Source organism: Chaetodon trifascialis, chromosome 22 (assembly GCF_039877785.1).
Source record: "Chaetodon trifascialis isolate fChaTrf1 chromosome 22, fChaTrf1.hap1, whole genome shotgun sequence".
In the NCBI taxonomy this organism is placed as follows: Eukaryota; Metazoa; Chordata; class Actinopteri; order Chaetodontiformes; family Chaetodontidae; genus Chaetodon; species Chaetodon trifascialis.
The window spans coordinates 15,626,570-16,203,285 of record NC_092077.1 but is presented as its reverse complement, the minus strand read 5'-3'; the positions used below and the strand labels follow the sequence as shown (position 1 = coordinate 16,203,285).

At 43.8% G+C, this 576,716-nt stretch overlaps 18 protein-coding genes across 26 annotated transcripts; 12 read left to right on the top strand and 6 right to left on the bottom strand.

Moving 5' to 3' along the window:
• Nucleotides 1-14,222: 14,222 nt before the first annotated feature.
• LOC139350952 (protein FAM180A) lies at nt 14,223-21,345 on the top strand. Its single transcript, XM_070992626.1, has 3 exons — nt 14,223-14,387; nt 20,506-20,603; nt 21,016-21,345. The coding sequence occupies exons 1-3, from the start codon at nt 14,297-14,299 to the stop codon at nt 21,343-21,345; spliced, it is 519 nt and encodes a 172-aa protein (XP_070848727.1). The 5' UTR covers nt 14,223-14,296.
• A 22,839-nt stretch (nt 21,346-44,184) lies between these two features.
• On the top strand, nt 44,185-80,833 carry sema3c (sema domain, immunoglobulin domain (Ig), short basic domain, secreted, (semaphorin) 3C). Its single transcript, XM_070992190.1, has 18 exons — nt 44,185-44,450; nt 48,256-48,429; nt 60,742-60,902; nt 61,490-61,552; nt 64,598-64,717; nt 67,517-67,607; nt 68,955-69,074; nt 69,189-69,331; nt 69,406-69,520; nt 70,056-70,125; nt 70,878-71,022; nt 71,477-71,699; nt 73,931-74,019; nt 74,814-74,855; nt 75,099-75,256; nt 76,160-76,227; nt 77,544-77,674; nt 78,613-80,833. Exons 2-18 carry the CDS (start codon nt 48,294-48,296, stop codon nt 79,036-79,038), a joined length of 2,301 nt encoding a protein of 766 aa, XP_070848291.1. The 5' UTR covers nt 44,185-44,450; nt 48,256-48,293; the 3' UTR covers nt 79,039-80,833.
• Nucleotides 80,834-81,061: 228 nt separating this feature from the next.
• cd36 (CD36 molecule (CD36 blood group)) lies at nt 81,062-87,271 on the bottom strand. Its single transcript, XM_070992027.1, has 12 exons — nt 86,999-87,271; nt 86,523-86,680; nt 86,251-86,395; nt 84,420-84,557; nt 83,689-83,780; nt 83,533-83,582; nt 83,353-83,422; nt 82,952-83,136; nt 82,726-82,844; nt 82,561-82,634; nt 81,745-81,799; nt 81,062-81,644 (listed from the first exon to the last, which is right to left on the bottom strand). The coding sequence occupies exons 1-12, from the start codon at nt 87,119-87,121 to the stop codon at nt 81,468-81,470; spliced, it is 1,386 nt and encodes a 461-aa protein (XP_070848128.1). The 5' UTR covers nt 87,122-87,271; the 3' UTR covers nt 81,062-81,467.
• Nucleotides 87,272-92,645: 5,374 nt separating this feature from the next.
• On the top strand, nt 92,646-108,319 carry gnai1 (guanine nucleotide binding protein (G protein), alpha inhibiting activity polypeptide 1). Its single transcript, XM_070991706.1, has 9 exons — nt 92,646-93,107; nt 99,147-99,189; nt 100,283-100,424; nt 100,713-100,870; nt 102,537-102,665; nt 104,434-104,563; nt 104,741-104,894; nt 106,086-106,313; nt 107,080-108,319. The coding sequence occupies exons 1-8, from the start codon at nt 92,990-92,992 to the stop codon at nt 106,274-106,276; spliced, it is 1,065 nt and encodes a 354-aa protein (XP_070847807.1). The 5' UTR covers nt 92,646-92,989; the 3' UTR covers nt 106,277-106,313; nt 107,080-108,319.
• A 44,380-nt stretch (nt 108,320-152,699) lies between these two features.
• magi2a (membrane associated guanylate kinase, WW and PDZ domain containing 2a) lies at nt 152,700-356,050 on the top strand. The gene is made up of 22 exons (XM_070991682.1): nt 152,700-153,121; nt 213,378-213,494; nt 279,013-279,132; nt 283,976-284,191; nt 287,476-287,686; nt 292,734-292,813; nt 309,995-310,052; nt 311,191-311,312; nt 313,027-313,209; nt 318,544-319,233; nt 330,133-330,164; nt 333,530-333,737; nt 336,644-336,685; nt 336,770-336,867; nt 337,174-337,366; nt 340,532-340,795; nt 341,292-341,477; nt 342,760-342,976; nt 343,819-344,044; nt 345,332-345,484; nt 349,588-349,726; nt 352,500-356,050. The coding sequence occupies exons 1-22, from the start codon at nt 152,821-152,823 to the stop codon at nt 353,216-353,218; spliced, it is 4,575 nt and encodes a 1,524-aa protein (XP_070847783.1). The 5' UTR covers nt 152,700-152,820; the 3' UTR covers nt 353,219-356,050.
• Nucleotides 356,051-360,093: 4,043 nt separating this feature from the next.
• LOC139350512 (fatty acyl-CoA reductase 1) lies at nt 360,094-408,804 on the top strand. The gene is made up of 12 exons (XM_070991967.1): nt 360,094-360,335; nt 378,340-378,627; nt 393,119-393,294; nt 397,587-397,766; nt 398,799-398,976; nt 401,037-401,081; nt 401,163-401,281; nt 402,069-402,136; nt 404,586-404,757; nt 404,850-404,979; nt 405,668-405,795; nt 406,491-408,804. Exons 1-12 carry the CDS (start codon nt 360,327-360,329, stop codon nt 406,651-406,653), a joined length of 1,656 nt encoding a protein of 551 aa, XP_070848068.1. The 5' UTR covers nt 360,094-360,326; the 3' UTR covers nt 406,654-408,804.
• Nucleotides 408,805-410,186: 1,382 nt separating this feature from the next.
• Nucleotides 410,187-415,195, bottom strand: LOC139350757 (endoplasmic reticulum-Golgi intermediate compartment protein 2-like). 2 transcript variants are annotated; one of them, XM_070992340.1, is made up of 14 exons: nt 415,041-415,195; nt 414,392-414,525; nt 414,191-414,299; nt 414,062-414,108; nt 413,901-413,968; nt 413,748-413,788; nt 413,278-413,379; nt 413,073-413,168; nt 412,893-412,948; nt 412,178-412,276; nt 411,823-411,920; nt 411,575-411,737; nt 410,726-410,805; nt 410,187-410,627 (listed from the first exon to the last, which is right to left on the bottom strand). In XM_070992340.1, the coding sequence occupies exons 2-14, from the start codon at nt 414,495-414,497 to the stop codon at nt 410,550-410,552; spliced, it is 1,143 nt and encodes a 380-aa protein (XP_070848441.1). In that variant the 5' UTR covers nt 414,498-414,525; nt 415,041-415,195; the 3' UTR covers nt 410,187-410,549. The 2 variants fall into 2 exon arrangements, with proteins under 2 accessions (XP_070848441.1, XP_070848442.1); XM_070992341.1 differs by having other exon boundaries at nt 414,392-414,586; nt 415,041-415,194.
• Nucleotides 415,196-417,763: 2,568 nt separating this feature from the next.
• On the top strand, nt 417,764-438,212 carry kdm7aa (lysine (K)-specific demethylase 7Aa). The gene is made up of 18 exons (XM_070992338.1): nt 417,764-417,868; nt 426,717-426,802; nt 427,287-427,404; nt 428,009-428,169; nt 430,727-430,868; nt 431,360-431,546; nt 431,855-432,017; nt 434,207-434,294; nt 434,424-434,530; nt 434,711-434,802; nt 435,013-435,099; nt 435,718-435,969; nt 436,083-436,207; nt 436,556-436,710; nt 436,803-436,897; nt 437,129-437,301; nt 437,407-437,789; nt 437,989-438,212. The coding sequence occupies exons 1-18, from the start codon at nt 417,771-417,773 to the stop codon at nt 438,075-438,077; spliced, it is 2,601 nt and encodes an 866-aa protein (XP_070848439.1). The 5' UTR covers nt 417,764-417,770; the 3' UTR covers nt 438,078-438,212.
• A 2,489-nt stretch (nt 438,213-440,701) lies between these two features.
• ndufb2 (NADH:ubiquinone oxidoreductase subunit B2) lies at nt 440,702-443,630 on the bottom strand. Its single transcript, XM_070992339.1, has 4 exons — nt 443,420-443,630; nt 443,084-443,228; nt 442,166-442,241; nt 440,702-440,808 (listed from the first exon to the last, which is right to left on the bottom strand). Exons 1-3 carry the CDS (start codon nt 443,503-443,505, stop codon nt 442,167-442,169), a joined length of 306 nt encoding a protein of 101 aa, XP_070848440.1. The 5' UTR covers nt 443,506-443,630; the 3' UTR covers nt 440,702-440,808; nt 442,166.
• Nucleotides 443,631-446,572: 2,942 nt separating this feature from the next.
• On the top strand, nt 446,573-474,189 carry kmt2e (lysine (K)-specific methyltransferase 2E). 2 transcript variants are annotated; one of them, XM_070992334.1, is made up of 25 exons: nt 446,573-446,911; nt 455,632-455,816; nt 460,362-460,473; nt 460,950-461,179; nt 461,331-461,470; nt 461,998-462,179; nt 462,288-462,326; nt 462,435-462,635; nt 462,835-462,965; nt 463,173-463,290; nt 463,422-463,531; nt 463,653-463,905; nt 464,945-465,043; nt 467,101-467,172; nt 467,806-467,991; nt 468,211-468,537; nt 468,631-468,930; nt 469,242-469,392; nt 469,579-469,805; nt 469,899-469,955; nt 470,102-470,647; nt 471,008-471,273; nt 471,436-471,515; nt 471,794-471,873; nt 471,964-474,189. In XM_070992334.1, the coding sequence occupies exons 2-25, from the start codon at nt 455,746-455,748 to the stop codon at nt 472,984-472,986; spliced, it is 5,001 nt and encodes a 1,666-aa protein (XP_070848435.1). In that variant the 5' UTR covers nt 446,573-446,911; nt 455,632-455,745; the 3' UTR covers nt 472,987-474,189. The 2 variants fall into 2 exon arrangements, with proteins under 2 accessions (XP_070848435.1, XP_070848436.1); XM_070992335.1 differs by lacking the exon at nt 467,101-467,172 and having other exon boundaries at nt 471,964-474,182.
• A 1,928-nt stretch (nt 474,190-476,117) lies between these two features.
• On the bottom strand, nt 476,118-520,848 carry lhfpl3 (LHFPL tetraspan subfamily member 3). Its single transcript, XM_070992112.1, has 4 exons — nt 519,887-520,848; nt 486,209-486,439; nt 484,244-484,301; nt 476,118-477,809 (listed from the first exon to the last, which is right to left on the bottom strand). The coding sequence occupies exons 1-3, from the start codon at nt 520,320-520,322 to the stop codon at nt 484,279-484,281; spliced, it is 690 nt and encodes a 229-aa protein (XP_070848213.1). The 5' UTR covers nt 520,323-520,848; the 3' UTR covers nt 476,118-477,809; nt 484,244-484,278.
• On the top strand, nt 520,131-529,170 carry orc5 (origin recognition complex, subunit 5). Of its 2 annotated transcripts, none has more exons than XM_070992110.1 (14): nt 520,131-521,968; nt 522,455-522,547; nt 523,295-523,480; nt 523,860-523,934; nt 524,947-525,058; nt 525,408-525,538; nt 525,642-525,690; nt 526,411-526,501; nt 526,595-526,650; nt 526,948-527,060; nt 527,251-527,298; nt 527,384-527,494; nt 528,660-528,772; nt 528,871-529,170. In XM_070992110.1, the coding sequence occupies exons 1-14, from the start codon at nt 521,855-521,857 to the stop codon at nt 528,914-528,916; spliced, it is 1,338 nt and encodes a 445-aa protein (XP_070848211.1). In that variant the 5' UTR covers nt 520,131-521,854; the 3' UTR covers nt 528,917-529,170. The 2 variants fall into 2 exon arrangements, with proteins under 2 accessions (XP_070848211.1, XP_070848212.1); XM_070992111.1 differs by having other exon boundaries at nt 521,514-521,968; nt 528,684-528,772; nt 528,871-529,030.
• A 1,085-nt stretch (nt 529,171-530,255) lies between these two features.
• Nucleotides 530,256-533,937, bottom strand: guca1aa (guanylate cyclase activator 1Aa). Its single transcript, XM_070992525.1, has 4 exons — nt 533,606-533,937; nt 532,074-532,223; nt 531,894-531,987; nt 530,256-531,043 (listed from the first exon to the last, which is right to left on the bottom strand). Exons 1-4 carry the CDS (start codon nt 533,801-533,803, stop codon nt 530,916-530,918), a joined length of 570 nt encoding a protein of 189 aa, XP_070848626.1. The 5' UTR covers nt 533,804-533,937; the 3' UTR covers nt 530,256-530,915.
• Nucleotides 533,938-536,856: 2,919 nt separating this feature from the next.
• golgb1 (golgin B1) lies at nt 536,857-555,098 on the top strand. 2 transcript variants are annotated; one of them, XM_070992109.1, is made up of 20 exons: nt 536,857-536,957; nt 538,290-538,368; nt 538,597-538,788; nt 538,909-539,022; nt 539,194-539,358; nt 539,443-539,565; nt 539,982-540,095; nt 540,329-541,010; nt 541,109-541,185; nt 543,723-543,783; nt 544,555-549,640; nt 549,743-550,154; nt 550,290-550,523; nt 550,608-551,444; nt 551,619-551,812; nt 551,932-552,091; nt 552,408-552,508; nt 552,586-552,657; nt 552,957-553,047; nt 553,158-555,098. In XM_070992109.1, the coding sequence occupies exons 2-20, from the start codon at nt 538,300-538,302 to the stop codon at nt 553,293-553,295; spliced, it is 8,922 nt and encodes a 2,973-aa protein (XP_070848210.1). In that variant the 5' UTR covers nt 536,857-536,957; nt 538,290-538,299; the 3' UTR covers nt 553,296-555,098. The 2 variants fall into 2 exon arrangements, with proteins under 2 accessions (XP_070848210.1, XP_070848209.1); XM_070992108.1 differs by having other exon boundaries at nt 539,191-539,358.
• Nucleotides 555,099-555,767: 669 nt separating this feature from the next.
• hcls1 (hematopoietic cell-specific Lyn substrate 1) lies at nt 555,768-561,218 on the top strand. Of its 5 annotated transcripts, none has more exons than XM_070992152.1 (16): nt 555,768-555,878; nt 556,552-556,635; nt 556,721-556,794; nt 557,357-557,480; nt 557,571-557,681; nt 557,973-558,027; nt 558,136-558,246; nt 558,333-558,443; nt 558,515-558,625; nt 558,707-558,762; nt 559,099-559,168; nt 559,317-559,465; nt 559,556-559,702; nt 560,387-560,546; nt 560,622-560,690; nt 560,782-561,218. In XM_070992152.1, exons 2-16 carry the CDS (start codon nt 556,552-556,554, stop codon nt 560,916-560,918), a joined length of 1,569 nt encoding a protein of 522 aa, XP_070848253.1. In that variant the 5' UTR covers nt 555,768-555,878; the 3' UTR covers nt 560,919-561,218. The 5 variants fall into 5 exon arrangements, with proteins under 5 accessions (XP_070848253.1, XP_070848254.1, XP_070848252.1 ...); XM_070992153.1 differs by having other exon boundaries at nt 560,399-560,546; nt 560,782-561,067; XM_070992151.1 differs by having other exon boundaries at nt 558,515-558,762.
• On the bottom strand, nt 561,203-564,173 carry llph (LLP homolog, long-term synaptic facilitation factor). The gene is made up of 3 exons (XM_070992155.1): nt 563,428-564,173; nt 562,361-562,589; nt 561,203-562,140 (listed from the first exon to the last, which is right to left on the bottom strand). Exons 2-3 carry the CDS (start codon nt 562,575-562,577, stop codon nt 561,974-561,976), a joined length of 384 nt encoding a protein of 127 aa, XP_070848256.1. The 5' UTR covers nt 562,578-562,589; nt 563,428-564,173; the 3' UTR covers nt 561,203-561,973.
• On the top strand, nt 563,600-566,063 carry pex26 (peroxisomal biogenesis factor 26). Its single transcript, XM_070992154.1, has 5 exons — nt 563,600-563,981; nt 564,074-564,214; nt 564,529-564,854; nt 564,946-565,086; nt 565,185-566,063. The coding sequence occupies exons 1-5, from the start codon at nt 563,764-563,766 to the stop codon at nt 565,295-565,297; spliced, it is 939 nt and encodes a 312-aa protein (XP_070848255.1). The 5' UTR covers nt 563,600-563,763; the 3' UTR covers nt 565,298-566,063.
• A 915-nt stretch (nt 566,064-566,978) lies between these two features.
• Nucleotides 566,979-572,161, top strand: usp18 (ubiquitin specific peptidase 18). The gene is made up of 9 exons (XM_070992216.1): nt 566,979-567,073; nt 567,253-567,395; nt 567,483-567,562; nt 567,644-567,778; nt 568,278-568,373; nt 568,449-568,610; nt 568,681-568,812; nt 568,969-569,012; nt 570,411-572,161. The coding sequence occupies exons 1-9, from the start codon at nt 566,979-566,981 to the stop codon at nt 570,481-570,483; spliced, it is 960 nt and encodes a 319-aa protein (XP_070848317.1). The 3' UTR covers nt 570,484-572,161.
• Nucleotides 572,162-576,716: the final 4,555 nt, after the last annotated feature.

The following is a 576,716-nucleotide window of genomic DNA, read 5'->3' as shown; positions in this document are numbered from 1 at the left end:
GTTCACTGCTGGTAAACTTCATTTAATCATCTGTTTGAGGGCAGCCTCCTACAGGAAATTGTGGAAATGTTTAGTCTCACATGTTAATGAGGAGCATCTCAATGCATCATTAATTCTCCAGTTAATTCCCTCTGAGGCTTCACCATCTGGCTCCAGTCTTCAGTCTGGCCTTCAGGCCCTGTGAAGGACCGGGGTCTGTGGGCCAACTGCTTTGATCGAGTCCAGCACCAGAACGGAGAAAACCTTTCCAAAAATCCTCCACAAACAGCTCCTCGCCGCCTTCTCTCCCGCTCTTCTCTCAACACATGCTAATAAAGAGAGATTCGTGGTATTTCAGGGGCACCAGATCATCACTTTGTCCCACTGAGATGTCAAAATTCTACCTGATGTTCGCCATCATCCGTGTGCTCTTGTCAGCGTTGTTGGCTCTCAAGCAACACCTTTGCTGAGATCCTGTCTCATCCCTGCCGTGTGCCGTCCACTCAAGCCCTCACTGTCAGCAGTCACTGGCTATTAATTGCACAGGGCCTCGGCTTTGGTAATTATGTTGTCAAGCGCAAAAGAGTAGCGAGTGCAAATAATGTGAATGGTACAGCGGCTGGGCTGGTCTCTCTCTGCGGGGCTGATTCGTCGTGATCGCGGGGACACATCGCTGTGAGAGGAGAAAAAAGCAAGCCAGGAAGCAATTGAGCATACAAAGAACATTGTCACCTCATTTGCAATCAGGAAACTGCGGAAAATAAAGAAACTATATTTTGCTCCTTGCCAGAAACAACCACACAAAGAGAGCGTGTCTCCTGTTTTAAGATCATGTTGTCAAGGAAAACTGATAGGATGGGTCTTAATTACGGTGTAGCTACTTGGAGTTTAATTATACAAAGAGTTTTGTGTATCTGTAGCTCTTCGTCAGTCTTTGAGAAAGTTTTACAAAACTTTAACGCTAATTCGTCCTCATGGGTGGAAGTCTTCTGAATACTGAGCTGTGTCTGGGTTTCTGCCCTTGTGCTCAAATATTTATGTGTTGGACAAAGTGTGGCATCTTCAGGGAGGAGTTTGCCTACCTGCGGGTGGGAAGCTTGAATCAATGGCTGCCAATTTCTTGAACTACGGGAGCCCCGGAGGAGACGCCGCTGAGGTCAGCCGAGCAGTGTTGCATCGCAAAACAAAAAAACTGACTCAAATCCTGTGATGTCATCAGGAGGTCTCCCCACAGGCGGTCCCATGCAGTATCCTACAATTCAACAGTTTTCATCATCCCTGGTACAGCTTCAGCGGGTAGAAACCACTCACCCACCGACAAATGAGTCCAAAGCGTGAAATCCAAACCTTTAACCTCTCAGGTTTCTACTGAGCAGACCATGATTCTCTACAGCCAGTGGAAAATAAACAGAACCCATAGCTCACAACAGACACATCAACTAATATGATCAACTTCATTGACCTGAACAGATTTTTAACAAATACCTAAATAAATTTACCGACTCTACTTCCAACCTAATATCTTTCATCATCTATTGCAAACTCTATTGGTACTCAGAGGCCGTGTGTGCTGCACTCAGCGCTGATAACGCCTTTGGATTTAATAAATATTCTTTGTGTGATTTATTTTATATTTTGTAGCAAAGTTTTATCAGTACAAAGCAAACCTCAGCTGGGTAATGTAGGATTATGGGCCCAGTGTTGCCCATTAGTGCCCTGGAGTCTGTTGGATGCAGTGAGAGATGATGGGGAGGGGAGGCAGCGTGGAGGACTTTGTTTGCTGTGTGAGGAGTGATCAATGGGGGCCCCGGCTTGCCAGCAAACTGCCAGGGTCAGTGTTACCCTGAACGCCGAGGAGCATCAGCAGAGAGAGAAAAAAATCCATACAACCGCGCTGGTGGCCTCATTCTCTCTATTCACTGACATAAACGCTTGTGTGAATTCCTAGAGAATTCTATGCAAGGTCGCAAATCCCTCGGCCCGAGTACACATGTAGATGAGGAGGGGGCATGCGCAGCTGTGGTGGGATACCTGGTCGCAGGGGTCAGAACAGCCACTGCCAGAGGGGCCCAGAACACGACCCCGGGGTGGACCGGGAGGCATGACAGTAGAGGACAAATCACTGTAAACAAACAAACACACGCACTCGAGCAGCACGGCCAAAACAGCACAATGACCCCACATAACCCCCGTCGAAAGGGGAGGTAGGACCCTGCCCTGCATGCGCATCTGCATGCTCTTCCTCACGGCTGGGTCACTGCCAGAGCTGTTACACCTGCGAGGCGTCGTCCGTGGTCGTAACTGAAAAACTGACCTTGACGCTGCAAGCGAGAAACGCATCCTCACGCCAAGAGGAAGGATTAAAGTGAGGGAAGCTGACAGAAAATGAAAGCAAGACAAAGAAAGTAAAAAGGGGTGGGAGGGGCTCGGGGAGTTAGAGCGAGGAGGAAACGAGAGACATAATGGAATAAGTTATGAGTAGGCAAGATGGACAGATAGAGAGCAGGGGGAGATAAATAACAGAAATGACTGCTGGGGCGGAGAGACACATCTAGGGCAGTGCTTCTTCACAGTCTGGGCTACTATGCAAAGTTAGGGCACAGAAAGATTAAAATGAATCCAAAGATTATCCTGAAAAAAAAAAACATTTTGGGGGGATTTTGACTGAATAAATTCCATTTTTGTGTGTAAAGTCTCTTCATTTATTGTGTTGCTCCCCAAGCCCCGGAACTGTAAGGAAGGCTAAACGAAACGCTGAAGGCGAAAGTCAGACGAAAGCTTATGTGACACAATTGCCCTTAAAATCAATTTGGATCATCACAGGAAAAAAACTCAAGGAGGCAGTGTTCTGAAGAGATAGGAAGGGAAGATGAGGAGCCAACAGACTCTGGTTTTTAGCTCACAAGGACATTCTGATCAGCAGTTTATCCTTCCTTCCTATCGCTTTGCTGATCTGGCAGAGAAACCCTGAAAAAAGCCAAAATATGAACTTAGGAATATCACTGCCTTTGTAATTATACCCAAAGTAGAAGAGTGGCAGACACATGGCAGTACATCTGTTGAACCTGCTGCAGCTTCATATCGTCTGCTTGCATCCTGTGCCAGCAGGCACGCATCGAGAACAAAGAATTAGTTCAACATTTTGGGAAAGTAGGCTTTTTCGCAGTCGTGCTGAGAGTTGGATGGGAAGATTGATAACACTGACATATCTGTACATTAAATATGAAGCTGCAGCCAGGAGATGGTGGGGTAAGCCTCGCCCGGCTCCGTCCAAAGATTTATCAGCACCTCATTGCCTGGCAAACTTCATGTCGACAACAAGACTCCAGAAGTCACCACTCCAAGCCAAGAAATAGTCACTCAGAAAGCCAGAACTCATCTTTTATGTGCAGATTAAAGAAATGAGATACTACATTGTAATTAGTGAGCTTTAGAAATGGCGGTAAGGCAACTTTTCTAAAGTGTTTCTGAGTCCATGCAGTAATCTCTTTTATCCAATCATGTGTTCACAAAGTGGTGAATCGATGACTGAGCCTTTCCAGGATGCCCCTTTCATACCCAATCATGATGCTATCACCTGTCACCAATGAGCCTGTTTACCTGTGGGATGATCCAAACAGGTGTTTTTGGAGCATTCCATTATTTTCACAGCCTTTTGTTGCTCCTGTCCCAACTTGTTTGAGACATGTTGCTGCATCAGATTCAGAATAAGCAGATATTTCCAAAAGTCAATGAAGCTGATGAGGTCAAATGTTATCTATATTATGGTATATATTGTCTGACTGCACTCATCTGGCCAGTTGTTGTGTGAAGGGGTCGTGCTGCAAAAATTGTCCCTTCAGTTCAGATGTTCAGCTTTCTCAAATAAAAGATTTAGTTTAAGCATACTGATGCCTTTAGATGCAAAGATCCACTTTTCCTTGAACGTGTTCTTGTGTCCAACAAAAAAAAAAAGTAAAATTTGTGTCAGCAAATATATTGTGCCCAGAACAGCCAGCGTAGCGTTCTGAAGGCTCAGAATCATTGATAAAATCTGTGTGACTGAAGATGTAACTGTTAGTTTATGACATTTGGACTTGATACTCCTCCACTGGGTGGTCCCGGTTTTCCCTTAACAAGCCAGCGAAAAGATAACAGCATTCACCACAAAGGGAATCAAGACTCAACTTTTTGGACATAACGAACTGAGCTAGCCGAGGAGTGAGGCAGATCCCGGACTATCAGCCGTCACTGACTGGTCTTGAGGATGTGAGGGAACAAGCGAAGCAACCAGAGCGTGTCTGCTCCGGAGGAAAAACCTTGATGGAGGAAGCTCTGAGAGCTGACTGTACAGCAGTGCAGCTAATGAGACGAATGAATGAGCCGCAGAGCAGAGGAAAGGATCGCACTCACAGTAAATAACCTGAAAAGACAAAACGCAGACAGGAAGAGGAATAAGTTAGGGACGCAAAACTACGACAAACTAATTACCAGCTGTTTGCATCTGTGTTCAGACTAAGTGTCCCTGCGCATGTCTTGAGCAGCCGTACTTAAAGTTTCTTTGCTCATTGTCATGAATCTGAGGGCGTATGTTGCATGTTTGTGCTTTGATGAGGGCTTAAGCTTTGAAATGCAAAAATGTAGATTTTAATTGTATAATCCAGACTTTGTGAGCTGGGGATATTGCAGGAGAAGCGGCGACAGATCTGATCTAACAAGGCACTTTGCTCCGCGGTAGACAGCTTTGAGAGGATTGGGAGGAAAGAGAAGTGCGAGATTTTAACAAGGGGGAGATTTGGATTTGGTTGGCTTTGTGACTGCTTGACAGTCACAAAGACGCACACACAATGAAGAGAGAAAGGCAGGTTCAAGCTGAGCTCCCTCCCTCCCTCCCTCCAGATGTTGTTTTGAAATCGCATACAGAAAGTCAAAGCTTGAACATTGTCAGCGGCTGAAAAGACGAAGCCTGAACCCCGTCACAAGCTCAGAGATGAAATGTGTTTGAAAGATGGTTTCTCTCGTTCGCAGCTGTTCGCCGCATCGTGCACACACACCCTTCTCGTTGTTGTTTACAGTCTATTACGAAGTTAGCATAGATTTGCTGCCAATTGCGTCATGTTTTTAGTGAAACGCACCTTTTATCAATAGTGCTGTCAAGATCACAGGGTGAAACTGGATATCGAGCAATTTTTGAGCTTTATAATTCATTCTGCACTGACAGCTGTTCTCAGCTGTGTGTCTTCTGTATGGAGGGTTTGCAAAAGAAGTCATGTTTGGTACATGGAGGACAAAATACTATGCAATGGTTCAACCACGACTGACAACTAAAAGGGCAGAAGGAGACACAGGTACCTCTCAGCGAAGAATATAAGAAATCACCAGTCACTGGTAAGAAGATTAGCACCAAAATCTGTGCAGGTTTAAACAGGAACAGGTTCCTGTTTCAGTGTGAAGTGAACAAGAAGTTTGTCTAGAGCTGTGTCACTGATTATCAGCTGAACACACTGTGAACTGACAAATCACAGTTTAAACCTTTTCAGTCCAACCACTGAGTCGACCGCAGAGGGCCCAAACAAAAAGGGGTCCAAAGAAAAACACTGATTGCAATTTAGAGCCCCGCTGTGGTTCAGTAATGAGCTAGAGTCAAATTGAAGGGTATCTGGGAGAAAAGAGTGGTTACAAGAGTGTTGTCCCCTGTCATCAACACTGTGGGACACTTGGCAGATCAATGAAAGGGAAGTTTTAATCACTGCATTATTCTTCTTTTGAAGCCCAAACTGTTTCAAATCAGTATAACAGGTGATTCCAACCTTTTGAGCAGTACTGTAGTTTATTGTAGTCGGAGATATCGTAGATGCAGAAATACTTTTCACTCGTAATTACAGTCTGTCACAACATGAACGCAACAATAAACCGTGAGCAAACACTTGAATGGAGGACAGTTTGAAGACAGATTTTCTTTTTGTCTGAGCCGCTGCTGTAAAGACACAACAAGGCGGTGCTCCTTCACCTCTTTTAGGTGGCACGGTGGGACAAGTGGCCACACAGCCAGAAGGTCCCAGTTCGAATCCTGCTGTGGGAGCTGGTGGCGTGTCCTCCACCCTGCCTTCGATGCCTGCTGCTCGAGGAAAAAAGGGCCTTTTTGTGTGGAGTTTGCATGTTCTCCCCGTGCTCACTAAAAACATGCAAGAAGATCACCACCTGACCAATGGTGACGACAAAGGAACGGGTCCCCGGGCGCCGGTCGGCTGGCAGCCCACCGCTCCTGGTCTGCTGCGGAGGAAGGACTGATGGGTTAAATGTGGAGAAAGAATTTCACATATGCATGGCGTGTGCAGTTTCCCTCCCTAACTCTGCATGTTGTGTTCATTGTGACAATAAAGGGTGTTTCTTCTCTTCTTCTTTATGCAACCACCTTTTGAGGAGGAAAACCCTCCAACTACTTTTAGACATATTTCCTGACTTTTTTTTCCTTTACAATCTTTCTACTGGCTGTTTTTTTATGTCAGCATCTCAGGATTTCACTCTCCCACACATCAAAAATCGTTCCATGTATCTGTTGTCCAACTATGTTGCATCAGTATGTTTCTATCAAGTGCATAGGAACTATTTATGGATATGTTTGGATAATTTTCTTCCTTTTCATAGCTGTGCCTATTTAGTGTCGTCCAAGCCGCCCTTCTACCTGTTTGTACTGCATTATCAGCAGGAGGCTCCAGTCTGATCCTGCTATTAGCCATCTGGGGTCTGGGCTGCAGAAGCTTTGATGTGGTGCACAGCTCTCTATTTCAGGGCCAACAGCAAACACTTCAACCCACTTCCCAAACTCACCTCCCACCTCAGCCTACTGCCACACACACCAATAATACACACACACACACAAACACCTCGCAGCCTCCCAGTCCTGCAGCTGACCTCATTTCCTGGGTTCAGCCCGAGTCTTGTGCTCTCCATCTTTCATTCATCGGTGTGATGTCTCTCACAGGGCAGCGGCGTTGTTCTGTGGACCAGGTGCAGGGAAGTGTTTGTCCGCCGAGGTTGATGGAGCCGCCCGAGAGGCACAGGTGTCACAGAGAGAATGATGCAAAGTCTCAAGTCATGCACTTTAAAGGGAACTGAAACAAACAGCAGGTTTTATTTTTCATGCCATGTCTGTAGAGCTACGGAGGCCTGGGAAGGACATGGAGGAGAATATAATACTTGTTTACTTTCTATAAAGTTTGCCATAAACAAAAGAAATTCTTTGCCCTTTTCTTACGCCAGCAGGACAACAATGAGACCTAAACCAAAAGTAATGCAAACTAAATAAAAACATAAACTCTGCACAAATGATATGTCACGATACTGCTGACCTGCACTTTGACCTCATCATGTCATCTGTAGCTATGTTGATGGTTCAGCAGGTAATTAGTAGGTTTCATAAAAATAACTTCAGGCTCCTCTGGATCATCCCAGTGCTCCTAATGGCATTTGCAAGAATTTGTGCCGACGCTTTGGGCCAAACCACAGTCTGTGTTTGACGACCTGGCAGAGAGACTCAACAATCAGCTCTTTCTCCAGAATCAGCTGCTGCACCTTTAAGGTGTGTTTAGAGTGAATTTAGACCTGGTTTGCACCCTGTGTAATTCATGCGATATGGACTGCTACATCATTTTTGAAGTCGAGAGTCCTGCTGTCTCAGAACTCACCAGCAGCCTCAGTTCTTTCACTTCTCCCTCCAGTTTTTCTTCTTTTTCCTCACCTGTGTACATTCGTGGATGAGAGTCATACAGCTTCAGGATGAGTGTGAAATGTTTGTCAAAGCTGAAACATTTTCACCTCTTTGTCTCACTTCACGTCTTTCTGTGTCTACTTGCTCGTTTGCATTTTTGGAGTTACACTGCCCACAAATTTTGCGTCTTGTTCAGTGTCAGCACACCGGTACAAAAAGTGCACACACCCCTGCTCTGTTTGACGCTGTGGACTAACTTGCCTGAATATGTATTAAAAATTCATTTACAGTTAAAAACTCAGCTTCTTGTTTGAAAGGCCTGAGGCTCACACTGTAGACGCTGCTGGTGGAACTGAGTTTACTTACTTTAGAAATCCACTCCGAGCAGTTTCTCAGCCCGCCAGGTGACCTGGGTGCATATTGACCAATACTGCTGTATATTCTGTTTGAAGATATGGAGGAATGATCTGTGTAAGGGGTCAAAACTGAGCCGAGGCAGTTTCTCATCAAAACTTTCAAACTCTCTGACTGACAAGATAACAAGTTTTGCTCATTCTGAAGTAATTTTAGTGAGTCACACTGGATGTCATGAAACTGAAAGAAGATAAAGGAAACATTTGTGTTGAGTGAACGGTGTCTAAAATAAGGTTCCCAGTATACTTCTGAATATTATACCCAAGTAGAAAGGACAGATGCTACCAAAGAAATTGCTTGATTTCAGACAGAACTATCAGCTCTTTACACTCTATTTCCATCCTTCCATCAATTTTCCCGACCCATTCACTAGAGACCAACGTATTCGTCTGAATCTAATGCAATTTTAAGATGACACTGATTCAAATCATCCCAACATACCAGTTTTTCAGGGGTTTTAAGAGTAAAAACGAACTCCTAAGAACGGCCTTGCCAGAAGCAGTGGTTGCAATTCTTGGTTCTCAGTCCAGCCCATGGTGCTGATTGGCTAATCGTTATTCCCCCTGGCGCTTATTGGATCATCTACTTTTTTTTTCTGTTTCATGTCATGTTGCCAGATGAATCAGTTCGCTCGGTGGATTGGAAGGATTCAAGGGTCTGGACCCAGGCAACCAAAGAAATATACCCCACCAGTATTATTATGTGTTGATATCTACATCAGGCGCACCGTCACCAATGTCCCACAAAGCAGGAAAAACCACCCAAGGAGGGTTGAATCAAACCATCCGTCTTCTTCTACAGCCAACTTCTTGGAATTTACTGGATTACAATTACACAAACAGTTCCATAAGTGCCAAAGCTTGTTCTTTGCCTTCTTTCACGACTCTGTGCCCAATCTGCTTCGGTGCCTCTGGCTCGCGTCGTGACAACTCCCTCTCTGGGGTGTGTTAATACAGAGGCGCTGATGATCCCACCAAACGCACACATCCTCATTACTCATGACCAGCTGATGACGGTAACTGGAAATCATGAGTCCAATTCATGCATCGGTCATGATCATAGTGATAGATGTTGCTGCTCTGCCCGTGTGCTTGCCTCTCACCAAGACGCCATAAGCACCTTTCATTAACATGCAGAAGCCCGCCGACGCACTCTCAAGCATGAGTGCTGCAGTGATTACGCAGGAAATGAAGTATACATATCCATCATTATTCTGGTTATTAGGCAGCAGTTACTGGCAGCTGGGTGACACGGGGAATGGAGCGTCTTCCCTTCAGATTCAGACCAAGAAGTTGGCAGGTGTTTACCCTGCCGAAGTGCCCCTGAGCAAGACACCACATCCTTGCTCGGTCTGTCTGATCTTGAGATCAAAGAAACATCACATTAACACTGTGTAATTTTCACTGCAGTTGCTGCGTTAGCTCCAGGCGGTCTGAACATTTTTGCTATACCTTCAGTGGAGAACAGAATCTCCTGAAAGGCCTGCGAGCTCTACGTATGAACATTAATTGCCATTTTCAAGAGGCATGACAGGATTTTTGATCTAGGGAAAAGTCATGCAATTAGTGGTGCTTTGTTTGCTACTTAGCCTCATCTTATATTTAAGAGTTTAGCCACTTAATTTAAGCGATATTTAACTGACCTGTCCACCAAGGTTGCAAATTAAGAGAAATTTGAGTCTAATTTAACGATTTAATGAGTCATGAGCTTCCATTTAGGGGTATTTACACAGATAATGGTGCAATTAAGGCATCTTAAGTTTCAGATGAGCAATCTTTGTCTGCTGACGCTTTAAAAAAGCAGAAAATATACATATTTATCACAGTATTTTACAAAGTCATCACGCTACACCTCTCATCATTGTCTGTGGTCATAATTCTATGGCGCCAATGTAATTTACTTTGCAGTGCACACTTAACACATTGTAATAGTGGCTGCCATCTGGACTGTGAATCAGGTCATTACAAATTAATTGGTCAAAAAGTACAAGCAGGAGAACAAACGAGTAAATTAGGAACGTGAACTTCACCAAGACATTGTTAATTTCACAACAGCTCTAAAGCTTTATTTACTCTGATGACTAATTACGATATTGTATGGTAATAAATAGTGGACGCCTCAGTAACGAGACAGGTGGTGTGTTTGGAGTAAAATGCCGCTGTAGCTGTCTCTGCTCCAGCGTGTAGTGGCAGGCGAGGAGTTACTTTTTTGGGCACACACCAGGGCCAAGCACGGTAATGCAAGCTGTCCAAAACATGCCAACTCCATTGAAAGACTCGCTATGAGCCTTGACTGCGCTTCTGTTCAGATGGGCCTTGATGAAACTGTTTGCAGAGGTGTGATGGACAGTTGAGGTAATTATTCTGCTTGAGGTATGATGATTAGGCATTGTGGTTGAACACTCATACACTCAGTATTTTGTTGAGTTGTTTTGATGCTCGATGTGCCTCCTGCCAGCTAGGCAGAGACGTGCGAGACAGCCCATTCCAACGCAGACCTCTCTTGTTGTGACGGCTGCCGTGCTGCCATTAACTATGGTCAATCAATAGATCTTGGTTTTCAGCTTTCAGAGTTCCTTCCCAACTGTTCTCAAAGTTTCACCTCTTGGTCCAGCCTTCTGGAAAACAAAGAAGCCATAGTCACCCTCAAGATGCACCATCCTCTTTGCCCCATCCCTGCATTTTCTGCACCTACTCATTGATTCAAGTGAAGATGATCCTCCAAAATAATAATAATAATTTTCACACTCTTTCCGCGTTTCTGTTTTACTTTTCAACCTTTATCATCAAGCAAGAACAAAGTCTCATTTACAGTGAAAGCCTGACGAAGGCAAAAAGCTTTTCAGCAGAGCTTTGGTTGAGGATTAAAAATAATTAAAATTTCTTACTCTTAGCCCCTGAAAGGCTTCGGCTTGGTTTTACACACTGTGAACACAGCAGAGGTGAACTGCAATATAATAACAATATACATACTACTCAGTTAATAGCTGGAGGCTGTCCTCCAGGAAGCTGGGCTGTTTTACATCCACAACATGCAGTCTCCTGCTGTGGCCTCCAGGCTTGAGTTCCTGCAATCTGTCAGAAGCAATATTCAATATATTTTAACATGGCTTTAACTTTGAGCTATTACTCAAAACACTCTGCATGAGTCACAGTCCCTCAGCCTGAAAGAAGCAGAAAACCTCAGCATTTCACATCTCAGCATTTTCTGCATTTGCACAATCAGGTCAGGTGTTTACCTATTATCCACAGTTTTGTAAAACTGCAGCTGCAGACTTTTTGTGTGATAGCAATTTGACTATTAAGCAAGCCCCATGCAAGTTCAGATGTACAGTGGCCTCACATCAATTTGCATATTTGAGGCATTCCAGTGATTTACAGCACAGAAGCAATTAAACTAAAGGATGTCTCGAGGGTCCCCACCTGGTTTGAACCCAAACAGCCCTTTGATCTCTGGTAAGTGGCTGCATTCATATTGTCAGACCTTATCTGAATAGATTTCAATTATTTCTGAATTCATGCAGCATCACCAAAAGAGTTGGGGAGCAGCAGCAATCAGTGCAGGATCTTGGATAAGTTGGGTAGTTGCGGCTCTCTCAGGATGTGTGTCGTAACACTGCCCCCTCATGGTCGTAACCAAAAAGGCCTTTACAGTGCATCTGTGGACTGTGTGTGTCTAATCTCACACATTCAGGGGTCAGTACCATTTCTCTTGTCTTACAGTTGCTCCACCTGCAGGCAAACACAAAAGTCCCGAGCAGCATAAAAGACTTTATCCCTCAGAATGCCATCTGCCGTCCCCTTATGTCTTCGTCATGTGAATCACATGCAGAGGAGAGTTACAGCTTGTCCACTGAGGCACTGTTCTTCCAGCTTCCTCATCCATGTAAATGAGTTTTATGTTCTGCAGGCTTAGAGGGGTATCATACCTTCATTGCCCATCTGCTGCGAGCAAATACTCAATCAAACATATGGCAGCAGTAGAGCAAAAATAAAGTCACCCAGCACCATGTAGATTAATCAAACCTTTGAATGCTGCAAGATTAACAAGATTATGTTTATGTCTCCTAATCAAGCAGGCAGAGCTGTTTTTTTAACTGCATCGTGTTGTAAAATTCCTCCGCCTCTGCTCCAGCATCATATTTTTGGAGTATTAAAACAGAGCACATGAACGCTGGGTTGTTGACAACTTTTTTTCCACACACAGACATTAAACCACTCTCAAAGTATCCGGATAAACGTTAGAGTTATGGCTCCCTCACGTCCTCTCAGTATTTCTTTCGGCCCTGAAATGAAATGGGAGCAGCATCCTCATCTCGTGCTGCCATTTATGATTGTGTTTTGTCACTTGCAAATGCTGGTGGGAACAACAACAGGGAATATTTAGCTGAAAAAACAAAGTGGCTCACCATTGAAAAAGCAGAGATACCAGACTTCATTGCTTATTCTAACAGCACAGCCTTGATAAGGAATAGAGGGCTCTTATCTGCGTTATATTGTTAGAGTAAACATTTAAGTTTGATATCTGCAGCCTCTATTTGAATAATGAATTGTTGCTCTCTAATCTACTGATTGGGCATAACTGCCTTATGTTTTAACTGCTTTTACTCAAGACCATTACTGGAATATTGTGTGTATTTTATTTTAGCAGATTGCAGCATTGGAGGCTGAGCCAAGAACCATCTGAAACGCAGAGCACCTACACAGTCTATTATATGCTTTGGCACCAGAATGGGGACTTTGTGTTTATTGCACATATTCTGTAACAACAAAGAGCAGAAGAGGCTGTAGAGGCGAGAGGATAAAGCAGTGGAAAGAGTCTTGACAGCCTTGAATCAAGATGCTGTGAGTGGCCCTCACATCGCTGTTGATCTTGACTGTCGACCCATGGCTGTTTGTATTCGTCTGGGTTTCATTGTTGCCTGGTCGCTGCACACTACCTGCAATCCTACAGGCCTTTTTTAGCCAGGACTTTGTTCTTTGCAATGCAGAAATGCAGCTAATTAACTGAGTATTTAAGCCCAAATACATAAAAAGACAGATTTGTGTAGGAGAAAGATGATTTCCATTTACAACAGAATACATTAAAGGAAAAAATATTAAGGCTTGGATGTAAATTTTAGAAACTGATCTGGGATTGTTTTATGATAATATTGTACTCATCATTGTGCGATCTGGGAATACTGCAACATTGCTAAAATGCAGTTCAATGGGATAAGATGCACGAGTGGTCACATGATCACACAGCTTTTACCCAGTCTACAGCCATGCTAGCAGCTCTGTGAGGTTGTACATAGATACATCTGTGCTCTGAGCTAACTGCTAACGCTAGCATGCTAACATGCTCACATGACAATGCAAATGGTGTTTGTTTTGCAGGTATAATGTTTATTGTCGGAGCTGCCCGTTGTAAACATCCAGCAAGGTTTGCAAAGCCATTGACTCAACTTATTATCATACTTAACAAGTTGTGTCGTCACACTTTCCTTATGCAATGAGACATTTCGGATGCAGCCACTTCTAACTTTTACCCTCTCATAAAAAGGCATTAATTGGACAAACTGTTATTTACAATCTGTCATATTGCTCGTTTCTTGTTTTGTCTGACTGCAATGTACCAATGTTTCTCTGTTCCCAGATCTGAGCAGTTAACTGAAACAAACTTGTACCATGTTATTAGAACTGATAGGTATAACGGCCAAACCCATGAAATTAAGAGCTGATATGGATGGTTGATCAAGCTGGAGCATGTTTCAAAGGAGCGCATCCATCTCTCATCTAGCACAGGTTTCTGGCTCATGAGATGCCATTATGCTCAGTCAGTGAATCAGCAAGTCAGTCAGTCACCTAGTTATCCAGTCATTTGGAGAGTCACTCTGTAACTGAACCAGTCCAGTCAAGCTGTGAGAGGAAAGTCCAGCCAAGAGGGCAGGCGCTACCCAAAATCCTGATGATTTCCAGATGAGAGCCCAGACGGCCTGGCCTGAGTGGAGAACACACACACACAGAAAAAGAAAGAAAAAGAGAGCGAGGGAGAGGGAGAGGATGGAGGGACGGAGGGAGGAGGCAACAGAAAAATGATACAGTGAATGAAGGAATGGTCCTGCATATGAAAGCAGTGCATGTGAAATGCCAAAACTCAACAGTCCAGGGCGTCGTCCACACCGTCGTGATGTTCATTGGTGTGTGTTGAGTCGTGTGAGTAGATCTGTGCATGAGGATAACCAACATGAGGCGTTGGTGGGCTCTGCTCGTCGTCATTTACCTGTCCATCCACCTGGCAGCCACTCAGCACCACAGGAAAGGTAGGACTAGGTAGCACTTGGAGGGGCTGTGCAGACTCACCTGCTGCATGCATACATTGTGTCTCTGTCTTGTAAAAGTCTGATTCAAATGATCCTTTGTGCACAAACTGTAATCGTTTGCATCCTTATTTTCAGAGAGAAAAGCCTGTTAGAAAATGGAAATATACATTCATGGTGGTTCAGTCTCGGTGTGCTTCTGTGCAAGAATGTGTTTATCTTCTATCAGGATCTTTGCAACATGCAGGACATCCACGGATCATTTTCCAGAGAAAAGTGACTGGCCTGTTGTTACTGGATCCACTCACTGAGGAAATTCCTTTCTCAAGACTCACATAGCTTAGAATCTTTGGATAAGTCACATGATGCTCAAACCGGCTACAGGAGAGAAAAACACTGGGGCTGATGATGGTTCGATCGTTTGGTTGTTGAAGAATTCATGCAAACCATACATGTGTCAGAGTTTTACTACGAACCTGGTTTCTGAGAGGTTCGTCCTCACTGTCAGATGTCACATTCTGGTGGGGAAAGTTGGATTTATTCATCTGTTCTAAGCAGTTTACATTTTTAGGGGTTGTGACAGAACAAGCTGTAAACACAACATTAACATGTTATCACCTTGTTACGCAGAAGTCTAATGTTCAACTTCCTCTTAACTCTTCCTCTTCCACCTCCTGAGGGAAATATCTGCCTCTTTCACTGCTCCACTATGTTCACAAGCTACTGCAGATGCTAACTTTGTCTGACATTTGCTGCTGGGCAGGTAATGTATAGTGGATTTATGTGAATTTACCAATGCAGCCGGAAACAAGGTTGATAAGAGCTGTGAGACTGAATCAAAACAGTAAAACCAAAACGATGAGCTGAAAGACGATAAAACGCTCCATAGAGATCATAGAAATGAGAGGAGCCATTCATTTTTAGTGTGTTTAGTACTACAAATCACCCCTTACACACTAGATCAAGTCATTTTCTCTATAAAGAATACTTAAGAAATATTGACTGGTGCAGCCACTGAAAACAGATAAAAAACAACGACTTTTCAATCCCCAAATCCAATGTGGTCTTCTCTGGTGATACTACATGACTTTTTAACAGCTCAGCCTCTCATAGATTTGTCTCACAGTGGGAGCATTGTTGAGGGCGCCTATGTTTACATTGTAAATAGTATATTTTGCATCCAAGTTGCTGGAAAAGTGCAGTTTGTTTGGATTCCATCATCATTTGGAGGTGAATTGAAAGGCTGAGAAGAGGAAGGGCCACTGCGGTTAAGTTTTTATTCTCCCATTTGTCCTTTTCACCCCCTCTTACCATAAGCCAGAGGCATCCAGACGTCCATTTTGTTTTTGTTTTTGTTTTTGTTTGTTTTTCCCCCTTTCTCTCTCGCTCTCTCCTTCTCTCATCAAGACGTCCCTCCAGCCAGGAATACTTTTTAGCCCTGCTAATTAATGAATCTTTGTTGTTCCCTCATCTCCTTGCAAGCAGTTAGCGGGAGATTACAAGTTCCCTGTCTGTGCATAATGACATTGGGGGAAGCCTGCCCAACCAAACACTGATTGTTTGGAGCACTGGGTGGGGGTGGGGGGGGGGGGGGGGGGGGGGGGGGCATGCATGAGGGATGAACAGGCTTAGAGCCTGGGATGTTGTAAGCAGGGAAATCTATATTACATATTTAACCTGAGAGGGAACGAGACAAATCAGCTGGAAAATATTAACATCCTTATTGTTTGTGTAATTTTAATATTAAATACTAAGAAATGGCTTTTATGCTACAATTGCGAAAACAGTGAGGGGACATGTTTTAATTTAAGTTCATACTAGGACACCAACACATGTACTTCTTAATAGAGTCACATAGTGATTGAATGTTCCTCATATATTTCAAGGTCTAATCCTTAAGCAAAAAATGTTGGTTGTTTCTAGCTTGGTTTACCTTGTTTTACCGCACTATTGCTGCACTTTTGGGCTTGTAAATCAACATGATACTGGATATAGTGTAATATTGTCAATGCACATCAACAACCAGTTCTTACTTGTTCTATATCTTTGACTTCTGTTGAGGCACTCTAGGTCTCAGAAATTGGTGCAGGAAAATTAATCTGCACGACTTTGCAGATTTTGAGTTATTGGTAAATTACTGTAGCTGCTAGGCTAACCGCTAGCACAAGCCAGCTAGCCAGCCAGGCTAGCAAGTCACAAAAGCTCTGCAAGGTTCTTTCAGTTTTCTCTGTACTTTGCCGTTTAATCCACCTGGCATTTTGTTTTCTGGATTGCACCATTTCATTCAATAAGACTTATTCCAAGCTGGCTAGCTTGGTTGCCAACGAGACAATATGTTCGCAAAGTTTATCCAAGTCTGTACCATCAGCTCCTGTCTCATTATAGTTTTTAAACCATCCTTCTGTGAAGCAGTTTATATTCCAAGAAAGAAAGGTTAAAGAAAAGTTAATGGTACAACACAGTTAATAAAGAAGAGCTTCCTTCATTTTGGATGTTCTGGGCGCTCTATTCTCTTAAACATCAGAACAACCAAGATGGTTTACAATGCATCAACAGTGCATATTAAATCAGCCTTCACCAAAGTTGAACATGATGTGAAAAATGCCTAAGTGTGCAGATCCACTGATAGCAGTGATTCTCTCTGATTCTGCTCTAACTCCAGAGCCCTCCATCCCCTTCCCTTCTCTCCCTTGGCCCTCAGCTGTTCCCACTCCTTGTCATCACCTGATCTCGACACCCAGCTGCGCACCTGTTCCAAATCCTTTCTTCAGCTCCTCAGCGTCCTAATCCTTTCTTTCAGTTCCCTTGTGGATATCCTCTGTTTTTAACCTTCTTCCGCCTGCCTGTCTTACTCTTGTGTTATACTTTGACTGCTTTTTTGTAGTTTTTGTCCCTTTTTCCAGTCTGTTACTGAACTCTTTTTGACCATTTAGAGTGAAAACCACCTGTTTTACTGCCACAATTTTTTTTGGTTTATGGCTTTATAAATGGGACACATGGCCTGTTTTTGTGTCTACAGCAGTGCTGCTCCAACCATGCGAGCATTAATCAGACAACATTTTCATTCCAAACTGCAGTTTCTGCTGCTGGAAGCATAGAACATACACTTTTCTGCATGCCAAGAACTATAGCATTACAGGAAACAATGGCAGAGAGTAGTAGACAACTTTTATGTAAAACATAAATGATTAATTTTAAATGTAAATCAGCAGCCTCCTAGCTGTCATTCCCCTGTAGTTCCTCCATCCTTTAGTAATATAAACCTTGTTATAATGGGCATATTGTCCCCTGGGTGTGGTTTTGTTCACACTGACAATGTGGGGCATTGTCAGTGTAAGCTGGAGTGTCTCTTCAGTATCTAATATGACTGCACAGGCATTCCTCCTGCTGCTGATTGACCATTTGGGAGTCACTCACTCAACAAGGAGTATTTTTCTTCACCTGCATGTTGTGATGCACTTATGGCTGCACGTCAGTGTTGGATCTAGGGAAATCATTTCAGCTCTATTGTTGCTTTTTTGTGGTTAATCTCTCAAATTTGACATGTACAGGTAGATGCCATTTAGAGGAAATATTTTAACACTTATAAATAGTTTGCAATCTTAGAGCAGAGTTAGATGAGAAGAATGATACCACTCCCATGTCTGTATGGTAAATATGAAGTTAGAGCCAGGAGACTGTTAGCATAGCTTAGCAAAACACGTTGCTCTTTTGGATGTCAGTAAAAGATCCTTGATAATATTTTTACAGGATGAGGGTGTGTTCTCAGACCACTCTCATGTCTGTACAGTAAACATGAGGCTTAACCCTGCAGCTAGTTAGCTTAGCCAAAAGACTTGAAAAAGGAGAAACAGAATAACAACATGTTCTTCTTCATTTTTACACTTTTGATTTATTTAAAAACTAAACAAACAACATAGAACATATTAATTAGTGAGCTTTGGAGGAGTTGCTTGATGGATTTTGTTGCTTTGAACAGAGCCAGGCTAGCTTGGCTAAGCTAAGCTAAGCTAACAGGCAACTGGCTCTAACTATATATTTAGCATATAGACATGAGTGGTGTCAATCTACTCATCCAAGTCTTGGCAAAAAAGGAATAAATATATTCTTCACTTAAATGGACAGTGAGGGGAAAACAGGATTTACTGACTTGTTTGGCGACTGGATAAAAAATGTTAAAAGGCGGTGGGCTTGCACTGGAGGACTTTGGACTCTTAGACTCAGTATTTCTAAAATCCCAGCTATTGTCCTGTTGGTTGGGGCAGATTTAAGAGGTGAAAGGTTTGAGATAATACGTTGAGGATCACTCAGTTGTGCCAAATTGGTGGGTTTTATTTATAGAGCTACAGATTCTCTTTATATTCAGAATGGTGGCCAGATTATGAAAACAAAGCTGGAGCTGCAACTGGCAGTCATCCAAGCAGGAAGCAGGTACATGGGGAGATCAGCCAGTGCATGTGGTTTTGGCTGGCTTAACAAATGCTTTAAAGCTAAACGTATGAGGCTGTGGGCAGCGGGGGTGATCATTACTGCAGAATTGGCAAGGCAGCAGACCGTAGATGCCACTGTAGGGTAGAAGGACACTGGGTCTGAATTCAGATGGAGCCCACTGTTTATACTGTATACCTCATTAAGATCTGTCTGTGTGTGATCTGTGTGTTGGCATACACGCTAAGTCAAGAGCCGGATGGCAACAGTGTGTGAAACAGTGGAAAAAGAGAGTGAGGTGTCTGGGGACGCTGAGGAAGGTTTAACAAGGCTATGAATCCCCTTTCAGCTCTCATCAACTATCTTTTCAGCCTTCTAGTGTCATCAAATTGGTCTTGGAGCCTCACCCAATAGATATCATCAGTGGTCATAATATAAACAGCATGAGAGAGGAAAATATGGACAGGATTACTGTGCATCCTTCTGTGACGAAGATGATGGTGTAATAAGTTGTAAGTAAAAGTAATGACACTGCAAAAATGAGTATTAGGTAAAATGTCAGGAATTAAGGGTGCAAAGGAGTGTGAGGAAATAACACTTCTGGTTATGTCAAAGACATCTATGTATTGTGTTGTAGAAATATCTACTGATGTTAGCATCCCAACCAGCTAGCTTCAGCCCGTCCTGTCTTGTAACACCACTTTGTACCTCAAGAGGCCATAATCTAAAAGTATAGCTCTGTTGCCCACAGTGTAAACACCAACAATCCCACAGAGCTCCGAGATCTCAGATTAAGCTGAAGTCAGCTATTAGTGCCGCTAGCTGCACGGTTAACTGAGCTATTTTACAGCTGCTAGTAGCTACAGCTAAAGACTATAATGAGCAGCAGCTAGCGGTTACTCTGGCGATATGCTGCCCCCTATTGACCTTAATCACATCTCCAAATAAATGGTTATATTATTGTGTGTCTGCTGGGTGTGTAAATAGGCAACTGCACATATTCTTATCCATTACCCAGTTCACTGTTTGTCCAGCAAAGTAAGTAAACACTAGAGCTGTTCGATAAATATGGGCTAAATTAAAGCATAGGATACTTTCTTCTGCAATGCTGAGAGACAAAAGTAAATAACAAAAAAATGACACTGTACTGAAGTGCCAGTACCTCAAAATTGTACTTAAACTAAGTACTTGAGTTGATGTACTTGGTAACTTTCTACCTCTGGATAAGAGGAATTGCCTCTGGTTATCGCCTCCAGTAAAATATGGATTTCATGGTATTTTATCATAGAGATTGGGCATCAGCAACTGTGAGCGAGGTGTTTCATTCCAGCCCTGTCTGGACACCTCAGATTACGGGTCCCTGGTCTGCTACACATGTGGACACTTTGAAATCTGACCAAATGAAGTCAGCAACACCTGCCCCTCTGTGAGTGTGGATATCTCACCTCTGGATGCACCAGCCACTGCCACTTGTAAATATAGGAGCATCTGTAGCTCAGGTCGAAGACCAATTACCGTCTGCATAGCTGGAACCAGATTCTAACACATCTGCATAATATTTGAGCAGTAATATATCTGTGTTTGCTCAACCTCTGGCCCACCCACATGCAGGGCACATTGGATAATGTGGTGCCTAATTTCTTTAAAACAAGGGAGATCCTCTAATCCAATTTCCTGTTCTTATGTGTTTTAGCTCTGTATCCATCTGCACATAGGATAAAGCGTGGGACATATTCGCTGCTCAACCCCACGTTCCAGCGTTCGGTGGAGGACGTCAACCTGCTTTTTGAGGTCAGTTTAGATCCTGTGGCTTTTGAAGTCTTGAAATAATTCACGGCTCAGCGGTTCATTACTGGAAACCAATTTAAATATGTTGAGAATTTAAATATGTGGGAAAGATGTGTCCGAGTTGCACATTTATGGTCCACTGTTCACTGCTGGAAGCTCCTGCTTGAAAAATGAAGATACTGTGTACTGCTGCTGTGCTGCTGCTCATGAACAGAAATGTGAAGTATGTGTTTACCCAGAATTTTCTGGCCATTGATGAATGGAACATTTATTGAAATCGTATGTCTTCAGTTCACTTCACAAAGGGGTAAATAAATAGTGTCTTTTGGTGAAGTAAAACCTATATAGCAAGTTAGTTAGTAGTGTAAGTAGATGGTTCTTTTAGTATTTGTCTTGATGGACCCACGTGTCCCAGATCCTGCTAGCTGGAATGCAGATCCAAGGAGCGGAGCACACCATGCTGATCCCGGATGAGGAGCTGGCCTCCCTGAGGAGCGTGGAGAAGCTAGAGGTAATCTGTGACGACGTCCTGCCCAAGAGGCTCTCCGACATTCGCCGTCTGACAGCAGAGCTCGGCCAGCGTCGGCAACCTCTGAGCCGCCAGGACTTTGAGAGGACGGTGCTGACTCTGGTGTACGCGGCTCAGACGCTGGCTCGAGTCAGCAACCAGCACCAGAGAGAGGCGTGGATGGACGCTGTGATACAGCTGTTCAGAGCCATTCAGAAGGACCTCAGACCTTTGTGAGGTGGTGTGCATGTCCTGGTTTTACACGTATCCTACATACAGTCTATACAGTATGCACTAAAGTATATACTGAGTGTTATAGTGTACTGTTTTTGCAGTTAGTTTACAAGAAATCATTGTTTGAGTAAATAATCCAAATAACCCGAGGTATAGTAAACCTTTCTGACAACACGTTCCCACTCCCAACTCTTTTTATTCTGTTTACAAAGGTCAAAAATGAACTTTCAAACTGCAAACTTTCAACTCTCGAATTTACTTTGGTAATGCACCTTAATACTTGTGATGGTAATAAACAAACATGCAGAAGCTGTAGTTTATGCCATTGTGGATTCAATCATGTGTATAATATCTTTTTGTCCCGTCTTTAAAAATTTAATCAGAGAGAAACCAATTCAAGGTAATATGACAATATGTTTCTTTCATGTAAATTGCATCTAAGTTATGAATCGTTTTTATACTAGAGATGAAGGCAGGAAAGAGTCAGTATAACCTGCAACAAAGGTCCCTCTCTGGGATCGAACTGGGGACATTGTGTCTTAAACAGGAGACCGAATCCCTGATTTGATTGCTTTATGAATTGCATTACTCCTCCCAGCTCATAAGCGTGCAGTTCTTCCTCCTCTCTTCTCATTGTGACCGTAATGCATTATGTTTGATCCTACTTATTTGTTCATTATATGAAAATTAAATAAAACCAGCAAAGCGTCTGTGCTCCACGTATTTGCGTGAGCTGCAGGAAGGCCTCATTAATCAAGTGTGTCCCAGTGAGCTCTAATAAACTTCCACATGCTTCCAGTCTGAACTGGAACACTGTGGCAGTTGCCGGAAATACATTATGAAAGTGAGCACTTGAGTACTTGCAAATGTGTGTATTGTAATGGACCCACAGTTTGCATACCGACTTTTCTGATTATTCTGACCTACTTCAAATCAAACTATAAGCAGTGCATTAGTTTGACAACTCCATGCAGAGTCACCGCCGCCCTCCTGGGCTGACTGTGGACATATTTGATGTCATCAAATGACTTTAGACGGCGTTAGATGCTTTGCTCTGTCTAGAAAAGATTGCTCAGCTCATTTGATGTGTCACTAAAAGCCCTTTGAATGAAAACCACAGATTTGTACTTAAGAGTCTGTGTACATCAATACCACTGATTGCTCATTTGAGCAAACTGTAAAATGTTTGATAGATGTTTGCTTCAAGGCTACACATTTCCCCACTCATTTTGGGAAATAGGTACTTGCCGTAATAGACTTTCGTGCAGTTCACTCATCTTGGAGTGGATAGAAAGTATATATCTGGTTTGTTTTCCCTCCTTGAGTCAATTGGTTTTACATTTGCTTACATTCTAGTATTTTGCTTCAATTCAAGCTTTTATCCAGCCTTGGAAACGCCGGTTGCCCAGTGTTTGTCATTTCCTGCCACCAGAGCCGCGTGTTCTCGTGTTCATTTAATTTCTGAAAATGTATATGATGATGACGGGAATTTTTCTGCACGATTTCCAGTTTCTTTCTCAGCATGTCAGCATTCATCCGATGCCCAAGCGAGTGGCGCTGACTCGGGCGGATTGATTGATGAGGAGGTGAAGACTGTAGTGATGGAATTTCCTTCCAAGACAGAGGATCAGCCTTCGTTCCCTGCGCCGCTCTAACGATGATGATGATGAGTTTTGGGATGTTTCTGGCCACTACTTGACAGAGTGTAAAGAAGCAGGGATATTGAAGAAAACAGCACAGCTCAGGATTTCAGTCAAGTATCAAGTTTCATTAAGACCTCTGTGCTCCATGTGCAACCCTGATTCGCAAAAGTTGGGATGCTTTGTAAAACGTGAATAAAACAGAATGCAGTCATTTGCTAATGAGCTGTATTTACTGACAGTAAGTATTCCTGGGCCCATGTAGTAATATCCTTGATACAATCATGTGTTCACAACATGGTGAACCTTGCTCCATCCTCACTTGTGAACGACTGAGCCTTTCCAGGATGCCCCTTTCATATCCAATCATGATACAGGGTTGTATTATATGACAGATCATAGTTTTGGGCGGTGATGACATTCATTTCTAGTATGAAGAACAAGAAATATCCTCAAATCTTCAATTTGAGGATATTTGTGCAATATTTGCAAAGCCAGTCATTTGATTTTGTTCTGTAGCTTCACTGAATCAAGAAAATATTGGAGAGACATTTTCGTCATATTGAATTGCAGACCCACTTGGTCAATCCACAGCTTAATAGTCTCAAAGTTTTTAAAATGACTCGCTGCGCTGCTTCTCTTTATCTCCATCTCCTCCTCTGTGATTATGAAATTGATTTGATAAGAGAAATGAGGCTTTTACCTGAGCTACTGACTTTATCAGTATACCTGGTGGAAAATGAGCCTGTAATATTTCATTCATTTAGTGTATTATCCCTAAATGTCATGTATAACCCTCAGCAGAATAATACATGTTGAGAGAGCAGCCCCAAGTGGCTGCAGACGGAACTGCAGCCGTGGAGTTCTCCCTCTGAAACCGCATGTTCTCACAGCTTCATCATATTATATGATAAAGCTTTCTGCTTCTGTACATTTTTGATATTAGAGAGACACTATTAGATTAACAGAATCCTTATACGATCACCCATTTATAAGTTATTTCAGGACATGATATCATGCAGTGACCTAAAAGATTGAAAGATTAAAGTAACAGCAATACTTGCAATACTTACTTGGCGTGCTGCAGCCTACAAAGTTGATCATGAAGAATTATATTTAGTAAATGTAATTTAAATGTTCGTTAGAATTATCATAATTTTACTGAAAAGCATGGCCGTTAAATTATCATATAATGAGCAATAAAACAGAACATTACTATAGCTGCCTACCATTATAACTAACAGCTTCCTGTTTCTAATGGTAATGAACCTGAAGATGACTGCACACAGCTGGTTTCTACCAAAGGTATTTTTATGAAACAAAACAATTTAGGTTTGTACCAAATGCCTGTGTCTAAACCTGTTCTTTATCACTCTAAATATGATCAATTATCAGCCACACTTTGTCACTAGGTGGCAGCATTTCCAAATATAATTTCCTGTTGAATCCTCACTCATGTTATCAGTTTTGTGTTTTATTATTGACTTCTGCAGATGTTGTGAGGAATAAAGTAATAGCATGGCATGCAGTAGTAGTCATACTCTTCTCTTACTTTCTGTTCTGTCCTGAGTTCACGTTGCGCATGTTGAACTCATCACAATATGTTTTGTTAATGCTGACACGTCATGTGGGCTGCTGACAAAAATCAACCACGTGGCGTTTCCAAATTGATTTCTCATTTTCTGTTTCTGCAGTGTTTGCATTTGAGGTGGCTTAATTGGAAATGAATCTTGTCAAAACTGCAATGTGTCTCTCCTGGTAGAAATACTTTGTGATCACCTCCAGCTGAACACCCAGTTGTTTCAGCTCGAGCTTATCAGCTGCATATGTTTTCCCCACAGCTGTCAGGCATATTTTCATGCTTCAAATCTCACTCCGCTGCCAGAGGGGGACCGATGAGATATCACAATGTGTCACATACATACACACCGAGCGTTTCTGCACCAAATTAAACAGCTCAATACTACCTCAAGAGATTCGATGCATTTTTCCCGTCTGTTAGTCAGATGAGTTACGGTATAACTTGGCTTCGTCTCCCCGGATGTTATGAGAAAATGATTCAGGATCTCGAGCATCAAACATTGAAAACACTCCTCTGGCGAAAATAAGGCCAGATTCTATACTTTGAAGATCCTTTAACACATCGCGCAAACATTTCCTTTAATTAGGCAAATCGCTGTCATTCCAAGTAGGAATGAAACACTGAATGAAAGCTGTGACTCAAAAACTCCAGATGTAAGAGGGCGATTTATGAGCCGCAGCCACAAACAGGCTGAAGTCATCACCATGTGCCTGTCAGCTCGCATCGTACCAGCATCTTGAGTGGGTGATTTTGCAGTCTTCCTGCATTGCTAATACCACTTTCACTGACACCACCCTGCATGGTCTGAAAAATGATCTTTAGGGTAATGATTGTACAACTGCTAAGGATTTAGCATTATAGCAGCTCATTAGCTGAAACCACAACTCCAGAACCAGGTCATGGTCATTCTTGGAGCTCTGTTATTCTATGTGGTTAATGTGCTGCGTCTAATAGTAGCTGAGCAGGACCAGCGGGGGAGACTGCAGATGGGGTAGATGGATGGACGAGAGTGGGATACCTTTCTGTGTCTGAGAGCCAATTAGACAGAGAGAGCAGGCAGCCCGCTCAATGCAGCCTGCTGCTCTCTCTGGCTTCCAGGAATCTTTTCAGCAAAAAACATCACTGACCACCAGGGTAGATCGCAAGCCGTGAATGAAACAGAAGAAACAGTGCTGTGTGGATCATGCCTGTCCTCACAGGCCTCCGTTCGGAGTCAGGATTCAAAGTTTCTCCTCATTAATGTCCTTCAAATCAAACAAGAGCTGCCAACAGTTATCACAACCGTCCCACTTCTGGGAGACTTTCCCACCAAGTTGATTTGTTGGGTATAACACAGTTTTTGATAAGGCATCAGGAGAAGGAAAGTTGGCAGGCCATGGGATAGAGGATAATGCTCTCTAACCCTCCCAAACTCTTATCGGACATTGTTATGAAGAGGTGCAGGATTCACATGGGAGCCGTGGTATGCTGTTTTTCATCACACTGCGGGTCCCCGATTTGATTTGGCTGAGTCCAGTCACAGGTGGAGCGATCTCAAAGGGAAGCCTCAGTCTGCCCGTGAAAGAGAGTGAGTGATGATGCCGCTGTGTGTGAATGATGTTCTTGGTGATTTTATGATGCCGTCTTATCTCACAGACCCTCTTAAGCCCTTTTTCGTTTGGGGGATGGAACTTAATCCTCCAGTCAGCCGCCAAAGGGGCCAAAACAGATGAGATCTACGTGAGAACTGTTTCAAAGCTGCACCAAAACAGTACATCTTTTTTCTTATTAAAGGAATACTTCTCTTGCTGAGAGTGAAAAGATTGATAGCAGTGTCACATCTGCCTGTTAGACGCAAAGCTACAGCCAGCAGCCAGTTAGCTTAGCTTAGCACGAACACTGGAAACAAGGGGAAATAGCGAGCTTGTGTTATAAAATATGCCTACCAATGCCTCTAAGATCATGAATTAACATGTTATATCTCATTTGGATAAAAACAACAAGCTGTGGTTGACAAGATGGCATTTTTACTACCTTTAAGCTAAGCTAACTGTCACAGGCTATCAGAAAGAATGTGAATAAACATACTTCTGAGAATGTGGCACTATCTACTACAATTTTTTTTAACATCTTTCAGCTCATTGTTTTGATTTCACACACCTCACTGTTACTGTTTTGGTTCAGTTTCACCACCATCATCAACCTAATTTCCAGCTGTTTTAACAGAAAAAGCTCTGATAAACCCGCAGACTAAAAAGGCTGCAGCAGTATTCATTTGATAGCAGCATGAATGTAGAGAGTCCTCTCTTTCCTTCTTGCAGTAGACAGCATTGTACCCACTTGGCAGAGGGCCATGACAGCAGTAAATCCACATTTTAACTTGTCACCATTGCTGAAGATGGTAACCTTGACAAAATGGCATATTCCATCTCATGTTCTCCGTGCAGCTCTTTGACTTGTCATTTAGTGGAGACATGTAGGACTAACAGAGGCAATTTAAACAGAATCAACTACGGCAAAGACGGGGGATTATTCAGTTTTGATGTGCTAAAGATGTGTTAAAAGTGTGCATTGTCTTGAGCTGCCCTCAGAATGAGGGTCCGCGGGTTCAGTCAAATGTCTTTCATGCTCTGATCCACCACTTGTTGACGAAATGTTATGACAGAGGGGGAAGACCCCAAATCGCTGTGGTTCAAAGCTTTGTGACCACCCCATAATTGAAAGCCTGAACATCCTCAACACTGCATCACGCGACCACGGAGCCACTTTTTTGCCTCATGTAATGAATCCTTGCATGTTAGCTCGGTACAGCCGCATTAGCAAACATTCTTTCGATATAAATTGTCATATTAAGTTTCATAGCGCTCTCATATTGTGGGCTGAAGAAAAGCCACAGCCAGAGTTCCTCCTAATATAGCTCTGCAAGTTCGCAATCTTGCAGAAGTTCTTGAACTAACTGTGGGCCAAAGATAGACCCTGGCAGGACTCCGTGGAACTAAACCTTGCCTGGATGAGTAATGAGTAAACAGCGAAACCAGGAGAGGAGGGCGCGTTGGTAGTCACTCATGATGTAAACACAGCGAGGCATTAGATTTCCTCTCAATGAATGTTTGTTGACACTCGGCCTTGTTTCGGCTGTTATCAATAGTAAGTGATACAGCAACAGCAGGTGGCTGGGATTCAAACGCTCGACTGTAAATTAATTCAACTGGATGCGGCCCGGCTCTCTGGTGCATTTGTCTGTTTAGAGAAGAATTAATCATTAAGTGTCTCAAAGGCTCAGCGGTCTGCCGGCTTTGCGGCCATCTTGCTTTAGCATAAACTCACTCAGGAAACTAAGCGTCAGAAAGGGGAATTGCAATGTTTGTTTCTCAAAGAGCAAACCGTGAAATGTGGTGTGTGTGAGTGTGTGTGTGTGAGCTCCTGCCCCTGCCAAATGAGGCTGTCTGCCCGGCCCACTATGTGTTTGGTGTCAAACTGACTGTGAAGAAGTGTAGAGGGCCCCTGGGAGTCGTATACCAACCGTTAACTCACACTTTGCTTATGCGCTCATTTCTCCATCTGATCTGTATATCATCTGCACACACTCTCGAGGTAGAATAAACCGTGCTGGCAAATGTCCTTGTCCTCACCCTGACCTGACAGTCTTAAGATGTGTCAATGCTTCCATCCTCCGCTTTGCCAGCCTTTGTTTTCCTTCAGAAAGGAAACATGTTTACGAGGAACAAATGGTTGAAAACAAAGACAACAAAGATTCATTGGCCCCCCGTCGCACTTTACGGCAGTCCAATTTGAAGAACCAGATGTGTTTGTATTCACAAAGTGGCTCTGCAGATGCTTTCAGTTTAGAAGTTGGACAGCAAAGCTTCAGTCATCACACAGCAGACAGACACTCGCTGTGACATGTGGGACTGAATGTGCTCTTTTTTACAAATGCAACTCATTAAACCTCTTTCCAAACTCATATCTGCCGAGCCTTTAACTTCAGGGTCACAGTGAGAGAACAGGTGTGGTCTTTTCATCCAGAAGAATCTATAATGGAAGTCTAACGAGCAGAGTTATGCATCGCTTGTGGGCACTCCTTTCAAAATACCAGCATATACAGTATGATCACATTCCTTTAGTGTTGTCGTCTGGCTTCCCACCAAATCCGTCCAACTTTACCCAGGAAATCCTTGTCTGGCTGCGGTGCCAGGGTGGCCCGAAGTCACATAGCAGGTTTTAAACATTCTTCTGAGTCCAGAACACATGAAATACTCCTGTGTCTCACTGACCGCAAATACTCTGCATGTCATCAAACTATAACAACAAAACCAGAAGGGCTTATGTCAGCTGAATGAATAACTGACATTATTTGATGACTTGCTTTCAGCATTGACCTCATAAAGAATGCACATAATTTACATTCTTTTTCAGTGAGGCCTTATACTGTGCACGGCTGGCTTAGTATGCCCAGGGCAATGTCGTGTATGCACAATGTGCAATCAATATAGATTTCTCAGCAAAGCTGCTACTGTATGCACATAAATTGTGCCTTAAAAAATGTGATGTCCATAAATAACACCACAATCCATTGAATAAGTCAATATTATAGAATTTCACAGCACAACGTCTTAAAAACCCAGACTAGTTATATGATGATTCATCAGTACTGCTAATGAAGCTGAATTACTACAGGATCAAAGTATAGCAGAAGACAGAGAACAGCTTCGTCTTTGTAACTTGTTGGCTTCAATGACCTCTTCAGCTGTAGGACGACAAAGCGCTCACTGACCAAATACACAATTTCAGGGTCTTACAGCCCATCTCTCTACTGTATACATGTATTACGTATCTCTGGTCTTATAGTAACGACATGGAGCCAAGCAAAGACAACAATACTGCTGCCACACTCATGACACAAATAGCATATTTAAGCTTTAATGCTCCGCCATGCCGCTGCTTCATTGCTCATTGGTTAACTGTTGTAGCACCTTTTTGCCGTTGACATACAGCATTTTATCAACAAACTCACCCATCACCTTTGGCCTGCACTCCCTACTCCTCCTGCTGTCCTCAAATACACATTTCAACCATCAAGCGAGAGTTTTCTGCTCTGTGTTGCAGCTTCAGCCTGCTGCAACTAAAATGCATATTGTGAGTCCATGTATTGGCTCTGCTGGTATTTTGTGAGCTTGGCAAATGTCAGTAAGTAAAGAAGTTGCTGTTGATTTCTTTGCTGTACCACAGATAATATCTGTGGTACTCTTACATAAGAGTAACTGTGAGTGAAATTGTGACCAGGTCCCTTTAAACAAGCTTAGCTGCAACATCAAAGTCTAACCTCTAATGACGTTATTGGCCTTATTTAATCATGTGCTGTCCCTCCTGGATATGGAGGTATAACAAAGTGACCACTTTCCTGCAGAAGGGATGGACCCACTTGTGGCAGATGGACGTCCAACCCAATCTGGAACTGAGACAAAGATGTCCGCCCCACTGTCCCCTGAGGAAATGAGTCCACAGGTTAATTCTGGTCTAATCAATGAGAGCCGTGCGTGGAATTACCTGTGAGTATTCCTGATCTTTCACTCAGCTAATTAGCACTATTCATCTACGGGGGCGGAGACGGTCCCATGGTACTCACAGGGTCAAAGTAATTAAACATTTTGGCTCTGTACGGCCCCTCGCTGCTGCCCTCCTCCTCATTTACTTAAAGTCTGAGCAGCTCCATGGGGGTTGGGTTGAGCGTTGCTTTTGGTTTGCAGACGTGCGCTGGGTTTGATTATTGATCTGAACCTGCTGGGGGTCATCCCACAGAGGCAATCAAGAAAATGGGAAGTGGCAGGTCACAGGCCTCTTTGTAATTGAACTGTTGTGTGGCAGACAAAACGGCAAACAACTCAAAGTAATACAGAGAGGGGGAGGGCCTGGTCAGGATGAGGACCCCTGAGTAATTTCCATACTTTCGTGATTTATCTTCCATTGGCAGCAACGATTGGTGCTGAAATTAAAAACTGAGGGTTGATAGATGGTGGGCGTGTTTGTTTGTTCTAAATTTTTGAACATCCTCCAAGTTCCGAAGGATACCTTAATCGTGTCTCTTGTTCACATATGTTTATAATCCTGAGGATGGCCTGATTGTTTGCCATAATGAGCCTCTTCCTTATGACGAAGCAGGGCTAACCTTGGACGCAGCAGCAGCCCCCCTGTGAGAATGAAGTCATCGCTATGCCCCCCGTCTATAGTATAATCTCTCCAAGCAATTCCAGATTCAAGCATTGAGGGTATTACACTCAGCAGTGCAAGTGATTTAAATCAGAACTGTTAGAAAAGTGGAAAATCTGATTTCCAATGGTTTTGCTGTTAAAATGCTGCTTTACCTTCACGCTGCAGCATCGCTCGGTCAGAGGAAACAGTGAATCCATGGCTGCACTGAAAAAGTCGAGATGATCCTGCAGATCTTACTGTGGATCTGTAATTGTTTTGAAAGGTTGTACGTGACTTGTAAAAGCAGCAGAAAATACCTTTAGGAAAACTGCTTAATCTTCATCTAAACCAATGGAGAGAAAATAGACTTTGCTGCTTTCAGCTTTACACTCAGGTGGTTATTTAAAAGCACTCCAGCAAGCAAAGCAGTAACAATAATTAAAGGCAGCAGTTTTTCAAATGTCTCACGACTAATCCTGAGCATATTGATTCAACTGTCTGAGCCTCAATCAGTGAGTCACTCAGGGTTTGATTGGTTTGGTCTTTAGGGGCCCCCAGATTGAAATGTAAGCAATAATAAATAATGAAGCTATAAGCCGTGTTCATAAAGCATGTCAGCCACCTGCATGACTTCTTTCAGTGCAAACAGCACATCCCGTAGTTTGTTTTAAAGAAGAAATAGAGAGAAAAAATTGTAGCTGTAAACTACAAGTTTCTGACAAATTCCAATTGTATAAAGTTTTTATTGTGAAGGTGTCAAACAATAGCCTATTTACACTTTTTTATCAAGGAACAGATATGGATGTGTAATGGTCTCCAGCCATGCAAGACGTATGAATGCAAGACAGTGTTAACATGTCGTTGTTTAGCAGGTATCATTGCTGTTTGCCAGCTCCATTTGGCACGTTAGCATGCCCACACTGGCTAATTGGGCCTAAACACAACATACACCTGAGGCTGATGGATGTCATGAGATTTGCATGCACCAAAGCTCAAATACAGACCTCATGGTGGTGCTACAGGAAAGTCAGCAAAATCCATAGAGTTCATTATCTGGGAACCATGACTGTCTGTGCATAATGTGGTGGGATATTCTGCTGAATGAGAGAAAACTTTGGTAACTTCAGATGAAAAGGGCAGCCTGGGCAGAATTGGTATGTGTACAAAATTTCATGGCAATCCATCAAATGGTTGTTGAGATATTTCAGCCTGGACCAAAGTGGTGTATCTGCCAAAAGACGTCCACATTAAAACTGCATTAACAGATTTTTGTGGTGCAGTTTTTGTGGTGGAACTACACAGTTTGCACGCCGATAAAGTTCTAATGTAAGAACCATAAAAAATATATTGAATTCTCAAAGCGCATACTGCTCTGAAGATGTAAGGCAAGTGTTATGCTCCAGCACTTCACGCTAATGCAGTGTCTGCACAGTGTATATGTAAGCTCGCTGTTAAAAACATCATCCATCAAGATGAGTAACAACAGGGCCAATTGAGCCTCTTCACAATGAATTAAGGCTAATCGAAATTTAGTCGGGCGATGACAAAATGCTTTCAGACGTTGATTTATCTTGTGATTGGTCATGCTCGTCAGTTGACCCCTGACCTCAGGAAGCATATAAAACATCAGGAAGTTTACACAAGCCCCAATTTATAAGTGATGGGTGACACAAGGCCAATATACTCTCCCTGTTGCTGCTATCCGGGCACTCTAATCTGACAAATGGGCCTTTGTTTCACATATATTTATATATTTTGGGGATGTAAGACATTTTTGGCGATTCTATTCATTTACTGAGAACAGTCAAACGGTCATAAGATGAAGCCATGAGAAAAAAAAGTATGTTATTAATCTTGTGAATCCATTAAAAACTGGAAACATACTAATACGTAGTAGCTAGAAGCACTTTCAAATCTTTAAATTGTTGGCATCCGTAAATGGAGTTTGCTGGTTGAGACTAATGTAGAGGAAAGGCGAAACTCTAATGTCATAATGAAGTGGAAAACAAACCACAATTTTTGGAACAGGACAGTATCTCTGGCAACACATTGTTTTTAGAGTGGCGCCTCATTGTGATTCCAGAGTGAAAACAGCTGCATGAAATCAGCTTTTATCCAGTAATGCCACAGATAACACGTTGTTAAATTCAACATCTGTTGAATGCACATTCATCCTTAAAGCTGTAGCACAACGTATCAGTAGTTTCTGGATTAGTTTGGCCATTTACTGTGAAGAGGGCAAATGTTGAGATTTCTTCAAGATTTTGATGAGTGTTCACCAGGAGTTACAAGGCCAGGAAATACTGAAGCCATGACCTACAAGGTTAGACCTAATCTGAACCTCTTCATGTACTGTGTGCTCCCTTCCACAGGTGAATGGCTTTGGTGGGTGTCTGGGGGCTGGTTGGTGGAGGGGAATGACGGGTGAAGGTGAATGCAAGAAACCGTGCAGCTCCTTTGGGACTGAATAATTTGAGGTGGGTACCTGGGAACTGAAGGTTCACGGTTCATGGCTAGTGGTTGCTGGGATTGCAGCTCCGTGGGGAAGTCTGAAGCGTGTCAAAGGGATTGCAGTCACCCTCCAGTCCCAACACATGGGAACTGACATCATGCATCTGTGTCTAATGCCAGGTCGGGTAAGGGATACGACTTGACCCTTGGCTTTTGGTGAAATTCAGCCATTCGTCATGCGTCGGTGGATCAGTGGCTCGAACTCCTGGCACATCTGTTTATAATGCAGGTAGTGTGTGGGGGGGCTGCGGCTTCCGTGAATCCGAACAATCTGCTGATGTACACAAATTGATGGCCGTTGAACTGTGTGCTTCCAGAGAGACGCTGGCTCTCAGCTTAATGAGGTTGTATATCCGTTGAGTTTAAGCCACTCTGAGACAGACAATGATCACCTTTGAACTTTGAATAAACCAAACGAATCTTGATAAGATGCGTTGAGAGATAGTTGAAAATGCCAATACATCAAGGAGTTTATTTTTTCCCATTGATGCGTAAAGTATCCATCCATCTTTACACTTTAAACAGTGCCATGATTGTTGCAAAGTGTCCCATTTAGCTGTCCGCGGGTGTTTAAAATGATTGTGAAAAGGGGCCTTCAGGGAGCTTCAGGTGTTTACATTGTCCAAGACAGATGATGCTCCTTCCCTTTAGCTTAAACACTCTGTGTACACTGTGGTACTTTTTGTTTGGCTATGTTTAAAGCCATACTTCAATATACTCTCATAGTCCTGGTCACACAACAGAGTTCCTCAGGCACTCCTAAGATGAACACGGAGAGGAGCCTTTATTCAGTTGAACATATTGGTTAAAACAATGACCTCACTAACTGCCTCTCCAACTAAATGAAGGTTTTTAATATTTAATGGACTGGGTGACATGTTTTACTGTTATATTAAAGATAAAACAGTAGCTATGATAATATTTTATGGGGTGACGTATAGTTGGTGTGGGTTTCTGCAGCTCTCTTGCATAAGTAACAGTGCCTCAAGTGATGTCACTCAAGTCAGTGTCTGCACATTTGGAAATTAAAAAATGTGTACTGACCAGATCTCGGTAGCCCACTCCTCATCTCTGCTTGCATTTTATATCTACAGAGGGGGTGGGTGCACTTATACAGAGAATGCCATACCATGTTTCTACAGTAGCCCAGAATGGACAAAACAAATACTGACTCAAGAGAGAAACTGTTCAGTTGGTTGCAATCCGTAACTTCACTGCTAGATGCCACTAAATCCTACACACTGGCCCTTTAAAGGAGGACAAAGCTAAATCAGTGCAGTTTTATTTAAGGGTCTTTGAACTTACTCCATGTGAAGCTGACAGAGCACTTGGTCTCTTCACTCTTCTTATAGAGCGTTCAGTCACCATGTTTTGACTTGTGGAAGGAGTTGCGGCGACAGCAGAAAATCTGCATCTTCTCCATTTGCCGCCTCGGTCAGAAAGGTCAAGCTGTGATTGACACCAGGACGATGACAGACAGGTGACCCCTGACCTTAAATGAAGGCTCAATCGGACAATCATGACACTGACATGATCTCCTTAAAGCGAGGAACGCCCACAGAATACATGTTGCCATCAACCGCATTGAACACAACAGCGACTATTGAGTGACCTTGTTGCTCTGAGACAAATGAAAAGAAAACCCCTGTGGGGAACCCCCCCTCCCCACCTGATTGAAATTCCTCTGGGGGAGCTGTGTGAAGATCTTAAGTCATAGCAGTGATGCACAGTGACAGTCAAATTACAGGAATTCAGATGAAGAAGATAAAACAAACCTCAGTCCCCCCTCGAGCAGACTTTTTATCTCTGTCTGCATCCTCAACTATTTGCTGAACTCATGTAAATTATGATAAATGGCGCTGGGGTGGAATGTGCTCGCTGCAACAGGCCTTTTCTTCTCCTTGTGAGGATTGTCTCCAATTGATACGTTGCATCTCATCAGCATCAGTCACTGAGGGTGTTTACTGTCAAAGTAATCACTGCAGATCTTATCAGAGTTTGTATTCACTGACCAAATCAGCCACACTCCTGATCAGAGGGTTTAACTGGAGGTTAAACCAACATGTTCCTGACACGAGAGAAAGGAAAATCAACTGATAAGAAAAATACATCCTATCAGCTGATCAAAGCTATTTTTTGGAGGGCAAAACAGTTATTAGCTTGTGGTTAGATTTACACATTTTTAAATTTCATGTTCACTTGCTGCTTGATATCAAGACAGAAGGTGGGCGTGTTTTGAATGCCAACAGTTGTTGGATGCATGTCTGTGGGTATTTTCACTGTGAAAAAAAGGGGGGAAAACATGGACACAGTGACAATTCAGGGCAATGAGGGATGAAATTCAATAAAATGCAGCAGAAGGCACAGTAACGAGATGGGAACTGGCATGGCAAGTTAATGGGCTGTAGCTGACAGCCCAAAATGGATTTTCCTCCGTGATGATGATGTTGAATGTAGCTGGATCTTGTGTGTAGCATAATGTACTATCTTACACTAAGTCTTTCTTTGTCCATCAGCGGCATGCTCATCATTAAAATAACTTATTTAACTGATAGCATCTGCTGAGTCGCTATGTGTTGGCTCCATGAATGGCAGTCTTTCACTGTGAGACGTATGGGCAGATTAAATGAGTTCATAGACTTGGAGATAACCCCACTCCGCACAAAAATGCATACAAAAAAAGATTTCTTCCAGAAACACATGTATAATCAATCTTTTGTTATGGGCCTGGGTCACAAACATGAGCACACCCTGCCTCTTACCACCTCAATCATTCAGAGTTTATTTAAGAGATGTAATGTTGGAAGCAAACCACCGTGACCTCATGGGATGGCATGTGAATAGCGCTCCACTTTTAAGGACATTTTGCACATCATGTCACACATTTTAAGCTTTTCACACATCATTTAACACCATTGACATTTTATGTGTTCTGGACACGCAGGAAAGGACAAAATCAAGTGACTGTCGTTCCATCTGTAGGGTTAGGTTTCATGCAGTAACTCAGTGCAATAAAACTACTTGTTCAGTTTAGGAAAAGATCATTGTTTGGGTTGAAATAACTTTGTTAATTTATGTTACGTAATTTAAATATGTTGCATAAGTTAACTCAGGGTTAACTTTTGGTTTCACATGGGACAAGAGCACCAGTCTGCTGGGTAAAAGTTCCTTCACCTTCCTCCTATTTTATACTACGTCACCTGGCATTTTTTTCTCTGACAGTTACACCTAAAATGTCGTGCAAAAATCCAAAAAATGACTGACAATCTGCCACATTCAACAGCAGTTGTTCCTTACTGAGGCAGCTCTGATGCGAACATTTCCAGAGCTGGATGATTTTCCCTGGCTTGAAGAAGAAATTCTGAAAGGCCTCATTTTCTGTCATCACAACATGAAGAAAGCCAGCCGTCTTCTCCTGCATCAAGGAGGTCATCTCTTAAATCCTGACAATCTGGATGAACACATTAACATCATCGTCATAGATGGACCGGGTGTTCCCCATTGGGGTGTGTGACCTGAAGACCTCTTTTCTGCACAGATGTTTAGAGATTTTACTTCCAGCAAACTTTCGAGGCTTTCCAAATACAGTGCACCACAGCTTCCTCTTTTCAAGCCACATCACATCATCCTTTTATGAAGTAACTTACTGTAGCCTGTATTCTATCTTCTTCAACTTGCCCTTTTCCATTAACATGTGCTGGCTTGGCCTGACTTGAACTTAAACTCGGTGTCAGCTCAGCCCGGCAGGGATTTTCATCCATCACAACAGAGCTACCCACTTGAAGTGTGTCCTTATCTGATGCCGTGCTTGTCTTGAGTCGATGAAGGTTAAAAGCAGCACCCTCTTTGCGTTGTTTACTATTGTACCATGCAATGGTTGTTGGTTGCCAGCTATGTATCATCATGGATTTTCAGGGATGATTTTGATTGGCATCTCCTGCTTGGTGCTTGAACTGATGAAAAGCCCATCTGACCTCAACACAACCTGCTTAGAGGTGGTCTAAGCATTCTTTGATGCAACTCTGGACATGATCTCAGGCATGATTCAACAAAACTCAGCACATCTGAACTGGTAATGGAAACGCAAGTCAACACAGAACAGTGTGGAAAAGCCCTCAGGAAGCCAGAAGACTGGTTCCACTCCACATGAGGTCTTCCCCATTCTTTCCTTCCATAATCCCTTCTGACCTCACCTTAATTTCACCAACCTAGACCTATCCTCTTAGCAATGTCCTGTTACCAGACTGCCTTCTAATGATTTAAGGATTTCTACTGAAGCACGCCATTCCTCTCCGAAGACTTGCCACTTATTGCATCCTCCAGAACATATGCCAGCCCATGATCTCCAAGCATACTTATGTTGTCCAAGACTACCTGGCTAGAACAAGCTTTTCTCAGAGTCAACTGCACTGTCATTGTCTCAGTTTGCCTACTTGTCCTCTGTTTGATACTCCTTGGCATAAATTTCCACTTCACTCATATAATTTTATCTCCCAGCTTCCATTGGGGCAACACCTTTGCCTTCTTCTCTGCACTCAGTCCCCTCCAAGCTCTTGTCTCAGCCCTGAGACTGGCTCAGTAGCTCATCAGATCCTCAACCACCTGAATGTTATCCAACACTATCATCCTTCCAAACACCCAATTTCTGGCTGGGTATACCATTCAGCATGGCACCCTGAACAGCACAGTCGAGCTCAGTGGCCAACAGCTCTCCCAAACCAATCATTCTAACAACCTCTCCACCCTCCAGCAAGTCCATTATTCCAGGATCTGCTTCCAGGACCCTCCTTCCAGCAGCTGTCACTCGCCTGAATCCAAAAACTCGATCCAAACTCAGAGTCTCTGGGGCCAGTTGTCTCATCATATCTAATCCCAAAGCGATCAGCCTCATCCAGAGAAAGAGCCAAATATTCACAAATACAGCATTAATCTTGTCATTGCTATGTTTCTAAAAAGCCCCTGCTACCCAGGCCCATTATTATGTTAGTCATTTGAATTTTGTCCAGCCATTTGAAAAGTCAGAACAGATCTCCTGTGTTTCATGTTTTAATTCATGTTGTCCCATGAAACCAGGGGTTCATCTTAGCAGGTTCCTATTGTATGTTAAATTGAACAATATCTCTTCACACAAGTCTCATAACTTCCATGTATCTCCCACATTAATTTGCATATTCTGCTCCAATTTATCTGACAGTGTGGAAAATAAAAGACCAAGTTCAAAGCCAGTCCCGCTTTAAAGGACATCAGTGCCCTGGGGTGAGCTGTCCACTTCATTTAAACCAAAAGAACACCAAAAACAATGCCACGCTGACAAAAAGACCAAAAGCGCCACCCTGAATTGGAATATTTCAGCTTTATAAAGGTATGAAATAGCTGAAATCCATCCTTAACACAAATATATGTGGAATACTTGTGTGTCATGGTCATTCAGTGTGATGAAAATATCTCTGTATAACTTGGAAGCTACTTAGGGGGAAACCTGAATCTAAATTGTAGAGGTTGGGTGTAATCCTTTGGAAGCAATCTCGTCAGTCCCCTGTGACAGATCAGTATAATTTACAGCATTACAATGTCTATCAGGAAATCAGAAGCATACATCAAGAAATGATCATCGCTGAACACTGTTCTACCCTCACAGCTTTTGATATCTGGAAAAGAGCTCAGAAACCAGTAAACAACATATAAATCCAACACAAGGCTTATAAAGCTGCCTGAAAACCACAGCTACTGTAACGGTGGTTTGTTTTAATAAACTTAAGTTCATTAAGTTTATTATACAGACTAATAAAGTTGTGGATGGCTTTCTCTATTAAATCTATTAAGAGTTGAACTCCGTCCTACCGCGTATCACATGCCGCACCGCAGCTTCACAAGAAGCAGGAAGTGAAATAAATCATAACCAGATTCCATTAGCTCCCCTGTGGAAGTTAATGCCTGGAGTGAAGAACTTTTAATTTGATTTATTATGTCCCCCACCCACTGAGATGGAAGTGTGGAGGACAGGAAATGATGTGCAGTGATGGGAGAGGAGACACACATGAGAAATCACCAGTATAATGTGTCAGGTAAAGCAGGGACAGATGGGCTCCGTCGTGGACAAAAATAGAACAAAATCATGCAGCATGTGCTCTTCCTTTGTGCTAAACACAGTGGCATCCTGGTCTTTTTTTATATTGGATTATAGTCAAATCAAATCAAGACCTCATCACCTTCTCCAGTCTATGAAAAACAGTTGCACATTTAAGACACTACAGGTGAACAGGGTAAAAATTTGAAGCAGCAGAAGTTTTCTGAAATCTTATGTTTAAATTATGCACATTATCTCATTAAATACGTTCTAAATTTCCATACACTTCCAGAAATCTGAACATCGGGTGGAGCCAGGTTCAAAGACTTTTTACAGGGAATTTTGGATATCTCTTTTTAGCACTATGAATGATACATGAACAAACCTCTTGGTAAAAACCTTGAGAATATAGATCGGGATAAAACTCGGAAGTTTGGTGTATGTCAGTAAAACTGAAGCAGAGATTTCTGGCTCGGAGTATAAGAGGAAACTCCTTTTGAGAAAATGGACTTTTAAGATACAAACTGTAAGAAAACGCACGTCTATCAATAGATATGACTCTGAACTACCTCATTGCATATTTTGGACATGTGTCCAAATAAAGTACAGTACAGCGTAGTATTGATACTTTTACTTAAAGAAAAGATGGTCTTGGGCTGCATGGTGGCACAGCAGGTAGTGCGTGTGCCTCACAGCAAGAAGGTTACTGGTTCGATCCCCAGGTGGGGCCTTTCTGTGTGAAGTTTGCATGTTCTTCCCGTGCATGTGTGGGTTCTCTCTGGGCACTCCGGCTTCCTCCCACAGACCAAAAACATGCTCATTAGGTTAATTGGTGACTCTAAATTGCCCCTAGGTGTGAGTGTGAGCGTGAATGGTTGTCTGTGTATATGTTGCGACCGGTTCAGGGTGTACCCCGTCTCTCGCTGTTGACAGCTGGGATAGGCTCCAGCCCCCCCGCAACCCCGAAAAGGGATAGGCGGTATAGAAAATGAATGGATGGATGGAAAAGATGGTCTTCTACAATGGAAGCAGCCTTTTTGTTTGTTTGTTTGTTTGTTTCTTATTTGCTCTGTTTTGGACGGGGCATATTGTGAACATGCGCTCCAGCAGGTGCTGGCAATCGTTCCAGGCAATCAGGACTGCACCAAGTGTGACTGCTGTAGGAGAAAACAGCTCTAAGAGTGAGCTTATCCTGAGTGTAACGTTGTCGAGATATTATACATTTTAACGTCTGGGTGGAAAACTGATTCCTGCTAACTGACTCGTCTCAGCCTCGCTGAAATGTCGGTGGTTTTGACGATCAAGGATTCAGACCTGAGGAATTTCTATGTGGGGACTTTTTCTTTTGTTTTAGCAGTTATGGCTTTGAGCTATGTGTATACAGCAAGACTGAGCTCTGAACCACTGTTGCTGTTGTTGGTGGCGCTCCAAGCCACTTAGAAATGCTTGCTTACATCCTCATGAACCGTAACAGAGCGACAACATGTGTTTCTTTGGAACAGAAATTAGTCAGTGGACAAATGAATCACTGAACTAACTTGACTCACTGTTTCCCTTGTGTGGCTCCTTTCCTTCTGCCCTCCTCTCTGGACTTCCTGGTTCATCTGCAGCACGAGATCTGCGCTGCTTATGGAAATCACCCTCAGACAGAGAAAGTCACTCTCCAGCTCACCTTTCAGCCCCAGTCAGCCCTCATTACTGGGCAGAGACGACTCAGCGATGCGGACTGCATCAGCACTGTACAGTACAGTAATGTATGGATTCCAGCTGATGACTTCAGACACTGAGAGAGAGGTGCAGGAAGATTTCCCTCGAGCTGTTTTGACACGGAGCGTGACTCTGGCAGAATTCCTCACCTCTTTTTGCCGGGGTGGTTAAACCTCTCCATCAATCTCTCAGAGTGAGCTGTTGAAAGTGACGGACGCCGCCAATATCTGTTTAGCATTCATCAGATCTGCCCTTCGGTGCCTAGCAGCTAATTAGCGATCCCATTATTCACGTCTCAGCTCTGTTTTGTTTTTCCTCCCTTTCGTGGCTTTACAGAAGTGTCGGCCGCGAGTGCGCGCCAGCTCCACAGATGGAATGAACATATGTAAATTCAGATCAGCCGCCCTGATGGGGAAAAAATCTGGTTTTTATTCATAGAAAAAACATGTGCAGCATCAGTTTGAGGTTCAATCACGCATCAAGCTGGAAAATGATACACTGCTTGTGTCCTTGATATTTCAAAATCAAGAAATCAACAAGCTAATTGGGATGCTTTGCTGTGTTACGCTGACTGCTCGCTTTGTTTAAGTTTAATAGGTTGTGGATTAAATGGAAACGACCGCTCAGACATATTTTAGAGCTCTTGTGTAGAGAACATCTTGCGTCCAGCAGTTTGGAAATGAAAAATATTTATTTACAGTTTGTGGATGTGCCTTCTGGTGGAAAACAATATCAGACACAAATTATTATCAAAAGCATTTCTATGTCATAAAACATGTCTGGAGGAGATCTCTAAGTAACCTATCAAGAAAAACTGCAGCATTGACTGGTTCCAAATCCTTCAAACGACAATCTGGTCGTAGTCAAGTGAAATTCAGATCTTTGCCAGTTGTTCAGATTTACAGAAAGATAAATGGATTTCCTGTGTTCAGTCCATCATGTTTTCACAGGAAAGGGCAAAACCGTAACAGAACAGTGAGCACAGGAGCGCTGACAGTGTATTAGTGTGCTACAGTCGAGCCTATGACTGGGCATTATCTTGCCCAGTGCGCACATGTGCATCGCAGGAGGGCCTCCCCCGACCTTGGCCTGCGCTTCGTGACAAATGAATAACATCTGCAGTGCTAATAAGGGACAGGTTTGAAACGATGAGCGAGAGAGGAGCACTGTCTGCATGCACAGCCCCGACGGCTCCAGAAGACCTGCGAACTGTGTGACAGAGACACTGCACATTGGATGTTGCGTGACATCATGTTGCCACACATGTCTTTTTTGAGGATTTGCCATCACTCACTATAAAACATGGTCTCCTGTCAGACGTTACACCTGCGTGGCGCTGACGCCCTCTTCGGCTCTTCGCACTCATTAAGTTAATTTACAGCTGCAGCCCTGTCGTGGGGATAGTAAAGGATACGCCTCATCTCTATTTTGCACTCACCCACTTCGTTCCATTCTTCTTCTCCTTCTCCGCCAATGAAGAGTATGCAACCGGGCCCAATGAAAAACCTGCATCGCTCTAGTGGGCCATCCTGACACTTTAATTGGAGAGGCGTAAATCAGGCTCCATTGTCAGGGAGAAGGGTAATTATTTCCTCCTGTCTCAGCCACCAGCGTGCCCCGCTTCCCTCCCCCATTTTACTTTGTCTGTCACAGGCTTTCATCAGACCTGGCTCACAGGCACTCCCTTTCCTTTCTTTTCTGAGCTGTGATTTTAGCACTAAGCTCTAATTCTACCTCGAAGCCAAAGAGCTAAAGTGTAAAATCCTTCACATCCTGGTTCATACCTGCAGTGAAGCGACATGTGACGCTCAGCTCGAGGGCAACACAAATGCACCCATTCATAGTGAAAATGGAGCTTAATATCCCTCTCTGGCATTCAGTATGGAAATAGTTAAATTAAATGGTTCTTGGTTGTGGCTAACACATGGTAACACGTACTGCAGCATTCATATATCTGGCCAAGTCTTTCTAGACTCCTGACTCCTCTGGTTTGGGCTTGTGTCTAAGCTACAAATATGTCCTGCAATAAGCATTTGTGTTTGTGCAGGTTTGGCATGGTTCAGACCCTGTACATAGCATTTTAGCTCCCAGTGCTGAGCAAGCTCTCTCCAATAAGCCCATCTGAAGCGACTGTGTGTTAACTGTTTCTGAGCATCTTCTCCACAAGTCGGGCTTGCGTGCTCCTGAGCGTGCTTCTCTCATATCCACATCATTTTTATGGCTGACCACATCGGATGGACAGTGTCCTATGTTATTACATTACCTCACAATCCACCCCAGTGATGAAATCCATCACTTCTGTGGCAAGACTTCTCAAAGGAGGTCAGTTGAATGTACTGAATGGTCTGGATAGTTTAAGAGAGCATGCATCAGCAAAGAAAGGGGAATAACTCAGCTGTTTTTAGCCATGCTGGCTGCATGGCAATGTTGGTTTGTTCCACCACTTTGGTCCTGACTGAAATATCTCAACAACTATTGGATGGATTGCTGTGGAATTTGGTGCAGACATTGATGATCCCCAGAGGACGAAGCCCTCTGACCTTGGCGATCCTCTGACGTACGCTCTACAGTACATAGTGCCACCATGAGGTTGGCATTGCTGACAACAGATATTCATGTTTCCCAGAGAACCAGCGTTTCATTTAACACCACCACATTTTAATTTCTCCTGAAAACTGACGATATTCCCATCAGCCTCATCTGTATTTTAAAGTTAGTGCTAATTAGCACGTTAGCATGCTAGCACACTAAATTAAAAGGGTAGTTCACCTGTTTAGAATTGCCCTCAAAACCCTGACAGGCTCTCAATATTAGCTTGCTGTGAGGCTTCTTTTGACCGTTTGCCGTACGAAACTCTGAGTTATAATCCCTTGAAATGGTTCCAGCATGTGCTATAAATGATGATGCTTCATGTGCTGATGAAAATAGAAATAATGAAAAATGTATATTCATTGCATCGCGAGGGTATTTGCTGTTTTTGGAATGGCCATTTGATCATCCACAGATTCAAAGCAGCCTCAATGTGTTTGACCTTTCCGGCTTCACTCGGTGTGAGGTGGTGTCCTCCACCTCTCTGATGTTTTGTATGTTAAAGTTTGCTGTCTAGTTAACGGAGGGAGGGAGGGAGATCATGCAGGGGAGGGGTGGGAGGAGGAGGAGGAGGAGGGGGACTTCAGTGGAGAGTGTGTAATAGGACACCAGCCCTCTCTGTCTTTTTCGCTCTCCTCCCTCTCTCCTCTCCTCTCTCCTGTGCTCTCTCTCTCAGTCAAGCCTGCTCTTTGAGCACTTAGATGGAATAGCAGCATTTTTCTTCCTTGGTGTCACAGGAGGAAACTGGAAACAAGGTGTTTAAAGGAGGATAAATAAGATCCAGATCTGCTTTGCTACCTGGCTTTGCTCAAGTGGGACCAGCACTGGAGGAAGCTCCTGAGAGGTGAGTCCTGGACCAGGGGACTGATGTGGATCCTGTCCCCGTAGGTGGAGGGTCTACCTGCTGTACTGCACCGAGCTGTGGTGGAGCGGATCACACAGTGGAGGCAGAGAGGAGGTGGAAGGCAGGAGGCTAACAGGTGCAGAGTCCCACCAGTGAGCATTGCTGCCAGACGCTGGAAGTAAATTTAATCTGACTGTTGAGGAGTCGGCCAAATTTAACAAATTTCTCTTGACTACATGAGACTAAAGCCACTTGCTTTATTTCCCTCACATGCTTCTGTATCTGTTCTAAATAGAGCCTGAATTTCCAGAATATGAGTCATGACTTTGCTGCAGTTCTGAAGGTGCTAAAAACAGTTTTTTTCAATGGTTATTTGGTTAAGTTGGATTTCTGTAGAACTTTGTTGCGGTGGAAAAGGTTTCTGGTCTGGTTTAAGCTTTCACCAACCTTTCTCAATTCCTCCTAAAAGCACTCATTTGACTCAGTGAAGAGGATTTTCCAGAATCACATGGTTTGAATGTCACAATCACAAGATTCTCGTTATTTAATCAGTGGATCCAAAGTTTTAATACTTGTGTACAGGCATTTTTCTGTTGGCTGTGCCTACAAGTCATGCATGAGGGAATGTGTGGTTGTAACAGAGCCACTGACAACTGAATGGCAGGGTGTGGTATGAACACACACTGTCCTGTTAGAGCCGGGGCGCCGGGTAGCAACAAGCAAGTTGTTCACCATTTTAATTTCAATTTGGGAAAATCAGTCTCAGATCCTAAATGATCAAATCTGAGCCACGTGAATCCAGATGAGATGACTGTGTGCCTCAGTTTCTCCTAGTTAAATTGTGTTCATGTGTTGAAAGCATTAACAGGAGCAGATGGCAGCCAAATAATCACAGACCCAGTTTGCAAGATGGAAAAAAAGACTATTTGTTGGTGCAGCTCTGCAGTTTTCTACTTTCATCAATATTAGTTTTTGAGCAGTGCCTCTGAAATGGCGAGATGGAAAATTCATTAGGCTGTCAGCCAAGGAATGCACAATAAACACAATTATCATTACACCCCACTGGAAATATAACTCTCCACTCGCTCGGGCTGACCTCCTTTGTGGAGACATTTAATTGCCGTCGCAGAGATTCCTGGCAGGCTCAGCGCTGGAATTTCTGAACTTTGAAGAGCTCAACAAATTAATTGAAGTATTTATTATTTTTGTTCATGGCAACAAACACGAATGCACCTTTTTATTGGGAGACCCATTAATCCAGGGGAGCGTTACTGTGGTCCAAAGTGTGAGGGAGGCTGGCAGTGAGCTCCTTCATGTGTCAGCGTGGTGATCGCCGTGTGTTTGTGAGGCACAGGAAGTGTTTAAGCCTGACTTGCTGGGATGTCATAGGAATAACTCCCTTGGCGATGAGCTTAGCAGCCGTGAGACCAACGTTTCCAGAGCAGAGCCTCTCCACGAGAGATCGCCCATCTCTTGCAGGGAGGGGTAGGTGTGGACAGTTTAAAGGGTCGATCCATTCAAAATAACAAGAAATCCTCACTTAGTGGAAACTCAATCCTGACGCCACACGCCACTCTCTCTGCAAAACTCTCTCCCTTTCTCCAATTTCTGCACATGGCAATTACAGTATTTGGTTTAGCTTCAGGAAAGATTGTGGTTATGGCAATAAACTATGAGTAAGTGTTAACTTTAGACAACAAACAGTTGGCTAAAGTTAGGCAAACTGTGGTTAAGGCCAGTAAAAAGGCAATTGTTAATTGGTCTTTGACACGATGCGAACTCCAGTCTGCTGCATGATAATCAGATGTGCTAAAACCTTCATGTTCTGGCTCTCGACACAAATGACAGACTGCGTACCTCGAAGGCACTGAACAATGGCACTAGATGGAAATCATGACATGCACAATTATACAACATGAACATCAATATCAATAAAATGTGTCTTTCCAGAAACTGAGGTCTCTGTTACTGTGGATAATCCAACAGGCATCAGAAGTTTGCATGGAAACTACCTTGCACCAAAGAAATTCTCCCAAATCTAAAAGCTGGAGACGAAAAACTTAAATCACGAAAAGGAGGACTTGAGACTTGACTGCTGTGAGACCTGAAACCAAACACAATGAAGTCTCAATTTGTGACCTGGTTAAGTCCTGAAGCAATAAAAAAAACAAGAGACAGACACAGAGACAGGAGGGGAGACAGGAGGGGAGACAGGAGGGACACATGTTGCCAAATATCAAATTGATCTATGTGTTTAGAGAATTTTGTCTCAGCTTTTAAGGCAGCTTTGAAAGGAAAATGTCAAATGTTGTGTTTTTTATCATGGACTACATTCAGAGACGATAAAGTCTTGCAGTTCTGACATTGTTCTGGGGTGGAGGCAGAAATCTCAGAAGCAGATCTGTCAAACCTGAGCAAGTGAAACCAAAACTAACAAAAACAAATGCATACTGTATACTGTTGTTGAGAGTTAAGACAGCAGGACAAGAGCTGAACCTCAGGACGGGGTCGTCCACCTGGAGGCTAAAGCTGTGGGAGACGCCTGAGCTGGAGCAGGCTCTGGGGGAGGGTGTGTATGTGGATGATGCAGCAGGAGAGGGGCTGCAGCACAGTGGCCGGGGGCTGTCTGGATGAGCCCTCATGCTGTTTTATTTCTCTCAAGTGCAGCCAAAGAGATTTCTTTCCTCTGCAGTTTTCCATCTGTTATCCTTATGCACCTGAGCTGCAGAATTCCACCTCAGCTATATATCAGTCACGCTTCACTCCACCACACATAGCCCAACCTATTTGTACACTACACCCCAACCTGAAAATTTCATAGCAATCATGCAGCTTTCCTGTCTCTCGGCCATCAATTTTTCATTGCACATCTATAAGCCATGAGAGCAGAGATACTCCACCTTGTAAGAACATCATCATCAGTTTGCATGTGAAAGGGACATTGTCCTTTATCTAGTGCAGTGCGTTCTGTGCACACAGGTAGTATAACAGCCAGTTTGGGTGGTTAAAGCAGCCTTTCTTCAGCTGTGGAGTTTTGCATTGCAGGAGTTAGAGCCCTGCAGGCAATACAGTACCTGCCACTATCAATAATTGAGCTGCTCTTGTCCTGTTATGGAAAAGGAACAAGAGGAGACTGAGGGGAGCGTTCCTCCTGCAGCTCTTTTGTGCAGATTTAACTCATTCATATTTAAGAGAGGTACATTGCAAGGATATAGTAAGTGATGGGATTTAACTGACATGTTGTGCTCTCATCTGTTTCTCCAGTCAGTGTAGCTTGTGCTGTAATTAATCTTAGAAGTCATTTCTGGACCTGTCAGACTCAGGATTTAACTGCAACTATCGATCATGTGACTTCTGTTTGGTATTTCTGTCCCCTTGCAAAATTGTTTATCTCATAGTGATGGATGATATTGTATTCAAATGAAATAAACATGATAAGAGACAGTGTTTTATGAATATTAAAGTGCTAACTCAAAACTACTGCATGCATGAAGCATTGATTTGATGGTCTGCAGATCAAAAGACACTGAGATGAAAGCAATGATTTGCAAAACATTTATAGAATATTAAAAATAATTTTAATGCAGTTTTTCCCAAGTGGAGAATTAAGCCAAAAAGTCCGTCAGTTTGTCACAGCAGCATTGTTGCTAAATGCACCGAAGAAGCAGCTAGTTAGCTTTAGCAGTGTTAGCGAAAATGGCCAAATAGACATCAACACTAATGTGATAAACCTCTGCATTACAGAAAAAAAATGTGAAAAATGAACTCAAAATCTTTCATTTTCTCTTTCAAATACCTCCAACAGCTAGTGGTGACTGGTCGGGCTTCCTGAGCGGTGCAGTCATGGGCAGGCCGGAGGGGCAGGCCAGGCCACCTCTGGTGTCCGCTCTGGTGCTCTCCCTCCTGGCTCTCTCTTTCCTCTCCACTGGGGTCTCCAGCCTCCCACAGCCCCTGCCAAGAGTCTTCCTTTCGTTTGAGGGTAAGACGAATTAACAAGCATGCACCCCTGAAATGAATGTAAACCACCAGCTTGGCCTTTGTCTGCTTGTTGTGTTTCTCTGCAGATGTAATGAGGTTGCACTGATGCCATGTGTTTTGTGTGCTAATGCTGAACAAATGCTTGATAATCATGGAAAGCCTCGGGGCTCCATCATTATGGAGCTGTACACAGCTCACCTAGGCATCGCGCATCTGATGCAATCGTGTTGTTCTTTGGCTCAGATTCATCTTCGGGCTTGTGCACATAGTTAGATAAATTTCAATCTCATGCACGCCGGCTCTTGTTCATCCACTGTCCTGCTGTGTGTCAGCAAAAAGTCAGACCTCTGCAGGAGGTGGCACTGCTCGTCAGAGCTACCCTGAATCTGTTCCTCGTTAAACTTTAACCACACCCCTCATGCTGCAGGCCTGTGAGCATTGTTGCTGCCTCTGGTTTTGATTCTCTTGTTTTATTTAATGTCTTACAAAGATTATTTTATGAATTTTTGATGCTTCCCTGAAATGAGAGTGTGGTGCAGGGGTAGGTGGGTTTAGTTCGTGTGTGTGAGCCGGCCAATTACTCAACCCGATCTGGTAACCTTTTCGCAGCGGCTGGATAGTGTGCAGGGGCTGAAGGAGACGTTTGATCACCTTTCACTACCTCTCGCTGTGAAATGGGCAGCACAGAGCAGCTGAGGCTGTCCGTCAGCGAAGTTTCTGCACTCAGTCAATAAAGCTTTACAGTATGAGGCTGAAGCAGGTGTAGGTTTCTTTCTCCCTCTCTCTTCTGTGACTACATTTGCCGCACTTGTGACTCCTCTTTTCCCAGTTTTGTCTCAATCTTTCCTTGTATGTTTCATTCCCTCTCTGTATTTCTTTGCCTTTCAAGCTTTCAGGTTCTTCTGATTATTGTTTTTCGTTCCAAATATCAGAACCAGCCTGCCGTCTGTTTCTGCTCTGCGTGCCGTGCGAGTTGTTAAACATGACAGCTTGATAAAAAGCCAAAACTAATGACTGAATATGAGGGAAAAACCTACACCATCACTATCATATCTTTGGTTTTGACTCACTCCTCGCCCCTCTGGTGTTTCCAAATAGCCGTTTAAAAGGTCAAAGGTGGCCGTGCTGAAAATGAGCCAATCCATAATCCTGGAATGCTCGATTCCCTGTCAGAGCATGGATTAGATTTGATTTGTGTTGATCACTGAAGTTGTGTTTCACCACAGAGAGGACCATAAAAGGAGAGTCTGACTTTGGTTTCTGCAGTGCTCTAATTCCTTAACTGGCTCTGGACTTTATTCTTAATGTGTTTATCTGCATGATGAGGTAAATGTGTGTTTTTACTGTGCTGTAATTACACCATGATACATTTAGGTGAATTTGCGAGGAAAGAGCTGCACGGAGGATGTTTGTTTGAAGCCGAACAACCAACCTCAGGTGTGAATTTACATTCCAGCTTTGAATTAGCACCTGAGCTTAAAACACGAGGAAGCTATTAGTAGATGCACCTTTGTTTTTGAGTTAGAATTCATTTTAAACTGAGGAGGATGGGGGTCATAACTCCCTCCTGGCTGCAGGAGAGAGTTTCGGCATTGGTGAGCACCAGATGTAGGAAGACTGTGAGGGCCCACGGTGGAGGCTCAATCCTCCCATAAACGCTGGAAGTCCTCAACGAGGGAAGAATTCAGGGAGTTTGGGCTCCATCCAAAGCAGCCAGAAAGATGAATGAAGAGTCATAGAAGAAGACTGAAAGGCGGGTGTCCTGGAGGAGAAGAAGGCGCAGGTGGTTTGGCACCTGCTGTGTGGCCAAAAGGTTAGTCTTGTAATCTTCTTCAGCTCCCAGATATGAAGACCTGTTAATGATTACAAGCTGGAACAGAGTAAATCAAGAAAATAAACCAGTCGGTGAGACCTTGGGTTGTGCATAGATCTGGACGCTGGAATATCCTCCCCCCCGTTCCTCCCCGTGTCACTGCTGAAATCCAATCCAGGGGTAAGGCAGGTTCATGGGACTCCCGGCGTAGCCTCACATCCTGCAGAGAAGTTGCTGTCTCTGACATTCCTCTCTCCCTCACTCTGCTTACTCTTGTGTTCCTCAGGCGAACGCAGCCAGACCACAATTAAAACCGCATAATAAACAGTGAAAAATGCAGCTAACCCAAATAATAAACTCTCAAGCGGAGCGTTTCTCTTGCGTGCCTCGGATAATAAACGAAGCCCCCCCTCCTTCCATACAGCCAAGCTATTTAGGGAACCCCAGTGTGATAAAAGATAATTACTCCTGTACTTTGGCTTTAAATATCTTAGTCCTCTCAGTGTTTAATTTGGCCTGTTTCATGGCATGTTTGATGTATCAGAATGAGGCTGAAACATGACATCAAACCGATCTGAAAGAGACGGTTGGACGGCAGCTTTCTGATCAATATCTGCTGCAGAGGTTTTGTTTTATGGATCTTTAAAAATATTTTACTACCCACATCTGTGGAAGGAAATCTCGACTGATATCATTGGTATAATATTTGGTCTCATTGCTCCAAAATTAAAAGTTTTCTTTTAAAACTTCCAGGAAGCCTGACTTGTTTTCAAGGTCTTTACGAAGGCCTTATCAGAGGTGTCAGTCTTTCAGAAAGTTTGAATCAGTTCGAGCTGCAGTATCAGATGACTTATTTGGATTAGACGCAACGCATCTGCCTATGCTGCCTCTGCTGAGTGACACGCTAGCGTTACTATGAGTCAGTTTTATTCTATAAAGTCAAAACAGTAATTCTGTAAGGTCAAACAGCTTCAACTTTTTCCACAGTTTTTCCGTCTATGGTGCCAAATGCTCTGAACGCTTCCCCACGTTTCTCCTCAGAAGTTTTGCTGTTGTGATCGTCTGTTCAGATGTTTTCTCAACAACGACGGCATAATTTGAAGCACGCAATGAGTCAGGCTGATAAAATTTTAAGGTATTGAGCAGCCTTTTCTTCTGGAAGTACAATAAACCGGCGTATCAAAGCTGAAGTAGGGGTTTGATATTGAAACTTCTACTTTTTTTAAACCATCTGAAATGTGTCTGCAGCACCAAGGATCACAAACAGCCAATTACTGAAAGATGTTATTAAATTTTGGGTGAAATTTGTGCGCTAACTTAAAGTAAAATGATGCCACATCTAGATTTTTGTTCAATTCAGGAGAAGAGTTACATTAATACTGAGAAACACAGGAAGTTAAATGTGTTGCTTATGGGTTCTGCTACTGTATCAGAAGTTGGCTTTACTGTGGCCAAAATGCTATTCCAGGAATGGTGGGATCAAAAATTCAGCCTCATTTATCCCTTCAGTTGGCAGTTGGGTCAGTGGTCTGTGTTTATGATCAGGATCATTTAACCTCATCAGCGGTCTCACCCTGTTCTGGCAAACCTCCAGCATTCAATACAGTATTAACTCAGAAACACATACAGTAAGTATGTCAAACCAGGGAAGATGTTTATTTGAAAGTGAGCGGGCCTGCGCGTGCTTGCTTGTGGATATTGTTTATTTTGCACACGCACGCTTGGCTGAGAGTCTGGCTGAGACATAGCAGAGATTTATTAAGACGATGTCTGTAGTTTAATGAACGCTCCTTCACGTCGGTATGAGTCACATGGGCTTTGTTCACAGCCTGAACAGAACCAGGCTCGGAGACCAGGAACCAGGCATCGGAGAGCGGATACACCCCATCCCCGCTCGCTTTTATCATGCCTCATTACTACCTCCACTCACCCCCCATTATTCATACAGCAATGATACTGCTCATGCACTGTAGGTGGATGTCAGTCTGCTAAGGATGTTTACACGGCGGTGAGGGTTTGCAGAAGCGTCTGTTGTCTGTGGTGAGTGCCTGAACATTCCTGGGACTAGATTTCACTGGCATGACGTTCTGCTGAATCATTGTCAAACGATGTGGTTTTCCAGCTTTGCGAGTTATGAAACAAAATCTACAAGCTGCTTCGCTAAGTGGGTCTATCAAATACCTGAAGCCCAAGACAACCAGGACTATTTTAAGCTTGCCTGGGCAGCCGATATTAGATTAAGCTCTTGTCTCAGATTTAAATCCAACCTGAGTGGAAGGAAGTATAATTTGATACACATAGATCCTCTTGTTTCATAAACATTTTAAGGCAACGTCTCAGAATGAACATGGTGGTCATGTGGTGGGCAAAGGCATCTGCAGCCTTTTGGGGTCAAAATGTCACAAGATCAGCGCTGACAAGCAGCCAGAGGCAGACCAGGAAGTCTGCGTCTGTGCCTAAAGGTTAATTCCTTTCTTTTCGGGAAAGCTTCCTGTCTCTGCTTTACATTAAAGATGCACGTTTGCGTCTCCACTCTCCTGTGGCAGATATAATGCAGCCTGTGAAGTAAAATCAGTGATGCTCTGTGATTATGGGAAATTCCTGGCAGGATAAAGCCTCGGTCTGTCAGAGCTGTCAGCAGCAGCATATAGAGACATGCTGCAAATAGCTATAGGTTAGCGGTGCATGTGTGTGTGTCTTCTCTGAGCCTGAATACTGGCCTACATGGCATGAAGAGAACTAATTCTTTGTGCGTGTGTGTGTGTGTGTGTATGCATTTCCCCCCAGACTCATGTCCTACGATGTCCATCTAATTGCCTGAGTTGCAGCGTGGACATTTTCTGCAGGAGGGTTAGTGAGTGTGGTGAACTCCAGCTTGCACCGCCTTGGGGCTGACAGTGTATGAGATGTTTGACAGCTCCTCTGTCAGCCTGCCTTTCTCTGCCCGTCTCTGTGTTTAGCCATTGCCGCGTCTGACCTTGCTAGCCCTGCTGAATGTTTTATTATTCTTCCTCCGCAACATGTTGAAAGGTAATCAATGGCCGTCAATACAAACAAAGACAGTATCTCTTCAAGGAGAACCAAGGTCAACTGGTAAATCCTTTGCATTATCGCAAATCAATGGCCTATTCTTAAGAAACTGTTTATGCAAGTTTGTTTGGACTCCGTCCTTTGTTGTGTATTTTCAAGCTCAAGTTATTGAATGGCTCAGTAACTACTCTCATATGGAAGCGTTTCCATCCACTTAGCAATGCTTAACATTGCAGGGGTAACAAAGCCATTTAGCATGTCTGGATTAAGGAGACAAGATTCCTTTTCCATTATTGGAAATATTTTATGACTGGATTTTCTTTAAGCGCCTCAATCAAAAGTGTGTGCAAACAACCTTTTCCTGGAATCACAGAGCCACACTTTCCACACGTGCATTTGTCATTGTTGCCCTGACAGCAAATCTGTGCCTTCACTCAACACCACAGATAGAACCGCTCGACCTGAGCGACATCATGTCACTGAGGAAATGCAGCTTCTTTAATCTGGCACAGTTTCAGCCTTGAAGATGGCACAACCACCTGGTTCGGCGTTTTCCTTCTTCCTCTGGACGTCCTCCATGACTAGTAAATACGTCAACTCAGAGAATCCTCTGAGCCATATCTCCTGCAAGCCTCCCATCGCTCTGAGGGTCTCCACGAGAGCCTCCCTGACAGTAAAATTGCAGAGATTTACTGTGTGCTGGAGCTGAGCAGTAACTAGAGGCTCCTGGTGCAGGCATGTGAGAGGTCATGGTTAAGAGGATGCGTGGCTGGTGGTACGGGTTGGTTCTGTGCGAAGGAGCAGCCGTCGGTGACATGTGAAGGGGAGGCCAGGTGCTAATTGGAGCATTGGGAACGCAAAGTAGCTGGCTGGCGAGGCTGCATGATGGACAGGTTGTCATCTCAAGTTTCGACCCCTACAGGGAATATTAGCCAACACCTTCAGCCGTGCAATGAAACCGGCCATTGACATTGGTGCTGGATAACATCACTCTGCACAAACATACGCACACAGCCAAGGGAGAAAATACACTGCGGCCTCACAAGTCATATTTAGATGTGGCGTCTGGTCTGGGAAGCCAGTGTAAGAGAAGGCATACATAAGAATTCAGGCATTCTGTCCAGCCATATGATTCCAATTAGAAAACGTCTGGATAAAGATAATTACCAGCAGACTACAATCGGAAAATTAATAAGAGGTAAAAGATATAAAGTCTTCCCTTTCTGAGCCAACACTGGTTTCTGTCCTTGACAAGTAGCTGCTGGTTGCATTTTGAGTGCTGAACACAGTCTGCCTGGGAATGTTGAGTATGTCTGTTGGACAGACAATTGGACGACTCTGTCAGCCGACGCAAGGCGTCCTGGGTGGTCTCCGTGCACCAGAATGACACCTTAACTTCCCCTCTGACAGATGTATACACCACCAGTCATTACTGTACACCAACAGGCTAGTCCCCAAAGAGAGCGGATGGCCGTCCCGCTCTGGGCAACAGTCATTTTTTATCTCTAGAGGGTCCTGTCAGTTGCCAGGATAAAGTCTTTTACTGGCGCAGTATGTGTGATTGGGCCAGCGCTGTTAGGTAAGTGCAACCATCCAGAACTGAACCTGAAGAGCTCTTAGCATCGTCCAGACAAAGAGCGATGGTATTTGGCATCAGATTTGAAGTCAGGCCTCTGTGATGAAACACAGTCCATCTTGTGAGGAGAGATGAATTACAAGGGGGCGGTATAAGCCCCTGCTTCAATATTTATCAAGACGGGTGATTGGGGTCCTCCCACCGGCTGCCCCTGACAACCACAGAGCAGGTTCTCCTTGAACTGAATGGAAAGCAAGCTTCATTAGCATGGAGTTAATTTATTCATGCTGGCCTTTCAGGTAAAAGCCAACTGATGAGGCCTGATTTGCATGGGAGACACCAAGGTTGGTTTGTATTTGGCCCACTGTCCAACCCTGAAGTGTTAATTAGGTGCAGGGACCTTTTGGCTTGTGTTCAGACAGTGGTGTTAATCAAAAACCCAACACTCCAGACACCCAGTCAATTTGGTTAAAGCTGTTCATCCCCGCTCCACAAGGGCTAAGCTAATGTTCTGACAAAATAATCCCACATTGTTGCCCCATGCTGATTTTTTCACCTTTTCATGTGGACAGAAAAGTCTCTGCCAGATGAAGGAGTCACCTTATGAAAATCCATCTGCAAACAGCAGGGGGGGGGTCTGATAAACCACAGCTGTGTTTTTCAGTCTTAACCACCTTTCTCCCACTAAATTTGCCTTCACAATAAACCATGATGCCACACTGTTTCCCTTCATGTTCTCTCACCTCTTGCTGTCCCCCATCAAATTAGAAGAAGCCCCAAATGCTTTTGAAGTGACACTAGCTCAGTCTGTTGGCACTGGCTCCTCAGTCTCTCTCAACGATCCCACATACTTTCCAGCCACTGTGAATCTCTAATTTTTACGATGCCACATTATAACAGACCGCTCCTTGTATGGACATCCCAAACCAGAACCATGGAGGCGTTGTTTACTGCTGGAGGCATTGCTGTAGAACTCGGTTATTTGATGAGGCAAACAATTTTAGAGGCCAAGTCTGTCAGAAAGTCTTCTGGGTTGAAAACCTGAGTGAAGCTTCCTTGTGGTTGTTGCCTTTCCTCTCCCGACTATATAATCACAACAGAAAAAGCAGAGCGGCAGCCAAGTGAGCGCTGCACTTTAATTGCTGCCATACAAACAGGGGCACAATGACAGGTCCCTTCGTGGATCCATTCCTTTCTATTTCTGCTTGGCCTTTCGCCGCAATCACATAAAAGAGGATGCTGTCTTTTTTTACTCTGGGAGACTCGGTAGCGCTTTCTCCTCCCTCTGGAGCCTGTGCCCATGAACAATCAATACTCTTACGGTTTACAGAAGGCTGAATTACCCGCCACAACAATCACAGCTTGTAGTTCCTTCAGACATCCCTTCTTCAAAGCGGTAGTGACAGCACAAACAAAGTTCTGTCTGCTGTCTCTATTTAATGTAATTCTACTAAAAGCAGGGTTTGAAGATAATGGCGGGACACTAGTCCAGCTCTGCAGATCTGACTTTGATCTAGGGCAAGAACGATTAATTAGTGTAATTGTATTTAATTTTAAAGCCAACATTAAATATTGAAATTTGAACATCTACAATTCTCTGACAACTGGGCAAACTCCATCTACAGAGGAAAGTCATGGAATATGACTGAAAGCTCCAGAATAGCTATTAATGGAGCTTGTGGTGAAACTGTTGTCAACCAGGTATTTAAGTTACAATGATATAAAACAGAGAAAGCTGCAAAAATGTGCACATTTTTGAAGTTGAAAATAGAATGTTTAGCTAATTTTCTTGACTTAAAGGTCAGCTTAGTCCATAAAACAGTTCTGTAATGTCTTCTGTATCACAGCAGGGAGCTCTCTGAAGTCTGAGAAAATCTGTACAATGCAGCCTTTTTGGAGCTTGACCCATAGTAGAAACTAAAAGTCACTCCATCTCCACCTGTGCAGCTTCAATTTTAACAAATCTTTTTTAATGTCTCTCACAAGTTTCCCAACTTTATTGCAGTGGAACACTAAACTGCAGGAGCACCCCTTTAAATAATTAATCGAGGATTGAAAAATTGTCTGCAGAAAACTTTTATCTGCTAGCTTGTTTTCATCCCTTTGCTTTAGAGCCCATCCTCCAACCTGTGAGGAATGTTTTCAGCTTATACGATCTCTTCTGCAGCAAAGAAAGCAACCTGCTGTTTAATATTGAATGACCGCTGGTCCAACAAAGGGCTTTTGTGCTGCTTCCGCTTGACCACTTCAAACAAAAAAACCTATCAAAGAGGGAGAAAGTCTCAGCCCTCCAGTCGCCACCTTGCCCTTTCCACTAACCCCGCTGTCCATCGCATGGATCGGGATGGATTGTCTCACCACTGGTCTGCCATCCAACAGATGGGGTACTATGGGTCAAAGCCCAAAGTCAAAGGCAGGACCCTGGGGATGGCTGTGAGGTCCACAGGGAAGTTTAAGGCCTACCTGCCCACATACATAATAGAAAACCCACCAACTGTCAAGCTCAAACCCTGCTTCCTCTTTCTCTTTTTTCTTTTTCTCCCTCTCTCCACCCGCAATGAGGACAGTGACAAGAAAGACAAAACAACACAGAAGACGACATTTCATCACTTAAATTACCTTTGCACAAAATACCACCCCAAAACACTGCCTCTTACTTTTTGCAAAGAAGGACAGATCTATTGTTCTGTTATCTCTTGTTCTATGCTTCAGCATCCACAAAATGCATCCCAGAAACACAACACTGTCCATAACAAGCTGCTTGACAGTGCCTGAGTAGTAATGTCCACAAATGCTTTTGACACTCTTCCCTCTGTGGAAGTAGTGTGATTTCAACAACGAGGAATGCGTATAAACTCACCACTAAAGAGCCACATGTGGTCCAGAGGGTTTCTTCATCACAAACATGAAAACAGAAAACAGTCGTGCCCCGACTTTTGTTTTCTGCTCCTGGCGTCTAATTTTGAAAATTTGTGCAAACTGTAAAGTTGCGGTTGTGGACGCCACTGAGGGAATGACTTTGGACACTAGTTGCAGCCTCAGTCTACAAAGACCTCATACCAAGGTTATGAGCTGCCATTGATTCTGTAAACACTTGGTCCCAGTGCATATATTGAATGACTTCAGAGCAGCCTCCCTCCCTGATAGAGCAGGTGCACCATCTGGCATTGTGAACTTTTGATGTTGGTCTACTACGCTGCAGCAGTGCAGGCGTGACTCATATGTTTGTGTGAGATTGAAAGCAGAGCACTGAGAAGACACTGGATCCAATGGTATGTGGGCTCCAGAGGGTTTCGGTTTGTCTCTCGGCAAACAAGCTGGATCCACGCGACACACCCACGCTGCACCTCTTCACAGCACCAGGCTTAACTGGCCATCCGCCCTCGTGAGGCAAAATGAAACTCTCCTATTTCCCCCCACTGAGAAAACAATACAGAGTTCACCATAATATTAAACAGTTATTTCACCCCACACCACACCCCTCTGAACAATTTGTTCCCCTTGTGGAATGTTCTGGAGGGATGCTGTCAGAAGGAGAGCTCAAGAAACAGGAGCGTACCATAATGTCAAACAGCAGTGGGGGAATGGCATCGACTAGTGCTAATGAATTAGCAACTGCAGTTTTTTGCAACATTTTTGTGATGTAATGTTGAATTATTACAGATTACAGATAAAAGCTCCATAAAAAGCTTGTTATTGGACTTTTCTTTGTCAAAATAAAGTATAGCTTTTATGCATTTCTGAAGTTTTCAAACTGTGCTAACGTTGGCCAAGCTATTGCTGTTCTAATGTTAGCTCTTTATAGCTTTAGCTAACTTAAACAGCAGACACGTAAAGCCACAGAGTCACATTATTAATTAGCTATCAAAAGGTCAAACCTCCTAAGCTAGCTTTTGTACACAAAATCCCATAGTAACCAAGGCTTGGCTTAGCTAACAACAGAATGTAGCTGCTTTAGCATTTTTTAGCTAGCAGAAGGAAGCTTCACAGCAGATGCCTCTTCTTTCACCTCTTGCCCTTTTCACAGGGCCTCACCCCAATTTTATATAAGTTAAAAAGCTGTGGTTCTTTGGCTTCTACCCTCTAATTTTTAACTCAAGCACTGCGATTATTTTTGCCCATATAGGCTATAATGTACGATTGTAAAAGTAAAACTCCTGCCCAGACCGTCCATTGTAAACAGCTGTATGTTTAACGACAGCTCAGCCCTAATCTGCTGGAAGAATGTTTAAATTAAGATTCACCCCCGAGTGTAAAAATGAGGTACAGTGCTGTGGACTGAAAGGATTTGCTGAATCACCTCCAAGAACTTATTTTGGGAAGATATATAAAATTGATTTTTTTTTTTTTTTTTTTTTTTTTTTTTTTTTTTTTTTTGGCAGAATTTTGAGCCCCGCATGTTTTTAATTAGCTCTGAGTGAGTCTTTCGCCCTTGGTGGCTCGTACTCTGGCAGGGCAAAGCGTGTAACATCTTAAGCCTTTGTCGGCAATAGGAAAATATTGCCTCTTCTCTGTGATGCTTTCTGCGATGCTATCTCCTCAGCTTTGAAGCGGGAGGCTGATGCGATCTCTCCTTTACAGGTTTCTCCTTATTAAACTCACATCTGCTCGACATGGCACGTTCACTTTTAATTTCGTTTCTGGCACGTCAGGTAAAAGCAGTCATTTTTGGGTGCGTGTTCTTCATTAGCCTTCGGATGATGCTTTCGCCTCGGATGATACAATGTTCAAAAATAACCTGCTCTCACTTCAAAACGTGAGCCATATAAGGCGATTTCACCTAAACACAATAGATGTGGAGAGTGAAGAATCGTGGGAAACTCCGCTTCGACTGAAGTGGTTAACTTGTCTTTCTTCAAAGTTAAACACCCCAGCATTTATGTGGTGAACGTGCCAAACAACAGCCTGTGATCAGAGTGAGTGGTACCATAGGAAAGCCACTTTCCCTCAAGATAAAAGGCTCCAGCCTCAAAAGCGTATGTTACACAATAATGAAAATGTGACTTTAGCCCAAGGCATTGAAGCAAAGCATAGGCAACCTGTTTGTTGATTAGACGAGGGAATACAAAAGAGAGCAGAGAGGGTCAGCGGAGGGGAGGAAATAGAGGGTGTAGATCTACATTGCCCCGCATACCCCCTGCTCTCAGTGCAGATTGAAAAAGTGATAAATATGCATGAGTTTGGCTTTGACAGTGAAGGCCTTTGATGGTATGTTTGAGGGTTCTCTATCTCTGGAGCAAATAGGCTGAAAATAACTGTCTGAGAATGTTTACTTCGTGTGTGCGAACAATGTGCGCTTTTAATGAGTCAAAGAGGAAGAGGAGGGCGTCTTCATCTAGTATACACTGTATCTCCCCTCAACGTGCGCACTGTAGTCACAGCGTCTCTTGAACCAACTGTGTGATACCAAAGCAATACTTTTTTTCAGGCATTGTAAATGGCTGAAACTAAGCAGCTGACAAGGACATGAAATGCAATGCAAACTTTTGCTTATTGGCAGTTTTGGGCACTACAGACTCATTACAGTCATTACCAAAAATCTTGAGGTTTAATATCAACCCTCAGTCTGCAAAGATCTGCACTATCTATCTTCAGTTACCCTCAATATAAACCACTATGTGAGAACGAACCCATGTTTAAAGAGCAACATGCAAATCCTAAAAATTACAGTGTTATTGAGTTTTCTTTTGAGATCCCTTTTAAAACACCCGGGCTCATGCACGGAGACCTAATTTGGAGATCTCTGGGTTTGATGAGAGAGATTAATGTGGCTGTCTCTCTCTTGAGTTTAATTTAGTAGAAGCAGGAGAGACCCTCTCTCATCTCAGTGTGGAAACAAGCTTATTTGCATGTTTTCCTTAGCTTTTTTTTTCTCTTCCCTGTGTGTTTCTCAGACCTGCAGGCCTCCCAGTCCTTTGAACACTACAGTATATCAGACAAGGCCATGGACTACAGGATCCTGCAGATGGACGAGGACCAGGACAGGATGTATGTGGGCTGCAAAGACCACGTCCTCTCCATGGACATCAACAACATCACCCATGGCACGCTTAAGGTCAGCAGTTTTCTCTCGCTACCACAGAGGAGAGAATAAATTTGCGTAAGGCGCTTTATGAACTGCTGCAGTGGTTTTATTCCAACCTGTGCAATGATATGCAAAGCGCCATACATTTACCACGACCAGGACAATTTGGGGGTCGTTCAAAAGAGGCATGAAAATGCTGGAGGTCTCTGATAACTGATTCGGCATGCGGTGAGGGAGATATCTTCAGTGTAATTGACAGGTATGAAGTGCATAAACAGATGGGAGAGCGTTCGGGCTTCCCCTGGGAGTGCTGCATCACATTCGTTTTTTCCAAGTAAATTGCTTGATGTATTCATCAAGCCAGACCTCTCAGCACCTCTCTTGGGTTTGAAAACACACACGTTTTCCACAGACGGTAGCTGCCTGTGATCACTGTCACAAACTTTTACATTTGTTTTGTTCATTTTCTACCAGTTCTCCCCATGATTTCTGTCTGTGTAAACAGGATATGATCAAACCTCAACATGGGCATGTGCGTGTTATGTCTCTCACTCTGTCATTGGCTTCCTGAGCTCACTTCCCCACTTGGTCGAATGCTGTGCTGTTTTTCCCACTAGGTGTTTTGGCCAGCTTCCACAAGCAAGATAGAGGAATGCCAAATGGCAGGAAAGGACCCTACGGTAAGACCCCTCATCCTGGATTTCTTTGGGCCCTGTAGAGTTCAACCAAAAGATGATAACAAATACTGCAAATGACAGATAATTGAGATACAGATATGAACGCATGCCAGCTCATGAAGCTCCTAATAACTGGTGGCGGCTGTTCGAGCTTCAAAGTTTAATGGATTACTTATTTTTCATCTTTAAGACCACTTAAACAAGAAATGAAAGAAATGACATCATGTTCTTCCTCTTATCAGACTGAGAAGTTTAATTCATGGCAATTAAATGCATCATTGTTCATCTGAATACTTTCAGGGTTTTTTGCTCTTCCAGCCTTACTTGGTCTGGTATGACCAGTAGCTTATGGTGGCTAACGCTAGCTAGCCTCAGGGCCATATAAATATCCATAATTGTCATTTGAGTAGCTACTTGTGCAATTCGGCCACGTGGCATAAAATCTGTCCAAGTCCAAAAATAACAACACAGATGAAAGTAAACACAGTTTGGACAGTTTTGTGTACAATCAGATAAAACTCAGTCCAGGATAAATGTTTCCCACTGACAAGTACTGTAATCGCAAATAGCCTCCTATTCATCTTACAACACGTGGTAGACAAAAACCAGCTAACTTCTACCCATCAACCTGCCCAGCGAAAAGACTGCTGTTGTCCCGACTGTCCTAAACCCCCTATGTCTACCACGACTTGAACTATAATATGTAGACTAAAGGTTTTGTCAGCTGTTCCCATATCTGTTCCTCCAAGTGGGTCTCCAGCAGAACTGTGCATGCCGCCTCCTGGGATTTCCTTCTCCCATCTGTGAGTTGTGTCAGGTCCAACCACATGTGCAGCAGGGAGCAGATGTCTACGGGGTCACCGACTGGCCTGGAGTCCTCCAGGCATCTGCGCAGTTTGTCAGGACGCGAGCGAGGCGTGGGAGGATCGAGGGCCGCGGAGCGCCGTAGAAAAATAAACCAGAATCAAAGCTCGCAAATGGGACGCGGCTCATTGACGCAGAGATTTCATAACCCGGCCTGATTCCGAGCAGCACTTGTTAGCTGCAACAAGATTTAATGAAGACATACAGTAGGACTCAGAGGGCTGATTCCTCCTCCGCCTCTGTTTTCCCTCTAATTGGGTTGTTCTAGAAGGAGTGCATGCACAGTTGCCTATAGACACCACACTGCAGAGTACAGGGGAATACAGAGAGAAAGTTTTTAAAGACCTTCCGAGCAACTTTTTATATAAATTGAAACCCTAATTCTCAAAGTGAAAGTACAAGTTACCATAAAAAGCATCGCACGCCGACCAGCGCCGCCTGTCTGTCCTACATTCTGCAGCATCTCTCCATCCCCTGACAGCAGCTGGAGTAACAGAGCCAGGGTTTCGTACAACATGCTGCTGCAGAAAAAGAGAAGCTGTTTCCAGTCACTGAGTGATTTGTGCTGCTCTGAGTCACAGACAGGCTCCCACAAATATTTGGGCGAGCCATCTCAGTGTGGAGCCACTCAATGGCCCCCTTCTTCCTCCTGCCATCCCCCTTTTTTTACATGCAGCTTCTCCTACAAATTTCAGTTTCTCTTTCTTACTATTTTTTCCACTTTGTCACTTTTTCCGACGCCTTTTTTTTTTTTTTTTTACCACAATATATTTCATTTTCTCTCTTCCATAATGTTGCTCTCCTTTCTCATGGGTGTCTTCATAAGCCCCCGTCCCTCTGTTATGGTTATCCTCCCCTTCTGTATATATTAAGTTCCTCTTCTCTGATAGAATCTGTGGTGAAGAGGGGCTCGCGCCAGAGGGTGGCATTGAAGGAGAACTATAGACCAAGGAGGTTGATTAAGCCTGCTTGAAGCTATCTTAAAAGCCCCCACTTTAAACCCAACATGATCACCACTTGAACTTGAGGTCACGAGGCCGGGCGCTGTTTATCTGTATCTGTGTCTTTATCACAGTTGCAAAAGGCGCATGTGTGTGTTGAGAGGAAGCGACATGCACCGTATATGAGGCTCTGTGGAAGTTGACAGATATGGCTGCAGACCTGGTGAGTGTGTGAGGGTTGAAGGAGGGTTCAATGAGATAGATGGGCAATAAAAGTGAGAGTGACAGAGATAAGGAGGGACGAGATAAATAACAGAAATGGGTGTGTGACGGTGAAAATTCCGTTGTTCTACGTCGACAGCTCTCGGTGGAGTTGAGCACCGACCGTGAGCTGCAGCAGCTGCCATTCCTGCAGCCGCGGCCAAGTTCCTGACGGCTCCCTGGATACGTCCGCCTCTCCTCCCCACTTCTTTCCTCTCCCTCTTCCTTTCTCCGCTCGTTTTCTGCAAGCTCAGGCTTAATTAGCCACAAAGTCCAGCACTCCCGCTGCTGCCGTTCGGGTTTGGGAAGTGAAAGCAGAGATGGAGGGAGATCAGTAATCTGCCTTACCTAGATATATCACATGTACCACTGACGCTCTTTTTTCCACAGGCCTTAATACCAGACCAGTGAGCTCTGGGGTTGTTTGATCGTGTAGCATGTCATTGTATAACCATCACAGCAAGTGAGATAAGTTTGAATTACTCCCTCATATGGAATAGGACACTTCAGGAGAGATACACAAGTTCTGTTCTGGCTGTACACCAGGAAATAGACCTTGTCCTCTGTTAGTTTATTGTGTCAGAGCAGAGAGTGAAAGAAAACATGAAAACAGAAATCATTTTTTTACAGCGTTGCATTGGATTGGAGGAGTGTTGTTATTCATTTTCTAATTTAATATTAAAAAAAAAGTTAAATAGCATTATGCAACAATGTTAAAGTTAGCTAACACTAGCCATCATATGCTACTGGTTATACCAGACCCAGACAGTGTATTAAATTGATCAGAGGTACATTTTATTGCCTGTGATTTCAATTTTCCATTTGGAATCAGAACAATGTGTCATTTCTTCTCTCAAAAAATGACATATCTTGCTTTAAAAGGCTACTTATAACAATAAACTGTAGGTTTAACAGTCTGCTGGAATCAATCTGAGTGACGTCTGAACTTTTTACGTGTCTCTTTGTTACCTGTATTTTCCAGCACGGCTGTGGGAACTTCATCCGGGTGGTGCAGCCTTATAACAGAACTCATCTGTTCATGTGTGGCAGCGGAGCCTACAGTCCCGTCTGTGTGTACATCAACAGGGGCCGCAGACCAGAGGTGGGAGCCCGCTGACAGATTCACTTCACTAAATACACAAACTCACGATGGTGTAAACCACGTTTTGGGGACGCTGTCCTGGTGGTAAACACAGCCAATACTATAACTGCTGAGACGTTAGAGGCCAAAACTGTCCACATGTTCAGGAGATTATTCATTAAATCCATTAAATCACTTCAGGATACGCTGCATGCTGCACTCACAACGCTAACATCTCAAAAGAAGAACGTTTAGTGCTTCTAATCATAAATTTTAAGTGTTTATACTTAATGTGTGGACATAGTATTATTAAATCTAAAATAATGTGAAGGGGGTTTGGTGATGGAACATTCTGTAAAGCTAGAAATAATGAGTAAAAGAAGAACATGCAATGGTCCCTCTGTGGTTACTTCAAAAATAAACCAAAGGACATTAACCTAATTGAGTTGATGTCATCCTATTGCTCACTTGGGGCAGTAATTCACCACTGTCTTCCTCTTCATTACTCCCGAGAAACACTGTTAATGTTGACTGTTAATGTCGCCCTGAGTACAATGAGTGCTCCAAACAGAGGAGGGAGGGGTAGCTTGGTGGCTCAATCACTGTTAGCATGCATGACCAGGATAAACTGTAGGCTGATAAGATGATGAGAAGCAGGTGAGCAGACTGGGAGAGGTAGTGAGCTGATGGCAGACAGGTGTGTATGATGAGCAGAGCTGGGAGCACTGGGAGCACAGGGAAGAGCGAACACAGGGAAACTATAGGAAATATTCTGGATAGTGGGTAAACCGCCACCCAGAGCAAGTAAACAAACATTTATTCTCTGTGAGAGATTACGTGATCATAAAAATGCCTCAAGGGATGTGGATGAGAATTTATTCATTTATTTATTTGAATTTAATCAGATTTTATCGAATTACCTTGAAGTTCCAAACAAAATCTAACATGTTTTGATTGATAGCCGCAATGTAATTTCTCAACACCACTCTCTACTGGAAGGAAAACACCATTAATGTCATTTAGAGTCAATAAGTGCTGGAAAGGTATGAAGTGGATGACAACCAGAGCATTTTAAACCTCCATGATCTTTCACTGAAGTTAAATCCATGTGCAGCCATTTTTTTCTGGCAATCGCATATCCTTTGAGTGGTCTAGGATGAATTAGCAAGCGTCACTGTGTGGTTAAAAAAGATATGAGAGACTCCTCAAAACATTATGTGGGCAAAGTTCTTATGCACTCCGTTTGATGGCACATGAGAGGAGATGCTGATGATAAGAGGGAGAAAATGGAGCTGTAGTGTAGTGGATGGAGGGCGCTCTCATGTCCGGCCACACAGCTCCATAAGTGAGAGCAGGGAAGCCCTCCAGGAGAAAAGTGCTCACTGAGAGAACAGCATCGAGCCACAGACGGGCAACTGCTGCCAAACACTAATAAGCAGAGCGAGAGAGAGCTCCCAACCAGGCTCTTTCCGCACTGTGGTGCCTTTTGTCATTTGGAGGGTTTTGTTTGAAAGGCAGACTGCTCTGTTTGCAACTTCTGAGCTCAAACATGTCAGTGTCTGAAGAAAAGGGATCTGTTAAGTATAACAAGCTGCAGCGGTGGGAGGTTGACAGCGAGCTCAGAGTGGACCTTTGCCCTGAGAGCGTGCCCCAGACTATTACGGTGCTTTGAAGGCCGATAGGATGGCTGCAACAGACATTATTATTATTTATTTGCATGGGTGTGTTTTGTGTCTCATTTTTCTTAAGTGCTCCTCAGATGCATAGTGAATTACACACTGCAATAAATGTCCTTCTTATGGAGTTAATTAGTCTTTTATGTCGTCTGGAAATCTTTAAAGGGTGTGATAACTCATTTTCAGATAAGGATGACCCCCAGAAACACTGAGCAACACAAACAGATGTTGTTCTAAGATCGTTATTTTAAAGATCCCCTCATTTTTAGGGCATTTAAATTGTTGAGTAGTTTGTAAAAGTTGAGTAGTTTGTAAACTATGAATCCGCATTTTTACAGCCTGATGCAAGACATTTTAAGTGTGTGAGCTGGAGGTTTCAAGGTTCCACATCACACTTGCATAAGTTGTATATATCACCTGCCACTGGCTTCCAAACTGCAGGCATGTGTGATGTCACAGTGTACACATCTTTGACTGAGACTTAAGAAATCAGCCTTTCTGCACACACATTTCTTCACAGTGAAGCGACAATAAACAGAGCACATTTTTGAGTGGACGGAGGCTTTCAGGATCCGTTGCAGCATCAGGAATTCCTTGTTAAAACGGATGCTTTTTGCACAGTAGAGGTTAACGACAAAACCTACCATATGGATTCAGTCCACCTCCACAACTTCTTGGCAAACACATTTTCCTGGAAAAATAATCTTCAGATGGCGTCGCTCTCATCCCATTCAATTAAACTGCATCACCACCGTGAGTTAGATCTAAATAGAACGGGACAGGAAGCTCGACAATTTACCCAGGTTACTGTAAAAGGCGCTTGGACCGTCCAGACCGCCGGCGGGGGGAGTTGGATCTTGGCAGCCTTTCCACCTGGAGATGGAGAGATGGCTATCCAACACATTAGCAGGGAAATTCCTCCTTTCCTCCTGAATGGAATGTTCTTTTTACTGTCCCACATGGGCAGTTAAGGTAGACCAGGCCAGGATCGTTTCTGTGCCTCCTTAAAAGCAAAAATGGAGGGAAGCGCAAGCAGGGCTACCTTGTGGGACATTTGGTACGCTCATACATGCAGTTTTATTGTAGAGAGGAATCATATAAACCTGTCTACAAATCCTCCGACTTCCTCTTCTCTCTTTGACAGGAACAAGTATTTCACATTGACTCGAGGACCGAATCTGGAAAAGGAAGGTGCTCCTTCAACCCCCAAGTCAATACAGTCTCCATCATGCTCAGTAGGTGCCTCCTACCTCTACCTTCATGATTTCCCTGTTTTCAAATAAAAAAAAAATGTCAATTGCTGTGAGTTAACAATACAACACTATATCTGTGAACTCTACCATCTAAGTTAAACTGGGGTTTAACAGACTTTGGATGATGTAAAAAAAAAAATAAAAAATGCTAGCGTGATAGGCTAACTAGCTCCATTTTCTAAGTTGAAGCTATACAGCCTTGCTTTCTATATTCCACTTACTGGGTGAAATGTATTTCATCAGACATCTTGAATTGCTAGCATAGACAACTGATCAAAGAAAACCTTTTTATCAGCATTTATACATACAGGGCTGTTACATGCCACAGTCAGTAGGCCTAACACACCACATGTCCAACTAATGGAGCCTTCATATGTCAGTCAGCTATTTTAAAAGATATACTGCAGGAGCCACAGTATCAGTATGATTATTTAAATTTCTCTGCACAAAAAGCGAGCTCCATTCAAGGCTATTGCAGTACTCCTTCAGGTCAGGCCATACCCTCCCCTCTGTCTCCTTTGATCTGTGATTGGCTGAGTGGTGTTGGGTTGCTGTTGACACGACTAAGGGCGACACATTGCACCCTGAGCTCTGCTCTGCTTTCTGACACCTGAGCATGGCCATGTCAGCAGCAGCTTTGCCAGCCAGGGAGCGCCTTCAGAGATGCCGGGGGGGGGGGGGGGGGGATTACATGAAGGAGTGGAAAGGAAGGTGCTCTGCCAAATAGAGTCGAGGTCAAAGGCAAAACTGTGGAAGCAGAGATGTGGCACTCTGGGCCTCAGAGGGCAATCACAGGCAGCGTCTGGGCTCGATAAAATCTGCACTTCGTATTCCCCATCGACATGTTTTGGACACTCTGAGTGCTGTCGACACTCGCTATTTAGCAAGCCAGCTTGGACGCAGGCCACATACCCCCTATCCTCCACTAACTTGCCCCATATCCTTCGAAACACATGGTCTGGAACTGATGGAGGATTAAGTGAGAGTAAAGGAATGATAAAAAGCATGAAGCAGCTATGCAGAGCCTCTTCTTGGGAGCGGGACACACACATACTGTATTATTTATCAGCCTTAAAATGAAATGTTGGTGTATTTTATCCACGTTACCTTCACTGTCTGAGGCTCTCTCAGCATTTTCTTTCTTTCTAGAGCAGTTGTTTCTAGAGCAATCTTTTTTTCTAAGCTCAACAGAGCATGTGACCGTATTGCTGATTTAGTGTGTGTGTGTGTGTGTGTGTGTGTGTGTGTGTGTGTGTGTGTGTGTGTGTGTGTGTGTGTGTGTGTGTGTGTGTGTGTGTGTGTGTGTGTGTGTGTGTGTGTGTCCTCCAGACCAGGAGCTGTTCTCAGGCATGTACATTGACTTCATGGGGACAGATGCTGCCATCTTCAGGAGCCTGACCAAGAGAAATGCAGTGAGGACAGACCAGCACAACTCGAAGTGGCTTAGCGGTGAGCTCACAAAGATTTTGAATGTATATGTATTGATTAATTTCTACAAATATTTTTTTTTCTGTTATTTATTGCTGTAAATTAAGTTTCCATGCATTCCTTTATTTCCCTCAGAGCCAATCTTCATTGACGCCCACCTGATACCAGACGGAACTGACCCCAATGACGCCAAATTGTATTTCTTCTTCCGCGAGAGGCTAACAGACAACAGCGGAAACACTAAAAATATCCACACCATGGTGGCCAGAGTGTGTCCAGTGAGTGTCTCTGTGTGTGTTTGACTAAATGTGTTTTGTGGTTTGGTGTTGCTAAGTGCAGCTTTTGTCTGCAGAATGACATCGGAGGGCAGCGGAGCCTGGTGAACAAATGGACGACCTTCCTTAAAGCCAGGATGGTGTGCTCAGTTCTGGAGGAAGATGGCACCGAAACTCACTTTGACGAACTGGGTAAGGAAAATGAGGGAAAAACCGATTTTATATTTCCTTTATTTGTTGAGTGACTTTCGAGCTCCATCTTATTGTCATGCTCCATGAAACAAATTTAAAACAAACTTTGGATTTTAGAAAATTGGCCAGAAACTGTCCTAATTCATGAACGCTCGCTATTTTTGTTCCAAGGTTTCCAGCGATGACTTTCTCCATAAACAATCCACGAACTTCCCTTGTTTTGTCTGGATTCAGGCTGTAGCCTTTTATCGATTTTCATAACAACAGTTCTGTTGTTCTTGGTTACCTTGCATTCATTCATGAGCATATTATTCCAGCCCTTTCTTAGCTTTGAACTCCACAAACATCAGCACAAAGACCTGCTTTTCCATTTAGTCCATCAGACCAGTCCATCTGTCAGCATGTGCCGTTATTAATTCATCACTTTTTGGCAATCTCACCTGCAAGACGAGGAGATATGGCATATTGGGAATTTGTTAAAGGTGTTACACGTGTGCATTTTTCTCTTTGTGCACATGTGTGTTTTCCCTTTCAGAAAGTATGTTTTTGCTGGAGACCGATCAGCCCAAGGGCCTGTTGGTGTTTGGAGTCTTTACGTCCACAAGGTAAGACCGGCGGCGATGGAGCCAACTGTAACATTCCTGCAGGCCTCTGTGGTCACGTTAATCATTGGGACAGGGGGATGGTCAAAGGGCATCTTACATAGAGACGTCAGGTGTCATGTCACCTAACAGCTGTATTGGTGTTTGTGCCCTATGACGGCAAGCAGCAGTGCATTATTTATAATACGCATCATTCTGAGTTTGATGCAGCAACACGTTTCAAACTTCTGCTATCCAGCCCACAGTGACAGTCGGCAGGGTTGCATGGCAAATTTGGAGGTTTAAAGAAATCGACACCTGATCCATCTGTTCTGATGTCTAATTGAGTTTGTCTGGTTAACCTACAGTGACAGTGCTGCAGACCCTCAATGCACTTGTTACCTCAGGATCAGAGAAAGGCTACAGTAGTGTATCCTGGCTCAAAGAACACACCCAAACCAAACACTGAGGCCCTTGAGGTCTCCTAACTCAATGTTATTCCTATCTTCGCACTGTGTTTCTTCCTCTGTCTCCGCTTTGCACAATACGCGTCTGTTCCCCTTTTCAACAAAGCGTCTTTTATGTGCTAAGCAGTGTGGTTTAAAATGACAAAGCCAAACCACATCAGATCAATGAGGGGGAAATAGGTGAGCTGACATCCAGACTGCATCACACACCCATCAAAACAGATCTGGAGAATATTTTAACTGGGTGGGTTTCCAGTTGTAGAGTTCCCACTGTTGTGGTTTATTAAAATATGCATCTCATTTCCTCAGCTCCGTCTTTAAAGGCTCAGCAGTGTGTGTGTACAACATGGCCGACATCCTCACCGTCTTCAACGGGCCCTTCGCTCACAGAGAGGGGCCCAACTTTCAGTGGGTGGCCTTCCAGGGGCGCATCCCTTATCCACGGCCCGGAACTGTGAGTTCATTTCTAGGCCATTCTCTCATTCATTCAGTGGTTATTTCGGTGCATGATTCTAAAACAAAATTACATATGAAATATTCATCTTAACCTGGGAAGAAAAATCTTGTAGTACCAGCCTCCTTCTTGAAAAATAGATAAATAACATCAAAGATTTAACAACCTTTCACTAAAGAAGGAATAACAACACAGCTAAAGAGGATTTATGCACAAAGGCCCGAATATGGACCCTTGTGGGACTCCATATTTAACCTCCATACATTTAGATCAATTATCAGCAACGTACTACCATGTATTCACTGTCCCACCATATTCTCTCAATGATGAGACTCTCAGTACAAATCCACAGCTTCGTTTTTGCAGAGTATTGAACGATGCGACATTCATCTGAAGGAAAAATTAAGATTTTGAGACACTCTTTTTAACACAATGCACTCATTTGTTTCTCCAGTGTCCCGGTGGAGCTTTCACACCTGACATCCAGACAACAAAGGAGTTCCCAGATGAGGTGGTGACCTTCGTACGGAACCATCCGGTCATGTTCAACCCCATCTATCCAGTGGGGAGGAGACCTCTGGTGGTTCGGACCAACGCTGATTACAAATACACATCAGTGGCAGTGGACCAGGTTATCGCTGCCGACGGCAACTACCAGGTGCTCTTCCTGGGTACAGGTATGAATGTAGGCAGATCAGTTCTTATGGCCAGTTACATTTGTGTTGTATGTGAAGGTTGTGTTGAAACATTAACTAAACTAGAAGTAGTTTGGTTACATGTCTAGTCTTTATTGAAGGGATTTAAACCTCATTTGATGAAGAGAATCAGCAGTCTTTCATTTCATTTGTTAAAAAACAGGTAAGACTGCATTGAAAAATGGCAATTATTTCAACAAATCAGTGGATATTTTTCCACTTTCTCTTCTTTATAAATCACCAGAAAGCTCATGTGCACAGATGAGGAGATGCAGATGGATCTAAAATGTTTCCAAGCAATGTAGAAAAACTGTAAGATTTGTCAGTCAGAGTTTAAATCTTAAAGTCATCATTATTATAAAAAGACATAAAAAGAAATGCTAAAAATGAACAGCAGGAACAGAGATCACTTCAAGTCAGATAAGAAGAAGAAGAGATAATAATTTAATGCTGGATTAAATTTAGAGGAATGTTTTCTTCAGTGTAAGTTACTTTAACCTTACTGAGGCTGCATTTTATCCTGAGCATTAGAGCCCAATACTGGATTATTGAGACTGATACTGTATAAAGTGTAAAGCATCTGATAAAATCAATTCTAAGGATGTTTTAAAGTAGAAGAACTGTGACCAAAATATGTACAAAGCAGGAAAAAAGAACATATCTTTGCAGTTTTCCTACTACACTTTCTTGTTACTCATCAGCTGATATATATGGAAATCTGTTATGAGCTCCTATTGGCTGGTCTGATTCATCAGTCTGTCTCTGGTGAGCATGTTTTGGTGCAGCTCCAGCCAATTATGGAACCAGGCAGGTCAGTTAGAGGTCAATTGCAGTGAAAGGATGGAAAACAGCAATAACACAATCCCCTTATCATGTGAGTCGTCAGCAAGGTAAATGATAAGCTGAGTGGAGTCCAATTGCCACAGCTGGTTATCACATAGATAGCGGGGAGGTTAATACACTGTGGGTGTGTTGGAAGGTTTGAAAACAGAGGCGGTGTGACACGTCATTTAGATTATAATCATCATCATTTTGGCACAAACACACCACAGATAACGCTGCAAGGCAAGGTCCTCTTTAAGAGAAGAGCTGTGTTTTCTGCTCAGCTTGTTCATCTGTTTGTCAACAGGATTACAGAAAAACTCCTGTCCTGATTTTCATGAAACTTGGTGGAAGGGGCGTAACACGGGTCAAAGACAAACCCGTTAAATTTCGGAGCGGATCCAAATCATGTGGCAGCCACACAACACTGCGTGATAAGGATTTGGCCTCGATGGAAGAAATGTCATACATGTTAAAACGCGGTACTAAAGTTCAGTAGTGACAAAACATAAGCAGTAGAACTCACAGTCCACATTCACTGAGACCAGTAATCATCACGGAGCACTCATGCACCCATATTTTGACATAAATCTAATACTTTTCAAAATATGTCCGGACATATATAGTGGTTGCATTTGCAGATTTGCATATCATAGAAGAGTTTTTACCTGCCTGACACATGAAAGTGCATTATCTCACCTCAAGGACAGGCAGATTTTATGACTGTTGTTGTGCTTTGTTGTGCATATTGAGTGCTTGAGCAGATATTGAGTGCTTGAGCAGATCAATATGCATGTGTGCATTCACAATTATGAATGCATTCATGTCCACATGTTTGCATTCAGCAGGCCGCCGTGGGACTCTCTCTCACAGCTGCTTGTGTTTATCAGGCAGCCTCTCCACTCCGTCTCCTGCCCGGTTTCTTGAAGAAAAGCCAGCGCTGTCTGTCCGTATCTGAGCCCGAAAATGCAGCTTTGTCCGAGGGACGAGGGAGACGCTCTTATCAGGCATTTCCAGGAGCCGTTACTGTTACTCCCTCTCTCCTGCCTTGCTGCGCCAACTCCCTGAACAAAACAGCCGTATTGATGATGAGAGCGTTGCATTTTGCCCTTTCCGTGGCCCTTGTCCTCCCCTGTGCGGGCTTAAGAGCTTCCATTCCCACTCCTGCCACAGTTGGTTTTGCTGTGGAAGCTGGCCATGGCTATCATGCCTAATTCAAAAGCAAACATGGGCAAAGGAAAACAGACTCAGAGTTTATTTTTTTCCACCAGCGGTTGTATTCTCGTTTGACTGACGGCACACATGTCTGGGCACAGCCATATCTGTTTCACACGGTTGTTAAATGTGTGTGTGCGGTTACAGCTCATGATGTGTCTGCTCTCTGCCCCCAGACAAAGGTACAGTGCAGAAGGTGATTGTGCTGCCAAGCAATCATTCCCTGCATGAAGATCTGATCCTGGAGGAGCTGGAAGTGTTTAAGGTCAGCTGTCTGTTTTCTCTTTTATTCCACTTTCATCCTTTTTCTCTCCCAAAATCAAAGGCAGGGAGGAGGAGGAGGAGGAGGAGGAGGAGGGCAAGCTTGGCCACAACACAAAGGCCGGAGGGGGGCAGACAGACAAAAGAAGGGTGGCATTCAGGAGATGGATGTTCTGCAGTGTAATGCAGCGTGGAGTGATGGGAAACATGCTCACATACTGCAACAGTTGCCCCAAGTGAACGTTTGCACACGCTGTTTTATCTTAGCTTAAACCGCTATAAGTGTGATCAACCTGTGATCAGACATAAAGACCAGGGCTGCTTTGTTCTTATTCACTGGGGAGATTTATTTGCAAAAGACAGAATATATTTGTTTTAGAAAGTTAAAGACATCTGGAAGGAAGCTGATCTAGTTGGCAACCGTCTCTGCCATGACCATGTTTTGTATTAAAGAAAAGTTTAAAAAGCTGTACGTCCATTTTTAAAGCAACACTTTGAATACAAATACATTCGCTTTCTTTCCAAGACTTGGAAGAGATACTGGTCTATTGTGTGTAAATATGAAGCTACCAGGAGCAGCTTGTTAGCCTAGCGTACATCACCCTCCATATATGAGGTGCTTGAAGGTGGTGTCCCTGTGTTTCCACTCTTTGTGCTAAGCTAAGCTAACCAACTCTCAAGAAAGCAAATAATTCTATTTCCACAAAAGTGTTTGTAACCATTTAAATGTTTGATAAAAATAACTGTCAAAAACGTCTAAAAGCTCTGAACTTGGTCCTCGTATGTGCTGTTTTTCAGAATCAAGCTCCTGTTACAAACTTGAGAATATCCTCCAAAAAAGTAAGTGCCCTTCCAACTTTGCTTTCCTCACATATTAACTGCAGTTTTATTGTTTAAATATGTTCTTCATTGTCTGTGGCTACTAGGTAGTGCATGAACAGAAATCTCCTGTGCATAATAAGCCTTCCAAAGGCAAGGAAATAATAAGCCATAATTTTTTCGCCGCTCTGACTCATTTTCCTGTCAGCCGGCCACTTATTAAGACAAACAGGGCGGCTGACATTTGAACTGTTTACTTTGCAGCAACAGCTGTACGTCAGCTCGGAGTTCGGCGTCTCGCAGGTCTCCCTGCACCGTTGTCACGCTTACGGCTCAGCTTGCGCCGACTGCTGCCTCGCCAGAGACCCCTACTGCGCCTGGGACGGACTCAGCTGTTCCCGCTTCTATCCCACCGGCAAAAGGTGCACAAAGGTTTACAGTTTTAGGGCTCATAACTGCGGTTTTTGGGCCAGTATTCAGTATCTGTAAATTTCATGCAAAGAAGTATTTAGTGTCCAGAAGGATTCTTCGGTTGGCAGCGTAGAGAAAAACAACCCCAGAACAAATTTTTCAGCATTAATAAGCGCTGACAGGTGTTGATTAAGGAGCCCATTCATGGAGGCAGCTATTCATAACTCTCCCAACTGTTAAATAAACATTAGCATAGTGCAGATTATTGTATAGAAAACAGTATTTCTGTTCACTTGCACTCAATTTATCCAAATTTCCTAAGAATCTAATGAGGTTTCGGGCCTCCTATAGACAACCACAGCAGGATTCATCAGCTATACAACAAATCTGAAATCAATCAGTGTACCACGGCCCTCATATTGAATGTAGAGCAATATATTGTCAAGAGCAGAGAAGAGCTGCTCACAACGTTTGACGACAAACTGATCAAAAGCGGAACCCTTCAGCTCAGACTTCAATGGAAGCCATGTCACTGGCTCTGCGTCTGTTGTTTCCCTCCCTCCGTCTAGACATAACACAGACACAGAGGTATGGGCGACACCTCGCCTCTGAACCGATACCTCTCTGGGCTCTTTAAGAACCAGCTGCCTGTCTCTTGAAGTTCCGGTCAGACGCAGGTCAAGTTGAATTTGGTCGCAGAACAAAAGCGCAGCGCCTGTTTTTCCTGCAGAAAATGTGTCTGAAACGTGTCAGCTGTTTATGTGCTCTTTTCCTCAAGCTGTTAATAACGGTCAGATTTTCCTCATATTGTTTTGGCACCGCCTGCCCCCTCCACAGTTTCAGTATGAGATGATCATTTTTCCTCTATTTACTCAGCTATTGTGTATTTAAATGTATTTTTTCCTTGTTTTTAGGAGAAGCAGACGGCAGGACATTATGCATGGAAACCCGCTCACCCAATGCAGAGGATTCAATCTGAAAGGTAATTAAAGCTGAACTAGTCAATGTTTTTATGGTGTGAAATGATCAAATGACTGTGGAGTGTGAAAGGTGTTGCTCATAGGACATTTTCACCCAACTTTGCATTGTCCCCCTGCAGCTTAGCGTCTTAGCTAATTGGCAGTTAACAGTCATCAGCCTCACAACAGTAGGCAGCTGTTTTTAGGAAAAAAGCTCAGATGAAAACCCGCTGACGGCCTCCTGCCCAGCACCACTGAGCAGACGACATTAGCAAGTAGCTGTGAAGACAAGCAGCTAGCAGCTACAAAGCCAGACATTTCTCTAACGAGATAGCGGAAACCAAAACAGTCAAAACAAGAGCAAATACTCAACTTGAAACACAACTCCAAATGAATGCTGAAAACTCAAAAAAATCAATAAAAACTGGGAAAATTTTGCTTAAAATATTCATAATTATCTGCCAACAGAACAGGAAAATTTCGCTTAAAAAGATTTTTAAAACAGGTGAAAATATCTAATCTCAAAGAAACCAGTTATCTCAAAAGTACTGCAGCCAGACTGAAAACAGGAGAAAGTCAGATTTTCGGTGTCAGTCAAGCAGCTTTATAATTCATCCTACTTAGATTTCGCATTTCACAGTGAAGTAATGCAGCTTTGAATATTTACCAAACACGTGTATTTGTAAAGCAACTTGTCCGACATCCTTCCGCAACAGATTCACGATTACAGAGACGAATTTACTGTCTTTGCTAAACGATTAGAACGAACAAATGATTGCAGCTGTTTACACCGAAGCTGCAGCTGCGACTGTTGCCTCTCCAGGGGAGTCTGTGCTCGTTTGCGAGTCCAGGTACGCTTCAACATCCTTCACGAAAATTCACACAGTCGACTGGCAGGGTGCAGTTTAATGAGAGGATAGGACTTGCTCCCCTGAGTGCTCCATTTCCATGAATAGTTTACGTCTCTAAATTAAGACAAGCTTGGGGAACCAACCATATGGCCATTACCACTAATTAGTCAGCACCCTGTCATACAGCAAGCAGGGTGATGAACCATTTAGCTGCAACAAAAACGACACGCTAAATGAGACGAGACCGAGCTGGACCGACGCATTCGAGGTTGTTTTGTTTGTCTGTAGAAGCTGATGAAGTCTGGGTGGAGTTTGGTTGTGCTGCAGGTGTCGGAGTAAGCTGTGTCAACATTTCAGTCTCACTGTTGGGACTTGAGGCAGATTTGAGTCCATCTGTGGGGTTTATGTCTGTCAGCAAGTGACGTCTGAGGTGACTCCAGTGTGTGTGTGTGTGTGTATGTGTGTGTGTGTGTGTGCGCGCGCGACAGCCTACAGAAACGCAGTGGAGATGACGCAGTACAGCGTGAAAAACAACACCACCTTCCTGGAGTGTCTTCCCAAGTCTCCCCAGGCCTCCATTCGCTGGCTTATTCAGAGGGACAACGACAGGAGGAAAGAGGTCAGTCTGACATTTAGAGAGTTCAGAGTTCAAGATCCCAGCCCACCCTCGCAAGACAAAACAGGATCTGAAAATCCTTTAGAGATTAGATGAGTTTTCTGATTTATGGGAAGCTGCTCAGATGTTTTACCCGCACAGTTAAATATTACATCAAACATGTCGTGCGATCATGAGCTCACCTGTTTGATAAGGACTTTCCTTCTCAAACGCCTGTGGAACGACAAAGTGAACACTTACGGGCGGCGGAGCATCCTAACGAGCAGCGATAACGATCAAACATGATATAGACCTCTGGCTAATGGCTTGATGCTAAGCGGGGAAGGATTTTACAAATATTTGACAACCCTTTAACCCTTCGAAAGGCTGTGAAAGATTAAATAAAGCTGGGCGCCGGGAGAGCGCCTGCTTGATAAAGAAAAGTCTTTTATGGATTTGGCTCTGGCCTCTCTGGAGTAGACTCAGAGTAATGGCCGTTTTATAGCCATTTCCCCATGAGAATAGAAGTTGGCCTTAAAATAAATCACTTTACTTTTATGGTGTGTAATCATTGGAGTCTTTTCCAAACTCTGGCCTGGCTGGTCTTAAAGTAGTCAGCAGAAAAGGATTAAACAGTGTTGCGTTAAGGATGTTAGCATGACTTTAGTCTCATTACTGTAAATTGATGGCGATGAAGGGACTTGAACTCCTTTCAGCACCTCCGCTTTGACTGCCTTTCTGACTTCTTTAAGTTATTTTTTTCTGATTTTGGCTTCAGGTTTGAGGAGCTGTCATGTCGTCCATCTTCATCCAGAACACACATTATGTGACCCCTTTAATCTGCATTTAGCATTTATTCTTCTTTCTCCTTTGATTTCTCACCTGTCTGTGCTCTAGTTACTGCATACATAGACTGATATATATTTATTTTTAAATGGGGTTGCGACACAACCCAACCACAGGTAAAGCTGAGCGACCGCGTCCTCTCCACGGAGCACGGCCTCCTCATCCGCTCCGTTCAGCTCTCCGACCAGGGCCTCTACTACTGCCTGACCACGGAGAACAGCTTCAAACGCACCGTCGCCAAGATCCGCCTGCGGGTGCTGAGCGAGGCCATGGTGAGCATGCTGACAGACAAACAGCAGTCGCCGTGGGCCTGGGCCAGCTCGTTGCACCCTAAGGTCCTGTTGGCAGCCTTCAGTCCTGCAGAGAGCCTGGCTGTGCAGCAGTACTGCAAAGAGAGGAAGGAGCTTCAGAACCTGCAGCAGAGGCAGCAGCAGCAGCCGCCCCAGCCGCCTGGACCTCTCAGGGGGGACCTGGCCAAACTGAAGCCCCTGCTGGACCGGAGGAAGAGCCGCAACCGCCGCAATCACCTCCCGGAGGTCTGACACGGGGATCAGGCTGCTGCAGAGACCGACAAGCACACCTTCCTCTGTTTCTATACCCAGATCCTCATTTTTCCAACCCTCATCTCAAACTGCAGAGCTGCACTGTGGACGCACAGTAAAACGAGGAGGTGGGTGCGGGGAGTTGTTTTCCAGCAATATCTCTCTTTCTTGCATGAGGCACTGTGACCAGATGGCTGTGACATACACTAATACACACTCACAGGCACCCACAAGCCGTTCATCACAAACTGAAGGGGCCCTGCTGTGAGTGCCGCTCGTAAACTGTGGTCTCAGGTGATATTGCTTTTGATAATACACCGTGAGATGCAGCTGTGATCTTATCATATTCTAGATATTAGAGGGGAAATTGGACCGGTCGGATACGAGCTCTGAATGGGGTTGTCCACAAAAGAGGAGGTCATTTGAGATCATGGTAGTAAATAGAGGTGATTGAAAAGGGACAAAAAGGGAGACAGATGCATGTTTGACAGTAGCCGTGTTTCCATTCAGGTGTCGAGCGGAAAGATGCGTTTCCAGAGCGAATCATCTGGGTTATGCAAAGCTTAGTTTCGTCAAAACTTGGACGTATGGACGACATTATACATGGCTGTAATAAACGTAGAAGAGTGGAAGAAGAAAAAGGTGTTTCCATCTCCTGCTATGCACATTAACTATTTTTTTTAAAAGGCAAAAACCACTTCAAGCAAATGTAAGTTTCTTTTCCGAATTTTGCCCTTTCCGTCTGCTTTTCCCAAAGCAATACTTTAAAATGCACATAAAAACACCTTGATGGAAACACGGCTAGTGAGTGACCTCGCTAAGTATAACACAAGCGTTTTATTAGATTCTGCTCACATGTCTATATTTACTTTAAACTAACAAGATTGTCTCTGTTCAGTGAAATGACATGTCGGGTAATAAAAAGCCTCATGTGTTGATAGACGATAGCTCCCGTAGAAAGTCTTACATTACAATGCTGCAAGTTAAAAATTTAAAAAAGTTTAAAGGCCAAGCAGTAAAATACTGAGTACAATATGTCTGTGTGAGCTGCAAACATCTTACATGATCTCTCCTGTATTTATTCCTATTACTCAGACGTACATCATGTAAGAGAGTGTGCATATCGTATCATACGTCTCTCGTTTCCAGCACAGAAGCATGTTTATAGAAATCCATGAGTAACGTAGAAGTGTCTTAATCCGTGCCTGGATTAGAGCTGAGTAATCAAATTGGCAGAGAGGCTCATTTTAGCAAAACCAGGAAATATGGAGTTTACGTTATACGGTACAGTCGATGCTGAAACGTGACAGTATCCTTCTCTGGATCCACATTTTCCACGCTGTCTATGACAGAGTGGACATGCTTTTAATTCAGTTATCAGTGAGATATTTGACATTTGTGAATAGACTTTCTTTTTTTTTCAGAAGCGTAGTTAATGTAGATAGATTATTTGTTGCTTGTGTACAGAGTATTTTGTGTTCATTTCATCCTTTTAATTTAATGTGGTGCCCAGTTTTGTGAAAATGTGTTTTCATTGTGTATATAATTTCATCGTATTTCACCAACTATGACTGTATCTGCAAATTGCAGAGATATACTACGGTATTACTTTCATTTTGAGAAAAGACTTTCGAGCTGTACTTCCAATCATACAGATCTCTGCTCCACGTTTAATAAAACTGTGCGACCAGCATCACGTCAGTTTCAACTCAGTGTAATTTCCGTGTTATGAAACGTGTATTTCTATTTATTAATGTCGTGATAGCCTGAATAAATCTGTTCAGATGAATCCCAGTCTTGCAGAAAGATCATGCATTTTATTGCCAGACGTTTTAATTAGTATGATTTTTCAAAATGTGAACTTTCTCCTCCTGTTAATGAGCAATACATCATCCCTCTGTCTATTTAATCGACTCCACAGTGGGGCACATCATGCAACTGTATGACGTCTCTGCTGTATTTTGGACCAAGGGGGGTGTAGACCAGTTCTGAACAACCCATTACTAGGAATAAGACACCCAGTGACTAACTCCTTTTAAATTTTTATTCATCTTGAAGGCATTATTTCAGCATAGGATATGAACATTTGCGTAAGATTAGATTCATGTACATTTCCTTCACAGAATGTCAAGCAAACTCGTCTCTCCTCTGTGCAGATTGATACCCTGACAGCCAAGAGGAGCCTCCATCTGATCTCCCTCTGATCCCTGATTGATTTAATGTTACAGTGTTTGCGATTAAAACAATACTTGGCAAGGAATTCAGCTCTTGAGCTTCACAGTCACAGTATTCCCCCTCCCCCGGTAACAAAGAAGGTGTGAGATAATAACACTGAGATTACAAAGTGCAAGTCTACGTATATCAAAAGGTATGATTTCCCACAGCAGCTGAAATGCACTGCGCACAGCAGACACCTCTGCATGATTCATTCATGCGATCTTGCTCTGGCTGTCTCTCCTCCTCACCACGCAGTAGCCAATGAGACACAGGGCGAAGACGGACACGCCTACGCCCAGCAGCACCTTCTGGACTATATCCAATATCTCGATACGGGAGAAGAGCTCCTTCTTTAACATTTCTGCTGTTTCGTCATCCATTGAGGCCATCTGGTTACATCGATGAAGGCAGAGAATGAGAGAGTGTCATTATCATGCATCCCAAGCAAACAGACTGTTTACACTTTGCTACTGCAGGGCTCCATCTTACCTCATTCACCCAAAGAATAGGGAATATGGTATAATCCCTGACTTTGTTTAACGCCCTGCGGGGAAAGAGCTCATTAGTTGGCATTCAGTGCACGGTGTTGTCTCAAGCATCGCTTTTTTATGCCTTCATTTGACAGTAGAGGTACAGACAGGAAATGCAGGTGCAACAAAGGTGAACAGCGACAATTTCACTGCTGATTTGCTTTCATTTTAACACTGAATTCAGTTTGAAGCCGAGAGTTACATAAGAAGATTAATATCACTCATATCTGGGCGGTAAATTTGAAGCCACAGCCAACAGCTGGTTAGCTTAGCTTAGCATAAAGACTGGAAACAGCTGGCTTTTTTCAAAGGTGAACAAAATTTGCCTCTTTATATATAGCATGAGTATAATAGTAGTAGTAGTATAATCTGTACAAATAAAACAGAAATACAAAGCAAGTTAGCTTAGCGGTTAGTTTAGCAGTCCAATAAAACTGAAAAGATGTTTTGAAAAAACTTTTTTTATTTTTTTTTTTACCGCTTTTTCTAACATGTTAACATAACATGTTAACCAACAAGATGTAACATGTTAATCAACAAGATATAACATGTTAATCAGTGAGTTTTAGAGGCTTTAGATGGCAGATTATGTTGCTTCTGAACAGAGCCAGGTTAGCTGTTCCCCCCTGCTCTCAGTCTTTATGCTAAGCTGAGATAACCAGCTTTACATTTACCATGCAAACACAAGAGTGGTCTCAGTTTTCTTGTCTAACTCTCATCAAGAAAGTATATTTACCAGAATTTTTTCATTTCAAAAAGGTGTAGTACGACTTACGGGATCTTTTTTGATGATTTATACATCATATTCACTTGAAGTCTCTTGGCAAACCTCAAGGTGAACCCGGTCGTCTGACAGAAAAAATACCACAAAAACTCAGCATCAGAGTTGCTGCCCCTAACAAGTCAAACATCACAAAAGTAAAACTTCACTAGCTCTTACAGGTTCCACATCCAGGAAGGTGGAATGCTTCGCCTCGATGGGATTAAGACCCTGCACGTCCTCTCGCAGAGACGCACTGCCATGAAGGAAGTGTGGCAGAGAGATGTAGACAGGTCTGCCTGTTTAGATGGCAAAGAAGCAAAGGCATTTCAAATTAAGATGAAACAGCTGAAGAAAGTTCTGAGGTGCACTGACGTCCTCTTGATTCTGGATTACAATGGCAAACCTTCACAGGGGCTGATGTCCATTACTCCACCCAGGGTGTAGTTCCTGTAGACCTTCTCATCTTTGCAGAAACAGTAATTTTCTGGGTTCTCCACAGGGGCAGCCAGGATTTTTGGCATCAGGCTGAAGCGGTATACTTCAATCCCTAACAGATCCAGACTCTCTGTATAATCAGCTGACACAGACCTGAAGACAAAACAACACAAAGTTTAGTTCAAAAGTCTTCCAGCAACTGCCCTTCATGTACCCACCAATCTCTGGCATTATATGCAGAAAATAATGCCAGTGCACGACCACAGTTTTGGTATTGGATGGCTCTGACCTCTAGTGGTTACTGAGAGGAGAGTCCATGGACACTGGCCCACTTACTGTTCGAAACACCCCTCTCACAGAATAACATACCTGCAGATGTCTGATGAGAAGAAATAGAGAGGCTTCGTCTTGTCCACAAAGGGAGTGAATGATGAGGCATCTGAGAAATAGGGGCGAAGAGATCAGCTCAGAAAGGAGGCTCGTGTGCATTTAGAGATGCAGATGTGAATCATAAGAAGGGGGTTCAGAAAAAGAAGTCATGAGCCACACCTGTCCCGTTGATCATGTCACAGTATGTGTTGTTCCAGAAACTTAAACTCCTGTTGGTCAGAATGACATTTATTAGATTGATGCATGATTTGACTTAGCATCCTAAAATATCACAATGAAAGACAAACACTTCGCTTTATTCATAATCAGACTCACCTCTCACCCTTGTACTTGTAAATCATTCCCACTTTAGAGATGTCATCCTTTCCAGTGAAGATTGTGTAGTTGCCATCATAGGTACCATTGTACTAGGAGAAATACATTTTATTTGAAAAGCTGATGAAATTATCATCGCAGTGCCTTCAGTCTCTTCCCTGCTGCCATTGCTTTCATCTATTCACCTGCTCAGCCACTTACACCTGTCCACTCACCTGCTCCTCATTCCCAGTCAGCCCAGTATTTAAGATGCTCTCACACACTCATTGCCAGATTGTTCTTTGAGTCCATGTGAGACTCTCCAGCTTTCGACATTGGCCTGATCTCTTAGTGCCAAACCTGCCTGCCTGTGGCGGTCTGTTCTCCTGTTCCCTGGTAAATCCCTCAGCCTTCTGTGTCTGGCGAAGAGTTTTGTCGCTTCTTTGTCATTTGTTTGATCATTTGATGTTTGCTTCGCCAATCGTGTCAAGAGACTTTGAATCCACATTAACTGAGTGATATTCATTTGCTCATTGGACACCCTGCAAAGTCTAATATACCGAGAGACTTTACATTGAAGCTAGACTGTGGACAGTATTGTGGTTCGTCCATTCTGTAATTAAAGTCAACATCAGAAATCTCCGGTGCTGCGTTTGGGTCTGAAACACACCCATTACAATTATGGAAATTAATGAGTAGATCCTGTGTGTCTATTATGTCTAAACGCAAGGCCATAATATCTGTTTACTCACAGGTGAAAATAGGCCAATTTCCACATCACTGCCGGATCTGTAACCCCAAAGCAATTTCTTGACCGTACGGCGCTGGAACAGGGGGGCTTTGTTTAAACCCGGAAGCCATGCCATGCCTTCAAGCGTTGACAAGCCTCCCTGGGGAGAAAAAAAAAACAGGATTATAAAGTAATTATAAATTATAAACAGGAACAGTATTGTTCCTCACGATAAACATGCAGAACTGCTGTGCACACAACTGCTGTGCCATAAGGATAAAAGATAAGGAAAATAAACTTTTTTTTATGACTGTTATACTACATAACTGCTCAGAAGTACACTCTCATTGGAGATGCTAACACTCGTCATTTGAGCCTTATATAAGGTTTGAAAACAATATACATTGTACCCATAAACAAACTGACAATATTTAATTATATACTCACACAAGTGTTTCCAGACAGCATTGTTAATATCCGCCTCAAGTCATATACCACCAGTCACCAAAGAGCTGGTTATCAAGCTGTAATATGAGTTCGTACTACAGGCTTACGCCTGGTGGAGATCATGCGTTTGGTTGTGTGTGTTTGTCCACAGCTAATCTCACACTGGACCAATCAGCCTTATTTGCAAACCTACTTTATTGACTGTTCTTGGACGTGTTATACTATAATTCAAAGGAGCCGCCAAACTGTGTGTACAGTGTGTGCTTTCCTTTCCTCCTAATCTATTTGTCCACCGATACTGATGCACACTGCATGACTGACAGTGACAGGACTGACAGTGAAGAAGGCAATTTTCATATTTTAACCCACGTTACAAAGCTTCAGCTTTCAGCAAACATAGTGTAAAAGAAGCGTGTATGTGCATGTGTGTGCTCTCTCTGATGATCTAGATGATGATCCTAGTCTATACTCTGCTACACACTGTATTTACTCAGTGCCTTTTTATTGGGCATCACCCTCGCATTACACACATATTGTCGAATAAATAGACTTAAGCATAAAAAAACACTTCAGGTCGAGGTTACACCTGAGAGGCACTGCGCCGGTGCATTTCCATCATGAAATCATTTTAAACTCTTGTCTGTTAATTCCCACAAAAATTAGCCCCTTGCATTAGCTGCGGTAGCTGACTTCTGGGACATTTCCCTGCTAACCAAGCGAGCTGCCTGTAGATGAAAAACATGCTAAGCCTCATGAAAGTTAACACAAATTACCCTGTGCATTACCTTTTGTGCTTGGCTGCATACTGCCTGACAGGAAACTTTCCGGCTAACTAAGCTAGCCACCAGGAACTCAGATATAGTCTCAATACTGTTATAGTTCCAATCACTATAAACCTTAACTTGACCCAACCAAACTTCATTTTTATTCTGAGTCCTTCTTCTCAAACAGCTATTCATGGTGTGGTGCACTGATTCCCAACCTGGGCCTCCATGGGCCAACATAAATCTGATGGGGTCCAAGATGATTAACGGGCTAGGATGCCAGAAAATCAACAGTAAAAATCGATGATTCTGCTCAGCAAAGTGTCTGTTGTACCAATCATTCTCTAATCCTTGATTCACTCGTGAAATCCTGCATAGTTTTTAACTCTATGAAAAAAAAAGATTCAAAGGAACAACCTGGGATCTGTGGTTAAAGTCACAGCTCACAAACAGCCTGTCACAGGGTCACAAGCCAAAAAAAAGGTTGGGAACCACCACTAAAATGAGGGGTTGCAGACCAAAGCACAGGGCAGCACAGCTTGAATTGGCAGAGCTTTTCTTGGCTTTGAAGCAGAGGTACAGTCACTATTAACAGTAGAGTCAAGTCAGAAAGCACCGCACAGCGGGGTGATGCTCACTTACAACTAGAAACAGGTTGAGGGTGGTGACAATGTCGTCCTCTGATCCCACTGACCTAGATGGCTCAAAGATGGCACCCAGAGGCAACCGGTATGAGACAGTGTGATTTGGGTGGGGTTCAATGTTGTCTTTGGGAAGATACCGAACCCTGAAGAAGGAGAGACTCTTAGTTAGGTGTTTAATTTTATTTGAAAAGAGGTCATCAGATAATTGTGATGAATGCTCTGAAGCCTGTCATCAAAATCATACAAAAGAGGTAAATGAATCAGCCTTACCTGTACGTGTAAGGTCCTTTTTCCTTTACCACAGGTACTGACCCATTTACAATTTCCTCTGGGTTTTGTACATCAAAGAAATAGAACTCCCTGTACATCGGGGCCCCCACGGACACCCAGTTGTCATAAGCTGTCGTCCCATTCTCAATGACGGCTTCCTAAACCCAGCAGAAACACAGACAGTCTATTTATAACATGCCTCAAGACTGCCAGCAGGCCAGCTACCCCGCTGATACATGAAATGGATGCTCTGGCAGAAAAAATGTCTGAACCGGTTCAAAGAAATCACAGATGCTGATCATCTGATGGATGAAAACAAGGCAAGACTGCCTTCCTGCACAGCCTGTTGTTGAAGCAGCTCTCCCACGTTCACGGCTCTCGTTTCTCCTGGTTCACCTTGATCTCTCTATACGCTCACATTTGCACCCTCTGTCCCTCCGTGTCCTCCAGCCCAAAGGTGAAACTGAGCACCGTACCTTATTCACTGTCTCTTCAACGATGCTGTTCCCCACCGGGATAAGGATGCCTCCCAGGATGGCTACCAACGCCCCAAACACAGCTCCGGCTATCAGCCCGCACCTTCTGTTACAGCAGCCCATGGTGGTGCGCGTTTCCCTCTGTCCAACCGAATGTCTGCCTGTCTGAACGCCTGCCTGGCAGCCTGTTCTCCTTCTGTCTCTGTGTTTGTGGTGTGTGTGTGTGCTTGTGTGTGCAGCTTGTGTGTGTTTGTGTCCTGGCAGCAGCAGCAGCAGCACAGGCAGGCTGTACCATGACAGGAGCTGAGGCCAGGTAAAGGTACCGATTCCTCTGGGAGGTGCCGGGGGACCTCCTATAAATGGAGTTATATAAAAGAAAGGTTTAAGGTTCAACTGAGAGATGTCTCCCCGAGTATCAGTCAGCACTATTTGTCCAAGAGATAACAGGTACAATAGACGGAGGAGAAAGGTTGAAAGAGGAGGAGAGAAGTAGTTCATGAAAGTTCATCTCTGATCCCTCAGTCAAGCCATTTTGTTATATTCTAATAATAGTTAGATGAAGCCAGCTGCACTCTGCATAGACTCGACTCCGGATTTATCTGGATGTGAGATATCAGCTCTAGATATGATCTAATGATCTGGATGATAACAAATTCATAGACATTTCATTCTTTCATTCTTTCGTTCTTTCATAGACATTTCATTCTTTCATTCTTTCGTTCTTTCATAGACATTTCATTCTTTCATTCTTTCGTTCTTTCATAGACATTTCCCTTCCTGTTCTGTTTCTTATCTTCTCTATCTTGTTCATCTCCCTCACCAATTGGTGCTCATCCCTGCTACAAGCTTACCAGAGACAGAAAAGGAGGAACATCTAAATTATTAAGAATATTCTCATTGTGCAGAGTGTTTCAAAAAAAGAAGAAGAAGAAGCTTATCTGTACTTGTGCTCATGTAGTTTCATGAGGGATATTAAAATTAATTGCTCTTTATCTCTCTTAGACCTACTTCGACATGCTTATCTTGATTCATGGCTGCGATAAACAGTAAATGATTTCCATGTTACACTAGTTCATGGATTCAAGCATACAGGACAACAACTGCACATTGTGACAGATGGAAACAGCCTGTCTTTGATGAAATTATAAAGCAACAAACCGGACTCTGAAAGAATGTCAGTGCATGTGTTAAGAGGTTTCGCAATACTTGTCATTTTCCCGTTCTGCTGCCTGCTGTCTGTCCCTTCCTCCACACAAAAATCACATACATACATACATGCTTGCATGCTACGCCACAATCATTTCAGTGAGGTTTAGCTAGCATACCTGCATTCAGTCCCAGTGGGTCAAGCTCCAAAATGCTGGATTCTACTATATACTACATACTGTAATGCAAATGAATAGTGACTTCCTCACACCCTCCCTGGTAAATGCAAGTATCTTACAAAATCCACACCCCAAGTCTGTAACACAGGTTTTCTGCTTAATAATAATAGTTAACTTTATTTGTTTACCACCTTTCACACAGGAATTGCTGCTCAAAGTGCAAAAAGACAGAATGGACATAAAAAAAGAAAGATTTAATAAGTGAATGTAAAATAAGATGGAGAATAAAACCCACTTGATAATGATAATAGAAATAAAGGCAATGCATAAAAGCACTGAATAAAATAATAAACAGTAAAAACAGATGAAATTGCTGCAGTGTAAAATAGACTCGAAGCAGAAAAAAACACTTCAGCATTTCCATCGTTGCTGTTTTGAAATTGTTCCAGCAAGCAACATGAACGTCCAAAAGATTTTTTAGATTAACTTCAGTTTAACATGAAATCATTTCAAATTCTTGTCTGTAAATTCCCACAAAAATTAGCCCCTTGCATTAGCTGCGGTAGCTGACTTCTGGGACATTTCCCTGCTAACCAAGCGAACTGCCTGTAGATGAAAAACATGCTAAGCCTCATGAAAGTTAACACAAATTACCCTGTGCATTACCTTTTGTGCTTGGCTGCATACTGCCTGACAGGAAACTTTCCAGCTAACTAAGCTAGCCACCAGGAACTCAGATATAGTCTCAATACTGTTATAGTTCCAATCACTACAAACCTTAACTTGACCCAACCAAACTTCATTTTTATTCTGAATCCTTCTCAAACAGCTATTCATGGTGTGGTGCACTGATTCCCAACCTGGGGCTCCGTGGGCCAACATAAATCCGACAGGGTCCAAGATGATTAACGGGCTAGGATGCCAGAAAATCAACAGTAAAAAATCGATTATTCTGCTCAGCAAAGTGTCTGTTGTACCAATCATTCTCTAATCCTTGATTCACTCATGAGATCCTGCATAGTTTTTAACTCTATGAAAAAAAAAAAGATTCAAAGGAACAACCTGGGATCTGTGGTAATCCCTGGCAAATGGATTTTGACTTAGACTTAAACTTAGACGTTTTTTTTATTGATCCCAATTTGGGAGATTATTTTGTTGCAGTAGCAATTAAACATACAGCAAACACAGGATCTTTACGCAATTATTTAGAATAAGTAACAAAAAATAAAAACAGGAATTAAAAAATAAAAATATAACTAAGTAAAACTAGATACAGTTATATAATATGTATAATAATATATAATACATATTATATAATATCATATAATAGAAATACAATAGAACTAAGTATAGAAACAGTATTTACAGCAAAAAACAGCAAAAAAAAAAAAATTTGTGCAAGTGTAATAATAGTTAACTTCATTTTTTTACCACCTTTCATACAGGAATTGCTGCTTACATAAAAAAGACACAAAAAAAGATTTAATAAGTGAATGTAAAATAAGATGGAGAATAAAACCCTCTTGATAATGATAAGGATGAAAATAGAAATAAAGGCAATGCATAAAAGCACAGAATAAAATAATAAAATGTAGGTAAAAACAGATGACGTAGAATGCATGAAATTGCAGCAGTGTGAGGCAACGCACATCATCATCATCATCATCATCATCATCATCATCATACCTCTGATGGGGACAAAACAACAAAAGACATTATACAACTGCTTGACTTCCAGGGTGTGTCCAAACTCATCCCTGCGTGTAAAACCCTGCAGTGCCCCCCTAAGGTGCTGTGCTGCAGGCCTGAACGTACAGTATCTCCTGCCCATGTGCAGCACACTGCTGTACGGCGCTGTGAAGTGACATCTTATCACCACTGGAGGGCAGCACCACCATTCCCTCTCCGCTCACTGCCTTCCTGTGTGGTTCAACCCACTGAGTCTCTGCCAAGACCTGTCACTGTCTATTCAAGCAAACGTTCTCCTCACAGCAGTCTGAATCTCACCTGGATTTAATGTTGATCTTGGATCGGCTCAGATTCAGTTTGTTGTTGTTTGCTTTCCAAAATATTGTGTGTGCTTCTTTTTTATAGGCACCCATCGAAGACACCACCTAACCAAGTCTTTTGGCCTATTGTTGAGATACCATATTTGGAGTTTGGCAACACAAAAAAGACATGAAGTATTCTGAAACTAGAGGAATATCAGTACTGCATGTCTCTGCCATCCCTCTACAGGCAATCCACTGGTCAGCTGGTGAGACATTAGTACCACAGTTTCCTGTTTGTTGTCACCTTCTCCCATCAAGTGAAAAAGACAGACCTGTGCCAGCTTCTTTTAAAACAGGATTAATCATTTTCCAATGATTAATCTGCCATTTAAAATGTTTAATTATGATTTTTAGTCTGGGTTTTAAGACGTTTAAAAAGCTGTGTTTGCAAAATTAAACTCTTTCTTTTATCCCTGCTCTAACGAGGGAAATTTGTGTTTAACGAACCTGTTCTTTCGAATTCATCTGGAATGAACTAAAGACTGTGTGCCATCTTTTTTTTCACGGTTTATTTATTTATTTATATGATCGAATAAATAAATGAAACAGTAACTGCAGCGCATAGAAATCCAGAAACTGAAGTTTCCTCTTGCATAATGTATATTGCACACCTATGGTGTCTCGTAAAAATAAATGTACAGTCTACAGAGGAGAGCAGAATCAGTACGTATTATATAGCATAGGTATTTCATAAGTGAATATAAGCACAGGTATACATGGGCATAAATCTTTTATGACACTCTCCATTTCACAGACCATGAATGTACTCCGTGTCCAAGGAATTTTCTGTGTTGCATGAAATGACATAACGTTTTTTGCCTACGGGATACACCCTGTGGCTCTTGTCATCTCAAACCTGGAGTGGGCCAGGATGACAGAGGGAAACCTCCAGCCAGCGTAGGACTAGAACGGAAAGGTCAGCACCACAGATTTGCATGTATGTACTCCCAGAAAGCCACATTTGAAATGAAAATGACATGGAAAGGCAGGGATGTTTACACCGTGGGGATTTGTGTGGAAAATTTGGAAGGGAACGTCACCAACCTTTAGACTGACTGCTGACTTTGACGACTCTCACTTGACTTTGTCCATCAGACTAAATTATTTAAACCACAAACAATGGCCATGTACACAGGGGAAAGTAGACTGCCATGGCTAGAGGTTTAGTCCCCAAGGCAACAATACATGCTAGAAATGTCGACTACACAGTTATAGTATAGCCTAAACTGTTAATGAAGGTAATATGATCAAAGAAGTGCTAATATGTGTCTATGAATATATAAAGAATATATTGTATATATTTTAATATAGGTCTTTAAGAAATTTAATTGAACTGTGGTCATTGATACTCAAAAGGAACATAATTAGCCTGTTATTGTATATCAAAATAAAAGTCATATTATATAGTCTTTAATGTGTAAATTGTAAGAACTTTAATTTGGGTGGCATGAGTCAAGCTAAGGGTGTGCAGGTTTAAAATGCGTTCCGTGTCAAGAAGTTTCCGGTTCAGGCGTCTACCTTCAAAATAAAGGCGTCAGACTAATACGTTCAAGCTCAGGTTCATGTTTGATATCAGAAACCTGTTGAAAAATACACGTATATGTGACATTTTTTCCCGCAAGAACTGCACATAATAGACTGATAATCATTAATTGAAAACGCAGTTCTTGATTATAAGTACATATAATTTAGCAGCATGTATTACATACAGTATCCATGCAGGCCTGTAATTCAGCAGTAATGAAACAATTTTGTTTGATCACGAAATACCAGGCTGTCCAAGTCAGCAATACTTCACAGGTACAGTTTAAACAAATGTAGACAGCACAATATCGCTGTATCTTTGATTGTTAATGGGGCTGAAAATAAGACCAAGAGGAGGACAAATACACTTTACACTGTACATTTTATTTCAACTAGTTCTGGCAGTATTTGACCTGTTGTAATTTTGTTTGTTTTTTTAAAGCTGCTTACATATTAGTGTGCTGCTATTCTAAAGCTCTGCGTGGGGTATTTTATATATATATTCTGGGCATTGACAAAGATTTCCTGTGTGGTGTACACTGCAATGTACAGTGTAGTCAACATTTTCTCTGTTTGAGAGAAGAAATGCTTTCAGAGTATATACTATAGAACATTGAACCAGAAAACAGTTAATACCACAAAAAATATTGAGAATGTTTGTGGGTTGTTCCCCCCCCCACCTTTATTATGAAGAATCAGACCGGAAGTGTGATTGTTGCTGGCGGAACACGCCTCGCATCTCCCTCCAGTCGTGGCTGTACTTACAATACTGGCAGTCGCCGCCGCAACGAATGGAGGCGAACGGGTGGAGGAGACATCACCAAGGAATTGTTTCGCTATTAAAATAGCTTTCCCTCGAGTGGAAGGAGGATTTTAAACCGAAAATATTACAACGGGCAGAAGAAGCGCCACACTGTTTTTTAAAAGTCGAATCGTTTCCCCTTTTTTCCCCCCCGAACAGATCAATAGCCTGTCATCAAAAAAAGGGCGTGTGTGCGGGGTGAAGGCAGTTTTAACCGTTTAATGTGGGTATATATGGTGTTATAGATAATTTTTTTTACACCACCTGGGTCTGAAGGACACCGTCGAGGATGGGATGCACACTGAGCACAGAGGACAAGGCGGCGGTGGAGCGCAGTAAAATGATCGACAGGAATCTGCGGGACGACGGGGAGAAGGCGGCCAGGGAGGTCAAGCTGCTGCTGCTCGGTAAGAGAGGAGAAGAAGATGGGGAGGTGGGGGGACGCGGTCGGTGGACCAACTTCGCTGTGTGTTCGCCGACAGAAGGGTTGGCCACAAGGGGGGCCGTGAAAACCACATTAGTGGGTTAATTTTTGGGGTGAACAGTCAGTTTTAGCTGGTGGCTGTTGTGAAGTGTTACGGAGTTTCAATTCCGCATCGCTAGCATACACCGCTCCTTGCTAGCTGGAGTGAACTGTCAACTCTGGTCAGTGAATGCAACATAACGTAACGGAAAACAGAAAATACCAAACATCACGAGTCAAAACAGCAAAAAACAGAACGTCAATTTAGGTTCAATTTGGGTTTAAGTCGGTTTATGCAAATTTTGTGCTCAGAATTACAACCACGGCAAGTTTTTTTTGTTTCTTTTTTTCGCTGTTCGATCCATTCAGCCGCCTCTGTGGATCATTTGTATTGACTAAACCCTTTAACAATGGCACATTTCCTCTCGCCTGGTTCAGTGCAGTGCAGGGAAAATAGGCCTGTGGCTCATGAGGGGCCCAGGCCTGACTGAATGTCACTGAAAACTTTGTGGAGTCCACTCATTTTGACATGTGTGAAGTTGATGAGTTCAGGAAACTACAATAATGAAGGCACTGAGTTTTTGTCAGACGCCTCTTGAACACGAGATTATAATAGCATCCATTCAAACTCAACGGCCATTGATGAACTGGAATAACTAAGCAGTTGTATAACATGCTGATGTAAAGATTGTTGCCTCATGAGCCCTTCATGGCTCTCAGCAATGGTGCATTTTGACTGACCTTTTGTCTGCATTTTCTCTTGATGTTTGAGTGGTGCAGAAGAATCCACCATAGGCTATTAGTTTGGTACGTTGATATGTCCCTTTAAAATCACCCACGCGAATGTATTATGAACGACACAGCACACCCACTGAAGTCTTTTATACTTCATTATCTTCTTTTCTTGCATTCATTATACATGTTTTGTCATGCCACGGCTCCTGTATGCACAATCATGTGAACTGCTTCCATTAAGAAGTCGGCCATGTGTAAATTAATGGCATTACTCACATGTGGGGAAACGCTGTTATCCTTGTCAATAGAGACCGCAGGTGAAAAACTTTTCCATCGGTCCCCTAGCTGTGGGAAATGTTTACATACACACACATGGTATGTGGGTTACCAGGACACGAAGTCTGAAGCCAACAGCAATATGAGGCAAACACCTGACAGAAGGCACACAATGAGAGCTGTTAGTGGCTTCTGTGGACAGATTTGGGCGCCAGAGAAAGATTAAAAAAAACAACATTTCCTCATGTTCTTTGCATAATGTGGCACTGCTTTTTTTCCATCATTCTTACCCGAGTCACACAACAAAAGGACAATCTTTACATTTCTTGGGGTATATATGTAGATATAACATTTAGTGTGATGTTTGAGCTGTTTTTGTTTGAGCAGGAATGTACATATTTTCTTGTTAAAGGTAGATCGCATTCCTCAGGTGCTTGGGCGCCAGATGGGGCTTGCTGATTGAAAGCAAGTTCGGTCAAGTTTCTGCTGTGCTTCTGCAGGGTGGAATGTGAGTTTTCATCAGCCGTTGCTCTTGACACAGATCTGGTGACATCAGCTTAACCGCTCTGCTTTTGCTAGCTGTTTTTGTCGTGACAGTCGAGCGCCGGGTCGTGTGGCCCCACGTGTGGCGGCTTTGGCACAGTCTCCTGCCATTTGTGTTTGATCCACTCAGCATGATAGGCTCCTCAGGTTGCTGGCTGATGTGACACACGGACCGGCTGGAGAAAGGAAAAGAGGGGCTGTAAAATGAGAGCACCGCTAATGACTGAAGCATTAAAAATGAAAAAGCTCCGCTGCAGAGAAGCTGGGGGCCCAGGTTAGGAGTTTGAGTTGTTTACCTTGCGGATAAACAGTCACTGAAAATATACTGTTTCGGAGTTGTTGATTCACAAGAAATTCTGGGGTATGCTTCTCTCTAAACAGACCCTGTCAACAAAGATAAAAAGTCAACAAAACATGTGGCTTGATAGTGGAAGGGTGGCTGTGCTGTAGAGACGTATTGTTTGCTATGAGAAGAAAATCTTTTGTGTATCACATGGAGGTGACCCCTACCAAGTGTGTAGATATTTGTGTATACAGCAAACCCCCAGTGATTTGGTGAGCAGCTTCATGTGGTGACCACCTGGTTCTCCAGCACTGTCTTGAAATGTTAATCGCAGGCTTGTGTGCACTCCCCGTCATCGCAACGCTGATGTAAAAACCTCAATTTGCCTGAAGAATGATTTGAATCTTTGTGAGTGTGCTGGCAGGCCCAGGTAGAGAGACCAAATTGGAACCTTTTCCCTGAAAACTGAGCATATTTCTCATTTAGCTTTCAGCCTTTATTTGGCTCTCATTTTATTTCCATCATCTCCAGGACCCAATTATCGTACTATTCATATCTACAGGCTAAAATAGATTACAATCTCCTCAGCCTAATTACTCTTTCTATAGCTGTCGTGCAACTGTGGGAAGATTTTATTAATAATCCTTAGCCTTTGTTAACTTTTCTCATTGTTCTCTCTTGAATGTTTTTTCCAAAATCATGTAACCAGCATTGCAAAACAGGCATCGTAGCGTGACGGTTGTCACTCATCTTAGAGACGGGGCCCCTCACAATAAACACAGCCAATCTAAGTAGTTAAATTGTTCGCATTCCTTCATTGGTGTAAGCATCATTGGACATCTCCGTGAATAGTTCTGTGTGTGCCAGTGTGTGCGGGAAGCAATCTTTTAGCTATCGACTGGCTTGCTGGCAGATCGATCCCTGTGGTCGTTTCCCCTGGTGGGTAGCACTGCTCGGAGGCTCCTGGAATCCTTCATGAGTGAGTCATACTTAAATCCCCCCAGAGGGAGATAGAGGGGGAAAAGAGGAACTGGGTAGTGAGTGAGAAGAACAATAAATCACGAAAGGAAAATGACCGTAGGAGACAGAGAGAATGCGAAAGAGGAAGATGGATGCATATGATGGAATAAGAGGGGAAACCGGAGAGAGGGCTGGGGGGTGGTGTCGGGCTCATGCTGCTAATGTGGCATCGCTAATATGGTTACCACATTGTGCCAAACTTCATAAGCCCCACTCAAGTGCTTGGACTTATCACCTAAAAGTGGATGTGCTGGCATGAAGAGACATTTTTATTAACTTTGGTTGGCCAGCAAGAACACATCGCAGACTCCCCGGTAGAATGAGCAGCGACATATGGTTAATCTATAAACGGTGAAGGCTCAGGCATGGGTAGCCATTTTAATCACATTTGTCTCCGCACTGCTATTGTTATAAAACATTCCTCGTCCTCGCTGCCTTCATGGGAGATCAGCTCCAAGAGGAGAGATGTGTTTGTGGTTGGTAGATAGAAACAGCTCTGTTCTCTGTGGTAGAAGAAGAAGAAAAAACCCTCCATTTTCATTGGAAGGGTTAGCCTGGATTTTCCTAAAATAGTTTGAACCGCTAGAAACAGAAACCAGCTGCTCCAGTGGTTTTGAGTCCAGAGCTGTTTTGGGGTGGGCGTATCAAAGCCGTGGGTGTGTAACATGACTCTGCATGAGGCCCGGTAGGTCAGGCCTATGGTGCCATGTAACCCTTAAAGGTGTGTGTGAGTGTGAGAGAGAGTCAAAATCAGGACGCCTCTGTGCTTTGTGTTCGTCAGGCCTAGAGGCTTTGACAAGATCCACACCCTAATGATATCACCGGTGTTGGGAGGCCAGAGCCAAGTCGCTTACATAAACACGTAGCTCATGTCTCATCCATTATAATGGAGCCTTAGATGCTGAATTTATGGTGTCTGTCCAATTTTTCCCCATTGGAGGGTTAAGAATTAGGAGGCAGACGTATTACCATCGCAGTTGTGCTGCTGGTTTCAGTTTCTGTAAACGACTGTTGTCATTCAGGGTTTAGTACTGTGAATAATGGTGACAAAAGATTTCCCTGACACATCTTTTTCTTAGCTACGGTTGAATCCCACAATGATTCACGCACTTACAGTAGATTCCTACAATGATTCATCAAGCATTGCAGTTGATTTTGTGTCCAAGTATTTCTCAACCAGTGTGATGAACCTCATTACCAAAAGCAGCAAATCATCACGTTTGAGCCGCTAAAATCAGGGAACGTTTGGTGTTTTTTGCACGATAAAGGCTATTTAGTTGAAAGTTTCCTTTCTAAGAAGCCAGCTTTGAACTTCAGTGTCAGCTCGCAGCCCGCCTGAAGCGGTTTTTCACGCATCCCACTTTGAGAGGCACAGCGTCCATGTGTGAAGTGTCTTTGGCATGGTGAAGATGGCTCTTGGGCAGGCCAAGGGGTGCGACTTTGCCAGCTCACCGGCCGGCCGTGCCCGGTCGAGCGGCGTGTGTGCCGTCTGTGTGCCGCTCCCACGGGGATTCTCACAGCCAGTGTTTGGCCTCAGAGCGCAGGGAGCTGCCACTGCACCGTCACCCCCTCCCTCCAGGGCGCTGTGGCACCCGAGTGGTGACACGTAATTAAAATAATGTGTCCTCAGGTGAATCTCATCCAATTATACTGAAGGTGAAGTGCCAGGGCTGTACTGTCAGCATGCAGTTAAGTTTGAAGGAATTCAAACAGATGGTGTGAGCACGCCGCAGTGGGATGCTTATATATTTATGCATTCATTTTGTGTTCAACTTTTTGCTAATAAAGTTCAGGGAGAGCTGTTGCTAACATCAAGAATCAGGCTCAACTACAAGTGGCATGTGTCAAAAATGTCCCTTTGTGTTTGCAACATCAAGGAAAGTTGAACTAGATAAGGCAGATGATTTGTTACGCAAGAGTAAACCATCTTGTCCCTGCTGACAGCATCATGAGGTAACACATAATGGTAGATTTCATGGTATGATTCCACTTCCTCTAATTCTCTTGTTTCTAGAGCTGAGGCAGAAGCTGGGGGTGTTTACTCTGGGAATAGCCACTCTCAAGTGGTTTGAAAAAATGTTCCCCGGTGGCAGAGGAGCTACGTCAGTGACAACTGGCCAATTGCCCGCTCTAATGAAGCCTCTGCTGCTGTGACATGAGAACATAGACTGCAAATTAGTAGATCTGAGGTAGTTTGTGGTAACGTTCATGAGAGGACAAGAGTCTGATGAATGTGGTTTATGAGGACATGGCGGATGGGTTTGGTTTGTGTAAGAAAAAGATCAATAAAAGGGCTCTTCCAAGTGACTGGCTGTGGGGACATCAAGTACAGTAGAGGAAAAAGAGCAGCAGATGCATAATACATAATGGTCTCGGTGGAAGCCAACATGTCACACACACACAGACTCCTAACCACAAAGCCTCCTCAGGTGACTGTGGCCTCACACTAGAGATGTCCTGATATAACAAGAGCAGTTGCCATGGCGCTGTGACGTTTGACAGATCCACGACGCAAGAGCAGACAGTCTGATTCCCTTTATGCCCGTCCTGTCTTCCCCCCCCCCCGCTCTTTTCATCACAGTGCTGTCTCAACTATGTCTCAACTACAATGGCATCAATCTAATTAGTCACCAGCGCCGAGTGCCCCCCGCTCCGCCCCCCTCCTGAAGTGACACCACGTTCTTTGGCACTTCACAGCACTGACAGGAATAATCCGTTTTATCGTGCGTTGTCTGCCACGTTAAGGCCGACAGCCTCGATCATCTGAAGATTTTATTGTAAAATTCCAAACGCACAGTTTGTACAGTGTCAGGTTCTGTAACGCTAAACCAGAGCAAGCGTAGCGAGCAAAGTAATCAGTATATTAGGCCGGGAAATTAAACACTGAAGTCATACACACACCTCAGGTTACACACACACTCACTGTTGTTTCTCAGTTCTCCTTTGGTTGAAGTGGTGATGCTCAGGTTTCATTTTCATGTTTCCTCAGTATGCCGTTTTCCTCATTAGATCATTTCACAGAAAACACTTTTTATTTAATGTGCAGTTAAAGGAGGCGAGCGCAGAGGAATCACTCGGCTCGTTACAGGCAACATTTTTAATCTCTTTTCCTTCTGTCTCTTCCAGGTGCTGGTGAATCGGGGAAAAGTACGATTGTGAAGCAGATGAAGTGAGTTTGTTTTGCTGCTGTTGTATCTCATCGTTCTGCACGCTGAACATTTAAAAGAAACTTTTCCTCCTCTTCCAGTTCATCACCAATGATTTCTCTCATCAGACATACATAATGGCACAGAGACAGTATTAATTTTCCACAACACCAACAGCGTCAAACACCAATCATCCTTTTATAGCGTCTCTCTGGATAATGTTCCACTCTGTGATTCGAGGTACAAACAGGTATCAGGCGTAATGCATCATGAAGACAACCCAGCAGAATATATTGATATAGACTCTGAATGCTGCTTCAGCATCATCTGCATGCTGCGTGTCATATGAATTGTATTTTTCTTAAACATCCACACGGACACACTCCTCAAACAGCCGATGTCAGATGCACAGCACAAGCAGCTGCACAGCTAGTGCAGAGACAACCCGGAGAAACCTTATTGTACTCACAGTGAAGGATCATAAATCCACTGCAGTGTGTCGAGAGATATCACAGCACAGCGTCTGTCTAGTGGAAGGAAAATATTGACTTTACAGTGTTTCCTCCTGTAGCATCATGTAGCTGAACGATTACATTTACGTGTCGTTAGCTGGTGAAAGTTGCTTATTTATGCTCTCTGAGTCTTGACATGTTCTGTATTGCTCTTTTTGTCACAATATTGTCATGGTGTGGGGGGTAAAAGGCACATTATTCGATAATGAAGAATAATTGTTAGTTGCAGCCCCACCAAAAGTAGCCTGATGTAGTTTACTCCTCTGTGACAAAAACTAATAAAACACTTCATTGAGTCACGCCAGTGCACTGGGTGAAGTCACAAAGTATTGGGCAATGAACTGACACACATACACACACTCACTGTTGGGTTTGTCTTTGAGTGGATTTGTTGACAATGACAGGAATATAGAATAATGCCTCACCTCACAACAAACGATTAATCAAGTTTCTGTTCGAGTTTAGTAAACAAAGACATCATTCAGTGGTCATGAAAAGATGAGCTTTCTGTCTATGATGGGAGTATTTGTCGCTGTATCAGGCAGGTTTCTGCAATGCTGGAAAATGGCTCGCCTGCTGACTGTATCATCCTCTCTTTCTGCAGAATCATCCACGAGGCAGGCTACTCGGAAGAGGAGTGTAAGCAGTACAAGGCTGTGGTCTACAGCAACACCATCCAGTCTATCATCGCCATCATCAGAGCCATGGGGCGCCTCAAGATCGACTTCGGTGACGCCGCAAGAGCTGTGAGTGACGGGGAGAGAGGAGTGTGATTTGGTGGGTTTAGAGTGGGAGCCTGAATTGAGTTTGTGGTGTTTGAACACAAGCAGGTACTAATGTTGAATAGTCTGTCAGCAGACTCTTTGTTCAGGACAAGAAAATAGGAAAGCATATTCAATTTTGGGAATTTGATCCCTGATATGTTCTTAACCCTATGACTGGCATTCAGCTCAGCAGATTAATGTTAAGGTCTATAATGGTGGTCTAATGACTGTTGATTGATGACGTTTACATGTCTGCGACTCCTCTCCCAGGATGATGCACGGCAGCTGTTTGTGCTGGCGGGCTCAGCAGAGGAAGGCTTCATGACGGGAGAGCTGGCCGGTGTCATTAAGCGGCTGTGGAAGGACGGAGGCGTCCAAGCCTGCTTCAGCCGCTCCCGTGAATATCAGCTCAACGACTCAGCAGCATAGTGAGTCACAAACACACGTGGAAACAGCCGAGTCAACGGTCGCAGGGCTGGCCAAAAAATTTGAGTCACCCACTGAAAAGACTCAATGATCCTCCACACACCAATTTATGTCAACAACTTTTAATGACACAGTGTTCCATATTAGAAGACCAGACGCACAAATTGCTGCCAGTCCACTGCAAACACGCAGAATCAACTTGCCAAGCACAAGTTGTCCCAGCCTTCAGCTACGCTCAGAGAGCACAAAGCTACAGTACCATGTATCTGTCTGGACTTTTACACTGTCAATATTTGCCCTCGTCTACCGAGCCTGAAGAGCAACGGCTGGAAAGACTATTTAATCTTTGACCTTACGCCTCAGCAAAGGGAACATTTGCCACATGCTTCAAAAAACAAATGCAAAGAAGAGCTAAACGGTTTGATTCTTCTCCTTGACCAGCCCGAAGCTTTTACATATTGTGTAAGAGCCCGCGGAGTTGAAACGAATGATATCATCACAAGGCAGCTCCTGTGTTTTGTTGGGAGAAAGGACGTTTGTCTTGTTTCACTGCTGCAGAACAGAAATCAGTGGTTAGGTCGCAGGCCAAAGGAGCTGCAGTTGTTCGCCATTTTCTAATTGGTTCCTCTAATCCTGCTGTCCAGGGGCCCTTTGTGAATAGGAAACATTGCTAAAGGTTGTGCGTTTTTTACTCCACTTAATACCTTGCAAGACAAACAAAATGCTTGTTTGCGTGAAGGGGAGATTACTTGTGTTTGTCTGCTAGCAACTAGAGGTCACTAATCTCTTTCCCTTGTAATTTATCAACAATAACCTTGAGGTATTAGCTTGGGTTACAATACATTCTGAGTGTTTATGTGTGACATCCTGTCACATGAAGCACATACAGTGGCACCAAATAATAAAGCTGCAAGAAGCAACACTAAGGCCAGGCCCTGATATCATACATGATGATGTTTTGGTCTGTACAAGTTGTGTTTATGGGTTTTCCCAAGAGGAACGAAAAAGAAAAAAACAACATGATAAGGAATGAAAACTGCAGCGTATAGCAGGTATTTAGCACCCTGGACAGGTGGCGAGTCCAGCACAGAGCTAATAGACTGACAAATGTACACACTTGCATGTAGGGAGTTTCCAGTTCAGCTGCATATTCTTAGACCCAGAGAGGAACCCAGAGGGAACCCACCAGAGAACAACACAGAGACAACAATGCGCACACATCACTGAAAATACCACGGTTAAAAACCCAGCAGCTGCTAACGGTTCGCTCTAACCACTCAGCCGTCAAGTCTAAATTTACCATACGCAAAATATGTATCTGATCTTTTTGCTGTCAAATCTTACAATGTTGTCCTAATGGTTCAAAGCGGGGAGTCATCTGCTATGACTCCAGTATGATCTACAGTAAGCTGAACTCAATCCCTTGTGAACTTTTGTCCTGCAAAGTGGTCAAATTTCAAACAATGGCTTGTTTTCCGTCTGAAATGTGGTTTATCGCTGAGAATGCACTGAGAGTTGTTTGTTCAGTGGTGGTTATGCTTGACCTTGATACTTCTGACACATTTTCTCCCGCTTGTTTCTCCTCCTGCTCTCTTTCTCACTCCCCTTTCTTCTCCTCCCCCGTTTCTCTCTGCTGTTTTCCTTTCCCTCCTTGTGTCCTCCCCTCAGCTACTTGAACGATTTGGACAGGATATCCCAGGCCACCTACATCCCGACTCAGCAGGATGTCCTGAGGACCCGAGTCAAGACCACAGGCATTGTGGAGACGCACTTCACATTCAAGGACCTGCACTTCAAGTGAGATTTTCTCCACTGCAACAACTGGCTTACACTCCAAGTGTTTTACATGATGCCTTAATTAGCTTCCCTTCCTGTCACTGACTCATTCACTGCCACAGAAATTCCCTTTGTACACATACAGCTGTAAGTTGTGACACAGTATGTGAAGGTGTTGTGAGCATCAGCGATGACTCACTTATGGCCCAGAGAGAGGAAGTGGGGGCAGCAGGCCTGATGATGTTACGATACCAGAAGTTTGGTAGCTGATGCCACGGTCATTGAAATGTGCACTGTTGGCCACAAAACAGAAGAGAGAAACATCATGTGATATGGTGCAGACGCACACCAGCAGCCTCGCCAGCGGTTCTGTGTTTACTTTGTTCTTTTCTGTGCTCTTAAACAGTCATGATGACACGCCATTACTGTCACTGTTGTGTATTACAGCACAATTCGGTAATTCTGTAATGTGGCCATCACACTGTAATGTAGGAATTACACAAAAGTGGATAACCAGCTCTGTCAAAGGCAAAAAATTCTTCTATCTGCTTCCAGCAGTTTAATGACTAGACGTCCCGGCTCGTCCGGGATTGTCCTGGTTTCAAGCTGGGTGTCCTGGGTCCCTACAAGTATCTGTAAAACACTGAAATCTGGTTTTCACCACAGTTAAAATAATGATTATTACACTTTTCAGCACTTACACACAGATTTACCTTTTTCTCTCCCCCTCTTTGATATCTAATCCAACATAGAGACAATGCACCACATGTCTGACTTCAACACTGATTTGACTGTATGTGTGCCAATCAATCAGTGTGTCGTTATCAAGGCTGTTGCTAGCTTACAAGTCACAGGCCAGTGTCACTGGTTATGATGCCTGTGGATCTTTCTGACAGAAGCTGTCAGTATGCTAGCAGTTAGCTGTCACGTCAAAGAGAAAGTTCCAGGGGGCTTGCCAGTGCCCGGCAACAAAAATGGTGCATTCATGGCATCCATGGTGATGAAAGGTGCGCTCGGTGGGTGTGCTGTAATCCTGATAAAAACGCCCATGGTGTGCGTATAAAGATTGAAAATATGGTCATCCTGAGGCAAACAGAATGAAAGGGACTGACCTGTCGAGCCAGCATGGCAGGCTTTCACGTGTTTTGGCAACGTCTTGGATTCGAGTGCCACGTGTATATTGATTATTTCTTTTGACAAGCCTTAAAAGCCATAGTAGTTCCATACGCAGCTTTTGCAGTTTAAAAGACCAAGAGGAGCTATTACAGGAGCTAAACAATGCTTTTGTTGGGTTTTTTTGCGACTGTTTCATCTAGTGTCACTCAGGAATCTGAGTGTGCTCTTCATAGTCGGATCTGTTTGTCTAGAAATTGGCCCTGAAGGACTTTGTGCCGCTTTGCTGCATATTCCCTCAGAATGGCCCTACATTAAACACTTTAAATTGCCTCAACATTTATATCTTTTGACTGAGCAAATGGACAGCAAATAGAGCAAGAGCTAAACATCCGCTTTCCTCGGCTATTACACAGTCTTTGTGTGCTCAGTAAAATAGAGACATTTGCTCGACACTTCTCTGCACTGCTAACATTTTAGCAAAATAATTTTTCAGTAACTATAGATGAAGAATTTCAGTTTCCTTTCCCCGTTATTATTAACTGCCATAACTAAACCCTGCAGCAGAGCAGCAACAGCAACTCTTCCAGACATTTATTTTTGTCACTGGGTTCATAAACACTGTCAGTATTATGTGTGCATGAACAGAACATGTTTATTTCTTTCCTTCCTCCAGAATGTTTGATGTCGGCGGACAGAGGTCTGAGAGGAAGAAGTGGATCCATTGCTTTGAGGGTGTGACCGCCATCATCTTCTGCGTGGCCCTCAGCGACTATGACCTGGTGCTGGCTGAGGACGAGGAGATGGTGAGTACTTCAGCCGCTGACTCATGGAGGCACATAACAGCCGGCACTCTGCGTTCATACATGGTGGGAACATTGCCCCTGTTTCCGGGAATCGTGATGGGTCAGAGAAGTAGAGTTTAAAGACCCCTCCATGGAGCAAAGCACGCTGATCAGCATCACCCCTCTTTTCCTCCTCAGAACCGAATGCATGAGAGTATGAAGCTGTTCGACAGCATCTGCAACAACAAGTGGTTCACAGACACCTCCATCATCCTCTTCCTCAACAAGAAGGACCTGTTTGAGGAGAAGATTAAGAAAAGTCCTCTTACCATCTGCTACCCGGAATACGCCGGTAAGACTGGCAGCATGTTACAGAAAATGTTCTGAAGGTGGCCCATTCATTTAAAAACGTTTGTTTTTTCAAATAAGCCATGAAAACCTGCTAATAATAAATGTTTTTAAAAGGGCTTATGCAGTTAAATGTGCGTGTTCTGCTATTAGAAACTGATGATTACATACTGTCTGGAGCTTTTTTTCTTTTCAAGAGAATGATCTTCCAGTTGACTTACTGATTTCACTTTCAGAGCTGTAATGATTTCCCTTAAAACCCTTGCACTCAAATAGCTCCTGCCTGTCCGTAAATTTGCCGCGCCTCTGCACAAACTCTGTGATTGTACTCAGATATTTTGTTGCTTGTGCAGATTTTATTCACTCTTCTGTGCTGTTTGAGTGCAAGCAGCAGAGCAAATCAAGGTGCAAGCAGAAGCTATCTGAGAGCAAGGGCAGGGTTTTAAGGGAGGCATATACAAAATATGAAAGCGAGATCAGTGAGTCATGCTCTGAAATTGGATGGCCACCCTCTTGAATAAAGATTGGAAAACCCCCATAATGACACTTTTTATTTTTAAATTAATGTATTTCAAATACCTTTATTGCTAAAGATAAGGATACTCCCAGCAGGCTGTTAGCCTAGCTTAGCATAAAGACTGGAAATAGGGGGAAACTGCTAGCCTTGTTCAGTCTAAAGTTAACAAATCCTACCAGCACCTCTGAAGTTCACTAATTATCACATTGTATGTAATGTGTGTGATCTGTACAAAACCAAAGTCTACAAACCACATCTTGTGCTTTCATGGAGGGTAATGTGAACTGTGTCTTGGCTGGGTGCAGTCTTATTCATGAGACTGGCAAACAACCAGTAGAGACTTCAGGAAGTTGCTGCTCCCAGCCAAGAAACAGTTCGACACATGACCCTCCATGAAACCACAACTTGTCCATTTCACACTTTGGTTTTTGTATGATGAAAGAAACAAGATGCTTGTTAATCAGTGAGCTTTTGTCCTGTTATTCCTAAGTATTCGGCTTTGATGTGTAACTACATGCTGACAAGAAATGCTCACACAGTTAACCTTTTACAAGAACAAGCAGACAGCCCAGTTAGCAGGATGAAGCCCAGACATGTCATTCACTCCTCAAACAATACAAACAAACAATCTCAATGCATTTTCCCATGTTGTGGCTTCCTGTTCCTCGTCTTTTCCAGGTTCCAACACTTACGAGGAAGCAGCTGCCTACATACAATGTCAGTTCGAGGACCTGAACAAGAGGAAGGACACCAAGGAGATTTACACCCACTTCACCTGCGCCACCGACACCAAGAATGTGCAGTTTGTGTTTGACGCCGTCACCGACGTCATCATCAAGAACAACCTGAAAGACTGTGGTCTCTTCTGAGGAGAGTGACAAAGAAGATGACAACATTTTTTTCTTGGTAAGAAGCTCGTTATCATCATCGTCAACCCTCCTGAATCTTTCTATCAACCAGGGCTCAGCCGAGGTCCACACCCTTTTCTCTGGCTCACATGTGTGTGTGTGAGCCACAAAAAAGGGATGTAGGGAATAGCATCAGGATGCAGTGGGAGCTGCTGAGGACCCTGTGGGAGCCTGGTTTAAGTGTGTGCCGGCATTCTGGCTTTTCTCTTTCAAATGTGCTGAACAAATTGCCTTCAAGTGGTTTGCTCCCAGAGCTGAAGCATTCAGAGTTATGAAGGAGTCACAGCTGGAGTTGACCACAAAGATGCAGCCTAACCCATTATGATCTAATGCATAATGTAATCCCTGAAATGCTGACATCAGTGCTCTCTTTTATCAAACGGCTTAAATACATTTTCCGCTCCGTTAGATTTAGAAATTATCCGAGACCTTTACTTTGACGTTTTAACCTGTTTGAAAATGTGACTCGAGAAGTGTTAAGATAGCTTCCTAAAGCACGTTGTGTCACTCGGTTGTCCTGGTTGTGGTGCTGTTACACTCTCACTCATGGGCATTCATTATTTTCTGCTCTGAAGCGACTGAGTCACATGCTACCTAGCGATAAAGTTCACTATTATTGGTCTGATCTGGTATTTGGTTTAATATGAACTTTTTTTTCTTTTTTTTTTAACTTCAGCTCAACCCTAGCAGCTATGTCAGACTTTCCAAAGCCTCTTTATACTCATCCCTCTTTTCTCATGTGTCTGTCTCTCTCCTGTCCTCAGGCAGTGGAGCCAGTTTATTGTGCATCTTTGGTGGGGAAGATGAGAAGAGTCGGGAGGATCAGTCAAGGACCAGTGCTGTACTATATGCCACTTTCAACAGCTTTATTTATGTTTTTGTCTTGGAACATTTTGAACTAGCGTCACAGCATTTGTGTAGGATGTTTGTATCATTGTAAAAGCGTTGCAGCAAACTTCTCCGCACATTTTTTAAAATGTTTTCTTTCTATTTTGTTTGGTTTTTAATTTTTGATGAGATCACGTTTTTGCTGTTCCTTCTGCCGCTGTCTCTGGAAAAGGAAACTTTGCCGTTGGTGGAACTGCTTCTTTTCTTCCTTCCCTACAACTAAAAGGGAAGAAAAGGGGTACAACTCTGAGTCCAGTTCGTTGGTACTTGTGCCTTCGCATGCCTTTTACTGCGGTCGTAGTCCCAATGCTTGTTCTGTTGCCTGCTGAATTGTTCTAAACATAAAGAGGTAAACTGTTTTCATATGTCAGTGTCCCTGCTATCTTCTGTGTGCACACCACTGAGCTATCGGGAGGAGGACAATTTCCCTCTGGTCTAAAGGTACATGGGTCTCCATGGTGACCAACATGTAGCCTCCACAGTCCCCTACCCCCACCCCCCTACTCGCCATGACAATGGAAGGCCTACCGGCCAATCACACAGTACAATACTGAGATGTATATTGTTACATTTACCCCAAAGATTTGGGGCTCTGGTTTTTAAACGGTGTACAAAATATCCATTCTTCCCAACCATTCACTAAAATGGTTAGCAGAGGCGCTGAGCTTATTATATGCTCAAGTGTTCAAAGATCAGAATAGGCACATTTTAATGTATATTTTAATGTATTTGGAGGAGCTTTTTGGAGTTTTTGGTGTTAAGGAGAGGAAAAACTGAACCACAGAAAAGATGGTTGCAAAGGTGAGGATGAGGTCTGGAATGTTTTAAGGTTCAGACACCGTTCTTGGATCCTGTCTGGTGATTTGAGAGTAGAGGCACTGCTTGAGGATCCATGAAGCCTTTCATTCAGGTGATGGAAACTAAGATGGTCAAGGGAGCCTGGTCTGTGATCTTAGATCAGTACTGCTTTGCCAAGATGAGTGATTAATACGGTCCTGGATCTGTTCATATAGAGAAACTGCCACAACTGTCAATGTATGTGTATGTTCTCCACGGATGGAGAATCTTTGTAGACTCATCTCCCTTATTTTGCTAATAAAAACCATTTACAAACCATATGGAGTTGCTGTATATCATTGTACACATCAATCTAGAGCTAATGAAGCATCTTGTTAATGAAACCACAACAAAAGCTCAATTATTGCACTATTAATTAGCTGCTAAAGAAAAACTAGGACAAATCTGTTCAATTCTGCTCCCCTTAAAATGTCGTGCTGTTATCATGATCTGAGAGGGCGTCCTCTTCAATGTGCTCAAAAATGAATTTTTTCTTCTATCACTGATGTCAAATGCAAAATGCCGTTCATTAGAAGATGCTTCTACCAGTAACAGGTCATGCTTTGATGCCTCTGTGCTACAGTCCGACCATGTGCCACGTCACGTTAATGAAGCGCAAACTTGCCACAGAGCAGGTACTGTGCTGTTATGCATCTTGTATGCATTTCTCATGAAGCGAGGCACCTTGTTATCTCCAAACAGGGAGTCCCACAGAGGCAATTAGAGACAATGCTGTCAGGGCTGCACACAACCCCCATCACATTTATATTCCTCTGTGGCCTTTAAGGCTGTGTTACCTGCAGTAGAACTCAACAGAAAGCTTTGTCTAAATAAAAATTGATCATGCCTGAACGTTCGGCCACACAGAAAAGGTTGACTTGCGTGAACTGATAGACAAATCACCTTCATCTTATTTTCCTATTTGTTAATGACTGTGATGTAAAGTTCTGTTGGCTGTCTCCACACTGATGCGTATCTTTGATGTGTCACCCTAACATAATTTGCATTGTAAATACTATCAGGATAGCTTCCCTTTCTAATAACGTCTCCTCAGAGGAGAAACTGGATAGTGCGATTTCTATTAACCTTGTATGTAAAAGCAAAGGGACAGAGCTGAAAAGAGACATGTGTGTGACCACCTAGAAAATCCAAGTCCAATATTTGCTCTCCTTTTTCATCAGTTCTGGTCTCCACCAACTAATGAGGGAAATATCTGGCTCCTTCACTGCTCAATGCTCCACTATGTCCACCAGGTAGTTGCTAACTTTGTCCTCCATGCTGTGTAGGTATGTTAGCCAGGTCAACAGCAAATGAGTTAAAAGATGTTAAAAATTAGGAACTACAGAGACAGATAAAAGTTTTTCACTTTAAGCAACATTTTTTGTGTCAGTTATTTGAGTCCTCAATATAAAAAATATAAATAAGAAATATAAAAATATTAATTAGCCAAGTTGAGAGCGTGTGATAGCTGACTGTAATTAGTCTAACGTTTAAATAAAGGCATTCAAACATATTAATAAAGTTTGTCACGTCACAACGGGATAACAAAAAGTTCAAATTCAGCCGTTAGTCTCACAGCTGCGCCATAGCCCGCGCTTTTTTCTCTTTTGGATCAAAAATGTGTTACAGGTTATACACTGCGAAAATGACGCATTAAAAAAGCGAGTAACACAATAAAGTTGAAGGAAAAGTTCCATTGTTTTATATCTACTCAACAAAAACGGCCGTTAGAAATCAATTAAAAAAAAAAAAAACTTTATTAGCAAAGGAAATAGACGGAAGTGGATGTTAATTTAGCCCCCAATCAATCTGCTAGCAACCTGTTTGAAGTTTAGCCTCAGTGACATTATTTCCAAAGATTAATGTCGTCCGACAGGCCCAGGTCACCATACAAGACAAACTGCAGAGTAATACCACTCAGACAGAACTTTCCTCATGTTTTTCTTCAAACTAAACGGACTAAATGGGGCTAAAGTATCACTTCGTTGCTCAAGTGCAGCCATCACAGGTAAGCTAACCTATGTAATTACAGTGTTTGCCCGGTTCGGTTTACTGTGCATTTGGCTGCTGTGTGTGTGACCCTGTAAGGAGGTTGTGTTTGAGCTCATTCGACGCTGTAACGTTAACAGTGACGTGGTTTGTTTCCTGCATTTTAGTCTCATGTTACTTAATTAAGAACAGATGATTTAACAAGCAACGTTGTGCTAATTGTCAGTGGTGGAAATTTGAGGTATTTGTACTTGTCTTATCATGACACTTTCTACTTCTACTCCATTACATTTTAGATAAAGATAGTGTACTTTTTAATTGACCACAATTATTTGACAGCATCATTATTTTTCAAAGTAATATTTTTACATGCAAAACATTCAAAGAGCTCATGAAATATGATGCTCTGTTATCAGTTAAACTATTTTTCACTACTTTTAAAATTTTTACAATCAATCAGTTGATTAATTGAAAAAATAGTAACTCCACCTCAATCGACTACAACAGTAAAATTCTGCTTTTATATAAATGTGTGAGTAATAATATTCTATTGATACTATTTTCTTGATACATATTCATATTTTTAGCATTTTCAATGCGGGACTTTTACTTACTATTTTTGCAGTGTGATTAATACTTAAACCGAAGTAAAAGATCTGAATACTTCCCCCATCACTGGTAATAGTTGGGTATGTTTGCAAACATATTGCATCAATGGTGCTGAAGGTGTATGGCAGCCAAACCTTTTCTCGCCGCCCACCACCAGTGTGATTTATGGCTCCTGGATTAAAGCAGCCTTAAAGCAAAATTTTGATATGTAACTTTGGCTGAGTAGCAGTCACTGTTGCTACAATTGACAATTGTGGGATAAGGCTAAGGGCAAGACTGCTGTTCAGCATGTAGCTTAAATACCAATCTATTAGACAAATATTACAGATGGAGGAGAAACATAAAGAGAACTGACTCAGCTGTTTTTACCTGCTAACACTAGCCACCATAAGCTACAGATCACACCAGACTCAGTGAGGCTGTAGCAGCAAAACCCTGCAGTGTGCTGAATTGAGCAACTGGGTGTGTTATTGCTCATGAATTCAGCTTTTATCTGTAAGAGGAAGAATGTGTCATTTCTTCTCTCAAGAGTTGCGTAGTCAAAGGAAGTTTCGGGACTCTTAGTTTAACAAAAAGAAAGGAAATGGAGCTTCAAACACGCCCTTTGCTTCTCTTGACACGAGGGATGCCCTTTTCCGTTGTGCACTGTCAGCGATCCGGGCGCCACAAATGCTTTGCATGTGTGGCTTTTTTGCACACACATGAACGCTGCTGATTTGCGTGTGTGCTGGCACACTCCCCTGCAACGGCATTAACCCCCAGCATCCCCGCGCTTGAGCTCCTATTACAACTTGACAGAAAGATGGAGGGAGTCTGAGTGAGATAAATGAGAAAGAAGTGTGTTAGGCTGGGCTTGGATGATGCTGGGGTATGACGGGTTCGCCTCCCGTTTGTGAGCTGAAGTGTGTACACATAGGTGGGGCTGCATATGTTGTATTTCTAGCACCTTTAAAGATGAGAGAGAACAAGACAGAGTAAACAAGGGGGCGGCCATGATGTAACGGTGTAAAAGCAATACGGGTGACACTGTTGAGGTTTCTGTCGGCAGTAAACAGAGGGTGGGGAATGTTTGAAGTGTGTTTGTGTGAGGGAGAGGAGGAGGAGGGCGTAAATAGGCGGAACAGTGGAGGCATTATTTTAGTGTTGTTCCACTGCTGTGTTTACTGTCTCCTCTCCCTTCAGTCACTTTCTCTGGGGGCAGCAGTTGGCAACAGAGATAAGACAGGCTTATCAGCTCTGCGGCCATGTTGGACAGGGCCCATTGAAACACAGAAGTAGACACACTTTCAGTCTGTGCTTCACATTCTTACACACTGGATCTCTCACAGCGCAGCAGACGTCATGTGTCGGCAGTCTGCCTCCGGGGCCAGCATGTGTGTAGATTAGTTATGGTTGAGTCTTTTATCGCATAACTCTTCTATCTTCCGAGCAGTTTCTATTTTCTGCCGCTTTGGCTACGATCTCTTAAGTGGCCCTCTCACACTGCAAGTGAGAGGCCTGTCACAGACATTTAAAGGGTCTGATGTGTTGCGTATATTCATATTTTCTCACACACCCCAGTCTGAGTTAAGGTATTTGTGTCATCCCAAATATTGGGCCCATCCCAGGTGGGATTACAAGACACTGCTGTATGTCAAACATCAACCTACAAAAATTTACAAAATGTGGATTGGGAAAACAAAATCTGAAAACAAGACTATTTGTGCTCATCTAAAGTTGACACTTTATTTTTACGGCAACAAAGCTGTAAAATCTACTGTGTGACATATAGCAGAAGAGATAGAAAAGGTCCCCTTTTATAACCCAGAAAAAGATTAAAATCAGCCTCACACACATGCTAAACACCACTAGGGTTACGTGAGTATCGCTAAAACAATTAGCCAAATCGATTGATCAGTAGATAACTCAAAAATTAATCAAATTGCTTTTATATCAATAATAACTTACTCATTTTATACACTACGTGATCAGTCAATGAATGGAAAAAGTCAATGGCACTTGAGTTTATAATTACACCTGCTGTTTGGAACTTTTGCCTCCCCCTCCTGGTAATGAGATTAATTACATTGTCGACTTGCTTATGACGCCGCTGTACTTCAGTTGCTATAGTTGCTCCCCCCTTCAGCTCTGGCAAACCAATCGCTGCTTGCTGATGTAAAACGCACTCAATACAGAGAGAAGAACCCGGCCGTGACACATTCAATCAGCACTGTGTGAACTCAAGCAAGACCTTGAATGTAGCAGACTTCATTTATGTGTAGACATCCCACATGGTTTAAAGTGATGGGTTTTTGGGTTTTTTTGTGATTTAGGTGAATCGACCCTTTAAGACACATTTAAGCGATCTGTGTAATTAACCTGAGAGAAAGAATCAGAATCCCGTCTGTGCATGCACGCTAAGTCATATCATCACACAGTGGCCATTTTGGAAAAAAGCAATTTCAATCAGCATCGTTAAACCAATTAGGTTTATGCATTCATGTGTCTGTGTGTGTGAATGCGTGTGACAGATGGGTTGTGTGTGGTTTGGCGTGTGGGCGGGCGGGAGGCCGTGCGAGCTTGGTGTGTTTACGTGTCTGCCTGGCGCAGTTTGTGTGTGTGTGCGTGCGTTTTTGCGTGCGCATCGCGTGCAGGATGGTGCGTGTTCGTGTTCCGGCTGGACGCCTGCTGTCTGTGCTTCAGCCCGTCACCTGATAGTTTGCTGGCCATGTTCATTCAGTACGCACATTCCAGCTTACACACACACACACTTCCCCAGTGATGTCATTGATTCTGATCTCCATGGCAACAGTGAGCGAGGAAGCAAGAGGGGAGAGGGGAGGAAAACGGGCAGATATTCCTTCAAAGTGAGGGGATGAAGTTGTTATAAATAGCTCCTGATGTTTCTAGGTGTCCGATGACGGCGGCGGGTCGGTCTCGGCCAGCGAGGGATGTTTCACCAGGGAACATCGTGTCTTTGTCAAGAGGCTATTTTTCAGACCACTCGGAGTGACGCCAGTCGTCCATGGCCTGTCGGAGAAAGTTTTGGTCAGAAATAGGCATGTTATTTCAGGGCTTTATCAGTGCGTCAGGTGAGGCAGAGAGCAGAAAGCGCTGTGAGTTGAACTGGCTAAAAATGGCTCACAGCTGGCACGAATACCCTTACTTGCTCTGTTCATTTAACAACCTTCTCATTCTTGTCTGGTCTCAATCATTCCCTTTTCTGTGTCCATGTGATTGGTTTGAATTCCCTCCAGCTCTCTTCTGCCTCATCCCTGGTTTCTCTGATCCCTCCGCAGCCTGTGTTGAATTTGGTGTGGAGTCTTTCTCAGACGATAGTCTTCCCGCTGGAGTCGGCTGAATGTGTCTCTTATTGTCTGGACCAGTGGTTTTCAGCCTGGGGGACTGGGTGTCTCTAAGGGGCTGTGAGATGATTAACAAAGATAGGAAAGAGGAAAAACACACTTCTGCTACATGCACTAATATTCTTCTTTCTCCGAGTTCTATCAAGGTTTGGCTTGCTCAGATGCTGGATCAGTATTTCAGGGTTTTTAATCCCAGTTCAGACTTGTAGCGCGATGTCAGTGGACCAATCAGCTGTCATGTAATATTGTAAAATTCTCCACATCATTATTTGCTCGACAGATTTGTTTTCATCTCCTGTTTGTTGTTTAAACTCTGTGTGGACAAAAAGAAACACCTGAAGTTAGTGTAAAACTTAAATTCTCTCGCTTCCATTCAGCTTTTCAGATTCGATCGTTCACATGAAAACACTTGGATGGAAACATGGCTTTGTGTTTCCCTGTTGCATAATAGCTCCTGCAGATAAAATCGCACATTCTTTTACATTAGCCATTTTGAACCACTTTTGTTCTGTTAGGTAAAAAAGTGCTAACATCATAATCTAAATTCATACCTTGACAGTGTTATAACAGTACTTTTATACGCAGCCTGACAGGTCCTTTGCTTGGCAAGCAATATGAAGAATTATTGTCCAAACTCAGTATGAATTTTTTTTTTATCTACTGCGCATGCCTTTTAGCCTTTTCTAACTTTGCCCATGTGTGTGTTTTCCATCTTTTAAAGAGACCTCAGTCAGTTATAAAATCCTGTAGTCTGAACCGGGCATTAGGTGCCATTTCAACTTTTTCAACTGATTATGACATTGATGTGATGAGGGGGGGTCAGATAGACGTTTCATCTTAAAAGGTTATCGAAGAATAAGGTTGGCAACCTCCGGTCTGCCTGCATGTCTTTGTACTGTTCGTTCCTGTCTTTAAGTGTATTTATTTCAAATCCTTACTTAATAATAACAAATAAAGGGCACATTGAGCGTCGAGCCAAGTTTCAAAGCAGGTCTACCCCGCGCCTGCCCCCTCCCTCCTTCCTTCACAGTCTGAACAATGGCCCAGTGAGAGCAGCCCTGCAGGCTTGGATGAGGATGTTTGGGATTAAACGGCACATTTCCACCCTCTTAACATTCCTGCACGCCCACTACTGAAGAACAGCAAAGGTCCAGTGCCAGTCACGAGCTTTTTAGCTAAAACTGTGGACGACACTCGCCAGCTTGTTACGCTGATGTTAACTTTGCCCGCGCAAATTCCAACATCACGCTACCAGTCCAGAAATAACTCCATGAATGCATGAAGTTGATTTGAATTCGACAGAACTTATCAGGAGTTTCAATCATCATCTCACGCTGAACACAGTGCGTTTGTGTTTCTCGAGCGCCAAAGACAAACACTGTCACATTCACAGTCATGCTCTGTAATGAAGGATGAAGAGAGCTCTGGATGGCAATAAGAGTGGATGCTGTGCCAGATTTGGATGGCATCAGTTTGAAACATTGAAACATCAGTTGATTGTTTTAGTTGCTCGACAAAAAGCCTCTACTCAAAATCCACTTACTTGCTTGCTCTGGAGATTTTGACCTCATCACACGGTCTTATTATTCTTATTCTTGGCACTTTTAGGACGCCTCGTTCATGTTGGCTTAAAGGATGAGAATAATGGAAAGTTTTAACATCTACTCCTCCAACTAAGCAAGCTTAATAGGCTGATGAAGGCTGTAATATGGTCAGTAGCTCCAGAGCAAGTGGACTGAGTGGTTTGTTAATGGACCAAAGGGACTGTAGAAAAGTTATGAGGGGCAGGTCAGGAAAGGTATTATAAGATTTCTTTTGGCTGAAGGTAGGGCGGTCATTTTTTTAGATGGTGAGGGCCCTTTATGTTTTTTCTATCCTGTAATTCTATTTCAGCCTTGGCCAAGATGGCAGCATTGCAGTGTTTCAAGCAACGTACATGCATCATTAAAAACCCTGAGCCCACGTCACTCAGCAGCAGTAACAACCTTTTATGTATAAATCCAAATTTTTATTGGAAAATTGGAATATTCAAGGCTTTGTTATGTTCGCTGTAAATTTGGTGAGTTCCAGTTTGACTTCTGACGTGTTCTTTTATGGCTTTGTTATTGTTTCACTGACATAATAAGGTTTAATTGGGGTCCACGATTAATACAACACAATATCTTCTAACTGGGGAGAGCCAATATGGTCACACCAAGGCAGCAGAGATCATACAATATGAACAAGACATTTTCAAATGTAGTAGTCTTCTATTTTATCCACACATAACCTCGGCCCTCTTTCTTCCCTTACATTTTTAAAGTTTTTGACTCTGCTCGTCTCTTTTTTCTCCTCTTTTGTACTTCAATTAAGTCATGAATTGAGTTAATTGAGCTTCAATGAGCTAGAAGAATAGACTGATGGATTCGTATTTTTTAGCAGCACAGGGTCAAACAGTGATGTTCCAGACAGCTTTGATGGATGCAGCTATGCCTGTGTGAGTCTGCCGTCGGCCGAGTAGACCCCCACCCCCACTAACTCAGCCTGTCCGTGGGCAGCGGCCTTCTGCTGCTCTCACTGTGAATGAATCACTCCTTATTCAGGACATCACTGGCACGAAACGATTGTTTTCTTCCACTTTTTAAGGAACGCGCTTCCATTTGCGAGCACGTCGTTCCGGTGTGGGAGCGTCTTCTCTGAACGCTACCTGACCTGACCACCTGCTCTGAGGCTCTGAGCGTTTGCACATTCATCCACTCTGAGGCACAAATGCTTCTGCCTATAGCAAATATGCTAATGGGGCTGCTTTCAGCCGGATACATGTTGTTTTCTGTATTCATCAGCTGACGATGTGAAACATAAAGAGATATAGCTGTTAATGGATGAGGGAGCGGGGGCTGGCCGGGTTCAGGCCAGCACTCATCCATATTTAATCATGTAAATGGTCATTTAGAGCACTTCCGGTGGAATCCGATGCCTAATTACAAAGGGAAAAAAATCTCTCTGAGGCAAAGCACATAATCAATAGGAGCCGTAATTATCAGCCTCTCTCTGTCTGCGTCTTTTGAAATAATTTCTGTTCCCGCATGTTTTATGCCAGAAAACTGGCTTTAATTATTTATCACTCTGTGATTGCTCACCCGCACGTCCTCACACACACACACACACACACACACACACACACACACACACGCCCGCTTCATCGTTGTATCCGGAAATTGCTGTCAGGGTGGTTGAGCTGAAGCTGTCTGTGATCTAACAGGCGGAGGGGGAGGAGGAGGAGCTGACTGTCAACAGTAAACAGTGTCAGAGTGGATGCATCACGGCCGGCGTCCACTTAATGGCTTTATGTGGTGTCACTGCACATTAGCAGGCTGCTGCACTGCAACATTATCCAATTTAACCAGTCCTTCTTAACCCGGCTTGACTAATCACACTTTTCCTCAAAGGGCAAACGCGTGCCAGGATCAGGAGGGGATTCTTCTTATTTCCAGTGAAAAATACCTCGCTTTTAAACTCAGGTCAAAGAAGTGTTTTCAGTACAAGTCATAATTTATTTTATTCTGCCTTGTGATGCTTTTGGAAATCTCTGCAAGAAGTGAGGGAAAGTCTTGTTTTAACAAGGTTTTTCCTTAAAATGAACTTTTTTTAAAGTGTATGAAAAGAAAATCACTTGTTTTTCTTCTTCTGGCCAATCAAGACACTTTGATATTGGACTCCCTCCTTTACCTCATGCAGCACAGTCAGTGCTGGCTTCCATACTCTTAGCTCCCTCTGGAGTTGATTCTGCAGCACTACATCCGTGTCAAGTACTGTATGAGCTCACACTGTGCTTCCCAATTAGTGCGAATTTCCCGAGCTGTAATATCATAACTGTGGCAATATCACAGAGACGTTTGGATCCTATTGGATTAGGCTCTTGTCACTTCCTACATTTCCAGTAGCTGGAAGATGCAGCTGATGTCAAAACACCTTAACGTTGACACAGCTGTGATTAATGTTTCCCACATGAGTCAGCCCCCACCCACAAATCGCTGATAATCTCATCTGTGACGAAGCACTGTGGTAGAGATGGTGTGTGACTACGGGGGGTGTGTCTGTGTGTTTGTGTGTGCTGACCGTGTGCCATGCAGCAAACAAAATGCATTTACTTCACAGCACCAGAGGAGAGAAATGAAATATAGATATTTAACCGGCTGAACAACAATGTATTTACAGATGTAGATAACATTTATCAGAAATATTCATTTTATGTTCCTGAAACACACTATATATACTACTACTACTACTACTACTACTACTACTACTACTACCACAACTAATAATAATGCATTAAAGTACCACTTTTCCAAGCAAAGCTGCAAAATGTTGTAAAACAAACTTATAATACTGAATAAACTGTAAAACTAAAGCTCTTTGATGGAGCTCTGGAAGACTCTTGCAGTGAGGACTGCTGGGGAACTAATCCTCCACTTAATAAACACATTAAATGTTAGAAAAACCAACAGCACCGAAAGCTTAGCTGGTTATAAAAAGAATGGGGTCGGTCAGTATCGGCAGGGGTCTCAGGTTTACAAAGGCTGCCTTGTGCACCTTTATGAACGCTGTACGATTGGATGACACCAGTCAGCTGGTGGCCAGTCAGCAGATAAATGAGCCACTCATGGTGAAGCATGAATGAAGCAGCTGATGCCAATCACATAAACAACTTCAGTGCTCTGCCACAACGCAAATCTCATATGTTTTCAAGTACGCTGACTTTGAATTGTGTTTGTATCTGAGTCTGGACAGACATGGATGTAAACTGCTGTTTGACTGGTTGGTGGTGGCAAACAACCGCAAGGTAATAATTGTAGTAGAAATTGCTTTATTTGCTTGGGAGAGGTGATCGATGTTCCCTTAATCAGTCCATCTTCATAGTCACCATTCATTCTTCTCTCAGGCTACGTTTACACTTAGGGAAAACGCACGTTTTCATGCGGTTTGGCCTCTCGTTTACACGCAAACTGAGTTCTTTTTCGCAGAAAACGATCACTTTTAAAAACTCCGGCCAAAGTGGAGATTTCTGAAAATGCCGGTTATGTGTTGGCATGTAAACAGGGTTAAATGGCATTTTAGGTTCTGAAATGTCACAACATGCGACTGAAAATACTTAACGTCATGTGAGCGACCTATGTTTACACTCACGCCCATAGGTTTGGCATAGGTATGATGGCGCTCGATGGCATATTTAGCCGGGTTCATGTAAACGACAACATTTTTGAAAACAATGTTGTGTGCACGATGTTATTTTTGAAAACGGAGGGGCCAAAATATCCACTTCACAAAATACCCTGCTACATGTAAACGTAGCCTCAAAGTCTGACACGATTATAACATTTGCTCTCCTGACTCCCTCACATTTTACACATTAAAAGCCGGGTCACTGTAGCTTGCAGCAGCTCACTTGCATGTTTTTCTACAGAAAAGCATACAGATCAGATTTTAGAATTCAAACTGTACACACTGAAGAGACACTCAGTAATCAAACACTAAGCACGGTCAAAACCGAGGAGAGAAAAACCAGTTAATGATGAATCAACCAATAAAAAGCAGCGTGTCATGGGTCTGAGTGCAGAGAAAGCCATTTGATGAATGTCTAATCAAATTGCAAATGATGCCAGTATAAACAGCCTGAGTTTATGGTGTGTGTCCTGTTATTCGAGTGCTGGAGCTGTAAAAACTCATTAAGCCTGCTTGGTACCTTCACCTTGCCTTGAATAATTTCCTTTTGTTGTTTTGTTGTATTTGAAGAGGAACCAAGTTATTCATGGAACATTTTAGTTCTCCTAAGTATACTTCAGCAAAGGTCTGCACAAGCACAAATTAATCCTCAAACAGCCGCCTTGCAAGACAAAGAAGAAGAAAGAAGCGATGATGGCTTCCGAATAGCAGCTAAAAGCTTTCCCTGTGGGCTCAACAACCGCCAATTAACCAGCAGTGGTGTTGCTTTGTCTCATTTAGGAGGGAGAAAACACTCACCGAGCACGGTGACTCAATTCAACATGCACAAAAATCGGGATTGAAAGTGTCTGGATAAAAGCTTTGCGGCTTTCCTTGTAAATCTGTGAGGCTGGCTGCGTCTATCACTTGGTGTATTTGTTGTGCAAACAGTCATAATTTTACAGTAAATCAGCAAAATTACAGGCAGCAAATTGTTGCGTATACTTTCTAGAGAGAGAGGATCAAAAGACATGAACGACATGAAAGTGTTAGGTTTCGGAGCGCAGTGGTGCCGTTGTTGCGTTGCATCTTAAACAGCCTTTAGCTTCGTGTTCAGCCTAGTGCTCGGTGCTAATCAGCAAATGTTAGCATGCTAAGATGCAAAACTAACATGGTGAGAATGGAAAACATCGTACATGCTCAACATCAGCATGTTGACTTTGTCACTGTGAGTGTGTTAGCTTGCTGATGTTAGCATTTGGTTCATAGCACCACTGTGTCCAAATACAGCCTCACAGAGCTGTTAGCATAGATCCCATAACAAGGCTAGACTTAAACTACAGACTACCCTAAGAGTCTGCAGCACTTATAAACGCTTGCTCAGCATCTTTATATGTGTGTATACACAATCATGTTTCTTCTATCTGTATGTCACTTGTTTATTATTTATTCCAATTGTTGCATCTTTGCCCCTTCTGTGTATTTACACATTTTCAGTTTTTTGAAACAGTCCTCTGCCTCTCTGCTTCTCCTCTGCTGTTCATTCAAGCTTGTCACTTCTCTGGGACACGGAGCACCTCTCCGACTTTGTTCTATAAATAAGGATCATTGTTGTAATGACGGTGACGACACAGGCAATTTTAGAGTCCGCAGAGGTTGGCCTAGTCGTGCGCTGTTGTGAACTGCAGATGGCTATTTAAAGAGCTCCTGCACTGGCTTAACCCAGCTCCCCATGTGATGACGATAAAGACCCCGTGTTGCTGTGGAAACAGCACATCAACCAAGGACACGCGTGGTTGGCATCCATCAGATGATGCGTCTCCGTGTGTGTCTGTATTTGTGTATGTGTGCGGTCTCGAGCCCACCCCACCTGCTTCACTACAACATCATGTCATCATATGGAGAAAAAAAAAAGCCCGGTCGAATCATGTTTTTTCGGGAGGCAGAGAAAATGAACAGATGTCCCCCTTGAAGTACAACATTGTTTTTGATGTGAGCCATTCTGTTCCTGTTTGCCAGACCCCCCCCTCATGGTTTGGATAAAATTTAATGGAGGATTCCCTGTGTCTAAAATAAGCAGTTTTGCTCCAGCCAAGCAGTGCAAGGCGAGGAAAAGTAGTGTTATCACATGAAACTAAATCAGTAAGTCAGTATTCAGAAATCAATGTCATCCGTGGCTCTCATGGCAGCGTGTAGCAGTGTGTCTCTCGGTGTGTCTCTCAGTATGTCTCTGTGTGTCTCCCTCCTACAAGAAGGGAAATGGATTTGTGTGAGAGACAGTGAAGCGACTGATTGAATAAGTGTAAAATAGAGTTTGTCCCCTGACTTCCTCCTGTCCATCTCCCTGTCCCTGTCTGTGTGTGTGTCGCCGTGCGGATGTCAGATAAGCTGCAGCATTGATTTGTGCCACGGGGTGTGTTTGTATCACTCCGCCCCTCCCTCCCTGCTGATGCGATCGTGCCTCGAAACAACACCCCGTTGTTTGCCCACAGAGGGGATCATGTCTGCCGTTGCATATCTATCCAAACTGCCTCCCATTCCGAACGATCAGCCTCCGCTTTTGTCAGACGGAGAAACTCATCGGGAGTCCCGTCACGGGCCTGTCCACAGGCGATGGCTGGGGAGGGTGGAGGTGGTGGTGGTGGTATTAGTTTTTTCAGTATGCCGGGTACATCTGAGAAAATAGGAATTACGTTGTGCGCGTTCCATTTTCTGACACACTCCAGTAATTAGGAAAGCATAAGTGGATTAAGCTGTAGACGGCCCAGGGTTGTGATATGGGTGTGAAATTTATCTTCAATCAGCTGACTGATAGGTCGATCACTGCTGCCGCTGTGAGAGGACAGAGATCAATAGGAGAAACTAACTAAGGCATGAATCGCCGGCAGAGGTGAGGAGAAGCTTCTGAATCAATATGACAGTCACTCAGCTGCAGCTCCAGAAACACTGTGTGTGTGTGTGTGTGCGTGTATGAGTGTGTGTGTATAGATAGATAGATATGCTCTCTCCACCTATAGAAACACTTCTATACTTTGAACTAGCGAAGTCCAAAATGTCCACCTAGTGCTGCTGTGTATTTGTATCAAATGTCCGCTTAAATCAAGCGTGTGTGGTTTGTGTGGACATGTATTACTCACTTTGTTGACACAGTCACATGCAAGCCCCCATAGTGTAAATCATTACATTTTAGAGAGATGACTTGGGTTAAGGTTAGGCTAAGGTGAGGTTTAGGTGAGTAGAGGTTATTGTTAGAGTAAATCTCCAGGAAATGAATGCAGGTCTATGCAGTATCCCCAAAAATGATGGAAACACGACGTGTGTGTGTGTGTCTGTGTGTTTGTGCTTTTAAACTTTATTGATACAGCAGATCAACATGATGCCGTGAGGAGTGAGTGGATGAGCTTGTGCTGGTGTAGCTGTTGTTTTCATCTGCTGAACTCCTGCTTATATGCTTCTGTGTGTGTGTGTGCGTGTGTCCATGCAACAGATTAAAAAATAAATAAATAAACGCATATCAAGTTTCTGTCTGACACCTAATTGTTCCACCAGCAGATGGCAGCATGGCTGCTTCACTCTGTTGGAGCTGCCGGAGACATTTTTCTGCTTATCAGTAAACCCTCCACTTAGTCACCTTAAACTTCCTCTTCCTTCCTTCCTCAGACAGAGCAAAAAATCTGATTTTTTTCATTGTTTTCTTTTTGAGTTATTGGTGAAACTGTCCTGCATGATGTTTCGTGTCATCAGATTGAGTGTTGTTGCAGTCCAGTGTCTTGAAAGCTCATACAGGTTGTGCATCATGTGATGTACAATGATCCATCCATCAGTCGAACGCAAACATGTTGATGTGTTCATCATGAACATCATGAGACATGACGTTCTGTCTTCAAACGAGCCCAGCATCAGAAAGTATTCTTATTAATACTGTGTTATTGATTTAAGCCGTATCATTCAGCTCAATTTCCTCCGCTGCTTTTCCTCCAGCCCTCAGAGGTCACGTCTTGGGGAAGAAGAGGTTAAAATCTTTGTCTGACCAACAGTGTGTTGATTTGGCTGCCAGCCTGCTTGTCGGCAGTGTTTTTCATGCTTCAGCGGAGCGTGAGGAGAACACGCATTCTCCTCATTGGAGGAGCTCGCTCACAAGCTCACCCTCTCGCACATACACACACACACACACACACACACACACACACACGCACACAGAAGTCATTGCAGTGTCAAACTCACACCAATGCACAGTGAGACCAGTTTGTAGCTCCTTGCACTCAACACATACTTCGGTGTTCAGGCAGCGCTTCATTTTCTAATCTGCCTCAGGCTGTAATGACTTCATGATAAGCAGGAGCAACTTGTGTAAACAATATGGATTGCCCAGTGGAAGCAATTTAGACACTGCAGTGCCTCTCTACCCCATCTGTGCCAACTAATGTGCTGGTTTGAATCCCAAGACTGAAGGATTAGGAATGAATAATCATCCTCTCTTATAGGTGCAGATTTATAACCTCTAAACAGCTCCACGGGGCCCGCTGAACAGAGGCACAGATCGCACGTGAGGTGAAAGAGGCAGGTCCACTCCGATGTTCTGAAAACAACAGGACGTGAGTAATGTTGTGTAGTTTCACTGATTTTTGCCTGCTCAACAATGTGGTCAGCAGCTGCAGCAGCAGCACAGGCTGTGACACACAGCTCATGGAGACCCTTGAGGTACATAAAAACCCTCAGTGAGCAAATGCCACAAAGTTCGTTCTCCTTCTTGAGTCACAACACAGTCAAATCTGACTACACAGACACGATGACATATTTTTATATCCAGTGGAACTGAAACTTTCCGGGAATATCGTTATCTTTGTCAATAAACATCCATAAATCCACTTAGATGTCAAAAAAGACACTTCTTATGACTCCAGAATTTGCCTGAGAATCATCAGTGTCGAAGTAATTCAGTGAGTCTGGAGAGCCAGACATGTAGATAATGAGTGTGGTGCAAACAGAGGCTGCTAAAAGCTAATTCATCATGCACTTAGTAGAGTGACTTTGTCAAAATATAAACAAATCGAGGTTAAAGAATGGAGAGCAAGTTGTAGCCCACAGCTAACTGAATCTACGGCAACATTACACTTCCTGTTTACATCCCCCAAAGCGCCTAAATAATAGAAACTGTTGCTCGAGGACTTGAAGCAAGTAGACAGGGGCCGTAGAGCTCCAAAATGTAAATGAACGTGAATAAATTAAAAGTGATGTACCTACAGCCTCTTTCCAGTGCAAGTGAAAAATGCCTCTGCTAAAAGCTGACGCCTCTCCCCTCACCTCCTGCGCCCCGCCAAGAAAAGAAAGCCTCCTGTAATCTTCCAGCAAGAATGAGCTCGGCGTGAACCGCAGTCACCAGCGGCGAGACTGACGGGTGATCACAAGGAAGATCAGTAATGAGTTTCACGCAGGGATAAAGAGTTTTCTAAAGCAGAAGGTGAACAGGTTGGGAGACGGAAGGAAATGAATATAGTAGCATCACTGTGCCAACTTTCACCTCTCTGTGCGCCTGGGATGAGGATCATTTATCCATCCCTAATGGCTCAGACTGCTCCGAAGTCAGATCGAGCCGTGGCTCTGATACTGACTCCCTATGTGACTCGCGGTAATCTCTGTGGATTATAGCGTCATGACTCACTAAGAGGAGCTGCCAGCTTCTGCTGGAGAGGCAAGAAAAGGGGCAAAGACTTAGAATATAGCTTCAGATGGTGACACTCATACACACAAGCTCTTGAGTGCATCATGATATTGTAGTTATCTTCACACCTGTTGCATTTTATGTTTATCTTCATGGCGATTAACTGTTATATACATATTTTTGGTGCATTGTTTTCTTTTTTGGCCACTTGGGACTGACACATTGAGCAATGTGTTAGCAAACAAATGTCTTTTCCAACAGACACACAGTAACATTAGCATATATTTGGAGTTGTGTTTCTCGCCACCAGACGGATTTAGGTCCAATATTCACTCTACTTTTAGCTCTGTTTAGGTCTGTATCAGCTTCGTCGTAACCACTACGCTAGCGGGTCACTCCATAAACTTTTTAGGGGAACCTCCAACTCTCTAACTGCTAAATTCTCCACTATGCTAAACCAGCTAGCCACTAACTTTGTCTGTATTCTGTTTGGTGTTGAGGAGATGTTGTGTAGAAACAAGATTGATGGGATTGAAAAAGCAAAACACTGAGCTAAAAGATGCTAAAATGCTCCGTGGAAATGAGGTCACCTGCAGAGTTGGGTGATAATTTTCTGTAGGTTTATCACAATGAGCGAGCACGTTTCACAGCCATTGATACTATAAACATATTGATTAGTGCTGTTTTAAGTCTACAAGTTCTAAAATGTTATCTTCTGATCGTCTGACTTTGGCACCCCCTGGTGGTAGAATCCAAAAAGACATTGTGATCTGACCTGGGATCATTGAAATGCGTGTTCTGAAGGTCACATGTAGTGCTGCTCTGATTTTTTACTAGGATTGTCTCACTTTTCCACAAACAAAAAAATGATGCAGTCAGATTAATATAAAAGAGTGTTTTATACTTAACTCACATTCCAGCCCTGTCTGCTAGAAATGATGTAGCAAACACGTTTCAGAGGAGACACAGGGCTACTTGGATTATGTTTTTCATCAGCGTAATGAGCGAATGTTCACTGGCATCATATTTCATTTGTGTAGTACATAATTGTAGCACTACACAAAACACACACACCAAGTATTGCCTATGAATATAATCCGGCCAGCATTTACATACACAGTGTAATTGGGAAAACCAATTAGCGGAATCTAAACAGCATTTCTTGGAGAAAGGGTTTGTGTAACACACTGTGCTGTTGTGTTGTTCGTGTTTTATAATCCCCTCTCACTGTTGCCATGAACGGTGGAGTGTAATTTAATACTTTTATCTGATGCATCACAGGAGCAAGTGGCAATATTTTGAAACAAGGTGTAATAAGGAAAATGACACCAACAGTATTCTTTCAATTACTGAAATCCTCAGTATTCAAACAACACCACCTGCAATAGAAACAGCTTTCAGTCTACCTGCAGATTGTCTGAACAAGAAAAACAAGACGTTCATGAATGTGTAAAGTCAACCAGTGTGTGTCATGTTGTGCCCTGAGTCTGGAGGTTAACCCAGATAAACACACACTAACAGATGACTGCTGCTTGCTGAAACTGACCCAGTTGGTTGTCAGCTGGCTTTTACCAGAAGTCTTTGTTTTATCAATGTAAATCATCATCTTTTTCAATTCCTCAGTGTTTCTTTTTGCACATAAGTCACGCTTCAACGTCCCCTCTTCTACCTGATAAATGCTAGATTGGAGTAAAAGCAGAATAAAATGCCCCAAACATGACAAATCAGTCATCTGCATTGATTGCAATGGCAGGAATATTTATTTAGGTTAATGAAAGAAGAAGAAAATTGCGCTCGAAGCGTCTGACGGCAGGAGTAAAAGGAGTCATCTGTATGTGTAAAATGATGCAGATTTAGCAAGGAGATGAGCAATAGGTGGGAAGGGGAGGTGTGGGGGTGCGACATCAAACACTTTCACAAGACTGTGGAAAACAAGATTGGCTCAGAGCAATAATTCTCCCTTCACAGCCATTTACGACAAACTGGATGATGATGAGAAAACGTTTAATTCGATGTGATCGTAGAGGAGGTCTGTCCTTCAACTTCAGGAGAGACCTGAAACTTCAGAAGTGACGTCAGGGTGCACAGGAATGGAGTACATTTACTTGAGTACAGTGCTTAAGCACATTTTTTGAGTATTTGTACTTCACTTGAGTATTAAAAAATATTGTGCTTTTGACTCCACTACATGTCTGGGAAGGTTCCCTCACTCGTAACCCTTAAATTAGGGTCGTTAAAAGTATTGATACTTCAGTACTGCATGTCAGAGGTCAGAGGCTCAGAACGATTGGCAGTGACAAAATAACCTTTAATCGGTCAATTAATGTCACGTCTCTTGTGATTGGACCACCACTAAACCAAGGCAGGCACGACTCAGACAGTTAGTCCATATTTATTTCTGTCTCAGACGTATTCTTACAGCTGCTAGTTGCAGAAATTGTGTGATACAGAAAAGGAGGCACAGTCTGTATCTGTGATTTCTTCAGCCCGGTGTTAACGTGTTGACTCAGCAACAACAACGCACGATGTTCTCTCCAACAGTTAATGTCGCCACAACAACGATGTCAGCCACAAGGAAATAAGCCACATGGAAGCCACATTTATGCGGGGACAGGATCGCTGGGAATGATCTCCAGCTGCACTGGTTATTCAAGCTCTCCCTCCTGAGCCACAGCCGCCCGGTATTGAGGCTGTGACTGCTTTAATGGGACTGTTTTTTGTGAAGGTTTTTGGACTGTAACTCTGAAAAGAGACACCAAGCTGTTTGGGTTTCTCAAGATTAAGACTATATTTCCTAAAAACTCCACTGGTGCCTGTTGCAAAAGCCACACCGCTGAGACTGAGGAGTCGGAACAGACAAGGCATATCAGCTCATTTCCCCTGAAACCTAACCCGCTGGTGTGGCAGTTGAAATGCAGTGTCGCGGCCCGAAGAGGCTGCCAGTAATGGTCTCGTTTTGTTATATTAATTAGGACGTGGAAGCTGAAGCTGCAGAGTTGGAAACTCACTTGGAGACACCAGACGCTGTTAAGAACTTTTTTTATTTTTTATTTTTTGACAAAAGCCACTTTCTTTCAAAGTCTCATATGAGCTTTTAGCTTTGATCTTTATATTCAAGACCATTAACGAGTAAAACTCAGAAGGATTTCGTTTTGTTTTATTTGTCGTAATTGCAGCTTTTCCTTGTAATGGTGCGCTTAGACGTGCAGGATTTCTTTTCATTCTAAGGAAACTGAACATTTAGTGACGAGACAATAGGCTTTTTCCACAGCAGCACACTTTGTCACAGCAGGTAAAGCACATGTGTGATTAACGATTAATGATGGCCCAGCTATGTTCACACAGCACGCCTACTTTTAACTACATCTGTCAGCACTTCTCCTCAAGAGTCTCGCTGCAAGACAGTCAGTTCAGGCGAGTCCTGTCATTTGTGCTGTTATGAAAAAGCAGATGTGAGTCACATCTGAGCAAAAACATCAGGTTTGGGCCCCTGGTGCCTGCAGTCTGAACGAAGGTGCACCAGCAAATGTACAGAGGCACTGGAACCTAAATGGAACTGAGCCATCATTAATGTTATTAAGAAATGTGCTCATCATATTACCTCTAACAACCAACTGTATTAATAAGAATCCTTTTATGTTGTTGTTTACTGTCCATAAACACACATCTGATGCCATTTTAAATCTGATTTGTTTTTGCGGTAACTCTCAGGTGAGATAGCTCAAGTTTTGTAATTTTTCTAATTTTCCACAAATGAATTTCTGTATATAGAAGCTGGCAAATTGTTCCATGAAGAAAAAAGTAATTATCCTAAAGTGTATCAAATTCAAGAAGAAATTATATTTGTATTGGAAACCTGGGAAATATTCTCACCATATCAACAAATTCAATCTTTATGGAAAGATATGAGCTCAGGTCTCAGCAATCAGCACGACTCAACAAGATGGAGATTTATTTTTTAACTATTCCTGTTCTTTGCATTTCTTGTAAAAAAAATAAAAAATCTATTGCATAACTTTGCACCATAACAGAATAACATTTCACGACACGATGCACTGGTATAATGACATATGTGATTGGATTATTTGCAGAGCACTGAGCTCATATGCATGAATGTTTTGAACTCATTACTATTAGTGCGATTAGTGTGATGTCAAAATTATAAGCTGCATCAATTAACACGTTTGACATTGTGACCTTACGAAGGCTAGCTTGTAGCAAACACTTCACCTGGTGAATTTAAGTCCAAATTTGCGCTCTTTTAGCTCTGTTTTTGGTCTCTACCAACTCCTGAGGAAAACATCTGACTCTGGCTGCTAAATGCCTCACAAGCTAGTTGCTAACTGTGCTAGTGTAAACTTTCTGGTGCTGGGCAGGTTGTGTTTAGAGGGTTCATCAGTTTAAAGTTGAAAACACCTGGACGAGGAGCCAAAGCAGTAAAGTTTTGGACCCTAAAACCAAAACAAGGAGCTGAAAGCTTCTACAACACCTGGTAGAGCTGAGTGTACCAAGAGTTTGGTGATGTTGGTCCTTTAAAATGTAATACTAGTCATGTAACCCTTTGTTCATATTCAAATGTTGATAAGTGCGTCTGTAAATACTAACAAGTTATTGATGTTAAAATGCTACATGTAGCACGTTTATGTCACTTTGTGTCTCATTTTTATCTCATGCTGAAACCCCTTTGTCCCATTTTTTTGCACAGCACTTCAGAAACTATGAATGATTTATTGTTGGTGGTGTTATTAGGAGCTATGGCTGTCGTAGCGGATGGTCAGTGTTGCAGGAGGAAGTTGACTATCTTTTCAACGGCACAACGCAGCCGAGTGTCCACAGGGTATCAGCACGGCTCTATCCTGAAGGCCATTGGTGTTTGACTGTTATGAATGTTCACACCCGACAGTAAATGCATCAATAACTAATTAATTAGCAAGCTCCTGTGTTATCAACCCACACAGAGGCCGGAAGTGCTGACAGTCAAGGGGAGAGAAATCTGTCATCCTCTCCTCTGTGGTTCAGGGAGATGCATAATCATCTGCACGACACTCACAGAGGATAGTCCTGTTTGTGTGTGTGTGTGTGTGTGTGTGTGTGTGTGTGTGTGTGTGTGTGTGTGTGTGTGTGTGTGTGTGCAGTGTTTTTGCAGTTCTTTTGAGTTAGCCATATCTCATCTCCTCTTCACCTTGTCTTCACCTCAAGTTCCCTCTGAAAAAAAAAGAGAAAAAGGCAGAGCTGAGCTTTCACCCTCTCTCTCGCTGTGTCTTACAAACAAAACGTCGTCCAGCCGTCTGCAGAGCCCCAGCACAACCTGTCCACCCTCTGAAACAGATTGAGACAGGAAGTCGCTGGATGTATTTCTTTTTGTTCAATTATCTCCATGAGATACTGGAAAAAGTAGAAAGAATGACCGCAGGAGCAGATGAAAGAGTCAGTGGGAGCAGTGTGTCTCCTCCCTGTCCATTGCAACAAACACACACACACATAGAGATGTGCACTTATGCACTCATTCATATGCGCTTTCACATTATTTCATGGCTCATCTTTTATGCATGGCCCTGTTGGTGCGTTTGCCCTCCTTCTCTGCTTTAGAGAGCCGGGTGGCACTCAGGGACGATGCCGCTCGTCGTGTTGGCACCCTGAAGAGGACTGAAGTGGAAGCCAGCGGTTAAGGCAGACGATTTGTGCCCTGGCTGTGAGCTCGGCGTCTCGTGACAGAGCCTTTTACAATCAGTGCTGTGTTTGACCTTTTGCTGGCTGGTGACGGAGCTTTATGGGATCCTCGCAATTTCCTAATAGCTACCAGCCAACATGGGAAATGAAAGGATGGAGGTAGTAACATGCAAATACAACGTCGATTCCAGATTCTGTATATAACAGAAATAAAAAGAACTGTTTACCGACAACAGTCTTACAAAGCGCTCCTGAGTCCATGTAGTAACATCCTTTATCTAATCATGTTCACAAAGTGGCGAACCTCACTCCATCCTCGCCCGTGAACGACTGAGCATTTCCAGGATGCCCCTTTCATACCCAGTCAGGATACTATCACAAAAAAAAACACAATGCAGTATCCCTTAAATTATAAAATGAATGTAGGTTGCATTAGACTATGTGATATAATAACATTTTCTGGGTCAGCGTATCAGATATTTTCCTAATTGTTCCAAACAAAGGTATGAAATGCATGTTTCCATTCATGGCAATATAATTACTACAAAGTAAGATATGGTTAATAATATATCAGGTTTAGTAAATCACTCATTTGAAACTCGTAGCTACTAGAACTTTCCAAACAGCTGGTGCAATCTGGTTCTGGGAATCCTTCGACAGCACCAAACGTGTGTGGTCAGACAAAACCGTTTATTGTTTACCTTTGTTTTCTCTTCCTGTTAAGTTTGGTTAACTCAGGGGTTTGTTAGAAACATGTGATCATTTTCTGACCACTCGTGTCTCTTTTTCCAAGCCGTCTTTGTAGCAGTGTCACATTATCAGACTTCGGCATCAAACTTGGCAAGTACTTTCTTATTATAATTGGCAGGAACTACAGCAGTACAAAAATAAAAGATCCACCATTTCCTGTACTGAAAATGGTATTTCACATCCTGAAGTGGGGAGCTGATGTTTCAAAGCGCCCGCGAGTTAAATATTTTGTTAGAATGACATCTAATCTCTCCATTTGAGCTTTAAAGACCCCAAAAAGTGTTACCTCTGTTTACTTCAGGGCGAAGCAGCAGCCTTGAATTTCCACATTTCCTCAGGTGTCTCAGCACTTCAAACAATCCAGAAAAGCTCCTGCTGTTCGAGTCCCATCTTATCAGTGATGAGCACGTAGCCACATGGAGGGAAGAGCACAGAATAGAAACGTAAAGAGGTGACAGGGAAGAAGCTCTGTAGGAGGGGGAGACGGGGAAAGTGCCGGGGGATCAAGCGAGACATGAAGGGACATGGGAACGCTACAGATGCTGTAGGAGGCAATGTAGCTCCGTTCAAGTGAGAAGCAGGTGAAAGGACAAACAAAGCCCTTCAACATTTCCTTGGTAATGAATTGCTGCTTATACACACTCACGCTGCTTCTTTTTGTGCTTCTCCTTCCCTCTGCAGCCAGAATGACACCCACTCAGCACGCCGTTAGCCGGGGAACGCCTTGTTCCTGATGCTCGACTAGAGAGCGGCAAAGTGCATTTCGCTGCTTCCAGAACACACATTAGTGTCAGGCGAGACAAATAATGTGCGTGATGAAAAGGGAAACAATTGCGCCTGCAGTCAGGGATGAGTTTAGCTGAGCAGGATGGCCCTCGTGGCGTCCGGACCCTGCCCTCTGGAGGGACACGTGACGCACTGCAGTCCACTGATGGACTCTGTCAACACGCTTTTTAGTTTCCCTGAAATGTTTTCCATTGGTTCCTTTGAATCTAAGTTTGTGTTGACTATTAAAAACATTTCAATCCCAGGGCTCCACATGATTTATCAAAGAAATGTTTTCCATCAAATACAGAAAGAAAAACCTAAATGCACCCGTATCTGTCCTGAAAGAACTGAATAGAGTCAGTCAAGGCTAAAACCCTTGATACAACTGTACAATTTAAGATTTTACGAGGAAATATATTTTATTTTTTACGGAGAAAAGGGTTAAAAGAGAGAGAGAAAGAGAAACACGACTGGCACTTTGTGCAGTGTATCCTGAAATGAAGCAACATGGCGGACTCTGTGGAAGAGGGCCCGCTCCCTGTGTGGATATAAAGAGCTCATTCTGAGATAACAAGCACAGATATTCTTATTTTCAGGTGAGTATACACTAATGATTATTATATTCCATTTCTGCTAATAGGTCCTCCTTAACCCCATACACCAGTCCTTTAATGTGTTTTTAATAGGTTGGGGACAAGAATGGAGCTCAATGGCTCAGAGAAATATCAGTTTGGGCTGCACAGACAATACTTGTTACTATGATCAGTGCAGTTGTTGGTTGTGGTGTTTTCCTGGCTTATGTTTACAATAGAAAATTCAGAATATTCCCAGCTTTATCCTTTAAAGTCTGAGCCCAGAGGGAATGAAGTCAACACTGAGTACATAAAAGAGGAAATGCTGTGTACTTCCTCGACTAGAGTTAATTACTGCATGCACGTGATGGCATTTTTATGAATATTTCACATTAATTCTTGATAACATTTGCACATTGGCATCACATTTGCACAAATAAAGCCATTTGGATTTTGATATTAAAGGAAGTGAGGCTGTGCTGAGATTTGGCTGTTAATAACACTCTTTATCAGGGAGGCTCAAAAGTTCCAAGACTGATAAAGTATGCGTCACTCTGTGCCGCAGTAATTCCTGTTTGCAATAATGACACATTACCAAGGAGCGTTTTTAGACTCAAGTGCAACTTCACAGTACATCATAATCATCTTTTTGATCTTTGCCTAATATACCCACTTAACCCCCTACCTACAGTCAGAGTGAGAAATGCAAAGAGGCGTTCCTGCTCTGCGAACTCGTCTCTCTCAGCCTCAGTACTTAATTCCAGCTTCTTATTACCGTGCTAAGCAGGGACATCAGAGCCCATCTAGAAAGGAGGCTTTGAGAGCTTGTTTTGGCTGCGGTCCTAGTTATGAATTTCTCATTGGTATTCCTGCTCTACAGTCTGATGTACAAGTAATAGCCATGCCCACAGAGAGTCTGCCTCTGTCCCAAAACACTCCCAGCAAACAGCCTCTATTAGCAACATCCACAATTTCTTCATTTATTTTTTTATTCCGTTTTAAATCACCAGATTGAGGATGCGAGTTGTCCCCCAGGGCGCAATTTTTGGACCCCACCACTTTCCTGTCTGTGCCCTGCCTTTTCTCCCCTGACTGCTGATTTGTGCTTGTCGAGCTCTTAATGTTGTCACAGTCTGTTTTTAATCATGAGCTGTGTTTGTCCAGACCCAATTCAATTATTCATCGTGTTTGCTCAACAAGGCGCTCTGCTGCACTGACAGCGCTGATGCGAATTAAACTCCGGCAAACTAAGATACAAGAAGCGGTGGCCGCCGTCTGTCTGAGTCTGGTGTGCTTTGGAGAGCGTTGTTTTGCGTGTTGTAATATCTCCCAGAGTTTCCATCTGTCAGCGACAGGACCAGCGCTCCAAAAAAATTAGATCAATATAGCAGATTTTAGAAGCGAGAGTTGGCCCTCAGGGAGAAAGGGAGGCAGAGACAGACCAAAACAAAGATAATGAGAAGAGGTAAGAGGTTGAGGGGAGCAGCGGGAACAAAGTAAAAATACACACTGAAAATATATACAGTCCATGAGTCAATACACTGTATACACCCTGAGAGATGAGAGGAAAACGTGGTCTCTCTGCCTCTCTTCTATCTCCCGTCTCCTTCACACGAGATGTCATTCGTCCATTTTCCCGCCGCCTGACAGCTTCTTCTCTGCCAAGTAGGCCGCTTCACAAAATAAGGCCGCAACGAGAGAAGTTTTGTCGCGGCTTCCCACACTTCCTCCTCCCTAATTGACAAAATGACAGCAAGAGTGGCGAGAGGACGCGTTCGTGCACGTCTGTGCGTCCGCGCGCGTGCACGTCCGTCTCAAGTCAGCGATGCGTTACGACTCCCTGTGGGTTTTGCAGTCTCCATCTTTCTTATTCTGTATCCAAATTGTCATAATTCTAGCTGTTACTTGATAAAAGATGCAAAGACATTTTCATGATGATAAAGTTTGCCAGTTAATAAGAAGGCCCACCAGGATTGGGGGGGAGGGGGGGGCTGCTAATGCACATAATCCATCCAAAATCCCTCTCATCTGTTTCCTGCATTGAACGCCATTGGGGAGAACACACACCCTCTACTGACACTGCACTAATTTACTTTTCTGTTCTCTGTGCAGCCACACAATTAACTCTGTGGGCCCGTTTATATCTAATAATACAACTGCAGACAGATTTCCTCTTTCTTTGGCCTTTTGTTTGTACACACTTTATTAAAGCGAACCCAGCTTCATCTCAGACCGCGACCTTCTCCACGGTGGTCTTATTTCTCAGTTCAGCACAACAAAGCATCACCATACACTTTTTTTTCCCAATCAAGTGGACCCCTGCTGTTTTAGTTGTAATTGAAAAGCATAAATGAAGCTTCACATTGTGTGCGTGTGCAGAATGAGTGGACGGATGCATTCAAGGAGCTCATGTCTTTCTAACTGCTTTCATTAGAGGAATAATAAGTGTGCTTAAGCTGCTTTAATACCCATTCCACTGGCTCGTGTTTTGTTTTTTAAAGAATTGTTTGGCCATAGGAGCGTCCTGGTGGCGTAGTGCTTAAGATGCATGACATATTTACTGTATACTGGGTGAACCTGGTACAGGACCTTTGTTCTCTCTCTCTCTCATTTCCTGTCCTCCGCCTTCTGTCCATCTTTGATTAAAGGCAAAAACTGGCATGAAAAAACTGGCAAAAGACCTCTTTTTTCATTATCGTATTAACATAAACTAAGAGAACTGACAGAATAAAGATTGATAATACAAATTCTGCTTTAACATTACATTATATTTTGTCCAATATATTGTATTTATGAGCACTATATAAACATTTTAAAAGGTTTATAACAAACTATGAAGTAGTTGTAAGCATTTATAGGAAAACTTTTAAGTGTTCTGCATTATGACGTCTCTTATGAAAACATATTTTATATTATTATTCTTGTCGTTTATTATGTGTTCAGACACCAGACTGCATTTATCAGTGCATTAATGAACTCTTGTATCTGCTACGTTGCAGTGTGACATACAGCTTAAAGTTAATGGTTATATAAGTGTCCAGACTTTGCAAAGAAAATATAAATAACAGCAAAGACAGATAAACATTAGTATGAAATTTAAAGCCAAATAAAAATATGAGAGATTAGGAAAGGCTCACTATTTCATGAAGTACTTCATCCTCCCAATGAGGGGTAAGGAGTGTTTTTCATGTGTGATCGATGTGATCAAGTCGTTGCCTTGCTTTAACGTGGTGGCCTTTGGACTCCATCCAGCATTGCAGAATTTAGTCTTGTGAAGTGAAAGGAAGAAAAACGTTAAAGGGAAACCTCCCAACGTTTCCAGCAGCTGGGAATCTTGGCACTCCGGAGGGAGTCTGATATACTCCACTGATCATTTTCAAAGGAAAAAACTCATGTGACGCGCTCACGGTTGTTTTCTAATTTGTTAAGACTCATGCTGATGAGACGAGGCCTTAAAAGTTGAAAGGTGCCTCTGTCAAAATCACTGCAATAAATAAAGTAAAAGCAAAGGCTGACAGTGAGGTGACAGGAAAGCCTTTGGCTGTTCTTCTGTCAGACATCCCCCCGTTTATATTTTCTGGAGCTTAACAAAGTCACACATTAAACTGAATTAATTCTCGCTTGTTATGCTCCGTCATCTGACTTCAGAGGGAAGTGTGTGCGTGCTCTGTGGTGTGATGAGGAGTGTGTTTATCACATTGGATACACTGCTGTGGGTGTCATGCATGGCTCTCACTGGGCACTGGCTGTGTGTGTGTGTGTGTGTGTGTGTGTGTGTGTGTGTGTGTGTGTGTGTGTGTGTGTGTGTGTGTGTGTGTGTGTGTGTGTGTGTGTGTGTGTGTGTGTGTTTCAGTGCTTGGATTTCGCTGCCTGCCATGTTGACAGGCGTCAGTTTCAGCTCCACTGTCAGACTGTGAGGCTTTTCATGGCTTTTTTAGGCATCCGGGAGGGGAGGGGGCGATGTTAGTGTCTCCATAAGTGTGTGACGTCTGACAGAATTAGCAATGGAGCTCTGAGGGACCGTCGCTGCTGATGCGGAAAGCAATCTGTCAGCGTGGTGTATTAGGAGGGGACATTTCCCTCATAACTGAGACGGCTGTACGATTGGTATTCTTTTATGGAGACTGACTCATTGCAAATAAGGGGGAGGATGGAGAGACACTGAGCAAGAGAGAGAGAGGGTTTGTTATATCTGTATGAAACAGATATAAGCACAAATAAAAGGAAGCGTCTTACATATTTCACCAGAACAATGTCTGGATCGATAGAATGAATTCCTGCTCCTGTTTGCCTTTTCCTCTGGAATGAATTCTGACGTAGCAGACAGCCCAACATCTGTGTTTGTTTCCTTTCCAGCTGTATTTCACCCTCAGCTGAGGTAAAACCTCCAGTGCCCTGCGTCGCTCTGATAAGGGCCAACGCTGTTCGCTGAATCGCCGCCATTTAGCCCGTCATTCTGCTCTTTATTCCACAGAACAATTCAGTTCTGTGTCAGTAAATTGGTTGGACCTCGCTTTGAGATAAGACACAAAGACCCCCTAAGGTGTCATATCTGAGCTCCTGGAATTAGGCTGCTTGCTTATGAGCCGGATCAGAGCGTAATCAGCGCTGTGGCACCCAGCGGAGCCCAGGATATGAGCTTCTGGCTGTCAGGCCAGCTCAGGTGAATTGAGTCTGAACGCAAAATGAAGGGAAACAATTCTTGTTCCTTTGCTGCTTTAACACATAAAGACAGATTCACCCTTATAGGATTAACCAATATTCACTTACTGACCTGTGAATCTCTGTTGTGTAGATGTGTTACAGGGTCACTTAAAGCTATAATCTAAATATTTTTAGAAAAGGTGGACAGAAAGGTGATTCTTTCTCCCTCTAAGTATGCAGTTGTTGGCTAACCTCAGAGTTCCTCTGCCTCCTAGTGGACCAAAAATGGATTAATGCCCCTTTTAAAAAATTGTTTGTCGGCTGAAAACTTCAAAAGAATAGTTTGACATTTTGGGAAACTTAATTTTCTTGCCCAGATGATTGATACCAGTCTCACGTCTGTAAGGTAAATATGTAGCTGGAGCCAGCAGATGGTTAGCTTAGCCACATACCACTGCTTAAAACCCCAGCTTGTTTTTACACTTTGGTTTTTAGCGGCTAAGCTAACCAGCTGCCGGCTCCAGCTCTGTTTTTACTGTACTGATGTGAAAATGGTGTTGATCTTCTGATCTAATGCTCGCCAACAAAGTGGATAAGCATATTTCCCTCAATGTCAAACTGTTCCTCTAAGTTTTTCAGTTGCGCTGGCAAGAAGAAAAACCGTATCCAGAGATGTGTGCAAATCTGTGTTCATGCTTCATTTTAACTACTCCCATAATCAGATTTAGAGATAAGAGCATCTGTGCAAAATGAGCAGAAAGAGTCTGATCCTCTGCTGATCCAGAAGTGGGAGCATCAGTGTCAAAGCTGCTCATGAATCCACTCTAACAAGACGAGTCAGGTACAACAGGAGCAGTCGTTGTTCCTAACAACTTTAAGCAGAATTACTTTGTCCCATAACTGTTCTCCTCCTCTCAATTGATGGAGGTGCAGCGGGAAAAACAGACACAAACTGACAGGCTTGCGCTGTACATCACCCTTACCTGTCGCCCCGAATGACGCCATCTCCTCCGCGAGCTCATTGGTAAACATAAAGTGTGTGTCGGTAGCCAGATGGAGAGCTCGGGAGGCTATCTGCTCTCTCTCTCATTCACATATCAGCTTGGCTGGATAGCAGAGGACCCAGACAGGCAGCACAGGAGCCCATTTTACGAGGGCGATGGCTCTGAAGTAATGAGGGTCCTTGCAGGAGTCTTATTGGCTGTGTCCTCACTTCACCCATCCTCCTACCAGCCTCCTCGCCCGGTGCATCACCCCCACAGCCTCACCTCAGAAAATCATCCAAAACCTGTCTTGTTTACCTCGAGCAGTTCCCCGGTGCACACATTTTTGTTTTTTTTTAAGTTTTCCCTCTTTCCTGCCTTGCAGGAAAAGTTTCACTTGTTATATGTCCTCCACTCTGAGCAGAATTTTAATTTGGTTGACACTCAAGGCTCGGACGAGGCAAGGCAATAACTCATCCTGGCTGAATGCTGATGGCAGAGTTTAGCCTTGAATGAAAACACTGGGGTTCGACGCTATTGAACGTTCAAATCATCTGCTAAGCTTTAACAACCTTCCGTCCCGGGTCATATGCAAATTTAATGATACTTTTAATGGACTTTGTAAAAGTCTGACATCTGTCTCACTCCATTTCCTGTCTGTGCCACTTTCTAAACTCATTTAACATACTGTAGTTATACACACAGACAGTGATGTAGTAGCGGTGGCTGAACTCTGACCTTTGGGAGGTCATCGCCACGATGAAAACAACTGCCATTATGAACAAAAATTAATTACATATTAAGGAAATTTAAATGTAATTTAAGTCTTATTTACAAAGTAATTCCTCATAAATACCTCGCCATTACATACCTGCATCCTCAACATCCGGAAAACCTGAGACATAGATGCACAGGTAAGCCATCAGCTGCTTTATTCATGGGCTCCACTGTCAGAAACTCTAATAAGTAATGAGCACATATGGATGTTGTGTATGTGATGGTGACCCCAATCAAAGGGGGCACTCTAGCAAGCTTGTAGTGGACTTAAATTTCAGCTTCATGTGTAAAAATGGTGGAGTGGACCTTTAAATGAGTTGCTCGTTGGCACCTGATGATTGAGTCCAAGACAAGGGCAGCACTTCCTCTGTCCCCCCTCATCTTTCAAAATCCTATTTTTGTCAGTTTTAATGACTTACTAAAATCACAGTGTCCTCTCACAGCTGCCATAATCCAGATGAGATGATCCGAGTCGATAAAAATGTTCATGCACTCTTCCAGGTCGCCTTCAGTTATTACCCAGCATTCACAGCAATAAGCTTTATGAGCAGCAAGTCTTGTGGGCCCTTTTTTGCCCTGTGTTTTGCCTCTAAGGCAACATTCCAGCTGCTCTAGCCTCCTGATTGGTGGAGGATGTCGGAGTCGAATGCACCTGAGAGTTGCAGACATTACATAGAGGTGAAAAAGGTAAAGCCACCTTCTGTGGCTGTTTGGGGTAAATAATAGTAATTTTAATAACAGTAATAATAATGATAATTTTGATTTAGAGTGAACGTTCTCTTAAAAACATGCCTGAATTGCATCAAACAATCAAAAGTAAGGCAGTAAAGGACATTTGAGAAAAGCTGAAAATACAACATTATCTACCATTTTCTAGAACTATAACCCAGAAATGATAACCAATAAATGCACGTAGACAATAAATAACATTGCATAGTTTCAGCTGAGCTTGAAACGCCTCGTCTGAGATGTCAGAACTTTCTGATAGTACCTTGAACGCACCATATACTTTATTACCATGCAGCGTTTTCTTAAGGTTCTTAAATCATCCTCATATGAGCAGTTCTGAGGACTGTTCTACATCACTGGGAGTCGTCGTTAAGTACTTTAAACACAGTTTGCTCTGTTTTATCTGTCTGCCATAGCCCAGAGAAACTCTTCAGCTTTAGGGCTTTATTCCTAAATACATTGGAGCCTGCAGGAGTTAAGTCAGGACTCCCCTGAACACCCTTCCTCCACCTGCAGCCATATCTACCCACAATCCTCCAGTGTCTGTTTAAACCAACATCCTTATCATTTAACAAATTCGTCACTGAGCAAACACCATGATGTGTTTTTCTTTTCGTTTGCACATCTCTGCGAGCGGTCTGCCTGCGCTTTAGCAGGGAAGAAACCCTTTGATCTTGCCATTCCTCGTGATAAATATTCATCAAGATGGTAATCTTGTCAACTCCTGTGTTTATGGTTGATGGATCTCTTAGTTATTTTAATTGCCTTTCATGAATATTTCCCCCTGACACTCTGATTCATAAGGCGTAATAGTGGTTAGCAGCAGGAGGAGGATATGATAGGTGCATGATGTATACTTCCACTGGCAGCCTCCAGGCAGCTGCTCTATTCTGAGTGACTGACGGTTTCGGCTGAAGGTAAGAGGACTGCTAAATCTTTGCTGCTGCTGCAGACCCAGTGATTACTCTTCCCTGCAACGGGGAGCATAAAGCATGCTGCTAGCACTGACAAGGCTGCAGCTGTATGGGCCTGGCCCCTCTGGCACGGCATGGACAGCTGCTACAACCCCTACGCCATCCTCCAAAACCAGCAGTCTGCCACCCTTGAACAAAGATTACGCCTGTCACTCAGACAAATGGTCAAGGTGAGGATTAGGGCTGGATTGTCGTGGATGAGCAGGTTTTGGGACACACTGCATTCCTGAGGTACTCTGGAGGTGACCACACTGCCGTGCACGATTAGAGAAGGACAGGACTGTGCAGCCTGTACTCAAGCACCCAAAAGTCTGTTTGTTAAATATGTGTATGTATTTTAAAACCGAGCTGTGAATTGATCAGTTCTATTAGCATTTCAGTCCTATGTTAAAGACTGTTTCGCCAATCAGAGTTGTTGCTGTTGCTTTGTTGAACCTCATTAAATTTCAGGTGGATTACACGTCTTTAAGTGAAGAAAGCTCTCTCCAAACTAAAGCACAAAACAGAAATTTATCTATGGAAATAAAATAAATGACGCAATGTTCAGTGAACCAAACAATGAGAAGTCCAATTTAAATATTTTTTCACATTAAAATACAATTATTAATTCCCACTGCTGGCTCATGGGAAGATGGAATAATTAAAGACTTTTCACATAAAGACACAGTTTATTCCTATTTGCACCTTTGATTCATTAATACAAATGACAGATGATTGACTGTGAGTAAACTCATGGTCTTTGAAAGCTGTTTTTTTAAGTTTTTAAATTAGGATTTTTATTTTAATTCATCATTTTATTTGATGACTGCAAACCCAAGCTGTAAAAATCTGCGCAGCTCTATGCTTCATCAAGCTCGTGCAAAGGCACGGTGAGCAAAAGTACGGTTGCCCTGAGAGCTCAATGCACTGCAGTTTAAGAAAACATCATCAATTTGGCAACCCCTGAGCAGCATTTAGAGAAAATCCGAGTAGCACAAATGACAACATGCTAAAAAGTGAGAATTGAGCTCCCTCACAGCTTGTGTAGTAATCTGTGATGTCACGCAGGTGTATTAAACACATCACATGATCACCTTGCAGCTCCAGCCGTGCAGAACACATTCATTCCCTTTTTGTTCTCTGCTTCAATTTATGTATTCAGTCTTTTCATTTCTTTTTTGTGACACTGTCAGGCCTCCGTAGAGCAGGTGTGGACCCTTGCATATGAGCAGTCACAGGCAGGAGAGGTTCTCAACAAACCTCTGAGTATTTCAGCGTGGAGAAGTGGCCACTTTGATGCCACACAAAGCCCACCCCTCTGAACTGAAGAGGCCTGTGAGCCGCCGGCCCTGAGGGAGGGAAAACCAGTCTGCACTCTACAGCAGGGGTCACTGTTGAACTGAAGCTTTCCTTTAAGTCAGCATCCATCCGCCTCACCCTCTCTCTCCCTCCTCTCCTCTCTCTCCCTTCACTGTCAGGGAAAATTTAGCATGACAGAGCTGGAACAATAACTTGATTTAATATCTAGGTCAGGCAAAATCTTCTAATCTTAGCAAAGAGAATATTTATTGACTCGGGGTGAGCGACTTGCAGTGTAGGCTGCTGTTAACGGATAGATTGGCGATGAATAATTAAGTTGTGGGCTGCATCTGCATGACAGAGGAGGTGCGTAGAGTGGAGTGCAGTGAGCTCGGTGCCACCTTGTCAAAAAGGCTTGAGGGAAAATGGGAGCAGAGTGATGAATAAAAATAAGGTATTTGATTAATGTGGCAGGTTTGGAGAGGATGTGGTTTGGAGTTTTGTAGGTCATGCTAGTTAGTCTAAAGGGGATTTGAGGGCCTTGGTTGATATCAGAGGTGGAAATTCTCATTTTTGTAGGGAGCATAACCTTCAGGTGAAGCAGCATGGTGGCCAGAGCGTACAGCGATGCCTCGTGCTTTGACGTCTTGTGTTGGAAATGTGGTAGAAATTAATTATCCAGTACTGCATTCTGCAGAGAATATACAAGAGCGTGAAAACGCTGCAGCAAAGTCGATCTGAGCAAAAGGTTATGAAGCACTTCGACATGTCACAGCAGTACAGGTGTAAATAATGACATTAAGGTCCTGGTGTTGTGCATGAAGGCTCACCTTCACACCGTCATGGCTTGAATAGAACAGGGCATCTTTAATGTCGTTAGTAACACCTGTGTTCCACCATGTCATGTCAAAGTGTCGGCTGTGAAAAGGCCCATTTAGGCCTGTGCTGTCTGCCTTTGTTTCAACAAAATAAAAATGTACCATCGGTTCACTGGTTTCAGAGGCAAAGCCAGCTGCTACCTTCAGCATCACACCGACACGAGTGCAGCGTGACACAGCTTCTCAGCACAAGGTCCACTTATTGGAACTTTCCCTGAGCTTTGAGACACACGTTGCTGCCTTCATCAGCCGCTGGGGTTGGCTCAATTGTCTTCTTCTTTTTTTTAATTGGTGAACATCAAATCAGCTGCTCCAGTGATTTGTGAGAAGAAACTCCTTAAAGCCTTTTGTTCCTCAATAAGTGAACTAAAGTCCTCCTTCTTGAAGGTTTTTGTGCTGTATTGAGTCTTAAAGTGTCTGAAGGCAGGCCGCTCCACCAGATGAGCCTAAAAGCTTCATTATTTCAGCACAGGAAATGCCTCGGCTGGCCAGTGTTGGAGAGTAATGAGCTACATGTAATTAAACTAGTAGTTTAACTACATTTTGGTCGTTCAGGATGTAGATGTGAAGAGCTCAGTCAGAGTTAATGAAAAACACAAGGTTCTTCTTTTCAGGTGATTATACAGTAATGAAAACATACTTCAGTGAATATTATACTAAATTTCTGTCAGTGTATTCACCAAAATCGTGCACTCTGGTCCTTTAACGACTGACACTGCAAACAATTTTGGGCCATAAACAGATTAGACCAGCCCTGCCTCCGTTTCTTTCACCCTGACGCTGTGAAGAAGAGTGTCTGAGATGATATGAGATGTCAGTTAGTATTGATTAATCCCATTTATTAAGTGTTCAGAGTCACCTGGCTACCTGAGCAATCCTGCATCCTGTAGTTTGTGGAAGTCTGACTGATGGACATTGTGTGGAAAGCCAAAGCTGGCTGTCTTTGCTTCCTCTCATGAATATCAGGATATTTTACTTAACCTATGGATTTATATATTTAGTTTGCTTAATGTATAACCTGTGAAAAGTGGGCTCTTTTTATAATAAACTCAGCTGAGTATCATTTTTTGCTTCTTTGTATTTTGTTTTACAAAGTCGTAGTAGTAGTTTTTCTGAATAGCTTTAGTTAACCAGCTGGATTTCACCTGAGCTTTTCTGCTCAGCTTCCTCTAGCTTGAACTAACTGTCAGCCTGTGAAGCCTCGACATGATAATAAGTGATTATGGATAATAGCTGAACAAACACCAGAAACAAACAGCGTCACAGCACGAGATCAGGAAGCCATTCACAGGATGTTTAAGACAGCGTTGGCTCAGAGACGTATTATGACCACCTGTTGTCAAAAACTCATCCTTGAATCACATGATGAATAACTGTCTCCATGACAACAGAGCAAGCGCCATCGTCTGATTAAGGCCGTAAGAAGTGTTTGACAGCTAGTTTCAGCTCTCTACCTGAGACATAATATCCGCCTTTGAAGCACAAATCATTTCTACTGACTTTTGTTTTTGCATCTTCACTTAAAATATATAAAATAAGGAACACAGTGTTGCTGTGATCCGGCCTTTCCCTCATAAATCACACTGTTTATCTATTTTCTGTGACACTGATGTAACAGTTACTCCTCACTAAACGGGAAGAGAGGATCTTAAGGAGCCGCTGATCAATGAGGGTCTTTAGACGGGGCTTTGTGAACAGAATACCGAAAAGGCCTCTGGGAAAAGCTCGGCCCGGGGTCGCCCAATCATTCAGCGGCAGACCGAGGCTCAGACAGTCCCCGAGCTGGAGGGGAAGAGATCTGTCTTTAACCACGGAGACTAGGGAGGGCAAGGGGGCACTAGCTTGTATAGTCACAGGGTCTGAATATTAATTAGAAGGACACTGAAGGCTCAGCTCACCTCTTCAACCCGCCTCTGTTGGTGTTTTTGAAACACTGAGATCAACTTTGCTCTCTTAATCCTCTTGCCTTCACAGAGCCGGTGTCGCCGGTGCCGCTAGCTGCAGGCGATACCTGACCTCTCAGCCCGCTGCTCGAACTTTGGATGCCCCCTCTGTCTCAGCAGTTGTAAGGGTATTTTAAGTCCTAAACCATGGTGCTCTGATGTTTGCGTGGTGGATTAAAGAACATCGCTGATGGCCTGACTTAAATTTGGGATTATGCAAGACTGCAATGAAACACCCACAGTGAAATGTGTCTGTTAAAGAAGAGACGTGCGTATGTTGAAGTATTCAAGGTTAAAAATAGGCTTTGAAATCTTAGAGAATGCTGCTTTATTTCCCAAAAATTCAGCTTCACCTCATTATAATTTAGCGGGTTGTAATTATTTGTAATATAGTTTTCGATCATTTTATCACAGTGGTGGAAGAAGCACTGAAATCTTTTACTCATAGTAAGCAAAAATAGCAGTACCACAGTGTAACAATACTATGATGCAAGTAAAAATCCTGCATTCAAAGTGTTACGTCAGTAGAAGCAGAAAAGTGGTAACATCATAATATACTTGAAGTATCAACAGTTTGAACTTTGTTGCTGAGGAATCAGGTTCAGCCTTCTGTTTGGCAGACAGGTCTAAGCACTGCATTACCCATGAGCCTTAGCTTCCATTGCTATGCAGGAGAAGCGAATCAGAAAGGCAGTGAAGTGCTGTGTCATTGAATTTGTTAAAAAGTTGCTAAACAATCAAACAAAACGAGTGCACATGAGAGAATTTCAAGCTCAGTGCTTCTTGTCGAAATGCACCTTGGGAATCGTAGTTTGTTTCTCTCTTGGAGCTTTTGTGTACACAGGCTTCTACCTTTGCCTTTTTGTTAAAGAACCCGTAATGCTGTTGTTCATTTTTTGAACTGATGAGAGACTTTTGTGCTCATTGAAGCCGTGGAAGTGCTCCATCTGGGAGTCTATGGGAAAAATGAGTTAGCCTCTCTTACTTTGCAACTCTGCTGGTTTGACTGTGTGATGCTGCTCATTAATCATGCATTTCTATAATGGCAGACATGACTTTTAACCCTAAAAAAATCCTTTTACATGCCCACTATTTGAGCTCAGGGTAGTCAGGATACATCTGCAGAGAGACAATGAAAGTGCTGTTATTTCCTGCCACAGAAGATAAAACAGGTCAAATGAATAACCAGACAGCATCCTGTCCAAGGTGACTGGGAGAATTGCACACAGCTGTGGGTTGTTTATCTCCACAAACGATAAGCATGGCACAGACTTATGAATTATTGCTCTAATCTTTGCCATTTATCACAATTCCACTCAGAACTTTCTCAATGCCTGTAGGGCTTTCGATCAAATCAAACATGACGAGGCGTTTCATAAAACAAGTGTGAAAAAAGCGCTGCTCAGAATCCAGAATGCAGATTAGACTGAGAAGTCCTGCATCCAGCGGTGAGGCTCAGTCGTTCGCAAGCGAGGATGGAGCGAGGTTCACAGCTTTGTGAACACATGATTGTGTGAAGGGTATTTCCACATGGGCTCAGGAAAGTGGCGGTAACAGTTCGTCAGCAAATGATTGCGTTTTGTCTTTATTTAAGTCCCAACTGTTTTGGAATCAGGGTGGTATTCTAATACTCATATGCAATACACACATACCTGTGCATGATGGAGCTATGAAACCACTAAAAGATGATGCACTGCTTGACACATTACTGTGACAGTCAATCAAAAAAATAACAGCACCTACAGTCAATCTGCTCACATCATCCTGGATACATTCAGTTAGTGTGTGTTAGCTTCATGTGCTGTCCATTCCTTTAGCTGAGACGTCTTTTCACATTTAAAAGAAAGGAGGTTTCTTAAACCGTGAGCTAAAAGACTGCAATTGCAGTGCTACAGCTTTTCTTTGAGGGTCTGATGCAATAACGTTGGATGGTAATATTACCAGATTTTGGTGAAACCAAATTGTTACATGCAAGGCATTACGGACCTAAAATGTGGAAAATTTCTATAGAAGTCTGGCAGATCAGCGTCTCCTGTATGTATGTAGCAGGTCTACAGAGCAGTGGTCTTACAGTGAGCTTATATTAATGCCGTGAGGGTGTTACTGTGTGTGCCAGTGTTTGGCAATGCCAGTCATATGTCTGACAGCGTAAATGTGCCCACATGTGATAAGACACCTTATGTATAAATGTATAAATGCAGAGATTGGAGAAGAGCAGAATGACTAACGCCCTGATAAGCCCGACCAGAGGCTGCACACGTTATACTTCAAAGATATGATAATTGTGCTGCAGGAAAAATTTACAGTTTGAGGTTTTTGTGATATGAATGTGTGATTTAGATGTTTCATGAACGCACATGCGGTCTGAAATTGAGCATTCATTGTTCCATTGATTGATTCATTGATACGCTAACACCATTGAAGTTGCATATAAGATAAAGATAGAAAGCGAAAATAAATATCACATTATATTGCCATTATCTGCTCAAACACCGTTGCTGTGCATATGCAGGGGAGGCTGTTGGTATGCTTTTATTGAGAGAGAGAAAAAACCAAACACTTGGAGCCATGACGCCTGAGAAACAGCATATTCCCGCATTTGAATGTGTTTTATTCTCACATCCATCCGCCAACCCAAAACACAGACAAATAAATCCCTTATTATTTAACAAATTTGCCAGTTTTATGAGAAGATAAAGGTGCTTACAATTCAATTTGAGAAAATATTGGACCTAATCTCAAACACGGTGAAAGCTGCTATCTTCCAGTTTGATGACCTGCCTCTGCTGGTTTGTCAGATACGCTTTGGACGGGATATGAGAGGTGGCTTGTGAAAGTCTATCAAGCTGTCACGCTGTTGATTGCATGGCAGTAGTGTCATCGCTCCCCCTCTGATGGATGATAGACCCTGTGAAGCCCGACCGGTGGAGACAGATGACTGACCGTGATAGTGGGAATGTCACTTCCCCCCAGTGAGCGGAAAGTATTGCCTGGTTGTGCAGGAGGGAGTGGGGGGACTCTTTGCCGGCTTCGAGGCAGTTAAAAGCCCTCACCGTGGGAAAAGGTACTTATCTGTCTGAGCTGATAGGGCGGGAGGGAGGCTGATTGAATGTTAGCTGAGAGACCAGGACGTGGAAGTGGTTTCCTGAGAGCCAGACCGAGGTCTCCTCTAGAATCCTGCTTAAAAACCCAGAGAGGACATAAATTAAAAATCAGACATTAGAGAGACAATCACGACAGTGGTCATAGCTGAAGGTAGACGTCATTATAATCGCGCAGAGGGCAATCAAATCAAAGCAGGTCGACAGAAGCCTGAATTCCACCCTGAAGTTCTTTGATTTCCTGGAAGTGTTACGAGGTGCGTGCAGCTTCCTGCAGTGCAGCTTCAGGGGAGGACGGCTCTTATTGGTTTCCACCAACGTATTTCTATGTGCACTTTGAAGAATCACATCACAAACGGCAAAATTCAAAGAAAAACTACCTCAGTCTTGTAAAGGACAAATATTAATGGGAGACGGAAACACCTTTCTTAAATAAGTTCTGAGGTAGCGAACTTTTAACTGTCGGCTGTTTCTGCTCCAGAGGAAGAAGTTTCCGGAGATTCAAACATCTCTTCACCTTACTCATATTCATACATGAAACAAACAGGAATGTCATATTTCTGTTGTGTACTGCGAAAGGTGCTCTCTAGAGTCAATGTTTGGTTTGTCTCCTCTGGGCTACCTTAGAAACATGGCGGACTCTGTGAAAGAGGAGCTGTTCCCTCTGTGGATATAAAGAACTCATTTGAAAATGCAGTGATTGCTATTTTCCCAAAAAACTGCATCTTTATGGACCCTGAACAAACCATGAAAACAGAATGAATGTATGGGTGGATGGCTTCTTTGCCATGTACTCTCTTTTGCCTCCACACTTTCTCACATTGTACAGCGTCCCCAACCTTTCTCCTCCAGTCCCAACAAAGCCAGAGATGCTGTTGGCAGTATATCAGGTTCAGTTGCACATCTCTTGGCACCCCTTCATCCTCGGGAGTCGAGCAAAGGGAGATACAGAGTGACGGTCTGGACCTTTCGTGGGCTGCAAGGTCGAGCAGATGGCAGCGAAATAAACAGGTCAGATGCCTCCGATGGAATGGCCTGGATAAGACAAACTGACCACACTGCCGGCGTGGAAAGAGCAGCTTCTGTTCGATCATTCAACCCTGTATCAAGTGCGACATTGTAAAACAAGCAGCCAAATGGGCAACAATGGCTCGGCTGGAGCTGGAATGGCAGTGTTCGCTCAAACAAAGTGGATAATAACTTCCTCTTTCATTGGCAGCGGAGGCCATCACCAGGCAATTTCGCTTTATTCCTGACCAGCTTTAATTATCCTGCAATGAGGCCTGTCATAACCATTACATCATGTAGCAGAGCAGCGTAGCAATCCCAGGGGCAGCATCGCTGGCTGAGCCAATGAACTCCCATCTGGTCGTGTAGATGTGACTGATGGCTGAACGCAGCGATTTCCTGCAAAATGAATCTGCAGGCAGGAATCGAAGCCGCCGTGTGTGCTCTGTGTCACGTTTCCAAGAAGAATTATGAACAGGGATCGTGAAAATGTTGTTCTCCAAACACAGACATTATGTTCAATAGTGGTATTCTCATCAGCCCACGCTTATGGGCTCATTGTGCCGGGCCCGAGCCCACCCAGCATATCTCGCACAGTTTAATCCCACACTGTTTTTCCAGCCCTTTCATTCCCTGCACTGCTGATGCTCTCTCCTCCTCCCTGCCACTTATTCTGCCACGCGCAGAGCATTCCTCTCCTTGTTCAAACACTGCCTCCAGAGTTCCTGCCCTTGTTAAAATACTCCCCTTCTCTTTCGCTTTCTCTCTCACTCTCTCCCTTTTTTAATTTGCACTCCGAGTCTGCATGCAGTGCTCCCACCTCTGGAATGCAGAGGCACTAATTCCAAATCCCGGGGTGGAGAAAATGATGCATTGTCTGTCGCTGTTGTTGTCATCACGACTCAAGGACAGCAAAGTTGTTTTGAGGAGAAAATTGATTGCAAGTCAGTGCTGACGTTGAGTTGATCGTCTTATAGCTCTGTCTTTGTGATGTCTGCTTTTTCCTCCTTTTTCTTGAGGTGCAAATAGACTTAGTTACATCTGTTTAGAAGCAGGGCCATAGCTGCAATTGAGGACATTGAAGGCATCCTCTGTGTATTTGTTCTGGGAATTCGGGGGTTTACATTCTGCATTTAAATGCGCACACATGATGGTTTCTTGACAGGCTGATTCCAGATTCCAAGATTTCTGCACTGAATATACTTAAAGAAGCAGCTCAGTATTTTCAGAAGTAAGTTTATTCACCTTGTTGCTGACAGTTAGATGAACTTCCATCGGCAGATAGTTAGCTTAGCTTAGCATGAATCACAGAAATGGGGAAGGAGCAACCCTGGCTCTCGAAATAGTTTAATCATTAAATCACAAATTTTGTTTTTACACTTTGGGTTGTGTCCGCTAGCTGTCCAGTTTTTATGCTAAGCTAAGATAACGATCTCCTGGCTCCAGCCTCATGTTTAGCATAAAGAGAAGAGAGTGGTACCATTCTTCTCTTGTAACTCTCAGCTAGCAGGAAATGAAAACTGTCTCCCAAAATGTCAAACTGTGCCTTTAAATCTGACTTCTTTTGGGTCAACAGCAGCTCAATCAATGAAACTAAGAGTATTGATACCTTTATGATACATTACCTTGAGGTAATGTTTTGATAAAGTATTCCCAACTCATTGTAGCTTACTAGCTTTATCTTTAGCTTTTAAAGCATTTTTGTTTTGGCATTCAACCATGTTGTCTTTTAGCTGTTAATATGCGTTTGACTCTCCTCAAGTAGTTTTGGTGTAACGGTGTGATGGTTTTGGTAATGAAGGTCCAGTCCTGTTGCTGGTCTTCAATTGTCATATACTGTATGTCGCTTTTGGAGTCATCAGCAGTCGACCTATTCAGTCATTTGGGCATGAGGACGTGTTGCAGGATCCAGTATCTCCACCATGTTTTTAAATCTGGCTTTTAAACAACATTTAGTCCTCTATGATATGAGAAATCCTAATAATTAGCAGACGACACTCTGTAATCCTTCCACTGTTTACACAAGTTTGTGAATTTTCTAGAAACATCTTCGAACAAGGCGGAATCAATGACACCAGAAGACGACTGTGTGTGAGAAGCAAGTGCACTTATCTCAAGTCATTACTGGAATTTCTCATTTGTTATGAGAAAAACACGATTTTAAGGCTCAAAATGGATTAACTTTCTACGACAGATAACACTGCAATGTAGCGTAGCTATTATCGTTGTATATCTGTACAATTATGGCAATAAAGCAGCAAACTATCATTACTGAAAATGAGCTCTGTAACAGCGCAAGAGGAGGGAAGCAGATTGGAAGTTTTAAAGACGTCAACCCCGTGAAGGAAAACACCAACAACACACATTTGTTTGAAGATGGATTATCGTCAGTCAATTCTCTATTTGCTTTGCGTCCCTTTCCTCCAGTTTGAGATAAACACAAGGGGATTTTCCTTTCACAGCCATTTCTTCTGGCGAATGACAAAACTATTAGAGCGAGTGTGTGCGTATCACAAATGCCGTCAGAGGGAACATAATATGCTTGTGAAATTGTAATATCTTTAATGAGAAGCTCAGCCAAGAAATACTCGCTGCCCTTGAAAGTGTTTCATAAAAGACGAACTCTTCATTCACAAAAGACCTTGAGGGCGTTCAAGGAAATAAAACCTCTTGCTGTCGAGTTCACCTGAGGATAAATGGTTACAAAAGTCATGAAAATGTGCTTTAAAGGCTTCTCTGGCAGCAAAGTGTTTGAATCTGGTGACCTCTGCGGGTCCTTGTCCAGCCAGAAATAGTCTGTAACTGATGAACTGATGTAGTCCCACATTCAAGGGGAGAGGAATGACAACGCAGCTGGGAAAAAAAAGCTGTTTGAGTTGATCAAACTTTCTGAAGTTAAGTCAAGTGTTGTTAGTTCTCACTTCTTTCACATTTTAAGTGTCTGTAAGCAAATGTGAAAAAGAAGAGACATAGTTGTGGTATGAAGAAAAACCCTCATTATTGCTGCTCCGCTGCCATGCCAGTGGAAATACCGCTGCTCTGCCTCTCTTTTCCTTTTTTTCCATGGAAAACTGGATTTGGGAAAAGCCTTGCCTCTCTCCTCCTCCTCGTCCTCGTCCTCTAGCCTTCACATCCGGGTCAGTTGGGTTGGTTGGAGCTGGATGCTGCCTTCAGGCGCCCCTCGTAAACTTTTAAACTTAGATGTTCAGGAGTTGTAAATACATTTGGCACCTTTAGCAGTGTTATGGTGGAAATTAAGTTACACAGGAGAATGTTTGGTGCCGTGACAGTTATAAAATGACTGATAATTTAAATTTGTAATGATTCAGTGGTTCATTTATGTATTTTCTACAAAACTACAACAAAAGCACAACACTATAATAACAAACTTGTAAAAGTCTTCTTTTTTTTCCCAAATGGGTCGCAGGTACTGAAAGTTAATTTTTGTTCATATTATATGGAAAGACGGTTATACAAAGAGATTAAGTTGTAGTCGTTTATTACCATATTATTACCATAAGATTTATATATTTTTTAATTTAATTTACTGCTCATCCCCGATCCATCCTAACTGCCTCGTAATTTGTTAAAAAACAATAAAATATAATAATTGACATTTTTATATTGTCACGATAATAAATCTAAATCAATTTTACTTCCTCACCGGGTCGTTATTGTACGCGAAACGTGTTTTTCCCGACCTTTGAGGCAGCACGTGAATGCACCACAAGTTGAGCAGCTCTCAGTTAATGCGAAGGCAGACTGATGATCCAGCTGCTGCGCGTGAGAGAGTGTGCGCTGACATGGATACAACTGGCGTTTACTGCTGAAAGTGGACGCATCACCGCCGTACGGGCACTTCAGCGAGCGGTAAAACTTCTTCCACGGCCGCACTCATGAGGTTTCCTCTTGTTTGAGCCATGTCCAAGAGCCTGAAGAAGAGGAAGAACCACTGGACTAACAAAGTCCACGAGAGTGTCCTTTGCAGGAATGAGGAGGGGGAGCTGGGGCTGGAGTTGAAGGGCGGCGCGGAGAATGGACAGTTCCCGGTTGTCGGCGAGCTTCTCCCGGGCAAAGCGGTCTGCCACAGCGGCAAACTCTACCAGGATGAACTCCTGTTGGAAGTCAATGATACCCCGGTGGCTGGACTCACCACCAGGGACGTCCATGCTGTGGTCAAACACAGCAAAGACCCCGTCCGGCTCAAGTGTGTCAAACAAGGTGAGTTTTCCCAGCTTTCACACCAACTTTCCCGCATTTCGTACATCTTTTTTTTCCCGGAACCGTTAGCTTTTTGACACGGTTTGGTGTTTTGACAGCAGTGCTATTGTCTCCTCCACTGATACTCCCCGTTGCTCGGTGTTACACACAAACTGTGTCGGGAAAATGAACTTTTATGTGTTTTTGGTGCCGTTGCAAGTCTCATGTACCCACATTTTAACATTATTTCCACAGTGGTTGTTGTAAAAAGGTGTTTTCGACGTGTTTTGGTTGTGGGTCCTGTTGCTATGTGTCGCTTTTTAAGGGGGTGTGTTACATTTTGGGCAGTCAGAAAATACACACTCAAGCACTGCACATGCTGCAAGTACACACTCATTTAAAACTGTGCTTTCAGCCTTGTACATAACTAATAATACAAATATTTAACACGTATTGATGGTGTACTCACTGTAATATTTCTAAATGTCACGCAGCCACCGCAGGTCAAGATTACAGGATATCCAATAACATAAGTATAATACCACTCATAAACATTGGATTAGATTAGATATTGAATAAGATTATATTTGATTGCATTTTGCTGAAACCAAGTCTGTTTCACACGCAGCAATAAAACAAACAAACAAAACATTCAGCACAATATTACAAGCAAACATCTCCGGTATGGTCAATAATAATAATATTAATTATCAGAGACACATATTTTACAGTCACATACTTTATAATTTACGTACACAGAGCTGAAACAGTTATTTGATGCATTGATTAGTCCATGGACACAAGGTTAATGTCATTTTTTTAAAGCAATAATACCAAAAAATCTCTAGTTTCAGGTTCTAAATGCGAACGTGTCCTGGTTTTCTTAGTCTGAAAGCAAAGTAAACTGATGTTTTTGGCTTTGAGAGTGTTTTTTTAGTCAAAGCATGAAGATTTAATATGTCAGTTTGGACAGTTTTTTCCTTCTTTTACTGTTTTCTGACGTTTCAGTGACCAAACGATTAATTGAGAATATAACTGACAATGAAAAAAGTTGTGCGTTGTGAATCTGGATGTGTTAATCTCAGTGATTGTGTATGTGGAAGTGTAATCTTTGGGCTGCTTGTAGTCATGAGAAACTTGTTTGACTTTTTAACCTTTGAATCACGTGTAATCTTTAAACTTTTTTTTGCAAAGCAGAAATTTAAGTATGCAATATTTATTATCCAATTTGTGCTACATTGAGTGGACTAAATTGGATTTAGAAAGGATACTATATAAATATTAGAGCCAATCCCCAAGTCCCTATTTTAACATTACAGTGGTGTCACAAGAAATTAAAAATACAATAAAGCATGATAAGGTCACAGTTAGTGAATGCCACAGACGCAGCAGGAATAGCAGTTTTTTATTTTATTTTATTCGAGCTGGATGTGCAGCAGGTTGCTTAAGTGAGTGTTGCGGTTGCGCTGGAGGCTCATGGAGCCAGGACTGCGCTGTCCAAAGACTCCATAGTTGTTGGAGATGTTTTTGAATTGCAAAACATGCAGCAGCCAGAACACACATGTTGACTCTCGCATTTACACACAACTCATGTAAATGCGCCCGAACTCGCACTGGCTCCCAACTCCATCGAGCGCTTGTCAACTTTCCCCTCTGGATGTGGAGCTCTTGTGTCACGGACACACTCCTCCGGCCGCCTGTGTCTTTGATCTTTGCTGTTAATGACGCTGGGTGTCTTGCATTGTTAACTGAGAGGAGGATCTGTGGGCTCTTATTTTGGGGTGAAAAATCAGCAAAACCCAGTAAGAGGCTTTGGATCAAAGTCTTACTGTGTGTGTGTGTGTGTGTGTGTGTGTGTGTGTGTGTGTGTGTGTGTGTGTGTGTGTGTGTGTGTGACGGTGTGTATGCGTTGAGCAGCACACCAGGGATTTATTCAAAAGGCAGCCAAGCCTATATCAAACTAATGTTGTACTTTTTCCATGAAATATTTATATCCTCCAGTGATCGCTGAAGTGATTGATATTCTCCCGCTGCCCTGCTCGTGTCTGCCCCGTCGGTTGTTTACAGTGTGGAGCTGTTTTTAACATGGTTGATATGTACAATAAGTAAATATTATGGAGGAGAAACACTTCACAGTGTCGTGCAGCAGTGTGCCAAACAACAGCTGTTTTATATTTCAACAGCACTTAAACTCTTATAATTATCACAGCTCATCAGGCCTGATAGATGATACACGTCCACTCGCTGAGCTGCTGGAAACTTGTCTTATGAGTAATTAAAGTCTTGCTTCATGGTGGGTCGTTTCTTTATAATGAACTTTTACTAATATTGGAGCCAGGGCTTTTGAAGACTTTATTAGAAATGCTCTGTACGACACATGGCATGCACACAGATTCTGCAGTTTTATAAAGCATAAATAAAACGGCAAATTTTCTAATACTTTTTGACATAAACTCAACTGAAAACAGTACAAAGTCAATATATTTCATGTTCGAGCTCAGAAGCTTCATTGATTTTTGTAAATATTTGCTTCTTCTGATGCAGCAACACATTTCCAACAAGCTGGGACACGACAAAAGTCTGAGAAAGATGTGGAATGCTCCAAAAACACCAGTTTGGATCATTCCACAGGTAAACAGGTTCACTGGTAACAGGTGATTGGTATCATGATTGGGTATGAAAGGGGCATCCTGGGAAGGCTCAGTCGATCACGAGAGAGGATGGCGTGAGGTTCACCACTTTGTGAACACATGATTGGATAAAGGAGATTACTGCATGTGCTCAGAAACACTTTGTAAAAAGCGTTGTCAGTAAACACAGTTTGTTTGCAAATGAGTGCATTCTGTTCTTATTTACATCTTACACAGCGTCCCACCTTTCCTGGAATTGGGGTTGTAGAAACGCCTGGTGCCGTTATGACGGAAAGCTGTAACAGCTCTGTCATTGCTGCAAAAACATGTTTAACTCAGAATATTTGCAGAGCTGAAATGTTGATTAATAGATCAATTAGTTGTCATTTTTCAAGCACAAGTGCTCGCATTCTCTGGTTTCAGTCTCAAAAAGTGAGGATTTGCTGCTTTTTTCTCTCACATGTCTTTATAAACTGAATGTCTGCGGGATTGTCGTTCTTATTGTGGAATCTGTAAATTATGATGGGTTTTATTTACTGTTTACCCAGTTTATAAGGACAATAATAAGAATCAGTAATTGATAATGCATACACATATAAGGAATTTGACTGCACAAAGATAGGTCACAATAAACAGAAGTATTATACACATACATGTAGGAGAAAAACACAGGTGTACTTCTAAATATATACAATATAAAGAGCAACAGTGGCCAACAGCATGCACTGTCTTTATACAGGTGTTTCTGTCAAATGTCCAAAGAAATAAGTATTAAACAGATAGAAATTACGTTTAATTAATTGATTAATTGAGAATATAACCTGCAGATTAATCATTAATGAAGCTAATGAAGTGAATCAATTCAGCCCTGACAGATCATGACACTGACCTTTGTCGTAGGAGCTCAGCAGCTCGTCACGAAACGACTTTCTGACCTCGATTATGTGTCCAGACATTTGACATCTGCCTCGAACTGCAGGTTTACGCTGTGTAAGTCTGACCCAGAGACAGCAGTGAGTGCACAATGTTCTACGTAAGATCAGCACTTCCTGTGATACTTCAGAATAAAATCCTTTCCAGTAAAGGATCCACAGAAAGTGTTTGAATTAACAGCTCTTTCTGTTTATTTTACCAGAGCTTCTCCTCCACCGTGTTTGCACTTAACGTTGTTTTCCCACTTGCTCTTTGAGATGGTCGACAAATCACTTCGACAGCCGTCCTTTGATTTAGATAAATATTGGTTATTGTTAGAACTGCTGGAGCGTATGACTGTAAGCTGAAAAATGTAATTTCCTCATCCAGTGTTGGGCACTCTTGAAAGATTGTTGCATTTAGAAGCACAAATATGATTAAAAGGATAAAATAGCACCCAGCGGCAATGATAAGGTGGTATTAGTTTTAAATTCTGAGCTCAACAGCAAACGTGGAGGTGAGTTCAGGTGAAGCTTTCGGCTGTAAAACAAGGCATCGCTCACACTGAACAGCTGCTTGTTGTGAACTGATCCAGGTTACTCATCTGTGCACCGATGCTTCATTTGAGGATGTCATGCTCGTTTGAAGGCATGTCAGGAATTTGAGCCGTCCATTTGTGTACTTATCCATCATTAACGAAAGCCATTTTAAATAGACAACCTGCCAGCAGTTCAACCTAACACAGTCTCAGATGTGGGGTTGGCATGGAGCAGCGACAGTACGTCTTAATAAAACAGTCAAAATGTGCTTTGTTTTCGGAACACTGTCCAGTTTTCACGCATGGTTGATCTCCAAAGGTTGTTCATGGCCTTTTTGAATAATACATCAAGTTCTCCTTTGCAGTGGTCCGCCGCTTCACTAAAGTCACAACTGTATAAGTGCTGTCCCCTTTCTCTTGGGAGTTCTTGTCTGAATCGACAACTTTCATTACAATCTTCTCCATAATTAGAGACGATCGTGAGTCATGTGTCTGCATTTAAGCACTTAATTTTTCCGCGCACTTGAACATGGCTCTAATTTTTCGCGACATCTAAAATCCTAGGGCTGTATCCCCCTTTACACTCAACAATCCTAGCTCTCTTATTTGTCTCTGAGGTGAGGATTAAATGAGATTGCCACCAGCAATCAGGCCTGCCCTGTAGTATTTAGGATGTAATTAGGATCTCCACAAAACACTAATGGGTACATAAGAGAAAAGAGGGCTCAATCACACTCCCAGTGAATTGTCATTAGAGAGAGACGTTATGGATGATGTAGGGCTGAGACCACTTCCTGTGGCTGACGCTGGCCCCTGTGGATTTGGTGACAGTGAAAGTCAATGCTGGTTTTAACCCTGTTCCAGTTCTGATGTGCTTTAAACTTCAAACTTGTGTACATGATTTTATCTACTGGATCAGCATCGGTGCCTGACTGACTCTTCTAAGTCGACTAGCCAGATGGGACCCACCACATCAAATCCTTTGTCAAAGTCATTATAAAACTGCTATAAAACAACACTTGTTTTGAGGTATTGGAAGCAGCATTTGGAGAGAATAAGTATACTAAGATACGTGCTTGTGCACATAGTTAGAAATGAAGCGGTTGCAAAGTGAAGCCTGTGAGCGTTGGGTTACTATGTGAGGATGTGAAGTCATGTCAGCTGAACAAATGACAACAACGATGGCAGAAAGCTGCTGCCATTTCTGAGCTGCATTAAGATCAACCGGTTGGTCACTATTGAGGGGACGGGGACCTCTGCACTGTAGTAACCCCGTCAAGTCCCTCCATTATGTTTCTGCTGGACAAAACCGAAGCTCAAGAATGATATTCTGGTGTCAGCCAGGGATGATTCAACCCTTATCTGCCGCTTAGTGGATATTTTTTCAACCCACACAAAGCATGCAGCCGAGTTTGTGACAATACCACTTGCATTGCAGCTGCCAAATGGTAAAAAGCAAGTGTATCAGGAGCGTTAGGAATCCCAGCCTCTCTTACCTCGGAGAGTCTGCATGAGGAGCAAAAATTCAAACTGCCGCTGTCTCTGGAAGTCATAAACGTTGCTGCCGAAGCATCAAGATAAATTAGCTGTACGCCATACTCGCTGCTCCTTACCCTCCACCTCTCTCACACACACGAAAATGCCCCAGTTCAGCTTCCCATTTCAGCTTCAGTGGAGGATTAATGCAGCCAGCTGTGGAGGCTGTCATTGCAGCGAGGAGCTCTTTCTGTAGCTCTGCCTTGCCGCGGCTGTGAACTGTACGCTGATTGAGCCTCGCTGAGTGGTGTTGGGTGCAGGTAAGAGCAGACATTTCCAGGTCAGCCAAAGGCAATCATTGTGCTCGCCGGGTGCCCACTTAGTGTTAGCTGGTGTTGGGGAAAGTCATTACAGCAGCCTGAGCGCAGGGAGCTTTAGCAAGGCAGAAAATGGCAGCAGTCTTCATGGCAGGACCTTTCTAGTTTTAAAAGGTTGTCTTTGGCTAACAGCGTGGCTCTAGGGCTGGCAGTGTCGGCTTTGGTCCAGAGTTAAAATATCTTAGAACTGGACAGGTAGCCTAGAAATTGTTCGAGGCATTAATTTTTCAAGAGCACAGATCCTAATGGCTTCGGTGACACCACGACTTTTCATCTATCGTGCCGGGTTAGCATGCCAATGTGCTAACATTTTAAATGTTACATGCAGAAAAGTTGAATTTTAACCTCCAGTAATTGTTAAAAGTTGGAAGCAACAGTCAGCTCCCTTCCAGGTCTATTTGGTAGGTGTTCTGGAGCTTTCAGTCTTGTCACATAGGCCTCATTAGCAGTGGAGTTTGACAGTTGTCATGGAAATGTACATGTTCATCTTTGTCTGAGCTGCAGGAGGACTTTTGGTCTAAAAGAATTTTTAGATTTATATATATATTTACCAAAATCAATGACTTTGTCCTGTTTTCAGTTGAGTATATGTCAATAAGGATTAGCAAGTTGTCACATTCTGTTTTATGTTTAACACAGCATCCCAACTTTTCTTGAGTCGGGGTCGTCTATGACATGCCGCAATAGGTCCTCTGGAAAAAGGAACAAAGCAGTTAAAAGCTTTAGTAGCGACCTAAATGACACACTGTACATTTACTTAATAAGCCTGAGCAGATGCATAAAGGACACAAGGCTCCAAAACAGATACTGTATGTACACTCTGTCTCATTCATCTATAATTCATCATAATGAAAAGGTAAAGGGCTCCTTTGTACCCTCAGTTTCTTTGTGTTACACACACTATTCATTTACAGACTTTAGATAATGGAGAAGGTCATAAAGATTTCTTGCATCCTCTTTCAGATACCTGGTATAGTACACGTCTTAACAGAGACACTAGGATGCTTTTCATACATGCTGTACTAACAATTACTTGGCTCTTGTTCTCTGGCAAAAGTTTTTACTGTCAAGTTTTGCTGAGTGATGAGGATATTTCTGCAAGAAATACCGCAATCAGAGCTCCCTTACAGGATTTAGACAGGCTTCATTGTTGACATTTCAACCAGAACTGGTGTATTCAAGTGTTTGCCTGAGGATTTGGTGGAAAACATGACCAATAAAGCTTAAATCTAATAAAAGAGCTCCTCTCCGTTTTGCTCATAGTACTCTGATCTTTGTATCCAGCACCTGTCTCACGTCTTTGGCTTTGCAGTAACATCTGTGTGCAGTGACTATGCCAGCACAGTCATTTGATTTTGGAAAATAACTTGTTTATTATTTAAGTCTTGATGAAAAGAGATCTCCCTGTTTTTGATCAAAACATTTAATTATGCATAAGAATCCTGACATTAAAAGTCCATGTTTCTGTCTTACGGTGCTTTTTCATAAGTGTCCACTTGCAGCCATACAAGCAGCACTGTGCCCTTTCATAATGATGTCTCATGTCCTCTTTTAACGTCCTGTACGAATACTGCTCATGCAATTGATGACTCACTGTCTTGTGAAGTGCATGCTGTATGGCTGGAAGCTGCATTTTAGAGCAAATATGTTGGATAAAGTCGTTTATATCAGCTGAAACCTTCAAAGGTTAAGGTCAGCCTTATTGTGCCCGAAGATAAAATTGCCTTGCGCACAGGAACCCTGAGCATAAACATCCATACAGCTAAGAAACAATTCATAAAGCAGCACCGAACCAGCCATCCAGTACAGCTCAAGGGAAAACCAGTATGTTATGACACTATCAAGTCAATGGCGCATGCCCAAGTAATGGAATGACTGATGTGAGTGATGATGAGTTTGGACTGGTCACTGGTCTTTTGGGGGGTTTGAAAGATGGGCAATCCCTGAGAAGTTTTGTTGAGTCAGACACACACTGTTGCGTGGGAGTGCAGTAATGATTCTCTGTACAGTCAGACCCATCTGTCTTCTTGTCAGGGTCCCATTGAGAGTGTTAAGTTGCACCAGCAAGTGTAACAGAGAAAGTGTGATACGCATACAGACTCACACTCGTCCATAAAGAGCTGCTGTGTGTGTTCGCATCAGTGCGTCCCCGGGGCCTTTGCACCACTTACCACATGCTGTCCAATCATGCCTGACAGAGGTTTGGTGGAGAGATCCTGTTGTCGTTGCCTGTGTTACGCTGTCTGACTCCCAGGCTCACCTCTGGGGACAGGTAATGATAAGACACACACCCATAACCACCTTTCCCTCCTTGTCAACAACAGCCATCTGTTGTGGCAACTATTCCAAGGACTGAGAAATGGAAAGGCTGCAAACTTTTACGTGTGCATGTGTGCTTCGGTATTTGTGTGTATTCGTGCCTCTGCGGCATTCAATTAACATTAAATTGTGACCTATCTTTGTGCAGCCAAGTGATGTTTTTCTCTTTAAACGGAGAAAGAAGGTGAAAGAAATCTTTATGACCTTCTCCATTATCTAAATTCTGTAAATGAATAGTGTGTGTAGCATAAAGAAACTGAGAGTAGAAAGGAGCCCTTTACCTTTTCATTACGATGAATTATAGATGAATGAGACAGAGTGTACAGACAGTATCTGTTTTGGAACCTCGTTCTCTGTCCCACACTTTACATTTAAATTCTCTGTGTCCTTTATGCATCTGCTCAGGCTTATTAAGTGAATGTACAGTGTGTCATTTAGGTTGCCACTGAAGCTTTTCGTTGCTTTGTTCCTCAGTGGCTTTGTTTCTTTTTCCAGCTTTTCTGAGAGGACCTATCACAGCATGTCATAGGCGACCCTGACTCCAAAAAAGTTGTCAAACATAAAGCAGAATGTGATAACTTGCTAATCCTTTCTGACATATATTCAATTGAAAACAGTACGACAATATATTTAGTGTTTTACCTCATCAGCTTCATTGATTTCTGCAAATATTTGTTTATTCTGAATTTGATGCAGCAACACATTTCAAACAAGTTGGGACAGGAGCAACCAAAGTCTGGAAAAGATGTGGAATGCTCCAAAAACACCTGTTTGGAACATTCCACAGGTAAACGGGGTCAGTGGTCATAAACAAATTATGATGTTGACCTATAATCGCTCCATATGAAAAGCAGAGGATCATTCATTCTGCACCAAGTTTCATGGCAGTCCATCCAATAGAGTTTCAGATGTTTGGTTCTGCACCAAACCGGTGGAACGACTGACCAACCAACAGTCACATCCTTAGAGACATGGGACTTGTACTTAATAGACTTGTACTTAATAATGACAGTAAAATCAGTCATCAAGCCAGTCATGTTGATTTTCCGTCGCTCGATTAATCATTGACTAATTGTTTCAGCACGAGGCAGAGCCAGCGATTATGAACAGGTGTAATATTTTATTCTGTGAAAATCTCAAGATGGCGCAACATATTTCACTCCAGATAACTTTGAACTAATCAAACACGCCTACACTCAGTCTGAACAACACCAATATCCACACGTTGGCCACAGTTAGGGAACGAGCTGGAGGATGTGTGTTTACCTGTGAGAATGTGGTGGGAGAGGGAGCTCGTATAGCTCGATGATTGATGGATGATTTTGGCGATTAAAGCTGCTTTGTATTGGTGTGAGACTGTGAATTTGAATGGCTAAAAGACAAAGTCAATCTAAGACTCATCTGTTAACTGAAGAGCTGGAATCCACTCGATGGTGACATGCTGTCGGTGTGCATGTATTGTGTTTTAAACACTATACAGTGAATGATTTACTCAGAGTGTATTGTACATTGAGTGACACTAGGAATGTTAGTTTGTCTTAATGTTTTTTTGTCAAGTCTCAATGACACCTCGTTTGTCCTGGAGATAAGGTGGTCCTCCTCGACTCTGCAACAAATCAATGTTGTCATCTGTAGTCAACTTTAATTTTTTTCTGGCATGTAGAGCAGTCTTGTTTCCAGCCTCCTTCGGGCCCCTCCTTTATCAAAAACCAATCAGATTCACAAAGAGAAATACTGCAGACACCAGCAGCCCTGTGGGCAGATGCTGAAGCCAGAGTAAACACTGGGGTTGTGAAGCTGCGATGAATCACAACGTGGCGCAGGATTGCTGTTGTGCAACTAGGTGCACCCCCTGGATACCGCAAGATTTTGTAGAGGGAGATGTTGTAAGATTTCATAAGGGAAAAGTTAATATTCCTGCTCTCTCAAACTGCCAGTGGTATGAATATAAATGAGATCTAAATGGGATATTTTGGAGCGAAGGCATACGGGAGGGTGAAATTGGCTGACCTGCTCATGGAGAGAAGGGAATATTAAGCGAACTCCTCAGCCCACACTAGTTGTTGCTGATTCACCAAAAAAGGAGCAATCAATACGGAGCGATTAAAGCTTTTCTGAGAGCCGCAGTGGTTGGTCTGTCCTTCTCTGCCGGTCTCTTGGCGAGGATCAAACAGTCTTGTCTTTTTATTCCACATCGATGATTGTGTGTGTGTGTGTGTGTGTGTGTGTGTGTGTGTGTGTGTGTGTGTGTGTGTGTGTGTGAGAGAGAGGAAGCATTTGCATTCGTGTTCACCTCAGTATGTGTGTTTGTGAGTGGATTAGGGTTGGACCAAGATGGATTTTTTCAAGGCTAATTGGTTCTACAAACGCTGGACAATGAACAACAAAAGATTGACTGAACATGCTGCCTCCCTTGTTGGAGGAGCACTTGTTGCTACATCTGTCAGACTTTCCAGTCAAGCACTGCGCATATGCAGATAACAACGATAATGGTGTCAAACTTGCCATTAAAAGCAGTGTTAATTTCTTGCTGCTTGCAGATTTTACTAGCTGTTGCTAGCTAGTAGCAGTTATTATCATGAACGACATGAGCTGGATGAAAACTCTGTCTTAGTTGATTCGTATGAAAATGAGAAACCTGTAAAAGGGTCCATAATGCAGGACATCGTGCTAATTCAGTGCTGTGCTATAAGACTTAAAGGTGAGCACTTTATGATCAATGTAGACATGGAAATAAAAGAGTGGTAGGATACACTATGGTGACAATATTTTCAGACCCCAAACCAGGACCCTTAAGTATCATGCATACGCAACATCAGGGGACAGGATAGGGGACCGAGGGCACCATTCAACACCATGGACGCCATGGATGTAAACTGTAGGTAGCAAGCTAGATAGCCAGTCATGCTAACGTAAACACTTGCCAGGAGGTGGTTAGCCTAGCTCACAATAAAGACTAGAAACAGGGAGAAACCGCTAGCCTAGCTTTCTCCAAATTTCAAAACTACTAGTCTAGGTTCTAAACAATGCCATATGTGATTTTAGGGGTCGTTGGCAACAAAGTGGATTAGCGTACTTTGCAACCATTCCTGTAAATTGACCATTGAACCCAATGATGATACTGCAGCTACCTTACAGACAAAACAGAATTTGATCAAAATCCTGTCGGGGTTGAGTGCTTCTTGTTGAAAATGCAGCGTTATCGATCGATTACAAGCAAGAACTGCAGAGACAGAGCCGAGCTGACAGAGCAGCAGTTTGTGACAAGATAAAGAGTCTGCAATAAGACTGTAAACAAGACATTGATTTACCGCCGGCCAGTATAGATCCTAGAAGGAACAATGAAACACATTATGAGCATGTCTATTCAGTAAAACCTGTCTCTTTTTTTTAATAGTTTACAAACTGGTCACGTGTCTCACTCTGCTGTCTCACACTGAGGATTCATGTCCTTGAGGCCAATGGCTAGTTTTGAGGTTTTTGGGATTCCTGTCAAGTCTTATACTAGCCTTTAGCTTCCCTTTAGCAAGCACCCTCCACCCTGTTATTCTTGCCTGCAGCGAGGTCACCTCCAGCTGCTTCAAGCCAGCTCACATCATCACTCCTGGGAGGTTTCTTACATATGCAGCACTGTCTCCCCATCTCGCTTTTCTTTCCCCTCGTCTTTGTCTCCCTCCTTCCCATTCACGCACTCATTTCATCCCGTTCTCCGCCGGGAACCAAGAGAGGCACGTTTAAATAGGTTTGGGAGATGAAGAGACGGACAGCGCGGCTCGGCCTGTCTGTCCCTGTGCTGGCAAACATTATTCATGCCTTCCTAACTGTCAGCCAGAGAGCGAGGGACCCTCTGAAAGACAGCCTGGCCATGAGAGAGAGACAAAGAGACACACCTGATGCTCGATAGATGCAGAGGAAGCACAGAAAGGTGGGGGGAGGATCGCTGACAGACGGCCTTTCACACAGTTCTGCTTTTAATTCGACTGACAACCACAGTTTCTGCTGTTTTCTGCTGTTTTCTGCGTTTTTTCTCGGTCCACCAGATGAAAGACACGTCTTTGGGCTTGCGCTCATGCTTCATGTGCTGCGACATCCTGCAACAGATTTGCTTTTTTAACCTGTTCAGCCATTGTTGTTTTTAGATACCATTAGATGTCTCTTCACTGAATTCAGTCATTATTTCACTGAAATGAAAAGCTTCGTTGGAAATGACAAAGGACATGATGTGATTATTGGCTTGACAGATCCGGTAGTTTCATGTGCTGAAAAATAATAAAATTTCCGTTGTTCCAAAAAATTCAGTTTTCCCTCCGCCACAAAAAGTTGACATGAGATTAAGTTGTCACCCTGGTCTTATTGTCTATTCTAAGACACATTTAGAAGCCAAAAGAGAGACTTCAAGAGGCTTAAAGAGGGAGCAAATTCATTTATTTGATGTCATGCACAGTTTAAAAGTTGAAGAAATACAGAGTCTGGGCGATTGGACACTGATGGTGAAGGGGTGGAGAGCAATGGCTGAAGATCAGGATGGATGTGATGTGGAGCAGGAGCTCTGATGAGCTCAGCAGAAGGGCCCATGAGCATAGGGTGTGAACTGGGTGGAGGAGGCTTGTATCGATTTGACTTTAAATAAAGATGGATGACGCATCTCCACTTACCGTGCAAAAATTAAGCCAAATTATTGTCAACGCTGGCGCCGCCATCTTGCTCTGGTGATGTCATTTGGAGCCAGTAGTGATGGGGGATGCCACCGCAGTTTGGAGATCCCACCTGTAAACCCGGCGGGCTCATTCGCAAATGCACGTCTGTCCCTTCTTGTCCATCAGAGACGCATTAATCACATCAAGACCTTAAATACTGTCTCATTCTTGGCTTTTTAATAGCAGGTCAAAATATTTTATATATGAATTTAGATGATCTGTGGCACAATACTTTTACTGTGCAGCTGATTTTCAAGCTGTGATCGAGCTTGACTTTCTTCCTTTAGTCCACCTGATATGAAACCTCCACCTGGACATTGATCTGCTGCAGCTAGCTGTCAGTTACGTACAGTTAATTGGTTTTCCGTGGGAGCGCTTTGAAGCTTGGCACGCACTCAGTCAGATTGTCTTCTGTTTTTTGGCAAGCAAGTGGACTGTTTATCTTTCAAATGTGTCACACTTTTACAGCAGTCAGGCCCTTTGTTCTAAATCTTAGTCTTTACCCATTTGCTCCACACTCTCGATGTTTGTGTCGGGTCTGAAGTGACACATTTACAACTGCAAAGGGTGTTGCAGGTCACTGCTGCAGCAAGGATGGCGATGTGAAGGATCAGCGAGATGTGATGCTCAAGGAAAAAGGAAAACAGCCACTGACTCACCTTTGATTGAAATGACTGCATCCGTGCCCCAAGAGGCTGCAGGATGGAAAAAGGTTAATTATATGATCGGTTCCCTTAATCATCCCTCCATGTTTCAACTGATGTGACACAGTGCGGTACCTGTTATTGAGTGACAGCTTTCAAGAGTATCGACGGACCACCTAGATGGTTGGATTGTGCTGCGTTCGAGCGCAGGTGTGGATGTTCGGGAATATCACAACTTGTGAAGTTAACAATTTTTACAGTTTTCTTTAAAATTAGTGTCCAGTTGGAGGTTAAAATCAATCTTTGTTCGAGATTTGTCTCGTCTGTCCTGATGCCAGAGCGAAATGAAGAAGACTCTTTGAGCTGTCGGCCACACTGTGTCCGCGCTCTCTTCTAAATAACCCATGGCTCTTGGCTGTTATTTTCTCCCCTGTGCTTGGTTTCTTTAAACATTGATTTTATGCTTCAGGAGTTTCGCGCATGCTGAAAATATGTTGTCCAAAATATGCCCTGTTTGACTTTATCCTCGCAGCGCGGTTGAGTCAGACATTCTGCGCTCGGTGTTTGTAGTAGAAAGCAGATCTTTGACTCGACCTCATCCCGCTCTGGGCTGCTGCTAGATCAGCCTTCGGTGCGGATTTTTATTGAATTTTCAAAACTCTGTATCTGTTATGCAAGGGAAGAGTGCATATGCAGCCGGTGATGAAGAGAGTGGAGAATGTAGAACACACCTTCCCCCAGACGTTCTCATCGCCCCGGGGCTGCAGAGCCGCGCTGTGCTGCGTTTGAACCACAGGGAGGTATGAAAGGGACGAGGCAGCCGTCTGGCATCACACCGTCCTCGTCTCTTCCACGAGTCTCTGCAGAATTGCTGTTATTCACCACAAGGTATGCAGTAATTAGACTGAGGTCAAGGGAGTGTGTGCCCTCTCTTCATCATGTCCCTGTGCAGCTTCATTTAAGAAGTGGCGCTGCAAGTGTTGCTCCACTTCCTTCCAACAATTAGCAAAAACGCCCCAGTTCTTCCCTCCCCTCCTTCCTGCTGTTTGCACTCTGCCTTCATTAATGCCCCTTCCCTTTACTCCCTTGCCCTGTTCTCTCACTCTGCTCTTTTTATTTTCTTTCACAGAATTGAATGAAATGAGGAGAATTAGAAGAGAATTGAAGGCGCAGTCATCCTCCTTCTGTTCTCCCCCGCTCTCAGAATTAAAGCCTACTTCTCGGGAATAAATGTGGGATTTGTGCCTTTTAGTCTTTTCGGTGGGACAATGTTGAAAGGTCAATGTTTACAACTCTGCCGTTGCTCATCCAGAATTAATCCCACCTAACACACACATTCATGCACACAGTTGAGAATGACCACAGAAGTGGCTCCAGTTCCTGCACTGAATAAGAGGCTTTTCCCATTATCTCCACTGTATTTAATGAGCCTTTTGCTCACTTTCTCACTGCACTCTGTTTCTTTTAGACTTGCTGGGGTCAAGCTGCTTTTTTTCCTGCCTCAAAGTCTTAATTTTCATGGGATCGTTCTGCCATCAGAGTAGTGAACTAAGCTCAGTTTAACTAGTAGTTTAACTACATTTTGAGTGATTTGCGTCTCCAGGCCGGGTATGGCAGCAGACAGGAGTCACAGTCAGTCCTTGGATTGGTGCATCTTGGCTACTGTACACTTACACTACCAGAAGACAGAAAAAGATGATTATGGCTGCAAACACTTCTTTTCCATCCTACGTCTGTGTACTGCTTAAGTCTCCTCCAACATGCCGTGCTTTCTTAAAAGTTTTGCCTTTTTTTCAAATTGTAAAGGAGTTTGTTCCTGGTCTTTTGACAGTCTGTCAGTTAGTCCTACAAATGTAACTGTAACTGACCGTAAATATCAAACATACAAGACAGTAACAGAGCACAGGGTGGTACGCTGGAGCAGAGTTGTCTGACTTGTTTAATTTTTGATGGACTTCTCTAAGCTCGCACCGGTCTGCACCTCACTGAGTTTGTTTTCTCAAAAAGTGAAGTCTGACTGCTGTGATGGAATTTAATGCGGCTCTCTTCTAACGCTGGCTTCTCTAAGCTCGTTAAACTGTCCGGTCGCCTCTGGCTTCAGTCCAGTGGCCCAGACCAATGCCTTTATTAGCCGCTCCTTCGGTCCACAGACTGACTACTATATGAGCTCCCCTGGTTCCTGTGGCAGACCGTATGGATTTAGGCTGACCAGGCCGTGCTTCTAGCCATTATGATGAGTGATGGATCTCTATTATTCTAACTTGAAAGCACCCATTGTTATTCTGATTAGGCGTGGCAAATGCTGCATTGCTAAGCTTCCTTTTTATCCCTCCGCTCACTTTTCTGCTCTCCGTTGCTTTCCTACCTCCTCTCACATCGCTTCCCTCCTCTCTTCCTGTGCCAGTGTGCATTGTGGGTGTTGTCATCCGGTCCCTGCAACACCCAGACCTCATGCAGAGAGGAGTTGCATGGTGTTTTTCTATATCTGTGGCTGAATGCTGCAGGAACAGCCTTGGCGCCCAGTTGGTCCCAAATGGGAGTGCCTTGCCAGCCACAGCTTTACCACCCCTGAAAAGATGCTCGGCTAAATAAGAGCAAAGCCACCCGAGCTGCGTGGACACAAAGCGGAGTAGTTTTGCTTCTCTTCTGCATGGCAAAGAATGGGTTCACTGGCACCTAGTGCTTGTGGGCTGAATGGGGTTGGCTCAATAGACTGAAAATCAACTGTGGTTTAGTGCATGGGTACTTGTGCCGTCAAATGATAGTTGTATATGTCCAAATCACGCTTTTAACCCCTGATGCCAGGCCTTTAAATACTGAGTATCTGTCAATAATGATATTTTTGACAGCAAATAACTGTGTAAATAAAATACAGCATATATTACAGTCTTCCTTATAGTACTCTATGGTAATATTACAAATGTAGAGAGTGTCAGTGTCAGTCTTTTGAAACCGGAGGGTTTGAACAGCCTCTCTACAGCTCCAGAGTGAAAAAAGTAGTGAAGTTCAAATGCAGTCTTGAGCCAACAGCTGCACTTCAGGGTCGTGGAAACGTCACGGCATTACACACAGAATGATTTTTCATAAGGCAGAACTGCTCTGTAATCAGTATTTTGCATCATTCACAGTCGGCTTGTTGGATCACTCTGTGCAGTTCCAGTGTTTTTGAAAGCTGCCAAACCCAAAACAAAAATAACAAAGGAAATGGATCAAGCTGTTGATCGGCCACAACCCTGATCCTTGTAATCGGTTCAGTAGATCTTTAATTCTGGGCCTGATTTAGCAGAAGTTTTTAACAGTAGGCTCCAATTCCGGTTGAAAGCCATAAACTTCATTGGTTCCCAGAGTTGAATTGGACCCTTGTTTACTGTGCAGTGGTCCTGAACCTGTTTTTGAGAGGACGCTATCCGACAGCAGCTCTGTAAACGGAGCCACTCAGAGGTGCATTACTGAGCTAACATCCACACACCACAATGCCAGCTGATGATGGTGATTGCACTGAGAATAAGCCTCTGCCGTTGCTTGGAGCTCAGCATCACTTTACTATTAAACAAGTCTCTATTCAGCTTGGACACAATATCGTAGTGGAAGCCTTTGGTGTGGTTCCAGGTCCTTCACTGCCATTAACTTGCGACCCTGGATGAATCAGCATCGTTAAGGACTTTCAAAGACACGACATTCAGACTGCTACATGTTAACAGACAGTAAATCTGCTGTGTCTAGGTCATATATATGAGGAACTGCCGGCAGTGTTGCTGGCCTACCAAGACTTCTGCTTCCCCTGGATTGTCAGAACCAATTTGGCCTTCTCTGTTACGCCTACCTGTAGCTACCTGACTGGTACACACTGAATATGCCTTCTTCATTTAAGTTGTACAATGACCGTCTGTGCAGAAAGGCATTGAGACATTTCTAAATGCTCCGAAACAGAACGCTCTCCTCTCCACTGAATGCCTTTCATGCGCGCTGGAGGATGAATACGAGTCCTGGCCTCTTGTCGTCGCACATTACAGTCTTGCACTGTGCACCTTTACAGTTGCACTCTGGTGTAGCGAGGGAGGTATGATGTGTTCACCGTATGTGTGCAGGTTTGCATGCACAATGAGCAAGGCATGGAAGAATTTTTGTGTCTGCATTTGGGATTTTCTATTCAAGGAAATAAAGGGAAGAAAACGCAGCCCCTAATGTAATTTACACACTGTGTTTGTGGGTGTGTGTGTTGCCGACACTGTATGCTTTTCCTGAGCAAGTACAGTCACGGTCATTCTAACATTTTTACAACATGTTATTAGTATGCCAGGGGTGCTGTGTGCAGAGTGTGTGTGTTTTATGCTGCTTACTTTCTCATTCTCCTGCTCTAACATCAAAATCCTCTCATCTTACAACGATGGTGCCCTTATCAACATGCCAACAGTGTAAGGTAATCCTTGTGCAAATAAACCAAGCACTCTTGCCTCTTTTTTGTATTCATTCTAGCAAATAGGCTTCCTTCCAGTGATGTGCATGAAGTAGCGGGGAGAGTACAGACTTGGCACATGGAGTCTACAGCCCTGGCCCGCGGTACTAATGAGGTCAAACAGATATACACAGTTCCCTAAACAGCTCTGTCCAAGACATTCCAGCGCAGCCACTTTGCAGCCTGCAGGCATTTCTGCTCGTCGTGGAAAGCCAGTTTTACTGTGGTTCGGCACATTATCTCAGCAGCTCCGGCCTAAGGCATGTCGAGATTCATGTCCTAACACTGTTAGGAAAGATGGGGATTTAGTGCCGTCTCCTAAGTTATCTGGGAGTCCCACTGCTACAGCCACGGGGGGAGAAATGGCTACTTAATGCATATAAAACTCTTTATTCACAAACCGTACTGAAGTGTTTGTAGCCAGCTGATGCTGACTGCCAGATTCTACAGCTCGCAGTGCTTCATGGTGTTTGGATATGAGATTGAAAATGTCCAGACAAGCTTGCTGTTTATCTTTTAGTTGTTAAATGATAATCTTTTATTGTGTTAAATTAACAGTCCACACGCTAACAATTTTTGAGAATTTAGCATTATGCTAACACTTGGATGCTTTAATCTAGTAAAAACATTATTTATTCAGATTAGTGGAATTTCTTTGATTTCTGTCTTGCCACTTAATTAGATGATTTTCAAGGGAGTTTAGATGTTAGACGGCTGGATTCCAAAAGGAAACAGTGTCTGTTTACTGCTGAAGTGCAGACAAACCCATCCGTTTAGTCTTTAAACCAGCCTGTCTTAAGCAAGGTTGCATATCCCAACTTTCATTGGGCGAAATGTGCAGTGTACGCCCTGCACAGGTTGTCAGTCTGTCTCTGGGCAGACACATACAGACCAACAAGCAACCATTTGTTACCCCTGCATGTCACTGCACCAGCAAGGAAACCCACGCCGACAGAGAGAGGACATGAATTACCCATCCTGACATTATATATAGAGTATGCAATTTAGCCCAAATTAAACCTTGCACCAAAATGAATAACAGGACATGTATTCAGACTGTGTTCAGACGAGGTATTTTGATGGCTGTTGACTGTAAACAATGAAATTGAAGCTTAGAGGTCCACTTACTTACTTTCGGACATTTAAGTTGTGTCTTTGCTCAACCTAACAGCAGAACCTCTGTCACGTGCAGTAAGAGGTTGTATATCGGGGAGGGTGGCGTCAGACATGGATGGCCCTCTTGATATTCCTCCGGCTGTCCACTGACTCTTGTTCAGGGCTTTGACCCCATCCCAGTGGAGTGCGTGATCAGTTTTGGTCAGCTGATGTCTGCATCTGGTGATTCAGTCTTTTGCCGTTGTACTGTTACTGCCCCACGCTAAGTCACGTGATTACACCTGAGCTTGCTCCATTTGCCGAAAGCTTGTAAGGAAAGATTAGGAAATCTTAGATTATTTGCTACATATACTGCTCCCATTACCTTGTGGGGCAGCTGGATTGTCGAGAATCCATCTTGTCGGGCTTCAAGTTAAGCACTCATGGCCAAAACACAGTGGTTCAGACCAGTTAGCCTCCCGAGGAGCTACTGGCAGCTACGGGTGCGACAGCAGGAATATTCATTTGAAATGAACAATGGCGGCTCCTAAAGACATTAGCATTGATGCACAAACTTTCCACAACACCTCTGATGATCAGCAGTTTGTGGCGATGTGAATGTGGTGGAATTCAAATCTATAACCAGCGTTTTTTGTCACGGTGCCAAAGGTTTCTCATGTCTAAATGACACCTTAGCACGAGCTTTAAAGCAAGCTTGCAGACTGAGTCCAGAGGAGTGTCTTGTCCCCTCCTCCCTCCTCTCTGAAGTCAAAGGGAGTCACAGCCACTGGAATGTAAAGAATGCAGCTGTAGCAAAAACAATGGAAAGTAAGTGCTTATGACAGATGTGCAACCTCATCTAAGCGTTCGAGCAAACCGTTGAGGCGGTGCATTGTTTCCCCTTTTCCAAAGAGTGGGACTGAGGAGAATTTACATGGCAGCAGCAGTGCCACAAGTGCCCGCAGGAAAGATGTCTGGAGGTTAAATGACAATTGCTGTGTAACGTCTTTGAACAAAACCTCTGTTCTGAGAAATAAGCAAAATTCCTCTTACTGCTTTGAAGGCAGTTTTCACATTTTTAGGTTTTTTGCTGTCTTAAGTCTTCCAGTAATGAATTTCTAAAATCAGGTCTCTGAGCCAGGAGTTAATGATGAGTCATTTTTAAACAGACTGTTGAGATTTAATGAGGCGTAACAGATTGCTCACTGAAGTTTCTTTTTTTTTTTTTTTTAAACTTTGCCGTGTCTTTCATACTAAAACCCAGAACATTACAGTGTCACCTCCCGCCTGTTGGGCCTGATGCTCAAATGGCATGCAGTCACCTTGTGAGTGACCTCCACTTGTATTCAGACACACCGTACAGATACAAAGAGACAGACTGTCCTGGTCTGCTTGTACAATCTGTAACGTTTGCACACATTCATACTGACTGCACAAGATACATAATCTGCTCTGATTGGGCAAGGGCCAGGTGTTTTTTGTTGTATGGTAATTAAGAAGCAACACAAATCAGTGAGCGCTGTAAGACATCAGCTTCCTGTTGTCACGCTGCTTGTTGCCGTTTTGTTCCTCAGATGCTGCTTTTCTTATTTTTAGTGAAAATGCTCACAAAGTCACAAACTTCCCAGAGAGCAGCTGAGGCAAGCAGGGCCTTTTTCAGTGCTTTGATGCTGTCGTTCCCAGCCAATGACCGTATGTGAAGATGGATGACATGACAGTTCCTCAAAAGTGAAGTCAAATCATCTCCATCGCTCCCTGGTGGCTGGTTGCAGTATTGGTCAGAAATCCCGGTCCCACCGTGTTAGCAGATCGGAAATGGGCAAAACTAAGTACACATCAAATACATTTTTTCCAAAGATGGCTTCTTTTTTGGTAGTTTGTATCACACTGATGGATGTTCAAGTGTTTATTTTCTAATAAATTTGGTTTCAGTTATTTGATGCTATAAAAAGGGGGCATAACAGACTGTGCCTCCAAATTTCACCCAACATCCGAGATACTATGTCTTCATTTTTTGTACAGTGGGAGGAAGTGGGAACATGCCATTATGAAGCATTATTTGATGCAGCAGAGATGCTTTTTTCTGTTCTTTTAATCAGCTAGCAACCCCTCTGATTTGGCTCCTGATGCTTTGTGGGCAATGCACTCCTAGAACAGCTTTAAAAAAGGATCAGAATGGACGCAGCCGTTGGGTGTGTTTTACTAGTAGCTGGTAATATAGCCTGGAGAAGCTGAGATAAGCTCCAGAGATAAGGAGCAGGTTACAGAGGTCTGCTGAGCTCACATCTTTCTAACTCCACAACCCAAAATCCAAACTTTCAGTCTTCAGACTCAACCAACACTTTTATCAGATTTCTTGCAGCTCCCTCTGGAGCCTCCAAAAGCTTTATACAACTTTTTTCACTTATTCATTGGTACTCCCCAAGTCCTGTAAACAGACTTCCCCTGAACAGATTTCCATCACATTATACTGAAATAAAACTGAATGCAGCCACACTCTGCTGGTGCAGATAAGAAACAGGAGCAGCAGTATTATTATCATATTTTAAATGACAATTATGAAAACATAGTTTTTCTACAATGATAAAATTTGTTAATCAAAAGTTAATACAAAGGTAATGAAAAACTGTTCAGTGTCATCTGCTGCTGCGTGTTGGGTTACAGCATATTCCGCATGCAACAGGGAAGGTTTCACTGGTGGACGGTTTGTCAATTGAATGGCCCATCGTCCATGTTTTTATACTGACTTCATGTAGTTTGTCAGGAATCGGCCGGGCTATGATGGAGCCACGTTAAAAAAGGCTCATCATAATTGTCTGTACATGGGATATCAGTCAAGGAGCCAAACCTACTGGGTGTTAAATTAGATAACTTACTCTCTTGGTCAGACCACATTGATTAGATTGATGATGGGAAAAGAGCTTCAGTGTTTGAAGGAAAATTCTGCATATGTTTCATCTTCTGTTGGTCTGTCACTTGCTCTGTGACGCCTGGAGTACTGCCCAGTCATGTGGTCAGTGCTGCTGAGAAACATCAAAAAAGCCTTCAAACTGTACAGAACACAGCTGCCAGATTAACTCTGTATTCTTTCTGTGCTTGTCTGTCCTGGCTGACTGTGAATCAAGTTATTCATGCAAACCGATACCTGGACTAACACACTGCACTTCTCTGTGAAGAACTAGTACACACTGGTTTTCATCATGACTACAGGACACGACAAGTGAATTCTGGTCAGGTTCTTTGTCCTCGTACAAACTGCATGATGGGAACTGGAACAAGCTTTCTAACAACATCACACAGGTCAAAAATAGTTTCTTTCAAGAGGTCTCGGGAACATAAATTGAGTGATGTCTCACAGTTGTTACTGGTGTTAAAGCTGATTTCATAACTTTTTGTTTTTTTTTCTGTGCCTGTTATAGGTTACAGCTGCTGGCTGTTTTATCGGTGGAGTTATTTCAGATTTTTATTCTTTGTCTTATTGATACATTGTGCTTTTAATTTTGAAATTTTTTTTGTTGCATCATTGAGGACCCCAGGAAGGCAAGCGACCACTTTGTGGAAGCTGATCCAATAAAGAATGAAGTCCAAATGTGCCATTGTCTCAGTTTTCCCTGAGTCCCTGCACGTTGTTTGTGAGTGTTTGCAAACTACCGGGAAGACATCCATCTCACCGGGCGACAAAAGTTTCTCTGAGTTGAGTCTCACTCTGGATGCTGATGGGTGATCAGGTGGCCTCACGGGATCCAGCTTGCCGCCTGCCTGTGACTGATTATCACTTCTCTGGCCCAAATGGCCTCGCCAGGGCAACAAAGTGGCAAACAGCCCTGGGACCCTTGAATGATCCATTCTGTCCCCGTTGCCCCCCTCCCCCAAGAGGGGCAGATTAATCACCAATCCGACAAGACACGACCACAGGCTATAAAGTCATTAATAAGTGCTCAGCAGCCGGGATAAACTGTGAGCAACAAAATAAGCACCTCGATTGTCGTCACCCGTCTTTTGTTGACTTATTTGTATATTTCTTTCAAAATTCTTGCATTGTTTACTTTGTTCCCGGAGTCTCAGAGCCATGAAACATTCAGGAACGGGTCCATTGATTCGGGCTGAGCAGTTGGCATCGTGGGAGCAACTGTGTCAGAATAAAAATGTGCTCAGTCAACTTATCTCTCTACTCATTCTCCGCACTGTGACCTCCCTATCTGCCGCTCTCACTCTGGAGAGAAACAATGAGACGGTTTCTGGGATTTAGCTACGAGGAAATCTGTGAGAGCAGGAGGATTTGTTTTGCTGTTTTGCCCGGGAAGCAGCACATAAGCCATTCATTCCCTGTCTTGCATTTTCTTATTGGCTTAAAGCAATTAAAATCTCTTTGCAGCAAGAACACCCCCCCCCCCCCCCCCCCCCCAATTGAAGTTTAAGAGAATAGGGACAAAGGACTGGGTCTTACTGCCTGGTAGTAAATAAGGAGACTCACCTATGGATGGAGTAAGGAAAACATTTTAAAGGCGCTGCACTGAATGCAGAACAATGCTGCCGAGGGGAAGTGAAAATACACTTCATATCCCTTAGCTGCTTAATATTCAGCTTTCTATCAGTACACAGCTGTGAAAGGATACATGAGCTGCTAGTTTAGTTCAAATGCACCTTAATGGATCTTCTAAATATCTGAAAATACGTGAAGGATGCAGCACTCGCAAAATGTTGTCCTTGCTTCTGTTTTGTTGTTGATGATGGAATAAGGTAGCCTTGGCATATGATTTCCATCACAGCATATCATTATTTTTGAGCTCATCCAACAGTCCAGGATACAAAGTATGATATACTCCACTGCGGGATGAAGGCAGTCTGTCACAGTGTGTTTGTACTAATAGGTGTTCTGGTGCAGAGATTGAAGAACATGCACCTTGAAGGTTTGGGTCTGCAGTAATGCCATCAATAATACCAGGTAGAAGTAAAATATAAATAACTGAACAATACATACAGCTCCTGCTTCACTCCACTGTGTCCTTACTCGACTCATAGCATGCTCACCAGTAACTTATTTGAAGGGTTTTGAGGGTTGGAGTTAACTTGAATGTATCAGTTTTGGACAAATTTGTGCAGAGGTGTGATGGTCCACTGGTGAACTCGGGATTGATTCTTTTCAGGAATTCGGCCAGCCATCATCTCTGCAGGGAGACAAAAGTCCTTCCTCCTGGCCATGATCGTGTTTGATTCAGTGTGTTCAGAGAGGGAGGGGCTGTTCACAGACTGGTCCGCTGTCAGTGTGTTTGGTGGAGAGTGAGAGTGAGGCAAGGGGGGGCTGCGCGAATCAATGCGCTGCAGCTCTGCAATTAAATAAGATTTTACCGATTTCAAAAGGTATTAAATATTGTGCCAGCTTGGACAGTTTAGTGATGTTTTATACCCAGTGATGACAAACTAACGACAGAGATAAGAGTTTTAATATTGGCACACTGTAAGTTGAGCTGTCTCTTGACAGACCAGTCGAGTTTTTCATCCCAAAGATTCAAATTCTCATATTTTTTGTGCCTGCAGTATCGCTGACAAAACTCGTTCAGTTGTTCCAGCTAAATAAAAACAATTTGAATATTTATTTTTGTGCATTATGTCTATAAAACTGCAGACCAGTAGTAGGCATACAGTCTATTTATTTTAAAGATCTGCACGTTACAATATAAACAAATGAAATAATGTTGAATTATTCGCTCTTTTTAACTTGACCTGCGTTTCATTGACAGTCAATGAAAGTGATGTTGTGTGCAGAGTTTCAGTAAGACATATTGGTGCTGGTCTGTGTGTCCTGGGAGACTTCAGTGTCCCGGGCAAATGGGAGATATTCCAGTCAAATATCTGCGTTTATGGAGCCTTTTTTCCCTTGCTTTTTTGTCCAAGTGACAAAAGGAGACAACAATTTTTGAAATTGGTCCCAAATTGACCAAGAGCGCTGCAGCCGAACTCAATGCAATCCCTCTGGACGTTTGTACAGCGTCAGTGTACGTCCACTAAGTGTTTCTTTTTTGCCGCTGACGGTCTCAGATTGTTTCTTGTGTCTGACAGCATAATGGAGGGATCCCCACAGAGACCGACCGTTCTGCAGGATCCTTTTTGGTCATGTGGTTCCTGTGTGTCATGCAGTGGATGCAGAACAGCTGCAATCGAATACTGATATTCACAACTGAATGTCTGTTTTGTATTAACTGCATCATGTATTTAGATTCAGAATATTCTTTGACAGCCCCCGTCCACAGCTTCCTGCCAGTGTCCACCCCAGTGTCCAGAATTTAATTTGGTCAAAGACAGAATGTACCTGCCATCAGGCTCGTAGCTTTGCCTGCAAGACTTCTTCTAAACTGGCAGCTGAGGCCGGGAAGTAAAAGAATTTCACGGATTGTCACACATCACAGAAAAAAAGGGCCTGTTGTAATCCTGGTTCAGTGATAAAACGGTGATTCAGTGCAGAGTGCCTTCAAATGCTGCTCACCTGACATCTCTGTGAGGAGAGGTAATTATCACTCTGCCAGGAAGTAGAGGCACGGCGCTGTACGGTCCTCGCTGTGCAGGATTGTTACGGCCGACCACTAAAGCATTCTGTGTGAGTCTTGTTGGTGCTTCAAGTTCAACATTCATGAATTTTTACCCTTGACGAGGCTTCAGGGTGTTGATAACCCCTTTCTTTCATTTGGACTTGAAGGTTGGGGGAGGAATCTCAAGTTATGCTGATTTCTGCAGGATTTCCTGCCCTTCTATCTGCTTCCATTACAGTTAATATGACAGGTGTGCACACAGAGCAAATCTTTGGGGTCTCAATTAGGGAGGATGAGATGCTTTTCTCTGGTGCAGCCACCTTTTGTGATTAAGGCTGATGAGGCAGCTCTTTTGTAGCTTAAAAAGGTTTTTTTAGGCAGGGCAGCATGGCTCTTGATTGAAGTGTCCGTCTGTCATTCAGTCCTTCCAGACGGAAAATATTCAGCAACTATCCAGCAAATGTTTCATGGTCCTCAGAGGATGAATCCTACTGGCTTTAGTGATCTGACTTTCCCATCAGCCTCGGCTGTACTTTTTGTTTACCACTAATCACCAAATGTTAGCATTTTGACATGCTAAACTAAGATGGGAACATGTTAGCAACAATATACCTGCTAAACATGTTAATAAAGCACCGCTGTGTCTCAGCACAGCCTCACAGAGCCGCCAGCATGGCTGTGGACTCTTTACATGGATTTATCCAAGGAATGTCAAATGAGCTTGCTGCCTTTTTTCATCAAACCCCGGTTTCACACTCGCACCTGGGCGCCGGCCAGCACGGCCATGCACTCTTGCCGCTGGCCTCTTTCCACTGTTGTGTCCTTTGGAAGAGAAATTTGGGTTGGGATTCAATCAAGTGGTGGTGCTGCTCTCAGCAGATCTGATTTGGAGAAAGTAGTGCATTCCAAATTTCATCTGACACACAGCGGCAGGCAGACAGGCCGGCCTTGGCTCTGAAGAAAGTGAAAATGGAGGTGGACGTTTCTCAGAAGCTCGGGAGGAGAATATAGTTTTCTGAATAATGTCAAATGGCTGCAGGCTGTTATCTTTCCATGAATACTGCATTCTTGTAACCTTTGCTGTGGCTACTGTTGTGCCGGGTTGGAGGAAGGTCGTCCTCTGAGCAGCTGTTTTTGTGTGGAAACACTTGGTTTCTTCATGCACGCACAGAGCTGAAACTGTGCGAAGTGTCCAGCACACACCGATTACTTCCTCCTCCAGAAAGATAACCGTTCTTCAATGCTGTCTCCATTCTGACAAATGTGAATAATGCACGAAAGGACTCAAGAGTTCGGGAATTTTGATCCTCGTCTCTGAACTGAAGTTATTTTTATCTTTTTTTGCTGTTTCTTCTGTCAGCAGAGCGAAAGATTTAAAGGCTTTTATTTCCCCCTCTTATCAAGTACATGCAAGAAGTAATAACTTCTTTCAAAGGTCAGCACAGAGCAGTGATGGATGTATGTCCTCATGACCCATTTGTGTGTTTTCTCACATGACATCCGTCACTGTGGCTTCTATGAGACTGTATATACAGCAGGGGAAAGATTATATTGCATTACATGGGTAATTTGTGGTTTTTATATTCAGAGAATTGAGATTGTAATGTGTGGAAACTCTTGGGGTCTATAGCATCTGTAGAAGCAGCTGGCACTATTACCAAACTGCTTCTGGTTCAGGCCCGTGTCATAGCACAGCGAATCGCTTCAACTAGCCGGTTGACATGCTTTTTTAGCGCTGAATAAACAGATGGGTGATAGAAACACACACACATATATATTATATAAGCCATGCAAGCTCACACTGACCCCCTCTCTGGGCAACCACATGCCCAACCTTGGAAGCACAGCCTGAGATCATAAGGTAAAACACCATCAGAGCTTCACATATGCAGCAGAGGGATTACCCATCATAACTCTGTTGCCTCTTTCTTGGCATTTTAGGTTTCGCCCTTTGCTGAATAGAATACATACAGTATGCTGGAAGTGACTTTTCTAAGAGCCGTTCACTCGTTCCTCCATCTGCTCTAAAGGCATTAGTTGCTTCTGCTTCATGAAAAGCCACCTTTTTTTCTTAAATGAGCTGTGAAGACATCTCTCTCTGTGCTGTAAACCAATCAGAAGTCTGCACACGCCACCTTCTTAATCCAAATGAAATGTATTTTCTTAAAAATCCTGCTTTGAGCTTTTTGTCTTGAACAGGGAAACGTGCAAGAAATGGTGTAAAAAAATCTGCCTTTGCAAACAATTTGTATTCAAATTTGGCACCAAGCAGCACAGAATTAATTTAACATCCACCCCCCCTCTCCAAAGCTCCCTCATCTGATGTATTCCAATGCGCTGACACACACACACAAACACACATATCTGTTAAATAACTATGCCCTCAGTGGTAATGTTTTGTTGCTAACCAAACACTTCAGTATTTGCTTTGCTCTGCAACCATAACAGCTCCCTCGAGACCCCCCGAGACATCAGAATCTAAATGTATAACGTCTCTCACACTGCTGCTGTCTCTTGCATACAGCATGGTCAGCCATCTCCATCTATTTCCATAATCTCCAGGCTTTGTGTGTTTGCACACATATCACCAACATCATCTGTTGGAGCCATGGGGGTTAGAAGTGAGAGCAGGCACTCATCGCATCTTGACTCCATAAGTAGTTTCCTGCAGAGTCGGGATGAGATGCCACTCAACTATCTCCAACTGTTACTCATGTGCGTACAGCATGTGTGTTTATTGCTGTGTGTTTGTGTGCGTCTGATGGATGCCGCCATGCTCCAGATGTTGCCATTTGCATAGCTATTAATGGACTGTTGTAGCTCCGTGTTTGGGCAGCAACAAGAGCCTTTTAGCCCACAATGGTTTATGAAGTGACACAGGCATTTTATATTCACTTTATATTCACAGATAATTCCCAAATCCTCAAATAACCACCAAACTAGATTCTGTGTGAATCTGGTGTGAAAGTTTCCTGTTATAAATGCTGCTGTGTTGCGGTTGAAGGCAATAACAAAGCATCTGTTGAGGCAGAGAGCGATTTTATGTGCAAGGATATGAGCCTATATATTATTGTTGAAAATGCCAAATTTAGACAGATGTTACCCTGGACCCTGGAACTGAAATACGCAGCAAGCAGTTGGCAGCATTTGAATACAAGATACATCCTTGGCAACTGTCCAAAAGCTGCCCTTTGAATCTGGGCATTGTTTACTGTCTTTGGGGTCGCAAAGGCCATTATATGAAGTAAAAAGTACATTTTGTGTTGGCATCTATGTGCTGAAATCGCTTGAATAGTCTTCAGATTGTTTCTATCAGATGAACAGTCCATAACCCTGAGGTTATATTAACATTTGACACACTGCATCCAGTTCAGTTTTCGGCTTTTTGCTTCACAGCGACTTAATGGAGTAAGCTTGAGAGCGGGAAACGAGCATCACACACTCAGCAATCTATCATCAAAATTGCAGCAGATTAATTTCTCAACTGTCTTCTTGACTGATCAGTCGTTTCAGCTCCAGTTGTCTCATGTCCATCTCTAAGGTTTCTCAATCGACCTTTTTCTAAACCCTCCTTCGAACAGCAACTGTCCAATCATGGCTCAGTCACTGCACTAAGCACGCACCAACAGGCCTATCGAGCTTTGCATTTCTCTAATGTTGATGTGGTTTGAACAAGGCTATAAAAAGAGCTATACTCTGTATTTCAAGATACAAAAAGGCAAGAGCAAAAGAGTGAGGAATGGATCAAACCTTGTCTTTGTCTGCTTAGCATGTCTGGCTAACAAGCTTACTATTAATAACCAAGCATTACATCCAGAGGCAATGGGCGTGTTATTGGCTTTCCACATTGTTTTATGGGGCTGCAGGTTAGGTTAGAAAAAAAGCCTGTTCAGGACAGATGCACCCACTGTGGATCTGTGAAGCTGTGAGCCAAGATGCAGCTACATCAGAGTTTAGAGGAACGATAGCAGCGCAGCTCTGCTCTTTGTTTGTTTTGGGGAAGTTCTCGCTCCAGCAGCTCCAGCCAAACATGTGTTCGATACCATTACATTTGCCAAAGTCAGAGCGTATTCCTCACATCCTCAAATCCTTCTGTCTTATCAAAGTGAAGCACACAGTCTGAAAATATAGAATAAAACCACTTTAATGCTTGTCCAAGTACATTTTTTTCCGTTTTCTATTTAATGCCACGGTATAGAGCGCACTAGCCCTAAACTGAAAAACAATGCTGCTCCCTTGTTGACATTACCTGGATCAACAGCTGGTGAAGATGTTGATGTTACACCTGGGAGATGTAGCTTTAGCCTCAGTCTTTTCATGCCCACGGCCATCAAGTACAAATCCATTTTAAAATGCATCTCATCAGGTGGAGAGAGATTTCTCAGCCTCATGAAGTTCAAGCATTAGCATTATCTTATGTTAGCCATTAGCCAGCTACACTGACTGCTGGTGAGTCGTCATTTTAGCCATGGTGGTTAGCTAGCAATTAAAGCGAATTGCGGTAAATCTGCCAACTGGAAGCTCGATACGCTTGATGGAAGGCTTAACATGCGTATCAACAGTACCTAAGGAGGGCGGGGCTTAGAGAATGTGAAGATAAAACATTTTAATCAGAGCAATACAAATGTAGTTACTGATTCTGACTCAAACTGAATCAAATCATTTATTTAAATAAGATTCATCAGAGGAGCAGACACACACCCCGAGTGTGTGTTTGTTTTTGTGTGTCCATGCAATGTCTCCTTCATGAATGCTTGCACTGCTCTCATCGCCATGGTTACTACCTGCGGTGGTGGAGGTGGGGGGGGCTCATCATCTCTGCGAGCAATTAATCACCCAGTAGGATGAATCCTGGTCTTCTAATTACAGACAAATTAGATGGAAGTCATGCCTGAGAGGGATACGAAGGCTGCGACTGGCTAATGTGATTTCGTGCAATCTCTGTTTCAGCCTGTGCTGCCTCTGTGCAAACTGCGCAAGCCTCCTGCAAATATTATTATACACCCCTTAATGTACCAAATTGGAGAAAATGACAGTAGGCAGAAATCTCTGCTTTTGATCGAGAAATTATCAGTCTCGTGGCAGAGAAGTTGAGAAGTGGCTTTGGACAGTCTGAGATGTTGTCTGTGAAATATCGGCCCACCACAACCTCCCAGAAAGGTCAGAGCTGCTGCCACTCCTCTGGATGAGGGACTTGTTGTGGGTGTTTGACCATAACTGAAGCGTGTTGTTGATGTTATCCTCATGAAAGCATGAGATATGGTAAACATTACCTGAGAAAGGAGAGCAAAAAAAAGTATACACATACATCTTATGGATGCATTTTCCTCTCTTTCCCTCTCTCCCTTTTTTGGAAATACATTTATTCAGTCTAACCTTTCTGTTAGAAATAGGAGTAATTCATATTTTTTTGTGACATTTCAGAAGTTGGCCCCGAAATGTTCTTGACAGTTCAGTGGAAGCAGCCGAAATAAGTGAAAAAAGTTCAGTCTCAGCCTGCAGGTGCTTTGCTGCTTCTCTGCCGCGCTCACACACACTCCCGTGCTTTTACTGTGAAGCCTGTTAATTTCTGAGCACTATCTCATATATGAACTTCCTGCCGTCCCTTTCTGCCAAAATGGAAGCTCTGCTGGGTGTGAAGGAGGTGGGCCTGCCTGTTGTCGCTGTTTAATAAGCATGTTAGTGTGTTAGGGACACAGTGAAAGCAAAGGCAGCTGCAAATATAACAGATCCAGCGTCACAACTTCTCCTGCTGGAGAAGGAGAAAGGGGTGCGTTCGAGATGTTGTGTGAATTGGTGCAATTTGCTGTGCATTTGTTTGTGTGTTTGCGTGTGTGTGTGTGTGTGCATTCAACATGGCAGACACTCAGCTATGTTCATGGCACTATGAAAGCCCTGCAGAAACAGGGCAAGACGCCCACTCTCTCACTAAGAATAGTTTGCAGCTTCTGTAACGTGCCATGCATTCAGTGTACAGTTGTTTCTCAGCGCAGACATGAAATGAAACTTGTTGGTTTATGGTTTTTGCATCTGGGTCCGTTATTGAGGAGGATGTTCATTTTATCGGCTGTTCTGCGTTTTGTTCTGCTGTGTGGTTCTGGCTAAATGTGACTAAACCTCAAGCACAGGCTCTTGCGTGAGTTGTTTTGGAAAGCCGTTGACAAAGGTCATGTTTTGTCAATTTGTTTCCCCTCTAGTGATTAAGTTCTCTTTTGTTTTTCTACCAGTGGAACAAAAAGTTGTTGTTTCCAGAAGATGCTGATTAGTAGTAAACAAGCTCCTCTTGTGCTGAATCGTAGGTTAATAAAATTTGAAGAGAATATAAAATGTGCTTCATTAATGGAAAGCAGTTGTGTAGCAAATCATATTTTAAAGTGAAATTTTCTGCCAGATTTTTATGCAAATCCAACATTAAAAGCAAACAAAGCTGAATTTCTTGTTTTCCTTGTTTGTGCACAGCAGCTGCACCCCCCCCCACCCCCCCACCCCCACACACACCTCAGAAAGACCAAAAGGTGAATGTAATCAGTGGCTGCTCACTGTCATAAACAGAGTAATAAAAGTCGGCGCAGCCTCTCAGATTTTCTACTTTTCATCATCGATACTTGAAATGAAAATTCATTAAATCGCTTTCATTGGGTTAAAGTAGCCACAGACGTGCATCTCTGCCGGCTTATTATCAAAGAAAAGACGGAATAAATTTGAAAAGCTGTGTCAGCTTTTGATGCTCCTGTCTGTCACACACACAGTTGGTCGCACACGTTTGATTCATTTAAAGTGAAGCAACACAATGTAATGTAGTATTCCTCAGCTCTCCCTCTGGTGTATCGAGCGGGGCGTCTTTTATCCAAATAGATAATTATTCTCGCGCTGCATTGCTGACGTTTGTGTCCTCAGCAAATCCAAATGAAAAATAGATGTCATTACGCCGCTAATGCTGAAATTGGAAAGTGAGAATATGCGAAATTGTGTTGCTCTGAAGACTGAGGCGGGCACATCCGTGTGTCCCAACAGCCAGGTGGATATACAGTATTATTCCATGTTTTTTTACGTGATTGCCTCCAAGCTCACTTTGTGCTTAACGAGGGTTCGGGACGCCACGTGTCATTTGTCTTGAACACACACGCTGCCTTCAGTAGCAGTGACAAACAGCGCGGCCATAACTCCTCCCAGACAATCAGGGAGGATCTGCTGTGCTGCAGTCCTCTCAGGTGGAGGATTATGGGCCTCTGGGGCTCTGCGCCATCGACAGCTGGCCTGTGCGCGAGTGAAGCCTCCAGGCGCTTCACCGCTGACGGTGACCTGAGGAGGGAAGACGACAAAGCCCAGGTATCTCTGCCTGCGGGCTTATGTAGCAAAGCACTCACATTATTTGTTGCCGCATGCGAGTCGAAACATTTTTATAGTTTTTGTGAATACATGTACTGATGACCTTATAAATACTGTATTATTTTTACCTTGAAAAACGAATGCAGTCTGAGGCTGTCGACAGCAGACTCAGGCTGTCGTTGTGGTGTTGAATTATGTTGTGTTACTCTGTTTGTAATATTTTGCTCTTTGACAATAACTGCAAATTAACGAGGATACATGAGTGTATGTACTTTATATGTTTGGCTTATTATTTTCATGTTTTATCTGAGGTTTAGTCTTGAAAGTAATTAAAAAGAGTGAGATCAGGTTTTAGAATTAACATTTGTAGCACAAACGATGTTTCCGCAGTTACTTTCAGGGATAATCAGCAGCTCGTTTGCATTTTCTTTTCATTTGTCTCTTGGCTGATTGTTACTGGTCGTGTTTTCTGAGCTTTGCTTATTTCAAGAGGATCTGTTTTTACTGTGAAATGCAGCAAATATTGTTTTCCTGCAGCGGGAAACACAGAAACCTACTTTTTTCTGGTTTTGTTTTTTGTGAGTGAAAATAGTGGAAAAACTCAGTATTTACTCCCTCTGTGTGTGTGTGTGTGTGTGTGTGTGTGTGTGTGTGTGTGTGTGTGTGTGTGTGTGTACAGTGGGAATTAATGCATGTCTCGTGGTTGTCAGATTGTGTGCTTCTCTTCTAAACGTCCGTCCTGTTAATGATGGTGTGTATTCCCTGGTGTCAGTCTGCAGGCTAATGTGAGTGTTTTCCAGCTGTATAAATCCACATATGTGATGATCTTATGTGTGTGTGTGTGTGTGTGTGTGTGTGTGTGTGTGTGTGTGTGTGTGTGTGTGTGTGCGTGTGAGAGAGAGAGAGAAACGGGACATGCAGGCAGTCCACGGTGGTGTGATTTCCCCTGCATTTGGGGAGTTGAGAGAATATCTGGTTGAAGAGGTGAATGCTGAGCAAGCGTCTTGTAGCTCTCCCCCTGCAGCCACGGGGACATAAATAATCTGAGTGTTGCGAGGCCGTGAATATAAGCTGCTCATCTGTGAGCTAATTGCGCCGTTACCGCAGAAGTGGAGCGCCGGGCACGGGCACCGGGCACCGAGCACTTATGAGCAATTAGGATACAGATGTTGCACAAGCGGCAGAAAACACTCGCTTCAGGTAATTGAACCCGACAAGTCTGACACCAAAGGAAATGAAGTCTGGGATCTCGGTGTGGGATTGAGATTTAGCGCCTGAAAGGTAACTCTGTGTTTTATAGGTGTCTGTCGTTTTCCGGCAGATTTACAACGCAGCCTATTGATTTTGAAGGAAGGACACCTGAGATATGTTGCCTCGAGCTACAAGTGGGGAGTTGCCGCTTTTTCCAAGGTATATATGAATATATACCTGAAAGAAATGGTGGAAAGCGATGATGAAGTAGTGAATGTGAGGCCAATCAAAAGATGGAGTCTTATTTTTATCAGACGTGATTATTCCACTATTAGAAATTCATTTTTCTTCACACAGACATGAGCAGGAAACTTTTTTTTTCCCTCGGATGAGACAGAGACATCAAAGTCTTTTCAGGGATTGAGAAGAGAGCTCTGCATTATCACGTTGGCTCTGTTTTACTCTGAAAAGACCCCACTTTCAGAGCCCCTGAATAATTAAGGATATCGCAGAGTGGCTCTCTGATAAAAGGTATAAGTCTTCCCTGCACCAGTAAAAAATACAGCAGCGCTGCCTCAACTTTTCTCAACACTTTCCTCAACTTTGAGAGCTTTGCGGGTCATCCTAATGGACACGTTCAGCCTTTTGTTGAAGCTTGCTGTCGTTCCAGTGCAAGTAGCGTCCTCAGATTGTTCTGCAGTGCGAGTTGAAACTGCTGTGTTTATGGACGATGAACCATTGTTCCCCGTGCTGCACTTGACTGTCTTCAGCGTTGGCCTTATTATAAAGGACTCGAGGTAATCTGAAATCAAGTCACAGCTCTGATAATTTGCTTGCTCATGGATTCAGCTGAAAACAAGCTTTCAGTTTCTCCAGTCACATTTTTTTTCCCCGTTTCTCTGAACAGCCTCATGCTCTGAGACCTGTGACTTTGTAAATCTAGACTTTCATGTTTGCCTTTGAAGAAAAAGCTGTTTATCCCTTTCTGTGAAAACCCATAATTCAGGACTTGAAAAAGTGTATTTCAGATCACGAGGGTCTGGGTGGACGCGGCTTGAAAAGCCGCTGGTGGTTTTTATATTCCTAGTCAAGTAGTTGCCTTTGATTCACGGTGTGCAAGGTGTATTTAAAGTTGTGAAGATGCTCTCTCTGCTGAATGTTTTATGTCTGAAGCACTTTCAAATTGTTAAATCCAATACCTGCTCAAAGCTGCACTTTTTATTGCTTTTTGCCACATTACTTTTTAACTTCACTCTAAAAAGAATTTATGAATCACTGGCCGTGCTCCAAAAATGCCATGTGGGATATTTTATGGTTTTGCAATATCTTTCAGATTGTTTTTGTCATTAATGAAACAGTAGCATTGACATAATTCCAGTTTGCTGGTGTGTTTAGGTACTATTGACTTTGCACTTTGGCCATGAATCACACTCCTCTTATTCAGCGTTTTTACGATAAGTGACCCTCAGTACCTTCCAGTTACTCTGATTGTGTTTTATCTACTTGCTGGATCTCCACCATCTGTCCCCATAGATGGCAGTGTCGAGCTGCAGTCAGCTGTAGCAGCCCCCCCCCCCCCCCCCCTTCAACAGCAAGACACAGACATGATGTAGACTTTGAGCACACGCACATATTCTGTCTGTCATGCTTACACAGACTGTTTTTCACACAGCACACACCTGCATGCAAAAATAGCACTCACCTAAAAACAGGAAAGAAATGGGACGTGAAGCATGAGGCAGAGGAGCTGTTTTGCTTCGGCTCTGGCCAAATCAGAGCCGAGGGGTGCTTCAGGTTTTAAACAGACGCTCACATCAATGTTTAATCCTGTGCGCGAACAAATTGTGTTGAGATCTGATTGGTCACTATAAAAGGAAGCGGTGGTGACAGGCGTCATCAGTCCCTGTGCAGGAAAGAAAGTGGGTCTGACTTTGGAACATAGTTTGGTGTTTCACAGCACATAAATGACTCCTCTGGCCTCTACTGTATGCTTTTACGAGAAGGGGGTTACATAAAAGATCGTGACACCCCTCTAATGATCCAGCAAACATCTGCACCCCGCTGACGTGTCCTTGAACGTGACGCCGGAGCCCAAATAGTGACTCTTTGCCGCTGTTCTTTTTCTTTAATTTGAGCCGTGAAGCTCGGCAGGCAAAACAGAAAAGACAAATCTCTTCTCCAAAGGATCAATAGTGAGTTACAGAAGAAAAGTATTCCACAGTCTTTTGAATTATTTGAAACAACGGGGTGGGATGGTAAAATTGGGTCTGGGTAAAAAGGTAGAATCACATAAAATGTGAATGTGCAGTGAAGGAGGGCATTTCAAATGTGCATTTACGAAAAGCCTTTATTATATGCTGACCTTTTTCTGAGTGTGAAGCAGCACGGTTATTCAGATCTAACCGGGAACAAAAGCTTTTTTACTGCAACGAACAAAGAGAATCTCACTTTGCACACTTCAGATTTTGTACATGTGTATTAGAAGAAGACATGACACGAACCCGTAGCTTGATGTCTAAACACTATGCAGCCCTGAAACCTACAAAAGGATATGAAAGGTTATCAGACCAGTCAAAAATCTGTTAGTTTAACAATTCAAATTGAGTGTAAAAAGAAATATAAAGCTTTTTTCTTACTTTGTCTTTAACCTTCAGTCAGTTGGTAAAGCCTTTAGCTCTTATCAGTTAATAAACTAAATCAAAACTTTGTTTATTTCACTCTGTAATTCATCTTGAAATCTCTACAAATCCAGAGGATTGAATGGCGAGCTAGCTTACCTGAAAATACTGCTAACTGAACACACTGAGCACCAGCCTGTTCAGCTAGCTATCTAGCTGCAGCTAACTTGCATTAAAGATAACTTGTTAGCTTTAGCTTGCCCGCTAAAATGCTAACTACTGTTACAAGAGTTAATACAGTGATACTATAGCACTATGCAGTAATGGATGATAAGCATCTGGTATTGCTTACCAGCATATAGGTTAGCTTAATGGAGTTTAATAGATCGTTTGATCCCTTAACGCTGTTTTTAGCAGCTATGCTAGCTTGGAATGCTAAAGTGACTTGCTGCTTATAGTTGATTGCTTCTGATTGGACAGGGCCACAGAAGTTTCCTGGAAACAACCGATTTACATATTGCTAATGTCAGCGCTAGCTTAGACATTTGTTAGGTTTTAATGGTACTACATGATTTACTGCAGTGAATCATTGGTTTGAAACTAGCTAGTCACAGAATTTGAAGCTTAGGAAGGACTTTATCAAAGATTTATGAACAGCTGGTTCAATCCAGTCATTGAGCTCAGTGTGTTCGGCTACAAGTGTTTAAGGTGAGCTATAGCTAGCTGCACACTTTGTTCCAACCCCTGTTGTGGACATACACAGTATCTCATCATCATATAAACATGGGAATATAGAACTGGGGTGAGGAGTTAAGACAAGATTAGCAGTAAGGGAAAAATAAAAAGGTTTTCTTGAACCAACTGCTCAGGGGTTAACAAGAAAGTATTTAGCTTTACATTTCTTTTCCTGCTGCCTTTTAATTATTTAAGCGACTGCATTATTTATTGATATGTCAAGTTATTTTTTTGACCCATCTGATAACCTTTTACTGCCTGATGTCGGTTTGGAGGCTCAGGAAAGCACACTCCAGCTAAATGAAATATTGTTTTCAGCTGCATAAATGGCAAGCAGCGTTTTCCTCCCTCTTAACTTCCAGTTGTTGACACTGCAGCCGCCCAGAGGGCTCTTCTATTCCCACTGCGGTGGTATTGCAAGCATGTGTCAATGGCATTGACACTAATGTAATGTGATTGGCTCCTTCTAATGAGGCGAAATGAGATGACATTTCACTTGACAATCAATCACGAGCCAAATGCCCATTTGTAGGACTGCCTGGGAGCCTGTGTGTCGATGGGTCAGACGGCAGTGAATGACGCAGTAGTCTGTTGTTGATGTGTTCAATGCTTTAGTATAAGGCTCTGCATTGGAGATATGTTTTAATTTAATTCTCATTGCATTTGCTTGTTTTTAAAATAGAATAGCATTTTAAAGGAGCAGTGTGCAATTCGCCCCAGTTTTCCATCAAAAACAGCTGATATGACACTAGTCTTGGCCTGCATTAACACCTGTCTTTGTTATGGTTAATTAGCTAATTAATTTAATGAGGCAGATGAAATTTTTCTGTTAGTTCCAGAGGAACTTCAGCTTCCTTTCAGAGCCCTTTTCATGTTGTCGGCTGAACTCTTTGAGACTCTGCTGTTGTATTAGATTTAACTTCCATGGTACGCATCAACAAGCGCAGGTCATCCACTGATCACACGGTTCGATCCCCGCCTCCTCTTGTCCACATGTCGCTGCCATCTGTGTATGAGTGTGTGCGTGAATGGGTGGCAAACCTCCAGGCAGTGCAGAGATTTCAATAAAGAGCCGTGTTGTGCCACGTTCGTTAATTTGAGTTTCGTAATTTTCCAGTTTCAAACATGTAACAAGCGTTCATGTCGTCAGCCAAGTCGTAGTTATCATTGAGAGATTCTGATCCCCCTAAAAGCTCTGAAAACTTGGCGCTTTATGATATGGGAGCAAACATGGAGTGTGTCTTTCAAGGCGATTAAACACAAATTTAATGGGTGTTCCCATCTTCTCCCCTGACCTGACAATGACTGTCGTTCTCAGCCTGCAAACCATGTAGTCTTTATAGTCTCAAAAATATGTATAAGTACATATATACTGTATAGTTCTTAATATAGCAATTATGCATCTGGCCTTACAAATGCGGCTGTGTGTGAATCTGTTATCAGTGAGCCTTGTGTAGGCTTACTGGCTCTTGAATGCACTTCATAACTCTTTTGAGGAGCACTATATATTCCTTGTCAGTCTTGTCCGCTGCCGTATTTATGCCTTGCCACCTCCATTACCATAATGCGTTTCACCTTGTGTTCGAGCAGTGCTGGTTTGAACGAGCCACTTTGTGTGCGTACGACCGAGTGTGTGAAGTGGAGTGTGTGGGGTTAAACGGGGCTGGGGTTCATCCTGTCTGCCCTGAGCTGGCCTGGCTCTCGACTCTTCTCTGCCCACTGAAGCTGAAAATAGGACTGGGGCTGCAGGCTCTCTCTCCCTCTGCACAGCTCACTGCAGAATCACAGCACCGGACAACTTTGGATTCTCAGCATAACAGCACACGTTCTACTAGATGCGCATTGTCCCCTGATATCAAAATTTCAGACCTCACATGAGCGCCGAGCACTTTAGTTATCTCATCAGTTGATAAAGGTGCTGATCCAGGTGTCACTCACCTTGTGCTCCTTCATGTAGGGCAAGAATCAATGCAAAAAAAGTGCGTTTTTGATCAGACTTTATTGTGAAGTATGCAGTGTTACAACCCTCAACTAAAGGATGAGTGGGAATAAAATAGAAAATAGACTAAATAACCTGGGAAGAGAATATTCACAGAGGTTGCAGTGAACAGCGTCATCTTTCATTTTTGTCTGAGCTAAAAAAGTAAGAAGTCTTAATGTTAATTTTGCATTGCATTCAGTGAAATTGTTCGTAGGTTTGTGTTGGGCCCATTATGCTAGTAGCGGCTAATTTAGCCTCATCGTGCTCACCTCAATCTGCTGAGCTCACTTCTTTCTAACTCCACTTACTTTTGGTCTTCAGCTTTGACAAACGACTTCAGTGACGTCACTTGAGGCGCGTTGTCGGACTTCACATCGCTCCTTCTGGAGCCACAAAAGGCTTTTTCACACATGCAGTAACACTCCTCACGACCTGTAAACAGACTTTGATGTGTGCAGTTGACACACTTCCCCGTTGATAATGATTTGAGATTGAAAAATCCTCACATCGGAGAAGCTTTAATGCTCAAAAATGCTGTAACAACAGTCTGTCGCTTTTAAAGGACCATTAAATGTAGCGAGGTGCAACTGTGTTGGTCTACAAACACCTTTTAAAATGATTCGTTATTAAATTTGTTGCTGATTAATTTCCAGTCAGCTAACCGCGTCGTTTCAGCACATGCACGGCTCCCTGATGGATTGTCACAAATGTCTCATTCAGAGCAGGTTAAGAGATAAACAGCATTGTCGCAGGCTACAGCTTATTAAAACAGAATGAGGCTCAGCCTGCACGGCTCATCCTTATTATGCCACTGACTTTTACAAATAGCAGCTTTTGAGCATTTTCACTTGTCAGGAGACATTTTTGCTCCTGCTGAAAAAGATTTGTACAGCGGTGGAGTGTGTGGCAATATTGTGACAGCTCGCAGGACTGATCCCAGTACAGCACATACTCTCTCCCTGTTTTGCTCTGATTTTCTATAGCTTGCCTCCATGGCACTTGAGTGTATGTTAAACCTCTTAATGTGAGAGCATATGTTCTCCCCCATTTATCACCCTGCACTCAAAATGTATTTACCCAATTTGCACTTAGACAGCAGCCAGCTAGAGTCAAAGTAATTAACGCTTTTGCCTTAATTGTTGTGTGCGTGACAACGTTCCTTCAGGTCCTTAAGCTAATGACAGTCACCTGCAGATTGATAGTGATTTGATCATATGCCTGATAGTTAGCCACACTGAAGCACAGCAGACTGGTACTCTGGATAATTAGATGCTTTTACTCTGAGTAATCACAATGATCTGCTGAAATGAAGAACGTCAAATCTGACTTAAGTTATTCACTGTGATCATCAATTTGGAATCAGAGTATTTACTCCTGAAATGATTAGTTGATTGATTGATTGGTTAACTGACAAGATTAATCTTTTCAGTAATGTATCACCAATAAGACTGTACGGCCATACTCACGGCTCTGAGAGGCTGTGCTTAGACACAGCGGTGCTTTGAGCTCAGTGCTGACATCAGTATGCTAACACGCTCACAATGGCAGTGTTAGCATGCTAATATTTGCGAAGAGTGTCTCATCCACATATCAGGGTTGGTGGGTCAATCCCCTCCTCCTTCTGTCAACGGTTTCTTGGGCAAGATGGTTTCCAGTGGTGAGGCCAGTGCATTGTCACTGGCTGCCATTAGTGTGTGAATGGGTGCACGAGGCAAATACAGAGTCTTTGGATTCGATTTTAGATTAGCCAATAAATGCAGTCCATTTAAGTAGCACTAAACACAAAGTACAGTTAAAGCTGACGGGAATGTCATGGGTTTTGTGGGTATTTGGTCATAAACCATGGTATTGGACGAATGAAACATTTAAACTGTTGATGCATTCACCATCTGGGGAATATGAGTGTTTGTACCAGATTTCATGGTCATCCATCCGACAGTTATTGAGATATGTCAGTGTGGAGGACTGGCAGACTTCAAACTAGCATTGGCATCCATGACGCCACGCTGCTAGCACGGTTAAAAATGCACAAATCAGAGCTTCTCAGATACGAAGATATGCTGATTTTCTTGCTTTACATCACTGTAAATTGAATATATAACAATATAATATGGGGATTTAGTCTATTGGAAGGACAAATCAAGCAATTTGAAGATGTCTCTATGGGTTCCCAGAACTCCTGAGCAGTAATGGAAAAATGTTGGACGCAGTCTTGAATCCATCATGAGATATTATTCGTGCATATACTTCGTCCACATAGGATGACGGAGCTTTTAGATGTTTTAAAGCTGCTAATATCTGCATTCTGCACACACCCACCCATAAATGAATCATCTCAGGCAGTTGCTCTCTGTCGTCCGTGTGTCACTTCACTTCATTTGTTTGCTTTGTTTCAGGCGGCTGTGTAGTGCTGTCTGTCTGCTCGCTTTAAGAGCTTGCTATGGCTTTGTTTTGTCTGCTACAAGTCATTTGGCCGAGCAAGCCTCTTGCCAATAGTCATACCTAGCACGAGTGATACAAGAACGCTGGCATCAATTAGGCAAAACACGACGAGAGCGTGGCAGCACATCAATATTTATTTCATCTGCATATAAATGAGATTGGGTTTTAGGGAGCCATTTGCTGATGAACCTCTCCCCCTCCAGAGTTCTGAGCCGACACCACTCCTGTTATGACATGGAGGGCTAGGGGTGAGACGGGGGGGAGAGCTACAGGAGGAGGAGAACAGAACTGAGATATAATAGGATTCATGGAGGTAGAAATTTCAAGGCTGAAGGTGTTTGTTCTCGATGAGGCGGCTCAATGTGTTATCTGGCAGCTTAGGCTTCGTTTTATTTGTAACTGAAACTGGCGCATCGCTCTGTCTGTAAATATTTCTGAAGGAGAGATTAATTCAAGAGAGGTCGGAGGTCAATTCCTCGCAGCTCACTGGCCCAGACACTGGAAGTAATATCACGGGGGTCTGACATTGATGCTGATGAACTGTGGAGCAAGAAGTCACGTCAGTGGAGGGCTCTGAGCCGGAGACTCAATCGCATGTCATGCTGTGTGTTCCCACTTGGCCTCAGGGCGACTGGGGCTGGGGCTGCAGCCACAGCCAGCGTGGGGTGTCTCTGCAAGACTGCATGAATTTGTGTCCCTGCCCGAGACTGCAAGAGGCGGAAAAAAAGTTGTTTGTTCAGAGGGAGATGTCGGTAAACCAGTTGATGGAGCTGTCTGTGGAAGTTTGAGTCCTCCGCAGCCTTCAGCTACTTGAACTACGTGAACCAGCATGCAACAGTGATGGGACGTGACAGGTGGAGTTTCCCCTCGTGGTGCCTCGAAAAGAGCTGAAAGGCTGAACTCCAAAAAACATGTAAACATGCCTTTTTTGTGCTTACATCTGCATACACAAGAGCTGAATCTAATTGTTATTTCCATTATTCATTAACAAGCTTCCAGAGCCCAAAGTGATGTATTTAAATAGCTTTTATTGTCCAACAAACAAAATCCCAAAGATATTCAATTTAGAATTATATTAGATAGAGAAAAGCAGAAGATCCTCAAAAAGGCTTACTGGAAGCAGCAAACATTTAATGATAAATTCATTAACAAAAGATTTCCTCTTTTCGGGTAAAGACACGCCAGTTTTGGTGGGAATGCTGAAATGAATATGATGCTGCACAGTAGCTACACGGCCTTCATGGCTTTGTACTGCTGTATATGCAAATGCTATATATTTAATTAACTGTTGTTGAAGGCTAAACTACTCGTGAGGAGAGATGCATCATGATCTGCCTGATTAAGCTCAGGGGGAGATTATGAGGGATGGATCACATCATACGTTTGTAAAAACTCAGGAGGCTTTTTAGAGGTTCAGAAAGTAGACAAATGGCTCTATCAGTCACAGTCTGGTGGTTTTGTGAGAGGAAAAACTGTTCCAGCCAAACACCAGATTTTACCCAACAGAGCCGAGCCTCATCAGATTGAATCGGTGACATTTGGTGCGGTCGGACTCGGTTCATTGTCTGCTTACTGGACAGTCCTCACAATCGTCTGTGTTTTGCTGCACCGCCACAGCATTTATTTAGCCTCCATCAAGCCTCCGCTGTTAAACACCAGTTAAAATTGAAAGCATGGAAAACATCCAGGGCTGAAATCAAAGATGAGCTTTCAAAGCAGCCCTATAGAGAGGCTCTTTCTTCTCTGCTCTTGAATTCATGAAAGCCTTTATGTCGAGTGCTGTTTGCCTAAAATGTCCTCTGCCGCTCGAACAACATCAAGCACTTGAGGGAGACGTAGACAGTAAATGGTCGGTATAGATCAGTGGTGGAAAAACAGACTTTCTCTTCTCATCAGCTTGCAGTGCAGCCCTTGAGACTGAGGTCAGTTTCCTGTGTCGACCCTTCAGCTGGCCTCAAGTTTATGGGATAAAAACTTCTCTTGCGTTTTTGTTACCTGTGCTTAGACACATAGTGGCGTTCAGTGTTTTATCGATGTCTCCAGACAAATGCATGTCGCTGACCGCTGCTGAGGTTGTAATTAACCTCCTCTCACACACAGAGAAATCGATGAGATGCTTTGCACAGTCATTATTGGGGAAAATAGACTGTGCAACACTGGCCCGTTTAAATGTTGATTTTCTTTAGTCACTCTCGCTCCATTTGAGGGCTTTACAGGTAATCGTTTCCCCTCAGAATTTAAAAGCCTCGGCTGATCAAGTGGTTGCTGGTTACTTGCCTGATGCATGTTTTTTTTGTCTCTTAAGGATCCACAGCCCTTATCAGTTCCAGTTAGATTCCTTATGTGACATTTAAGATTTTGTCAATCACAAGACGTGCACACTAGGGGTCTAAGTGTCATCTCGATATTGATTCTTTGAACAACGATATTCACCTCATACCCCCTTTTAGCACGATCAGTTCGTGATGACCGGGTTAGCTGAGTGTAACAGCTGTCTTCACAATCACGAATATGAGCAGTCAGCTGCAGGTTTTAAAGGTCAGTAGTGAGGAAGAGAGTGAAAAGAGGCAGTTCACAGTCGTCCAACAGGGCTGTGAAGCAGTCATTCCTCAAGCTGCCAGGTTGATCGCTACCTCCCTTCACACAAGGCGAGAAATAAAGCTTTGTTTCCTCATTCACAGTCAGTCCCCGCTGGGAGATTTTAACAAGTTTTGTTTAGCTTTGTTGTTGTGGCCAAGATGAACTTTTGCTCAGTCCCAGCAGCAGCAGCAGCAGCAGCAGCAGCAGCAGCAGCAGCAGCAGCAGCAGCAGCAGCAGCAGCAGCAGTGCCCTCGCAGAAGTTGTAACTTATACCTACAACTCTTAACTTGCTCTATAATGACATGCTAGGAGTTGAAATGCAATACAGCAATATAAGTTTTTATAAATTTATTGTCAGGGATGCACACTATTAGTCAGAGGTATTCCTTTTGCCAACAGCAACACACTAACCTCCTGATCTCATGTTAGAAACGCAGCTGAGGATGATGGGAGAAAAAAAACAGACTGCCAGCAGCAACACAGTTGTTTCCACTAAAAAATTCAACTGGAGCTGTCAGAAGCGCCGTTACGTCTTCATAACAGTGTCGATAAGCTATCAGGATATTTCTGCTTCCATCTGCATTCCTCTGCTCCGACTGAGCGGCCAAAAAATACAGTTCCAGGTGACAAATGGCATTAATGAAAATGACAGAAATGTCAGGCGAGAGGCAGCAATGAAATGCCACTGAGATGATAGAGGAAGAACCTCTGAGAGAGGAGGATCTATGAGGGTGTGATTGTTTGTTGGAGGAAGCTTGTAATTCCCATCCTGAGAGAGAAGATGCTCAGAGCAGTGAGTCTGCTGTCCTTATTGGACTGAGAGCATAGCTGGACCGTCGCTTTGAGTTATGGATTGCAGCTTTTTTAGCAGCCTTTAGGTGTGTGCCAGCACCAGTGCTTTGAATCCAGCGCAGGCAGCCACGGGCAGCCTGTGATGTGGGTGTTTCCTGGGTGGGTGACATGGGAGCATTTGAAATGGTTGACCGGTCGCACTGGTGTGGCTGAGCTGAGGGGGCTGACCTGGATGAGCCAGTAGAAGCTTTACTCGCATGCATACATTCAGACAAAAGCAATACAGAAACAAAATGTGAGTTTGGAGGGGAGCAAGTGGTCCCTAAAAGGTAGTCTGATGGTTAACAGATTTGGCCGTATGTAGGTTAGAAAGAGCAATCATTCATGGGTTTGAGCTACACTTTGGAGTTTTATCTGTTTTAGAGCTGATCAGCAGAAGAAGTGATCATCAGATGAAGTGATAAAATAATTATTAGTTGCAGTCCAACCTTGTTTGCACCGGTTAAAATCAAAGAAGTGTCTTTAAAAGAGCATTTGAAGGTAATGGGTGGAGATGGAGAGGAGAAAGCCTGAACTGGTCTTATTCATTTCAGCTGTCTAAATAATTCAAAACAATATTCAGAAATGTCAAAGATTTACTTTAAAATATATATCACAGACATTCAAGTTTTTTTTAAGTGTTCTCGAGGACCTTAAGAAATAATTTCATCCAAGTGAGTCGACATTGAAAGTGGCATTAATAGAATTTTTGACCACTTGGGGGCAGTGCAACAAGATGTGAACACGACGTTCACATATAACCTTTTAACGTTACTCTGGCAAACCTGTTAGCAGACACATTAGCATTAATTCAGAGTCACCCAATGAATTAAAGTCCAGTCCTCTCACGTTTTAGCTTTGTTTGACCTCCACCCGCTCCTGAGGACAGTGTCTGGCTCTTTAGCTGCTGAAAGCTCCGCTGTGTTCAACGAGTTGTTTGCTCTGTTTGTCTGCCGTTTGGTGCTGGCCAGGTAGTGCCCAGTGGGAGATTTTTAGCTGAAAACAGCTTTGTGCTGCATCCAAAAACAGCTCTGATGAGAGCGGTGAGAACCAAAACAGTAAATTTGTGAGTCGGGAAAACAATATAACGAGCTGAAAGACGCTGAAAGTCTGTAGAGCTGAGGAGCGCTGCAGAGTGAAGAGTTAATTCTCTGTGGGGTCGTCACCACGAGTGACCCCTTTCACATTACATATGGTAATTTGACCTATTGCTCATATAAAAAGTTTTGCAGCCCCTAAAATCCAAGTATTTAAAATAATGTTGAGTCAAGTTAAGGCTAAACTTAAACATAACCTCATGCTTATGCAGATGTGAAGCAGTTGATTTGCATGATGCATCTTTAAACTGTGCAGATGACCTTTTACTTAGGACTGTGCCCCACATGCTTAACAGTGGCTTCCGAGCACATTTCCCTCCCCAAACTTCCTCTGCACACCAAATAGACTGCTTGTTGAGTGGTCCCTGTACAACAGTGGAGAGCTTCAGATGGATTCATGTTGAAATCCTGTTGAGATCTGACCTGACAAGGATCCCTCTTGGAGTTTGATTACCTCAGATGATCTATGCAGACTGTAGCTTCCAGTCCGCGCCGCTCTCCACATGTTCCACATGTTGGCTGTTTGTGTGTGCGCTGCTTATGTTTGCGTGAGTGTCTGTGAACTCTCTGGGGCCTCGCCGTTTTCTTGCAATGTATTGGTTTATCCATAAAAGGCATTCTGCTGGGGGATGTTAACTCAGAAACAGTTCTCTGCTCTGCTCAGTAAGCTGTGATCTCGAGTCGGGCTGCCAAATGCAATTGGGCGAAAAGGCCTTTGAAATGTGCCGTGATTGGCCATGTGTGGCGGCTATTTTGACAGCGTAGGTTGTGGCGAGGTGTGTGTGTGTGTGTGTGTTTGAGCGTGAGTCAATGAGAAAGAACTAGTAAATCACTTTAAACCTGAGTCGGTGTGCAAAGAAAGAAAGACTCGATGGATTTATTTCAGCTCTTGTGAATGTGTGTGTTTGTTTGTGTTTGTGTGTGACATCAGCCCACAACTCTCTGTGCATCGCTGTGCAGCCCTCCTGCAGTTTCCCCACTTTAAAATTAAATCTCAAGCAAATATTTCAGCGACGTTTCCCCTCTGAGCCCCACATTGTCACAGTTCATTAAAACGTAATTGAAAAGGAATATTCAACAGCTCACTTTGCACATGCACCACTTTACCCCATTACACTTGCTAAAGAAACATTTACGTAGAATACCCTCTCAGCCCTGTTTGCTCTCAGAAAGCTACATGAGTGGCTGACACGGCCGCTGTGTGATTTCCCACAATTCATCTCTGCCAGAGCAAATAAACATGGCAGGGAATGTGGGATATGCAAAGCATGATTCAGCAGCAACATTTTTAATCTTTCTTCCATCAGATTCTATTGCCACCACTGCAGAGCTCAGCAGACCGGAGCGCTCTGGGCTCTGATTGGGTTAGTTCAATTAAAGTGGCCCCAGCAAGATGTAATGAGAGCTGTGCTGTGGCAGTGACAATGCGTAGGAGTAAGCCCAGTGGCGGCCATTGTGGCTCGGCTATTAGCTGGTGACCCATTGGTATAAATAAGCCCCGATTTCCTGCAGTTGTGTCGGAGTGACTCAGCCATCACTCAGTTCAACGAGACACCTCACATCAATGGTCCAGCTTCAGTCAGATGGTAACGTACGACACCATAAACAGCGCCATGTGTCTGGCTCTTGTAGGGAAATGAAGCCTGCAAGCGTTAAGTAATTCACAGAGTTTATGGGGATATTGTGCAAGATTTCTCCACCTCTTCCCACCTCTGGAAGATTCATTGTTTTCATTTCAATTCTCTAATGTTTTCAAGTCAGAAGAACCGCATTTTAAACTTTCACATTCCAGCTTTTTACAACTTATTTTATTCGATTATTTTGATAGTTTTGACCGTAATTCCTAGCAGTTGTGATAACACCAAACTCACCAAATAATTGCTGAAATCTGGGAAAACAACTAGAGGTCACTTGATCAGTGTCAGCCAAGCCAAAGGTTCAGCTTGATCATGTAAAAAACTTTATTTGGAGGTAAAACCAAAGGTGAGCACATCCAAAATGTTCTTGAAAACAGGGAGAAATAGGAGTTGAGCCTAACGTCAGGGTTTGTGGCAAACCTTCTGGCTGCTTGTGCTTTAGTGTGCGCAGAAAGAAAATATTGCAAATGAGTGCAAAAATAAGGCCCAAGTGTAATAAACCAGAATCTTCCTTCATCAACAAGCAGTGAGACGTCAAAGGTTTTTGGTGACGGGCTCTTATGACCCATTCTCTTTGTATTATCAAAAGCCCTGCTTGTCTCCTCTCATGTCCTCTGTGGATTTTTACATAAATCACTGAGTATCGCTGATTTTAGGATGCAGGCTCTGACTCTGAATGAAAGTCCAATTAAGAAACAAAGTATTGATCTTTACTGGCCTCTTCCCTCCCAGCTCTGTCTCCTCTCTCAGTGGAAGAAACCTCTGTCTGACCATGTCATCTTCTCTTTGTCTTGTTAACTTTTATGTCCCTTGTATGTTTTATTCTGTCTCCTCCTGTCACTAATTATCACTTCTCTAAGCTCCAGGAGTTCAGCGCAGGGATCCAGATTTTCATAGATTTATCAAGAGGTGTAGATGCTCTGTAAACTCTGGTCTCTGTGTCTGTATCTCTGTGTGATGTGTTTGGTCCAAGCAAGAGACGTACCCAGATATACAAAACGGGAGTGCAATAATTTATTGTAGCGTTGCGTGAGATTTGCTTCACTGGGTCTCTTAGTGCTGTCTTTATTGTGATAGGAGTAATATTTTTGGCAAGGCAACCAGACTGTTGAGCACTGAGTTTGTCTGCTTTTTTACCACTCTGTCCACCGCACACGCTCGAAAGCCTCAGCCTCTCAGCGGAGATGGATTTCCTTTTGTCGCCGTGTTGCAGGCAAATGACACATTTTTGAGGCGACAGTTTGACAGGAGATGGATCCTCGTCATGTTAAGTGAGGGGAGCTTTCCTCCTGAGTGAACCACAGGCGCGGCGGCATTAGCATGTTGAGTCTGGATGCAGTCGACCAGTCGACCAAGGTGAGGTTATTTCACAGTCTCTTGGACTTCAAAGCCGTCGCATGGGAGCAGCTTCGACGTGCTCGTGCTGCTGCCAGTGTGTCCCTGCTTTCAGTCCTCACTGGAAGGGCCCACAGCAGGCTGCACCCCCCTGTTCAAATCACCTTATCTTTATCGACTGTCTCTCGTTCCTCTTTAACTCCGTATGGAAGGATGGAATTCGATTTAGGTTTCACACACAGCTGCCTCGACACCTGAACATCACTGCCTCCAAACAGTTCAACCTTATAACTGTATGGAATCCTGATGTCCGCAACCAAGCTAGTTATATACCTAGCATTACAAATATTCATTAGTTTTTCAGTTTTCATTGAGTTATCAGAAATGTAAACAAACTATCTTTACTGTGTCAGGAAATCAGACCTTTATGGCTGCGTTCAGCACTACTGTTTACTGTCGGTCAATGGCGCAAATCTTTGTTTCAAGGTTCAGGAAAGTAACTGATGTTAAAGATTTGCACTGATTTACTTTGTACCTGGAAAATGGATTTATTTCACCAAAGAATTTTGCAGTTTTAAATGCAGTTGGACTCTTTCTCGCCTTGCACCTACATCCCAGCCTCATGTGATGGCAAGACTTTCATACACCCTTCTGTCTTGTCAGTCTAAACCCTTTCACACAGGCTGTATCAAGCAGACAAAGCCCTTCTAGTTGCTCTGTGAAACTGCTGACTCTACAATGAATAAATAATAAAGTAAATAACCTCACTTGAGGATTTTTATCAACTTCCTTCTACAAATTTAGAAACAAGGAAAGGCGTTATTGGCTGCAGTCATTTCTGGACTACTGGAGAAAGTAAAGCAGTTAGAGGAAAAGCTGTAGCAGGTGACATGAAGCTGTACAGAGTCATGAGGGGCAGATCCAGGAGAGGATTCAGGTCTCCCAGGCAAACTGAACAGCACTCAGCACCGTGAATGTGGAACTGAAGAGCTGTTAATTGCCCTTTGCTATTTTTCACTCACATTTTACGATCTTCATTTCCTTTTTCGGGTCTTTTAAACAACTGTGAGGGTGTTTCATCACAGAATGAAACGGTTCAAATACATATATCACTGCTCTTTCCAAGCCACTAACCTGTGACTGACAGGTCGTTTGGCTAATTTGCTAGTCAGAATTGAGAGAGGCCAACTTGCCAACATCTTTGGGGTGTTGAATACGGGAGAAAACTGCAGATTTGGCAGAAACTGTCACTGTAAAACTTTCTAGAAACTTTTTGTGCTTTGCACTGTAAATCACATGAGTACTGAGCACACGAATATAGATTTGGAAAAATATCTAAGCTGTGTTGTGTGCAGGTTGGTTTGCTGCTCAGTGGTTGTGACCACTTGAGATCCAGTTAAGAAGAGGGAAGGTAAAGGAGACACACTGGATGCAACGATGTATGCCAGTTTGATGGATTCTTTTCATTGTGTGTAGAGAGCAGGAGACCTGGACACGAGGTTCATGGTGGATATGCCGTGGCGAGTTGACAGGCCATATCTGTATTTGCATAAACATGACACAACCTCAACTTTATGCAAAGGAGGCTGTCCAGCGCCAACCAAGATTCTGTTACTGAATTGCCTGTTTCTTGCCTCAAATGTTTTCAGAAACATTTTTTAGTGTTTGTGACCAGGCCGCCATTTTATCAGCTTGAAGCGGACGAGCCAAAACCAAGCGTCGCAGTTACATCACCCACCAGCCAGTTCAGTGGTCAGATGCACTCGGATGCGTCCTCAAAGTGGCGGTCTGCTTCCTGCATTGTGATGTCAGGATATGAAGTTGAACCCAATGAAGGCAGTTTAAGGGTCACAAGGTGCGACATAGGCATTGGGGCGTGGTTGGAATTGGCTACGGTCAGTCTTCGTGGGACAGGAGACATCCAGAGGCACGAGTAGGCAGCTAGATGAACATCTTCCAGCCAAAGCCAGAGGTGATTTTTTGATAAAATGTATGCAGTCAGCTGGAGTCAAGTGACGGGTAAGAGGCCAGACAGGATCCATGTTAGCTGCAACCTTTGATTCGCTTCTGTATTCCCTAAATCTTGCCCCATGTGCTCTTTATGCTGAGGCATAGCTTCTCTTCGAGGTGTTAAACAAGTCTCTCTCGAGGGTGAAATACCTGGAGACACAACCAAGTGCTAAAGTACTTAGCAGCAGCCAGTGGCTTTTAGGTAAAACTGCCACTCAGGCCAGTGTGAGCAGCCAAATTTAGCTCTCAGCTCAGGCAGGGGTAGGATTCAGAGGTCTAGAAGCTTAAGTTTAGTTTAGTACAGAATGGAGCTACCTGTTTGATGGTTCGGTTGATTTATGACAGTGCAGGCCAACGAGGGATCAAGAAATCATTTAACATTATTATACGGCTTCTGTAGGTCGTCACCCAGGCTTTGGCACATATCACGGCATGTATTGATAAATACCATGCTGTGTGGATTGATGTTCTTCAGGCATTCACCACTGAGCAAAGAAAACCATATTGAGCTTTTATAAACTGCTGCTTTCCTTTGGTCCTTTTCACACTCGTATAACACACACAGGCTCGTGAAGTGCCAGTGTTAGCAGCAGTTTTAATCCACACAAGATGCGCTTGAGGTGACCAAAATAGCTTGAAAGTAAAATCCAGTCACACTAACATCAAGTGTTTCTTCATCACTCACCAGAATTATGGAAATGGAAATTAAAAATAACCATGCATCTATCCAGGAGGGACAGTTTCAGCTTATTAAGAGACGTGTGCTGTGTCAAGCATTTTGGCAAAACAAATTTGCACATCATATTTTTTTAATGAGAGAAATCCATGAAAATCATAAAAAATTGATTTGAGACACTGTCACTCTACCCTTGGGTACCTCCTATTAAAATGTCATCTGCATGTGAATATCCCAGGAGAATAAAGAACTGAAGGTATAATCACTCACATAATAAACTGACATTGTCTTTCCCAGACTCCAGCTGTGGGCATTCGCTCATTAATGCTGCAGTAGGTGGTCAGTGTTCATCAGTGTTCGTCCAGTTTCTGTGCCTGCATGCAAATCACAGCTGGTGCTCTCCCAATAGCATGCATGCATGCAAATTAGTCTGCTCAGTCGAGGTAAAGCACCTTGTGGAATCACGCACAGACCAGGTTCAGAGGAAGTTCAGCCAACTATTTGGTTAACCAGCGCTATTCCTGCAAAATCCAGATGTGAGGACAGACTCGATTACTGTGCCCTTACAGTCATGTACACGAACATATCAGGATGCAGCCGCTATCCAGGAAACAAGATTTCATTCTAATACCAGAGATGAGCATTGGAAAGTGTGATTGGATTGGTCCCCATCCAAAAAAGCAGATCTGGACACAGAGCACAGTTTGATTGATATAAATGAAGCCGTGTGTGTTTGAATGCAATGGTGGCTCAGAAATGCGAGGTACCCGTCTGCTCTCCCATGCTGTTCTCCATCAATCCGCTGCTTAGGGTGGCCACTGGAAGGCACGGCAGCACGTGAAGGACATATTCCATTTCCTGCTCCAGCAGCACTATCAGAGTCCCATTTCCAGGATAAAATGGACCAGGCGTCCCCCGCCATGCGGGAGACATGCTCACACACAAGCAGGCAGCCGGTGGGCTGAGTGAATTTCCATGGCAATTGGTGAGCTGGGGACGGTCAGCGTAAAGCAACAGAAGGAAGCTGAGCTGCGTAATCACCTGTGGGATTTGGAGAGCTGGAGATACTGCGAGGGTGTGTTTGTCAGGCTGGAGCCCTGTAATTTCAGGAAATGAGCGTAATTCTGTAAAAGGCAAATAATGGATATGTTTTTGTCTGCGTAATGACTTCACAACACCAAGAAGAAGCAGGTTTTGTGAACAGGTGTGTACATGAGGGTTCAGCTCCGATGACATGGGTTTGATTACTCAGTACCAAGCGTACTCAGGCTCTTACACAGGAAGTCCTGCAGATTAAAAGACACAATGCTTTGTCTGTCCACATAAGTGTTTCCTGGTCTGATGTAAGAACTACATCTGTTTTACAATCTGTTATAACACCATGGATAAAGTTTGGTTGTGTTCAGCATAATGGAAATGGAAATCAATGGCTGCCTGGAGCGGTTTCCAAAATAAATTCAAAGGTGTTCTGCAAAAATAAAGTTTATTTAATTTGTAGTTAAGGAGCTAAAACTGTCCTTAAAACAAAAACGAATTCATTAGTTCAATCTTTAAATACCTAAATATAATGAAGTTATATTGAAGTTGATGAGATCCAAGGCGTTTTTCAGTTAAACACATGTCGAATGATTAGCGAATCACCGCATTCTGCTGGCTTTATTTTTGGAATATGGGCTGTTTTTTCAGTCTTTGTGTGTGTGCGTGTGTGTGCGTGTAAACCCATGTGAAGGCCAGTTGGTGTTTACAGATTCCAACACTTTCACCACAGATTTGGCATCATACATGTGCATTGAAGACTAATCAGCAGCGCGCAGTGTGTGTCTGGTGAAACTGGCAAGGTTTTAAGCCCATCCTGATCTTTTAATTAGCCTGATTATCCAAACAGCTGTCTGCTGGAGCTCCCTCTGACTTTCATGCTCACACACACATACACACAGTGTGATAAAGCTACATATGTGACTGCCTTCGGGTGCCCTCAGAGCAGGGTGTGATAAATATTGTCAGTGCGGCTGCGATGACGGCGCTTCGAGCGCTGACTGACTGTCAGCGCTCCCTCCATGCTGGATTTTTCTCGATAAAGCAGAAAGTTTTCAGACTTCTGCAGGAGACTTTGAAGACTTTCCTGTCAGCGCTGCAGAAGTCCTTTCTTTAGGACTTCTGGTGGGTTTTAGATGCATGTGTGTTCTGCATTCACGTCTGTCTTGCTGACCTTGCTGGCTGTTCAGCCCAAAGTGGATTCTGAGCACAGAGCTCCCTCTGAGCTCTCTGCGCCTGCATGAACTGTTGACACAGTCAGATCTAAGTTTCCTGATGAGCTGATCCATCGCTGCAGGAAATCGTCCCATATTGAAACACGATGCACCTTATTTGTTTTCAGCATGAATACTAAGATTAATATTTACAAATGTTTGCAATCAGATTTTTACTCTTCAGGTTTGGGATTGAATTTGCTGGCCTGGAGTCTGTTTAATTCATTATTCAGAGGTTTGATTTCTTTTTATTTCTGATTTGATTCTGTATATTCATTAAACAGTAATCTTACTGAGATTCTTCCATACGTTGAAAACAGCAGAATTATGCATTAAAACCATTTTCTCATGAGAGACAAAGTGATTTGTTTTGCTTTAATGGAGGAAAATTAGTCTTTTGTTCTGAATCCAGACACTGAAATCAGAATCAGGTTTATTGCCAACAGGTTTTCACACAGGAATTTGCCTTGGTGTTTTGGTGCAGAACAACAAACGCAGTAAACATAGTAACAGTACACAGCGCTACTGCTTTCCTCAAGCACAAAAGGGATGCTACATTTTTTAAAAATGAATTCACATTTCAGTCAAATTAGAAATAGCAGCACTTGTGTAGTTGTAGTAATTATAGTATTTGAGGCTGTCGTACTTAATTCAACAGGATAATTGCTTTGGTGTTTTGCCTTTGACAGTCAAAGTGTAGAGAGACAATAGTCAAGTTTCCATCCGAATGCAGTTCGAATTTTAAATGAATCCTCTTAAAATTGATAAAGAAAATGCAAATGAGTCTGTCCGTTGCTGTTATGAGTGTTAGGAACCAATGGTGGCGCTAATTCTCCAGGTGGGTGCTGGTAAACCCTTACAGTGGAAGACAGCACAGCAAGATTAGGTTTATTAATATGCTCTTCATCACTCCACTCAGATCTGATGTTCCTCAGCTTCCATTTTTAGCCTCGTCAGTGGAGCTTCAGTCTGTTTCCATTAACTTTGTCACATTTTGTTTTACCGTCATACCAATCTTTCCACCTCAGCCCAGTGTAAAAACTGCCTTGAAAATGTGCATAAAACCAGGTGGATTTAAACACACTTACAGAGAGAGAGAGAGAGCAGTGTGACATGCAGTGAAGGTCTCCAGCCATTAAATCCAGCCTGTCTGTGCTGACAGGGCAGGTCATGTGGGCGTGATGTTCCGCTGGTGGCACTCGCTTCAAGATGAAGTCTTTTTGCAGGTTTGTCTTCATCAAGTAAAGACATCTCTGTGACTTTCTGATCAAACGAGTCGGCAGCAGTAACGAGAAAACTGAACAATACTGAATACTGAAGTTGGTGCTGGTGGAAATGCTGGGTCACCTAAACATGGAGGTGGATTGATGAGCGGTGGCCTCGTAAACTTTGACATTTTGAAGATGCCCTTTTTGCCAGCTGTGCTAATTAGTGTCTTTGACATGAGTCCTGATTCGTTTGTTCTGTTTAGTTTAGCATAACAAGAGTCTACAGCTCTGCTAACGGCTTTAGTAGACGTCGAGATATTTCACAGTATAAGTGAAAGGTTTGACCTGCTGGTGGCGCTAGACGAGAAGTCAAGGGAGCACCAGAGCCAATAGGATCCATCCTATGTGGACTATTGATGTTTGTTTGGGCCAGCCGACACCACCGCCTCTCGAGCGGTGCTGCTAGCACGACTAAAGACGAAGCCGACGCCATGAATGAGTCATTACCTGCTGCAAAGCATAGTTCAATAAGCCATGAATAATTTATTACACACACAAACATAATTTAGATTGATGAAAGCAACTGAATAGGAAGAACGTGTTTAGAGCTGCCATCTCTTTAAGGTGGAGTGCCTCTTGCTCCACCAGTTGCAGCGATAGTCGGCGCTCCTCTGTGAGCTGCACTAGTTTGTGGCAGAGTATGAGGAGGCTACTGTTGTAGCACCTCGATCCCCTGGAGGAACCAGCTGCTCTCTTGTTTTTCGGCTCTCCACAGGCTGTTCTCTCTCTTGCCCGGCCTCCCCGGGGATTTACGTGACACCTGCTGAGCTTAAATGGTGGATTCTCTTCCTCTGCCGAGCAGCAACGGTTTTCATTCACCCATCTGTTTAGGAAACGCTATCATGGCTGCGCGTGGCTCCAAACATGCTTGAAATTCATCCTAAATTGCATGCATTACATTTTGCATCATTTTTTATGTTACCTTTCCTCAAGGTCAAGGTGGAAATAATACACGAATACTAGCAATAAATGCATGAATTGTCCATATCGTTGGGATTGTCATGTTGCACTGATTGCCTCATGCGGCAGTAAGTGGATTTTCCTGAGCTTCTGTGAGCTCTCAGCCTCTACAGTCTCCTTTTTCTTCTCTATCTCCATCCCCTCCCCTCCGCGCTCCCTCCATCGTACACATTTCCCCGTCTGCAGCGTCACATATCAGTCGTGTCATGATAGCGGCGCCGTCAGAGCTGCAGGAGCTGATGAGGAACAACCTCAAGAGAAAAATGAGAGAGAGCATCACATCTGTTGAAATGACCTCCTTCACCCTCATACACCTCACTGACTCCAGACCAGTGGAGCCGCTGTAAGACTTTGACTCTGTTGCATTGCTATGCGTGCACACACACAATCTATTTTTGGACACATGGGCAAATATTGGGCCATATTGAGGAGAGCTGCTGTCACCAGAGTGTTGTAGCTGCTGCTCAGCGCCAGCGAGCAAACCTCATCCTGGTTTACTCCGTCAGCTCTGTTTTGTAATAATTAACAAAACAGAATCAACATCGGAACAAAAGTTGAGTGAATCAGCTTCATTTTGGCAACAGTGACTAAACAAAGAGCGCTCAGACGCCAGCAAGGCTGTGAGATTTTTAGACGAATGGAAGATTTTTTGCTGAAGAAATCTATCTTGTTCTCGAGTTCAGTCTTGTATCTTCTGTGTATTAAAAACTTGGTTTGGGATCAGCTTTTGTATGCATAACAGAAATGTGCATGAAACTTGGTGCATTTTTTGTTCTTTATATGTTATTTCAGTAGAACTCTGCCTGTCTCTGACCCGTTCTGCCTCATATTATAGACAAAGATGAGTCTGATAATTTCTCAATGTTTTATATCCTTGTTTGATTACGTGGAATATTTGGGTGTTCGTCAATCAGACAAATCAGGCAGTTGGAAGATGTCACACTGGGCGCTCTGGGAAGAAATGCAATGAGAATCTTTTCCATTTGATAAAGCAAATTAATCAATCAGAAACAATCAAAATAATAATCGACTGCTTCCCCGCTGTACAGACAGATGAATGACTGAACATAAGTATCTCAGAGAACATGTCTTATTTCTAAATAGATGTCTGCACACTCTAAAATATTTCCAGTTTTTCAATGCCCTGAAGCCTCATAACAGCCATTAAATCTGACATTGTTGGTTCCATTTCGATGTAGCAGCCTTTAAAAGTCAAGCTGCGTTTGTGTGCTCGCAAATGTGTATACAGGCACGTAAACACATGTCATTACCAGAGGAAGAGGAGAAGGAGATAAATGGAAAGATTGCATGACCAGAATGGGCAAAAAAATGTCACCGGAAACCGCTGGTGTCGGCTGCTGAACGCAGAGCAAACAAACGACAACCTAATTAGTAGGAATTCTGCTCTGCGGGAGAAAGACGGCGCTGAGACACGATGTTTAGCTTCACCACGTGGTTGTTTGACGGTGGAAGGAGGTCAGATCCAGGTCATGTGGATGCTGTAAGCCGACATGTGTGTGTGTGTGTGTGTGGGAGGGGGGGGGGGTTGTGATGTGGTAAAGGATGGCTTTTAATCTAAAGGAGGAGGCATATAAAACAGATGTAGTGCCCCGTGCTGCAGATGGGGGGCGTTGTAGGACCTGAGAATCTGCAGGGATCCAATAGAAAGAGGGATCTCGGCGCGATTGGTCCCCGCCGCCTGAGCCACGCTCCGGCAGTCGCTCTCTCCCTCACTTGCAGCAACACACTCTGGCACACACACTTCTTCCCCTTCCCCTTCCCGCTCTCTCTCTCTCACACACTCTCTCTTTGCCTCTGTGTCTCTCGGCCACTCCGCGCTCTCCTGTTTCATTTCTCCACCGTGGAGCGCAGGGAGAGGTGGCTCAGATCTCCGGCTGGCTGGCTGACAGTTGCTAGATTGGGGCAAACAGAGACAGAGTTGGGGACCTGAGGGACAGGACGGCGCAAGAGGGGGGGGGATTCCAGCAGGAAAGATCAAACGCAAGATTTCCTTCCAGCGGAGATTATTTGCTTCACAAAACCTGTGGAAAGAGGACTCTGACAGTATACCGGCTGCACAACCGCTGTCCGCACAAGAGGTGCCATTCAGTGCGTTAATATGTGTGTGCATGTGTGTGTGCTTTGGAGTCTGCTCACCTTTTCAGTATGCACATTCATTGGCTTGGCTTCTTTTCTCATGCAAATGTAAATGGGCTGGTCGTGCCGCTCCACGTCTTTGACAGAGACACAGATGGAGCCGGTCTCTGTAATTCAGGTTTGCACGATTATAATGCAGCGCACCGTGAATTAGTTCAGCTCTGATGGATTAGTGTGTGCGTGCATGTGTGTGTGTGAGAACACACGGCCGGAGAACCAGAATGTGCTAAATAATAGATCTCCCAATATGACAGAAAACTTCTAAACTGGGTTATTCTTGGATCAATGCTCTGCTCATTACACCCGCTGCCATTTCATCCACCTCCAGTGCTTTCAGAATCGATAGCATGTGTTTTCCTGCCTGGATGCGTCTGTCTGCACGTGTGTGCGTTGCTGTCATGTGCGGCCTCGGACATATCATGCTTGGATGTCGCTGCCTCGGGACCACAGAGGGGAAAAAGAAGACGGTGTGTGTGTGTGTGTGGGGGGGGGGGGGGGTAGCTAAATGCTATGTGGCACCGTGCCAAGTTGCTGCTTTCCAGAGGATGTTGAAGGTTAGACGAATGTCTTCTCAGCCTGTGCGCCCACTCCGTCTGCCTCTCTGCTGCTGTACTTCTATGCAGAAGAGTAACAAGAATGACAAGTGCGTTGGTTAAAGCGAGGAATCCCTTAAGTAACGTCAGTGGAGTGGCCCCTCCGCCTCTCATCCGTCCTGTCCTGCCTCCATTTGAAATGTGATTGTGAGTGTGTGGCAGAGTAGATAGAGTATTTGCTCCAGAAGGGGGGGATGCTTGTTTTAGCTTGCTCCCCCTTTCTACTCCCCCATGGGATTTGCCCTTGCCTTCCATCTCTCTTATCCTCTTCCTCCATTTCTCTGTTGCTTCTTCCATCACTTCTTTTTTTTTTTCATCTTCTGTCCTGCTGAGCCAGCAAGATGAACTGGTTTAAAGTGGACGTCCATTCACGCAACTGGGACTGCTGGAGAGACAGAGAGGAAGAGGGGGGTGGGAGGGGAGCTCAGGTGGGGGTGAGGGAGAGGAGGATTGGAGTAAAAACAGCCCCCGGGGGAGTCGGCGAGTGATCATGTAGACATTCCTCCGCACGTGTTTGGCCACCGCTCCATTGAACACCTCCACTCGACAGATGCTGAATCCTGGAGAGGGCAGAGCGTATTCATTAGCGCTGGCTGTGTTTGTTTGCAGGGATTTAGCGAATTCAAATTGTTTACTGTGGTTGTCGGTGATTTCTGGGTCATTTGTCACTGCAGTGTTTTGAGCTTCCTCTGCTTGCTCTTGAAGTTTGGAAAACAGTGTGAGTTAAGCAGTTTTTTTTTAAATTTTTGGGTAATTCACATCAAGCTGTCCCCATTTCTGATCAAGACCCGAGTAGGTTTCTTTTCCCTCAAGCCGTTTCTTCAGTTCTCTACAGCCTTTCATGTTATGTCAGAGTGATTGATTTGATGGAAAGGTCTGATTCTGATTACTCATTCCTGCCCCTTGTGCTCCTCCAGGGGGCGTGATAGACAAGGACCTGCGCCACTACCTCAACCTGCGCTTCCAGAAAGGCTCGGTGGACCACGAGCTGCAGCAGATCATCCGGGACAACCTCTACCTCCGCACCGTCCCCTGTGAGTTACTTCGTCTTCACCTTCCTCGTCTCACATCTTTATCACCTGCACTCATTTCCTCGAGGGAAGCGCTTTTTGCTATTTTTCACTCTTGCCCCAAAAGCTTCAAGTTCCCTGTGTGGTTATTTGATGAACCAGCCATCTAGTCATCTTCCGTAATACTGTGGGACTTCAGAGAGACAGATTAAAGAGAGAGTGGGCTAAATTGAAGCCGCAGACACCCACGTATCACCATATAAGTAGAGTCTCTAGCATGGTTCAACCTCCAAAAATGCTCGATCCTACATTTCCCACAATGCAACTCAAATGTGTCCCTTATTACACTGTCCCTTTCTCCTCGATGCTTCTATCAAACCCCACACCTGCAGCTTTTAACACAGGCTATATGGTAGAAATTTTCAGTTTCAAGCCCAATCTGATATACCCTTGATGACATCACTATGACATCATCAGGGTACTTTTTCTCAAGTATGAAAAGGGGAGCCCTCAGAAGACATGTTTTCACAAGCTGAGTAGTCTTCTTCATGAAGAGTAAACTCAACTTTATGTGTAAAATTAGTGGAATGGCCCTTTAAGAATATACACCAGATGTGCCACCTCAGAATGCTGATAGTCATGGCAGGTGATGAGTATGGTTTGCTCTGGTGAAAGCGACTAGGTGGATGTTGAGTTGAGATTGTTTCGTAAAGCTCAAGAGTGAGCAGTGAAGCTCAACAGATTTCCAAAAGTTTGGTATCACATTACTGCAAACTCATTGACACAGAACAAACCCGAGGTCAGGTGGTGCTGGCTGGTTTCTTGAGCTCCAGGGAAAATAACAAACTGCAGACCTGCTATGTTCAGCCTTGACTCGGGGTCAGCAGGGTACTCACAGGAGCGCAGAAAGGCGGGGTCAACTCGAGGCGAATCCGACCGTGCTTCTTGCTCCTCATCAACCCGACATGATTCTAGACACTCTTAAAAGTACAGTATGTCTTGAATAAGTGGTTTCCAGCTGAGGGGGTGTGTGTGTGTGTGATGAGCTGCTTTTCTTTGCTGCCACTGGCTTCAGCCCCCAAAGTCCCAGCGATCTGTCTGCGGTGGCAGTCAGCTCCCTGCTTCAGGGCTGGTTCAAGTTTCACCCTTTAAAATCAGCCCTCAGTGTCTAATTAGCCGTATTGTGGACAATCAAGGACAACATCTGGAGGGATTTAAGGTATTGATACTCAGTGTTTTTAGCTCAGGACAGCATTTCAAACTCAGTGCTTATCTGGGTCTTCTGTGCTGTGCTGTGCTGTGCTGTGCTGTGCTGTGCTGTGCTGTGCTCTGTTCTGTGTGTGTGTGTGTGTGTGTGTGTGTGTGTGTGTGTGTGTGTGTGTGTGTGTGTGTGTGTGTGTGTGTGTGTGTGTGTGTGTGTGTGTGTGTGTGTGTGTGTGTGTGTGTGTGTGTGTGTGTGTCCTTTATCAGGCTTCCTAAGCCCCAGTACTTACTGTATATGAGCTTAGATTTACTGATGTTTAATCCAGATTCTTCTGATTCCTATTTGCCATTTGTTTGCTGCACATATGCTCATCGCCGTCATTCAGTAGGCTGTGATATTAAAGGGTGTTTGTGTGTGTACGAGCTCTCATCTATGTATAGTGTGTGTGTGTGTGTGTGTGTGTGTGCGTTAGCGCTGCATTAGCTTTGCTTTGCCATTAGGCCCAGCTGTCTGGTGGCTATCTCTCCCCTGAATCCTTAATGGAGGTGCGTTCTTCAAGGCCAGGAGAAGGCAGATTTCACCAGAGCCACTTTTCCATTGCCCTCTCTGAACAAAATACAACGGGGGAATCAAAAAAAAAGAGCTATTTGTTAACAACAGAAGCATAATTTTCTCTAATAGCCACTCACAGAGCCGCTGCCGGTGAGGCATTGTAGACAGAGAGAGAGGTGAACAGTGAAGACAGAGAACAAATAGGAGAACAAATAGAAGGAGAGAGACACGAAAGGGAGTGGGGGGAAAGGGGAAGGAGGCGTGATGACGGGATACAGACTGTGATAACCACATAAATAAATGGACTGCTGATAAACTGTTGCAGAGAGAGAGAGTAAGGGGAGGTTAATTTGTGCATTAATGAAGCTTCAACAATGGGCCTCAGTGCTGCTGAGGGGAAGAGGCCTAGTCATGACTGAGCAGGGCTTTTTACATCTGAACTGATGGATGGAGGGATCCATGTTGGGTACACGCATTTGTGGAAATGGTGCTAATTTTCCTTCATTTTCGTGTGGTTTGGCTATTTTTGGGGGGCTTTTGTTTTTTCCCCCCAGTTTCACAGCTTTCATCACTCGTCCTCCTTTAATATATGGTGTCCATGTTGGTTGGTGAGACATAATTGACACTAATGCACCTTAAATCGTCATATTAAGTTAAAAAATGACGAGAGCAAAATAACCCAGTGGAAAGGATGCAGTATATAGGAATAAAGGAAGCTGCATTTCTGTTGCAGGGACCCCTGGAACCTTTTTGGGAACTCAAGAGCTTCACATGTTTTGAACCAGGGTCTGAATTTAGTTCCAAGGCCAAAGTTTCTGCTTCCCTAAAAGCCCCTTAGGTAGAGCTTTCTGTGCCAGGGCCTATCGAGGCAGAGTTTGCACTGATCGTCTCTGATTGGCCACAAGCCTCGAGGCGGCGACAACTTGTGGACAACATGTTAATTGACGTCAAAACAAAGTCATGTAGTCAGTTTCATAACTGTTTCACAAAAGGAGGCATTGAGAGGTTTTAAGTGTCTCTGTCATCAGACTAGATTATCTGATCTTCACAGTTCTTCAGATTAGATGGAAACACAACACGAAATGTGCAGAATGGACTTGAACTTCCTGATTTTGTGCCAGAGTTTTGTTTGGAAGTGATCAGGCGATCTGTGCAGCATGATTATACTCTTAAGAAACCGAGCCGTCCGACAGCTTGAACTCTGATCGGATGTCGTTATCCAGATCCAGATATACATCACACAGTTTAAAATGGCCATGTGTCGACAAGCGATGTGGAGATTTAGGAAGATGACTTCTTCACCAGAGAGGAGAAGAAGAAGGAAACGCTTATCTAAAATTTAGAAACGGAACTGTACATGGATGCCTGGCGAGATCTATGATAAGTGATGAATCTCAGTGCGACTAGGGGCCGAGGGAGAAAAGAGAATCGCAAGTGATAGATCCAAAGTAGTTCATCTCAGCAATTTGAGCATAACCCTTGAGTGGTAAAGAAGAGACATTTTTCGGTGGGGATGGAGGCTGATGGGCAGACAGTAGCAGAGTTACTGCCACCCATACCAATTGTGGATCTTGGACGGAGTCAGCCAGGGCAGCTCAGGCTGTGCCAGCTCTTAGACAAATTGCCTGGTTGAAATCCAAGGTCAGAGCGTTAATAGCCTGAGCCCATGTGAAATCAGGCCTATCGTCTGGTAATCCACATAGATTTGATAGGGGAGATGGAGAGCAAAGAGGAATAAGTGTGTGTAGACTAGTCGTGACTCCTAAGTGGGCTACGCTGATCGAGGAGGCTTGAATTATTTAGGTAAAATTGAATTGGAAAACGCTGCAATTAAATGTATAGATTTTTATAATTCAACTTTCACATGGTTTCACACTCATTTCTAGGCAGTGTGCGCGCGTGATTGTGTGTGTACCGTCATCTGAAGCCTCCAGAACTGAGCAGAAAAATATCTGGAAACAGCTTTAAATATTTAAGCTAATTTCTGAACTTGTGACTTCACATGCATGCCTTCAGACATTTAGAATAACTAAGGGATTGGGCAAATCATCATGCCTCCCCCCACATACTAAATCAAATATAAATATTGTAAGTGCAGTGCCAGTGCAGTGGAAATATGTGATAAAATAAGAGGGTCATCAGAGTTATATTAGTCACCGCTGGAGTTGCTTGTCACTGAGTCGTAGTCATTGTATTTGTTTCTTTCTTGCATTCGTCCTCTTCTTGAGCTCTTTCTCGTCTTCCTTCTCTCAGGCACACGTTTGTTCATAATGCTCTGAGCGGAGCCTTTTAGCTCTTTGGACACAATAAAGCACTTAGCGAAGAGCAAGCAATGGTTTCTGTCTTTGCCTGTGTGTGAATGATAGAGCTGAAGATTAAGAGGTCAACTGCAGGTAAAGAAGGTGAAGAGATGCTCCGTCAGCTGCTCACTTTTTTTAACCTATTATTATTTATTCAGGGACGTTTCGCTGAGGGGGACACTCTCCTTCGCCCTGACCACAGTCACACCTTGAGGCTGCCCATATAACCACAGTCTGGTCTGCTGGCCACTGAGCAGCTCTACTGGAGCTGCTGAGGTGAAGGGCTTTGCTCAAGGCCGTCTCAGCGGTGGTAATGAGGGAGGGGCGAGCGCTGCTTTCTCACTTTTCTCTGCCTAGATTTATCCTGCCTGTCCGGGGGGTTGAACCGGCGACCTTCCCCTTTCTCTCAACCTCCTCTAAATGACGTGGCTGTCTACACGCTGACTATGACGGTGTCTGAAACGAGTCCTTTTTGTGTGCTATGTTTGGTTTTTGCCATTTCATTTAGTGCCCTAAAAAATTCCTACAGTGGAACAAAAAAGCAGTGTTCACCGCATGTACTGTACACTAGTTTTGTAAGTCTAATGGGCTATTGTTTAATCCGTGCTAATGCAAAACAATGCTTGAAATCATCCAGTAATTGTCAAGAAATCAGCAGAGATGAAAGGAAAGTCTGGAAAACTAGCCTGACTTTGTGTGGCAGAAATCTTTTTCCATTTTCCTGTCTTGTAAATCATCTCTCGACCCCACAGATCTAACATGCGGGGGTCTCGATCCAGAGGCTGGGAGCTGCTGGACTAAACTATTCAGCCTTTTTTATGAAGGAAAAGTGACTGAATCAACGGGGCAGTGATTTCAGATACAAGCCGTGACTATGACACTGATTACAGTACAAGTAAAAAAAAACAACAGAAAAAACAGTGACACTACTAGATGTGAGCGAAAACCTTCCTTAATGGTTCATGCACTATAGCTCTCATCCAAAAAGGACAGCTACCTCTGATGACAGACACGCTGCATGTCAGCTAACTGTAATGGCTACCATCAGCCCCACACCATGATGCATCTGGGAATATTGGCTCCATTGATAACACCTTGGCCACCATATAAAAAAGGAACAAAGTGGTTTATAGCAGTGAAGGGACCCTTAAACCAGAACATTACAGTGAACATCCGCTAATGGAGACTTAAAGTTTATGAAGGGTGTGATTGGATGTTCCCACATCTGTCTTTAAAGTGTGTAAGTCCGTGTCTGTTTCACCGCTTTGTTGCATTACGGTCCTTTCAAGTCCTTACGTTCGTGCGTGTGTGTGTTGGAGAGCTTTAGCCTTTACGTGCACGCACAAACAACATATGCTGTAATCGCAGGAAGCGGTGGTTGAGACTGTGAGTTAATGGGCAGTTTGATGCCCACGGGGGCATTGAGTTTGTCTTAATGACTGGGGCGACTGTGCGCAATGCTGATGGTGTTTACTAATGAGAGAGAGACAGAGAGAAACTACAGGTCCATATGCACACTGTTGTTGGTTTACTCATCCTGGAGTCTTCTGGCATAGCAGGAAATATTCATCTCTGTCTGTCTCCCACTTTCTGTCCCGCTGATCTGCTGCTCTGTCCTTATCTCCACTTCCTCCTTTCATTAGCGGTTTTTCCTCCTGCAACCTCTTTCTTTCTTTTTTTGGCCGTGCATCAGAGTTTTTATCATGTTATAAACAAGATATCCAACCCATTCTCACTCCAAGGTCGTCAAAACACTTTTGTCGCGCCCCTCCTGTGTCTCATACAGAAGCAAAAGTTACCCTTCAGCTTCTGCCAGAAAGCCTTCAAAGCTTTGCTTACATGTGGTTAATGTTGTGAAACGGTTCTTTTGAGTTAAAATAAACATATGTCCATATGTGACAGTTGTAAGTAAGTAAGTAAGTTCACTTAAATTCATATGAGCTAAAATGAGTCAATGATGACTTTTGGCTCCAAACAAGACACAAACCTGAGTCTCCTGGGTGAAAGTCCTATGTTTTACCCATCCATCCACCCTGATGTCGACTATTGGATGTTTGAAAGCCCAGTGCCTGGATGCTAAAGGGTATCTTGTACGCCTGTATGAGACTTGAGGCCGTGACGAAATTTTTGTATTCGTTTAAGTCCAAAATGTAACCAGAAAGACTTCAGACATGAATTGTGCCTGGCACCTGTGACTGACCCTTCTCTCTTCCCTTATTTTCTCACACGTCTGCCTTTCTGTTTAATAACCTGATGTCTGATGGATGACAGTAATAATCAGGATAATGAAAAAGACTCACAGCTCCCCGCTGCCCCTTCATTGATTATTTAGCATCTTTGTGAAAAAAAAACCTAATCAGCCCTAGAAGTGTGAGCCTCACAGAGGAGCCCAGACAGAGGGGGGCCTCACTGCGGAGCTCTGAGCCGGGGCCCAGCGCAGAGACGAATCAGGAGGTTGAGTCTTTGAATACAGAGCTGGATGCTGAAACGTAGCTTGTATTTTGTGTTGCTGAATGAGAAACAGAAACATCTGTTTGTTTTCTTGCGTATTAACTCGTCTTGTTATATTTCTCCCTCTGACAAAGGTTAGACACGTCAGACAAAATACCTTTAGTCAAAAGCTCACTTTCTCTCATCCCCCCATTTACTCTGTTCCCTTTTTTCTCTCCTCACTTACTCATTGACTCATTGGAGGCAGGGTGGGGTTTCCATGGCAACTGTTTCCACTCCCCGTCTGCGTCAATGGCTCCACTCCTCTTAAACTCTCATCCCGCTTTCTTATTCCTCCTCCCTGATTTCCCTACATTTCCTGTCTGTCTACTTCCTCCCTCTTTGGGCTGGAAGTGAGATTTGAACCCACGTCTAATGGAGGAATTCCTCAAACTCATAAAATCAAGCGCAGCATAAGCGGTGATCCTTGACTTTTTCAGAAATGTGTCACTTTGAGAAGCGATGTCCTGTCTGCTCGTCTTCATGAAAGGAGGCAGGCGCCAGGAAGGGAGAGGTGGAGGTGGAGAGGTGTGAGTGTGTGTGTGTGTGTGTGTGTGTGTGTGTGTGTGTGTGTGTGTGTGTGTGTATGGTGGAGGGTGACGGAGGTGGGAGGGGTTGACTGACAGGGCGGGACACAGATGCAGATGTGCCGGGTGGTGAGCGTGATGGGATGCCGGATGCTCGTTGACAGATGCAGCCTACAGATGTGATGGCGAAGAGGTGTGAAATTTGCTCTCTAATTGGCCTTCATCGCACAAAGACGACCCCCCCCCACCCCCACCCCCCCAACCTTCAAACTCCGGCTGTCCTCTACCCTTGTCAGTCCAGTAATGGTGTCACATAGACTAATCCATCAGGTGCCCGCCTGCAGTCACCTCACCGTGATGCTGTCGTGGGAGCTTCCTGCATCTCCTTGATATAATGATCTTATGTCTTTGGGGGAATGAAAGAGATGCAGGGAGAACTGTGAGACCTTGATCCTTCTCAGAGAGTTCTGCAACTTCAGGTTCTGACACTAATCTGAAGATATATTTTATTTACACACTTTCTTCTTTATTTGCAACATCTGAGCCACTCTCCGCACTTTCTCCGTACCAAATCATTAAGTTCGTCTTGTTGAATGAGAGCTAATGCGATCTCCGTGGAGCTCCGCTGCACCTCCTCGTGACATGTGACGGTCCCCGCTGGCTTTTCTGGGAATACGTCTGCGAGGTGTTCGTGATAGGAAACGACAGCGCCCTTAAATCGGGAAGTGGAGATAATCACAAACCGGCTGGTAGGAGAGTAAAAATTGGACTTCGACTTGCTTAATTGTGTCCACAAGGAGTAGTCTAAGTACGTCTTATTCACACGGTGCTGTCACCACAGAGCCGTGGGCGCAAAGAGGGAAAGTTTGGCTCAGCCAATCAGAGGTGGGACGTTGCTGTGAGGCACAGTGTGTTAATGTACAACATGTCCAACAAGTTACATGTGGAGCAGTGCGCGATTGATAACAACCTCAGCTGTTTTTACTGTGGAAATTCAGCCACCTTAGTTGCATTTTCAGACGATGCACTCATATTAAAAAGAACAATATGTCACCGCAGCGAGCGAGCCACGGGACTGTTCTTTCCCCTCTCTCCTGTGGGCGACCGCAGTGATTGCCTCCATCCTTTTCACCCAGTGTCGAAAAAAGCGATTGAACTCGCAGGTGGAGAAATCCCTTTCATTAACTGTTCCTCGAGTGCTGTTTTTCCAAGCTGTGCTCGTAGCGCTATCTTTCCTCTAAATGCTCGATATCCATTTTGGCAGGACAGCGCGGAGAGGTGCTCCGTACAAACCGTCAGCACCGAGCTGCGAATGTGCCGGCCTTATCTCCGTGGAGGTAAATGGAACCGCAGCCCTCGGCCCGTCGCTTTAAACTCAGCCTTAACTTCACACAAGATTTTTCTCCTCCTTTTTAAACAATGGCACAGCAGAGATTAGACTTCGGGGTGTTTATCAAGAACAGCATGCGACTCCTGTTACATTGTGACCAATGATTCGAGTAAAGGATTTTGAGTCTCGCTTACCCTGCCCTGAAGGGGAGGTGTGATATGATTTTCCTTGAAACAGGACGTAGAGTACTGTTTTTACCTTTGTGGAGCGGATCTCTGTGAAAGGTCTGCATACGTTACGTGTTCAGTGCAGCTAAAGGGTTGGTAATATTTGAAACAATGGGTCCTGCATTTCAGGCAGCGTAGACTAAAGCAGCTTCTCATTTCTATCCACAGAGCTGCTTAAATGGCAGCTGGCAGCTGACGTTGTCTTTACAACTTGTCACGTTCCCCTGAAACAGCCACTATGTGTTACATGTGTTTACTTTGTATGTGATTATACCATGATTGAAACAATTTTTTAATAAAAATTAATGCACCAAAACCAGAAACTTTCCGAGCCTGCACATTGTGAGACTGGACGATAGGTTAAAGCTTCCCTCTTCGTCAGCCCAACAGATGCATTCGTGCCGTTGCGTGTATCTGTCTCACTATTTGGAAGTGATTTTGTCCTTATTTGTCTGTTCCTGTATTTGCTGGCATGAGAGAAGCGGAAAGCATGACCAGGATGGTTTTTTGTAAACCGCCCTGTGTAAACATCTTCTCCCATGGTAATTCCCTTCTTACTTCTGTCGCTGCCTCCCACCTGCCTCCCCGCTGCGATACGATGATCTTGAGAACGACACAGTTTCAGTTGTAGTGATTAACTCCATCCAACGCAGGGACCGGAGCAGTCAGCGAAGCCAGAGACGAGAGAAGACAATCCCCAGGGTCTGTCTCATTAGAGACAGTTTCACTGTCACAATTCTCTAGTCTTAGCAGCATTAGGCTTTGCCATCCCTCATGCTAATTACTGGGGCTGTATGAGTAATTGGCTTCTCTTGGATGCTAAAGCCAAGGAGGAGGAAGGGACTGAGAAACGGGAACAGGGCAAAGCAGGAATTTTTTTTTTTTTTTTTTTTTTTTCAAAACCAATTTCAGTGCTTATTTTTTTGCTCAAGTTTCTAAGGCTAAGGTGCTCTCTCATATCTAATTTCTTTCCAAAGAAAAAGCCTTCCTCCTCTGTCCATCAGCCAGGTCTCTTCCTTTTTGAAGAAAATATTTGTTCTGCTCTTCATCTTTGCTCCCCTGTGTTTTTCCATCAAGTCCGGTCAGATGAGCTGGGACGCTGCAGCCGTCACCCGGGCCGAACACGGGCCAGAGAGCCAGAAACTTGCAAATGTCCTGCAGCCTGGGCTGATTTTGACCGTCCGGTCTGTGTAATATTCAAGCAAAAACTCAGCCTGGGAGGTCTCTGCAATCAGAGATCCAATCTGTGTCACCGCTGCTCTCTGTGGCTTTAGGTAATAGCAAGACAACTGCTTAGTCTGCTTAGGCAGCGTGCTCACACAGACATATCAGAGCTCTCTTTCTGTTTATCCAAGCCCTTAATGAAATGTTCCACCTTTGCCACATCAGTGGGACGGGGAATTGGATGTGCAGAGGCTGCTACGCTATCTCAAACTGTGACCTGCTGAATGAGGCAAAGCTATCTTAATGTCAGATTGTCTGTGTCATTATTTGCTGCGAGCAGCGTAAATAAGCTTGACACTACAAGTATTCAATTTGAAAGATAATGATATTATGCCAGGAAGTGTGCGCACTTACCTGAAATGGCATAGTAAGTAATATGCAGTGAATCGGACAGATTGAAACTTGCCGCAACGTCTTTGATGTTGGAGCTCCGGTCTCGACTGACACGGGTTCAGTTTGCATGAGAAACAGGCTGCTCACGTGGGTTTTAGTCTCAAGTGCCCGGTACAATGTAGTGGATGTCCCTGTCAAGCAAAATAATATCTTAAAATCAGCATGTTGGTCACATGTTAGGGTCAACAGCACACAGATAATACACGTTTGCGGCATCTTTGATCATTTATTCACGTTAGCTCAATCCTGTTTGTTTTGTTATCTGCTATGTCCTGTTTTTGTCGCAGTAATGGCCCAGTTGGCCCACAGCGGTGATTAATGTTTCATCTTATCTTCAAACAAGATGACATCATACAGTAGCATTCTCAAAGTTCAGATTCAGGCACTTTGTTGATGGAGACAAGAAGACAGAGTAACCAGTGACTGAGTCTTCTTCACGGGCTCTCACCGAGGACTGAAAGTGGCAATAACTGAGTAATCCTGGGGCTGTTTTATACATGCCAAAGTCACATGGAGCTCCACAGCCTGAACAGCTGTGTAATATCTCTGGAGGAGCTTTCTAAAGTCTGACTCAAGTGAACTCAGCTGGATACAGGAGATCAGCAGTGTGAATCCTGTTTATTTCCATTTTGCTATAAAACCATGTAAAAAGAGAAAGTGGGCACACGGGAAGGGTTTTCTTAAAAGTTTAACAGGGTTTATAGGTAATACAAAGTATTTCCTGGTATGTTTCTCCCAACCTGGCAACCCTGCCGTCCTGGTGTGGAGCCAAGCCAAAATGCTTGAAGTCATGGCGCTAGCATCAACACTAGTGTGACGTTCAAGGCCTCAGATATCTCATAGTCATGTCAGTCTCCAATATGCCGTGCCAGCGGTGAATCGAACACTCAACGCTGATCAGCAGCGAGAGCTGCCAGATCAGCTTTTCTCACTCTGTACACCAACTTATCTCTCAGAAGTGCTTTTGTTTATCTTGTTTTTCTCGGTTGGACTGTGTTTCACTGTAATCCTGCTGTGGCCCAGAATCTCTCCACTGGACAGCATTAAGAGGCAAAACAGGCAGTTGTTGAATTTTCATGTTATCACCCGATTCCACAAAATGCGTGCTAGCACTTGTTTTTCGCAGTGACATTTTCTTCTGCCCCGGTAGTTTTGATAAACTGCACATTCTTCCACCGCGGAAAACTTTGAGCTATTTCCTCTTCTTCCTCCTCTGCCTCACAGTTTACTGAAGGAAAAATGCATGGCAGTGTATTTGCCTCGGCTCTCCCTTGCCTCCCTCCTTCACCGCCCCCTCCTCCTCTCTCCTCTCCTCTCCTCGATTGTGTTTGCTTTGTTTTGCATTGCGCTCCAGTGCACAGGAAGATGCTTCGGTTGCTCAAGGTTAGATTGTTATACTGATCAACAAAGAGCAAGTGCATGTTTCCCTTTGTTTGACATGAGCAGCACACCTCCCCAGACAAACATACAGTACACTCAAACACAAATGTGCATCAGAGGCAGACTCAGTTTTCACTGTAGGAGCTGAATGGCTGTCCAGGCCTCGAAAGGGCTGAATTACGGAGTGTTTTATTCTGATAGTGGATTGTGTTTTGGTTCTGGTTCCAGGGTGAAAGAATACCCAGATTCACTCATCTCTGGGCCTAACAATCACTTATTGAATCTTCTGTCTGTCCTTGGTCTTTTTTGTACAAAGCATTCAGGTAGGAGGCCTGTTCTTTTTAGCTGGTGCTAACTCTCACTAGACAATAGCTGCATTTCCATCCAAATGTACCACAATTTTTCACTGAATTTCAAGAAAATCTGCTGAAGAAAATGAGACTGGATGCTTGTTTCCACCTGCTACTGACTTTGAATTTGTTCATGGAAATAAGCGGCAGTAAGTGGCACCAATTTTCCAGCTGTAAAACCATAATACCTCTGCAGAAGAAGAGGGCACAACAAGATGACGCCAAGAGGGCCAGTTGAACCTCAAACGGTGAAAATAAATGTCGAAAACACTGCAAAACACTGTTTCTGTGAGGAAGTTTTCATCAGATCTGTCTGGAGCGATGAGATGACCTTTTAATCTGCAGAAACAGCTTCTTCTTCTTCGTCTTCTTCTTCTTCCTCTTCTCTCAGAGCAGATACAGCTGCTCAGTCATGAGTTAAATGTTCACTCTGTCAGAACTCAGTTTGAGGAAGTTTTTTCCTTAATTTTTGCCGTTCCATCAACCTTGTTAATGCCATACTTCAAAAAAACTACGCTGATGGAAACCCTGCTAATGACGGATAAAGTCACTGGCAGCAGATTATATGAGATGTAGCCACATTAATTCAGTAACTTCCCCAAGGGCCAAAATGAAACTTGGTTGAAATATTCTCTGCAAGCTGTGCTCAGATGAAGTTATAGAGAAAGAAACACGACTCTCCAAAATCACTCAGCGGTAAACGAGTCAACAAGCTAAAAGATGCTAAAACTCTCCATTAAGCTGAAGGAAGCTGCAGAGTCGGGTGATAATTCTCTGTGGATACATATCTATGAGCGACCCTCTTCACATTACATATAGTTCTTTGATTCCATCGTTAAAATAAAAGTATTCATTAATGCAGCTTTAATTTTATGGACCTAATGTCTTAAATCAGTATTTGGAGCAGTTAGCTTGCAAAAACTAAAGTATGCTAATGCGGGTGAACTGCTACACCTATTATTTCAACAAGTCAGATACATATTTAATCAGCGTTACATATTGCATGCCGTTCATTTTCAGGTTGTAGCTACACGTTGTGAACATTAATTGGACGGTGGTGTTTTCTGCCCTCTGAGCCTGAAAAGACGACTCTCCTCCGAATCTTTTAATTTTGCTATTAATAACTTCAGTTTAATTCAAATATTGAAAGCCAAACCAAGCCACAGTTTATAAAGAATTCAGTTATGATGATTGGATGCAATACTGGATTCAGATAGCTGCTGCAGGACCCCAGCGCTCGTGCTAAGTGGCCAACATGTCTGCTTTAGCGGACATGTGTGAAAGGCCGATTCCCTGAGGTGACACACACTGATACGGCAGTGTGGTGTACATGTCTGGTTTCATTACAGTCTTTTGTCACACAGGCCCACCTGCTCACACATATCTTTAATGCACACACACACACACACACACACACACGCGCGCTGTAGAAACCTCTTCTGCCAGCGCTTTTGTTCAGTCTTATTTTTGGATACGTGGGCACGATGTTTGTGTCTTGAGTTTGCAGCGAGCGTTAGTCTCAGCAGGTTCTTCAGTCGTGGCCTGTTTGCTGGATAATATCATGACTTTCAGCGAGCCAAGGAGCCGGCAGTGTGTCGCATGTGCACGCTGGCAGTCGCACTGCAGCAGATTTGTGACCCTCCGCAGACGGACAGACCTGTTTGTCTACTGTAACAGCAGAGATTAGACCAAACCTGAATCATCTCTGCAGGGCGAGCGCGCCTGTGTTTGAGATGCCTGGCAATGATGTTGCGGTTTGAGTGATGGCATCTGTAGGGACTTGATGAGAGCCAATTATGGGCCAATTATGCTAATTAATGGGATTATAGCTAGTACCTCTCCTGGTAGAGACCCACACATCTAAATAGATCTTCCTCAAACTGCAGCAGATTAATGCAATTTCACTCATACTTCCCTCACTGCTAAACAATACATGCTCGCCTAATTGAGAAGGATGCCTTGTGAAATAAGCATTTTTGGTGATTCTGAAGCAGAGCTACTACCCCCTTTTTTCGTTGTGAAGAGGTGTCCTTTGAGCACAAGGGGCTTAAATGATCAGAAAGTGCCTCCTGGCTGTTTTCCACTGAGCGATTTGACTTTGCTTCTCCTCAGAGCGTCGCAGAAGCCTTAAAGGAGGTGTTGGTGTGGTGGGCATTAGAGGCTCAGCTCACGTTTGCTGTCCTTGTTTCTCTGTCAGAGAGCTCCACTTCCAGAGAGTGGCCCTGTCCTCACATCTCCTCCATCCACTCCCTCTCCCTGGGGTCTGCTTGAGAGAAATGAGCTCTCGACTGTGCAACGCCTCCTTCATACAGAGAGACCTCTAGCAGTGTCTTACCTGTCTGTCGAGTTTATGTGGGCTGTGCAGACATGTTGGTCAAGTCTGTGCTTCATTTCCAATGCGTGTTTATGCCAGTGAGAGCATCATACAGGCCAGTGATATGTGGCCTGCTCTCCTGCCAAGCCACAGAAGCTCTGCCAACAGTCATGCGTCTGTCAACCAACATCCAATTCTCTTCCCCTCTCCCTGCCTACTCCGATATTTATGAGACGAAAAACACAAAAAGCGCTACATTAATGGAAAGAGGACGGCAGCTTCATCTGAGTGTGAGAGCCCGTCTGTGTGGCTGTCTTTAGGGTGTGTCCTTACCCCCACACCCACATCCCCAATCCAGGACCTGAGCTCCCTTTCTCTCAATTTAGGGCAAATCTAAATGAATTAATTGGGATTATTCTTCACAAGAATATACATTAGCAGTTCAAGTATGTGGCAGCCATGCTAGTGACTGCTCTATAGAGACTTTAACTTAATGCTAAGACAGTACTTGGCAGTACTTTGTGTTATCATGAGCAGCACTTTGAGTAAGGGCCCCAATTAATTTAAGTCCTCCTGTGGGCAACAATAACTGGATGCTGTTTCATAATCTGATAATTAATTAACACTTAAAATATCCTTAGCTGCTTGTTTCCATGCTGTTTATATTGGCTGTATTGGCATTTTGCCATCAATTAATCATGAAGTCCATAAAAGGTCAGATAATAGTGAAAAATGCCTGTGAAAATGTCCTGGATAATAACCAGAGAAAAGCAGCAAACGTTTGGTTTCATTGCTCCAATAATGACTTAAATAATGAAACGACTATTTAATCATTTCAGCGTACACCAGCATGATCTTTATTTTTAGCTTGAGTTAAGACAGTATTTCACATGGATCAGAGACCTTTGGCCAAAACCCAGTTTGTTTATTAAGGCCGCTGTCAGCGCCGGTGCATCACTAATCGTACCATGAAACAACAGTACATTGTTAGTATCTTGGTTTAATAGAAGGTGAAATTAGTCATCCTGTCTTGTAATAGATCAAATTAAAGCTAAAAATACACTTTTCCTCCAGTTGAAGCTGAGCAGGAGTGCATCATGAGCCCACAGCAGAGCAGCACAGTGGTATTGATGGAGGCTGAGCTGCGTTACAGGGTGTTTAGCTGCAGGCTGCGTTAATTATTGATGCTTACACGAGGGCAGGACGCCTCTCGGCAGGAGTCAGGTAGTCTCAGGTGAGGGCTCAGCTCCTCTGATTGGCATTTCAGTGTGTGACATCAGACAGATGAAGAGTCTACACCTGTGCATGCTTAAACCATGCGTGGATTCCAGCACAGCAGCCTGGAGAAACTCTCCTCTGGTCTGATTTTTGTGCGTGTGGGCGTGCTCCAGCTATCCCTCCGAGAGATGTTGTACCGACAGCGTGACTCATTTAGGCGCCGGGCAGCTCAGAGCGCACACTCCCCCTAATCTCCACGCTCCCCGGAGCAGAGAAAATGGCTGCAGTTAGCCAATTAGGGCACTGGGACTGGATTAGGTGGACAAGCATTGTTGCCTGGGAAGGAACAACGCTGATAGAGGATGCATGCACATGTGCAAGAAGTCTCACAGCAAAAAAAATATGTACAAGTGCAGAATATACTATTCATGTGCCCACACATGAAAATTCACGCCTAGGAAAAAAAAAAACAATGCATAAAGCCGCCTAAAGTGCAACAATGCGCTGGTGAAGGAGGTGTTGTTTTTATAAAGAAAGGCTAACAAAGCAGCAGAATCAATGCTTCTGGAAGTGAACAAGAAGAGACAGCCCGCGGAGGACACTTTGATGAACCAACCAAAGTGGATGGTGCAGTGAAAACACGTACAGCATAGCCTCCATCTGCTGAATTCAACGCTCCCTCCCAGAAATGGAAACATAATGCCGTGTGCTTCGGAGCCTGTTAGCGGCCAGCTGATGTTTGAAGAGAGGAAGAGGAGAAGCTGCAGGTGAAAAGAGCTGGAAGCGGGGAGAGTGTGCTGCGCTCCTATCGTACATGACGCCGAGCAGGCCACCATTTTCTTTTCGTTTGCTTTGGTGTCTCAGTTAATTATGCCACGTTCCCTCATGCCTTTGTCCTGCTTTCTGCTTGTCTCCGTCCTTCTCCGCCCCTTCTCTTTCCTGGAAGAAGTGGATTTCAGTCAAACCGAGCCCAAGCAGAAAGTGCTTTGAGAGCGTGTCTTCTTCTCTCCTCCCTGTCTCTGTCTACCCTCTCAGTGTCTATATTTAGCTTGGTGACATTACTAAACAAATAGGTCAAAGCTGTTGAGAAATACACAAGAAGATCACATCGTGCGCGATTCCTCAAGACTCTTCTGGAGGCTTAAGCCAAGCCTGAATGGTTGGCCTCGTTTTTTTTTTTTGTCTTTTCATTTCATTTTTTTTTGCCGTACAGCATGTGTCACGGCTCTTGTGCGGAGAGATTCAGGTTGAATTCAGGGTTCAAACATAAATCTCCTTTGAATCTTACTGTATCGCCGGCCCAATCTGTCATTAAATCCTCGTTTCTTAACAGCTGCCAAGATGCACAGCCAAATCCAGCCAGAACCGACTGACAAAAGGAAGATCAGTATCCCGGAATGGCCCAGTCAGAGCCCAGACCTTAATCCTGTAGAAAAATCTGTCATTTTTTTGCGGCGCTCTTACATGTCCCTTCTGTAATTCTGAAAAACATTCACCACTCTGCTGTTCTGTTGTTTTTTGTTGTCTTGTGGGTACAGATCTGCTGTGTGTGTGCCACCATACACGCACACACAGCATTTTAGATTACCCAGCACAGGAACATGCAGGGAGGAAGCATTGACGTCAGTTTTTCACCTGTTTTTGCCATTTTACCTTCACGGATAGCTGAAAGGAGGGAGGAAGAGGAGGGAGGAGGGGTGTGACAGTGGTCAGCTGGTTGTGTGGTATTCATCTTTAAATGAAATCCCCAGATTTAAAAGGCCAGATTAAATGCATGGATTAAAGATCAGAGGCGTACCGACCTGACGTGGTTGACATTTATTCTGATTTGTGGAATCGTGACGTGACTTCTGACATCGTAAAGCACGAGCTAACGCTGTGTTAAGTCAATAATATTGTTCGCTTGCTTTCAGGGAAATAATTTCAAGTGATTCTCGCTCTGAAAACAGATTCAGTAGCAGGAGCAGCTGTTGCTTTCTGTGTGAGGAGGCTCTCTTGAATCAGCCGAAGCTGCTCTCAAATTTCCTGTCTTTCACCAATTCAACCCACTCAAATCATCATCATGTCGGGGCCAGGGTCATTGTTTCCTAAAATTATTGCATCGGTCATTAAGGTCAGGCCCTTGAAAACTGGACGAGTGTGATCTTTTCTGCAAGGATGAATCAGCTGTTATCAAAGGCAAACAAGTCTCTGGAAAGCGCTGACTGAATAGTGCTCCACTTAGACAGAAACCGGCAGACTTTTGTCTTCAATGTGAAAAAGGTTTTCTCATTAATTAATTTGACGCTGGAAGGTAATAACAATTGGAACATGTGAAAGCTTTTGAAAGAGTTTTGAGACTCAAACAAAATGGAATAACATGGCCAAAGCCTGTCAGTGTACTTTATTTTCAAAACATGAAATTACCATACAGCAGGCCGGGACACTGTAAAATGCACATACGAAGAGGATGCAATGATCTGCACCATTAATCAAATGAACACAGTACAAAGTATGATATGTAAGCTCAGGTGATAAACTTTTTTGTCAGCATACACTCTCTCTGAATTTGGTGCCTGCAACATGTTCCAAGAAAGTCTGGACAGATGGACGTTTACCTCTGTGTTACATCACCTTTTCTTTTAACTGCGCTCAGTACGCGTTTGTGAACTGAGGACACTAATTGTTGAAGATTTGACAGTGAAATGCTTTCCCAGTCCGGGCTCTCCCTTTGACGTCTTTTGTGCTTCATAGTGCGTCACAGTTTTTCATTGGGAGGCATGTCTGGACTGCAGGCAGGTACATGAGCTCTTCTTCTGCTGAGCCTCACTGTTGAAGCACCTGGATCTGCTCCAAAACCTCTATGTACCTTTCAGCACTAACGGTGCCTTCACAGAGGCAACACCCCCCCACCTTCACAGAAGTTGGCTTTGGAGCTTTGAGCTGGTACCAGTCTGGAGGCTCCTTTTCCTCTTCAGCCTGGAGAAAACGTCATGTGGACTCGTCAGACCACCACACACATTTCGCTTTGGGTCAGTCCATCTCTGATGAGCATCCATCCTCGCATGTGAACGACAGCATGCCCCTTTCATACCCAGTCATGACACTGTCACCAATGAACCTGTTTACCTGTGTTTTTGGACCATTCCACAACTTTCAAAATAAGCGTATATTCGCTAAAGTTTATCAGCTTGCAATGAGCTGGTGACCCAGCCATCGTATGAATGTGTGCGTTGTAAAAGCGCTTTGAGAGGTTCTCAGACTACAAAAGCGCTATATAAATACAGTTCATTCACCATTTATCTGCGTGAACGTTAAATATCTTCCCTTTGCATTCAACTGAACACAGTTCAAGAAGTCATTCCTAGTCAAACAAAACCGTTTCAGTCTGTTTTTATTGACCTTGTGCAACTTTTTTTGGGATTGGGGGTGTATGTCAGACCTGGGCAGAGGCTATCATATTCATCTGTTTTTCCTTTCCCTGCCCCTGCGTCCTCTCTGTGGAGGGAGCAGTCTGAAGCTTTAGTCCAATAGGCTTTAATGTCACCGTTGGCTCCTGTGACATTTGTGCTCAAAGGCTATTTTTCACTTGATACCGACTGACTGTTGACAAAACTGAGAGAGACACTGTGGCAGCAAGCACACCACAGACTGGTGTGTTTGTGTGTGCGTGCGTGCGTGCGTGTGTGCGTGCATGCACGTGCTCGCCTGTCCATCTACAGCCTCTGATATTAGTATTCAGAGCCGGTAGTTTCCTGACACTATGTTCCTTCACGCCTCTCCTAGAGGATTTCCGACACTCTCTGTCTCTGTCTGTCTCCCTCTATCTGCGTCTCTCTTCGTCTCCTCACACGGCCTGCTTCCACACACCAGCAGCCTACGTTTCCCCGCATTGCCATGGAGACAGACGTGATGTCAGTGCTGGTCTGCGGAGGTTTGTCAGACTATAAACTCATTGCATCTCCGTAATCAGCGCCACCCGAAAGATTATTAAAGTGCACATTACCTGCGTGGGCCACCTGCCGCAAAAATCAAATGTTTTCTCGAGGACCAGCAATCGATAAACTCCCAGATGGAACAAGACATCTTATTTGGCTACCTTTAGCGGCGAGGGGAGCCAGGCGTCGGTCACTTGTTATTTAGAGACATAGTGGAAAAGGATGATTTGCAACAAGCACAGCTGGTGGAGCGCGATTATGTTTCGATTCCGAGGAACAGACGGCGGAGAGACACAAAACAACTGAACAGGCTCCTTTTATTCTGTCATTCATTTTCATTCCTCTGCTGTAAAGCTACACAAGCCTGACAAGAAAGTGGATTTAGAACTCACCGCTGTTGGGAAGGTTGCTTTTGAACTGGAATAGTTTACATTTTACTAGTTACCCTGATACAAATGTAATCATTTAACTATTTTAATTATGTCATCGGCATAATGTAACTTGTTACATTTGATAGCTTTTCAAGTGCTTTTCTAACAAATGTTTTTAAGCCTAACCAAACCTTAATCGTAGCGTCGTCACATCATAAACCAGATCACAGGATGCCTCTCTGCCCTCCAAAGGCGGTGGACTCAAATTTCCTGTTGTGTGACTCGGGTGTCTGAGCGGTACGTAATGAAGGACTGAAAAGGAGATATGCAGGGGAGGAAACTTTATGGCTTCTCTCTCTGCAGTATTGATGATCTGCTGAGTGTCTGATGGTTATTTATCTCTGCTTCACAACATCATAGCTACAAGCAAATAGTTTTATTTCTCTTTTTCACTGGCTTTCATCTCACATCATCGCTCCCTCTCGTTCACTCCCTCCCTCTTCATCCCGCTCTTTTTTTAAATTGCCAAAGTCATCAAACTCTGATTTTAACTCTGATTTTAAAGACAGTTGCTGATCATCAATCAGTAACGGTCAGTCCTGCAAACTCAACCCATATATGAAAACAAGTATTGTACCATGTACATTTGCTCATCTGCAGGACTGAATTTCACATTACTGTCATTAAAAAATGGTGAATTCTATCGTATTGGTGTTATTTAAGGGTTGTTGTAGCTGATAATAATGATAATTGTGTAATACTGTAGATGGTGATCTCACACGGTTGCAACCCTACCTGTGGTGCAGGAACTAAATCTCCTCACTTTCCTCACTTAAGCCTTAAAGCGAAGCAGTTTTCGTAACTCTTCTCCTACAACTGGCCGAGCCCCTGACCAACCTCTCACGAGTCATAAAGATCCATCATGTGTCAAGTAATTGTTATGGTCACAGCTGGCTCAGAGAGCAAGCGATTAAAACCCTCAGACACCTCTGATTCATCCGCACGCCTGCCCCAAAACCACCACCACCCCCTTGGTCTGATCTTTAGAATTAGTCATGATGGCCACAAGGTGGATATAATCAAGCTAAATGTCATGTAATGTCTCTCCAGCCTGAGAGAAGGTAATTGTACGCTCTGCCGCTGGGTTTCAGGGAGCGAGGTAAAGACGTTACGTGCAATCAAAAATCAGAAGCGCCACACTCAAGACAACTTTAGGAGCATCCATATGAAGAGGAGCCTTATGCTGAAATGTGACAGTTTGGAGCTTCTTGTTTCTTTCACTGTTTATGTTGCCAGAATTAAATGAGAAACTTGATGTTCTTAGGTCTTTCTGTTTATCAGTTGATGAACTATGGATGCTAATGTTTCTACCCAGGTCCATTTAGTCATCTGTTTTCTGCTTAAAGCCTGTCTTCGGTCCCATTTCATCGCTTTTTTCCGAATAATCGCCCCGGCTGAATGGAGCAATCTCTCAACAACTTGTCGTGACCTCTGCAGAGCTCTCTAGCATAATATTTATCCTACACGTGCCTCTGCGCAGTATGAAATTGTCCTCAGTCTGCTTTGTGTCAGAGAGCCTTTAGATCAAGCTCCACGCAACCTTTCAGAGCACTTTGTAAGCATTTCTGGGGCAAATTAATTAGACAACAAGTGGCATTTTCATTGCTGAGGAATGCATATTGGAATTGTAAATATCCCTCCAAGACACGCTTAAAATGTGCATAATTTCTAAGTGCGCTGCAGTTGCAGTCGATATTAATGCTGTTAACATGCAGATAACTTGGCCATTACGTGTGAAACAGATGCCGTTCCTTGTCTTTGTTTAGTGGGATCACAGGATCAAAGCAGCAGCAGAAGCATTGGTAACTAAACAAGTCCATACACTCTATACTGCACACAAATAACGGACTAAAACTTGGCTTACTGGAAGAGCAACATCGGTTGCTTGTTTAAAAGCTTGTAATGATCTATGTTTACACACAGTTGGCAAAGATCCAGTTGGTGCCTCTCATCTGTTACTTCCCTGAAACCCAGAAGGCCACTTATTGTTGTGTAGGTATTTTCACAATCTTCAGACTCCTCTAATCATCTGGATTGAACAAATACTCAGTTTGCTGCACAATAAAAAAGATGGAGCACCCATTTCTCAAGATGTGACTCTGGGAACAGTTTGGAGCTGGTTTGTACAATGTGGACAAAACTCAGTGAAGTTTGTCTTATTTGCTCTAAGTATCTGTTATTATCAGCATTTATAGCTTTTCTTTCACTGTACAAATCAGCCTAAGAGAGATGTAGTGACTTGAAAGGTGGGTATGAAGCTGAGTTGGTTCGAAAATCCTTTTTTTCTGCACAGCAGACAGAATTTTTGTCATTCTCACGGTGAGAATAATATCTGAGGTTTCTGGAAATGTCAGGGAAGTGGTAAGCATTGTTAAACAGCCTTCCAGGTTTTTCAAAGATCCCCAATAGCCAAGGGTGGTTTCCTTTCATGGAGACAGCCTAAACGTCACCTTAGCTTAACATGAGCACAATCTCTCTGCTGTGTATTTGTCCAACCGAGCAGCCAGATGAGCCAAACACTGATATGAGTCATTCTGAAGTGAACCAAGCTGCAGTACGTCGGCGATACGTTGAATGGGCCCTCATCTAGACCAGTACACACACACACATACTCTTACCTCTTTACACGATAGACAGACGCACTGGTGACACGCACAATGCCGCACACACAGCATGCATACATACACATACACTGAGGAATTTAGGCCATCGCCATAGTGACGTAGACTGCTGACTGACTGAAGATGAAGGTCTGTTAGGATTACAGCTCAGCTCAGACAAGGTTTCTCGGGTGACAGTGTGTGCTAGTGGGGGGTAGATGTAGATGCAGTCTGTGTGTGTGTGTGTGTGTGTGTGTGTGTACCAGCTTAGAAGGTAATGATGAATTTATGCTGCTCTTCACGGCTCCCGTGAGTTGATTCAACCTGCTGCTGTTCTTTGATGAGCCCACACACACTCACACGCTCTCATTGTTTGACTCTCTCTCTCGCATACACACACACACACACACACACACACACACACACACACACACACACACACACACACTTATTATTGTAGACACCTTGCAGCATGTTCAGACACCTTAGCACATGTTCAAACACGAAGTGAAGGTGGATGCAGATAGGTGGATGTGGCAGGTGTAGGAACTTTTACAAGCAGAATGAATCAGATGAGATGCTCCAGTGTCTTTGTGTTTATGTGACTGAACTTAAAGGAATAGTTTGACATTTTGTGAAATCTGTGAAGAAGAGTGAAATGAGAGGATCGATTCCACTCTCATAACTGTGTGATAAACACGAAGCTGGAGTAAGGAGTTAGTTAGCTTAGCTTAGCACAAAGATGGACGCACATAGAAGATGTTTATAATTATCATCATAGAAAATATATGCATTGATGGATGATATGATGTATTGATGAATTTGAGACATTACAATCGTAGAAATCAAACAGACTCATGCATCCTGAATGGTGACAGATGTGTTCTTTGTTGCTCGTTGTGTACATTGTGTGTATTTTGTTTTCTTGTCATCGCACTGCGTCCTCTCTCTCACCATCACAAATTCTCTGTTTTGTTGCTGCGGAGAATCCTGGAAAACAAGCGTGACCTTGATGTCCAGCGCTCCCGTCCGCCTTTCGCTTGATAACATCAAAGTGGCGCGAACACGTCGACTCAGAGAAAACAAGCTGTTCTGCCTCGTCTAAACCAACTCATTGTGGCCGCGCAGGAGAGAAGCTCAGAAGGAAAGCACAGGGAGAGGAAGACGGTGTAACAGCCAGACAATTAAACCCCATTCAGAAGCTTTGAGATGATGACTGATAGCTGTAATTTCAATTCTTAAAACAGTAATTTGTCACTTGTCATATTAATTGTGGTTCTGCACCTGCTGATGCCTCAGCACTGATACTCGCCCTAAACATTCCCACAGGCAACATGTTACATATTCACCATAATTCATGCAGTAAAACTTTCCCCTATTCGATCAGAAATGACTCAGTCTCCCTCTGCTTCCCTTTGCAGTCGACTATCGGGATGGTCCTTAATTCAGTCTCCAATTAAAAACCAGGCGAGCCCCACAGTAACAGATTGCGTAACGGCCCGGCTCTGTCATTATGTAATACAATGCAGATGAAATGGAGAGCTGCACTGTTTGACATGATTACTGGCACAGATGTCTCGTTGAATCACGAGTGGTCATGAATTCAAGGCTACGCTCTTTCCTCATGTTTTGCCCCTGATACAGAATGTAAGTTTGTTTTCTGTATATATATCTAACACCTACTCTGAAAGTTTTGGCCTCCTTCATGCGATCAATAACTCAGCTGTCTCATTTTTCTTTTCCTGCCTCTTTTTATATCTATATGACTTTATTTGGAATTGTTGGGTTTTCTTTCAGGGGAAATCGATATTGTACAATGCTTGGATCCTCATCTACGCGCTTCCTAAAAACATCTATTGTATTTTGAGATCTGCATTCAGCAGATATCATTCTGGACAGGAAACGCTGATTTCTGGCTTTTTGAAACTGACCCAGCCCTGTTTTTTTTGTAGTGGAAATGTCTGCTTTGAACAGGAAACAAGGCTGAAATATCCGTAAACCCCTTCCAGCTGCTCTTCACAGAGCCGTTTGACTTTGCTGCACCTTGAGGCATTTTGGAAGCCTTAAAGGAGGTGTTGGTGTGGTGGGCATTAGAGGCTCAGCTCACGTTTGCTGTCCTTGTTTCTCTGTCAGAGAGCTCCACTTCCAGAGAGTGGCCCTGTCCTCACATCTCCTCCCCGGTATCTGCTTGAGAGCTACGAGCTCTCGACAGTGCAACGCCTGCTTCATACAGAGAGACCTCTAGCAGTGTCTTACCTGTCTGTCGAGTTTATGTGGGCTGTGCAGACATGTTGGTCAAGTCTGTGCTTCATTTCCAATGCGTGTTTGTGCCAGTGAGAGCATCATACAGGCCAGTGATATGTGGCCTGCTCTCCTGCCAAGCCACAGAAGCTCTGCCAACAGTCATGCGTCTGTCAACCAACAACCAAATCTCTTCAGCTCGCGCTGCCTACTCCAATATTTATAAGAACAGGAAAGCATGTATAAACTGTGTATATTAGCCCTGGCGGCTTTTGTGTGCTACAAACAAAGCGCCTGAAATTTTGAGTCATCAAAAGTTATAGCAAATTCAAACTAAGCGTAGCTAACATAAGTGTTCTGATTCTCCTGTCTTTAAAATAAAATGGATACTGATACTGTTTTAATTTAATAAAAATGGATACTGATACTGTTGGGCATCTTTATTGGATGCCCCCTGGACGCCTCCCTAGGGAGGTGTTCCAGGCATGTCCCACCGGGAGGAGACCCCGGGGAAGACCCAGGACACGTTGGGGTGACTATGTCGCTCGGCTGGCCTGGGAACGCCTCAGGATCCCCCCGGAAGAGCTGGAGGAAGTGTCTGGGGAGAGGGAAGTCAGGGCGTCCCTGCTCAGACTGCTCCCCCTGCGACCCGGCCCCGGATAAGCGGGAGAAAATGGATGGATGGATGGACTGATACTGTTAGCTTACTGTTTTCTGTTAGCTTTACTGTTAGCTTACTGGTACTTTCAGTTCACTGTTACTATTAGCTTACTGTTGCTGTTAGCTTTGCTGTTACTGTTAGCTTACTGGTGCTTTTAGCTCACTTTTACGTTAGCCTACTGGTGCTGTTAGCTTTGCTGTTACTGTTAGCTTACTGGTGCTTTTAGCTCAGTGTTACAGTTAGCTTCCTGGTGCTGTTTGCTTTGCTGACACTGTTAAGTCACTGGTGCTGTTAGCTTGCTGTTACCGTTAGCTCAGTGGTGCTGTTAGCTTTGCTGTTACCATTAGCTCAGTGGTGCTGTTAGCTTTGCCGTTACTGTTAGCTCAGTGGTGCTGTTAGCTTGCTGTTGCTGCTATCTAACAGGTGCTGTTAGCTTGCTGTTGTGGCTAGCTTACTGGTGCTGTTAGCTCGCTGTTATTGTTAGCGCAGTGGTGCGGTTAGCTTGCTCCCTGACCTCAAAATGGTGTTTAATATGAAGTAAACTGGGATTTTTTAAAATTATCACCAAAAACAACACAGTATACCACAAATTACAAAATGTTATGCAAACAACAGAGCTAGCTGAGTAGTGTAGCTTAGGTTGTGGTACAGCTCATGACGCTACAGTGAACCACTTGTTTGCACACAAACTTAATAATGGATTTCCAGATCACTGGTGCAGCCAAATCCAGAGGATTTACTTGAATTACAGTTTTCCCTTTTAGGTGTTTGTTGTACCTGGAACAAACACAAATGATGCGTGACTTGATCAGATTTCCAAGCAAAAACAGCTTAAGTCTCACAAACACTGTCATTCATTCTGTTCTTTCCCTTCCAAAGCATGCAGTCGTACCCAGAAGTCTAACCCCATTAGTGTTCACTGTTGAGTACAAAATGGCAGAGCTCATTGCAGGAATATTGAGCAAACTGAGAAACACATCTGCTCACTCACACCTGCCAGAAAGCTCATACTCCTGTAGTCTCAATCAAGAAAAAGGAGATTTTGAAATGAGATCACTGTCATAGCAAAATGGAATATCCGCTACAGGAAATGTGACACCATGTCTTACAAAATGATCCGCACTGTGGCACAGGATTAAAACTAATTCTGAGTCATTTTAGATGTTGGGTTGAGGTTTTTATTTCAGAAATATGACTCCTGGTAATGATGGTGTTCTTCATTTGATGTCACATTTTGTGAATTAACTTATTTCTCACAGAGGAGTCGAAAGAATGTATAATATGTTCAGGTGACAAGGCAGTAGAGCTGCAACTGATGATTATTCTCATCATCAATGAATTGCTTTGTTTTTTCTCTCTCATTAATTGTCATTAATTTCTCTCAAATGTCAGAAAATAATGAAAATGGCCCAAAGCCAGAAGTTTCATCTTGACCCGTGCAATTGAGTCATCATTTAAGCACTGCCTGGTAGCAATGTTAAAGGTATCATTAGTGCTAACAGTGCTGATTCCTGTGTGTACTTCTAATTGAGGCAAATTAAAGGCCAATCCAATGCAGCTATCAATTTTTAGCAGCATGTACATAATATTTTCCTACATAACAACCTGTCATGAATCATTTTTTAATATTAGCAGTAAGTAACAAACAAACAACAGACAGACAACGTTAGCGACTAGCTGATGAACATAGTTGAACATTTAGCTTCTGTCTTTTTTTTCAGCAGATGTTGGAAACTAAAAGCTAAAAGCAGAGTGAATAATGTGCTTTAACTCCTAAACAAAAAACTTTACTCTAAATCCATACTTATGTTGCTGTGTGTCTGCTAAATATGCTAAGATTTACCAAAACGCTGGTAATGTGTCATGTTTTTACTCTGTTGTCAGTTGGCAAAAAAAATAAATAATAAATCTGTGAATGGAGCTTTAATTCCGTTATCAAACTTTTCTGTTTTTGTTTCTAAGAGGACAGACAATCACTTCATATTTTGGGCAGTGTTTTGTGTGTACCGGGCTGCTTTCCTGCTAAAAGGAGTTTTGGACTCCTTGCTGCAGTTGGGTTCTTGTCTGCCTCGAGTTGGAGAGCCACTCGAGGACTGGGAAAAGCAGCGGCGGTGGGCTGCTGAAGCAGGTAATAACGGTGATGAAAGATCGAGCTTCGCCTTTGTTTTGCTTCCTCTAATCATTAGCTATTCTGCTCTGAGGCATTCAGACTTTGCTCAATGACTCTCAAGGTTGGAGCACCGATGTAAAGGGACACCACTGTGAGGACTATAAATACCTCCATCCTGATAACTGTTGTAGGAGTTCCTTGGTTTCTCTGTCTGCTTCCGCTCTGTTTTATGCAGCTTTCACATCCTCATCTCTCACTGTCACATTCAGATGAGAAGAGCTCCTCAGCCATCAGGGACTTTCAGAACAAAGAGCAACCTGAACATGTGTTCCTGTCCTGCAAAGACAGACACACATACGCAGTCTGTACCCCTCAACACCTGGTCAACACATCTATTTAATAGCAGCTCCCAATAGAAACTCAGTGCAGTGACTCATTTGTCAGAGGCCCGGGTCGGTTCCCTCAAGGTCGGCCGTTGTGGGTAAACCAATACCGTCTGTGTTAAGAGACAAACAGAACAGAGACACGAACGCCGTCTTGATTCCCTGCCGAGGCTCAGAGCCAATAAGCTGCTGCTCAAGATGTATGGGAGCATTACAGCTGCACTCGGACACAGCAAAGAGTTTCGTTTGTTTGCTTCAGCAAGTGTGTATCTGTGTGTTTTTGTGTCTGTTTACATTGATGTCTCCCTCTTTCTGTTCTTATGTGTGTTTTCGCATCTTAGATTCTTTGATTAATCCCTTTCATTTCGGCATGGAACTTTCCCTGCTAACAACGCTTGTGTATTCATGAGAAGGAGATAATGCTGCATAATGCAAAGTAGCTGTCAGCGAGGAGGAGAAAGGAAAGGAAAACAAGCGAAAAATTGACTAGTCATATCAATCTGAAGGAATTGAGACGAGAGGTGACACATTTACCGTAAACGGGGGCATTTACGAGGCACCTCCTCAGCTACTTCTGCTGCTGCTGTGAAAATTAAATGAGCACATTTAATTTGATAGTTTACTGTAGCTCATCCAGCTTGTTTGGTGCATAAATATGAAATTGCATTTTATCTTTGTTCTACTGCTGACAGACATTTCGGGATGTGATTGAGAGTAGCTGCATAGGACTGCGGTTATTTCTGCAGCAATGCTTTATAATTGACGGGAGTGATCTTTGCCAAAAGGGAGCAAACAATGGTCTGAGTTATGACACTGGAGCACCTAAACGCACCTAAAAACATGCAGAAGAGGCTCTTTAACTAGAAGAGTACCTGGAAAAGAGTGCGCATGAAGTCCTGAGTAAACAGCTCTTTATGCTGCTGGCTGCTTTACCAAATACATTCTGGAAGAAATGTTGCTGCCAGTTCAGGAAGTCTGACGTTCTTATATTTCACTGAAGTCTTAGGAAGAGGTTTGGCTGGAAAGTTGGACATATTCAGGACGTTGAGAGCAGAAATCTGGTTTTGTGTTCTGCGTCCCACATTTTATGTTACGCAGTCAAAGCTTCACTTCTCATTTTTAACTATAAACAATGTCTGTAATGTGAACGGACTTGTTCACCAACAACAAATTATCACCTGTGTAGCGTTTCAGCTTAGTTTTAGCTCATAACGTCAACGTTCCAGCAAGGCAGCTGTTGTCAGTGAAAAAGCTCTGATTAACCCGCCATACAATACCTGCTCAGCACCAAGTGACAGACACACAAAGTTAGTGACAAGCTGTTGAACATAGTGGAGCATTTAGCAGCTAACGAGACAGATATTCCCCTCAGGAGTTGGCGGAGACGAGAAACAGAGCTCAAAGGAGGGTGAATGTTGGACTTGAATAATGAAGAAACACATCTCTGACAGAACAGTAATGTCGCTCCGTGTCTGCTGGATGTGTAACTAGCAAAGCCTTTTGTCTGAAACAACTTTTTAAGGTGAAAATGTGTGTTTGCAGCTTATCGAACTGCCCCCAGTCGGAGAAGATAATCAGCTGATGCCCTGTTCAGGTTGAATTTTTCAAAATCGAACAAAGATCGCAATCTTTCTTAACCAAAAGCTTTGTGGTGCCTATATACAACAATAAAGCCTTAATTATGCTTTAGATGCTTGTAGTTCATATTGCAGGGATACTGGACCTTTTGGATTGGATGTAAACAGATATGTTCAGCAGGCATTTCCTCAAGGAGAAGGTGCTGTTTCCTCTACAGTTTGCATCAGTCACAGTGACCGAATACTAATCTGATCACAGCCCTCGAATAACTCTGACTGGACTGCTGAGGAGGGGTTGTGCATGTGTTTGCATCAAACGGGAGAGTAGAAAGCTTAGAGACAGCTGAATGAAGCTGGAAAAAGCAGCAAGGGAGAACCTGGATGGCAAATGAAGTGAATGAGGAGGGCGGTTAGTTGGCAGCAGAGGGGAAGTAAAAGGCCGGATGTCCATTGAAGAGGTAGATGAAGGAGGAGGAAGGTGTTCTTAGGAGCTAAAAGGAGAGGACAAGTGCCAGAAATATATAAACTTTGCAGCCTAAGTGTTGGCTACGGGGAACCACGGCTAGAGGCTCCTCCTTGAAGGTTTATGTTCGCTCTTAATGGCTCTTTCATCTCGTAGTGGACCAAACTTGAACTTGGCCTCTAATACAGAATCAGCGGTAAGTGGCTTTTCAGGATGTTGCTGTGAAATAAAAAACATCAAACGCACAGTTACATCCACATAAACATACATGACAGTGTCCATTAGGCTGCGTAGTTGCCTGTGCAGTGGGAGTATGGGCTTTATGAAGGGAAATAACAGGCTTAAGACAGAATAGGACACAGGACCTTGCATTATTTTTCGTGAGAGCCTGGGGAACAAAAAACGGTGTGTGAAACGATGTCTAGACGTTCCATACTATAAACGAGTTTGGCCCAGTGATTGGCCCAGATAAAGGTGGAAGATTAACACATGCTGACAGCTCGGATCAATTGCAGAAGACAAAGCTGTGTGCAGATTCACTCTAGAGGTACGAGATCAAGACGTATCTTTTCTCCAAAAGACATGAGAGTCTCAGTGGCCTGTGTCACTTTTCCTGATGTGGATTTTTTTGAAGTATTTTTGGGGTATTTTATGCTTTTATTAGACAGTCGACAGCAGAGAGGTGACAGAAAACGGCGGCTGACAGAGATGGAAAATGACTTTCAACAAACGTCCAGCCAGATGTGAACCAGGGATGTTGGGGATCAAAGTCGACACCTTAACCCCGGGACGACCGGGGTGCACCTTGATGTGGCAAAAGGAGAATATTAGTTTGGACATGTGCACTTGATTGACAGGTCTTTCAGCTTATTACACGCTCTCAGCTGCTTCCAGGCCCAAATTTTGATCATTTGGTACCAAATAACTTGTGAAATGGCAACTAGCAGCAGATCTGCAGACTTGAGAGTAGTAGACCTTGATTACTCTAAAACTTGACTTACTCGAGACTTTACAAAACAAAAGGAGTGCGAATCATCTCCTGACGTTTTAACTGCAGAAAGAATCATTTGTCGAGCAGCAGGCGAGGGATTCGCTATGACTGCATGAGTTAATTGTATCAAGGGGAAGCTGTCCCAACAGAACTCATCTAAAAGTGTTTCATATCTTCTAAAAACAGCTGTTGGAAAAGCAGAGGCCGTTTTATAATCACGGGCGTCCTGTATTCGGACCAGCGTGGCATTAGGCCTGTTAATTAGAATGACTTGAAAACACTATTAGCGCAGCTTTGAAAGGGAAATGTTCAAATGCCGTGTCTAAAGGTCAGCGTTCAAAGACCTAAGATGACTGAACTTTTAATTGGACTTTGACTTGGTGAGCTTGAGAGTTAGCTTGTGAGTTTCACAGTCTCTGGTATCATTGCAGGTACTGTGTCCCTATTTTCCCGCAGTCTGGTCCCTCTCCACATCGTATCCAGTGGTCCCTACCTGTTTAATGGCTGCTGTGTTGTTTACCTGCAGGTTTTCTCACATTTGGTGCAGTGCGGCCGGTTTTCTCCAGTCAACGCTTTGCCGAGCAAATCTATTGTGATGAAAGGGTCTGTGAAGTCCTTACAAGCACTGGATGACCCAGTATCTGAATATTTCCATCAGCAGCACGAGAGACCGGCTGCAGAAGTGAGAGTGAGAGAATGGAAAGGGACTGAAAATAGGCAGAAAGATGAGAAAGTGAGTGAAAGAGATAGAGGAATCGGAGTGAGCATGAAAAAGAGGTTATTACACCTGGCTGCTTGCCCCCTCTGAATCCGTTTAAAGAGAGTCAGTCAGATATCTGGATGATGATAAAGGGAACGAGAGGAAGGAGACTGAACTCTCAGCATCAAGAGATCCAAACAATATGTTTTTGGCTGATCTCAGCGCAGACGTCTGAGGTAAAATTAGCTTTTTCATGATAAACAGAGGGGAAGCCTTCATTAACATGCCGCCTGAGCCTCCACCTCCTGCGCTACGCTCTGATTGCACCCAGGATGGGATCATTTCGGCTGGGCTGCGCATGTCCTCGCCCCTGCGCCCGTGCAGCAGCCCTCCATTCCTCTCTGCCACCACAAAACTGACGTGCTCCCCTGCTCTTTCCTTTTCTGCCGACATCAGGGGAAAAAAAAAAAGCAGCGAGGAGGAAAGGTCCGTCCAAATGTCAAGTAGTTTGTGCTTCTGTGAAAAATGCATGTCGAGCCTCGTCTCTGCTGAACGCAGCCTTGGCATTGGTCTCGGTTATGTCTCTTGACAACTGAATCCACTGCTCCCTAACGCTGTGTGACTCACACTCTTTTACTGCTTTGCCAGTGACAGCAGAAGCCCAGGCCCGGTAAACTTCTCTACATGAAGCGACCGTTCAAACGCGGCGTTGTGGTTGTAGTCACGTCATGAAAGAAAGATGAAAAAATGAGGAATACTTGTAAAGGTAAAGAGGTCTGGAGAGTTGTCTGCTCCTGCATTAATTAAATGCTTAATGCAGGAGAGTTCAAAGCTTATAATCATACTTTAATACAATGACAGGAATGATAATCTGCTTGGTGTTCATCAGTCAGTGACAACTAGAGCTGAAACCTTTAGTCCATGAATTGATGAATGAATGAATGAACACATACAGTTCAGAACACGTGCAGCGTTCATACGTTACAAATCAAAGAAGACAAAGACGCAGTAAGCCTGTTTATTGCTGTTTATTTCCATTGCGGTGATCCAGTATAAGATGTTAATTCAACAGACGGCGGGTAGCTGTTGCAACACGCTCATCTTTTTTGCTCATAAAAAATTCAGATTAAAGGTGATTGACGGATAATGAATCACATCAGTCATCTGTCAGGCAAAAAATGCCAAAAATTCTCAGGTTCAGGCTTCTCAAATATGAGCATTTGATGCTTTTATTTTGTCATACACAGTATCTTAAATCTGCTTATGTTTGATCTATGGGCACTTTTCGCTATTTTCCACCATGTCATACCAAAATGATTCATCGATTCATCGGGAAAAGAATCTGCAGAAAATAATCATTAGTCGTGAGGACTTTCGGAGAGGTTTGAATTAGAATTAAACCCAATGAAAAGTCTGCAGTTCCAACCCCGAAGCAGAATTTATCCAAATGATAAAGTGGCAAAATTATCGTACTTGAATAAATCTGGCTGCCCTCGATGCTGAAATGAGGAGTGAGAGATTAGGACGGCTGCTCAGCCGCTTCAGGTGGTGACGGACACCTTCGCCGGTGACACGTTCAGGTGTTGTTGTTGTTTAGCGATCAGTTCAGTGGCCTCCTCCTGTGCTCTTTTGTTTGGTCTACACGCCATTATGTTCCTTTCAAATCTAATGTCAAACCATTTTTCTTTCACTTCTTCTACACTGTAATTTGTTGCCAGATATTTATCCTTGAGTGCAGCAGAAACCACAGTCCTCTGGCTGCTAAATAACATGTCAGTGGTGAACACTGGAAAATGTTTTTCATCTCTGCCATCGAACCCGGAGAAATTCTTCCAATTCTGATTTTCTGATTTTTGTTTTTGTGAATTCTGCTTTGATTTAGATGATGTTGGTCAGCATCAATTATGTAAGTGCATGTGTAATTTGACAATAATTAAGTTTATTAACATGCATAAATGGGTGCGATCTCATGTATTTTCTTTGTTTTTGTTTGAGCACGTTGTCATCTTCAGATCTTTTTTTTGCTTTTGTTTTCTTTAAGTGAACTTGTCCTTTAATCAAATTCTTTCGGCCTCGTCTGTCATTCAGCTTCATCCTTCTGAGGAGATTTCAGCTCTTTTATCTCGAGCCTTGATGATGCGCATGGCAGTCATGTTCATCAGACCGTCGCGTAACAGTTCTGAAAACGTGGCTCGTTTGATCAACACCGCAGGCAGCGAGTGAACCGATACGCACGAGCTAACCGCCTCAGCTCGCGCAGCTTTTCACTTCCGCTCGCACGGAAAGAGACTGTCTACAGAAGAGTAATTGTGATATTAGTTTAACAAGCACTTTTGGCTTTCATCCATTTTAACTTCAGTATCTGAGGGATAGAATGTGAAGGGCTAATGGAGAGGGAAACAGTCTATGGAGACTTCATCAAAAGTAACACTTGTTTTTTGGTTTTTTTTAGGCCTTCCTGATAAACTGATTGTTTTGTTTGTCTTTGAACAAAGTTTTATGTCTTCATCCACCATTTTCTTCTCAGCAGAACGTTTGGGCCTCGTCTGCTCAGCGTAGGAATACAAGCTCTTATCTGAACATAACCGTTAAAAGATTGAGTGTACACCAGTTTATTAGATATACGTCTCCAATCTAATACGATCCAATGCAACAACCTGCAGTAAACTCTGTCTTTATGATGCCTGTGTAGTGTTTACAGCAGCATACAGTCCTAACGGGCCGGTGCAAACAACTACACAAACAAACAAAGTTTGTCTAAATGAGACCCGTCTGTCAAATGTGTGTTTTTGGCTGTTTTATATTAGAAGACCTGGCTTGGATTCTGGGGAATTGTGACAGCCATTTTTCACATTTTCTTGACATTTCAGGGCTGAATGGTCAATCAAAAAATACTCGATAGGATCCATGTTAGTTAGACTAATGAAGCATCGTATTAGCTTCAGCTGAACCTTCCTGTATTACTTTTAATTCTGTCTCCCATCTGTTGCACTAAAAATACGTCATCAAGGGACAGGAGGACAATGCGGCCATTGGATTAAATATAATATAGACTATGCTGCTTCATACTGGAGGTGGCCCGTCACAGGCTCATATTGGATTTGTAATAACGGCTCAATATTGACCCGAACTATCATCGATCATGAAGCTCATCAGCCACCAAAGTAATTACATTATTCATGTTGTGATATTTATCATGTAGTTTAAACTAAGACAGGAAAGAGCTGCATTAACGAGTCATGATGAATCGTTCTGGATCTCATCAATCAGTCAGGTAATATAATTTCAGTTGTCAAAAACAGTGAAGTACTTGTGCTGAAGCCTGGAAATCTCATATTTTTCCTTCTTCTCTCAGCCTGGACGGAGCGCGGCAGAAAGATTTGTTGGGGTGAAACTACTCCGAGCACCAGATGTCCATCCTGTTTGGACTTTGCAATGAAAAGTCATATTTCTTCTCCGGGGGACTTTTATTTTTCTGACCAGCAACCCCCAGTCCTGACGATGATGAGACTGTTGCGGCAGCAGCGACAGAGCCAGGTTATATCACGCTGAGGCCGAGGGGTGAATCAGTAGCCCAGCAGGTGAATTATTCAGGTGATGAGATGTAGACCTTCAGCTCTGAGACCTGGCCAAGGCTAACATTCATTTAGACCTGTCAGGGTCTATTCAGCTGTGCAGCTCCCTCACAAGCTGCTCCCTGCCTCTTTTCACTGGCTTTTTTTGTCCTTGGGTATGAGCTTATTAGATTGTTATTTTTTCGTTTTGTAACCCTCTGATCCCCCACTGTACCTCTGAAACCGCCAGTCTTTCCCCAAGAAACCGGGCTTGGACTGCAGCTTAATGGCTGATCGATATGCTTAAGGGAATAAGAGCATGTTCTCAGTTTTACCCTCATATCGATTTCCATGTTCAGACAGCTTTAAATAAGCAGCTAAGCTACATAATGTTGTCAGTCAAACTCATCAACAGACTGTTGTTGTGAGGGGAAACTTTAAAAACTTTGTGAAGCGTCGTCAACAATAAATCTGTTCCTTTCCTTTGTGAATTCAGCACGTCATCCATTAAATTAATCCTTTCTTTCCTTGTTCCGGTGTTGCAGTCTTGACATGGAGGCTACTCTGTGACTAGATAAATGATATGCCTTGTTAACAGCATATCAGCTGCACAGATGTCGCACACGTTTATTTACTTTATCCCATTCGTTTCCACACATATTAGCTCCATTTTTCATGCAGTTCTGCTGAATATCTCATCTTTTGGGGCTTTCATGGCACAAAATACACATATAATCAGTAATTAGAGGCCTGTCTCTTTCAGCCTTTCACATGCTTAGCTAAAAACAAATATCTAGCTTGACTTTAAATGTAAATCTCACAGGTAACCTGAAGAAAAGGTTAGGCTACAAAATAGTCACTAAAAAGAAGGAAGCTTGTGGTGTTCGACTATAATTCTGCGATGGAAAGAGAGACGAGCAGGTGCGCACATCTGTTTGTTTTGATATTTCAAACCATCTGCTTCACTGCAGCAGAAGGTCAGAAGTTTAGGAAATTAATCAGCAGCGTCTGCAGGTGCAGGAGGTGGCTAAATCCACCTAATGAAGTCAGCAGCTATTTGCCTTGAAAGCCCTGTAGAGCAAAAACAGTGAGTGAGAGTGTGTTTTCTGATGCGTTTACATGATTACAGCTGCGTCACGTCAGCCACTCTATCAGTAATAGTAATGTGGCGATGCATGGTTAAATGTTGTGTTTAACTGGGGAAACATGCTGTTAAAACCACAGCTGTAGAGCTTCAGACAGTCGACATAGTGGGATTTTTCTTGGCACTCATTTTTGGGCTCATTTGAAAGATGTACACTGAAGCATCTTGAAATCGCTCAAAAGTTTAAAAAGCCATTAGTTAAACAGCAGGTAACCGTATCCTTTGTTTTAAAGTGTCATGATAAAGTTATATACAGACTTTATTTAAATGAGCACGATGATATGGAACCATATCCCAAATACAGTTCAGACATGAAAAGGAACAATGCATGCTGGTAATCTGAAAACAACAGGAAGTTAGTAAATGTTGTTTAGCCCACTGGTTATCAGCAGCAGGAGCAGCAGCGACGCAGAGCTCACGGAGACACTGAGATACTTTAAAGCCGTTGGTGCCTGATTGCCACAATTTGCGTCAGAATTTGTTCTCCTTCTCAGTCATAACTCAGTCAAATCTGAGTGCACAAACACATAGTTTAGATTCAGTGTGACTTGTACTTCAGGAGGATATCATTATCTCTGATGTCCTTTGTGAATAAATGTCAATAAATCTACAAATCACAAAAAAAAACTGCCAAAGAATCCTCAAGTCGAGTAATCCAGTAATCCAGTGATAGTCGTCTGTACATCCATGGCTGTGTTGCAAAAAGGAACCGCCAATAGCTAATTCGACACACTTTTAATGGCACCAATTGCCAAAATCCCCCCAAAAGATATGCCATAAAAAAGGAGCTGAAGTTGTAGCCTGCAACTGTCAAGCTCCATAGAAACATTATACTCTTAAATCCCCACTGCCCCCAAATTTAGGGTGGTGTAGTTCCAAAACTTAAAACAAGATTGTCCTCCAAACAACAAGTAAGGCAAAGACTAATTAGAGGAGTTTAAAAAGCCATAACTAAAGCTTTTTAATGTCGCGCTATCAATGATTATCAGGCGGGGGTAGTTTAAGGGAGCACGTGTCTTCAGTTTTGTCTGAAGCATCACTTTAAAAACACCTCTGATACACCAAATTAAAAAGATCAACACATTAAGTGATATTAAAAGTCTTGTTGCAATCTCCACATAAGAGTTCCTGCAAGTAATCCATCAAAAGGTAAACTGGCTAATCAGTTAAAAACCTTCCCCTCAGCTGTTTTCAAAGGAAGGACCTTTGTTACTAGAGGTCATTGTTAAGCTAATCCTCTCGACAGACATTAACGTGTTGTGAGTAAAACAAGCCATCCTTCAAATTCTCTCACTCTTTCATTTCCTGTTGTTTGAAGTCGCCTTTCACACACTCTCAACTTTACAAGTTTCCCTCTCTGTGTTTTTCCTCCTCTTCATCTCCCCCCGTCTTCTCCCTGACATGTATTCCTGCAGGGATTGTGAGAAAGCTCAGATTGATCTACAGCTCTCGCTGTGTGGTCAGCCCCATAGGAGATGTTTGTGTAATGGCTTCTTTACGAGCGCTGTCAAAGCAGATGAGGATCCGGCGCTCTCGGCGGCCAGTATGAACACTGTGTCGACAAGCCCCGGCAGGAAGCGCTAAGCCCCCTTTTAACCCCTGCCGCTTTGTCGCCTCCTCATTAATTCAGCATGACTGTGTGTTTTTCTATGGCGACTCGTGAGCTCCATGTGGGCAAATGATGTAGTTCTCGACTCGGGCGCGGATGTAACCCATGAAATATGCACGTGAGGGTGTAAAGGTCATGTCTTATGTATGAGTGCTATGTTTGCAACCGATCCTCTGAATCATTTAAATGTAAAGCTAATAGTTTCTCAGCAGCCTTTCACGAGTCACCCATCGCTCCACCCTCCGTTTCTTTCGTCCGCGTTCAGCTTCAGAAATCTTCTAACAAGACATAAAAATACTTCTAGCGTCTCATTCCCCCCCGTTGTCCTCTTATATCTGTTGTTCCTCAGTCGCTGCGCATCTAAGTCTTCCTCTTTTCCTAATTTCCTCCGTGATATTTGTCTTGTTCGCCTTGCTTCCTCCCGTTTCCTCTCCCTTTCCTGTCTATTGGAAGTCGACGGTAAATTGCCGGTGTAGTCTCGCTTCCGCCCCGTCCGTCGCTCCATATCAAAGCCTGGCTTGTTCTCTGGCTCTCTCTTCTTCATGGTCTATTACTCAACCCTCTCTTGTTGACAGAGAGATGCTGTTCAGTGTGTGTGTGTGTGTGTGTGTGTGTGTGTGTGTGTGTGTGTGTGTGTGTGTGTGTGTGTGTGTGTGTGTGTGCGCGTGCACAGTTTAAGGGACTTCTCTGTCTTCATTTGCATCCCCTGAAGGACCGGTCCCCAGGCTCTCGAGATGTTTTACTTCCATAGCTGACAGCAGACTTGCCTTGAAGTATGCAGGCAAAATGGCAACCAGTCAACATTGCTTTTCATGGCGATGCTGCCTTCAGAGACCAGAGTTGCTCATTTGGTTGAGAGCTAGAGAGAAAAACTGCACCCGCGTGGCTTTGAGGCTTTTCACTAGCTCTCCCCGAGCTCAGTCACACCAAATGAAAATGAAAGACAGAGGAGCGTCTGCCTGGGCGAAAGCGGGCCGAGCGGCAGTTTGTGCTTTGTTGACGTCGTCCTCCTCTCAGAATAATTCATGCTTTGTGAAATCTAGGACGTAATCTTCCTCTCTTTTCAGCCCCAGCAGTTCAGATAGTGATGTATTTACAGCGGGACAAAGCAGGAGTCACAATAACGTGCTGCCTCTGTGTCCGAGTTAGGACAGCATCACCTCTGCAGGCTGGTCTCAGCACTTCTTCATGGCAGAAATAAATCTTCAGGGTGTTATTTTCCCATCTTAGGAACAAAGCTAAACGTGACGTTAAACACACTGCGAAGAAAAATCCCGTCTTCTTGAAGCGAGCTTGAAAAAACCCTGCAGTGTGTGAGATCGCTCCAGCCGATAATGAAAAAATGAACCTGGCTTTCCACGCAGCCCCACAGCAAACTGATAATTTCCTGACCTTGAAGCAGTTAAATTGAGCATATTTACAGCTACCCCTTTGGAATCCCCCCCCCCCCCAAGCCAGTCTGGACTCTTATCTTCATTTGGCGAGACATTTTCATCATTGCCTTTGTGATCGGCGTAGATATAGAAAAGATACGACATGAATAATGTGACTTTCTGAGGAGATAAGAGTTGAGATAAAGTGGATTCATCACTGCGCTCTGTTCGTCTCTCTCCTGCCTGGGCGCATGCTCTGCCTCTATGAATGGAAATAAAGAGAGTGCACTCGGACGTGCCCTCGTACACACCGCATGCACGCAGAGTTTTTTAAGAGTAACTGCACTCAGGCTAAAAAGCAGACAGGTGCTGCCGTCCTGGCCCCATCAAAGCTCCCTAAAAAGTGATCCTTGATTTTAGAGTATGTCACCACAGATGCTCAAAATGATCCTGTTTCTATGTGATGATATAATCCTATCATGCTTATTGGGGCTTATGAGTATACAAGCCAGGACCAAAGTGCTGTTTCAAATATCAGAGAAAGTCCAAGAATAGAGAAGCAACTGAAGCATCTTTCACAATCAAACCCATCATCGTTCATAACAAAATCCATTAATCACCGACGGAAAGTCACACAATACAGTAGAATTCAGAATAAACGCTAATGAAATAATCCATCACGCTCTCTTCTCCGGGCTTCCGAGGAAACGTTGGCAAACTTAAACACATCAGCATTAAACAGCTGTTTCGGTTCAGCTGCAGTGTTTCATGGGAAATGAACTCCCTTAAATCATCATAATGTGTGCCGCGCAAAACAAAGCGCTGCTCCCATTCAGCTTCACCCAAATCAACACCGTCAGCCTCACAGTCTGCTGTTAACTGTGATTGAAAACGGATTAAATCAGGGGTCAGCATGGTGGCGCAGGACTTCAGGGTGCAGATCATGAGCCCCCAGTTGGCATTCGGTGGGGAATCTTTGTTGCATGTTGTTCATCATCTCTCTCCGCTCATTATCTATCACCTGTCTGCTGTCAAATCTCCAATAAAGACCAAATAAAAATGGAGGTTTATGTGTCGGCAGCCCGGTTGAGGGTAATGCAGAACGCAGCTCACTGCGCTGAACTTCAGCTTGATTGTCTGCTCGTATGTTCGCCCTCGTTGGCATAGGATCTGTTTATTCATAGCAGTGGCAGGTTGGGGTTTATGATACACCTGTAACTGCATGAAATCACCCCTCGCAGATGACAGGTGAAGCCAAACCCCCCCCCACTGAGGTAATGACCAGTCTGTATTACAACCTAGAGGGCTGTAATAAGGTTAAACACTGCGCCTTAGAAAATAACCCCAGATGTCATTGTCCCTTGTAGTCCGGCGATGAGAGCTAATTGGCTGATATGGCTCTATTTGCCTCCAGGGCCCATTTCTCTCTTTTAGTATCTCACAGATTTCTGTCCGTCCCCCCTCTGTCTGTATAGTTTGACCCACCTGGGCTGAATGGCGACTGTGCTCCATAATCGGTACTCAGCGGAGCATCAAAGACGGCCCATCAAGACATTTTAAGCGTTACGTCGTTTGTGACAGATCACAAATAGCCCGTCTTTCTCCCTCCTCCCTGCTGATGCTTCATCAGTCGTGCAGACGCTCTGCCCAGAGGTCGTCAGCGGCGCCGCGACTTTGAGCAAAACTCTCGAGCTGCACTCCATGCTGACTTCCCGGGCCGAGGCTCTCTGCAAGCGTTTGCGTAATTTGCCGTGTGATTCCTACCCGGCTGTTTTCTTTGAAAGCAGATTCCCCTCAAAGAGAGGCCAATAGATCGAGCCCCACCCTTCTCTGATTCTTATTTCTTATTTAACACAGCACAACAGGGTGGAGGTGCTGCAAGGAAGGAGCAAAGTTTCCATCTTCTTCTCCGCAGCTGTCTTCCCTCAGTGCGTCCTGTGTGTTTTAAGGCGCTGTGTGTGTCCATATGTCTGCTCACGAGCCGTTTATGCTCTTCAGGAATGTTTATGGGAACAATCAAATAGTCCTTAAAGTCATTTTTTGGGGAAAACTGGCCAAAATTTGCTGCTCCCGCCTCTTAAATGTGGAGATTTCCTGCTTTTTTGTGTGATAGTAAACTGAATATTTATGGCTTTAGAGCTGTAGCTTTCACTCTTTTCCAGCAGTTTACATACCAGACCATTCATTTTTTTATAGACGGGTATACTTACATTACATCTATAAGATGTTTGTTGCGTGGCTGTCCTGAGAACCACGTATCTCTAAAAAGTTTGGTGATAGCTTTCAGCTTTGTGACGATGCCAGATGATCCAAGAGGCTTTTTTAAGAGTTCATTCAGCTGAAGGAGGAGGAGACTCTTCTTAAGCCATAAAGGAACTTTTCATCCTTCCGTTGATCAGGAAAATTTCCAAAGTTGGAGATACGTGGTTTTCAATGGACAGGAAGGGTAAGAAAAATTGTCTCTGAAAAGTAACGTAGTGGAGTAGAAGTATGAGTACAAGAACCTTGAATTTGTACTTCAGTACAGCAGAGTAAATGTCCTGCTGCTGAACAGCATGTTAGCATCAAGGCTCAGCGGAGCCGGAGCGAAGCCTCACAGAGCTGCCGGCTTCATCTTGTTCTAAAATGAATCCATTAATTCTTCCTTTCAGTAAAATGTCAGAGAAATAGAGAAGAATGCACATCATACTTTCCCAAAACCCAATCTGACACCTTCAAATTGTTTGTTTTGTCAGTCCAAACCCCAAATATATTCAATTTACCCAAAAAACCACACATTTCCAGACTTGAAAAGATGGAACTAGCAAATGTTTGGCATTTGTGATGGATAAATTACTCAGTAAATATTTAAGCGATGATCAAAACGGTTTTCTGTTGATTGAAAATATCAAAAAATGAGATAAAAACAAACCTGGTTCCCTCACAGACATCAGCACAGGATGCACTGTGTTTACTCTTTCTCAGCACTGCCAAATGTGAAGAATTTCATTTTGAAGTATCAACTGTTGTTCACAGATGCCAAGATGCTCCCAATTGCATACTCTGCATTCTGTTGTTTTTTTCTCACTAGCTCTTTAACACCCATGTAAAAGCACACACGCACACACACATTTAAGCATATTCCTCCAAAGCTGCAGCCTCACACTTCCACGCTGGCACAGCAGACGGGTATAAAGACTTGTTTAACTTCGCTCACGAAGCCTCGCAGCATGTCGGAAGTCGTAGCCGTATCATGCATACACAGCAATGCGCCACACATATGCCTTCACACACTCGCGCACACACTCGCTAAATTATCATGGCAGCAGCAGGCCCGCACTGACACAGCATGTTAAAATAGTGGTGACAGATGCTCTCCCAGGAGCAGGCAGGATGGTACAGTGCAAATGAAGACCAGCACGGTGTAAAGGCTGGTGAAAGCGCAGCGATGGTCCTGTCGTTTGGAGGATGCTGGGGCAGAAAGGGAGCTTTATCGCGCTTGTAGGACGGATTAGACGGTAATGAAATTGGGTCGGAGTGGGACGCGCGATAGGCTCGGGACACAAGCGTCTCACTCTCGCTCTGTTTCTCTCTATATGCGTCTTCTTCGCTTGCCCACCGCCTCCTTTCCCTGCACTCACACACATCTCCTGCTCAATAAGAGATCAAAAGGAGGGGAAGCGATGGTAAACCAGTTCTCCTCCCCTCTCCGTCTCCCCCTCTCCGTCTCTTTCTCCAAGGTTGTTTGTGTGTCGGCAGTGTTTGCGAGCATCCTCTCCCATGACACAGAACGTCTATTACAAAGCCTTTAGCCCGATGTGGATTAATGGAAAATAATGAGAAAGGGGGGCATAAATATGCATCGGCATCCTGTTGGGATAAACATAATGGCTTTTTCCTTCATTTAGACACACATACAGTAATGACAGTCGACGCTAATGCTGAGACAATAAGTTGATTAGTCGGTTTGTGCAGAATAATCGCAACAATGCGGATAATCAGCTAATTGTTCAAGTCCTCTCCGATGTTTTATCTAATTGGAAATTGAATACTTTTACAACGTTTTGTGACGATCGATGATGTTGCTGCTCGGCGCGCTCCCATCTGAGTCTGTGGGGTTGATGCTTGTGACAGATGAGTGTGAGGAAAAAGAAATAGAGCTCCATGATGACAAGGTCGCCACTATTCATTGGAAAAATGTACGAATGTAACAGGTTTGAAAATGCCTCTTCCCTCTGAAATGCACCACTTTGACAAGACTTCAGTGGATTTCTGATTGATTTTACTGGAGTGTTTGACCGCCCTGTCTCCTAGAAACGATGTGCTCGTGTGTTTTAAAGGACGTCTTGCAAAGTTTTGCCACATTTATGTGCATCATACCTAGTTTGGATATAATCTGTTCTAATCATTACTACCTACCTGCTATGAGTTAGCTCGACTGCTCGTTACAGCTGTTCTTCGTGTCCTGTGGGTTTGCGGTGACCTGAAGGCAAAGTGTCAGGTTACCTGTACACTCGTGTGGAAGGTGCAGTGACAGTTTACTGGAATTGAACTGGATCAAATTAAATTCTCACTCCAGCGTCTCTCCAGCTCTCACTTTCCTCTCTTTCATCTCTCCATGTGCATCCCAGAATTTGTCCTAATTAGTCTGCACTGTTATTCTGGCCTTTTGTTTGACTTTTTGTGTTGGAAAGAGATCAGTGCAGCACAGAAACTAGAAGTCGCCACAGGGAACAAAATGCAAAAAAAATCATCAAGGCCAAGATTTAAAACATCAAGGGCACAAGATGCTAACAGCGTGAGCACAAAATAGGCCTCACGCATATGTTTTCATTAATTTCAGTGTTCACCGCGTGTGTTGTTTCCTCCTCTTGGTTTATTCACCCCTCGTTTTCTTGTTTTGTATACTGTTGTTAATTTGTGTGAATAGATGACGTGCACTCACTTTAATAATGCTTCATATGTTTCAAGCATGCTCGTGTTTGCTTATTACAAACCCAGTTCGCCCTCTGCTAATGTGTTTTACAATATAAATTACTTATTTAATGACACATACGACATACATTTTCTGTGTTTCTGTCGTTTAAACGAGCGGCTCGTTTGACTGCTGTTTGCAAATATACAGAAACACACAGTTTAAGATATAATCCTTAAAACGGCCATGAAATCTGTTTTTCATGCTGGAATTGTTTTCTACAATAGCCACTCAGTGTATTTACATTTGGTCATTACCTCTCGATAGTGCAGTTTTCATTAGTCGTGGCAGAGTCCGCCATTCCCGTGCTGGATTTAAATTGCTTACCCATGCAGGAGGCACTCACAGGAAATGATGTCGTTTGTAAGCCGGCGTTGCTGTTTGTCATGTTTTCTCGCCGTAATCACCCTCGCTGTTTACTGTCCTGCAGCCGTATCAGAGCTGCTTGCTGCTGCTGCTGTTGTACATTTAAAGCATTTAAAGCAACACGGGGACTTTTATTGTGAAGTGCTCACAGGAAACACGACGTATTCATCACAGAAGTCAGCGCTGTTCATCTAAACAAAACACTGAATAACGGCTGTTTGTTTGGCTGCACTGTAAACACACTGTTTACTGTCGTGTTAAACCCCATGTTATGTTACCACCACAGGTGGCACCAAATCAGATTGGCTGAAATCTTCATGGACTGTGACTTCACAAAAGGCTTTTCGTGGGTTATTGAGATGAAAAACACAAGTTGGACATGAGGTAACAAAAGGAGGACGGAGCATTAGCGACCGACGCCGTTTGTTCTTTTGTTTTTTAACTTTTTATGGCGAGATAAAAGACGACACGCTGACAAAACTGCACAGGGAAGACAAGAACAGTGAGTACAGACCAGTCAACAGAGTTTCACAGGGAATAACAGAGCAGGGTCGTGTTCGCTGTCGTGTGCTGTGTCGGTTTGATGTATGTGTGTGTGTATGTGTGTGTGTGTGTGTGTGTGTGTGTGTGTGTGTGTGTGTGTGTGTGTGTTTGTGTTTGGAAAAGTCAGTCTATTTGGTGGCTGGATGAAAGAGAGAAAACTGAGGAAAAGGAAAGGAGATAAGTTGAAAAACATCCACCGATGCTGCTGCTCCTGCTGCTGCTGCTGCTCTCTTTATCTTGTATTAAACTGTATATATATCGTAGCTTCAGCGCTAAGCTTTCAGTTTAACTAGTTCCTCTGTGCCTGCCAGCCTGCTGCTCTCTAGGGGACACTTTTTCTTTTTTTTTCCCACCCATCAATCACTTTTTATAGGGCCATTCCCATCTGTCACTCAAGCGGACAACCGCCCATCATGACGCGCTGTCAAACTCTCCCGACCCGGTTTATATTTTCTGAATAATCAGGCCAGGTGTGCAGGGTGTTGTATATTCATGCTCTGCTCCCACCTCTCCATCACTTCACCCATCGCTATACATTTGTCAGGCAGGAAGAGCGTTTTGGCATCTGTGCTGATCTGAGGTAAGCGATGTCCTCGTAGTTTGGTTTGCTCTCACTCCGGTTTTAAATGTTTGATGTAAATGCTGGCTAGTGAGCGGATAATATAAAAAAATTATAATATTTGGCTTAATTATTCAGTTATTTATTCATTATTTTTTGGGTTCATTTTTTAGTCTGTCAGTTGTTGACAAGTGTAGTTTCACTGGGTTTAAGGTGACGCCTTCAGATTGCTTGTTTTCACAGCCAACAACCCAAAACCCAAAGATATTCTCTCAAAAATGACAAGAAAAGCAGCTAATTTCTGCTGATGATATTCAGAAATACATTTATGCACGCTATATATGAATACATCAGGTTAGCTTAGCTTAGCATAAAGGCCAAAAACAGGGGGAACAGCTAGCTTGGTTCTGTCCAAAGGTTAAAAAAATCCACCAACCGGCACCTCTGAAGACGTTCATGGTGAACACATTACATCTGGTTTGTGCTTATGCTAAGCTAAGCTAACTGCCCCCCTCCATTAGCTTCGTAGCACACAGACATGAGTGATATTGATCTTCTCATCCAGCTGTGCTCACGTCGGGCGCTGCTTTGGCCAATCACATACATGCAAGCACACATTTGTGGTAGATTTTTAGTAATGTGAACGCCGTTTTTCTGCTGTTTCGTAATCATTGCAACAAAATATAAAATAGAAGTCATCAGGTCTAATTACTTTTTCGTGCCTTCTCACTGATCAGCATCTTTGTGTCCCTGTCCTCTGCTCCTTCGAGCCCTGTGGTGAAAATGAGCCGTCTGGTCTCTGGGGACTCGGGCAGAACATGTCCCATGATGCTTAGCTCTATACCCCCACGCTCATGGGATTATGTGCGATAAATAAAATGCCTAGCTGACCCACCTTTATTCCTGACGCTCACACATTACACTGATTGTGTTTTACAGCGTGTGTTCATCACCATTTTTCTCTCTGTCCATTTCCTCTGCTTTCAGAACAACTTCAGTTTGTGTTATTCTTTAACTTTTCAAGTTCTTCCTCTCCTCAGTTCCCAAGTATCATCCATCACCAGCTGGGAATAATTTCATTCTCTATCAAAGAGACTGATTATTTCTCTATCCTTCCTCTCCTCATCCTCTTTCATTTTCACCCATCCAGGACATTAAGGTTAGGCAGAAACACTCATAAACAAACAAGAATGGACGCCACATCTCCAGGGGAAAAATATCCAATTTTTTCCTCCTTTCCTGCATATTTTATTTATTATTGCCTCACTTTTCTGCAGGCAGGTTGAGTTAGGGGTTGAAGGGCTCTGAAGGTCCGTGATAAGGGGCTTCCATCGGCTCCACGCAGGGCCGGGACAGATAGGTGAAGACCAAGCTGCATGCTGCATGGTTATCTGCCTATACACACACACACACATGCACACAGACCAAGTGTTCAGGCACAAGTAGCCACACTATTGACACACACACATTCGTGCCCACAGACATCCAGTTTGGTAAAAACAGTAAGTCCTCGGTATTCTTGAATTTACATTTTAGAAATCAAGAAACGTCTTCTGTCCCAGAAAGCCCCGTCCTAAAACACAGATCAGGTTTCTTGAAATCATTCAAGCAGAGCTCATGAGAAATTAATGACATTTTACTGAAACACTGTAACCATTAGGGCTGGGCCATTAATTGAGTTTTATTTTCAATTAGGATTTCGGCTTCCAACGTTTATAAAAACAAGGTTATTGAGATAAAATGATTATTATAGTAATTGCGCCTCATTCTGTTTTGCAGTGATGCTCTTGTTTTGTCTTGTGTTATAAATCCAGCGTCTTTACAGTGGGCCGCTTCCTCCCTAAAAGCCCAAAGTCTATCCGTGCTGGTACTGTACCAGTGCTTGGAGAGGCCAAAAAGGACCACCAAATAAAACATTCTAATACATATATTAAATAAGTCTTTACTATACTGTGTTATATATTCTTAGATATTAATATCATCATAAAGCATTTTTCTTTGTTTTTAAAGCTGATTCATAGTTAAAATTCAAGAAAATCTATCATTAAAAAATATATTTTTTAAAAAGGTTCAGTAATTGCATGTTTCCAAAGTCAGTGAGTGATTATGCAGTTAGGATTTTCGCCATAATTGAGCAGTAGTAGTGGCTATTAGATCATCACATAATGAGCAATAAACTTAAAATAGATTTCATAGATTTTCATCCTAAATCCCAGCTCTGCAGGGAGGCGAGTAAACGGCCTGTTTCCATACTGTAAATAATGGTAATGTTAGTTTGCTTATCTTGAAGCAAACCTCTCCTCATCATGATCAACAGGTGTGCGATTTAGGAGCCGTGGATACATTTCATACGCAGTGCTGATAAGGCTAATGCTTCTATAATGAAGTAGTAATATGGGATCAGGTTTTAATGAGTTAGGTTTAATGATGGTCTCATACCACTGAGACAGGATAATGCCACTATCAAAACAGAGCTCAAAGAATAAGAGGAGACTTCAAATACTCCACTTACAATTATTCCTTTCATTTTCTCTATCCTTTTTTAAATGAATGATGTCTTTCAAAAAATCCTCATTAGAGCTGTTATTACAACCTGAAAGTAACTCTGCAGCACCGCCCCGCAAACACAACTCCATTTTCTTACCTCCATGGTTATTTCCAGTCTTCAGAGAGCCAAATCTGTTCATTTCAGTCCAAAACCTTCAGACCAAAGAGTCAATCTTTACTCTTATACCTCAACAAACACTTTCCAGCTGCTCTAAAAGTATCCCACATACTCTCAGTCCATCAGAAATATGTTTATTTTGACGCTTTCATCCAATTCCTGATAAATACAATCACAAAGTCTCATCATACTAGGAATCATTTTGACTGCATTTAACCAGCTGCACCCATCGAATCATAAATTTCTAAACGAGAAGAAAAAAATGACTCAGGGACTGTTTGTAGTTGAGATCCAGTGTTTGATGATGATGCCGCTTCTGTAATGTCTCCACTTTGACCAGAGGGAAAGTGACTGAACTGCTGCCGTCAATAAAAAGTGATCATGTTGTTTGCATTTGTAATTCTAGTAAAGTGTAATCCTTTTTTCACTTCACTTCCAATTAGCTGAAGCATTTTCCAAACTTTGCTTCCGGAAAGAGGATCTCTTTAACTGTAAACTACAGAAATTGACATCTTCTTGCTACTGTAAACAGAACTTTGGGGAGCAATAAACATAAAATTCATGTGAAAATTGGTTTAAAGGAATATTCTCCTCTCAGAAGTTTTAATACTAGCCCCAAAGTAGGCCTGATGTGTTTTTTTGTTAAAACCAGCTCCAAAAAGACAATAAATATCCTAAGTGTTTAAGAAAAAATGTTCAGATCAGGGCAAGAAAGCATCAGTAAAATGCCCTTCGCTCACTGACCTTGTGAGGTGGATGGTGCTGGAAGCTTTGATGTAGTGACTGGCAAATTCAGGTATTTGCACCATCAGCTTCTGTCTCACAACTGACTTCGAGCCATGCTGTTTATACTCCGGCAGAGCAAGTCGCATGTGAGGCTGTCTGTTCCCTGAAAAGGCAGCACTGTTAAGATGGTCCATGCAGCCTGACTTCACAAGAACATCGGCCACATAGATCATCTCTATGGTCATTACGATCCGTATTTGCATTCCAAGTCGGGTGACGTCGTATAAAGAGCAAGAAAGTCCACATATGGAGGAGGTGGGCTGGACGGACCTTCACCAACAAGTCAACGCTGATTTAGGGCGTATTCACACCTGCCTTGTTTGGTTCGAACCAAACCAAAAAGTATGCAACTGTAACCCAAACCACCATCTTTTCCTCAACCAACCAAGTAGTTTTGGTGCTGAGCCTTAACATACTGCAGTCGTTTCAGTGTCACACAGTGACAATGGTACAACCGAGGTCCTCGCCGATGGTCGTATATGTCGTTTTTAAGGTCACTGCCAGTTAACCTGCTCAGTGGTTCAGGTATGACGACGTGTTGGGTTGAATTTAATTGATTTTGTCCAACATTTAGCTTTTATAAATAGCAAATGCATTGTATATACAGGTCAGTGGTGGTGACGCACAATGCATAGTGAAGCCTGTATGTCCTTGCATGTTATTACGCGTTCCTCTCTGCTATTCACACAAACACGGTTACACTTTTCAAGCCTTTCCTCCCCCGGACGCACACACACACCCAGTTGTAACCTGCATGAACTACACATACATCGTTTCTACTCAGCGTCCGCTCATAAGTGTGTGTGATTCACGCCCTCGACATGCGTGCGGCTCATACCCTCCATTCAGCCGTCATTAGCGCTAACACAAGGAGGCAGATTAAATGCGTGAGGGCTCCAGCAGGTGGGAGTGGGAGAAAGGTTAACATAACCGGAGTGATGAATGAATCACTTTGAGCGCCGTCGTTTCGTAACTCTCCGCAGTCGTGGCTGTAACGATGTTTTGTGCCACTCAGAAATTGTCCTTTAGTCATAATCAAAATGGATTTTATTTTGGTCCTGCCCTCCCTGCTACACTGCGCTGGCATATGAATGTGTTGCATACGTTCGAATGTGATTAAGTGTATTTAATTAAGCTGCAGCCAGATGGTCCAGCTGGCGATTTTATGCCACCGTATGTTTCATACTATACATTATAAACTTATAGTGCTTCTCAGTGTTGTGGCAGTAGGGTGAATGTGACTGCCGAGTCCTTTTCCCTGCTGCCATTTTTCTTTTGATTATCCTCTTTTTCTTCCTGATTTCATGCTGATGGTTTCCATGCGGGCGTATTAAGAGACAGGTGATTGGGAATTCTCCAGTGTAACTCCCAGAGAGGCACATATGTTCTGGTGGAGTCACCACACAGGTTGCCGTTCCCTCAGCTACAGAATACGCCGCTAATGCTGCTTTGAAGTCTTTCTGATATTTGTGCTTGGAGCTGCACTTGGCTGCAACTGCCATTTATGTCCACGTTTTGTCTGACAGTGAGTCCAAAATCTGAGGACATTAAGTTTAGTTTCCTCATAACTGAGAGAGTTTTTAGGTAAAGAATGACTTAAGCCCTCATTGGATTGGGGGCTAGGGGGTTGTATGATTGCAGAGTTGGTTGTGTGAGGATTTAAAATTGCTCTGCATGGTGAATTAAGTGCTATATTGATTAAATTAGCATTAAAATACCTTGAAAAATGAACTTTGCTGGTATTAGACATCCATCTTTGGTAGCCCCGTTTTCATGCACCTCCATGTTATTTAAAGGTCGCTCAAAAACGTGTTCCACTTATTGTTGCTTCACTTGGATGTTTGAGCTTCACTGTGCAGTTTGACACCAGAGGGCTGGTTTCACATCCAGAAGGAGCTGATCTGAGAGGGAGCGGGAGGTTATTCCACAGTTTAGGGGCCGTGGCCATGAGGCATGGTCACCACTGAGATTGTAGTTGGATTGTGTGGGATGTTAGAGGCCAGTGCTGCAGGAACGAGGAGGTCAAGGGAAGGAGTCGGGGCTGTGGAGGTAAGATATGAAAGGGCACCGGCCCTTAAGAGCTTTAAAAACAAACTGCAGGGTCTTAAAATTGATTCGGTAGAGTCCTGGGAGCCAGTCAGCAGCCGAAGAGAGGTCCTCTGGTCATGAAAGTATTGAAATAAACAATATTTGCATATTCATAATTCTGGATTTTTCCATGGTTAAGAAGGAGGAAATGTAACGTTAAGAATTTTTTAACTACTTAATTGAACTTTTTTGTGGGAAATCCACATCGGATGTCTTTATTCTAAGCAGAGAATGTTTTATGCATCTTAAAAATCTCAGAAAATGGTGAAAAAGACCTATCAGAGTTTCACACTGAAGATACAGTATTCAAGAGAAACGAGGGATATTTGGCATGTTTGCTTAAAAAACAGCTCGAATGATCATCAAAATATTTCTCATTACTTTTCTCCTAATGCAGCTCTAGATCTGAGCATTGATCAGTGGATCTCGTGCTGCATTCACATCACGCTGGGCAGAATGAGCATTCACACGATCAGATGACTCTGCTGAGTGTTTGCAGAGTTGATTGTGTGAAATATGCTGTTTATGGCAAATGCAGCACTCCATAGATTATAAGAGGGTTTATTTGAAGATAAATCAGAGTTTTCCAGTATTAAATATGACTTTTATCTTGATATGAACCATATTTACAAGTCAGACACCTATTATTAAAAGCACAAAACTTACAGTATCAGCTCGCAGACTGTGCAAGAAGACCGACAGGAGGACGAGGGTCTGAGGAGGCGTGAAGGTCAGATACCTTTTGGAAAACGTGTTGTCTAATCACTCGGCCTTCTGGGTGTTGATGGACTGTCCTGCTGGGGGTTTTTTTAGCGCTGGCCATTTTTAAGGGCAGGATGATCAGTCTTCATGATGAACACAGTTTGATATTGACTTTCAGCTGTAAACAAATGGTCTTTTTCCCCACTGCTGAGCTATGAACTGTCATAACAGTCACCCAGAAGTACAGAATGTCCTTTCTCACCTGGACAGGTGAGTGACCCATCCATCTGCTGCGCGCCTATAGCGTCACTGCAGCTCTGTCCCCTTCTCCGTCAGTCCTCTCTCCATCCCTGTGGGGGTGTGTCTCTTTGTATTTATTGTTATTAAGCTGCTTACTGTTCTCCCTTCATCCATTCATCCCTGTGACTGTGCCGCTGCCTTTTGATAGAGTGCTCATACATATATTATTCATTTGATTGACTCCCGCTAATCGCCTCACAAGTGGCAGAAATTAATCATTGCAGAAATCCCGTCATTTGCATCCTGTTCGGGGAGTTTTGGTGGCAGCGTTTTGAGAATTTGTATTTTTTTTGTCCCTCCTCGTGGTGGAGCGCTGCCTTAGCCAAGGGGAAGCAGTTGGAAAAGGTGTAAGCCAAAAAGAGACACTGAGAGAGTGTAATGGAGGGCCACTTCACTCGCAGCCAAAAAAATCAATGAGGCTGGATATTCAACACTAGTCTATGGTTTTTATGGTGGTCCATAAAACCCCCGTTGAAAATGTATATACGGCAGGAGATGATTCCTCTGTGGGTGAAATTGGATTAAGTCCCAGTGTAAAAGGAAAGGTCTGGCCTTTTTTACCCTCTCCGTCTCTCTTTGCTCGACTCACCCACCCCACGACCATTAAAGTCCATAGGAAGAGAAACCTAATTACATGGCTGGAAGTGGCCGTAGTGAACACTATTAAAAGGATCCAATTAAAGTTTGTGCGGTGTTGGCAGCGGCGGTCTGATGGGGGATTATTTGTGGAGGTGGAATCTGATCTGTCGCGCAGAGAAGGGCGTCCATTGGCTGAGCAGTTTGGAGACGGATGGTGGGTGGGAGGGGCCACGGAGCGATCCTAGTAATTGGATCCTGAATTAATGGACGCTTGGATCAGAGAGGGAATGAAAGACGGGGGGGGGGGGGACCTTTGTTTCCGTGAAAATATTGATAAGACTTTGAAAATCGAACTTCAACAAAATGCAAAATGTACTTAAAGTATTGCAAGTACATGCATTAATCTAAAAGCAGGACTTCACTGTTGTAGTTGGTGGAGGTGGAGCTCATCCTGAATTATTTTGTGCAGGACTGCAACTAATGATTATTTCCATCATGGATTGATGTGCTAGCTGTTTCCCCCTGTTTCCAGCCTTTATGCTAAGCTAAGCTAACCATCTCCTGATTGTAGCTTCATATTAATGACCAAACATGGGAGTGCTATGTCTTTAAATAATCAAATATGCATATTTCCAGTTAATTTCTTGTGTACAGTCTTGATATTAATGGCCATAACTGCAAAAATAAGAACATAAATGAAAGCAGAACTTCTCTTAAAGAAGAAGAGACAAAGAGTGAGTTCAGTTGAAAACAAAAGCGTCGGGGAAAGATGCCGCTCAGAGTTATATGGAGTTTGATAATTGTTGTAGCTTTGGTGTGAAAGCTTAAATGAGTGACGGAAGGCATTTGAATCCATCACTGATAATTAGTTTTCCGGCATTTCATGTGGCAGTTCAGCTCTGTGTTTCCCTCTCAGTCCTTCATGCTCAGTAAATAAATGGCTGCGTCTGTTGGAGGATAAACGGCCCTCCATAACTAACAGACTTATTTCGTTCAAAGAAAACGTCACTTTTTCTTCACGCAGACACAGAATACAGAGAACTCGCCCCGAGTTTATTCCTCTCCTGACAAACCGCCTCTTGGTTTGTTGAACTCACCACCACCCGCTGCAGCTCCACCCTTCAGTCCACCTTCAGAGGTCTATCTAAACACAGGCTTCATTATTATTTATGGAAACATTTTCCACAAACCGTGTAGCACATCAGACTGGAGGCATCTGGAAATGCTTTTTTTTTTTTTTTTTTTTTTTTTTTTTACTTTTTTCACCTTGAGGAAGTAACAGAAATGAAAGTAGAGTTCATTAATAATCTGTCATTTTTAAAAAAAATCATTATTCATGGCTTTGTATTAGCTAATATACCTTAAAAAGCCTTCTGAACAACGTTAGAGGGATTTTATTTGAGGCTGAAAAAATCCTGATACCTTGAATGCAACGCTGACTCCAAAATCAATGCTTGTTCTGTCAAGTGTCAACTTTGTTCCCCAAACAGCCGCATGAGTTTTTATTCATTCATTTATCACGAGTGCCATCCGGAGAGCATCGTGAAGCCGCAGCGTGTCAGCACAAACGGCGTTTGGACGGGAGAGGCGGAGGTGTTTTTCACCGGCTGAGGTCGAACGCCTTCGCTTTAACTGCGACGCAGGGGAAGCTTCCCCTGACACATCGGGGCTTCAGGAAGAGATAGGGGCTGTTTGTCTTTTCTACCCGACACTCCTGCTCTGGAGGTACGCCTGACGCTGATTGGAGTCTCCGACTCTTACAATCAGCTTGACGTCAATCGCACCCCCTCGTCTCAGAGTCACACTCCAGTCGCAGTGAGACGCACACACTGCTGTACACATTCTGCTCAGCTTACTCTGCTCTCCACTGAGGATAAACATCACAAACAGGCTTAACGTGTGTGAAAGGGAGCGTCTGAATAACTTTTTCTTCATATGAAAACAAGTTTGTTACATTGTAAACAGCTATTGGCTGTTTTTCATGTTGCTGAATTGTAATATTTACTTTATCTAATGACATATTATTATAATCTGAGACTTAAAAAAAACATGGCTCAGGCGTCGTCCACAGCTTTCTCACTGTCTCCAGGGCAACAGTACAGTAGACTTTCATGTCAATCAAAGGGTGATGGCCAACCTGATGGTACAAACCCAAATGATGTTGATCCCAAACCTAACCACACCTGTGAGGGATGCAGGGCGTCGTCATAGGTCGGAGGGGAGTACCAGCCTGCATTGAAACTGGAGCAAAGGCAGTCTGGGGTTTAAAGGGTTAAACAGACGGGAATGATTGTCTGGTCCTGCAGTTGTAATCAAGATCTACTCTCAGTGTGATAGCAGAGGTAAGGCTTTGAAACACACACACACACTCACACACACACAGCTGCTGTAGGTCCAATAGCAGGACAGGGGCAGAGGTGATGGCAGTATGAGATAGCTTAGCTTCTGGTATTAAAGGGCCAAGAGGTGTCAGTATGAGATGATTACCACCATGCGGAGTGTGATGATTATTCCAGCCTCTCTGACCCGCCGGGCTGTCGGTTCAAATCCCTCGCTTGATCTGCAGAGGTTACTGGAAGCACAAATTGGCTCTCCTGACACTGCACCCTCCACCGGAAGGGTGGGTTGATGGGATACGGGTCAGGTTGTTGTTCTGGTGGAACGGGCTGAGCCGTCGTGACGTGGCGTTATGAATGCATGAAAGTGGCGCGGGCCATCCTGACAAACAGATTGTGTCATTGGGCGGTAATGTCCCGAGCCGGGGTGGGGGGGTGGGGGGGGGATTAGGCTGACAAAGCAGCAGGTTCACAACCCTGATCACTGTACACACACATACACACACACCCTGAAAAACACCCACCCCAGGGCCACAGATCCAAACAGATGACATCAGCTTTCCCCTAATCTTTCTCCATCTCTGGCCTCTCTTTCTCTGGCCTCTTCTTCTTCTGTGTGAGTGTGTGCTGCGGAGCACCGGTTCATCCTGCGTCCACAGAAAAATTGGAATAGCTGCTGAGAAAATGAAACAGTCTTCTTGTGTTTTCTCTCCTGCTTTTTCCTGGGGAGGGATCTCTGCAGATTAAAGCTGGCCTGCTCCTGCCTGTCGAGAGGCTCCTCCACAGCTCTGAATTATTAGGGCGTGTGCCTTTTATTCTTTTTTATTTTTCATTTCGATGTTCCCCTTCCACCGCGCCCCCCCCCTCGACGGCTTTGATTCTCGTAGAAGTTGAGATGCGGAGCAAGACCAAAGGCGATCTCTTTTAGTGGCGTGCTGGAGGAGCAAGAAGAAATAGAGGGAGTTTGAGGAGCGATGAAAGGAGGCATTCTTCCCACGAGAGAGCCAGAGAGGAGGAGAGAGCGCTGATTCAGTTCTCAATGATAACAGATATCATGATGACATCCCTGTGTAGGGGTAGGTTGTTTTTACACTGTGCATATTTATCTTGGCGGCCTGCTGCATCACATGTGTGGGATCGTCCTACAAATACTACATCCTGAACGTCAGGCTTACTTGTAGCTGCCAACTTTTGGGATTCAGCACCACGTCTGGTCCCAAAGGTGTTTGATGCAGCACTTAATCAATACAGGAGCTCTTTGCAATGACAAGCCGGTCTGTCCCCGTCCTGGACTTGTGCCCTGAGCCGAGGACTTTGTATTCACACAGCAGCTACAGTTTACGATGAAGGCATCATTACTGGCCATTAACCAGAGGACGTGTGAGATGTGTTTCATGCTCCTGTCTGATTATCTGCATCAGGAGTAGAGCAGCAACAAACCGCTGCTTTCAACTAATGTGACATCTATTTTCTCAGTTCATTCATTGATTGGTAAAATGTTAGAAAACACTCAAAAATGGCCGTAACAACTTCCTTAAACTGAAGGCGATGACAGCTTGTTTTGACTGTCACACATGACAACGAAAAGCAGCAAATACTCAGAAGTGAGAAGTTTAATTTCAGGCTCTTTTGATTGAAGCTTAGTTGTTGTTGTGATTTGAGCTTTTCTGCGTGGTGATGTGCCAAAAGGGTCTCATGTTCGATGTGTTTCCTGTAGCGTAGCTGACCGTCGTTCATCTGTCACACACAAATATAAGCTGGAGGAGTTCAGCCAGTCGAGTGCAGACCTCCACCAGGTGTGTCTGGAGCAGATGTTGATCACTTGGGCCCCCGCTGGCCAGTTAAGAGGAGTGAGGAGTCAATGGCGGTTTAAAACAGAACAATCAATAAAGTAGATTTTTCAAAAATGGTGAATCACTGCCACCACGAGAGGTCCTTGAGCACACAGTCATAAATGTGGGAAATATATTACGCAGGATTAGGTGCAGACAGATTCACACACACACAACCAAACACATGATCTCCGCCAGGCGATAATGATTTGTTAAATCTTAGGAAAGATGTAAGTAGTTCTCTCACGATTTCTCCACTTTATAAATGCTCGTTTGTCTCTTTTAATGCCCATTAAGATAAATTATTTAGGGGGCACTTTGTGAGTGTTGTGGTTTGAAAATCGCTGATTTAAAATTGCTGATATATTCCTTCCAGAGATTGTGAGCAGACCAGGAGATTAATACCTCCAACTTTTAAAATGCTGGCCTCCGTGATGATTCCTCCCTTTGCATTCCCCCTTTACCACCTCTTTATCGCTTCATCAGCCCTCTCCGCACAGTCCTCCCTTCCTCTCCTCTCTCCTTGGGGGGAGGATGCAGTCATCAATATCTCTGGCTGTGTTACAGGCGGTCCACCCAGCACCTCCTGGAGGGCAGAGCTATTAATGGAATTCAGGGGAGGGCGGCAGAGGTCCAACAGGCAGGGGAGTGTTGTTCAGCGCCTGGCTTTCTCCAATCTATCCCACATTACTGCCTGTCAATAAGCAGGGGAGCAACACAGAGTCATTCTCGCTGGACTTGAATGAACCTAAAATCTCATTAAGTGGGGTAGAGGAGAAAAAAATGACTGATGTTTGGTCAAGAACCGAGAGCGAGGGTTTGTGCCTGTGCTTTACCAGAGCACCAACACACTCCCCGTCAATACGATTAGACAGCGAAGCAGTGATATTAACTTTCATCAGCAGCTCGGTGAAAGCAGCAGCCTCCTCCTCCTGCATTCCCTGCTCAATAGACTTTATTACCACTTAAATGATATGTAATCACAGCTGATTAAGACCTGCACTGTATCATCAGTGAAAACAGTGAATAAGCACATCGCCACACTGGCTGTCTATGAAGGCAAAGTGCAGCGAAAGCAGCTTTCGGTGGCGCGCTGCAGCGGTCCGCTGTCCTCCATCAGTCCATTTGCCCGCAGGCAGCAGGCAGGCGCTGAATGGAAAACTAATCCATCCCTCTAATGCAAGGGCATTACAGCTGCCCGTCACTTCCTAATTGGCTAATGGCTAGATTAGGGTGGTTACAATAGGCATTGCTGACACTGTCTTGGCCAGTCATAACAGAGGGTTTAGGGCGTAAAAAGGGCAGGGCCCATCTTATACGTCCGGCCTGAGGTAATTGTCCACAACACTGACCTGTTATAACAGCACGCCAAAGGAGGGTGAACGCTGTTTGACCCCAATTTATCCTCGTTACAGTTTATATGCTTTTAAATCTGTGACACACAACACATGACCAGGTCTGATGCGCCTGAACGAGGTCGTTATTTTCACTCCATCAGCGGCATAATAAAGACGGAGCTCTCCCTCCGGTCGCACGGCAGCTGCTGTGATACCAGATGCACAGGAACCTTAAGGGCAGCGTTCCCTTTCCCTCAGCGTCAAACACAAATCCAACCGGATGAGTCAGACAGTGATTCTCGGGCTCTGACACGACTGAGATTGAACAGACAGGACTTCAGCTCAGTCGCTATATGAGATTGCTTTTACTGTGTGCGTTTGAAATGTGTGTCGAGCAGAGGATGAAAGAAACAAGAGGGAAGATGGAAAGAACAGAGAGGAGAGGAGAAACTTTGCAGCAGGGATGAATACAGTCTGGGTCTTTCTTGAAGTCTGACACCTCACTGTGGTCGTTATCCACATTTCCTCATTACACCACGTAGAAACCAAACGTGACGATATTCAGATCTGCTGCACCAAACTGAATAAAGACAAGCAGCGTGCAGTTCAACCAGAGGGAAGGAGACGGATTAATTACTGCATTAATTCAGAGATGCCGACAAGGTGCTTAACATTAACGTCCACCCAAAACTACAGCAGTAACACAATAATTAGGGGGAAAAGATCATTGCTGAGCTCCACTAAGTGCTAACGACGAAAATAGAAATCTCGTCCTCGAAGATTCCTCGCTAAGATTTCTGTTTGCGGCGTGTATTTTTCATGCTGAAAAACTCAGAGGTCAGCAAGCCGCCGCTCGCTCAAATGACCTAAAAACAGCAATTCAGTAACAACCATAAAAAGAGAGCACAACCTTTAAGCATCGGCTATTAGCATGAAGTACAGCTGAGGCTGATGGGAATGTGGTCAGTGCTGCAGGTATTTGTTCATGAACCAAAGTGTCAAACAAATTGGGATTTTGTGTTTTTGTGATCATGACGAGCGTTAAAGGGTCACCATGTTGCATGATGTGAATGTTTGAACCAAATTTAATGGCAGTCCACGCAAATCAAAACGCCAAAGTCATTGGGCTCCATCCTCGTTCGACCGTTTATGTCCGTGCAGAATTTCATGGCGGTCCACTCAGTAGTTCAGTGTGAAAGTCCCTGCAGCCGCACCGCCAGCGTGACATCTCCAGGAGCTGATGCCAACGGCGACACAATTAACAAATCGGGCTGTTTTGACCACATTCAGCTGCTCCCACCTCTAAGAGAGAGAAGGTGCCATGTTTTAGCAGACGTGTGGACACGACGACCTGACAGCTGCTTCTCCCTCAGTCTCACTTCCTTACACACAATTACCTCTCAGCCTGTGAAAGTGCACTAATAACCCAATTCCAAAGAAGTCAGGACGCTGTGTCGAATGCAAATAAAAACAGCAAACAAACCGTGTTTACTAACAACACTCGGGAAGTGTCCCTGAGCCCATGCAGTCATCTCCTTTATCCAAACATGTGTTCACAAAGTGTTGAACCTCGCTCCATCCTCGCTTGTGTTTACCTGTGGAAGGTGTTTTTGGAGCGTTCCACATCTTTCCCAGTCTTTAGTTGCTCCCGTCCCAACTTGTGTTGCAGATATTTCCAAAAATCAGAGAAGCTGATGAGCTCAAACACTAAATATTGTCTTTTCAGTGGAGTGTATTTCAAAAAGGATTAGCAAGTTGTCACATTTTGTTTTGTTTATGTTTTATACGGCATCCCACATTCTTTGGATTTGGGGTGCACATCATGTTTTTCCTTCCTCATTTTCTGCCTCTTTGTCTGCACTCAGTAAAATAACATTACACCATGTGCTTCCATTCGCAGCCAGCATCAAAAAAAAAAACATGGCAGACAAAAGTTTGTGTCATTTCTGATATTTTTCTTGTGTTTCGTCTGTTTTGCTGTGTAACTGTATGGAAATAATTAGTTTGACTGGTCATGGCATAATCATGTCCTCAGGGTCTTTACACAGGCCTGACTTCCTGTCATGAATACACAGTACAGTCTCTCTCTGTGTGACGCCTCGGGATATTCTCTGGATATGAATCCTTTGTTTCGAATAGAGGCCAATGTTTCCGCTTTCCAGAGATTGTCTGGGTCCCCGTTGAGCCTTTTCCTGTTGCCTACAGTTATCTCAGGGTCAGATTGCGCTCAGGTTATAGAGTCTTTACTGTGCAACGTGTGAATATGAACACAGAGGTTATGCATTTAATACAGTGTGTTTTATTAACATAGAGATAGCTTTGAGCGATGCTAATGTATTCTGCAGGAACACGAGTCCCGGTGTGAAACCACTACAGGTGTTATCTGTGACCCGGGGTGTCCACTAATGGTGCTCAGCTGTACGAGTGAGAGCTGGACTTGTGGCCTGTGGTTGCGGAGTGGAATCTGGCTGCAGGACATGCTGCAGAACAGCAGGGTGGCCGTAGGCTACGAGAGCCTCGGCCCACACCACAGCTCAAGCTCTCTCTCGTCCATCACACGTGCCGCCTCTCTTCACACGTCCCTTTTTCCATCAGGGTTTGCCTCTTACTCCGACTGCCACGATCTGAAAAGCCGTTATCGTCGCTCCCTGTCTATCTTTTCGTGCCCTGTCTCTGTCTTGTTTATTGACTCGCATCCCGAGAGAAGAAACAATTCCCCTGAATATTTCCTGCAAGTGAAAAATGACCTGTTATTCACTCGTCTGCTATTCATTGTCATGATCTGTTTGTTGTCTTTGGAGACTGCGAGGAGCAGCAGTAAAGTTTAAAATGGATGGATTTATACTTCTGTTTAATGCTGCGCGGCGGATGATGCCTCCAGTGTAGGAATTGATTTATAGTTTTAGTGACGGAGTTCATCTGTTGATCGCGCCGCTTTGTGTCAAGCGTCACTCTGCTGCGTTGTGCTTTAATTGTACTGTACTCCAGAGCATCTGGCTTCACATTCCTTTATTTACTGTCATCCGGAGCGACAGTGGGAAGGTCTGCCTGTCTAAAAACCCACTTAAAAAGCAAACTATGGCAATAAAATCATTCATAGCTGAAGTAATCACTTGAGAATAGAGTCGCTCCTTAAAAAAGGCAGAGGCATATTTGTAGTTTTGAGCTTTCAGGTTTACTTAAAACCATCATCAGAAATAGTTAGAAGTGACAACAGCAACTTATGTGTTTTTGTACATCCTTAAAGGTTCAGTCTGTAGGATTTAGAGGGATCTATTGGCAGAAATGTAGTATAATAATCAGAATGATCACCTGAAAATAGGAATCATTGTGATTTCTTTACCTCAGAATGAGCTCTTAAAATCTGCAGTTTGTCTTTCAAGTCCGCCATGTTTCTACAGGAGCCCAGAAGTTTTTTGCTTTCTTGGATGGGTTCAGGTGGTTGCACTCTGCAAACAGACGATTGGATGCCACTCAGTAAGATTTCAGCTCTGGTTGGTTTGGCTAACTGGTGTTCCCAGAGTTCGGTTTTAAAGCAGCCACTTCCTTTCCCTGGTTGTTCAGCCATGCAGGTGTTACTAGTTCTGACACAAATATGTTTCCTCTTCAAAACGCCTGAGACCAGCTGTTTTGCTCAGCTGGATTACGTCATTGTGTGACATATGTGCATGTCCACAAATTACATGCAACGTGTGCACGAGATGGTTCTTCTCTTCAGACATTTGCCCAGCACGTGGATATTTCATTTCCTATGCTCGTCATTGGACTCCAGCACGTGTTAAGACCTGTGGAGAAACCTGAGATTGATTAGCTGTCATGTCCTGACACCTTTACACGCTCCCGATCATCGAAAAGTCAATCCAAAAGCTCCAAACTGCTAACATGCCTTTTTTTTTGGAGTAAGTCTTCGCTGTTCTGAATATCAGTGGAGCTCCTGGTGTTTGATGATCATGTTGACATTCTTTGATGTTTACATCAAAGTGCTTTATGTCTGAGGTTACTGAGAGGATTATTAAGCAGTTCTCCAGGTTGCTCGACATTTTCTTCCCCGTCAGTAATCTCCACTCACGTTGGAAATAAGTAAGATCCAGTCTGTCTTTTGAGATCTGGATCTCATGCTTTATTTCACTGTCTCGTTCTGTCTCTCAACCAAACAGGAGCCTGACAGATGGGAGGGATGTCTGTGCACAAAAAAAAAAAAAAAAATTACAACACTTATTTTTAGAGCGAGCTCCCCCGCACTCCAGAAATGGCCCAAATCCAGAGACACACCTGAGGGGATTTGGGAATCCGAGCTCCCGCAGGCTGACAAAGTGATGGACGCAGTACTTAAACTTCACGAGTTTTCCAATTTTCTGTAATCAAGGCATTGTAAATAGTGATTATATACTGAGCCCTCTTAAAAATACCCAAGATCATTACTGTCGCACTTCACAGAGGGTGCTGTATTTTGAGAATCGCTGATTTGCACCACAGGACCATGACCCATTTAGGAAGGACTGAAAATCGAGAGGCATTGTGGTTGCCTCCTTTTAGAAATTGTCACACGAGAGAAGTCCCCACCAGAAGATGCTGCTAAATATAGTTCTGCAACATCAAAGGTCCTCTTTGAAATGTGTGTGTGTGTGTGTGTGTGTGTGTGTGCGTGCGTGTGTGTGTGTGCGCTGCTCAGTCAGTAGCTCTGCCTCTGAGGCAGGCTAATCTGCCGGTACACAAGCCCCCATGCAGACAGACACAATCAAGAAAGTCGCCACTGGAGGTGCGACACAAACGCTCACACTCACGTACCTCGTCACACACACATATGTACACTTTACACAAGCCCTTTCCAGAAAATAACAGCGTTCCCTGCTGCTCATTTGCTCTTTGAAGCTCTTACAAATTACTCAGTCAGCAGGTTCCAGTTTGATGTCTGAGCAGCAAATTTCCACTCGGAGGTCTGAAAAAGTGCGTACAGGGTGCCACTTTATTCCATATGATAGTCATGTTTGACAGCTTGATTGCCCAAGAAGGAAAATAAGTATTCAGACAGAATCTTCCGTAAACAAAAAGCAGACTGCTGCAGAGTTCAACTGCCGCAGTCTTCGTCAGACCAGCCAATTGTAAAGCCTTTTGTGGCTTTAGTTTCTCCATTTAAAGAGCTATTAATCAGCATATTAACAAGACAACTTCGAAAAGGCTTGGCGAGCAGCTTAATGGCCTCGTTTGGATTCATTTTCCATTCATTGCATTGTTTTTTGCTGCCGGGAGAAAGTTGAAGTCGTGTCTTCGGATGAGGGTTTTGAGTGAAGATGTTTTGCTCTCATGAAAAGGTTTCTTCAGTTCAGTCTTGAATCCAATAGTACAGAATCAACTGTCCTCACATATCGTGACGTGAGCCTCCGCAGATGTACTTTGGATGGTGGACAGTGGTGGTGACGACAGCGTTGTTCAGAAGTTGAAAAAACACCGAAGAAAAAGATCTAATTTTGTGTTTGTATGCCTCATGAAGGGTGATAATATGACGGCTGATGATGACTCGGTGATCAACATCCCTTTTCTACTGGATTTTTGATCAGTTCAGCAGTTCAATGTGGACAAATGAGTGCAACCACATGAAGGGGGAGAGATGTGTCTGAAAGCGTGCGCCCTTTCCCCAGGTGGACAATTATCACTTGTCATTGTTCTCTATGACAGTATGTTTCATCCCGCTGTGTTCAGAGCAGCTATTAACACCTTTGTCTTGAGACATGGTCGAACATCACGTCATACAGCCAGTATACCTCTTCAGAAGTGCTTGTCGGATGGCCTAGCATCTTCAGAAACCCACGCCAGCCACGGCCACCTCGTGCCACGGTTGGTCAGGCTTTGACTCATCCGGCCGTCTCATATTTCAACTAAACAGTGCACCGAGATATGTTTCTGAAAACATTTGAGACGAGAAATAAGCAACGCAGAGCCTTCATTCATATTTGATCAGCTCTGCCTGGTTTGATCATGTTGTGAGCCATCCTTCCACACTCATTGTGTTCCTAGAGGCTGGCATAAAAAGAATGCGTAAGTACAGTCTGACAGTAGTTTCAACAGTCCTATAGGCAAATGAGCGGGGGGCTCTGGGTGCAGGCAACATGGAGGGAACATTACTCATTTGCATTAACTACCCACTCTGTAACGATGCAAAGCTGGTTGAAAATTAGCAGAGTTTCCCTTTAAGAGTCCTCCTTCTGTCCCATAAGGTCTGAAGAACAGGTCATTGAAAGTTTGCTGCGTATTCCCTCTCACAGGCATCGTTCCAGCCTCGTGCAGCCATGCCGGAGTGACGTCAGGCGGCTTTTTAAAGTCAAATCACCCTGCACCACCTACCAGGGGTGATCAGTGGCTCCCCTGCTCACTTTAAAACACACAGATGGATACTTTATATGCCGTCGTGAGGGTGTAACAAGTGCGTTTGATGGGCTCCTCTTTTAGTGTGAACAACCCTTGCTCAGATGTGAAAACCCATTCAGCACCTCAGGGGCAGAGAGCCTTCATGCTGTCACAGCCAGGATCAGTTTTAACAAGTCTAATTAGCACACGGTGATGAGGAAGTGTTTAGGAAGTCGTTTGCACCTCAGCTTAGCATCTAAATGGTGAAACACACATTGTTTTAGGAGGGGAGGTGATTGAAATCTATGCTCGAATCAAAGGACAGTTACTCTATAAAACCATTTGAGAAAAAAAAAAGTGGAAGTTAGTGGCCCAAAAATATACTAAAGTAAAAAAAACATAAAAGAACTCATTCTCAGGTGCGTTACCTGTTACTACCCAGGGTGAAGTTGACTTCAAATGCTGCTATTACAGGGTAAAATATTTTCATCACTCCTGTGCTGCTGTCAGCTGGCAGAAGTGCACCTCCCTGTCAGGGAGTCCTCGACATGCTGTCAGCTCCATGCAAATTGACTTGATTTCTCCTCTTGGTGTCCAAATTGCATCACTTAGCTCCTGAAACGGTACCTTGCCACTCCTCCCCCCTGAAAGCACACTGCTCAGATATTCAGCCTCAGCTGTGCAAGAAGGAAAAGGACAAAAAGGAATAAAGAGGGCACTTAATGAATAGAGCCGGGTCAGGGTCAGCGTGTTTCAGCTCTGGTATGTTCTGATCTCTTCTCAAACACTGACAAAGACTCGCTCTCACTTAAATTCTCCTCTCATTCAGCAGTGATGAGGCGTTCAAAGCTCCAGCAGCTCTAACTCGTCTCGCTTATCTCCTGCAGGCACAACCAGGCAGCCCAAGGAAGGAGAAGTCCCAGGGGTGGATTATAATTTCGTGACCGTTGACCGGTTTATGGAATTGGAAAAAAGCGGAGCCCTTCTAGAGAGCGGAACATATGAAGGTAAGGATTTAGTGAAGTCACGCTTGTGATTGCAGTCCGTCGGTCCTTTGTGATATTATTTATTATCATTTTTTTTTCCTGTGGAGTTTATGCTGCGGTGTGGCACCCCCGCGTTCCTCCTCTGTGTGAGTGACAGCAGGTTGAATGAGCGCTGAGACGGGCTCTTCGCTCCACGTCCGCACGCTCCACACGCACTCACAAGCATCCTTCCATCCATCCATCTCTCGGCTTTGTGGAGACAAGAGTATCATCAGTCATGTAGGACGCCGAAAGGAATCCTCTGTAAATTCTGAATGAATAGAAGCCAGCGCGCACACGCACGAACACGCACAGTACATGCAGTACTTTCATGTTGCCTGTCTCTTGGCTCAGTCCTTGAGCCTGAGCTGCAGTGGCTTTTCAGTCGCCTAATCAAAACAAACAGACACTATCTATCCTCTCTCTCCGGTGGTCAGACAAGCCCGAGGCTTGGATTTGAAAGCACTCGAGAAACGCAGCCCCTGGTCTGCCTGGCCACCTCCAACTCTCAGGAGACCCCTGCCATTATATAGATAACACATAGCGGCTAACTTTATTCTCTCCAACCTGACTCGGGTCTCTGTCGGCCTGCCACCGCTGCAGGAAGGAGGAAAAATTGCAGATGGCCAATTTAACGGTCGGTTGCCAGAAGCGGTGTTAGATCCTAACGGCGGTGTGAGCCGCCTTCCACAGGGAGAGGGAGATGGAGTTTCTTCTGCCTGGTCACTCGGCCATCATTCAGCCTTTTATATATTTTAATAATTTAATGGCCAATTAGATGTGGAAGAAAGAGAGAAGTGATGGAGTTTAAAAAGAAGGCTGTAGTGAGGATCACAGCAGCCTTCAGCAAAAGGCTGGGAGCGCTCCAAAAACACCTGTTTGGATCATTCCACAGGTAAGCAGGCTCATAGGTAACAGGTGATAGCATCATGATTGGGTATGAAAGGAGCATCCTGGAAAGGCTCAGTCAATCACAAGCAAGGATGGAGCGAGGTTCACCACTTTGTGAACACGTGACTGGATAAAGGACTCAGGACCACTTCATAAAACCATTGTTCTTGGTTTGCAAATGAGTGATTCAGTCACTTTTTTGGCTTTGGGGTGACACAATACTCATGATCCTCAGCTGTAGCTGTAGCAACAAACCCCACAGTGGCTGAATGCGTTTGACGTCCCGGCATCCAGAAGCGAACCATCGTGTCAGTATTAGCTCGCTGTCAGCAGCACGTGCAGGAGGATTCATTTAAAGCTTGGTTATGGGATGTTTTGTGCCAGATCTCTGTCGATTTGTATCCAGTCTTGTAACCTTTAATCTAAGAATGAGATATTTTCCAACACAGTTGCTCACGGTTTGTATTGACAGTAGTATTATCTACAAAGCCCAACTGATTGCATAAGCCGGGCGAGTATATCAACTGACATTCACTCATTGCAGATACCGTGCATTGATATGTGTCGGCCGATTAGTAGCAAGACATTTAAGTTCCCACACGTCAAAGACATGTTTGAGCTAACTGAGAAACAGAGTTAGCATGCATATATGCTCTTTATCAGTCATAATAAAGCACTTTCATGATGAGATTTAAGTCCTGGTTCGTTTGGTGACACCTGTAGTTACTGCTGGTAACAGCAAACGTAGTTTAATACTACAGGTCACAGAAATCTGGAGGCGGCAAAATAAACTGTCATCGTATTTCTAAAGAAGTCAGGCAATAACTGGCCTTTTTCCATCATTCTGTGAGCAACTATGAGCTGATTGTATGCTGCGCACAGCATGAGCCTGCAGACAGCAGGGAGGAGTGAGGCTGAAAGGAGTTCCTTCTTGTTCCATTACACCCTGCCATATTTCAAACTCATCTGCTGTCAAAAGAAGCAGAAAATGACTGTTGTCTTGTTTTGCAGACACATTATTGATGAATGATAGCGATAGGCGTAAAGCTCACTGACAAACGCATTGTATTTCCTGTGGATGCTTCATTATAAAAGTCAGCTCGTGTTCTGCCAGTTAAACCTTTTTAAAGTGACGCTGCAGCAGCAGAAATGTTTGCAGTAACTTAATACAGCATTTAGTCCAGGAATATCGAGACTGACACGCAGTTATTAATACTGCAAACATATAAATATGCAATACTTTCATGACTGGGCTGCAGGCTCAGTCAGCTTTGTGTTACCTCGTTCATTGACTGATTCTGCGTAACCATGTTCTGCAACTACTAGGCCATTAAGTTTCCCCCAGTCACCTCCTAATTACTGATACCAGACCAGAATAAGGCTTTAATAAATGCTTTATAATGACTCAATAAGAGCCAATATGCTGCTAATATGCATGCTAGTAAGCAACTAGTGTGTTTATATGTCTACCTTAATATTATTAAGCGTGAAAAAACAATTATCAGTCCACATGTCATCAGATTTTTACCAAACTGTCAAATGTTAAAGGAAAATTCTGGCATATTTTAACCTGGACAGCTGTTTGCAGCTGGCACAGTTGTCCTGATACATGTTGTTTAGCATCTTTAGAGTCCTTGTTTCCTAAGTGCTTAATCACAGAGTGCAAGCTTAGCACCACTGATTGAGCCCCAGTGGCCACAGAATTTAGCAGAGTTCGTCTTTAATCTCAGTGTCACCCTCACATATGCATCCATTATTAGACAGGCTCTGATGGTCTCTGCAGGAAAGTGAAAAGCTCGTTGACATCTGGAACCCAAAACAGAGCCTTTATTATGTTTCTCTATTGTAAAATCTAAAAGCATCAAACAAAATTGGATGATCTTTGCTCTAAATGCTTGGAAGTTGTGATTTGAGTCATGTTTTGGCATTTCTTTTGACTGTGCTGTCTCTCCAAGAATTAGTTTGGGGAATTTGTTAATAGAGGCTTTCATTTCTTTTCCTCACTTTTATCAGCGTGTAGGTGAGATCAGGGCGACTGTCAGATGTGACAGCAATCCCACCACTTATTCCAACTTCAAAGTCCAGGTTTCTGTGATGCTGCGGGTTATTTGAGTTTGCACGGGGAGCGCTTGGACCACTTTTTCTTTCTTCTTAGAGGCAAATCTTCAGCTCGTTAAGGCAGCAGGATTTATGTCTGTGGTTCGGGGCGTCTCATCCCAACAGTCCCGGTAATCTTTTTACAGCGACTTTCCCCCATTTTTCATCGCAGCCTTCATGTTTTCCAGAACACGAACACGGTGTTTCAATAGGTCTTTCCAGTGGGGACAGGAGGGGGACTCTGGCTATTCTCCCTGCTCCCAAAACTGCTGTAGTCGTTGGAGTTTGAGTCTAATGCTCGAGCCCAGTGAATTAGAATAATCTCCATGGATTTTCCAACACATCGTCGTCTCATGTCTGATATTTCTGCCAGGCACACTTGAGTGGAGCTGAAGCTGCTCTGGGCTAATCTAACACCAAACCTAGTGAGAACTGCTGCAGACCTTAACTGTGGCTGATGTCCTGACTGATTCGGCGAAGACAATCTCTTCAACTTTCTTTCCTGCTCTCGGATTTAAAATAGCCTCAGAGGCGAGTCGTGTCTGATCTTCTCAGAGACGAGAACATCCCTCAGACTTTGGACCAACATGAGTCGACATCTCACCAGTTTCTCAAGTGCAGAACCTTCCTATTGTTGTGTGAAAGCTTCCAAAATGTCAAGTTAAAAAGTCCAGCGTTCAGCTTGACTATAATCTATTTTGCAGTCATTTCACTGGCTTTTGAAAATGTTTTACAAGTCTGAGTGTTGTGGACCTTCCTGAAGCCACAGGGAAGCACGTAACCTTTTGATTTGAAGGGTCCGTCGGCCCGTAAAAAACACAATTCACCATCCGCCCCCGCACAGATAAAGTGAGTTTTGTTTGCTCAGGTTTTGATGTATCCGCAGCTGAGATTTCTGCTGCTGCCACAACACAAAAGATGGAATTCTGTTTGTTCTCATTAAAGCATTGAAAAATGACATTTAAAAAGCTCAACACTTAAATGTCTTTCCAGCATTTTCTGCCGTTAGAAGAGCAGAGTTCACAAAAAGAAAATCTTCAGCGACCCTCAAAGTAAACTTGAAGTTATGAGGTTTTAACAATGAGTGATGGAGAGCTGCCGGAGGGACGAGGCTGCTGTCAGCACGCAAGCTGAAGGACAGTGAAATATAAAATCAACACAGTATAGTGGAAGGAGCTGTGGAGTCATAAATGAACAACTGCCGCTTCCAGAGTCGGGGTGTTGGATCCGACCAGAGATGGAAACTTGCAGATAGGGTGATTATTCAGCCCGAGCCGTGCAGGAAATCCACGCATGGTCCGATAAATGAGTGATGTGCAGAGGAGATGATGGTAGAACTCGAAAAATGGCTTGTGTGCATGTCAGCCTGTCTTTCCTTGTGAGTATGCATTGCTTCGTGTGGATCAGCTGACCTCAACAAGCTGGTGTTGTGAAGGCAGCCGGAGCTGGTGCAGAGGTGTCACGAACATCCTTCGACCTACTGTTCCCACTCCTCTAGTCCTTACTTCCTTCACGCTGTGGGCCTCCTGGCTGTATTTTCACTCTCCTGCTCTTCACTCTGTCTTGGTCTCTTTGCATTAACATTTACATTATGTGCATTGGACTTTTTACTTTATAAAAATTTCACAGAAGTGCAGATTGTATTAGAAATCTTTGATGTTCTTGCTCTTGGGTTTGTCACTAGCTCATGTATTGACGTGTATTGACAGTCTGTACTCTGTATTCAGTAGTTGTTGAAATGGACGTCCTTTGAGCCCTGCAGCTAGCATGGAGCATTTAGCACGTAACAATGCCTTTGGTGTAAACGTGTCACAGCCCTTCCTCCTCTTTGTTCCAGATAACTTTTACGGTACTCCGAAGCCTCCGGCCGAGCCCAGCGCTCTGCTGCTAAATGTAACGGACCAGCTGCTGCCGGGCGCCAGACCCACCTCCGAGGGCAAGAGGAAGCGTAACAAGTCGGTCAGCAACATGGAAAAAGCCAGCATCGAGCCCCCCGAGGAGGAGGAGGAGGAGAGACCCATCGTCAATGGCAACGGCGTTGCTGTCACACCAGGTCAGCCCCGACATCGACCTCCACTGACGCGGAGGCAGGGGTCGCCTGAGCCCGGCGCCTTGTCGTGACAGCTAGGCTCAGGGTCCCGCTCCAGGTCAGGCCGATGTGCAGGAGTCTCCTTTGAGTCAAAGCAACGGGCTCTTCAGGAGTGGTTGCCTAGCAACAGAGACAGTAACAGATTGCCTTTACATGGATTTCTTGGAAAATGATTTTATGGCAGATTATCACTTTTAATTGGTTACACAAATATCTTAATGTGCAGTTTAATGACCTGATAAGAAAACTGAGAATCATAGTTCCCTCTCAGTCGGTGATTACCTCTGCAGTCCAAACTGCTTGTGAGTACTTCAGTCAGGAAAACTTGTCTGTCCATATACAGGGTGTTATTTTTGGCGGTTTGGCTCTGTTGCAGGACCTCCTGCCCTTTATGTGCATGTTGAAAGTCTGAAGCAGGGAGAGCAGCAGCAAAGACCCCCCACAGGGTCCAGAACGACGCAGGCATCAGTGACAACAGAATGACGTTGACGAAGTCAGACACAGCATAAAATGGAGGAGCTGGGGTGGAGGCGGGTTGCAAAGCGGCTTGCAGAAGAAGCAGTAAGACTAGGCAGGCTAGAGCGGCTCAAACAGGGCGCCCTGGACCAGATTTGCCAGTTGAATGCAAAGAAGGGAATCAGCTGAGGCATCAGCTGATGTGGGCTGGCTTCAGGATCAGCTGCTATCAGCTGATGTCTTTGGATTGTGGGCCGAGTTTGACTTCCTGAAGTAACTGCGCTCCATTCGTGTGTTGTCAGCCATTCTCCCACTGCTGGGCCTCAGAGCGCTATCTAGTGGGCGGTGGAAGCAGTGCTGCCAAATGGTTCGATTAAAATTACTATTATTATCTTTCCAGTTTCAAAGCTAGTTAATATTAATAAAGCAGTTTGAATGTCACCACGTCAATCACGACACGTCATCAGGTAGACACCCTCCCTCAGATGCAGTGACGCAAAATGGATCCATTCTTGAAAAGCGATGTGGGAGGCTGCGGCCGTAAAACTGCGTGGAGGAAATATGACCCTGATTCATTAAATTTGGATTCATGATGGCAGGAAGCGGCGCTGAGCCGAAAGCACAGCGCGATGAATCCTGTCACAGCCCAGTTTATTTCCTCCTTTTTTCTCTCATGCTGTGGGTTTTTATCTCTCGTTTATTTGGAAAGGTGGTCCTCAGACATCTTTTAACCATCAGCAGTGGGCTTTAAGTTACCAAAGGTTGAGAACTCCTGCTCCTGAAAAAGATCTGGTGCATTAGGTATCATTATCGAGCGCTGTCTCTGCACAGGTAGCCAGAGGGCACACACACACACACACACACACACACACACACACACATTCAACAGCAGCCTGGGGGTTCTTTTAAAAATCAACATGAAGTGTTTGCTCTCGCTCGAGAACCGGGCCTGGTCGAAGCATTGTTACCCTCCTCATAAATTCTGAAAATATGCAGAAATGACATTTAACAAAGCGGCACAACGAGGCCAAACCTCTTGAGTTCATTCATGAAATATCAGAGAAAGAAACTTCTTCGCACAGATGTTCATCAACAACACTCACTCAGACTAAGACACATTATTGTACCTCTAGATATGCACACACTGCCAAACACACATACGCATGCTCACACACACACACACACACACACACACAGAAAGCCTTTGAATGCATCCCATGATCACATGATGAGACCATCATAAAAGAGCCTTTATGAGTTTGATTTTTGTGATTCCAAATCCAAAACCATGCTTTGGTCCTGTGACTTCCTAAGCTGGTTTTATGGCCTCGGGACAGCCGAGTCTCTCAGAGCAGCAGGAAAAGTCAGGGTGTTGGGGCGCTGATCGCAGTTACTGCCAGCACTTAGATGTGATTGCCGTTTTTTTAGCAACATGAACGACCTTTAAGGAAGTGTCAAAGGTGGTGTTTGGAGAAAGGAAGTGTGGTAACAGGATGAGATTTTGGTTTCCCTACCACAAGGAGCTCAAACAAGGTAGGACTCAGACTTCTCTCCAGCTTCCTGCTCAGTGTCTTAACGTGTACTGTGCAACAACTCACATAATAAAACCCCTCTAAAAGACATTTAGATGAATGTGCAGTACTACTTAATGTACATTTCACAGCACCGTTCTGTATGTTTACAAAGTGCTGCATCCAGAAGGCTGGATGAAATGATTTTAACTATAAGTTAAGATGATAATAAACTTTATATACAGTATGTGACACCTTTGTTAATGTTCCTAAAGTGCTTCATAGAATCAGTTAAATGCAGGAAATTAGATAACCCAGACCAAAATAATAATAAAGAGGACCATGTTCTTGCCCATTAATGGCTATTGCACATCAGCTGTATCTCTGATCTCAGCTAGCACGCTGGTTAAAAAAGGGTTACAGGTTTTGTAATTGTAAAAAACCCACTGCACCGTCGTTATCTTCACTTACTGGAAATGATGCAGACTGTGGATGTACCGCCGTGAGCTGAGAGAAAGCACGGGGACAGGAAGCGTTTCTGACTGATGCCTATCGGCGGTGTCGAGATGCTCGATAACTTCAGGCTCCGGGCGGCGCGGTGAGCCGTGGCGGACGTTAAAGTGGGCCGCGGCGCTGCGCTCAAAGGCAGTTTTGTCGGCGCGGATGGACAGAGTGTGGGCTGACCAAGAGAGCTGAAGGGGAATCAATAGAGCACAGCAGGGTCTGTGATCTAAGCAGATAGCTACCGCGCTCCTTCCCTCCCATAGATTATCTCTGAATCCACGGCTCTCATTTGTCCCCTCTCCACCAGCCCTGCTCGGGGAAGGCACACACACACACACACACACACACACACACACACACACACGCACACACACACACACACACACACACACACTTGCTTCCTCTTTCTCCATACACACAATTTCTCTAACACATTCACACACTGCCACAACTCAAACTAGGGCATCACAGCCAGCTTCTCTCTCAATCTCTATTGTCTCTTCTGCTTTATTCATCTTTCTGTCTCGTTAACCTCAATCATTCCCTCCCTTGCCTTCACCTCGCTCCTCTCTTTCCCCTGAGTCACCTCTTCCCCTCACCTCTTTCTAATCATTCCTTCCTCTTTTCTTCTGTCTCCACTCTTAACCCCGACTCTCAATCAATCTCTCATCCCTGCCTCCTACGTCTCCTTTTCCTCGCTTCACCTCCCTTGTCTTTCACTCTCCTCCCCGAGCGATAATGTCGTGCCTGACTCATCCTTCCATGTTGTCACCTCAGAGTCGAGTGAACATGAGGACAAGAGCACAGACGCTTCGGGGGACATCGCCCCGCAGAGCAACCCGGCGGAGGTCCCGACCGAGGCGCCCAAAGACGACGGAGTGTCCCCGAAGGTTGTGGTACCCAAACTGGAGGAGAATGACGAGCTAGGGCCGCTGCCAGACAACTGGGAGATGGCATACACCGAGAAAGGAGAGGTCTACTTCATAGAGTAAGTGTCACAGATGCATCTAACCTTTTTCCAGCACTCTCAGAGATGCTTTAGTCACTCAGGTGTAAATTCAACAGATGGAAGGCAATATTCCTGGCGACTTTTAAGGAAGTATTCTTCCTTAAGGCAGCAGAGCAAGCTGTCAAAAGGGTTATGCTAGCAAACAAACTACTTTCACATCCAGCCGAAACGGAGCAGCGTTAGTATTGATGTGAAGCTGTTTGTCTGCCACCTGATGAATGCTTCCAGTAGTTATCTGGTTACCTAACATCTGTCTAACTCCTGGTGGAAATGTGTTCACTTTGTCTGTCCTCCGTTGGCTTTGTCAGGTGGAGCTTTGTTGAAAAAAGCTGCACCTGGAAGCAATGCAGCAAGAGGGAAATGACAGAATAAAGCTGCATGGTTCAAACCCAAAACAATGAGCTGAAAGATGCTAAAATGTTCCTTAATGAAGGAGAAACTTCAGTTGGGTTCATCGCTCAGAGCAACGCCTTTCATGCGACCTGTTGTTAACACACAAATGTTGATTTGTGCAGCTTTAAAGCGGCGAAAATGACTTTGAATGGAGCAAATAATGCTGATAAAACAGGGACGAGGAGGAAATCCAGCACCATATTTGTTTTTTAAATCTGTATCCTTGAGGTCTAACAACTATGTCGAGTTCACTTTGTTCCTCATTAAATCAGTTTTGTGCACATTAGGCATGTGCGGATGTGGAATGTGCGTCTACCGCCTGACATAATCAGAGCTTCTCGTGGTCAGGAAATCCACAGGGAGCCTTTAAACAGACTTTCTGTCCAACACGTTACATGCTATCGTTTCTGAGCAGACCTCATGCTCTCATATGAGCAGCCTGAAGAGGAACCATCCAGTGAGTTTGTATTTTCATTCTCCCGTAACAAAATTAAATTGAGCCTGAATGACTAGATTAAAGCTAGGTAGCATCTAAATTTACTTCCATGTATTCCCCCCAGAAACACACACACACACATACACACACACACACACACGCACACGCACACACACACACACACACACACACACACACACACACACACACACACGCACACACACACGCACACACACACGCACACAGACCATAATTGATGCCTGGTGGTTTAATGAGATTTAGAGGTCCCCAGAAATACCTTGCTACACAGAACTCTGTTATACAAGCTCTAAAGTTTAATTCATTGGAGTTGTTAGCTTTTTACAGCTGCAGTAAAAGCACAGAGGTTGACTCTTTCTCACACCCGATTAATGGAGGCTGTGTGTGTTTTTGTAGTGCCGGCGAGGGACTTGTATGTGCGTGCATGTGGACATGGGTTCATGTATAGCCTCAGCTAATGGAGCCGTAACAGGATATTATTCTGCCATTACAAAAGCTTTTATTGCATCGATAGATCATTTCAGTCATTAGGCTAATTTTCTCCACAGCATTGACTGAATTGCAGCACGCTTGAACGCATCATAAACTGCTCGAAGCTGCACAGCAACACCAGACTGAGAGACGAGACGCAGTTGTCATCGGGCCAGGCACATGTTGCCTCTCCGTGTCAGCAGAAGCAGACTTTAAATTCCCCACACTGCAGACGACTCGCCGAACGTCTCCTCCTCCAACACAGAGAAACCTCAAGCTCCTGCATCCATCAAGCACATTACACGGCTAATGCAGTTAGCCCGCCGAATTTATAGCTTCAAGTTGATTTTTTTTTGTCTGGGCGTATGTGATGCCGTGCCAAAGAGATAGCGGCTGCCAAGAGGATGCTTCCCTTTGATTGGCCTCCATACGAGATCAATTCGTTTACCTACAGCCCTTGAAGTGAGGCCGCAGAGGGGAGGAATAGCAGGAGGGGGGCGGAGGCCGAAGGAAAAGGGATAGTTATTAAAATTAGTAAAGACCAACAAAAAGAAGGTGAGGGAGGATGAAAAAGAGGAAGGATTATATATTTATCAGTGTTGGGCCTTCAGTATGGAATATATAACTAGTTACTTTCACTTAAAAGTAATAAGTTACTTCAATATATTGCTGCCTATGTAGAGTAATGCATGTCTGGTTACACTTCTTTTGCATTACTTGCACCAAAATAACCACAGGTGCAACCACATTATATGTGGCTATATATTACGGTTATATTATGGTCTGTAATTGGCGTAACGTGGCCTCCATGACAACGTTAGCTTACCTTATGAATTTTGCCGATGAGCTTTATCAGACGCGCTCGCATGCCTCACACAGCAGATGCGCTCTCATTTTAATCCATGCAGCTGTCTGCAGCGGCTCCCTGCAGGCTCGTGTTTCAGCTGTGTCATAACTGCGGCCTGGAGCGTTTATTTTCAGCGGTGTGCACGTAAATGCAAGGTTAATGCCCAACAACAAAGCACTAAATAACACAGACGATGGACATTTCATGTTTATAGCAGGGACGGGGAGCGTGAGCTGCGCCATGGCTCTCTTTGCTCCAAACCCCGTCTGAATGGTCAGGGTGAAATCACGATACCGCCACCATGTCACATACCTGCACACCTGGCAGCTTTTAGCGCACGTGTCAGCTCTCTGCTGTGATGACTGTGAGCGTAAAGCGCCCATCGCCGGTCATTAAGCGTGTTTAATGCTGAATGGGTGAGAGAAAGCTCCGTGCAGATAGAACTGAATAGAAGGACGCGGCGACGCCCATGATGCTGCTGCTGGACATATGTCCTCTGAGGAGCACTGTGGGGGAGGACAAGGCTCCATGGACCAGGCGGGGGTCCTCCCTGTGCGATAGCTTCACACAGTCGGTGAGCCAAACGCTGTTTGTCAGAGGCTTCTCTGGAATAAGGTTTTTATTACTTAACATTTGTTCCTTCAAGGGCTTAAGATTTGCCTAATGGCTTCTGATTCTGCTCCTTTTATTAAAGGATTTTATTAAGGTTTCATGACTGATGTGAGCTATGCCTCTTTGACATCAACCATACTGTCATAATAATAAAGATGCTTTGTGAATAACAGTGCAGGGTTATTTTTTTACAGCACCCAGAAAGTAGTTCCAACGCTCCTGCTGAATAAATATGTTTATCTGCATTTTGCAAGCGAGGCAGAGCAGAGTGCTGCTTCTTGGACAGAGCCAGCCCACCAATTCTGCTGAAAGCTGGATAGCGACAGCCCATAGTTCCCATCATGCCGTGCTGGACTCTGCAGTTTATGTTTGAGACATACGAATGTAATTTTCCACAACAGTGTTTGTAATGTGTGTTCATAGCATGGTGCTTTGTGTTGATAACTGTCAGTTTATAGTTTTAGAGTGATGTTTCTCGACCGCAGCTGAATTTTAACAACAGCATTTTTTGGGTTCTTGTTTCCTGCGTGGAGTATCATCACTGCGTTCGACATCGCTGAGAGTTAAAGAGTTAAATGCATTAGAGGAAGAGAGGAGGTGAAGGGGAAAGGAGAAAACAGAATGAGGCTGATGGAAAGGAATCGAAAGCAGACTTTACCTTGAACTGCACTTTATTTGGCTCTGTGTTTGACGTGGTCTCCCACCTTCATCTTGGAGAGAAGAACTGGCTCTCTGCTTTACGCTCCTCTGTCAGTTGTTCCACCACTTTGATCCAGACTGAAATATCTAAACTTTCCCTGTGGCGCCATCATCAGGTCAAAGTTTTCTCTCATCCACCGACATGACCACCACCATGGTGCTATGGTGTCCCTCTCAGGACAAACTGGAGTAACTTCAGTGATCCCCTAACTTTTCATTTCCATCATCAGGTCAAAATTTGATAACTGACTGATTGATTCTGATGACTACATACCTGTAAAGCTGACTTTGTATTTAGTGCTAATTAGCAAATGTTAGCATGCTGAAAGGCATGGTGAACATTATACCTGCTCAACATGAGAATAATAAACTTGTTATAGCGAGCATGTTAGCATGCTAAAGTTAGCTAAAAATTCTTAAAGCTGCACTAATCAATATTTTTATATTAACTATGAATGAATGGCTACATTAGCATGAAATGTGTCAAATAAAGAACCCAACTCTACATTTTTCTAAAGCTTCTGAGCCTCTTTTAGCTCATTGTTTTGATTTTACATCACCTTCGTTTCCAGTGACAGAGAGCAGCTGTTTTCAGCTAAAAACCCATCTGTACGCTTCCTTCCCAGCAATAAATGGCTGACAAAGTTAGCAACTAGTTGGAGAAGAAACCTGAGCATCCGCTGCAACGGCTGGAGAGTCAGATATTTCCCTCTGGAGCTGCAGAGCTGCAGACCAAAACAGAGCTGAAAGGAGAGTAAATGCTGGACTTAGATTTGCTTCATGTCTGCTGGAGGAACAACCATGACGGCTTAATAATAAAATGAATTTTCAGCTTGTTTTTGCTTTTAATCAGCCAAAAATCACAAGTTTATTTTTACGACTTGCGTGGTTATTCCTGTCCCATGACCTGTGTCATTCTGCCTTCTTGCAAGTGTTGAGAAGAGCAAAGAGACAAGGAGGCCTTTTTTCTTCTCTTCCTTATCTTTTCACCTCATTTTTTTTTTTTTACTGTAGGCACTTTGTGTACACCACCCCTGCCCTCCCCCTCCCTACTGTCCGCATAAAGGGAGGCCATTGTGGCTCCCGAGCTTCAGACGAGCTGTGGAGATGCGTCGAGTTTCCCTGGCACACCATCATATCTGATCTAGATCCAGCTCTCTGCCCGAGGCTCTGGGTGAATCTGCCAACCCCACAGCTGTTCCCCTCCATCACTCCCTCAGTCACCCCTCTATCCCTTTCTGCCCCTTCTCCTCCTCCCCTCCTCCTCCTCTGCCCGCTAAGTAAGCACATTAAAAGTATTGATTGCCATTTTGTTAACCTAAAGCATTTTTTTCCCCTCCTTCCTTCTCTCTCGTCACCTTTTCCGAAGCAGGCGTGCGAGAGAGAGTCTCATCTTTCCTCTCTGAAATGATTCTCCGGCTGAATTAAGAATCCACCAACCTCCTTCTCTCTTTCTGCCAAGTCTCCTCTCTCTCGCTATCTATCACACTCCCGCTCACTCTCTCTCTCTCCCTGTCGTCTCTTCACAGCCACAACACCAAGACAACATCGTGGCTGGACCCGAGGCTAGCCAAGAAGGCGAAGCCGCCCGAGGAATGCAAAGAGGATGGTGAGTGCTGCATCTCTATCTTCTGCTTTCCATCTGATTTGCCTCATTTTAATTACACAACTTCCTCGCAGCATTCATTTTACAGGATTTAAACCTTGCCTGTTGATCTGACAGCAGCAATTTCAGTTCACTGAAGGAACATTTGCTGGTTTTCGTGCACCGGCGTAGGATTTTTTAATTTTATAGGAGTTGTATGGTGTTGGTGTGTGTGTCTGCCCCAGTGGCCGTGGATAGGAAGCCCCGTGATATGTGTGTTTAAAGCCCAGGTCCAGAAAGACTGGAGGTTACAAAGACTTCTTTATTCTCAGCTGAGAGAGATGTAGAGTGTCCTTCACCCGCCCACACACACACACTCAGGAGACACACACCAAAAAGCAAGGAGAAGGATGAATGTCAATGCAGCAAGCGTTTATGGGCGAGCGTACATATATGCAAGTGTGCCATCTATCTCTCTTTCTCCCTCACCTTCCCTCCCCTCTTCCTCATTCGTCTTTTCTTTATGTGCACGACCGAGAGGAGATTTATCGCCTGAGTTATAGACAGGGAGGTCGTGGATTTGGAGATGGACGGGGAGGACGAATGAGAGATGACAGTTGCTTTTTTGAGTGTGTGTTTGTGAGCGATTTGGTGTACGTTCGCGGCGGGAGGGTGGGGGCGTTTGTGTGCATGTTCGGATAGAGTTTCTCTAAAAATACATCTGGCACTCACACGCAGACAGAGAGACAGACAAACAAGTGTCGAGTCGAGCAGTGTTTTCAAATTGTTCTTCTTTTCCTTTGACCTGCCAGTTGTGCGGGACGTTAGGACGGCGCGGTGAGTAGGGCTGCAACTAATGATTGTTTTTATTGTCAATGAATCTGTCAGCCTCACTCGTTGGTTAGTCTATACAATGTGACGAAAGATGTCCATCATAAGTTCCCAGACCTGATCCCATCAAACTGAGCATTTAGTCCAACAGTCAGAAACCCAGAAAGAGTCCATTTTTAATGATAGAAATCAAAATCAGTCCACCACTTTTTTAGTTTTAATGATTCTAAGATAGGGCTGCACGGTGGCGCAGCAGGTAGTGCGCGTGCCTCACAGCAAGAAGGTTGCCGGTTCGATCCCCGGGTCAGGCGGGGCCTTTCTGTGTGAAGTTTGCATGTTCTTCCCGTGCATGTGTGGGTTCTCTCCGGGTACTCCGGCTTCCTCCCACAGACCAAAAACATGCTCATTAGGTTGATTGATGACTCTAAATTGTCCGTAGGTGTGAGTGTGAGTGTGAATGTTTGTTTGTCCTTGCATGTGGCCCTGCAATCGGCTGGCGACCGGCTCAGGGTGTACCCCGCCTCTCGCCCATTGTAGCTGGGATAGGCTCCAGCCCCCCGCAACCCCGAAAGGGATAGGCGGTATAGATAATGGATGGATGGATGGATTCTAAGATAATGAATCCAAATGACTGTTGATCCTCTCGACTTTTCTGTCGTCATTTGTGTCTCTGAGTGAAATGTCTCAATAACTGTTGAATGGATCGCCGTGATCTTTGGTGCAGGCATTGATGTTCCCCTCAGGATGATTGTAAAAACTTTGGTCATCAGGTCAGAATTGTCTTTTGTCCAATACTTTAGCTTCACGACTAAAGACATTCCCATCAGCCTCAGCTGTACTTTGTGTTTAAATGGTGAATGGACTGTATTATATAGCTTTTACAACACAAGCCTGTATTCACCCATTCACCCATTCACCCACAGCTTCAGTATCTTGCCCAAGGATGCTTCAACACGTATGCTGCCGAGGCCAGGGATTGAACCACTGACCTTCTGATAGGTGGCCGACCGCTGAGCCACAGCCGCCCTGTGATAGATAGCAAACATTAGCATGTTAATGTGAATCAATGACATTGTTATTATTAGCATAGCTCTCACAGGCTCAGGCCACAGTGAAGACCTGCACACCAGCTACATTCACAGAGCTTTGACTCTCTGCTCAACAGCCTCGACCTGCACCACAAAATTACACAGTTAAAACAGCCAAAGAGCCATTAGGCCAAACGCCAGGGAGAGGAAAACTTTGTCAAAAAAGAAGCCTGTTAAGTAAAAAAATACATAATAAAACAGAGAGACAAGTTTATAAAGAGTCGTAAAAATGTTAGCTCCTTTTACGAAAACTTCTGTGTTCATTGTTTGGATTAGTTGTACTGTTTATCAGTGGTTCTGTTGTGTTACCTTTATATATTGAATATAATATGAAATATCAGTAAAATACTTCCAGTCAGGGGTCATCGGTTTCTCAGTGATAGAAAAGCGTCTCTTAAGGAAAAAGGTTGGGAGCTAGTGCTTTAGAAGACAGCTTACTTGATTATATCTGACTCCTGTAGACGTCTGCTACCTTGAGCAGGACAAAATAAATGTTACCAGTTATTTGCAGATGCTGTTTGACTGCAGCACGATGGAGTGGCAGAATGAGAAATGGTACCTGGTGTGAAAACATTTGCACTGTGTGCGGTGGCATTAAACACAGGGTCCGCTTCCTGTCCTCACATTACCCGCCATCCTGCATTTTGTTCAGAGGACTTCCTGTGTCGTCGCCGACTCTCGCCTTTCCCTCTCAATCTTTAGACATTAAAGGGAAAAAGATCTCCGAGATGATGAAATGACACAGAAACGGACAAAGATGCCTGTGAGGAATTAGTCACAATGTGACTGCACTTTTATCTCCAGCGCTTCCAATCCCATTTGTCCACCAAGGACGCTCCGCAGGAGAAGTGCTGATATTTGTGAGGATTGCTATTGATCTGGTTGGGCGACTAATCCAGTTAGTCCCAGATGAAGGGAACATAGTGCTGAGTGCTGGCTGCAGGTCCGTAAGTGAGTAGACATACATTGCGATTGTTGGCCCGATAGATAGATTTAATTTGAGAGTCGTGACTTATTCGCCCACATTGGACCAAGACCATCACATTCTGGGTCGCCTGGTGTTGACAGCCTGGAAATAAAATCTTTCAGTGGTGTTTTAGGGTCGTAATAGTTGCATTGATCTGATTCTTTGCTGCAAACATTGCAGCAAAAATAAACACCAAGCATGTTTAGTCTTGCTAGCAGACTGCCATGATGTTTGGTACACAAAGCAAAGTTTTCCTTTTTTCCAATAAGGCCAGAGACTCTCCCATTAACCACAGTTGTTGTTGGCGTTAAGCATTAGCTAATGTTGACATGCTAAATTAAGACGGAGAACATGGTAAACATCACACCTGCTGCAATAAGAATGCTACCACTGTTGTTGTGAGCATGTTAGCATTTAGCTCAAAGCACCACTGTATTGAAGTGTGGTCTCATAGAGGTGCATGTTCCTTATTTGAATGTAGAGGTTGATATTGACACAACGAATCATCATCGACCTGTCATTCAGTGTGCTGTCCTCTGTTTTCACTCAGCTGTTCAGTGCATGTTTCTTTCGACTGTCAGGCCTGAAAGATCTGCGTCTGTCGGGGAAAGAGTGACCACAAGTGAGCTGTCTAGTCCTTGTAAGTGTTTCAGTAAGTTGAAGTGTGTCCTCAGTTTAAGGGTTTGTGTAAGCAGCCATATGAATGGTGTGTTGTTCACTCCAAACGTCCACAGCCCGGCGGTTGCAGCCACCCCTGAGAGCTGAGCTCAGTTAGGGGGAGAAAAGCTGCCTCTGTAAATCTGGTATTGATTGGTGGAAAAGGTAGATGTGTGTGTTCATGTTTGGACCGGAGCCATGCTCTGATAAGCGCTAACAGGATTGCAGGGTGGAGTCTCTGAGCTGTGACAGGACAACAGACTGAGAGGAGGAGGAAGAGGAGGGGAGTTAGAGCATTAAGCGGGACCATGAGTAAGGAGGGAAAACACAGACAAGATGTAGCAGCGAGTCAAGAATGGGCTTTAAAGACACAGAAGATAAATTTACTAGAGTATCAAGTTTGAAGAATAGTTTTTCGGTCTTTTTTGAGTCTCGCTGTGGTCATGATTTCTGTCTGCTGTAATAATTTTGTGCTCAACAGCAATTGCTCTGATTTTGGTGCATGCATTGCTAAAGCAGCGCGAGACAGGGCGAGAAATGAGTCCTCACACGATCTGACAGTTTGCCAATAAGCAAACATTTCATTCACATCGAAACTGCAACATAATGTTGGCTGCGAGGGAAATCTGGGGTCTTAATGTTACTGTTTTAGCTGTAGTTTTAAAAGTTGTAAAATCATCTGACTCCTAGTGTTTCTTAGCGATGTGTCTGTGTTTCCAGATCCAGGCCTGTACAACAATAAACTGTTATTGTCCTGTAAAAGTTATAACAATACATAGGTACAATATAACTGTTTGGATTATATTTACTACCAATGCATTGACTTGTAAATCACATGTATGGCCATAGTTATTTTTCCTACTTTATACTCTATTAATTTGTTTAATCTACGCTATCTCAACATGTCTTAGGCTGCATAAAAAGTGCTAACTGCAGCAAGAGTAGTGCAGTAAAAAGGCCAATATTTCCCCCTGAAACGTGGTGGAATAGAAAGTAGCACGAAACGGAAATACTCCCGTAAAGTTGCTCCAATCCGTACTTAAGTGCAGTACTTGAGTAAATGTTTTCACCGGTGGTAAACACAACTTGTTCTCTCTCATGTTTAAAGTCAGCTGCGACGCATACAACCACACTCTGTCAAAATATGCAGAGGAACGCGTGTTCGCTTTAGCGCTCCCGTTCCTGCCTGTTCAAAGGCGCGTCGGCTGCAGTGAAGACAGAGCAGTTGACATCACAGACGCCTTGGAGTTACATAACACACTCTACATTTCTCTCTCTCTTTGCCTCCATCTTTCTCACCTCCTCTCTCTACCTCCATATCCATCTTTGTCCCCCCTCCCTCCTTGTCTCTTCTTTGTGTTTTGCTAGACTAAAAGAACTAGGACGGGCTCTTTGCAGAACCTCCCCGTTTGCTGTTTCTCACCCTTAAAGTTTTTTTTTTGTTTTGTTTTTCCCGTCCTGCCAAATATTTGTTGGCTGGCAGGAAAGCAAACCGAGCGGGCCTTCTGTTGTCCCACTTGATTCTTTCCTTATTCAGCCTGTGTTTTACCTCAGGTGTGCGAGCGCAGGTAGCGAGAATCCCCCCGATAAGTGAATTAAAATCAGATGTTTGTCGTCACTCTTTCAGCGTGTTTCATCAGACGACGCCGTGTAATCTCCTGGAAAAGCACATACAGCCCCGGATGTACAGTATATGAATGAGTGCAGACACTGGGAGGGAAGTCTGATGATGCTCAGGTTTGAAGGATTTTAATCGTACTGGAGCTCTACTTTGTCTTTCACCACCTCATGTCCCAGCAGACGGCACGCGTGTGAAAGCAGAGAGCTTTAAATCAGTCTCAGATTAAATAAGTGTATTTACTCAAGTTCTGTTATACTTTTGAAGTACTTGTACTGTAGTGTTTGGATTTTCTGCCATTTTAGACTTCAGCTGCCCCACACTTCAGAGGGAAATATTACTTTATACTCAACTGCATTTATTTGATAATGAGTGTCTTTGCACTCTCAGATGAATGAAAGATTAATACTAATGTTTTTGGCCTATTATAGGTCAAAATTGAGCCGATATCCAACAGAAATTCTCTGGAACACAGAGGCAACGTTGATGTTTGAGGGTACAAGGTTCATTTATTTTGATGATGAGTTGAGTTTTTTTGCCTCTTTCTCGGCTGTTTTCCACTCTTCACTCGAATGCTGAAATTAATACTGGGACGTTTGTACCAGCTGACACAGCCTTGCTGCAACGGGCATGTCGATAACATCACTCCTCCAGCCTGGAAATTGTCTCTCCCCTGTCCACTCTGTCGACTTTTTAGCCGGCCATTTTTGTGGGATGCAAGAAGTTTGCATCCCATGCGCCATCCTACAGGTGAGACTCATAGACGGGGAGGCACAGCGCCCTCCTTCACCTTGAGACTCCTGCAGCAGTCGTGAGCAGAGTAGCGGGGAGGGGCATGCGAAGCTGTCTGCAAAATGATTGATGGGTGTATTATGAGAGCATCCCCAGCAGAGCATGCCTGAGGCCTGGAGATTGGAAGGAGGATTCAAAAGACTGTGTGGCAGGTGTGTGTGAGATGTGTGCATGCTAAATTAGCTGTCAGTTTGTGTGTGCGTATCAGCTGCAGTGTATTTTTTAAATGCATCCAAGCAAACTGATACACTGAGTAAAGCCGGGCAATAAATCAAAATAATATCACCCTCATGATATAAGATCCAGTATCATGTGGGATTTGATGATTGTAATATCAAAATATGTGAAACTGTATCTTAAAGGACCAGTGTGCAGGATTTAGTGGCATCTAGTGGTGAGGTTGCAGATTGCAACTAACTGAATGCCCCTCACCTCACCCTCTCTTTCCATTGCTTATGTAGCAAAGCTTGAGATAATGCAGCTTTGTTGTCACACATTTCCATTTCCCCTGGGTGACATGTTCGTTCATCACCATTAACGAGTGCGTTTGTTTTGATTCGTGCTGCCAGAAATAGTCACTACAGCATCAATTATGTATTCCTCCACAGCTAGAAATAGTTCCTAGTCGTAATGTTTGCTTGAACTGCATTAAAGATTTTCAACTTGAGTAGAAATTAATGGGCTTGGTGTTGAAAGACTGGCACAGGTATCACTGGTTTTGGGTTTTTTTGAAAATGAGAAGAATATTGATTGTCACCAGTCCTATTTTTTAAGCAACAGACTTCTTTTGAGTTTCAGTGTTTGAGCACTGGAAAAAGAATCAGTGAATTATCCTGCTTGTCTGAGTTTCATTCACATTATTTTTTAAAAAAAAGTCTCATAAAGCAGCAACAGTGATCCACAGATCATGTAGTTAAATATTGATTTAAGCATTGTATTTATCTAAAAAAGCCAGTTTTGGAGTTTTTCAGTATTCTACACTCCTAATTCGTGTTTCTCAGCTGAATCCAGAAAATCCATCCCGATATGCATTTAAAGATGATTTATTATAAAGTCCAAACAGTCCAAAAGACTAAAATGTTCATTTTACTACCCTAAAAACAAAAGCAGCTGCAGTCACATCTGAAAAGCCTAATCCTTGAATTTTGCTCAATTTTCTTCACAAATTACTTTAAAATCACTTTAAAAATTTTACTTGATTAGCCGATTGGTTTTCTGCGGAGTGACTAATCAAAAAATCAACTAATAGTTTCAGCTGTAATACAGTTATTGTCCATGCACTGACTGCAGTTGACATTTGGCATGAAGCAATTTAAGCAAGATCATGTAATTTATTTTTGCATCGCTAGTCTAATATCTGAGGTTTTTACGTTTATTTGTCTGGACTCTAATTGAGTTAGAAATTAGCTGACTCTAATTAACCTTAATACATAATTTTATCTAATCAGCAGCATCCAGGAGGCTATTCTAAAAACTACTTTACATAATTATCCTATTTAACACCTAACAAAGGGCCTCACAGAGTAGCCCCGTCTCCGCTCCACTCCTGACCCCACGGGGACGAGGAGACGGTGCGGAGGAGTAAGACTGCAGATGAAAAGTAGAGGAGGAGAACGTCTGTGTGCTTTTATGTGCAGCTCTATGTGTTTTTCACATAGAGGAGCCAAATAAAGCAGAACTTTGGAGCCGAAAGAGGAGAGAAAAAAGTGCCAGGTCACAGTTCAATACGTCTCCTTCTGTCCCTGGAATGTCCTGATAAGCTGCAAGCTTGTGAGTTTTTTCTCATTTTTATTCCGGCGCTTAACAATTGTTTGCTGGCTGTGAGACGGAGACCGGTGGGACTCTGCAGTAGAGGGAATGTAAGGACATGCATTTCTCTCCACGGCGCAGGTGCATTTAGCAGGAAAACAAGTGGTGGAAAAACAGTGGCTCATTGAAGTGGAGCTTAATACACCAGAGGAGAACGCTGTTGCCAGCAAGTGACGCAATTAACTGATTTGTTGTGAAAGGCGCGGCTGTTGCATTGACTTTTCCTGCCACAGTGGTTTGTTGAACATCCTCTGAAAGACTTGAATCAGGAATCTTTCCCTAACGGGACAAAAAAGACCACGCTCGTCGTTAATGTCAGCCGGTCTGTGGTGTGAAAATATGTCAGTAAATCTCAGCGCATCAATCTGTGTCAAACCCTGTCACAGCCGGAACAGCTTCATCACACTCTGAGCAGATATTCAGCCATATGACACGCTGACAGCTATTAGTATGGATGAGCTCGTGCACCTCCAGGATCCTTAGCATGTTGATTATGTTGTGAGCTTGTGTACCTCATGTTGAATCCAGTATGTTACCAGAGCTGTCTCCAAACTTTTTTGGGTAGCAGGCACAAGTTCTCCAAAGTGATGTGAATTAGATACAGTGGCTTCATTGCACAGGCCTCATAAATACATATTTACAGTATGTGTCTGTGCAGCGTCTGCCTGCTCATCTATTGTTCCACGAGAGCTGAGCGTCCTTATTTTGAAGTCTCAGGTCAAGTCTTAAATACAGGCCCAGTGGATTTAGGGCTGTCGCAAGGTGAAAGTCAACAGTCGTGAATCATGGTGAAACCTTTGGTCATCAGTCCAAAACTTTGGTCCGAGAGCTGAGACACATCCATCAGTGGTGGATTTACAGCTTTGGCGACCAAAGCTGTGACAGCGTCAGAAATTTAGGACTAGTGTGGCTGCTGCTGCTCTAGCATCTACTACATATTACAGCTTGTAATTTCACATCGTCTTAACATCAGCCAAGTCCCAATAAAAAGCGCCCTGTGGGGTTTTCTTACACGCAAACTGCTTTCAGTGTTACCAAACTGCATCGTGGGCTTAACAAATAATGAATGCATTTGCTTCCTCATAACATTTGCAATGACAGATGTTCTTAAAAGTTGAAAACTGTCATTGTTTACATCCACCATCAGTCCTTCCCTGCCTTTGCTGCTGTGTTTCTCAGCACATAACCACCACCTGTAGATCGGTGCATTCGTGATAATCCATCGGCAGGATTGTGCATACCCTCACCTGCGTTCAGATACGTACACGTCCTCTTTTTTGTGACTCCAGTCAAGTGTTAAGATAATCATGCCCTGTTGCTCTGACCTCTGTCACTCCGGTTTTATCGCTCTCTTCAAGGCTACCAGACTCCTTTGACAAAAACAGTAATTTTTCCTCGCAGAACACAGGAGCTGCTGGTGTACTGCTTCCTCCATTGGCTAGTCTGTTTATGTTATTGTGTGACTTTGGTGAGTCCGACCTAACCCTTTAAAACACGGCAGTCACACAACAACATAAACAAACTAAGCAATCGTGGCAGCGGTAGACCAGCAAGTTCTTTGTTCTGTGAAGTAAAATTACTGTTTTTGGCAAAGGAGTCTGGTGGCTTTGAAGAAAGCATAGATGGATATAACGGCTTCACTTCCCTGACAGACAGGGCTGTCTGGCAGCGAGATAAAACGATGAACCTAGTCTAGCTATAGCATACACGTAAACTGTTATTGATTTTTATTGGTGGGCCTTTTTCTGGAAGCTTCTAAAAATCCCTCCAAACAACCTTTTATTCTCCACCCCACTCTCCCTCTAGGGAAACAGATGAAACTAATTTGCCCGTCTTGCAGGTGAGGATTTTCTCTGCCAAATCATGTTTATCCATTAACAACCTCAGCAAGGCTTAGAAAACATTGCACCTGACAGGGCCAGTTAGCTTCCCACAAGAGTCCTTTTTCAGTACAACTTTGTCGATTGTGCTTTTGATTGTGACAAGCAGGATGGTGATTATCGGCACAGAGAGTGGAGAGCAAGCCGAGTTTATGAATCATAGGTCATACTGGTTGAGGAAATATTGAGCTCTGTTCATCAGTATTTTCAGGTCCTCTAGAAATGATCATTTCTGAGTCACAAACACTAATTTTAGCTCTGTTGTGTGTTATGTGTTAAATGTGGTTCCTGAGAAAAATAATGATAGTGATAAGAGTGAGAAAGACAGACGGCTCAGAGATCATGACCCAGCACTTGGCTGCGTTTACTTTTCATACAGCAGACGTTAGATCTGTCAGAAGGTTAGCTGAGGTTTCCACCTGCATAGATTTCTGCTGATCTTCACAGTGGACCTGAACCCTGGATAATCTTAAAATAAATGGTTTCATTTTTCTACAAACACCACTCTTTATCACTGTGAACATGGCGGGAATTGAATTCACAGGTGGTCTGAGTGTATTAATGTTCAGTTGGGCAAACCGGCAGCAGGTTGTGTCGCTGCTACAGAAACACATAATGCCCACATTCAATGCCTTATTTCACCCACTGAGTCTGGTCTCCTAGCTTTATTTTCATTACAGCTCCATACCAATAACGTTAAATATGACAATATGCTGACGAAATCTTTCCATGTAGTACTTTTGATTTTGTAGAATTCAGCGCCTTCTGAAGTTTGTTTGGCTTTGAAAAAGAGAGTAAGTCAGCATCCTGTAGCAAACGATTAACCAACACCTGGAGAGTTTTAGCTAAGCTATCAGCGTGCTAACATGGCACACCACATGGTTTGTTACACAGAACCATCTGGGAGGTCGTCCTCACAAACTGCTTGGAAAAGGGCAGCCTGTTGGCAAGTGATTGGATGAATTATACGCCTATCACCAGCTAACCTTCAATGAACCTTATGATGCAGTGGGAGAGTGAATCTCTTGCCAGGAGAAGAGCTAAAAACATCTTTTTCATTGAGAAAAACCTTCAATGCCGTCCTTAAACCTCTCCAGGAGCCGCCATTGTGGGCTCTATGGAGGACACTAGCTTTAATCCAGACTCAAACATCTCAACCATTGGATAAACATGAAATCTGGTGCATACAATCGCCTGAAGATTATTAATTTATCCAATGCTTTGATTTATTACCAGATGAGCTTAACTAATGACATCAGCTGTACTTTGTGTCTCATTAATATTAGCATGTTCTAGCATGGTAACATGCTGATGTTAGCATTTAGCTCAAAGCACTTTCAGTACAGCGTCTCAGAGGTGCTGGCGTGACTGTGGACTCCAGTGATTTTATACATCAAAGTCTGTTTACAGGTCACTTAGGGAGTACTGCTACCTATGTGAAAAAGTTGCATAAAGCCTTTTGTGGCTCCAGAGGGACCTGAAGTCTGATAAATTTACTCCAGTGACTTCTTGTCTGAAAACAAGTTTGGAAATGAAAGAAACAAGTTGGTATGGAGTTAGAAAGAAGTGAGCCTCCTCATCTCTCCTCAAGCTAGCAGCTCGACGCTACATTGGCCGCTACTAGCATAGCAAAACCCAACTCTCCGACCCAACTATTGGGGTTGAAGTTGAATTGTGGGTAATGTAGGTGCCAGATTTTGACAAAAAGACGATATTTCTGGTTCTGCTGCATCAATCTGCTCCACCAGTGTTGAATGAATGTTGTGCTGAATCAGTACTCTTCAGATATTCTGCTAAGGTTTAATCAAAGAAATCACCAGTGTGCACTTAGAATAAAAATATAGCACTACTGTAATGTAAAAATGTAGATCCTTAAGGTCATTTTATGTGACGGGATATCAAAGTCAAAGCTGCTCTACCTTAAAATATATATCTGTGAATTCATTGACATTTCAAAAAGCAAACTCAGATAATTAAGGCCAGTCTTATGACTTTATCACATTGTCTTTGTCTGTGGTGGCATTTCAGAGACTCTCCAGCTTAGCTTCCAGTTTGAGGTTTCGATAATTGAGGTTGGACTGAAGGCCTACTTGGACTCTACAGAAGCTAAGTCTGTGCCACTGCTCACAACAGCAGCATACCAAACTCCATTTATGTGTTCAGAAGCCTGCCAAGTGTGTGTTGTCTGTGCCTCTAAAACACATCGGCCAGGGGAATGTGTGCATGTATTGACCAGCAGAGACTTTCATTAATCAGTGGAGGAAAGTTTTTCACAGTAAACTCACTGGTTCAGATGTGTGCTGTATTCACAGGTGACATGATAAATGAAGGCCGGCACAGTGCAGCGTATCCAGCAGGACAGGACTTTAATTTTTGGCGACTACAAAAGGCTGGAGGCGCTGAAAATGATTCGGTTCAGCCGGCTTGCTCCTCAAAACAGGCAAGAAAAGAATGAAAAACAGAAACAGGACATGGGTAAATCCCCACGGTGTCTGCGGGCTGTGTGGTTTGCCACCCTGCTCCTCAGACCGAGTTTGAAAAAGCAGAATAAAAAATGCACAAGCTAGTGAGCATGAAACTTCAAAATAAGGCCTTTTCTGAGAGACGGCATGAGAGAACATGAGATGAGAGGACACTTTAGGAGGGAAGAAGCAGAGATGGAGACAGAGAAGACGGAGGGGAAATAAGGTAACGAAGAGAGAGAGAGATTATGTGGAGAAGATGCCAGGATGCCTCCTGCTGGTTGTAAGTGGCGCTCCACCTGTGGCTACAAAGATGGATGTTGTGGCATGACGAGAGATCGCAAACATTTTCCCCTTCGCTTCAGGGCTCCATCATAAGAGCTCCTACCTGAACATTTCACACCAGCTTGACATTTCCTTCCCGGACGCATGCAGCATGGCAGTGATAAGCAGCAGCGGCTTTATATGGCAAAGGCACACACACACACACACACACACACTCTTCTTCTCTCTCTCTGTCCCAGGGAGTAAGCACTCCATTGCAGGCTGCTGACAGAGAGGTTATATACAACACTCAGTGGAGCCAAACAAAAGGGAGCGAGCAAAGAGACACTCCTCTAAGTTCAGCATTTATCAGCACACAGCGAGAGTAACAGCATTTCACTGTGCAGGTGTGTGTGTGTGTGTGTGTGTGTGTGTGTGTGTGTGTGTGTGTGTGTGTGTAATGTGTGTGTGTGTAAGTTGCAGCCATGACAACACCTTTAAGCAAGACTGTAACTTGTGCTGAATCGTGGCCAGAAGTGAATTCTCAAACACAGAGTAACGGCAGCAGTAGAGTGGAGTCGTAAAGTTTATGATCAGTCTCTGGAACGTCTAGTACAAAGAAAATCTATGGCCAGTTTGCTAACATTAGCCTCCATAAGCTGCTAGTTATACCAGACCACATAAGGCTGCAGAAAATTAAGAGATAACTGAGGTTTACTTAAAGGTAGATTTATATTTCTGTAGTTCTGGTCATCAGATTCAGGTTTATATTCATGTATTCAGTCATTCATATAAAAGGAATTTCTCTTTGGTGCAACGCACTGAACATGAAAAGAAAAACCAAACAGGGCAAAGGTCTTACAAGAATCATAAATATGGAAAAGGAAAAAAAAATACATTAAAATATATCAATAATATGTAATATTTATGTTTTCATAATGAAAAGAGCTGTACAGCCTTTGAAAGCATCGTTTCTATTGGCAATAATAAACAAGTTCAAAGAATAGTTTAAAACGAGAGTAACCCCTAACCCCAAGAAGATCGATACCACTCTCTGTCATGTCTGTCAAAACAAGGATATGTAACCTTTGAAAGAACATATCACACATTCATTCACTCACAAATCAAAAGCTGAATTCATAAATGACAAAAACAAGTAGCTTCTTGTGGGTAATGCTGGCAAATGTTAACATCATGTTGCCATGGAAGGGATATTGAGTCATTTCACTCTTCTCTTCTTCTGCTACTGTCACTCTGTGTTTTAGCATGTAGCATGTAGCTTTCACAGTGTGGAGCTTAAGAGCTATGAGGCAGTTAGCTTAGTTTAACAGCTAGCTCAGTAATGATAACACCACTTCTAATTCTCACTAATTAACACATTTAGAGGTGCTGGTAGGATATATATTTTTGGAGAGAGCCAGGCTGGCTGTTTAGCAGCTAGTCTTATCGCTAAGATAAGCTAATCCCCTCCTAGCTTTAGCTCAATACTCAAACACACAGACATAGCGGTTTCAGTCCTTCCATAGAACTCAAAAAGTGCATTTTCCCTAAATGAAAGACTGTGACATCGCTTAACGGAAGTCAATCGTTCAGTCGTTCAACATTTCTTTTCATTTTGGATGACCTCATTTTTCATTCAGCCTCCAAAGAAAAAGGCTTAGATGGTCAGACCTTGTCAGCCGCCGAGATTTTAGCATTTGATTAGATGAGTTCAGTGTTATTGCTGACATGAACGACAACCCAGACTTTAAAAAATAAGACCTGAGTGGTATTAAAGCAGAAGTGTCCTTTAAGTGTCGTGTGCAGCTCGGTCTGCAGTCTGCTCCTGAAAGCACAGACATTTCTGGCTTCCTGCAGCTCCTCCTGTGGACGTCTTAATAGAAAAGCTTTTCATTGGAGAGAGCTGAGCTACACGACAGCCCTTTGATCTCCTGCATTCATGTGTGTGTGTGTGTGTGTGTGTGTGTGTGTGTGTGTGTGTGTGTGTGTGTGAGAGGGTTAGTGTGTGTGTGGGTGTAAAGTAAGTAACATAATGTGTGTGCATGTGCATTTGTGTGCGGTGGCCAGTAAAGGTGAGAACATGAAACACTCTCTTTCATATTTAATGACTGGAGATGGGGCTAAGGAATGTTGCAGTGTTCGCAGGAGGTATTCCCGTGGGCTGTCAACCTGCTCGCAGCCCTCTGTTATATCCCTCACTACCGCGTGTGTGTGAGTGTGTGAGTGTGTATGTGGTAAGTATGCACTTTAGTGAGCGTGCAGGGAAAAAATAGTGCGTCCTACTGAAAGTTTAATAATTTGTTTTGAGGGGATGGGGGCAGGGGTTCAAAGAAGCATATGGCACATGCACGAGCGCTGCACCGGCATTGTTTTAATATTTCTGCTCTGCGTGGGAGGACTGGAAGGGATGGGAGTATGCACAGCAACCTATCGCGTCTGTAAACTAGGCCAAGCAGTAACAATAAATGTGCTGCAGTGACCGTACTGTGTATTGTATCCTTGGTGTTTCCCACGAGCTGCAGCCCTGGCCCCGACCAGCCGGAGGGTCCTCGGCAGCCCGAGGTGCTTGAGCGCTCCCTTGGGTTGCTTCCCTTTCTGATTAGGAAGCGTTTTATCTCCGCTCTCATCCTTATTAACTTCACATTGTCACTAATCAAAGCTGGTGTGATTTTAAGCCGAGCCGCGCTGGAACACGCCGTCCCCGAGCTCCGTGCTGGTTTCAGCTTCGACGCCATTAGCTTCTTGCATTATGTCCCCAGCTCAGTTTTGAATGATGGTGCTCTATAAAGGCTACATATGGGAATTTGCTGTAAATGCTAATTATTCATATCCTGGAAAGCAAACCTCCTTCAGGACAAGAGTTGTGTTCTGTCAGTGAGCTTTGGTTGAAGGGAAGAGGAGAGGGCAACTTTGAAAATCATGTCCAGTATGACTGATGACTGCCAGGGGTTTGAGGAAGATCAGCTTTGATCACTGGGAACAAAGGCAGCATGTTCTGCAGTGAAAGAGGCTGAGAGAGCACATATATCTGTGACTTTGCAGTGCTTTTGAAAAGTTCGAGGCCACTTTGGAAATTCAAAGTTAAAGCTTTTTACTGTATCTGAGCAGGTGCTTGTTAGCCAAGTGAGCAGCTTCATGGATGGCATTCCTGGTCCGTCATCACAATATCTCCACAGCCATTGCTGTGAAATTTGCTGCAGATATTCAAGGTCCCAGCAGGATAAATGCTAATAGCTTTGTGATGATATGAGTTTTTATCCGGCACCACCATCAGGTCACAACTCCAGTTTTAACTCCTTGCAAAACTAATGACATTCCCATCATCCTCAGCTGTACTTTCTTTTTAGTGGCAATTAGCTAATGTTAGCATGCTAACAGGCTGAACTAATGTTTAGACATCAGTATGTTAGCAGTGTTAACGTTAGCATGTAGCTCAAATACAGCCTTACAAAGCTCTAGCATGGTTGTAGAATCTGTAGTCTTGTTACTTAAACTGCTTGTTTTACAAATCAAGGTGTTATAACTTTGAGGAATGCATTAAGAAACATTAATCCTATGGAAAGGAACCAAAATGTTAATGGAGGTCCAAGTGCATGTCCTCTCACACGATGAACACCTGATTCAGTGGTTGATAATCTTGCGATAAATTTCCTGTACCTGGTGTCAGTGGTGCATAGTACAATTTTAGGTTTAATCCAAAGTTCATGCATTGACATTGACTTTGATGACTGTCATATAAATTCTTCTCACAGCGTTTGTGGTGTTTGATCTCTCTGTCATTCACCAGTAATTGGCTGTCATGTGCTATTTGTCTGTTGCTGAATTTGGAGCTGAAGTGTTGAACACCAACAGGAATGTGTACCAGTTGATACTGTTAAAGTTCAGCACCCTCAGGCTTTGTGCTTGTTCTGGTTGAAGCTGTTAATCTATGCAAAGTTCCCACATCAAAACACACTATTTACAGCATGGCAAATCTGCAGAGCATGAATATTTTACCGATTTGAACTCAGCCACTGGATCCATCAATATCTGGTGTTTTTTTGCACCAGCTTTAAAGACCAGTAGCATCTTTAAATCAATCATTGTGACAACTTTTTGAGAAAACATGTACGTCCAGTTTCCATGTTGCACCATCAAACTCCTGACTTTAAAGTGATGCTGGAATCAAATTCAAACTAAACTAAATGAGACAATCTGGGAGGTTTTTGGTGTCACTGACAGAAACTACGGGCCTGAAATAACATCACAACCAATAAATAAAGTAGAAAAAAGCTTAAAAAAATAAAAATTAACTCAGGTTTTTCTGAAGTCAAACCCTGAGACGAACCTCTCTGACTTCATAAGCGTCACTGAATGTCATCACAGCTGCATCATAAGCGTTAAATATCACTGAATAACAACAGGACCAAACCGAATAGAACTCTGAATCATTATTATTTATCATTATTTACTATTATTTGTACTATTTGATTCCGTTAAGGGCTGCACGGGATTGTTTCTGATCCAGTTTCCAATAACTCCAGATGGTTGTAAAGTCCAAAAGTCAAATTTATTAAACGCCTTCATGTATTTATGTTGACAAAACTGACTGAGTTTTATTCATGAAGGAGTTCGGCGCTGAATAACGATAATTATAATAAGCTTTTATTACAGCTGTGGGTTAACAAGACAGAACATGTACTGTACAATACTTGAGAAACCTGAATAATTACCGGCAGTAAAGAGATGTTGTGAAATGATTCTGCCGCAAAGATGTTTTCACGTAGGATCAATATGCTGCTGCAAGTTCATTGAATAAACAAGCCCTTCATTATTGTTGTTTTGTTTTTTTTCGCAGAGCTTCCGTACGGCTGGGAGAAAATCGATGACCCCATTTACGGCAGCTACTATGTCGAGTAAGTCGGGTACATCTTTAATATGTAATGGCTTGCTTTTGATTTTCAGTGCAGCCCGGTGGTGCTGTATTAATCAGATTTATTAGGAGCAGACTGCCGCTGCAGCCAGGAAGCCGTTTCTCCACTTTTGTCTGCCTGCTGATGGCTCACTGTTTGTTTGCAGGGGGAACTTCATTTGTCTGCGTGTGCTTACCCATATTTCTGCGTTATCCTTCTGTCCGAAACGCTCGCAGTGCATCTGCATCTGTAGATCAGTTCGTGAGCAGAGATCAGTGTCTCTTTTTATACATTCTGCATGTCTGTTCATCCATATCCACTGCTGCAGTGGCCCGTCCTCTCTGCTGAACTGCATGTCCCCTCCCTGCTCAGAGGTGTCATTTCTTTGGCTGGATGCTCTCCACTCTCGGGCGTAGGGACGGGCCTCTATTTTTAGACAGGCGGGGGGGAGTCATTTGGCTTGACTTTGCTTAAGAAAACCCCCAGAATGACAGTTGACTCCTCGCTGCACTCGCCTCTCGAGATGCTCTCATTGTCTTGCCTTCTCGTCATGTAAATATCATGAAAGGGAAGTTACCAGGCCTTGAGATTATGTAACTCTGTAAAAATATAGTCAAGCTGTTCTGTAATTAGCACCGTGATCCTGTGGTGTTCATTAAAAGATAAGGAGAGGAGAGAACGATGGTGTGTGTTTATGTGAGAGCACAATGGAGCCTGAAAGAGTGAGGGAAGTATCTAATGATGACTAATTATTTCACACTGGCAAATTACAGCATTTGTAGTCATTGACTATCTTCCCCCTTGCAAACTAAATTAAGACCGACGTGGGACGTTAAAGGAAATCTCTGTTTCATGTGTAGGTTTCCTCCCAGTCACTGATTCACACAATTCTGCTGGAAAGACGGGCTGAATGTTGGAAAGCCCAGAATCAGTCGTTTGTTCTTTTTTGCTCAGCAAAGCCATTCTGCGGCTCTGTTACATAATCTGGGGGACCGGCCATTTAATTAATCATCATAGCAATAGCTGCTGTAGTGCCAGGATTTTTAGATGTGATCTTCGCCGAGAGGGCGGCTAAGTTAGGTGCAGCAGGATGGTGTGAACTCTAAAACCTTTTTTTTTTTTTTTTTTTTTGTCATCATAGCCATATAAATAGAAGGACCCAGTTTGAGAACCCAGTCCTGGAGGCTAAAAGGAGACTCCAGCAGCAGCAGCAGATGCAAAGCCAGGGTCTGTCCTCACTGCCCCTTCCCACCATCTACAGAGGTAAGACCACCACGCTGCTGTCTCGGCCTTGAAAGGACAAAAACCATTAACTCCCATTACAGTCGTGCTCATGATCTGTCTGTGTGTTTGTAGAGGACATATCAAGTCATGTTGTTCACCTTTTCAGTTTCCAGTTTTTCTAAGTCTCTTATTTGCGTCAGACAATGATGTAATGCACCTTGAACTTTTTGAAAGAAACTCTCCAGTCTGTAGTTGCTCCTGTCCCAACTTCTTTGAAATATGCATCAAATCAAATATGCGAAAAATTCTTTTTCCAAATTCAAATTTTTTTTATTGACTGGTTTCTTGACACCTGATTCCAGCACTAACTCTCCACCAGCCACAGCGGTTGGATGTACTGCTAGAAAAAACTGTCTGGCCTGGTGAAGTGGAGGTTTGTTTCCATAGTAACGTAGTAGTCCATCGCTCTGAGTGGAGAGCCTGTCTCCGTGGTTACACTCTGTGTACGTTCCAGTGAGGCTCTCTCTCCTCCCTCTCCCCACCTCCTTCCTGCTTTCCCCTCCAAACTTGGATGCCAGTGGAGGATGCCAGCCCCTGTGCCTCCCTCCCCAGATCCCCTCTCGTTCAGGTCGGCCCGGTGCCCGAGCGCTGCCACAGCCTCGGCGACCTCTCCCGCTCGCCAACTCTGGGTCGCAGGGCGGCCGCGTACGCCACATCCTCCTCCGCCAACGTCTCCCCGCTCCGGCGCGTTCTGACTCGGCGGATGAATTTGTGCCCCCACCACCACCAACAGCAGCCACTTCACACCTCTGCCTGCTCTGTGGTGCTAGAGCAGCCTGTCTGTAGCCCCTTCTCCCTGTGGCACTTTGTCAGTAAGTAGGCCAAGAGAGAAGCAAAGGAGGCTGACTGTCGTTCTCATGCCTGCCTGCGCTCGTTTGACTTACTGTAAGCATGCTAGCTCGCAAGCAAGCTTTTCCCTTGAGGCAGTAGAGGGATTTGTGTGACGAGCGTGTACCATGACATGTCTTATCGCCTGACATAAGCAGGCAGGAGAGTGTAATCACTCAGTCCATGTCTGGACCAGTGATGGCAAACAATGAATGTAAACTAGCGCACTAGCCACGTCTCCCTGAGAGGTGAAGAGATTGGAGACTGTAAGTGTGACTAAGCTTGTTGGCTGAGATCCTCTCATTCCTGCGCAAGGCGCCTTCCTCCAGAAATCTCCCAGCTCTCCCTCCTTCAGAAATCTCCCAGTCCTTCCCTAACCCTCTCAAGCATCTTCTCTTGGAACTGATCCCTGATTGACAGCATGTCATTCGCTGAATTTTGCTGCTTCCTTGGTAGCCTTGGGATGGGACTGAAGACCTGCACCACTGATGCTCTCTGCACCCCTTCTGCCCACACTATCCCAGCATGGGAGGACAGGAACGGACCTAAGTTTAGTGTATTTGAGTGTACGAAAGGGGATGTTGCATTTGAACCTTGCACGGGAGCCGAAATCATTCAATCACACCTGCATCTTTCAGCACCACAGACCCACCTCTGTCCTCGAGTTCGCTGTTTTGCAGCTAAGATCATACCCTGCCAGTTTTCCTGCGGCTACACCCATGTCTTTCTGGACAAGCTTTACCCATGCCCCCACCCTGTGAGCACTGCCCTGCACCGGCTTTGAGGTCCTTTCAATCTTTGCTCTAAAGCACCCACCGAATCAGGGTTTGTTTTTGGTTAATTCGTTTCTTTGTGTCCTTTATAGAGAAGCCGCTGTTCACGCGGGACCCCACTCAGCTGAAAGGCAGTTTTTTGTCCACATCACTCCAAAAGAGCAGCATGGGCTTTGGCTTCACTATTATCGGAGGCGACGAGCCTGATGAATTCCTCCAGGTCAAGAGCGTTATCCCTGACGGGCCTGCCGCAGCTGACGGGAAGATGGCCACAGGTAAGCCTCAGGCATGGCCGAAACACAAGCTGAGACTCAAACAGAAAACAGCACTCCCTGACTTTTATTTAAGCAGGAACTCTCTTGAGATACCCGACGACACATAAGAGCACGCATCCCTCACATGTAGGTCAATAAACCAGGATCTCAAAGACACATGAAAAAGGCTTTTCTTAGAGGTTTGATTCCTGTAGCAGTTATCAGCATCCATCCAGAAAAATTAGTTTTCAAGACCCTCATTTTTCCACATCCATCTTTTTTAATGCAGCTTACACATTGTCAAATTCAAACACATCATACATGTGGTACTCAAACACAGTTTCATAAATATGCACATCAGATGTATGCATGCATTCTGCGCATGTGTGTTTGCAGGTTTGCTAAGCTAGCACTGTATAAGCTCTGCTTGCGGGTGTATGTGTGCACACGCGTGTGCACCGACTGCAGAGTTTTGTTCTTCCATTAATCATAAAGGGGACTATATGAGCACCATAACTCCTGACTGTGGCCACAGGGGGGTGGAACTGTAGCGCATATGCACAGATACACACACACACACACACACACACACACACACACCAAGACAGAGCAGCTGCACTAAAAGGTCAAGGGAGTAGAGCTAGCAGGTTTGTCAGTGGCCTCAGCGTGCAATGATGTGTCTAGTTGTATACACTGGAGCAAATACAGAGCTTATAGAAGCCATTTATCAGACATAAAGTAAGCTGGTCAGGGAGCTGCCGCTGTAGTAAAGCTGTCCTCTAAAACACTGAACACTCAGAATATTAGGTCAGAAATGTCTGTTTTTTAGAAACGTGTGGGCACAGTAGTCCAAAATAGGTCCTCTGATGACTAATAAAGCTTATCCTGACGATACTGCATATGAAACATCTCTTTGTCTTCTCATCCCCTCGTCTCTCTTTTCATGTGTTCTTCCCCCAGAAATAACTAACAAATCCCTCTCACATCTATACTATCCCACCTCCCCTTCAGCTCATCTCCATCTCTATCTCACCATCCAGCCTCCACCCCCCCACCTCGCCTCCCCAGACTTTGTGTCCTACTTCTGCAGTAACAGCGCGAGCTCGATCACAGTAGCTCAGAGCTCACGAGGATGGCGTCCCGTGGAGGTGTGAAATTCCCAATTCCAGATAGATAATTTGCGCCGCTTTCTCTTCATGACCCTTCCTCACTGTCTCCACTACGCGATTAGACAATCTGGGAAAACATCACCTCTTAAAAAGTTTTTTATTAAATATCTGATTTACACCTTGCTAAACCGCATGCAGTGCAGTGCAGTTTTGTCCGAGATATACTGTCTTTTTTTACTAAATATATTTTTGTTTTTGCCCATAGAAGAAATGTAGTGTGTATTAGATGGGATATTTCTGTGTTTTTGTGAAATTTAGAGCTGTGAGCCCAAATAGCTTGAGGTGGAGAGGCATAGTTTGGATGCCAGAGGCGGCATTTAATGCAAAATCAAGTGGGTTTGTTGGTGCAGTATGTTTTCCAGCTGGAGAGTGTAACAGATGCAACACTCTTTCAGCAACATGGGTTATTCCACTGAACTCTGTCCATATACTACAGTGTTTGTTCTATTCGTAGAAGACAGAATATGCATCACATTTAGCATTTTTATTGATTCAGTGTTTCAATTTACAAAACATTGCTCACCAAAAACACACAGTTGCCGTGATCTAGACGTTTGGAAATTACACTTCGTTATTTAGATTAAACTCTTATCTAACATCAAATGTTGATTCAAGTGACCAAATTTAAGTGTTTTTATTCCGACTTTTCTGGCGTTCAGACAAAAGTAGACAAAAGCAGGCTTCTCATTTCTAGCCCGTAATTTTTTGCAGCTTATGTGATTAGCTGCTGTTCGCAGATTGAATCAGCTCTAGCTGGCTAATTAAGCTGACGTTAGCTCCACGAGTTGGTTGGAAATACAGTGGTTGCCTGGCTTTTTAATGTTTCGGGCTAATTTAAGTGTAGCCTATAAGCCAAAAACTAATGCAGTTAGTTAATGATATGCTCCTTGCCCTCAGAGATAAGGTTGTAGAAGCTAGTAGGCTAGTTAGCGGGAACTAACTCAGTCCTAACTAACTCGAACCCTCTGACACTTATGCATCGTCACATCACAGACTATCTGCCATTAAATGTGTTTTGTCTGCAAAATCTTGAGACATTCATTATTATTCTAATCACACCTGCACGTCTGATACGGCTGTAATGCAGTTTGGACGCCCCCCCCCCCCCCCCATTTAGCCTGACACGCACACAAAAACACTCAGTCACACACAAAACACTGCAGTCTCTAACAAATGCTCGCACCCCGCTGAGACTCTAAACTGCTCTGTTCTGGTGGCCTCGTCTCGGCAGGGCCACGGAGACCTCTTGTTATGTCGACAGGCTCTTGAACACACTATTAGCCGGAGATGAATATGTCATAAAGAATATGCAAGGATGGGACAATGAGAGATGAAGCAGCCGTGTGGGCCTTGGTCCCAGTGACTGTGTTGTTTACGCTTAAGGTCAGTGTAATTTAGAATTTACAAGGGACCTACAGGAGGCTTTGTAATGGATGGAGAGAGGGCTATTTGGTGGCCGTGAGGGTGTTTTTCCCTGGGTCTCTCTGTTTACATGTCCTCTTCTCTGCACTTATATATATGCACACCCGTGTTTCTGACCGTTTGTGTTTATCAAGGGTTATTTTACCCGAATCTTCCACTCGATTTAATCTGTACTGCTCACAGTATTGAAAAGTTGCACTTTAAAAACTCAACATTTCTCTCGAGACACAGTGTCCCCGTTACTGTGGATAATCCACCAAATCCAGAGCAGTCGTTCCCAACCTGGAGGTCAGGCTGCCTCAAGGAGTCACAAGATGATTCCGAGGAGCTGCGTGATGTTGAACAAGATAGATAAGAACAAAGACATACGTTTGCTCCATCTCTCTTGTCTTTGCTTTTCTTTCTTTTGAAATGCTGCATAGTTTTACGTCTGTAGGCCTCAAAAAATGACTGAAATTTAAAAAAACATGAGACAGAAACCTCTTTTTGCTATAAATTCTCCAGGCTCATAGAAATTCTGCTGCTAACATTGCTGGCTGAAATGATGTTGCTGACACATCCTGTCACCTGTAGCAAGAGTAGCTAGTTAAGCTAACGTTAGCTGCATGAGTTAGCTGAAAATGGCTGAGTTTTTAGTTTCAGGTAACTTGTTTCTTGACATCTACATAGTTTTTCCTTTTCAGACCTCAAAAACTGATGGAAATTAAACAATACAAGCTGGTAAAAATTCCTTTTTTGTTACGACCACAGTGCTATAACTTCTTGCCACCTCTAGCCTGCATATAGACACACAATTGTCAAATTCACCATTGTCTCTAAACCTTGGCAGATAAATCCCGACCCATCTGCATGGTAAGGTACCGTAAGGGGTAGGAAAGGGCTGACCCTTTAGATCAAAGCACACATGATAGATTATGTCTCTATATGTGAGTTCATAGCTAAAACAAGTCGCTGCTCTCCGTCTGGCTGCGTGTCCTCCCCAGTCATAAAGAATGTGAACTGCGGGCATGACGAGGGCACCGTAAGGTCACGGCGCCATCATTTGTTTTCTGCCAGTGTGCTCAGCTATTGATCCTGACACGGCTGCTCAAGGCAAATGTCGTCTGCGTTTACCCAGATTAATTAAAAAGTCCCTCACGTCACGTTGCCTCGAGGTGTGAGCTCACTCTGTCAATACCGCCGTTAAAACTTGGAAAGCATTTGTCCGCAACACAGAGCATTCGGTGATATCTTAACCTCCGTTTTACCTCGGCTGCTGTCGCTCAGATTGGTCAACAACTGAGACTCACTTCAACAGTCAATCCAGAAAAATCAATATGAATTGCCATGTTGTTTTAGAAAAAGTGTCATTGACCCAGCCATTAGTGCTATTATAACCTCCTGCTCACGTTTTTAGAGAACGGCAGAATGGAGCCTGTGATTAGCAAGGTGAGGGCCAATCACTAAAGCACATGCTTTGCTTATTAATCATGAAAGATCTTTGTTTTTCACTTTCTCTCCATGCAACACACACCCATGCTCTCGTCCTGCCCACTCTCTAAAGTGCATGACAATTACGGCTGCAATTAGAAAATAATTGTTTTCATTATCAACCCAGGTAGTGCTGTTTGTCAGAAAATGGATGGTGCCTTGTGTTCCCACTTGCCCAGTGTTTTAAAGACCTGCATGCTGCACAGTCGAGCACCAAACACTATATTTAGTAATTCGGTTGAGACAAAGATAAGTCCGGATGTGGAGCGTTTTGTGTGGGAACATTTAATTGTCAGCCAGGTTTTATCTACAGTGCAGTATATTGCAGCCAGCAAATAAAAGCACTTGGCCCCATAAAAGGCAAACATTTTAGCCACTTGTCATCAGCAGTATTTTACACTTGAAAGGCACATAAGACATCACCTGTGGTAATGTTTATCTGTAGAAATGGTTTATGGCTTTCAGAGGAATCCAAGGAGAAACAGTGCTGATGTACTGCACAGCTGATTGAGTACAAGAATAGCTGGAGAGTCCTAACATCACCTCCGCTTCAGCGCCTGTTCCACTCTCATCTGGAACTCAATGCAGTCTGTAATTGAAGCTTTGTTTGGGTACCTGGCTGTACTGTGCATATTGTTATTTTAAGGTGAATGAATACCTACTACTGCAGTTGCTATTCAAATCTGAACCCTGTAGGAATGCCAGCAAACTAATTGCCATTCGTACAACTGCAGCTCTTGTGAAGGGTATTATACATCATCACAACTATTTCTTCCCCGTCCATGATATCCTCCACCTCTGTCCTCTGTCCTCTCTGCAATTTTGTTATCTCTGCAGCCAAAAACAGTTCAGCCCTCTCTGTCCTCTCACCCCTTTTCGGCATCTGAGGTCAGTTTCATCAAATTTGCAGCAGGGGTCCAAGCTGCGGTTCGCCACATGATACTTTTTCCTGTCCTCTTATTTGAGACACAATGTCCAAATATCTGCTATACTTGTGACTCCTGCATGCAAGAGCCCTGTAGGACTTCAGGACAATTAGACCATTAACTGGAGACAGTCTCCAGTTTGTGGGAAATAGTGTTTGTTAAAGGCTGCTATAAACAGAAAGCTAACATTGTTAGCATCCCTGTTGAGGGGGATCTTGGTAGCCCACTGGTTAAAACCCACACCATGTAATTACAATGTCCCCAGTAGTCCAATATCACAAATCACAGTTTGGACACCCTCTGTCCTTAGACCCTGGAACGTTTACATGCTTTCATGATAAAAAATCTACCCATCCTTGTGTTTGCAGGTGATGTCATTGTCTACATCAACGATGTGTGTGTCCTGGGCACCACCCACGCTGACGTGGTCAAGCTCTTCCAGTCGGTGCCAATTGGCCAAAGCGTCACCCTGGTCTTGTGTCGTGGCTACCCTTTGCCCTACGACCCGGAGGAGGCTGCCAACACCAACAACAACACCACCGCCACCACCATCATCTCCCCGCTGGGCATCATGGAGCAGCGGCCCATCATGGTGAACGGCAGGACGGGCTACGACAACTACCTGGACTATCTGTCCCGCACGGCGCGCTTTGTCACAGACCCCAGCCAGGACCAGGTCAACAACGCCCAGCAGCAGCTGCTCGCCTCTCACCCGGGTGACACCCACCTAGACGGCTCACTTCCTCTCACCACCGGCACCACGCCTCCTGACAGCGTCTCCATGGCGTCATCAGGGGCGACCCAGGGGGAGCTACTGACCCTGACCATGGTGAAGGGCATGGACGGTTTTGGCTTCACCATCGCGGACAGCGCCACGGGCCAGCGGGTCAAACAGGTGCTGGAGCCTCAGGGCTGCCCGGGCCTGTGCGAGGGGGACCTGATTGTGGAGATTAACAAGCAGCCCGTGCAGGGATTCACACACACCCAGGTGGTGGAGCTTCTCAAGGAGTGTGGCGTGGGAGCTGAGACCTGCCTGGTGGTTCAGAGAGGTGGAGCAGGTAAGACCGGTGGCTGCAGGTAGGGATGGCGTGGAAGATTGTTGGCTCACCGCGAGCACTCGAGTCTCTCCGCGCTCACTCCATATTTGCCTTTCTAGCTGCATACCTGTCCGCCTCTTCATTTGTGTCCTTTTTGTAGCTGAGTGTGACTGTATGTGTGGTCCGGTCCAAAGGCTGCAGGAACCTATTTAGCAGTCCTGCAGTGCTCAACAATGGCTGGCTGATGCATAGCTCCTCTCAAGTGCCTTTCCTGGTCCTCTTTTTTCATGCGGGAAGAAAAACAGCTTCGCTTCACTTTACCTGAGTAAATGCCGGTGCTCTGCTCACTGAGCCATAGCGCCTACTGGTCAACAAATACCCCCTGATTGAAGTGCATGCTTTTTGCAGCGCTGAGCCGTTTTAAAAATCTCTCTCGGATTTTTTTTTTTTTTTTTTTTTTTTTTTTTTTATCACGTCAGTTTCATATGTATGGCACATCTTACGTTCTTTTGAGCCTCGAATAAAAGCCCCAAAATTAAAGTGTGTCAAAAGTTGCACAGTTTTTGGACAAAAATGCTGGCAGACTGCAAATGGCTCTGAAGTGCTTTCTACCCGGTGTTTTTCAGAATGTGTGGCCCTCTGACAATCATAATTATGCAGTGCACTCTGTCGTGAGGCACACACAGGGTTGTGATTTGCAGAATCAACAGGTAGCTGACTGTTTTCTGCTCTGTCAGTGTGTGTGGTATGTTGGGGCGGGGGTTGTTTGCAGAGAGTGTAGAAATGTCCTCAAATAGCCTGAAACCTTCAGACAGCTTTCTCCTAATGGCGATGTCTTTGAAAGTGAAAGAAAAAGAAGAAAGATTCACTCTTATGTATTCCTTGAATGTGTACACGGCTCAAATGACAGCATAAGTTGTGCGTAAACCTGCTGTGATCTGCCTACAAACTGAGTTTGCCTTCTTGCTGCATTGTGGAGGTAGTGCATCTGCCAGCGATGACTCAGCCGAAGCTCCGATGCTGAAGATTAAAACGTTAGATTTTAATTAAATCTAGAAACGGCAACAGCCGCATTTCATCACCCAAACAGATCTGTCTCTGAAACACTGTTGTTAAGTGTTGTTAAATGATTCCTCTCTTTGAGTTCACCCGTCCCTGATTTATCCTCTAAGTGACGGCACATGAACTTTAGCGCTCGCGCTCTCTGGACGCTAACCGGACGGGGAAACCAATACTGCTTTTGTGTGGAACCAATTTGTAGTTCTGTATTTTGCCTCTTTGTGTTGTGTAATGTCACATACCAATCATAATGCCAACTGCCTGATGCCTCAGACACCACTGAGACTCACCCACAAAGGTCAGCAGCGTCCTCTGAATAGATTTATTGCCATTTATTTCTTTATTAGGCTGCCCATGTCTCATGTTGGTGAGCCGGGTGCCACCAAACAGGACGAGGAGCAGCAGAGTGAAGACATTAGCTTCTAGGAGTGGAAAATGTGGGCAATTTCTGACCCAGAAAAGGCAAATAAATTATTTTGAAGCCTCTAAAATGTCATCTGTCAACATATAAACACACACACGGGAGAGGTCAAAAGTTTTGTGCCACCATCTCAAAAATCACCAATCTGTCAACACGAACACAAGAACGCACTCTCCCATCTGCACAGGAAGCCAACAGTGAAGCGCTCCCACCATCTGTCCGGGTTCTTCACTCGCGGCGGAGCTTTAGAAGGTCGAAACAAGCGCTCCCATCTCAAAAGCAGCCTTTTGGCCCGCAGAGAAAATGGCAACCTTATTTACATGCTATATTTCATCTCATTATTCCAAATGTGGATGTGGCTCAGCTCCACTATGCAACAATACGCCAGGGTGCAGCGTCACATCTGTTTGGGTTGATTTCCTGTGACATGACAAGCTGTTGGTGCTAGAGGTGGAGAGAGAGAGTGTGCCACCCGGTCTGCTCGTCCGCAGCGTGACTGCATACGGCTCACATACAGTATGCGGAGAGAAGACAGGGAAAGGGTGTCAAAGCGCCCCGTCCGGGTGGGTTTTTAACAGCGTTGGTCTCTGGAGAGTATTTTTGCAATTTAACCAGGAAACACTGTCAGACTTTCAGCTCGTTAAGATCGGAGACTTAAGAGAAAACGGTCACAATAGAGTCTTTGTAATTTTTGTCTGTAAACTCTTTGTGATGGAGATAAACAAGGAGCGCGGGGCTGAGGAGAAAACCACAAATCTGGAGTTTTCATGCAGCGAAGCTAATGATCTGTTATTCCTGTTAAAGTCTTGTGATGGTAGCTTTGTTGACGTTCACCTCTGTAGTTGTCTCTTCTCTCCACACACTCTAAAATAGTAATATAGTTAGAAGTTTGGATGCAGTTTTTAAGGCAGAAATTGGAGCTTTGGTGTCAAAGACGTAACTAGCCGGTTCAGACTTTTCTCTAATTTTGTGCTTCTGTCTTGTGAAATAGTTTCACCTCTTTTTGCCTTTTAAAGTGATGCAAGGAGGTCGGTCTAAGAGGTAACAAGTGAAAAAGGCTGAGGAGCACTGAATTAGAGAACAGCGCTGCAGTAGCATCACTAGCAAGTTACTTGGTAGGACTCGTTACAGGTAGAACAGTAGTTTTTAATATTGATCTGTCAGGTCAAACATTGGCTTTTTTGGTTATACACTGTTTAATCAGACAAAACAAGAGATGTCAGTAGACTCTGACCAAGCTTAATATCTTGAATGTGGTGTTTTCCAGTAGAGCTGAGAGCAAACAAACAAATTGATTTGTTGATCAGCTTCTTTCCATGACATTTTCGAGATTTACATTCTGTTTATTGTTGTCATGTTTGGTCCCAGTCACGCAGCGTCCTGTTGTTTGCCCGCTCCAAGTGCTGCAGTGTTCAAATGAAACAGATTGAGAACGAAACTCTGTGGTGAACATTTGTGTTCCTGCACACAGTTTTCAGCAACACAAATACTGCAGAGTGTAAGATTTGAGCTGCAGCTGATTCTCTCAGAAAGGCCGGCTCAGAGCGTTCAGCCAAGCTATTACCCATCGTAATAAAACTGTCACCAGGCTGCCGGAATGATGTTCCACCTCTTAACATGCCACAGTTTGGCCCACTCCTCTGGACCACTGGACACTGGCCACGCAATCTAATTGAACTGGCTGTTCTTGTTGTTAAGGGCTTGTGCCACTAGCCACAGTCGTAGAGAGAGACCGACCGGCTGATATCCGTCACCAAACAACTGTTATGCTCCTGTCTCTCTCCCAATATTTGTCAGATCTGGTGCGAGCAAACAGCTCATCACTTTTACTGAAAACACAATCTGAAGCTGGGATTGAACAGGCACCACGAGCTGACTAAAGTTTAAAAGAGAGCTAGCGTGCATATTTCTGAACGACTGAATCCTTTCAGAACTATGGCCTGTTTGTTCTGCAGACAGAACGACCACCTCTGAGTGTCTTCGTGGTCTGGGAGAACGCGCACATTTCATACATACACGTTTCTTAAAGGGGATTGTACGCAGGATTTGTCGGCTGCAGCTCAACGAGCATGAGAGAGCGAGCAGCGATGGTCGAGAGAGGGTGGCGTTAGCGAGAACAAAGCCCTGAATCAGAAATAAAACTTCCCGATTGCTTGGCGGCAGATACGTTCTAAAGCATAAACAAACACACACATACAACCCTGCGGGAAGGTGCAGCATTGCCAGAGTTTGTGTGAATGCAGCCAAAATGCATGTTTCATCCTGTCGGCTGCAGCCTCTCTGCTCTGTGTGTGTGGACATGAATCACTTGTGGGGACATGAATCTGTTTACACGGTCGCACTGTGTGGACTCACCTTCCTTATGGGGACAAGAGCAAGTCCCTATAATGTAAATCATTAGATTTTAGGGCTTAAGGTGAAGGTAAGGTTAGGTTAAGTTTAGGGTTGCATGTGTGTTGGTGCTCAGGTGGACACACAGACCTGCAGCTCTTTACAGACACCCATATCACAGACAGTGATGTAACTCGGTCACTACCTTTTTATAAAGTCCCGCCTTCACCCCCTGTGCACTGCTATTGGCTGGAAGCTACACACCCACCGCCCAGAAATGTCCTGAACACAGCAGAATAATAAGAAATACAGGCAGAGCGCTCGGCGTCTGCAGATAAATACACCACCACGCGCTTCCAGTGGGTTGTAAGTGGTGATTTACACACACACACACTCACCTCCTGTCTTTGTTTCAACGCTGTATCTGACATAGAGGAAGCAGCAGAAGTTGGAAAAGCTATCGAGAATTGATGGAGAAACAGGAAGGAGCAGAGAAATGATGTGAATGTAGCACAACTGCAGAGTGAGAATTAAAAAGCGAGAGCAGCAGTTTCCCTTCAGCAAGCCTCGTCTCGCTCGGCTTGATGTTGTCATGGGCACGGTTAAGAGGAAGCCATTGTTGTAATTCAGAGAGCACATGTAGCTTCATAGCATCAGTAAGTCATTACCATTATCATTTTGAGACATAATTATCATTAACAAAAGAGACAGTCATGAGGAAAAGCGGCAACTCCCGACATCCTTGAAGCTCGTTCGTCACTGTGCCAGATTGCAGACAGAAATGTGGAGATTTTCACTCAGCAGAGTTTGGTGTAAAGGAAGATTGTGGGCTGAGAGGAAAGCCGAGGAAGGAAAAAGACAAAATCTCCCTCATGTTCACGATGGCATGGGGCGTTTTTCAGCACTGTGATAATTAAACATCGGCTGATAATCATTGCCACTTCATTTCACTTCATTCCTTCAGTCTGACATTGTTCCCACGTTGGCTGATTTCTTCAGGGGCTCATTTTGCCTTTCGCTTCATTGTGCAGCTCTGCCGATCTCATCCACCTGCCTGGTATGCACAAAGATGACATCAGCATTCCCTGTCCCACCTATGAAGCTCTGATTGGTTAACCCAGCTGACCAATCAGAGCTGGGCAGTGATTGAGCTCACTGCTAAATCACACCAAGCTATTGCAGAGACTTCAGAAGGAAATAGTCCAGCTCCTAACTGACAGTAAAACCATGATTCTGGTTGTTGTTTGTGTTAGTTAATGAGCTTTAGAGATGCTTGTAGGCTGTTATCTTCTGACAGAGCCAGGCTAGCTGTGTCTCCCTTTCTGCTAAGCTAAGCTGACCAGCTGCTGGCTGTAGCTTCATATTTAGCAAACAGACCTGAGAGCAGTGTCAGTCCTCTCGTCTAAGAAGCTGTCCAACTGTTAAATCTATAAGCTGCGGGTAGATGGTGATACTAAGCATGCTTATGTTTTGGATGTCGCTGTAATGGTGTGGATCCTTTTAACTGAAGAGGTTTTTGTTTTTTATCTTCCCCCGGCACGTGTCTCGACTCCCACGAAGAATTCGCCATCAGAAACGAGACATCAGGGCCAAGCTGACCGCCAATTCACCGCCCAAAAATGAGCCGTTTATGATCAAACCATCCAGTCAATTAAGCCCCATCACCTTGAAAAAGCCCACGCTCGTAATATAGTTATGATATTTAGCCATCCCTTAAATTTGAGTTTGACTCCTGAGCCGTTTTCGCCCAACAAATGGGCACTCTGTCTCTCATCACCCGTAATTATTGTGCCAGCGTGTGTGTGTGTGCGCGCCAGCATATGTGTGTGTGCACGCACGTGGCAAACAGCCTCATTAGTGGCTATCTAGACCATTAACAGGCTGTGTCCTCGTTGCCACACCAGCAGAGACGCGGGGCTGTAATTAGCTGCCGAGACTTCTGCTCGTTCACGTGTACGTTCGCCCATTTAGCTTCCTCTAACTTGCCACATTCTGCCTCGCTGCCAGCCCCTGCCCCCCCGCCCACGCACTCACACAAACGCTGAGCCGCATGGTTTTGATTCACACAGGTTGTACGCACACCTACACGACAGCCAGGCACGCTCTTTCCTCGTCTTATTTGCACACATCCCAAGGCAGCCTTCTGCACACAAGCCCCCGCACACTTATATAAACTCCCCCTTCTACTACTGTCCTGGGTAAACTGTACGTTATGAATCAGCTGTCTGCTTTGACCTTTCACCCGAGATTGGTCGGTGTGCGCAGGGATGACCAGAGGCCGCTCCGAGAACCATGCAGAAGGTCCGCTTTGTAGAGAAAGAAAAGAAAAAGGAGGGTTTGATTCACTGAGCCTCCTCCAGCCTCCCAGGGAATCGGTGTGTAACTAGACAGTGATTCATTGGATGTGTGTGAGCACCGTAGAATAGTTGGAAACAAAAGAGACAGAGAAAGGGAGGAGAGAGCAGGGAAGTGATGAGTTCGGCTCTCTGCCAGGAGACCGCGGACTGTCGGCCATGTTCACAGCTCTGTCCCCACCGGCTCCCAACCTGCAGGAGCTGCCCGCCAGGGATCAATAACCCGTCCGGACGGCCCCTGGAAAGACAGCCAAGGGCCTCGAGCATGAAGGGCAGGATGCTGAGATTAGATTATAGCAGAAACGGAAAGGGTTAACTGGCAGTGTTCAGCTTCATTGCCATCCAAATTAGATCATACTACAGATGCAAAAGTTTGCTCTGCATCTCCTCTCTGTGAGCAAGAGGAGCAGAATGACTGACCTTGGTTGCCTCTTAAACAAATCAGGCTTTAATAGGATGGAGCGATTACCATTGATTGCACGAGCTCGCTTGAATAAATAGCGCTGTTTTGAGCTTTAATATCATGCATATTCAACCGTGCGCCTTTCAGATGATTTGTTTAGCAGACAGCTACAGTGAGGCCGGTTTTTTGGAGAGCATCCGGCGAGCATCGGACGGGACGGGCATCTGAATAGAAGTGGATAGAATCAGTTTTCTGCTGCGGATGTTGTGTGAAGCTGCCAGCCTCCCTCATGAGATGGAGATGCATATTCATAAAGGGCTGAAAGATTCATGCATGCTGCCATCAGTTCTAGTGTCATCACAGTCTCATTTAAATAATTGAAGGGCTAGTATTAGCCTCTCATTGTGAAATTAGAGAGATCTCTGTCTTTGTATGGGAGAATAAATGCAGCCTTATGTGTTTTAAGTGCTTGGCCGTGTGTGCACCTTGTGTTTGTCGCCCACACAGTATATGTTTTTATTTATTCACTTTTTGCTAAATCACAGTCACAGGTGGCTTTAAAGAAAATGATGAATATAGTAATGGGTAAACATGAATATTTTTACAACTAAATCCTTCAATCTTGAACTAATTAAATTCATGCGCATTAAAATATGCCAACGCCTCAATGGTTTGGAGTTCGCACAGTATGGAAAGATCTTACGAGTCCAGAAATACATTATTTTTTCATCATTTGGCAACAAGATATTACCTTGTGTGCAGCTTTTAAATATTGTGCACTCAGGTTATTTATCTAATAAAAACAGCACCCTATAACTCGCTTGTTTTGTAGCCATTCAGCCATTATTAAAAACAGTTAAAAAATACAAACACACAAATGCTTTAAGATGATCAGACATGCCAGATTTTATTTGCTGCTTTTCAGAAGTTCTTCTGTGAAGTCTTGGCCTGGTTAACCAGTGACAGGAACCCAGGGCTAAAATCAGCAGCTGTTTGGCCCAAAATTAGCTTATAATGCTGCTTTAGCTGTCAAATTTGCAATTAATCGACCTACCAGCGTCCATTGACGTCATTGAATTTGGGCTTAAAGGCAGCAGTGGCCAGCTCCAGTCGTCTGCTGTTTAAACTCTTGAGGCTGTCTTCTCTGCAGCTCATTAATATCCAGCTATGCATGGTGTAAATCTGTGTCGTCCTCCTGTCAGCTCGGCCTGTTGTCCTTTAAAATGTGCTGAGTTCAGTCCCGAGAAGAGCTCCCTCCTCTGTGATGCAGCCGTGGGCATCCAAACACATATAAAACCGTCATCTCAATCAATTTGAGACGTGCTTGTAACATTATTGCTTGCTTTTGCATCAAGCCTGTATCTCCTCAGTCTAAGTTTCAGCTTCTCCAGACATCTGAGCTCGCATTTCACATGAGCTTTTTTCCCCTTCCAAAGGCTGAGTGAGTCGCTGGCATTGAGTCTGATCAAAATGGCACCATGAGAAACAAGACGACTCAGCACCCTCGGAGCAGGAAAAGGCTCTCAGAAAACACTTCCCAGTTCAAAACTCTTTAATCCGAGTTTTGGGCAGCAGCTGAAAACGGAGCACAACTTCAGCCGAACGTATGAAGCCGTGCCAGGGCTGATGTGGGCGATACGCTAGCGCACACAACCACACACCACAGAGCGTGAATCAGTGAGATATCCTGCCCTCGTTATTGCCGTTGCGCTGATCTTTGCTGCATCACAAAAGGGTGACACTTACAGGGGGACGGGACACCGGTTAGCTTGGAACCAAAATCCAAGTTTGACACCGCTGAGTTCATGTAGCTTTCCGCAGCCGAGCTGACAAGTCTGGTTAGCACTCAGGCTAAACGCTTTCAGCACCGCAGACAGCTCCGCTCACTCGCTCTCTTTCTCCCAGTCTCTCTGTCTGTCTCTCGGCCCCTTCTCAACTTTTAGCCACGGGGCACGCTGACACTCGTGTCCAACTAAATGTGGGGTACGCCTGAGCGAGCAGCGACTGCACCCGGAGGATCACCTCGGCCAGCGATGCCTGGCAGTGTCCTTCTCTTCTGTCCGTCCAGCTCAGGTCCCGTCACCCGCGCTGAAGACCGCTGTGTCGTTGCCTCTTTTGCTCGCCGTGTCTCAGATTCTGGACAGAAAGCTGCTCATTGATTGAAGAAAAGCAAAAATCCTCTGTGTGCCTTGCTGTTATCATACTTTTTAAAATATTCTTTCTTGTTTTGGGCTGATAAAATAACCCCATGTGCTCTCAGTGTGAAATTGGCATTGAGTTTTAGATAAGCTGTTGTAACTGTGTTTGTTTCTGTGTTTGCTTATTTTGACTGAGAGGAGCTGACGGTCTGAGAAACATTTCTGCATCTCATGTTTGTGTAGCTTTTGTTAATTTCCATGTTGTCACCGTTCCACTCGCGGCTCAGTGAGACCAATGTTTTTACAGTGCGATTGGAGTCCCGCCAGGCCAAGACTGGGAAGGCTGGTGCATAATTCGAGCAGTCACCCCATAATTCGATCCCCCCATTTGCATATGCTTGTAGCGTCCCAGCGGGGAGAGCATGGCAGCACTTGAAAGACAGGAAGGACAGGAATTGAATCTGGAAGATGGAGCGTGCACTTCTTTTTCCACGCTCCTGTGAATCTGACTGTGCTGCAGCATATGTTTCATTACTCTGTGTGTGTGTGTGTGTGTGTGTGTGTGTGTGTGTGTGTGTGTGTGTGTGTGTGTGTGTGTGTGTGTGTGTGTGTGTTCATGTATGACACACCGATGTCAACAGTGACCGTCGTGCTTTTTACTGATTGTTTTCTTTCATCGCTCGAGATAGATCTCTGGGTGTTGTGCTGGAACAGTGTTGTAAACAGCAAAGATGTGTGACATACCTTTTTAAAGGTCAAAGTAAGATGAATGGGAAAGTCAAAGGGACACGTGTGCCCTTTGCCTTTCTGCACCGCGTTACAAACTGAAACCACTTTATCGTGACGTACAGTCACACTGAACCCACTTCAGTGAAGCATTCTCAAACCCCGCTGCTTTTCCAGCGTCACTGCTGAGGCCCCTGACCGATCTACGATAGGTTCACAAACGCTAACAACAGTCCTGATAACAGAAGCTGATATCTGAAGACATTTTATCTGGAGGTAGATGGAGGGTCTTAAGTTGCACAAAAACACCAAAAACAGAAATGAATCTATTTAAAGCAACTTATTAACTCTATGTTTATATTGATAATGGACCACATGACTACTTATATTTTGCATTTTGTCTGTTTTGGTTGACCTGCTCAGCAGACAGACAGTTAGTGATTAGCTGGTGAAGAAGTGGAGCATTTAGCAGCTAAAGAGCCAGATATTTCCCTCAGGAGGTTTTGGAGACCAGAATATTGGACTTAAACTTGCCAGGTGGCCAGAAACACAACAAATTAATGCTAATGTTAGTAACCGATGGATGTGTAAAAAGGCAACTGTTCGCCACATCAACTTAGAGAGGAGCTCCAGAGGGATCGGCATGAAGTCTGATGAAAATGCCTCAAGTGATGTCGCTCAAGGCAGCGAAGACTGCAGAAGACTACAAGCTTGAAATTTAAAAAATCTGAGGGTGTGGAGTTAGAAAGAAGTGAGCTCATCAGACCTCTGTAGCCTACATTAGCTAGCATTAGCCGCCACTAGCATAACACCTGAATCTCTGTATGAACTGTTGGCAGTCGAGTTGTGCATTGTGGGTAATGCAGGTGCCAGGTTTTCAGAAAAGAAGAATGCGTGGGCAACAAAAGACAATGTTATGTCAGCTAGTCAAAGACGTGCCTCGCAGACCACACAAAGACGTCAAGCAGGCGATATCTGGTCGCGTGGGGGACGGGTCGCAGCAAGCTACAAGCAAGCTAAGTCACGCAGTGTGACCAAGGCACAAAATGACCCCTTCGTCTCATTTTGGCCGCCTGTTGATCCTTGTCCATCACGTTTTTTTCAGCTCCATTATTTCAGTATCAACACATCTCAGTCTGTATTCGAGCAAGCCTTTTAAGGGCTTATTTTAATCTCTCTGCCTCCACAATAAGTTGTGGCCTCGTAGGAATTTATTTTCCATCTTCTGCTTTGTGCTTTTATCCTGTTTGTGTTTTCTTTGTCCTCTCCGCAATTCAAAAACACTGAATTCATCGTCTTATTTTCATTTGGTTTGTCTGTAATTCTGTTGATAATGGTTTTTGGTTTTTTGCTTCACTTTATTATCCACAAAAATCCACTGGAATTGGCTTTGGCAGCTAAAATTAAACCTCACATCTCATGATCTGTTTCTACCATCTTTTTCAGTCTAAAGCATTTTTTTTTTTTTTTGTTCTCTCAACATTGCAGGTCACTATTCACCCTGGAAGACCCCTAAGCAGGTAACATGCGCCAGCCTCCAAAGCGTCCCCATTTCTGCTGTTCGATCATTAATATCCAGTAGATTTTCACTTTAGCACCAATGGCTGTGCATACTGTATGTGCTAATCACAATGACTCTAATCTTCTTTTTTTTTTTTTACACCTTTGTGAGATTTAGAAATTACTGTTCAGCCCCTCTCCCGCCGTACTAACTCCACTGATGATTCATGATGTGTCCGTGGCTTTTACAGCACTTTGATACTCACTCAGCCCTTCTTTATTGTCGCAGGATGGCAAAAAAAGGTCAAGTAGCCCGCTCATAACATCACAAGACTCTTGATCCTGCAAGTCAGAGCTAAATCAGAGCCTGACTCACTGCCATCAGGGTTATCCACACTCAGGGAATTGAATTTAATTATGCTACAGTTACAGAGCTGCTGTTCTAACTGCTTTGGCATGGCTCAGATGCACTTTCATCCCTCCTTTATCTTCATTTTATAGCATTTTTCCTATCTTTCAGATTTTTTAAAAGCTTTTTTGCATTTTCATGCTGCCCTACATTCGCTCCCTGCTCGCGTATCTTTCACCTCGCCTTTATTTCCATTAAGCAAAACCTTCTTCAAACTTCAACCACCGTACTATCACCGTGCTAAAGCACACATCCTCTCAGATCAGATTCACTCTGTCTTCATGTGTGTTTGCCTGCACACGAGTCCTTCTTTGTTCCTCTTTGTGCCGCGGTGAGTGTCATCCATTTCATGCCTGGACGTCCTCCCAGAGCTGCACTGACCAGGCCCTGACCCCGTCCCACGTTGTCCCCCTTTCCCAGATCACAGCTCATGACGCAGGAGACCTCCTTTGTTTGTCTTCTCAGTCACTCGTCCTCGTCGTTGTCCGTCATCCCTGCTGTCTCTTGATTTAATCAATCTCCTCCGTCTCCCTCGGAATAATTGTAATTCTGAGCTCTGAGGGGAAAAGCTTTGAGCGCAGAGCAGCAGACAGCATGCAGAGCCTCCCTCTCTTGTCTCGTCTGTTCACGTCTCTCTCTTTACCCCCCCAGTGTTCATTTGTTAGCTGCCCGAGCTCCCCCAGCTCCTGAACCCCCTCCCCGCCGCACACCAGAGTTCAGTCTCAGTTTAATTGGGTATCATTTGTTACAGGAAGACTTGTGCAGCTCTGAGAATGAAATATGGAGAAATTTGACTAATAAGGGAAGAGCGGGGAATCACTTAATTGTCATGTGAACCTACAGTCGAGTGAAGGCTCAGCCTGCAGCTCCAGAGAGTTTCATTTCCAAATGAGCTTATCGAGATTTGTCTGCCAGGTCCAACCAGTACTGTAGGTAACAGCTGCTTAATGCTGGAGCACGTGCAGGTGTTTTTTTTTGTTCAATAACGCTGTCTCATAAAGGCGGCCTGCCTGCAGTGTCCTCTATCCATCTGACCAACTAGATTATAGCCAGAGTGCACTTGCTTCAACAGTCTTAATCAAGCAGAGGAAAAGACAGAGACAGAGAGTGAAAGAGAGATCAGGATTCAGTGGTGTAATCCCAGCCTTAACAAGGTCCTCATTCCCAGCAGCCCCCCCACCCGCGTGCAGACGTGCTCCACATCAACGGCGAATGACGAATGAAACCACAAAGAGTGGAAACACTTTTGATTGCATCCCAGAGCTTTTTATGAAGCTGATATTTATTCTCGGTACATCTTGAACCAGATGCCCCGCCATTCTCAATATTAAAGCGTGCCATATGCAGCCGGTCTCGCCGTCTCAGTTTCAAAAAGCTCGGCGTCCCCTCCGGATCCGTCTCACACTTTAGGATACGTCAACGTGTCATCTTTGCTATCTGCTCAGTGTCGTGCCATGACTCGAGCGGCCTGGCGTATCTGACACATCAAGGCTGACACGCTGACTGACTGGTGTTGTCAAAACTGCTGGTGTCACCTCAGACACTTGACAGCACATTTCTAAATCCAGTGTTTCTGGATGAAACTTATGCAAATTCGCTATGATAAAGAATATTCTACCTTCTAAAAACAGAGTAGCCCAGTGCCAGATTTTGCCATTTTCCTTGAAAGAGGCACATATTTATCTGTTTGTCACGTTCTTCTCTCCATACGCACATCTTTGATACACACTGTCATCTAAGTACAGTCTGGAATTGTTTTGCTTGTTAGCTACTAACCTCACTAACTGTCTGGCTTCCTGTCTGTCCAACATGAATTGATCGTTCGTTCATCCCCGCCCCCAAAAGGCGATTGTCCAATCAAAGCACAGAAGACCTGTCAAGCTTTTGGTTTCTTTCTAAAGTGGGTGATAGAGAGAGTTTTGTGTCGTTTTATCACCCGTTCAAAACCAAAACGCAAAAAAAATCTGCTTTAACATAGGCTGCTAACGTTAGCATGGCCGGCTAACTAGCTTACTTCAAACAGGAATAAGCTAGCGTTATTTTCAAAGGCATTAGCTAACTATATGTGGGCCTATACTATGTACAATTCTGAGGTCTTTACTTGGTTATTTCCATTTTCTGGTACTTTATAGTTGTACTCTGCTACAATAATTTGGAGGCAAATTTTGTACTTTTTACTCCCCTGCTTTTATTTTTAACCTGTAGCATCAAGTTACTTCAAAGGTTCAGATTATTAATGCAAAATATCAGTTAAAAATTAGCCCCACCTCTACCAGCTGTACACATTAATGGATCAACAATTTTACGTAGTACTTCTTCCAGTGCTGCATTTTTCTAAATATTACTGTAATATAATGCTATCACTAACTGGCTCTACCCTGCAGAACAAAACCAATATGCAGCTCTTACATTTCTATCCTCTGTGAATCACAGGCAGGTGAGGATGGTGACTTCCTGTCTGGAAGCTTCAGCCTTAATTATTTATCAGTTTATCTTGTATGAAGCCATCAGATGCACAGTTTAGGTCCTTTTACAGGCTTTTCATTTTTAAACGGATCCACTAGAAGCTTTAAGGACTCAGCCGGAGAGTTTTCACCTGACTAGCTAATGGAATTGTAGCACTAGCATTAGCTTATGAAGCTAACTGATGCACAGAAGATGTAATCAGGCAAAAAGGTCCACAGTCATCAGTTGGAGGTGAGGATCCAGCTTTGTCCACATCTGTCAGTGGTGTTACACCCACTGTTTCACAAGTAAATGACAATTTTGATTGGAAAATCTGCAAAGTGTGCTGTTTGTGAACTGAAGGCTTGACAGGAACAGAAGGACGGGGATTAGCCAACAGTCAAAAGTCATGAAAGCAAACTTTGCTTCAGTTTTTAGTGTTGTTGTCATGGCTACCGAGCTAAAATCAAGCGTCCCAGGTGGGAAAGGTGGTAGAGAAATACTGACCCCTCATGCCGCTGTGCTTTGCAGGTGCTGGAGCAGTGGGAGTCCCAGCAGGGCCAGAGCAGCCCCGCTCAGACCAGCCTGTCAGCCCCCGTTATCCCCCACAGCGCCCCCTTCCCAAGCCACCATCTCCACAGGGCCTCGGTCCCAGACTCAGCCTCCGAGGCCTTGGCCCTGGCTAAACCAGACCCCTATGACCTTTATGAGAAGTCCAGGGCTATCTATGAGAGTAGGCGTAAGTACCAGAGTCGATCCTGCAGGTGTCGCGTTGTGACAAACACTTCTCTCTAGCGCTGAAGAAAGATGGACTCCGCATTGGAAGGTGGAGTCGTGGAGATTCATCACTCTTTCCCTTTCCCTCACAAACACACACATTCTTCGCTGCTCCACGAAAAATGAGCTGACCTCTTTCAATCAAACTGAAAGATCTGCTGCTGAATCTGCAGCACAGATACCTCAGCTTTAATCCGTCATCTGGCGATTTGCAGACGTATTCCCTCAGCATTTGCAGCTACTAATTTCCTCTTGTTATCTCACTTGATCTTCGCTCCTTAAATGCCCACACAAGCTAAAACACAAACAAAACCTGCCATCAGCTCAGTCTCTTCGCCGACTGGAAGGAGCTTTACATCCAGACGCCGACGTGCTCGCTGCCAGCTCACATCATGAGCGGAGATAAATAAACACTCCGCACGGCAGATGATGTTTTTGGGACATAATGCTCTGCTGCCAGCCATATTACCGTCCTCTGACTTGTAAAATGTGGAGGAAGTCATTTATTCTTGTGCTAATATCATCAGGATGCATCATAACTCTAATGCCCTCCGCAGTAGAAACAAATATATACAGTATGGGTGGTTGTAATTCAAATTAATATCATTTAGTTAGCTTTCCAATTATATCCTCTCTGGATTTAATTCCCTCCATGAAGGTCTAATGCCGTTTCAAAGCATTATCCACATTGCCTGGAATTAATTCTGCTGAATCTCTTTTATTTATCAGCCTGAAAGTAGTCAAATTTAAATATACTGATTCTACGAATATTGTGATCAAAATCCTGATGATGTGTACACTTTTTCCTCAGTGGTGGCTGCTTAAAAGTCTACAAACCATCTTACGATCATCAGCTTTTAATTCAATTGATAGTAGAAATTGTCCGCTTTTATCAAGAACCTCTAAAGACACACAGACGTCAGCGTCGGCTCTGTGTTTGTATGCATGCGCGTCAGTTAACAGCAGCCACAGATGAATGAATGTCTTGTGTGGTGCGTCAGCATGAGTGACACTTCCTGAGGTTTCTTTTGTTTCTCTCAGCCGACATGAGCTGGTAAAAGTTTGGTGTTCATTCTGATGGAAGAGGACTGTAATTCAGGAGGACGTGGCTGTCAGAAAGCCTCCTCGCCAGTCCTGGATCTCTCCTCCCTCCTCTTCAGCCGTGGGTACAGGGATCAGCGTCACGTCTTCCTTTCAGTAAAGGTCAGGGGTCGGATCTGACGAAGCACAGACGGGTGGTTGGGAAGGCTCCATTAGCTCCTCTGGCTGGTGTGGGTGAAGCAGGGTGTGACCAGATGGAGCTCTGTGAGCTGTTAATGTTGGATCTGTGAGGTTTAATAGATCAGTGTGTGCGTTTATGTAAAAGAGTGGAGTTAAAGGGTCAAAGCGCTCTCACTGCCCCTAGTGGTAGAGGCAGGTATTTCAGTGGAGCAGCGTGCTCAGTGGACAGAGATGTGGCTGTTGTGGCAGATTTGTAGGCAGTTAACAGAGTAAATAAAACCCAAAGTATCTCTGAGAGTCAAAATGAATGAAATTTTCCCTTTTTTCCTTGTAGTTTCCTTTGCCCTTAGTGATTTTTTTTTTCTTTTTTTGACCTTGCAATCAGCAGTTTAGAAAACGTTGCATTGATTAGTTGTTCTGGAGCTTTCCATCAGCATGGACAAAAAAATGAAAACACTCCTGCACACTGTTTGTCTCACTGCCGGGTATGTTTATGAATCAGAGGCAGTATGAGAGAGCATCACAGCTGTTACATATATGTACTGTACATACTGTGGATGCTGGGTAAGATGAGGTCACACTCATCTTACAATCTCGATCAATTTGTCCAAAAATGAGTAGATGTACATCAGTGGCAGTTTTACCTTTGGCATCTTTTCTAATCTAATTTGATCCTGAGATGTTTTTAAGAAGAAACGCCCTCTTAATCTAATTACCTGTCTGTTCTTAAGGTCTTTAATTCTCCAGTTCATCCTCTGAACTGTGTGCTCTATCTGATGTGGGTTGAATTGACCTAAACATTGTAAATACAGAAAGGAGTTAGAAAGGCAGTGTGCTGGAGATTTTCCATTTTTACTTGAAGATGTACTTCCCTCCGAAACACTCAGATTTGCAGAGATTTCTTTTTTTTTTTTGCAGATTTCAGTGTGCGGAGGCTTTTTCATTCTGTTTCTTTCAACCACACCTGCTCATTAAGATCATGTGATGCGACGGAAAGCTCAGAGCTGCTAATAAAAGGAACTTGAGGTGTGATTATTTTGTCAATGTCTCTTTTTTTTGCCTTTCCAAAAAAAATGAATAATTCATCTGAAAATCAACCTTGACTTTTCTCATTTGTTGGACTTCTTTTTAATGCCGGTTGTTGCTTCGCCCGCAAAGTCAGCTCGACCTGCAGAGGAAGCGCCGCATGTGGTTTCTGCGGTAACAGCTGTGTCACTCCTCTCGTCTGCGCTCGTGATGTTCTTGCTCCCATCATTCCTGCTGAGTCCCAGCAGAGCGCTCAGTGTGATTAAAACAGTTACAATTGGAATCCATTTTTCATTCGCGGCCACTTGTCTGCGGTTGAGTTCATTTTGCCTCTTTGCAGATCACGGCGTCGCGTGAAGCCCCTGATTGCGGATCAGTGCTTGCGTCCCACCTCACACTGTAAATAAGGGACGGGTATATTACACGCTGTAAGCACCGCCTGACTTTTATGGATGATGCAGAAATTTTGCGGTGACATTAATGCTGAGGCAGAGCCTTTCAGCCTTGTTCTAGCCTTTGTGGGAGAATGTGCGTTTGCTGCTGTGCTGTCTGTCGATGTGTGCACTCGTGTTTGTTTGTGTGCATTTGTTGTTTACGGCTGCTTCCTGCATCTTTTTCTAGAACCTGGACAACCACGGACTGTTTTTCCTGTGGACTCCTCAGGTAAACACGTCGCCTCTGCAGAGACATTGTTAGCAAAACAAACTGTGAAGACGCAGGACGTTAATGTTGTCTGTGGTGGTGCAGCTTCAGGAGCGGAGTACCAGGACATCGAGGTGCACCTGCGCAGGCAGAAGTCCGGCTTCGGTTTCCGGGTGCTGGGCGGGGACGAGGCAGGCCAGCCTGTGAGTCCGGAGACGCGTGAGAAGGCTCGTATGGCGATGGGCGTGGAACCCTGTCATTTTCTCCTCTCTAACCCACTACACACACTGTGTACACCTAACCCTGACCTTTGACCCCTGAGAGAGTGCTGGCTCTGGCTGCTTCGGTGTCTTTTGCTGTCTGTTAAAGTAACAAAACAAGATTTGAATCACATTATTATTATAACAACCACCTTAACACCCACTGCATGCGACACTCACAGTCCAGCATCTGAAGCCGCGTCGTCCGACCTCGACTTCCTGCGTCTAACAGTCTGCATGTGACAACAGATCTTGATCGGCGCCATCATCGAGAAGAGTCCGGCCGACCTGGATGGACGCTTGCGGCCTGGTGATGAGCTGCTGTTTGTGGACGGGATCCCGGTGGTGGGGAAGCCACACAGATACGTCATTGACTTGATGCACGGGGCTGCGCGCAACGGCCAGGTGAACCTGGTCATCAGGAGGCGGGTGCAGCCGGCAGGTGAGCTGATCAGGTGTCAGTACTTCCTTAATGTGATGATGGAGTTTTTATTTCTTCACTTTTAGCCTTTATTGATGCTGTGTAGTATAGACAGGGAGAAACATGAGCAAAGAGATAAATCCAAAGTGTAAACATGCAGCTTAGTTATGGAGAAGAGGGCAGTGAGATATTTTTACCCTCAGACTATTTTGATATTCTCTACTTTTCTTACTGTAAACACATCTGATTAAAAAAGAACAAAACCAAGTATTATGTGTGCCGCCTAAACCTGATATAAGATTATTCCTCTGAGCCATTATTCCTCTATTAAAACACATCAATGAGCCGCACCAGATAGGATGTTTGTATTACTCCACAGCTGACAATAGTCCCCAGTAAAAGCTTTCTTTAGCCCTGTTTGAGTCATATTTGCTAAAAGCTACAGTGCCCAGCTGATTTAGGAAATCATGTAGCTTTTTTATTTTAAATGAAATATTTATGATGTTTTAATTCAGCGTGAACAGAGTGAAGGAGTCGAAGCAGTCCGAGACAGTTTTGGTCTTTTTCACGTGGGATTTGTTGATAATAAAAGAAATAGAAATATCGGCGTCCTTATCCTTCATACAGCCGAGTTATAAGTTGGATAAACTGACTACTCGCCGACTGAAAAAATCAATTTTTGGTGGACTTTTAAAGGACACAGTTAATTCTGCACAGAGCAGCTTTAGGATGCTGCTTTCTAAAGCCAATTGATCTCACAGGCTTTGCTTCTCGCATCTCTGGCTGTCCTCGTTCTTCTTCTCTTGTTTCCCTCCCCTTTTCTGTTCGCCACTACGATTCTTGTCCTGCAACGATTCAGGAAACGCCGTTTAATCAGTCGGAAAACTGAAGCACTAATCTCCCTGAGTAATTACGCCGAGGCCCTCCCAGAAAAGCACATTAACACACTCTGTTGCTCACACACGTTGCTCCGTGGTCGCTCTTCAGGTTCCTTCGCCTTTGAGCCCGGCGCCCAGGGCGCCGCTTCCTCACGTGAACTCCGGCCTCCCCTGTTCTCATTATCACTGCCTCCCCACACATGATGGCACACACACATGCTCACACTCTTCTCACCAATCCACTTCTTCCCACTCTGTTCCGCCTTCTCTGTCAATTTCTTCTCACCAAAGGCTCCAGTCTGACTCATGCCTGGCCTCTTCTGCAGCCCTTACTTCCATCCTAATTGTCTGACTCCCACTGGCACTTTGCAAGGTGTCAGACTCCGCTCTCTGCTCTGAGCTCATACTTCTGCCGACACCGCAAGCCCCACATTTTACACAATTCGTCCTCTTTCTTCATGCCTCAGCGCCAGCAATAACCGTGACCAGAGGCACTGTGTTTTCAGGTTTTCTGTCCGTCCTCGTGAACGCGGTATCTCAGGAGAGCTTTGAGAGAAATTCTTCAGATTTGGCACAAATGTGCACTTGGACTCATTTAGATTACATCGTGCTGGTCAAAGGTTAGTGTGACCTCAAAAATGCATTGAGTGATGACATGTTATATCCAAAAGGTCAAAGGTCAGCTTCACTGTGACATCATAATGTTGTGCAGAAACACTTTTCTGGCCATTATTCAGCACCATAACTCAGGAGCAGAAGGCAGATTGTGACCATATTTCACATTTGGTCAGATCCTCAATTGGTGACTCTAATCTTGGGCGTCCACCGTGAAACTGTCCACCACAGGCTGATTGGATCTGCTGATATTGATCTTCAGGTGATTGTCGTTGCACCATGTGATGAAGCTCTCCGTCAGTCCTCTGGAAAAATGGTGGAGACAGCATGTCTCTCTCTGGAATCAGACCTCTCAATACCTTTCATTATATTCCTTTAAAGTCTTCACTGCATGAGTCTGAGTAGACATGTGAACTGCAGCTTCACTGGTTGTTGGAGGCAAACAAATGCCAGGTGGTACTTCTACTTTTTGACTACTTTTCTCCTCATAAAATCACTATTTGTGCACTTGGTGTAAGGAAATACTACATGTGGGTATGTACCTTTTTACAGTGACAGATCTCGCTGTAACTTCATATCAGTAAGCTGAAGTTACAATTTCAATTCCCAGCTGTTTAGCGACAGAAAGCTGCAGCGCTGCTTCTCAGTGTGCTCTCAAAACACAACACACGGTTTGATCCGTCAGTGTGCCAGAATGCATACACGCCAAAAAAAGCTAGAGGTGCAAGAAGCTGCTCCCGCTCTGGCTGCACAGACGCGATGCTGCATTTTAATGATGTGTTTCACCACGTTGCGTTCGCTCATCTGTTTTGTTTTACTGTCTCGTGTTTGCTTCTTGATCCTTCTCGAGGATGAGATTCAGCTCCGGCTTGTCCAATTTTATGGGGGAGGAGAAAAAAGTACTCCTGCCAGATTAATTGTTTTTGCCGATGCAGAATTATCCTTAGATTCTCCCAAAGCGATTAATGCAGCACATTGGTCATTTTTCCCCGTGTAAGAACAGCAGAGAGACAGTGACAGGAATCTTAAATTGCTGAAATCAATGAAAAAGATTCAGTAATTGACAGGCGGCTTTGGGTCTCCTAGAAATGCCGCTTGTGTTTGTCCACCAATTAGATCTTTCCAGCGGAGGAAAGTGAATTTATTCAAGTACTGTACTCACGTACAAATCTGAGAATTTCCTGCTACCTCTCTGTTTTCATTTCACTACGTTTCAATACACAAAAACAGAATATATTGATTATTTGCAAATGGGGGGTTAAAACAAACCTGAAATAAGATTAAATATGGAGTCAGAAAAAAGAAAACTCCCTCCCAAAAAGGTGTCCACTCCTCTAGATCTGATTGGGCCACTAAAAACAGTGCAATACAGAGCTGTAGAGGACTGTCAGCTTCCACCTCCCTCACCTGTGCTGTTATACCCTCTGGTGTCCAAACACACACCTCAGCTACCGCAGCCTGCATGCAGCAGGTCAGCAGGTCGCCCAAAATCACATTTGATTGGATCCATTTTTGTGCGCCTTCAAAATGAGTCACAAAACTTACAACACAGACTTTTTCATCATGTAATTAGCATATTATGATATAACTGAAACATTAGCACATTGACTCAGGATGAGGACTGGGTAAATGTGTCTGTGATCACGGCTGGCTTTGTGTATGTGTCTGCTCAGCTCTCTGGCTCCCCCTACAGGTGAGTCCTGCCCAGAGAACGGTCGTAGCCCAGGCTCTGTCTCCACGCAGCACAGCTCCCCTCGCAGTGACTTCACATATGGCAACAGCACCATCAGCACCCAGGCACCCAACGCCGGCATGGGCAACACCGCCGCCCCTTCTGACCGGACGTCGACCCCCAACACACAACCCAGCGATGTCATCATCAATCGAAAGGAGAGCGAAGGCTTCGGCTTCGTCATCATCAGCTCGCTCAACCGGCCCGAAGCGGCCGCCACCAACAGTGAGTCCAGCAATTGTTTTAGTGGTGTTTTATGGAGTCAAGTGCATGCTCGTGCATCATCAGTCATCCTCTACTCTGCATAACAAGTGCCAAAGCTTGCGCGGAAGCTCGTAGACGCACATAAAGTACCAGGTCAAGTCAGTATCATGTCAAGATAAGTGCCAAACTTAAGTGTAAGAAGAGGTCGTGGCTCAATAAAAAGTGAAGCACCTCTCATTCTATCTCCTCAATTATACATGCCCTCCCACGGCACGTCAGTCACACACATCTCTGATACACTGCCGTGAGCATCAGTGCATCGCCCACACACATGAAAAAAAAAAAAAAAAACCTGGATGCCTTACGTAAGCCTGGGGTGAATAGCAAAATGAGAGAGACAGAGACATATTCAGTCAGTCAGTGAGCAGCGTGTGAGCACACACAGGCGTAATCCTCCAATCTGCTGCTGCCGAGCGCGTCTTTACCTGCAGCGTGTTGTGCTCCAATCCTCCAACAGCTGTGCCCCATAAAATTGGCCGCATCATCGAGGGCAGCCCGGCCGACCGCTGCGGGAAGCTGAAGGTGGGAGACAGGATACTGGCGGTGAACAGCCAGTCCATCGTCAACATGCCGCACGCCGACATCGTTAAGCTGATCAAGGATGCGGGCCTCAGCGTCACCCTGAGGATCATACCGCAGGAAGGTGAGCAGACACGTGGACACGCACACAACACGTGGACGTGATAGACGAGGGCTTGAGATTGCACTGCTTAGGGAAGACAGTGATTTATGACAGTGAGTGATTTGGCTCCATTAAGTGAAAGTTGTAATATGAGTTTTGTGATTTCTTCTCAGATTTACTGTCACTTGTCATATTCATGAGTTGTGTTCCCCTGGTCTGTAAAAGCTCCTCACTCATAACACTTCTGCATGCAATTTCTTGTACGGAGCTGCTATTTCTCATTGTGGTTGCAATAACACAGAATTCACTATGGCTGAAAAATGTGTGTGATTTCTGTTCCGTTCGTCTTTTATGCTGCTAGAGAGTTTTATACCAGTGAGACTTCCACCTAGAACAGATAAGTGGCTTAAAAATACTGAAGCAAGCAAGACTGACTTAATTACTAAGACTGAGGACTGACTTTCAGTTTACATTAAGAGAGCCTCCACGCTGTATTCCTTTAATTAAATGATAATGACGCTTGGTTTGCCTTCCTTTTTCTGTTCTATGCTTTGTCATTCATGGACATATATAACCTCGGTATTTAGAGCTGCATTAAAGGTGATTATTAGTAGCACTATGCGGCTCTAGCAGGTCTCTGTGTTGTCTGCATTGTGCGTGTGAGTAGTGCGATTTGCATGCAGCTGCACGCTACACGCTATTCCTCCGATCAACAGGTGATGGCGGTATATGAGCTGGTAGAGACCAAAAATAGAGCTAGAAGGAGGATGAGTATTGGATTAACTTTCACCAGGTGACCAGAAACACGACTCCAAATGAAAGCTAACGTTGCTCTGTAACCGCTGGGTGTTTAATCACAGACTGTAGAAAACATGGCCGCAGTCTCTGTCACAGATCGTCTGACCATCTTGGCGGCGCCTGACTATAAAAACTATAATATCATATAGTTAGAGACCAAAACCTTTTTGTGTACCAGGTTATAAAGTTTATAGATAGACCCCCCCCTCATATTAAAAGGGGGGATTGACTCACTTCTGCAGTCAGCCTCCGGTGGCCATTGGAGGAACTGCAGTTTTCTTCCACACTGGCTTCATTTCCAGCTTCTGAGGTTGCTGCTTGTGTATAAATAAGCAATTATTTTCTAATAAATTCATCACATCACCTTAAAAGGTGCCAGTCTTGTGTTTACATGTTGCCTCTAAGTAGCCAAAAAAAAAAACCAATCCATGCAGATTTAAGCATCAAAAAGACTCTTCAGTAAAGCTTAAAAATACATTAAATTTGTCTTTTTTTTGTTTCCCAGAGATCAGCAATCCCCCATCAGCACCCAGCTCGGAGAAGCAGAGCCCCATGGCCCATCAGCACAGCCCGAAGACGCAGCCGAGCGCCGCTGGGTCTCAGCCCAACCCAGCAGGGACAGAACCCAACCCTTCCATGACCCAACCCAACCCCGTGCCACACCAGAGCCCCGTGACCCAGCTGCCCGCCCCTCCACCACAGACCTACACCCACGAGAGCAGGTAAGACGGCGTTTATGAGGATTCCAGGTTACAGAGCATGACGAGTTCCTCTCAGCGTGGCGGTAAACAGCTCTAATGAAAGCTGCTCCGGTGTCAGATCTGCAGCTGTCTTGATTTTCTGATGCAGTGAAGCATTTTTATAGACTAGCCCTCGATCTGTCTCAGGGGCAAAACAGTGTTCCTCTGAAAAAACAGGTATGAGTGAGTCAGATACTTTCATCCCCTCGTCCCCGTTCTCTCTACCTTTCTCTCACTTTATTGTTCTCTTCATCTCTCGTAGTTTCTTTCCTCCACCTCTTCCTCTCTGTCTGTCACTGGCATTGTCTTTTTCTATATCGCCATCTCCTCTTCTTTATACGTCTCTCCTCTCTATCTCCCCAGTTTGTTGAATAACATCACTTAACTCTTATGGACTGCTAAATTATTTACATGAATTGCTTCTTTATAGAGATCTGCTGAATATTTTACCAGGAACTAGAGGGGTCCAAAATCTACCATGTCATTGGCTTTCCCCTCTGCTCTGCACAGTATCCAAATCTCTTTGTACTCTGCATCCTCAGCCTCGCAGAGAACTTGTTTTTATTATAAACATTTTATGTGATGTGTGAGGAAAAACAGTTTAATTTCCTTGCTGGAGTCTTGTTCAATGGTTGTCAGCGCCAGCGAAGACAAGTCATTTCTGTCAGCGCTGGATGACCCAGCAGTTTGTCAGAAAGCATCATTTTCACAGCAGGCTAAGTGCTCCCAAACATAACACACGCCGTGTAGCATGTCCAAAGGTAACAGTGACAGCAGTGGAAATCCTCCTGCAAATGCTTCCTCCGTTCTGATTGGTCTGTTAGTTACAGGTCAGAGGTGAAGGCGAGGCAGGATGTTAAACCAGACATCAGACAGCCGCCGTTCACAGATTACCGACAGCCGCCGGTGGACTACCGGCACCCTCCTGTGGCAGACTACAGGCAGCCTCCCACGCTGGACTACAGACACCCGCCACTGCTCGACTACAGACAGCTAGCTACTGACGCCAGGCAGTTCACCATCCCAGAATACCGAATGCCACCAGTTCAAGTAAGGAAGTTTCCCACAGCGGGAAATTGTTCTAAATATCTAATCATGTTTTCTTTCTGTTAACCAAAATGTGACGCCCCTCTTGAACCGACCATTTTCAACCAATAACGTCTCAATGTCCACAGTCAGTCTTCATCTTTTAGCAGCACAGAGCTAAGATTCATTCGTTAGCGAGCTAGCATCAGATTGAATTTATTCATTCTTATCTGGACTCATGCTGGATCTTTGAGGTCGATACCAATATGGATATTGAAGAGGAAGCAGGTAAAGTTCCCATAAAGCTGCGTTCATCAATGTTTTGTATTAACAGTGAATCAAAGGAGTTAAAAGGACACTTACATTCATCAAAAGGCCAGAAACAGGAAGTCGTAAACAGGAAACTGTTTCCTTAAACATTTGCCACAACTTTATAAAGCAATGGTCTGTGAGTGTTCTGCTGCCCTCAAGTGGCCAAAAAATGTATTTATACTGCTTTAAATGTGGTTATAAAGAGTTGTCACCAGAATATGCTCTGAGTGGCATTTTTTGGAGAAGGAAATCATTAGTGACACTACTGATGGTGGCACGCAGTACTCTTTCTGCTGCTCAGCTTACAGATGTGACATATTTTGCCGCTCACGGAGCTCCTACAAACCAAAAAAGACATAAAGTTTAAGTGCTTCTATAACAGTTGATACTGACTTCTTCATACCCTCATTATCCTTGCAGATATTTGGGTATATTTATAGTTTTGACTGCTTCGGATAATTTTTCTGTATATGCTGTATATTTACTTCGCATTAGAGCACACTCCAGCACACCTTCACCTCACTCTGTTTTTGAACAAATTAAATTCAGAGTTTTCACTTGAAGGTGACATAAGTTCCCAGCAGGAAGTCAGCGACGGATAAAAACAGAATAAATGCAAGCTGTATGTACTGTATGAAAAGTGTGTTTTGGAGAAGGCTCGGCTCGCCAGCATTGGCTCCATTGCATCACTTTTCCCTTTGCTGGTGTTCGTGTCGGTAAAGCTGAGCAGACAGAACACACAGCTGACACACACTTCTGGACACTTCAGATATTTGCATCCTTAGCAGCTCCCTTGTTTACCTTTTGATGCCTTCTAAAATATAAGGTAAGATCTATATGTGACATCATTCTTGGCTGTATTTTGTTTACCTTGCATTCGCTCCATTTTTATTCAGGCATTTGTCTTTGCTGAGTCCTGAGACTCTTTTCTGCTGTCGTGGCCCATTTTCTCCTCAGATAACACTGAATCTAATCACGTCTGATCTGTGCTTGTCTCAGCTCACGCAGGACTTCGACTTCTTCACGGTGGAGCTGGAGAAAAGTGTAAAAGGCTTCGGTTTTAGCATCCGCGGAGGGCGGGAGTACAAGATGGACCTTTTCGTCCTACGGCTGGCAGAGGACGGACCGGCCATCCGCAACGGGAGGATGAGGGTAGGTGTGATTATGTCATTTCCTTTAAGAAAGTCACTCCACCCCCTTTAAAGGTCAGGCTGCTTTCTATCTCTCTGGATTACATGGCGGACGCTCACTGTAATTGTCTGATGTTATCAAAGCTGCAACAGCAGCTTTTCAGAGCCGGTTAAGAAGTAATCTGTCAGAATAACTCCGAGATGGTTCGTCCTTTTGTGGCCGAGCGTTTTTAGAAGTTTGTCTCCTCCCAAAGTTCTTAACACTCGTCTCTCCTCTGCATTTAGTAACAGATAATACTCAGAAAGATAAAGATAGATAAAACATTTAAGTGGGCCAACTTGAATTGTACTTTATCATTTGCATAGCTGCACAAATCTCCCTCCAGCTGTAGTTGCTTCTGTACTATTGGGTCAGAGAAAGCAGACACCTGCAGTAGCTTCTGATGAATAAATAATAGTAAATACACTAAATTTCACCGGTGTGTAAAAGTCACTTGCTTCATGTAAATTACAGCTTCGCCGTCGCTCGTCTGTGTTTGTCAGGTGCAGAATTAAACTCACAACCAACACGTCTTCTTCATCGTCTGCTTCCTCCCTCTCTTTTTCTCTTTCTTGCATGTTCTCCCATCTTTACGTCTGGAGCTGATAGCCTCAGTCTGCTCTACATTCCTTATCTGTAATGAACCTGTCAAAGATAATTTGTGCAAAACGCCCCGAGGGGAGATATAACTTTCGCTCCTCGCCGGTGTCGATGGAGGCCAGTGGGCCCAGACGCAGGTGGGAGAGGAGGAGGGAATCCCTCCCGAGGTCGAGTTAACGTCGGCGTACAAGCTGCTGTGGAGTCTGATCAAGTCCTGATGCAGAAATACTCCATTACAAGTAAAATGCATTCGAACTGCACAAGTAAAAAGTGCAAAGTTATTATCAGCAAGATGGACTCAAAGTATCAAAAGTAAAAGTGCTTTGTTTTATCAGTGTATATGCAGTATTTCACTCTTGTATCTGGTCGTGGTGGAGCTAGTTTTAGCTGCTTTTGTTCAGTTTGTGGACTTTTCTGTAATCTTCGTGGGTGTTTTTTTGTTAAATACTAGATAATTTTACCACCTCTGAGTGGCCGAACAGTAATGTAAAAGAGTACTCCACTGATTTATCGTTACATTTCTAAAACGTCGTTCAGCTCAGACCAATCATCCATCATCGTCATCATACCATCACCTTTATTCCACTCATTCTTCCTTGTCAAAACCTGGCGCCTACGTTACCCACAATGCAACTCAACCGCTTTCAGTTCAGCTGGAGATTCAGGTGTGAGATGCTCGTAGCGGCTAACATAGCTTCTGGCTTCAAATGGAGATGAGGAGCTGGTTTAATCTTTAATGTTATGTGTTTTATGAACTTATCGTATGTTTTTACTGGAATCTTAATCTGAGAATAAACTGAGCCTGGCTCGTGTTAGGTGGATGGCGGGACGGTAACGCTGCCGGTTGGATGTTGAAATCAACACCTTGATCACTCCTCCAGCGCTCCATCCAGCAGAGTGCAGACAGGAATCAGTCTGCATTAACTTAAGTAAATGTGAGAGTCTGCTGAAAAAGCTTTTGACATGCTTGTCGCTTTGGATTTGACTGCCGCTTTGACACGTTTTAAGGTGCTGAAACCAGAAGCCCACTCGCGCCGTGACTCCCTGCCGTCTCTGAGGCTTTCAGCTTAAGCCGAGTCATCGCTCCTCGACAGACACTTTGTCACGTCTTTAAAAAGGAAAAAAAACAAGCTGTTTTGACCCCGGTAGCCACAAACTAATCAGTAACAAGGAGCGCTAACGTATTCTAACAAGCTTTTTCGGTTCAAGTGGCAGCGCAGAGGCTTTTAAGAAAATTATTTAAAGTGATTGGTTATTACAGATAATCGTTCAGCACATTTAATTCCCTCTCTGAGCTCTAAAGCATCACTTAAAGACTGAGCTGTGTGTGGGCATCAGCTCCTGCTTCGTTCCCGCCTCCCCCTGCTCAGCGTCCATGTGCCTCCCATTCAACTTAAGTTCCTCTTTATTGGAGATGAAAATGGAGATCAGTGTCCTCTGCTGTTAGGAGGTGAGGATTAATGAGCGAACCGTCTTGCCTTCCACCTCTCTTCAGACCACAGTAATGACACCTAATGACCCCCTCCCGTCTCGAGTCCGCTCCTGACTTTCAGATTACCCCGGCCATTATCGGAGGACTTCTCCATTTGTGAGCGTAATTGGGCGCCGTGTTTTGTCCCGTTCCCCGTGAAGCCTCCCCATTAGTCAGCCTCAGAGCCGCCTCTTGACGGCCTGCCAAGCGGGAGTGTTGAAGGAGGGAGGGCTGATGTTTGACCCCTCCACGTGTTCACCGGGGAGTGGTCACAGAAGGGAAGCATAGTCCAGTTAACACTGACATTAGCCGGTGACTGAGCTGCTGCAGGTGTGGACATTTTAAATGGGCGGATGATTGGTATTCATCAGGGTGTCGCGGTACGTCCCTCAGCAGCCCCCCATGAGGAGGGGTCCACCATAATTCCATCCAAATGACATGTTGGAATTACTGCGAAATTAATTACACCGGTTCATGGCTGGTAATGCTTATTAACGCTTACAGAAGCTCACGGGAAAGCTGATGAATTATGGATCCATATTGACCCTCATAAATCACCAGAATAAGAGCTGCTTGTTAATATTAAATTGCATACGTCGTTGGCTCATTTGCAAACCTGCCACATCATAATCGACTCAGTCTCAGGTATGCAAACACCTTCGTTAACCTGCCTCTCTTATTCTCAGCTTTGTTCACTTGACCAGTAGGTTTATGGAGCAATTTGGCTTCTGCTATTGTACTTCTGTCAGTCATTTCTACGGTTCACGCCCAGGAAGGGTCCAAAAATGCTGCACATACACAAACATGTGTACAAGCTTCATTGTTCACACTGTAAATTTGAATGGAAAATGTTAATCCAGCTGTTCCAGATGTGAAATGGTGCGGGTCGCGTTCGCCCTTCACGGTAACTTTAACGGACCTCTAACATCTCTAAGCACAGCGTCAGTCCTGATCCACTACAGCTCCTAAAGCTTGGAACGTTTTTGCAGCCTGACGATCCTTTGAGACGATGTCGTCTGTGGTGGAAATCATTAAAATGATTGTACAAAAATGAAGCTCCCTGTATATAAACCTTTAATAAGCTGCCTGTAACACACTATAATGTGATTGTAAGCAGCTGTGAGGACATGAAGGGTTAATTAATGCACAAACGTTGTTACTTACTATGGTATATATGTATATTATTAATACTGCATCTTCATCATTCTACTACTACTACTATTATTATACATATTCTCTCAGATATTTTTCCTTTTTCTAATTTATTCACATGTTCTGCAACAGGAGCCATTGACTGAATTTCCCCTCGAGCATCAATAAAGCGATCTAATGTGATAACTTCTTCTATGAGGACATATTTTATATTATTCCAGCTGTTTACACAGCAGCCTCCAGTAATGGGTGTCGACAGGAGTTAAACAACAACATTACACCCGAACAGAACAGAGCTTTAATCTCTAACAGAGGAAAAGCGTCAGGCACTTTATTAAAACATACAAACACAGCAGCACTGACTGCAGGACTGAAGCTGGATGAGGGAGATTCATGTGCAGCAAAAGTTTAACGTCCATCTCTGAGTAATAACAAGCTTTAAGAAACCCTGACATATTAAATCCAGGTGAGTTAAGTTGAGCTCAGTGCGCTCCTTTACGACAGTCACATGTGAACATGTCCTCCGCTCCTCTGGGAGGACCGCTGAACCCGGCTGCAGGGATTTTTCCCAATTAGAGTAGTTTCAGTATTAGAGAGCTATCGAGGTCGAGCGTTGATGGTGGTCCCAGAGGTGTTGGAGGGGTCGACCTCGGGGCACCGAACTCTGAAAACTTCTTCTTTGTGGACTTATCTGCAGAGAGGTGTCATCGTGTTGAAAGCCAGAAGCACAGTTCCCTTCACATGAAGCTCAGCGGCCCTGAGAAACCGCCTCAGACCTGAAGTAAAATCAAATACGCACACACACGTTTCCTCTGTCAGATATTTACATCTTCTCCTCTGTCACACGCTTCCTGACATCCAGGTCGGCGACCAAATCATCGAGATCAACGGAGAGAGCACCCGGGACATGACCCACGCCAGGGCCATCGAGCTGATCAAGTCCGGAGGCCGGCGTGTCCGTCTGCTCCTGAAGAGGGGTACCGGGCAGGTCCCAGAGTACGGTAACTATCACAGCTTTAATCCAGAGCGGCTCTCTGTGCCTCCAGGATCATTTCTTACCTCTAACTCTGAGACTGTCCTCTCTTCGCTGTCTTAATATCACTTTAACTCTTGATAACATTGTTCTCGCATGCATCTGTATTCATGGTTGATCTGTCTTAATACTCTCTGGTTTCTGTATTTCACTATGCTGTAAAAAACCTAATTATTTGTCTTCTTCTATCTTGACTAATACTAGTTTATCTTCTGTCCATTTCAGTGACCTATCACTAATTGATTGGTCTAGGTTGTTACTTCCCCTTCTATAGGAATGGTATCTTCCAGTCTCTCCATGTGCATGAAAAGTGACAAGCATGGCTCCCCCTATTTCTTCCTAATGGGCCACTCTAAAGACACGGTTTGTGACCACATGAATGTTTTCTCTTCACTTAACCCTGGCTGTCTGTGCTGTGGTTTTGTGTGTTGTTTTGTTGTAACCACCTGCTCAAGATGCCCTTTCCATATCTGCGCGATGAAGCCCTCGAGAATAATCCACAAATATGGCTTCAAGCTGCAGGAGGTCGTAAAGTTAGCGAGCATAACTCTTCCCCTGACCGAGAGATAAATCAGCCATCAGCTACCTACAGGCCAGCAAATACAGCAGTGTGAGTTAACCCTGAGTCAGCCGGAGGAGATGAAGGTGAAATATTTCAGCAGATTATTTACCCGGTGAAATCTCAGCGCGGCGTGAATCGAGCCTGGAAGGCGACGTTTATTCTCGTGACACCGCGGGTGATAAAACTACAGTGCGTTACGTGGCTTCTGCACCAGCATGACACGCGCTTTTCCGCATCCTCCCACCAGAGGAAAAGCCGTTCAGCGGAAGGCCGCGACACCAAAGCCCCGACTGATGCACATTCATCAGCGTTCGGGCCCCTCCGGCCCTCAAACACAGGAAATAGAGGCTGATGTCGTCTGCCGTCCTCTCTCCAGATGTAATCTCTCTGTGTGGAGAGCTTTTGTCATACTTGCCTTGAGGTTGTTCTACAGCCTTGAAATATGCTCACAGGGAGTCGAACTGTGGTCAGCCAGCGCACCCTCCTCCATCATTAGAGATCCTTTGTGTTCTCTCTGATTTCCCCCCGCTGCCTGAAAGCAGCAGCAGCCTTTTCACCCACATGTTCTCTTCTGTGTGGGCTCGATTCAGTTTCATCACTCGTAGTTCGCAGGCGCTTTATTTGCATACTGGAAGGTTATGCAAATCATCCGCGGTGATTAATTTGGTTATTTAAAACATTAGCATACTGCCGTTCAAAGGAGGGAAGTTATTTTTGTTTCAGGTTGCTTTTTAGGAACACAAAAGAATAAAAGTATAATATGAAAGTGTAAGCAGTGTGGTGTAAAAACATGGGCATGTGCATGGATATTATTGTGTGTGTGTGTGTGTGTGTGAGTGTGTGTGTGTGTGTGTGTGCAGCATTGTGTGTTTTTATGCTTCAATCAAGTGTTAAATCTGCATTTCAAGGGCACAAATTTATCGTCCTGAGAATTACACTGAAAAGATGTAAAAAAAAAAAAAACAACGTGCAGCACGTAGAAGTTCTTCACTGCTTCTGTCAGACTCGACAGCAAAGTAAAGAAAAATCTGAAAATGAACAAATGTTTGATATTTATAATCAGGACTGATGTTGGTCAAAATGTTTAACTCAGTCAAAGTAGAAAACAGTATTAATATATCATATTTTTATGTCTTTTGACGTTAATTTTGCATTTTGAGGAGCTTCTTTTAATGTGAGGTACAAAGCTTAAGACCTCCAGAGGTCTCCTTAATTTAAAACTGACAGTGACGACATTTAATTGACTGAAAGTGATAATATGTCAGTGCTGTGTGAATTAATTAACAATAATTCTTTCATCCGTCTCTCATGTAGAACAAAAATCTCAATATTGTAGTTTGTGTCATGGTGACTGTGCAGAAATGTAAGCAGGACAGAACTTTAACAGAGCTGACAAGAGGCATTAACGCAGTGTGTGATAATCACAGGTCCAACACACACACACACACACACACACACACACAGCCCTTTAATGTCACTTCATTGTAGCTGCGTACTGCAGGTAAAAGACTGTGAAGTCCCACAAATGACCGGCCGCTCTGCCTCCCTCTTTAGTCCTGGATCTAATATGCTTCAGCGCTGCATGAGAGTCTGCTTATAATTGGGCCTCATGGCGCCGGCGTAGCTAGCCTAGCCTCTGCCCCCCGCCCGGCCGCTGAAAGTGACTGATGGCCGAGGGGCCGAGACTCATCGGTGCAGAAACAGGAGCTAACAGTCCATGAGAGTGGAGAGCTGTGGAGGAGCAAGCTGTAGATTCACTGCAGCTGCTGCTCTGGATACACACTTCTTCAGGCTTAAGAGAGAGAGCGAGAGAGGCACTTGGCCCCTGAGGTTTTCATTCTCGCTAAAGCAAAACCCTATTGGGCACATCATCCATTTCATTAAACCTGTTTTCGATTTTCCGCCAAGGTTTTAGATTGGCCGAGGCTTTAAGGAGAGCAGCGGGAGGCAGATTGATGTTGTCTAAAAGTAGAGTTGCCCCGTGACATGTTCAGAAGGAGCTTTTGGTGCTGCTCTGATATTTACTTTAATGCTTTTAGCTTGTAGAATAGGAATGATTGCTGTGCTGATTGCTTTTGTTTTGATTGAGTGTTTGGTTGTGCCGTGGCATGCGTGCAAGCTTTTAAGCAGAGTGTGTGTGTGTGTGTGATTTTATTGACTGTGTGTGTGCGTGTTCCAGATAATGCCGCCCCATGGGATGCTCGCCCTTCAGCCTCTCCAAGCCTGTCGGAAGTAGCCCCTCCCATCGACAGCCTTTCCATGTCATCGCCTTCATCTCATCTTGCCCTGTCCCCCGACCCACCTCACCTGCCGCCTCTGGACGTCCCTCGAGACACGGTGGCAGGAGACAGCAGGAAGGAGCGTTCGAAGAGCCCCCAGAAGGCCGAGCTGCTAAATCCAGATTTGATTAGCCAGGGGAGGAGAGCGGCTACAACCGGCGGGAGCGGCAGAGCCAAGAAGGAGGGTGGCAGGGCCACCCACAAGGGGCACAGAGTGCAGCCCACTACTGAGGGGGAAGGGGGCAAAGAGGGGCAGAGCGGGGAGCCCAAACCTTCCAGGAGCACCAGAGGGAGGTCCAAGGAGAGAAACACTGGGGACAACAGAGAATCCACCCAATCTCCCAGCGCCTCCAAGCTCCCGCACACCAACGGGAACAGCAGGGAGGAGGTGGACCGTTACAGTGGCGGGCAGCAGGTGGAGTCGGAGCAGAGCAACCCCAGGCCCAGGGAACCGGACAGGGGCCTGGGAGAGAGCCGGCCCAGCCTGCCCAACAAGAGCAGCAGCGGAGGCGGCGCGGCGGGGAGGAAGGCCACGGTCTCTCCCGGGCCTTGGAAGATCCCTGGATCGGACAAGCTGCCCAGCACGCTGCGCACGGGCACATCCACGCTGAGCAGATAACACCGCGGCTCCAGCACGACGCGGCGGCCACGCTCGCCAAAACGAAACCGCCCCATCTGGACGAAACTACCATCCTCACACCTTCCTGTGCTCCTTTACCCCCCTCGATCCCATTCTCCCATAGACCACAGAGTCAAAACCAAGGGGGGGCAGGGTGATCTGGACCACGTGTTTTTAGAGTTTTATTTATGATACTGTACTCTAAATTATTTTGAGAGATATTTTACACCCACCACCTTAAGAACTGGAAAATCATCCACTTTTTAAGAACAAACGAACGAGCAAACAGAATGTGTGCGCCACGTGGCGGGAATCATTTGGGGGTTTGAACTTTGAAGAACTGTCTTTTGAGCTCTCCCCAAGCAGAAGAAGGGGACAAACATGCAAATACAAACTGACCGGAAGCAGCTGTCGGTTGCCATTGGATTTTTTTATATATATATCTTCACAGTGGAGTCTGTTTTCTGAACTGGAATGTTAGAAGAGAAGGTTTGCCTGTTTTTGACGAGAGCGAATGGAACAGAGTGACAGCGGAGATGAAATCTACTCATCAACAGAACTTTGCCTTAACAGAGACTGTGTGGGCCTGAATCTGTCTTGAATAATCTATCAGATGATTATAGACATAGATATATTATAATGAATATGAATATGTGGGATCATTTTGTAAATAAGATCATCTTTAAATGAACTGAACCTTAGTTGAGCAGATGGACGAGCTAACCGGCGCCACGTGGACGAGAACTTTCATCGCGCCCGCGTCTCCCTCCTCCACACTCCCGTTCAGCCCTGCGATTGCAGTCTGGGGTCTCGGCAGGCCTGCGGCGGTCGACTGCGTGGCCCGTTTGTCCATCAGCGGGGGTGTCGTGTCAATCCATTCTTCTCATTTCTGTGCTTAACGAACGAAGCGATCGGCGACGGCGGTGTCCAGCCAGACGCTGAGAGGAGGAGCTCGCATGATACCGACCAAGGGGCAGAGTGCCTTAGACTGACAGAGAGGTTGGCTTTTAAGTCAAAGGTTCAACTCCAAAACACTTCAGAGGGTTCAAAACAGGCTGCTACGACATCAACTTCACAGATATGAATATAAACAGTATTTTTTCAGATGACACAGTGAAATATTAATTTATTTCACAGGCTTATGTATGAAGAGTAGTCCATTACCAGAGGTGTTTGATGGTCCTTAATGTTGCAAGTGGTTCATTCTGGGTCCTGGTTTTCATTACTGGTCTCTTAATGAGGCCTGACACTTCCATGAAGAACTGCTCAGATGAGACGGTGCCATCAAACGTCAGCACAGAGTGCCCAAAACAAAGCGAACTAGTGAAATCTGGTTTTGAATCAGCCTCACTTGTCACAGGCTCGGCTAACAAGCTGTAAGCTGAATGAATGAAAGCCCTCGATCCAGAAACGTTTCTGTCGTTTCCAGATCGGCTGAGAAGAGGCTGCACCTGTCACCGCCGCCGTCAGCGGCTGAATTTGATTTGTTTTGGCTGATTCTGTCTCACTGTGTGATGTGAGGACGTGCGTCTCTAAGCCAAAGCTCCCTGAAGAGTGTCATTTGTTTTACCACTCACATACCTGCCCCAGAATTTCACCCGGCATAAACATTCAGGCGTACGTTTTTATACAACCTGACAACTGACAATTGGCTAAGCCCCACCCCTCTTAGTTACTGTTGCTATGCTTGCTAAGATTTCCATTCTGGTGCAGCAGTCGACAACAGGTGACAGATTTACAACTCATTCATGAAACAATGGGTCTTTTTGTTTCAGACAGAAGCAAACGAATTCAGCTCATTTGTAGCTGCCAACTGATGATTGTGCCGACTGAAACGACAACTGTCGCTGGCAGAGTTTATCAGCTACAGCTAGCTAGCTATTTCAGCTAATGCTAGATTTATGAGCTGTATGAAAACTGTGTCTGTGGCTGAATTTTTTTAAATATACACTTGATGGCTACACACATGATATTGTGCTAGAAGACTGAGGTGAAAGCTGCATGATCTGGGTAAAAAGTTGGTATCATTACTTGATCATGTAGAAGAAATGGAAATAAACAGCATTGTATTGCAGGGTGGAGCTAGCTCGTCCTGGCATTTAAAGTATGATAATTAAAAATGGAAGATCGGACTGTTATTTTATCCTCACGCAACATTGCTTATATTACATGAAGCTACATAACGCCGTCACTAGCAGCCTGGAGTGTAAATATACTCAAATCCAATAAAGAGCAGGACAGAACTGCTAACATTAGCTGGACATGCTAACGATTGCAGCTAACATTGGAGCAGATAATAACAGTTCAATCCATCCCTTACACTCGTGCTGTTGTGATTTTGGTTTCGGGAGGGCTAAAAAAACAAATGTTGAGTGTTGCTCGTAGCTTTTGGCCCACGCACCTGCAGTGCCAGGTCACAGTCGTTAGCTGTGACTGAACACTTTACGCAAAAAAAGGTCAATTTCGAGATCAGTGAATCTATTCCCGGCGTCTGCGCCCTCTGCAGATGTCAAGATTCTGAGCGGTAATTTCTCGTCTGACTGAGCCTCGAGTCATAATACCAGAACAAAAGTTTCCTCTCCTTCCTCTGCTGAGGGAAGCGCAAACAGTGTTTAAAGAATAAGAGATCAGAGGGAGACAAGTCATTATGTTTGCCATTGTGATCCGTAATTACACAAGGAATAAGCAGCCTGACTTTAAAGCACAATCTCACACAGAGGGGTTTGGGATGTGAATTATTATGTTGGAGAAAATCACCAGCCAGGCACAAACAGCTCAGCCCTTCAATCACTTGTAGATGGTCTGCAGGGACAATATCACACACAAGAAAAAGCCCCAAACCTAAATTTTACAGCTGTCAGACTAAAGGTAGCAAACGCTGCCCACATACTGTATCATCCTGCTCATTTTCTCCTTTATTTTCTGACTTCTGTTTGAAGCGGAAAGAAAAAAATGTGCGTACTTTTGCTCAGCCTTTGCACAAACTCACTGCTTTCCACATCTGAGCTGTTTGCATTGAGCCAATCTGTAAGTAGTTTTCTACAGAACGCAAAACAACAGAAAAAGACATCGAGAGGGGTTCTTTTCGCAAAGTGTGTGTTGAAGTAGCAGCACGCGCCACACCATAAACTCCCACCCAAACGGCTCAGTATCACTGTGTAGTGTTATAGCAGTGTGTAGACCCTGAACAAATATCTCTATAAATATGACTCAGTGTACTATTGATGGTCACAAAGACTGTAAGTGGAGCAACTATTTTTATGAAATGCAACACTATGGATATATTAACTTTTGCAGAAATCTTGTTTACCTGTATGATATCCTGAAACGCTGTCAAAATAAAAGAAAATCTTGACACATGACAGATTTATTTAGGACGCGCTGCTGTGTGATTTATTGTGGGTCTGTTGTTATTGAAGTGTACGGTTCATATAGAGGAACTGCATGCGGAGCATTTACTTTAACCCCCCGTTCAGCACTGAAAAGCAGTGTGTGTGTGTAAAACATGGTTTGTAACGCAGACAAAGGCCATGTTAGCCAGTTAGCTTAGCACAAAAGCTAACCCCTGCAAAACCACAACTTGTCATTTTAACACTTATTTTTGTACATATCAACAAAACAGTGTTTATTAGTGAGTTTCAAAGGTGCTGGTAGGAGATTTGCTACCTTCAGACAGAGCCAGGCTAGCAGTTTCCCCCTGTTTCCAGTCTTTGTGCTAAGCTAAGCTAACAGTTTTCTGCCTGTAGCTTTATGTTTAACGGACAGAAAGCAAGAAGCATGTTTTCCCTCAATGATATCTGATTACACACATGAATAAATCCTTACAGTGTCATCAAACATCTGTTAGCTGTACACATACAAATCATTTAAGGGCATACTGAAAACTCAGTAAATATTTTATATCTTATAAGATTACAACTGTTTTCTGTTGTCAGTGTTTTCTTAACTTTCATACACCAGTTACAAACATTAACAGACACTTTGAAATAAATACACTCCTGATATCTGTTTATAATTACATTATCCTGTTATAGACAAGTTATTCATTGATTATAAACTCTTATCAATGCTGAAAAGGCACCATTGTGGCTCTATTGTGGCTCTGTGCTTGTGACAAAAATCTTCATGAAGTTCTTGTGAAAACCTCCCCTGAACTTCTTAGAAGGGTCACAGTGTTGTAATGTCGCTGTTTGGCCACATGGAGGCGTCTGGTGATCCAGGTGAAATACAGCAGATGATACTTTCTTTAAAAAATAATAATGAAAATAATCAATAAATTTGCTCAAGAGTAAATTGTTTTAATTGTGGAGAATGTAATTACTGGTAGTTTCATCTCATCCTTGTGCAGTTTAAGCAGAAAATCCAGTGTTTCTTCTCTTGTGTGCACATTCTCCATGTCTCCACTAGAGGTCAGTGCAGACCAGGCTTATATTTTTATGCCTCTTGGTTTCATAATTGTTGAACTTACATAAAGTTATTAAGCAGACATTTCCTCTTACAGAATGTTGGAGGGATTTTATCGTCCAGTGTGACGTCATGATGTCATAAACTAAAGACTATTACATCATTATTCAATGCATGTGCATTCATTTTTGACTGTTTATGATAACACATCAGTGCATACACTTCCTCCAGTTGGTGTTGTGGTTTTCACAGGTACATCCTGTTGCAGTATGCATGAAAAACAGTTTGTGTTTGCAGTTTGCGGCATGATTCATTCAAGATGTGAACTTTCTTTCTGTTTTGCCTTAGATTATGTCCTGTGTGAAACGGATTTGAATATCTATCATTGTGCATCCAACAGACAGGAAAGATGCACACAAGAAACAGGATGAGAGATGGAGCCCTGCAGGAGGAGGATGACGAGCGCTCCTGCAGAGGCAGCGCTGATCTGGGCTGCCAGCTGGAAGCTGCTGGCTGGTGCTTGTATTCTCCACAGGGGCGAATCAATCCGGGGCTGTGCTCATGTCTCCACCGGGAGAAAGACGAGCTTAGCACAGACATCAACAGACAGCTCTGCTCTTTCTGAAGAGACACCAAGGACAGTGGAGTTGAGGAACCGCCTTGGACATGTTTATTAAATGGAACTCAAAGGCAGAAACTAGTGTTTTATACAATGCTGAGCTCAAATCATCAGTAATATTCTGCAGCCGGAGTGTTCATCTAAGCTGCACAGATGACTGTTTGCCAGCATGGCTCACATCCCCAGATCACACACTAATGTATCTCCAAAACACACACACACACGCACGCACGCACACACAGTCGGGTTTCCATCAGTTTTGGGGACATTATATAGACTAACATTCATTTATTGGAGACATTCCCAAAACCACTGCCTGCCTAACCCTTAACCTTAAGCCAAGTCTTCACTCTGAAATGTGATCATTTACTTTAAGGGGACTTGTCCCCACAATGTGACTGTGTAAGCAGGTCTGTGTCCCCACAGGGTGAGTAACACACGTCCACACACACGCACTAATGCAATTGACAGTAAGCATGACTCAGATTTTCACAGCAGCGTTTGATGGACTGCTTTACCTCCTCCACCGACATCTCTGGTGTTCTCCCTCGCTGAACTGCTTCATCCTGTAGCATCGACACTAAACATAATGCCGGTAAAGTAACTGCAGCGTGGAGACAACACGAAGTAGAATCCATCGTTTCAGAGGGCTTCAGAAATAAACTTTCTCTACTCTTTCTGAGAGTTACAGGCAAAATAATCATAAGGGATAAGAAGGATTACCTGCACAAGAGACAACGCTTTGTCCTTTCCCTGTGTGCCACTGTGAGGTTTGTGGGTCAAAGCCCAGTTTGCAGCCTGCTTTAAAGCTACTTTGCCTTAAAAATCCACTCACACAGACATGCACACACACTCAAACATTATCTCAATCCTCAGTCAATCAAGTCTATTTGCACATTAAATCGTACAATCACTGTGAAATGCAACTGAAATGATTGCAAATGCAAACTAGGAAACAGAAGTGTGAGCTGAGTACATTCAGTTTTTCGATTAGATTATTGTGCAGCTGAAGTGAAAGCAAAGCCTCTGCCCTTCAGCTAAGAGCAGCGACGCTCTGAGTCATAATCAAAGGTGTGGAATAATGACACCAACAGGAGTTTGAAGAGTCCTCCAGGTAACCGATGAGGTGGTATATGACGCATGCCTGTTACTTGATAACTTATTATACATCAGCGTTTTGCAACCAGCGAGGCAAATGATCTGCTTTGCATGTTTTATGTGGGAGTCATTAGAAAGGGGCCTGTTCCAACAGGCTGTTAGCAGCAGAATGAACAAAGAGCAACCAACTGACGCTCGAGGTTTATCACATCATTGGGTGATGCTCGGGTTTGGGATGATCAAATTATTTGATAGCATCTCATTGGATTGCTTGTTTGTGGTCAGATTTCTGCTGTTCCTGAAATAAATGGTCAGTTTGAGAGTGTTTCAATTCATATTTATTTTGATGAGTGGGAGAGATTATTCACCGGCTGCAGTCTTCTGTATGAATGTACGTTGGAGAATTGAGTTTGTATTCATCATAATTTCACCCATCACCAGTGTCCTGAATTCTTAAAGCCTTTGCATATTTCTTTATACAAATAGCCTGTTTTTAAAAATAATTGTCAAAATACATAGTTTATTCCAATGAAATAGCACGCGTATATTTGGGATTGATGTACGCCGAATTTGACATATCGATAATTTATGATAGTTCAGAGGAAAAATAATACTTTCCGCTTTTCAACGACCAACGCTAAAGCGAGTCACGTTAACTTCACAGATTATTGAATGAACTTTGGCGTGACGCCCCGACCGCATCCGCCAGAACGGCGTGTACAGGCGGGACTGGGGGAGGGCCCACGGGCGGGGTGACGCGCCCTGCCCACTCAGTATCTCGCATTTGTGTGGCAGTCTGTCTAGCTGCAGCAGTCTGCAGACAGACAGACAGGCAGTCGGCGGGGCCGAGCAGGGCTTTTTTGACGGTGGAAGTATCCCAGCAGCCAGAGCAGGGGCGGCCGGTGGGAGGAGGCAGAGAGTCCGCAGCTGCCGCACCGCACAGCCTCTTTGAAACCCGCAAGAGGAAGGAACCGCCCGCACTAACCCATGTCAACGGTAGGAAGCATTTTATTCATTGATTTTTTTCAAAACGGTGAAGGGTTTCATTATCGATATTTAAATATGGATTTGGGGAGGCAAAGATCAGTCTTGGCACGCCGCTGCCGGAGCATCTTTCATTGGTTTTGTCGGTTGTGTGGTCGGAGCAGCGGGAGAGAGCATCTACACACCGGGGCTGAAAATGTCCCCGAGCGAACCCACCTGGTAAAAAATCATAATGTGTTGGCTTTTATGTCGTTCGTTTGTGTCAGTCTAAACGTGGGAGCTGCGGAGGGAGAGAGCACGCAGTTAGCACGAAGTTGTGGCCGCCTACGAGCGCAGGGCGGCGGGCAGCTGGACGAGCTCGAGCCGCAGTCAGCGTGGAGCAGTTGCGGGAAGCTAGCAGCCGTTAGCGCCAGCGAGACAGGAAGTCGTAACAGCGGCCTTCAGAGGAAAAACATAAACAACGTTACACATAATAATTCAGTACATCTACTATTTAACCACCTACCAGATGCATTTAACTGAAGCAATACTGGCGTAACACCGAACATTTTAATCAGGATCTCTACACAAAATAATCTTACCTGAGCTCTCCAAAAAGCAGAGAAGTATACGAATTAGTTATTTTAAACTATTTTGAAAGCAATGCAGGATTATGAAGTTGTTGCTTTTTTTGGTAGCCTGTGGGCGTTTGCAAGCAAGGACAAAAGAGGTTATCAATACTATCAGATACTAGGATACTAGGCTAGCACATATTGGCCAAATAAAGTTTCAAATAAAAAAAGGAAGGATTTGCTGGTTTTCTTTACGTTTGTGTTTTATTTTGAAAATATGCACCGGGAAGGATATCTTAACGTCTCTGCCTTGACGCTGTCGAATGGAGAACGTTGAATTATGAAAGCGTTCGTGCCGTTATGTTGCTCTGTGTCCATCGCAGTGACAAATACCAGCGTTTGTTTTGAAAAACCGGCCTTTATTTCAAAGCGGAAGGGCAGAAGTGACCGCCCTGTGGTTGTTCCTCTCTCTCTCTTTCTGTGTGTGTGTGTGTGTGTGTGTGTGTGTGTGTGTGTGTGTGTGTGTGTGTGTGTGTGTGTGTGTGTGTGCGTGTGTGTGTGTGTGCGTGTGTGTGGGCGCGCTTTGCCATGTGGAGGCGAACCCTGTGAATCACCTCCTGGCTGAGGAGGTCTTCTCAGAGGTGTGACAGGGGGCTCAGCGGACTCTCCTGGTCGTGAATGTGCAGCAGCTTGACTTCAGGTCTGATTTCTTTCTGTTCGGGTGGATCCGCTTCAGCCTCCCTCATCAGACCCCACACCCCAGTTTTAATGGAAAATTTCCCCACAGACCCCAGGCCTGAGAGGATGTGCGGTGGTGCACATGAGTTTCATTTTGGACTTGTTGGAAGCGCTGGGATCAGTCCTGTGCTCATTCTGAAGCAGTGAAAGTGAACTCCCATGACAGACATGAGCTCACCAACAGATGTTCCAGGCCGCTCTGCGGTTCCCTCCATGCCTCTCCTCTGCCTCTGTATTATCATGATAACTGCTGCGTTGCTATCTCTAAACGCCACACATTACATACGTGCACTTTTGTCTCTGCTCCCCCTGCACTAAAGGCCACCACGTCCCCCTTTGGAGACTCTGTTTTGTTTCATTCTGAAAAAATGAAAACTAAAAACTTTGTGTTTCTGCGTTTTTGCTGCCTGCTTAGCACAGACCTTCAGCTCAGAGCCTGCAGTCATTATCGACGGCAGCGTGAGGTCATTTGTTGGTCAGCTTTATATTTGTTTGGAGCTTCCTGTGTCTCCATTATGTTTTATCGGCTCCACGAATCACCTCAGACAAGCCGTCGAGCAGAGGCAGTGAAGTCGCTTTAGTTGTTTTTTCTGCACTTTAAAGTAGTTTTCCTATTGATTAAACGGCAGATTTTCTTAAATTCATCCTTAGTTCTGTCAGATAGTGAAAGAAAATGTCAAGAAATGCTTGTTAAAATGTCTTCTTGTGCCCTACCAACAGCCCAAAACAACAAAATATTTAATTTACTATCAAATTCTGACATTTGAGAAGCTGGAACAAGCAAATCTGTCATTTCTGCATTCAAAACAAATTTAATAATCCAAATCAGTTAATCAATTGTGCGTATCAGCATCAAAACAATTGATTTATGGTCTGTCACTGTGTGTGTTTCCATTTTATTGATGCAAACTTCACACACAATAATTCAATACGGTCTGTACGCAGGTCAATATTAGAGGCCTTATGTTGTGTAGTAATGTTCATATGTTCATGTGTTATGGAGGCACGACGCCCCGGCAGAGCGCTACCATCGCTGGTGGGTGTAGAAATGAAGCGTACCTCATTCACACAGAGTGCCACTTTTCCTTTTTATTTAGACAAACCCAAACAGAATATCACTACATCACATGGCACACACTGTGAGCAGATGCCCCCCCTCAAAAGGTGTTTTGGTGTGTGATTGTAAATTTAGCTCATCTCCGTCGGAGCTCGACGGGGCAAAATGAGAAAAGTGTCTCGAGCTGATTTCTAAATCGGGACCACGAATCGAGCTCTAATTATCATCACGAGACGACCTATATTTTCCTCTCAGGGAAGCGTTAGGTAAGTGTGCACGCGTGTTGGTGAATCTGTGCTCATTTATGTATTTATAGCTGCACAGATGCCGCCAGAAAGCGTTTTATTTTCGACCTGGCTTCTTTTCACGGCGTCTAAAATCCCACACGTGGCTGCTTTTTTAGTAGATGGTGTTTCTGTTTTTTCCTTTTAACCAGAGTTGAAAGTAGTTGGATTTCACAACAAAGAAGAATGCTGCAGGGCAGAGACAGAAAGTCCCTCCTTTGTCTTCCAGGTGCAGAACCTGCCTTGTTTTCATGCATGCAGCCTCTCTAACCTCCAGCCACAGCCGTCCCTGCAAACCCCATCAGCTCTCTGCCTTCATTGTCCCTTTTCTCTAACCTCCGCTTCTCACATGTGCTTCTTTTCTCTCCTGTTGCCGGCCTCCATGAATCTTTAAATGCTAAGTAGATGTGTTGCTTCTCCTTCCAGTCCTCCTCTGTGCATTTCCATACAACAGAGAGCAGTATGGAAACAATAAGCGAGTGCAGAGGCATGATGGGAGAAGCGGCGTGGGAGCCACAGTTTGCAGCGGTGTGAGAGGGCTGTGATGTGGTCTGGGGTGAGGGGATTGCAGCGTGCTTCCCCTTCGGCAGATAAACAGCCACTGCAGGGATGTAAATCTCTTTATATTGTTGGTGTCGTTCGCCAGTGCGAGTGTGTGTGGAGGCGGCGAGAAAGCGTGTTTTACTGTCTGCATTAAAGGGAGGAAGCTCCCAGAAGATGTCAGTTCATTTAACCGTCTCCTTAAGGCCGCAGCGTGATTGGTGGCTTTAGTGGCACAGCGGTGCCTGAAGCTAAAGGCTAACGTCATTGTGCTAACATGCTAATAATAACCATGTTATTACCTTCTTGTTTTAGCATGTTAGCGTGCTAACATTTGCTGTTCAGCACTAAACAAAGTGCAGCTGAGGCTGCTGGGAATATTGATTAATCTGGCAATTATCTTCATGATTTTTTGCAAAAATATTTTTAAAAAGTTGAAAAAAGTTGGTCACCATTTCGTAAAGCCTCAAGTGACAACTGACATAAAACACAGATAAGCTGGAAATGTTCACACTCTACACTCACACTCACACACTCTAGTTTGTGCCAAAGTTCAGTGCAAACTATTTTCTGGTTATAAAGTCAGATAATCATCAAAGTCATTGGGGTTCGTCCTCTGGGAACGATGAATGTCTGTACGACGTTTGTGTGACTCTGATCAGTCTAAAGGAAGAGTTCTTGTCAGGGCGTCTGACTTGGGTTTTTTATGTTTGTTCAAGTGGTTCAACTTCATTTTTCACATTGCTTCCTTTTCCATTTTCTGCCAACAGCAACATGGCAAACAAACTTGACAAACAACACTCAACGCTTGGTCTTTACCGTAATGTGGAAGCCACAAATTCTTCTTCTCAACCGCTTGCACTGTCTTCAAGACGGTTCTGTTTGTTTGGGTTGTCCTGCCAGTCAAACCAGAATCAGAGCTGGCATAGAGCTTGATGGCTCCTCAGGATAAATGATGCAGTTCAAGAGAAAAACACTGAGAAGCTCCTCAACAGAAAGAGTAAATTCAGTTATTTAATTAAAAAAGTTGTGTCTCTGCAGCTGTGGTTGGCTGCTTCTCATCAGAGGATCCACACTGGACTGAATCAGCATTAAGGTGAAGAGGTGAAAAGGTGTAAGAAGGGGTATGAAGAGTTGGAAGGATGCAGTGAAAGCTGTGAGCTGAACTGCATTACCTGACCAATGGCTGGGAGCTGAACTGCATAGCTTGAATAATGGCTTCCAGCATTCACACTAATTACAAGGTGCTGCCAAAGATGAGACATCTCGTGATGATTTAGCTTTAGGGCGAAGGTCCTGCACAGCAGCTTGTGTTGACACAGCTTTTAACTTTTAGGAACTTGCAGCTTGCAACATCATGTAGCTTCATTTTAAGCCCAGAGACCAACCAGTTCTGTGCTGCTGAAGCAACACCCTCCCTGCCTGGTCGTACGTCTCTAAACTAGATTCCAGCACATCATTAGTTAATTATGTTGAAGCTGCCTTACTTTATATTGTTCTCAAATTGTGCGGTTCCTGAGAAAACATGTTAAAATAAAGTGAATCTTGGGGCCCGTGGTGGTGGTTGGTTGTCCGGCCTTGTTACTGTACACCCAGCCTTATTTTTAGAGCTTCTGTATGAAACTGATTGGAAACCAATGGCTGCCAGGAAATACACCAGTTTAGCTCTGATGTGAAGTCTACTGTATGTAATTCGGGCGCAGCGTTCCAAACCTCTGGCATGGTCCTTTGAATTGCGAAGGCTCGAGCAGATGTTGTAAATTAGCGCCGGTCACCTTGCACCCTCTCCATCTGCGCTTCCTGTGGGCCTCCTGGCCGTTAATATCCAGTGGGGGATATTCTGGTGGCTTGTCTGACATTGAACCCCACGTGGACATGGGTGCTCTTTTAATAGCATGTCACAGGAGGCTAATGGAGAGGATTCAGAGGCGCTTTCTGCCAGTGAGTCACCCAGCGTTGATTAATGGAGCCATTGGACACCACTCTAAGATTTCTGATAAAGTGTACAGATTGGAGTCACCTAAATCAAACTGAATTCATAATAACTGTATGAAACTTCACAAGAATGATGGTAAAGTGCTTCAATGAAGAACTGGGAGGAAAAGCGTAGATCAGAGTGACACATGGAATAAAATAGTGTAAAAATGTGTTTCTAGAACTGTTTCAAATGTTCAGCTACAATAAATTTACACGTCAAACTCAGCTCCTATTGACACTAACTACTAGAACAACCAGCACCTGTTCATTTGTCCTCAGTGATGCTGGATGAGGCTCTGCGTCTCCGGTTCTCTCATACGGCGGCCTGTTTGACCTCGTGTGCTGACAGCTTTGATGGAAGGAGCGAATATTCTTGAGTGAAGTGAACGTTTCAGCCTGCAGTGAGTCGGTGTTTGTTGCAACATCACCTTCTCAGTTACACTGAACTGTTGTTGAGGGCGTTGCTGCTCCTCCGGGAACATGATGGTGCAGGTGGTGCAGGGTTTCCACGATTAGACATTTCATTCCCATGGTGAAGACTCTATGCAACTCAGCATGCAGGTAAACTCATAAGGTGTGGCCTCGGGACTGTGATCTGTGTTCACACAAGGCTGAACAAACTTCTGTTAGGGTTCACTGTTGAGGAGGAAATTGAGTAATCGACCACCCAAGAGTGAGTCAGACATGTTTGTTCTCCAAAACAACTAGTTCAGGAGCGACATAAATCATATCCCCCTGGGCATAACTTAAGTAGGTTGGATATTATGTCACTGTGTTTTGTGTGTGGTGGAGGGGGGGGGGGCATAGACCTGCAGCATAATAGAAACTGTATCCCAGTGTCACAGCTTTCTCTTATTGAATAGCTGACCTGATAACATGATGAAGCACCTTCCTGAAGAAAGAGCGCTTCAGAGTCCATAAAAGGACGCAGCTGGTTCACGCTTTCGGTTTGACTTGGAATTCATCAGCAGAGAGAAATGTTCAGTCGAAGCTTTCAGAGAGCAGTTCGAGGAAGGTATGTGCCCGCTGATGGCTGATTCCTGTCAGGAACCTGTGTGCGTGACCTCAGGCGTTGAAATGTCAGAATGTTTTATCTTACAAAAAATTAAGACCTGCGATTATCTGGCACACCTTGAGTGTAATGGCTGTGATGGAGTAACATGTACCTGCTTCTGATGGGCTGTTTAAAAGTGAAAGACCGAAAAGGAAAGAAAGAAAATCTTTTTAGAGAAACTCTAATATTTCTATGTACAGGATGACATCAAGGTTGAAGAGCTTTTCTTTCTCCACACTGGCAGTCTGAGGATGGAGGGTGTTGTAAAGATGAGTGCTTGAAGTATTCTGGTGGTAAAAGTTCCTTACTGCAGAAAACACACAGAACACTCTGTTTTTATGTAAATGATCTATTTGTCATCTGCTTCCTTCATGCTTGCAAGGCCACTGGGGACTCTGGTATGTGCAGTGACATATGGGGTCAAGGAGAATCAGAGCGGGTGATTAAACTGTATTACATCTTATTTTTAATGTGTTATTTTTTCTAGAATTAATTGAAACTGATGCTATTTTACCAACCCTAATTATGATTTATCCTCTTAAGTGCTGACCGTGTTGTGATCAGACTTGCAGGTAAAGCTACTTATGTGATCTGTTGTGGATGCACTGTAAATATGAATCGACGGTGCCTGAGGCTCTCGTTGCGTTTGGTTGCCGTAGGAGGAACCAGTTGTCCTCCCTCTCTTCATGTACTGTCCGTCCCAAGTCACCACTCAAGGTTTTGGTTTTTTTGGAAGGATTAAAAGCAATAAGCCTCTGTGGCTAATTTGGAGTGATGTTCGTCTGGGACCCCATTAGTGATGTCTGTGGCGGGGGGGCCCAACCTTGCTGTCTGGGACTTTTTGGATGAACGCCCAGCCTCCTATGCATGGACAGTATGGCCAGCAGCCAAGGCTACATGCATAGCTCCCCGTTTATGCTTTACACTCTTTTCCTTCCCTGAGACCTGAGCATAAATGTCTAACGGGGTATTTCCTCTCACTCGCCGGCTGATTAGTCCAGCAGAAAGGAGAGAGCAGGAGCTTATTGTGATTGCATCCTCCACACAGGCATCACAGCATTGGCCCGGGGCAGAGGAGATAAAGGCAGCGACTCCCAGGGGCCGTTCAAGTAAGAATGCAGGTGGATCAAAGACAGTGAATTGGCTGGTTTATCTGCTATTTAAATAAGCCAAGTTGTCACTGACTTTATGTACTCACTGCACATCACAGTGATTACATTTTGATTGTTGGTAAGTGATTGTTTAAATCTGCATTGGCTGCACAAGTAAGTTCTAGATATAAGTAGTCATGGCCAAAGATCCTTCCACGCCCTGCAGAGGAGCATCATTAATAACCATTCAGTCGTCCATTATTGATGACTTAAAGACTCATCAAGTCCTTATTCCTAACACCAAAGTAATCATGGTTGCCCCCTGTTCAAATGAAGCAGAAAAGAGCCGTAAAGAGACACAGACACATCTCAGCTCTGGACCACATCAGTTACTGTGGCAGGAAGGCGCAGCTCTAAGTGGCCCCTCCGAGGCCGCATCCTCGCTCCAATCCCAGGAAGAGAGCAGCCTTTCTTTTAATCTCTCCGCCGAGCCTTGTACCCAGCAGACAGCCAAAGCTGATTGCATCCTCTTTTCCCTGAAACACACAAACACACACTCCCGCGTCAACAACCGCAGCTCTCCAACAACCAGCTCCTCCTGGCCTACATATGTTTGTCTTCGTCTCACAGAAACTGGCGACAAGCTCTCCGCCGTGTTTGCATGTTTTTAAAGGATGCTCGTCTCCTCCAGAGAGCAGTTCGTCGACGCTTCACGTGCCGTCAAAACTCCGCTGCAGTGAGGAATGCGTGTGATTTTTGTGTCACATTCATCAACGATAAGATTATGATGGTATGGGGTTTAGATCCTGTTGCATTACTGCATCCTAATCTGTCCACTAGCATCATAAATCTGCAATAATCTGTGTTCATGCCTCTTCTGTCCAAAACTGTCAGTTTTGTTGTGTTTTCTACCTCTACTCTAATCTGCATACTGGATGGATGGATGGATGGATGGATGGATGGATGGATGGATGGATGGATGAGAAACTCGAACAGCTCATCAATTGACGCAGAGCTCTCTGTCATTAATTATAAACCTGGCTGGCAGCAGCACGAGTATGTGTGTTAAGTAGTGCGTTACTCTCAGAGTTGTGTCTTCGCTGTAATCTATCTTTGCGCCGGATACCTGATTAAATGACATGTTCCATGCAAGCGAGCTGGTTTTTGTCCAAACACACGGGCGAGTCATTAAGTACTTGACGGTTGTAGCTGCAGTCTGTCATGCGAAGGGCTTCAGCTGTTATGCTGATGCACATCAGAGTGACTGTCACACGAACAATGCTTGGATTAAGTGAAAAGTTCTCAGATATTGAGCAATCATCATATGCCTTCATGTCATGGCAAGTCAATGTAAAATGCATTTGAAATAAGAGGTCTTGATCCAAACAGACCACAGCAACCAGTGACATCTTAACATAAAGTTTGATCAAACAGTATTTATTACTCGCCATTCTATAAGTACAAATTAATACACATGAGAATGGAAATATATACACTAGTGTGTATAAAAAGTTTCTTTTTTAGGGGTTTATAATTCACGAATAATTTCCCATCAGGTTTCCTACAAATGTAATTTGGTGCTAATTACAGGTAAGTGGAAATCAATTGGCATGCTTGTAATTAAATCCAGCTAATCGCTAGTGCAGGCTAGAGTGTTTCATCCGGTCAGTTTACCAGGCAGAAGTGTAAGCTCTGTCAGCAAGCAAGCAAGCATATTTTTAAAAAACATGCAATGAATTAAGACAAAATTCATAGTTACATGGGTTTGACTTGAGCTTTTCTTTCCAGGACATTTCCTATTTTTAAGAAGTGCCAAATTTCAAGGAGACTTCCTGTGAATTTATTATGAAATTACGGACTTTTAAAATAAAGTGTTGCATTTGTATTTTTCAATGCAAATCTGAAAACCTGTCTTGATTTAAGGCTGTGTTGTCCAGCCCAGACAAAAAAGACAAACCCCGAAGGTGAAAACAGAAAAAAATAGATCTGTGATTTCGTTGTTTAATTACAGTTTGCTTGGAATCTTTAGTTTGAAACATGCCCTGAAAGTTAATCAACGGTCACACTGAACTGAGATCATCCGGCAGCACTGTGTGAACATATTACATGGAGCAGTGAGAGCCGCCGGGAGGAATCGCCTGCCGAGCCTCTGCGAAATCCTGCTCCGTGCCTCTTTCCACATTAGGAAAATGAACCTGCAGGATAAGTGACAGGGCAGCTGTGGCCCGTGACCCCGTCTTTTTCTGTTTCTGTGATAAGGGGTTGAAAACGCCGCACCAGTTGAGGCCTGCTCCCATCATCGCTGCACGTCTACATATGCGAGCGTGAGAGCGAGGGCCTTTTGTCAGCCGCTGTGCTAATGGCTGCCTCGAGTGGATCATAAAAGACGAGCACGCTCTCTGCAGCTGCGGGTTGTTTGGGTATTTTTTGTCATTTGTAAGAATTGCAAACCCACGGTGCCAAGTGCATGCTGGGTGAAAATGAAACGCATCCGAGGCTGTGTCCTAAAACACTCGCTCATTCACTGTTCCACACTCGATTAATGCTCCGTAGTTTACTCAGTAGTCAAACGTAAACTGAGATTGTGAGACACTTGAAGGATGAATCATCCTTTTGCAGCACTGACAGGCGTGGTGCTGCACAGTGGAAATTTACACAGCTGCTTCAGGCAAAGCATTGCATTGTGGGGATTTTAACCAAAACTAGCAGACATGCTACAAATACTGACAAATACTGTGGGCTCATGATACTAGCAGTATTTGGGAGTCTAATTTTCTTTTACATGAACTTTGTGCATCCAAACAATTCTTCGTGTTACCACTTCTGGTTTAACTAACTCAGTATTTCATTTTATCGAACTGCTGATGTTGTGGAAAGTTGAAATGGCCTGACACCGAGCTTCTAGGGATCGTAAAGTGTATGTAGAGGTATGCTCATCGTCTTTTTCATTATTGATTAACCTGCTGTTTTTCAATCTTTATGGTCTTGAAAATGGTGGAAAATGCCCATCACATTTTCACAGAATCCAAGGAGTTATCTTCAATGGACTTTATGTGTTATTTTATGTGTTTTTAACTGATTAAAGTACATATAATTTCTCACACTCATGCCACAGCTGCAGGTTTCTTTAATGCTGAATCCTTGACAGCATTGCAGTTAAGTGTTGTTTTTTCAAAGATGGCAGGACAGTCGGTTCCCAAGGCTCAGAATCTCATACGTAATAGAGAAAATTACAGGCTGCTGCATGATCTCTATTTACTACCAATAAGCGACGACCGGTGTGGGTCTGTTACTTGAAAGAGGCGCGTGGGATTCGTGGCATGATGACCACAGTGCAGGTTCGTGACCTCCCGACCCGGCTGCAGCGCTCCAGAGTACGATTGCCAGTCTGGGTCTGAGCCAGGCGTCAACTGACACCACAGCACCCAGAGGCTCTGTCACTCAGAGACGGCTGGTGTAATTACAGAATCGCTCCGCCATCAGACATAATGCAGACAATTCACTGGTGCATGTCTGCGTGAACACAAAGAAACACAAGCTCTCACATGCACACCGAATCTCTCGTGGCCAGATATCTGATAGTACCCAACGACCTTCGCGTGTAGATTTGAAAACTGGTTCGTGGTTAAAAAAAAAAAAGATTAAATTAAAGAGATGCTGCTTAAATCCTTGAAGCCCATGGCTAATATAATTAGTTCTAATTAGATTAGCCTTTAGAAAAAAAATGAAGTGAAAGAGAAGACCTGCTGGTTTTTGTGTGGTAATGCAATCTTGGATGAGGGCCCGTAAAAGTGCAATCACTGGGAAGCAGGAGAGTTGAGCTGGAGGATGCTGGAGAAGATGTTGAATAGTGATGCATCATCAGGGAGTTTCTGCTTTGGCAAAAGAATTCAGACGTTTATTAAACCCTTTATTTTGAAGAGTGCTCAGCCGTCTTGATTGTCTTAGCTTAGCAACCAAAGCTAGGCCTGTCAAGCTTTGGATTTCTCTGCGTGTTGAAGCATTGGACTAGTTATTAAAGTTTGCAGGGCGGTGTCCTTGTTTTGCCTTTGAAAATCTAAAAACGTGAGAAAATGTGTCAGAAATTAACGAAGCATTGTGTTTTTATCTGCGCTAACAGAACCTGCAGCTGCTAGCATTTCGAGCTAACTAGCTCACCACGTAGAGTAGTAAGCGACAGTCTTTAACACGATGTCAGGTATGTAGCCATCAAGTGGATGTTCAGGACCCCCTCTTTAATATTCTTGCTGTTAAAGTCAGCTAGAAACATTAAAAAGTGAGTCAACCAGCTCATGAAGCTAACGTTAGCTTAATTAGCTACCTACTTGCTGACAGGTGATAAAATCAGACAAAATTAACAGGTGTTGGCTATAAATGAGAATTTGCTTTTGTCTAACTTCATCTGAAGTCAAGGATCCGTTGTGTACTGAGGATTTTGATGTTAAATCTGCCACCATTATCGGTGTAAACTGTAGTTTCATGCTGAAACTAAAAGCCTGACAGGCTAGCTGTTAGCAACAGCAGGTAGGGGGGTGCAGGGCTCTGCGAACGGTCAGTTTGACAAGTTTTATCACTTTTTCTGATCACTTTTTTTTCCAGGAGATAATAAATTTTATTAATCTAATCTCATGATCCGGTCATTACCCCAGCCTCATCCTCTCCCTCGGGGTAAAGAGACACTCAGACTCGATCATTTCCTCTCTACTTGAGATCGTCACAGAGACAAGAAGCAGATAACGCCTTAAACAGCGTGTTGACCGTGACACAGTCTGAACTAGAAACAGTGTTATTTCTGTAAGGAGCTATGGATGATCATCATGCCCTCTTTGTTAATTACCCGTCTGTAGTTCGATGCAGGACTTGTTGGTCTCTGTGTTGTGGTGTGTCTACACAGGAGGTGTTACGGCTGCGTCTGACGCCGACCTGATGTGCTCCTATTTTAATCCATCTGACCGTCTACAAAGGCAGTGTAACTGCTTTGTGGAGAGTATTATGCCTCAAGACTATTTCCTTCCATTTCATGCACCTAAACACAGTGATTGCGTGTTGGGCTCTGAGCGCTGCCAAAAGAGGGTTTGACCTACTATTCAGCAGTGTGCCTGAACGCATCCTGTGCAGACGCAGACGTAGTACTGAAGCTGCTGCTCCTGTGTACACACCGTGGTACTCTGAGAGTCTTGGATCCTGGATGAAATGTGACCTGTTTGACCCCTGAGACCCTCCTGTCTCCTGGCTTGAATATTACTAGCTGGACCTTGTCTTTAAGAAGTGTCCATGCTGGCACGGGGATGTAAAAACGACTGCCCGCAGTGGTCGCACACTTAACTCAGCTTTTCAGGGGTTTTTTTTTTACAATGTTGGCACTGTGTTATTTAGTGAAAGGGGCTGACTTTCGCTTTGTGTTGCTTGGCGCTGGCATTCAAGTTGACGAATGCTGCTTTAATTATTGGCTCCATTTTGCAGCATTTTGCTCTTTCTGTTTTTCCCACACTCCCTCCCTCCCCTCCCGGCTCTGTCGGCTTTTGTCCATTTATAATGGTCTTTGCCAGTGTGCAGCTGTAGAGCTCGATTTTTGCCTGTGTCTCCAGCAGCACTCAGCTGACCCACTAATAGAGGGGTTGAATGAGGGAAGGCTGGAGGCAGCAGAAGGACTGCAGAGCTGCGGCTTAAAACAACCTGCCTCTGACAAACAGCGTGGACCTCCCGGGGAGAGAGGCCTTGAGGAAAAACACAGAAAAAGCTTCAGTCAGAAGAGAATGAAACATGAAATACAGCCAGAGTGCAGCAGCATTAGCTGCGAACAGCCTTAAATCTCTGCAGCTGAGCTGTATTCTTACGCCTTGAGCATCTCCAAACTTTATTTTTGAATTGACCCTGAGTGACTTTGAACGTGACGCACTGCTTTGTCAAGATGGCATCATAACCTGAGAAGCTGGTCCCTTAAGGTTTTAGTGCTCGTCCTTGCTGCCCAGTACTTTTCCTTTCAAGTCACAATGTGGACTCTAAAAGGATGCTGTCTTATTCATCAGTGACAACACAGCAAGGTTAATGCCGACAGACAGCCTATGAGCTTTATTCTGCTTGTCCATTTACTGTTTGTATGACTGACAGGGTGGGTCAGGACGAAGTTCAAGCAATTAAAACATTTTTTGTATTTAAAAACTAGCCTTGCTTCCCAAATGTCTTTGCCTTAAAACGAAGTAACCTCCTGTGGCTGCCTCTGACCACAGGATGTGTTTGTGTACAATATGAAGGTAATATGACAAACTCTCTGTCTCCTAAGGATGAGTGGACAGTGCAGCAGTCCTCATAAGGCTGGACTGTCTCCATCTCTCAGGGGGATGGAGATCGTATCAGATGTAGGCTGCCCCAGACTCGACAGACGGACTCACTGTCTGCCCTCAGAATATATTACATGTGACCTCTGTGTACACAACAAGGCTTGGCAGGCATAGTGTCATGTTGAGGATCCAACACCCACTTGACTCATCACATATCTATGGATGAAGAATAAATACTGACAGGAAGCATTGCTCAGCACTGGGTGGCGTTCAGTAAATGCTTCTGCGTAAGACATTCAGGTCTCCTGAACCTTCTGCAGCCTCGAGTTGACCAGCTGTCATTAAATGCCTCGTCAGGTCTTGTTCACATATTCTTTGGTCAGATACTTCTTTACATATGTATGGCTTGTTGAGGTAAATGAATCTGCAACAATTTTCATGTTCAATTAAGCATTTAAGTCGTTTTTCAAAGCAAAAATGCTAAAAAAAAAACAAAAAAAAACTGGTCTGATCACTGATCTCTTCTCTCTAAAGTGCATTATTGCTGCTTTTTAAGTCTTCCAGGACAGTAAACTGAATATTTTTTCTTTTGGACTTCTGTGTGTGGCTTTTGTGGCATTTATTCGCGATATGCAAAATTGTGAAGATAATCTATCATGACATTAATTGTCAATCAGATCCTTTGTCGACATGTTGGTTTTTCTGTACGAAGAGACAGAAACTGTCCTCCCTGACAGACGAAGTTGAGCTCCTCTTTCTATGTTAGCCTGTAGCAGGAGGTGGCTGGACATCATCAGCCTAACTGGCAGGCGGAGGGAGAGGCAGGAGGTGGGGTTGTTTAACCTTAGAAGAATGCAGTAGTCGGTGTGTGTGTGTGTGTTTGATTGCCATAAAACTGGGATGTGTGTGTCCATTCCAACACTTTTCCAGCTGCAGGAACATTTCCATTGTCAGGCGTTAATCCGGAGTGACTTTCAGCCCCCTGCCCTTGTCTTTGTGTCCACAGGGAATCTCCATGAGGCTCAAAGCTGGAATGTCAGGGGCCTGAACGCAGGACCTTGACTGACCTTTTTATGCTGTTGTCTGTGCACACACAGGAGTAAATCTGCAGATATTACCTCATCTGGAAATCACAGATCCAGAATTAAAATAATCTGTCAGAATTAAATGCAAAGCTCAGTGGAATTCATGTCTTTGCCTGAAAACCAGGCCTTAGTTTCTGTGACGCCAGTTTTCCACTAAACAAGTGGAGGAATAAACCAAACACACACACATCTTGTTCTGCGTGTGTGTAAGGGAGGGTAATTCAATATTAGACGCACAGACGGCAGAATGGGAGGAAAGCAAGTAAATACAAGATTGTTTTGTTATCTGGGCCACGTTTGGCTCAGGAGGATTTGGTTTCTGTCTTCTGTCTTTGGGCAGACATGCCGGGAGTGTGCCGCCCAGGAGAGGGGATGAAAGGAGGAGAGGGGGAGAAAAAACTCGTCTTGCGTACAAATCACAGCTCCTCTGAATCACCGAAAAGTGCTGATCGAGCGTCAGTCTTGGCTAAAATTTCTGCTGTTGTTGCCAAACACGAAATTTCACGAGCAGGCGTCCCATCAGCCCTTTTTTTTACAGGCTGACTGGCAAACGTTAGGCGTGCCACGACTGCCACCCAGCTCCTGCGATTGGTCAGAAACCGAACGATGCCAAGCAGAGACAGGAAGCTGTCATGCGGTCTTTAAGAGGCCTGTGAAGTATGGGAGCTTTTAGCCCACATATCCAACACAACACAACGCTCTGATCAGAGGGACAGTCGCACAGAAAGCAGCTGAAGTCACACCGCCGATCAGACTGCTCTCGGTTATTGTCTGAAGGCAGAAAGGGCAAAGTCTCCGCCTGTAAACGTTTGGCAACACACTATATAACCATCACGTAAAACTGCAGTAAAATCCACAATAATCTCATCCGTTCCTTGGATGTTACAGACGAGCTGCGCTGCTTTTACAAAACGCCAACGTTAGTTTGAACGTGCTTTTTATAACCACAGTTCAAAGTGGCTTGTTGTTCCACAAGGTCACAGTCCGCCCTTCATCGGGCTTTCTTTTAATAATCCCGCCACTGAAGGCAGTTGAGCCACAAGTGTAATGGCGTTAATGAGTGCATTGTGCAACTGCTTTTAAGATTTGAAGGGACGATTATTGCCTCTAACTGAAGCACAGTTGAAATGACTTTGACAAACTGCATGCATAGTTAAGGATTTTTCAGGACTGGTTTTCATACCACGCAGTTACTTCCCGTGCGCTCGCTCATTTCCTCGAGTGCCTGTGAATGCCTGCTGTCGCGTTGTTGTCTCAGTGGGCAGCCTCTCCCTCCAGACTGCACTTACAGTACTCAAAACACTTTGTTTTCAGATCAATTTATTTAGTATAAGATGGAAGATCTGATCGCCACAGCTGTTTCCGCCGCTTTTCACAACCAGGGTACATAAAAACCAGAAATATCACTGCAGCAAGATGCTACCAGGGATGAGTGGTAATCATGCGCTGTTGTATTTAAGATGAATTGACCCTTTAGTACACACATGCCAGGCTGCACGGTCAATCATCCAGCTGACAGGAAAATGAAAATGTTGCTTCTGCTGTTTCCTCCAGACACTAACCAGCTCTGACCAGCAGCGTCAGTGTCCAAGCTAACGACCAGTGGCTGAGCTCTCTGAATTTCAGAAGCCACGTCAGTTTCTATCTGGTGCCTCGGTCCTAATCAGGACCCTGTAGGACCTGGCCGCCTGCCACCGCTAAAGCAGCAGATGCATCATGATTTATTGTATTGAGTCGGCCCAAATAAGCAGACACAGTCCATTTCACCGCCACCGTTAAAGCAGCCATTGATCCAATTAAGTTGCCGTGGAATGAGGGCGGCTGGACATCCAGAAACACGTCAAAAATCACTGGAAGAATGACAAGGAGTGCAAGTCTGGGTCACTTTATCTTGCGTAAATGTGTGCCTTCGCAGGGTGAAGCAGGTGTGCTTGAGTCACTCTTCATCTTTGACAGCGTTTGTCGTGTAAATGTTGTGGTAAACCAGCAGGACTTCCAGCTGATGTTGATATAGATCTGTCGCCATGCAAATCTCATCATGCAAGGATAACCCCGAGTCGACACGGCGAGCTCGCTGTGAGGAGCTCCTTTACAGCGTGAGAGATAACACACGGACGAAGTATGTTGAAATGTTTTTGAGGAAACTTTGGGAGCAGAAAGTCCAGAGGAATGCTGTCGTATGGTGTGATTGAAGGTGTTTCCTGTGCTGCTGTAGTTTGAGTTTTCTGTTTAAGAGAGAAGGCGCAGAGAGAAGGCAGTATACATGATGATCACGACAAATGCAAAATCACACGGAAAATACCAACTATGAATAATGAATGCATTGATCAGTTTCACTGTCATGCATTACTTTACAAAACTCTTCAAACATGTAATAAAAACTAGTTTTTGGGCTCGAACTAGCAATTATATCCATCGTTCATTAATAGCAAAGATAATCTCAACTGATCCAGTGTTTTCTTTTGGTCTACAAAGTGTCGCTTTGTCACTTTGATGCCTTCACATTGCTCGTTTTGTCCAACCAGAAGTCCAGAACCCGAAAATAACTAGTTTACTATGATGAAATACTAAGAAAACCAGTGAATGTTTGGCATTCTGTTAAAAGATTAAAAACATTATAATGGATAAATTCACTATTTTCAATTGTTTCTACTTAAGAGAAACACTTTAATGAAGAGAATAGTTCATTGCAGCTTGAGCTAAAACCATTTTGCAGTTAATTAATCACCTTCAACAACTTTTGAAGCTAAAATGGCTAAAATTTCCCTCGTTCCAGTGTCTCAAATGTGAATATTTGCTGAATTTCTTCGTCTTCTGTGATGTTCCAGTGAATATTTTTGGATTTAAGACAAAACAAGCGGACATCGTCTTGGATCTTGGGAATGAAGTGTTTTCATAATCATTATGCCTTCATCACAGATGGTAGAGAGATGACAGGAAATGAGGAAAAGAGAGGCAGGGAGATGTAATTAATCATAAACATGATAAAGATGGTTACAGACAAAGTTGCAGCTTATAAATTTCACTTCAATTTCAGCTCAGCCTTGGACTCATCACCCGACACACACGACAAATTGCCCCTGAACACTGCCCTCTCTCCACCCGCCTGTATGAATATTCATCTAATTTGCATACGGGTTGCATGATTCTTCTGGCAGTTTGAAGGTCAGAGCAGGGAGATAACACCACTGATCCACATTTTGTTGAAATGTGTTTAAAGGCTTCGCATTCATGCAAAACTCTCCCTCAACCATCTGCGTTGCTTAAACTCAGCATGTATTCATACACAAGCTTCCTGGTGCAGTATTTAAACTATGTGGCTCCCAGCCCTCACATCCACGTCCTCCTCCCTCTGCAGGAGCTGTCTGAAGGCCTGGACCTCGACGGGTTAGGAGAGCAGGCACCAGACGGACACGCCAGACTGACAGACATCTGCAGCGGCGCAGCGGGCAGCAGAATGGCATCCATAGCTGAATACTACGCTGGCAAGAACGTGTTGATCACAGGAGCCACGGGCTTCATGGGGAAGGTGTTGGTGGAGAAGCTGCTGAGGTCCTGCCCCGAGGTCAAAGCCCTGTACCTCCTGGTCAGACCCAAAGCCGGCCAGTCCATGCAGCAGAGGGTCAGCGACATGATGACGTGCAAGGTAAGGGCCGAATGTGCACTAGTGTGTAATATTTGAACTTTCATGTGTGATTTATCCATTTACTGCTCACCTTGTTACCTTGTTACTCAAGACTGAGTACATATCAACGTAAATAGAGCAGGAAATTACAAATCCACAGGTGCTTTTTGGTAGGAAACATCCAATCACTGAGCTTGATATTCGGTTATCTGGGCTATTAATGACAACACATTGTGTTTTGTTCCAAACTGTCCTTCATGACGTCTTGACGCCGTCAAAGATAATTAGTTTACCATCATAAAGGAGTAAGAAAACCAGCAAATATTCACATTTAAGAGGCTGGAACCAGAGAATGTTTGCTTACGAAATTACGATTGATCGAGCTGATGGGCCTGTTGGTATTTAAAGCCATCCACCACACCAAAGCTAACAGGAAAAACCACAATTTTTCAGACACAGTGTTGAAATAATTAGTGTTGAGTCTGTGAAGGAGCATTGAAGACGTCAGTAAAAGAAACTTTGTTCTGGTTCTGGTTTGGGTGCATGTTCATACCATCGTGTGGAAAACGAAAATCTGAAGCGCCCATGTTGGCGAGGGCAGTCGGCCCTGTAATACTTTGAAATGCAGCACTCAGTTAATGTGGAAAAGCAGCAGAGAGAGAGCCACTTGTTGAGAAAGTGCTCCTGTTAGACCATCGCAGCAGCACTTCAGAGGCCGTCCAGCCAGGTGAAGCTCAGCGGACGCTCTGACTTGTGGGATGTGGATTCAGACCTTTCACAATCAGGGATGTTCACATGGCTTTGCGTGGTGTGAGTGTGTTTACAGAGCAATAGAAATTTGCCTGCAAATTATAGCACCAGCTGCTGTTGCCATGGTGACGCGAACTTAACGACCCCGAAAGAGTCCGGCGGTTCGTATTTGAGTTTCAGCCGAGAGACACGAAGAGTCAGAGAACAAAAATGAGGAGTGTGATGAAGAATACCAAGAGGGATAAGTGAACTTGGTGCGTTTGAGCAGGAGGTGAGGAAAGGAGGAGGGGCCCAGGGAGATCAGAGGAAGGAGGGGGGGCAGCTCCAAACATGTGGCGTCAGCTGTTTCAGGCCAAGGAGCAAAGCATGACTCAACAAAAAGCTCCAGACTGTATGTTGGACTTAATGAGGAGCGAAGGATTGACGCTGGGTGCGCATCGACGTGCTCGCAAGCAGCTGCTGCAGCTTCTGCTCTGCTCGGCTGTTGTTGGCCTCAAACTGTCAGCACACCTAAGAAAATCACACTTTGGCTGTATTCCCCTTTCTGTTTCTCTTCCTCCCTCTAATAGCATCTATTTTTACTGCTCCCATTGAACCTCGGTACTGCGTTCATTATTCTGCTCACCGCTGTAATGCCAGCGGAGCAGCAGTCTCGCAGTTTGTCCCTAAATTTAGCCTAGCGCTTGTGGTTTTTTTTGTCTTTTTGCCTTTATTTCCCCCCACCTTCTGTCAAGATGCTCCAGCCATCCAGGAATCACAGAACACCTCTCCAACCATGTAATTAGTTCACTGTGACACAGCAGTGCTGTAAAAGTGCCAGTTAACAGCAGCCTGTAATTTCTGCCCGGCAGAAAAGGGGAGAGTGGGCGACGTATATTTTATAAACGGCACTTTAAATGCATGTTCCTCCTCTGCTTTGGCTTTTATGGGAGAGAAGGAGCAGTAATAATCAAACTGTTCCTTTTAACCTGCGTCTGTGTTGGCTAACGAATCAGCAGCGCAGCAGACACTCGTAAGCCTGGCGAAGCCAAAAGAGACGGTGCGACTTAGACGGTGCTTTGAGCTAAATGCTAGCATGCTCACACTAACAACATTAACATTAGAGTTGGGCATTTCAAGCAAAAAGAGTATTTGATATCAACCTTTCTTCAAAAACACTGCGTAATGATTTAATAATGATAAGGAAATTTTAAAATCACGACCCATCCCTAATTAACACGCTCATATTTAGCATGTTCACCATCAGCATGCTAACATGTGCTAATTAGCACTAAGCACAAAGTACAGTTGAGGCTGTTGAGCATGTCTTCAGTTTTACAGGGATTTTATTTCAAGTATTGTACAAAGTAAAATTTTGACCTTGATGAAAAGATCACCATCAAGTCATTGCAAGCCCTTCTGAGGGGAACGTGAATGTATCATGGCAATCCATCCAATCGCTGTAGAGATATTTCAGTCTGGACCAAAGTGGTGCCACAAGGCTAAAAAGTTTGGTCAAAGCAGTAGTTTGATATTTTGGGAGTCTCACTGCGATGACAAGACTCTGAAGTCACTACGTCCAGCCAGCTAGGACAGAGCCAGGCGAGCTGTCTCCCCGTCTTATGCTAAGCTAAGCTAACAAACTGCTGGTTGGTGGTTGGTTCATACTCGACAGACAGATATTAGAGAGGCTAAAAAGTGTATTTCCCAAAAGTCTCAGCAGCAAAGCAGACTCTGAGAAGCTATACCAGAGGAGGATTAAAGGTTTGCTTACAGAGCTCTGCTCCACAACAGTGTCCTGCACGTGATTAAGTCCATAAACCTGACGTGGGTCGACTGGATAAATATGTAAAATTTCAAAACGCCCTTTGCGTAGCAGTAAATATTTAACCCACTTCATCTTCACAGATATTGACGTATCGTTTATCTGCTGTCAGCGTTTGCATTACTTGCCCCATGACAATTTTCCATTGGATTTGGCATCACTCTGACACTGATAGCAGGACACTGCTTGATGCTCTGCCAGCTGCAGACGCACTCATGCTCTGTCCGCGCTGAGAAGTGATGTCATTAAATTTCCATGACCGGAGCCTCAAGTACTAATTGCTATTCATGCGAGTCCTCAGGTCAGTATTATTCTATTCAGCATGGGGATAATTCATGAAGGAGGACGGCGGTTTTGTCTCTCGTGTAGCCTCTCCTCTTATCCTTCAAGCCAGGCCAGTGTCTTTCTTACCACCTGTTGCTAGGTAACGACCAAGAGATCTGTCCCATGGTGTTTTTCAAAGGACGCAATCAGGGGAGCTGCCCCGAGCAGGACAGGGACAAACCGATAGGAATCTCATTGTCCGTGTGCATCTCCACTGCACCGACTCTGACATTTAAGCGCTGTCTGTCTGTGCAGAGGCTTCTTTGATCCAGTGGAAATGTTTAGACGCCTGCTGCTCCTGCTGCGCTGCCAGGCACTGAATGGCATGTCAGGCACTTGATACAAGTAGGCCTGTGGGTACACGGGGCCTCTCTCCGGCTGTGGCATGCGTTTCTCACCCACCAGCTGCCTGTTGAACCCAGCAACAGTCTTAAGTTCCATCTCTGAGGCTGTGCAGCATCTTCATACTGCAGGTCCTGAGCTGCAGCCACAAGAGATGGGGTCAGATGTCGGGTGGAGAGGTGGGAGGTGGAATGCTTTGGGTAGAAAGGGATCTTGTGGAATTTTGCCTCCAAGGCAGGAACCTGGTTCTGTGGCAGTTTGCTCGGTATTACTGTAGAATGACGATTGATTATTGCTTGAGAGGCTATTCAGTGATCATTGTGGCAGCTGTGACAGGTGGCTGTAAATGATTCTGGATTTTGTGATTAATCGTGATTGTAATTATTGATTCATCTTCTGTTATTCGTGGTTTTTACGAGCTTTTCCAACATAAAGATCATGCAACACAATCATTTCAGAACAGATAACAGACCCAATCAGTAGATACGTGAATCTAGGACGTGAATAAAATATGTCAAACCAATAAAAATTAAAAAAACAAATGTTTAAAAGTAAGACCAGTAGGAATATGTATTTTAAATTACCTTTCCGTCTTTACGTAAGTCAAAAAACAAACTCAAATGTCGTAAGATTTGCCCTGAAAGCTGTTCTTCCTTCACAGTTTCAAAAGAGGCAGTGTTTGCCTTTTTAACCATTTAGCAAAATTAGGCCTAAGGGCCACAAGAACCTGCTCATTTACAAGCAAAAAAAATGGCCCAACATCTTCTGGTTCCAGCTGTTTAAATATGATCATCTTTTCCATTGTGCTTAAAATATAACAGAAAATTTTAAGCTTTGGCTGAAAGCTCAACAAAGCTCGCAGGGGAACCTTTGACTAATTCATCAGTTAAGAGAAAAAAACGATGGCTGACCGTAAAAAGTAGACTTCAGCCCAGATTTTGGTCCAGTTATTACTGTTTCCACCCTGCGGGGTCTCCTTTCACAACATGGTCTGATTAAACAAGGCCTACCTGTTTTACTTTGTATGACTAATGCGCAGCCGCTGGACGCCATTCGCTGAATTTGTGTTTACTCACCATATTTGTTCAAACATGTCGCGCGATGGACTGCGGAGCAGAGAAGGTCACAAGTAGAACAAGCCTTTTACTGAGCAGATGTTGATTTTGGTATTCTTTTAATTCACAACGTGCAGCACATGACAGAACGGACATTTGGTCAAAGCCGTTTTCATTTCGGCTTTTCCCGTCTTGCTCTAACAGGAGTGTGGTAGTTTTCTTTTTTGACCGTGTCGAGTCACGTTGGTGTGTTCCTTCCTCTTTCATCCCCTCACGTTGGCATGATGTCATCACAGCCTTAACTGATTCATGGTCTGCCTCGACTCTAAGGTGGAGAGATGGCTGCTGACGATTGCGTTTAAGCATATCTCATTGAGAGTCTGTTACAGTTATGTAAGAGCGTCATGCCTAACATGCCTGAAATACCGGTGTGGTGGGGACGTCAGTGCTGCTGCAAAGGGGAATAAGCCACACCTGTGTCTTCTATATATTCACAAAGGGGTGATTTGAGTTTAACAAATAAGCCAGCATAACCACACTAACCATTAGTGAGCTCTGACACAAAGTAATTATCGCTCTTACAGAAACTGATGCTGCCTTTATGTGGATGGATGTTGATCTTGCACGTTTCTGAGAGGCTTTGATAACTACTTGCAGCTGCTAAATTATTAATAGTGGTGCATCGTAGAGACACTTGGATGTGCTGTAGCGTACAGTGCGAGAAGGTTTATGTGCATGCTCTCCTTGAAATACAAGCGCTGTTGCACTGACTCACCTTCTGATTTTGTCGCTGCAGAACGAGCAGCTCAGAAGTAAATCCCAGACTGGAAGCAGCCCTTCCTGGTCCCTGCTCTTGTATTTCTTGTCTGGGTTCACAGAGGATGTTTGCATCAGACTGAGCCCCCTGCTCCGTTGTTTGCAGTCATTTTCCCATTATCGCGCCCCGATCCAACATGACTACATTGTTGTATTGATTTCCTCTTGTTTGCATCCAGGTGATCTTTCCAGCGGTATAAATATTCAAGATTTATTGATTGCCGCTGACTCACACAGGCAGCTCTGTGTTTCCACTTGTGGAGCTGATGAAAATCTTGCCTGAATTGTTCATGCCAGCTGTCAGCGTAGGCACACCTGAAGCATCTACTCCAATACTGCAATTAAGAACAGACCGTTCCCAACATGCCTCCCTGCCACCCTGCTATGCATTCATAAGATAAGTCCTAATGTGTGGCAGCATGTTTAAGGCGTGTCAAGCTCTGCTAAAACAGCAGTTTTCAGGGATGAGATTGAGCGGGGTGACTTGGGGCATTTGCTGCGTTGAGTCAGGGACTCTGAGGAGGAAGAGGTTGTGACTGCCAGTCTGGCACATTTCGAGGCATTCGCTCCTCATCTGTGGTTGGTTGGCATGCAGTGCAGCAGGCGAGCAGACTGAGAGACAACCAATAGCCCGACAACTCCTCCCCAGAGAGAGGGGCAAGGGGGAACCAATGCTTTTGCGTGTAATTAGGCCGCAAATTAACTCCAGTTTATGAAACAAATTAGCACATTAAATGTCGCTGGTGAAGTCATTAAGGCAGCGCAGACATGCGTAGTGAAGACTCGGTTCTTCGGGGGACTGTCGTAGCCCAGTGCCTCCACAGCATGCGGACAATCTGCCAGGCAGTTTTCCTCTCTCTCCACATCCATATGGCTCCTCAGATATCTATGGCAGAGGGCCCTCTGAGCTGTGATGTAATGGATTTTGACACTTTTATTACGGCCACCGAGGACACATTCTCGTCCATACCTGTGTGTAATGAATCAAATCTTTTGGGAACACCAAATGGAAATTTCAATAAAGTGTGACAAGTTTCAAAGGGCAGGGCAACTTTAAAGTGCTCCTTTTTTCTCTTCTGGCATTTTGTTATTGGATTTGCTTTAATGGATGGTCGATGCTGCGTAAATAGCTTTAGGAAAGCAAAGGAAGTCAACAAATGGATCGCACTGAAGTATAGAAAACATGGTTCTGGATTTCCTTGTCCCCACATTATTATTTGGCCTTTGGTTGATGGTGTTTGTGTGTCTCTGGGTGTTATCGATCAGGTCAAGAGAAATGAAAGCCAGCTTTTTGTCCTAAAAGGGGGCAGAAGGTTGGTTGAGGCTTCAGGGTCTGGTGGCAGGATCAGAGAGGATCGAGTTCATCAAGATTAACACCCGCAGCAGCTCTGATGAATTTATTCAGGAAATCAGCCCTTTTCTTTAGCGCTGCCTGTGAGACGTGTTCTTTGTTAAATGGAAGTGGTTTACAGGGGTGAACAGCGGCTTGTTTTTGCCAAAATACCACATGTTGTGGCTGCCGCAGTATGAGCAAAGATTTAATCACTTTCTGTGTGATGTTTGGTTTGACGGCTGCAGCTCCATATCTTAAACTCTTGTGTTATCCTTGTCCCGGTGCAGGATTTGTAGACAAACCATGGTGAGTCAGACTTCAGTCTCAGAAATGAGGACTTGAGACTTGACTTGGACTTGGCTGCTCTGAGAGTTGACTCTACAAAAATTTGTCTTTAGACTTGAAAACAAAAGCATGGACCTGGTAAATTCCCAGGACGATAAAGATTGAAAAGATTAAAAGCCTACCTGTAACAGGAAGCTGAAATAGCTGATTTCACTTTGCAGTCCCAGCTAATTCCTTGTGGTATTTAATGAGGACACAAAGGTTTGCAGCATGCATCGTGAACTCTTATATCTGTCCATTTGCTCTTGAGGGGTAGTAAAATTCTCCTTGACTCAGTGTCAGGTCCCTGTCTGAAAGACTGGAACGCGATGCTACCGGCATGCTGAACACCAAGCCCAGAAACTCTACATTTGCTGTCACTGTAAACCTCATTACTCTGCTCATATTGATCTTTTCAATTGAGTTGTGTACAATGATAGCCCAGCGCCAGTCATGAGAAAACCCTCCATTTTCATTAGTTTGCTGTGATGAGCTGCTCACTGCAATCCTTGATCACTCCCCTAAGCTCTTAAGAAGCTGTGAGATTCAGGGTTGAAAGAGTTGAATTAAGAGATATACTGTAGCCGACATTGTCTCCCTTAAGAGGGCCATGAAACATAACACTGTTTGCAGACAGTGCTTACCTTAAGATAAACCTGCTCCCTCATGCATATCAAAGTGTGTGCTTTAATACACTTTTTTCTCCTACATTAATCAGAGTTTTGTTTGCATCCAGGAGCGACTTAGTGGATAAGCAAGACTCAGCATTTTAAAGCTAATAGTATGAAATCGGGGCTTCAGCAGGCACGGTTTCCACCTCAGACTGAAGGTTTGGGTAAATTTTGCTCAGGACAAGTGTTGAAATGTGTGACACAGGCTGGTTAAATCTGTTTTTATGCCAATGGGACACCGAGGCAGGGACAGGGATGGAATGAAGACAGGGTGAAGGAGAGTGCAGATGAACCCTTTTTCTCCTTAATGTGCTGACAGCCCCAGGGGTTAGCCATGTCTGTCGTTCGTCACAGCTTCCCATGAGACTCCTCGCATTTCTGTCTCCTCCGAGGCTCAGCTTGTTATCCTTACTATGGGGCCTTGTCAGTTTGGCAGATGAGAAAGACAACCTCACTGGTATCTGAGAAATAATGACTGCCCTCAACCTCCACCACGTATGAGCATTTTGTGCTATTGCCCGTCGCCGACGGTGCTGGAGGAGTAGCCGGAGTTTTGGCCATTGCTAATGACTTTTGGAAAAACCTCTTTTGTCAGTGATCCTGCTCACATCCTATCATTCGACTAATTTAGACAGTGCATATCAGGAAATGGAGGTCGTCACTGAGGGTGCAGCCTTTAATTGCTTCTGTCTGACACAGTTTGGCAGACCTTCCCCAGCTACACTAAATTTTCCAGCTCCTTCATCTCCGATTGGTGGTGTCCGGCTTACTCAGCAGATACGTAACCCGCGATGGCGCAGACAGCAGATGCCTTTCAGACTTGCACGGGTGTTACAAAGGCACAAAAGCGGGAATGTGTTGGTGTTTACTCAAAACTCAAGAGAGCTGGCTGTGGGGTTAGGTTTGGGTTAAAGGGTTAGGGTTGGGGTAAGGGCAGGGTTGGGGTTTGGCTTTTGGTTTTGATGGTTAACGTTAGGCTACGACATGTCAACGAGGGTCGTCGAAAGGTACTAGGAAACCATTTCTGTGTGTCTGATCATTTATGAGCAGGAGTTTTTGGTCAAGATACTGAACTTTTCACTGCTCAAGACTGCTTAAAGGTCGGAGTATCCTTGAAAGGAGTAGTTTGTATTTGGTGTCAGTCTAACACATCTGAAAGCAGAAGGGTTTATAGCTGCTCTGAATGGCCAGGTTTGAAGGCCGGACCACCCTTCATATGAGGCAATCATTTTTCCTGAAAAGTTCTTTGAATTTCAACAGTTTTTATAATCAATTAATTGTGTGAGTCTGCAGTTGTGACCTCCAGTCTGTAACCTCTGAAAGTGTGACGAGCATGGCCATCATTATCTCTGCTTGCCGCTATGTCTTTTTGTGACCACGCTCACTCATGAGGACCTTCGCCAAGAGGCTGGGCAGAGTTAACATTTTGCTACCATAAGCTTTTTAAACAGTGCCAGAAAAGAAAACACTTTGCTGATGCTTTCCTCACCGCTTTGTGCCTCTTCTGTGTTATCCTTGCTGTTTCTCTCTCTGTCGTGCCTTTGCGTCAGGGGAAAGGTCTTCCTGAAGGGGTACTGTGAAAAGAGTGGAGCCCACTTAAAGGGAAGCTAGTCAGAAAGAGAGGCTGTTTGAATGGCATCTCAGGTTGCTGGGCTGAAAGTGAAGTGCCATTAGTGTTGGGTTTCTGCGAAAGTCCACAGAGTGCCTGCTTCAAGCACTCTTGATGGAAGACTTATTGCCCTCGGGGTCATAAAAATGGAAGTGTTCAGCGCAGGGGAAGGATGAATGGTGACCCACATGTATGAGCAACATCCTCAAGTTCACAAAAGAAAGTCGTTTACAGAGCTGATTTTACAGAGGGCCTTGGTCAAGGCCATGACTTTGTTTGGCTGACCACAAGACGTACTACTAAAACACTTGTGGCTACACTGCAGGGACGGCTGTGGTGATGTTTTCCCCCTCAGAGCGTTGAAGAAATGCGAACTGGTGGGCTATTGTATTCTTGTACAAGGCAGTTTGCTCATTGATGCCTGTGGGTCGGAGAAGGGTGTGATGGTAAATGCGAGCGGTGGAAGGCTGGCACAAGAAAAGAGCCTTTTATTAAACAACGCCACAGTCCCACAATGCCATTCTCTGCCTGTGCCCACAACAAAGAGCTCTCTGAAGCCCACTTTCTACAGCCTCATTCACCCTTCTGAACCTGATGCACTGTCTCCCTGCTGGGACTTTCTATAATTTAACTTTGGCTCAGGGGTGTTTCACACATATCTTTTTGGCTGTAGCCTGGTAGATATTAATGCTGCAGCTTCAGTTGGGCAGTATGTCATGGAGTGAGAGCGTGCATTAAAAAGCTGGCTTCCATTTTTATTGTTCAAGTGTGCAGTAAGTGATAGCGTTGAACAGTCGTCTCATTTCCCTTTGCCACCCAGAAACACTTAGCAGCCCTGTGTGGCATTATTACCATAGTAAAAGCAGGCGGGGGCACTGAAGTTCATTTGCATTTTAATTCAAACACCCAGGAGGAGTTGTGTGCATTGACAAGCATCAGGAGGCATCTGTAAGCGAGGTGCCGACGAACGTTTGAGAATAGATGTTGTTGTAAATGGAGTTATATTACACCACCCCCTATTCCACAGGGAAACAGGCTCATTGGTGACAGGTGATAGCATTGTGATTGGGTATGAAAGGGGCATCTTGGAAAGGCTCAGGCGTTCACAAGCGTGGATGGAGCGAGGTTCACCACTTTGTGAACACACGATTGGATAAAGGATATTAATGCATGGGCTCGGGAAGACTGTAAAACCATGCAGAGTTTGTTTACATTTTAAACATTGTTCCAACTTCTTGGGAATCGAGGCTATAATGCCGAATTCATGCAATGGTATGAGGAGTTAATGATTTGTTGTCAGCAGTGTTCTGCAAAGTATAGAAAGTTTACTTTGACTTGATTCAGTGAAAATTGCATGATTTTTGAAGGGAGTCTGGTGACTTCCTCCCTGGGTGACAAAGGGAGTGTATCAAGGTTACTGTTTAATGTATTTGTAAAATTTGATATGTTTGCTGTCCCAAACATCTGCCACATACTTCAGACTGTGTCCCTGCCTCCTCGTTTTGTGTCGTAATGCTTTCACACAATATACTGATAATGGAAACAGACAGCAGACAGATGATGCATATTGGTGCTGCAGCTGCTGGCGTACTGGCACTGCCAGTTGTAGTGGTGCAGACTATACATAATTAAAGGCTAATTAATATATTTAAACGCTGTGGCTCTGCCCTTCCTCTGCATGTTTAAAAAATATGTGTTTTCATATTTATAACTAGCCGATTGGCATTTCTAATCATTTCTAATATGACAGATATCACCTTCAAAACGCATACCTTTGAACTTAAACTTATTTGTATGACTCCAAAGTCTAGACTTCTAAGTAAGTTTCCATTATTGAAGATCCACTATTTGAAATATTCAGGGACAGTCGTGCTGTGAGGAGAAGCTGTCCTCTGTTAGCGTCTGTCCTCTCACTGCCGTCACAGCCCACCGACACACAGAAAAACCTTAGTGCCATAATGGATGTTTGATGAATGCTGTATTTTGGAAATTCCACATGTATTATAAAGCTCATTTCCAGTATTGGATGACGTCGCCGTTCTGGAAATCAGGCCTGCGTTGTCACACAGCTGCACTCTAGCCGCCCACGCCGCTGCATATGGTGAACGAATCAGTGAATTTCTGTGTAATAAAACTATCAAAACAGCAGTATGGTGGTGGCTTTATGTAGACTGGAGGGTGCTCACTGATTACAATGGAGTGGATTTATGATATTTAGCATAATTATCTTTCTGTTTTGATGGAGAGCTGTTCGGCTGTTAGACATCATAACTGGACTGGCTTGTGTTAATACAGACCTGCATTAGGGTGAGTCTGCACTTGATCCTGATATTGCCAGATATTCTCAGTATTTGCGGGTATTAAATCATCTCACAGTGACTTTATTGTGATTATAGTAACCCCATGACAGCTATGAGCAGTAACATGTTGTGGTTTAGAGTTCCTCCTCAGTGAAACCAGCTCTTCTCATTTCACTCTCGAGATTCTTCTTTGTGCCGTTTCACCGCTGCCGACATGATCTGAGGCACTGAAGGTGTTTCTTCATGAAAAAGCAGTATTTGTACAAAATGGTCTTTTTTCCAATTTGAAGTTGCAAGACCAGCGAGGCGCATCAGCCCCGGCTGATCCCTGGAGGCCTTCAGCTCCTCTTCTGTCTGACTGACAGCGTTCTGTGTAAGTTGTCACACTGAACTCTTCACCTGACGTCCCCGACAGGTACGGAATGTGACAGGGCTGGAAGAGGAGTTCACCTTAGATGTCAGCGTAAACTTTCTTAAAGACTTCCTCGCGGGTGTTGGACTGCTGCCAGAGTCTGGGTTGTTTGTTGTTGTTGCCAAGCTACACACCCTCAAGAGGAAGCTGAGGTCATTGCATGACATGAAGGGCTCTGTGAATCATGCAGTATGGAGGGAACAGTTGGCGCAGTAAAACACGTGTCGATTCGGGTTTTTTTGGCAGGATTTTAGTGAGAAAGCTGCACATTGAAGCTCTTCTTTGACTCTGCAGACTGTAGATTACTGCCAGCAGAGGGAGGGAAAGCCCTTTTATTTTTGCATTACATAACGATAGCAGTGCTACACCATCATGCAGAAAATACCGCATGCATCCCCCTCCCCCAGCTGGGAATAGTTCTGGTTCTGACATTACATATTGTACTTTAAGACTTGTGCCTAATATGAGCAGTGTGGGGTGTTTGGAGAAGAGAGGAACAGCATTACGGAGCAGAAGATTGATGGGGATACAGAACATGAGTACATGCAGCTGTTCGAAGCTCTTTGATTCAACATCTGTCCTCTTCAGCAAGAGTGCTCTGCTTACCAGGACACACACATGCACACAGAGCGGCAATTTCATAACAGAGCGCACGCACTTTGATGCCAATCCCTTCGCTGCACCCTCTTTTCCTCTCCTCATGCTGTCTCTGGCTGTCTGTCTGTAACATGTCTGCGTGCACAGCTGCCACAGAAATGTCAGCCGCGTTGGCGGCAAAGCAGGGCTACTCTTTGTGACTCCTGATTGGAACTGCACCGAGACACGCATGAGGCAATGTGACATCTGGCTGACTTCCTCTGCTGTCTTTGGTTAGTGTCACCCAGTGCAACGCAGTGGTTTCAGGCTCGGTCCTGCAGGGATTCTGATGCAGCGCTCGGCGCTCTGCAGGGCGCGTCGGGCAGCGAGGCGTCGGTAAATGTAGACGAGAGTTCGCTTATCCCGCCTGCATGTTGGAATGTCGTCGGCAGCCCCTCAGTGAGCAAACAGCAGTGTAAACAGGTGGAATAATATCGCACAAGCGGGGCTTTGTGTGGACTTCCACGTGCGGCATTACGCAGAATATGAAGTGCATGTGCGCTCACACACTTGTTGTCATCAGTCAGGCAGGTCCAGACAAGCATTTTTAACCTGAGGGATGAACTTTTTGCTTCTGCTGGAACTAGTTGCTGCAGTACTTTTTACATTATTAGTCATTTATTTCCAGCAGAAATACCCCACATTCACTGCCTCCAGCTTCTCCAGTACCAAGATCACCGCAGCTGGAATATCTTTGAGTTTTCGACTGGTGGTGTGGTCTTAACCGGAAAATATAATCATTGCTTGCAGCCCTGCAGTTTGGAGCGCTAAGCGGTTTAATGCTGCTCATGCCTCTCCCCAGAGAGGAGAACGTTCAGCTGTACATTGTTGGATATTTATACACAGCACCGAGAGTCTTATGTATACAGCGGGGACTATATTTCCTCACTGAGGCGACTCGCTGACCTCTGTTGGTGTGTGTGTGGGTGTGTGTGTTCAGACTTGGGCGTTATGAGGGACCACGCCTCGTCTGACTCATGTCACTGGCAGATAAAACTCAGAGGTCCACAGTAGAAACCTCTTTGTCACACCCTCACAGAGCCAGAGTAGCGCTTCTGTTACAAGTGCAAATATTGACTCAGTCAAATTTCCTTTTAGTTGTGTAATAAGGCAGATAATAATCCAAAATCAGCTCCCATGAGCACTTGCAGGTCATTTATTGGCTGTAACGTTAAACTTCTACTGGAAGTCATTTACTTCTTTGCTAAGAGCAAATGTTATGAAAGGGCACATATTGTGTTCCATATCGGTGTGTTTTAGCAGCTGCTAATAGATTTTTTAAAATATTTCTTCATCCATTTGATAAAGTACTTTGCTTCGTCAGATATTTAATTTGTTGGATTATCCACAAACACACATTTCCATCTGGTTATTTTATCTGTAAACAGTTTAAGTTTTATCCATATGCCCCACTTAAACCTATTTTCATCATCAGTCAGTCTCTCTGTTCTGTCTATAGATGAGTTTTTTTTGGCTATCAAATGTCAAATAATGACCAATGACCAAAATTAAATGAATGCATTGTGAATTTTGCCAGAACAGTGATCGAAAAACACAGAAGTAGAAGTTAAGACCTGGAATGAAATGCAGAAGCAAAAGCAAATCTTGCACCCTTTTGGGCTCTAACAACTGTTTTTACTGTAAATGACGCTGAAGTTTGGCGAATCATTTCAGCACAGCAGCCTGTTACTAACAGCTGTCAGTGTGGAGGTGTGGAAGACACGGTGTCCTCAGGGGAGAAGGTCACATGTCTTTGACAAGACAGCAGCACGAGGACCACCGTCCACTGATCCCGCTGTCTGACCCGTCTCATGACACAAACGAGGACTTGGAAACGAGTCTGGTGGTGACGCTGGAGCTGCACTGTGACGTGGGTGCTTTTTGCCTGAGGAGGTTGTGCAAAGGAGCACATTTGTCACCTTGGCTGACTTGAGATCATTTGCATTCCTTGTCATGCTATTTTAGTGTTTAGCTGTCGACGCTCGAGCCAGTTTTTATCGCTGACCTGCCCTTCATCTCTTGTCTATATGGCAGTAATTACACGTGGCATTTACGTCGGTCGCTCTGTTGTTTATTGAACGCAGCTGATGACTAAGTTTGGGCGTAAGCTCATCTTTTGTGCTTTGTGTCTGGCAGCTTTTCGACCGAGTGCGGGAGGACAACCCCGACTTCCACCAGAAGATCATCCCCATCAGCAGCGAGCTGATGCAGCCCGGCCTCGCCATCTGCCCGGAGGACGTGGAGAAGCTCAGCGGCTGCATCAACATCGTCTTCCACTGCGCCGCCACCGTCCGCTTCGACGAGCCGCTCAAGTGAGCATCACATGCGCAGATTCATCTGCTCTTTACCATCCCACTCATGCACAAGCAGCTCACACTCTGCCACGGTTTGCATCATCTGAAAAACACTGAGATTATGAGCTGCGCCGCTTCTGACATTTCAGTGAACCAAATAATTCACCAATAACACACACATCTGCTAATTGTTCCTCACAAGCAGGAAGTTCCTGTTGTGAGACGTCACTCCAGAGCATCTGCAGCTGGCTGAACAGGCCGCACTCTTTAATTTATTTTAAGCAAACAGGAAGTGGAGCTGTTCATTACATTGGGGTGAGGGTGTGGAGAAATCGACCATTCGTAAAGAACACAGTCGCCCACAGAACTGTGTGACAGTATGGCAAAAACAATAGACGTTCCCTCTTTATTCAGGGAGCCACGGTCTGCACAAACGGCTCCTGTGATCAATCCAGAAGAATTCAGAAGACACTAATGAGAAGTTTTAATCTCCCAGGTAGAAAGAGAGCTGCGATCTGAAGCAGTGTGGCAGTAATGATGCATCCAGGTGATGCGCAGGAGGTGATTCAGAGGTGGAGCTGTCACTGTGTGTTCTCTGCAAAGATTTCCACATGATCCCGCCTGGTTATGTTTTTCTTCTGTGGGTGATGCGCTGGTGTTCTGCTGCTCTTCACTTCCCAAAATGTTACTGAATCGACAATGTGTTCCGTCGCATCCCCAATATTCAGAATCTATCGCCAATTTCTCGCCTCAAAAATCCTCAGAAATGGTGAAATGGCGTGTGGAAATAGTCAAAAAAGAGAAAAAAGCAGTTTGGTGCTGCATCGCGGTCCACCATTGGCCACCCTGGAGACACTCACCTTAGTGTATCCAGTGAACTCACGCTGCACATCTGGAAATTTCTCACGTACACAGAATCTACACACTGCGCTGTTGAAACACGCTCAGTTTGAGGTTATACTTAGTGTGAATAGTATGTTGGTATATGTGGTGTTTGGTTTGTCCTCTCTGGGCTACTGTAGAGACATATACATATCCTCTGCATGTTGCACCTTTAATTTTAGTGTATCCTCTGTGGGAGTATTGCTTCAAGCAGCAGTAGCAGCTCATGCTAACGCAGCACAGCTCTCACCACACTTAGGTTTGCTTGTGAGCGCTGGTCTGAGGTCAGCCCATCAGAGCACCACGTTGACGCTGAGCCGACAGACAGCGGGAAAACCGTCCGTTTACACTCTGCTTAGGCCTCCGACTGTAAGACTGTGCACAAATACACAAACATGCTCTGCTGCATCTTCTCGCAGTGTAAATGCCACGCAGTGAATCAGGTTTGATCCTCCGTGTGGTTTATACACTGCACAAAGGTCATGTCAGCTGTAATATGTCAGTGTTTAATTGCATGAAGATCACACACACACACATCTTACGTATCCTCCATCAGAGTTAAAACCTGGCTGTACAGAGAAGGCTTTAAACAACACTTAGAGCTTCATATGGAGAGATAAAGTGTCCTGTTAGCTGTTAAATGAATAAATAAAACGTGACATTTCACTGACGGACGTGGGATTAAAGCTGCAGTAAGTGGGTGTGTTCGACTGACGCGTTCTTCTGGGTTTCGACGGCTCGTGTTTGGACATGTGTGTGGAGGCGAGGACACCTGTTCGCTTTGAGTGACGGCTCAGTTTGGATGAGGCTGCAGCACTCGCAGCTTTCTATTGATCCGTTCCTCACATCTCTCTGTCCAGCTGTGGCCGTCTGACCGCCGCAGACTGCCGAGAGGCCTTCACCTTCTCTCGTTTTGGTTTCTTTTTATCTACCTTTCACCGCCACGTCCACTCTTCCTCTCTCTTCCCTCCCCGTCTCTGTCATCTCTCTGAGTCATTACTCTTGTCCAGCGGCCGGCAGCCTTGTATGTAAGCATAAATCAGACGAGTCGGGTGTCTCTGTTTAAGGTTTCAGACACCTCAGGTGCTCTTTATTCCCAGCAGCTCTTCATCCACATTTAAAGGATAACTCCTCTTTATTTAGTTTGGAGCATGTAAACATAAATGTGTGTATATAGGCCAAAGCAACGACCAATCAGACGTTAGTATACGTCTGTATTAGGAAGAGAAAACGAACATGAACAATAACATTTGGGCTGAAACTAACATTTACTTTTTCATCATGGATTAATCTAACCATTACCTTCTTCATTAATTGATTGTTTTTGTCATAAATTCCCATCACAATCTCCATAAGCCCAAGATGATTCATTTAAATCACTTCTTTGGTCATTTCCTCTCACTTTAGAAGCTGGAACTGGAGAATTTGGGGCATTTTTCTCTTGAAATGATTCATCAGTTTTTAGATTAATAGTTGCTGGTATCTTTTTTCACGTGGATCCACTGATCAATTAATCGATGCAGATTTAGATTAAATTATTACTCAAGCTGTCAGCTGTTCATCACCGAGCGTATTTGTCGTAGTTGTGTGCGCACCGTTTTGTGCACTGAGGCATAATTATCAACAGGGTCGCAATTAATGGATATTACGACTATTTTGATAAATCTTTTGGTTGATAAAATGTCAGAAGTTAAAAGTACGGTGGCTGAGAGAGCTCAACTTGCTGGCTTGTTTTTTGGCTTGTGACCCTTTTAATAGGAAGCCGAGTTAACTTGTGACCCAAAGGTCAAAGGTTACATATATGTTGTGAGCACTTGAAACAAAGAGCAGGATGTCTTGAAAAGTCTTAGATTAATAGTTTTTCTGTTGCTCATCCACGTCCAGATTAGTTTAATTAATTATATTGTTAAAAAATAATTATTACAGACTGCTGGAAAGTATTGATAAAGATGCGATTTAATGCTGCATAATCATTCTTCCATATTTTGGACAGGGTAATCATTAAACAGGTATTAAAAAGATATTTTTGAATCCTGCAGAAAGAAAAACTTTTATCTTTGTAAGATTATTATTTTCAATAAGTTTTACAGGCCTGAAGGGGAAAAACTCTCCAGTATTTTAGAAGAAACCAGCAAAGATGAGGCACGTCTGAAAAATTAAAGCAGTTTTACGCAGCAAATATTTTTTTTAATATTAATAATAATATTTCCTAACTTGGTAATCTTCTTATGACTGCTCAGATCTGTTCTGTGACTGCAGGTGTTAATTAAAGTAATAATGTTCCTCAGATCTGCCCAAGCTGTAATAAAGTTGAGTTCTTCAGTTTCACAGATGGGCGGTGAGTCAGACGCAGGAAGCGCAGCGGCGCGTCCGTCTTTTCCCGGCTGCCCTGCGTGTGGTCCCAGAAGGTGGCGTGAAGACGACATGCCCACACACTGAGCTCGTCCTCTAACAGCCGCCAACGCCCCCCCCCCCCCCCACCCCCACCGCTTTGCTCACGTTTCTCTGTGCTGCTGCTAACAAGCCTGCACCGCCTGACCGCATCTGATTCCTGCCGCGGACCTCGCCGCCCACCACACACCAACACACACCGGCTTTTCCTGTCACACACACCTTGCGAGCACCGCCCACACAGAGCCAGAGAGCGCTCTTATCTCGCAGCGTCGGTCCAAACTGACCCTCGGTGTTTCTTAGTCGCCTCGGGCGCAGTGGACACGGATCCACTGCTGAACGCGGAGGTTCGCCAAGTGATGCTTTGCGGCCCACGGGAGCTTTTCTTGACTTCGACCAGAGCTAAAACAATTCAGAAATGAATCAGGAAGCTGAATCGAGTCACTGTGTTTTCATCCCCGGGGCTGCGAGTTCTGAGGAGATTCAAGGTGGAAACTTTTCATGGGATTTAACTGAAATTGCTGCTTTTCTCTGTCTCTGTATCAGCGCAGATAAAACATCTTTGGGCTTTGGACTGTTGCAGTGATTGTTGCTTAAAAGAAAAAATAATACTCATTTTTTAGAATTAGCATAATTATTAGTTGCGGCTCTGCTGTGACTCACTTTGTTCAGTTTTCTGTTGCTTTGAAGCAACAAACAGCTTTTTTTTATTTTTTCTGCCTCTCTCTGTATGCACACTTCATCACTTATTTATTGATTCCAATTAATGGAGGAATCAGGAGCGCTTGGATTGATTGCAGCAGCTCTTTCCACTAATGCAAATATGGCAGAATTATGAAGGCAGTTACTCAGATGGGTCAAAATGCCGAATGTGCCTTAGATGGCATCACAGTTTGAACAACATGCAGCACCCTCGCTCCTGGAGGAGGGAAAAGACGGGAAAGCAACAGATTTCTCCTCTGACGCGCACACACACACACGCACGCACACACACACGCTCACAGTGTCTGACAGCGCATCTCTTCTGTGCTCTGCAGGCACGCCCTGCAGCTGAACGTGATGGCCACACAGCAGCTCCTCAGCCTGGCCAAGCAGATGCACCACCTCGAGGCCTTCATTCACATCTCCACCGCCTATGCAAACTGCAACCGCAAGCACATCGACGAGGTCATCTACCCGCCCCCCGTCGAGCCCAAGAAACTCATCGAATCGCTCGAGTGAGTGGATGAAGGGCTGGTTTTTGGGGCCCGAGGACGAGAAATCAGTTCTTTGTTCAGTTTGATTCGTATTGTATGAAATAGGTACAATAATGCACTCTATTAGATATATAATGATATACTTCAGAGTTCATAAGATTTGGTGTATCCACGTCTTGTTGGGGACTATTTTCAGGAGTGGATTAATCCACATTTGGTGCTCTGGAGGCAGCAGGATGATGTATGTGAGATAGAGTTGAAATAAACTCCAGTGTTTGTAATGAAGGTAAAATCCCATCCAGTGCAGAAATGTGGCTCATTGATTTGTTTTTGGACAACAATGGAGCTCTGTCGCACACACAAAGAAGATGTTTTAGGCTTTGGCTTCACAGACGATACTAAGAAAAGAAAATACAGACTTTCACCAGAAATATTCACCCCAAAAGTGAAGAGTGGCTTTTTTGATCCTGAATATTTTCAGGACACTTCTCCATCGGTTCTGAGTTCAGTATCCAGTTCTGGCCTGGCTATCACTGAATCACTGCTCACATTTTTTCACTGATTTTAACAGAACAAACAGGAATGAATGAGCTGAAATGAGTCAGCAGTTCAGTCTCATTGTCAGGCGAAGCCCCGTCCTGAAATGTACTGTGGATAATGAAGCAGAAGTGGAGAAAATAAAATAATTGCTGCTGCATGCAGCACAGTGGAAGCTAGATTTCCTGGTGCGTGTTGAACACCAGTAGTGCTCGTTCAGACAGAAACGTGGAGCTGTAGGAAGTCTGTGAACTCTTTGAAAAGAACTTTTCGCCGCTTTCAGACTTTCCAAACATCCTTCTTATTTTTATGAGCGTGTATTTAGCTTTTATATTACCGTTTATTATAGAATAAATCTATAGACTCAAGAACACTCTGGACTTTTTAAATGATAAATTACAAAGTTGTTGCCTCTACCTGCAGCATTACAGCCCTTATGCAGTAGTTCTTAACAGTCATAACTCAGTACGCTGCATGCTGCGTTTCCCCGCCTGAGCCCTTCATTTCTGTCTTCAGGTGGATGGATGATGGCATCGTGCGTGACATCACGCCGCGACTCATCGGCGACAGGCCCAACACGTACACCTACACCAAAGCCTTGGCCGAGTACGTGGTGCAGCAGGAGCAGGACAAGCTCAACATCGCCATCATCAGACCCTCCATAGTGGGAGCCAGCTGGCAGGAGCCTTTCCCCGTGAGTCCACTGAATACTGAAAATATGTGTCTGCTGCCGTGTGGCATGGCCGATTCTCCTGTTTTCAACACCAGAATAGACTCATAGCTTAAAACCTAACACTGCTGCCTGTGGTAAATGTTAATTAGCATGTTTGAATGACTCGGGTCACGTTTTCTGGATGCCGCGCTCATTGCGAGTCCACTCGTGACAGTAAAATGAATGGAAATAAGATATTGATCGATGTAATCCTGCACAGGTCAGTGCCGCTCCCCTGTGGCTTTTATCTTAAGTGGCGTAGGATTAAAGCAAATTGGTTAATATCTTGGCTGAAGACCCGAGTGATTCGTCAAACAGCTGCTGGGATGGGAGGGTTTAGGTCGGTGAGGAGGGCAGAAATGAGACACCGAGGGCGGACATGCGCTGACAACCTGAATGTCACACTGAGGATGGGAAGCTGGAGGGTGCAGGGAAGTTCACGTGAAGGCCAACCTGAGAGTTGAGCTCTGCACGTTGAATGTTTCCATGGCTTAACTGCTTTTAGTCAGGCTGCAGGCGTCCTGACGTCTTCACTTTTGAAGAACTGTGAGGAGGTATGAAAATCTTCCTCCTCCTCTTTTGGGAACTTACACTTTCTGAGGATCTCATTAAAAGGCATCTGTTGTAATGCAGAACTTGCCTGAGAATACTAACATTTTTAAGTTTTCTTGTGCATCAAAGTCATTCAGTCGTAGTTGTCTGTACATCCATGTGAACATTGCAAACAGGAACTGCTAGTGGCTAATTCGAAGAAGATTAAAAATCAGGGCTTGCGTTGTAGTCCACAGAGTAATTCACTGAGAGCATGTACTTCCTGTTTACATTCCCCAAAGCATTATGGAGGCGTCCTGACCGCTGCTGAGGGCTGAGAGTGATGTCAGGTTTCAGAGGCATTGAGTTGTTTGAATCAATTATCATGAGAAACAGCAAACATTTGAACTTCCTTTTCTTTATTTCATGTCATAGATTGAATTGCCTTTAAGGTCGTTCACTGTTCTTTGCCGTCAAATGAGAGGTAGAACCTTCTGGAGAAATGATCAAAGGGAGATTTAGAAATTTTGCTGCATAGATAAAATACCAGAAGAGCAAAGGGAAGTCCTTGTTTTTCTGGCGTCGGGAAATGTAGGCCTTGTGTGTGCGCACTGGGACTCTGACAGCAGTGCCTGGCTCCGCGCTCAGCCTTCGGTCGTAAGCTCGGCCTGGCAGCGACTCTTCAAAGGGCCTCGCTCACACTTGGCCATGCAGTCGCCTTGGCAGCTCGTGCCAGCGGGCGCTGTGAGGCAAAGGGGGGGGATGGGGCTGCTTATTTTATACGTTTGTGTTCATGTGTGGGGTGTTTACAACCACAACGTGCATCTAGTTCTGTCAGTATGGCTCCGTAACGTCATTTAACCCACATATATGATGCAGAATATCCATTCAGAGATCTGCCACTTCAGCCTGGCATGAGGCCACCAACAGATTGTGGTGCTAAAAACGCTGCTGGCCTCAGTGGCCTGTTCATGTTTGCACTTATTATTAGACTCGGGACAAGAGTAACATAATGGGCGACACGTTGGAAACTGCAGCAGTCTATAACCAGTGGTTTCATCCATTTTTAATGGACTCTAATTGAAGTTGACAATCACTGCTCCCCGGCCTCCCCTGTTCTCCCACCACAGGAAGTAACATGACCCCGAACAGCACACATACACAACCACGTACATGCTGCTGTTGCTGTCTTTCTCACTAGAGGTGCATCGCAAATCTCTCTTGAAAGATTGTCTCGTTGTAGAGAAGCTACCAACCAGAAATTTAAAACCGTCCCCCACTGGACGATGGACGTAACCATCGAGAGGCAACGCTCAAGTGCCAGTAACTGTAGTTCCTCAAATGGCCACTTGAGGCTGGCTCCAAAAGCGAATCAGTCCCCATAGACCCCCACGCTAAAGCGTGACAGCAAATATGCAAAGTAGGAGGTAGAAAATCACAAGGTGCAGACAGAGTCGCTCAAACATGTCTTTTAAAAAGCTCTGATTCACACGCTCTCTTCTTACACTCAGGGTTGGATCGACAACTTCAACGGACCAAGCGGAGTCTTTATAGCTGTGAGTAAAAATGCTCTTGAATCTCAAAGTTTTTTTTAAAACACACAGAAAAGTTTTAAGACGCTGCTCTTCTGCGTTCAGGCTGGAAAGGGCATCTTACGCACCATGAGAGCCAACAACGACGCGGTGGCTGATCTGATCCCCGTGGACGTGGTCATCAACCTCACCCTGGCTGCTGGCTGGTACACGGCTGTACACAAGTGAGTGCCAGAGCCCAGCTAACATCCACAAACAAGTCAGGCATCTTTAACCTTTAACCCCGACAGCAGTCTGTCTATTTAGAGCTTCAAAATGTATATTTAGACGTATTCTGTGTTGAAAGTTGTGCTGTATATTCTGTCATCTTTATAGCCTTAAAACTGTTATACTGCACACACATAGAGTTTATTTATAAGACTGCGCTTCCTGATATGTTATGTCTGTTCAGACCAAAGTAAAAGACCACAGGTAAACAGATCGAAATAGCTTTCCTGGTAGAGGAACAGGAAACCTGTTTGAAAAAAAAACCTGGTGTCGCTGTCTCCTACATGCCTGCTGTTTTTAAACATTTCAGTTTTAACAAGCATCCAAACTACTTAAAGCCTTGAGTTTTAAGAGAAAAGGGAAAATGACGGAGCTGAGCCGACCGCTCCCACGTGATGTCAGATCCAAGGAAGCTGATAACACGGGTTTGAGAGCTAAATTACATTCAAACAAATGTATTCCAGGAAGGGAAATAGATCTTATCTCATCAGTTGTTATGTGATTAAATGAGTGTTTATGTACCCGATCTGTGTTTATTTTAAGAAGGAGAAAAGAAAACTATTGACTATTGCTCAGTTTCTCAGTTTGTATGTACATTCAGTCACTCTTCTGCACACGCTCATGAGTTACCTGTGTCAGCTTTTATAGCTTCATAGCTTACGCAGACTCACTCCTACTTGGAAATGTACGCCGACATGCATTTTCACTGCCATCATTATGACCGTCTTCTCCCGCTCTCTGCAGACCTAAATCAGCTCTGGTGTACAACTGCACAACCGGCGGCATCAACCCGTTCCACTGGGGTGAAATTGGTAGGTACGCTGTTTGTTGTTGGGTAATAGATACCTGTCGCTGCGGCCGGGTATTTATAGAGCTGTTTCATCTGCGCCTGCTGGCATCCCACAGTATTGTTGTCCCGGTTCACGTTCATCATCACAAATCAATACTCCAGTGTTGTGACATAATGTCGCTGTGATGCAGTTAAGTTGGGTCGTTTGTGGTCGCGGCTCTCGTGGGGAGAGTCTGCCACCTGCTGGAAAGAGACCAGAGATTTTCAGTTTGACGTGCACGGCCATGAAACCATGTTTTGTGACATCCTCATTTTTAACTTTTGCATTTAAACACATATCTCATTGGATGGATTAGCATGGCATGCGGTGCAGTCCTTCATGGTCACCAGACGATGAACCCCTCTGACTCCTGACCTTTGTGGTTTTAACTCCACTCTGATTGATTTGCCATGAAGTGTAATACAGTTTTCTTCTGTCATGTCATCAGAATAAATTTTTTATCGTCCAAAGCCTGCAAAACTAAAGGCCTTCCCGCCAGCCTCAGCTGTATTTCGTGCTACTTGGCAAATGTTAGTATGCTAACATGCTAAACTAAGATGGTGAACAGGGTTTATGTTCTACTTGCTAAACATTAGCAGGTTAACCTTCTCATTGTGCGTATGTTAGCATGCTCACATTAGCATTTAGCTCAAATTGCCGCTGTGTGTGAGTGTAGCCTCACAGAGCTGCCAGCGTGGCTGCAGACTCTTAGTGTTGTCCAGGTTTTATTCCCTTAGCCCGAAGAAAAAAACATCTGTTGCTCCTGTCCCAACTTGTTTGAAACGTATTGCTGCATCAAATTCAGAATAAGCAGATATTTACAAAAATCAATGAGGATGTTGAGGTAAACATTAAATATATTGACTTTAAGCTGTTTTCAGTTGAGTTTATGTCAGAAAAGATGAGTAAAGTATCCCATTTTTTTTATTTATGTTTAAAACATCCTATGTTTTTTACTATGTCAGTATCTCTCATGGTGTGTTTAGGTGCAGCTGCTATGAATCGCTGCTCAGAGCCTGTGTGGTTTGTGATTACTGTTCTCATTTTGAGGTCATGGTCGCACTGATGATATTACATAGGAAGAGTGAAAACTCTCATTGTTTCCATCCCAGCGGTCATCTGATACAGTGGGATTAGAGGGCTGTGGATGTCAGGCTGGCAGGATGTCAAGGGACCCTCTCTCCCCACGTTTCCTCTCAGATTAGCAAACATGCTCCCTTCACTGAGGAAATTGCTACCAGATGGCTCGTAGCAGGATTAGGTCTCATCGCTGCGACTCACTGTTACGAAAGAGGAACCGTGTACTCTAATCTCACTGGACCGAATGAGAAGCAGGAATGAAGCTAATCTGAACCACGAGGATTAGAAGAGACCAGAAAACGGTGGCTGATGACAGAAAATGAGGCGTTATTTCCCTGAATATGAAGTTTCAAAGCGAAGCAGCTCCTTGTTTCTAGTCCCGGTCCTCGGGGGGCAGCTCAAGGTTAGCGGCGATCCTCCCGACCGGGCTGCAAGGGGGCCAGGCCACAGCTGGCTGTCGCCTCGGATCTGGTCATCTCATCGCATGCAACCGCCACATATCTGTTGCCATGGAAACAAGCGGTGCGAGGCCTAGTTTGCGTGCTGTGTGTGATGTAATGTCCGTGGTCACATGGCTGCTCTCTGTGTCTGCGGATGGCTGCCGCTGGATTCTGGGAGGAGGGGCGAGCTGTGCTGCCCAGCGGGGGGGAGTCATCCTGCGGCTGCTTTTCCGCCTAATATTCCCCCGAGAACCAGAGCTGAAAATCATGTTATGATTAAGGCGAGCCGCGGTTCCTGGAAGTCATGATCCTTGTGCAGGAAGTGCGTGTTTACCCATCTCATTGTGTCCAGTCAATGCATGTTGATGTTAACCTGAGCTGTCTGAAATGGACTTTTCCACTGACTGCCGTACTTTACGCCGGTCATACATAACCATTACATTCAAGTCACAGAGCGAAGCATTTAGCAGCGTTTCCAAAATCCTTAAAGACTCTGCAAACTGTCTGCAAACTCAGCTTCATGATTTTTAACTTTTTACCAAGTGTAAGTCCTTTTCCAAACAAAGATGCTGCCCAGAAATGACATGTGTCAACGTGTACAACGTCAACCAACATATTAAACATGCATCATTAATAATACATCAGTATGGGTTTATACTGATGAATATTTCCAGTTTATAATTTTTACATACAAAGCTTGTCATTTAAGAGTGTGCAGGTCATTTTGGTGTCTTTGAGTCTTCGAGGCGTTCAGCTCTGTCCCTTGAATGTTATAATAAGGCGAGAGAGGCACAAAGAGTAACTCTCAGAAATCCTTTGAACTAGATGTCAGTTTCCTCTTTGCATTTATGACAGATGAATACTGTAATGTCGTTGTCCGATGAACCTCTTGCACCGTGCGCCTCTTGCAGAGCACCATGTGATGTCGTCCTTCAAGAGGAACCCGCTGGAGCAGGCTTTCCGTAGGCCCAACGCCAACATCACCTCCAACTACCTGATCAACCAGTACTGGATCCTGGTCAGCCACAAGTTCCCTGCCCTCATCTACGACCTCGTCCTGCGACTCTCTGGACAAAAGCCGCAGTAAGACCCACAGCTGTCTGTTTCCAGCTGTCTGTCTAAAGAGAAGTTCCAGTGTGAAGTAACCTCTGACCCCTTGTCCCGTCTCGCTCCAGGATGATGCGCATCTTCAACCGTCTGCACAAGGCCATCAGCCTGCTGGAGTACTTCAGCAGTCAGGACTGGGAGTGGAACTCTGAGAACCTGAGCATGCTGATGAGCCAGCTGACCCCGGAGGACAGGAAGGTGAGCTCATCCACGCTCAGTATGGACCACACGTTCTGCCTTTAAGCCTCTGAATGGCTGCTAGAAAGCAAAAAATGTTCTTAAGTGCCATTACTTCAGGACTTTATTTAAAGTGCACTTCTGAGCTACTAATACTGTAGCTGAGTATTTCTATTTCATGCCACTTTATACTTCTATTTCACTACATTTCAGAGGGAAATATTGAACTTTTTGCATTTACCTGACAGCGATAGTTAACTGTTACTTTGCAGATTAAGGTTTTTTTATACAAAGCATGTAAAATATTTTCATTTCTATTAATTAAACCACCCTATAGTATATAAAGTAGTTAAAACTGACTCCATGTTGAGGAAATACACCATTGTGTACTTGAGGCTTACAGGTTACTGCAATAATATGGATATAATAATATAATAAAGTGGCCATGCTCCATAATGAGTACGTTTTTTGACACTTTAAGTACATGTTATTGATAATACTCTATATCTACTTCAGTACAAGTAATTTAATCCTAATGTGGTTGAGAGAACGAGCAGTTTAGGAAATGTTCCATCTGAAGAGCATTCAGGAGTCTATTGCTCCATCTAGTGGCTGAGAGTTGAACTTCACCTTCATTTTCACTGACAGACTCAGCAGCAGCTTCGCTTCTCGTCTCGACACCCTTCTAACCGTCTTTTCTAACTTGCAGACATTTAACTTTGATGTGCGCCAGCTGAACTGGCCTGAGTACATTGAGAATTACTGCATCGGCACCAAGAAGTACGTCCTGAATGAAGACATGTCCGACATTCCTGCTGCCAGGCAGCATCTGAGGAAGTAAGTGGACCCGAGAGTACGACAGGTGGTCGTTCTGTGTGTAACCAGTGTATTGTTTTGTCCATCCGACGATGTTTTTGGAAGGACAACAACCCTTTTTTTTGTAAACAACAGGAATTTCAGTTCAGTGGTAAGTTTAACGACATCATCAGGCACTAAAGAAAGATTAAGGTTATTTTCATGAATCCAGCTCAGCAGAGACGCTGCTAACAGTCTTTGCTCTTTCTACATTACTCATGTTTGTCCTAAAATGAATGACAATAGCATTTTGTCATTTTATTGCTACATTTAATGGCATCCTTTTATGTTTAATCATTCTCTCTGTTTATTCTCTTAAGAGTCAAGACAGATTCAGATTTACATAAAAGTCACCTTTTACATAAAAAAAAGTCATTTTAATAGAATAAAACAGCAGAAAAATAAGGTTTATCTTCTTAATCATACAACTACCACCTGCCTGTGAAGGCAGTGATGGTGACATTTCATATAAGAAACAGGAAAAATTACAGCTTCAGTCGCTCAAACTTGTTATTAAATTCCCCAAATGATAAGAAAAATTGTGTTTAGGATCTGTCAATTAACAAAACTTTAAGGAGAAAAAGCAGCTACAATTCAATGTTTTTGTCATTATCTGTGTTTTTAGAACCGTTCCTTAACTTCCTGTCTAAATACCTCCTCCCTTCCCTCTTTCCCAGACTGAGGAACATCCGCTACACCTTCAACACCCTGCTGGTGGTTTTCATCTGGAGGGTGTTTATCGCCCGCTCCCAGATGGCCAGAAACATCTGGTACTTTGTGGTCAGCCTCTGTTTCAAGTTCCTCTCCTACTTCCGCGCCTCCAGCACCTTAACCAACTGAGTCTTCCTCACCGCCTCAAGAAACGGCAGCGCTCACCTTTAGCTGTCGGCAGGACGTAACATCTGAGACTCTGACCATCCACAAAGGACGCTCCAAATCCTCCTTTGAGTGTGGATTAGCAGGGGCTCTCTACAGGTGGGGGCTGCAGTTGAGTGAAGCACTCAGAAGGGGAAAAAAAAGAGGTCTCACTAGCCATGAATTATTTGTTTAGTTTGGAAATCATCAGTTCCTGCACTGTTCAGTCACCCCGTCCAGAAACACAAGTGTCGCCATTCATTTTGTACCTGTTTTCTTCTCAAAGTGGCCAATTATATATGCAACAATAAGCCTTTTGTGTGATTTTCTTTTCCACACTGTCGTCTCCATCCTCTTAAGTCTCGGTGCATCGCCTTGCCTTGTGATAATTTGTTTTTTCATACTTGAAATATGGCAGTTCTTCAGTGGAGGACGATTTCTATAAGATTATTTTGGTTCTCAGTTTTTTACTGTGGGGATATCCACTTCTTCTCTTTAATACGCAGGTGATTTGGATATCTGTATGTCTTGCATCACGTGTATCTACTGCCTTTTTAAGATCACACCCAAGAACGACGTGGTGGCTCTGTCTCAAGGCCAATCCACACATTATTGAGACTAGTATTAGAGGTAAAATCTGACCACACAAGACAACCGTGTCACTGCATTTACCAAAACATACAGATCTGCCATCGTCCCTGCGTTTGAGGTTATCACTTATTTACTATCACCAATGATAATGTCAGTATGTCTTTGAACATAAACCTTGTTTGTGTGAATGCTCATCCACTTTTTGCCTGTTTGTACAGCAGTTTGTACTGAAACTAAGTTTACTACTTTTACATCTTTATACTCGCGTCAGAGGCTAGTCTGATATATGTGGTAGACCTTGGCAGTGTATTATATATAAATAAGAGTACATCAGAGTCAAGTTTATTTGTATAGGCCGGTATCACATACTGTACATTGTCTCCCAACAGTTCCCAACCGAGCCCAAGTTTTCTAACAAGACAAACCCCAAAACTCCCTGTAGGAGTATTAGGTGGGAAAAATACAAAGTTCAGTGAAAGGTAAAAGGTCCAATGCCAGTGTAGTAAATCCAAAATTAAGAACTCCAAGGAATGGGTCTAGTTTGGTAAGTCCAGTATCAGTGATCCATGGCCAAGATTTTGAGGTTGGGGGACCAAGGCCCCAGTTTGTGCCTCTTGTGTATTACATTTGAGACACAGTGGCAACCATCTGTTTCTCTTACCGTTGTCCTGAAGGTGTTTCTAGAAACCTCAGACTTCTGTAACTATTTGGATGAAAGGTCTTTTAGTTCTTGAGGCAGGCCTCTGGATACTGAAGAGGTAATAGGGGTTGTTCGACAGAAAGATGATATATGTCAGGGAAGGTCATAAAAATAGGCCCTGTTGTGAATAAGAAGCCAAAGCGGGGAGGCTGCAGTTGGTCAAATTTACGATAATTTATGTTAAATTGTATTTAAAGTTTTCCCAATTAAACCAGAAAGAGTATTTCCGCTTCATTTCTATGTAAGAAACACAGCATCTTTTTCAGACCGATAGGAAGCATGGAGTAATCATTACAACTGATTGCATATAGAGTGTCATCTGCATAGGAGTGAAATTCATGCTGCACCTGCAAATGATTCTACCGAACAGAAGTGAAAAGTATTGTGAAAAGTAGTGGACCAAGTAAGGAGCCCTGAGGGTCGCCATACCTTACCTGACGGACTGCTATTTTTAAACAAGACAAACTGTGACCTTCATGTTAGTCTGGACCTAAATCACAAAAGTGCGAGGTTACAAATGAGGGATTAAGGCCCTCCTGGTGTTTCTCAGTTTGGAAGATCTGTAAATAGTTGAACTACACATTATTCTTATAGACTACCAAAAAAATGTATTTGACTGTTGATTTTTGCTTGGTGAGCATCCTCGCAGGATTCCACCGCAGAGCTTCCCACAGAGTCTACCAAAAGTGTTAAGTGTGGCAGGCAGGTCTGATTTTTACTAAACAAACTGCGTACATTGTTGTATGTATGGCAAGGCTTGACTCTTGACAGAATACAAATACATGACAGATATGAGCCTTTATGGAGGAAAAGGGACAAAACTAAATAAATGTTTATGCAAAGCCCATGTTTGTGGTGTAGTCATGGTAACTGTTTTCTTACTTTCAGAGTGAACCAAAATGTCTACAGTTGTACGAGGCCTGTATGATGAAGTGGTGTCGTCAGACTTGTTCTTTCAGAGCTACGGGGCTTTTTGTAATGGTGTCGTTTGCTCTTCTTTGTGTCTGTTTGACCGAATTTGCAAACCAAATGCAGAGCGCTGCTGGTGCAGGAAACCCCAGGCTGGAGCTCCTGTTCCTGTGTGTAATAAACAACAGCAATGCGTAACCAATTACTTCATCTTATACTTTTTGGTGTCATTTGCGAAATGTTTCATTCCCTACCCTGACAACACTTCATTCAAGTCTGCTTGGCATAACTGAAATAAACCAGAGGAGAAAAAGTGCAAGTGTGCTGCAGTCCATTAAACCCGACTTCTGCCTCACCATCCAGTTTCAACATGTTGAGTACACAGCCAGTGAAACCAGTTGTAGACTATATAAAATCTGCCCAGAATTATGCCTAATTTTAAGCATTAGTGTAATTTAAATGAGTGTGTTATATCGAAATTCACCCCCAAACAGTCAAGATCGACTGTAAGCATGTTTATTTCCACTATAAAGTTTTTAATGTGGGGGTCTATGGGGATCAGCTGGCTTTTGGAGCCAGCCTCAAGTGGCCATTTGTGGAACCGCAGTTGTTGGCACTTCCATGTTGGCTTCATTTTTCAGTCCTCTAAGTTGCTGCTTGGTTGTATAAAGTCTTTGTTTCTTCTTCTGATTTTCAAAGCGTGAAGAAAAATAACCCAGTGATGTCATCAGGGTGATCTGAGCTTGGGTTCAAAGGTTAATGATTTACAACAGAAAGACTGCATTTTATTAAGGTGAGTGCACATAACAAAAGATAATATTGAGTTGCATTATGGGAAATGTAGGATCCACAGCTTTAATTTACAGATCTTTTTAATACAAGTACTTTAATAAATCAGAGGCGTCCTCTTTAAGTTTTATGGGGTTTTATGGTACTTTACAGCTGTAGAAGAGTCCTCATTTAAGTTCTGTCGTCCTTTATTCTCTTCAGTTGTCTCCAGGCTTCAAACAACCTTATTTACTTTCATTCTCCGGCTTTTCACACTCTTCATAAATGCGTTAATTTACCAATACCAGTTCTCTCTCTCTCTCTCTCTCTCTCTCTCTCTCTCTCTCTCCCCCTCTCTCTCTCTCTCTCTACACACGACTGAGAAAGGATGCAAATTCTGGGGAGCAGTAAATGCATTATTTTAAAATAAAGACATCAGAAATGAAAAGAAACTGACATCAACACTAAATTAGTGCTATAATCTCTGATTTCTCATATAGTCAGTAGTAAAGTCAGTAGTCAATAAAGCAAAACAGCAGAGGTATTTTTTAACTTGTGGATATTTAAAATTTAATGGAGTTGTAATGACAGAAAGCTTACAACACTTGTAAAGAAACGAAGGTCTTACAACATGTAAAACTGCAGTCACGGGGTACACATTTCCTAAAGTGCAATCATCTGATGTGAACTTTACTCTTTTAGACAGCTTCACCTTTTTTCATAGAAAAACACAATATCACGACATATGTAAGTGTTGAACAACGTTAACTAGCACCGCGCATCCTCTGATGGTGAAGTCTTCTCTCCAGCTGGGATGAGAAAACTTTTTATGAACTCACAGGATTTGTCAGGTCGCATCCTTCCTCGCCATGAAACCCAGCAGAAGGCAGAATCAGCAGTTTGACGATGGCAGCTACTCCTGAGGCACATCGTCAGCCAACAGCGGAGTCCGGTGATTGTTTAGATTGTTCTGGTTGTGTGGCTGCAAGTCCTGGAGCAGATTCAGCACAGGTTCATCTGTTAGATCTGCTTCACGGTGATAATAACAGTGTGGTTTGGATGCGATAAAGACGATAGACTGAGACTCACCTCTCGGTGCCGATACACTCCGAGTTTGAGGCGACAGCAGATAAGATCAAAGCAGCAGCCGACAAGCCCATGCAGCATGCCTTTGAAGAGGAACACAGCGAGACATGGATGAATTCAGACACTTATACACTTTATTTTGAAACAAAAATCACATTTTAAGTCAACACCAGATTGAATAACTTTTTGCAGCATATTTAGTTGCTTTACATTGAATTCAAAAGGTCAAAATAAAGGGCTATAAATGAAATTCAGCAGAAGGTTTTTGTTGACATTTTCGATTTTTTTCTTTTCAAACTTTATGTAGAAGCAATTTGACACCAACAAGTAACTCCTATAAAATATGCTCAGTTCATTTTTAAGAGTTGCATAGTTCTTTTGCCCATAGGGATTTTGTCATATTTGCACCCTAAAACTTCTTTAAGGTTCAATATCTTCAGAAATACAAATCCTATAGCTGTGAAATTTGGTATGGGCACAGACATGTATTCTCAAAAACCCTTGAAATTTGGTAAAACATCAATCAAACGCTGTATTTTTAGCAGGTAATATAAAAACATCCATACTTTGGGGGTTTACCTGGGGCCCCAAAACCACCTATTTTGCACTTTCTCTATACCATTTTCGATGAGTAATGAAATAAAACGACCTCTGCTTTGCTTTTCAATCATTTGGATCTGTTCTCCATCATTTTGTGCGTGCCCCTGCCAAATTTTGCAGCTCTACAAATTATATTTCTGAAGATATTGAACAATAAAAATTGCTTCGGGTCTAAGATGTTTTTTCGAGTGCGAAAATGACCAAATTCCCAGGTGCAAAAACACAAAATTAATATGCTTGTAGGAGACTTGCCTGTCGTGGAGAATATACCGCCGATGATGCCGCACAGTCGCACCAGGAACTGCCACAGCGGCATGTGCTGCTCGCTGACCGTCACCATCAGAGAGCTGGTGTCGTACTTGACAAAGATGCCGGACACCCCGTGACTGCCCGCTGCGTGGTTTATCACCCGCTCCTAGAAAATAGACAGTGACGGTTAGCTTTCTCTCTAACTCGTCCTCCTCAGGCTTCTCTGCTGTGTTTCTCTCATTTTGGCTCACCCGCTCAGTCACAGAGAACTGGTGTGTGTCTGCAGATATCTTGTATGTGTTCAGCCTGGTTGGCACCACTGTGATGAAGTACTGGAACATCTGGTTGTCTGCGGTGAAACACACAGTGAGGAATAAGGTGTGAAAACTGTGATTCAGGTTTTTGCATCCCTTTCAGGAGAGAAAAATATGTAAATTACAGCTTAATCAACTCCATCATAGTGCTGTCTGAATTATTTCTAATTATGAGTGCTGAGCAGTGATCATCCAAGCTGAGCTACGGGCAGTTTGGGTCAATAAATGTCTCAACGCGTCATTAACTCTGTTTGAATCCTGTGTTTTATCCTCTCCTCCCTCTCAAACTTACTGTTATAGGTGATTTTCTCTGTGCCGTCCAGAGGATTGATGATGCCCGGGATCTCCTCCCCGAAAGATAAATGGTCGATGCGATGGGAGAAGTTGTACGCTGTAACACGGAGAGCAGAGGAAGCTCGGGTTGAGTCAAGGCTGCGAGGAATCACTGAGCTTGAAGTGAAAGCAGAAAAAAATGACTCTGCACTTATAAGCATGAAGTATTATTGATGTAAAAAACTGCCTTTCATGCTCAGTAACAGCCTGGAGAAAAACACTCATTTAAAACCGTCTTCTCTTTGTCTAATGTAGCTGTACCCTCGACAGGAGAGCCAACGTAATTTTGTTTTCAACTCACTTTTTCTGCCCGTTGTTCCAAAGTGCAGGACTAAAACCTCCAGTGAGGCAGCACAGGAACAGTCCGCTGGAGAACAGCTGTCTTTACACGTAAACTTTAACGAACCTCTTCAGCCTTTTATCTAAGTCTATTTTATTATTGTTATTATCATTAGTATTATCATTATACCTTTTAAATCTATTTTAGTGTATTTTGTTGTCACAATCTTTATCTGCTTTTTTTATCTTGATTTTATTTCATTCTGTTACAGTCTACACTTGTTCTGTCTTACTTCCGGCTTGTCAGCTAAAACTGTATGAAAGCTGCTTTACAAATAAGAGCTGACTGCTGAGCAGATTATAGAAAACCTGTTTTATTACAAAAACATACATACTGTCGTGGCTCACGAAAGCTGCAATGTGAGCGTGACCCTGAGGATGGTGAATGGGCCTGAAAAAGACAAAAGAGGTGCAAAGGCTCTGTAGAATTATGTTTCAGATATACTCAGATTCACAGTAAGAAAATTCACAGCAGCCTTCATGTGTTCACGTCTTTTTGACATGTAGTTTCTTACTTTCCCACAGTGATGTGGAGGTTTCCTGCCACCTTGTTGACGTAGACGTGTCCATGGATCCTGCAAGCATTGAGCGGCTCCATGGGGGCATCCTCTCTACACACACACCGTTACTGAGCATTACATCTGAAAGGCTGCTTAATATCCACAGAAAACTGAGCAAACAAGAACAAAACCTCATCCTGTTTGTGCGTATGAAACTGACCGTGGCGGCAGGGCAGTGGGACCATTTTTCAGCAGAGTTTTGTAAAGGACTTCCTGAAGAGCATGCTCCTCTCTCAGCCTGCTCTGTATGACAATCAACGTCCTGAGGACAAAAAGCAGGTTGGGGACCCCGTCAGACTTGCTCAGAGCTACACCTGCAATCAAACTATGCCGAGAATGCTCTTGCACAAGTTTGTCTGACTGCTGCTCACACCTGAGCACTACAGGAACTACGACATAAACAGCCTTTGTCAGGAGAAGGAACCAAATCTCCAAATCTGTAAAGAGCTCTTCCAGTTTTCCTACATAGCTGTAAAATCTATAGTTTCATCTTCCCATGACAACAAAAACGGAATCCCTTCTTTGGTGCGCCTGTGAGATTTCTCACCTTAAATATACTTTTTAAGGTCTTTAACAGAAAAAGACAATGAAAGCAGCTGGATGGCATGACTGTGTGTCAGGAAAGCTTACCTTTGCCACAGTCTCTGTTGTGGGGTCAGCTCAAAAATTGTCTGAACAAATATACAAAGAGGAGAGATGCAGTTGTGAAAGCAACAAAAATAAATAATATTCTTCTTTTAACGCTGAATCAAACGTGACCTAATGTCTCGAGACTTTACTCACAGGCTCATATAGGAGGCCGTTGGATGTGATCATGGTCTCAGCCAGGTCCAGAATATCTGCTCCAACGTCTGCAGGCATAGACATGAAACACATGCGATTAACCGACACATATTTACACCTATCATGCACTTCAGTGACTAAATTATCCAATAAGTACTCACGCTGGCATTTCATGGCGACTGTAATGTCAATGTTTATTTTCAATTTACTGTAAATGATGAAAGACAAGAGAGAATGTAAGTTTCTCGGTCATTTCCTGCCACATACTGTAAATTACCTGGAAAGCTTACCTGGAAAAATCCTTGTCAACCTCATATTCATACTTCATCCAAGTGTCTCTATAAACGAAGAACTCTAAGACAGCCAGAAGAGCCATGGCACTAAAAGCTATGAGGGACACTGTGGAGGAGACACACAGGGTGGTCACTGTTCTGTCAGACCAGGTGTATCTGCAAAGCTCTGATGCGTTTACTGTGACAGGGAAGGCCCACCTGTGCCTCCGGAGGCGGAGGTCTCCACATAGCTGTCGGACACTTTGGGGAAGGCGTCCAGCTCCCTCACCAAGCTCAGGGCTTTCTTACGTGACAGACGCCTCATTTTCAGGTTCAGGGCTGCTCTCCACCTCCTCCGTCACAAATAAACAATGCATCTGTGTTACATTCAGGAGCCCAGTCTGCACCCTCCAGCTTCACAATGGTTTCATTAGGGACACAAATGCACCAAACTGATAAGGAAATGGCAGATGTCTGATCATTAACATGAGTGAAATTCAGAGACTGAACAGTAATAGTGTCCACAGTCAAATGAATGAGTACAAATTACTTCATCTCAGATTAATGAAACATGCAGTATTTATTCTCGTTTTCAACATTTTGTTATATTGTTTGATCAGCTGATTATATCATGCACTCGAAAGAAACAACGCAGTAAATGCCCCTATATAACATGTTAATAATAATATTAGACTAAGGTTAAGAAAAAGGTTAAATAATAAGAAATGATGCGGTTTGTAAACAGTCAATATTGATTATGACCGTCTAAAGTAGCATTAACGTGTTTAATGAAGATATCTGCTGACAGTTAGCGTCTCTTTAAAGCAGCACAGCACAACAACAGCACGTATTTATGATTAATTTTTACCTCTTTCCTCATCTAGTCTCATGTTAAATCGTCGCACAGTGTCTCTGGAAGACGAAGTCCTCAAATTATAACCGCTGTTTGGATTATAATCTGAATTTCAGTCCGCCCTGACACATCCATGACGCCCCCTACGGGAGGCGGGCTTTGCTACTTCCTTGTTTGGGTAAAGCGTGACGTTAACGAGTGCGTAACGTACGCGCCCCGCAGAGCGTGAACGTGCAGCGGACAATGTCGTTATTCAAACAGTAGGTGGCGCTTTAATACTAAAATGCTGCCTGTTCTGTTGAATTGTGTAAATTAAGAAGTTTGAGGTGAGAATATAATAGACTAAATGGCCACACTGTAAAGATGCTCTGTCACAAGTATCCTGCATTTGCATAATAGCAGGATTTTGCTGTTGTAGTTGGCTGAGGTGGAGCATATTCGCTAATTTGATCATTTTCTTGATTGGTTGGTTGATTGTCTGGTTTGTAAAAACTCAGAACATAGTGAGAAAGGTTGTCACAATTACCCAGAACCCAAAGTGACACCTCCACAATGTCCAGATAACAGTCCAAAATTCATAACAATCAAAAATACATTAAAATGAAAAGCAGTAAATCCTCTCAGAAGCTGGAACCGTGAAAGGTTTTTGCATGAAAAAATCAGTATCATAGTGCTTTAGCTGTACTTGTACATACTGTTCAGTAGTTTATTTTAATTAACAGTAGTAATAATAGTTAACAAAACATCATGTCTTATTAGCTCTCCGTATGTTTTTATGCAGAAATCTTACTTTGTAAAGTAACTGACGGTGCCAAATAAATGTAGCAAAGTAAAAAGTAGAAAATGTCCCTTTGAGATGTACTGGAAAGAAAGCAGAGAGTGGCATGAAAAGAAAAGCCTCAAGTAAAATAGCTCAAGCAGTTTATGTAATACAGTCCAGTTTTGAAATGACTGGTGAATAAAAGCAGGCGAGAGAGGTGTTAGTTTTTAATACGTAGCTTGTATTTTCAGTTATTGTTTGCAATGAAACTCAAAGTCAACACAGCAGAATTTTGACCTACAGCTTACTTTCACTTTCTATATTTTGATAAAACAGTTTTCTCTCTTTTTTGCATGTATGTTATAATTCTATATGTCTTGCACATTGTCATTTGCATACAGGTATAACATTTTGTAACTTTAGTCCATAAAGCAATCACATATTGTAACATTAGTCACTGATGATGTTTCTTTCAGGCGGTTTTCAGCTGGCCTGTTCTGCACATAGTGATCACAGGACTCTCATGAGGAGTAGAGAAGCTGTCCATGGCCATTCATCAGCAGTGACACTAACACATCTTAAGAAGCATTGACTTGCACTAACAAGGGATAATTAACTTCCAGCAGGCATGTGGTGGATCTGCACACCACACATAAAGTTGCACAGCTCACCGTAGGCTGACAAGGGTGAAAACCTAATGTGAAGACATGATAATGATCTACTACAACCAAATGGTGCAGGCTGCTATTATCACACGAGGACAAAGGGGATGTTTACGTCTCACTGCAGGCTGAGAATGCACTGAAGGAAAATAAACAGTTTAGACTGAGATCACATGTGTCTTCTGTGCAGTGAGTGCTCATGAGTCTCTGCATGCGCCGAGCCTGCTTGCCTATGCAGAGCAGCACAGATGGGCGTGTGGGGGGATGGGTGCTGTCAGCTCACAGATCAAGCTGTGGGTCGGTGGTCCCATTGCTATTCACCACACAAGCACGTAGGGCATGTCAGACACGTTCCATGGAGACATACCAGGGGTGGATATTGTGTTTGGGTTTTTGTGCTGCTCTGCAGTGTCTGCCATAGCTGAGGAACCAGCTCTTCACTGAGGAGATGTGTTGAACAGAAGGACGATAAACTCTGCAACTGTGCAAATATTCTGCTGATGGAGCAGTTTTGGACTGTGTGACACAATTATGCGTTTTATTTCTTTATATCCTATCAGCCGCGTTTGTAGGTTACTGATAAGTCAGTGCTGATGCTGCACATTTGGAAGTAGGTTCCTCATGCCAGTTTCTGTCAGCTAATGCACTTTTTATACAGGGTTTGACAACATTTTATGTATTTTTGTTCATTTTTGTCTGCTTAAGTGATGTATATGGAATAAAATGTGAATGGTCAAGGCACTGTTTTTATGGTCTCATTATTACACTGACTAAATACTTTAAAATGCCTGTGCATCCGTTCATATTGATTTATGCATATTGGTGATAATGGCATAGTTTGCGGAGAGTCTGGGTTCTGGTCTACAATTTGAGATCAACTTCTTAAAGGGTCTTCATGAATTTGTGATAAAAAAATGAAGTTGAATAGGAAAATTATCAAAAGTAACATTTTTGAAATATCTTTAAATACACCTCTTAAACCACATAATGCTAACAATAAACATATAATTCAGTCACTAAGACCTACAAGTCTCAGCATTTTCCTTTATTTAGAATGAAAAGCATCATATCTCAGACTGTAACATCGACAAAATGCCCAAAACGATCGCATTATGTCATTCCTTTGTTGGAAAAAGTTTGTGTCTATTGTTAGTGTGCCCACACAAGCAGATGGAAATGAATAATTTGGAAACTGACGTCAGAGGTGGGATTGCCTAGAATGGAGGATCTCGTGCACGCTCGGCTCTCCCGTCGGGTATTTCCGGGCGGTGGGTTAAATCCCCGCCCCGCTTCATTCCTGCGTTGTTTGGGGACAGTAGGAAGATGGCGGCGGCCCCGCTGTACTGTGTCTGCCGGCAGCCCTACGATGTGAGCCGGTTTATGATCGAGTGCGACATCTGTAAAGACTGGTTTCACGGCAGGTATGTAGGTTATGGTGTCTTTCGGAGATGTGGTTCATTAGAATCGACAAACACGAGTTGTTCGTTGAAGAAAGGCGACGGTTCTCTAAGCGGTGACTGGTAGCTAACTTAGCTTGCTAACGCTAGCGGTGGGCGACGGGGGTTTTAAACCGTCTATTGACACGACTTTGCTGAAGAAAGTGGGCTTTCGTTCTCTGAAATAGGCTTAAATTTCGTCAGCTGTTCCACCAACCAGTCTAAAACATAAGATATGTACCTGGCCTCCGTAATTTTGTTGATAATAAACGCTATCGGCTGAAATACAGCCTATAGCAAATAGTTTCTATCCACTAATATGCGGATCTATCAGGACAGCCGAGCGGTGTCAGTCAGCCTGAGAGATCAAATGCTCGGCGGGGTGATCCTGACATGGAAAAGCGGCATGTTTGCCAGCTTCTTGTTGTCACTTCAAAGTTAAGTTTAGTGTTGTTTTTTTACTATGATTTAACAGATGAAAAAGCCAGTTGGGCTAGTTGCTGCATACCAGTGTGTGGATCCAATGTAGCTCACCAAGTTAGGTTATTCGCGGTAATGGCAACCGCAACCAGCCTTTTACGTGTACCTCAAACTTATTGCATAAGGAGTATTTCATAAACAACTTCTATTTATCTGGACACAATCTGCAGGTTATTGTTATACCGGATGCGTTAATATTAAATTTCAATACATGCAAATTGCAAGCTGTGTGTGTAACCTGTGCTTTTTGTATTTGGATGTGTTTTTAGTGGTTGGCTGTATTAGAAAGCGAGTGGTAGAGAACAAGGAGCTTGTTATGGTCGGGCTTTTGATTGACAGCTTGAGAAATTTAAATCCCCCTTTCAAGCAGAGGAGGCACATGGCAGGGGGCCCCTAGTGGTGAACAGGGGGATCATTTAAAGGCACCAGACAGGAACGTGTCTCTGGACTGCTTGAGATTGCGTTTTGTCCTCATTTCTAATTTTTTAAAATGTCCTATCTTCATTACTGATTACAAGTGAGCCAGCGGTGTTATAAGCCTTTTTATGATTCATGCTGAGTGTGTGTGTGTGGGTGGTGGCTGCCTGTCAAAACCAGACTTGGAATTGTATTGTTGTGTAATAAAAACCTTTTTGTGTGTCTGAGCATGTTAAGCCTAAAATGTCAGATTTCAGGCACCCATGCTCTTTTCCACATATATTACGACAATCACCCTGTGACTTCAGACTGCTTCTTTATTGATCCCAATTGGGGATCAGTTGATTGTACAGAGTGTACTTTTAATTGGATGATCAGATAAGACCTCTGTTATCAAGCACTATAAAGCCTGTTGACGTGAATGTTGGCAGGACGGTGCTGTTGTGTTGCTCATCTGAAGGCCTGATCCTGAGAGAAGGAAGATTTCCCCCCGATATCAAGAAAATGTGTCATAGCTGTAGTCAGATAATATGCTGTGTGTCAGACACACGTAACCGGCAAGACCTGACCTGACTGCATAGCTGTCACTTTTTATCTATGTGCCCCCAAGTCCATCGGCCAACTTAGACAAAAGTTACACTTACCCCATCCTTTGAATCAGCCTGTGTGGGCGAATCTCCACGGCAACTGTTTATGAATACAATAATCTGTTTTTGCTCGTGTCGAAATGACGGAAATCATTGCGTAACCACATTCAGCGTGCTGCCAAAAAACTTGGCGGCCAGAATTTGTGGCACATCAGAGCCAAAAAAGACTGGCTGTGTGTCATGTGCCAGCGAGAAAAGGAACAAATGTTGGAGCTTCCCCCATTGATGACTAATAAGCAGATACTCTCACACACAGCACAGCAAAGCTCCAAAAACGGCCACATTTCCTGCCTCTTTCCCACGAGGCTGGCCAGAAGGAAAGGGATATTCTCTGGCTGTGGATGATGGCACGCTGATGGAGTGGAAAGGAGAGGAGCTCAACCTCCTGGTGCCTGTTTGTCAGTGTGTTAGCCGAGTTGTTGTTTGTGTTTGTGGGGGACTTTGTATCGCTGCCTCAGTTTCTGGAGAGTGTCCTGTTTTCTATCACCTGTATCTCTCAGCATGTCAGTGCACAATACAGCCTGGGACTCTATTGGGATGGCTTGGGTCTGGTGAACAGAACACTGTGTGGTTTATCTGTGTCCGAGTCGTGATCAGTGAAGTAATTTTTCGTTGTTGGGGTTGCACCAATTCAAGCTTCCCCTCTCCTTATTCTAATTCAGCTCTGGGTATTTGTTATTATCAGATATTGATCTGACCCTCTGTAAGGTTATGTTATTTGATGTGGATTGGTCACGACATGGCTGATAAAACATACTCACACATTGGGTATGACAGTGGTAAATATGACCTATTATTAAATCAGCCATTGTTATGTTTCACAAGAAATGTTTAAGAAATAGAGCAAGAATTGATTTTTGGGTTTTTCCTGTCCTTTCAATCTTGTTGTGACCTAGATTTATCTTGTGTGGCACTGCCCTGAAAGACTTCTCTAGACACCAAAACCCGCTACTAGAGCCTGTGGTTTGGATTACAAATGTTAGTTTGAACTCTGTTATTTACCATTTAGAGCCTCACCTAATTACAAGACCTGCATCTGTAAATGGATTATTTCCACTGCCTCCAAGATACCAATTTACGTCAACCCTGTGGATGTTGGTGTGCTGGAAATCCTCACTGGGTCAACTCAGATCACAGGGTTTACCCTGGTGTAGGTGTCAGGCACTCCAGTCAGCCCGTTGTCTGATTTAGGTGTGGGTGGTGGGGGTGATGATAGACCAGTGGGGCTCAATGAGGACAGAGGGAATGATTGATGGGCGCTCCAGCTAGCCAAGTTCAATGTGCGATCCGTCACTGTCGCACAGAGTGTGAGCACACTAAAGAGAGATGGATAGCCTCTACAGAGTGCCTTTTTAGTGTTTACGCTAAGTGGATGGATGGACGAGTGGAAGGATTCTTCTTTTTTCATGACTGTTGTCCATGAAAGAGACGTCTCCAATCGTCTGTTTAGATGTCTGTGTAGATAATTGGCCAAAGTGAGTAGCAACCTCATAGGGCCTGTTAAAAGCTATGTTTACTGTTTACAGGATTATTACTATGCTGCACAGTTGAAACCCTTAGTATACTGGTGCTCTCCAAATTATGAATCTAAATGGAAATGCTTGGAAACTACACAGTTAAAAATTCCAATACAATCTATTATAGGAAATAAAAACCAAGCAGAAAAACATTATAACAGTTTGAATCAATGGACTGTATTCACTCTCAAACTATGGTTTAAGGTTCTGAGGAAGTTACAAATAGAGAAACAGGCAAGAGTCTTGAATTGGATAGCATATGATCCAGAATTTGAACCTGCTAGATTGGACAGGGGCTTTAAACAGTGGGTTAGGAGAGGGATCACGTCCTTTTGTTCACTCATCTCAAACAGTAAATTTCAGAGTTATGAGTCTATCTCAGCCACATTTGGACTGGAGAAGCAGGACTTCCATAGATACCTGCAAGTCAGAGACTATTATAATAAAAAATTACAAATCAAGGAGGAGAAGGAATACAATTTAATCTCAATATTTCATGAGGCTTATGAAAAGAAAGATAATAAAAAGTTGGTCTCAAGAATATATGGAAGTATACAAGCTTCTAATAATCATTCCACGTTATCCATTAAACAAAAGTGGGAGAAGGAGTCAGAAACACAAATATCAGAAGAGACCTGGATAGAAATATGTGAGACACAGGCAACCACTGCAAACTCCAGATCTCTACGAGAGTTCGGCTGGAAGAATGTAGTGAGATTTTTTATAACTCCTAAATTAACAGCACTACGAACAGGCACACAGAGCCGAGGCTTTTGTTGGAGACAATGTGGAACCCCTATGGCTAACCATGTTCATGTTTTTTGGTCCTGCCCGAAAATCCATTTATTTTGGAGGGAGGTATTAACCGAAATAAATAAAATTATAAGAGTGGATTTGGAATTTTCTTTTGTTGTTTTATATCTCGGCAAAATTCCGAAAACAGTCTCGCATAAGGACAGATACTTGTTGAAGATTCTTCTGGCTAGTGGTAGGAAAGCCATAACCAGAAGGTGGATGCAAGTAGATCCTCCAACACTGATCCAGTGGCACGGGATCATTCATGAAATTTACTGTATGGAGAAACTTACTTTTATTTTAAGACTCCAATTGGAGAAGTGTATGGAACGCTGGGAAAAATGGATCGAATATGCGCCTTGAAAAGTGTGACATTTGGCTATGATGTATGTGTATGCACAGTATGTATGTGTAATAGAATACTTTGATTTTAACTGTACCACCCATGATGATCTCATGTTCTATTTACATGTTTATAAATAAAAAGTTAAAAAAAAAAAAAAAAAAGCTATGTTTACATTCATTAGCAAGGCTGTCTCTTGGGGGCAGGGAAACTGCATTGCTTTCAGCTTGATCAATTTTGATTATGGGTCAACAGCCTCGTGCATTGATTACTAGTCAGATTGAATCATGATATTAAAGATAAATCAGTGCTGCTGTAAAATTGAAAACTTAGTTGAGAAATGTCACTCAGTAAATAGTATTCTACTTGATTTAGGAATGGATTTAGAGCTCTCTGTGCCACGGTGAATCCATATCGAAGGAAAACTCTCAAGACTGGCTAAAACATAATTGTTTTCGGTATTCCTGTCATTAAAAGCTCAGATTTACTTTTTTAGTCATATTTTGTTGAGAACAGTAAGCTGCAAAAATGCTTATAGACAAGTGTAGAGAGAGGATTGTATCCACAAATGAGTCGTCTTTAGGTGAGCTCTGACTGAGTTTGTTGACTGATGTGTTTCAGCAGTAGACAGTCACAAGACTGATGACTTTGTAGGTTTTACAGGGGCCCTAGGGGTCTTAAGACAGCCATGTTGAAGACATGTGTAAAAGCAAAGCCTCACTGCTTGGAGGCTCAAGGCAACTCAACCTGCACCAAAAACAATTAAGCTGTTAAAACTCCCCGGGGCTCCCATGACGCCCCATAAACAACAAAGTGATCCTCTTTTGTTGTTTACCAGCTGACTACAGACAGGCCTGTGGTCTCCTTCAAGCTGTAGCCACTGCAGGGATGTTAGCTCGCTTTTACGCAAAGCTTGCTAAAATGATTTAACCAGTGAGAGCCAAAATGAGAGATCCCTATCCATCTGTCAGGGCTCAGTGGCTTCCTGCTGTCCAAGTCCAGCACTGTTTATGCAATCTTTGGCTGAGTGCATTAGGGAAAGGGCCGGAGGAGTCAGGTGCTCCTCTGGGGTAGATAAAGATAGCCAGGTGTGTTTAACTGCCCTCATCTCCTCTCTATCTCTATCTCTTACCACCCATCCATTAGGGAGCTGCCAGTTCCCTAATGTAGGCGTGTCACTGCCCCATGCAGAGCAGTTATTTAGAGCTTAAAATAATGGTGATGCCCGCCTCCAGCCTTTGTGTTTCTCCACCGATCATGGAGGACAATGAACCCCTCACAGTGCATGGACTAATGAATAAGCCCTCTCAGTCACACAGGAAGGAGGCCCTTGATGAGAGGAAGTGCAGGGAGAGGGGCTGTTGATGGCAGGGGTTTAGCCAAGTACACACATCTCTCACATTCAGGAAGGGATGTTTTGCTTGTTAATCTGCTGCAGTGCCGTCACAGAATAACCCTCCAGTCTGAATAAGGCGAGGTTTTGTTTTTATCTTCACGAGACACATTGACTGGACTCTCTGTCGGCTTCTATAACAATGCGCTCTGTTGTTGTCCCACAACATATGATAACACTATCTCCTTAAATGTGAAGATGACGTAAATTCACTTGGGTCCAATCTGATCCTCGCTCTGATTTGCTTTCCAAGAAAATGAGGTTCACGTTGGTTCAAGAGCTGTTTGCACACTCGCCAGCTTTGGGATGATGCAACACATCATCAGGCCCAAGCAAGGCAGGAGGAAATACTTGGCCCTCTTTCAGCTGAATTTCCTCCCCCCCTTTTTTGCATTCTCTATCTCAAGTCCACTCGGCTTCATGAGCGTGGGTGCCTTGTTAAATAGTAATCATTACAGGTGACGCATAAGCTGAGTCAGGCCGGCGTATGTGGCACAGTGCCCTGATTTCCCACTGTGGCATTACATAAAGCAAAGTACAGAGTGAGATGAGGACAGCGAAGTCACCTCGGCCGTGCACGCGCTGCTCTCACACATCTCGACGAACCCGGCGGCAGAGACCGTGTGACTCATGCTTTCCCCCAGCGAACAGCCACATGTTTGAACCCAGATTCCTGATACATGAGCTAGGTTTAATACTACAGCCAAGCACTGCACAGTGTTATTGTTGGTCATCCGCTTGCTCACGTGCAGGAGCAGGAGTGTTTCTGTAAGCTTTTTTTGTGTGTGTGCGTGCGTGCTATTTCCCATTTAGATTTTTTTTTTTTTTGGCTAGTTTTTTCTGTGGAAGTTGGAGGCAAAAATTAACTTGCAGAAAAATAACTTGCCCACTCGCAAATCAAATATTGAAATATCAATGAATGAGCAACTAAATGCATGTTATGACTCTTTCACACACCTGAATGGACATCTCCACTGTTATATATCTTTGTCTGCTTTACAGATGCAGTTTTCATCAAGTAAATGTTTGCAGTGCAGCTAATAATAGCACAAGGTTGTATGTGGTAAACAGGAGAAAGGGAGCTACTGTTGATATCCTGTTAGTGCACCAGGGTGATTGGGGCCAGCACTCACACGAGCTCACCACTTCCTGATGAGTTAATGGCCCTCAGCTTTATTTCCTTTACAGTTTCCTGCAATTTCTTGTAGATCAAAGCTGATAGCAGGCTGCGATTAGCTCCATACCTCCTGCAGGCGCCTGCCTTTTAAAGCAGAGGGTATGTCAGCTTCCAATCCATCGTTTATACCCCGTGTCACTATGTTAACGGTCAACCTGAAACCAGTCACTAGAGCCCAAGGGAAGGAGTTGGTCCCAAGTTGGTGTGCTTTATTTTTGTTATGGATTGCATGGTGTAATTCCTTCCTTGCGGCTTGTTTCTTAATTAGCTGAATTAAGAACAAGCCTTGGTCATGGGATGAGTACATTTTGGCTTTGTTTTTGTTTTTCACACAAGTAGGATAAACCAGTCTGGATGCTCTAAATGTGGCTGTTAATAACAATGTTTGACGCATAGATCTGAACACGATAATCAGCGTTTAAGCAAAGTAAAGAAACGGCCTCGGATTGTTGGACAATTGCAGCCATATGCATTGATGGTTATTTTGAGGTCAAGTGGGGACACACAACATGATCTCATGAAACAGTCACTTTCTTCAGAGCTCAAAGAGTCACACAGGCATATTGTTGGCCTGTGAGTACAAAGCTGTGTGACCTTTCCACCACACAGCGCACATCACTTAACCTTTAAGAATGACCTGTGCTCACGCTTGCGTCACACAAACATGTAGCTTGCAGTTTCTCTAACTCTAAATAGCCACTGGTGTCTATTCAGGCTATATTGCAACTCGGTTGCTGTTCAACCCATGCTGCTCTGGAATGGGGCTGTGGTATGTAACAGAGGAATGCATGTGTGCTGGTGCCTCTGCTTCGGTTGTTGCAGGACAGTCGGGGGTAGGGTTAGCAGCGTCGTAGATCCGTGGGAGAAATAAGCACGACTGCGGAAAACTTCACTATTACCCCTTTGACACTGACACCCACTAACATCTGGCTTTTGTCCTCAGTGGGAAAGGGTACAATCGGCTTGTCTGCTGGCAAAGGAAAAGGAGCTAATCGTGATTTTTTTAGCACGTTTACCCACATCTTAAAAACTTTCAGTGTAAACGTGGTGTTTCTGTCCAAGCAGCTGATGCTCAGCCAAGCTTTTGACCTCATGCTGCAATGACGTTATGACGGCAGAATGGGAAGAACAGGGAAACTTGTCCTTATTTCAACTCCAAGATGGTTACCTGCACAGCTAACCTGGTCGTTGCATCATTGAAATAGCCTAAATATGCTACTTCTGCCTTGTTATGTATTTGGAACGAATTAACAAGTAAAAGTAGATGCTAGCAAAATGTGCAAAGACATAGCTCCTTTAGATTTAGTGGAATCAGGTATATCAGTGTTAATGTCAGGCTTTATTTGGCAGAATGGCTGCAGAGCCACCATAGCTGGCACTTACATCCACAATTTTGTTGACACGTTTTGAACCTGATATCTTCGTCAACAGTTTTTCTGACTTGGTTGCTCAAAAATATGGTCCAAAAAGATATTATGTGAATGCAGCAGTAATCAGGGCCAGGGCCATGCTAGTGCCTTTATTTTGTTATTGTGCAAAGGCCATGAGTTTCCTGCTGCTGTCTGAAAATCAGTGAGGCTGCAGTTGTAGGTCGTTTGTTTGGAAAAATAGATCAAAGGTCATTGTCCATACCCAAACTGTACTTTGCTGTTTCTCAGTGTTTGTTTACCCCAAACCTGTCCCCACTAACATCTCCTCTGGTAACATACACAGTGTTTGACAGTAGCTTGATGGTGATTAAACGGTTCCAACTTGTCTTGGTGCCCAGTGGTACCCACAGGTTTAGTCAATGCTCCAGATCATGTTTTATGGTCAGGACTTTTGTTCAAGACTTCACACAACATAAACTTTGCTGCAGCTGAGAACCTCTCACTTTTACCATGTCCATTTTATTGAAATGAATCTCTTTTTGCTATGATGGTGGTCTATTACTCTACATATTGATAGAACTCAAGCACAAAAACACATGAGCTCGGTATGTAAGATAGATCCTGAATGATGTTTAAACATGTTTGGAAAAGCGTGACTAACTGTGTTCTAACTGTATCTCCTGTCCATCTCCAGCTGTGTGCAGGTAGAAGAGCATCATGCTGTGGATATTGATGTTTACCACTGTCCCAACTGTGATGTCGTACAAGGACCCTCCTTGAGTGAGTAACGCCATTTGTCATTAGTGGCATGTTTCCTTTGCTTTTTGTTTCTCCGTGTCCCTCCCTCACTCGGTCCAAACGTGTATCTCATTCATCAAACGCTGTCCTATGATTCTCTGCCTTACATTTACATGTCTGTCCCTCTTAACATTCAGTTTTTCCCCTCCCACTGCTGTCTCTGTGTGTTGAACTGGTCCCAGGGGAATAGGGTCACTGTGCAGTGTTATTCAGGTCTGATTTTTAAAGGGGGGGATGGGTCAACCTCGTAGAGCCCAGAGGGCAGACATTAACCGGCTAATTGAATGGACTTGTAAGCCCTCCACTTTGATTGGACAAGCCCCTCCATCTCTGAGCGCAGGGAAGTGAATTAATATCCTCACAAAAAGTGGTGCTGATGTGCATAATTCACCACTATTTGGGAGAACAAGCTCAAAGAGGGACATGATAAAACCCTGCGAACCTCTGATGTCTCTGTTTGTTGCAGTGAAAAAGCGCAACAACTGGCACAGGCACGACTACACGGAGCCAGATGACGGATCGAAGCCGGTGCAGGCCGGCACCCCAGTATTTATCAAGCAGCTCCAGAGCAGGACCTTCGCCAGGTAGATATCAGCATGGACACATGCGTCACCAGTCAACGCAATCACCAGGAAGTGCTCTTAAAGCTAGTTTTATACTTAACACAAGAGATTAATGGCAGTCCTGCCATAGATGCCTGCAGCGTAGGTTGTTAATTTATAGGTCAGCATCATAATTTACCCGCTGATGGCACCGCTGCAACACCGTATGGATATATTGCATATGATGAGGTGTCAGTGTCATTTAATTCAGTTCCCTCAGGTGGCTTTGCAAGTGCTTCTTCTGTTCTCTTACTCGCTGTGATGAGAGCAATGATTGTGGTGATGGCTTTGCTTAGTTTGTGGTATAATTGAGCCTTCACCAACTTGTTTAATGTTCAGCAGTCAGCACCATCATCCAACAGCCCAGTTTAACCAGTCACAGTTGTTCTGGTCTCCACATGGTATCTCTGTAGTCACTGTAACCCCTACATTTAGTTGAATTTTTGACGAGACTATAGGTGTAGTCTATTGTGGCTACTTGCATCCGCTCTGAAGCTACACAGTAACCCTTAGCGGTCATGCCTCTGAGGTTGTGTTAATAAAATGTGGATAGATGAACTTTAATGAACTTATGATCTTGTTTCAGTGGTGAGGAGATTCTGAGGCGGATGAAGGGCGAGCAGGTGACACCCAAGTACCTGGAGAGACACGGCTTCAACTACCCCATCGCGGTCACAGAGATGGAGGACCTGGGACTCAAACTGCCACCTCCTACTTTCTCTGTCAAAGATGTGGAGCAGTATGTGGGTAAGGACACTTAATAATGAACAGGCTTTATTCTACGGTGTAAAACAGTTGCCGTCAGCTGTATCAAATTCACAATAACACATTAGTTTATCCTTTGGGAAGGATGCAGGCTCTGTGATTGGAATAAACAGTAGCCTGAGTCTGCTTAAAAGCTTATGAAACCACCCAACACCAGCCAGCTAAGTGGCCATTGCTGAGCAGGCGCCATCTGTGTGTCAATATGAACAGGTTTCCAGGTTCATGGGGTTTTAACCCACTTATCAGGCATCAGGCGATGGCTGAATGAGTTCTAAATGAGTGACGTCTAAGCTTTCACTACCTTCTCCATGACCCACTCCGCTTCCTTATTGAAACGGCCTGCCACTTCCCAGCTCCTATTACAAGCCCATTACCAAGCCCACCAGTGGTTTTATCATTAAGTTCAGATTACAGACTCTCTCTCTCACTTTATCTCCCTCTCCCATGCCCTGTTGAGCATTAAGCCAAGGCACAGGTGTTGTGACAGGGGACTGAGTGTCGGGTTACATTTCTTACAGTTAGAAGACAATGGGAGAACAGGAGTGAACGCTGATGTCTTCTCTGTCTCACTGGGGTCTAAGCGGTTGTGTAGTCATCTTAGTGTGTGGCCAATGGTTGGCCTCAGTGGTAGAGCATCAATGAATGGTCAGTGGGTGTTTCATGGTGGAGGTTGTGTAAATACAGCTTGTACTGAAAATTGGATAGACATTGAATAAGATATAAATCTATAGCTTTATTTTTGCCTTTATGACCCACCAGCATGATGGATGGTGTGTGGTGGTGTGTTGTGCCAGTGCTGGTACATGGAAACTTCAGATTGACCTTAATTTGGCAATCCCAGGGGGTTAAATATAAGTGTTATTGCTGGTTAAGATGCCGGGGACCTTTTGTCATTTTACTTCTCTCTCTGTAAACTCTTGAGTTGTTGAGCAGCGATCTGTTAATCTGATGAAAACCTTTGCCTGACAAGTGAAAATTTTACTTTATTACCTGCATTACAGCAGCGAGTTATACCTTTAAATATATATTCATGATCTTGCAGAATTCTGTCCAGAATGCTGAAACGTTCGCTCGGGCCATAGCCAACATTTAAATCCAACATTTCCTCAGTCTGTGTGGCCGACTTAACATACAACCAGAAGATCAGAACAGGGTGGCTCTGTCTCTGAAAATCTGGATTTAAACACTGGTTTGACCCCGGGCAGATACTTCATCATTCCAGGCAGACGGTACACATCTGTGCGATGGCGAAACCACCTTTGAAGAAGCTAATGCGTAATAGTATTTTAACTTTTGCCATAAGGTTTGCGTATGTGAAAGAATTACGGAGTAACGTACAGACTGCAAATCATTATCCAAATCTTTAAATAGCAAGAAAAATAAATGCTGCAATGCCATATTGATAGTAAAGAGCTTGTTGTTCTGTAGCACTGTCAAAGAGTAGTCACTGTTATTATTATCCTTGCTGCATAAATTGATGGCTAATGGAAAAATGTTTTCTTAAATTAATTTGAATTAATGCAGAAAAAAGAGTCTGTGGTTCAAGTGCGTTGACTAAGACATATTTGCAACAGTTACCTAAATTAATGGCCTCTTCAACATTACTGGGTGTTGTGATATATTATTTTGGTCGCACTGGGATGTCAGGCAGGCTGAAGTGCCTCTCGAGCTGGTTCAGCTCTGTGGATTCTGAACATTATGAAAGGGTTTTCCTTTGCTGTCGTGCTTGTGAAGCTGGTGTTTGAGGCCGGCGGTTTCCAGGCAGCTTTGTCTCGCACTGTGTGACTGACTGCCTCTACTCCAGCTGTTCTCTGTCATCAGACGCTGGCCAGCTGGGCCTTCAGAGGTGTTTGTGAGTGCAAGTGCATGTGAGTGCATGTTACTGTGTGTGTATGTGTGTGTGTGAGAGAGAGAGAGAGAGAGAGAGCATGCAAAGGGGTAATAAAAAAGGTGAGTGGGAGGGGTGTGGGGAAAATACAACAACCAGCTGTCTTGCTACACACACTGCACCCTGGTCTCACTTCCGGCCCCACGTGTCACCCGAGTGTGATTTGTAGCGTCCCAACTGTTAGCTGTGTATTCTCTGCCTTGACTTGTTTTTTTCTTTCCCTTTTAAGCATCTGTTTTCTGTCTCATACGCGTAAACGCACCACATGAAGCCTATGTGCGCTCTCTTTCTCACATCTATACATGTATCCACCTATATGTTCAAGGTCTCCTATGCACACATAGGCGTTAAACGCAGCAGCCCTCTCACCTCCGCCCACTCCTCCTCCTCAGGGACTGGTGGTCTGGACAGATTGACAGATTGTCTCACTTGCCCCCTTGTACAACCCCTCCCCATACTGCCATATTGGTGCCAGTTTCCCTCAGGGCTTGATGTCTAAAAGCACATGGAGATGCCAGCAGGCCGCTGACCCCAGTGAACTCCACACCCACTCAGCAGCCAATTAAAAAGTTGAAGATATTTTTCATTCAAGAGTCACCGACTAGAGCAACTGCTATCACATGGACTAAGCTGTATTTATCTCCCATCTAGGTGGCGACAAAGTCATCGATGTGATAGACGTGGCACGGCAGGCGGACAGCAAGATGAAGCTCAGCGAGTTTATCAAGTATTTCACCAAGCCGCATCGACCGAAGGTCCTCAACCTCATCAGCCTGGAGTTCTCTGACACTAAGTAAGCTATGCTTCAGTCTGTAGGCTAAAGGACGAGCATCAGTCAGCACAGGGTCCTAATTAACACTAGCAGTACACATCAGCCATGTCAAACTTCTGAAAAAGCCTCTCAAAACCAGCATTGGCTCTGTTCAGAACAATTGTATGGCTGCTAAACTCTGACTGATACCATTTTATTTAGGATGATAATTGACATCAAAATGTTGGAATTCTTGACACTTTTTCTAAATGATCTCAAACCTAATTGACATTTCTGTACTGCAGTTTCTTGGTACTTATCAAGCAACATGTACACCAATACCAAACACATCTGCAGTACACTTATTGTCCCGAGAGGTTTGTCGTTGTAGCTCTAATGCTGATGCAGATTACTTGATAAATCATTCTCAAACATGCTTGGATAAGTTGAATATGAGATCTTCTTGTTTTCATTCAGTTAAGCCCAACCTCTCGTTTGTTTCCGTTTTTGCTTCGCTCCAACCTCCCACCAAGGATGTCAGAGCTGGTGGAGGTTCCCGACGTGGCTCAGAAGATGTCCTGGGTAGAGAACTACTGGCCGGACGACTCCTTCTTCCCCAAGCCCTTTGTCCAGAAGTACTGCCTTATGGGAGTCAAGGACAGCTACACAGATTTCCATATAGACTTTGGGGGCACCTCGGTCTGGTACCATGTTCTCTGGGTAAGTGTGTGCATGAAAATAAAGCAAGAATCCACAATGATGTGTTTGGTCTAAGACGATGCTGAGCTTCCATTTTTCAAGCTCAGTGAAGGCGCACACTGCCGATTGGCTACCACCCTGTTTCTCACGTCACATCGATTCATCAGGCAGCCTCGGGGGCAGCTCTTGTGTAGCCATTTGGACGATCTCGCCCTCCCTCTTCCATAAACTAAGGCTGATCTTAATTTCGAGGTGTTTGTGGATGTTTATCCCAGCAGCTTCACCACAGCGTCGACTCAAACCTCTCCTCTTCTTCTTCTGCTGTGCAGGGTGAGAAGGTCTTCTACTTGATCAAGCCCACTCCCGCCAACCTTGCACTATACGAGGCATGGAGCTCCTCGCCCAATCAGAGTGAAGTGTTCTTTGGGGACAAAGTGGAGAAGTGTTACAAGTGTGTTGTGCCCCAAGGAACCACCCTGCTCATCCCCACAGGTCTGTGCTTGTGTGAAGTGTCTTTGTTTCTGTTAATCATCTTAGTTAATTTCCTCTAATGCTGACTGTCGGGGTGCGCTCACATTTGTAGTTTGGTTCGTTTGGTCTGGACCAAGGAAAAGGTTTTGGTCTGGTTTGGGTTCATATTGGCTTTGGACAAACAAACCGAGAGCTGTCAACTTGAAGCAGATCAGACTGATGTGTCATTACAAATGAACAGTCCCTGTTCTTTGAGTAGGACTCAAACCGGTTTAGCGCTGTACCAGAACCCTACACCTAGTTTTCTGGTCTGTTAGGTTAAGTGTTGTGGTTGACTGTTGAATGCTGCATTGAGATCTAATAATACCAAGACCTGAAGTATGTACTGTATGTGTTCAAGTGGATGCTATTCAAGACCGTCACAGGAGCAGTGTTGCTGCTATGGTTTGGTTGAAATCCTGACTGGAAAACATCAAAGCAATCGATGATTTTATTTGAGAATGGGAGGTTTGGTGCAGGCCTGCTATTCATTAGTGAGGTGTCTGGATTAGATTTGAAGGACATTAATGAGAGATCACCGTGTTGCACACTTTTTAATGAACTTGATGAACTGCTAAACATCAGGATACAAGCATAATACACCAAACTTTTGACTGTCAGATCAATCGGGGAAAATCCGTGCATTAGCGAGCTGATTTGCATGTGCGTCACCATGTTTACCAAATGGTTGGTATGGTGATGTTTCCAAAGTCAGCAAGTAATCACGTTAAATCACTGTGATCTCAATATTTACCAAAATGATCATGATTAGGAGTTTTTGCCATAAACAAGCAGCCATAATCACCAGATGGACTTAATTGTAGCTTAGCCTTCATATTCATGCTAAAATCACATACGTGCTATCACAAAAACCTGTGCTTGGTCCATTTGCTTCAGATCAGAGTCTGCTCGGAAACAAGCTGAGACCCTCCTTGTCAGTCAGCCTCTGCCCGGTTGTTTGGTCTTCACCAGGGTTTGATTGACAGCTTTCACGTCAGCCTAAACAAACTGCACTAATGAGGAAAAACATACCACAATTGATCCGAACCCATCGAACCTGGTGTCAAAGCACCCTTAGAGTCCTGGATGTGGTTCCCAAGCACCGTAGCTGTCCGTGTCGCTAATGTCTTTTCATAGCTGCAGTCTGACTAACTCTCGTCAGGCTGACCTGTCGCCTGGTTTTGTTTGTCTTTTCACATGCATTCAAAAGTTAAAATAATCCTGCTTCTCATGGTCCCTGCCAGGAAAGTACAGGCCTCCTGAAGGTCCTCTATCATTGCCAAGGGAAAATAACAGAGAGAGAATTTCTTCCTGAGCAACAACCCAAACAGTTCTTAATGATCATGATTACAATGGAAAAATGAAGAAAAACAGTGCTATTATGTAATATGATGAAAGCAGCAATGATGCTGCAGATCACAGCTTTCCCCTGCACATGACTTTGCACTCGTACATTACTTTAACTAGCAGTTCTGTTGTCGTTAATTAGAAGTAGTGTGAAGAGGGTAAAAAGATGTTTGTGTTTCATGTCACTCACTGAATATGACATGCTTTCTTTCCCTGCAGTGAAGCCAAAGCCTCCAGTCATACAATTCAGACAATTACCCATCCATCAGTCGCTCAATAGACTTTTTAAGCCGATAGAGTTCCTCTGCTCTCCCCACGCACACAGACAGACAAAGCTCCGTTCAGCCCGTCAACTGCTGGACGTCCTCAATCAGTCTTCTAGCAGTGCTTTCTCAGCAGGCTGAAGCAGCGTTGTAAAGGGGAGCCTTTGGCAGAGAGGGTGTGGAGAGGTGGGAATTAAGTGGGGGTCAGAGAGCACAGTAGGTCAGTCAACCAGTGCATTATCAGGCCTGTCTATCAGACTTACAACAAGCCTCCCAGACTCTGCTTTCTCTCACTCTGGGTTGTATAAAGAGCGCTGTTTATCTGAGGGGGGAGCACATGATTTTAAAAGAAACCTTATCTTTCTCAAGTCTGACTGAGGGAGGATAAAAAGTTTGTTTGTTTGTTTTTACCCACATGGGTCTTTTGTGCATGGTTGGGTACGTAAGAGCTGTAAATATCTTCATGCAGATCAGATGTGTGAAGTGCCTTGTTTTAAGGTCAAATTAGCTGCCCTGTATTGTAAGTATGTGTAAACTTCTGTGCTCTGGTGCCCCCTACAGGCTGGATCCATGCCGTTCTCACCTCTCAGGATTGCATGGCTTTTGGAGGGAACTTCCTTCACAACCTCAATATTGGCATGCAGCTCAGGTAAACAGCTCACATCATAGAAGAAAGGCTTGATTTCTGTTTGTTTTAGTTTAAGCCAGACGCCAGTTTGCTTTCACGTTTGTTGCTTTATCACTAAACTGTTTTTGTATTTCATCTGTTGGTTTGTAGGTGTTATGAAATGGAGCGCCGTCTGAAAACCCCAGACCTCTTTAAGTTTCCGTACTTCGAGGCAATCTGTTGGTATGTGGCAAAGAACCTCTTGGAAACGCTAAAAGGTGAGATGCAAATGTGAACAAACAGTGATCAAAACACATAAAATTAGATAAACCGAGCACTTTTACGAAGCATCAAATTTAGAATAATCATATATTTAAAAAAAAAAACTCTTTACATGATTAGTTTTCTCTCAGATTTTTTCAGGTTTAATGGTTTTTTTAATTGTTTTTCCTTCTCAGAGCTTCGAGAGGATAGCTGTCCACCACCAACCTACCTTGTGGAGGGAGTCAAGGCTTTAATCAGTGCACTGAGGACCTGGTTGAAACGAGAGGTGAGTGTCGCCGCAGTGTTCTCACGGTCATCTCTCTGTGTACCTCCACCTGACTCCGCCTTTAGCGTCTACAGTCCAGATGGTCATTGTTACACCGTCGGGGACGTCACGGCTGTTTGTTCTTATCTCCTGGATGCGTGTCGGTGGTCAACAACAGACTTCTCTGTGTTCACTTCTCCTGTCTGAATGTGGTCTGCTGCTGCTTCGCAGGTGACTGAGCCCACCAGTGAGGTACCAGACCATATCAGGCCCAACCATCTCATTAAAGAGCTGACTAAGGAAATCCGCTACCTGGAGGTAAGAGGGGACAGGGAGGAAAGGATGAAAGACGGGGTTAGACCTTTTAAACCGTAACGAGCTACAGAACGCTGCAGCTGCAGTTTGTTTTTCCATCGTGGATCATCATCAGGAGGCGAAAGCTCATCCATAAATATTATAATTTGAGAGGGTGCGCCTTTAAAGTCCTCATAGAAAGTCAACCAAAAAATCTGTAAGTATTTCATCTGTATAAACAATTGTAAATATTAAATATTGAACACAGTTGGGGAACTGGAACATCAAGCATTATGTTCATATCTTTATTTAAAATATTTGACACGTTCAAACTGCAGCTGTTTGTTAGACTCAAAGAAACACCAGGTTTAGAATTTACCTTCTGTCACACAGTGCGTTTTTTCTTGTCAGAGCTCAGTTTATACAGCTGTGATCTGTTTTGCTTGTTGGTCTACATAACACACACACACACGTATCCCACCCACAGGATACACAGCACAGCCACACTGACATGATTATGATGCTACTTTAACTAACTGTCAAACAGAAAACAATTCAAAAATGGCTTTAAATGTGGGCAGATAGTACGGACTTTGTTAGAAACCTGATGCCACGGTGTGTTTTTGCTGCTCCCATCAACAGGAGGAACCAGTCAGCGGTACCAAGCCAGTGAAATCTCAGGGAAGCGGGTGCGGAGGAGCGTCTGGATCAAACGGCTGCCCGGCCACTCGCTCCACGCTGGAGAGGCTGTGCCAGGCCCGGCGGGCCAGAAGGGCTGCCAGGCGGCTGAGGGAGCAGCAGCGGCAGGCTCCTAAAGTGCCCTCCAACCTGGACATCTTGGAGCGGCACACCAGGGAGGTGCTGAGGAGGCTGGAGGTGGGACCGCTGGAGGAGGTGAGCATAATTTCATGTGCAAAGTTTTTCCTTGTGAAGCAAAAAAGTGGCTCAGCGTGGAGACTTCCTAAGGGTAAACGTGCATTCATTGACTGGTGGTCCGTACCTCTCAGGATGCGGCCTTCTGTGCCAAGGTTCACGGGAAGCTCAACAAGGTGTCGACTGCATCGGCTGCTGCTGCGGAGTCCTTAGATGACAACCACCTGCGGCTAATGCTGGTCAACGGCAGAATTATCAGGTGAGAGCTCACCTCTCAGTCCACCTGACTTTGGGATAACCTGATATATTTTTGTGCATAGCAGCCCATTAAAGACTGGAACAATGTGCTCATTTAGAAAAGCATGAAGAGTGTAAATCCTTCCATCATCTCATCATTACAAAACAGAAATGAGTCAGAACGGTACAACAATCACAATGTTAATTAACACTGATAGACGAGCCTTAACACAGGAAACAGCAGAATTAAGCTCCATAGATAAACAGTCAGTGTGATTCATCTCACAGATCACAATGAAGACCATTCTACAGTCGAGACTGTCTAGATTTTATGGTGAAAGTGTTTTGTTTTTCATCTTTGTGTGTGCAGAGATATGAGGCGGCCAGGCAGCAGCCCGGTGAAGACGGAGGGTGAACGGTCCCCTGCTGGTCAAGGCCCACCAAAGAGCTGCGTGGATGTGAAACTGGAGAGGATGCAGGACGGTCAGGAGCAGCACAGCATGGTCGACAAACCCACACTCCTCAGTAAGACACCATCACAGTTGTTCTTATTAAACTCATATTGTAGTGTTTGTCACCCGTGTTTGAAACTGAAGGTGTGTTCCCGTGTTTCTCAGGGGGTCTGGAGAGGGTGAAGACTGAACTCAGGGAAGAAGTCTCAGGACACTCGAGTGTGTCAGACGTGGAGTCAGACAGTGACTGTCCCACAGAGGTGAAAATCACAGGCTCTTATATTGCACAGTCAATCAAATGTCCATCATAAACATCACTGTAAATGCACGATGTTTGCATTCCTTTAAAATGAAAACAAACAGGAAAGGAAAATACTTGTATCACATTTAAAGCCAGAACATGAACTGTAAATGTGATGAGTGATCCCACAGTGTGCTGTGATGGCACGCAGATATTCCACTCCTCTCTAATCTAAACTTTTCCAATGTAGCATAAAGCGTCGTCGTCGTCGTCGTCCTCTTCTGACGAGGATTCAGAGAGTTCCCAGGAGGAGGAGGAGGAAGAGGAGGAGAGGGGCTCGTCGCAGCAGAAAGGCTCAGGGCACACCATAGAGCTGGACCAGTCTGGCCAGAAACTCAGGCACAAACATAAACCACTCAAACGGTGAGAGACGTGTGCAGAGATGCTGGAAGTGGTCCCATCAGGGCAAAGCTCAAAGGGGTTGTTTTAAAGTACACTGACTGATCGAGTTCTGTCTTCCTCCCGCAGAGAACGTCCTACCTCACCCAGCACAGAAGAGGCCATTCAGGGGATGCTGTCTATGGCCGGTCTGCTGTGCTCCTCCAAGCCGGAGAAGGTAGCCTCGTCCCAGGAGCCCTGGTGGTCCGGCGCAAGCCGGTGCTCACCGCTGGAACAGAGGGAGGCGGCGCAGCACCAGCGCCGATTGCAGGGGGACAAGAGCCCGATGGACAGCCAGGGTAACAGCAGCGAGGCCTGGGACAATCAGGGGCTTCCCAGCCCTCTCGGCCGAAGCCACAGCAGCAGCCCCGAGACGGACTACCAGTACTGTGACCCCTCCATGTCTCCACCGCTGCACCCCTCCAAGAGGCACGCCCCCAACCCCCCGCCTATCAGCAATCAGGCCACAAAAGGTTTGATTACTGTTTTCACATGTTTCTGCTGCGCAGAATGGAGGACGTGCAGAGTTTGACGCTGTCAGTATTTTTTTAATTGAGAAAACGCCTGGCCAGAGTAATGATTAATTAAGTAATCATTAGATGCAGCCCTGGACATTCACCATTAAGTCCATTAACACGTTGTCTCCTTTTTGTTTCCTCCTTTTTTTTTCAGGCAAGCGGCCTAAAAAAGGAATGGCCACAGCCAAGCAGAGACTGGGGAAGATCCTGAAACTCAACAGACACAGCCGCGTCTTCGTGTAACATGTCAAATCTTCAGGAGGCAAGAGGATCCGTGTGGATGCGTTCTTAAAGAAAAAAACAGAGAAACATTTGTGTATTTGTTACCAGACACTTTCGTGCTGTAGAAATTAAAAAAAAAAAAAAAAAAAGAAACAAAAAAAAAGAGGGGACGCTGCCGGGAGACGGCCGTAACCTCGACACGTGAAACACGCTCACTGTGCATGCTGAGGAGGAGACAGGGTATTGAAACAAGCAAGTGCACAACTTCACTACAAGCACACTCAGAACAAAGCGGAAGAGGAGCCACGGGAGGCGAGACGACGGGCGCGCGCTGCAGGGAGCGGTGGACCGGAGCTCCTGCGGGCGTTGAAACGGACGAAGGAGAAGCAGGAGGTCCACCAAACATGCAAACAAACAAGAGAAACGCTCGCATTGCCGGGGGAGCGGCGACGGCTGCTGCTTCTGATGCCAACGTCATCTGCATTGCATCTATCAGTGTTTCCTCTCTCCGCTGAACGCACCCCCCCTCCCCCCTCCCCTCGCTGGCTTCACGGCTGTCTGCGACAAACTGGACGGGACGGAGGAGCAGATGAAACGGAGCTGCTTCTCCTTTTTTTTTTTAATTTTTGTTTTCTCCCCTCTGGCCCTGAGGGGGGAAACGAGGTGCTAAGGAGGAGAACTGAAATTTCAAAATGGTGCTTATTGTTACTTTTCTCCACTCATGCTTGTCCCTTCCAGTCCTCACCCCCCCCCCCCCCCTTATCTCAGTCACACCAGCAATAATGACTTTGAGGAGAGGACAGTGAGAGGCAGCACTTTGCTGCAGTCGATTGTCCTGAAAGCCGGTGCGTTACACACCTGCACAGTTCAGTGCAGACATCTACTCTCAAATCTGCACTATGTCGTTTGATCATTAGGAGGGGGGGGGGCGTTTCTGAGTGATTCTGGCGAAAGGCGAGTCAAAGTGCTGCCTCTCTGAATTTGTTTAAAATAGGAATTTCGACTCGCACGATTTCCTGCTTAATTTATTTCTCGTTTTATCTGTGATGTTGATTTTTTTTTAATGTGTTATTTTTATAGATTCTGAATGACGTATTTATTAATTGAAAGAGATAATGATTTTATTATATTTGGACCCTAAAACCTCGGTTATTCTGAGGGCTTTTTCCTTTTAAAGGTTTTTTTTTTCCTTTTAACACTTTTTTTTGTAAAGGTGGATGTTTTTAGACTTCATGTGATCATCATCTGTTGAGTAGCAATTTACCTACAAATCTTTTATTACCTTCTATTCTGTCACACCCCCTCACCGACCCACCACCCCCCATCACCCAGTTGAACAGATCCTGTGTTGGTTCTTGTCTGTTCTGGTTTCCTCTTCTCCCTGTAGCCGGAGGTGTTGGGCTATGTGCGAATAGAAACTAGGTTAGGTTGAGAAATGTCAACTTCCATATCTAAACCTGAGCTTTTTTCAACTAGTGCCACTTCTCATTTAGCAAAAAAACAACAAAACAAACAAAAAAAAAAACGAGTATTCTGAGCCACTGTGGTCGATCCAAAGTCGTCGATGCATTCAGAGGAAGTGAACGTTTGAGGAACTTTGATGGGATGACTGTGGGTTTTCCTTTTTTTTTTTTTGAGAAAAAACAAATACCAGTGCTGATGTGTTTTGCTCGGGGTGCGCAGTTCTTCACTCTCAGGGAATGATGCCATGGACATAACCTTTGATTAACCACCAGCCACGTCATGGACGCAGACAGGACGCTCTCAGCAGATTCACCTCGTGGTTTGGAGTTGCTGAGGTTTGTTTGTTTTTCATTGCTTCAGAAAAAAAAGATTTCCTGGTTGTGGTTTTCAAGTCGTGACGATAAGCTGTGCTTTAACCGGTCAGTCATTGTACCTTTTCAGATAACTTCTGTTCACATGAATTTGGTATTGTCCCCCACTGCTTCCTAACACACGTTCAGCTCAGTGTTCGACAGAGAAACCCTCGCTAAGTTGACTCTAAAAAGACAGTTGACACCTGCGAACGCCACCCGGGCTGAACTGTTGCCAAGTAGCTTTAAGACTCTTTGAACAGCGTGAAACGTTTTGCTCAGGTTGACTTGTAGTGCACATGACCTGCGAGTGACTGTGTGATCAATCATCCAGCCCCGATGAGGTGTTTCACATGATTCCAACACAAAATTAGTGTTAATCACATTTCCAGACCGATTTCCTCCCCTTTCTTACACTACACTTTAACCCTTTGAACTCTTTGCATGTCCAGTCATTGAAAACAGGCGAGCTGGCCCGCAGGCAGGGTTTGTCATAAGCTGTCGTATTCATCGTACAGGATCTGTCCCTTTTCGCTTTTATATGCAGCTCCCTTGGCATTTGTGTTATGTGCGTTGGTTCTTGCAATGGTTTTTTTCCAGATTTGAATGGCTTATGATTTAAAATATACAAACACTGGCTAACTGTGACACTGTTGATGCGTTGCATTTTGTTTCTGCATTTCAAAAATTGCGTGTAAATAAAACTAATGAAATAACATACTTGTCTTTTGTCAGAGCCAACTGACTAATAACAGAAACTAGCTGTACAATTAGGATTTATCTTTGAACTTTAGACATTTATAGTGTAGTTGTACATAAAATGATAACAGCTTAACATATTTAAAGATTTTTATTAGTCTATGTACAACAATGACTTTCAGGATATCCTAATGATTTCCACAAAGACTTGTCCAGCAGCTTCAGTCCCTCTTGGTGATCTACAAATAAAAGACAACAAGAATAAAGTTTACAACAGTGCACAAAAACATATACACTCAGTTGCCAGTTTATTAGGTACAGCTGGCTAAAACAAATGACGTCTACTGAAACCGATCTTCACGAAGGTCATAATGTTCAGTTTGATGTGTTGAGTCAACTGTGGGATCACTGGAGTCTGCAGTATGTGACGCTGCTGTATACTGACAGGTGTTTCTATTAATTTGTCCACCCCATTTCTAAATAACCTCTTCTCTTTAGAGTGTAATACTGCTCAACAGCACCGCAAACTACAGCCTCCAAAATGATGTTGAATCAACAGCTCGAGACAACAGTTTCAACCAAAACTGAACACTGTGACCTTCGTGAAGTGACCTTTGACTGCAGGACTGTCGGACAGCAGCAGTTTTAGCTAAGTGTCCCTAATAAACCTGCAACTGAGTGCATGTCTCCTGTAAACAGACTGCAACGATCAGATGGATTAAGAGATGAGGGGGCGTGCTGGCTGACTAAAACATCCTGGCAAAAATGAATTCTCAGGATAACGGTGGATTCACGGCAGTGTCGGCCACTAATTTCACCGATTAACTAATTATGAAAATCCTGTAAACAACAACTAACATTTCACCCAAAATGTGCATTTAAAGACTCGTCTCGGGTGTACATGTATGACAACTTTAGACACAATCAAGAGAAGAGATGCATAACAGTACAAAGTTTAAAGAAAACAGCACGACCCTGCAGCAGAGGCGACGTAGCAAACTGTAGAGTTTGAGGATGATCTTCAGATATTTTGAAATGCCACGTAGTGTTAATAATTAAGTAAAAATTAATTAATTGTCATGGGTTACTGGGACAATTTAATACACCAGCACCATAGCCAACGTCATAACCAACACCTGTGCTTTTCCTGCTGTAACAACCTAAAATCTCTGTTGTGAAAAGGACCAGTGAAGTGGATCTGTAGAGCTATTACAACAGTGTTTTAGTGGGACTTGACCTGGAGTCAAATGAGGATGAAAATAGCCACGTAATGTATTTCCTCCACAGGCACATCACTGTAATCGGTCAGACTTCTTCAATTTTTGACATAAATTCACATATATGACTAGATTCTGCATTTTTAATTCTTTTTATCTACTCAGAGCTAAAACAATACAGGCTGGTTTCCAAATATTGCAGTTAAGAGATGTAAACAATCCGTTAACAGCATCAGAAAACACTAGTTAATCAGATTTAGTGGTAGTTTAGAGGCGACCTAACCTTCTTCTTTATGCTTGCATTACATATTGTGCGAGTTCAAATCAGATTGTTAAAGGGTACCAGTGTTATTTAAGTAAAGGAAACTGAAGAAATCACCTTATTCCTCGTCATCTGGTGGGATTCCAAGCTCCTCGTCTGTCCACTGCGAAGCATCGGGCCAGGGGAAGTGACCCTACACACGAGGGAAGAACCTTTAATTTAACATTTCCAGTTTAAAACAGAAAACTCTGCACATTACAAACAACCTCATTTTTGCATCTTTTTCCTCAAGTGTGTGTGTGTGTGTGTGGGGGGGGGGGGTCTTATAGGTGATTTTGCTGACCCTGGCTCTGCATTTAAAACAGAAGTACTGTTTACCAGAGCGTAGCTGTTAATTGTGTATAAGATAATCTAATTTGTGACAGGATCCCTGACAGTGCTGTCAATGCTTTTACACTCTTATTCTATCACTGCAGCTCAGGATAACATGGTGATGATTGATAATACATAGTGTACCATCTGCTGTTGATTAGGAAAATAATCCACCCATGGTCATTTAGCTCCCACGATTGTAAAAACACCATTTCGGTCAGATAGCCCGCATCAGACATTAACTACTTTTCTTCTTCCCTCTCTGACAGGCTGCAGAAACAGTCTGACATTACTGTCAACATGTTTTAATTGTCATGATATTTGGTAGTTATCTGTAGTGTTTCTACAGATTCTTATTCCATTTTAATAATGGGAATATAGCGTATTTTTTCACTTTGTGGAATGCCACCTTTGCTGTCGGTGTCACCAAATTTCCTGCGGGTGCATCAGACTTTAATCTTATTTCTTCTTAACGGCTTTTTTGATTAGCACAAATTACTTATTAACACATGAACGTGCCCATCAATGGACTAGCTAATCCATAGCTAACACACTCCGTTGATTAAAAAAAAAGCAAAAGCCTTTCGAGGATCCTCTTATATTCACCGGCATTATAGATAAGAGGAAATGAAGCTGGATAGAGTAAACGGCATGTTTACTTACCAGGACTGCGTCGCTGTCGTGCCAGCAGTGCCAAAGGATCCAAAACCACATGACACCGCTGATAAATTCTGACTCGAATTTCTGTTTCTTCGTTAACTGTGGGTATTGCCTGTACTGTGGCTCAATGTGCGGTCCGTCTCCAGCCCTAAAACATTAAAAAAAAAAAACACATAAAAATCAAACTTGAATCAATATCAGATAACGCACAATATAAAGTAACATTTAAGACGGTGTTACGAGCTTTAACTGAACTGTTAATTTTCACTGTGTTAGCAAACCGCTGCTGTAGTACAGCTAACTTAAAGCTAAGATGCTAGCCGGTTTGACAACACTTACTTTCTGGTCGTTATCCTTTGCGGAGTGCGTCGAACGAGCCGACTTCCTGCTCGAAGGACTCCCAACGCCCTTCCAAAAGAAGCCATGGCTGCTTGTCTTGGAAACAACCTTCTTCTTTTGCGTTATATGTTAAGATTTGAGCGAACTGTCGCCCTGGTCGTCGAGGAGTCACCTTCTCCTCTTGTCAATAAACGACCTCCCAACAACGACAGCTGTGATTGGACTGAGTGGAATGACGTCTGTGATAATTGGCTGAATGAAAAATACATTTTTAAAACACAGCGCCCCCTTCTGTTCCGCTCTGAACAAGACTTTATAGTCTTTGCAGATGGCTGACAATAATCTTTGATTATGTTTGCTGTATAGTATTCACTGCAAATCTTAAAAATAAACACGATTTGGTTGGCCGTTAGTTATTGTGTATTATATGTCGTTTAGACTAAAACGGACAAGAGAAACTTTACCCTTTCTATTTTTGGCTTAGAACACTGACTAATATGGCATTATGTCACTTCTGGACCATAAAGGATGAACACTTGTATTTCTATTTGCATAACTAAGGTCATAATGATTGTGTGAATGATGCACAAGTACAACCATTGTTCGAACAATTGTTATTTAACAATTAATATTTATTTCAAATTAAAACAGAATACATTAAATCAAGGGTAACTTTAACAATGAACTGATGGGACAAATTATACCGACACAAAATAAATGTGTATAAATAACGACTGTCACCATTTAGAAACAAAAAAAACTGAATGGGGGGAAAAACGTGTAAACTCATCCATTTTGCCCGCATGGCCCACTAGATGGGGTCAAAAGCTAAACAACTCTTCTCAGGGTGAATTCGTCCCTATGACGTCCTGTTTTTGTGTCACATTTGAGAGTATATCGTCTGTCTAATGTCGGTGTGAAAGTGGCAGTGCTTATGTAAGCGTGACACACAGAGACCCCCAAATCACTCAAAAATGGCAGAAATGGATAAGCGTTTTCTTTTTTCGAGGGTTAAATCACATTTCCGTGGCAAATTCTGTCGGGCAGTACAAGTCATACTACTACAAACAAATGTAAGACCTTGTGCACACGGGTCGCCGCTCGGTCTGCTGCTATGGCGCTCTATTAAATATGAACGTCAACTTCTCAGGATATGAAAACAGGAAATAATAACACGGTGGCGAGAACGCGCACGGCGCCGCCGCCCAGGAGTGCTCATCCCGTGCGCGAGAAGAAAAGAATCCTCGACGCCATCTTGTTCCCAGTCGACAGCGACAACCAATTTCGACTGACGGAAGGAAGGTGCTTTTGTAACGCCGTGCGCGTATAAACAATTCGCCACTGAATCGAGAAAACGCACATTGTCGTGTCTGCCTATGTGGCTTTTAACCAGTCGGAAAGCCTCTTTAAAAAATTAAATACAGCACACGTTAAGTTGTTACCTAATGGCGCCTGGTCGTAGCTGCTCTCCGGTTGCGCCCCTCTCCCCTCACAGCTCAGAGCCCGCCCACAAATACTAGCTGCATGATGTCATCAGAAACCAACCATTTGTCAAAAAATAACCAATTTTCATCAATTTCTTTGGGACAATTATTCATCTCCCACCAACTGGGCGTCATTATCTTAACATGAAAGAGGCCAGATCGTCTTCAGGCTGAAAACGCGATGGACGCAACGGTCATGGCTAACCGCTATCCTCTCCGAAAAAACCCGACAGGGACCGTTTAATCACTGCGTCCTCCACAGCCGTTCACGAACATTTCCGTTCAGGAGCGGGTGAGGGTGGCTCGATCGGCCCCACATTTACCTCCGTCCTCCCTCAAGTTTATTTCAAACAAGCTGGCTGCCCGTGCGCCAGCCGTTGCGGCTGTTCTGCGCATGCGTGGGGGGATGCGGTTCAGGGTGGGGGAGGGTCAATAAATGGAAACGATGAGAACATCCTCTCTCAACATATGATGTCAAGGGGATCTCTACAGACATTTTTCTGTGACAATAACCGATTTAAAGCAACCATAAAGCCCTCGGAAAACAGCTAGCATTATTTTTTTCTGATGTTAAATATGCCTCAGGTAACGTTCAATCATATGGTTGTTAAATAAATGAAAAGGGTTGTAAATTGCAACCTCTTGGGCCTTCTGGTGGAAGATTATAGGGCATAAGGCACAAAAGAAATTATATTTTACAGAAGCTTCAATTACGACTCGTGATAAGTTCAATAATGTTGAAAATTTTCCTGTGAGGTCTGTTTTCTTCAGTTCTCATTGGTCAGTGTTTCACAGGTTATCCCTTCCTGACATCAGTTCAATATACAAAACGCTGCTCTTGTGTAAGGGGGTTACATAACAGCTTAGTTGCCTCCTACTGTGCTGGGTAGCGGATTTAGGTGCTCCTTTACAGCCATGCCACTGGTAAAATTAAGGATTTTGGTTCAAAATAGCCACATTTAAGTTTGTTTCACAAGTCTGTGTCACAAGTATTCTTATGACAGGTTTACTTGGCAATCTGGCCTATTCAGTCGAGCTCATGACAATGTCCACTTCTTGTGCATCTAAATAAAAAACAGAAAAATCACTGAAGAGATTAAATGTAATATACACTGGCGATGACAGACGTGTTCTGGCATAAATACCCATTATCAGGCTCAGTTTGTGCCCCTTTTAACCCTGAGAGGAAGAAGAGGAAACAGGAGGGGAGACAACAATCAGTTTAAACAAAACCTCCTGACAAAAACGTGCCCACAGCTGACTTCACTTTTCAAGATGATCGTGCAGATAGCTCGGACATGAAAACAACCACATTGTGCTGCACTGCATGCTACAAGATTCGTTTGATACGCTACAACCACACAATACAACCACCTGTGTTGTGACTAATGCTATTTTCATGATCACTTATAAATTAACATGCTACGGTCCGTGTTTTTCCTCTAAATGTCCACCTGACAGGCATAATCTAGAGTGCAACACGAGTTAAATCCAGGCCGTTGCCGACAGAAATAGCAGAGCCTTGAAGAAGCGCAGCTGTGAACGTGCATGGTCCACGGTCACGGCGCCCCTGTGAAATCGCGAGGGAAGCCCCGCAGTATGTGGAGGCGGAGCTCAGTGTTGGTGATGGGGAGGGAGGGGGGGCTCGTGGGGGAGGCGGAGTCTCGGCAGTCCTGGCAGGGCCGCCATTTTTGCAAAGGGAAAAGAGACTGGTTTGAGGGGATCTAATTTCTAAAAGTCGCCGTTGACTAGGGCACAGTTTTAACGGTTTCGAATTAATTTCCAGTCAAATTTGTGTCACCGCGTAGAAGAAGAGGCAAGGGATTTTTCACAGGAAAGGACTCTTTAGAGGACATCTTTAAATACAAACATTTTAAAGCTTTGCTAGGGATCCGCAGTGTGTGGACAGAAGTATTGTTTTGGTTGTGGAAGCTGTGTGGAAAGCGACGGGGGTCTTACCCAGGTCCCCTTATTCGCTATTCAGATCCTCCAGAGTGAACATAAAACGGTAAGTAAACTTCATTAAGTGCTAGTTGTAGGGTGAGCACAAATCCGACCTGGAAGGCTATTGTTGGCTTTAGTTAGCTGGCTAGGCACATCATGCTGATGCTGGCTAACGTAGTATCAGCTGAGGTTAGCTTCCTAGCTAGCTGATCAGCACCGTTAGTTTCAGGGTCTGTGGGTGTTAAGTCCCTTTTCGTTCGTATTTGCATTAATCGAAATTTGAACAACTAACAAGATGACGTAAGTTTCCGATGTAAGTGTCAAGTTGGCAAGCGTAACGCCAAGAGACCACTTGCTAGCTAGCGCATGCTACTAGCTCAAATTAGCCTCAGACCGAACAGGGCTCAGACTTTTCGTTGATCGTGTGGCAATAAACGAGACGTCATACAAAGTTATCGGGTAAATATTAGTTACAGGTCGGAGCTATCACTGTAGCTATTTGCCACATAGTTGAAGCAGCTTCAATACCTAACACACAATACCGTTATGAGTATTGTAAGACGAAAACGCTGCAATTAGATTAATGTATGTCCCATTGCCTAACGTGTAACGTTAAGGTCTTCGCTACAGTATACAAATTCGGTTGACAACATTTCGCATGGACAGCAGCGAACTTGTCCTTAATAATATGACATAATATTATACGCATGTTGCCTCAATATGACCAGCCAGAGAGGGACTCACTTGATGTTTAGTTTGACACAGTGACACTGCGGGCCATGTTGCGCACGGTTTCACCCGTTTTAGTGTAAATAATGTGACCTCCTAATATACCGCTACCCGCTTTATTTTCAACCTCTTGATTGACTTTATATTAGCTAAGGTCCTTGCAACTGCAGCTGTCAGCAAGCCGGTTCTTTATAAAAAATATTGTGTTGCTTGAACAGTGTTTGCAACACTGTCGCTCAGCATGAAAATAGCACATTTAGCGTTAGTTGCAAACTTAAATTTGTCGCGATGGCTCTCATCTTGCTCACCCAGAGCACGGGACATTATTTCCGTTCAGCGAAATTGCATACAATGCCACTGTTCAAAGCCCGAGAACAATGAGCTTTTACATGCATGTAAACAGATATAAAGATGTTTAGTCTGTTATGTCCCAGTCAACTCAAAGCAAGACCAGCTGTTAAAATAGCTTAAATGCCTAGCTACATTGCGCAGTAATCTCATAAGCTATGGAGCTTTTACAGAATCGTGGTTGTGACAAGATGAAATCAAGAATAGATCCAATGTCAAACGAAGAACTGACTACTGCTATTTTGTTATAATCGGACTTTAAATTGTATTCCGCGATCACTCAATTTAGATTCAGGGTGTATTGAGTTCAAATGCTGCAAGCGTGGGGGAGGGGATGTTCCATTTGGGCATCTCGCCCCAGTCATACAATTTTGTAACTCCATCTCGATTGGCAACCTTAGCCACGCTGAACTGTACTGTCGCAATTGGTCGTTTTACCAGAGCTGAAACAAATTACCGTATGCCCGTGCAATCGGCTTTGCCTCAAGCAGTTATCTCTGAACGCTGATACTGTCGCTCTTTCCTGTCTGTGACGAGCCAAGTATTAATCCACTGCTTTGCCGTCGGTGCTAGCTTACTTTGCTAACTTAAATCCACTACGCATTACACCGTTAGCCCCCGCTGGTTATCGCTAGCTTTGTCCGTTACATTCCACGGTTATTTTGGCCTTCATTTACGGACCAAAATGAACAGATATCCCAGGTGTCACCGTGTTAAACGTTGCTTCTTTTGCCCTCTGCCCAACGGTTTAAAACGTCAGATTTAAAGCGGTTCGTGCTCCGGTCGTCCCCCCACTCCAAATGCCATTACATTTAGCCTGCTACATTTCCAGAGGCCATTGCTGGCCATAATTGCTAGCCGATTAGCTTACTGGCTTTGCTTTCGACGAATTCACAAAAAACCTTAATGGTAACAACACAGAGACTGTACCGACAGAGTGATACTTAAGGTAGAGTGTATAAAAGAGGCGATTGAATGCTTTCTTGGGGATTTTCTTCCCGTGGCGAGGCTCCCCTGGCCACACGATTGTCTCGCCGTCCTGAGAAAAGCGCTATGAAAATGGCGACAGCACCAGGGTGTTGTGGTAACATAATAGCAACGTTGTACCCTCCACACCCCTATCGGCAGGACTGACTGCAGCGCCGACATACTCACTGGGAAGCAACTACACAACACATGATTTTTATTTTAGTTGAGGTTAGACATAACACTAACGTCAAATAATCTAGATCGTGCTCTCGATAATACTGCGCTTTTTGGCTTGTCAGAGTAACAATCACTGATGCTGTGGTGCCTATTCCCAAAACGAATAGCTTAGTATCCCTGTAACATGCGTCACGGCTTATGCTATTGCTTGTGTTTCGTGTTGTAATGTGGGATGTTGGGACGTGAGGTTTATTTTGATGGAAAATTAGACATAAGTCGTTGCAACTGCAAAATACTGTAAAACACATTGATATGCTTTTTGGGACACAATTGAGCTTCACAAAGGCACACAAACAACAGCTCTTTTGTCAAGACAGATCTATTGCAGACTTGCTCCTTTGCTCTATACCACCTCCATGAAAGCATCTTTACTAGGTTAACAGTTTGTCTCCCACACCCATAGTTTGCATGCTCTCTTTACTGTTTTCTCCTTCAGCGTGATAAAAATGAACTCAGTATTTCATTTAGGAACATTTGGGTATGAGTTGATTAGTTATGAAGGTAGTAATAAGTACTTTAATTTCAGATTATTTGAATCCATGTTGCATATGAAGGCTAGTTTGGTGCTTGTAGTGAGAAACCATTTGAATATTTAATTTGCAAAAAGTCTGTAAGATAACTCAGCTTTTGCACCTTATATCCGTAGAAAATCAGCTACATTAGACATTAAATACAAGGGGTGTCCCAGTCTGTGTTTTGATCTGATATTTTTATTTTACAAGGTAATAGTAAAACTTATAGTTGCACAGCACATACTTCCAAATACAGTTTATATTAACATTTTAAAAAAGCCTGGATCACATCAGATACCAATCTTGCTGATAAGTGTCATCAAATATTAATATACTAAAAATGAAAATACAGAGGGTATTAAATCAAAGCTAGTATCCAGGATAGTGTTTTCAAGCCTGTGGACTCACAAAGTCCAGGGATGGTGGGGCACAGCTGTCCCCTCCTCTACGTCACCCTGTGGGACAAACTTTGGCACTTTGTTTAGTTCAAATGCCTGTTCATGAATGCTGCCAAGTTGCGTTCATCTCTCTTTCCTCCTGATAATTTTCATGTCAGTTGAGTGAAGAGAGGTGAAATTTCAAAGTTATTGAAGTACATTGAATCTCCAGTATGCTTACATTATAGTTAAAACTATCAACAACATACAGATGATTTACATGTTTGCAAACAGCTGTGGTACCTGTGACAGTATTTGACTAATAGATGTATAGTACAAAGGTGCCTGCTTGTCTAAAGCGTGTGTAATGCAAGACACGGGCCTCAAAGCCCCTGCAACCATGCCATGTGAAATAAGCTTGCAAAAGAGGGTCATTTTCGAATCACTATCATTATTCATATCATAAACATCACTAGGCACTTGAACAGTCTGCATAACTTCTGCCCACAGAGTGTTCATGTTGTCTTAATGAATTTCAGATGCCTGTGTGGACATGGCTCACATAGAAAGTGGCAAAGGGTCTTTTCTTCTGTGGAGGCTTTATTACTACTAGACGAATAAGAAGGCCTTACAGTGCTTAATCAGTCTCTGCTATATAATACATGAAATCCCCTGCCATCTTGTTCTACCTTGAAAAGGAGCAGGGGCCTTTGTCCTGATACTCTCTCCTTTTTCTCTCTGTCTGCATGATATTGGAGCTGACAGTGTTAAATACCTGACTTGCTGTATGTGTGCTTGGTTGCCTTGTGCAGCAAAGTGTGTGTTTGCTCGCTGTGTTGACAGAGATGGTGACGGGAGGTGAGCTGCCACTCCCCCTCTGCCATAGGGACAGAGCACTCTGGCAGGCAGCAGGGAGTCGTAGCAGTCTCAGATGACACACCTTTCCTCTCACCCTAACACCTAGACAGGCTCTCAGATATACATACAATCAAATTGCCACAAGCTGAGCACAGAGCTATTTCATTTTTCAGTGTCCTCAGCAGAGCATGAAAGACAGTAAAGAAAGCAAGCAGGTGCACAGGATGTCTGTTGGTGTATTGACATATTCATAGGGCAGATGAAGGCCACAGCCTCATCAGCCTTCTCTTGACACTCTTCCTATACTTAGTTGGAAGACTTTCCCTTGTTATTGTGCTCTTCCCTGTCTCCAGATAATAAACTCTAATTCCTGAAACAGTAGTACCTCTGTGTAGGTGAAGTGTGTGTCTCTGTTAGATACAGTACACACCTCATCATGTGGGGCTAAGTTGTGTAGTTGTGGCCTTTTCTCCAGTGATTTCACTTGTGTGGTACCCAGACCTTGAGGGACCCAGAGACAAAGCCGCCTGGCTCTGGGGCCCAACACAGTCACATGGTATCCCAGCTGGGAGGAGAAGCCAGGGCTCAGGTGACCTGTTTTTGTGCTGCTAGCTGAGCCGTAACAGATCCCTCTTTAAACTAGCAAGCTGCCTCCCCGACAGGTGACTTTTAGGGCTGGAGCGGTTGAGTCTGCAGCCCTGCTACGCTTCCCCAACCCTCTTCCTGTGTTACAGTAGCATTCATGGGTAGTAGCACAAAGCAAGATGGGCCAGATAAAGTGGGGATGTGCCATCAATATTAGTGATGTAACGGCACTGCGGTCCAGGCGTGAAATTGATCCTCGAACACTGCTGTAATGGGACCTGAGTGGCTCTTACTGTTCTTTTGCCCTGTAGATGCTGAGTAGCCTCTCCCCATTTTCTCCGGACATACATGCGATGCTCACATTTGTAGTCATCTGCACAATGCATTCTCCAATTGCTGTAATATGCTGCATGTGTGCCTGCTTGTTAGTCTCTAATAATAAAGATAGCTCTCCAGGACCAAGAGACAAAATCATATCGGCCTTCATAAGATCAGCCTCACAGATAACGATGCAGCTTGATGTCTGTTAGTTTAATGTAATGTATACCCATCTAATTTACAATTGTTGAAATGAAATAACCCTTGAGCACACAGTGCCTGGCTGTGATACACCGTAAGCAGGAGCAAGAGGGTGATGGAGAGATTATGCCCCGGGGGTTCTCCTGAACAGACATTACTCAGACTACAGGAGGGCTGCCCCAGCTTTGCTGCCAGACCCTGTTCCTACTGACTTTAACTCACTCCCTTCCTGGCAGTTTGTACTGAGCACAGAGGATATTGTTTTGAGTTTTGCTCCCGGGATGCTGCATTCAGCCTATATGTCTCACACATCACATCACATCTTTCTAACACCACAAACCTGTATAAAGTCTCCATTCAGATAAAACCTTCCCATGTGGGGAAGACTGCTGTGATGCACTTTTAAGCAGCAGCTCCATGCTGGCTGTGAAATGGATACGTATTGTAGCCCTGAAAACGTCTTAACTTAACTTGACTTGTTTGTTTCCTCAATCTGTGACACTACTGGCCCTAACTCCCAGGTGGACTGATCTTTACAGTCTGGTGAGGTATTGGCTTGCACTCCTATCGTGGCCACAGAAATTGCTTGTGTAGATGCTCGCATCCACATCCCCTGCTGTATTGATGTATGACTTCACGTTCAGTGCTCGAGTGCAGAGGGAGTGCTGGCAGCCATGGGCACACTGATTTATGAAGGATAGGGCAGATGCAGTGTGTCCCACTGTGGGCACCGTGAAAAAGAGGGCCAGGCCTACATTCCATCTGGGTCACACTTCCTGTGTATATGACTGTATTTGTATGAGTTTGTTTTATCCGTTTGTTTATGAGCTGAGTCATTGCACCCAGCTATGAAGACGGTGTGAAGTCACATCAGCTTGGCAAAGGGGCTGTGGGATTCAGTTGGAATCCCTCATTTTCTCTTGCTCCTCCTACTTATCGAAAAACATAATCTGCTGGGACTTGGCTGCGAAAACAAGAATGAAAACACTTGAACGGTGGTAATAAACTGAGGAGAGAGAGGAAAGCTGTAGCGGCATGGTTCGGTGGTGCGGGTTTTCCCTCACTGACTTCAGTGCGGTTTTGTCTTAAAAGGATAGCTATTCCCCACACAATGACGTGACTGTGTCCCCTCGCTGAGGGAGGGAAGGAGGAGAAAGGAGAGACAGGGTTACACTATGTGCTCCACTCTGCCACCCAGAGTCCACCCAGGTCTAGGCTGTGTAGTGCACTGTCAGACAGACCTCATGTACACCTCCCCCACCCTGCTGCCCTCTGAAGTAGAGGGGTTGTGGATGATTTCTAAAGCTCCCTACAGCGCAAGGAAATGTGCTCGGAGAGCGCATGAAAGGTGAACAGTTTCAGAGGAACAAGACATGCTGCAAAGCTAAACCACTTCCATCCTGTAGCTTGTTCTGCTATTGTCCACTTTCGCTACACGTCTTTCTGCGTCCCTCTTCTGTTCGCCCTCCCCTGTGCATGTTCCCCATTTTCCCCACCCCTCGCTCCTCTCATGTGTTTCCATAACAGCCGTGGATTTGGTCTCTCCCTGCCTCCTTGTAATTAGGAACTGCGTCTGCGACACTCCCCTTCCCCTTCGCTCTGCGTTACTGTCTCAGGTTTATTTAGGAAATGCACAGAGGAGGGAGAGAAATCCGGCTGGGCGGGGTGACTGGACACGGGGGGAGGGGGAGGGCTTTTTTTCCTCCTTTCTTTGGCTGCGTTTCTGCAGCCTGATGGACAACTCTTCTAGAGGAAGTAGGAGGAGCAGGCAGAAGCAGAGGCAGTCACAGCGCAGCTCAGATTTAGTCAGGAATGCTGCTATACTGTACTTGTTTTTCTTTTTTCCACCCGCCTTTTGTCAGTCTTGACCGTGTCTGGCTGCAGCACAGTGCAAGTATGTTTGCACGCAGCACTGAGAACTTCCTTTAAAGAGAGGAATGTTTGAAAGGACAGGGTGAGGGGTTATCTGTCTGTTTGTGTGTGTCTGTGTAGAGGGGGGTATGTGTGTGAACATGAGCTTGTGTGTGCATTCCTTAGTAATGACAGAAGGACTCCCTGGATGAAGAGGAGACAAACCTAGTGGACGATGGGACAGACGGGCTGCTTCAAAGTGAAGCTATTTACCAGTCCTGAAACATACTGGGCCTCTCAGATAATACAAAGGGTGCCAGTGATACAGCCATGCTGTTAAAGCTTGTCAGTGCACACAGAATCAGAGAATTTGGAAGGTGACCTCATCAGTAGCCTAGGCTGACACACCGAGGGGTCTTTTTCCTCCTATTAATTAGGCCTGGGGCTGACAGCTGTCATGTCTGCAAGCCTCTCACCAGTCCTGCTGGCTCAGATGCATTTTGGCAAATTGATACCTGAAAGTATTACTGTTTTGCATACTTAAAAAAAAAACAATTGCCTGTTTCTCCCTATGAACTATGAATTTCCTTGACAGAAGATGTGCTGTCAGATGACAGCCGACCTGGTAATGAAATACAGCTTTCCTGGAGAGTGTGTGCATGTCTGTTCCCGTGCTTGCTTTAGAGGACATGCTTAGGCCAGGATTGGCTGATACCTCATAGGCATGCAGAGACAGGTCTTGGTGTGACAGTGTGTTATTGCTTGCTAAGTGTGTGAAGTATGCCCCTATTCAATACATGGCATATCCCTTGTTTGCAACCCATCTCCCATCTACACCGTGAGCCATGATTTGAGCCTTTGTTTGGCCCGAGTGTGCATGAGCAGGCGGAGGTGTGACCTCCAGCTTATTTTGTCTCGGCATCTGTCCCTCCCACTAATCTCACTTATCAACAGAGCTCAGTGTATCAGGGGCAGTCACACTGACACATATGCTCCCGTCTGGATTCACATCAGCCAGTGTATAATTTATTAGTCCGACCAACCACCCACTTCCGGAGACTACATTCATTGCCTGACGCCTAATGTAGTCAATTATTGATGGCTCGATCTTACAGCGTCTTTTTATGTGTCAGCAGCTAGAGATCTCAATGGTAGCACTCATAAAAATACAAGCTTTCCTATCAATAAAATGCGTAGAAGGGCACTTATATTGTTAAAGATTTTGTGTTTCTTTCATTGGGATGAGTGTGTGTGAGTGCCAAGAATAGAGCAGTCCTCTTCAGTCGAAGGGGGGGAAAAATGGCCTCTGTGTGTTGTTGCGTTTTCCTCCCTCCTTTCATGGCGGCAGGCTGCTGTGTTCTCTTGCTCCCCTTTGTGGGAGCTTTCTTATAGTGCAGCCTTCTGCATTCCTGGCATATAGTGTGTAGAGGTCGCTTTAGCGCAGTTAACAGCAGCAGCTCGGGCTTCACCTTACATTATCGTACCCTCTGTCTTTTCATCAGCTAGTACCTCATTTTGGTAGTGTTGGCAGAGGGAAATTCCTGTCAAACACCGTTCTTGATCTGAAAGTATGAATCATGCATTAACATGTGCTGGAAATACCCTGTTTTCACTATGATTTGTAATCTCGGGTTTGCTAGATACCACAGCCTTGCAAGTGCTTTGTTCTTGGTATGAAAGAAATTACACAGTGTTGAACTGATCATCAGTTTATGCTGGAAATGAAGCTTCTGCACAATACTAACAGATTTTCTTTGTTCCCTTTCTCTTTGTCTTCATCTTCTGTTTTACATGTCCAGGCCTTGTGGATGCACTTAGATGTCTGCAATGACTGCTGTGGCTGGCATGCCTCAGTGTTTTGGACTCCCATTCTCTGGACTCAGTAGGACAAGAACTGATCAGCAGAGAACGTCATGAGCATAGTCATCCCAGTAGGGGTGGACACAGCAGACACCTCATACCTGGACATGGCTGCGGGCTCAGAGTAAGTAACAGCGACAAACACACCAAACGTTCACTGTTCACACCTTTCATGCCCCTTCACCTCATTTCTTTCCCTCATTGCTTATAAACCATCTTCGCCCTTTGTCCTTGCCAGTAGTTCATTCTCAGTTTCGCTCTTTTTTCTTTTTTTTTTATTTCCGCACCTTTCACTTTCTCGCTGCCACTGTTCTCATCTCTCACCCCTCTTCGGTGTTAACCAGAAGCATTTGACACTTTAATTTGATGTAATATGATTTCCCCTGTCCCCCTCTCTTTTGTACATGCCCTCTATAATGGCAAAGGCAGCTCTGTCATCTTTTTCTTAACTTTACGGCATGATTCAGTTCCCTCTTTCCACATAAATCTCCTCTCCCACGTTTTCCAAAGTTACTGTTAATGGGAAGGGAATTTGCAGTCCATGGAAGCAGGGCCCCTCCAGTGTCTGCGCTAATGGACTGCTCAGTCTTGCCATTGAATATACTCAACTCCTGCTCATCGCACAGACAGTCTGTGTTCAGCTATTAACTACATCTGCCCATGTGAAACTGGCAGTACGCCTAGAATGTAGATGTGTGTGTGCCGTCTGTGATCATAACACGAGCTGCGTGAAGCGTGCAGGAGCACACAACACGATTTTCCTTGATCCTTTCCTAACGCTCCAGCTTGATGTTTGTACATGTGTACGCCGCATTGAGTCAGTAAAGCAGAAATGGCGCATGGAGCCATGGCAACAAGCCTCCTATTGGCCCTCCGCTCTGTTTCCTATAGTCTTGTCAAGGGCATCGCCGTGGCTTTTTCTGGTCAAATAAATGAAGCAAGAGGTTCTCGTATGACTAAAGAATAACACACGTCATCACCTCTTGGAGGGGCCCCTGTCCCTTTAAGAGAGAGCCCCCTCCATCCCATCAGAGCTGTTGCCGACAGCTTGTGTTGCCATGGTATCTGCCCCTTGCTCTCCTCCCTCCCCTCCCTCCCCTCTGCACTGCGCAGGGCCTGTTGCCATGGTCACTGGCCTGAGTGACAGGTGGCCCTCACATAGCCACGGCGTCTTAAACAGTCGCAACGCGTCCCCCTGCCCCCCTCCTCCTTTCCACGGAGCCCTGCTGCCACCAGGGGTAGGAGTAAGCCTGGACGCTCTCGCTCGCTCTTTGTCCATCTCCGCTCTGCGTCCGATCGCCTGCTGCAGATTTATTCAAAAGCAGATAACAAGCTTGAAAGGGGGCTTCCACTCGCTGATGCGCAGGTCTCACCCAGACCAGAGGGACGGGCACGCACGCGCACACACACACACACACACACACACACACACACACACACACACACACACACACACACACACCTCTCGAGTGAGTGCGCCAGCCGAATCGTGAATAGCGGGGCTGGCTACTCACCAGCGAAACAGCGTCACGTCCTTTCCACATCCCCCCGAAGTCTGCAGCAGCGTGACCAGCTGTTGGCTGATGCAGCGTGTGTGTCCACAGTCACACACACACGGCCCGGCGTGCGCGCACACGCCGACAGAATACGTAGTGTTGCCATGGCAGCAAGTGGGAGCTCTTCGGGAGTGAAGGCGTTGCCTCTGGCTGTTCAGTGCTGCTCCTTTTCTCTCCTGCTGCTGATCTCTCCTCTCTCCACGCTTGTCCACTCTGCCTCCTCGCCCTCCCTCAGCAGGTGTTTGCATTTTAAATGACATCTGTTCCTTGTTAAATTCTCTTGGCATTTATGGGCTATAAATAGTGCGTTCCTAGCTTAATTTAAACTTCTTGTCCTCCAAAAAGTCTCGTTTTCGTTCCACTGTCTACCTCTCGCTCATCATCTTTTCATGTGCATGGCGCAAGTCTGACTACGACTGACGGCGTGTGTGCAACCCTCCCACTTATGTGTACTCCAACTCTAGTCCCTCCTTTCCACATCCCAGGAATGGAGACATGAATGATACAAACCGTCCGGCTATGCACACATACGTTCAAAACGCTCACTTCCTTCCCGTCGAACAAGCTGACTCACATGTTTGCCGTCTCTCTGTCTTTGACTGTCACTGCCTTTGTGTTGTGTGTCCTTTCTGCATTTGCATCGCTCACCGATTGACTGGTAGGTCAAACCGAGAGAGGAAAAGCCAGATTAGCTCTCGAAACTATTAAAAAAAATCCCCCCTTAACCAGTGAATGATACACACCTCGACTAGGTCTTAAATCCCTGTATTATTAAGTGTAGACTTTGGCCTGGTTAATCATTAATGGGAGAAAGTTTGCGAGCCTACTCCTACTCTGTCAAGTATGATTTTAAATTCTCCCCCTATCTTTTAAGGCAGGCTCTCTGAGCACACTGAGACAAATTCATCCATGTGGCAGTTAATCTGTTGTGCACACACGCACAAAAACGCACACACCTTAGCGTGGGTCCGCCTCCAGACCTCATGCATGCACTTACGTTTTCACTTTGACAGTGAATACTTGAGAGGCAACACACACACAGGAAGTGTTGCACATTGCTTTTACGGCATGCAGCAAGAGCAATAGGGCTGAGAAGGGCTCACACAGGTACTGTATCACCACTTTACCTTGAACTCACTTTTAAAGGGGGCGAGGGAAAGGAAGGAAGGAAGAAAAAGAAGGTACAAAAGGAGAAATGTGTTTATCTTTTTATTTAAAATTCCACGTGTATCATGAATGTTTGCTTGTTCTTTTCACTGTACTGAATGAAATCTGCGGTCAGAGAGTCACAGTAAGCAAAGCTGAACAGTTTTATATCAGCATAAATGCTGCATGCTCTGTTCAGGGTCCCTGTAGTCTTTAAGTCTTTTGTACCCATCTTACTCAGTATACCTGAGAGGCTGTCTAGTATGCTTAGTGAGTTTTTCTTCATGTTTTTTTACCTTGTTTACACAAACTTGTTGGCAGCAGCCCTCATGAAGTTAGTTGGTGTTCGGTATTAGCAGCGAAGCAAACATGCTCATCATCTGTCTTGTACACCAGTGCTCCTTGATGGTGTTTGTATGTCTCTGACCTTGGAGCAGTTTTCTAGAGAGGACTCTGTGTGAAAAGAGGAAGATCAAGTTATGATTTCGCATGATTGAACCATTAATACATGCAGATATCTGATCACACGAATAGCTGCGCACCTTACCTTCGACTCTCGCTTGTCCTGTAGCGCTCGGTCTCTCCACAAATTTCCATCTCTTCCTGTTTTCTTCCCTCTTCAATACCTGACTGTCTTGTCTCATGTGATCTGTTTTGCCAGTTCCACTTCCCTCTTCCTCTAGAGCCACCCCCTCAGCAACTGAAGAAAAGATTAATCATGTCATAATAAGGGTGGGTTGGTCTCAAACGGCCAAACAGGCTGGCTCTCTCCTCAACTTCATTGTAATCACTGGGAAAGTGGATCTACTGGTTTGGTGTGAATAAGCTTGAAGTGTGTGTGTGTGTGTGTGTGTGTGTGTGTGTGTGTGTGTGTGTGTGTGTGTGTGTGTGTGTGTGTGTGTGTGTGTGTGTGTGTGTGTGTGTGTGTGTGTGTGTGTGTGTGTGTGTGTGTGTGTGTGTGTGTGTGTGTGTGTGTGTTGTTTTGTGGAAGTACGAGACAGCGTGTTTGTAATGATTGCCTTCCTTACGGGTTCAGGGGTACGAACGTCATACATTTCTGCTGTTTTTCTGGCTCTCAGGTCTGAGTTTTCCAATCAAGGTGACGTGACAGCAGGCACAGTTCTGCATTTAAAAACTTAGCAAAATGTATTTAAAATATCGAAAGCAAAAGTTGTCACTGTGCAGGAAAATGGCCCATGTCATAGATATATGACATTAACAGATTGTAAGTACTGATCAGCGTGAAAGCAGCATTTTACTGCAGTTGGTCAAAGTGGAACTAGTTTTAACTACTTTAAATAATTATTTAGTTAAGTCTGTGGTTTCCGACCTCGAGGTCGGGTCCCCTCCAAAGGGTCTCTCCTCATATTTGTATTCATTTTTTCTTCATTAATCTTTGCTTTTGTGAAATAACAGATAATCTGACCTCTTTGGTCTTGAACCGTCTTAGAAGTGTAGAGCTTCTCATAGACAGCTGAAATGTGACAAGGGTCCCCAACAGTACACTGCTTTTTTGTAAGGGGTCACGAGCCAGCTGGAATACCACTGGTTTAATCTTTATCATGGTGATTTATAAGCTCATTCTGTGTTTATTTGTGGAAAATTAAAAAAAAAGCACCTAGTCACTATAGCTGAGATAAACCCTGAAATGTGAGTGCAGTAGAAGTACAAAGCAGCATAAAATAGAATTCTCAACTAAAGTACAAGTACCTCGAAATGGTACTTAAGTACTTAGTTACTTCCACCGCTGGGCCTTCTCTTGCCCCTGCCCCCTCAGTGTTACTATATAGCATACATCCATATTCTTGCCACTGTGTCACCAGCCACCCTGCTTCCCTGCTAAGCACACTGACGCACACACACTTCCTCACACTGTTTGAGGCAAACAATTACTCTGTGTAACCTTGTTATCTAAGTTGGTCAGTATGCAGTAATGTGTGCTCTTTGTTTCTGTTGCTGCCCAGCAGACCAGAATCGGTGGAGGCCAGCCCTGTGGTGGTGGAAAAGTCCAGCTACCCACACCAGATCTACAGCAGCAGTTCTCACCATTCCCACAGTTACATTGGGCTGCCTTATGCTGTGAGTACACACACTCTACTTCCTGTCACCCTATTACAAATAACATGTATACCTTGCACCCTCCCTCTCTGTTAATCATTGAGTGCAGCATGACTAGGTCCCATTTAGGCTGAAATTGATCATTGACCTGTGATGGATTAGCTTTGTCTGTTTTTATGATGTAGGAAATGAAAGCAGATTGATCGGCAGAAAATCAATCCGCAGCTATTTTGATTGAAACATTTTAGGTCATTGTTTAAGCAAACAAGCCATTCGATTCCTTCTCAAATGTGAGAATTTGTGCTTTTCTTGTCTTACATTTTAGTTAATATTTTTGGTTTTTGTACTGTCGACATTTGATGATGTCAGATTATTTCTATTTTATGAACAGTTAGTACAGGTTATATTGCTTTGAGCAAGTTTTATTCAGCCTCTCCGTTTCCTCAAAATGTCATTTACCTACACCACATGATCCCTCTCTTCCATCCTTCCATCAGGACCATAACTATGGGGCGCGGCCCCCACCTACACCACCTGCCTCCCCTCCCCCCTCCATGTTGATCCGACAAGGAGAGGGGGGGTTGTTTGTTCCAGGAGGCCAGGACGAAGCATCCCGGGGCACCACGCTCAGCACCTCAGAGGATGGCAGCTATGGGGCTGATATCACCCGTTGCATCTGTGGCTTCACCCACGATGACGGCTACATGATCTGCTGTGACAAGTGCAGGTAACAGCTGGTTACCTCCTCTGTCTTATGATTAAGTAGTTAACGCTCCTGTCCTCAGTTCCTCTTGTGGCTCAAACATATCATCAACATTGAAGCAACTTCAAGCTGTGATTTAGAAACTTGTTGAACTTTTGCTATGATTTTTTTTTAGTGCCTGGCAGCATATAGACTGCATGGGCATCGACAGGCAGAACATTCCTGAGACCTACCTGTGTGAACGCTGCCAACCACGACACCTGGATAGAGAGAGGGCCATCCTGCTGCAGACCAGGAAACGGGAATGTTTGTCTGGTGAGCAAGATAACACAACAGCCCGGAGGATTCATGGAGATTGCCTTATACCTCAATGTTTGAGTTAACCTATGAAAATCTCAACAAAGTTATAGTATATTGACTCAAAGTTGGATAAAATACAGAGAGTAGGTTGTTATTTTGAGCGTGGCATTCCCCCGTGCAAGTTATGAGGTGTTAAATGTTCCTTATGAGAGCCCATAGATAGAGCTTTCATTTCTGTTTTTACTGGCTTCCTTGCTGCAGTAAATGGCCTGCTTGTTAGTGAACAGTGCAGGTTGTAGGCTGTGTTAGGATGCAGCCTCCTCCCCCTGCAGGCCAGGCAAATTTCACTCAGCCTGAGCCGGGGACACACTGACACCTGCTGGACAAGGAGCAAATTAGATTTCTAATCTGTGCTGTAATAGGCCTCAGCTTGCATTAGTGTATCTTGGCTAGCTCTTTTTTTTGCCTGCAGCAGCTTTTTTTGTTGCTTTGGTCAGTCCTCCCTGCTTATAACATTTATATATATTTGTTTGCTCATTCAGATGGGGACACCAGTGCTACAGAGAGTGGAGATGAAGTGCCGCTAGAGCTCTACTCCACCTTCCAACACACGCCTACCACCATCACCCTGACTACTGGGCGCCTTGGCAATAAGCAGGCTGATAAAAAACGCAAGAAGAGTGGCGATAAAGAGCCTCCAGCATCTTCTGCCCGAGCTAAGAAGGTCAGGTTTGACTCATCAATTTGTAAAACCAGTCAAAGCACATATATGTAGTAAATGCTTGAACTTTCAATTAATATTTAAGCTTCAATTTCTTCTCTTCACTGGCAGGCCTTCCGAGAGGGGTCTAGAAAGTCCTCCAGAGTGAAGGTAAACTCAGAGGCAACACACACCCACTGCGTACAGAGTCCTGCAGTTGATTTCTGTTAAAGCTTAAACCATATGTACCAGCAACTGTACTTATGTTTTTTTTCTCAGGGTGCAGCTCCAGAGCAGGAGCCGACAGAGCACCCGTCGCTGTGGGAGAACAAGATCAAGACGTGGATGGAGCGTTACGAGGAGGCCAGCAGCAATCAGTACAGTGAGGACGTCCAGGTCCTGTTGCGTGTTAAAGAGCAAGGCGACGGCAAGAGCCTGGCGTACAACACGCACCCCGCCTCTTTCAAACCCCCTGTGGAGGTGCGAACATGTATACAGGCTGCGCAGTTCAGTCAGATGTCGACACCACTCACCCATAAAATCTCTTGCCATGCATACACATCGTGCCTCGAAACACGTAGTCAGTCTACTGCACTAGCTTTCTCTCTGGGTTTTTGTGTAGTTTAATGTGTGGGCTGTCCACGATCTGTACTCATGTCTGACCGTCTCTCTCTTCCAGAGTCAAGTTCAAAAGAATAAGAAGATCCTCAAGGCAGTGCGAGACTTGGCCCCAGACTCCCTCATCATTGAGTACAGGGGAAAGTTCATGCTTCGACAGCAGTTTGAGGCCAACGGATACTTCTTCAAGAGGTCAGGATGCAAGTCTCACTGGATTTGTTTCTTGTGAATACAAATTGAATATTGCTGCGTTTTATTACGCAGGTCAAACAAATTACCCAATATTAAGTGCTCTGGGAACTTGGGATGGATAGCTATGCAGTGTACTTCATTACATTGTGGCGTTTTTCTGTGAATTATTAACAGTCATGCTTTGACCTCTCATCTTTCCCTTTTTAGGCCATACCCGTTTGTGTTATTTTATTCTAAATTTGACGGACTGGAGATGTGCGTGGACGCTCGCAGCTTTGGCAACGAAGCACGCTTCATCCGTCGCTCCTGCACCCCTAACTCTGAAGTGAGTAAACAGTTAAAAAAGAAGAGCTGGACGAAAAGATCAATCTCGCCCTAATGTGTAGTTATAATATTGCATTGCTCTGGATTCATCCACCGTTAGTCTTGTCTAATGTTTTGCTCAACCTCTCTCAGGTGCGGCACGTCATTGAGGACGGCATGCTGCATTTATACATCTACTCTTTGAGGCCAATCACCAAAGGCACAGAGATCACCATTGGTTTTGATTTTGACTATGGCAGCTGGTGAGTCAGAAGGAGTCACCTCAGTGAAACAGTAGCAGGGAAACATCCTTTTGCTTTCTAACTTCATATTTTGTTTCTGTTTCTTCTTTGTGTTTTCTTTCTCTTCTTCTTATCTGTGTAGTAAATACAAGGTGGACTGTGCGTGTGTGAAGGGGAATCAGGAGTGCCCGGTGCTCAAGCACAACCTAGAGCCCACGGAGAACCTGGGCTCTGGAGGCCGGCGCAGAGGAAGTCGCAAGGACAAGGAGACGGTTCGGGATGACCAGGGCCAGAACCAGAACATGGGTCTGGACGGCGAAGGAAAAAGCAAGAGCGTAGGCGACGGCAAGCAGCGGAAACTCTCTCCTCTCCGCCTCTCCATCTCAAACAACCAGGCAAGATTACACTTCTTTGAGCATCACACTAAGTCTCACCTGTCTTTAACACATTACTGCTCACGTGTTCCATGTTTAGACTGTCTACTATAGCATATTGTTTGTTAATGTACATTTACCCTTGTGGTCCATGCATGTATTTTGGTTTGATCTTTGAAATGTTATGTGCATGAGTTTCCATTGTCATTCTTTGTTACTCTACATCCTCTTTAGTTCCCTCTTTTTCCCATCATCCCTGTACGTGTTCACCTTTGTCCCCTCAACTAATAATTTTATCAGCTTAGTTCAGATTTTACTGTCATTGCACATGACACTTTTGTGCCACTTGCGCTGGCACTTAATACCCTTTTGTGCAGGCGTACATGTTTAACCCAATCAGAGAACGGCTTTCCCTTGGACATGTTAAATTTCGTTTCTAATTCTCCTCTGTTGTCTGTTCCAGTAAAGAGGTTTTCACTTGCCATGCTCAAGCCAAACTGATTTGAACGGGGTTGATTCAGGAGTTTGAACTCAGAAAGGAGGAGTTTGAAAATTTGGTGCTTGATCATTCATATATCACAGTGAAACTGTGGGTTAGACATCCAGAAAAGCGTAAAAGCGTTCTTGCAGTCGTGTCACAGCTGTAAGGAATAAAAGTGACATGAGACGTCCCAACAAGGAGATAAAGTCATTGCTGTTACAGTGATATGCTCACACTGAAGGCAGGGCACAGTTTGTCAGCTGCTACACTGTTGATTTTGTATGAGGATGCTGGCACAGCTTGGAGTGGAACAGTTTACAATGAGGTACAAGCACAGATTCACACGACACCAGGGCCTGTGTTAAGACGGAAGAGAATTTCTGAACAGTTGCATATCCTGCACAGACTAAAAACATACCGAGTTACAGCCCTCGTATGTTTCAGGTTACTCCCCCTGCCCCTCCCTCTCTCCCTCACCTCCCCTCTCCTCCACTCTTACCTGTCTCCCTCTAGTCTGTAGCCAGACTGACTGATCAGCCATGATAAAGCGCCATACCCGGCTCTCCCCTCCTCTTACAGGATCCTGAGTTATATGAGGATCTAGAAGACAAAACCTCCGTTAGCAATGAAGTAGAGATGGAGTCAGAGGAGCAGATTGCAGAGAGGAGGAGGAAGATGGTAAGTGTGCCAAGCTAGGGGGCTACATTTTTATTTTTTTCATGCCTTTGGCCATGCAGCCACCCAGCAGAAAGAGCGAAAACAAACACAAACTGTCGCTCTGGGTGTGGACTTTTTATCTGCTCAGGGTGCTGTGGCTTGGATAGGAGCAACTGTCCTCTACCTCCCTTCCATGAAATGACCCTCCTCTTCATCACGCATCTGCTGCTTGTGCTCCCACCACTGTCAATGCCCCTGCTGCTGTTTTGCTCCTCTTCATTTTTTTTCTTCCTCATTCAGCTTCGACTTCCCTCTTATTCACATTACTGATGCTTTGTGCTTGTCTGTCATTATGCAGTTCCATATATTTTCCTAATTTGTTGCCTTATTTTCTCTCCAGCATGAGACAGTTAATAGGCCTCCAGTGCCACATGCCTGATAAGAACACCGACTCCTGTCAATGGGAACAAACCAGTATATTGCATCTTCATGCAAGCCGAAACTGTCCCTCAGTGTATATTTTAGTTTGAGTATAGCTCTCCTCTCACCTTCATCGTGGCCAAGAGTTTGAAATGGCCAATTACCGGTTCAACCACTCTTTTCCCTGCCAAATGGCCTTATGTCCCTGAGAGATGGGATCAAACACACATACACACAGGCGAGCATTGTACACTACACACCGGCACACACACACACACGGGCACTGTGGAAATTACCCCGCAGTCAGCTTCATTTCACACGGTGGACCCAGGGTGCAAAGTGCTGACTCATCTTTGGCCAACATACGGCTCTGCTAATTGGCCAGAAAGGGATAGATAGTTGAAGAGAGGGAGGGGGAGGCAGATAGGGGGAGAGGAGGGGCTGCAGAGGATAGAGCCTTGTTGCCAGGGCCATATTGACTTTGGGAGATCCAATAGGCTGCTTTCTATGGAATGTGGCCCAGGAGAGAGCTTCCCTGCTGGAGCAAAGAAGCGTGCATTCACAAACTGATGGCCACAAGTGTAGTAGATGCATGTGGGTGTTGTAAATCCACACCACAGCAAAGGTGCGGGGGAGATAACGTCTGTGTGTGGGCATGATATCCTGCCCACTTAAATAATGGACCCTACTGTTTGAACAGGCAAACTGGCTTTTTGTGTAATGTCCCCCAGCTGAGTGTTTGCCTGTATAGACTACATTTTGGGTTACTTGTGGCATTTTGCGCCTGAAGGCTGTGTTCTGTCTTTTACCTGAGAGAGAGAAACTTCCCCTGAGAGACAATCCAGCGGTATTAATGTCCATCCATTCGCTATCATGCCACTAGGTCGAGGAGGTGGGAGTCAAACCCAGCTGACAGGGTACACCCTGCTCAAGTAGTCAATAACGGCTCTGTAACAGAGACAAGCAACGTTCACATCTATAAGCAATTTCGAGTTGCCGGTTAGGTGAGGAAAGTAGTTTTGCCCCATTTGCACATGTATGTTTAGTTTGTTTTGTTTTTTTACCCTGAACTTAATTCAGAAATGGTGCTCAGGAAATGTTCCGTCTGCCGTTGTATTCTCCGTCATTTCATCTCGTCTTCTGATTGGTTGGTTCGTAGACGTGGGTTGTGGCAGTAGTCATATTGTGAGAATTTGGTCGCAGACTCACCAAAGCTCCGTATCCGTCATCAGTGGACGTGTCTCACAGTGCGTTCTCGGACCAACATTTCATATTAAAAGTTCAAAAATTTTAGCATATTTCCTTCATGACTTTGTCACAGACAGCCCCAAATCGCACAGTTTAAAGAAACTTTAACAAACTTTTGATTAAAAACTCAGAGGGGTCATCATGACGAGGTTAAGGTGTGAAAACATCAGATATTTGAGAAAATACCCCTAACCTGCATATCATTAGGAATAACTTACCTCAGTTTTTGGCAGTTTGGTGGTGTCATTAGTGCATTCCTGAAGAACCCCATAGTGCCTGACGGAGGCCTTCTTTTGTAACAGCAGAAGATCAGGCAGTCAGTGTTTTAGCTCTGTCCAGTGTTTTGTGAAGCTTTGTTAAGGGGGGACGTGTCTCTTCTAAACTGGGCTGTCTCTTTATTGAACATTCAGGCCAGCCCAGTGGAGCAGTCCCATCTCCCTGTCGGGGCAGCTTCCAGCTGGAAGGGACTGAAACACAAGGAGGTAAACTTGACCCATACATAGCCAACCCTACTCCACCCATCTACCAGCCTCACCACCCCCAAATTTCCCAGAGGTGACTGACTTACAAGCGTACTAACTGCCCCCGTCTTCACAGACACCTGTCTTCAGCCTGACCTATGCGGCAGTGTGTCTGTTGTTTCACTATGTTTCGTGGTATGAATGTCTTTTCAAAGTGGTGTTCTGACCATAGGTGGAGCTCTTTGGGTTTTTTTGTTTTTTTAATTTGGTGGAGGTAGACCTGAGGAAATATGCACACAGGAACACATAAAATGCTTTTACAACCTCCTGGTTTGTCAGGGTTTAATTGGAAAGAGGTAGAAAATGCTACATAAACGCAGTCCGTTTACACGACACATTTTTCCTGTTGCTCCTGTCTGACCTTTTCTCCTTTTTGTTTTGTCTAATTATGAAAGCGAGGGGTCACTTTCACACCTTTCTCTCCACTCGGCACTTTGCACTCATCTAGATCAGCTTTTGCTGTGAAGCACACTTTAATCCGTTGTATCGCTGCTTCTGGAGCTCTGTGGGAGGATAGTAGTCCATGGATTAATGCTTCTGCTCCCTCTTCCTCTTCATCACCCTCCTCCAAACCCCACTTTTGTCCTTCTGCAGACACGAGAAGAGAGAAAGATGGAGGCCATCCTGCAAGCCTTTGCCCGCATGGAGAAGAGAGAGAAACGCAGGGAGCAGGCTCTGGAAAGAATCGGTAGCATCAAATCGGACGTTGGGGGCCGCAGTGACATCAAGGAGGAGCCTCCGGCCACACCAGAGACAGCAGATTCTCCAGCTGTCATGCAGGTGAGATCACTGATATAAAAAACCTGGACTGGACTGCAGAAGTCTGCTACCTTTTCAAGCTATGTTGTGTTCTAGCCTCCAAAAAACAGAGTGTGTTCACATAGAATCTTTCTTTAAAACACTGCGTATGAGCGATAACTGGCCAGATCAACAAAAAAACACTGATCAGATTTGGAACAAATTGATGTATGTTTAAATACTCTACTGTCATTCTCATAGCCACTTCTGGAGGTAAAAGAGGAGCCAGGATTAAAGCCGGCCAAGGTCAAAGGCTCGAGAAACAGGAAAAGTTTCTCAAGGAACCGCACGCACATTGGCCAACAGCGCCGGCGAGCTCGCACCATCAGCGCCTGCTCTGACTTACCCCCGGGCTCTCCAATTGAGTCTGTGGAGCCCCTCACCAATGAATCCCCCGAAGGAGAGACACCCACTGCACCGGAGCCAGAGGCAATCTCTTCCCAAGCACCGGACACCAGCCCTCCCCACAGCAGCTCACCTGCACCTGACAGAAACCGCACCGGGAGCAAGAACTTCAAAACTAAAAAGGTACAGTCGGCTCTCTTCCTGCATGGGCAACAGCAGTGTCACCATTACTGAGCAACAATAGTTTGATTAATCATGTCAAAATCTTTTCAACAGCACTTTGTGAGTGAGTGGGTGGGAGAGAAGCAGCAGGACCGTGTTGCAGTACGAACCCCAGAGCCGGCCCCAGAGAGGCCACTGAGAATAAGCAGTGACCCTGAAGTACTCGCCACACAGCTCAACGCCCTACCTGGCATGGCCTGCTCTCCACAGGTCTACAGCACGCCCAAACACTACGTCCGCTTCTCGTCCCCTTTCCTGGCAAACCGCAGCCCCACAACTCCTGGAGTCCCCACTGGGAGACGGCGGTCCAGAGAGCTGCCAGAAATGCCTCCAACCACCGGCTCCTGCAAGAAGGTACGGAGTCCTGCTTTAGAAATATTCCTGTTGGCTTTGATACTTGTGGAAAAAACGTCCATCCAGCCAGTTTTGGAAAATGATGTGGATCTGTCCTTAGATTAGAAATTATTAAGCTCTCCCAATTGACATTGCCTTTCCATCCATCATTCACTTTGACTGCAGGAAACATTTTCCAGTATGTTAAACTCATTTGATTGCCTCTCAGATTTCCTCCAGCCATGAAGGAAATTTCACTCGTATCAAAAGAGACGAGGCTGTCAGTCGCTGCGTCCATTCTTGATCTGCTGATCCTCTCCTCTTTCTTACAGCGATGGTTGAAGCAGGCTTTAGAGGAGGAGGGCTCCACCAGCCCAGCCAGACGACCGAGCCTCCTCATGCCCTGTGAGGGTCCTCTCAGCCCCGCCATTAATGGAGACTCTGACAGCCCTCTACCCTACAATGGCACCTGCTCGCTACCAGGTAGGTCCTTGTGAGAGCTGTGCAGCCGACACTCTGGTGGCAACATTAATTAACCTGTGTGATCGCTCATACTTCAAAATAAGAACATAGTTCTGCATCAGCTTGTACCATTAATTACATCAACATTACAAGCGCAAAGCTGTATTGAATTTTCAGCTCGCGCACGCTCTGTATTCTTTCTTCCAGAGTTGCCCACACCTTTGAAAAAGCGGCGGTTGAGTCCGTTAGATGCCTGTATGTCCGAGAGCTCGACACCCTACGGCTCCCCTTGTGCCACGCCCACCAGGGCAGACCAATCGGAGACACCCTCAACCCCCATCTTACTGGCGACCCCACCGCGTCCCAGAATGGAGGAGCCCAGTACAGAGCCCCTGCCCAGCACCCCAACACAGACACTTAACGCCCCTCTAGAGGTAAGGCTGTCAATGTGGAAACCTCTTTGACCCTGACATTTGTTTACATGAGAAAAAGAGCTGGAATGACTCAGTCTGCTCTTTGTTCCACAGAGCGATTCTTCAGTGGAAAGCTCCCCAGAGGTCAGCCGGAAACCCAGTATACAAGAGGTGAGTGAAGGAAATATTTGTGCTCTGTCTCAAGTCAAGGCAAAGTGATTTGCCTCCTGATCTTGTTGTGAAAATGGTGTAGAGTTTTACATGTAAAATGCCTTTATTAAGACGTTCCCGACAATGATTCCTCTCTCCTTTCCCAGGCCGATCGTCCTCCTTCGTTGGTCTCCTCTCCCTGTGTCAGAGCTCCCAGTTCAGACGTACTCCCGACAGAAGCCAAGGTGTCTGTTCCTGAGAGTCCACAGCCTCTAGCTGCTGAGTCTGTGGACTGTGGAGAGGACAGAGCTGATGGTGGGGTCGTAGAAGGCAGTAGTGAGGCTTCCTCATCAGCAGAAACGTGTGCTTCCTCCTTTCCTGGCTGGATAAAAAGCCCGGACAGAGGCCCGACTGGACCAGCTGGCCTGAACTTCTCTCCAGTCAACTCAAACTTAAGGGACCTCACCCCCTCACACACCCTGGAGCCTCTGGTAGCTCCCTTCAGACCTGAAGCCGCAGCTGGAGCTGCAGCGGGGACAACAGCGGGGACGGGCTCATTGGTTGGCTCTCAGGCGCCCTTCAGTGAAAGCCAGGGGCAGCTCTTTTACCCCTGCTCTGAGGATGGAGGTTCACTGGGCTTCTCACGCTCTCTGAACGGGGATGGCAGTGGTGAGGGAGGAGGGTCATCGCAGAACCCCCCACAGAAGAAGAAGGTGAGGGAGTAGTGCTTCTAGCATTTGATGACTTGCTCGGCTGCCTTTTGCCTCTTAATCTTTGGATCTGTGTACAAGTACAGCTGGTTAGGACAAAATATGGTGCACATTGGGAACAGAATGTCAGAGGAGAGTGTGCAGTAATATAAGTGAGATAAATGAGAAGATGAAGATTTATGTTTGCCCATAATCTGTTGCATCCGCTCTTCACCACGTGGATTTAATGATCTCTAGAGATGCATTGACTCAAGCTGCTCTTTGTGTCAGGAACCGTCCGAATGCTGCCCTCTGCTGGTTCAACATGAGACATGCCGTCTGGCCATGAATAACAATTTTGCTTCTGTTTCTGCTTCTTTCCAGGTTTCCCTGCTGGAATACAGGAAACGTCAGCGTGAAGCTCGTCGCAGCGGCTCCAAGACCGAGTGCAGCTCTCCTGTTTCCACCGTGCCACCTCTGACTGTGGACGCCTTCCCTGTCGCGCTCGAGACGACCAGTGAACCTCTTCTACCCCCTGCTCCCGCAGCGCTCTGCAACACCAACACCACCGTGGTAAAAGAGCCCCAGACAAGTGAGGAGGCTGAGATGCCCGGAGAGAAAGGGGAGAAGGAAGGAGGAGAAGGACAGTGGTATGTACCACTGAAGCTACTATTTACTGAAAACACTAAGGACAGCATATTCATTTTAGTTTCATGTAGTGTATTTTTATTCTGCACCATGTGTCTCTTATTCACTGTATCAGTCTAGGTATTAGATTGTGATAGGTTAATGTTTTTAATGTTTCTTTTTAGGACGTCGTCCACCTCTGTCGAGCAGGCCCGGGAACGCAGCTACCACAGAGCTCTGCTGCTCAGCAAAGACAAAGACACGGGTGAGAATGATTGACAGTGACTCATCATGTCCATTAAAGAAATAGTTCAACAGTTTGGGGGAAAAATGCTTATTCATTGTCTTACTGAGAGAGAGAGAGAGAGAGAGAGAGAGAGAGAGAGAGAGAGATGAGAATCGCCTCTACTCTGAATTCTGTCCATTCAAGATAAAGCTGCAGCTGGGAAACAGTTCGCTTAGCATAACTTAGCTTAAAGACTGGAAGCAGACTCAGGAGGCGGACAAACAACCACAAGGTGATAATTCAAGTTTCTCTTTTAGATGGTGAGACAGAAGGTGGAGATACACCTGCACTGAGAGATTGTCCATCTCCAAGTCTTCAAAAGACCCCAACCCACACAGTAAGTCAGCATTACCCGCATGAAGGAGATCTGACTCATCTCCCCTCGTTGCCATCAAGTGTAGAACTTCTCCTCTGTCTCCCCTCGCAGCCCTGCTCTCCTGGTCGGCCAGCGAAGGAGGACGACGGCGACAGTCAGCCTCGGACGCCAAATCCGACCAGCCAGCAACCGAGCAAGCCTGCGGGACCCAAGGCTGCACCTCTGACCCCCACAAAGCTGCATCCCACCCCGTTACCCTCCTCTCCTGTCCACTACCCCGGACCTTCCCTCCTTCACTCCCCCAAGCCTCAGCCTCAGGGTTCTCCCTACCGCAGCCAGAGGGCGCTGTTCTCCACACAGCCTCAAACCCAAACCCAGCCCCAGGCTCAGACTGGCCCCGCTCCTTTCCCCCAGTATAACACACAGAGTGCTCCACCACCACCTCCCCCTCCTCCACCAGCACCACCGGCCTCCACGGCATATTTTCCCAGCCAGAGCCCCTCGCCTGCTGGACCTTTCCCCGGGTTTAAACCGGCCATCACACCCCCTTACCCACCAGGTTCTCAGCCCCTGATGCAGACTCTTCCACACAGCGTGCACTATCAGAGCTCGGCTGCTCCTCCGCCGCCTCCTCCTCCACCCCCACACCCGATGCCTGGCCCCACCCTGCTGCACGTCAACCTGCAGCCTCCTCCCATCCAGCAGCACCAGCTCATGCTGACCTCTGCCCCTCCTCCACCTCCTCCCCCACAGGGCCAGACCTCCCAGCAGCAGCAGCAGCCTCCTACCGGCAGCACCCTGCTGTCACTCACCCCTCCTCCACCTCCCCCTCCGCCTCCCCCCGCCCCCTCGACCAACGCCCCGATGCAGGCCCACCACTTTCAGAACTTAGGGAGTTTTCAACCGGCGTTGCTGCACCCGGGTGCCACCGCCAACCCCTCAGTACCCCCATCCACGTACCCCCCGCCCCTTCAGCAGACCGGACTGCCTCCACCTCCCCCTCCTCCTCCCCAACAGACTCAGCAAGGCCAGGCCCAGGCCGCCGCTTCCCAGATGCCTTCTGGGACTCGTGGAGCTCCTGCGTCCTCGACCCCCTTCCACAGCTCGGGGTACCTGAGCACAGGGTGGCACTGACGGCCCCCAGCCGTCGGCCCCCAGCAGCCTCTGAGAACTCAGCCTGAGAGGGGCGTGTATCATACTCTGTAGATATGTTTTCTATGTACCTGAACACATGGCCAGTGGAAAAACAGCTGATTGTGGGATAAAAGGATACTTTTTAAAAAAAAAACAGGACAGAAAAATTTTAGAAAAAAGGAAAGTGAAATAATCTTCAAGACAAACTGTGTGAAATGAAGATGGACGATCCCGCGGTGCTCATAGCCCTCTCTCTCTGGCCTCCTTTTGTTTTTATATATCCTTCCTGTGATGAGAGGAAAGCTCTCTGTTCTGTGTCTTGTTTGGACTCCCGTTGTAACGCCCCGCACTTTGTTTATCGATGGACATTCCAGCCTATAACCCCCCTCCCCCTTCCTCCTCCTCTTCCTCCTCCTCTGTCAGTTATTCCTTTTACTTCCTCCTCTCTCTCTCGTCTGTTGTCGGCTCTCTACACCATTTATTTGTTTTAATCTAGTGGCTCATTATAGCAAAGAGAAAGCTTTTTGTATAGAGAAAAAAAAACACAATTATTTTTTTTATTCCTCTGTCTAACAACAAATATCTGTTCACCGCTGCAGATTCAGAAAAGACCCGTTTCTGGGAACCTGCCTCACCGCCCTGGGAGGCTGCACTCGTGTGTGTGTGTATGTGTGCGTGCGTGTGTGTGTGTGCGTGTTAGGGTGTGAAGGAGTATGGCTGCTTCGAGCAAGAAAGTGTGTGTGAGATTTTGTGTAATGAGTGCTTGTAATCTTCAGAGGTAGGCAGAGTGGTCTTGCCCACAGGTAGGACGTTAGCGGTTTATTTTTGAATATCAATGGTTATTTGTAGAAAGTGTAATTTAATGTATAGGTGGTTACTCCAGCTTTCACCAGGAACAGGTTGTAAATATTCGCTTCTTTTCTTTTCTATGCTTGTACAATTCGCTCCCATCCCATTTTGAAATATGGTTGTACATATGAACGCTCTTCTTGGCAAAGCTGAATGTTTTTGTGACTGTAGCATTACTTTTATTTTATTTTTTTCCCCCTCTGGACTCTTCAACTTTTGTCTTTTTTATTATTTGTGTGTGTGAGTGTATGTTTGTGTGGAGGGGAGAGACTCACAGACACTGCACTGGTTGGCTATTTTCATGGTTCATTATAATAAATCACTGTAATGACAGTTTTATACAACTTGTCGTGACATTTGTGTGTGGGAACATTTGTGCTGCCGTCTCCGCTGCTTGTTGTGGAGATACACCTGTGAGGAGTTGCGTTCAAAAATCCACGGAAAGCAGAAAACACCCGAACACTGATTGATCGTTTCCAAGTTCCAAGTTCTATCCCAAAAAAAGTTCGATCCCAAATTCTCTGGTTGTAGCTCCTAAATTATGAGGTTCTGATTTGGACAAAAGAAAACATTTGAAGACAGCTCGCAAACTTGACGTTTAAAGACTCAAAGTGATCAAATTAATGATTCTTTCTATCATCCATTAGCTGCAGCCCCTGACCACATTTGTGTATGACGTTAGCGCCTCGGGGACGACGCTGTCTGTGAGTGAGCTCGACGCTAACTTTAGCACACATTTATTCAGCTCAAGGTGCAGCTAAGTGTGATGATAACTGAGTCTGAGATGTCCTAAAATGGCCACCATACAGACAAAAGCATCTTTGGATGTGGGTGACGACATGGCCTTTTCCCTGGTAGCGCTCTGTCTCATCTTGACATTTTCTGCCCGGCTAGTGTTTATAATGTGATAGCAAAGTATCGTTCTCTGGTCTGTAAGCACTAAAACCTCAGGGCTGCTAGAATGAAGCCATAGTCTTTGTTCATACATAATTACCGACGCCTTGTTCTCTGATCTGACGGACAGATTTCTCCTGTTAGACGCTGCCCGGCCCCCCGTCGGCTGCCAGGGTTCATGTGAGCAGATGGTCTGGTACACCTCTGCCTTTGATCCAGGAGCCCATGTGCATGTCAAAGCTGATATCTCCATCTTGGCTGGCGTTGGTCGGTCCACCGGGTCCTTGATGATTGCGATGCCGCTCCTGCCCTTCACTGTAACGAGGACGAGCATCACAAGCACCGCGTGGCGTCTCTGTCCATTTGGCAGCAGCTGCTGCTCGGCCCTCAGCCCCTCCGTACTGCTGTGAATAGCATCCTCAGCTTCAGTGTAAGTTTAGAGCTTAAAGCTAATTTCCCAAAGTCATTCATGAAGTGTTCTTTAACCAAAACCCTATTCTGTGCCTTTTTAATAGGGCATGTACTTCATTAGTTTGGATCCTCTCCAAGTAGCCAAATACATTTCCCACTTACCATGGTCCAACCTGAAATCAGTAAAGATACTAGACACTAATTTCTGAAGAGAAAATGAATTGTTAACCCCGTCAGCATTACTCTGCTGCTGTTCCGGCCTCCACTCCTCTGGCTTCAGGTTTTCCTCCCAGCGCTGATGATGGGTGATGAGGCTTTGCTCCCAGTCAGTGTTCCAGTTCATCCCAAAGGTACTAGATGGGTTGAGGTCATGGCTTTGTGCACATCGGTCAAGTTCTTCAACACAAAACTGGTAAAACTGTTTCTCTTTGGACAGGAATCCTCCAAACTGGTACCACGAAGTGTGAAGTGAAGTGACCTCACAGAGGTCACAGAGCTGTTTGTCTAAGGATCAGTACCCAATGATGTTTCCTCATCCAAACAAAGATGACAGCCTTTATAGAAAAAGAGCTTGAACAGGTTAAAAATGTGTTTTGTTTTTATCATGCAGGGATGGAAATTTCATTCATCCATATAGTTAAAGGAACAGTGGTTAAGTGGTTCGAAAAACTGATGTGCATACCTCTGCGACTCAAACGCAAAGGCAGTTTATGAGAGACGATGACTAACCTTTCCATGCATGTTTAACGTGTTTAAGCTGATTTTCGACTGCTAAAATAGTTTATTTTAAATAGTTTCAGAGCTTTGAAAATCTAATTCCTATAAAAAAAAAAAAAAAAAAATTATTGGAGAAAATAAGACAATAGTATGTGGACATATCTACATACTTTAGGACATGAAGTGTAGTTACAAAAGTGTGATGTCATAAAGATATAAGTAATTTTAGCTCTTTAACCTGAAAGAAGTGTCACCATGCCTTAATAAATCTGGTCATTTTATTTTTATTACGTCTCACACTTTGATTCCACATTAGAAGTTATTCATCTGGACAGACTCACACAGAAAAGGGTTCAACAGGGTCCAATGTCTCCTCACAAGCTGGGAGGAAAAAAAAAACAACAACCCCTACCTGACTACACCTGACTACACCTTTGAGATCAGGTATGTGAACCGATGACGAGGCAGGAGAGAACAATGGGTCCTTTTAGTTACTGGGAGTGATGGTCTGTATGTTAGCTTAGCAAGACAAACAGGATTCCTTCAGCTCGACATAGTCAACACCTAAAGTAACAGGGATAATATTAAAAGAGGCACATGCACAAGGATAACACTGCTGTGTGACACTTGAAACTGTCCTAGTTTGTATGTAGTTTTAAGTGTTAAAGGAATAGTTTTAGTTTTAGGGAAATATGCTTGTTAGCTTTCTGGCTGGGTGGATTTTGTTCACTGTGGACAGAGCCAGGCTAGCTGTGTTTATGCTAGCTTAAGCCAAGCTAAGCAGCTGCTGGTTGGACAGATATGGGCAATATTATTATCTAGCTAATGCTAACTCTCTGCCAGAGAGCAAATAATCATATCTCCTAAAACTTTTTGCTTTAAAACTATCCAAGTTCACTCCTAAGGTTTAGCTAGCTAGCTCTCTTAGCTGGGACACAGTGAAGAAGGACAGGAAACCAAAAGATTCGACAAATAATTGAATTCATCTCCAGTTTAGCTTTTCTTTCGCCCTTGTCGTACTCCACAATACTGTCAGATTACAAGATACTGTATGGCACACACTAATAATGGTCCAATAGCTTGACATTTCAAAGTTTACATTTCAAAGTCAAGACAAAGTACAGGGACATAATCAACATAGAGCTATACACAGATTATAGACTTCATACAACTGATGTTTTCTCCTATTTAGTATTTGTTTTGCAGAGTTGTCACCAGAAAAACCTCTAATTACTACCTTTTGATTCTATCACATCAAACACTGAATTATAACAAAACAGCACAGTTCTCTTTGTTTATCCAGCCTATAATTTCCCTCAGTCCTCCCTTTGCTGAGACCTCTCTCCTTTAAATCAAAGGTCAAACAGTGTCAAAGCCAAACTCCTTTGCAGGGAGTTTGTTGACTTGATAAGAAAGAAGATCTGACAGCTTTGACCTCAAGTCTGTTAAGTCCTTATTTGTGTCGGTCAAAGTCTGGATAATTTGTTTTGATTTAATTCGATTTGAGCGGCTGTCACTCAGCCGTGTTTGTCCGGCGAGTATCCTGGAGCTGAATTACCACATGAAGAGTCTTTTTGATATTTTCTGCAGCTGAACCTGTGCACTGGCAGCCTTTCCCACATCCACACGGAGAACGATTCAGTTTGAACAGCTCGGGTTAGATGATGCAGTGACACAAACCAACACAGGTGAACTTTGACAAAGTCTTTTTGAGAATTCATCTTGCAACAGTAAGCAGTTTGAGATGAATGACAAGGCTATTTTACAGAAGGAGCTTTCAGAGAGGACAGAGAGGCATCCTGGTCTCCACTGACGTTGTGTGGCCTCTTCCAGACCTCCTCCTCTTCTTCGATCTGTTCTTTCCCCACACATCAGCTCTGCATCCCAGCCACAGGTTGGACCAGGAGAGGGAAGCTGGATCCTGAAGCAACATCGCGTCTAGGTGGCAAGACCTGCCGGCAAGAAGAGAAATCGTGTCAAATCTGCAGGAATTAATGTTGTTTAGAGTAGTGGAGAATGACCATAGATTAGTCATCCCTTCTGTTTGTAATACATCTAATTTATCAAGCCATGAAACAGCCTTAAACTTCTTTGCTTTGTATGATACTATGTGCATGTCCACTTCTACAGTATGCTTTTAAAAATAAATACACCCTTTTGCTTTTAAAGGCTGATTAATCCTTTAAAAATGACATGCAAAAGCATCTCTCCCCTCCCCGTTCTTCTAATTAGTGGATTCAAATTTATTAAGACAGCATCGGATAAATTAACCAAGCTGAATTAAACAATACGACAGATTCAAATTCTGGAAAGCACTTGCGGGTTAAGAACAAATCCATTTTGATAAGCTAAATCTATCATTAAGTTATTATAATTACTGCAGTGGTTATTATTTTTATTTCGTTATACTGTTTTATGCACTGATTTATACAAAATGAGTAAACAATTAAAATAAGTAATTAAATTAAAGTTTTTGTGATGAATTTGTGAATTATTGTGTTGATAGCTTTTTTTGATAATTGTATTGGTTATGACATACCGTCGTCTGATGGGTCAAAGGGTTCAAACACACACGACTTTCTTTTAAATTCTAGTCAAGATTTTGAAGGAAATTGTCTCTCGGAGGAGTTAGCATTCCAAAATAACTCATGATGTGGTTGCAAAGGCTGATTCTGACACTTTCTTTCAAAACATATTTGACCTTTTCAAACAAAAAGTGTGAAAGCAGCAGAAATGGCTTTTAATGGGAAGAAGAGCTGAAATAAAAGGCATGAATTTTATTACCTGAGGTGGTGTTGGCATCAAAAATGAAAATCTATAATGAAAATCTGAAAAAATAAAGTCAGCTAATTCATCCATTCATGTCAGTTAAATGGCTATGTATGTTTAAAGTTTGCTAACATTAGCCTCTATAAGCTACTGGTCACACCAGACCAAGTAAGCCTCGAACCTATGAACCTATGAAACCTATGAACCTATGAAACCTATGAACCTATGAACCTATGAAACCATGGAACCTATCAAACCTATGAGACCTATGAACCTATGAATCTATGAAACCTATGAAACCTATGAACCTATGAAACCTATGAAATCTATGAACCCATGGAACCTATGAAACCTATGAACCTATGAAACCTATGAAATTATGAAACCTATGAACCCATGAAACCTCTACACCTATGAAACCCATGAAACCTGTGAACCCATGAGACCTCTGCATCTATGAAACCTATGAAACCCATGGAACCTATTAAACCTATGAATCTATGAAATCTATGAACCTATGAAACCTATGAACCCATGGAACCTATGAAACCTATGAAACCTATGAACCTATGAACCTATGAAACCTATGAACCTATGAACCCATGGAACCTATGAAACCTATGAACCTATGAAACCTATGAAATCTATGAACCTATGAACCTATGAAACCTATGAACCCATGGAACCCATGGAACCTATGAACCCATGAAACCTATGAACCCATGAAACCTGTGAACCTATGAAACCTATGGAACCTATGAAACCTCTGAAATCTATGAACCTATGAAACCTATGGAACCTATTAAACCTATGAACCTATGAAACCTATGAAACCTATGGAACCTATTAAACCTATGAACCTATGAAACCTATGAACCCATGGAACCTATGAAACCTATGAACCTATGAAACCTATGAACCCATGGAACCTATGAACCTATGAAACCTATGAACCTATGAACCTATGAAACCTATGAACCTATGAACCTATGAAACCATGGAACCTATCAAACCTATGAGACCTATGAACCTATGAATCTATGAAACCTATGAACCTATGAACCTATGAAACCTATGAAACCTATGAACCTATGAAACCTATGAAATCTATGAACCCATGGAACCTATGAACCCATGGATCCTATGAACCTATGAACCTATGAAACCTATGAAACCTATGGAACCTATTAAACCTATGAACCTATGAAACCTATGAACCCATGGAACCTATGAAACCTATGAACCTATGAAACCTATGAACCCATGGATCCTATGAACCTATGAAACCTATGAACCTATGAAACCTATGAAATCTATGAACCTATGAAACCTATGAACCCATGGAACCTATGAACCCATGAAACCTATGAACCCATGAAACCTGTGAACCTATGAAACCTATGGAACCTATGAAACCTCTGAAATCTATGAACCTATGAAACCTATGGAACCTATTAAACCTATGAACCTATGAAACCTATGGAACCTATTAAACCTATGAACCTATGAAACCTATGAACCCATGGAACCTATGAAACCTATGAACCTATGAAACCTATGAACCCATGGAACCTATGAACCTATGAAACCTATGAACCTATGAAACCTATGAACCCATGAAACCTGTGAACCTATGAAACCTATGGAACCTATGAAACCTATGAAACCTCTGAAATCTATGAACCTATGAAACCTATGAACCCATGGAACCTATGAACCTATGAAACCTATGAACCTATGAAACCTATGAACCCATGAAACCTATGAAACCTATGAAATCTATGAACCTATGAAACCTATGAACCCATGGAACCTATGAATCTATGAACCCATGGAACCTATGAAACCTATGAAATCTATGAACCTATGAAACCTATCAAACCTATGAACCTATGAACCCATGGAACCTATGAAACCTATGAAACCTATGAAATCTATGAACCTATGAACCTATGAAACCTATGAACCCATGGAACCTATGAACCCATGAAACCTGTGAACCTATGAAACCTATGGAACCTATGAAACCTCTGAAATCTATGAACCTATGAAACCTATGAACCCATGGAACCTATGAAACCTATGAAACCTATGAAACCTATGGAACCTATTAAACCTATGAACCTATGAAACCTATGAACCCATGGAACCTATGAAACCTATGAACCTATGAAACCTATGAACCCATGGAACCTATGAACCTATGAAACCTATGAACCTATGAACCTATGAAACCTATGAACCTATGAACCTATGAAACCATGGAACCTATCAAACCTATGAGACCTATGAACCTATGAATCTATGAAACCTATGAACCTATGAACCTATGAAACCTATGAACCTATGAAACCTATGAAATCTATGAACCCATGGAACCTATGAAACCTATGAACCTATGAAACCTATGAACCTATGAAACCTATGAAACCTATGGAACCTATTAAACCTATGAACCTATGAAACCTATGAACCCATGGAACCTATGAAACCTATGAACCTATGAAACCTATGAACCCATGGATCCTATGAACCTATGAAACCTATGAACCTATGAAACCTATGAAATCTATGAACCTATGAACCTATGAAATCTATGAACCTATGAACCTATGAAATCTATGAACCTATGAAACCTATGAACCTATGAAACCTATGAAATCTATGAACCCATGGAACCTATGAACCCATGAAACCTATGAACCCATGAAACCTGTGAACCTATGAAACCTATGGAACCTATGAAACCTCTGAAATCTATGAACCTATGAAACCTATGGAACCTATTAAACCTATGAACCTATGAAACCTATGAACCCATGGAACCTATTAAACCTATGAACCTATGAAACCTATGAACCCATGGATCCTATGAACCTATGAAACCTATGAACCTATGAAACCTATGAAATCTATGAACCTATGAAACCTATGAACCCATGGAACCTATGAACCCATGAAACCTATGAACCCATGAAACCTGTGAACCTATGAAACCTATGGAACCTATGAAACCTCTGAAATCTATGAACCTATGAAACCTATGGAACCTATTAAACCTATGAACCTATGAAACCTATGGAACCTATTAAACCTATGAACCTATGAAACCTATGAACCCATGGAACCTATGAAACCTATGAACCTATGAAACCTATGAACCCATGGAACCTATGAACCTATGAAACCTATGAACCTATGAAACCTATGAACCCATGAAACCTGTGAACCTATGAAACCTATGGAACCTATGAAACCTATGAAACCTATGAAATCTATGAACCTATGAAACCTATGAACCCATGGAACCTATGAACCCATGAAACCTATGAACCAATGAAACCTGTGAACCTATGAAACCTATGGAACCTATGAAACCTCTGAAATCTATGAACCTATGAAACCTATGGAACCTATTAAACCTATGAACCTATGAAACCTATGAAACCTATGGAACCTATTAAACCTATGAACCTATGAAACCTATGAACCCATGGAACCTATGAAACCTATGAACCTATGAAACCTATGAACCCATGGAACCTATGAACCTATGAAACCTATGAACCTATGAAACCTATGAACCCATGGAACCTATGAACCTATGAACCTATGAAACCTATGAACCTATGAAACCTATGAAACCTATGAACCCATGAAACCTATGAAACCTATGAAATCTATGAACCTATGAAACCTATGAACCCATGGAACCTATGAACCTATGAAACCTATGAACCCATGAAACCTGTGAACCTATGAAACCTATGGAACCTATGAAACCTATGAACCTATGAAACCTATCAAACCTATGAACCTATCAAACCTATGAACCTATGAACCCATGGAACCTATGAAACCTATGAAATCTATGAACCTATGAACCTATGAACCCATGGAACCTATGAAACCTATGAACCTATGAAACCTATGAACCCATGGAACCTATGAACCCTATGAACCTATGAAACCTATGAACCCATGAAACCTGTGAACCTATGAAACCTATGGAACCTATGAAACCTATGAAACCTCTGAAATCTATGAACCTATGAAACCTATGAACCCATGGAACCTATGAACCTATGAACCTATGAAACCTATGAACCTATGAAACCTATGAAACCTATGAACCCATGAAACCTATGAAACCTATGAAATCTATGAACCTATGAAACCTATGAACCCATGGAACCTATGAACCCATGAAACCTATGAACCAATGAAACCTGTGAACCTATGAAACCTATGGAACCTATGAAACCTCTGAAATCTATGAACCTATGAAACCTATGGAACCTATTAAACCTATGAACCTATGAAACCTATGAAACCTATGGAACCTATTAAACCTATGAAACCTATGAACCCATGGAACCTATGAAACCTATGAACCTATGAAACCTATGAACCCATGGAACCTATGAACCTATGAAACCTATGAACCTATGAAACCTATGAACCCATGGAACCTATGAACCTATGAACCTATGAAACCTATGAAACCTATGAACCCATGAAACCTATGAAACCTATGAAATCTATGAACCTATGAAACCTATGAACCCATGGAACCTATGAACCTATGAAACCTATGAACCCATGAAACCTGTGAACCTATGAAACCTATGGAACCTATGAAACCTATGAAACCTATGAACCTATGAAACCTATCAAACCTATGAACCTATCAAACCTATGAACCTATGAACCCATGGAACCTATGAAACCTATGAAATCTATGAACCTATGAACCTATGAAACCTATGAACCCATGGAACCTATGAACCCATGAAACCTGTGAACCTATGAAACCTATGGAACCTATGAAACCTCTGAAATCTATGAACCTATGAAACCTATGGAACCTATTAAACCTATGAACCTATGAAACCTATGAAACCTATGAACCCATGGAACCTATGAAACCTATGAACCCATGGAACCTATGAAACCTATGAACCCATGGAACCTATGAAACCTCTGAAATCTATGAACCTATGAAACCTATGAACCCATGGAACCTATGAACCTATGAAACCTATGAACCTATGAAACCTATGAAACCTAAGAACCTATGAACCCATGGAACCTATGAACCTATGAAACCTATGAAACCTATGAAACCAATGAACCTATGAAACCTATGAACCTATGAAACCTATGAACCCATGGAACCTATGAACCTATGAAATCTATGAACCTATGAACCTATGAAACCTATGAACCAATTAAACTATGAAACCTATGAACCTATGAAACCTATGAACCATGAGGTTTTATTTCACTTTACATTTGTAAGAGGTAGAATGTGATATATCTTCTTTCAAAACCTGAAAACCTGTTTTCTCAATCAGCAGATTTGCTGAGTTTTTTTTAGTGTCAACTATCAATAAATGATAACTAAGAATAATTTTCCCCAATTTTCAGAAAAATACATGAGATCTGGAACAAAGTTTTTAGGGACCTCTTAAGGAAACAAAAGGGGAAAATTGGATGTAAAGTGTGTCATAACGGGAACAATTTTAAAAAAACATGATTTTAGCTTGAGAGGCACAGTGGTAACATCAAGTTAAAGACTGATGTTACAGACATTAAACTCAGACATGAAGCTCACCTGTGTCTGTGTGACTGCTTTACCATTACCAGATGTTATATGGCGTTATTGCCGCTCTCTGTGGAGAAACAGACAGAAACCAGTTCAGTATGGAGTATTTATTTTTTTAACCAGCAGGTGGCAGCATGACCTAAACCCTCTCCTCTGATCGAACTACAGCTGGTCAGTTAAAACACCCCCCAGATGTTTCTAACGTGGACAGGTGTCACTATCCATCCTCCTGAGTGACAAGATAAGAAAACATCACATTTAAACCTCATCTTTTGTTTGATGAATCCCCAAACTTTTCACTTTCGCTCTCATATTTCACATACATCTGCTGCTCTTTCTCTCTCCTCCTCGCCTCATTATCCCTCTCTCTCTCTCTCTTGTCCTTCCTCTCCGGTCTCTCCGGTTGATAATGGCTTCTTCCTTCCAGTCTTTTTGCTTATACGAGCTAACAGGCGACTGTGTCCCGGCTGATAGGGTGGCTGTGATTCATTTAGACAGGCTGGCAGCAAGCTGTGTAAACAGCCATTAGTAATTCATGACTCTGTCCAGCATCCCCAGGCTTCAATTAACCCTTGCTATTGGTGCATTCTTCCTCTCAGTCACCCATCTTTCTCTCCCTCCCTGCCTCTTCTCTCATTGCTTTTCATCTCCATCCTCCTTCATCTGTATTCTCCTCTTCTTCCTGCCTCCTCACTGTTTAAATCATTCTCTTTGGTTCAGAGTGCAGTTGTCATCTCACCCAATCAGGAAAGAAAAACCTCATTGGCAAGAGAAGCAAGCAAAAGCAGCCGAGCAGGTGGTACACACCATCCTTTTAATTCATGCAAATTAATAACTTGAGCATGGGAAAGCCAATTAAGCAGGAAAACTTGGAGGTGTGGATGTAATGTCCTCAGACAAAAAACAAGACTTGAGGCTAACTTTGACTTTGCTTGGACTTGAGCGTCACAATTTAAAAGACGTATAATACGCTCCCCAAGCCAGACTGGAATAAAGTCTTGGCTGGACTGGCTGCCACATGCACGAAGCAGACAGTCAGGCAAGCGTTCAAATTGATTTTCTAATAAGGTTAGCAGCACTTGCTTTGTTTTATTTTGAAAATAGCCTGGATCTCATTTCAGGTGTAATTGCACAATAGCTTTTTTTTTTTTTTTTGGTATTACCAAACTGTCTCTGTTAAAGCTCTCCATGAATCACCATGAAATGGGTTTTGAAAAGTACAGAATGTACTATTACTCTTCTGGTCTTTCCCCTTTTGAGAAAGAAATGGGGACAAACCTGGTGAAGAAAGTGTTACAGCGGTCGCTGATTTTTAGCATTTAGCTCTGTTTTCCTCTCAGGCTAATTCATTTGAACACCTGTTAGAGGCCTGAAGGGGTAAAATCCAGTATCTCACAATTAAAAAGCAAAGATGAGAGAAAAATCAGCAAAAACACATAGAATTTGTCATTTATTTCCACACTTCTTAATGAAATCCTTGATCCATTGATCAAGCATCATTACTGCAGCTTTTCTGTCTGAATCCCTTTGGGTTTTTTAAATATTCCTCAGACCAAAGAATACATTTGTAAGATGGCTTTGGGAGCTTGTGATGACATTTTTGTTCTCATTTTCCTGATGTTACAGTCAAAACAATTATTGGACTGAGAGAAAGAACAATTAACAGATTCACTGATGGTGAAAATAGCGTTTTTAAGACTTGAGAAACAAGCTGTCACTTGAGGAACAATGAATTGTTCCCACCTCTGCTACACAGCATGGACAAAAGTATGTGGACACCTGGACATTAGAGCCACATTTGATTATGATATCTCCAAAATGTAAATGGAATATGAGGGATTTTGCTCTTTGCAGGGATTTGCTCCCATTCAGTCGCAAGAGCATTAGCCAAATCCAACAATGTGCTGTATGATTTCCCTAACATGCGCTGCCTGTGTCTACCCACTTAGAGTCAGGAAGGTATTATCCTCTTACTGTCTCCCAGCAGCTCCTCAGACATCAGACTGTCCTGACGGTTTCCCAGGACGAAGGCCAGGAAGGAGAGGATGAGAGCGTCCATGATGCCCATGATGGCGAGGATGTAGGCCCAGCGCACCGAGCAGGCCCCCAGAGTGTACTTATCCGTCTGCTCGCCACACATCCGCTTCACCTCATCGCTGTCCCAGCCGTCTGGGTAGATCATGCAGCCCAGAATCAGACATGTACCTGGATCAGGAAGAGAGAAAGATGGGTTAGTGTTTGAGGGCTTAACTGGCTACCAAGAGAGGACTTTATGTTGGATTTGATGTGCTCTGTATACTAAACCTATAAAACATATAGAAGAGTAACAGTGTGCACAATGCGCAGTGTAAAAACAGTGTGCTGAGGGGAGGTGTGATAAGGCTTTTGTTTACACTTAAGCTTGAAGTATGGTTAATGAAATGCTAATTCATACAGGCTGTATTAACAGATGATCTAAATCTTATCAGCAGACAGAACTCCAAGGAGAACCAGGATAATATCTGACCATAAATATTATTTATTGTAATTTGATTTATAATGATTATGGCTTGCTAATCTGAGTGCAAATGGTGTTAAGACACATGAAAGGAGTAGGCACACATACTGTGATTCTGCAGTTAAACTACATGGAAAGCTCAACGAATTAATTCAACTAACTCAACTATTGATTGAGACAGACAGTGTATCCGAGGTTTGCCTTAAGTAGGAAAATAAATGCAAAAGTGAAATGGGTTTACAAATTGGACTGATGTTGAATTTGCAATAACTAATAAGCCACCCATCAGCCTGAGTCAATGATACATTAACACCTTGTATTGCACTTGAAAGTGTTTGAGAAATTAGCAACCAAGAGTAATAGATGAAATAAGCCTCATTTGTCAAAAGTAATGGATAAATGCTTGAATAGATAAGTAAAAGAAACATGAAATTTATCTTAAAGTAATGGATTAATGTTTAGTTTGCTAAAACTAGCGGATAGTTGTAAAGGTTAGCTAAAAGTACTGAATAAAATGGTTAAAATAATCAGCAAGAAGTAATGAATAAATAGCTAAAAGTAATGAAATATACAGTTGAACTACTTCACTGTAAAAGTATGGGATAAACTGTTAAAATAGATCGCTAAATGTAATGAATAAAACACTTAGCCAAAAGTAATGAATAGTTTAAACAGGCTAGTTAGCTGAAAAAATGGGAAATGTTAAATTAGTTTGTTTTAAAAGTATTTGATAAACTGTTTAGCTAACAATAATGAGTAACAGTTGATACAGTTAACTAAAAGTAATGATAGTAGTTTTAGTAGGCTAGTTAGCTAAATAGTAAGCTTAAATAGATAAGAGTAATGAGTAAACTGTTGAAATAGCTAAAAATAATAGACAAACAGTTGAAATCGTTAGCTAAATGTTATGGATAAACTGTGGTAATAGTTCGCAAAGTAGCCTAATGGATAAATGGTTGGAACATCCAACTCTAAGTGGTCGTATTATGGATGCAAATTTGACTAAGACCACCCAAACATTGACAGTTCAATTTTTTGAGTCAACAAAAGTATTGCAACAATTTCAACTTTTGTATAACAAACAGTGTTGAATAAGATCCTATTCATGGTCCACTCATACGAGCGTATCTGGAACGTGACGGTGGGGTTGATGAAGAGGTGTTTGAGTTAATGTGACACAGCTGTGGGAGTGAACAAAACAAGCTGGGAACCACAACGAGAGCAAAACAGAAAAGAGAACAACATCTGGAAGTTAGAGACTGCAGAGAAAAGAGAACGAGAAGAAGAGCTAATGAAGGACAAGGAAAGGAGGTGACAGCGGTGCAGAAAGAGAGCGAATCTGTTACCACATGTCACAGCACCATGTGGTGAGTCGCGCTGTCTTCATTAGCCGTCTGCTGCACGGCTGACAATGACCGACTGAGCTGTTAGAGAGCAGAGTCATCGACCAACACTTCTGCTGGCAGCGGGGAGCTGTTTTCACATTCACACTCAGCCGGTCCAAAGGATTTACGAGTCTGAGAGCTCTCTTTTTATTTGTTGACAATTCTGCCAAAAGCTAAGTTTGAATGTCGTTTGAGTTTTAGATCAGTAGAGCGAGGATGTGTGTTTTTTATGTTCAGGGGTTAAGACTTCCACCTTAAAGAGATTCTGTATCTACTGTGATAAAAATCCATTTCCCTGACCCTCAGTGGGCCAGTTATTATAAACTCAGCCAAGAAATGCACAGAACTTTACTTTAGATTCAACTGAGGATCCCAAAGTTTCCAAAGATAATAGCTCGGCCTGCGTAAAGCCGAGTTTTGAGGGAAAATATGTAGAAAATGACACTCAAGATATCTAGAATATTTCCTGGACAAATTCGATGGAATAGTGCAGCCATGTAAGAGTCTTGGGTATAAATATTTCAACATTTTAAAGCTTGAAATGAATAATTGGAATAAGCCAGTAGAGAATATACATGATACTGTCAGACAGAGTGGAATGAGATAATTCTTTAAACCTTAACACTGCAAATGAAGATTGATTATAAACTGTGGAATTATATATGAAAGTAGTGTAAGAGAGTTGAGAGAAGTAAGAGAGTCCAATATGGATTTCAGGCAGTGGTGGGGAAAGTATGTTGTACTCAGATCCTTTACAAGTACTAATACCACGTTGTGAAAGTAGCCTGTTAGAAGTAAAAGTGTATAAATATAATCAGGAAAATGTACTACAAGTGTTAAAAGTCATCCATGCAGAAAAATGGCCGTTGTGCCTGAAATACACTATATCATTACATTATTATTACTCATGCATTAATACAAATGCAGGATTTTACTGTTGTAGTTTTGAGGCAAGTCATTTCCTACCAGTTTTATGGAGGACTGCAACTAATAATTATTTTCATTCTGATTAAATCTGCTTATTATTTTTCAATTAATTGTTTGGCTTGGAAAAATTCACCTTCATAATGTTCATTTTGTCCAACCAAATGTCCAAACCTGAAAATTATCAATAGGAAATGAAAACATTTAAAAAGAAAAGCAATTTTTTGCATGAAAAATTAAAGTTAGCAAAGACAGATTGCCAATTTTTGTCAACTGATCAATCAAGTAATTGTTTAAGCTACACTTGTTGGGCAATTTGAATGCTGTAATTTATAACAAAACATCATATTTTATAAGCTTTTTGTGTGTTTTGCATGCAAAATTTGTAAAGCAACTGGTAACCAAAGCTGTCACAGATGTTAAAGTGAAGGAAGAAGTGCAATATTTCCCTCTGAGATGCTTTCAGGCAGAAAGCAGCAGACTGAAATTTGCCCTTCAGTGTGGAGTAAATACACCTAGTTAGATTCCACCGCTGCATTCAGGGTCCTCGGGACTATAGAAACACAAAGGTGTGTGTATGTGTGTGTGTGTGTGTGCATCAGGTTAGCACGTTAACGTGAGCTGCCAGCAGATTAAGCAAACGTATAATCTCCGGAAATGTCAGAGACTCATGTTGCTCCCTCCCTCCCTCCACTCCCCTTTCTTATCTCCCCCGCCCCCAGCCCCCCACCCCCCACCCCCTTGCTCTCTTTGTGGCCACCTTAATGAGAGGTGACGGTACAGTAGTGACACAGAGATCTTTACTTCCAGTCTGTGATAGAGACACAGGATGAGTGCAGGGTGTCTGGGTGAGTCACGGCTGCTCATGTCTTGAACGTAACCCTCTCACTCTCATTGTACCATTAACAGCTACAAGCTACCGTAATAATAACCAGTATTGATGTGAAAGCACTCTAATCCATATTCTACGCCTACATTTCCCAGGAGGCACTGAGTCTATTGACTTTCCTGCAGCCTTCCTGAATTTGGAGAGTAATTTTCTCAGAGCAAAGGGGGAAAAAGTTTAAAGCAGCATACATTTCTTCATATTAATGTTATTAGACTCAACATGTTTACTATCACAAATGTATTTTTTTGACTCACTGATGCCTTTTGTGCAGGTGCACAGTTGTTTTGCACGGCCTATGATTCAGATCCCTGTGACTGTATTACAATATCTTCCAAACCCACTTAGAGTCAGCCTGTGATCATGACATCAACAATTTCCGGGCCAAATTCGCCAAATCCACCGTGCCAAACCCCTCGCCGCCACAGCAGAGCTCGAAAGAAAGCAGAATGTAATCTGTGAAATTCACAAGGAAACATTTGGTGTTTCTGTGTTGACAGTGAAAAGAGGTGTTGGTTCTTTTCCAGGACTGCTTGGTTTTTCTTTCTGGGGTCCAGATAAAAATATATACAGAGACAAAAACCAAGCAGCACCGTTTCCACACATGTGCTGACATGCCGCACTCATACAGACGATGATTTACAATAGAATATTACATTAGACAGAACACGAGAGGACAGATACAGACCAGCAGTGCTACAACAATCAGTACTCTAATTATGACTCAGGGGCAAATATTGTAATAAGTCTGTTTTCCAAAAACTGAAATATCTCAGCAACTGCTGGATGGATTGCCATGAAATCACGTGCTGTGAAATATGCTCCCCTGAGGATGAATTCATGTAATTCAGGTCAAAATCTCAGTTTGTCCAATATATACTTGCAGCAGTTTGTCTCTAATGAGTAAACATGCTGAACTAAGATGGTGAACATGGTGACCTTAACCTGCTAAACATCAGAATATTGGCACGCTGACGTTAGCATTTAGCTCAAAGCCTCAGAGAGACGCTAGCATGGCTCTTGGTCTTCTGTTTTTATATGATCAAGACACAATTTTGGGCACAAATTTGCACATACCGCCAAACTCTGTGGCACCACAACAAAGCTCGAAAGAGAGCGACTGAGGCTGTGATGTGTGAAATTCACAAGAAAATATTTGCTGTGTCTCTGCAGAAAGTGAAAAAGTGATTGTCAACAAGGCTGGGGCGACTATTTTGGTGCATTTGCAGGACTGCTTAATACGTGTAAAGCTCCGACAAACCAATAAACCCTCAAAATGTCTTTCAAAGTATAAATGGAGCTGCTTAAGGTCCCATGTAAGGATCTTAAATTTAACACCTGATTCTTCTGAGCTGGAGGAAATGAAACACTAAACTTTAAGTATGTCTTCCGCGGTATATTAGTGTAGATTTCTTTTCTGCATATTGGAGGATTTGGTACAGTGCACACAGTTCTCTCCTGTGTAAACAACCTGCTCCTGCAGGCTTTTCAGCTGTAATATTAATAGAATGAGTTGAACCGCATGCTGTCTCAACGGGAAATCTAAAATCTCCCACAGAGCTGGAGTCAAAGAGAAACACAGGAGATCAAAGAGACGGCAGGTTTGTCTTTGTGAGTCTCATCTGAATGTCTGAAGATGTCCATCCCTGTGCTGTGCTGGTTCACTGTTTAGCTTCCAGCAGGTGCAGGTTTGACGCCACAGAAGCAGAGTGTATGTCGACCCAAAGCTAAATGTGCACTCCTCAGTCTCTGCATGATTTTGCATAAAAAGTACAAAAGAAATTAAATGTAAATCCCACTTCTTCTCGCTTGCTGATCTCATCATCATCCTTTTAGCTGCTATCTTCAAAACATAAACGATTCCTGCAAAAACACTTTTTTCCTGTTTGCAATCTTATCTTTTAGCTTCAGCAGACATGTAATTTCTTTTTTTTCTGTTGTTATCAGCAGAGCTGAAGGAGCTCAAACAGAACTCTTTTCTATCCCCAAACCTCCATCCAAATGTCTCTAAAGTGGGCTGAGGGCAATCTTTTATCTTCGGCAGAATTGTTTTTGTTTGTAGGCTTGCTCAGAAATGTCGTGGAGCTACAAACAACCCCACAAATGGCATGCAGCGGCTGTGTAACGTGCAGCAACAAAAGTGCAAAGCCAACGGGGTCAGCCTCTTCATTTCCTGATAAATAAATTCTCCTCGTCTCAACATCCCTGCAGCCGCTCTCACCGCAGAGGGAACGCGGCAGCCTGCACACAATCCCTGCCATAAATAATGAAAGATATTATGAAACCCGCAGACGGGGAATCATGTCAGCTCATTTCGAGTCTTCAAATGAGTGATGTTTTCAAATCGTACAACCCGAAAGCTCGGGATAACATTTGGACTCGCAGGCAGAGAACAGGCGAGTGATCTCTGGTTTGTAACATTCGACGCTGCGAGTGATTTGGGTCGACTGAAAAATGGAGCTGTTCACAAATGTTCTTCAGAACTTGAAGGCTTCGTTCAGCGTGGTTTACTCCAACTCTGCAGGAGGAGAGTAGTAATGAGCTAAAATTCACAGCGGACTCCTGAGAACTCTCCACCGCGGAGGCAAGAGGGGGCCGATGAGGGAGGTGACGAGAGACACTTTGTCAAATCAGCTTTGAAAAGAAATGAAATATTCTGGATTCCTCAACAGTAACAGATTAGTTTTCATACAAAACACTATTTTAGATTAGCAGTGTTTTGTTCTACTTTCATATCTTTTGTTTTTGGAGTGTCTGGAAAGTGGTGACGGGCATTTTTCAGTATTTTGTGATAGTTTATAGATTAACTGATAGCTTCAGCTGTGTGGACCGTGAATGTAGAGCGCTTCACTGCTGGAATATCATTACACTTGAACCATCTCATTATTTATTGATATTCCTCCATGTTGAGGTCGGAATAAAGTTTGCTGTTAAAAAGTTTCTCATGCACCCTCTTAATGATTTTGAACGCCCTTCACTTCTCTCTCTTAAACACACACATGTTCAGACACACACACACATGCTAAACACACACTTCTTCTCTCCGTGAGGGCTCGCAGCTGACAGCTGTTGGCAGCGACACTGGGAACAATCAGAGGAGGAGGTGTCATAATCTAGACCTCTGTGGCCAATTGCCACATGCTATTACACACACACACACACACACACACACACACACACACACACACACACACACACACACACACACACACACACACACACACACACACACACACACACACACACACACACACACACACACACACACAGCAAGCCACTCATTATGGTGAGTTTCACAGCCCCAGCTGTAGCTGTCGACTTGGTGCCATTCATGTTCCTTTAAACGTCACGGTGATTGAAGGAGTGTGAGTGCAGGTGTGTGAGCGCGGCTACATGTGGTGGTGGGCTGGAGACGCAGACAGCGAGCTCATACTGGATGCACTGGGCCTCAGCATCAAGGTGGACCGTGGCAAATTATATTAATGGGAGTTAATTGGGGCAGAAACTGGCAGCTGCAAGAAGGTATGAGGACAAAATACCTTGTCCTCGCTGTCTCCACCCCCCTGCCCTGATCCCTGCTGCTCCTCTGAGGACTGAGCTGAGAGAGCGTGTGTGTGTGTGTGTGTGTGTGTGTGTGTGTGTGTGTGTGTGTGTGTGTTGACAGATAAGGCAGAGGAAAGGGGGCATGATTTGCAACATGAAACTTGCCGCATAGCCCCCGTCCTCATTAACACCTCTTGTATTACAGTGGGTCCACTGATTCACAGTGTTTGTCTGCGCTATCGACCGCTGGCACAGCAGATTAATGGGCTGCTCTGAAGTCGCTGCACTCCCAGGCTGCACGCCTCACATGTTGCATGATACACTGAATTAGACAAAATGGAGAAATAATATGGACGAAGAACCTGCGACATACTTAAATGGTTGTTTCTTCTCGTTAAGATGATATTTGGATTTAAAAAGTATATGTGTGCCTTGGAAAGCATCTTTTACAGTGAACCCATCACCTGTGGCAGCTGAAACAGCCGATAAATGTTAACAAGATCACAGAATTACTCCCAAACACAATGAATTACATGAAATAATAAGAGGAGCTTAATGTACAGCATGTGCCGCAGGGCACGAGGTGCTGAAAGTCAGGAGTCTGAAAAACGCCAACGTTTGAGTTACTGGTGGTGCACTCAGCCCGTAAAAATCTATATGATCAGGGATCTTTTATGAACTCTGGCACGAGCAACATGCTTTGTTCAGCACTCCATCAGGCTCATGAAACGATAACGAGCCGAGCCAGCAGCCAATCACAAAGCAGAGCAGTTCATACATTAATTCATAAGGTATCCATGTGTGTTCAGAAAGATTGCAGATAATAATTAGAGGAAAAGCATCATTAATCCATATCGTTAGCAAATGTTATGTAAATCACTCTGCAGCAAAGCACAATCTATAACAAAACCGAGGAAAAATATCAAATGAAATTAGAGCAAAGCTAAATAATGACTCACCAGTTAATGACTAATAACTTTCTAGAAAATAAACTAATAAATGGCTGTAATTTCTTGGAAAGATTCCTGGAAAGGACTGTGTAATTAGAGCGACACTTTCAGTCATGTTGTTCTTTTTAATTGGTAGCAGAACTGTATTTTACCACAGCAGTTCTCTTTCTGTGTGAAATTGCAGACAAACATACAATTCAACAAACATGTTTAATTTACTGTCTGTGACTTTTTTTTCCCCAACGTGAAGGTCTGAACTGTTTCAACACCCTCGCCACCCTGTCAGGAACAGAAGTCTGGTAAGGAAATACAGAATAATGTATTTATTGGCCTAAATATTGGAGAATTTGTGGACACTGAAGGAACGTCAATACTTTAAACATTTGATTTTGCAGAGAGAACACTAAAGATGTGGCCTTATTGTGCTCAGTGGTAGCTATGGCCGTTGAGGATCCTCAGCGGGAAAGCACTATCAATATCTCACATGTACACGGCCCAACACTGCACACACCAGCCCTCCAGTAACACCAGCGATCAATGCCAGCATTGTAAAGATCCAAACTTCTGAAGATAAGAAAGAGAACATGAACAATCCAGGATCTCGGCTGCTAAAGCTGCCAAAACATGGCTGAATTCAATTTAGCAACGAGCTAATCTTCCCTGCTACCGCTGTAATCCTCATAGGGAGCTGTCCACGCGCTGTAGTGCTGAAATCTCAACCAGGAGCGGCCGCACACGCCGGCAGCTGTTTCCCACTCTTTTCAGCTGCTCTACACGGCCTCAACAATGCCCTGTGATTTAGACACCGGCTGGGGTCACTCTGGGTCGTTCTGTATGCACGCCAGCTCGCCGGCTGAAACAAAAGACCATTCGCATCCCCTTTGTTTCCCTCTCCACCTCCTGCAGCACACAACGCCATTTCTCTGTTATCATGGTGGATGATAAGGAGGGGGGGAAGGGCAAGGAGGGAAGATAGAGCAAAGAGTGAAGATGAAGAGACAAGAGTGAGGAGGGGAGGAAGAAAGAATGAAGACAAACGGGACAGGAAATGAGGGGAAAACCTGGCAGAGGAGAGAGGTGCTTGATGTGTGCAGCCCGGGCTTAAAATAACAGAGCGACAGTGACTGCGAGATCAGGATGTGAAACACGAGGGCGGGATTATTAGAAACATCAGGTGCTGGGACAGAATCTGAATGTGAGGTATTAGCATTGGAAGCTACCTGTGTGCGTGTGTCAGTCATGTGTCATTTCCAGGTGTGGACTGGCGGAGCGCGGAGGGATTGAAGACCGGAGGGAAGAGGCAGGAACACGGGTTACAAGATTGGAATCCCAATGCACCTCATTTGAGACACGAAGGGAATGAAAGTGGCTGTTTAAAAATGCAGCGGCAGCCCGAGCACGCGCCTCCATCAGAGGAGACGCACACAGACAGAGAAAAAACACTTCAAAGGCGCAAAGCACACAGACTTCAGTCAAGTCAGGGCACAAAAAACTGGCTAATCCACTCTTTATTTTACTCGCGAGGACGACCTCGGCCATTAGGCTGTCCTCATTCAATTTATTGAAAAGCAAAATAAAATTTTACTCTGTGTCAAACACGAGCTAGTTTGGGGACGGTCCCTCGAGGAAAGAGCGCAATAAAATTGATTGAGGATCAAATTTACAATCTAATCATCTCTGAGCGGAGGGAGGCGCAAGCGGCTCAGGTCTGAACCGAGTGAAGGCCAAACAGAAGTCTGAGAGTTATTATATTATTAGTGTTTTACCATTTATGAAAGGAAAAACAGCTGACCTTGGATCAAGGTTACACTCACCGTTATTTTAACCTAATAGAAGAAACTCAGCGGAGGCTAATTGACTGATCGCCCCCCTTTTGTTACTGCTGCTACGCCAGTCAAGCTTTCTATTCCCGCCGTTTTCAACAAAAGATCAGATTTACAACTTGAAACTCTGAGCGATTCTTGAAAAATACATGTCCTTGATTTGAGACAAGCAGCTTCTCATTTCTAGCCAGTCAGAGCTGCAGCGAGCTAACAAAGCTAATGTTAGCCGTGTGCGTTGGTAAAGCTTTGTGCTTAATTGCTACATGACATTGTGCTAAAGACTGAGGCCACAGCTGCAGGAGAAGAGTCCCCAGTTGACCATTTTCACTGAAATAAACCACCAGCATTGTTCTTGCATCGCAGCGCAGAGACAATTATTCTTAGTATTCAGTGTTGGCAACTTAAAACAAACAGTTAATTGCAGTTAATTCTTTGTGATCTGTTCAGCCCCATTGTAACGGACACTGCCTGAGTTCAGACCTTTGAGTTAAAGTATTTACAGTATTTAAAATCTTTAAATACTGCAAGCATCAAAAATAAAACTACATTAATCTACAAACGTACAAAACATTTATGGACCAATAAGCTGGAAGGAGCTGAAATGAGGAAAAACCCTGATGTCCTGTGCAGAGTGAGTCTATTTAACCTATATAACTATACTGCTTATTAAAGCCTCAGGTTGGCAACCCTGTAGTATTATAAATATGATGGCACATAATGTTTCAGGCTTTTAGGATGAGGGCTCATCGATAATACGATCTCTGGTAATGGTGGCTGCAGTTGATGCAAAGTTAAGCAACTTAAAATCCTAAACTGTGATGTGGCAGAAAACAAAATGTAAACGCACAAAGTATGAAATGCTCCTCAGCTTTAGCATGGAGCCAGTAGCTAGTAAGCTAGTTAGCTGGACATGCTAACTATTGCAGTTTGCACGATAGCAGATTAACACGCTGCTTAATCCGCTCCTTGTTTTTTAGGTTTTGGAAAGACTCAAAGAAAGACACCATGTTTCAGACTCTTTACACGCTGAGCTGACCGTCTCATCAACACGTGTGAAAGTCAAAATCTTGACAGGCCTATCGAGCAGTGTCAGCCTTGTTAGTGTTGCTAAACTATAATTGGACTATGGCGGTTTGGGGCAGGGGGAGACGTGCTACAACTTCGGAGAAAGCGATGTAAATTCATGCAATGAAAATGGCTCAAAGCCTCTTAAGGTGAACAGATTCTGCACAAATTTGATGCTCACAAGTGTGTTAGCAAATTAGGATTATTTTAAGATGCCTCCAGTGGCTCTCTGTAAAGCCCCGGAGCACTGCACGAACAAAGCCGCCTTCTTTCTGCATAAAAGTTATTATGATAATCCTCCTGGGCGGAGGCATTGTTTTCCTCCTTCAGATACTTCCTCTAATGCACGAGGCCCCCCGCTGCCTCACAGCACACAGGAGACGGCTTCAGAAGTTGCATCCAAACACTGATGCCGCCTCAGATTTCCTCGCCTGTCTCGTTTGAAGTCGGTCCTAGTTGGAACGGTCTTCTTCTGAGTTTTCAAACGAGCTTTAATCAAAGCTTCCTCTGGTTTCTTCTGAGCGCAGAACATGTTGGGGAGTGGGAGGTCGCTCCCTACACTGAGGATCCAATCAAGTGGGATGAGGGAGATGCTGCATCGCCATGGAGACGGGCTGCCTGCTGTCCCCGCTCCGACTGATATGCGGATTTGTATGGATGAGTACGAGAGTCAGGACTGCACCAACACCTCAATGCTCTGGTGTGAAAGCGGCACAGAAAGCCTCTCTCGTGCTCTCCCTCCGCCTCTGCTGACGAGCAAAGCCTCGCCATATGTCCCGGCCCTCCGGAGCAGTCGGCACGCTCCTATCAGCGATATATCCTCGCACATGACCATAATCCAGAGAGGCTTTTGTTCTCTGGAAGCACAGGAGGATCCCACGAACCGAGGGGGGGGGGGGTTTGGAGAGTGAAGGTGATTTAAAACAGGTGTTCCCGTTAATTAACAGCTCCCACCGGTGAACCTGAGGAGCGCGTCGGCCAAAACGCCGCATCCCAGACAGAAGGCAACCGTGTGTTCAGCCTTGTGTGCTCGCTGTCAGTAAAGCTACAATCCCCCTGCAGCGATAATGTTTGTGGAGCTCAATATTGTCGATGCTCAGCGGGCATTTGAGGTGACAGGCGAGGAATAAAACAACAACGAGACGTTTTATTTTCTCAGTTGGAGGGCGAGGAAAAGCCCAGATGGTCAGATTTGGTTTACAACAATCCCTCCGATGGGTGTTTTATTCCTAATGAGCGCAGGTATGTTACACGTTTGATCGCCCGTTGTTTCATTTCAGAGCTCGCCCTCCTTGCTTCCTGAGATGTGGTGACAGCGTTCTTGAAATGGCAGACAACTTTGGCAGTTCTGAATCTTTAACGGTTGTCCTTATTTTCTCTCCAAAACCGGCTGCCTTTGAAGTCGGGCCGAGGGGATTGCTTCACTCCGTTTCAGTAACTTCTAATGTGTCTCTGATCTGTGGTGATGGCAGAGAGTACATGTTCTGCTTTTTTTTCCCCTTTCTCTCAAGCACCCCCCCTCTTCTCTCTCGCTTTCTGCACCACTGAACACTGATGACGTGAGGGGAAAAAAAAACACACAGAGCTCTGTCTCACTGAGGAAAGTCCACCTGGCATGAACAGAGAAATGCCAGCTGGTAAGAATAGAGACCCCTTAAACAACACTCGAAGGGTCAGTCAGCACAAGCTCGTGCTGACGGAGCAGGGTTCATTGAAAAGCTGTTCTTTGAGTTGTCAGTGATCATGCGTCTCGGCAGTTGCCAGAAAAAATGGAGTAAGGGCAAAAAAAGGAATACAACATGTGGTCAATGATTTAAGTTGATATGGCAAACAGCTGCTTATTTCCACATCCAGCAGAAATGGAGCAACGACAGTTTTAACTCTGTTTTTGGTCCCCACCAACTCCAGAGGGGCATTTCTGTCTCTTTAGGGTTTAAATGCTCCTCTATGTTCACCAGTTATAGCCTCTAACTCTGTCTGGCTGCTCTGTGGTGCTGAGCAGGTACTGCACAGTTACCTAGTTACCTGGTTTTTAGAGCTTTTTGCTGAAAATGAGCTTAAATATGCTAAAACACTCCATAGAGCTGAGTGATTAAGTGCTAATTATCTGTGGGTTCATCACATTCAGTGAGACCTTTCACATTACATGTAGTTGCTTGATCCATTTTAAATAGAAAAATATTGATTATAGCGGCTTTAAAGTTACGTAGGGAGACAAGAAGAGGGGAAATGGTTAAGATGCTTGAAGGGTGGCAACTCTTGCATTGATTTGACAAGAGAAACCCTCATCCAGCCTCTTATCATGCAGCTGCGATGCGTCAGGGATGCTCTCCTGACCTCCTGACCTGAGGCAGGCAGCTGGCTTTAGGGAGCACCCAAATCGGCTCGAGTCCTCACAGGTTGAGACGCCTTGAACCACAGCGGGGTGCATCAACTCCCAGAGCGCATCCCCTCCCCCCTGCAGCTCCTGAAGGACCCCCCTGATCCCGAGCAGCGCACCCGGGCGATGTCTCGGAGAGGAGAGCGAGAGCGATAGGACGCCGCCAGCAGCAGCAGCATCAGCAGCATCAGCAGCACCACGGAGAGCCGTTCCCATGGCAACCAGCAAGCTCGGAGGGAGGAAGAGCATTAACGGGTGGTTGAGGTGGCTGCGAACATCACCGACACAACTCACGTCCCCTCTAACTCTCCGCACACACACAAACACATACACACACACACTCAGAGTCCGTGCTCTCTGATCCGTGACCTTTGAAAAACGGCGACTGTAAACAGAGCAGAAGCAACTGTTGGCCCGCGAAGGCACACACCTGAGGAAACACTCAGACCTCGGAGAGCCTCCAACGAGGACCATTGTTCCTCTGCCGTTTCCCCAGCGTAACCATAAGTAAGTCAGCTGGGATGCAAACACTCCAGCAGCTCGCACTTTCTAAGTTTATCAAATAACAACCCTCCCTGTGCCGCTACATGAGCTCCGGAGCCTTTTGATGTCCTCTCGAGCTCAAACCTCATTTGTATTCTCCTTCTACCCCCTCTTTTCACTAAGCTTTCTTTGATTCAATCCCCCTGCCAACATGCTTTCCAATGTTAACATTGTTAGTCATGTTTTCCACACAGCATGGTGCACCTCCTCATTTGCAGCTCAATACCGCTGTTACAATCGACGATGGATGATCAGTGTAATTAGGCGTCCACCTTGGAGGGGAAGCCAGCGGGAGGGGACGCCTGGTGACTTCGCGCAGCGCTTCATGAATGGATTTCAGTCCCATTCGACAGGTAATTTCAACAGGTAAACGTCAGGAAAACATCAGGTAGACGCTCAATAACAGCTGTCATGTTTCCCTTCAGTCAGTCCGATGCAGCCACAGATGGTCAGGGAGAGAAATGCATTCTGGATGTCACATCTGCACGATTGCTAAAAGGCTGCAGTCATCAAATGGCTTCCTCGTCCGATATGAAGGTATTGATTGATGAGGGGATGGGATCGTGCAAATGAAATGTCCTGCTGAAGAAGCTATTTGTGCGGAAGTAGAACTAATGGATCTGAGTTTTGTTGCGGCTCTTTGGGGAGGAAATGTGGTCGCACTTCAAACCTGCAGAGATGACGAGAACGAGGGATTCGTAGACCGTAAACTGGATATTTAAGACGGAGAAAGCAAAGAGAGAAAACAGTAAAAAGAGACAGAAGGGGGCTGCAGGGTGTGGTGGAGTAAGCTGGCTGATGGTGTTACTCTCGCTCTTTTGGCTTATAATGAGTCTGACTGGTTTGCTGCTGCCAAATTTGTTAGACTGGGACTTCACAGGTCAGGGACTGTCACAGGGTCCTACAACTTTTCATTTTTCCAGGCTAATTAAATCAGTCATTCATGTTCTACTTGACAGCCTGAACATCTTTGCCTTCCTTTATGTTCCAGTTTGTGTTCGGTGGACTTTAAACTTGAATACTGCCCATCGCTCACCATCTTTGTGTATGTTAAAAAAATCTTAAACATTGAGTAACTTCCCAAATATCAACACCTTCTTATTCCCCACCCGCAGGTTGCAGACAGACACTTGGTCTTTTATTTTCTATTTATCTCACCTTTATCTCTGTATTAAAGGCTTTCAGAGCTTTTTTTAAAACTGTGTTTATACATGTGAATGCATTTGTGTGCAAATCATATCTTCAATATTTGTAGAACAATGAAGTACTGTTTTCAAGTAGCAGTATGACAGCGCGATGTCTAAGGAAAGCGTAGAAGCTGCTGGACAGACATATTGACCCTTTAAGTACTTTCTATTATATATACTGAATTTCAATTTTATGCAACTTTATACAAGAAAAGCAGAACAGGCTGTTTTTCTTTCTGTGCATGAACAGTTGACTTTTTAGAGATACGTGGTTCTTATGAAGATCTCATGGAATATGATGCATCGCAGGTGATTGAACAGCCAACAGTTAATGAAGCAGTTAAAATTACTTTAAACATCTATACAGCAGTAAAATGGAACATACACATTAATGCAGCAGCAATATTAATTCATTTTTATACTGTTAGGTGAGTATGGTTTTGAATGCAGGACTTTAACTTGTAGTAGAGTATTTTCACAATGTGGTATTGGTACTTTTACTTAAGTAAAAGATCTGAATGTTTCTTCCACCTTTGCTGCACAGCAAAGACATACCGCCTGACAAAGTGGCTTACCACTAAGAATCGACATATGACAGTAAAGCGAGAGCGGCACGCCGCCCATACGCTGATGAGCAGCAGGATCTGCTGTGAAACAGGAGTGATGAGCTTCTTAGTATTCACACACAGCATCAGCATATCATAATGAACAATGGCATCTGTCAATAAGAGTCAGCAGATGCCAGTGAGAGGTGGTATAACAGTGGAACATGAGTGACAGCAGACATACGTACCACTCAGAGTCGACACATGCCACCAGAGCAGGGGTGTCACATCCGCCACTTTTCACTCGGGACATCACTCTAATATCTGCTAAAATGGGAAAGTAGCTATTTTAAAGTTATGTCTTCCTGGTGTCATGGAAAAAGAGAGTTTATGGCTGTTTTCAGACTTCAAAATTGGGGTGTGTGCCGCAACCTTCACTGAAGTGTCTTTTCTATAAATCACGGAGCGTATGAGCATCATTCACTCAAACAATGACAGCCAGGTGTCATAACAGGCCTCTCAGACAGTCTGATATATGATGACGACCTGAGCCCGTGCATCAGTCTCCTCCACAGCAGCAGGCACCCCCATCACTCATTGACTCAAACGCTCACGTTGGAACGGACATCGCTCGGGTGCATGCGCTCGGACACACGCAGGCTTAACCGAGGCACAGAGTTTCAAATGGGTCGCCGTGTCCTTGTCCTGCTGCCTAACTCGGGAGGAGGAGAATAAATCAGCCGGCTGTCTTCTCCACCCGGCCCAGTGATCAAGAAGATAAACCCCCGATGGGAAATCTATAAAGCCTGCCCCTCCTCTGGGCGCATATGAAAGCTAGCTGCACAGGGAAAGACGCATCGACGCCGCGCTGCAGAGGACACAACCACAGCTACAACGTCTCATGGATCAAACACAGGCTGGATGTGGCTGCTGTCTGCTGGTCATTCATTTGTTTTACGAAAGGAAAAGAGAAGCACCAGTGTCAAGTGTGGAGCAGAGGAATCATTTTTTTACCCTTAGCTGTTTTATGACCCTTCTTGCTTATTAAATAATACGAAACAGAAAGAGTCAAGACAGAAAGCCAGCAAACGACTCACTAATGCACCATGTCGCCCTTTTTCAAATGCAATAACTGAAACCGGTTTTCAAACTTCCTCTGTGGATTATCCATTTTCAGATGGTGACAGACTAAAAGCTTCCATCTTGGAAATACCACGCGTCCCAGCTTTCAAATTGTGAATCAGTGAGTTCTGCAAAGTTTCCTCCTGCCAACACGGAAATAGCTGAAACCAGCCCACAGACATGCTGGCGGATTAAGACGAAGACAACAAAAATATGAATAATTTGAAAGGAATATACATATATTCATAGTGTGTACTCGCACATCAACTGTCCCTCATTTGATGGAGTAACTGGATTACTTTATGGGTATTTAAAGGGACCACAATCAAATCAGCTGTTCACAAAGCCCCTTTAAGCTGAAATAACACAAGTTTCTGTTAAACTGAAAATACTTGCAGGGTTAAATTTAAGAGATCCACTGATATTTACAGCCTGAGCAGAAAAACAGCTGCATAGGTCGACCCATTTTTATGTTTATTGTCCAGTGTCGTAGTAAATATGATGGGAACAAAAGAAGTCAGGTGACGTAGTACAAAGAGCAAGAAAGTAGTAGTTTTGCTGCCCACACCAATGCAGCAGCATTTAGGCGTATGATTAACCTGTAAAGTGTCCCTGAAAAACACGCTGTTCTCAGGGGCCCGTGTGTATTACTGTACTATGTCAATCAGAGAGTAAAGAGGAAAATGATGTAGATTAGCAGTGAGGAGCTCCTCAACAGCGAGCTCTTGTTGTATTTCTTAATACAGTGTACTCTGTATTGCCTTTCCCATCACAGTAAACACGATGTCTTTTTGGCCAAAACACAGTAACCACTCGTTGTCCTTGGGCTGAGATTAATTGTGTGAGGTATTCTCTCTCTCTCTTTGCCCTCAGGTCCTAATTAAGTGGAATTCAACTTGCTTCATCTCGTAATTATGAAGCCGGGGAGAGAGAGGAGCTCTGGACCGAGTAGATATACAAACAGATTGAGGAGGAGGAAGGAGAGCTGGAGAGGTTGGGCAGGATGGGGAGTTGTTGTTAGTTGGATGATTTTGCTTCAGTTTGCAGGCTTGTGTTCATATTTTTTACCGAATGTGATTCCAGAAAAGCTACAGATTAATTTACATTTTTGAGCCTCAGACAATCAGAGTAGCTACTGCTGCTATCTGCGGATTAAATGAGGATATTTATTTTGTACGACTGATACGTGACTGAATTTCTGAGAAACTGCACCACAACAGAGACTCGACACACTCCGAGGCCTCCATTCATGTCTAAAAGTGTAATGATTTATTCATAAACAAGCAGTTGTGTTTGCATTTATAATTCATATCAAAGTGACCCAAGTGGGCATTGCAGAGAAGCAATGACAACAACAGCAGCAGCATTTAATCTGCAACGTCGTTAGATCCGGCTGTGATGTCCAAAATATCTCAATTGTGAGCTCAGATTGAACGGCCCGAGGGATCAGGACGCAGCAAAGACATTTGACAGTCGATTTGGCGTACTGTTGGTTCGGGGTCTCGTTCCTCACATTCAGCCTGTCACATCCCATCACAGCAAGGCGGGACTCAAAGCTCAGTCTCGTCTTTTTGACTGATGGAAAACTTTTGCAGAAGTTTCCGGTCTTCTGAGGTTAGTCGAACAAAGACTCCTCATAACCGTCGGTCTCTAAGCTCGCAGGGATGCGCGGTACAGGCAAGGGCAGCGAGGCCGGGCTGCAATCAGCGGCTCTACCCCACCCCTCCTCCACCATCCTGGTTACACTAATTACATTACTCCTGGGGAGACGGGATAATCAACTCTTAATGAGGCATGGAAGACTTCAGTGCTGTGCTTGACATCACAGTGTCTACCAACAGAGGTGCTGAACCACAGCTGCACAAGAAACCCATTTTACCCCAGACCTGATAGGATGTTTAGACATTTTAAAACACTGTCAGCGCTACATGAAATTAACCGAAAAAACTTTACTCCTCTTGTTATTCTTAAAAGACATCCTCACTTTTTTTTACATTCAATGCAACAATATTTCCACTCGTTATCTAGAAAATAACACTTACAGTCTTGTCTTCACACTCCTAGTAACTATGTCCTAAAACCTGGATGACCCAAGATTACTCCAAAGGATGCATCAGCAGCAGACCAAGAAACATGCTTAACTCCAATTTAGTTAACATTTCAGCAGAGAAAACCAAAAGAGCAACATGTTAAAAACAAGCAATTCACCAACTTTTTTGTACTCCCTCCTGCTGCCAATTAACCTGCACACCTGCAACTCATCCGCTAATCAAACTCCTGCAGTAGATACACCCCGGCTCTAACCTCCAGTCTTTGTAAGATTGTTCAGTTTGCCAATGTGGTACGAACGTTACTGGCAAGCTCAAGGTTTGTTGATATTTTCCTTGTAGTTTCACCAAGCCAGAGCCGGATATTCAATGCCCCAGTGTTTCCATTAAAAAGAAACATCTAGTGACATTTTGGCAGCTCTGAGAGGACCCTGAGTGATGGAGGCTTTCCCGTTTACATTCTCCAAACTGGTCTGACTGGAAGGATTTTAGCAATTACTTAATAAGTGCAATCAATCAGGACTGAGACCAGCTGTGATTGATTAAGTGGAGTTAAGTCGAAAACTGTCTGGATGACTGGAGTTTTTAAAATACAAATTCAAATTCAGCCACTCAATCAACATGACTTTTTAACAATGTGCTGCTTGAGCAGATGCCTGAATATCAATAGATTGTTTTTCTTGATAAATGTGGATAAATATAAAATATTCTGCCACAAGTGACACAATGAAATCCACCATTAGGGTAGCCTTTGATATGCAGAACAGACTGAAATCCCAAACTGTGAAGAATAAGTTAGTTAATGTTATTCTGGAGCTTCCCATAAGACTTAAAAAGGCAGCAGCAGAAACACAGAGTATTTTGTTCTCCTCTGGGACAAGCTTATGCTCCTTGAGATTATCACTTTCCCCTGCTGGGGGATTTGTCACTGATCCCTCGTGCAGTGGGGAGCAGGCTATTTAGTGACGCTCCCTCAGGGATACGTAATACAATAGGATAATACAACGGCAGATTGGGAACATTTTCTTTTGCAGAGAGGAAAATAACACAACATCGACGGCTGCCGCTTGCATCACTGATACTCCCACTCAGCCGGTCTGAAACACACTCGGGCGCCCATGCACTCGGATGAATAAATCTCTTGTCTTTCATACACACAGACGCTGTCGCTTCACTCTGTTCAACAACACACCGGGGATGTCAGGCTCAGGGTTGCCAATCACTCCTCTTCCTCTCTTCATGGCATTCACCACTCTCATTTCGATCCATATCCCTTGCTGTTAGCTCTCCTGCTGCTCCGTAACTAGCACCTGATTAGGAGCGTTATTACGCCCCATAACTTCAGCACAGACTCCTGGAAAGACCTCGTTATCTCCACATCAGCTTCAACACTGTCGCTCTCTGTCTGACAAATGGACACCATCCCATAATCATCCAACCAATTTAAAGGGTAGCACAGGTTTGGAAAATGCCAGCGGACTTCCAAAATGCGCAGTTTCTTCCTCCAGCCTCAGCGAAAATATAAGAGAACCAGGCAGATCTCATGAAACATGTATAAAGCCTCCTTCTGGCAAACACTGGAGAAATCAAAGCTATGGGAAACATCACTCTTGAGGAAGCGTGTTACTTCATGCAAGCAAATTGTGGGTGTAATTAGACATTCAACTCTGACAGTTTTTAATAACAGCCATGCTTCGGAATTTCACTCAGCAACCTCATAACATCCTGAACATTAAAGCAGCGTCCTCATAGCTAGTTTAATCACAAGGTAATGGAGCCTGTGAGGTCTCTGATGCTTGTCCCCATAAAGCTACTGTCCGGAACTGTGCAATAAAAGTGCGATTTAGTGTTAAATAAGGCATTCAAGACAAATAGAAAGTAATCAGAGAGCACACGGGGCCACAGAGGCCCCATTATTCTGCCCCATTATAATAGAAAGTGTTTGCAAGATTTTAATCAGGGTGTGCATCAAAATAGACACATAAAATGAGGTCTTTATACAAGGATGAACTGTGCCAAACTTTTCACGTCAGCTCAGATATAAGTGTTAAGATTTATGCAAGTGCTGCAGCACCAACTTGCATTTAAATTTACAGGTAAATGTATAAGTGTAGTGTGAGTGAATGTGAGCACATGCTGCAAAAACATTTCACAATTTGTTGAAGAGTTGGCAGTTTCTGTCAAATAGTCTACAGGGAGTTGGCCAATTAAAGGAAAACTTCTTTCTCTGGAGAATGGAAATAGTTAATCTACAAATGTTGGTGACATTCGGATGAAATGTGTAGGACGAATGAGAGAAAAAATATCTAACAAAAATCAAAATGCCAGAAAATCAAACTAGAAAATGTGGCATATACTGTTAGAGCTTTAAACCAGAAACAGAAACTGAGAAAATAAGAGTCTAAATCTCATAGGTTGAAGCTACAATGATTGATTTTTTTTTGTCTGATTTGTTACCCTTTTAATCTGTTAAAACAGTTACCTATTTACACATCCAGCAGACATGGAGCAACATTAGCATTCATTTAAAGTCCTGTGTCTGGCCACTTGATGAATGTAAGCCCACTATTAACTCTGTTTTTAACTCTACTTTTCAGGGAAGAAATGTGGTTCTTTCAGCGCTAAATGCTCCACCAGGTGTTTACCAGGAAGTCACTAACTCTGTCCGTCTTGGCACTAAGGTAGCATATAGTGGTTTTATCTGAAGTTTTTTGTTGAAAACAACTGCCTGCTGCTACAAGTGAGGATGATGAGAGCCGTGGGAGTCAACCAAAACACTGAGCCGAAAGATGCTAAAATGCTCCATATGGCTGATGTGAATCGCAGAGTTGAGTGATAATTTCTGACTACAAGCACACCTTTAATATTTCACAGCTATTTGATGCATTTTTAGTATTAAACTATTGCTTAGTGCAGCTTTAATCACTGAAATTTGTGAAAACGTTTGAGATATTGTGCTAACAGACAAACAAACAGTAGCAAGAACATAACCTCCTTGGTCAAGGTAGCTATGATTCCCCATATCAGTGACTAACATCAGTCAGTGTTTTCATACTTGTAGTGGCCTTGGAGCTATCATATTATGTTGTATTTGTGCATGTCAATAACCACCGCTATCACTGCTGTTCATTTCTTCGCAGTTTAACCCGAAGAGAGGGGTATCCATTTTGTGGAGGATAATTACAGTCCCAGAGTCTTCTGAAGAACGGGGACTCTGGATGTCATTTTCATCTGGATGGCAGCCCTGACAGTCTCTTCTACTTCTCCCCGTCTCACATAATCTCCATCTCCCTGCTCGTTCCACGTCCTAACTACTCTGCAATCAAAACTGTCAGTCACACTTAAGGCTCTAAATACCTTGCGATTCCCCAATCAGACACACCAGTCTTGCTTTACCTTGAACAGGCTCCAGCCGCTCCTACAGCCCCGTCTGTCCATCATGTCTCGGCTAATTTTTAAAGACAAACGCATCATCACCTCAGGATGACATCTTATTCATCAACACGCCGCAGTAATGACTGAAAATAAAGTCACCTTGACAATATTGGTGCAAGGTTTTTCTGTTTTTACTTGTATTTTATTCTCACTTTTCTCATCTTATGCTATCATTAGGTATAAGATTGTCCAATACTTTAGTTTTATTTGGTCACAAAGTAACAACATTCCCATCAGCCTCAGCTTTACTTTTTGTTTAGTGCTAATTAGCAAACATTAGTATGCTAACACATGACTCTACAATAGCGAACATAATGTAGTAAACATTATACCAGCGAAATATTACTATGTTAGCATTGTCATTGGGAGCATTTTGATGTTAGCATTTAGCTCAAAGCATTTAGCTCAAAATAAGCTAATGCTATCTTATAGATAACACTACCTTCAGCTCCAAATTCACAATTTGAGTTTCCTCTACCTTCAATGCTAATTAGTGCATGTTAGCATGCTAACATGCTAAACTAAGTTGGTAAACATGGTTAACATTAGGCCTGCTAAACGGCAGCACGTTAGCACTGTCATTTTAAGCACGTTAGCATGCTAACTTTTGTAAGTAGTCCAAAGTATTGCTGAGCCAGTGGCATGGCCGTAAACTCTTGGTGTTAATTATATTTCTATTCTCTTTAGCGATTGTTTATCATGGATTTTATGTGCATTTGTTTATTTATTTCATTGTTTTTAATCTGTAATGCACTTGATAAAAGTGGTACGTAAATAACAATAAAAACTAAAAAAGCACACGGCTGCTGCAGCTTGTAGCACTGAGTACACCAATGAAACTTTTACTCCACATTAATGTCAACTTCCTCCCCTGGCTGCTGCAGATATGCGAGCAGCTGACCTCAAATCTGGCTGTGATTGCAGCGTCTTGGACTCGATCTTCAATCTCACCTCTCCACCAGAGCACACACCCCATAAAACACCTCGCCCTCACTGACACCTTTACATCTCCTCACCAGCGCTGTGTTTAGATTTATTCTCAGGCTGACAGCTCTATCAAATAGATCGCTGATCATCTGGGTGGCAGATTTTAAAGGAGGGGTTTGTGCACATGATTTCATGAAGCTCTATCTTTTTTTATATCTATCTTTAAAGGGTCATTTAGTGATTTTTTTCCTGATCACAAAGCACAGTCGTATCTGTGGAGGGGCTGACTCACACTCACACACACACACACACACACACACACACACACACACACACACACACACACACACACACACACACAAAATAAGTATTTTACCATAGTATGACAAAACAAAAACAAATTTGCTCAGTTTACTTCTACATTTAGCAGTGTGTGATTTTTTTTCATTGCATTCATTTGGATTTTAATGACGTACACACGCATTTGGGGCAATACGGAGTTCAGTGTTTTGCTCAAGGACACTTACACTTTTTCGGTCAAGTGTTACCAATTAAAATGCAGTTAAATGCCAGCTTATGATTTTGAAGGTTCTTTTTAAACTTGAAATTGAAAGTTCATTGTTGACCTCAGAAAACATCATTCACTAGCTCCACTTTGTCACTGCTTTCAGTTGAATTGTGATTGTCGTGTTTTTATCAAGGTCAAGAGCAAACTTTCAGTCTCATTATTTAAGACAACCAGGATGAGAAGTCTTTAAAAAGCTCAAAAGATGGAAATTTGAACATCTATAATTCCACTGGGGAAACATGGGCCCATCCAAAATCCCAGGCTAACATGCTATTGAATATGCTAAAATAGCATGCTAGATTTGATGTCCCAGATCATAGTAGTACTTTTACATGCAAATGTACATTAGGTGCATACAATTTAATAATTTTATGCCTGAGGCAAATGCTCATGTTCCCATCGGCCTCTTGTCTTCTCTCTGTCATTATACTTTTGCATTTCTTGCATTACATTATCCACTGGCTAGCATGCTAAACTGTTAGCCTCGGTGCCTTCCAGACAAGACAAGTTATTTTATCTCCAGACTCAGACACAGTTGTCAAAGTGGGACGCTGAGGCAATGAAAGTGTCAACTTTAGAGGCTGATTGAGCTCACAGATTGTTTACTGTCCCTTTAAAATCCTCATCAGCTAAAGGAGGTGATCCACTTTCTTAATCCTGGGACTCAGAGTTAGTCCGTCGTTGAGATCTGTGAGCTTCAGCTGACTTGGCTGGCTCTTAATTTGGCTGATTCATTCTGCGTGCGTTGCCATTTCTCTTTTTGTTTCTGCTTCTGTAGCGCTTTTTTTTTTTTTTTTTTTTGACTCAGTGTAAAATCACCGTCCATCCACCGAGACCTCTCCGAGTTTAAAAAACAGAAATGTTTTCCTTTCCAGGCAGCCAGGGGGAACCAGCTGAGCACTTTAGTGAATAGAGAGAGGGAGTAGGGGAAATGAGGGCAGAGGGTTTCATCTAAAAACCTCCAGGTGAAGACATCACTCAGAAATCTTTTTCTTTCTTTTTTTTCCTGCTAATAGCTTCTTCTGTGTGTGTGTGTCCATGTCTGCGTCTCAGTCTCGTGTGCGGACATGTTACATCACTGTAAAGCCTCTCAGACTCTTCCGGTCCTTCATTATATGTGTGAGAGGATAAAGATGAGGCTGATGTCATTAGCTGCTCTGCTTTGAATCCAGACCCTCTCAACTGTCAACGACACTGCGAAGTTTCTCAGAGCTCACATCAATATGGCTTTTTTTTTGTGTTGTTAAGTTAGAGATGCTTGCTTCAATAGTCCATTATTGCCAACAGATTCTGGATTTTATTTTTTTATTTAATGTCTATTTTTATGAGGACAAGCACAGAATTTAAAGCATTTATATTCTGGGGTGAGATCAGTGATTTCAGCGATTCATTTGGCCTGATAAAAGCAGATGTGATTATCAGATCTTCAGTGTCTTCAAATAACCTCAGCTCGAGGTCCATTTAGTAGCTGTTCTGGAGCTTTTTTACCACTTCACATGCTCTTTGTCAGCAGATGCAGTTGCCCAGTTGTCATGGATTTTTCTGAGCACTTCAAAGACTTCTTGATATTAAGATTGTTTTCTGAACTATTTTAAGCTCAACATGGATTCAGAATTCAAGTATATAAAATGTAAAATCTACTTATGCCACAGTTGCACAGCAAACTATAACACTTGGAATACACCTGAGCACAAATATGCAGATGTGCAGGGCGGTGCAGAGGATTCACGGTGGGAGAGGACGAGATGTCGTTGAAGTGAACATCTGCAAATCCACAACAACTAGGAAACCCTCCACCTGCCGAGGAATGTACCATGATCAAAAGCTGCAGCTGCTTAATGGACCTCGTTTTAGCGACTGCCTTTTTCACAGGTGATGTTTTACATTTCATGTGTGAAATATGTGAAAACCACACGTGCTCATGGACACACCACGCGTAAAAAGGATTTCACATGTTTGTTTTGTAACTGCTAATAAGTTCACATTTAAGTGTTTTTGGACATTTAAACCTGCAGTAACTGATGTTTTGGGCCTCTTGGGGGCAGCATGGTGAACTTGTAAGCAAACTATATTAGCATTCAGTTGTATTTCTGGTCACCTGATGAATACAAGTCCAATATTCAGTCTCTTTCAGCTCTGTGTTTGGTCTCCACCAACTCCTAAGTTAACTATCAGTCTCTTCAGCTGCTAAATGCTGCATTATGTTCGCCAACTAGTTGCTAACAAGTGTTGTTTGGTGCTGAGCAGCTAGTGTGAAGTGGGTTTTTAGAGCTTTTTTACTGTTAACAGCTGCCTGCTGCTAAAAATCATGTTTGACGGCAGTGAGAGTGAACGAGAAGTAAAGCTGAGGCTGGGCAGTTTAACAGTGATCTGAAACTCACTATAAAGCTCCATAAAGCTGAATGGAGCTGCAGATTCAGGTGATAAGACTCTGTGGGTGCATCACTATGAGCGGCCCTTTACACCTTGTTTTCACATATCATTTGATGCACTGCTGCTGTGAAAACAATGATTAGAGCAGGTGTAACATTTCACAGGTGAACACATGAATTTCACTCTACAATTTTTGAAAGGGGCATTTTAGTCTTAATGGACATAATGTTCAATAGGTTTTAGTCCTTTTATCAAAAGACTTTCATTTTTGGCAAATTGTCTCATTAAACTGCATAAAGTGACATTTTGTGCACGACACATATTTAGTTTATATTCTGAGAATTGCTTTTAAAAACTAAATCCCTGCGTAGTTTCAAAGTACTCTTTCATTATTTCTTGATAAATGCAACAACGGTCCTGATTGATACACTGATGCTTTTGATTAAAGCTCAGTTGATGCGTTCATTCCCTGCTTGATTGTGATTATTATCTATCATTTGTCCTTTATTTCCAACATTTTTGATCAAGTTGTTTGCTTCTCATCATGTAAATTTGGCACACTTGAAAAAGAGAGCCCTTGTGTGTTCTTTCTGACTCTGACAAATAAAGGAATGATTCAATAAAAAGAGCAAAAAATAAAATTTCATTGCACGTAACACCATTCTTGTGCGTCTGTTGTCAGGAATGAACATAGAATTTTGTGTAATTTGTATATTAAGTAAAGATGATTGCCTTTTGGACTATCATATGGAGAGAAATAACACAAACAGTATTTCAATATGAAGATTTCAGCTTTCACACAGTCCCTGGATCAGTTCACATTATCTCGCCTTCGCCTCTGCAGACGCAGTGTGATAGTGTCTGCATATTCTTTCCACGACACACTGTGACAGTGATAAGCAGCACGCCCCGGTTCCACTTGACATCTTTCTGAAGAGGTGTAAAATTGAATACCACACAACGCACCGAGCATTCATAGAATAATATCAGTCAGTCAGGTGCTTTATCAAAGTGTGTTATCATGCATCAAACATAAGGCTACCAGAGCTTCTGTGTTCTCTGTCACTCTCACAGTCACAGCTAACTACAGTACATGCAGCTGTCCCCCGTTTCTTGATGTTCTGGAGAGCAACATTTGGATCGATAAACCTCCAGCTACCAAATGGACCTTTTATTTTTGGCTCCAGACCACTTAGTAGGCAGAGAGCACCACGAGGGAAGCCACTTACTGAACAGGGAGCTGCTGGTCAGACAACCAGGAAATGGGCCGTGAGTTGGAAACACTTTGACGGCACTTTGAGCAAACCCTCCTCTGATTCTATGGATTTCTATGAATGCGCAGCCACAGAAAAAGAGCAGCCGTTCATGTCAGGGCAATCTTCATATGTGTGTGTCTGCAAGGACCAGATGGCCATCAGAGCTCTGCAGCCCAACCAGGTTACTGAGCACCAATGTGCAGCCTCACATCAGAGCTTCTGTGAATGCTGCTCCACCCCGAGCGCCCTCACCACCTCACCCCCTCACCCCATCCTGTTTTCATCATCAGTGACACGCTCTGGTAAGGCTTTTAAAAAGGTTTCTAAGTTGTTACTAATGGATTTGTTAATGGCAAACAAATCACTTCTTACGGCTTTACATATAAATAATAAGCCATTAATAACCTTCTGGGTCATTCGGTTGTGAAAAATCCATTTGGAGTGTATCGTCCTCCAGATTGCTTTTTTACAAGCTCTTTAATTCATCCAAAAAACTCCACTGATTGGTGACAAAGTGAAGGAAAAACCAACATCAAATTTCTTTGTGGTGTGTTGGGCCAGTTTCACTGCTCCTTGGCACAGTTACAATAAGTCTGGGTAGGGATGAAACACATTTTTTTCACAAGATATTCCTTCATTTAGTGTTTTGAACATGGCGACCACAAAGGCCAGATCATAAGATCCCATCATTTTAATGGTGTGTTACAACCCTGATTCCAACAAAGCTGTGACGCTGTGTGATAAATTAACCAGAATGTGAGAATGCTGTACAGCAGTACAAAGACAAAATATTTAATGTTTTACCTCATCAACTTCATTGATATTCATATTTTTATTTATTTATTTTTTTTTTACAGATTTTTAAAAAAGATTTTAGATTAATTTCTCATCTAATTACACTCCTGTGTTGATGACTTATTCACTTTCTGACAAACAATTAACTGTGCAGTCATAAATATTATTAAGTCAATAACGTGAAGCCCACTGGAGGCCTTCCTGATGAATTAATAAAGTTTTTTTATTGAGCCTCAACAGCTATGATGACGATCAGATTAATTACTTTGGTGTTGTTAAAGCTCTACCAAGTTAAATGTCAATCACCTCATTACTTCGTGGAATATACAGGGGATAAATAATCATCATTGGTTCATCAGCTGATTAAGAAAATCTAGAAATGTTCTCTTCTGCAGTAAATAAAACCAAAGTTTAATAGGCCAAAATCTTTAGTTTCATTAAAAAGGTAATGAAATAAGCAGGCAGCATGAAGCTGTTCTCATTAGAGGCTTTTGGCTGATCAGCAAACATCAATAAATGACAGTGGAACCTTAATATCTCAGCAGTCACAGCAGCAGAGGTGACTTCTGATGACAGTTTGGAGGGTTATTTTCTTGTGGGGGGGAGTATTCAGGCAGAAAAGCGAAGAGAAAGACATAAAAGTTGGTTCTCTGTTTGGGCGGGATGCCAGCACTGTCTGATGATCGCCTGCCAAATGCTGTGCAAAGTTAGGCGAAAGAATTGTTTAAAACTATAAAACAGACCATCAAACCAGACTGTGTTCCTTTCACATCTGCAATGAGGCAAAGGAAACGGTTACATCATTACAGAGATCATCATTATTTGCAGCCATTTCTCTAAAATCTCTTTATCTAGCAGGAGACGGCGCTCATCAAACATTCAGGACAGCCCGTCGCTGGAGGAGAGGGCTGCCTCTGAGCTGTATGTGCCGCCTTTGATAGCACATCACAGCGGCCCCCATACCACCTGAAATCTGACAGGGAGGATTTTTTTACAATCACGGTGGGATTTCACACTGCTTAGAGAGAGAAAGCGCCTCGATATTGGCAATTTAAGTTGCCTTGAGAATCTTTTAATGGCAGATTTCACCGTGGCCTCGATGTGACGAGCGACACTGAATGAGGCACCGTGAGCTATTAGCAGCAAGATGGTCTGAAGGTATCAAAAGTAAAAGTACGTTTTGCAAGAAGAATGTGAACCTGCGGCTGATATGTGACGTTATTAGATGGTTATTACTGATGCATCAATGTCTAAGCAGTGTATACCCGGTCAAATTAAGTACTTCATACAGTTCAGCCATTTAGGTTCCCAACCTAGACGTCAGGCCCCTCCAAAGGGTCACAAAATAAACCTGAGGGGTGTGAGACGATAAGTTCTGCTCCACAAATATACATTATTTTTATTTTCTTTGAAATTGACCTGTTTGGGCCATAAACTAATCTAAAGGGGAGCTTTCCAGTCCTCTGTAGCTGCTCATCACCTCTGCTTGAGGCTAGCTGCTCGAGGCTACATTAGTCGCTACTAGCATAACGCTCCTGAATCTCCAACTGAACTGTCTGCGGTTAAGTTGCATTGTGGGAAATGTAGGAAATGTATGTGTTTTGGATTGTTGATTCAACAATAAAGCTATATGAAGGTCTCAATTTGGGCTCTGGGGAATCATGATGGACATTTTTACTGTTTTCTGACCTTTCATGGAGCAAAAATTGCTAAACTTATAAAATAATAAACAGGTTAAAAGTGAAAAAATCTTGTAAAATTGGCTGTTAAGATAAATATAGTGGAGTTGACTAAAGCGCAAGTACCTCAAAGCTGTGTAAATGTACTCAGTTACTCTAACCACATTCACATCAGCCACCAGAGACGATCGGATCAACTGTGACAGCGTTTGAAAATCTGCTCCGCTGACATGGTGGGAAAAAAAGTGGGGAAAGCCAACATGTGACTCAGGGGAATAAGAAGCAGCTTTGATCTGTGACAAAAAAACTGCAAAGACTGAACCTGCCAGGCTGTGCCAGTCATTAGGACTATGATAGAGCTCATCATAATGCCTCCTCGCCAAGATAATCCAACTCACAGCTGCTGGGGTTTGAGACACTCCGGATACTTCTGCGACAGAGGGTCTTTTTTTGCAATGAAATGGGAACATAGTGTTTAGATTAGGCCGAACAGCTGGCTGATGGCTCTGCTAACCTCGATATCTAATCAATGGTTTATTAGAATGCAGTCTGCGGCTGCTATTTATTGCCAAAACCGGTGGTCAGCAGACTTTTGGTGCTTTGTGTGTCTGTGGACAAAAACAGAAGCACTCTCTCTATGAATGTGATCATAATTGGTTATGACATGTAATTCCCGTTGGGGAACAAGCAGTGTGTTACAGCAGGCGTCCATGAAGATGCAGAATATGATGCCGGGAGATTATTTATGCACACAAATTAGATTTATATGAGAATTCTGAGGCATGAATTATGCTGAAAATCCCTTTTTTCTCAACAGTCATTATTTGCCATATGTTTGTCTGCGGGGGTGTGAACTGATGGGATACCACTCATTTTCTCACAGGAATAAAATCAAATGTCCTGTTTTTGGTTCAATTACAGCTCTGTCATTGACACACATGTACAGTTGTTTCTATTAACAATCCTTCCTTCTCACGGCGGGTTGAAAAGTGCTTCCTTTTCTGACCTTGTGCCGTTGTTGTTTATCATGTATGCAAGCGATCTTCCCTGAGGTTCAGCTAATTCAAATGTTTGCAGACGACACAACAGTCTCAGTAACAGCAGATTTGAAATGAAAATGAAAATGAAAATGAAAATGAAAATCAAGGCTTCATTAGCTGCTACGAGCATAACACACTCAGATCTCTGATAAAACTGCAGTTGAATGGTGTCGGGGGTAAAAGGAGGCGGGTTTTGACCAGACAGAAGGAAGTGAGGAATAAAAAAACACATCTGGTTCTGCTGCACACTTTTTTAAAAACTGCCCATCATGAGTCCGACAGTGTCACGGGGTTGAAAAGCTTGTTGAACAGGTGGAAAAGAGCAAATCTGTGTTAAAGGGGAAACAACACCAGAAGCCTGACAACATGCGCAGCAAGGAGGAGGATAAACTGGAAGCCACTGTGTTTTTTAGCATGTGGAAATGTTCAGATTGAAGAGGTCGCAGAAGTCAAACTACTGGGAGTCAAAATACAAATCAATCCATCTTGGGCGGCTCTTTGCTGACCTTTCTAAACTGGTTTCTGAGAGCGATGGTTGGACCAACAGCACATTCTCACCCCCAACTCGTCACATAGGGACGTTTAGTCAAGACCCCCCCAAACCCCTTTGGCATCATCTTCAACATGCAGGGTAGTCTGATAGTCTTCTATAGACAGCCTGTTCTCACTCCCAACATGTCAAAAGATGTAATGTAAAGAGGCGGAAAAAGTCTGACAATTGGTTTGTCCTGTCCGGGCTACTGTAGAAACATGGCAGTCCAATATGGCGGACTCAATGGAAGAGGATCCACTGCTTCTATAGATATAAAGAGCTCATTCTAAGGTAACAAAAACACAATGACTCTTATTTTCAAGTGATTATACACTAATGAGAACAGACTTACACTACATTTCTGCCAAGAAATCCTCCCCTCCCATCCCAACGTTAATACAAGGCATAGAATTCAATATCAATAAGAATAAAAACTGAAATGAAATGTGTTTACATCACATATAAGTATATCATATTGCATAGATGTTATGTGTGCACTGTCATACATGTGTATGTGTGATTTGGTTTACCGTATGTTGCTGTTTTTATTGTGATTTTAATACGAACTCTTGGTGCAGCTAAAACAAATCCAAATTAACAAATGATAAAATTTAAAGACAGTAGAAATCATCTACTGGTGACATGTAACATTCAGTATTTCTAAAACCCTTAAAAAGCTCTGGCTCTGTTGCTCTGTGCCCCAGTCGACCAAAAAACATGAAAATCTAACGAGGAAAAAAGGTTTTAAAGGCTGACATTTACTGTCATTTCCCCCTGTGTATTCAAATAGCTGGCTGAGATATAAAACTGAGCTGCACCACTTACTGAAAATGAAATTTTGGGAGGGAATCAAGATCGCTGCACATGCAGAAATCCTCTGTCTGCTTCAGAGAGGAAGCTGGAAATCTGACAAAATGATGAAAGGCAGAAAGACGCGCACATTAGCTGCCCCTTTGATTTCCCTTTCTCATTACCTCTATATGTGTTTCTTCCTTTATTTAATGTGTGTGGGGGGGTTGATTATGTTGGAGAGACCTTTTCTGTTCTCAAAAGAAGGTTCATTTGCATATTTCAAGTTTATGCTCCTGTTGAAAGGCGTTCACAATGTAAAGCACAAAAACCACAGAGGACTTACCTGTTTATGAATTATTAACCTTTTTTAAATTTATTACAGCTTTTGGGCTTATAAATGACAAAATTCTGGATGTACTTCGGAATAAGCTGCACAAAGGGATTGAAATGATGAATGAATATTTACATCCAAACAGTGGATATACATCACTGTCTGGTTCGGATGAATCTCGACGTGTTTGGGTAACCTCAGTATTCAGACCTGCAGGTATCAGTAATAAAAGATGTAAGTGTATAAGAAATGCTTGTATTTTTTTCGCTGTTTAACTCTTTCAACAAACACCATATTTCACTTTCAGTCTGAGGTCTTACGTTCTCCCAAGGCTGTTGTCACTCCACCTACACTTCAGACAGTTACATAATGTTTTATCAGCTCTTTAGTAACCACAGAAATGCTCTATAACTGGGTTTCGCAGTACAAAATGTGCTAAAATAGGGCAGTGTGGTCAAACTATTGAGTTCTTGACCTGAAAAGGCAGAGGAACATCTGGATTTTTAGGTAAAAGCTGTACATTTTGGCTTTTTGTAGTTTTTTTTACAGTCTGAGTGGGGAGATGAGGTTCAAACAGGTAATTTCCTGTCAATTATATGATTGTAGAATTAAAGTCTTACTCATTTAAGCTCTGAGTAATCTCATCAGAGTCAGAGAATTGGAGTCAGTGATCTGAAAGAGCAGGATTTTTGGGTAGAGGCTACACATTTTGACTCAGTTGTTTTAATCCTAAACTTTACAGTGTTTTAGTGTCTGAGTGTGCAAATGAGGTAATGAGATAAAACAGTTAATTACATGATTGTCATTATTGAACTCTTACTCATTTGAGCTCGCATTAGCATCTATTGGACCTGAAAAAGCAGGACAACACCTGGATTTTTTTGGTGCAGACTCTTATACCAAACTGTCTACAACCTGAAGAGGGGGCATCTGAACTCCGTGCACCCTCATCTCACTGGAGCTCTCCTGGACCACCACACAACCACTGAGCTGTTTCACCAGCTCTCACCTGGCAGAGCGTCCTACCTGCTGCCAGCTGCATCCAGCCACAGATCTTATACACGGTGCCGGTGCTGCAGAAGAAGAAGAGCGCGAAGCAGCCGATGCAGGTGAGGACCAGCACCATTGACATGCCGATGAAGAAGGAGGCGGCCTTGAACGCACCAGATGGGATGGCGCTGAACTCGGTAAAGCTGCCCTGACAGGTCAAGTCCCGGGACAGCCCGTTCCCGATGCAGTAGTGGAACAGACCGAAGTAGCCCGCCTGCGGGGTGTCCACGCCGTCTCCGATCCAGTACGGCTGGATGAAGCACACCACGTTGACGATGGCGAAGAGGATGGTGAAGATGGCCCACAGGACGCCGATGGCGCGGGAGTTGCGCACGTAGTTGGTCTGGTAGATCTTGGCAGCCTCGGAGGCGGGGAGCATGGTGGTGGTCGTGCTGGGGGCCCCGGGGACCATCCTCCGGTCTGTGTGAAAGGGGGTCCGCTCGGTCCTCCGGATCAATGAACCTGTCCTCAGCAAACTAACATCTGCCGCATCTGACCCGTAAACGGCACAGTCACAGCGCGCTGCAGAACTTCAGTCCTGTCGCTGTTTTCGGGTTGTATTTTATATTTATTTCGCCTGACTTTATTCAGTCACTGTTGTACCCACAGCATCACTGCGCGCTCGCATCCATGGCAAGGTCGGATTTTGCTTTCTTCTTGTGTTTTCCTCTGATTTTCATTCATCACTTTGCTAAAACGAAACGTGCGCTCCGGGGAAAAAAAACAAGCTTCAGGAATCCATCCTCTGCTCACAAGCCCGCAGATTTATCCCGCATCTGTCCTCATATTCATCTAAAAATGTCCCTACCTGAGGTGTCCAAAGCCGGAGACCGTTTTCCGACAAACGGGTTCGGCTCAGTCATTCACTGGCTGAGATCTCGCTGAAACGGTCCGTCTGTGCTCGACGCCGACAGACCAACAACCGCAGCTGAGATCCTATTGAAACAGAGTTGGAGGGTAGCCTTGGATAGTACAGGGCCAACCCACATCCCTTAATCCCAGTCTGACGTATTATTCCAGTAACGCGCGAAATCTTAAACACACACAATGAGAAGTGAAGCCGATCGTCCTCAATTTAATGCTCACAATCCCTCTCGAACCGCTGAATAACACCAATATACCCGACTGTATGATATTATGATATATATGATATTTTGTTATCAGCAATTTGTCCAGTTTTCTGTGCGGAAAAGTAGACTAATGCAATTAAAGCTTCTCATTTAGAATGTTTATGGCATGATTTATGTTGTTTTATCGGTTAGTTGTTTTGTCAAACAGATACCTTAATTTAACAAATGAAAATGATCGCTCTACAAGCTGTTGTATAGCTTTCTGTAGATGTAAGTCCTATTGCACAGTTGTCATGGAATTACAAGACAAGATAATGAAATGTTTTAATATGTAAAATAAATATATGCTATGTTTAAAAAGTATATAGAATTTGCCATTTTAGAGGTGAGATGCACTAACGTGATAATGTATTTCGTTTAATTGACGATTTCCCTTTGTTTTACATTACGGTTTTTAGAGCCAAAACTCCTTTACCCATGATGCTGTGTGCTCTTTGTGATTGGCTGTCAACTGTGCACCGTCATTTGACGTAATCTGAAGGCGCGCGCGAAACTCCCGGCAGTGCTATTGCTTGTTTGTTTGCATGTCTAACTTTAACTTACCTTTTAACTGCATTTTAAGAGTATTACACACTTAATTTTGAACTAAGAAAATCTCCACAGTATCCCATAGTGCTCACAGCAAATAGTTGCCTACCTTATTCGTCGTTTTGCCCCCATTTTGTGTGGATTACGGCGGTCGTCGTCTCCAGTCTCGTGAAAGTGCTGTAATTGAACGTTAAGCTAACGTTAACCTGCTCGTTTGTAGCCGCATGTCAGGGACTTCTTCACGGGGTGATACACACGGCGTTGTGGTTGGCAGTAAATTAAGAAGATGACATCGCTGTTACGGCAGCCAGGGTATGAGGAGGAGAGGCTGCAGCGGGTCGCAGAGCTGCTGCCCTGCAGAGAGGTCCAAGCAGGACTGCTGCTGTCGCTCATGGGAAAGGTAACTGACGTCGGGACGTCGGCTGCTCAGCTGTCCGCTCTGGAGTTTACAGCCTTTGGCCTTTACCTTCAGTTAGCATGGTGCTTTGAACAGTGGTGAAATGTAACCTAAATACAGTACATCTTTATGTCAAGCACATGTCGTTAAGTACAAATATGAGGTTCTGAATTCATTTAATTTTATGCCACTGTTTACTTTTACTTAACTGCATCTGCCTGACAGTTTTAGTTACTAGTTTCCTTTCTCTTCTCTTCATCTTCAAATTAAAATTCTCTTACCTCTTACCTATGTTTACTGAACCTCATATTAAAAAGATAACAATGCCCTTAGGGACATTAGCATTACAGTTAATCATTGCCAACAGCACTAGATCTTATTCTAGAATAAAAGCTGATAGAGGCAGAACTTCACTGTTAGACTGTTATTGATTTTAATGAAAAGTTCTATTTATATTGAGTAAAGAGGCGCTGAACTTTGTTCTTACAGCCACAGCAGTACAGCTACCCCTCAGTCTTCATCTATGGTCATCAGGCTTCAGGGAAGAGTCATGTGATCCACGTTCTGCTGAAGGAACTTGAGGTGAGAGAGACATTTGCTGTCAGTTCAAGCCCCCCCGGGCTGAAAGCTGTTTCTGTGTGTGCATGTATGGGTTCAGGGGTGCAAATTTGTCATCAACACAAGAATTAATATCATGTTCTGTCGTCTTGGAAGTATTACATTTCACTGAAAGGAGAAAAGGTTAAGGGTGCTACATTGATTCTCTCAATAAATTGTACTGGATGTCAGAGAAGTCTCATTTCTCAGTGCACACAAAGGTTTGTGTGCTCACTTTCAGTGTTAGCATAGGCTTATTTTACCCTTCTTGACTAAACATTTTAAGACAGAATCGCAGGTGTCTGATTTAGAAAAGAAATTGCAAATCTGTCTGCACAACCTCCTCATCCCCATCCTCTAAGTGACACCTTCAGGATGCTTGTTCTGACCAAACAACCGTCCATAACCTATAAGACAACAAAAAGCAGCTGATCTTTTCATTTGAGAATCTGGGACCGGCAAACGTTTGCATCTTCTGCTTGAAAAATGGCTGAAACGATTGTGTAATCAATTAGTTGATCTTCAAGCTCTTTAACTGATTGACTGATTTTGTGTTCATTTATTGCTTTTATTTTCTAACCAAATAACAGCAGAGGAGAGCTGTGACCAGCTCAAATCTAAATGCCTTACTGTGACAGACCGTGACGTTCAGCGTGCCACAAAGGGAGAGGCGTGTTTTAACTCCTAACCCTAACTCCTTTCTTCCTCCCTCCCTCCTCCTCCTCTCTGCAGCTGCCTCATGCCACAGTCAGCTGCGTCGAATGTGTTTCTGTTGCGTTGCTGTTCGAGCAAGTGCTGCTGTCCTTCTTTGGCTGCGATGCCGCCTCGCTGCTCCCCCGCAGTCCCTCCCTGTCTGACTTTGTACGCATCTACAGACAGCAGCGCTCGCAGTCTCCTGCCAAGCAGACGCGATACATTGTGAGTGCCGTGCACTTAATGCCCCAAACAGAACATCACTCCTGACTTGGCTCACTGAAATACTATAATCCTTGGCATGTCAAATTATTTATTCTTTGGATGTGTCACTTAAATGTTTGCGTAATATGATTAGTAGTGATAACATATGCAAATAGATGCTAAACAAAGCTCCAGATGCATTAGCCTGAAGAAAATAAGTGTGGTTTCCAGCCAGCACGGGAGCAGGTTTAATCTAATGTTTTGGCTTCGTCATTTTTTTTTTTTTTTTTTTAGTTTTAAAGTGAGCTCACAGCATATAAAACAGCAATGATGAAAGAGCCATTCACAAAATAGTTTATTGAATATGGATTTTAAAATTAAGCACGTGTGTGTCTTTCAGGTCATGGAAAAGGCCGAGCTTCTGAGAGATACCGACGCCAATCTCCTCCCTGCTCTCCTGCGTCTTCAGGAATTGGTGAGAAAGTGCAACAAGCTCTTTGCGCCATCCATCAAGTGAGCCACTTTATTGTTGTTGCACCGTGAGGATGATGAAGAGGGACTTCTTCTGTAATGAATGACCTTGAGCTGAGTGTGCGGATCTCTTTCATGAGGCAGTTTGGGAGGATGAATGGCAGCCACTCTCAGCATTTTAATGAAAGACATCAAGAGCACAAAGACTTATGTGACTGTTTGTGTTTAATTCCTCTGAAGGCTAATTGTTTTCTGGTCAGTGGTCTTGGGGAGTGTTAAGAGGAATCTGTCCTTTCAATGTCATGCTGCTGCTTTGCTGCCACATAGGATTTGGAGGTGATAATTAGAATGCAGATTTATACGCATGTGACGGATGACAGGATGATGAAGGGTTGTTGTGTCTCTAATGTGTATTATTATTATTATTATTACGGCCTCTCTGCACAACGCTTAACACGAAGGATTTACTGTCCAGGGTTCGGGTTTATCTTATAATAGTGACAGAGAGGCAGGAGGTTGGAGTGTCTTCTCTCCCTCTTTAAGTGTGTTTCTTGGTTTCGCCTGCCAAACTTCAGCTCTTATTGGATTTGTTGTTTTCTCAACACAATACTTCATGATACCTTACATATTCTCCAGGGATGCATCCAACCAACTTTTTGCCTCTTGATTCCACAATGCCTCAGTTCAGAATATTTGCCAGTACTGAACACCAGTCTGATAACTGTGCTCTCTTTTTTCCCCAGATTTAATTAAATTTCTATTACCGCACTGAACTCATTAGGATCATCTTTATTTAAGGTAACATAAGGATAGCTGTGGCAGCAAAAGGCCTGACTGAATGTAACTGATAGCTGAAACCTTGAAGTAAAATACACAGAACATTCGATATAAATACATCACACACATAAATCGACGGTAGGAGTGTGTGCAGCTGAGGACGCGCACTCTGAGTGTTGAGTCCACTTGTTGAACAAAACCACTGTTATGTCACATATCCGTCCACGTGTCCTTTCCAGGTTGAGGACAACGTTACCGTCATCCTGCTCAGTGAAATCGTCTGGGACAAGTTCAGACCAAACACCGGCTGTTTCGAACCCCTTCTGCTCCATTTCCCCGACTACAGTAAAGGTATAATTGTCCACACACGCACGCGCGCTGCAATCAGCCAGCGTCATGAATAACTCCCACCGCGCTGCATGCATAACGATGACACACACTTGGCAGATGCGCTGCGAGATGTGAGATTTGTACCTGTGATTTCGTTCTAACACTTCATGCAGCGACTGTGGAGGAATATTGCATTACCAAAACACCACTGTATAAATTCAGCACTTAGAGGGAGTGAATCATTGTACTTGATAATGCGAGATCTCGCTGGTTTTGGAGACTCGTTGCTTTTTATAAAATCTGAGTTTCTTGTGTGGGCCTGAGGATAGTGACACTGGTTTTCTGTGTGTGTCTGTTCGTCTACTCGTAGGTGAGCTGCAGCAGATTTTGTCCCAAGACAGACATCCTTCATATTCAGCCGAGTTTTACGCCTCCTACATCAACATCCTGCTGGGAGTCTTTTACTCTGTCTGTCGGGACCTCAGAGAGCTGCGTCACCTGGTCAGACACACACACACACTCATAAGGCAGCCAGACTTTTTTTATAGTTTTGATTTTCAGTCTTTCATCATATATTTCTCTTTTTTTTCCTCTTTTAAACCAGGCTGCCCTTAACTTTTCAAAGTTCTGTGAGCCGTTGGCAGAAGGAAAAGGTAAAGTATAAAGAGGCGTATTCATTCATCTGACAGCTGATCAATATTTAAAATACCTCATGTTACCCTTTTCTTTGAGTTCATCTGATCCTTCTATCATGTTGAAATGCCCTTCAGCTATTTGAGCTTTTCTGCGTTTGCTTCATCAAAGCTTCATTAGTTGGTTTGTGGCCACTTGTGGCAAACAGAACACGTTTCAGCACAACACTGACATCACTACAAGTCATTGTAGTAAATGTGTTAGCTCCATCTCGGTGGGTGTAGATATTGAACTGGATAACTGTTGAGAAAACATCTAAGTAAAAGTAATAAATACTTAAAATGTACATCCTGCGTGACTGATGGAGGCTGTGCACCACTAGCCGCTGGATGTTCGACTTAATTCATCCAGTCGCTAACTTTATCTGTGTGTCTTTTGGTGCTGGGCAGGTGGTGTTCGTTGGCTTTATCAGAGCTGTTTCTGCTGAAAGCAGCTGCCTGCTGTGCAGAGTTTATGAGCTGTAAAGCCAAAACAATGAACTAAAGGAGGCTAGAAAGCTCCCTGATAAGTCAGGTGATAATCCTCTGTGGGTTCATCACACAAGCGACACTTTTCATATCACGCATCATCATTTCAGCCCCTGTTGCTCTTCTTTGTCTTCATGATTACCTCCCGTCTGTCTTCCCTTGATTTGTTGCCTGTTGCTGACTCACTCTGGCTTTTGTGTTTTATGTCCTCAGTCAAAGAGACGGATACACACAAGCTGTGGAGAAACATTGAGCCTCATTTGAAGAAAGCCATGCAGACTGTGTACCTGCGAGAGGTGTCCAGGTCTGTGCACATGCGAACCATGTCACCTTTGATCGAACCACTCATCCCAGTAACTCTCCTCTCCTTATTGTGTCTCCTCTTTCCCGTGTTCAGCCTTCAGTGGGAGCAGATGCAGCAAATGGAGGAGAAGGAGTCCGGAGCCTTGAGAGGTACCAGCGCAGTGACGTAATACGATTGCAGAGCAGATGTTAAGCTGTAAAACCGCTGATAGGGCGCAGTGACGCTGCGGATTCATGCTGAAATTGTCATTTTTGTTTTTCCTGTGCAGTTGTAACAGTCAGTGCTCCACACGCACAAAATAAATCTGAATAAATTATCACCAGATCTCGGGTTGCACTGAGCACCGTGTGTTAATGGCATACTGTATGAAAGCATATCAGGATGTAAGGGCGAAGTTTTCTTCTGTGCTTTAGCACGTCTGACTCATTGCTTTTATGTCCTCAAAGGTTTATCTGCTCACACTCATGTCGAACTGCCTTATTACTCCAAGTTCCTGCTGATCGCTGCCTACCTGGCATCCTACAACCCTGCCCGCACAGATAAACGCTTCTTCCTGAAGGTACACACATTTTACCGTCAATGATCTTATGCCGAAGTATGCTTCTATAGTTTTCACCTCAATGAAGGGTCTGGAGGGTGTCATATGTTGTGCTAATTGGTCATTTGTGCATTTGACACAAATGAAATTGCTTTGACTTGTCTCGACTTGTGTGAATGAATGAGTTTGTCTCCTCTGTTTCCTCGCACAGCACCACGGTAAAATAAGGAAAACAAACTTCTTGAAGAAAAACGAGAAGGTGATCGTCTTAAAACACTGACTTTAATCTCTGTTCGTTTTAAAACCTTTTAATATAATAACAAGATATTCTGTCTCCTTCATAGACAAGCAACCACCTTCTGGGGCCGAAGCCCTTCCCTCTGGACCGCCTGCTCGCCATTTTCTACAGCGTGGTGGACAGCAGAGTCGCCCCCACGGCCAGCATCTTCTCACAGGTCAGTGTCACACCTCACACCTGAATTTTGAGATTATGTTTATGCCACAGCGTCGGTGAAAGCCGTGGCTGGAGGCCTTGTGGATTTTCAGGACGTCACATTCTCGTGAGCACAATTTCTTCAAAGTATATTGCATTTTTTTTAGCCATGCTAGAGGTCACATGGCAGCGTCACATGGTCAACAGCTGTTGGATGGACTGCCGTGAACTTCAGTACAGACATGAAGTGATTGCAGAGGATGAATCCTAATGACTTTCGTGACCCCCTGGCTTTAGTTTTGGTATAGATATACATTCATGGTCCCCTTAGGATAACTTTGGTGATCCTCTGACATTACTGGGAAGTCAAAATGTGTCCCGCACTTTGGTTTATGACCTGCAAAGCTCATGACATTCTCACAATCCTCGGCTGTACTTCACTTTTCGGGCTGAGAGTAGCACAGCTCAACATCGCTTCCAGCCCGGCTGTAGTTGTCTTGGGCCAGTGTGTGGGCTGAACCTGCATTCAAGAGTGCAAACATTTTTACATTTGCCTGTTTTGACCGTTAAAAAAGTGCTTCTGGGAAAGGCCTTCATCTGTTGCTGGTGGGGAGAGACTTAATGAACCTCCTGAACTGTCCGCCTGTTTCAACTCTACAGTATGATTTTTTTTGCCATTGTCATGAGTTAAATTGAGCTCTGCAGTGGTTTAGTTTTGCCTTTCATTTAGTTCTGCAGTGCTTGTGCTCTTTCCTCATAACTGTGTCTCCTGGGTCAGTGACGTGGCTCCTGCAGACGATAGACAATAATTTAATTTCTCTTCTTTCCCCGTTTTCCAGATAAGCAAATGAAAGAGAATGTACGCTGGGATAATCACACGATTTTAAATGATAATTCTCCCCATTTCTAGGTGTAAATGGTGTGCTATTTCATGTTAAATGAACTCAGATGACCACAGTGTCTCAGATGCGAGTTTTCTACCCATATGGTCATGAGTTTTGGGATCCGTGGCCAAATGCTGATCTATTTATGGCCCCGAGCATAAAATGGTTTTAGGAAATTAGGCTTGACCCATATCTGCGCAACTGGCTCTCATCATTTAGTGCCTCTGCATCAAAGAGTGGAAAAGCTGTGTTTAAACAAGCGGAACAGAGGGTCATTTCAGCCTGCCTCTATTCTCCATTTAGATCTCCTCCCTGGTGACCTTACAGCTGTTGACGAAGGTCAGTCATGACGACCAGCTCGACGCCCCAAAGTACAAATGTGCTGTGTCTATGGACTTCATCTGTGCCATATCCAGGTCTGTTAATACACAAGACTGAGACTGACAGCAGGATTATTCACCTTCTACAGTTTCTTTTGTCACTGACATTGTGCTTTGTGTTGTTTATCTTCCAGGACGGTGAGTTTTGATATTGTCAAGTACCTGTATGACTTCCTGTGAGCCGGCTGTGAGTGAAGGAGAGAAGAGACGTGGTGACAGTAAGACAAAAGGGGGATTCATTCGCTTCAGGACAAGCATTTGGCAAAGCGAGGAGCTTGGACTACTGAGAATTCTGGGGAGCAAAATTAATGTAATTATTTTGCTGCCCCCTTGTGGTTGATGAATGAGCTTATATTGTCCTTGTAAAGTGTCTTATTCATGTTAAATATTTGCATTTGTATAAAATAAATGCCTGATTGGCGATTTTGCATTATATTTGCTTTAGTGTTTTTTTAAAGCCTGTGTTAAGCTTGCTGTGTATTTGAAGGACAGAGAGTCAGTATGTAATATTGTTCATCCTGCTTTAAATAATAAGGGAAAAAAGGATGAATATGATGCAGGTTTAGCATCTTTGCCTGAATAGAGCGACCTTGGCACCACACAGGTGAATCATCATCCTTGCTCAAAGGGAGATTCTGTTTCCGTTACGTCGCCTTTGTTTACCTGTTGTATGAGGTTGTACGCTGGTCGTAGAATATAATAACTGAGTACACTCACAAGCTTTTATGCAGAGCTGTTGCCTCCACACAATACATTTGCTTAAGCCCTCGTTATTTTGCATTTATGAGCAGAAAATAAACATTTAACATGTGGTTTATAAGACACTATAATGTGGTTTGCAAGCATAACTCCTCCTGTGGGCACCGGGCATAAACAGTGACACTGGTTAAATACTTATATATTAATATCAAATGTCTTCATGGCTTAGGTTATAATTCATGACAAATATCATACATTAATAAACAGATGTCCTTATAGCTATGTACAACTTTGTCATGAATCATGTATTGGATGTTTATATACTTTTATAAAATATTGAATAGGGTGGGAAAGAAAAAAGCTCTTTAACGAGCGCCTCGTCTTAATTGGGCTGTCGTTAGGAGATGATTAAATTCACCTTTACCTTTCTTTGCTGTGTGCATTCGGTGCTGTATGAAAAAAATAAGCTCGACTGGCTTTTTGGTGACAGCAAAGTTTGTAGGAACGTCTCTGTCGTGGGAGTTTTGTCTAACTTTGAAATAAATGATAGTTGTTCCTGTGGATCTTAAAACGTAGGAGGTGCATCGGTTTGTTCTGCAGTTTTTGTGGCATCCAGAAGCTGGACTGAAGATGATCAAATGTTGCATATGAGCTGCAATACCTACATCTAGTACATTTAATGGAGACAGTGCACATAGTTCATTTCTATTGTACGAACAAGCAGGAACAAATGTGATCTACATCTGTATTAATGCTGAACAGGCAGCAAATCACACAGCCAAAGAAACACCCACGCACAAAGATATTACACAACCCAAGCCAGCGTTTCGCCTTTTATTTCAGCTTGAACCATGTTACACGTTAAAAAAAAGATGAAAAACATAAAAAACATGTTGGAATTTGAGTATCTGCACACAAAGCGTCCACCTGTTCCTGTGTTACAGCCTTCGACTTGATCAAATTATCATGGACGTTAAGCGCTCTGCAGAGTCATGGCTTCCTCCTGTTTGCCCACAGGCAAGAGCGGCCAAACAGAGAGTTGAGTAATTTGATGCAGAGGGACTCAGACCCAGGAAAAAAAAAAAAAAAGATATGGAAGCATTGAGTGCATATAATTGCCACTCTAGTCCACTATCTCCCACTTTTATCCCTCGAGGTATCAGCGGGTACGTGGACTGTCTGGGAGATCATCCCTCACGCCAAGGTGGCCTTGGGAGAGCTCAGCATCATTAAACAAGGACAATGACCCGTTTGCAAAGGTTGCCTGAGTCGTCCAAATGCATTTAAAGTGCATGTGTGTCATTTTTTCACAGATTAAAAACAAGAAACGTCAGTGTTTGCAGTACGCTGGCATTGTATTAAACTGGATTCAATCTTAATAGAAATCTCAGTCTATAAATGACTGTTTTACTCGAGGCGATGCGCTGAAGCTCTTGGGTTAAATCATGAATGAGGATGAGGTAGTCGGGCTGGGCAGCGCCTAAACGCTGTGCCTCCTGTTGTGGATCATGGCCACAATGTGGGTGAGGTCCAGACTTTTTATCATCACCTCCATGAAATCCTCATCGCTGCGAGCGCCGGCCACGAACTCCTCCAAGGAAAGCTCGCCTGTTTAAAGACATGACGGGGACGGTTACATAAATGTGTCCAATCAAATGTGACGTGGGGCTACTAGCTAACCGCTTGACCATTAGCAAGCGCATAGCTAACAGAGCTAAAGTGGGCAAACCTTTGTTTACATTTCCAAAACGTTGAGGTCTGATTCATTCATTTAAACCAAATCCACCTCCTCTTCCCGACATAACCAGAGGAGCTTTGGGCTTCTTAGCCGTCCAATCACACCTGTGGGAGTCGTGACTAAACGCTGCCCACATGCATCACGTTACTGACGCTAAAGAGCTTTTTCTTTAATCTGTTTCACAGTCATTTTTAAAAACAGCACCAAAGTTAATGCAGCAGAACCAAAAATATCCTTTTCAAGCATTTTTCTACTTTACATCATCACACAAACCCGCTGCTGGCAGATCAGCCTGAGATGTGTGCTTTGCTAGCAGCAGCTAATGTAGCCTCGAGCCGCTAGCCTCGAGCAGAGGTGAGGAGAGGACTACAGAGGTCTGGTAAACTCACGTATTTCTAATTTCACACCTCCAGATGTTTTTCATTTTCAAAATTTTCAAACTCTGGAGGCCTTACACAACTTTTCTCTCTCAGTCTTTGATGTGTAAAACCGATGGAGTTCCCCTTTAAGGTCTTACTTGTGCAAAAGTTGCATTAGCATCTTTTGTGAAATGTTTCAGGATTGTTATTGTGTTCAGCAGCCACCCACAGTTTGTCTTTTTATTATTCTTGCTGTGTTTCCTCATTGAAGACAGCACTGGAGCTGATGAATGTCTAAACACTGTCCACCCACCATCGATTTCTTCCTAAATCTCTGCATACGCTGCCAGAACACACTCACCATCTCCATTTATATCAATCCTGTCAAACACGCGGTTAGTGAAATCCTCGGCGCTTACGTCCTGGTTTTCATTGCCGTTGATTGCACGGATGGCCTGCAGGAACAGAATAACATCAGTACAACATCTTGAGGCCTGGGTCTGCTGGGAAATCCAGTGTTTCAGATGGATGCTGTCTGTACCTTTATGATGTTGAGGAGCTCGTGTCGGTCAATGCAGCCGTTGCCATCCACATCATAAAGTCTGAAATACCAGCGCAGCTTGTGCTCCATCTTCCCTCGCATCACCAGACTGAGAGCGGCCACATACTCCATGAAGTCTATGTAGCCGTCCTGCAAAAACAAGTACAGAGATGAGACGACTCACACAGGACGACCTTGTCAAAACAGTGTCAAACATCAGTACATTATTATGCATGACCCTCTGCTTAGTTTGTGACTATTTTCAGCCATTCAAAGTGATAAATCAGTCGCTTGGTTGAAAAAGATCCCCCTCATCTCAACTCCAAAAGCTGTCTGTGTGAGATGAAGCGCGCCAGGATGCGGGATTATCTCCAGGGACTGTCTGAACACAGGCAGCAATCTCAGCATCAAAGCATTGTCTCTCAGATAATCTCACAGTTTAAATCGTGCATAAAGATTACCCCGGCCTTTTGGGAGCTGAAGGGGGAGACTAAATTTAGACGTGCAGCTTCTCAGACAGACGCGTCCCGTGGTGACCCTGTCGCCTGCTTGGAGACGCTCTTAATTCGTCTGCGAGGGTCAGGATGTTTTGCAGGCTTGTTGCAGGGAGGTCACTGCATCACTTGTATGCCTGAGTGGACGCGTGACTCCAAACAATGCAGATGTTTTTAAAGCTTGAGGAACTTTTCTGCTCTAGCTAAAAAAAAAAAAACACTCAAAGATCAAACAGCAGATCATCTTACTCAAGTGTTTTCATTGGTTTTAATACCCAAACTTTGATCAGACAGTAAGTGTTTAAGTCACTTATCAAGCGAAAAGGCTCAACATTTGAGACCCTGTAACTTATAAAAGATTTTAATATCTGACCTTGGACTGTTGGTTGAACAAAAGACTCAAATTAAAGACATCACTTTGGGCTTTGATTTGTTGTCTCTCTAAGGTTTGCATATTGCTTTTTATTCTTGTTTGTAGAATTCAGACAAATAACTCGAAATTAATCTTCAGCAATTCTTATAATTCATTCATCATTTAAGTGAACAAAAATTTTCAGCAAAAATGCCAAAAATGTCTGGTTGCCGCTTCTTCAATGTCAGAATTTGTAGGTTTTCATTGGTTTTATATCATTATAAGTGAAATGTCTTTGCATTTTAAAGTGTTCATCAGACAATGTGAAGATGTTAATTTCTATGGACTCTGTCGACATTACAGACTAAAAGTAATTGAAAGACTATTTGACATTAACATAATCATTGTAAGTCTAAACAAAATCTGTAAATCCCATATCTGAGAAATCTAAAAAAAAAAAACCTTGTTGCTTCCAAACACTTAAAATCAAATCAAATACTTTTTGTAGACAAGGTGTGGATTATTTTAATTATGACTGACCCCAGTATAAATCTTTTTCTACCTCTCTTACGAACACCAGAGTTAGATAAAGAACAAAAGTACAACGTAAGCATCTTAAATTAGTTGTGGGACACGTTTTTTCTTTTAGTTTATTCTTATTCTTTCAAAGGGAAACTCAGTCTCACCTTGTTCATGTCGAACGTGCGGAACATCTGCTCGATGTAGGCGTTGGCCTCGGGGTCCAGCCCTCGCAGTCCGAAGAACTGCTTGAACTCATGCAGGGTGAGCTGACCCGAGGGGCACTCCGTCATGAACTTCTTGTACCAGAGGTGCATCTCCACCGCCTGCAGGTCGTCCACGGTGGTTCCTGTTGAGTTGCCCATTTCCTCCTGAGGCCTGAGCGCGTGCAGGTCAGATAGATGGAGCCCTTTGAAGCAAACCTCTCAGCCCAATGGGTCTACTGTGAAGCGGAGGTTCGCCTCTTCACAGTCACACAGCAATGGGACATAAGGTGAGGGCAGCGGCTGGCGGGGGCCTTTTGTAGCTGTCTGTGTTTGGGGATGAGGCGGCCCACTCCCCTCTGTGGTCTCCTTGGGTCTAATCACTGGCTGTAATCCAGCGAACATGCAGATGATCGGCTTAATCGCCCCATTAATAGGTTCACTGCTCTCAAACAGTGAAACCGCTGACAAACACAAGACGGCCTTCATCCCTCACGTGCTGCAGACACAGGACTTCCATCACAGTCAAGCCCTGAACTGATGGGAGACCCCCCCGCCCCCCAACCAGGTGTGGGTGGTGCAGCTTCAACAGTGCTGCAGGAAGATCCAAGGTTGTTACAGCAACAAGTTCAGGTACTCTTTGTCACATAACACAATGTCCCCAGCCACTGATATATTATTATTATTATTAGATTAAATGGTGATTGATCAGTTATTATCTTTCATTTTTACTTCATCTTTTTTAAAATTACATCCCACAGTGTTTCTATAGTCCTGTGCACAGTCATGTGATGGTTGTCACTTTGCATTTCACTCCTTTGCTGCTGCTTGGGATGAATAAAAATACTTGGAATATATTTTGTTTGGCTTTTGAATGTACTTCAGTTGCTGATCATTGGGCATCTATGATGTTGTTTCATTAGTTTTTACTTAACTCACTGATCTTATCTTGATCTCTGCTGAGGTACATACATGATTTTGACTTGAAATTGCAAAAAAATGGCAAATTGTGCTGCTTCATAAGACGCTGCTAAGAAGGCAGTACAGTTTATTTTGATGCTCAATTAATAAAATGGAAAAAAGAAACAATTTCAGGGTGTTTTATGATCATTTACAGAAAAATTTTGGTTTTTGGACCTTGACCATTTTTAACAACAAAGATTTGAGGGAGAAACCACTAAAAAAAACAGCAGATTAATTGTAATTTTAAAAAAAATCCATTAGTTGCTGCTATGTACGTTTAATTCTGCAAATAAAGAAGATTTTAAAACATTAGTTGGTAGAGAATTTTATTTGGATACCACAATTTAAAGCCCATGAGGCATGAGTCATAGCTGATTGTTAAAGTAACTTAAACATTAAACTTTGAGTGAAATCAATATCAAAACACTGCAGAAAGCTTTTTGATCTTAGTGTCAATACAAGAAAATACCAGAAACAAGGAAAATAATACAACAACAATGTCTGAAATGAAATGAAATGAAATGAAATCACCTCCTTCATGTGACCTCTTGATTTTACAACTTATGATCATATTTGAAAGCAGTATTGGATTAGTTGCATCCAGCAGCTATGAATGTGCTAACCTGTAATCAGTAATAAAATGACAAAATAATAGAGCGCCTCAGTCATCACACGGTCGCTGGTTCAATTCCAGCTGCAGACCTTTGTTGCAACTCATACTTCTCTCTGTCTAAAGTCATTTCCTGCCTGCTTCTACCTGTCACTTAAAACAAGAAACACCAAAATATAACTTTTTAAAAAGGACAAATAACACAGATATATATTTATGTCAGTGCTTAAACTGAAGTCTAAATGTACCATTAAGTAAAATATATGCATTCATATAAAAGTAAAAATAAAAACATCATTAGTAAATGCAGATTTGTGTGATTCCAAAGCAACATTTCACTTTTCACTTGGTCATTTCTCACATTGACATTCCAGGAATGTTAAACTCATATTAGTGGTTTCTGGATTACATTCAGCAGGAGTGTTAGTGTTTCCTTCTGGCCATAAAACATACAAAAGGGAAGTTTGAGATTATCGCAGGAAAACCACATGGAGCAGCATCTCCACAGGTTCCTTGTGTAGTCAGTGTTGTGGCTCGTTGTTCGCCGTTTCATCCATGCCGAAAAACAGATGTTACAACAAAATGAAATGTTATTTATGCTTCAGACAGGCACAGATGTTTAAAAAAAAAAAAAAGCTTTTGGCGGCAAAAGGCTTCTTCTTGTAGCTTTCGGTGAAAAATCCTGTCCTCCCTCCGCTGTAGTGCAATAATGTAATAGAGAAAAGGCATACTCTATGTATGCTTCATACATATTTTACTCTAATTTGCATTACCCTGCAACACATTTGCATTAACAGTCATATAACCAGCAGGTATAAGTGATAAATGGCAGCAACAAGTTTTTGTTCTTCATTGTTTCTCACAAATAGCCTGAAATACAGTTTCCAATATTTTGTAAGAGCTTTTCCTGACGATAACAAAATATGGAATAAACACATTATGTAATCACACATACAAATATAACAATTGTATGACTATGTTTTAAGAGCTTAAAAAAGTAAAAAGCTATAATTTCTCTGACTTCTTAAGGCCTCATTGCCATTCTTCATCCAGCTTCATATTCCCAGAGGTTGATTTCTTCAGTTTCAGTTGCAGTTTTTGTCGTTGTCTTGATTTGACTTTCTGTCCAGGCAGCACAGTGAAACAAAGTTATAACAAACATGAAGTCACTGTGGTTCCATGTCAGAGCTCGAGCAGATCTCCCTGGCACCACCAGCGACACCTTTCCTCCTCCCCCAGTACAGATGTCTGTAGATGGAGTCAAACACTGACACTGTGTAGCGTGCAAACAGGCTGGTCCACTTCACCGCGTCCACCATCCACTGCACAGTGCGTCCCACGAAGGCCACAAACACTGTGGTGTAGTGGGCTAGCAGCATCAGACTTCTCCCCAGCTGCCTGCCTTGGTTGAGAATCAGGTTGACTCTCTGCTCATGTACTGCCATCATTATACTTTCTTCTGAATGGTTCCAGGTGTAAAAATCAAATTGTGATTTTTCTTATCTTAATGGCTCATTTTTCGTCTTTAAAACTATATATGTTTATGAAGATAATCCCTACAGAGGAGTAGACGCCTGGAAACTTGCAGACAGTCCCTTACATACGCAGTTCTCGACTGTCCAATCAGAGCGAAGGAAGTTTTGTTTCCGGGAATGTTTGGTGATGTGGCTATGCTCTGAGATCCTTCCGAGGAAATATATCACAAAAAAAGCAGATACATTTACCTGGAAAGTGCTCGCACGGGTGAGTCTAAGGTCCTTTCTTCTAAAAAATACACCAGTTATTGTGCTGCATTACTGAGCTGTCATGCATGAAGTCAAAAAACTCAGCGAAACAGGTTTAAAAGAAGCAGTCGTTATTTACGAGTAATCAGCGTTAGCTAGCTAAGTAGCATTAGCTAACTTACTGTATCGTGGAAACTACAGTAAGAGTAAACGCCGGATGATTTCACGGAGTGTCCTGTTCACGCCACCGTTTCTTAATCTTCAAATATGTCTCCTGCTTTTGGAAGACAACGCTGTCCAGCCGCTTGGAAAGTTTGCTGTCCACATTCGGGTTAGCTAGCTATAATCTTTGCTGTTCACAAAAGAGTGACGCAGCCGCAGTGGAGCGTTGGGTGGGTTCGCGTAAAGTCGGCTCTGTCCGGTCCAGTTCGGAGCAAACAGGTTGGGGGAGTCTGCCAATGTGTTGCAGAGGGAGTGAGACATAGTGCTTATAGTTTATTATTATGAGTATGCTGTATAAATCCGTCTCGTTCTTAAAAAGCCCCAAACATCCTACATCCTGTAATATACACATATAACAGCTTACTGAGATACTAGACAATTTAATCTCTTGGAAGAGATGTCTTATTTGTTCAGAAAAAGACATATCTCAATTTTCAGCTAGTGGTTGACAAATATGGGTTTTTGAATGACCAATATGTAATATTAATGTCATTTTTGTCATTGTTTAAAACATAAAAATATTTGCATTGTCTCTGGTGTGTCTGCAGACATTGTTTTGTTTAATCGGACACTGACTGATGCCAATCACCTCAAAATCCCAGACATTGGCTGATTAATCTCCCTCTAGTATAGCTGTAGTGTAATGTATCGTGATGCTGCCTGCAGACTCTGTGTGCATTCAAAAGTGAAATACAGTAGATACGCTTGGGACTACATGTTTATTCACACCTTCAGGGGACAAGTCATTCAGCATCAGCTTCATGCAGCACTTCAAGCTGTTCTTGGCAAAATCGTAGTAACAGGGCAAGTGCACCTATCCTACACTATACGCCGTGCGTTACAAACACACGTCAGGTTTAGCTGAAAGCTGCATTCAACTACTGGAAATAGAATTAACATTTATGCTTGCATCTGAAACAATACTGAGGCTTAACATTGATGGAGGATGTTAGAGAAAGTGTCAAAAGCAGAGAGATTTTGACAAATACCTGTCACATTTAAACCATTTTATCTACCGCCAGCAGAAAATGACTTGCACAGGTGCAGCAAAGAAATGATTTATATGTCAGACGTTATCAGTGTTAGTTTGCACTGCAGCCTCAAAGCTTTGACGTTTCCCCCCTCACAGTGCCAGCTTTATGTTCAGCCGTCTGGCCACAGTCCTCCAGGAGCTCTCTGGAGAGGAGGGCCCAGATGGAGACCCACAGGTGAGAGAGCATCACACACATTATAACGAGTCATAATGAAGAGCTATGTGTCCCCAGCTTTTGAATAATACGTATGTAATACAAGATATACGATATGACATCCAAGTTCGCTGACTCAAAATATCACATTAGCATAAATCTTTTGACACTACAGGAAATGAAAATGATTCTAATGACACTGAGTTGGACTGTGACAGATCAACTGAGCTTATTTGTTTCCTGGAACAGGGCATGCTGGTGCCTGAGCTCCCTGCCGATGAGGGCCACGCTCCGCTGGAGTCGGAGTCATCTGAGGAGGCCATGGAGAGGCTGGCTCACCTGGAACAACTGGTGGTCCAGCTGAAGGAGCTCATTCGAGACAAAGACACCCAGCTCGTCCAGAAGGACACTGAGCTGGCTAACAAAGATGCACAGTTTAAGGTAAATAACCTGCGTGTGTGTTTGTTTGTTCAAGACTCCAAACATCCCTATATTCTTTATCTCAAGATGTTTTATGGCTGCGCACCAATTCTTTTGTTTGTTTCTGCTTCACCTGCACAGAATGAGAAAGAGGAAGCTGAGGCTCGCTTCACCAAACTCAAACTGCAGGCCAAAGCAAAGATGGCTTCACTCAACAAACAGATATCTGATCTCAAGGGACAAGGAGGAGCTCCAGTAAGTCTGAATCAGGCCAAATAGTCGTTGTCACGCTTGTAGGATTCCTGCAAATCACCCTCAAATTCCCTTTTACTGACTAAAATATGCCATTCGTCAACCACAAATTAACAATAGACCTCAAACAATTTGTTTTTTATCTGACTTTAATATCTGTTTTGTCTACAGCAGAGTCCAGACAGCTCGTTTACAGGAGCTGGTGCTGCAGTCGAGGAGGAGCTCCAAGAACTGAAGAACAAGCTGAGCGAGGAGGAAGCCAACAGCAGAGAGCTTCAGGAGCGACTCCAGGCGGCCGAACAGCTGCTTCAAGAGAAGGAATCTGCCCATGCTGAACAGGTGACGTAGCTGTGTCTTTAATTCATGACTTTAGATTACGTGAGAAAGTTCTCTCTGACTGATCTGTGGTGTTTCTGTTTTCAGTTGAGGAAACTGCAGGCTGTGGTCTGCGAGAAGGACGTTCGCTTCCAGGAACAGATCCAGAAACATGAAGAAGAGCTGCTGAGGGTCACAGCACAGTCTCAGAATGATGGCGAGCTTCAGCAGGTATGAGATCCAGTGGATCTGAAAATAACCGACTCTTTATCTGTATAGGCCAAAATTGCAGATATGTCTTAGAGGGCTTTACAATCTTTACAACATCCTTAGACCCTCAAATCGAATAAGAAAAAACTCCACAAAAAGCCTTTCAGCAGGAAAAAAAGGAGAGACCAGGTCCAAACATAATCCATGAACTGTAAACACTTTATTTTGAAAGTATCTTGAGCTAAGAACAGGAAGTGCCCAGTCTTTAATTAAAATTCGAGAACTGGCCCGTAACTGGAGTTTGCTGTAGTTCATCCCAGGATGAATAAACATAAAAATGTTTCCGTTTATACACTAGTGGAAGAGCAGATGGTGGCCGAACTTCCAAGCTACATTCACCCTTTATACAATCATTTGGTCTCTTTTTTCTCTCTCAGGCCCTGCATGCAGCACAGAGGCGTTGTGAAGAGCTTGAAGAGGCCTTAAACTCTCGGTCCAAAGTGCTGGAAATGCTGCAGCAGGAAGTGAGCAGCGCGGACCATCAAAAACAGGTATGGATCCGGTCTAGATGTCATTTGTGTTTAAAGAATGTTGTTTAAGAGACTGTGCCACACATTGGCAAATATTTATAGATGCTTCAGTTAAAATTAACACTGCTCCTGCTTGATGATAAGACAAACAAACACACCCTACATCTTGATGGTACGCCATTATCATGCAGAGTTTGGCTGAGCCACATGAAGCACACCCACTTTTATCCTCCTCCTCTCTGCTTCATTCTCAGATCTTGACTGCTCAGTTCCGGCAGATGGAGCAGGAGCTGGCCGAGGCCATCAAGCAGAGGGAGGAGGAGAGGCAGCAGTGGGCCGAACAGACCGGCAGGGCCGATGCAGAACTCGCAGCCCTCCGAACCAGTGTGGAGACTTTCGAAAGACAGAGCACGGAGGTGGCGAGGCAGGAGAGCGAGCTGGCCTCCCTGAGAGAGGCAGAGCTTGTTAGTCAGGAGGCTCTGGAGAAGGAGAAGATGGAAGTTGCCAGACTGGAGAGAGAACTGGCTCTGATGAAAGATGCTGAGCATGCAGCCATCCAAGCGAGCCACGACGCTTCAGAGAGAGACAGGGCGGAAATAGTTCGGCTTGAAAGCGAGATCGCGTCTATGAGAGAGGCAGTGGACCATGCCAGCCGGGACGCCTCAGAGAGGGAGAAGTCAGAGGTGGAAAAACTAGAGCGAGAGCGTGAAGACGCCCAGGGGAAAGGTGAGGTCTTGGCTGAAATTTGGGGACATCTACGTTCTCTGGCTTGTGAAGATGAGCCAGCAGCAGAGGAGCTCCCCTTCACTGCTGACCTTTCCCTGTTCCTGGACACTGTGCAGTCTGTTGAGGCACAGCTGAGAAGGCTGAAAGATGAACGCAGCGAGAGAGAGGAGCACTGTGCCGAGCTCACCCACACCATGGAAACCCTTCAGGGTAAGAGAATCTATCTGATCGTATCTGTTTATGGAATTCAGTTTTTATTCTCAAAGCTTTATTGTTCGGCACTGATATTTTAAATCTCTGGTTTTCAGAACAACTAGGCAGAAAAACCGCAGAACAGGAGGAAACTGCTGCCAAGATACAGGAGCTGGAGCAGCAAATTGTAACGGTCAGTGCTAAAAACACATTTACATCTAGTATTACCACATGGTCTACATCTAGATACATTTTCTGGATACTGGCATCCGATCCACAGGCTTTTTTATTTACATCTGGCATTAAAATGCTTCTCATTATCTTGATTCTGCCTGGATTGGATCTCAATATGTCAACTCATAGGGGAGTCGGGGAGCGCAGACCTCGGCCAAGGCCAATACTCCACTATTCTATGATATGCACATCCACAAGCACAACCGCTATGTCTGAATGTATTTCCAAAACTCTCAGAATTATGTTAGAATATGGCTGTGCCGAGCTGAAGCCTCGTTGTCTCAGCTGTGCATTTGTGAGGTACTTCTAAACTGGAAATATTTCACATACTTAACATACATTTCCACAGCCACACCTTAGTTGGAGAAAAAAGCGTTGTTACAGTTGTGGTGATTGTAATTGTACGAGTTTTCCCATGAAGCCACTGCCCCCGAGCGCTCCATAACGACTGCTTTCTGTATGAAGTTTGAGCAGCTACATGTATAGCATCACTGGTACCCATGGATGTGGACTGTGATATATGATCTATTGAATTTTACCACCATCTACGGGATTTTAAGATGTATGATTTCCCCGTGAATGGGATCCACTCCAAAATGTAGGAGTAGTTTTTCTGTAATCCTGCTGACAGACAGACAAACAAACCGAACCAAAAACACGACCTCCATGGCCGAGGCAATTAGTTAGGCAGGACTGTGGTGCATCCGAGGTGAAGGGAAGACTTCTGGCCTCTAGTTGTGGTTAAAACAGCTTAATCTGGCAAGCAGAGGCAGAGTCAGGTAAGGATGTGGCCGTGCTGTATGGATTGATTTCTCACCTGGCTGATATTCGATCACAGCCTGAAATGTGGTTTGACTCAGTGTTTTCCAACCACTGTGCCGATGTGAAATCATCAGGTGTGCCGTGGAAGATTATCCAATTTCGCCTGATTGGCGCTCTAAGGCTTAGAGCAGCAATTAGGTAAAATCTTCCTGTATGCAAAGCTCTCAAGTCTCACCCATTGGGCGTGAGACACGTGCATTTCAACATACTCACACGCCACACCTTGTATTTCTCATGCAGAGTAATTACCTGGATAACGCCCACCAAGTTGCTTCGCTATTTTTTTAGAACAGTGGAACAGGTATAGGAATTGGTGATGTGTCGGTTGCGAACGAAACGGCTCTTAGAGCCGGCTCCTGCCTGGGAGCCTGAGCGGGAGCTGCTTTGGGTTTTTTTTCTCATCTTTTTTTTCTGTTCAAGCTGTACGTGATTGGTCAACTACATGATGTGTGGCGGCATCTGTGTGTACGCACTGAGCAGGAGGGGGAGGGGCGGGGGTTACAGACACAGCGCACGCATGCACACACGCCTGCACTAAGAAATGCTGAATGAATATTTTTATTTGTACGAATTCATGTGTCATTTATGAGCTCAGACCCCCGTCCCCAACCCTCACCGCCGCCACCGCCAAAATCTCAACTCTGAGCTCAGTTCAAAACTTGAGAGCCCTGTGTGTGTCTTTCTTCAATTCATGCAAGAATATCAGCTTTGTGTTCAACTAAACAGGCCCAGGTTTCACACTGTGTAAGTAAACTGAGTAAATTGAGACCAGATTTTCATTAGATTTCAGTAAATACACCTTTTGTGACATTTTGGTTTGGTGGCGTGCCTTGTGATTTTTCTAATGTAGAATATGTGCTGTGGCTCAAAAAAGGTTGGAAAACACTGGTTTAACTGATGTGATCACATTCCAGTCACAGTGTGAATAAAGTCTTAAACACAGAGTTGTTTTCGGGATCATTACCTGCTTGACACCAGATGTCAGCAGCTTGTTTTACTTGAGATGCGAACTTCAAAAGGCAATCTTAAATAAGATCCGAGATACTCTGCAAGCTTTATCGTCCCTGCAAAGCCTTAACTTCAAAGTTTCTTGATGCCTTTGTAATGAGTTTCTGTTATGCTGTGTCTCTGTTTATGCGATTAGAAAGGTGTTGAAGTGGAAGATGTGGAAGCTTAGTATAAGCCGAGGTATAAGAAGTTAAAGCAGTTCTATCTACAAAGTCAGACAGCTGTGTCATGTGCACTTTTCTGCTTTCATTAAAATAAAGTTTGCAGAGTCAGCTGTTACTCAGAGTGTAGTCAGACTGGTCTCATCTTCCAAACCTGTTCCAAAGACGTAACTGGTGTCTGGCCAGGTGAAGTAAGTCAGTCTCAGACAGGACAGACGCAGGGTCATAGACGGTGCTTAATACACTGCAATACTTCCACTCAGTGTGTGGATGTGTGTCTAATCCCCTCTGCGCTGATCCGCTGCTATGACTGACTGTCCTACCTGACCTTTACCTATCACTGCAGCCACGTAGCCAATGTAGATTTAAGGTGTAGGAGCAGTAATAGAGGCCATATACAGCTTCTAAAAGTGTTGTTCCCCCTTTTTCTCCAGTATATGATTAATCATATGATCAAAACATTTCAATCCCTCCAGTTCTCATTTTTTATTTCTGTCTGTTTCAGATGTCTGAAAGAGATGATGTGACTGAACCATCAGCACAGGATTCATCTGAAGCTAAAAAAGGTACAAAAACTGAATCCCAAAATCAATTTCATACATTTCTGGAACCAGAATCAAATATAATGGTCAAGACCAGCATGCTCACCCATACAGTACAAGTAATTTTGCTCCACCATGTGATGCATTATTATAAATTAAGATAATTAACATAGATATAGAACAGTATAAAGTTAGTAAAATTAGATCCACCTTTACTAACTTTAAAGTGATGTTTACACACTAATGCATCAATATTTGTAATCCATTTGTATGATATATAGAAATGGGAAAATCTGCATAATGAATACTTTCACTTTTGGTACTTTAAGTATATTTTGATGCTAATACATACTACTGAAGTCCATTTTATTTGTATAGCCTAATAACACAAATATTCTTCAGGGGGCTTCACAATCTGTTCAGCATACAACACCCTCTGTCCTCGATTTGGATAAAGAAAAAGACCTTTAATGGGGAAAATGTCAGTGAATTTAGATTTAAAAAATTTAGAGCGTGTTAATGTGCAGATCTCTTACACTAGACCGACCGAGGTAATAAAATGTTTTATTTTGCCTTGTTAAGTATTCATTTTCAACATGACAAGCTTTCAGACTGAACCTTGAACTGTAATGTATCCTGGCAGAACACACCCTCTATTGTGTTTGTTCCTAGACGCTTTCATCTGATGACTTGTTTCTTCTTATGTTAAGTTATTGTTAAAACTGTTTGGATTTCAAACTGATGTAAAAAACTGGATGTTTTTCTAATTATTTCCAGCTTTGTTGATTTCCACAGCGCGCATACTGGAACTGGAGCAACAGCTATTAGAAAAAGACAATGAGCTGGCTGCCCTGCAGGAGTCCCTCAGACTGGCTAAAGAGCACGGCTCCAGTGGGGCTGCATCATGTGAAAACTACGATCACACTCTAGATCAGAGCCAGGATGCCAGTGTTTCCCCTAATGACAGTTCTGCAGCACTTCCTGACTTAATGGAGGATACACAAGAGGAGGAAACCACCTTAGTTGCTGAGGACACCTCAGTCCTTTCCATCTCTGCTGACAATGAGAGTAGCCCAGAGCTTGTAGGACACCAATCTGAATCCCCAGAGGAATCCAAAGGGACGTCCTCAGATGAGATGGTCGCCAGTAGCGATTCAGAGGTGGCCCACAGCAGCTGGACCCTCCTGGAAGCTGTCAATCAAGATGGAGGCCAGGAGTGGCCATCCATCCTGCAAGATTTTGGTCAGCTGCAGCTGCAGTCATGGGAGGCGACGAGCATGGAGCAGGAAACCTCCACAGTTCAAGTCGAGTCCTCTTCGGTCATCATCCGAGAGACAGTACAAGTTCATTTAACTCAGCAGAGTTCTTCCACCACAGATGGTGACGTACCCTCTGGACAGGTCTTCGCTCAGGCCTTAGCTGAGGAGCTTCAGAAGAGGTACAGTGAGCTTTTGGCTGAGCTTCAGAGACTCAGAGAGGCAGCAGCAGATTCGCAGGAGAAAATCAAGAGTCTGGAGGAAGACACACAGTCCCTTACTGCTGCCAAAGAAGAGGCTGAGTCCCAGGCCAATAGTTGGGTAGAGGAACTTAAGTCAGCCAGAGAGGAGTTGGACAAGCTTTCTCAGCAAAACAGCTCTGTGGTTGAGAAACATGGCATTGAAATGCAGCTTCTAGAAGAACAGATAGACATTTTAAACACTGAAAGTAAAGTCAAAGAGGAGAAGATCCAGGCCCTGCAGACCGATCTGGAAATGGCCCGCCAGGCCTTCTCTGAGCAGGAGGGTCAGGTCAGGATGCTGAGTGTTCAGCTGGAGGACAGAGAGCTCCTCTCCTCTGAGCTTGAAAGGAGGCTTCAAGATATGGAAAGCAGCATGTTGGAGTACTCTCAGACGTCAGAGCTTAACAATGATGCTTTGTCACAGAAGGACTCTGAGATCAGCGAACTTCAGCTCCGTCTCAGCCAAAAAGAGCAAGAGGTGATGGAGCTCAATGACAGTATGTCTGCGAAACTCCTCCAAGCAGAAGAAGAGAAGTTCCAGATAGACGGTGAAGTCAGTAAACTGAAGGAGCAGATAGTGGAGCTGGAGAAAGTCAGAGATGAGGAACAGAAAGTAAGCAGCGAGGACTCACCTGCTCATGTAGATGACGAACTCGCGAGTGTGCGAAATGAGAAAAAAGTGCTGGAAACCCAACTGACAAACACAAAGAAGAAGTTGCAGGCTGCGCTTGTGCAGCGCAAAGAGCTCATGAAGAAGGTTGCTGATTTTGAGGCAGAAGCAAAGAAATGGAAAGAGCAAGATGAAACAGCAAAGGGAGAAACTTCTGCAAACATTCCGGAGGGAGAACAATCGAGAGGACCTGAGATTCAGGAAATGGAGGCTAAACTCATCGAGCTCGAGCAAGCTTTAAGATCCAAAGAAGAAGTAGTTGCGACTCTTGAGCAGAAAATTAGCGAGCAGGATCAAGCTCTCACTGAGACGCTTGCTCTGAATAAAAAGCTAAGTGAAGAAGCTGAAAACTCTCAGCAGGCTGACATTTCTTCTGAAACATCCGAGTTACAATCCCAGGTGACTACTCTTGAAGCAGAGTGTGAAACCCTTCAGAAGAAAGTTCAGGAGGCTCAGGAATCCCGCAAGGACACCATCCGCAAAGCAAAAGAGAAAGACAGGCACCACCGTGAACAGCTGAAGCAGCAGAAAGAAGAGTACAGCGAGCTGATGGAGCGTTTCGAGCTGCAGAGCGGCGAGAGAGAAGTTCTTCTGACTAAACTGAGAGAGTTAGAAGAAAAAGTGACTGCTGGAAGAGAAGGTGCACCTCACCCAGAGACCAAGCAACTGGTTGAAAGTTTGGAAAAGCAAGCAGCAGGTGATTGGGTGCAGGAGGATTGGGTGGACTTCGCCGCATCCGAGACGTGTTCATCACAGCCACAATCCAGCGATCAGCACCCTGCAGGGCAGTCTGACGTCCTGTCTGCACAGATGGAGGAATCTCTGGAAGCTCTCAGAGGAGAGATCCAGACTCTGCGGATGGCGAACACAGAGCTGGAGAAGCAGCTGCAGGAAACCCACGCCAGTTTGACACTGAAGGAGGCTGAATTATTGGAATTGGGTAAAGAACAACAAGCACTGCGGGAAAAGGAAAGTCAGATTGATGCGCTGTCAGAGGAAATTAATGATCTTAGAGAAAAGCATTGCCAAGCTGAGTCTTACGCTGAAAGCCTGAAAGCAGAGATGGAAGCTGCAGCCAAACTAGCATCTTCAGATTCTGCATCCTCCATAGCAGCTCTTCAGGCTGAAGTGGAAGACTTCAAGCAGTTCCTCGACAATAAGAACCATGAAATCATGGAGTTAAGTCAGCAGCTTATTGAGCAGAACACTCTCATACACTCAATGCAGGATACAGTATCTGAGAAGGATCAGCTAATAACATCTTTACAGGAGGAACTGAAGGCTGAGCAAGAAAAAACCCAAAGGTTAGAGGTTGAGGTTCCACAGAAGCAAGAGGAAGAAAAAGACAGCGAGGCAAAGATCCAGCAGCTTCAGCGGAAGCTTCAGGCTGCTCTGATCTCTCGCAAAGAGGCCTTGAAAGAAAACAAAACCCAAAAGGAACAGCTAGCTGTGACTGAGAAGCTCGTAGCTGAACTCCAGCAGAAAACAGAGTCAGCAGAAGATGAGCTGGAGAAGCTGCGAGCGGAAAAACTTCGACTGATTGATGAGGTTGACCGCACCTTACTGGAAAACCAAAGCCTAGGATCGTCCTGTGAGAGCCTCAAACTGGCCATGGAAGGCGTACTGAATGAGAAAGATGCCTGTAAGAGAGAGGTGGAGTTGGCAAAAGAAGAGGCAGCCAGAACATGCAGAGAATGGGAGGAAAAGGTTCAAGGCATGAAGGACGAGTATGAGACTCTGCTCAAGTCGTATGAGAATGTGAGCGACGAGGCAGAGCGAGTGAGGCGAGTCCTGGAAGCCGCCAGGCAGGAGAGACAAGAGCTCGCAACCAGGGTGAGGACACACGAGGCTGCCAGGCAAGAAGCTGAAAGACAGGCGGGAGAGGCGCAGAAAGAGGTGGATTCAGTGAAAGACAAAATGAGAAAGTTTGCCAAAACAAAGCAGCAGAAAATACTGGATTTAGAGGAGGAGAATGAGAGACTCAGAGAGATGCAGGAAAAGACTGGAATAAAACATGAGAGCAAAGCTTCCAGAGCTGAGGTCCAAAGACTGCAAGATGAGATGAGGGCTTTGAAAGCTAAGCTGGAGGCTACAGTGGCAGAAAGAGACTCTTTAGGGCAGCAGGTTGAAGAGTTGAGGGAACAACTTGCCCAAACAGGAGAGAAAGAGATCAATGTAGTTCAGGCCCCTCTGCTTGGCTCTGCAGCTGTTGTAGAGGAGGTTGTCATGGCCAAGCAGTCAGACATACTCATGACCAAAGCAGAGCCTGAGAGTCAGTATGAAGACAAAGGAAAACCCTTAACCTCAGAGGAGACACCAGCTGAGCAAATAGCTGCAGTGCATGCACCAGACACACATTCACAACCAACAGAGGAACAAGAAAAAGCAGCTGTGTCTGAAAGAGTTCAACTTTTGCTGGAGGATAAGATGAGGGAGATGGAGGCAGCTGTCCGTGCAGAGAGGGAGCTGCTGCAAGAACAGAAGGCCGAACTCAAAGCTCAGCTGGCCTCGCTTGAGCGAGATCTTCAGGAGAGCAAAGAGAAGGAGAGTCTCATGGCCTCTCTAGAGAAGTGCCTCCACGAAAGCAAAGAGAGAGAAAAGAGCCTGATGGAAGAGGGTTCAAAGAGGGAAGCCCAGGTCAAAGAGCTCCTCAGAAGCCTTGAAACTGAGAAGGATAACCTGGAGGAGCGTCTCATGAACCAGTTGGCTCAGCTCAATGGGAGCATCGCCGGCTACCAACAAGAGGCAGCAGACAACCGGGAGCACCTCGCCGAGCTGCAGCGGGAGGTGGAGAGGTTGGAGAGGGAGCGGGCCGAACTCGAGGCCGAGGCTCAGAGCGAGAGTGACCGGGCAGCCAGGCTGGAGGAGGACATGAGGCAAGCCCAGAGAGAGAGGGCCGAGGCCGAAGCCGAGTCTGGGAAGCAGAGGGAGCTGGAGCAGCAGCTGAGGTCTGCTCAGAGGGTCAAGGAAGGCAGTCAGAGCAGAGCGCGTCAGCTGGAAGAACTGCTGAGGGAGAAGCAGCTGGAGGTCCGTCAGCTGCAGAAGGACAGCATCCAGTACCAGGAGAGGATCAGTGAACTGGGCAGAGAAGCTAAGGCGCTGCAGCTAGGCCGCAATGAGCTCCACAGCAAACTAGAGCAATCCCAGCTGGAGACTTCCAAAACCCTAGAAGACCTGAAAAAGACTGAGGCGGAGTTGGCGAGCTGCAGATCCCAGCTGGATGAGGCACAGAAGCAGGCGAGCGAGGCTCTAGCCGAGAAAACGGCCCTTGAGCAGAATGCCCAACAGAAAGAGGCCTTGTTGAAAGCTGAGGCAGAGCAAACCCTCGACTCTGTGAGATTCAGGCTGGGAGCCGAGCTGAAGGAGATGGAGCTGAGGCTGGAAGAAGCATACAGTGAAAGGGAAAAGGAAGAGGAAGCCACTCTAGAGGTCAGAGAAATGGCAGAAGGAGCAGAGAGACGGGCCCAGGAGATGCAAGCCCGTCTGGACGAGTCCCTGGCCAGGTTAGCTGCCTTCTCTCGCTGCATGTCGTCACTGCAAGACGACCGGGACAGAGTTTTGGACGAGGCCCGACAGTGGGAGACTCGCTTTAATGATGCTCTGCGGGGTAAAGAGGATGAAGTTCGGGAGGCTGAAACACGGGCCAAGGAACTGGCAGAACAGCTTCAGAGAGAATCTGCCCTGAAAGAGGAACTTCAGCTTTCAGTGGACAGGTAAAAACCTCTCTCTATTTGTCCTATTTCCCTGATTCTTTGGATTGATGATGTTCAGCTTTTTAGTTCAAAACTCATAAGATCTTTTTTTTTTTTTTTCAGACTAGAGAAAGCAGATAAAGATTTGCAGCAGAGGCTGGAAGAGGAGGAGAAGAAAGTCACAGAGAGCCAAGCTGCCCTTGAGGAGGAGAAGAGTAAAGTTCAGCAAACTACAGCCGAGCTGCAGTCTGCACAAAACCAGGCCCACGCCCTGCAAAAGGAGGTGGAGAGTCTCCATCAGAGGACCAGGGCTCTGGAGGAGGCCGTAGGTCGGCTGCAGGGTGAAGTCGAGCAGGCCAGGACAGAGCTGAGGGAAAGGGAGGCGGAAGAGAGGAGGCTGTGTTTGAATGTGGAGCAACTAGAGACAGACCTGCGCTCCTCTAAGACCTTAACAGAGAGTCTGCAGACTGAGTTAAACGAGAAGGAAAGGAGAGAAGTGGAAATGCTGGGGGAGAAGGAGCAAGCTGTTGCTGAGGTATTGACATGTTCTCATCTACAGAACATACTATATTGTGTATTGTTCACTGATGTTTACTCAAAAATCAATTGGACATTAGATATTATTATTAGATACACATTTCACAGCATTCATGTGTGTTTCATTTCCCAGTCTGCAGAGGAGGCTAGAAAGGAGGCGGACAGAAGGGCACAAGGAGCTGAGGAGGAGCTGGAGCAGAGACGAGGGGAGCTGCGGGACCTGGAAGAAAAACTGCGAAAGGCAGAGGAAGAGAGCAACAACAGGAAAGCCAGACTGGACTCTTTCATGAAGGCCATGGGCTCGTTGCAGGATGACAGAGACAGAGTCCTCAACATGTACAAACAGCTGGAGGAGAAACACCTTCAGGTAACACACACAAAAAAAACTAATTCTTTTAGTATTTGTAGAGTTTGTTTGAGTACCCAATATAATATTTGTATCATGCCCCAGGTGATGATGGAGAAGGACGGCCTGATCCAAGAGGCAGCAGGCGAGAACAACAGCCTGAAGGAAGAGCTGCGCTCTCTGCTGGTCCAGAGGGACGACCTGTATGCCGAGAAAGCCAAGCTGTCCGCTCAGCTTCACGGCTATCGCAATGAACTTAACCAAGTCCTGAGCATGAAGGACTCCCAACACAAACAGCTTCTGGCAGCTCAGCGAGAGCGTATTGCCTCTCTGGAAAGGGAGCATGAGGAATTGGAGAGTCAGTTAAAGAGTGTTAGCAGAGCCAGAGAGGCCGAAGTAGAAGCAGGAAGAGTGGAAAGGGAGACTCTTAGCCAAGCTGTTGAGTTTACGACAACACCACAGGTGATTAATGCTCCTGGCGCAGAGGTTGAGAAGCTGAGGGAGCAGCTGCAAGCAGCGAGGGAACAAGTGGAGGCTTTGGAGGAGAGCCTGCTGAAGGAGAGACAAGAGCAGGAGAGCAAGGGCAAAGAGCTAGCTGAGCTGCGATGGGAGGGAGGTGTGATGCGGACAGAGTCGGAGAGCGCTCAGGAGAGGGTGGCAGAGCTGGCCGGAGACTTGTTGGCTGTGGAACAGAAGCTGCTGGAGGAGAAGGAAGTGACGACGCAGCTCAAAGCAGAGAACCAGTCATTCGCAAAAGCCATGGCCTCCCTGCAGGACAGCAGGGACCAGGCCATAAACAAGGCCCAGGAACTGAGCCAGAAGCTGGAAGAGATGAGCGTGGCGGGCGGCCACGCAGCACCCAGCAGCCCCGGAGGCTCCACTGGAGAAGTGTGGGGGCTGAAGAACGCCCTGCAAGCCCTGCAGAATGACAGGGAGAGACTGGTGAGTAACACGTCTGACAAGAAATGTAAATATTTCAGTCATGAACGCACAGATATTCCAACTCTCCTGGCAAAAAATATCAAGAATCATGTGAGAGGTTGTGTTTCTTTATGGATTTTCATTGACATCTACAGCATTTCAGCATATTTTTCCTTTCCTTCTCTTTGTACGTAGCTGGAGCAGCTTCAAACACAGACGACTGAGCTCAAGAAGCAGAAGTCAGAGCTGGCTCGACTGGGAGCAGGAGAGCTGATTAAAGTCAGCCAGGAGCTGTTTGAGGAGAGAAAGAAGAATGAAGACATGCTGGGCGTCATAATGCAGCAGGAGAATGTGGTGGAAATGGGGAAGCAGGAAATAGAAACTCTCAGGTGAGGCACAGAGCCAGGCTTTTGTCATCGCAGTCACGGTTTCAACAAAGCAAAATGGCACAAAAAAAGAAAAAAAGCCTTTTATTCAGTGTGAAATTTGTGCGTCTTGTGTTCGGCAGACTGGAGCGAGTGGACTGGATGGCTCAAGCAGAGCAGCTGAAGCAGCAGACCCTCGCCACGCTCTCGGACAGGGACCAACAACTGCGGCAACTCACCGCCATGCTGGAGGAAGCCCGCGCTCATAAGCCCAAACTGCAGCAGGAACACTATCAGAGAGAGGTAAGACTGAATATTTGCTTGTGTTTCTGATTGTAAAGAGTAGATTCTGTGGATAGGGCTGAATCACATGCTTAAAGTCAGTGGTTCTCAACTTTTTTGGCTTGTTTCCCCTTAAAATGAATGAAAATCTACTTGTGAGCCCACGCTGGGAATAAATAATTGGACCTGGAGTGGTGTTAGAAATATTTTACTGTGATCCAAAGCTGTTCAGGATGTTTATTGGCCCTCCAGAAGGCGTAATGTCAGCTATAAAATCAACAAGATGAGATATTTTAAGGATGCTGCGTATAATGTGATCACTCTTGCGTTCTCGCAGGGCTCAGAGGAGGTGGACAGCGCACCTGGAGCCCCACAGGAGCGAAGCAGCCAGCTAGACAGCCACGCCTACATAGCTGAGGTCAAAGAGCTACAGAGAAGGTACAGTACAGTATCAGAAATACTGTTAGAAGTGGCACGATGAGACATGGGGATGCTAATCAACTCTTCCTCATCAGGCTGGAGGAAGAGGTGCAGCAGAGGGTGGCTGCTGAGGAGCAGCTAATGGCCACACAGGATCGACTCAAACGGTATGAAACGTGGTACAAACTGAGAGAGGTTCATTAATCTCATGCTAGGAAATAATTGTCGATATAATTGCCAGCTAATTGGCCGTCGATCAGTTAATCAATTAATCAATTGTTTCAGCTCTAAAATAAACACTGCGCATGACAAGCCTACAGCATTAGTTTATATTCCATGTTGTGTTACGTTGCTCTTCCATTATGTTAATGTTTCGAAACGCATGTGAGCTCTGTTTGCTCTGATAAATGTGCTCAATCCACAAAGTGTGACAGCTGACATCTGTTTTTATTATTATCGTTATTAGTCACAGCCAGGCTAAATGGCACTCTGCACAAGAAGAGGATCACTCAGAGACGGCCGTTTTCATCGAGCCGCCGGAAGGAGCTGTCACTCGAGTAAGGCTCCGCTAATGTGCTGCACCACCTCATTTGTCATCTTAATAACGGCGGTAACAGAGACTTATGGGCCGAACGCTTCCTGTAACCTTGTCTCCTCTCTCATGCAGACTCGGAGAAGTGGCCCGGGTTTGATGCGGATGCTCCGAGTGGCCTTCTGCTCCCGTCAGCGAACGCCTCTGCTGTTCAGTCTCTATCTGCTCACTGTGCATGTCCTGCTGCTGCTGTGTCTGGGCGGATACCTCTGAAAGCAGCTCCCTTTAACAAACCTGACAGAGCAGAGGTAGAGATAGAGAGAGCAGGGCAAAGAGAAGGAGGACGCGACGCAGGCCTAACCCAAGCCATCAGTACGTTTCACACCGTTACATGTAGGGCTGCAACGTGGTGTTATTATTATCAGTTGGCCCGTAAAGGGATGAAAAAGAAGCAGGGTACGGGGAAAATTTTTTAATAACACTAATGCAGTAGAGTTGAATACTGAAGATACGCAAATGTACGCGGTTATGATAGCACTGCAGCCCTAGTCATATGTAATAAATTGTATCTACACACAAACGTTGCACTTTACAGGACTTAATCTTTCAGTCAAAGTGTGTGGATTTATACAGGAAGCTGCTGTCATTGATTTTAACTTGTGTGGCTTTGAGGGTGTTTTAAAACCAAGCAGAGGACATAAAGGGACATGGTTTAATCCTTCTTCATACATTTGTTTTTTAGAGAAAACAAGTTTATTCATAGTCAGGCATTTGGCAGATGGTGTTCTTCACGTGCCTTTAGATTCGGATATAAAAGGGTAGCTTTGCGTTAGAGCAGCTGGGGACTGCGCTGGTTCAGATGTGACTGATTCGCTAACATGACCGTGAAATATGGCGCCACAGCCAGCAGACGGTTAGCTTAGCATCAAGGCTAGAAACAAGTAGCCTGGCTACTCAAAGGCAATAAAATCCACCCAAGTGCAACTCTAAAGCTCACTAATCGACGTGGTTGTATTGATTTGTTCAGAATCTGAATAAAAAACAATAAGTCGCCCTTTTATGGAGGTTATTTGCCAGCGATGTGACACAGTATTCTGTGACCAGACTGCATTTTGACTCTGGGCATTTGCCAGATAACCAGCAGAACAGTTGTGGTAAGAGTTAGCGTTAAGCTAAGCTAACTGACCAGGCCAGTTTGCACTCACTGTGCTAAGCTAACCGCCTGCTTGCTGTCGCCTTCTATTTGACCGACAGATATGTGAGCGGTCTTATCAGCTGATGGTTACTCTCCAGAACGTGAATAATCATATTTCCTAAAACGATGATGTTTTAAGATGGCTTGAGGTTCAGGACGTGCTGTTTAAGTCCAGTCTCTTCCTCGTCTTCTTGTTTCATGCACAAAAAACGGAGCACAGTGCAATTTCCGTTCTTACACATTCCTACTGTGTGTTTTCCTTTCCGTTTTATTTTCCCCTTAGATAAATCACATTTTTAAAAAAGAGCATTATATTGATATTTGTACATGTACATGTGTATTATGTACGTCAGCTGGATGAGGGTTTTCCTGATTACATATCCAATAAGATCCCCTGTCCATGCTTCTGTTGCACACTTTGAGATTTTAACTGTAGTTTTTATGGCAGATTAAGTTGCCATTCAGGTGCAATGTTTTACCCCATGTGGATCCATTCCAGAGGAGAAAGACTGCTGTGTTTTCTAATCATACCCGTCCCATGACAGACTACTCTGATGTAGCATAATTTATTGTTATCCTCTTGATTCGTGTTTATTTAATCGCTCACTGTTGGAGAAATGAAGCCTCTGTACTCATCTTCTTTTCACATTCTTGTTCTTCTTCACATCTTACTCCCACTGAAATGTAAATAACTGTTAAAAAGGGCTGTATAGAAAACTGAAATGTAATAAAAAGTGTTGGTGGTTTAGATCAGGGACTGATCTTAATTCATTATTCGCTCATTTGTGAGACTTTTTTTAACTTACATTATGAGTTTACTTTTCATTTGGGCTCACTTTTTCTTTTTATTTCTGAACTAAGAATAAATGGGTTCTCATTAATCAGTGCTTTTGCCGTTTCAGACGATATTTGACTCTTGGTCATCATATATTTCATATCAGTAATGTGCCTGAATCCAACAGAATAAGGTTTTAAGATAACTTTTATAGTTTTGAATAATAAACTTTATTGTTCTAAATGATTTGACAGGTTTGAACCTTGACAGGAGACATTTTAAAGGCTTTCTTTTCTTCAGCCAAACAGACTCATGTTTTTGAACCCTGAGTGATGCAGGTATTTCCTCGTGCTCAGCTGTGTGAGTCTGCCCCCAAGTGTTGCAACTACACTACAGCTGGCCAAGATCACTGTAACTCTGTTGTGCGGATAAAATAGTTTTATAAGTGAGGAACTGCAGTTGATAGCCCATTGTCGTCTGTGCACTTGTGTTTAACTGCTTGTGGTCTGAAGTGGTCGAGCAGCTCATGCATCCTAAAACACATCATGTACTCCCATCATCACTTCTGGTCGTCTATCGTCGGATTTCCTTGAGCACTTGAATGCGGCATTTCTGCACTTTTAATTTCCTTTAACAAACAAACAAACAAACAAAAACAACTTTAATTTATCCGTTTATATCACAGCAGTAGCAAAGCCGTTTAGATGTCATGAATTAATGAAACAAGGACGACATGTCTGTTACTATTTACATCAACGCGCGTTCGCGTGCGCTCGTTGCGCGTTCACGTGTCGCCCATCAAGCAGACACAACTTGTCTGAAGACCTTCAACAAAGTCGGTGTAAACTCCACCTGAACACGGATATATCGCCCTTACAAGTAAAAGGTAAATGTTATTTATTTTTTTTAAATCCAACTAATTCACTAACTGACCTATATGTGTGTGTGCTTTTATTTTAATTCCCTTTAAACTAATATTAAGGAAGTACATGTAGTCTGAGCTAGTCTAAGCTAATATAACCGTTAGCACAGTATATGCTAACGGTTATATTAGCTAGCAATTATATTAGCAAAAAAAAGAGGGGAAAAAAAGACATTTTGCTTAAAAACACCTGAGGATAGGCTGGGCTAATGTGTACCTGCATGGCTAATATTATGTCCAGTACTGCAAATACTATTACTTGCCTACCACTCATGACAGTATAATAAAACTGCAGTAGAACTTACTTACTTAAAGGGATAAACAGTGTGAATTTCAGTGTTACAGAGGATTTTAACCTGGAGTACTGCCCTTAAATATTTAGCTTTTATTAACTGATTCTTACGTGTTTTAGTGTTTAGGTCCTGGAGTGTGTTTCATTATGGGGAAATGAAGCTTCATGCTCATGAAAATAACTTCCTTTTTGTGACTTCGGCAAATGGTGGTCACTGCTTGTGGCTTTTCATCAGTTTATTTTAGACGTCAGACATGTCAATAGCAGTTGTGAATATGTCAGACTGTGAACACATGAGTGTGTTGTACTGTTGTCAGTGTGGCTCACAGTATTTCACTTCCCCAGATGTGGAAGTCAGTCGTGGGCCACAATGTGAGCGTGAAGGTGGCTGCAGAGCAGGACGACTGGGAGACAGACCCTGACTTTGAGGTACTGTGTACTTCCTGGAGTGTGTGTCACTGTAGGGGATGATGTGTACGCTCCTCGGTCAACCCTTATTGACCTTGTATTTCAGAATGACGTGTCCGAGCAGGAGCAGAGGTGGGGAGCAAAGACCATCGATGGCTCCGGACGTAAGGAGCACATCAGGTAAGAGACGAGCCACCCCGTGTCTGCATATGAGCGATTCTTAAGACGATGTGCAGAAATGCAGGTCGGAGTGTGGGTGCTGTGTAGCAACAGGAAGAGGAAGCGAGAGCAGGCCACAAGCTGTCAGGCAGCAAGTCTTTCCTAATATGGATAATACGTGATGATGGCGCTTTGACGGCGAGATTTAAAAGGCTGTGCTTTCTCACTGCCGAAGTGATGAATGTAAGAATAGGACTAGAGATTGTGCACAGATTTAGGTTCTCCTTTCTAATCAGTCACAATCTCCCTTCAGCTGGTGTTTATCCTCCTCCAGCAGGACACTTCGTTTATGTTTTTGCATAGTATTTGAGTATTTGTAAAAAAAAATGTATTAAGAACTTAAAACTGTCTTTAATTTAATCTCTGAGTGTTTGTTTCTGGTTCCTTTTTATCGTTTAAATATCTGTAAAGATCTTTGAATCTGCTGTATGTGTGTGAGGTATTACTGATAAACAGTCCAAGCTTCCAGTAACAGATATGAGCGTGATTGTGTCGGTTTGTTTGACCCTGCATGACCTGCCAGTATCGCAGAGCTCAGAAACAAGGTGGCTGTGGAGCACGAGCAGGTGAAGCAGAAGGACCACACGCCCAAAGCGTCATACGGATATGGAGGGAAGTTTGGAGTGGAGAAGGACCGGATGGACAAGGTTGACGAATTCTTCTTTTAGACGCTGAAAATATGGCGATAAGCTCCTCTCATCTGCAGCCTGATTGGTGATTTGTTGTCATCTGTCCAGGCGGCTTTGGGGCACGACTACGTGGCACAAGTTGAGCAGCACTCCTCCCAGAAAGATGCAGCACAAGGGTTCGGAGGGAAGTTCGGTGTTCAGAAAGATCGCGTTGATAAGGTGAGAAGAGCCGACCTCCTGTGAAAGAGCTGCTTCGATTATTACTCCTTCACTATGGATGTTTGACCCCAATACAGTCGACCTGTATCTCAGCATTTCATTCATTTCTGTTGAGAACACTAGTTTTTAGATTTTTTTTTTTATATATAAGACTAAAACAAGTCTGACAGGTTAAGGGCACAGTGGAGACCTGAACACAATCTACATTAACAGAACCAAAGAGTCTTAAAACGTTTGTGGGATCTTAAGAGCAATATATGAACCTTAAATGCGATTGCTGTGTCTGTGCAGTCTGCCATGGGCTTCGAATACAAAGGAGAGGTGCAGCAACATGCGTCTCAGAAAGGTAAATCATCCATTCAGCTTCAACGAGGCCGTCTCGCTTACAGGACTGTGTGTTCCTTTTGGAAGATGCTACCTAACTCATCCAGAATTACAACTTGTATGTTTTTAGATTACTCAAAGGGATTTGGAGGAAAGTATGGAGTGGAGAAGGAGAAAGTGGACAAGGCGGCTTTGGGGTACGACTATAAAGGCCAGACAGAGAAACACCAGTCACAGAAAGGTGAGTTTAAGGTGCAGCAGTTGACACTTTTGACACCATTTGCTTGAGATTTGCTTTATTTTTCATTTGCACCTTATTTCTAAAAGACTACTCAAAGGGATTTGGAGGGAAGTACGGGGTGGAGAAGGAGAAGGTGGACAAAGCTGCTCTGGGGTACGACTATAAAGGCGAAACAGAGAAGCACCAGTCACAGAAAGGTAGGTTACAGCTGTGGCTTTGGTCAGCTTTGGCGCCTTTTCGCCTGTACTCATGTTCATTTCACATTCAGATTACTCAAAGGGATTTGGAGGGAAGTTTGGTGTTGAGAAGGAGAAAGTGGATAAAGCTGCTTTGGGCTACGATTACAAGAGCGAGACGGAGAAACACGAGTCGCAAAAAGGTGAGGAGACGCTCACGTGTGTGCGTTTTGAAACAGCAGGGGACTCATCGTACATGAAACTGATCAGTCATCTTTGTTCAGATTACTCAGCAGGTTTTGGAGGTCGTTATGGAGTCCAGGCAGACCGCATGGATAAGGTTGGTATGAGAGCAGCAACTCTTCATTATCTTCATCTGATTGATCTGCAGCTTATTTCTCTGATTCATCATTTCCAGTTAAAGTCTGTTCTGTATTAGCAGTGTTTTGCCCTACATACTGTAGGACCATCTTAGGGCCCGCTGTAGTTTCACAATTAGCTGCCCTGCCACACATGCCCTGCTCTGGCAGGCAGAGCCCACCCTCAGAACCAACAAAATGTTTGACTGATTATCAGAATGATTCATTTTGATCATCTCCCATTTGACTAATTATCTAATCATTCCACCATGAGTCTGACAGACTGAAAAGACTGAACGATAATCTTCCTCTTCTAGAGTGCAGCCGGCTTCTCAGACATGGACTCTCCAACCTCTGCATATGAAAAGACACAACCGTTAGAGGCCTGTAAGTTCAATCTTTCACTCAACATAATCAGATGTGCCATCTTTCCTTGTGAACAGTGAACGCCGCCAGAGCTGAGGGGCTCCCACGTTCAAACAGGCCAGAGGTCGTTGCTCATGCACTGTGCTCACATACATTCTGTCTCATGCAGCAAGTGCAGGCGCAGGAAAGCTGAAGGCGCGTTTTGAGAACATGGCCAAGGCTTCGGACGAGGAGAACAGGAAGAAAGCAGAAGAGGAGAAAGCCAGGAGGCAGGCCAGAGAGAGCAGAGAACGTGAGCTCGCCAAACGCCGACAGGAGGTCAGCGCATGCGCCACACCGGCAACATGGAAGGAGGTCAAATTTAACAAATGGTCAGTACACGCAGTGATGGGTTTGTGCTTCCTGTAGGAGGAGAGCAGCAGAGAGGAGGAAATTCCACCACCTGTTCCAGATGTGGCTCCAGAGTACGACATGCCGCTGCCAGATATCCCCCAGCACAGGCCAGAGATACAAGAAACACCAGAACCAGAACCAGAACCAGAGCCAGAGCCAGAGGTAAGACACGCTGACTCAAACAAAAACCAGATTTAATAAACAATAGAAGAATTAATTCATGTGTTTAAACGACAAGGCTGATATTCTACATTTTTGTTATTGTCAATGAATCCCATCACATTCAGCCAGTAAATAAAAACATAGAAACAGTAATAACAAAATGAGCTGAGGAGCGTTTAATTTTTTAGAAAAAGCTCCTAAAACAGGAGAAAACAGAACATCTGCGAGGGACTATTTTCAGATGCGGATTAATCCACATTTGGTGTTCTAATGAGTTTGTCTGGCAGCAGGACGTGTTGTTTTTAATGGTTTTTGGACAGAAATTAGAGATCTATCAGGAGGTTCAGGTCATTTCTGCTTTAAGTCCTTTCGTGTTATTTTGTATGAAGCTATAAATCTACTAATAGAACTCATAATAACATTCCAGTGACCGTCTTTGTTTGAATTAGGAAAAAAAGGAGACAACTCGGGACACAGGTTAAACATCTTTTTTCTGTACAGCAGACAGAATTTTTTTTTTCATCCAGATGTTTAGAAAAGCCTTTGAGAATTTCTGGAAAACAGTTCAGGACAGACAGACTCTTCACTCTAATGCTACATGAGAGGCACAAACTGGGGCGAGGTCTCGAGGTCTTAGGTCATTTCTGAGATCATGAAATCTAAGATATTTTGCGACGCCTCCAGGAGGAACCTGAGTACGAAGAGCCTCCGGCTTTGCCTCCACGCTCAGACGAGTTCCTCGACCCGGATGCCCCACCGCTGCCTGTCAGGTCTGCAGACGTGGACGTGGAAGACAATGGAGATTACGAGGAACTTGCTGAGCCGCCTCCTCCTGCGCCGACAGGTCTGTCTGCCGTCAGTTAAATGTCAAACCTTTCCCATATAAAATCCTCATTCGTTTCCATGTTCTCTGTACCAGCTGTGGACAACGACTACGAAGACCTGACGTGTGGCCAGAGGGCAGTAGCAATTTATGACTACGAAGGAGGTGCGACACTCGTTCAGTTTGTTTTTTGACATTTGTTCATCGCCTCTCAGCGTTTGTGAGGACAAACCCTTTCGTCTCCCTCTCCACACAGAGGCTGACGATGAGATCTCCTTCAACCCGAACGACGTCATCACCAACATAGAGATGATCGATGAGGGCTGGTGGAAGGGACAGTGTCACGGCCGCATCGGTCTTTTCCCGGCCGCTTATGTTCAGCTGATGCAGTGAGCGACACGCAGGGAGTTTCTGCACGAGCTTCACTTTTGCACAGTCTCAGGTTTCTTATGCCGTTCAACAGAAGAAAATCATGTATTTATAGAATATATAATCATAGAAAGTTTGAGCAAAAATGGCTTCTGATCAGCTGATTGCTGTATTTTTACTGTGTAATATCTCGCTTCGGTTCTGTGGCAATGATCATCTGAGGGCAGTATGAACACCAAACCCACATTAGTGGCAAGACGTGACATCTTGTATCTGCAACACAATGATTGGAGTCAATAAACATGCCGGCTTCTTTGTAAATTTAATTTGTCCATTTCACATCAGTGTCAACTCACAGTAACATTACAGCTATTAGTATTCATCATCTTTCACTGTGATTGTGTCATAATGTGATCACAGGATCATATTAAAATTCATGAAGTTATTGTTTCACAAGTGAGAGGCGTTTTATAAACAGCACAGTCCACTCATTTATGATTTTGCATACATCTTACATCATGGTATATGCAGCAACACCAGTCTAATATTACAGTTAATTTAGAGTACTGACAGTAAAGAGATAACACGAAATGAGCGGAGAAAAATGGGCAATGACATGCGACAAATGACTCAACCCCAAAGCCACGAGGGTGCCTCTGTATTATTGATGTTAACCATATCGCCCAGTCTAAGTGGTATAAGACAAAAAAATAATATTGTAAACTATTTCGTTTAATCTGAGTATGAAAAGATTTAAATTGTAGAGAATATGACAGTCGCCTGCATTACTGTGATGTACTAAGACAAGCTAAAGGCAAACATTTTGCACAAGCCTTACTGTCTGTAAGCTTGTCCTAACATGGGAATGAAGCTGCTGTTCCATAAGAACAAACGTTTCCCTGCAGTGAATTACTTCACATGAACAGGCTCTGTGGCACCACCATGAAACGTGTAATCCACTGAAGAGAATGAGATTCAATAGCAGAACTCCCACCGTGATCGTGTGTGAAAGGACACGTGAAACGATCCCGTGTTTCTGCGTCTAAAGTCTTTAAGGCAAAGAAAGTCTTTCCTCCGGCTCACCAGGCGATGCCCTTCTTCTTTCCCTTTCCTGGTTGAGTTTTCTTCGCCGTCCGTTTGCCTTTCAGTTTCTTGGCCTGTCGTTGACTCATCCACGCGGGGTACTGACCGTTTTCATCCAGCAGAGTTTTCTTGTTGCGCTTGCCGTCCATCTCCATCTTCCCATCTGTAAAAGAAAAGGCAAAGATTGAGAAATAAGAAAAATGACAAATAAACGAAAACAAAACGGTTATGTAACTTAGTCATATCATAGCTATGTTGTATATAATTAGTGTGTAAGTGAGAATACTAAACATCAGCCCAATCTAGCATTGTGTGGCTGAAAGACCAACAGAAACCAAGCTTTAAATACACACACACTGGTAATAAAACCATGTTGCACTCACCGTCACCCTCCACCTCTCCCATCACCACATCCGCCTGCTTCTTGATCTTGTCTGCTGGCACCACAGTGGCGATCTCCTGCATGTCGGTCATGTCAACTTCTCCTTTCTTATCGAGACTCAGAGCCTGTTTCAGGCGGGCCAGCTCCTTGGGGGCATTTTTCTTCCTCTTCTCTGCACGCATCTTCCTCTTCCATTTGCTCCGGAGGCTTTTTGCCATTTTAAGGACGACCTGGAAAAACAAAAACACGCCAGGCTTTCACATTCCTGCTTGGTCAGCAGCTCTCTAAGGACCCACAATTGATGATTTTTTTTTTCTATTAATCACATAAATAACGTTCCTCTAGGATACTTGAGCTTCCATAACATTTCATCTTCAGGACAGCTTTCTCTAAACTCTATTCCACATTCCCTGACTTCTTCTCTGTTGAAGACACACTCAAAATGATGCTCCTAGAGGACCAAGAACAGCCAGCCTTCTTTACAAGGATAACAGACATGATTAAATACTTATATAAATGGGCTATTAGCCAGCAGTGCTAAGTTAAAAACCAGTCACTGACGTGTCAGTTGCAATTTTACAAATGAACGTTATGGGAAAATACTGCTCACAGTGCACTTGAAGTACAGACGGTGCTAAAATTTTGTAGTTTCCCTATTATCTGAGCTCTACACCCAAGACAGCAGTCCACGTTTTACACATCTCGTTTAATGCACTGTTATTGCTTGATGTGGGTCAGGTCTGACACAAAATGGGCTTTCCTAAAACCTGCCTTTGGCCTTTAATAAATTTTAAAGTCCGTTCACAGACCTGCTCCGTGTTGATATAACGAATGCCGTATTTGTCCACATATCAACCAGAACATAAAGTTGACGTTACACACGGTAGCTGTTTTACACAAGATATTAGCAAGATACGGCTATTGCAGCAATTAGCTTCATGGCTAATTTATACCAAGCTAAGTAAACAGTTTGCTAGCTAGGACACGTCAAAGCTAGCTAACTCAACAAGTTTATCTAATCCAGACTATCAGGGCTATTCCAAGTGTAAACAGTAAGCGGTTACTTACAGAAAATTAGTTTAACTGCTTAATTTTTCTCCGTCACCGACAGGTACGCACGCTCCACTTCATGCACGTGTTTACAAGTTAAAGGAAAAAAGTGATGACGCCATGTCGAAGAAAGGGAAACATGATTGGCTACTTCGGTGAACGCGAAGACGGTAGCGTATGATTGGCTGGCGACTTCAAACCAGGAAGTTGCAGGGATCATAGATGGTAAACAAGATGTAGCGTCCAACTCGAGCCTCCAAACAGGTTTATTTGACATTCAAGGATAAACTGAGCTGCTGAAAGCAAAGAAATATATCGTAGCGTTGTAAATAGTTTGTTGTGTTGGTCTTACATATGTCAGAGAAGATGAGCAGCTGTTCAACCAGCCTGGCTCCTGCTCGCAGCTTGAGCTCAGTCTGCAGCCCTCCGCTCACTTCTTCTGTAACGCAGATGTTCATCATGTTGGACTCTGCTGCAGAGCAACTGATGGTCCACAAAGATTTCCAGGTCGCCTTTGACACGTGCGACAGAGGCCTGGAGAGTCTCGCCAACATGGACCAAGAGGACAGCAGGTGAAAGTCCAAATGCACCTTTTATTGTTTGGATGCTCCCTGTAGCCTGACTGTTCAACGTCACCGTGTGTTTCTGGGCTTTGTCTCTGCAGATGTGGAGAGTTTAAGGCTGCTTTCTGCATTTTGGGGATTCAAGCACTGGCTGAGCTGAACCAGTGGCATGGTGTCCTCTCCTGGGTCCTTCAGCAGTATGAGCACCTGGAGAAAATACCAGCTAAAATAATGCAGATGTGGTGAGTAGAGCTCAAGCTGTATTTATTCGCTTATCAGCAGAAAATGAATTACAAACACTGTAATTCTTTTTGCCTAAATATTGTCAGAAACTGTTGAGTTATTATAATTTTCAAGAGCCCTAGGTGGCGTCTTCATATTCTTTGATTTATCCAACAGCTGTCCAAAACCCAAAGATATTTAATCTATTATCTATTAGCAGAAAATCCTCACGTTTGTGAAGCTGAAATCAGAGATTATTTGGTGTTTTTGCTTGATCAATGACTGAAACGATTAACTGACTATCAGAATATTTCTTTCTCTATCATTTTGGCAGCGTACTTCTTTACTCCAAGGTGGGAGAACCAGCTGCGATGCAGGAGGCAGCCAGAGTTTGGCTCCACTGCCCGTCCAACAGCAGAGCGACGGGCTTCGGGACGGTGGCAGAGCTGTACCTGCTGCATGTCCTCGTCCCTCTTGGGCTCAGAGACGAAGCTCTGGAGCTGATTGGCGGCGAGGTGGGAAGCATTGCGTTCACAGAGGACCAGAGGCAGATGGCACTGGATGTTGTGGAAGAACAAGAGCAAGAGAATCTGGAATCACCTCCAAATCTCAGAATCAGTCCAGATTCTGATACTGCTGCACATCCTGTCTCAACTAAAGGTCTCACATTTCAGTTCAGCCTTTATTCTAAGTCATATACATGCAAATAATGAATGTGGACAGTCTCTCTGATTGTGTTTGTGTTCTACAGGAGCTGTAATCCACAGACTTGAAGCCATGCTCAGGTTTTTCTACAGAAAGCTGCTGTTGACTGGCTCTGGCTCATTCTCTCTGCGGAGGGTCTTTCTGGCTGCCGTCCTTCTCTACATGCTCTTTCTTCGCTTGGATCCAGGTTGGATTAAATGTTCTTTGCAGCTCGGGTTCATCACAAGGCTCGTTGAAGCATAAAACATTTGAAATGAAATGAATCTTCCTGTACTTTCCCCGCAGCTCTCCCGTCTTCATTCATGTGGATTTCCAAACTCCTGCAGCTGCTCAAACAGATGTGGAGGACCATGTTTGCGCCGTACCATCAGGCTCTCGCTCAGAGCAAAGAACTGTGAAAGACTAAAAATCACAACATGTCTTATCCCCTTTCAAGTTTTATCAAACCTGTTTAAGCATCAGTCACATGAGCAACTTTATGCTACTCCAAGCAGCATTTGTAGTTTTTTTTTGACTTAGAACTGACAGAGACAGATTTTATCTGGTCCTCACTAAGACATCTTTTAGGTTGCATGTCCCAAGTGTTCCTCCTGAAATAGACCAAATAAAGATATGAAGGCTTTTGTTTAATTTGTTCCTGCCTTGTGAGAGAAAATCACACTGAGACCATTCCAGTATACAGCTTCAGATGAGATGACAGACCTGAGCAGGTAGAAGGCAAATAGCTTTCTGACACAACCAGCAGTAGAAGTATTCAGATCCTTACCTCAAGTAAAAGTATTTATACCACACTGCATAATACTCCACCACAAGTAAAAATACTGCATTCAAAACCTTCCTTAATTAAAAGTATGCAAGTACTATCAACAAAATGTACTAAAGTAAGTAAAAGTACTCAGTGCAGTAAAATTTTCTCTGTCAGTGTTTTATTATTATATCTGATGTTTTTGGATAAATATTACTGCTGCATTAATGTGTGTGTTACATTTTACTGGGTATGAAAAAATGTAATCTGAAATCTAACCAGTAACTGAAGCTGTCAGACAAATGTAGTGGCGGAAAAAGCGGTATATTTACATTAAAAAAGAAATAAATACAGGCACGAATACAGCTGGACACAGCATTGGTTTAGTGCCACAGAGGCCAATGAAGCCATGAAATGACGCTTAGCGCAGTTTCTTTTGTCCTGTTGTTGGTTTGTACTTTCTTCGTCCGCCAGCTCTAAAGTTTCGATTCCAGCAAAGCGAAGCGACGCCGCGAACTTATAGCGAGTGAAACGAAAGCGAAACTCTGTGGATGTGACGGAGAAGTTTCCTCTCAGCTGAGAGCAGCAGGTTACTGGAGCAGACTGATCCTGCAAAGTAGACGGAGCGTTTGTCACCTTTTCCTTCAGTAAACTCCTAAATTCATCTTCTTTTCGTCCGGAGACCTTGACTTCGTCTCCAGACCTTCAGTTCGCTGACTGACTGTGAGGAGAAGTCTGCGCTGATGTCTACAGGACTTTACTGGCTTTTCTCCAAACTAGGTGTCAGCGTTTCCCACTCGGGTAAGCAAACCGATCAGTGGTGCAATGTAACTTAGTAGATTTACGCAAATACTTGTACTTTACAGAATATTTCCATTTAAAGCGACCCGTACACATACTGCATCTCTATTTAACATCAGATACTATTCTGACATGAGCCATTCTGGATAAAGAGTACTTTTGGTACCTGATGATAATACTTTTGTACTTTTACATAAGTGACATTTTGAATGCAGCACCTGTAACAGAGTATTTTTACACTGTGGTATTACTACTTGTCCTGAAGTACAGGGTCTGATTACTTTGTCCACCACTGAATCTGACTGAGGGATAAAACCTCCTGTACACTGTAGTACAACAATCCTGCAATGAGAAGTTGAACTTGACACCTTTTCTAGACAAACTCCATCCACCAGTAAGAAGACAGGGTGTTAAACACAATGCACTATGCCCGTTGGACCCTCAGTGGGCACCTGATGGTCGACCTGGCCAAGGATAACATACTTGTTTCAAGGCATCAGGAGTTGGGTTATTTTAATGTTTCTGTCACAGAGATGAGAGGCTTCAGTAACTACTGTCTGTCCTGCTGTGTGAACACTTTGCTGCAGAGCTTCTCTGCTACCTGGGAACTAGCAGACCTACTGGACAGGTAAGATCATTAAGGTGCATGTTCATTATGATCCTGGCCAACAGTAAGACCTTCATCACTGGGTGTCTGCGAGGGACCGAGCCAGTCAGGAACAAGAGACACATTTTAATTTCCACGATGAACACTTTAACTCAAGTATTTAAAGTTTAAGACATTTTGGTGCTTATGAATTGCACAAGGTGGGAAACAGCTGGCGTGCAGACGGACGGTCATAACGTCCCCCTGCAGCTGAAGAGGGTCCTGGCTGCCATGAGGAGCGACCTCCCTCAGCCTGCTCCCCATCACGACTTCCTCCACTGTCTGGACAGAAACCGCGTTCGACGTGAGGAGAAACAAACGCACAAAATAAATGCCTCACATAGACGTGGTTCATCTCACAGCGCCTGATGAACAGAATGTTGCTTTGCAGTTTGTACACAGCATGACGCCGACGAGGTGTTCCTGTCCATCCTGAACCTCATTCAGCAGCAGATGGATGACCAAACTCTGGTGAGTCTTTGATCATCAGTAACCTTTGTTTATCACCTGTGAGTGCATCGTCTACATGCTTCCTTTTGCTTTCTCTGACAGGCTCTTGAAATCCAGAACCTGTACAAGATTTCTGTGGAGACGTTGGTGCAGTGTTTGGACTGCAGCTCCGTGCAGACTCAGACCAGCTACCTGCTCAGCCTGCCGCTGCACATAAAGGAGGACGACAATTCTCTGGTGCTGCATCTTCTCTTTTTAGATCTGGACTGTTTTTAAGGAACATCTTGGGAAATGCACTCATTATTACCATTGTGTTCAAAAGTATTGATAAGAACATCAACACCACTCTTTTGTCTGTAAGTTAAATATGAAGCTAGCAGCCAGTTAGTTTGCACACAGACTGGAGACAGGGGGAAACAGCTAGCATGGCTCTGTCTAAAACTAACAATCTGCATTAACGCACCTTTAATATTTTCTTATTTTTAAAACTGCAAATGGACATTTTACACTTTAGATTAAGCAAACAAGATCACGTGTTATTAGTGAGCTTCAGGAGGAACTAGAAGGTGGATTTTGTCACCTTTTATCGTCTTTATGCTAAGCTCGGCTAACTGGCTGCTGGTACAGATTTACTATACAGATGTGAGAGTGGTCTTGATTGATGGTTTTGGATCAAACTGCTACTCTAAGCCTTTCTGAATTTGAACTTGCAAATATTCCTAATGTGAATTTTCAGGAAGACTGCATGACGTCCTTCTTTGAGCATCAGGAGCTAAGAGGCATAAACTGCTGCTTTTGTGCACAATGTGGAATCAAGACTCCATCTAAACAGGTGAGGTTTGCTTTAAATGCTTCCCAGAAAGTATGAACCAGTATATTCAGACATCTTTTTTTTTTCCTTTCTCAGGGTGTCAAACTGCTCTCCCTGCCTCGCATCTTGTGCGTGCACCTGAAAAGGTTTCGAAATAGCCGTGGCGGCACCCGGAAACTGGATTGCATGGTCACCTTTCCAGAAACCTTTGACTTCTCTGAGATTGTCAAAGAAGCATTCTCCGCACACTTTGCTCAGGTGCTTGTATTTCCTATAAATTATCCAGGCATTGTTTCCTTTGTCACCCACAGCTTTTTTGTTCTTGCAGAATGACTGCAAGTACACTCTGCATGCAGTGGTTGTGCACTCTGGTTATGCAATGTTTGGACACTACACCGCCTACGTTCGTCACAGGATCAACCAGCGCTGGTACTATGCAGATGACAGCCACGTAAAACAGGTACTTCTGATCTGATATGATCTGATCTGATCTGTCTCACTTAATGCAGTTTATTTCTGGATTCTACTTGCTGAAGACTGTAAAAATATTAGTGAACTGAACACTTCAAAGTAAATATTGTACATTAATGTCTCTGATTGGCTTGCCAACACACAGGCCTCCTGGGAAGAAGTGAAGAGGACATATGGAGGATATTACAGGTAAATTTCTCAGCATCAGTTTTTATGTCTGTTCTGTGTGGTAAAGGCTCTTTTCAGAAGAGTTGAACCTTGGACTCCTGCTAGAGAAACGGTTAAACATTTTGAGAACTACTTACTGCTTACTATTCCTTGCTTTCTCACTGAGAGATGAGCTGATTGACACTCTTATGTCTGTACACTAAACATGAAGCTACCAGCAGCCACTTAGCTGAGAATCAATGAGGTGAGATGACAGTTCGTATTCAAAGACCTTCCAGATGAGAAGAGTTAGATGAGAAGATGAAGATGGCTCGTATAGTACAACATGTTCATTAGCAACTTTAGCAGCGCTCGTAGGCTCAAGCTAGATGTTTTCCCCTTGCCTCCAGGCTTAATGCTAAGCTAAGCTAAGCTAAGCTAAGATAAGCTAAGCTAACCATCTCCTTGCTCCGGCTTCATATTTACAGATATAAGAGTGGCATCATTCTTCTCATTAACTCTTGTTTTACTGCCGCTGAAGATTATTGTCATTGTCATTTAGTCTGTCGGTTATTTTCTCGATTGATTGATTGATTGATTGATTGATTCTTTGGTCTATAAAATGTCAGAAAATGCTGAAAAACATCAATCTGTGTTTCCCAAAGCCCAAGATGTCCTCAGATGTCTTGTTTTGTCCATGGCCCAAAGATATTCAGCTGGCTGTCACAGAGGAGTAAAGTGATCAATCGATTATCAGAACAGCTGGTGGCTGAGTTAATGGTCGACAATTAACTGATTAATTGATTACAGCCCTAAACCCTGAAGTATGTTGAGTGTGAAACCATTCCTTTAATTCAGAGACGGATGATAAGTATCATTTAACATTTCCTGCTCTTGATACAGAGAGCTTAGACTTTTATGTCTTCTCACATTAACAACTCCAATTCTCTGTTTTCAGCCTCGTCCATAAAATCGTTTCTCACCCTCAAAAAATTTGCAGTTCCTTCAGCCTGCTTAGACTGGCCTCCAGGTGCCTTTGGAGTTAAATTTAACATTTTTTATTAATAACATTTAAAGCCTTAAACGCTCGGCTCCTGCTGACATCATGCAGCTTTTATCCTCCTACCAGCGGAAACGGCTTTAGATCTTTAGACAAAGCCTTATTGTCCGTTCCTCAGTGAAGATTAAAGACTAAAGGCGTTTTTGCATGAGGGCTTTCAAAGTTTTGAACTCTTAAACAGAGGAAATCCGTCCTGTCTGTCACGTTGTCTTGTCTTTCAGCAGCGTTTTGCCTAACACCTGGTAGTTATATTCAGCTTTTATTCCTGTTTATAATGCTGAAATTTGCTCCTTTTACCCCTTTTCTGCAATAACCCTGAGACATATAACTTTGTTTTGTGCATTTCTGTCTAAATGTGTTTACTGCTGTTATGTTTACAGAGACACGGCTTACATGTTAATGTACAGAAGAGTTTCGAAAGAGGACGGACCACAACCTGCATTTTCCGGCTGAGCGGTTGGATAAATTAACCCAGGGGTCATAGTGCAATAAAGGGTGAACATGGGAAAATAACCATAGGGATATTAACTCTTATTAGCTTGCAATCATTTATTGTTATACTTGGATTTTATTGCACACGGTGAATGGTTTTATATTTAATGAATTTTCTGACCTCATAGAGCTCTTTCAGATTAAACATCAGCACAGTAATTTCTGCTAAACACCAGTAGGTGGTGCTGAAGACTAAAAACAGGTCAGAGTTTTCCACTCTCAGACCACACACACTGTGAACACACTCAGCGATACTGTGGGTTTGGTTTGAAGAGAATGCTCAGCTTAGATATTCACTGTTTGGGGGGAAGTACCTGCCATAGGATTCATTTTCTTGACGCTGCTGTCTAGTATATGAGTCACGCATGAAGAACAATGAAGTCACTTTTTTCACATCTGAGCTGCCTTAAAAACAACAACAATCATTTCTTTCTGATTTAAAGCGCTGCATTTTCTCACTACCTGCAGGCCTTTTAACGTGTCATTACAAACCTGATTTGGAATGACACACCTTGATGTTTTTTCACTCGTGTTGATGCATCAACACCCGCAAATCTGAGCTCAAAATGAAGGAATGTCAGGTACTGAAAGGTGCCTGATCTGTATGTGTTTGTTTTGAAAAAGCATTGAGGAAATTACAACAAAAAGACGTTGAGTGCTGCACGTAGGTTAAACATTGCATAAACATTATATATAGCCACGGTTGCACGAGTGCTCAGTGCAGGCTGTCAGCAGGGCCTCTAAAGTTCCCACTCGCTTCGCCAAGAGTCGGGGGACCGTGTGAAATGGTGCTTATGTGCTGCAGAACTCTGACAGAATGGAACATGTCTGCACAGTGCCACAGGCAGCAGGCCTCATGCTTAGTCATCTCGCTGCCATATAGCACAGGCGCAGCTTTCTGTATAGGGGGTGTCTTCCTCCCACGTTCAAAGACCACGGCTAGATGTGTATTTTAAAGGTTAGATTTGAATCAGAGTCAGATATTGGCCGGTGCTTCACAGTGAATTCTATCTTTCTGACTCATACAACTAAGAATGTGTCATTGGAAATAATCATGATAATAAAAACAACTGAAAGGATGAGGAAAAAATGAGCATTTTTACACTTTTAAATGTAAATATGTGGATTGATTTCTAAGCAATGTCATGCATCCTTATTATCTTTAACATAATGGCAGTGGTGGAGCTCAGATCATTCATTTAAAGCAGCTATATTCAATATTTTTACACCAACAGTGAATCAAATGACTGTAATGTGAAGGTGTTGCTTGTAGTGGCGAACTCACAGAGAATTATCAACCAACTGTGCAGCTCCCTTCAGCTCTATGGAGCTTTTTTAGCATCTTTTCAGCTCATTGCTCAAAACAGAGCTAGAGGGAGACTGAGTATTGGATTTAGATTCATCAGTCGGCCAGAAACACAACTCCAAATGAATGCTTTTGTTGCTGTGTATCTGCTGGATGTACAAATAGTTGGTGTAATAGCAAATGTTCACTAAAGTATTTGCTGTGTCAAATTAGAAGTTAATAATACTGACAGCTTGTTTCTACTGCCCCCTAAAGGACAGATGAGCTATTGCAGGTGTAAATAAACTGTAAAGATAGAGGTAAATATGGTTTTATCAATAAAATGTAGTAAAGTATTCAGTGTAAAAGTACTCATTATGCACAGTAATCCCTGCCAGATTGTAAGATTGTGATATATGTATATGTATCATATTATTTGTTTACAGTGGGGCAATGCAACTACATTTAACACAGTACTGCACTTAATTGCAATTTTGATGTACCTTACATATGTATTTCCATCTTGTGCTACTTTATCCTTCTACTCTACATTTCAGAGAGAAATATTGTACTTTTTACCACACTACATTTGTCTAACAGCTATATTCAGTGGCCACTTTTCAGTTCAAGATGATGAAAACAAATTATACGACAAGCAGTTTATAGTTAAAATTATAATAATATAACACTCAGAAAGGGGCTTTTCTGCATGTAAGCCATTATTTTAATAATGCTTCCATGTATTTTTGGTACCTCAGTGTTGTGCTTAAGTATAGTAAATGTACCTAGTTACCTCCACTACCTTTTTATTAGGGGTTTGTATAAAAGGCACATTTGGTGCCTGTGTCCCCATTAACCAGACTGATTGTCCTTATTGTGACCGACTGAAATTGTAGCGGAAACATCACAATTTGAATTGGAATATAAGAACTCCTCCATTTCCAAAGAACTGCTTCTTCTCTTTGTCAGGTTTTAATTAATAATTCATCTTGTATCACCTGTGTCAGGTGGTTGTTCGATGATCACATGTCCAGCACTGCCCTGACATTGTCCACATCACATGCAAACAATACAACTGTATGACAGCACACCCTGAGGTTACATGAATGAACGCCTGGACGTCTTAGTTTCCTTTTCAAGCACGTGTTGCATGTGGTCTTTGTCTTATTGTTTGAGTTTGAGCTCTGTCTGTATGCGGTACCTAAGACACTTTATGGCAGACCATAATCTCTGCACTTGAGTTTTAGCTCTTTATTATGGTCAGGTGTGAGCCGTTTAGCCAAGGACACCTTACGTTGCGCAGTTTTTACGTATCAGCTCTCAAGCAGTGACAGTGATTGACCCAATAAATCAGTAAAACCTTGAGGGAAGCAGATATATGGCGTGAACAGCGTCCCAGGAGGCACGTAGACAATATCAGTAGGGATGATATTCTTTAGGCTTTGCCGTGTGGCAACACTTAACACTGTTTTCTTTGGAGAATATATCGAGGTTCATTAATGCTTTTTAGTCATTGTTGATGTGTGTTTACCAGTTACTAGGTGAGCACACCACTGTGATGCATCGAGGAGAAAATGGAATTTGGCTATTTGAGAACCACCACTCTTAAATTTTCCCTTTTTGTGTGGAGGATTTCACAGGCTTAGATAAATGCCTGTGTCTGACTTTTTTTGAAAGTGACAGCCAGCCATTAAGAATTCCAGCCCTCTGTCTGTTTGATGGTGTTCACCAATAATGTCAAAGAATAGCACTCATGAAGGCAAACTGTAACAGATACACAGGTTGTAATGCCTTCATTTTGTAATGTCAGTGTGTCAGCCCATCATGTTGGTCCAGTGAACCCCATTCATGGGCCCCAGATGATGAATTCTAATGACGCTGGTGATCAACTGGCTTTTCCTGTGGTGCCATCATGGTTGAAATTTGTGTCTTTTAATGAAATATCTGAACAACTTTCATGTCTTTTGTACGGTCAATTTTAAACCAGCAGCCAGTTAGCAATCAGCCTCACCTGTAGGTCGCACTAATCAGCAAACTAGCATGCTAACAAAGATGGCGGATGCAGTAAACATCACACCTGTTTAACATTAGCTTGTTAGCATAGTCATTGTTAGCATGTTTACATTAGCATTCAGCTCAAAGCACCACTTTGTTAATGTACAGCCTCACAGAGCTGCTAGCATGGCTGTAGATAGTTTATTAGGGTGATATTAAAGATTCATTGCCAACAAATGTACACAAACCCTAAAAAATGTAGGCCTGCGTCACTCTGAATTTGGATAATTGTCAGTATACACATATCTACCAGCATAATGTCATTTTCAGTTATCAGTTTTAACAAAATGGTTCAAGAATTAGCAAGGTGTCTGTCCATTTATATTGAAGTCAGTGCAGGCCTAATAAATTACACTTTTCTGACATTAAACATGTTATATAAAGGTAAACCACATCAAATCATGTTCCACCAGTCAAAAGCAGCAGTTATTGCTTCCCTGCTAAGCTAGTTAGCTTTAGCAGGAGTTTAGCTCGGCTTCTTCTCCATCATAAATGGATTTAGCTCGTGTCTCATTTGTGTTGAATAACTAACCAAGATGTCTGTTCAACAAAGCGATATTTTTCTATCACACATGTTAACGTGGGAAAAAATCAGTGAGTAAATCTAGTTTTGGTTTTAGCTAGGGCTTTCTCACCAGCTAGCTTTCCCTCATAACTCACACAGCCAGAGAACAGTAACTGTGGTTTTGCTCTGCTTTTATCTTGGTTTTGTAGTTTCTGCAGTTTTCACATGCTGTTTTCATAGAAATTATACATTTCTATGGCACAATAACTCATTATGAAACAGATGTGAGAAAACAGAGAAAATAAAGTTACTGCATTTTGACTTTGTAGTGGAGTCTGGAGCTGCCTGTGTCATTGAGAATTTACAGGTTTCATTTTCTGGTTCTATTTTTACAGCCTGAAAAAGGAAGTAATTTGTGCACTGTCTCTACACAGTTCCCCTTTTCTGCTCAGGATAGACATTGTGAATGGCCGCTGCATGGTCTTTCTTGTTAAACTGCTGTTTGCAGGAATGCCCCCCTATGAGACGACTCTGTAAGGGAAGAAGAAACCCTGTCCTGACTGCCCCAATCTTTAATAACCTATTTAACAGCAAATCTCTGGATGCTTCAGGGGTGGCAACCCAGCTCACACAGCTATTCTTTGGTTACATAATGAGGTTTCAAATAGGAAATGATTCTCTTTCGCTCTCTGCATGTCTAACATGCAAGCCTGGTGACCATGGTGAAGTCTGCTTTTGTAAATAGCAAACAAGAACTGAAGGCTGGACGTCTGCTGCATGACTTCGATTTTTCCTCTCATATTAAAAAAAAAAAAAAAAGCTAAATCAGATAAAGGAGCACAGAACTGAAAAAGTATCTGTGTATTTCTTCATGAACTGACCATCATCATTATTCAAATGACCTAAATCTTGCCTGGGTCCAGATCTTTGTATCCACCCACTCCACTGAGTTGACTGATTTGTCTGGCATGATGACAAGAAACAGTGGTTTCTTCTGAAAAAGCAGGCAATATAATGAGCACAGCAGGGGACTAACGATTAGCCAATCAGTGCGGTGGGCAGCAATAACACTGTTGTCAAACTGTTGTCACGCACAAGTGTTGAGTTAAAATGATGGTAGATTCAGGTGGATACGCTGGTCTCCAGTGATTGGCCAGGGAAAATCGAAGCCTCCCGGATGAAATGTCAGACTGAAGATGGAAAGTGTAACGAGGTGACAAATTCTGTCTGATATCAGGCAAGCCAAAATCCAGAAATAAACCCTAATTATCTTGGAAGGTTTCCCCGTGATCTGATCTGATTTGTGACCCGTGACACTCCGTAATTTCAAAATGGCTGCTTTTTCCTCACGTTTGGCCGACATCGGTGAATTCTGGCAAGTGCTTCTTCGCTTTAAGTGTTAACACATAAATTGGTCTCTGAATATACTGTGGTGATTTCACTGGAATTCGTACTATGAACGGTTGTGTCAAAGAAGAAGCCTTATCTTTCCCCAGAGTTCATAGAATTTCCTCTCCGGTGGGAGAACGGGGAGTCTCGTCAACACAAAGTTTGCCTCTCTTCACGTGTTCAAGTTGTCCTCCCTGAGATTCTTGGCAGCCTGAGCATAATAAATAGAACATCTGCTGAATTTTCTAGGAAAAGGGATGTCGAACAGTCAAACTGCTATAAGCGAACAGACAAGAAGAAGTGTGGTTCGGATTTTGTCTGGTTTGGTTTGGACGAGAGCTTAAGTTGAGGTTGATTCACTTTCATTTTGGTCGACTCAAAATGGCAAGTGGCACTACTATTTAGTGGCTAATGATACGTATTCAATCTCAGTTATTTTTCAGGTTGTTTATATTTATCACGAAGTGGACTTCCACCAGAGTTGGCGGCATGATACTGATGTTGGTTCTCACAGGAAGTGAGCAGAGGCCCCTTGATAATTGTGGGCCTGACAGGGCAGGGTTATATGAACTGATGCCCCACCCTTGTCTTCGTCGCTCTGTCGTTACCCTTCAGTTAGCGCCTTATCTCAGCTCCTTATCATCAGACTTGAAGATCAGCCGTCGTCTCAGAAGCTGGGCTGCTCAGGTTACAGGTGAAATGGCTTTACTGACGGGCCCCGGTCTGTCTCTCAGTCTGTGAGCATCCTGCCTCAAAGCAAGCGTCTGCTCTGACATGTACACCACCCTGCTCGTGCACCTCCACACTGGTGGCCCCTCTGCTGGTCCCACTAGTATAAATATTTTTCATTTATAATGTGTATTCATTTTGGTTATGTAGTGTTTGTGCATCAGCTGCAGAACCATCACTGAAAGTCACTCAAATGAAAGTGAGAATTAACTTTTGTTGTGACTTGTTGGG

What these genes read in the sequence shown, in the direction of transcription:
- LOC139350952 (XM_070992626.1), top strand. Translation starts at nt 14,297, where the DNA reads ATGAGGATAACCAACATGAGGCGTTGGTGGGCTCTGCTCGTCGTCATT. An exon ending in CACTCAGCACCACAGGAAAG is followed by an intron (nt 14,388 to 20,505) that starts GTAGGACTAGGT and finishes TATGTGTTTTAG; the next exon opens with CTCTGTATCCATCTGCACAT. An exon ending in ACGTCAACCTGCTTTTTGAG is followed by an intron (nt 20,604 to 21,015) that starts GTCAGTTTAGAT and finishes CACGTGTCCCAG; the next exon opens with ATCCTGCTAGCTGGAATGCA.
- sema3c (XM_070992190.1), top strand. Translation starts at nt 48,294, where the DNA reads ATGGGCAGGCCGGAGGGGCAGGCCAGGCCACCTCTGGTGTCCGCTCTG. An exon ending in TGGCAGGAAAGGACCCTACG is followed by an intron (nt 61,553 to 64,597) that starts GTAAGACCCCTC and finishes TGTATTTTCCAG; the next exon opens with CACGGCTGTGGGAACTTCAT. An exon ending in CAGAGGATTCAATCTGAAAG is followed by an intron (nt 76,228 to 77,543) that starts GTAATTAAAGCT and finishes CGCGCGCGACAG; the next exon opens with CCTACAGAAACGCAGTGGAG.
- cd36 (XM_070992027.1), bottom strand. Translation starts at nt 87,121, where the DNA reads ATGGGCTGCTGTAACAGAAGGTGCGGGCTGATAGCCGGAGCTGTGTTT. An exon ending in TGACATGATCAACGGGACAG is followed by an intron (nt 83,423 to 83,532) that starts GTGTGGCTCATG and finishes CCTATTTCTCAG; the next exon opens with ATGCCTCATCATTCACTCCC. An exon ending in TTCTCATCAGACATCTGCAG is followed by an intron (nt 83,137 to 83,352) that starts GTATGTTATTCT and finishes TTTTGTCTTCAG; the next exon opens with GTCTGTGTCAGCTGATTATA.
- gnai1 (XM_070991706.1), top strand. Translation starts at nt 92,990, where the DNA reads ATGGGATGCACACTGAGCACAGAGGACAAGGCGGCGGTGGAGCGCAGT. An exon ending in GGTCAAGCTGCTGCTGCTCG is followed by an intron (nt 93,108 to 99,146) that starts GTAAGAGAGGAG and finishes TGTCTCTTCCAG; the next exon opens with GTGCTGGTGAATCGGGGAAA. An exon ending in TCGGTGACGCCGCAAGAGCT is followed by an intron (nt 100,425 to 100,712) that starts GTGAGTGACGGG and finishes CTCCTCTCCCAG; the next exon opens with GATGATGCACGGCAGCTGTT.
- magi2a (XM_070991682.1), top strand. Translation starts at nt 152,821, where the DNA reads ATGTCCAAGAGCCTGAAGAAGAGGAAGAACCACTGGACTAACAAAGTC. An exon ending in CCTTCCCACCATCTACAGAG is followed by an intron (nt 311,313 to 313,026) that starts GTAAGACCACCA and finishes TGTCCTTTATAG; the next exon opens with AGAAGCCGCTGTTCACGCGG. An exon ending in TTTTCCTGTGGACTCCTCAG is followed by an intron (nt 336,686 to 336,769) that starts GTAAACACGTCG and finishes GTGGTGGTGCAG; the next exon opens with CTTCAGGAGCGGAGTACCAG.
- LOC139350512 (XM_070991967.1), top strand. An exon ending in AAACTCATCGAATCGCTCGA is followed by an intron (nt 397,767 to 398,798) that starts GTGAGTGGATGA and finishes TTCTGTCTTCAG; the next exon opens with GTGGATGGATGATGGCATCG. An exon ending in GCCAGGCAGCATCTGAGGAA is followed by an intron (nt 405,796 to 406,490) that starts GTAAGTGGACCC and finishes CCTCTTTCCCAG; the next exon opens with ACTGAGGAACATCCGCTACA.
- LOC139350757 (XM_070992340.1), bottom strand. Translation starts at nt 414,497, where the DNA reads ATGAGGCGTCTGTCACGTAAGAAAGCCCTGAGCTTGGTGAGGGAGCTG. An exon ending in GTTGACAAGGATTTTTCCAG is followed by an intron (nt 414,109 to 414,190) that starts GTAAGCTTTCCA and finishes CATCATTTACAG; the next exon opens with TAAATTGAAAATAAACATTG. An exon ending in ACGGCCTCCTATATGAGCCT is followed by an intron (nt 413,789 to 413,900) that starts GTGAGTAAAGTC and finishes ATATTTGTTCAG; the next exon opens with ACAATTTTTGAGCTGACCCC.
- kdm7aa (XM_070992338.1), top strand. Translation starts at nt 417,771, where the DNA reads ATGGCGGCGGCCCCGCTGTACTGTGTCTGCCGGCAGCCCTACGATGTG. An exon ending in CCTCTTGGAAACGCTAAAAG is followed by an intron (nt 434,531 to 434,710) that starts GTGAGATGCAAA and finishes TTTCCTTCTCAG; the next exon opens with AGCTTCGAGAGGATAGCTGT. An exon ending in AGGAAATCCGCTACCTGGAG is followed by an intron (nt 435,100 to 435,717) that starts GTAAGAGGGGAC and finishes TCCCATCAACAG; the next exon opens with GAGGAACCAGTCAGCGGTAC.
- ndufb2 (XM_070992339.1), bottom strand. Translation starts at nt 443,505, where the DNA reads ATGGCTTCTTTTGGAAGGGCGTTGGGAGTCCTTCGAGCAGGAAGTCGG. An exon ending in CAAAGGATAACGACCAGAAA is followed by an intron (nt 443,229 to 443,419) that starts GTAAGTGTTGTC and finishes TTAATGTTTTAG; the next exon opens with GGCTGGAGACGGACCGCACA. An exon ending in ACGACAGCGACGCAGTCCTG is followed by an intron (nt 442,242 to 443,083) that starts GTAAGTAAACAT and finishes CCTCGTGTGTAG; the next exon opens with GGTCACTTCCCCTGGCCCGA.
- kmt2e (XM_070992334.1), top strand. Translation starts at nt 455,746, where the DNA reads ATGAGCATAGTCATCCCAGTAGGGGTGGACACAGCAGACACCTCATAC. An exon ending in CTTCTGCCCGAGCTAAGAAG is followed by an intron (nt 462,180 to 462,287) that starts GTCAGGTTTGAC and finishes CTTCACTGGCAG; the next exon opens with GCCTTCCGAGAGGGGTCTAG. An exon ending in GAAGGAGGAGAAGGACAGTG is followed by an intron (nt 471,274 to 471,435) that starts GTATGTACCACT and finishes GTTTCTTTTTAG; the next exon opens with GACGTCGTCCACCTCTGTCG.
- lhfpl3 (XM_070992112.1), bottom strand. Translation starts at nt 520,322, where the DNA reads ATGGTCCCCGGGGCCCCCAGCACGACCACCACCATGCTCCCCGCCTCC. An exon ending in CTGGATGCAGCTGGCAGCAG is followed by an intron (nt 486,440 to 519,886) that starts GTAGGACGCTCT and finishes TTCCTGATCCAG; the next exon opens with GTACATGTCTGATTCTGGGC. An exon ending in TGAGGAGCTGCTGGGAGACA is followed by an intron (nt 484,302 to 486,208) that starts GTAAGAGGATAA and finishes GTTTCTCCACAG; the next exon opens with AGAGCGGCAATAACGCCATA.
- orc5 (XM_070992110.1), top strand. Translation starts at nt 521,855, where the DNA reads ATGACATCGCTGTTACGGCAGCCAGGGTATGAGGAGGAGAGGCTGCAG. An exon ending in TTTCCCCGACTACAGTAAAG is followed by an intron (nt 525,059 to 525,407) that starts GTATAATTGTCC and finishes GTCTACTCGTAG; the next exon opens with GTGAGCTGCAGCAGATTTTG. An exon ending in TCTTGAAGAAAAACGAGAAG is followed by an intron (nt 527,299 to 527,383) that starts GTGATCGTCTTA and finishes TCTCCTTCATAG; the next exon opens with ACAAGCAACCACCTTCTGGG.
- guca1aa (XM_070992525.1), bottom strand. Translation starts at nt 533,803, where the DNA reads ATGGGCAACTCAACAGGAACCACCGTGGACGACCTGCAGGCGGTGGAG. An exon ending in GCACGTTCGACATGAACAAG is followed by an intron (nt 532,224 to 533,605) that starts GTGAGACTGAGT and finishes TTGTTTTTGCAG; the next exon opens with GACGGCTACATAGACTTCAT. An exon ending in GATTGATATAAATGGAGATG is followed by an intron (nt 531,044 to 531,893) that starts GTGAGTGTGTTC and finishes GTCTTTAAACAG; the next exon opens with GCGAGCTTTCCTTGGAGGAG.
- golgb1 (XM_070992108.1), top strand. Translation starts at nt 538,300, where the DNA reads ATGTTCAGCCGTCTGGCCACAGTCCTCCAGGAGCTCTCTGGAGAGGAG. An exon ending in ATGATGGCGAGCTTCAGCAG is followed by an intron (nt 539,566 to 539,981) that starts GTATGAGATCCA and finishes TTTCTCTCTCAG; the next exon opens with GCCCTGCATGCAGCACAGAG. An exon ending in TGGAGCAGCAAATTGTAACG is followed by an intron (nt 541,186 to 543,722) that starts GTCAGTGCTAAA and finishes TGTCTGTTTCAG; the next exon opens with ATGTCTGAAAGAGATGATGT.
- hcls1 (XM_070992149.1), top strand. Translation starts at nt 556,552, where the DNA reads ATGTGGAAGTCAGTCGTGGGCCACAATGTGAGCGTGAAGGTGGCTGCA. An exon ending in GAAACACGAGTCGCAAAAAG is followed by an intron (nt 558,626 to 558,706) that starts GTGAGGAGACGC and finishes ATCTTTGTTCAG; the next exon opens with ATTACTCAGCAGGTTTTGGA. An exon ending in TCGCCAAACGCCGACAGGAG is followed by an intron (nt 559,466 to 559,555) that starts GTCAGCGCATGC and finishes TGCTTCCTGTAG; the next exon opens with GAGGAGAGCAGCAGAGAGGA.
- llph (XM_070992155.1), bottom strand. Translation starts at nt 562,577, where the DNA reads ATGGCAAAAAGCCTCCGGAGCAAATGGAAGAGGAAGATGCGTGCAGAG. An exon ending in GGGAGAGGTGGAGGGTGACG is followed by an intron (nt 562,141 to 562,360) that starts GTGAGTGCAACA and finishes TTTCTTTTACAG; the next exon opens with ATGGGAAGATGGAGATGGAC.
- pex26 (XM_070992154.1), top strand. Translation starts at nt 563,764, where the DNA reads ATGTCAGAGAAGATGAGCAGCTGTTCAACCAGCCTGGCTCCTGCTCGC. An exon ending in GCTAAAATAATGCAGATGTG is followed by an intron (nt 564,215 to 564,528) that starts GTGAGTAGAGCT and finishes TCATTTTGGCAG; the next exon opens with CGTACTTCTTTACTCCAAGG. An exon ending in CTTTCTTCGCTTGGATCCAG is followed by an intron (nt 565,087 to 565,184) that starts GTTGGATTAAAT and finishes CTTTCCCCGCAG; the next exon opens with CTCTCCCGTCTTCATTCATG.
- usp18 (XM_070992216.1), top strand. Translation starts at nt 566,979, where the DNA reads ATGAGAGGCTTCAGTAACTACTGTCTGTCCTGCTGTGTGAACACTTTG. An exon ending in AGGAGGACGACAATTCTCTG is followed by an intron (nt 567,779 to 568,277) that starts GTGCTGCATCTT and finishes GTGAATTTTCAG; the next exon opens with GAAGACTGCATGACGTCCTT. An exon ending in TCAAGACTCCATCTAAACAG is followed by an intron (nt 568,374 to 568,448) that starts GTGAGGTTTGCT and finishes TTCCTTTCTCAG; the next exon opens with GGTGTCAAACTGCTCTCCCT.